The sequence below is a fragment of the Scardinius erythrophthalmus genome, assembly GCF_964197995.2.
Source record: "Scardinius erythrophthalmus genome assembly, chromosome: 20".
NCBI classification, from domain to species: Eukaryota; Metazoa; Chordata; class Actinopteri; order Cypriniformes; family Leuciscidae; genus Scardinius; species Scardinius erythrophthalmus.
The window spans coordinates 28251509-28788397 of NC_138240.1; the positions used below are offsets into that span (position 1 = coordinate 28251509).

At 38.7% G+C, this 536889-nt stretch overlaps 7 protein-coding genes across 11 annotated transcripts in view; 5 read left to right on the forward strand and 2 right to left on the reverse strand.

Annotated features, from left to right (window-relative positions):
* The window catches only part of pabpc1l (poly(A) binding protein, cytoplasmic 1-like), a 70486-nt gene extending 56286 nt beyond the window's left edge, over positions 1–14200 (forward strand). The window contains exons 11-16 of one of the 2 annotated variants that reach the window (XM_081349452.1): positions 6700–6819; positions 7544–7674; positions 12873–12975; positions 13520–13650; positions 13752–13829; positions 13943–14200. In XM_081349452.1, coding sequence (XP_081205578.1) covers positions 6700–6819; positions 7544–7674; positions 12873–12975; positions 13520–13650; positions 13752–13811 — 545 coding nt within the window. In that variant the 3' untranslated portion in view covers positions 13812–13829; positions 13943–14200. The remainder of the gene's footprint in view (positions 1–6699; positions 6820–7543; positions 7675–12872; positions 12976–13519; positions 13651–13751; positions 13830–13942) is intronic. The other variant, XM_081349453.1, reaches the window with a different exon arrangement.
* Positions 14201–29749: 15549 nt separating this feature from the next.
* mtor (mechanistic target of rapamycin kinase) lies at positions 29750–283208 on the reverse strand. Its single transcript, XM_081349573.1, has 58 exons — positions 283109–283208; positions 282208–282362; positions 256156–256264; positions 255735–255967; positions 251034–251234; positions 250798–250932; positions 250031–250306; positions 242995–243103; positions 242598–242781; positions 241746–241874; positions 240143–240387; positions 237400–237615; positions 235188–235393; positions 231451–231573; positions 230724–230807; positions 230223–230315; positions 226554–226688; positions 225782–225911; positions 221198–221448; positions 214635–214721; positions 198907–199074; positions 195545–195657; positions 193540–193702; positions 192605–192697; positions 190833–190979; positions 186599–186741; positions 186088–186250; positions 182418–182563; positions 141216–141291; positions 135739–135878; positions 128995–129095; positions 127785–127900; positions 125575–125652; positions 124474–124581; positions 120087–120212; positions 118928–119059; positions 105805–105920; positions 102313–102430; positions 94260–94457; positions 92201–92301; positions 90576–90672; positions 90045–90143; positions 87356–87478; positions 81835–82017; positions 81027–81161; positions 79595–79769; positions 75690–75825; positions 70074–70221; positions 69406–69528; positions 67769–67851; positions 67593–67665; positions 67433–67507; positions 61494–61629; positions 42741–42806; positions 41037–41117; positions 30612–30692; positions 30345–30450; positions 29750–30166 (listed from the first exon to the last, which is right to left on the reverse strand). The coding sequence occupies exons 2-58, from the start codon at positions 282325–282327 to the stop codon at positions 30151–30153; spliced, it is 7548 nt and encodes a 2515-aa protein (XP_081205699.1). The 5' UTR covers positions 282328–282362; positions 283109–283208; the 3' UTR covers positions 29750–30150.
* angptl7 (angiopoietin-like 7) lies at positions 176314–179423 on the forward strand. The gene is made up of 5 exons (XM_081349574.1): positions 176314–176883; positions 178044–178144; positions 178229–178423; positions 178581–178776; positions 178857–179423. Exons 1-5 carry the CDS (start codon positions 176514–176516, stop codon positions 179024–179026), a joined length of 1032 nt encoding a protein of 343 aa, XP_081205700.1. The 5' UTR covers positions 176314–176513; the 3' UTR covers positions 179027–179423.
* Positions 283209–306028: 22820 nt separating the features above from the next.
* LOC308680964 (uncharacterized protein) lies at positions 306029–314252 on the forward strand. Of its 2 annotated transcripts, XM_081349444.1 has the most exons (9): positions 306029–306231; positions 307179–307391; positions 308105–308223; positions 308430–308699; positions 309247–309290; positions 310088–310159; positions 310267–310329; positions 311162–311200; positions 312763–314250. In XM_081349444.1, exons 1-9 carry the CDS (start codon positions 306163–306165, stop codon positions 313194–313196), a joined length of 1323 nt encoding a protein of 440 aa, XP_081205570.1. In that variant the 5' UTR covers positions 306029–306162; the 3' UTR covers positions 313197–314250. The 2 variants fall into 2 exon arrangements, with proteins under 2 accessions (XP_081205570.1, XP_081205571.1); XM_081349445.1 differs by lacking the exon at positions 311162–311200 and having other exon boundaries at positions 312763–314252.
* On the reverse strand, positions 314141–354871 carry qars1 (glutaminyl-tRNA synthetase 1). Its single transcript, XM_081349443.1, has 23 exons — positions 354539–354871; positions 354223–354373; positions 352851–352960; positions 350985–351060; positions 350842–350906; positions 350702–350755; positions 347463–347514; positions 345809–345880; positions 343858–343943; positions 343644–343730; positions 343463–343562; positions 342937–343015; positions 330127–330366; positions 329960–330052; positions 323884–324021; positions 323717–323804; positions 318692–318838; positions 316113–316214; positions 315919–316011; positions 315532–315659; positions 315349–315415; positions 314775–314900; positions 314141–314688 (listed from the first exon to the last, which is right to left on the reverse strand). Exons 1-23 carry the CDS (start codon positions 354647–354649, stop codon positions 314638–314640), a joined length of 2316 nt encoding a protein of 771 aa, XP_081205569.1. The 5' UTR covers positions 354650–354871; the 3' UTR covers positions 314141–314637.
* LOC308680412 (histone H4 type VIII-like) lies at positions 332634–332976 on the forward strand (the record flags this gene model as incomplete). Its single annotated transcript, XM_081348539.1, has 2 exons — positions 332634–332675; positions 332719–332976. 2 exons carry the CDS (start codon positions 332634–332636, stop codon positions 332974–332976), a joined length of 300 nt encoding a protein of 99 aa, XP_081204665.1.
* A 24406-nt stretch (positions 354872–379277) lies between the features above and the next one.
* ogg1 (8-oxoguanine DNA glycosylase) lies at positions 379278–435771 on the forward strand. 3 transcript variants are annotated; one of them, XM_081349590.1, is made up of 9 exons: positions 379278–379307; positions 382566–382718; positions 383894–384252; positions 388927–389106; positions 392207–392385; positions 392866–393013; positions 393174–393223; positions 393316–393460; positions 434146–435771. In XM_081349590.1, exons 2-9 carry the CDS (start codon positions 382609–382611, stop codon positions 434184–434186), a joined length of 1212 nt encoding a protein of 403 aa, XP_081205716.1. In that variant the 5' UTR covers positions 379278–379307; positions 382566–382608; the 3' UTR covers positions 434187–435771. The 3 variants fall into 3 exon arrangements, with proteins under 3 accessions (XP_081205716.1, XP_081205717.1, XP_081205715.1); XM_081349591.1 differs by having other exon boundaries at positions 379279–379636; positions 382563–382718; positions 393316–393379; XM_081349589.1 differs by having other exon boundaries at positions 379289–379636; positions 382563–382718.
* Positions 435772–536889: the final 101118 nt, after the last annotated feature.

A 536889-nucleotide genomic window follows, 5' to 3' on the forward strand; every position in this document is an offset into this window, starting at 1 on the left:
GGCTCTCCTCGATCCTATCAATGGGTTAAGCTTGTCCTCTTGAGCTTTAGCAGTCATCCTTGCCACCCTTTTGGAGGACCACCTGTTTCCTCTGGATCCATTTGTAGCTCAATGTCAGCACAGTTTATAGATGTAAATTCCCATTTTGCAATATGCCACAGATGAGAAAATTACTCCAGCTTCAGATAAACAGTAATGCTCAAATGATCAATATCCACAAATGGAAGAAATAAGCTGAGAATAATACTACAAATTGACATAAATTGGCTTTTACAATATGGTTAGTCTATATTCTAAATTATAACATTCTAAATTATAAAAATATTCAGGTATTGACTTGATGGGTAGTGTAGAACCAATTGTATGCATTGTTCCTGCCTACTCTTGTAGCCTATACAAAAAAAAAAAAAAAATATATATATATATATATATGAAGAGTTCAGATGCAAAAGCCTCTAAATGCCATCTGAAATTTTCTTCTAGAATGATAATTTTTATCAAGCTTGTGTATTTAAAGGGACAATAAGTAACTTTTTAGGTATTTTATTATCTAAAATCAATATTTTTATTCATAAATATGTCCTCAATGGTGTCCAAATACCTCTGCCAATGATCTGACTTATCCTCGTAAACGAAGAATTTATTATCTTTATATACATGGGACGGGTAGGTCCCATAGACAGTAAAAGAAATGGACACAGCGACCCCATTGGATTCAACGGAGACAAAGTGAAGCCCATTAGAAACTTTTACTTCCTGGGGGTCCAGCGTACTGCGCAGACTCAAACTGAGCTCGACGACGTAGATGTGACGTGAGCAAACCGTCTGTCTTCTAGTGGCTGTGCCAAGATCAATCTGAATCATTCCCTTCCGAAACTCGCAGAGACGGAGAGCGTGAGTAGGAGCTGTCCATGATCTTGGAGCAGGAGAAACTTTTTGTAGGTGTTCTGATTAATTACTTTGTCATTTTGCCTCGACGTCCTCCCGATTGCCCGCGAGCTTCTCCTCCTGTCCATACGGTAATTTCCTACTGTGCGACAGAGAGTCGCGTGGCTGTGACGCAATCGTTAGCCTACTTTTACAAAAACTGCTTCTACAGGGCCATAACGTAAGCTACAAGGTAATGGAGCCTTTTATACATTTTCGTGTTTCTTTAGAAATAAATAATGGACAAATGGAGTCTTTAAACGCCTCAGATGTGAAGTTATTCGCTGTCAAAGTGACGCCAAAATGAATGGGAGTCAATGGGATGCTAACAGCAGGTGGGGTTCCGTTAGCCAATGGCGGCGTCCGGGGGTGCTTCAAAATAATACAAATCGCTGCACCCTTGGTAGGTCCACGGAGGCTTCCATGTAGTTCCGCCATCTTGAAAAACTATAATAGCAGAGAGGGACAAAAAGTACTAGGCCAACGCGTTTCCACAACGCGTTTTCGTTCAGAGCCCGCGTCAAGTGACTGAAACCAGCAGAAACGGAGCAGAGCAGTGAGAGGCGCTTTTGTCACTGCCCCGGCAAGTTTAAAAGGCTGCACTGCACGGTTAAGTCAAAGGATAACGAGTCCTCTTAGTCGAAAAACTCCACAATAAGACCGTAAAAGGAAACGTGATCGGAGATTACAAAAACAAGGGTTTTTAGCTATAATGTCGGGATAGCTAATGCAGGAGAAAGCTTTCAAAAGAGACGCTGAAGTTGCCTGCTTTCTTCTCGACAGGTAAGTCAATGTTAAGGTCTTAATTACAGGCTTTTTATTTTTTTATTAGCCTATATACACCAGCGTTTCCCAGCGGGAAACTGTGTAAAAAAAAACAAATCTTTACCATCAATCTCGGATCGTCGGAAGTCTCTAATAACAACAAATAATGCGCACAAATTTATAATACAAATGCAAATCATAAGTTTTCGGCGTTGAATTGCGGAGGTTGCGCTTGCATGTGATTTTATTCCCGTGCCTCATTCCCAGTGCGTCCACATAAAGCTGCCTATTTTTCATTGATGCGCTTACAGTCAAATACACACGAATTGTCACAACGTCCGTCTTGTCGCGTATTCACATCGGTTGTGCTGCTGTCAACGCAACGCGTGCGATTAATATTTTTCAGTTTAACACGTTAAAAATATTTAACGCAATTAAAGCAGCATTTTTTTTTCTGTCATCCTTTGGCTAGCGTTACATTATATAATCACGTTGTTCTTCATGCAAATGCTTCTAACCATGCAAGCGAGAAAATACAAAAGAGAATGCGCTGTCCTGTGATGCTGACACGACGCGCGCCAGACTCGACTTCTCTCTCGCGCTTTCGCTTTGAGTATCCTCATGAGAGCAGTCTTAAATTAGTTAAATAAAGTCTTAAATGAACGTTAAGAGTTGTGAGAAAATGGGACGCTTGTGGGATCCACATGTGACAGTGCAGCAGTGACATCAGAATCAAATAACACTTCATTCATAAAAAGATGCCATTAAACAATTATTTGAAATATACTGTCTTTATGATGTTTCTACATTAATTTGGAGATTTACTGTGAAATTATTAGGCTACATAAAATATAGTAAAAACAAGCTATCTTGTGCAATTATAACAAAATTATATATTATATAAAATTAAAAATGTTTAATTCATTCATTCATTTGTAACATGCATGAACGAAGAAAAAAAAAGGAACAGGAAGAAGAAAATCTTATGGTAGCCTACCTGTCATTTATTTGTGCACATCAAAAATAATAATAAAAAACAAAACCAGCACATTTCAAAGTATAGTATCAAAGTAGTATCGTGACAACACTAGTGTAGGGTGCCACACATTTTTTTTAAATTTCAAAGGGTGCCTTGACTGAAAAAGGTTGGGAAACACTGATATAGACAGTAGAACATAGTTAAAAGTTAAAGGGATACTTCACCTCTGGGAAGATGAATGTGTATTTAAAATAGGTCATTTAAGTAGAAGAAATGTGGAGAAATTTTTGAATTTGGAGCTTTCTAGACTGAGAAAAGCCAGAAAATGTATTTTTGGCTTATGTGGATAAAAGACAACAACTCCCAGAATGCACTTGCTTCGCTGCCTTAGGAGGCCACGCCTACCGGTTAGAGAGCACAGTTGAAAACAACAAGGCTAGCCTAAGTAAGTGATGAGTTTGCCAGGGATTTAGAGACCAAAAATGTCCGGGATTCGGCTTTTGCGTTCTACAGTCGCCATTCATCATGTTTACTGTGGCGAGCAGGACGAGGCTGACGGCCGCGGGAGAACGGCGCGAGGCCGGTGGCTTCATTACTGAGACGCGCCGGGTCTCGCATCTCTCACGGAGGAGCGGGAATTTTCTTAGCAATGTTAAAACGCACATCAACCTATCCTAACCTTGTTTAGCGTTCATGTAAACACTACAGTCAGATTCACCGATCGGAATTAATTCAGCTAGATTGAAACGAGAGGTGTGCATGTAAACATTGAATGGCGACCGCAGAACGCAAAAGCCGAATCCCGTACATTTTTAACGATCTCGCCCGCCGGACAAGTCCGGGAAAAAGATGGTAACCCCTACTTACTCAGCTTTCTCCTATTATTCAGCTTTCTCCACAGAACAAGAGCATGCTAGCTTAGCTTCCAAAGAAAGACGGCTGATACTGTGTACATTCTGTGAGTGAGATCCCACCCTCTATGGGCGGGTTGTAAACATGCGGAACAACGCCATCTACTGGCTGTAGTCTTTAGCCTCTGGACAGAAAATCCTCCGATGACGCAAAATGACGATTTTTGCGTCATCGGAGGATTTTTTCCAGACAAAAAATACATAAATCTCTCCTCTCAGGGGGATATGAGGGGGGAAAGCATGGTAATTCGAAAATACTACAGGTTTTCTACTAAAACAAAGCTTAATGCTAAATCCTGAAGTAACCCTTTAAACAGGCTCTTTGATGAATAGCAGCTATTGAGTAAAGTAGAGAAGGTCCTATAAACAAGGTTGTAAGTTTTGTTTGTTCAAAACTGTAACATTCGTTTGTTCGTTGTGTCAAGTTGTAGTTTGTTTGAAATAACAAACCAGTTCACCAGAAGGAAAACTCGACGAGGTGCTATTAGAAGACATCCTGTCAAAGCTTTTTGGTACATATCGCTTACCGTAGATGCAACGCGCATTTGAAAACGCGAGGCGCTGGAGAGCAAAATTAGTTTGATTGCAAAATACAAATTCACCACTAGATGGGAGTAATTCTTACTTACTGCCCCTTTAAGTTCAGTAATTTCACTTAAATGACAATTAATAGGTAATCTTCATTGCCATTTAAGTGAAATTATTGAACTTAAATATACGAGCTTGATAAAAATGATCATTCTATAAGAAATTTTCAGATGGCATTTAGAGGCTTTTGCATCTGAACTCTTCATATATTTATTTATTTATTTATTTATTTATTTATTTATTTATTTATTTATTTATTTATTTATTTATTTATTTATTTATTTATTTATTTATTTATTTATTTATTTATTTATTTATTTATCATACCATAACCCTTAGTCTAGATTTAAACTGAAAGAGTGTGTCCTCTTCCTGAACAAAGCTAGGAAGACTATTCCTGAGTTTGGGTGCTAAATAGGAAACGTATTTACTGCCTGCAGTTGATTTTGATATTCTAGGTATTATCAACTGGCCAGAATTTTGAGATCACAATAGACATAAATGCGTTAAGGCAGGGGTGTCCAAACTCAGTCCTGGAGGGCCACTGTCCTGCAGAGTTTAGCTCTAGCCTGCCTCAACACACACCTTCCTGGAAGTTTCTAGAATGCCTAAGACCTTGATTATCTGGTTCAGGTGTGTTTAATTGGGGTTGGAGCTAAACTCTGCAGGACAGTGGCCCTCCAGGAGCAGGATTGGACATCCCTGCGTTAAGAGCTCAATCAAGTACAGAGGAGCTAAACCATTTAGTGCTTTGTAGGTAATTAACAAGATTTTAAAATGCATTGGCTTTCTATTAAACATTACATACAGTATTGACAGAACCGGGCTAGTATGGTCCTACTTCCTGATTCTATTAAGAACTCTAGCTGCTGCATTTTTGACCAGATGAAGTTTATGAAACATGCAGGGCAACCACCCATTAGATATTAAAATAATCTAACCTTGAGGTCATGAACTCATGAACTAACTTTTCTGCATTTGTCATTGAGAGCATATGGTGTAATTTAGATTTTTTAAGATGGAAAAATGCTTTTACAGATGCAAAAAATTTGGCTTTCAAAAATGTGAGATTGGTTCCACCCAGTTTCCTAACTGACGAAGAAGACTTGACAGAGCAGCCATCAAGTGTTAGACAGTATTCTAGATTATTACGAGTGGAGGTTTTTGGTCCAATAATTAGAATTTCAGATTTTAGTGGGAAATTAATAGTCATTAAAAAATTTTGTATCAACTATGCATTTTGTTAATTTTGTGAATTGGTATGTTTCGTCAGGACTTAATATAGAACTTAGTATTATCAGCGAAACATTGAAAACTAACGCCATGCTTCCTAATGAAATCTCCCAAGGATAGCATGTACAGGACAAAAAAGCAACAGTCCAAGTACTTAGTCTTGTGTTATTTCATACTGAACTTGTGATCGATATGACACCTTCACTTACTGCTACAAATTGGTAACGGTCAGATAAGTATGATTTGAACCATGCCAATGCAATTTCACTAATGCCAACGTAATTTGAGTCCATTCAAAAGAATGTTGTGCTTAATAATATCCAATGCAGCACTAAGATCCAGTAACACTAATAGAGAGATATAACCATGATCGGATGATAAGAGCAAATAATGTATAACTCTGAGAGCAGTCTCAGTACTATGATACGGTCTAAATCCTGACGGGAAATCCTCGGCAATACAATTTATTTCTAAATGGGAACACAACGAGGGCTGCGTTTCCCAAAAGCATTGTGAGCTAAGTTGATTGTAGAGACCATTGCCACCAATGGTCTCTACAATCTACTTAGGCATACAATGCTTTTTGAAAATGCATTCATCTGTCGTCTGTTCAACTCCCCACGGCATCAGACTATTTTCCTTCATCTTTAAGCGTAAAGGAGCAACCGTATCTAAAGTGCTGGAAAAGAGTCAATAGTTTCTGTTGCAACATAGTTCTTCTAAGCTATCGCGTATGCAGAAGAGTTGAAACTAATCAGGAAGATTATTTATAAAGCAATCTTAAGTGGTAGGGATTGTTCTATCTTATTTGTAAGAGGAGTTTGTTTTGCAGCCTTGGCTAAAATACCTAAAGTATAATTACAACAATGAGTGGGTCCTGACACGTGTTTTCTAACTCCAGTACAGTTTAGAATGTCTGTAAATGCCAATCCCAATGTGTCTTTTTCATTATCTACATCTATATTAAAATCCCCAACTTTTAAGAATTTGTCTGCAGCCAGTTCTAATTCCGATGCAGAAAATTATCAAATAATTTGCTGGTCTGTATGGTGCCCTGGTGGCCTGTATACAGTAGCCAGTACAAAAGTCAAACAGGATTTATCACTTACACTGGATAATGTTACATAAAGCACCATCACTTCAAAATAATTATAATTGAAACTAGACCTTTGAGTAATACTGAAAATATTTCTATAAATTACAATCATTCAAATACTTTTTTAAACTATTTAGTCTGCTTATATGTTCTGTGTTCTTTTATTTGGATGAGTTAATTTCTATTATTGGCTGCTTTAGCTCCATTTACAGCTCAGTTTGTGAGGCAAGCAGTGCCACGCAGGCCCTGCACTACCATCAGCACAGTCCGCCAGGCCTCCACCCAGGTTCCTCACATTGTTAACAACACCCAGCGAATGGGTAAGGCTGTGTGCGTGTGTGTTTAACCTACATTGTGGTATCCAAATGTCCTCAATAGCTACACAGTGGGGAACAGCCAACGGTCTCCTTGTGTAAAACGGATATGGAATAATGTTTTGTTTTTAAAAAATCATTAGATCAGTGTATATAAACAATAAGTCAATGTAAAATCCCAGCGAAGAATGATAATACTAAAACAAGCATGTGTATGGGTGGGCACGTGTGTTTTTATAAGTTCGGTGACACTTTATTTTGATGATCCCTTTTGAACATGTTGACTAAGTAACTCTGCTACTACATGTCAACTAAATCTCAGAGGATTAGTAGACTGCTTAATATCTGGTAACCCTTTATTTTGATGATCCCCCACAAAGTTACTATGAGTAACTTAGCAACTACATGTCAACTCATTTTAACCCTTCTACTCTACTAACACACTACTGAGAGTTAGTAGACATGTAGGTGCAAAGTTACTTATAGTCAACAGAATGGGTTATCCGTTGGACCATCAAAATAAAGTGAAACCATAAGTTCTAAAAAAAATTGGACTTATGCATTGGGTATGGATGCTTGTGAGCCTTGTATCTCTATCACCTTTGGTACATCTATACATTTAATCTAATGAGCTAGAATTGACGAATGTTAGTGCAATTATGTGTGTCCTTCTGGCAGGAATGTGACGTGTCTTTTCTTGTTGAATGTGCCCGTTTCTCTCTTGGCTTAGCCAATATTGGGACACAGACTGCTGGTGGGAGAACTGGAGCTGTAGTCAGAGGAGCCGGTCAATACAAGTACTCAGCAGGAGTCCGAAATGTGCAGCAGGTCATCAATGCTCCAGCTCCTGTTGTTCACCAGGTAAAATGAAAATGCACACCTGTATTTTGTCATTTCCTATTCGAGCAGAACGCTGTCGTGAAGCAGAGCTTGTGTGGTGCTTGCAAGTATTATTCGAGCCCTGCGCTACCTCTCAATTTGGGGAGAACCTCACAAAATATGACCCTGATGACCTCTCTTAACTCCTATACCGTTTATCGTATATCACTGGAAACCTTGAGTCCAGACAAACAAAATGTATATCTCTGATTTCATTTCCGGTATGCAAATTTTTCCGCCATTTTTAATTTTCCGAAAAATCTACTTTTTCATACTCCTCATAGTCCATTTGTCAAATTTACTTGAAACTTGTCATGCATAATTAAGGGACCCTCATGGCAAAAATGTTGTCAAAAGAATTACAATCAGTGATTCACGCTCGTCATGGGACGCCAAAACGTTCGAAGTAGACGGGTTCACTTTCACTAAAATGGCTATAACTCTTGAAAGCATTGAGATATTTTCACCAAACTTGGCATACTCATGTACGAGCTCATTTTGTGGTCACACAAAAAAACCCGCTGCGGTTCATCACTTGGTGGCACTATAATACGAAAAAGGCATAAAACAACTTATAACTACGCTACCGTTAGTCCGATTGACTTGAAAATGGCCATGCAGTGTCTTTGCCCAGGGTGCCATGCCTTTCTATGAAGACATTGGCGTATCTCGAAAAACATGGCTGCCATTAGCCAGTGAAGTTTGAGCACCTATTAGACAAGGTTAACGAAGGTTGATCGGAACAAAACACGGTGGGCATGTTCAACTCATGGCCCTAGAGGTCTGTAAGAATTTTGAAAGAAATCGGCCACTAGATGGCACTAATGAGTTTTATGTCTCTGTAATCAAGTGGTGTTTCACACATCCACACAATATGCATATCATTTGATAGATCTCCTCATTCTGGACAACTTTGCCTCAAGAACCACTGCTGTCGATCAAATAATTTGTTAAATATTTGTGATTATTTGAAAAGACTACTTTTTCTAACTCCTCATAGGCCGTTTGTCCAATTTGCTCGAAACTTTACATGCATCATCTAGGGACCCTCATGGTAAAAATTTGTCAAAAGAATTGAATGATTAAGCCGTTTAGCCGAAACCGTTTACCAGAAATATATATAAAAAAATTATCTGCTATGGCCCATTGTGAGTAACATGTCTATATATTGTGTGCACAAAGTAGAAACTTCACAAAACTGTGTAGATATGGAGTACAACTGATTTTGAAGAAATTGCCAGGTTTCAAGGATTTCTGATGCTCAGAGGGGTCACAGTACATTCTATCAAACATTTAAACTGAAGATGAAGCCTTTAATACTACTGTTGTCCACAAGAGGGACAATACATCTTTTTAATCTAATCTTTATCATTATCCAGCATTAGCTGATAAACAAATGTTTAAAACCATAATTTTTTTCAAAGAATTAGGTTGCACTGGTACTATAGATTTATATTATTTGCGTATTCTCCATCATGGATATTTTATGGTTTCAGGCCTACATTTCGGTTCGGCCTAGACCCCAACAGCATAGTTGGCATGAAGGTCTTAAATGCTTGAACCCCGTTAATTGCTGCTTGCAGCTATTATTATTATTATTATTATTATTATGCTAAGGAGATTAAACTGATCAGGAAGATTATTTATAAAGCAATATTTAATGGCAGAAGTTATAGTTATTCATTTATTTGTAACAGGGAGTTGGTTTTGCAGCCTTGGCTAAATGCTGCGAATACACAAGACTAGATAATGATCTGAGATGTTGTCGCTCTGCTGCAGAATTTCAATGTGACAATAATATATCTAAAGTATGATGAGACAATGAGTGGGTCCTGACACCTGTTGTCTCCAGTAGAGTTTAGAATGTCTGTAAATGCCAATGAGTCTTTTTCATTATCTATATGGATATTAAATTCACAAATAATTAGGACTTTATCTGCTGCCAGTACTAACTCCGATAGAAAATCAGCAAATTCTTTGATAAAGTCTGTATGGTGGCCTGCATACAGTAGCCAGCACAAATGTCAAACGTGATTTATCACTTGCGCAGTACTGGCTTCTTTAGGTTTAGGTTCATTTAAAAAATTAGGTAGGGCATATTCTGGGTCTTAGCCCTAGTTTATGATATACATTTTTGTAAGCTTTATATTCTGGTGGTGCTCTAATGATGATTGACATACTTAAGTACGCATGACAAACAAACAGAATGTCATCTTAGAATTGCCTTAATGTATTTATTTCATCCAAATGTTGTTTTAGAATGTTGTAAGTTAGGAATTCCAGTGAGGAAAAACAAAGTCATGTCTATTCTCAGAACAGAACTACTGTATATAAAAGCTATTAACATGAGCATGTTCAAACTAAAGGGTGTATACTTTCATTAATTTGATATGCTACTCCACATAGGAAGAACAGACATGCCAACTAGTTACTGACCTGATGCAGACACACAGCTGAAGCGGACTGATAGCTTCTTGTTCTGGAGCGAGGTTTACGTAGCGTCACATGAACATAAAATCTGCCAGAAATCTGCCCCAATGGCTCTCTATGAGAGCGCACTGCAGTTCCATTTTTCACCACAGATTTACATTGGAAAATTGGAAGATTTACACTCATCGATTGGGTGCTGTAGAGCTAGGGAGGGCTCAGAAACTGGCTGCCCCGCTTAGTATTATAAATACATGCCTGCCGAATCCATGTTCTTCATTTTAAAATATCCTGCACACTTTGACATTAAATGGTTTAGAAAGTGCCATCTCGCAGTCACCCAGTTGCCCTGCTGCGCGGGCTCTACAGCCGGAACCAAACAAACAATGTACGAGGTTCGCTAATCTAGTCTCATCCAAAGTATTCTTACAATATCTAAAGCACTTGCATTCTTACTATCCTCGATTAAAGTTTGGATTAGTCTCTAGTTCGGAAATCTTCTGTCAGCCTGTGCCACCCTGCATTTATGACATGTGAAACCCTCATCGCTGACAGAGAATGCTAGACATGTCAATGGCGTTGCACAGTTACAACTACTTTACAGTCTTACATTGTAACAATGTATGTTTGTTATGGAAAGAAGGATGCGGGAACCGGTGAATGCTTAACATACTTTAATTCCAAAATAAACAAACACAAAACGAAAGTACCTTTATCCCTCACAGATGAATGCTACACACACATAAACAAAGCAAGACCGGTACGGTGTGCAGGTGAACCCTCATGATCAATCATGCCACCGGCCTTGTGCTGATCTCTCACAGCTCTCAGACCTGCCCTGCTTGCCAAATATGAGGGTACTCCTGAGACTACTCTCTCCCACACCTACACATGGGGGTAAGGACAGAGGAGGTGAAAGAAAAGGAGATGGAAGCATGAGGAGCAAAAGAGATGAGCTTGAAACTCCTCTGCCTCTTCATTGCCGGCCCGGCAGCAATCTCCCCGTTCCCTCTGTCTGCCTGCTCCTTCCCATCATGGCAGACGGCAGCAGGCCTGGCGCGCAGGTGGCGCTCATCATTAATCACTTGCCTCATGCCGTTCTCTCATAGCTCCCAGCCACACCCTGCTTGCCGCATACGGCACTTGCATACCAGTCTGCCACACTGTAAAAAGTTGAACTATTATTTACTAAATTTGTTTGAATTTTTTGAATAATTTTCTTTTTTTTTTACTTTTAAAGCTGTGAAATCAATGAAATATACTGTATGAATTGAGTAAATGCAAGTAAACTGCATCTGGTACATTAACAAATAAAATTGAGTAGAAATAATTTAACATTTAAAAAAACTATTTATGAGTAATATTAACTGTTTTTATTTTCTCTAAACCTTTGTAAAATAGTATTCCATACAACCACCAGTATACATGACATTGGCCTGTATTGTCGATGAGTACAGCAATACAGCACGTTACACTGTTTTTAACATGAATACAATATTGCCTATATTTAAACTCATTTAACAAACATTTGATAAGAAAAATTAAACATTTAAACATTCAGGTAGCCTAATTCAAGTGTAATCAACCAGTCTGTTATCCAATATCCACCGGATCAGCGCTGGTTCTCGTGCCAGAGACAGACTCGCGCTCTGCGGGTGTACTTTGAACTTCAGACCCGTCCTGCATTCCACTCGTAGCCGAAAGATACTGTGAGCGACTGACTCCATAACCTGCCAATAAACAAACAGTGCACAGTTCTGAGGACATTTTATTATCCAAATTAATTATATTCATTATCATTAGGAATAAAGTCGTATGTTTATGCAAGGCGTTTCAATCACGCAAAAAGACAGGCGCGACTCTCATTTAGGTGTCAAATTACGCCTCTGTATGTTGTTTTGCATTAAATAAAATGATTTAAAGCACCGTAATGATTTTATAGATAAAATAAAACATACACAAACCTGAATTTCACAGAGGAAATGCACCAAATCTGCGATGCTGAGAAGAGAACTGTTGTTCTGGAGACTGGAGAGAGTTCAAACAGCCCGCGATCACTCAGCCATTGAGTTGTCGTCACGTCAGAGGGTGGGGAAGGGGTGCATTGTTTTAATTGAGTAAACTTACTCCATTTCTTAAGAGTGTTAATTCAAATATTATTAATATATTTAAGTAATATTTTTGTTTCTTGAAACAGATCAGTTTAATTCAACATTCTCAAATATTTTGATAGAAATTTCACAAATATATTAAGTGTATTATAAAGAAATAATTGGTTTGTCAAATACTAAATCATTTTATTGAAGAAAAAAAAACTTAAATATATATGTAAATTTTAGATAAAATTATCTGTTGGATTTTTAGTCAATTATTTGTGTATTTTTAACTCAATAAAATCTCTGAATATCGTTTACTTGATTGTTTAAGTTAATAAAGTTAAATATTTCTGTATTTACTAAACTGCAGAATTATTTTTTACAGTGCACTTATGGCTCAAAACATACAAAAAAGATGCAAACAGATGTTTGCTCTTACCTCATCGAATATGTGCAGTTTAAAGGGTAAAACACTGAAAAATTTTAATATCTACAGAAAAGAAACAAAAATAACTTTTTTCATAAAGTAAAAGTTTAGTTTTAGTCCTCAGCAATGTTAGGATTTGACACTTAGAAGCAGTTAAGTGGGGAAATATTTTTGTAAATATTGCAAATATCTAGCAAATAACAAATAACACAGGCTTTCTTTTTCTTTAGGTGGTGCAGAATACAGAGCCGGCAGTTCATGTGAGAGGCCAGGAGCCCCTTACTGCCTCAATGCTGGCAGCTGCACCATTAAAAGAGCAGAAACAACTCCTGGGTATTTAACACACACGGTCAATGAAACATTAGGTTTGAAGATGTGTGCACTTTGAATAATTTTATCTCAACAAAGTGATGGTGACTTGAAATAACAATACTCTTCAGTAGAGAGGGTATTACTAGAAATAGTACAGCAGGGGTGTCCAAGGGCCACTGTCCTGCAGAGTTTGTCTACCAATTAAACACCTGCACCAAAGTAATCTAGTCTTTCAGGATTCAGGATATTTTGTGACAAATTGAAGCTAAACTCTGCAGGGATTTTGCCATCTAGGACCAGGATTGCACACCCGTGTAGTACAGTGAATAAATTGAATAAACTACTTTATTCTGTATTACTGTAATATTTATACATGAAAACAAATACATTCATCCCCTTTAGAACAATAGTCTTTTCTTTACTTTTTCCAGCAGTAGAGTGCCGACACTTTACAGTGTATGACTATTTAGTGGAAAGCGGCAGTTATTGAATGGTTAAGTTCTACGTACTACATCATATTGTAATTAAAATTACTAAATTGTTTGCATTTTGCATTTGTTTGCAGGTGAGCGGCTGTATCCTCTTATCCAGGCTTTGCATCCTGCACTTGCGGGAAAGATCACAGGCATGCTTCTGGAGATTGACAACTCTGAACTACTGCACATGCTTGAGTCTCCAGAGTCCCTGGACTCTAAGGTTCCACCAGTCAAAACTAATACTCAAGGCCAGTAAAGATGCAGTCTCAGAGATCAGTTTTTGTTTGATCATTGTGACTTTTTTTTTTTATTATTCTTTAGGTTGAGGAGGCAGTAGCAGTACTTCAGGCTCATCAAGCCAAGGAACTGTTGACTAAGTGAGGAAGCTCTGTAAGGCAGGTAATCTGTTTAGTTTTCTAGCTTTAATATTTGGCCTTACTCATGTGCAATTCCAATTAGTAGCACATATGACTGTCACACAAATGTTGACCATTTTTATTTAATTTTTGCAGGCATGCAACTGAAGGTCTGTGAATGTTGTTCCAGAGAATGGGGGAAAGGAAAACCGTCGAAAACAGCACTTCAGATTCATGTTATTTAATCCATGGTTTGCACACTGCAAATGTCCTTTTTCTCTCCACAATGTTAAGTTTGTTCTGATTTTGTTTAAAAAAAAAAAGAAGAAAAAAAAGAAAATGACAAGAAAGGCTAAAAAAATATTTTTTGAAATTTCTGTGTGCAATAAAATGGTCCTGGCTTAATAGACATGCAAATGGAGTTCAAAAGTGTCTTATTCTATTCTATTTTATTATTATTATTATTATTATTATTATTATTATTATATTATCTTTTTTTTTTTTTTTTTTTTTTTTTTACAAAAATACAATTAAAGGAAAAAAAGTAAACAAATTACATGCTGCCAAATACTCAATGTACTCTACAGTGTACACATTCAAAAATAAAGAAATTAATATCTAAAATATAAAGTCATGCCTTAAATGAATTCTAGTAGTAGGTATGTGTTATGAATGCTCCGAGACACGAAGATTGATCCAAACGCAGCTTTATTAAATAAGGGTAATCCAAACTCGTAATCCAATAAACAGGCAGTGGTCAAGGCAGGCAGCAATAAACAGAGTCCAATAACAATCCAGATAGGGGCAGGCAGAACAGAGTCAGAAACGTTAAACAGTCCAGGGTCAAAAACATAAAACAAACACGGGAAAATATATCTACTGCAGTTAAAGAATATTATTGTATACAATAATTTATCTAAATAGGGTTTTCACAGATATTAGAATACTCACTCCTATACTCCAAAAAACATATAAAAGGAGACCACACTTCCAAATACTCTAGTGCTCTTTTTATAGTGTGTTTTTGAGGACTAAAATTTCATCTTTTAATATAATTTCATTATTGAATATGTATCTGTATTATTATTCTTTATTAATATTATCAGTTGTATTATCTTATGAAGTTTAAAATGCATGAGTTAGACTATAGATTGCATGGACATGTGTTTAAGGAACATATTTTAGGCACAAGGAGGGTAGCTGGGTGGATTATATATTCTGCTTAAAGGTATGTGTGCAATGCCACGTTCATTGAGCAGAGATGTTCCAATGATGATGATACTTTAAATGTGTACAGTTGGTATGCTCTTTGCAAGGAAAGGATTTTTTCAACTGATGCAAATATACCATTTGTATACCACTAATGTAACACAGAGGGATAGTGGATTGTATCATGTGTAAGCATTAGGTATACATTCCATTTTTAAACATAAGCAACATGTTTTTCTACCTTACAAGGAAGTTGAAAGTCGTTCAGTTGTGTATTTAAGCTCAATCCTTATTGTACTACAGCAGAGTGTTAAAAGCGGTATATAAATGAAGATGACAGAGAAACACGGAAACGCATAGACCTGGCATGAATATAATATCTTCTCAGAGTTTCTCTCCTGATATATAAGAATAAAGATCATTCGTAGGTAAGATTTGTTGATCTTATGCCTTACTGATTCTTGAAGTGGTAATCTACGAATGATGTGTAACACATTTACAAGTGATGAATAGTTTACACTTTAGATTAGGGGATGCAGAAAGTGTTGTAAATGATTTATTCATGCGTTTACACATCTATAACAGGTGTTGAACACTGTAGTACTGCAGTGTAAGTGCTGACTGGTGAGGGTATAGACAGCTGTCTTCTCTGAAACACATGGAGTCTAACCTCTGTGCTCCTGATGTGAGCAAAACATACCAAAAAAGTGCTAACCCTTCCTTTAACAGTCCCCTAATTACTAGGTATTTACCTGGTAAATACAGTGAGGAAAATAAGTATTTGAACACCCTGCTATTTTGCAAGTTCTCCCACTTGGAAATCATGGAGGGGTCTGAAATTGTCATCGTAGGTGCATGTCCACTGTGAGAGACATAATCTAAAAAAAAATCCAGAAATCACAATATATGATTTTTTAACTATTTATTTGTATGATACAGCTGCAAATAAGTATTTGAACACCTGTCTATCAGCTAGAATTCTGACCCTCAAAGACCTGTTAGTCTGCCTTTAAAATGTCCACCTCCACTCCATTTATTATCCTAAATTAGATGCACCTGTTTGAGGTCGTTAGCTGCATAAAGACACCTGTCCACCCCATACAATCAGTAAGAATCCAACTACTGACATGGCCAAGACCAAAGAGCTGTCCAAAGACACTAGAGACAAAATTGTACACCTCCACAAGGCTGGAAAGGGCTACGGGGAAATTGCCAAGCAGCTTGGTGAAAAAAGGTCCACTGTTGGAGCAATCATTAAAAAATGGAAGAAGCTAAACATGACTGTCAATCTCCCTCGGACTGGGGCTCCATGCAAGATCTCACCTCGTGGGGTCTCAATGATCCTAAGAAAGGTGAGAAATCAGCCCAGAACTACACGGGAGGAGCTGGTCAATGACCTGAAAAGAGCTGGGACCACCGTTTCCAAGGTTACTGTTGGTAATACACTAAGACGTCATGGTTTGAAATCATGCATGGCACGGAAGGTTCCCCTGCTTAAACCAGCACATGTCAAGGCCCGTCTTAAGTTTGCCAATGACAATTTGGATGATCCAGAGGAGTCATGGGAGAAATGTGGTCAGATGAGACCAAAATAGAACTTTTTGGTCATAATTCCACTAAATGTGTTTGGAGGAAGAAGAATGATGAGTACCATCCCAAGAACACCATCCCTACTGTGAAGCATGGGGGTGGTAGCATCATGCTTTGGGGGTGTTTTTCTGCACATGGGACAGGGCGACTGCACTGTATTAAGGAGAGGATGACCGGGGCCATGTATAGCGAGATTTTGGGGAACAACCTCCTTCCCTCAGTTAGAGCATTGAAGATGGGTCGAGACTGGGTCTTCCAACATGACAATGACCCGAAGCACACAGCCAGGATAACCGAGGAGTGGCTCTGTAAGAAGCATATCAAGGTTCTGGCGTGGCCTAGCCAGTCTCCAGACCTAAACCCAATAGAGAATCTTTGGAGGGAGCTCAAACTCCGTGTTTCTTAGCGACAGCCCAGAAACTTGACTGATCTAGAGAAGATCTGTGTGGAGGAGTGGGCCAAAATCCCTCCTGCAGTGTGTGCAAACCTGGTGAAAAACTACAGGAAACGTTTGACCTCTGCAATTGCAAACAAAGGCTACTGTACCAAATATTAACATTGATTTTCTCAGGTGTTCAAATACTTATTTGCAGCTGTATCATACAAATAAATAGTTAAAAAATCATACATTGTGATTTCTGGATTTTTTTTTTAGATTATGTCTCTCACAGTGGACATGCACCTACGATGACAATTTCAGACCCCTCCATGATTTCTAAGTGGGAGAACTTGCAAAATAGCAGGGTGTTCAAATACTTATTTTCCTCACTGTATATGGTAAGTTATAGTTGGTTATTGGTAATTACCACAGGTAACAAGTATGTAAATTCAGAGAAACTACAAACTAATTACTAGGTATTTACCTGGTAAATATATGGTAAGTTATAGTTGGTTATTGGTAATTACCACAGGTAACAACTATGTAAATGCAGAGAAACTACAAACTAATTTACTAAGTATTTACCTGGTAAGCATATGGTAAATTATAGTATTTTAGTGTGTAACTAGAAAAAAAAAGTTTGTTGAGACAAACTTTAAGTTGGCTTGAGAAAGCCGGACCAGAGAGTTTGGAGAAGTTTAAAGTTTGATAGATAGATTAGTTAGAAAGAAAGAATACTAAGAAAGAAAGAAGAAAGAAAGATGGATTAGTTAGAAAGAAAAATTAGTTAGAAAGAAAGAAAAGTTAGAAAGAAAGATTAGTTAGACAGATAGATCAGTTAGAAAGAAACATAGATTAGTAAGAAATAAAGAAAGATAGATAAGTTTGTTAGAAAGAAAGATAGATTAGTTAGAAAAAAAGATAGATAAGTTAGTTAGAAAGATAAATAGATTAGTTAGAAAAAAGATAGATAAGTTAGAAAAAAGGTAGATGAGTCAGTTAGAAAAAGATATATAAGTTAGTCAGAAAGAAAGATTAGTTAGAAAGATAGATAAGTTAGAAAGATAGATAGATTAGTAAGAAAGAAAGATAGATAAGTTAGTTAGAAAGATAGATAGATAGATTAGTTAGAAAGAAAGAAAGATAGATAAGTTAGTTAGAAAGATAGACAGATTGGTTAGAAAGAAAGAAAGATAAGTTAGTTAGAAAGATAGATTAGTTAGAAATAAAGAAAGATAGATTAGTTAGTTATAAAGAAAGATAGATAGTTAGAAAGAAAGATAGATAAGTTAGTTAGAAAGAAAGATAGATAAGTTAGTTAGAAAGATAGATAGATTAGTTAAAAAGAAAGATAGATAAGATAGTTAGAAAGATAGATAGATTAGTTAAAAAGAAAGATAGATAGATTAGTTAAAAAGAAAGATAGATAAGATAGTTAGAAAGATAGATAGATAGATTAGTTAAAAAGAAAGAAAGATAGATTAGTTAGTTAGAAAGATAGATTAGTAAGAAAGGAAGATAAGTTAGAAAGATAGATACATTAGTTAGAAAGAAAGAAAGATAGATAGATAAGTTAGAAAGATAGATAGATTAGTAAGAAATAAAGATAGATAAGTTAGATAGATAGATAGATAGATAGATAGATAGATAGATAGATAGATAGATTAGTAAGAAAGATATATAAGTTAGTTAGATAGATAGATAGATAGATAGATAGATAGATAGATAGATAGATAGATAGATAGATAGATAGATAGATTAGTAAGAAAGATATATAAGTTAGTAAGAAAGATAGATAGATTAGTTAAAAAGAAAGAAAGATTAGTTAAAAAGAAAGAAAGATAGATAAGTTAGAAAGATAGATAGATTATTTAAAAAGAAAGAAAGAAAGATAGATAAGTTAGTTAGAAAGATAGATAGATTAGTTAGAAAGAAAAAGAAAGCTAGATAAGGTAGTTAGAAAGATTGATTAGAAAGAAAGATAGATAAGTTTAGCCGGACCAGAGAGTTTGGAGAAGTTTAAAGTTTGATAGATAGATTAGTTAGAAAGAAAGAATACTAAGAAAGAAAGAAGAAAGAAAGATGGATTAGTTAGAAAGAAAAATTAGTTAGAAAGAAAGAAAAGTTAGAAAGAAAGATTAGTTAGACAGATAGATCAGTTAGAAAGAAACATAGATTAGTAAGAAATAAAGAAAGATAGATTAGTTAGAAAAAAAGATAGATAAGTTAGTTAGAAAGATAAATAGATTAGTTAGAAAAAAGATAGATAAGTTAGAAAAAAGGTAGATGAGTCAGTTAGAAAAAGATATATAAGTTAGTTAGAAAGAAAGATTAGTTAGAAAGATAGATAAGTTAGAAAGATAGATAGATTAGTAAGAAAGAAAGATAGATAAGTTAGTTAGAAAGATAGATAGATTAGTTAGAAAGAAAGATAGATAAGTTAGTTAGAAAGATAGACAGATTGGTTAGAAAGAAAGAAAGATAAGTTAGTTAGAAAGATAGATTAGTTAGAAATAAAGAAAGATAGATTAGTTAGTTATAAAGAAAGATAGATTAGTTAGAAAGAAAGATAGATAAGTTAGTTAGAAAGAAAGATAGATAAGTTAGTTAGAAAGATAGATAGATTAGTTAAAAAGAAAGATAGATAAGATAGTTAGAAAGATAGATAGATTAGTTAAAAAGAAAGATAGATAGATTAGTTAAAAAGAAAGATAGATAAGATAGTTAGAAAGATAGATAGATAGATTAGTTAAAAAGAAAGAAAGATAGATTAGTTAGTTAGAAAGATAGATTAGTAAGAAAGGAAGATAAGTTAGAAAGATAGATACATTAGTTAGAAAGAAAGAAAGATAGATAGATAAGTTAGAAAGATAGATAGATTAGTAAGAAATAAAGATAGATAAGTTAGATAGATAGATAGATAGATAGATAGATAGATAGATAGATAGATAGATAGATAGATAGATAGATAGATAGATAGATAAGTAAGAAAGATATATAAGTTAGTTAGATAGATAGATAGATAGATAGATAGATAGATAGATAGATAGATAGATAGATAGATAGATAGATAGATAGATAGATTAGTAAGAAAGATATATAAGTTAGTAAGAAAGATAGATAGATTAGTTAAAAAGAAAGAAAGATTAGTTAAAAAGAAAGAAAGATAGATAAGTTAGAAAGATAGATAGATTATTTAAAAAGAAAGAAAGAAAGATAGATAAGTTAGTTAGAAAGATAGATAGATTAGTTAGAAAGAAAAAGAAAGCTAGATAAGGTAGTTAGAAAGATTGATTAGAAAGAAAGATAGATAAGTTTAGTTAGAAAGATTGATTAGTAAGAAAGAAAGATAGATAAGTTAGTTAGAAAGATAAGTTAGTTAGAAAGATAGATAAGTAAGAAAGAAAGAAAGAAAAGAAAGAAAGATAAGTTAGTTAGAAAGATAGATAAGTTAGTTAGAAAGATAGATTAGTTAGAAAGAAAGAAAGATAGATAAGTTAGTTAGAAAGATAGATAAGTTAGTTAGAAAGATAGATTAGTTAGAAAGAAAGAAAGAAAGATAAGTTAGTTAGAAAGATAGATAGATAAGAAAGAAAGAAAGATTAGTTAGTTAGAAAGAAAGATAGATTAGTTAGTTAGAAAGAAAGATAGATTAGTTAGTTAGAAAGAAAGATAGATTAGTTAGTTAGAAAGAAAGATAGATAAGTTAGCTAGAAAGAAAGATAGATTAGTAAGAAAGATAGATTAGTAAGAAATAAAGAAAGGTAGATAGATAGATAGATAGATATAGTAAGAAAGATTTATAAGTTAGTTAGAAAGATAAGTTAGTTAGAAAGATAGATAGATTAGTTAGAAAGAAAGAAAGAGATAAGTTAGTTTGCAAGTTCTCCCACTTAGAAATCATGGAGGGGTCTGAAATTGTCATCGTAGGTGCATGTCCACTGTGAGAGACATAATAAAAAAAAAATAATAATCCAGAAATCACAATGTATATATTTTTTTTAACTATTTATTTGTATGATATAGCTGCAAATAAGTATTTGAACACCTGAGAAAATCAATGTTAATATTTGGTACAGTAATATTTTTGGCCTTTGTTTGCAATTACAGAGAGGTCAAACGTTTCCTGTAGTTTTTCACCAGGTTTGCACACACTGCAGGAGGGATTTTGGCCCACTCCTCCACACAAATCTTCTCTAGATCAGTCAGGTTTCTGGGCTGTTGCTGAGAAACACGGAGTTTGAGCTCCCTCCAAAGATTCTCTATTGGGTTTAGGTCTGGAGACTGGCTAGGCCACGCCAGAACCTTGATATGCTTCTTACAGAGCCACTCCTTGGTTATCCTGGCTGTGTGCTTCGGGTCATTGTCATGTTGGAAGACCCAGTCTCGACCCATATTCAATGCTCTAACTGAGGGAAGGAGGTTGTTCCCCAAAATTTCACAATACATGGCCCCGGTCATCCTCTCCTTAATACAGTGCAGTCGCCCTGTCCCATGTGCAGAAAAACACCCCCAAAGCATGATGCTACCACCCTCATGCTTCACAGTAGGGATGGTGTTCTTGGGATGGTACTCATCATTCTTCTTCCTCCAAACACGTTTAGTGGAATTATGACCAAAAAGTTCTATTTTGGTCTCATCTGACCACATGACTTTCTCCCATGACTCCTCTGGATCATCCAAATGGTCATTGGCAAACTTAATTAAGACGGGCCTTGACATGTGCTGATTTAAGCAGGGGAACCTTCCGTGCCATGCATGATTTCAAACCATGACGTCTTAGTGTATTACCAACAGTAACCTTGGAAACGGTGGTCCCAGCTCTTTTCAGGTCATTGCCCAGCTCCTCCCATGTAGTTCTGGGCTGATTTCTCACCTTTCTTAGGATCATTGAGACCCCACGAGGTGAGATCTTACATGGAGCCCCAGTCCGAGGGAGATTGACAGTCATGTTTAGCTTCTTCCATTTTCTAATGATTGCTCCAACAGTGGACCTTTTTTCACCAAGCTGCTTGGCAATTTCCCCGTAGCCCTTTCCAGCCTTGTGGAGGTGTACAATTTTGTCTCTAGTGTCTTTGGACAGCTCTTTGGTCTTGGCCATGTTTGTAGTTGGATTCTTACTGATTGTATGGGGTGGACAGGTGTCTTTATGCAGCTAACAACCTCAAACAGGTGCGTCTAATTTAGGATAATAAATGGAGTGGAGGTGGACATTTTAAAGGCAGACTAACAGGTCTTTGAGGGTCAGAATTCTAGCTGATAGACAGGTGTTCAAATACTTATTTGCAGCTGTATCATACAAATAAATAGTTAAAAAATCATATATTGTGATTTCTGGATTTTTTTTTTTTAGATTATGTCTCTCACAGTGGACATGCACCTACGATGACAATTTCAGACCCCTCCATGATTTCCAAGTGGGAGAACTTGCAAAATAGCAGGGTGTTCAAATACTTATTTTCCTCACTGTATCTATGCCTCTACTGAAGAGTAGAGCCTGTGCTCCAGTCCAGGAGAAGATCTAGAAACATTGATGATATGCTGCATGTTGCTTTATTTAACAGGAGGTGACTGTGTAGTTGCTGGTCCAGTGGAAGTCTCTTTATGTACAATAGTTTTTTAAGTGGTCTCAAATGAAATAAGTTCACAGTAATACTTTGCTCACATTATTTATGCATTATAAATGTCTAACAGTGTAGGGTCTTGAAGTTTTATCACATCACATGTAGCCACTTACATGTATGCTTGGCATATGTAACTCTTTAGGTATTTACAACACCACTGGTCACTATATGATAAAAGTGTAAAAATTATTCATAAGAAGTTTATATTAGTTCAAGTTTGCTCGTTGTGAAAATTAATCATAAGTATAAGTTTATATTACCTAAAGTTTGCTCTGTGTGGATGTATTGTTCTGTTCCATTGATGTTCTGTGATACCTTGAAGGGAAAAGATATCACTTATTGGATCAAATCCTGTTCCCCAGTGGTCTCTGCTGAAGCCTTTGCAAGAGGCATATATACCCTTCGGGTCCCAGCAAGTTTTCACCAAGGTGGTAGGACCAAGCGATCTTTTCCGCCACTTTGCATAACCTTGTTTATTCGTGTAGCCTGCCCTCCAGATAATAAATATGCACTTGCTTTGCAATTCATCCATTGGGTTATCATGCAATCAAACTAATCAAGAGTTCTAGACTTTGACGGGTTCTACTTATTTGCTTTCATGTTGCTGTTCTCATGATTGCTGTATGAGATATTTATAGACAACTATGCCTAGGGTCTTAAAGTTCTATCACACTATATGTAGTCACTTACAGTGGGTACGGAAAGTATTCAGACCCCCTTACATTTTTCACTCTTTGTTATATTGCAGCCATTTGCTAAAATCATTTAAGTTCTTTTTTCCCCCTCATTATTGTACACACAGCACCCCATTTTGACAGAAAAACACAGAATTGTTAAAAATTTTGCACATTTATTAAAAAAGAAAAACTGAAATATCACATGGTCCCAGGGCCGGACTGGGACACAATTTCAGGCCGGGAAATCCTATACCCACCCAGGCCATCCTATGCACCCAAATAAAATTTAGAAACACGGACAACCCTATTTTTTCCTAAATTACATTTATTGGTCTAAATCCTTAGGCTGGGGCCGTGTAAAATAATTAAAGGCTTTCTCTTGAACGGTATCCTCACTTCCTTTTTCCTTTTCTTCATTTGCCCTAATATCTCTGTCTCTCCCTTCCACCAGTACCTGAAGAAGAGACAGGTACAAGAATAATACGCACACTTCATATATACATACATACATATACGTATGTATGTATATATAAAGTGTGCGTATTTTTCTAGTACCTGTCTCTTCTTCACCTGTCACTTGTTCTGGCCTCATGTTACAAACAGAACTGTCTCCACCTTGGTGTAAAACAACCACCTTATTGTAATTTGTTTGCCCAGAATCGACATTTATTTTAGTAAAAAATCTAAGTATTATATTTATGACAAAATGTTGTTTTTATCTTAAAATTACTTAAATATCCAACATTTAGCAACACTATACTTCATACAATATGTTAAAAAATAATAATCTTATTTTCCTTCTACATGTCATCTCACTCCCTGGCTGAATGTGTGATCATTGCACCACAGCTAGTGCTAGGTTGACTGTCTCCACCTTCATTTGATTAAAAAAAAAAAAAAAGGAAAGGAAAAAAGTTTTAAACCTCACAAATGGCCTGACATAATTTTCTAAATTGTGTAATAAAATTATATTGCATTATTTTTTGTTAATAAATGTTAATATTTGTCTGCTAAATTACTAATGTAACTTTACACTACTAAATATTAATCTCCTTTAGCATACAGTATTTTGAGTGACGATAGTAATAGGGGCGCTATACCACTTACATTTGCTAGCATTTTTAACGAAGAAAAAAAGTACAGTATTTACAGATGAAACTGAAGCCCTGAACAGGTCATTCATTTTGCAACATTTTGATGCTCTGAGTGCTTTCTTTTTCGTTGTCCTTTCCCTCTCCGCTACACCTTGCCGTTTTCTCTCCATCATCGGGTGCTGCTCGCATTTTCTGTTTAACTGAGGCTTAAAGTCGAATCGTAGCCTTGCCAGTTAAGACTAACAGATTCATGATTTTATTTTATTATAATAATTTTATTGAATGACAAATTCGAAAATGTGTGTATATATATATATATATATATATATATATATATATATATATATATATATATATATATATATATATATATATATATATATATATATATATATAGCTGCGAGCAGCGATTGCGGGCCCAAGCCGGTGGCACCGCCACCCTGGTGCCTTTAGTTACACTAAAGCCACCGGGGTGGCGGTGTCACCGGCTTGGGCCCTCCATCGCTGCTGGCAGCTATATATATATATATATATATATATATATATATATATATAATAAATGTAACAAAAAAAATTTATAAACCACTTAAGAGGAGTGGGTAAAAATACAGAGGCTGATTTTGCAAAGAAATCCACATTCAAACCAAAATATCTGACTTCCTGTTGGTCAGAGCTAATGACTGTAAATGAGAAAGTTGTCCGGCTCGATGAGACCAATATACGTACTGATTTTTGTGACTGTACATAAAATTAACCCCTTCACTTTTGTCAAAAGCATTTAGAAAGTGACACACTTCCTGCTGCCAGTTGGTGGCGCTATAACTTTGACTCACAATAGTTACATACATGTGATCGGCCTCTTACCACGAACACACTGCTGAAGTTTCATCAAGATCAGTTAATGTATGCAGAAGTTATAACACTTCGTTTTTATCTTTTCTCGCCATGAATTAGTTTCCTCGCCACGGCCAAACCGTTCGAAATATCAACAATCCGTCCACAGTTTAGCATCCTCAATGTCTTGACTTCATGCTGACCGAGTTTGGTGGGGATTGGATGAATTCTCTAGGAGGAGTACTTCGCATTCCACAGCAAGCGTTTTCCAAACAACCCATAATAGCCGACTTCCTGTTGGGCTGGCGTAAAACTTGACCGGGGGAAAGTTGTTCAGCCCGATGAGATCTATATGTGTACCGAGTTTCATATTAATTAATGCAAGCGTGTTTGATCTATGGACCAAGTTTTGGGACCCCGTTCAAGGGGGCGCTGTTGAGCCCCCCTGCCACGCCCGGGTACCAGCTTCAGCCTGTCCCTGATGGCAGGGGGTTCTGACTTGTGTGCAAAGTTTCAAGAGTTTTTGAGCACGTTAAGGACCCCAAAAGCCCCTGATACCTTGATTAACAATATAAAAGCAATAGTCAAACCCCCCCCCTCCCCTCACACACACAGAGACACAGAGAGAGGGAGAGAAAATTCTTCAGAAAATCCACATTAAAACCAAAATATCTCTCTTCCTGTTGGTCAAAGATAGTTAGATAATAAGAAAGTTGTCCGTCTTGATGAGAACAATACACATACCAAGTTTTGTTGCTGTTGATAAAACTAACCCCCCCACTTATGACTAAAGGTGGCGCTACTGAGCCCCTCACCACGCCCGTTTCTGAAACTTTGCACGTCTACGGGCTAATAAATGTGATGTGTCTGTCGAGTTTCTTCCAATTTCAAGTATGTTAAGAGTCTCAAAAGCATCAAAAAAGAATATTAAAGTTTGAAGCGTTGCCATGGCAACAGTATTAAAGATAAAAAATCCTTTCACAGGTCTACATCTGCCGTGTGTTTACATTATACACAAAGTTTGAAGCAAATCGGGTAAAAATAAGAGAGTGATTTCAAAGCATTTTGAAAGGGACACACTTCCTGCTGCCAGTTGGTGGCGCTATAACTTTGACTCACAATAGTCACATCCATGTGATCGGCCTCTTACAACGAACACACTGCTGAAGTTTAATCAAGATCAGTTAATGTATGCAGAAGTTATAACACACTTCCTGTTTCCATTATTCGCCATAAATTCGTTTCCTCGTCACGGCCAAACCGTTCGAGATATCAAAAATCTGTTCGCAAGAATTCATCCTCAATGTCTTGACTTCATTCACACCGAGTTTGGTGGCGATCGGATGAATTCCCTAGGAGGAGTATTTCACATTCCATTGTATGCATTTTCCAAACAACGTATAATAACCGACTTCCTGTTGGGCTTTTGTAAAACTTAGAAAGTTGTTCGGCCCGATGAGATCTATACAGTATGTGTACTGAGTTTCATATTACATGCAAGCGTGTTTGATTTATAGACCAAGTTTTCGGACACCATTCCAGGGGGCGCTGTCGAGTCCCCCTGCCACGCCCGGGTACCAGCTTCAGTCCGGCCCTGATGGCTGCGGGTTCTGACGTGTGTGCAAAATTTCAAGAGTTTTTGAGCATGTTAAGGGCCCCAAAAGTGGCAAAAAGGCAAAAAAATAAATAATGAAAAAATAAAAATATATATATATCCTTCCGGAAACAATAGGGCCTTCGCCCTTTCAGGGCTTGGGCCCTAATGAAGAAAAAAAAAAAAAGAAAAAAAAAATCCTTACGAAAACAATAGGGCCTCCGCCCTTTCAGGGCTTGGGCCCTAATAAAAAACGCTGGCTGGCAGCAGGCCAAATTAGTCGCCAGGCCACCGCGAATTCTCCCGGTGCTCCCGATGGCCAGTCCGGGCCTGCATGGTCCTAAGTATTCAGACCCTTTGCTCAGTATTTAGTAGAAGCACCATTTTGATCTAATACAGCCATGAGTCTTTTTGGGAAAGATGCAATAAGTTTTTTACACCTGGATTTGGGTATCCTCTGCAATTCCTCCTTGCAGATCCTCTCCAGTTCTGTCAGGTTGGATGGTAAACGTTGGTGGACAGCCATTTTCAGGTCTCTCCAGAGATGCTCAATTGGGTTTAAGTCAGGGCTCTGGCTGGGCCATTCAAGAACAGTCACGGAGTTGTTGTGAAGCCACTCCTTCGTTATTTTAGCTGTGTGCTTAGGGTCATTGTCTTGTTGGAAGGTGAACCTTCGGCCCAGTCTGAGGTCCAGAGCACTCTGGAGAAGGTTTTCGTCCAGGATATCCCTGTACTTGGCCGCATTCATCTTTCCCTCGATTGCAACCAGTCGTCCTGTCCCTGCAGCTGAAAAACACCCCCACAGCATGATGCTGCCACCACCATGCTTCACTGTTGAGACAGTATTGGACAGGTGATGAGCAGTGCCTGGTTTTCTCCACACATACCGCTTAGAATTGAGGCCAAAAAGTTCTATCTTGGTCTCATCAGACCAGAGAATCTTATTTATCACCATCTTGGAGTCCTTCAGGTGTGCTTTCATGTGTCTTGCACTGAGGAGAGGCTTCCGTCGGGCCACTCTGCCATAAAGCCCCGACTGGTGGATGGCTGCAGTGATGGTTGACTTACTACAACTTTCTCCCATCTCCCGACTGCATCTCTGCAAGCTCTAGGAAGGGTTCTGGTCGTCCCAAACGTCTTCCATTTAAGGATTATGGAGGCCACTGTGCTCTTAGGAACCTTAAGTGCAGCAGAAATTTTTTTGTAACCTTGGCCAGATCTGTGCCTTGCCACAATTCTGTCTCTGAGCTCTTCAGGCAGTTCCTTTGACCTCATGATTCTCATTTGCTCTGACATGCACTGTGAGCTGTAAGGTCTTACTGTATATAGACAGGTGTGTGGCTTTCCTAATCAAGTCCAATCAGTATAATCAAACACAGCTGGACTCAAATGAAGGTGTAGAACCATCTCAAGGATGATCAGAAGAAATGGACAGCACCTGAGTTAAATATATGAGTGTCACAGCAAAGGGTCTGAATACTTAGGACCATGTGATATTTCAGTTTTTTTTTTTTTTAATAAATGTGCAAAAATGTCAACAATTCTGTGTTTTTCTGTCAATAATGGGGTGCTGTGTGTACAGTGAGGAAAAAAAATAACTTTAATTTTAGCAAATGGCTGCAATATAACAAAGTGTGAAAAATTGAAGGGGGTCTGAATACTTTCCGTACCCACTGTACATGTATGCTTACTTGGCCCATGTAACTCTTTAGGTATCTACAACACCACTGGTCACTATATGATAAAAGTGTGAAAAATAATAGTAAAATGAAGTTTATATAAGTTCAAGTTTGCTCTGTGGATGTATTGTTCTGTTCCAATGATGTTCTGTGACTACATCTCGGTAACACTTTATAATAACGTTCAGTTGTAAGTCATTTATAAGTGGTTAGTTAATGATGAACTAATAATTTACAAAACATTCATAAATGATTAGCAAGTGATATACTAACATTTTATGTATGTTTTGTAAATTCCGTTACAAGTCATTTACAAGTGATTAGTAAATGATTAACTAATAATTTATGAAACATGACTATGCATTCAAAAATGATTAATAAGTGATATGATCATTATTTTATGTATGTTTTGTAGATTCAGTTATAAGTAATTTACATTTGATTAGTTAATGATTAACTAATAATTTACAAAACATGACTATGCGTTTCATAAATGTTTAATAAATTGTTTTTTTATTTTTATGTTTTGCTCACATCAGGTGCACAGTGGTTAAAGACAGCTGTCTATACCCTCACCAGTCAGCACTTACACTGCAGTACTACAGTGTTCAACACCTGTTATAGATGTGTAAATGCATGAATAAATCATTTACAACACTTTCTGCATCCCCTAATCTAAAGTGTAAACTATTTATCACTTGTAAATGTGTTACACATCATTCATAGATAACATTCGTTGATCTTATGCCTTATTGGTTCTTGACGCGGTAATCTACAAATGATGTGTAATACATTTACAAGTGATGAATAGTTTACACTTTAGATTAGGGGATGCAGAAAGTGTTGTAAATGATTTATTCATGCGTTTACACATCATTGTGTTGAACACTATTACTTACCTGTTACAAATTATCTGTACGTGTGTACAAGGCATTTACAACACTTTCTGCACCCTCTAATTGCTATATAGGCAAAAAAAAAAAAAATTATTAAACATTTATGAAACGCATATTCATGTTTTGTAAATAATTAGTTAATCATTAACTAATCACTTGTAAATGACTTGTAACGGAATTTACAAAACATAAAATGTTAGTATATCACTTGCTAATCTTTTATGAATGTTTTGAAAATGAATAGTTCATCATTAACTAACCACTTATAAATGACTTACAACTGAACGTTATTATAAAGTGTTACCCATTTGGGTAATATCAAGCGTATCTTAACATGACTATTGCTACTGAAACACTGACATAAACATTGCTAATGGAGGAGACATTGAGTAATATAAGATTATATTGTCATCATTTAATATTCGGGTCATCATTTACACATTTTTATTGTAAAGAACATTTAACTGTCATGAAGATAAAATCGGTTTCATTTTCTATATGAAACAGTTTCTTAATTTTCTTTAATTCTTTATTTTTTGGTGATATTTGTCCCTGTACAAATTGTACAAATCATTTCAAATAAAATAAAACACTGACAATGTGATAGTCATATTACAAAATCTCCACCAAGATTAATTCTTCAGATTTTTCAGGAGTTTGCTTAGAAGAGTGACTGCTTCATTTTTTCCCCAAATCAATGTCAATTATCAAAGTATGTGCTTGCATCACTATCCAAGGTGAATTTAACAGAAAAATAAAGAAAAAGAAAGCAGTAGCAATATGAAGCTCTACCAAAAAGGGCACCTAAAGAGAATAAGAGAGAGAGAGAAAAAAACGACTTTAAGCACTCAACACTACATATATCACAGGATAAAATAACACTTTCTGAAATATGTAAAAAAAAATAAAAAATAAAACATACATTTAAATATCGGTTTTACACTTCGTACAATCTCTTAAGCAAGACAATAAAAACACATACCATCCAATGTAACACTGGCACAGGTTTTCATGCGAAGTAGCTTGTTTGATGAGCAGCTCCACTTGAGTAGGTACGTCCAGGGTCTCATCATGGGAAAAGTCTCGTCCTAGAAGTAAAAAACATTCACATGAATCCATTAATATTTATTTTACTAGCTATTGATGTTTGATAATGTACCGTATGTTAGTGCTAGAATCGTGAAGTCACTTAGAAATGTGTGCTCAGTCTTCTGTGGTCTAAAAGAGAAAAGGCCAGCGTTTTGCTTACCAGTTAGCTTGTCCCGCACCCTGTTGATAATTTGGATGGCTTTCTTGTTCAAGGCTTCAGGTTGCACAAGGCCATCTCCAACTGAAGGAATAAAAAATGAAGCAACAATGTCAATGACAAACACACAGCCTGAAATCTGATTCTTTGTATGAATACAGTAAGCATTTTTATTTTATTTTATGAATTTCTTTGAATGAATACGCCAGAGTAAGCAGATTCTTTCTTTTCTTTTCTTTTCTTTTCTTTTCTTTTCTTTTCTTTTCTTTTCTTTTCTTTAAGACTTTATTATTATATTATATTATTACATTACATTATTATATTATTACATACTGATCTACTATTTCAATTCAAAATTATTATTAGTTGTGCTAGCAGAGCAAGCATATCATATAAGTGTTTCTCGTATTTTAGATAATTACACATGAAACAGGTGTGCATTTCTACTTATTTATACTACGGGGCTGTTCAATGCTTGATTCTGATTGATTGACAAATGTTCCAAGGTGTGCAATTATTTCCAGGGTAACGCACGGCAAAATTAGAAAGCATAAACTCTTTCTCCCGCTCTCTCTCTCTCACTCAAACGCACACACATACAGTACGGACACACAATCGCACAGTAACGTGTTGTAAGTGCTGTTTTGAAGATTTTATCAGTAAAATTGTTTAAAAGCTAGCCTACATGACATTTCTCACAAGCGAGGTAATAACGGCGTTTCTTAGAGCAGATGAACTTACAGTTTCGCTAGCCTATTGGTCACTTTTCGTCAATTATTCCTTACATAATTGAATCCTATTTTCCTTGCCATACAATAAAAATGTAAGGAATTTCTCTGCATGGCAGCATTAAGAGTAGTGGCTTAGTTTTCTAATACATAGATTAGTATATTTTGTCAATATGATGACCATATTATTTAATATTTCTCACAAATACATTTATATAAAATGTTTAAAATTCATATAAAAAATTCAATAAGGCGATGCATTTGAATAGGTCATGCACATACTTTGTTGTTCGTTATCTGTCCTTTTTTACTTTACAGAAAATTGCACAGGACATGCACAAAAAAAGATATTGTGTACATGTATTAAAGGAACACGCCGACCTTTTGGGACTTTAGCTTATTCACCGTATCCCCCAGAGTTAGATAAGTCCATACATACCCTTTTCATCTCTGCGCGTGCCATAACTCTGCCTGACGCACCCACCACTAGCCTAGCTTAGCATAAAGAATGGAGGTAAACGGCTCTAGCTAGCATACTGCTCCCAATAAGTGACAAAATAACGCCAACATTTTCCTATTTACATGTTGCAATTTGTATAGTCACAGCGTGTACAAATAACAAGGTAACATGAGACCGAGCCATCTTCTAAATCCATACTGGGAACTATATTCTCAGAAGGTGAAGCACTGCTACTTCTGCGGAGTGATTTACTCCAACTCTGCTCCTCACCACAGGGCTTCTCAGGTGCTGAGAATATAGTTCCCAGTATGTATACGGTTAGAAGATGACTGTGTCTCATGTAACCTTGTTATTTGTATACGCTGTCACTATACAAATCGCAACATGTAAATAGGAAAATGTAGGCGTTATTTTGTCACTTATTGGGAGAAGTATGCTAGCTAGAGCCGTTTACCTCCAGTCTTTGTGCTAAGCTAGGCTAGCGGTGGGTGCGTCAGGCAGAGTTATGGCACGCGCAGAGATGAAAAGGGTATGTATGGACTTATCTAACTCTGGGGGATACGGTGAATAAGCTAAAGTCCCCAAAAGTCAGCATGTTCCTTTAAGTCAAGCACTTTTTATGAATTCCTTTATTTTAGTTAAATTGTAAGCATGTTGTATTATTAATTCCCTTGATTTAATTAAAGCAAACCAAAGGAAAAAATTAAAACAGGGGATCTAATAAAATACCATAGACCACAGCCTTACCTCCTAAAGAACTAATGAGCAACAACAACATTTTTCAAATAGACTACATACATTTTTTAAAAGTAAATTTATTAGGCCAGAATTTTGATAAGTGAACTTTTGCGCAACGCGCACGATTAAAATTTAAATGGGCTTATATCCATTGTACACCCAAACTGCTGTAAAATAAAACGAATAAATGGGCCTAATAATATAAATAAAATTTATATAAACAAAAATATATAAAAAAATACATAAACGTTTTAAAAGTAGGCTAAATTAACTATTAGGCCAACATTCTTATAACTGAACTTTTAAAAAATTTAAATGGGCTTGTATCAATTGTTTGAATATTAAGCTATATTTAATTTACACTTTGTTACAAGTTACCATATTCAATTTGCTAACCTTTTGCTTTCTTCCCAGCGTGTTCACATAGCACACTGCATGTTTTTGAGAGATGTGTCCTTTTAGATTCCAAAATGAATTTACTGACTGAAACGATGTCTCCACATTCGTTTTCTTCTACCACATTATAGTTAGTTTTATATTATAGTAGGCTAGGCTACACCTGTATGACTTCTTATTTTCCTTTTTGAAGTAGGCTAGCCTACTTTTTTAACTCAATTATTGAGCCGAGTTTTCACTGAAAATAGAATCCATCTTGCAGTCATCAACAGTAGACTGAGTCAGGCTTGACTGAGCATGCTTCAGAATCGTGGTGTGCGCGGAGCGAAATTGGAGCGGGAAACAGGGCGACGCTCCGTCCTTTTAAAAATGCCGCTCTGCGCTCTGTTCAAGATCCGCTCGCTCCCGCTCACATGCTCTAGGCCTACACTTTATTGTCTGAATAACTGGCGCGAAGATGACACACGAGCTCAGTCTGCAGGACAGGTAGAGATGGAGGCGGCAAGAGAAAAGGTGAAGACTGGGGAGTGGAAGCTACTTTTAAAAAATGCGGGTCAGGAAGCGGGTCGGGTACAATATTTTCTTCTTTTTTTTTTTTTGCGGTCCGAGTTGCGGGCGGGTTAGTTGAAAACGTCGGTCGGGTGCGGGTTGTTTATTGACCCGCGCATCACTGGCTGGGCTTCGTGAATTACACAAAAGTATAATAATTACTAAACTATTTTACTAGGGGTTCAAGCGCAATGCGCAGAAATTTCAGCAACTGAAATGGCCGCCACAGCAATTAAAAACGTGAAATCACTCATAACTCCGAGACCATTGGTCGTAGATGGAATTGGAATCCTTGGCTCAAGACAAATAATAAATGTCCGATTTCATTTCTGCCATGGAATTTTTTCAGCCATTTTGGATTTTGACCAAAAGCTACTTTTACGAACTAGTCCTAGGTTTTTAGCCCAATCGGAACCAAACCAGAGCAGAAATATGCTCTTGAGTCTAAAAATCTATAATTATCAATTAACAGTTAAAAATTTCGATTCACGTTTGCAACAGGACACCAAGATGTTTTAAGTGGGCGGGGTTACATTTACTAAAATGGTTATAAAAATGGTACACATATGTAAGAGCTCAATCTGAGGTCACAACAAAAAATATAATGATTGTGGAGTTTAGCCTCTTGGTGGCGCTATAACATAAAAAACAAGAAAATTGCTATAACCATGGGCCTAGACCCCAAAAGCATTGATGTCATAAAGAACTCGTTGCTTGAACCCCGATAATTGCTGCTCGCAGCTATATTTATTTTAATGATAAGACTTTCATTCATATTTGAAAAACATTTGAAGATATTTAATTATATTTCTTATTTTTGATTTATTTAATTTGACCAAGATTTAAACCTGTTCACACTGGTGATTTAACCCACTGCCTTTCAACTATAAATTCACTTTCTCTAATAATAAAATAGACACATCGCAATACAAGTCACAATTAAATACATTGTAATGTTTCAGTGACAATATCATAATTGGACATATATAAACTGCATAGAGAGAAATAGAAACTGGGCCAGAGAGATTCAGCATGTCCGTGCGAGTGAGAGAATCTGCGGATTCTGTATAAATATCTCTTGAGCAGGGGCAGAAAAGTGTATCAGTAGTTTGTGAGACGTTAAATTGAAATGTTATGAAATGTTAAAGGTTTGTTTAACTATACTTATGTACTTAAACCAACAGTAAACATTAGCTATCCTATTATGCCTGTTGTGTTGCTAAATTTCTTAGTTGCTAACTTGCTAATCATTTTACAATTAAGTTCTTATAATTTTGAATTTGTGTTGATGAATTGCATTTCGTGAGGAGTTGGAAGAAATGTTGAAGAAAAATAACACAATTTTGAAGATTAACGTTCATATTGTGATTTTAAGAATGATAAATGCATGTTGATGTCACATAGCAATGTGTAAAATATTTTTTCACAAGTGGTTATAGCTTATTTATCAAATATTGTTAAATGATTTGATTTTGTATACAATTAATTGAAATAATTTTATTACGAGTATAGTAAATTTTATTACTCTATAATATTTTGTATAGTATCAAAATGGCAAAAATGTATATGGTAACTACTGGGATAATTAAAAATATTATCTCATTTATCTTTTTTCCCCTGATATTTTAGATTTTTGCCTATTAACTGACTGCTGCAGTCAACTTTGATACACTTGTGAGATATGTTCAATACCTTATTCAGAAATGAACAGATAATGACTGACACGTTCAAATGAATAATGCAAAAAGTATTCGTTAGATGCAGTCACTTCTTGTGGTTACTAGATAACAGGTGAGCCGGGTGACAGCACAACATTTGAGTGTTTAAAATAAATGAGGGTAACACTTTATAATAACTTTCTTTAATAAATCATTAACAAACATTATATAATGCTTAACAGATCATTAGTTAATATATATTCACATAGCTAGAAATATTAGATAATATGCGTGTTAATGTTTACTAATGAATTTATTCAACATTACATGTTGATTGATTAACAGATCATAATTTAATGTACAGTCAAACTAAAAATGATTCAGACACCTGATATAATTTTTGATATTTGTTTTGGGTGCAGGACACTATAGTTCATTTATGTAAGTGAGGCTAGCAAAATAAAGTAAACTGTGACATATTATACCCACAAATTCTTCATACAGTGGACTACCAGTAAAATTAATACAAATTTAAAACCAAAAATTATTCAGACACTTTGACCTGACCATGTTTTGCTTAAAGGGATACTCCACTTTTTTCGGAAATAAGCTCATTTTACATCTCCCCCAGAGTTAAACAGTTGAGTTTTACCGTTTTAGAATCCATTCAGCCGAACTCCGGGTCTGACGGTACCACTTTTAGCATAGCTTAGCACAGAATGATCATTGATTCTGATGAGTACAGTAGCATTTCTTTCAAAATGACCAAAGAGTTTCAATATTTTTCCTATTTAAAACTTGACTCTTCTGTAGTTAAACCCAGTGGTGGACAGTAACGAAGTAAATGTAATTCGTTACTGTACTTAAAGTCCCCGTGAACCGGAAGTTGCAAACGACTTTTCTCCAGTGTTGTGACGTATTTCCCAGAAGTAGTTTTTTTGCGTATCTGTACTTTACTTAAGTAATTAAATTTTGGAAGACTTTTACTTTAACTCCACTACATTTCTAAGTCAAATATCTTACTTTTTACTCTACTACATTTTCAAAATCAGTCGTTCCTTTTTATTCATGAGTGGATAAAAACTTAACTGGTCAAACGAGCCACCAATCACTAGCCTAACGTGCGTGCTTTGTTTTGAACTTGCCTTGGCACTATCTGCGTGAACCAGAGCCGTTAAATATGAGAGTTGCGACCATAGACAGTAGGCTATAAGGTTGCGACACACTAGGCTTGTTCGACTTGAACCGGAGCTGCACAGACCGATCAGTTTATGACATCGCGAGAGTGATTGAAAAGCATACAGCCGTCTACACTAGAACACTCTAATTGATCTCGCAGTATTTTAATATCATTCACCACCGAATGGTCTGTGCAGTGTGCAGCCGCTGTGATCTCGCCGCCGCGCGGTCACGTGATTCGTGTAGCTCTTAATAGTTCCAAACAAATCGCGTTGCCAATGATTTTAAGCGGGGCAGAGAGCAGCAGCTATTATTGCAGCAATTATCGGTAAATATTGACGCATAATGAACATTGCTTATTACGTTGACACTAAAATTACATGCATATAATAGCATTTTTTTTCTGGGGAGTAGCAGAGTCTTATAGTCATATCATTACGCCTGCGTCATATCATTACGCCTGCTGCACCCATGGTACAGCCGCACAGTTCCTTGATTATTACGCCGGAATGAGAGTATAGTTCCTAGTCATATAGGCTTAGAAAATCGCAACTTTTCATTTTCCGTCGATCTTAGTACACGGTTTAACTACAGAAGAGTCAAGTTTTAAATAGGAAAAATATTGAAACTCTTTGGTCATTTTGAAAGAAATGCTACTGGACTCATCAGAATCAATGATCTGTGCTAAGCTATGCTAAAAGTGGTACCGTCAGACCCGGAGTTCGGCTGAATGGATTCTAAAACGGTAAAACTCAACTGTTTAACTCTGGGGGAGATGTAAAATGAGCATATTTCCGAAAAAAGTCGAGTATCCCTTTAAGTGTTTTTTTCTTTAATTGCTAATGTGACCTTTTTTTACACCACAGACTGAACAAGATTAAGCATTGCTTGGTAATTGTTTGACCTAAATTGGTATTATCTAATTGTGTACTTAAATTAAACAGCTGACAGATATTCAACATAATTCATTTGTGAGACAGTCTAACAGAAGGATGGCCGAAACCACTGAAATATCATCTGATTTGGAGTTCTTGTCATATTTTATTACCATTTTCTAAACTATAGCAAATAAACTGTGATAATGTGATAAATGTTGAAGGTATCTGAATACATTTTGGTTTGACTGTAAATTAAAATGCTTTCAAATGCCATTAAACTTCAGTTCATATTACCAAATGCACTTTTTTTAGATTTACAAAAGTACACATGCAAAAAGGTGCTTGGTAGCTATGAGTGATCCAGATGTTCAACATAAAATTGAACAATATAAGAATGACTGGTCCCACTTTATATTAGGAGTCTTTAACGACCGTGTACTTCGACCTCAAGATAGTAACTCGTGGCCTCAAGATACTAACTCGTGGCCACGAGAAAGTGAGTTTTTTCAAGGCGAACATTTCCATGTTAATGTTTCCATGGCGACGCGTCACGCGATTGACCGCAGCCACAATAATGACTATAGGTGTTTCTCAATGTCAAGGATACTTCCTTGGCAGGACTGGTCCTTCCAAGTCACTTCCTTCAGAGGCTAGGCGAGGCTCCTCTTTAGCATTCGGAGAACACTTAAATGAAACAGGCTAGCAAGTGCACGTCAGTGCTTCATTACGTCAGTGAAAATGAAAAACAGAGCGTTGCTATGGACGCAGTTCTGTTCACTCAGGCAATATAATCGTTTTTAAATCAATGAACTCCTTTTTAATCATATTGATTATTTGACTGTCAAGTGTGTTTAAACAGTGCGGGTCAATTTGACCCATAACATAATGGATGTAATTATTTTTTTAAACAAATGTTTGGTAACGTAAATATATTTACATTTGAAAGCATATTGATCCGTTAACGCTCCGACTCCGTTAACGTCCAACATTTTGAATTTTTTGAACAAGATAGCAAAGCTGCGCGCATAGGATTGTGGGTGATTTGAGAGCGCGAAGGCTACACATATGCATCCTTTCCTGTATATGGGATATTTTTCGAACTAAGGACTCAGTCCTTGGTGGAAATTCCGAGGATCCTCGACATTGGAACGGTCCTTCGACGGATGTCAATGACGTAGCATCCTCGAAATTCTGGCTTCCGAGGATCCTTCCTTGACATTGAGAAACGCCTTATTGTGTCGCTTTTATTTCGCTTTTCCTTTTTTATTCAAAATATTCACAAACTTGCTGACCATGTCATCAACTAGTCTATCTGATAGACTATCTCTATCTGATCTTGATCTATGGGCGCTGCAATGTTGTTCGTCGGATTTACAGCACGTGAATTCATCAGTTTCTCCCGAAATAAATGCAAGAAAGTGGCCGGTGAACTGAGAAGAATAGAGTAAACTTTATAGTTCCTTGTCTTGCACTATGTTTGTATATGAATAACACATGTCGGCAAATTATATTTGAATAGATTGTTATTGCTGCTTCCACAGACATCAGTGTGTTTTACAAACTCCAAATGTATTTTAAATAATTCACCTATTTTAAATAATAAAGGGTTTCTATGGAAGGAAAACGCTTAATGTATAATTAAATGCATTGCGTTCATATTCTTTATCACTGAAGCTTTTTCTTTATTATAAGGGTGTATCATTCCATTAAAAAAGGGACTGTTTATAAGGTGACAATCCGTTATACATCTTAATTAAACAAAATAAGAACACAATGTTGTAAAAAATAAACAACTTATGTTCTGTTAGATGTGTTTTGACTACTTTTTGTTTAATTATATCTCTAGGTAATGGAGATATAGCCTATTAACAAAAATAAATCTTATTAGGCCTGTATAATATATAATATTAAAAAAACGTATAGGCTATATAAAATATAAAAAAGCCTATATAAAATATATTTTCAAAAAGATTAATTCATTGATTAATTTTGCATGATTGGGGGCTGATACTATTTGCTTAAGCTTTTTGAGCGTGTGATAAAGATACACATTCACATTCACGGCGTATTTAGACACATTTAGACGCATTCATAATCATTACTTTTACGAAGTGGACCAGCGGAGCGGAATATTCAGAAATGCGCTCTCCACTCTGATCGGAACTAACCCGAACCTCACTGTCTGCTGAACTTACGCAGAAACATCAAAATATAACCAGCTTTTAAAAATGTTTTTTAAAACTAAGCACTATTTTAGCACAAATTATGAGGTTATTGGCGATTTTTTTTAATAATTATTGATTATTTTTTAATCAAATTATTAATTATCAAATTTTTTTTTTTTTGAAAGTTTTGGGTGGGCCTGTTGAAAAGTGGGGCCGTGTCTGAGCTACAGGACATCGTCTTATAACCTGCGCGAAAGAGAGAAAAAAATGAATGCGTCATTGTACCCAGCACTTCTGAAAATGCACTTCCAAATGCGTCTCTGTCCCCACCACATTTCAAACCAAACTGACGCCCAACATGAGCTGGGCGCTGCAATGTTGTCCTGTCAGTCGGATTTACAGCACGTAAATTCATCAGTTTCTCCCGAAATAAATGCAAGAAAGTGGCCGGTGAACTGAGAAGAATAGAGTAAACTTTATAGTTCCTTGTCTTGCAATGTTTGTCTAATATGAATAACACATGTCGGCAAATTATATTTGAATAGATTGTTATTGCTGCTTCACAGACACCAGTGTGTTTTACAAACTCCAAATGTATTGTTTTACTCGTGCTTATGTGTATTTAAATATCTGAAACCAAAAATAAACATTATGAAGTTGAAAAAACTGCTTAGTTGTGATGACAGCGCTGAACGCGTCCGACTCTGGCTCAGCGCCAGCCAATGCGCGAAAGCACAGTTTGAATCTGGCAGCACTGAACATTCTAAATGTGGCGCCGTACTCTCAGGGGCTAGTTGATGACATGGTAAGCAAGTTTGTGAATATTTTGAATAAAAAAGGAAAAGCGAAATAAAAGCGACACATCTGTCATACAGTATTATTGTGGCTGCGGTGTATCGCGTGACGCGTCGCCATGGAAACATTAAAAGGAACGTTCGCCTTGAAAAAACTTACTTTCTCGTGGCCACGAGTTAGTATCTTGAGGCCACGAGATACTATCTTGAGGCCACGAGTTACTATCTTGAGGCCACGAGATATACTATCTTGAGGCCACGAGTTACTATCTTGAGGCCACGAGTTACTATCTTGAGGCCACGAGTTACTATCTTGAGGCCACGAGTTACTATCTTGAGGCCACAAGATAGTTATAATAATTTTTTTTTGCCAAAGTGGGACTAGGGGGGCTCCGTAGTTAAGCATTATATAATGTTTGTTAATGATTTATTCTTGAAAGTTATTATAAAGTGTTACCCAGATTTGAAATACCTGAACTGTTTGCAAACATTCCTATGTTGCCTATGCTGTTAGAAGTGGTGTTTTATATATGGTTTATTTGTGCTACGCTTACCCAACAAACACAAGAATGAGAAAAGTGCAGTTGAGAAAGCATCTGATCATAAGGATGTAGATATGTTTGCACCGGCTCTGCAATTCGGCACTCAGATCAAGTCAAGTCACGTTTATTTCATTAAAAAAAATAAGTTTTCCGGAAAATAAGTTCTTCAGTTTCCAGAATTAGAAAATAATAAACAGAACAATTCCAGGGTCCTCGCACCATTCAAACCAAAATCACTTTAGATCATAATCATGACTTCTGAGTTTGTAAATTGGAACTAGCAAGGAGGACTAGAAAGCAGCATAACTTTAAGGAGTGAAGTTAAGTCCTCAAGGACTTACTGAAGGAGTGAATTGACTCAGGCACTGTAGTTCCTGGCTTTTTGTGGGTTGTTTCTCCCAGGTCAATACCCTCCATGGCTTCTACAGGAAACATACCAAAAACATACCACAAAATTAAATCTATTATCATGAACATGCATTAGTTTTGATGGAAATTCTGGATGAGTACATTAGATGCCATTTCATAACGTCACTTAAGTCTTTACTGCTTGGGTGTTTTTGTGAATGAAAGCATTGTACTGTATATGAGAAAGCTCTGGCAGTGTGAACAAAATCATGCAATGCCAGAACAGTTGCCGGAACAACTTCTCAGTACATATCCTGTAATTTCTGTGTGAACAAGACTTTAGCTTGAGGTCATCTGTATACTACTCTGCTTCTAAAAGTTAAAAAAACTTTTGCTGGTAGCAAAGTAGCAAATCATGGATCACTGCTGTGATGTAAATGAAAGGCTACTGGCTACCTTTCTAACTTCCAATAGAGCGTCACAGTCCTGCCCACAGCCGGTGCCGGAAGTAAGAATTCAATACAATTTCTCCATTGACAGTTGGGGTATAAGCCATAAAAACGTAACCATACATGGTAGACTTAAAACCAGCTACGGCTGTACTAAGCGATTGTATATGCTCATATAACCGCCAAAAGTTCATGGGGCACTAACCTTGTTTTGAGATAAATGCCTTTTATTCGCGATGTCTTGGAGAAGTACTTCATTACCCACAATCCTGAACAATCCCACAACCCCACAGTGATGCATCTGATTGGTGGAGCTCGTGTAACTGTCTGGTTAAACCCCGCGAAAAGTCCGTGTTGGAAACGACATGTGTTGACGACTGAGCGGTGATTGCAGTCAGGTACAAAACACTGCACCATGTTGCTAACGTTATCGTTAACCGCTTTTCACACACGCACACAATATAAAATACACAATAAAATACACGATGATAAATATAAAATTCAATACACAATACCTATATAAAACACTATTATTTACACGATTACTACTGAAATACTGCTTTAAACTGCACAAGAAAAAGTTCGCGTGGCTGTCGTCAGATTTGAAAGTCGCTCAAAAGGCTCTTTCGCAGTTGTGGCTTCAGTCGACTTCAGTGAGGCGCGTTGGTTTATGGGATGAGTAGTTCCTTCGCTCGGAAATGAAAATATGTACACAGTCTTGTACCTTTGACTTTTTTTGTATTTTCTCGTCGTTTTTTCACTCGAAATGATGTGTTGTATGCCTATGAGTTCAGCCGTAGCGGGTTATTCTCAGACATGCTCTAAAACTCTTTAGATACAGATTTTTCCAAAACGTCAATGGGCGAAATGAATGGGAAATTTACTTCCGGCACCTAAGCTCTCTCGGGCTGTGGGCGGGACTGTGACACTCTATTTCAGAAGGAAATAAAACGCATGAAAAAAAACTGGGTTTCACTTTATTTTGATGGTCCCTTTAACACATTCTAAGTATTTCGACTATAAGTATTGTTGCACCTACATGTCTACTAAATCTCATTAGAGTGACTAGTAGGGTAAGGGTTAGAATAAATTGAAATGTAGTTGCAAAATTATTTATAGTCAACAGAATGTTCAAAGGGGACCATCAAAATAAAGTTTTACCGAAAACTGTGCTTGTCAAGTTATTTCATAGGGGAGTTTAACCTATTATGGTATTGCTAATTAGAAGGGGTTAAAGTCAAGACTCACCAACAGACTGTCCTGCCGTATAGGAGTCAGTTCTGGTCCTGGAGCGCTTGTTTCCTTTAGTGTTTGCTGTAGGAGAGAACAGAAACATCCAGTTACTTAACATTCACAAACCCCTGAGGGGTAACACTTTATAATAACGTTCAGTTGTAAGTCATTTATAAGTGGTTAGGTAATGATGAACTAATCATTTACAAAACATTCATAAATGATTAGCAAGTGATATACTAACATTTTATGTATGTTTTGTAGATTCAGTTATAAGTCATTTACAATTGATTAGTTAATGATTAACTAATCATTTACAAAACATGAATATGCGTTTCATAAATGTTTAATAAATTATGTTTTTTTTTTGTATGTATGTAGCAATTAGAGGAATTGCAGAAAGTGTTGTAAATGCCTTGTATACACGTACAGATAATTTGTAACGGGTAAGTAACAGTGTTCAACACAATGATTTGTAAACGCATGAATAAATCATTTACAACACTTTCTGCATCCCCTAATCTAAAATGTAAACTATTCATCACTTGTAAATGTGTTACACATCATTCGTAGATTACCACTTCAAGAATCAATAAGACATAAGATCAACAAATCTTATCTACGAATGATGTGAAACACATTTACAAGTGATGAATAGTTTACACTCTGAACATGGAGTCTTTAACCACTGTGCACCAGATGTGAGCAAAACAAAACAAAAAAAGTAACAATTTATTAAATATTTATGAAACGCATAGTCATGTTTTGTAAATGATTAGTTAATCATTAACTAATCAAATGTAAATGACTTATAACTGAATTGACAAAACATACATAAAATAATGAACATATCACTTATTAACCCTCTGAGGTCGACAAACGCGCCCACGCGTTTTGCTGGATTTTCTTCACATTGTAGCACTATAAACTTAAATTACTCCGTCATTTATGGTCATACAGAAAAAAGAAATATAAAAAAATAATCTGTGATATTTCTATTTTTGTATGTGTCCACTTACAATCAAATCAAAACATTGTGCTTTTGTAAAATAAAGAAAACAAACAGGGTGTGCTTTCTGCCTCCCCGTCACGGTGAACTTTTTTTTCTTGAGCACGTCTATAAACTGAAACAAAACTCACTTGAAAACTTGTCACACATTTATGAGCCATATACCTTTATAAACATTTAAGTGTGTACTTTTAAATGATCGGATTGAAACTGAAAACAAATATTCTATGTTTAAGTAATTTGTATAAAACCAACAAGATGTCCAGCTTCTCAAACGCTTCCTAATTATTTTTTAATTTGACCACGCCTACGAGCGCAAAAGACATTCACATGCAAATCTCCACATGGAACGCAAACGCGCTCATTACCTCAAAAACAAAGCACCAACAAACTTCACGTCTCTGCTTTTCGTCGAGTTGGAAAGACGTGCCGTGAGCTTACATTGGCTTTACCTCAGAAGAAGAAGAACGCGATTTGAAGACAAGAAAGATGTTAGGTAAGAAATTCTTAAATATTAGTTTGTTATTGTTGCATAAATTTCACATTGCAGTTGAACTGTTGCTAGACATATGGTGAATATTAAAATATTTAGACCCGTGTTTACTGTTACTGTGTTTGTGGATATCTGCTCAAACGTAGATATGTATAATATGGTAACCATAATGTTTCATATTTTGGAGCGAGCTCTGGTTTTGAATGTATCATATTTGGAGCGCGATCGCGTTTGAATGTATCATATTTGGAGCGCGATCGCGTTTGAAACGCACTGTGCATAGCCTACTGCTTACAAGGCACAACAAACCTGGTGTTCATTATATTATATACTGTTGGAAACATTTGTGTGTGTGTGTGTGTGTGTATTCTGTGAATTTTAAAAAGCAATTTTAACCAGAAAAATCTAAAATGTATTCCCAATACATTTTAGAACTATATTCCCTATTTCTCTTGATATCAGTATGTTCTTTTTTTTTTTTTTCAGGGACCAGATGCCACTGACATGAGTCTCTGTACATGAACATGGTAAAGTGAAAATCAAACACCTTGGAAATGAAAGGTATGTACAAGGAATGGCAGATGTTTTTAGGAATGGCAGAAAGGTCTCTGTCTTTGGATCATTGTTTTCAATAAGTGCTTTTTTGTCATTTGTTGTGTATATTTGGATTATGTTGTGTTGTAAATAAATCCAATCAAAAAGCCATTCTTTTTTAAATCTCCTTATTCTTTGTGCAAGGTTGCTCAGAATGGCAGGGCCTGTTAGCTCCTAATAGGGCCATTAGGGAGTGTCTTTGTCTTTCTCAGGTGTGAAAAGCTTGCATATTAATGAGATGATCCGCCCCTTCGCATATTGCTTTTTCACACAAAACACGTCTTAGAATTTTTAAATCAATATATTGTCTTCTCTGAATGAGCAGTCAGGATGATTTTCACATAGTTTTGGAGCAAATATTCTAGGCTACGTGATACAATTTTCAAAAGTCTTGTGAAGAAATAATCAGTATGAGTTTCATGACCTTATTTCAGTGACAATTTTTTTTTGTATTTTCACAAACCACGCATAAATGTCATTATCTCAAAACTACAAACTTTTACATACATGCTGCTGATATATTATTGTAGCAGAGTTTGTGCTGAATACAGTGTAATCAGACTTTCGCCATGAAAATGTCACAAGTAACAGAAATAAGCACAAATGTCAGAGCATGTCAGAACACCTCCAGGGCCCAGAAAACAGCTCAGACCCCAGAGGGTTAATCATTTATGAATGCATAGTCATGTTTCGTAAATGATTAGTTAATCATTTACTAATCACTTGTAAATGACTTGTAACGGAATTTACAAAACATACATAAAGTGTTAGTATATCACTTGCTAATCATTTATGAATGTTTTGTAAATGATTAGTTCATCATTAACTAACCACTTATGACTTACCACATGACTTACAACTGAACGTTATTAGAAAGTGTTGCTGGAAGATGATCCAGTACGTAACACTATTTTACAGTGCTTGTTATTCATGTTACATGTACTTACTATAGTAATAAAAGTAAATTAGGCATAATAAGCAACTAAGTAAAACAAACACTAACCATATAGACATACATATTGTTAATTATTATTATTCAGCACTTCTTTGTGTTGAATTCTAACCCTAACCCTAACTTGAAACAATGACACATTAAAATAGTGTATTTATCCATCCATTCTTCAAACACTTGTTTAATTATTGATAAGCATGGTATCTACTGTGATATAATGAAATAGGTTGTTTGAAAAAAACAAAAAAACAATACAAGCGTATGGGATGCTCAAGGGGTTCAGGATTAATGCAGTCAAGATGGTGGTGTGTGTTTCCGGTAAGAGAAACACGAGAGGGAATCCCAGTTTAACTTATTTATTCAAAGGAGTTTGTATATGTTACTTCACAAATGTCTGGTCTATAATAAACAGAATAGAAACAAAGAAAACAGTTGTAAGTATATCAGTAAATGATACAAACATTCAGTTAAGTAATATGTAAATTAACATACATGGGTTAACTGCGTGCTGATTATATTAATAAAATAATAAAGTAAACAATGACACGCAGATTGCACGATCTGTATGCTCAATATTACAGCAGCAAACATACTATGTCATCAAATTCAACATTTTCAAACGATATTGAACAAAGTGGGTGATCTGTAACTAGGAAGTGAATATAATATCTTATAATATAATTACAATCATTTTCGAGCTCAAAGTCTGATATGAAAATGTTTGGTTTCACTTTGTGACGCAGTTTAAAATGCGTTAATTTTACGAGCAAATCTCGACATTCAGAACAATAAGATCAATAACAAAGACGAAATATATACGAAAACTCACCCGTAATCATTTAAGCACAGAGAAAAACATCATTGAATAACAGACCAGCTGGCCTGATTTGTAACTCAGCTGCCGATTTTGCATGTCCACACCTGACTGAGCGATGTATAATACAAAATGAAAGGAAAGGGCTTTAGACCAGGAAGTCACTGCTGTTCCAAAAACCCATTCAGTACACTTGGATAACACTGGGAAAGCATGCCCTATCGAAGGAAGGAGGGACGCTACGGAACCCACTACCAGCCCAAAGGGGGAAGACACGGGTTCGAATTTTAGGGAGCCGTACCGTGGAAACACACATATGGATCCCCGTAGGGATACAACATATGTACCCAGCCTAGCACAAGTTCCACTAGCTTATAAGTGGTAAGCCTAGCATTGGACGCTCCACCACGTCCAATGTCGAAGGGGTTGAGGAGGAACTCACAGGTTTCTAATAAGAATTCAACTGGAGCAAGAATGGCGCAAGTATTCGGTTCAAGGAGGGGATTGGCGCAGTAAGCCGACATATCGAGCGTGCATACTGTGTTAACTGGCCTCTATGCGAAGAGAGCACACGGTAAGCAATTGGCTCGACACGTGGGCTATAGAATTTAGTGAACGTGTTAAGTGTTGCCCAGCCCACAGCTCTACATACATCTGTCAGCGAGGCACCCTGTGTCAACACCCAGGAAGCAGCTACACTTCTTGTGGAGTGAGCTCGTAGTCCCGGAGGGCAAGGTGCATCTTGGGATTCATACACCAAGATGATGGCATCCACCTACCAGTGGGCCAACCTCTGCTTAGAACAGACGGGACAGAGAAAAGCCAGGGCTGGGTCTGCTTCCTCCAGGGGCAGCGCTTGCAGGTTCACCACCTGGTCCCGAAAAGGAGTGGTAGGAACCTTGGGCACATATCCAGGTCGGGGTCTCAGGATAACGTGAGAGTTAACCGGCCCAAGTTCCAGGCACGATTCGTCGACCGAAAATGCATGCAGGTCCCCTACCCTCGTGATGGAGGCCAATGCAACCAGGAGAACTGTCTTTAACGACAGAGTTTTTAACTCAACTGGCTCAAAGGGAGGTCTCTGAAGTGCGGTCAGCACCAGAGATAAGTCCCAAGAGGGTATGGAGGGGATGCAAGGTGAATTCAATCTCCTCGCTCCCCTAAGGAACCTGACGACCAGATCGTGCTTTCCCACAGATTTCCCATCCACTGCATCGTGATGTGTGGCAATAGAGGTAACATACACTTTGAGGGTTGAGGGAGACAACTTTTGCTCCAACCCCTCTTACAGGAAAGAGAGCACGGTCCTGATCGAACATCTTCGGGGTCTTCTCTGTAAGAAGAACACCAATCAACGAACAGGTTCCACCTCAAATTGTAAGCCTGCCTCATAGAGGGGGCTCTCGCAGAAGTGATGATGTCTATACGACTGATTGTGGTAGATCACCTAGAATCTCCGCGTCCCGTCCAGGGACCAGACATGAAGTTTCCAGAAGTCTGGGTGCGGGTGCCATATGGTGCCCCGTCCCTGAGAGAGAAGGTCCTCCCTCAGAGGAATGGGCCAGGGAGGGGCTGACGAGAGGAGTACAAGTGCCCTTGGTCAGGGAATAAAACAACTGGCAATGGGATGAATCCGGAGAGGCAAACAGATCTATCTGTTCGGCTCTGAAGTGGTCCCAGATCAGCTGAACCACCTGGGGATGAAGTTTCCACTCTCCGGGGGCCACAAGCTCTCGTGAGAGCTCGTCGGCAGCACGATTGAGCAGGCCGGGGATTTGAGTGGCACTAAGCGTCCTCAGATGCTTCTGACTCCATAAAAGGAGGTGGCGGGCGAGTTGTGACATGCAACGGGAGCGTAGACCACCTTGATGGTTTATGTACGCAAAACAGTTGCAGTGTTGTCCGTACGGACCAGTACATGCTTGCCGAACAGCCGCATTTTGAGGCGTCTCAAAGCAAGCTCTACTGCCAACAACTCGAGGCAATTGATATGCCAATGCAGACGGGGGTCTGTCCAGAACTCATTTCCTACTGCATGCCCGTTGTACGTGGCGCCCCAGCCGGTGTTGGAGGCATCTGTGAAGACCACAGCGTGCCTGGACACTTGTTCTAGGGGCACTCCAGCCCGGAGAAATGAAGGGTCTGACCACGGGCTGAAGGGCAGCAGGTTCGAGTGATTGTCATCCGTAACGTGTTGCTCTGCCATGCCCACCTTGGGACTCGGCCATGAAGCCAGTGCTGAAGTGGTCTCATATGAAGTAAGCCGAGCGGCGTTACTGTGGCTGCGATATGCCCCAGGAGCCTCTGAAAGAATTTCAGTGAGACCACCGTCCTGCTCTTGAACGCATTCAGGCAGTTCAGCACCGACTGGACACGTCCTCTTTGACCGGGACAGAGACAGCCCAAAGGGTAGGACCGTGTACTGATATGCTCGACCCTCGAGCGCGAAACGCAGGAATGGCCTGTGTCGCGGCAGGATGGAGACATGAAAGTACGCGTCCTTCAGGTCGATCGCTGCGAACCAATCTCCAGGACGAATGCATTCGAAAATGCATTTCTGCGTTAGCATCTTGAACGAAATCTTATAAAGGGCCCGATTCAAGACACACAGGTCCAAGATTGGTCTTAACCCACCACCTTTCTTGGGTACAATGAAGTAGGGGCTGTAGAAGCCGTACTTCATTTCGGCTAGCGGAACTGGCTCTATTACATCCTTCGCCAGTAGGAGTGCAATTTCCGCACGCATGACAGGGGCTCTTTCGCTCGACACCGAAGTGAAACGAATGCCTCTGAACACGGGTGGACGCCGGCCGAACTGAATCGTGTAGCCGAGTCTGATGGTGTGGAGAATCCAGCTGGACGGATTGGAATGCACTTTCCAGGCTTCCAAAAACCGCTTCAGGGGAACCAGAGGCACTACAGACGTACCCGGGGTGGGGCAGCGAAATGGAGAGCAGGGACCGGGCTTGGAGGGCCCGGGGGCGGTCCAGAGCGGGGTCTGAGTGTGCAATGCAGCACTGACCTGTTTCCACTGATCGGCATTGGGTACGGGAGAAGGCGTACTCGGGTCCTCGGACCGTATCCGTTTGCCGATTGGCGACGAGGCTTCGCACACCATCCAGAAACGAACGGGCGGAATTACATCTTGAAAAAGACGCAAACGCACCCGTGTTGCTCTTTCAGCTCTCACCAGTGCCGGAGCACACAGGGGAATAATCGCAGCAACACTGACAGGGATAGCCTGTACTAGTGATGTATGTCTCGAGACCGGTCTTGGTCTCGAGACCGGTCTCGAGACCACTTTTACGTGGTCTCGGTCTTGTCACGGCCTTGACGGTCTTTGGTCTTGGTCTTGTCTTGGTCTCGGACCTCTCGGTCTTGTCTAGGTCTCGCTGTCTCAGACCGACATAGTGGTCGGGGGATTTAGAAATACAATATTACAATATCCACGACGACACAACGTTCGATAATGCAACATTATTATCCGCAATGGAACGGATTGAAGCGCGAGCCGGATTGATGACAGAGCGGTGTGTGCGCGAGCCACACGAGAAAACACTTTATCCGCGGCCACTGATCGCAGCGGCAACGAGAACTTTGATCACTTGGTTTAAAAAACACATATCAGTGACATGATGGGTTTTATCTTCATTCAGGAGATTTGGGGTAACTGCACAACTGACAGATGACTTTGAGTGCACCGCCAAACGGTGTGTGTGTGTGTGTGTTGTGTGTGTAACCATAGCGACAAAACGACCAACTTTCGGATCCTGCACTTAAGCCTATAATTTCGTTTTTAAAAAATTAATTATGTATTTAAAAGTTGCAGAATGGATTAATTTGGGAGTCTGAGACTCCGAAATCGGCAGAGATAGACAGGCATTTGCTTAGATGAATTTGTGTCTTTGATATCTGTGTGTGTGTGTGTTGTTTGAATACAGTATTGTATTTAAGATGGTGTTAGACTAAATAAATGGTCTTTTAAATATCATCTGCATATCTATGTTGTGTTGACTAAACATTAGGCCTAATCAGGGTGGGAATTATGTAATTTTAAGGGCAAGGCCATTTGGCCTCCACCTTTTCTTTTTTTTTAGGGGCACCAAGGCCATATGACAGGGCACAAAGGCCATCGTTCAATTTGATGGTTTTCCCATTCAGATTGATACCATAACATCCTAATTTGGAATAAGACATGGATTATGACTTTTTTAATGAGAGAGAGAGCACCATTACATCCAGAAGGTATACACCCTCACACAACAATAGAAACAACACAAATGCCAATAAAAGCATTCAGAAACAACACAAATGCCAATAAAAGCATTCAGAAACAACACAAATGCCAATAAATTAATAATTTCCTGCATTGTCGAACGCTCTTCTTCATGTGTTTCAAATATGGACTATAATGTTCAGTAGAGCGCCCTCAGGCTGCTGGTATGAATTGAAAACAGCACATCAGTATACAGCGCTCATAATGATTACATCGACGCATTTGGCTATAAATTCAATAAAATATTATTCCTGTCAATAGAAATCTGATGTAAACTGAGAATATATCAATATTTCTCCAAATCTGCACACTTTTGAGCTAAAAGCCGTGAGGGACGTTGTTTTGTGAATCACTTTCATGACGACAGCACGGGAGTTTTTTATGAATGGGAGCGTCTGACGCTCATAATTCATATTAAAGGTATCGACTCATTTTTGCATTTCATAACTCCTGACACAAATTAAGACATAACTGTCAATATAAATTTCTCAGAATACAATAGTGGTCAAATACTGAAACGGGAGTCTTATATCTTTTTAATGATGAAAGTTATAGTTTGTCAAGGTAATAACATTAAAGGGTTAGTTCACCCAAAAATGAAAATTCTGTCAGTAATTACTCACCCTCATGTTGTTCCAACCATGTAAGTCTTTCGTTCATCTTCGGAACACAAATTAAGATATTTTTGATGAAATCTGACAGAATTTTGACTCCTCCATAGGCTTCCAGTGTGACCGAAACTCACCGGCCCAGAATAGTTATTAAAACATCGTTAAAATAGTCTAAGTAACTACAGTGGCACTACATTAAGTTTATCATGCGACGAGAATACTTTTTGTGCGCAAAAACAAACAAAAATAACGACTTTATTCCACTTTTCATTTCCTTCTCTCTGGGCCTCGTAGTGTTTTTGCGCTGCGCGTCTGTGTTGCACGTCATCACGCAACACACACATGACCGGCGTCGGCCAATAGTGAGCCTACGTGGTGACGTGTAACACAGACGGGCTGCGCAAAAACACTACGCGAACCAACTAGAGGTCCAGAGAGAAGGAAATGAATAGTGGAATAAAGTCGTTATTTTTGTTTGTTTTTGCGCACAAAAAGTATTCTCGTCGCTTGATATACTTAAGATTGAGCCACTGGAGTCACTTGGACTATATTAACGATCTCTTTAATAACTTTTCTGGGCCAGCAAGTTTCGGTCACACTGGAAGCATATGGAGGAGTGAAACATGGCTCAGATTTCATCAAAAATATCTTAATTTGTGTTCCGAAGATGAACGAAGGTCTTACGCGGTTGGAACAACATGAGGGTGAGTAATTACTGACAGAATTTTAATTTTTGGGTGAACTAACCCTTTAAATCTTATAGTAACTGAACTATTAAAAAAAAAAAAAAACGCTTCAGTGCGCCGACGCCGTTACCTCTGGAACCTTGCATAGGGCCCTTTTCTGAAAAGGGCACTTATCTACTAGCAAATAGATTTTGATATTTTTAGGTCAAACCGTTCTTGTCTGTCAGTCATATAATGCAGGTCTATGGTCACGGTCTCAAAGAGCAGCCATCCACAGAGTCCAAATTAAAACAATTCCCCATCGTAAGTACACATTGATGGCCTAAGACACGAAACGAGCGGTTTGTGTGAGAAAACGAACAGTATTTATATCGTTTTTACCTCTTGTAACACAGCGACGTCCAAGTGATCTGAGGGCGCCCGCGCTTCCTGCTGTGTGACGTGTGCGCAGACTGGTGCATAGATAGACATATAGATTTCGCCTTGGCTACGGCAGTTCATGAACGAATGCCGTAGCCAAGGCGAAATCTAGTGTATATATCTATGCCCCAGTTTCGACAACAGAGTGTCGTTCTTCTGTTGGTGCTGACGTTACATGCTTCTTGCACTGCTGTTTTGATGCGTGAGATCATCGATGTGATTATGACACTGCACCTGCGCGAATCCACAAACTAATTGAAGTTCAGAGACTACTTGGGTGGAACTTGGACAGGGCCAGGGCACACAGGCCACTGTGGCCGTACGATGATTTTTTTTTCACGGGGCATGAAGGCCAAAGTGTAGGGCAACAGCGGCCATGGCCGCGTGGCCGCGGTATAATTCCCACCCTGGGCCTAATCCAAGTTTACAATTGTGCATCTTTAATTTGCTGTTTCATCTACACATTAAGTATCATTTCAATTGGTTAAATATTTCTCATTCTTTAGACACTTGTTGGAGGAGCAAGATGGTGTTGGAGGTGTTTGATGTTTTGTCAGATGAACCAGTCATGTCAGTTCTCAACAGTACACAAAAGTTAAGGGAGTCTCAATCCTCTAATAGTGCAGTAACAGCTGTCATGCAATAATTACTCACATAGTTGATCCTTTAGTTGATAGTCTGCAAAAACATTTACAGTGAGCTCACAGTCACACACATGACATGGTCTGTCTCTGTATTGTTCTGCCAACTGCGGCTGAACCCTATGCTGCTTTTCTTGAATTCATACAAGTTATAGCTTAGCTTCAACACTAATCTGTTTTTTTTTTCCTCCGGTCTCGACTTGGTCTCGGCCTTGGTCTCGACTTGGTCTCGGTCTTGACTTATTCTGTCTTGGTCTTGGTCTTGTCTTGGTCTCGATACCCTCTGGTCTTGGTAGTGTCTTGGTCTCGGTTTAGGCGGTCTTGACTACAAGTCTAGCCTGTACCAGTGAAGCACTCAGTCTCTTCGCCCTCAACCGGCCGTCAGACAAACACAAATAAATATTTGTTTTTCTGTTAAAACAGCAGTTGAAAGCTTAGAAAACTCCTGATCACCGCTGTCATGCGCTGTAAATACCAGCACCGGAAAAGACTTCCTGAATAAGAACCGACACACTCACTCGTTGTAATACAACACACTCAGAGACATCGACATGAAGACCGATCGGCTCCGAAGCGAAAGACAACTGGTCCGTGCATCCACTTCCATTATACCTGCGCTGCAGGGCGGGGCGTGTGATGCGATTCACGCACGCCTAATTTTTACAATACCCGAAGATGACAGGCTCCCTAGCGTGATCCCAATCAGTCGACACGTTGACTACGTCAAACGTGCCCAACTGAAAGGGAACTACAGACAATTTAGTCTCCAATTCACCTATGCCACTGTATGTTTTTATATTGTGGGGGAAACTGGAGCACCTGGAGGAAACCCCCACAGACACAAGGAGAAGATGCAAACTCCATGCCTCCTGGCTCAGCTGGGACTCGAACTGGGCACCTTCCTGCTCTGAGGCAAAAGTGCTACCCACTGTCCTACCATAGCCGTGTTTCCACTGCTTGAGTTTATCAGAGTCAGGAGAGGGTCAACACCGCTGCTCATTTCCCATGCTTTCATATCAAGCTAACCTCGACATTTAAAATATTTTTCAGCTCAAAACACCAGCACGTGTGGGAAAAAAAACACTTCTGATTGCGATAAGATGTGGATTCTGATCGCCGTATGAGGCAGAAATATAAATTTATATGTGATAAAAGCTACTTATGCTAACCACTGTCATAACACATACACATGAGATTGTTTGAAGAACTTAGACAAAGCATATAGGGTGAATTCAGGTTGATTGGGATACTTTTTTGCCATTGAGAAGACAGGGAAAAAGTGTCTCAATCAACCTGAATTCACCCCATTATGATAATTGTGTATTTATTTGGTTTCATGTTTTCTGCCTCTTCCCTGTGCCTTTGTTGATTCCAGACTTCTGCATCCGTAAATGTCATATTACGCTCTGGTTAAGTCATATAACTCATAACTCCTGTTTTCTGTCAATGAGCTCCATCTGTTGCTCTGATCCCTCAGATTGCATAATTTCATGAAAAATTAATAGAAATGGTCATTCTCAGAAATCCCATCTCTCCCGGAAGCTCAGTGAGTCTCTTGATAATGGCTCCTTGATGAGCGTGCAGGAGAGGTTTCCACCTGGTTTTAAGATGTGCTGTGTGTGATCCCATCACAAGTGCTCAGCTAAGATGCATTGGCCATTTTTACCTGGTGTCATGTGTTTCAAATGCGTCGCCTGTGACCAACTGCATTCAGATTTTCTATTATTTTGTCACACTACAAGGTAACACTTATAATAAGGATCATTAGTTAACATGAACTAAGAATGAACAATACTTCTACAGGATTTATTAATCTTAGTTAATATGAATTTCAACATTTACTAATACATTATTAAAATCAAAAGTTGTATTTGTTAACATTAGTTAATGCACTGTGAACTAACATGAACAAACAATGAACAGCTGAATTTGTATTAACTAACATTAACAAAGATTCATAAATACTGTAACAAATGTATTGATCATTGTTAGTTAATACATTAACAAATGTTAACTAATGAACCTTATTGTTAAGTATTACCCACTACACTATCATTTTGGCACATGAATACTGTTGAACGAACAAACTTGTGTTAGGCAGCCTATGCGACTTTATAATATAATATAATAATTAACAGTAGATATAATATATAATATAATTAACAGGATAATATATAAACAGGAGTCTTAGGTCTTTGGTCATGTTCATTTTACGATCTAGCTAGTTTTCAGTGAGCTAGCTTCCCCATGCACATCCAGGATGTGAATTTCAAAGGGGGATGTTGCTAAAGTTTAAATTGGTTGAATTATCCATTATATATCTAGATTCAAACATCCACACAATCTTACTCGTAAATGGCAGCAATTTGGCTGTGCCCATTTATCCTTTGACAAGTACGATCACAGCAAACATTCAGATCTATGTTGGCATGCCGCTGAGCCAGAGAGAGCAGTTTTGTCATGAACAGATATGAAACAGCCTCACAAACAGTATTTTTAGTCATTCAGGATCATTTCTTCAGTACTGGGGAAAAAAAAAGTGTAGAATACTGATGTCTAAGGTTGCGATCAAAATAGACTAAATCAACTTTTGAAAGTAACTTGATGCTTCAAATAAAGATTGTATCAAATACATCGTTGCACCAGTAGGTGGTGACAAGTGCCTGTTGAAATGTGCAAAAATGTATTTGTCACTGAATCATTCAAGAGATCACTGATTCAATCCAGTAATGAAACAAGTGACGTCTTTATGAGCGATTCATTGAATCATTAATTCAAATTGATAAAAAATAAATAAAAATTATAATTCATTCATTAAAAAAAAAAAGATAAAAAAACTGCAGCAACTAACATTTGGACAGCATCATAACTTCATGTGATGAAACAGGTTGTGAGGAGGAGGGGGATCAACTCATTTATTGGCTACTCTTTAAATTTAAAAAATAAATAAATAATTCAGTAGTTGAAATTATTTCAAAGAATTATTTTATTACGATAGAACTACATGTTTAGGCACAAAACAATATTTTATGTAGCTTCTGAAGGGCAGAACTACATGAAAATCTAATTTTTGACCGACCATCCTGTTTACTTTTACTCTTTTCTTAGTTAGTTCCTCAATTGTACTAAAGTACTATCACTGTTGGAAACGGTTCAAATATGCAGACGATGCTAGAAGACCAAAGAATGTGCAAGACCTGGATGATTTTTTTCTGAAGAACAGTGGGCAGTTTAACTGCTCAGGACAAATAACAGTAGTTAATGAACAACTACCACAAAACAAAGTAGTAGATCATCCAGATAACAACATAACATTAAGGAGCACAACACAAGCATATGTAAGTTTTTATGAATTTAAATATAACATTTGATTTACCATAATGCTCATCAGAACGTGTAAATCTAATTGAAAGTATGACTCCGTCTAAAGAAATATGAAGTAAATGTGTAAACATATCAATATTTCTCTAGATTTTGGACACTTTTGGACTAAAAGCCCTAATGAACGCTGTTCAGTGAAGCTATGTGAACATAAATAAACCGCAGTGGAAGTGACTGAATATGAATGCGTGCTGTTATTCTATTCAAAATATACAAAATTACCAATTTGATTATTTTGCACTCCTGACATAAATTAAGAAATTAATGTTACTGCAACTAAGTTTTATCATAAACAGCGGGGTCAACTCATGTCAACTCAGGTCAGAGTTTTTTTCTGGTGAAAGAAATACATAAATGAAGAAGGAAGCCAAATATTAAATGTCATGAACATATATTTACTAAGTAATTCACTATTTTGTAGAGGGAGGTCAAAATTACAAATTTCACCTGAGATTTGGACCCAAATTACAGAGGATAAAAATGGCTTTAGAAAGATGGCAGCATCATTATTTTATTTTTAAATGGAGATTGGTAGGTCTAATAATTAAATATTTTTACTTTAGCAATCTTTGCTGCATTATATACCAATGGTGACAGTTAAAAAAATGGGAAAAGAACTTCTTGTGTTTTTTTTGCCTGTAACTCAAGTAGTATTAAATATATCTTAATTTCCTTTTAGATTCTGGTTCTTAAGAAACTTTTCTTTTGGTATCTTAATTTTAAAGTCCCTATATGGTTCAATCCCAGAGATATTGAGATCTTAATGCATTTCCAAGAGTAAATTGTTCAATTGTACACATTTTTAGTGGTCGGAAACCAAATGTGGGTCACTTTGCATACAGTTGAACATTTTTTCTTTTAAAGAGTGAAGACAAAAATTGTAATGTTATTTTTAGTATTCATTTTTATAGTAATTTCATAATGTATTTTGTGAAGTCAGAGTATGTTGTACATGTGCACTGAGCAGAGATGTTCCACTGATGATGATACAGCAAATGTGTACAGTTGGCATATTCTTTACAAGGAAAGGAATGTTTTGACTGATGCAAATGTACCACAAATGTATACACCGAGGGATAGTTTCTTAATATGGAAAGTGGATTGTGCCATGTGTAAGCATGAGGTATATGTTCCATTTTAAACATAAGCAACATGTTTTTGCTACCTTTACAAGGAAGTTGTAAGTCCATCAGTGGCGTATATAAGCTCAATCCTTAAGACTAAAAAAATTACTGTTTAATGGTATTTTTAGGGCCCAAGCCCAAAGGGTGAAGGCCCTATTGTTTCCGGAAGGATTATTTTTAGGGCCCAAGCCACACACACACACACGCGCACACACACACACACACACACACACACACACACACACATTTTATTCCCACCAAACTTTTTCAACATTGAAAATGAAAATACATTAAAGATGCTAAATTGTGAACGGATACTAAATATCTCAAACGGTTTTGCTATGGCGAGGGATTAAAGTAATGTCAAAAAAGGAAACACTAAAAGCCTCATATCTTCTAAAAATGTAATTGTACGCCATTTATTTCTATATAAAATTATACAAATATAACAACTAAACCCTTTTTTAAATAAAAAAATAAGAATTATGTTTAAGTTTAAAATTAGCCAGAATGTTTTTTTAGTCCAAAAAAACAAATGAATCATGTCATTTATAGTGCTATACTGCCCTCTTGTGTTCAAAACCAGGTAGGCCTATAGTATTTATATATAAATATATTAGGGAGGTGACTGTGGGAATATTTTCCCACCGGTTAATCGAGGTGTGACAGCGCTGAGGGCTTTTAAATCGCTAACTTAAAAGCGAAAGTAAAATACGGATGTCCGCACAGACATTGATAATGGAGCAGAGCGAGCGTTTTCAATGAATTCCTATGGAAGTAGGAATGAACTAAAAAACGTTGACTCTGTTCTGCTCGTTCCTCGACGTGGACGCGCACCGTTATAAATCGTGAGCATTTTAGTTTAATTTTAACATGTGAAACACAATGTTGTGTTTTATTGCGACTGTACACAAATATAACTTAACACTTTGCAGTTTGAATGTCGTCCTGTATGAACAAAATGATGGAGTATGTTTTTATGTGTCCACTGTTCAATCGTGCCCACGCCACACACACACACACGCGCACACACACACACACACACACACACACGCGCACACACACACACACGCGCGCACACACACACTCCAGCATTGCAATCTTGACATCGCAGCCTGTTCGTTATAGCCATAATAAAATATAATAATAAAATAGTCAACCTAACATATAAAAATTACACTGCTCTGTTTAAATAGTCAGTAGTACAATTCGTACATCCACAGTAAGCACCGCTCCATTGTGATCTTTCCAAGCACATTTTTGCTCGTGTGAAGAGGATAATTTTTTCTGTCGATATTGGAACACGAGTGAAGTACAAAGCCTATAATAAAGAATAGTTTAGCATCCAAATACATTGCAAATGTTGAAACATTTTGATTCTAATGAGAGGGTTATGTGAGCCCAAGACTGCTTACTTTCGTTTTTATTTTTACATTAAATTTAAAGGATTTGTTGTGGAATATTTTGAGTGTATCATAAAATCAGAATAAGGTAAGTCAAGTAATATTTTCTGTCTTTTATATTTATATATATATATATATATATATATATATATATATATATATATACAGTGAGGAAAATAAGTATTTGAACACCCTGCTATTTTGCAAGTTCTCCCACTTGGAAATCATGGAGGGGTCTGAAATTGTCATCGTAGGTGCATGTCCACTGTGAGAGACATAATCAAAAAAAAAAAAATCCAGAAATCACAATATATGATTTTTTATTTGGATACTATTTATTTGTATGATACAGCTGCAAATAAGTATTTGAACACCTGTCTATCAGCTAGAATTCTGACCCTCAGACCTGTTAGTCTGCCTTTAAAATGTCCACCTCCACTCCATTTAGCTGGGTCTTCCAACATGACAATGACCCGAAGCACACAGCCAGGATAACCAAGGAGTGGCTCTGTAAGAAGCATATCAAGGTTCTGGCGTGGCCTAGCCAGTCTCCAGACCTAAACCCAATAGAAAATCTTTGGAGGGAGCTCAAACTCCGTGTTTCTCAGCGACAGCCCAGAAACCTGACTGATCTGGAGAAGATCTGTGTGGAGGAGTGGGCCAAAATCCCTCCTGCAGTGTGTGCAAACCTGGTGAAAAACTACAGGAAACGTTTGACCTCTGTAATTGCAAACAAAGGCTACTGTACCAAATATTAACATTGATTTTCTCAGGTGGTCAAATACTTATTTGCAGCTGTATCATACAAATAAATAGTTAAAAAATCATACATTGTGATTTCTGGATTTTTTTTTCCGATTATGTCTCTCACAGTGGACATGCACCTACGATGACAATTTCAGACCCCTCCATGATTTCTAAGTGGGAGAACTTGCAAAATAGCAGGGTGTTCAAATACTTATTTTCCTCACTGTATATATTGTGGCATCATGAGAGGACGTGTTCTAGAGGGCAGATATATTGCCCTCAGATGGCTGGAGCAAGATGGACGTCTGTTAAGAACTACAAAACCCAGGCTACCTGAGAGTACAGCTGCAGCTAACGAGACCAGCTAGAGGCTCTAATCTGGGTGTGAGAAACTGTTCAGTGTGTGTGTGGCTGGGAAAAGCACATGCACCTCTGTGAGACAAAAAGGACTAAGTTACTTTTGAGCTGAAGAGATTTAAGTTGTAAACCTTTTGTTTAATTATTAAAGACACCTACATACTGAAGAAACTGTTGAAGTCGTGTTTACTGGGAACTTGCACAAACCAAAGATCCTGAACCTCTCATGCTGTCACAATATATATATATATATATATATAAATATAGCTGCGAGCAGCGATGAAGGGCCCAAGCCGGCGGCACCGCCACCCTGGTGCCGTTAGCTAGCTTGTTGCGGTGCCACCGGCTTGGGCCCGTAATCGCTGCTCGCAGCTATATTTTAGTATTGTTTTTCTTTATTCGTTTCCTTAATAATTTCATAATGTTTTTTTTTGTGAAGTCACTGCTCCATCTCATCTGATTCTTCCCTCAACTACTAAAAACTGCTCAGTCACATTATCCGCCGTCATAGTCTCATCTGTTATGATGATGACCTTTACATTTACACATCTGCTTATTCTACAGGAATGCAGAATTCTACAGTTTTCTACATTCTACAGTAAACAATTGCTCGGGGAGCACCAAAACTGGATGGAATACCCTTCTGCTCTACAGTTCAAAGAACCTAAGACACATTTGGCAGAAGTCGCTATGCTCCCAAATGAGCTGAGAGAGGCATCAGGAGTTTTACGGCTGAAGCCTGAGGATGAAGGCTTTGACCACTTAAGATGACATTGGTCCATTAAGATGATACTGGTTGCCTGACAGTGCACAGATCAGAGAATATCTAGATCCTAAGTCAGAGTGTGAGAATCCTTCTGTGCCTTCGACTCAATATGATGAGGGACCAAACATACACCATGGGGGGCACAACCCAACCTGTTGTAACCACAGCTTTGTAATCGCCTGGACTAAGGCAAAACTCCAATGCTCCAAAGGGGAAATTTCGCAGACCACAAGCAATAATTTTGCTGTTCAAAATGCACAGTTTGACTGTTGTCGTCCGAAACGTAGAACACAGAGGATGAGATAATGTTCAGTTTGGCTCAATTTGAAACCTTGAAAAATGCTGTTTAAAAACATTTTAGATGGAGTATAGCAAGTCACACAGCAGGTCAGCTTCCCTAAAGTATATGAGCAGAGATGTTTACGACTCAACAGTAGGATTGTGTGGCTCTGGTATGTTTAAGTCTTTTGAATAAGGAAAAGTTGTGTTCTTACTATCCATAAGCCTCCAGTTGAGTAATGGGTCATAGACAAAGGCCTCCAGCACAGCCATGACACTGTCCCTGTGTTCACGCAGTACCTCCATCACCGTGTGACATGTAATACGGTAGTTACCATCCAGTCCAGTCACCTAAGAAGAAACATGATCTGTTATTCAGCCAGAGAGATAGGGAATGTCAATCATGCAAAATGGACAATGCAGGGGTTATTTTAAGTGGATATCTGAGGCTTAGCATAGACATCTGTGGATGTTTCTAAGGCCATGGGCCCTATCATACACCTGGTGCAATGCAGCGTCTGGCGCGACGCAAGTGTCTTTTGCTACTTTCAGCCCGACACAGTTATCATTTTCACGTCCTGCGCCACGTTGTTTAAATAGCAAATGTAGGCAACTGATTTTTTTTTTGTTATTTAAAGAGCGCATTAGTAATGTGCACCTATAGGCAGATCCACAACGTGTATACACTCTGCTTATTACACACACAGGGACGTGCAGCAGCACACAAAATAGCTAAATACTAAAAATAACCTTTGATCTTTGAATATTTAGTTCTCAAAGTTTCTGGTACATCTTCAAAATATTTTGTTACACCTACACCTCTTACTCACACTGATTTTGCCCCCCCCCCCACAGCACCGAGACAGCACTTCTTAGGGTTGTCAATTATCTACTTATGGCCACTGACTCCGGCTCCACCAGTATTCTAATTCTTCTAAACATTTCCTCTGCATTCAACACAATCTCTTACAGTATTCTCATCTCACAACTCTCTGCTTTTGGTATTTTCTGCCCTATCCTGGTTCACCTCCTACCTGTCTGGTCGCCAGCATTACATCTCTATCCGCCAGGCTAAGTCCACTACTGCCTCTGTCCCACATGGTGTTCCCCAGGGTTCTGTTCTTGGGCCTTTACTCTTCATCATCTACATGCTCCCATTAGGCAACATCATCCATCATCATGGCTTTAAATTCCATTGCTACGCAGATGACACCCAACTATACATCCGTCCTCAACGCAATGCTCCTTTCCCCACAAATTCTATATCAGCTTGTATTGATGATATAAATGCTTGGATGACCAGTAATTTTCTCAAACTCAACACTGATAAAACAGATCTACTTCTTATTGGTTCAACTCAAATTACATCCCGTTTCTGTGCTGACAATGTTAATATTGCTGGAGTTTTGGTTCAACCTTCCACCACTGTCAAAAACCTTGGTATAATCTTTGATTCCTCTTTCCTTCCTTCCACACTTCTCAGCGCTCACTAAGTGCCTTCTTTCACCTTCGTAATATCACGCACTTATGACCATTTCTGAGTATCAGCGATGCTGAGACCCTAGTTCATGCTTTCATCACTTCACGGCTTGACTACTGCAATTCTGTTTTCTATGGCTTACCCAATTCATCAATAAATAAGATCCAATATATTCAGAACTCCGCAGCTAGGGTCCTCACATACACAAAAAATCTTCCCACAATACTCTGATTTTACACAGACTTTACTGTGTCTATCCATTCACTTTCATATTCAATACAAGATACTCCTTATCACATTCAAAGCACTTCATGTTCTTGCCCCCAACTTTATTTCTGATCTCATCCATACCTATTCCACACTTAGATCTTCCGATACCGGTCTGTTGATGATCCATTGGCACAAAGAAGGGCTTTTTGTACTGCTGCCCCAACTCTTTGGAATTCTATTCCCCAACACATCCCCGACCTTTCATCATTACATGATTTCAAAACCCACCTTAAAACATATCTTTTTGCTACTTGTTTCCCTGACTCTATGATCTGATTTTGATGTATCTGTACCTCTATCTAGGGCTGCACGATATGAGGAAAAGCTGCGATGTGTGATAACATTGTTTAATATTGCGATGACGATATGACTTGCGATAAATATTCAAATGTGAATGTTAGCTATACTGTTCCCATGTCTTAGTGCTTTAATAGGTTCTTTGCATGATAGGTCAAACGTTTACCTGCCTGGTTCAGATTACACGATTTTAGCTCGATTTGGCACGATACGTTTGACGTAGGGTGTTGTGGGGATTCGTAAATGACAACGGGCGTTGGGACGCAAGATTCGATCGCATCATCTCGTATAGTGTGTCATAGTGGGCGACAACCTACGTCGCGTCTGCGATGCTTCACGACATCACGCCAGAAATTTACGGTCCTCCACGACGGGTTCCGTCAAGAGTGAGTGAGTATGTGAGCGAGAGTGTGTGCGCGTGCGAGTGTGTGTGTGTGTGCGAGTGAGTGAGTGAGCGAGGGACTCAGTGTGTGTGTGTGTGTGTGTGTGTGTGTGTGTGTGTGTGCGAGTGCCCTTGTTTATATTACACTGTGGGGACCAAATGTCCCCATAAGAATAGTAAAACCTGAGATCACCTACATTGTGGGGACCAGCCAGCGGTCCCCACTTTTCAAAAGGCTTATAAATCACACAGGATGAGTTGTTTTGAGAAAGTAAAAATGCAGAATGTTTCCTGTGATGGGTAGGTTTAGGGGTAGGGTTAGTGTAAGGGGATAGAATATACAGTTTGTACGGTATAAAAACCATTACGTCTATGGAGAGTCCCCACAAAGATAGTGAACCAGACATGTGTGTGTGTGCGAGTGTGCGCAAGTGAGTGAGTGAGCGAGGGACTCAGTGTGTGTGTGTGTGTGCGCGAGTGAGTGAGCGAGCGAGGGACTCAGTGTGTGTGTGTGTGTGTGTGTGTGTGTGTGCGCACAAGTGAGCGTGTGTGTGTGTGCGTGCGAGTGAATGTGTGCGTGTAACGGCACGCGATGACTGGTCGGAAAGCAATGTGTAGTCTGACATGTTTCTTGTCCACAACAGGACAAGATTTTAGGAGTCAAAATCGTGTAATCTGACACCGTGACTATCGTAACAGACACAAAAATCTTGTAATCTGAACCAGGCATTATTCATTGTGTCGGTTGCGATGTGTTCATCGCGTGAGTTCATATCGCGATGACGATGAAAATTCGATGTATCGTTCAGCCCTACCTCTATCTATTATGTTATTCATCTCAGTTTATTTGTATCGTTTCTATGTCATGTTTATTTGTACTTTATTGTAAAGTGATCTTGAGTTTTCTGAAAGGTGCTATATAAAATAAACGTATTATTATTATAAATAAAAGGATTACAATGTAAAAGATTAATATTGTGTACATAAAGATATGGTGGAATCCGGCTTGTCCCGTAGGTGGTCTGCTTGTGCGCTTTAACCTCGCGCACGAGCTGATCCGTTTCCTCTCTGCAGAAGCGTTTAGTCTTTTCGCTTGCAAATTCCGGCATGTAAAAAGCAAGCCTTTACGTAGCGTAAGCGCAACTGGCTTTTAAAGGGAATGGGAGATGGGACTCTGATTGGTTTATTGCACATTACGTCCAAAACACACCCATTACTCATTAAAAGAATAGGGACAACTCTTTTAGACCAAGCACTGGGCACGCCAACCATTTTTCCCATCGTTAAACTAGAAAAAATGGATTCGGACATGCCCTAAGTGCGCTTATGCCATGCGATTTAGACTATGCGCTTAGATCATTAAAAAAGGGCCCCATCTTTTGATGAAATACTAGAATATGTGTGTTTTATGTAGGGATGGCGAAAACTAAACATTTTCTTGACCGACCACCGAGCCTCATTAGCCGGTTGAAACCGGTTAACCGATTAGTTTAAAATATGCTACGCTATTTGAAATAACAGCCATTTCGAGCCGCGTCTGCAATTTCGCAACTCTGTCGCATCTCTCTGCCGCTCTGCCTCCCGCTCTCACACACAAGCCCCCGCGCCGCCCTTCCACTCACGTCACTTTTTTAAAAAATCCCCAACAGCGCAGAAAAGGACAGCCCCGAAGAGACGCCGCTTTAGTTTGAGGCACTAGCGGCGCCAGGATTTTGATTGTAGGTGGGCCTCCAGAAAACTGAAGGCCAGTTAAAATAAGCCAAAAAAAAAAAACGGTTCCCCTTTATCTCCGTTTCAGCGTATTTTAAAATTATAGGCCTATTATTTTTAGTTTATTAACAGAAACAACAGCTGTAAAGATGAAGTTGACGATCGCCATCTCCGTAGTGAACACGCCTATAGAGAGAAATGCACATCATGGATTAATCAGAGAGTAGCCTATTTATTTTCGTTTTAAATTGTTAAAAAGACAAGCTTTCTTAAGATATATTTCATGTGAGGCATACGCTGAGTTTAGTTAAGTTAGGATGAGATGCGCTCCTGTTCACGAGCAATTCAAGTGACCGCGCGGGCGCCTCCATGATTATATTGATCTATATTGATACTTCTTATTTATTAAATCCAGGCAATTGGTTGATAAAAAAATTATTAAAATTAAGATACAATTTATACAAAACGAAATTCACTTAAAAAAAGGCTTTCTACAAAACAAAACTTAATGAAGTGTTCAAAATCATGTCTGACCCACATCTCTCGATATATTGTGCATCCTATCTTACTTGTGCGGTTCACTTTTCATAATCAACATAGATGAAAAGATAACATAATATTTTAACAAATATGAAACTAAATGAGCTTATTTAATGGCTACAACACATATAGTAGGCCTACAGACTCTCTATTTGTACAAATTGCTGCACATTCATTTTATTCTGAATTTTGAACGCATAAGTTGAAAGGCATTTGTTTGTGCATGCATAGTAAACAATATCTGCAACATTTATCAAGTTCATTGATAATTATGCATGCATTTATTAATTATTATCTTAATGACTAATGTAACAAGGACGAAGCATGTAAACTGCGTTGTTTGTTTAGAATGGAATGGATCGCAAATAGATCCGAATGAAGAAACTTACAAAACCATAGTAGAAAATGGGTGGGCCCGGACCTAAAAACAATGGTAGCGCCGCGGCTGGTTTGAGGTAGTGCTGCCCTGGCTCTAACCTCGAGTGTTTTAGCCTGTAGCCTTTACTTTTTGCAAACCTTGTGAGCGCGCGAACCCAAACGCTGTGACCTCGCGCCAAATGTTTTTATTGGTTTATTAAGTAGGCTACAAAAGGGCGAGTTATGAAAAAATTGAGTGTGAGGGATTTGTTCACTTCACACAAAAAGATATTGGAATGAGATGGCTAACTGTAATAGCATTTAGTCCACTGTCTATAATAGCCTAATTTAGAGTTCACTTTTTTTTCTTTTTTTTTACAGACTACCGACAACTTTGATCGGTTAACGTTGATACGGTCAACCATCGGTCAAACGGTCATCGGTTAACATCCCTAGTTTTATGTACCGCTGTATAATGGCAACTGCTGAATCTCCAACATCACGGTAAATTGAATTGTATTTTGCCTTAGTTGTGAATATGTGTTTGCAGTCTAAATTAAATGTACCACAAAATAATGACAAGAAAACACGTTTTCTATTGGTTGTCCTTGAAGGCTGCAAGGAAAAACAAACAGTGCAACCAGTGTAGTCTTCTCCCCCCTTATTAGAGTCAATGGTTATATTTGATGTGATTGCTGTCGTGGAGAGAAGGAGAATTACTTTAGGGAATTTTAGGTAGAGCTTCAGGTGTGCCCTGCTTATATTTCATGTAAAATAATTATAACGTATCGGCTTCTATGACTCTTATATGATCATAAATTTGTGCCATATGTTTTTTAATACATAGTTTGGTGTGGAGTTTTGGTACCTCAGCTTGTAATTGAGGTGTAAAAGTTTTATGCTCCCTCATTTGCAGCAATAAACACTGACTTTAAATGAGTAACCCTTCTGATTTAAACCCTTCTGATTAAAGAATCGTACAAAATTAGTGCTGAATGAATTTTATAGTGATTTTGATCAAAATTAACAGGCATGAAAAGTAGCTAGTAAAGACAAGGTGAAAAAGCTTTTAGAGCTTTAACACTCCAAATACACTCACATATAAATGACCATCTTACCTCCATGGCATTGGTCAACATCCGGGTTAATCTGAAAGGTATTTTCTCAGGGAATTTTTCTCTGGTCATTGCAACCTTAAGATATAAAACAACATTTCAGTTATGAATGAACAAAACCACTGTATGTTGGTTATTTGTTGTAGCTTCTAAGAAAAACTACCTCAAAACAATCCCCAAAATCGATATGCAGTATCTTTCCACTGAGCCTGTCCAACATTAGATTGGAAGGATGTCTGTGGTTGGAGGGAAAAAAACATTATTCATAATATAATAAAAAATGAATAAACTACTGTGATAAATGCTGATAAAATGCAATAATTTTTGTTCAGTTTGTACCTGTCCCCAAGCCCTAAGATATAACCAACCATGGACATGACAGCTAGTGAACGGGTGTAGTTGGTCCTCCTGTCGAACCAAACCTGTATAAAGAGGAAGCTATGTAAACCCATTTTTCATTTTGTAAATTAAAATAATACAATAATGCATAAATAACTGATAGTATCTTGTAGATACAATGGTATAAATTTCACTACTAGAAGGAGGGAAAAAGTATGCACATCCAAATTATCTCCAAATTATTATCAAAACAAAACATATGAAAATAAACGAGGAAAATCTGCACACAGTTGAACTATTCCCTTTATTTGTAAAAAAAAAAAAAAAAAAAAAAAAAAAAAAACAGCACCATTTCAGATTTCCTTGTTTATTTTCATAATTTTCACCACTCAGTATAATGCTGAATCTTTTGATTAAATGCCTAGGTCAAATTTCACACCAAAATCAAACAAAACTTAACTATATTTTACAAATAGTAAGTAAATCCTAATGTTACATCAAATAAATCTCATTTTCACTATTGTAATACGTTAAATACATTAAAATAATCATAGCTGGACACAGCACATTTTTTCACAATACAAATTTTCTGTATTACATTTAATTGTAAAACAATTAAATGCTTATAACTGGTACTAAAATAGGCTTCATGTTGTTTATGCACAATTTATAGATATTTCCTAATTTCTATTTCATATTTTGGGGGTGTAATATGACCCAGACATGTTTTTGACAGATTTCAGGCAATTTACTTCACTGCATGGTCACTGCATGTATATTCCAGGGCACTTCATCAAGTCATTGCTCTATTCAGTAGTGCAACCCTCTACAGATACATTGGCAAAAGAATGGCCATTGGCTAGTACTTTTTTTTTAACCAATATAATTTTTTCAAAGTATTTTTTAAACTTGCAATGTAAATACATCTAAATGCTGCCTTAGATGCACTGCAGAAGTGGCACAGAAGCAGGAAAAGTGGATTTTGTTCACAATGATTTCATTTGATTGGTAACATCCTATAGTTCCTTATTATTCTAATTGAATTTAATGATTAAATGCAAGAATTTGACATAATAGATGATGCATACATCTAATAAAAAGATTGCCACTATAAAGGTAAAAATCCCCTGGAAATCGGGTTTAGGGTGTACGTAGTGAAAAAGTTCATTTCTTTCACTGCTGTAAACAAACCACCACACAAAATATGCAGAATATGAAAAGCTTTTGGGAGTAAGCTATCCACAATCAGCACAAAAACACACTCAGCAAAATATTGCCTAATTATCGATATTATCATACAAAATCTCAGAAAATATTGAGATAAAGTATTTTTTTTGTCAAAATCTCACACCCCCAATTCCTGCTTTATTTAAATTTAAATGTGCTTATACATTCCTTCCCATCAGACGCTCAGTAATGTTCTAGTGTAGGTGCCCTAAGCAGTCATGGAACAAAACATGCAGTGAAAATATATCTGTACTAAAATCTTGCCACATGTCACAATGTAGAGGGGCTGCAGAAAGAGTTTAGTATGAAGTGACTGGAATGGACTCTGATCACAGCTAATATGACCACATGCCTAATATACAACACAACAGTTTTTTTTATGAGAAGGAGAGAAGATAATGAATGCGAACCTCTGAACTGGGACTCTTAAGCCAGAGCAGTTTGGCCAGGTCGTCTCCTGCTGTATTGTTCACAGCATGCTCAAACACCTCCACCTTCTCCATGAGAGTCAAGTGATCATAGTCAGGGGCCATCTAACATAAATGACACAGTTTTAGTTGTTCAATGAAGTTAAGTAATTTCGGAGATCAGTTTTACTTCAGTTCTTCACTTCTTCCTGCTTTATCCGCATAATGCAGCCCTTTTATTTGGTCCACTTTACAGAGTGGCATAGTGTCTAAAGCTCATGGTTTGTAACCAGAGAGCATGTTGGCTCTAGCCAAGAGTTAGCATTTATGTCCTCATTTAAAGAATGTAACTCCACATTACTTCACAGGGAATTGTCCCTGTAATAATTGCCCCCAGTTTATTTTGGATAAAAGGGTGCACTTCATGACTTGCTTATTTTATTTCATACCTCACTAGCCATGTTTCCATCTAAGGATTATATAAAAAAAAAGGTTTAGCGCTTCAAAATGGTTACCGATGTCGAACATAATATTTTACTATGGCACATACATTTTATATAGGTGCTTCAAATATGGCAACAATTTTTATTTTGTAAAGAAAAGGGGCTTTATCACAAATAAATGTGGTGTCACATCAGGAAGCTGTATTTGCTATGCTTAAGACATGTTACCCTAAGCATAATGCGGTGTTCAATGTTGAGTAGGATCTTCTTCTTCTCTCGGTAGTCTCGAATCAGTGCATGCAGCGTGTCACAGTGAGGAACCCAGCCGATCAGACCAGAGTTGGTGGAAAGTGGGATCACAGCATAGCGCTGAATACTGTTAAAAGACACATTCATTAGAGGAAACATGAGCATTATATCATCATAACCTACCTATAGGGCTGGGTGACATTTTTTAATTAGTTCTGAAAAAACAATGCAAATAGACTACGCTTGACTAGTGAGTTCATACTCTGACTAGTGAGTATGAGCATTGTAGAGTCATCCACATATATAAGCACTCTTGGTAAATAAAGGGCTATGAGTTTGCCCTTTTAGACAAAAAAATCCAAGAACAAATAAATGTGAAATGTTGTTTCCCCTAAAATTGTGCTACAATTATTGGCACCCCTAGAAATTCTTAGGAGTAAAAATCTGAAGTATGTTTTCATTTATAATGTATGTTTTTATGTTCTTGTAAATGATTTCCTGTTTTACTGGGGAATAAATATAAGGCGATAAAAAGGCCAAATTCCTTTAGTCATCACTATGGGAAAGATCTGAGAAGATGATTTATAAGATGAAAGGCTGCACAAATTAGGAAATGGCTATAAAAAAATAAATAAAATAAAAATCACAACATCTATTTAAAAACAGATCCAAAATATAGTTTTTTGGAAATGCTTTGTTGTACACAGAGAGATAGCCATGTAGAAAAGTACCTCAACCCTACAGAGAAGCATGGTGGTGGATCTTTGATTTTGTGGGGCTATTTTTCAATCAAAGGTCCTAGACAACCTGTTAGGGTACATGCTATTATGGATTCAAAATGGTTTGAAAAATTCAATTAAGCTCTTGGGAAGTCGACACTTCATCCCAAAGTATACTTCGGCCATCCGCGTGACACAATTTTCATCATCAGGAGGGTTCGTGGACATCCGCACATCCTGTCCGCGTGCAGCCAAATTTTTGAGACCGCGCAGAATGGTGCACGTACAACAGCGCATGCGCAAGAAACACAGAAGAGACAGAAGAGTAACAACAAAAGTACTGCACATGTGTCGAAGTTGGCCATCCGCGTTCATCCGTGGTTGAGTGTACTTTGAAAGCTGTGCGGACACGACTGCAAGCGAGACGTGTCCAGATGCGGAAATTAAAAGGACACCTGGGCCTTTAATATAACAACTCTTAAAGCTGCATTCCGTAACTTTTTTGGGTTAAAAATTATCCAAAATAAATTGAGCAAGTACATAACCAGCCAGTGTTCAAAACTATCTGCTTGCCTTAGCGCGATTCAAAACGGTAAGCTTGTAATAATGTTTTTAGTTCCAGTGGTACTGGTGGATTTCCGCAGGAAATTCAAGCTATATTGTGTGTGAGGATGTTGGAGGTGGAGATTTATAGCCTTTTCTCACAGCACTTTATATAATTAAACTTGTCAATTTGATGGCGGATCCAGAAAGGTTCAAATGACAATCACCAGTGACAAATGGAGATTCACCCGTTGTAAATTGCAAAAAACTTCGGAATGGCAAAAAAAAAAAAAAAAAAAAGACTGCAACTGGGCCCCTGAGAAAACAAGGAAAAATATCAGATGGGCTTTTGAAAGGTGGCATGAACTCCATTGCAGAGGTTCAAAACGGACGCAGAGACGTTTTTTTTTTCTGCTGGACAGGTAAGACATAAGCGATCGTAAGACATAAGCGATCGTTAGATTTAATCAGTGCAATTTACTGCAATGCTTTTTTTTTCTTAGTTGGTCAGAACAAAAGTGGAAGTTATTTACTTGTTCAGATGACATTTTCCGGTGAAAATTCTTATGTTGGTCATACTTCCAAAAATTTGAATCTGTGATTCCGAATGACAGTATCCACACTGGTGCGGTGACTGACAGCCGCACATTCTCCTCAAAACATTGGATTCATCCGTGCAGTGCTGTGCCAAGGCACAACCCACATAAAGTTGATAATTCTGCGAATAACTGCAATTGCAGATTTCGAACAGAGATGGTGACAAAGAAGAAAAACTATGGACTGCAGCTTTAAGTTGTGACACATGCATACATTTTGTTTAAATTTAGTGCTGAAGTTGAGTAGCAAATATGGCCAAGACAAAAGAGCTCTCACAAAAGCTAAGAAAAAAGTTGTCAAAAAGGCTATGGCTATAAGAACATTCCAAGACATTAAAAGTTCCAAGAGACACAGTTGGCAGCATCATTTTCAGTGCTCTGGCTAACCAGTACGCACTGGTAGGCAGTACCGGCACTTCCATATGTTAAGCTGTGGTGTGCCCTCACATGTTCTTGAGTACTAGAGTGACGAGACCAAACTAAAACTTTGGACCCAAAGATAAAGAAATATGCCTGGTACAAAAAAAGGAATGGCTTATGACGATAAGAAAACCATTCCCAAGGTCAAACACGGAGGTGGGTCAGTCTTGTTATGGGGTGCTTTGCTGCTGCAGTTAGTGAAAATAGTTAACCATGCGACGAGCATCATAAATTCACTAAAGAATCATGACATTATGGCAATTTGTTTAATGTAGAATATGTACAAATTCATAGATGTAGGATGGCTGAGAAGATTATTGGTTCCCCCTGCCCAACCTTAAATTGCTCTATTATATTGCATTATTTTGGTTTCTTATATTATTTTTTTTATTTTTTATTTCTACTGTGTAATTTCCTATGTATGCCTGCACTATCATGTTTGTCTGCACTATGTCTGTACTTTCTTTTGCACTGGAATAGAAGCTCCTGTCACCAAGATAAATTCCTTGTGTGTAAATATACTTGGCAAATAAAGCTCACTCTGATTCTGATGTATGGGAGCCAGACATTTTGAAATGGACATGGGGGGAAGAGACTGGGAGGATGAAAGTGGGTGAGGACAAAGAGGATCCTGATGTGTTGTGTTAAGAAATTTTATGAGATTTGCTTGCCAGAACGGAACATGATAATAAACAGACATGCATAGACAGAATATCATGATGCGAAAACCTGATGAAAGAATTTAATTAAATCATAAATGAAGTGGAAAGTGAGGACCACCAATAGATATGAAAATAGACATGAAAGTTGCCCAAGAGTTGGAAAAGATGGCCAGACTAGGAATTACTTCGGCAGTGGAGGAAGCTACTCCTTGGGTGTCTGCCATGGCAGCTGCAGTCTGGTCCAGTATGGTCCAGTACACATTATATACATTGACCCCATGCATCTTAACAAGGCTCTCTTGAGGCCTCATCACCCATTAAAGACTTTAGAGCAAGTGATTGCTGATTTGCCACAAGCAAAGGTCTTCATTTAGCGTTCTAGATGCAAGATGTGGATTCTGGCAAATCCCACTGGAAGTGGAATCATTGAAACTCATGACAATTATGACCTCGTTCGGAAGATCATTTTTTTTACGAATAAGTTATTCAGAGATGCATGGAACAGCTCTTTTCTGGACAACCACATTAAATAGTCGTAGATGACATCTTGATCTGGGTTTCTTCTGTACATGAACACAACAAACTTCTTAAATGTGTGTCAGAGCCATCAATATGCAGCTGAACCTGACAAGATGAAGCTTCAGGGTCTCGGCCACCTTCTCACAGATAAAGGTGTAAAGCCCGACCCAAACAAAACCAAGGCCATCCACCAGATGCCTGATCCAGAGGGCAAACATGGTTTGCAGAGGTTTCTTGGCATGACCAATTATCTCTCAAAATTCATTCATCGTTAAAGTGAAATAACATCTCTCCTCCGTCAGCCTCTGCGTCAAGATGCGGAATGGTGCGGGACAACAACATTGCTGCTGTGGACAAGCACAAATTACATCTGATAAGCCCACCTGTCCTAACTGGGAGGACGAAAGTGGGTGTTCTTGTATTCTTGGAGGCGACATACACACAAAGTTTATATAACGACTCCTCTATTATTGGGCACATCTAAAGTTTATTTGAGGTTATAAAGAGTAAACAATTCTCTCTAAAAAAAACTTTTTGGGGGGTTGAATATTTTTGATATGTTATGTTTAGAACCAATTAATTTTTTTATTTTTCATTTGAACTAAGTAACTCAAGTTTACATTCTCAGATTCCCTCAAATGTGTATGAATAAACATTCTATGATGGTTTACTGGTGACTTAGTGTTTTCATACAATTTTGTTCACAAAACCAGAATGTCTTGTCAAGGGGTTCAATAATTTTGATTGCAAGCATATAAAAAAAAAAAAAAAAAAAAACATAGTTGAAAAAAAGAAGAAGATTTAGTGAATATTGTAAATAAAAGACCAAACCAACAAATCGAAAGCGAACAAGTTTTGCTCATATTTTCCAAAGGTGATACCAGTTCTGCTCAGTGGGGAGCACTGTTGCCCCACAGAAAGAAGGTCCTCAATTTGAGTACCAGCTGAGCAAGAAGTCTATGTGCAGTTTTGCATGTTCCCTCCGTGTTAGCATGGGTTTCCTCGGGGTGCTCTCGTTTCCCCCACAATACAAGTGGACTGGATATACTAAATTTCCCACAGGAGTGAGTGTGTGTATGTGTGTGTGTGTGTGTGTGTGTGTGTTCGTGTGACTGCATCCTAGTACTGGGGTTGCATGAGTTAGTGCACTGCACACCCAGTGCTGGGTTGTGTCGGGAAGGACATCTGGTGTACAACCTGTTCCAAATAAATATGTGGGTGATCTATGTGGTCACCGTGGTGACCCTTAAAGGGAGCAGCCAAAAGTGAGAGAAAGACTGTAATGCCATATCGGATTAAAAACTTTAAAACATTAACATTAGTAAATTCAGGTCAGGTCATTTGTAGGAATCTTTTAAAACTGGCCACTTCATGGAATCAATGCAAAAGATGTTCACTTAAGTCCTTGCGCGGGATTTTTTATTAAAATATTTTAGTGAAAATATGCAGTTGCTCTCACAAGTTTGAATACTTGTTGCAGAATCTGCAAGCTGTTTTGTCATTTAAAAAAAAAAAATGGGGTCATAACTTTTTATTTTATTTAGTACCACCATAAATAAGCCATTTCATATAACATATGTTTACATATATTCCACAAGACCAAATAATAGCTGAAGTTACACAAACTACCCAGTTCAAAAATGTACATTGCCTTGGTTTCTTTTATTATGGTGTGCAGCTGCCTCGATGATCAATGATTGTGTGCATGAGTAGTAAAGCTGCCCACTATCTGAAGCCTGTATTGGCTATTTGATGATGAGATACAGCTTTTCATTCTTAGGACAATTGAGGGACTTTTACACAACTACTACAAAATGTGAACATTTTGCATTAAATGTGCTAAATGGTGGCCGATATATAATACTGCAAATCGGTCGACTACTAATTTATACTGTATCACACTTCTTGCATCAAACATTCTGAATCTACTTGACAACGTCAATTGGTGATTCCACTAATCAAAAACCAAAATTATCTTTTTAAGCCATTTCAGAGAAAATACATAAAGTGAGATAATCAATTAAGATCAATATCAATATATTATTTGCTTTAGCTATGTCTTATTTGCCTGATGTAATTTGTTTTAAAGAATTACACTGTCTGAGATGTTCTGATGCATGAATGCGAGAGGCTTGCCTTAGATTCTTGCGTAAGGAGGCTGGGTCATTAGCCAGTAGAGTGTTCACTAAGCCAAAAAGCTGCATGACCCTCTCGTCTTGCCGTAGATCTTCATGGCCCTTCAGCAGGAACATGAACTCATGACCGTTGCTACCTGCAGGGTGCAGAGGAGAACAGAGAAAGATTTTGTCTCTCCATATCAAACCCAACTCCAACTTCAAATTTACAACCGCATGTGTATGAAAAAAACAAAACAAACAACCCCTCATACATCATGGCTCATGTATCTTTACTTTGCTTTAATTTTTAGGGCACAGGCCCAAAGGGCGAAGGCCCTATTGTTTCCGGAAGGATTATTATATATATTTTTTTGCCTTTTTGCCACTTTTGGGGCCCTTAACATGCTCAAAAACTCTTGAAATTTTGCACACACGTCAGAACCTGCGGCCGGACTGAAGCTGGCGTGGCAGGGGGGCTCGACAGCGCCCCCCTGGAATGGTGTCCGAAAACTTGGTCCATAAATCAAACAAGCTTGCATGTAATAATATGAAACTCAGTACACATATAGATCCCATTGGGCCGAACAACTTTCGTGCTCTAAGTTTTACACCAGCCCAACAGGAAGTCGGTTATTATACGTTGTTTGGAAAACGCATACAATGGAATGTGAAATACTCCTCCTAGGGAATTCATCCGATCGCCAGCAAACTCGGTGTGAATGAAGTCAAGACATTGAGGATGAATTCTTGCGAACGGATTGTTGATATCTCGAACGGTTTGACTGTGGCGAGGAAACGAATTGATGGCGAATAATGGGACCCAGGAAGTGTGTTATAACTTCTGCATACATTAACTGATCTTGATGAAACTTCAGCAGTGTGTTCGTTGTAAGAGGCCGATCACATGGATGTGACTATTGTGAGTCAAAGTTATAGCGCCACCAACTGGCAGCAGGAAGTGTGTCACTTTCTAAATGCTTTTGACAAAAGTGGGGGGGTTAATTTTATGTACAGTCACAAAAATCAGTACGCATATTGGTCTCATCGAGTCAGACAATTTTCTAATTTACACTCATTAGCTCCGAGCATCAGAAAGTCAGATATTTTGGTTTGAATGTCGATTTCTTTGCAAAATCAGCCTCTGAATTTGTACCCACTTCTCTTAAGTGGTTTATTTTATTCCCACCAAACTTTTTCAACATGATGAAAATACATTAAAGATGGTAAATTGTAAACAGATAATAAATATCTCAGCAGTTTTGCTATGGCGAGGGATTAATGTCAAAAAAGGAAACACTATAAGCCTCATATCTTCTAAAAATTCTATATAAAATTATACAAATATCAGAACTAAACCCATTTTATTCTTTTTTTTTTCAATTTAATTGTTTAAGTTTAAAAACATCCAGAATGTTTTTTTAGTCCAAAAATAAATAAATTATGTCATTCATAGTGCTATACTGCCCTCTTGTGTTCAAAATCAGGTAGGCCTATTGAATCTATATAAAAATATACTAGGTATGTGACGGTGAGAATATTTTAACACCAGTTAATCAACGTGTGACACCGCTAGGGGCTTTTGAATCGCTAACTTAAAAACTAAAGTAAAATATGTTTGTCCGCACTGACATGGATAATGGTGCAGAGCAGAGCGAGTGTTTTCAATGAATTCCTATGGAAGTAGGAATGAACTAAACTTTGCCTCTGTTCTGCTCGTTCATCGCCGTGGACGGCTGGACTGGCGTGAAGTGCAGGCTCGTTCACCGTTATGAATGCCCATGCAGCCGTGAGCATTTAAGTTTAATTTTAAAATTAGCGCCATTTCGGTGTCACATTCACCGTCTGTCTTCGTCCTGTTCACTACAGTTCCCAGAATCCTCCTTGTCTCCACACCTGAACTCACTCCCTCAATTACCCACCTGTTCATCGTTATCATCATCTGCATCACCTGTCTTGTGTTCATCTGTGTGTGTATTTAAGTTCCTGGTCTTCACTCGTCTTTGGTCGGTTATTGTTTGTGCACCAGCACACTGTTTCTTGTTTGTTTTGAGTTACCTCCTGTTAAATAAACCTTTGTTATTTTGGTACTTCGCTTGGCTTGTCTCCTTCCTCACCCGGACCCAGACAGAATAACCGACCCACATCATGAGCTGGGAGCTCACTGGATAGATCGCGGCTTAGGCTCGGGATAGCCGCGATCTGTTGCATCACGCCATTCCAGCCGAGCCTGCACTTCACCCCAGTGCAGCCGTGCCTGCACTTCACTTCACGCCAGTCCAGCCGAGCCTGCACTTCACGCCAGTCCAGCCGAGCCTGCACTTCACGCCAGTCCAGCCGAGCCTGCACTTCACGCCAGTCCAGCCGGGCCTGCACTTCACGCCAGTCCAGCCGAGCCTGCACTTCATGTCAGTCCGGCCGAGCCTGCACTTGTCGCCAGTCCAGCCGAGCCCGCAATTCATGCCAGATCTGCCGAAGCTAAGGCAGTTCGCGTCATGCCCGCCGCGCCTGAGATTGAGAGCGTCATGCCCGCTGAGCCTGAGCCGGTTGTTGGCCCAGAGAGGCCAGATCCGGTTCCGAGTCCGGTTCCGAGTCCAGCCGAGCCCGCACTTCACGCCAGATCTGCCGAAGACAAGGCAGTTCGCGTCATGCCCGCCGAGCCTGAGACAGTTGTTGGCCCGGAGAGGCCGGATCCAGTTCCGAGTCCTGTCCCGAATCCTGTCCCGAGTCCTGTTCCGAGTCCAGTTCTGAGTCCAGTTCCGGGTCTTGTTCCGAGTCGGGTGTCGGCTGCCCGGTCGAGCAAGAGCCAGAGCCAGTCTTCCCAAAGGCGTTTTCACCGCTGGTCCTGTCCAGCTCTGAGCCCTCTTCGCGGCTGGTCCTGTTCAGCCCAGAGCCGGCTTCATCACTGGTCCTGTCCAGCCCAGAGCCGCTTTCGCCCCCTGCCTCTTCCTGTCCAGTGTTAAAACCCGGGACTTTCCCCAAGTATTTTTTTTGGGGGGGGGCCATAGAGCTCCGTCCTGGCCACTCAGAGGGGCCACGGTCACCCGAGGTGCTTCTCCGCCATGGCCACCCGAAGGGGCTTCTCCGCCATGGCCATCCGAAGGGTCCGCACCGCCATGGCCACCTGAAGGGTCCGCACCTGGTCTTTAAGTTCCTGGTCTTCACTCGTCTTTGGTCGGTTATTGTTTGTGCACCAGCACACTGTTTCTTGTTTGTTTTGAGTTACCTCCTGTTAAATAAACCTTTGTTATTTTGGTACTTCGCTTGGCTTGTCTCCTTCCTCACCCAGACCCTGACATTCGGGGGCAGATTGCTTGAATTTATTTTACAAAAGCACAATGTTTTGTTTTATTTCGACTGTACACAAATATGTTAACCCTTTGCAGTTTGAATGATGTTAGGGTTAGGGTTATATACATATATATATATTTTTTTTGTAAGTGACAAGACAGATAATATTACTTATCTGATATATATATATATATATATATATATATATATATATATATATATATATATATATATATATATATATATATATATATATATATATATATATAAATATAGCTGCGAGCAGCGATGGAGGGCCCAAGCCGGTGAAACCGCCACCCCGGTGCCTTTAGTGTAACTAAAGGCACCAGGGTGGCGGTGCCAGCAGCTTGGGCCCGCAATCGCTGCTCGCAGCTATATTTTGTTTTATTTTTGCATTGAAATGTTACAAATTAAATTCACTTATATTAAACAGGCAGTTTGGTGAGATATGCTGTCAGACAAACTGACAGTATAGTTGGCCATTGCTCAGAGCAAGCCATGAGCCTGATCAGGTGTAAAACTGTGCATTTGTCTTTTGTTGATAATTTTCTTTGCCCCTAGTCTTAATCAAATTTACAGCCTATGCAAAACTGCAATTTTTTATTTGTCTCTTACCCATGATGGTGAGTTTGCGTGGCCGCTGTTTGGAGGTGATAACCTGCAGTGAGGGAGCAATGGACTGGATACGTATTATTGGCTGATTGGGGTCATATGTTCCGGGCACAGCCAACTCCAGATCACGACACATAAGCAGTTTAGGTGAGACGTACTGAAGCTCTAGGGAAGTGAGCTGTGGACAAGGCAATATGCAATAATGTTTCACAATTTAACACTTTTATAAACAAACATAATTATATTCTGGCAGAAGTAATAGGTTAATTTAAAAGTACACCTCTTTTATACGATTTCACATCTGACATCTTATCAACACTGTCAGATATACATGATAGAATAAAATAATAAATATATAAAATCTGGTAAAAATATAATATAATATAAAATCTGGTAATATCAAAGCCAGTCTTCATTCTGAAAATCCGCTTTCCATAGTTCACCTGCAACATCACATATGTTTCTAGTGCAGTGGAAAAAAAAATTCTTCTGTACGTATTCTGTAATTGTTTCAGAGCAACCCAAGCTGTTTCTCATCGCGCTGTGTGAAATACAGGCTGAACTGTGGCTCAAAACACCCAACCGCTTCATTAACAAAGAATATGAAAACTATATCTCTCACGGTAAGTGTCCACTGCCGTGGAGCAGAGCGAGCATTTTCAATTTAAGCATGCGTGAGCGTGAAGCTCAACTTCCATAGGAATGAACTGAAAACACTTGCTCTGCTCTGTGACAGTGGACAGCACCGTCAGTTGGGTAAAGATGGATGACAATTGTAATGAAGGTAAAGGCAATTACAGTGACATTTAGGAGTCGTACATTAGACATGCGCCAGTCCGTTATTATTGATGCGCAAACATCATGAGTGTTTTATAATGGATGCTCGCCGAAGAAGTGTGTTTTGGAGAAGTTTGTGAGGATCAGTGGTGTTTATGTACACATGGGCATCAGACGCTCCAAACATAGACACAAACATGTTCTGACAGAGGAACTGTTCACTGATGACATTGTCCCGCCGTCAGATTGCTGAGTTTCCAAACATTCAGAATTTTTTTTTTGTATTTGGTGCGTTTAATAATTCTGAATGTATCCGTATGCAGTCCTTTGACATCTCTTTGTGATCTTGTTTGGTATGACAGACAAGTTGTAAAGAATGTCTGCAGCGACATTTTTCAAATTATGTTGAATTTATTTTGTTTAAAAATAATAACATGGAGTTGAAAAGTAAGTAATAACTAGAATAAAATGTTTTTGTGAATAAAAAAGGTTGGAGGGAGGGGGTTGGCTTTCAGTATTGATTTGGAGAGGAGGGGGGCCTTGGAGTAAAAAAAAAAAATTTTATGATTATGATTTATGGTAAAAGATATGCTGGCAGATGTAGATGATCTAATGATTATTCTGAGCACTACACCATTAGGAAACACTGTTGGCAGACCTGTGGCAGCTGTTTGGAGATCCTGCGGAACACGTGGTAGTACAGGTCCCAGGCCTGCGTCAGGTCCTTCACATTTCCTGATCGCATGTACTTTCTGCACCAGTCCTGCGCCTCCATCAGGTCTCGGCCATAAGCCTGAAACAACAGCCACAGTTATAAAATGAAAAAGTGATGCAGGTCAGCATCTTTATTCTCAGTAAAGGACTTTCTTGTATGGAATGAAACTCATTAACATTTATATATGGAATGAAAGTGGTTAACGCAATCTCCAAAGAATACACAGATATGTAGTTTTGAGAAAGAAAAAGACAAAAAAACAACAACAATTTATTACAATTATGAATTGATGTGTGTTTTTAATTTAATGCACTCTGATTAAATATTTTAGGACAGAGCATAGATTTTTCCATGACAATTTTATTCTTTTCAATAACTTTTCCAGACCAGGAAATCACAATTTTACAATTCCACAATATTGTAGTTATCCAGGTTCTCCATGAACTTGGGAAACAATGGTAATAAATATTTGAAATGAAAGTAGAAGAAAATATTTTGTATCTAGTGGATTTTTTTCAATGATAGGCAAAGAAAGCACACATTTAGTGAAAAATGGAAACATATTACTGAAGATTAATGTATATGCACATAAAGTCATGTGTTACAGTGGTCTTACTACTGCTGTAAACTCAAAACATCCATTAACTGAGGTAGAATAATTTCTTTAGTACTTTAAGCACATAAAGGTCTTATCTTCTCAACTTTCTTACATTTTGAATGATATTTTTTTGTGAAGTATGTGCATTTTTACCTGATTAAAGGACGTTTCTTTCAAAGTTTGTGGCCCTCTCTCCATCATGGCATGAAGGGGCTCCAGGACGGCAAACATTCCCTTGACATTCCTCTCTCCAAAGTACAGACGTGACGCCTCCTCCAGCCCTTCGTGCCACATTTCATGCCACAGAATAGCCACCCTGATCAGCTCCTCACTTACCTGAACATGGACAGAAACAGGGGTCATGTGGTGCTTCTACTTAGACTAATTTCGCTTTTAGCAGATGTTTTGGATCATAATTGACCATTGGTTAAGCTCTGCCTTAAAAGCATTGCTTACCAATGCTTCTCCTGTACCTTAGTGATTGTTGTTATTTACCATGTTATCAGACAATCTGGTAACACTTTATAATAACTGCACGCTATTAATCATTGGTTAAGCACTAGTAAACAGTTAATTCGTCATTTATAAAGCATTAATAAGCAGTTTATAAATACAGCTATACATGCTTTGTTCTTGATTTTAAAGCATCTCTATAATATGTTTATTAATTGTATTTTCATACTTTATTAATGATCAACTTATCATTTCTAAATGAAGTATTGCATTATTTACAAACTGGTTATTTAGGAGTTGTCAGTGGTTCATAAGATCACTTAGAAGGTGTAAGTAAATTATTAATAAACTGTTTAAATACATATTATTATTCAGACATATAGTAATAGTTACTTAGTGTGTTAATAAATGCTTTATTAGAGTGCATTTTTACAGTAATTAATGGTTAATTCAGGTAGTTATAAAGCATTTAGTGGTGGTCAGTTAACTATTTTTGTGAGCTCATCTAAAGTGAGGACTATTTATGCCATGTAAAGCATTTACAAAGGAGATTTAAAGGCTGTTAAATATTTTTATGTTCTGTATCACTGTGTTGTGTTTGTTTCCTTTTTCTGTTCATAAGATAAATGAGCCTTTAAATCTCCTTTATAAATGCTTTACAAGGCATAACTAGTCCTCACTTTAGATGAGCTCACAAAAATAGTTAACTGACCACAACTAAACGCTTTTTAACTCCCTGCATCTACTACATTTACTTACACTTTCTAAGTGATCTTATTAATCAATGACAAGACCTAGTTTGTAAATAATGGTAAATTATGTTACTGGTTTGTAAATAATGCAACACTTAATTTAGAAATGATAAATTGATCATTAATAAAGTATGAAAATACAATTATTAAACACATTATAGATGTGTTTATAAATCAAGAATAAAGCATTTATAGCTGTATTTATAAACTGCTAAATGTCTATTTATGCTTTATAAATGATGAATTAACTGTTCAGTAATGCTTAACTAATGATTAATAGCATGCAGTTATTATAAAGTGTTACCGACAATCTTTTTCTCTTTTCTATTGTAAGTCTCATTCTCTGGAGGATCTGAGAGTTTGAGAAGGGTCTGGCTGATGACTTAAACTTGCACTCTCAGACTTGCGCTTCCTCTGCCAGTGACGTCACTTGTAATCGCAACCTACATTTTCCACTGACTGCAAGACCATCTTATATCAATGCATAGTGGATTATGTCTCATTTAGTTAAAAAAATCATTGCTGTGTGTCTTTTTCCCAAAACATAATTATACGCTGTGTTTAGACTTTTTATTGCTGATATACAATAATTAAAAGTTATACTGATTTATGACTTACAGCTCCTTGTGCTTTAGACATTAGGCTATTTATTACGATTTTGGTATGATGCCACTCCTTTACTATCTTGAATACATAAAATAAACAATTTGACAGAATGGTATTTATTTTTATATTGTCTTAAGGTTATTATATCACTTACACATTAGCACTGTAGGCTATAGTTTACCGTCTGTTTTACTTTACATTCTCACAGTAAAACTGTGGCAGTGGAGGCAATAGTACATGTGTGACTTAACTAAATGAAAAGGAATTACAACTAAATGTAGCGTCTTTAATGGGGAAATCTGTGATTTTGGAAACACAAACACAACATTTAATGTTTAATAAAAACATTTTGTATATAAAGAAAATTGCAATTTGTCTTTAAAATGTAATTTATAAAATTAAGACAGACTAAACGTAATATATATTTGGTTGTATTATTTTTTAGGCAGATGATGGTAATATAGATAAACAACATCCTATATTGGAGAATGCACCCCTTCAATCACCACAAGAAATGGGTGTTGTTAGAAGAGTAGTGCTCACTACTTCTGACTGGTTTTCAAAGTTCCTTAAATGATCACAAAATATTATGAATACTTAGAGTACGACTACTGGGCCATTCGGCTTCTATAAATTCTTGATTGCATTGATGTAGTTTTCAATCTGGTTTCTGACTTATTTCTGCCAGTGGGCTTATACATTCTAATCATTATATGAGTTTTATGATTTATTTATTTATTAATTTATTTTCACTGCAGATATTATTTGTTGTTTTATTATTATTTGTTCTCATTTTTCTTTATGGTATTCTGATTGGTGTTTTTAATGATGTGTTGTAAAGCATGTTGGCCAGCTTCTGCTGTATAAATGGTGTTATATAAATAAACTCTGACTTTAGCAGTAAAAAGAAAGTTCCTTTAATATATACAGTGAGGAAAATAAGTATTTGAACACCCTGCTATTTTGCAAGTTCTCCCACTTAGAAATCATGGAGGGGTCTGAAATTGTCACCGTAGGTGCATGTCCACTGTGAGAGACATAATCCAAAAAAAATATAAAAATCCAGAAATCACAATGTGTGATTTTTTTAACTATTTATTTGTATGATACAGCTGCAAATAAGTATTTGAACACCTGAGAAAATCAATGTTAATATTTGGTACAGTAGCCTTTGTTTGCAATAACAGAGGTCAAACGTTTCCTGTAGTTTTTCACCAGGTTTGCACACACTGCAGGAGGGATTTTGGCCCACTCCTCCACACAAATCTTCTCTAGATCAGTCAGGTTTCTGGGCTGTCGCTGAGAAACACAGAGTTTGAGCTCCCTCCAAAGATTCTCTATTGGGTTTAGGTCTGGAGACTGGCTAGGCCACGCCAGGACCTTGATATGCTTCTTACAGAGCCACTCCTTGGTTATCCTGGCTGTGTGCTTCGGGTCATTGTCATGTTGGAAGACCCAGCCTCGACCCATCTTCAATGCTCTAACTGAGGGAAGGAGGTTGTTCCCCAAAATCTCGCAATACATGGCCCCGGTCATCCTCTCCTTAATACAGTGCAGTCGCCCTGTCCCATGTGCAAAAAACACACCCCCAAAGCATGATGCTACCACCCCCATGCTTCACAGTAGGGATGGTGTTCTTGGGACGGTACTCATCATTCTTCTTCCTCCAAACACGTTTAGTGGAATTATGACCAAAAAGTTCTATTATGACCAAAAAGTTCTATTTTGACCACATGACTTTCTCCCATGACTCCTCTGGATCATCCAAATGGTCATTGGCAAACTTAAGACGGGCCTTCACATGTGCTGGTTTAAGCAGGGGAACCTTCCGTGCCATGCATGATTTCAATTTCAGGAGATTGACAGTCATGTTTAGCTTCTTCCATTTTCTAATGATTGCTCCAACAGTGGACCTTTTTTCACCAAGCTGCTTGGCAATTTCCCCGTAGCCCTTTCCAGCCTTGAGGAGGTGTACAATTTTGTCTCTAGTGTCTTTGGACAGCTCTTTGGTCTTGGCCATGTTAGTAGTTGGATTCTTACTGATTGTATGGGGTGGACAGGTGTCTTTATGCAGCTAACGACCTCAAACAGGTGCATCTAATTTAGGATAATAAATGGAGTGGAGGTGGACATTTTAAAGGCAGACTAACAGGTCTTTGAGGGTCAGAATTCTAGCTGATAGACAGGTGTTCAAATACTTATTTGCAGCTGTATCATACAAATAAATAGTTAAAAAATCATATATTGTGATTTCTGGATTTTTTTTTTTTAGATTATGTCTCTCACAGTGGACATGCACCTACGATGACAATTTCAGACCCCTCCATGATTTCCAAGTGGGAGAACTTGCAAAATAGCAGGGTGTTCAAATACTTATTTTCCTCACTGTATATTTTTGAACATTCATGCAATGTTATCATTATTGTTTTTGGTTTATTGCAATTAAAAAATGCCTTGTCATCATGAGCATTGTGCTATATATTTCACAGAATTCATTCATGGTGGGTTTGAAGACAGACAGCAAGTGGTGTGTGGAACACTCAAATGTTCTAGATTCAGTAAATTGAGTAAATTATTAGGACATTTTAATTCTGGAGTGAACCAATACTTTAACTGCATCCTGCTGACTCTTAAAAAAATTTATTTTCTATGCTTTCACTATTTCTTAAATCCTACTATTATAGACCATGTTTGAAACCTTACATTGTTAGCTGTGGGTTGGTAAATTAATACATTTAAATGAAATGTAAATTCACATATTTCAGCCTTTAGACCAAAAGGCTGACATCATGAGAAACAAATTTAAGTTAGTCCAAACTAATGACTGGCATTGTATGCGAATAAAATACCTTTACAATAACAAAGAGCAAGGAAATAAACTTGTTGGTCTACACAATCTGGAGCTTTGGTTTTGCTTATGTGTTGTAAAGCATGTTGGCCAGCTGCTGCTGTATAAATGGTGTTATATAAATAAACTCTGACTTTAGCAGTAAAGTGAAAGTTCCTTTAATATTTTTTTGAACATTCAAGCAATGTTATTGTTTTGGGTTTATTGCAATTAAAAATGCCTTATCATGAGCATTGTGCTATATGTTTCACAGAATCCATTCATGGTGGGTTTGAAGACAGACAGCAAGTGGTGTGTGGAACACTCAAATGTTCTTGATTCTGTTCAGCTGCCCAAAATACTGTGGGCAGCTAAACAGAATCTTGTTACTGTGTAACAAAACCAAGGCAATGGCCAAGTAACTAAAGGCTGAATGTCCAGAGAACAGGAATAATGCTCTGGAACCCCCTCCAGCTTTGTTTTTACTCATATGCAGGATATGCTTATGTTCTTTGAGCAATTTGTTGATGTAATGAAATTTATTATATACCTACAATAGACACAAGAGACAAGCCACAAGCAGAAACAAAAATCTTTTTTTGAAAAGAATAAATAAAAGATAATAAATTATAGTCTCTCTCATTTTATTAATAAATAACTTTTAATCATTTAACCATTCCAGCTTCTTGGCCCCACTGGCAATCCAAACAAATTGTTGGAAAAATATTTCTGGTTTATTTCTGTCAAGTGTAAGCGACGATGCAGGCAGCAGAGAATGCAGGTGACGACTGCAAGTGACGAAATGAGTGAGAGTAGAAGTCTGAGAGTGAGTTTGAATAGTTTTTAAATCTCAAATTTACATTCACAGAAAAACTCACTATTTATGGAAACTTGTAGCTCATTCTCATAGCACATTCTGTAAAGCTTGTCTGAGTGAGCAAAATCAACCAAGAGGGAGAGGAACATAACCAAAGGCCAATGTGTCCATAATAAAACATTTATTATTCAGACAGTCAAACTGAATGTGCACTCGTACCATAATGGCTTGCTGGACCAGGGTGTTGCAGTGCTCACACATGTTCTTCAGGATCTTGTTGGCTGCATTGTGGCGGGCAGTGGTGGTGGACTTGGAAGCCACAGTGAGTGGATAAATCAAAGCCTTTAAGTGTGCAAACAGAAAGCCTATGAATCAAACTGCTGCTAACAAAGGTCACAGGCCATATGATTCATGCACACTACAAGTAAAAAGTTTGGGCACACCTACCCATTCTTTGTCATGACTATTTATCACATTTTAGAATAATAAGTCATCACAACTATGAAATAACACAAATGGTACTAAAGGTGTAATATTTGTTGGTTCTTTGTCTAGATTCCAAGTCTGCAAACTCATTCTGTCAAATGTCTTGAGTTTTTGTCTCTGAATTTTTCTGAGCTTTTAAAACAGCATTGAATGAATTCCCATGTGTGCTGATACTTTTTTTTTTTTTTTTTTACTTCTGACTAAAATGTCAGTTTTGTAAAGAAATACATACATAGACATAAACATACTGTATGTTTGTCTAATTAAACTAAAACCAGGTCAAGCAATTAGACCAGAACCACTTTAACTTAACCTTCCTTATCTCCATACACACAACATCACTGGGACCTATTATACAGGGACATGGTTTCCCCCACCATTGCTACATGTATGCTGATGACACACAACATACATTTTCATTTACATTTAGTCATTTAGCAGACGCTTTTGTCCAAAGCGACTTACAAATTAGGTTTTATCTAATTCATTTATAAGGAATCATTTAATCTAGACAATCACATGTTTGTGAAGACAGAACTTCTTGTCTTCCCAGCTACTGTGATGGTACAATTAAGTTTCACCATCCAGCTAGGATCATTAATAATAATGCCAACCAGGTCAGCCAGAAATCTTGTAATCTTTGATGACCAACTGACCTTTAAAGACAACAATGCAAAGACAACACAGTCATGCAGCATGTTTGCATTCCACAACATCAGGAAGATCAGGATCTTAATGAGAATGCTGCAAACTTCTACAAATGATCCAAGATGCAGCAGCACTCTTCTCCAATGAGCCCAAGAGAGAGCCCACATCACACCTTTCTTTACCTCTCTGCACTGGCTATCGATTGCTTTATGCGTACAGAAAAGTCATGAGCACCAAAAAATATTACCTCCACTTACCGAATACAGGATTCTGGAGAAGATGTAGACTTGAAGAGCTTACATCCCCTCCAGAATCCTGTAGTCAGTGAGTGAGCGCCGCCTCACAGTACCATCACAGAAAGGCATAAAATCACTTTCCAGACATTTTCATTCAATGTTCCTTGGTGGTGGAATGATCTTCCTGCAAAATCCCTGCGAAAGCTCAGACAATATTCAAGAAACAGCTAAATACTCATCTCTTCTGTGAACACTTAAAAGGATTATTTCACTCCAGAATTAAAATTTTCTGATAATTTACTCACCCCCACGTCATCCAAGATGGTCATGTTTTTCTTTCCTCAGTCGAAAAAGAAATTAAGGTTTTTGAGGAAAACATTCCTCAAGGAATAAGTGTCTTTTCTAGCGAATCAATCTGACATTTGACCGATCGTTTCGCTAGATAAGATCCTTATTCCTCGGCTGGGATCATGTAGCCTTTGAAGCTGCATTGAAACTGTATTTGGACCTTCAAACTGTTGTACCCCATTGAAGTCCACTGTTGTACCCCATTGAAGTCCACTATATGGAGAAAAATCCTGGAATTTTTTTCTCTAAAACCTTAATTTCTTTGCGGCTGAGGAAAGAAAGACATGAACATCTTGGATGACATGGGGGTGAGTAAATTATTAGGAATTTTTAATTCTGGAGTGAACCAATATTTTAACTGCATCCTGCTGACTCTTAAAAATAATTATTTTCTATGCTTTCACTATTTCTTAAATCCTACTATTCTAGACAATGTTTGAAACCTTATATTGTTAGCTGTGGGTAAAAGTGTCTGGTAAATTAATACATTTAAATTAAATGTAAATTCACATATTTAAGCCTTTAGACCAAAAGGCTATCATGAGAAACACAATTAAGTTAGTCCAAACTTATGACTGGCATTGTATGTGAATAAAATACCTTTACAATAACTAAGAGAAAGGAAATAAACTTGTTGGCCTACATAATCTGGAGCTTTGGTTTTGCTTATGTTTTTAAATAACAGAACACTATCAAGTTGTACACCAACTACAGTCAACAACAAAAACTCTTCTTGAATAATGTAAAAATAAATTTTTTTTGCTATATGCAGTAATAAAATACACTTTCCCTTACATCACGTAATGCAACCGAATGCACTAGGTATGACTGTGAATGTGTAATGTTAAGGTGATGAGAGATAATAGTGTGTACTTTCAAATGCAGTCAAGTGTGTCAATAAGTAAAAAATACCTATTGGTATATTTGGTTTTTGATAGTTATGCATTCCACCAGACGAGCATCCAATTTCATGGAGCAGGAAAAAGTCACTTATCAGACCTCTATTCAACAGTATGTAGCTCCCCAACACAGTACTTCTAACAGACCAATTAACAGATTTTCACTAGATTTTTTTTTTTAAATAAGAAGATGTGAGATGATAAAAAAATGTGCCTTTATCATGGAGATGGAGCTTCTATGTGTATTACTCTAACGGATGCATAGTGATCATTACTCATTTTTATATATACCTGGGGGTGGTAGCGGCCAATGTCGGTGAGTAGCTGGTGAATAAGACGTCCCACCAGAGCACGTGGGGTATCAATTCGTGCTATCAGTTGAGGGATGACCTGATTACAAGGAGGAAGATAATACATGTTCTTTTTGCAGCGATTTTAAGCTAAATTCTGCCGTTAAGCAATTTTCTTTAATATCAGCATTTTTGCCTTGTTTTAGAGTAAAAATATGTAAACATCCTTTAACGAACATACATTTGTTTGGGAAGCAAAATTGTGCAAAAATAATAATAAGAAATAATAAGACTTCATAAATTGAGTTTATCTTTCTTACCTCATTAGCAAATTGATCTTAATTATTTTAAGCATAAAACTCAGTACATTTTTCTAGATGTGTGCAGATCTACAAATCTAATCAAATCTAATAAAACCACATTTGAACACAAAGTGCTGCTGCCAATGGTAATAGATTTTAATTCGATTTTAAATAACTTTTTGTTGCAATCAGGACCCTGCTTATATATAGAAAGCTGGAAATGGCCTTACCTGTAACCAGGTGTCTATTTGAATGGTCTTAATACCTTCAACTAGAGCTTCATTCACCTCAGGCCAGTGGCCATAATCAAACCATAAAGTCAGGACTCTAAACGTAAAGGAACAAAGACATGGTCAAACACAGTCTGAAGTTACTCCATGAATTGTATTTGAATTCAATATATTTAAATTGTTTTTTGTTTGGTGCTGTACAGAAGTATCTATTGCTGCATTTCAGAGAAAGCATCTCATATCATCCCACAAGTGCAGCTTCATTCTTTCACTGCTATAGGACAAGAAGAACCAACAAATTTTTTTACAGCATCAAAATGCCCACTAAACTACTAAAAAAACGTGCTTCCTATAGTTTTAGAACTCTTCTCAATTCTCAATACTATGAACTGTATTCTTAGGACATGTTCCGAGAACATTCATGCTGGCAGTCATTTAAATTGGCATGAAAAAGGAAGTTGCGTTTGTCTTTTCTTCCCTATTGTAATGTATATCCAAGTAAAATGGCTTCTGAAATGAGAAAAAATATAAGGTGGAACTTGATTTTGTTCATTGGGAATGGACTGGAACATTGAAATCTTTGTCATCTGCCACTGCTGTGATCTCATGTGAGTGACAGGTTGCTGGAGAGAAGGGGAAGTCATTTTGATTAAAGATTATGAGGGCATAAGAATTGTCCTAGTTGATTTAATGGTTACTTTAACCACTCATCAAGAAAATATAACTTAATCCTTGTTAATTATACACCCATTTTAAATTCCATCCCATTTCTGTATAAAATATTCTAGAAAAAGTTGTGTCTGCTCAATGAGCTCTTTTTGCTGTCAGGATTTAGACTCCATCAGAAGACATTGTGGACAGCTGACACAAAAACATTCACATTATTCATATTCTATGCGGTGGTCAGTTCACAGCAGTGACAGAAATTAACTTTTTTTATTTTTATTAAGCCCCTTATTTTTATTAAGGGGCATTTTTACCTATATAAGGTAATTTCTTTCTAAACTTATTAGATGCATGTGTCACCTTTTATGTCAAATTCTAACATTCAAATTCAATTCAATTAGAATAATAACACAGTACAAGGCTGTGACCAATGAAATGAAATCATTATCAACAAAATCCATCTTTACAGTCCAAAATTTTAATTCAGTATTTAAATATAAAATTATTTCTAATTTTAACTTTTTAATTAAAAGGTACTTTAAATATGTTTTACACATTCCTTTACACATTTTATAAGCTCTTCACAAGTTCTCAGCCGGTCAAAATACCATCATATGCAGGCTATGCACATACAATGAGTGCATTTAGCCCAGCACACATCATTGTTTTGGATGTTCGGTAAGTTTTGTGGCGAAATATATAAATCTGCCCAAACGAACCAAGAGAACTGAACTACAAGTGTGAACACACTCTTAAATAGCTGGTTCAGTTGTGTTTGATCAGTGCTGGAGCTGAACTGTGCAGGAAGGTAGATTTCCAGGAACAAGATTGGGCGCCCCTGGTCTAAGTGAAAATGTAGTGTTTCAGCACAATTTAAAACAATATTGCAGCCTCTAAACAGACTCAGAAATATACATACAGTACTATAGTGTTGCCTAGACTACTAAGTGCTGACTTACCTCAGAGTGTCCTGTAAGTTATTTCCACGTGAGAGTGAGATAGATCTGAAGAATCCTTGCACTGCAGGTACTGTGTACAGAAGGAGAGTCTTGGACAAATCCTGAAACATAAAAATCATAGAATTCAACCATAACTACATGAAAGCCAACATAAATAAAAATAGTTTCATATGTAAATCCATGTAATTTCTTTCGCATACACTTTTAAGTGCATGTGCTAACTTCATGTTTCTGACTTCAAGCTCTTGGGACTGAATGTCAATGCATTTGCTGTTTATTTGAGATGGTCCTCACTGCAGAACACGAGATCCAGGGGGCGAGGTTGGATCCAGATCCAACTCCTCCCACTTTTTATACTTTGCTCTACTAGATTAAGCATATTTGTGAAGTTGCAGCCTGCAATTTTAAGAGTAAGTTGCAACATTTGAGTGTGTTGTGTGCATGATGTAGTGCAGGGCAGTGTGAAAGGATGAATGAGTGATTTATCGTTTCATTCTATGTGTAAGTTCTCATTTTGAATGTCCTGTGGTTTCCCTCTAATGTTGGTGTGTTATTAGTGATTAGTCAGTGTGCTTACAATGTGCTCTCAATGTCGTTTTCCTTATGTTTCGCGTTCAAAGTTTCCCTACTGTATTCAGTGTCTGTTTTACCTTGTGTTAATAAATGTTTATTTTCTATTTCATTGTGCTGGTAATGCATTTTGCATGCATTTACGTAAATGTAAGCACTTATTATGTTATATAAATTAAGTCAAATGCCCTTGTGAAGTCATTTATAAGTATAAAATTGCAGAAGACCTGATAGTGCTGCTATACTTCTTTAGTCACATACAGCTTTATAACAATATGCAATATTACTCTAATAGTGCCTACTTATTAATCTACTTAAGTATTTGAAGTCAGCCAATCAAAGAATACACTTCTTTTTAAGAATTTTTTATTCTTACATGTAACAAGGAACTATTGGCTTTTCAGGGAAGGTGAAAGGTAATTATTTATGTATTTATTTTTGTTATAATGTTTTGGAGTAAAAGCAGACATTTCTCCAAATGAAAATATTCTAATAAAATACTTGGTTATTGTCCACCACTGTACATAATTATAGGTGCACATTCACACAATGTACAAACTAAAGTGTTTGTAACTAACCATTTAAAATGTTATTAAATCAATTTAGTTAAAAATATATTTTTTTTTTTCAAAAGAATAACTTACTTTAGTTTATAACTCAATGTGGAAACGGTAGCGCAACAGCACGAGTAAGTATGACGTGTCTTGTGGCAACACTCCAATCAAAATTCAGTGGGAAGAGATCCAGCTCCTCCCCCTGGATCTTGTGTACTGCAGTAAGGAGCTACTGGTTTATTTGCCAAAATGTCTGACAAACATTATTTTACTTTCCATGCAATTCCGGGTTTTAAACTGTTGATACCTTGTTAATAGCAACAGTCTCTAGATTTGTTCATATGGCATGAAAAACACATAAGAAGATGAAAGATCCCAATCCATTTTATTGTTTAAACTTGTTTATAACCTAGTTCTGGCAACCCTAGATGGCGCAGGCTGATAGGTCTTACTCATTTGGCAGCGATCACGTCATTATCTACATAGCCAAGCTGATTGGTTGTTGCTGCATCAGCGGCCCAACATTCAAACAAATACTGGTAGTGTTGCTGGTAGCAGTACAAGCTTTTCAGCAAGCTTTCCCTCCACCTTCCCAGCTCCACCTGTATAAATCTGCTACGGGGGTTAATTCATGTATGTTGCATGTGCAGCAACATGTCTTATATGCTTACAGCAATGTCTGTGAATGTATCTGCAGCAGCAGCAGCGTAGCAGATCTATTCCACCAAGACCAAAAACATTAACATTGCCATATCCCTTACCATGCCAATCTCTTATTACCATACCAATCTCCCAAGAGTTGTCATGCCAGAACTTGTTTTAGAAAATTGTTTACAAGTTATTTGGAAATACAGTAAAGGTGAATATTGGAGAAGCTTTGCACACAAGCAAATAATACTTCAGTGTTTGATGTCTGGCTTTGGTTTGTTCCTCACCTCATTGACTTTCTTCTGTCCAGGGGAGGGTACAGGACTGTGCTCTGTGCTGTCTGCTTCACTGTCACTGTTACTGGCTTCGCTGTTGGCACTGGCACCACTTGCGTGTCGTAGTTTTTTCTTTTCATCCCGGCCCTGGTTCTGGTGCTTGTAGTGAAGCACGGCTTCAAAGTTCATTACTGCCCAAGCGTGCCAAGCCTGCAGAGGCAATATCTTTTATCTCAGGTTTTGACAAAATTGAAAACAACATCACAGATCCAAATATACATAACTAAACAGAACAGAACATACACACAACTGAACAGTTTAGTTGTTAGCTTGCTATTTTTTCAGTCCATGTTATAGTAAAAAAAAAAAAAAAAAAAGGTCAACTGCAAAAAAGATTACAGGATAAACAACAGCAATCTGTATCCAATAAAAAAAAACCTTGGTAAATGACTTGAAAAGTCATGTACACAGGAGATCCCCCCCGCAATATGATTTGAAGCTCTTTTGCAAGGAGTGGGAAATAAATGAACAAATCAAAGTGGGATGAGTTGATAGACTCTTATTCAAAAAGATTGTCAGCTGTATTAAAAAGTAATTAAATCAAGTATTAGTTGAGGGGGGTGTGCCCTTGTGTAACTAGGTTATTTTAAGTATTTCATATTTTTGATTTTCCTTTTATATTGTTTTGCCTATATTAATTCAAACTCTTTTCAATTAATGTTTTAGAATAGCATACTGTAGTTAACCAAGATCACATGTATAGAATGTTTGGTATCTTTGTGATGCAATTTTAATTTCCTGTATGCTGTATTTTGTGTATCTATTGATATGTTTGTGGGTGTGGGATCTGTGTGTGTGTTGCTTGTTTGTTGCTTAGAAAGCAGCTGATCACTTAATCAGCCCGCAGCTGCAGCTAGTTAATTCTGTTTGTTAGCTGCCTATATCTAGCGGGAGTGATTATTGCATGGTGTCGGTTTGTCATTCCTGTTTGTGCTCTCTTACCCAGTTCCAGTGCCTGGTTTCCTTGCGGAGATAATTCCTAGATCTCGTCTGTGTTCCCAGACTTCTGGAGATCGTTGGAGTCCTCATCTTCCAGTTACCGTTTGACATCCGCTCAAGGACTATTCATATCACTCATCCTCTCCTGTATATCTGCTTCCAGGTCACCCGCCTGCTAATCGTGGTGTTTTTGAGTGTTTCCATCAGTTCAACCCGTTTGTCAATAAACTGCTTGCTTGCAATTGGATCTTCGACTCTCATTGTGACAGAACGAACCAACCCATCATTAGATCCAGCAAGCACGGCGGAATTGCAGAACGAACTGACCAACATGTGGATACCGCGGAGTGAGGTTTTTCCACCTGGAGGAGATTCAGGGTCTCATATTTCCTTGTTTGAGTATTTTGCCATGTGTGCGCGAAGGACCGAGGAGGCTGCAGCGCCGCCTCGCTCTCGTAGACGAAGGAGGAAGCGGGCGTCCACCGTCCCTCAAGACATGGAGGTCGTCACGTCTGCCGATCCAGAGACTGTTCAGGTCACGTCTGCCGATCCAGAGACTGTTCAGGTCACGTCTGCCGATCCCAGAGACTGTTCAGGTCACGTCTGCCGATCCAGAGACTGTTCACGTCACGTCTGCCGATCCAGAGACTGTTCACGTCATGTCTGTTGGTCCAGAGCTGTCCACCATCAGTCCTGCCATGGCCAAGAGGGCTGTCTTCACTTTCTATGCATTGGTTGTTGTGCATGCATGGAGGAAGCATATGAGTTCTGCCGATCCAAAGACTGTTCACGTCACGTCTGCCGAGCCAGTGTCTCCGGACAAGATGGCCACCGCCGAGCCAGTGTCTCCGGACAAGATGGTCGCCGCCGAGTCAGTGTCTCCGAACAAGATGGCCGCAACTGAGCCAGTGTTTCCGGACAAGATGGCCACCGCCGAGCCAGTGTCTCCGAACAAGATGGCCGACGGCGAGCCAGTGTCTCCGAACAAGATGGCTGACGCCGAGCCAGTATCTCCGTACAGGATGGCCGCCGCCGAGCCAGTGTCTACGAACAAGATGGCCGCCGCCGAGCCAGTGTCTCCGGGCAAAATGACCGTCACCGAGCCAGTGTCTCCGGACAAGATGGCCGCCCGCCGAGCCAGTGTCTCTGGACAAGATGGACGTCACCGAGCCAGTGTCTCCGGACAAGATGGCCGTCACTGAGCCAGTGTCTCCGGACAAGATGGCCGCTGCCGAGCCAGTGTCTCCGGACAAGATGGCCACCGCCGAGCCAGTGTCTCCGGACAAGATGGTCGCCGCCGAGTCAGTGTCTCCGAACAAGATGGCCGCAACTGAGCCAGTGTTTCCGGACAAGATGGCCACCGCCGAGCCAGTGTCTCCGAACAAGATGGCCGACGGCGAGCCAGTGTCTCCGAACAAGATGGCTGACGCCGAGCCAGTATCTCCGTACAGGATGGCCGCCACAGAGCCAGTGTCTACGAACAAGATGGCCGCCGCCGAGCCAGTGTCTCCGGGCAAAATGACCGTCACCGAGCCAGTGTCTCCGGACAAGATGGCCGCCCGCCGAGCCAGTGTCTCTGGACAAGATGGACGTCACCGAGCCAGTGTCTCCGGACAAGATGGCCGTCACTGAGCCAGTGTCTCCGGACAAGATGGCCGCTGCCGAGCCAGTGTCTCCGGACAAGATGGACGTCACCGAGCCAGTGTCTCCGGACAAGATGGCCACCACCGAACCAGTGTTTCCGGACAAGATGGCTGCCGTCGAGCCGGTGTTCGAACCTGTTCCTGAGCCGGTGTTTGTTCCTGTTCCTGAGCTGGTGTCTGTTCCTGTTCTTGAGCTGGTGTCTGTTCCTGAGCCGGTGTCTGTGTTTGTTCCTGAACCGGTGTCTGTTCCTGTGCCATGGTCGCCCGAAGGGCCTGCCCCGTCCTGGTCGCCTGCACAGCCTTGCACCGCCCTGGTCGTCTCCACCATGGCCACCTGAAGGATCGTCTAAACCTGGTCATCTCCACCATGGCCACCTGAAGGGTGGTTTCCACTGTGGCCGGCCGAGGGGTCTGCCTGCTCCACCCGGGCCACCTGTTAAGCCATCTATCCCGTTTCCTATTCCTCTCCATGGACCTAGCCCCCCATCCCTCCCCCTGACCTTCCACCGTCCACCTCCCTCCTGGACTCTTGTTTTTTTTTTTTTTTTTTTAGTGTCTGGTAGCCGCTCCTTAGAGGGTCTGTCACAGTGTCTGATTTTGTGTATCTATTGATATGTTTGGGGGTGGGGGATCTGTGTGTGTGTTGCTTGCTTGTTGCTTAGAAACCAGCTGATCATTTAATCAGCCCGCAGCTGCAGCTAGTTAATTCTGTTTGTTAGCTGCCTATATTTAGCGGGAGTGATTATTGCATGGTGTCGGTTCGTCATTCCTGTTTGTGCTCTCTTACCCAGTTCCAGTGCCTGGTTTCCTTGCAGAGATAATTCCTAGATCTCGTCTGTGTTCCCAGACTTCTGGAGATTGTTGGAGTCCTCTTCTTCCAGTTACCGTTTGACATCCGCTCAAGGACTATTCATATCACTCATCCTCTCCTGTATATCTGCTTCCAGGTCGCCCGCCTGCTAATCGTGGTGTTTTTGAGTGTTTCCATCAGTTCAACTCGTTTGTCAATAAACTGCTTGCTGGCAATTGAATATTCGACTCTCATTGTAACAATCAAACTTTGTATGCAACACACCCTGCTAGAATGTGAAGATGAGGATGCTGAGCTAAAAGTCTTCGAATGACACTTAAGTTTGTGCCAGACTCCAGCCTTGATGATCCAAGATCTTCTGTATCAACCAGGTTCTCTCTCACCAATACAACGTCACTAAAGATCCACTGGAGCCCCAACAAATGGCATCAGGATTCTTTTTCAAACAGGCAAGATGTGCAAGTATCAGACTTTTTCTCATGATTTCATATATTAAAGGTGAGGTGTGAAGTTTCTATGACACTAATGGCAGCTAACGGAAGAACAAAAATAAAGCATATTTTGCAAACGCCCCCTTGACCTCCTCCAACTAAAATATCACATATATAGCTCTCATGGCATGTCTGATGGCATGTCTCAATAGGTAAATGTAGCTACTTTCAAGAAAAGTCAAATGAAGCATTCAATGAAGCATCTATTGCAGTGTGTTGCATTGCAATGCCCTATTCGCTTTGATGTGTTCATGAACCAGTTAATCTTTAAAGCAGGGCTCGAACCAGTTCAAGGAAAGAAAAACAAAAACAAAAACAAATAAAATTTTAACAGGAACATAAACAAAAATGAAAACAAAATCAAGTTTAAATGTTCTGAATGGAAACCCTGATTTGAAATTGCCATTAACCAGTTAATAACGTTGTTTTATTGTTCTGCTTAAGATTTTAATTTGTTAGTCAACCAATCATAAATTCAAATAGTAAGACCTATGCAAATGTAACGTTGACACATCCAACGTGAGTGAAATGCCCGTGCTTTGCTGTCAAGTCATCCTATGTTATTTCGAAAGGCAATGTGCTGGCATTAGCAGTTGGATCGCAGGAGTTTATCTGAGTATATGTTAGCATGGCAGGTTATATCCAGCTTGGAAATTGCAGGTTAGTGTTAAACAGAATTATTATTTTTTTTTACGATTAAACACCTTGTTGTCAAAGTTAGTATTGTGGCTTTATGTGTGGTCAGACACGTGTCGTTATATTATCAGCATTTTTCCAAAATCAAGCTCAAATGGGAGTTACAAGGTTTTTCACCAGCGAATGTCAGAGATTTGTGTTTTGTCCATCATTAGACAGCCACATGATCTGAGGCTGTAAATGTTTTTATCAACTTTCAGGTTACAAAGGTTATTGTAGCTATGTGGGCGGTCCGTTTTTACTGTCGTTTAATATATTCGGCAAAAAGCTTGTTATGAAAGATGAAGTTTTACATGTATTGTGTCAGGACCGGCTTTGCCGTGCTGCTGGGCAGCTTGTTGTTTGTCTGTGTTTTATGGTTGCTGTCTGTCTGTCTGTTTTAGTCCTACAGTTGGAGCTGTAGGCTGGCCGTGAAGGTTAATGGATGACCTGTTAAAAGAGGCCTTCCGGGGTCTCATGTTCTCTCTCCTCTTCGGGCCGTCGGTCCGTGCGGCTGGTGGCTGCCTCGCTTGTCGCACTTACCTCCTCTCACCACCCGTTTCATTCTACTGACGAACACTACACTTTTGGTTAATCATTACATTTACTGATACACTTCTATTTGTTGTTAAATAAACACTCTTTGTTAAATGTAGCGATCGGTGTGGTCTCCCCTTTCATGTTGCGATCACTGTATGAGCCAAGTGGTCGTAACAATTGGCTATAACTAGACAGCAAATACCAGACTAAGGCATTGTTCTCCGCTCCTCAAATACATAAAACATTAGTTTTTACACACATCGTGTTTTGAATAAAGAAAACACTGCAAACAAGCAGAAACAGTCTCTAAAATACGTGCAGGACTTAATTCACGATTGGGGCGGATGGAGCTACTGTATGAGGTTTTGCCGACAGTTTGAGGATCCGCTGGAGTTACGAGGTTTAGTCACAAGCTCTTAAGCCCTATTTTCACTGGATTAGTATTATCTGGGGACCTCGTGTGATTTAGAAATTACCCACCCACATCTGAATTTCGTGTGGCGCATTCGCACGGGATAAGCGAAGCCTGTGATTTTACTTGAATTTACTGACTTATCTCCCGGATATGATGTCAATAGGCTATTGCTTGGAAATGTCTTGTCGTTATTATAGGTCTAGCTGTATGATATATCATAAACAGAAGAATGTTCCTTACTGCATGCTGCTATACATGTCATCCATCTCCATCTAATCATTCTTTTTGTTTTTGCTCTTCTGATGGTTTTCAGCTTTCTCTTTCTGCAAATTGTATAGTTGTATCGTATGGTGTATAGCGATATGACCCAGCACCCAAAATACTATCAAAACACTCCAACGCAGCCTCCATTCTTTGCGAAAGATGGATAAAAAAGCGCACAGGAAACAAAAACCTTGAAAAAATTATGTACACCCCCCCGCACAGAGATGCCGATTCGCATGGGACTAATATTATCACAGGACCTCGGTGTTCGGCGAAATATGGTAGGTCATTTGCGGGGGAATTTTTACTCTACAAATTACAGACATGGCCGATTCGTACGGGATTAAGATCACAGACAACCTCCGCAATTATTATAAATGACTAGAGGTCACCAGGTAATACTTATCCCGTGCGAATAGGGCTTTTGTATAAAGATCAATTTAAGCTCTGGTATAAAGTAGAGGCAAAATTCAAAATAAATAAATAACATTATTAACCGTATTTCTTCTAATCAAACAGAAACGTTAAAATACTGATTCTGCTCGGAGTGAACTGATTGAATTCATTCCCATTTTTTATCCCATAATTTTTTCCCAGCTGAATTTTATATTGTTAGAAAAAAAGTTTTTTTTTTTTTTTTTTAAAGGAGAACTCGGCAACTCTAGCGAACTCTAGTCACTTCTTCGCTGATTTTCCCTTTTGTTGTTGCATGTTTTCCCCACGAGCTCCCCCTACAGCTGTGGTGGGGCGTATATTTCACAACACAGTCGTAAAAAACTCACTTGCGGCAGCCTCCTCCCCCTCTCTACCGCTGCTCATGTGCGTTTGTTTTGATCGGAGCAAGCCAACTGTATCGCGTGGAGCTATGTCTACCGAGGTGGGTAATCCGGTAATACATCATACATGCGTGTGTGTTTATGTCGAATTGCCGTAAAGCAATTTGTGTTTCGCGCTCGTTCTCGTTCTCGCTTTCGCTTCTCACGAGACTTCCAATTTCTATCTTGCCGGGACGGTAGTGAACAAGTTGCAAGGTTGGTTTTCCGCCTGGGAACGCTGGGGGGAGCGGGGAAAGTCACCAATATCACCAGAACAGGTTGTTTAACCATCCAAATGATTTCTAGACAGTTTTATTAAGTTAAAAAAGCTACCAAGTTCTCCTTTAAGTCCCTGAAGCCTTTAAAGGTGGGGTATGTGATTCTCTTTTTTGCCCATTTTTTCAAAATCACTTGAAATCCTATTCCTAACCCACTTACAGCCACTGAACGGGCGGGACTCGAAAAACTCCAGCCAATCATTTCCAAGACCACCTAGAATCATTAGACAGTAAGTGCATCAATCAAACGGTCGTACCATACCCCCCTCCCCCATCCATGTCCATGTTCTTCGAATGGGTGGAGTCAAAGGAAAGAAGGTAGGACCATTTGAGTTGTGTATTTTCAAAATCTGCCAGCCGTTTTTGCAAATCACATATCCCACCTTTAATGAAAAAGTTAGCTAAAATAAAAACCATTAAAAACAAACAAACTTGTTACTAAAAAAAAAAAAAAAAAAAAAACATTAACTGAAATAAAAGGCAAGTATCAGTTTTTGATGTGGTCTCGAGGATAGTGAAATTTAAACTAAAATTTTGGTATTGTAAAAACGTAGAAACTACAATAGAAACAAATAGAACTACCGGTACTTATATTGTGATATAATATTTTGGTCAATACCGACCACTCCTACAAAAGAGGAAAAACATACTGTCCTACAGACTGGGGTGTCTAAAATGCATACTTTTTTTTTTTTTATTCCCAAACAGGTGTACTGACCTCTTCGAGTGTGAAAATGTTTTCTCACGTGTCTTCACCCTAATTGCTCAAAAACACTGATTCAATCAGAAGACAAACACACTACTGTGCTGCTCAGGGATGCATTAAGGTAAAATCCTGCTTTGTTTTTTTGTTTGTTGCTATTTTCACTGACCAAGCAAAAACCGACTGACAATGTCCATACAATTACTACTTAATAATTATTTTCATTGTTTTAAATGTTTCCTAAAATTGCTAAGTCCTACATTGTTATTGAATTTGTATTTGTGGTCCCAGACTGTTTTATTTGTCATGATATCATAAACATCTAATGAGGATCAATGAGAATCTGATTTTTGGGTGACAACGTGGACATGTTCTTGAAAGGTTTCATGAGATTTATCCACATACATTTAAAGTTTGTAAGGTTGACGTACCTTGTACCAATTGCGATCATGTTCCGTTGAGTGACTGTAATATTGTAACACTTTAGGGATGGTACTCTCATTGATACCCTGAAGGCTGAGCTGCCACTCCCCCAGCTTCAGAAAACACCTGCACAGAGGAGAAACACATTAGAAAAATGTGGAAAATGTCTTGTGTATTTCCCCCTACCACTACACAAATAATCTCACCTAAATAAACCATGAAAGCAGGGACAGCATCCTACTAAAAGTATAAGGCTTCATTCATACATTAGGTGTTTTTTTCGTGGTAGGGTGTCTGACCTGGCACTGCTTTAACTGGACAGAATTTGATGGCTATGTAGGCAAGGAGCCCAGACTGCCAGGAAACTTCCTCAGAGTTTAAAGCACATCAACTGTTTTTAAGCAATTTATTTGTTCAGCCCTGAATTGACTACTTGCACTGTGCTTTGAGATTTACTTCCGATTTAAAATAAAGTGACTCACTCGTTACCGATGTGGCTCCATAATTTTAATACTTATTTTAAGTGGTGTTTTGGGTGTTTAACTTGGTGACTACAACACATACACATCAGTGTTGTAGTCACCAAGTTAAACACCCAAAACACCACTTAAAATAAGTATTAAAATTATGGAGCTTTTCAAAGACAGAAGTAGTAGTTTTCAGAACATCTTCAGAAATCAATGGAAGAATACATTTTCAAAGTGATAATTCAGCCCAAGCTGATCTGAGAAAGCAATGAATGTCACTGCATTAAAGGAATAGTTCAGCCAAAAATGAAAATTATCCCATAATTTACTCACCCTCAAGTCATTCTAGGTGTATATGACTTTCTTCTTTCAACCGAACACAATTGGAGTTATATTATAATATCCTGGCTCTTCCCAGCTTTGTAAAGGCATTGAATAATGCCCAATGGCCGTACGCACGTTCACGAGAGAGTTACATGGTTTCCGCAAGAGAAGTCTATTCTCACATTGTGAACGTGTACGGCCATTGCCGGAAGCCAGTGATTATAGTTTATAAAGTTTTAAATATGGATTTTTCTTTTGTTGACGTGAACTTTGATAAATTTGCATATAGCAAGGGATTTAAAGGTTGGACTTATAAAAAAATTTTGGATGACTAACTTGTAAGACTAATAAAAATGAAAAACCGCACTCTCAAAGTATACTTTCATAGATTTATTGTTACCATGTCCACACAGAAACGTTTCGGCCTAAGCCGCTTAGGCCGAAACGCGTCTGTGTGGACATGGTAATAATAAATCTATGAAAGTATACTTTGAGAGTGCGGTTTTTCATTTTTATTTTTGATAACTTCTTTATTACTCGCACCCATAAACGATTTGGGAGTTGAGCGCGCTTGTTCTCAATAACTTGTAAGACTAGTCTTGTTTTGCAGAGACCCATTTATGTAGCCAAGTGTGAATGGAACCGTATTAACAAATCAGATAGCTATCCGATCAGTAGAAATGCATGAAGTGAACAGGTGTAAACGGGCCCTTGTTTCTTTGCCAGTGAGCTCTGTGCTCTCACGTTTCACACGTACTTTCCTAGCCTTGAAAAGTCTGACGATCTAGTCTGTCATTCTAGTTTTTGGTTTTGCTCACATTTCACAGAACACACCGGTCTCGGACTGCCAAATATAATGTTCCTGGTTCTGGATCCCCTTCCTAGGCCCTGGGCCAGTTGCATAAACATAGCCATTGTGTTAAGACTGTGTCTTAAGAACTAGTATGATCAACTAGAAGTTAGTTAGGGGTAATCAGTCTTACTGTTCGGTGTCAAATTAGACCAATCTACATTTTTATGTTACTGACTTTAAAAAGTTATTAACAGTCTTAGAGAATAAAAATTGGATGACTAACTTGTAAGAGTAGTCTTAACAGTTTATGCAACTGGCCAACCGGTATTGCTCGCTTCTCTGGACTGTCTAACTTTCTGACTTGCACTCGCCTGTGATTCTATATTGACTGATCTCAGGCTCTGATCTGTTTGCCTGCTTGTTCGAACGGAGATCTGGGTTGACCCTCGCCTGGCTGTTCTCTCTTTTGCCTACACTCCTTGTGTTGGCTTGGAGGCAGGAAGCTTGTGCTGTTTCGATTTTGAACGTTATCGATAAAGTCTAATTAAACATCTGTCAGCTCTTGTGTCCTTCAGTCCAGAAAACCTGACAAACTACAACAAAAACTACTAGCCCAACTAAGTAAACGGTAAGTAATAAACTTACTTACTAAAAAGAACAAAATAACAAATTACAAGCAATAGCACAAATAAATACAGTAGACCAAAGATACAAATTAAAATTCAGCCGCAAGCGGCAATCACCAGGGTCCAATGACCAATGTGGATGATTAGTAATCAAATTGAAATGTATCTGGGAAATATTTACATTTATTTTAGAAAAATGAAAATGTATCTTGAGGTTTTTACAGCAAAGTCGATCCTGAATCTTCATTGAAAGTAAGTGACACAGAACAACACACAGGTGTCAAAAGGGGAAAATGTTTTGCAAACCATTCCCTCAGACTGTTAAGAGAAGAGAAGTTTGAGTAAAAAATAGTGTAAAAAGGTTTGCTGTCGTAAGGCATGCGATCATTATATTTGTTCTGTATGTGTGTGTGTGTGTGTGTATGACTTCAAATTAATGTAAATTTCAAATTAATTTGAAGATATGATCTGCAGCTCAAAACTTTATTTATCTTAAGCATTTATCTTAAGGTCCTTTTCATATTTATTGTCAAATTCTGTAGAGAGCTATCCACCATCCATTTGAAAAATGTGGGCTGAAATCAACTACAAATGTACTTATATTTCACACAGTAGTTAGAAGAATCAATAATTGAATATTATACCCAATTTTTTGTGACATTAGCTTAGCAACCATGCTACTGAATAAGTAGAAATGCCCATGCTACTGAATAAGTAGAAATGCAGACATTAAAAACATACATTTCATTCAATAAAGCAAAAATTGCAAAAATGTATATATATATTTTTTAAAATATTGGGTAGAAAAACCAAAAGAATATGAATCATATTAGTTGGCTTAATACGTTTAAGAAATAGATATTTCCCTCAGTTATTTTCATGCTTAATTATGCCTGTTAATATGTATTGAATGAGTTTCTGTCGTATTTCATCTACAGCTCACATTTAGAGCTGCTCCAGTGCAGAGTGCTGTAATCACATGACATTTTTCTGTAATAATGTAGGGAACCACATGATACTGTATCCCTAATCCATATAACAGTTCATATTTTTAGGCTACATATACAATTTAGTTTTAATCTAATTGATGCGTGTGTGATGAGTGAGCGATCAGCAGGAAGATTATTTTATACAATAATCTCAAAATCAAAATAGTTTAATTAGAATTCAGTTACAAGAATAGACTAATATTAACAAATAATTTAAAAGTTTTGATTAAGTTATATTTGCTATTAAATACGTTTTGAATGTTTAAAAAAGGTTTAAGATATGGGTGTGAGTTGTACTTACCGTGCCATTAGTTTGTGCAGCTCCAGTTTGTGCTGCTGGTCATCGGCTGCGATGGCGTGTTGTGCTTGCTGTTGCATCCCCTGCACAAAGTGCTGCATATGCTGGAATGCATCAATCTGAGAGAGATGCAGACAGAACAAATGCCTGAATATATCATGCAAGTAAATCCCTGGAAAAACAGTGATGGATCATGCTCAAACCATCAACTTGCTAGTTGCCAGCCATGAGCATTAACCACTATGCCTCAACAGCTGATTTTCTAGAGACTTATCCACATACATGCATTGGCTGGCCATTGCATTATGTAGATACAGTATTTTACTTGAGTAATAAACATTCAATATAAAAATTGGTCAGCTCATTCAACAACAAACAACTAGTCAATTGTGTTTTTGCAATTCACAATTCAATATGTTTAAGTAATTTTGTGTATTTGTTTCTCATATCTTTACAGGAATATTTCAATGAGGCTGATGGGCTCCATATGTGTATGCAAAGAATTTTTTAACACATAGCCTGCGCTGCGTGCAGGAACTGGCTCTCTGGTTTGGTCTGGGATTTTTAGTGCCTGGCACTTGCATAGACTCTCACAGACATAACATAAACTGTATTATGGGACACTGAAGTGACGTCATCATACTGTCTTTAAAAGCGAAGATGTTTCCTCTTAAATTTTCACCATTTGGCAGAACAGCCAAAAGCACATTATTTTCCATCAACAAACTTGGCTATTCAAATTGTGTTGAATATTAACAAAATAAACAATGTGGATAAAAATTAAAGTTAAACTAACATTATCTAATTAGATCATTAAATTACAGTCTATTTTTAAAATCTTATCATGGATCTACATGAATCTTTCTACAAAAAAAAACTTTCTAACTGGCCAATCTTTTTTCATCCTTGAAAATCTTGCTAATCAGAACCCTAACAAGAAGCAAGCATTTTCAAGCACAAGTTAAGATGAGGGAGAACTTGCCTTGATCTCCTGCTATTACTTACATTTGTTAATGTGGAGATATTTAAGTTTAGTTACATTTATATAGGAGCCTAACTATCGGACATAGTGTGTCAAAATATTGTAATAGCTTGAAATGTCCTCACAACATTGTCATGTGGTGTGGACTCCCATCTATTGATTCTAAACTGCATTATTTTTAAATTAAAATAAGTTTGTTAGGTCCTATTCTGATTAGCTAAGAGCCTTTTCAAGCCTGCAATATTCTAGTTATAGGTTTTAGGTGAGAATGTAGTTGTTTAGACCACAAATATGCGATTAATACTGTACATAAACATAACGGCTGTTTGAACTAAAGCCCATGTACCTGCCGAGAACAGTATTATCTCGGCCAGTCCTTCGGGAATTTGATATCGTTAGCTCTGCGCTCCTGGGGGCGGTTCAGCGCAAAGAGGAGGCGTGTTCTGGCGCTATTTTGCAGGTTTAGAAAACAATTCTGCCACTGACCAGAAAAAACCTAGTCTAAAGTCAGTGGCGCGTTGCGCATGTTATTCATATGCTATTTTAAGGGCGCATGCTTGGCCATAACCAATGTAGCGTGTGCACAACGCGCATACACTTTGCTTATCTCATATACACACAGACGCAGTTGTTCTCATTTTTAGAAAACCATACATTACAAGGAAAATATTAACACACGAGGGAAATCATTGTTGTGTCCATGAAGATGTGAAAAAATAGGCATAAATCTAGCTTACACATTTACCCAAATTATTATACGCCTGTTTAACCGAAGCTAATTTGGGTGTGTTTCTCCCATCCCCAAACAATGTCACTTCTCTGTGTTTTACGGCCCTGACGAGAACGTCGGTCTCCTCGGCTGTGAACTGCTCCTGGCACGCGTCTGGCAAATCCGCCGTTATAATAGCAACCCGCCATGGAACAAGCGCGCCTGCTCTTAAAGGGAATGTGAGATGTCGCTCTGATTGGTTTATTTCACGTTCAGCCCAAACCACACCTATGAGTAATGAAGCTACTTCAGATCAACCCATTTTAGATTTGCGTCGGGCGCAAGAGTCATTTATACCGGCGGTATAATAGCAACAGCGCCCGAGATCCGCCCACAAAGTTACTTGCGTTTCGCGTTTGATACTTGCGTTTCAGATCGTTAAAATAGGGCCCTATGTGTCTGCGGCGCTCTATTGAAACTGAGAGTGAACACGACAGTTCACGAAAGCTGTCGCATTAACAGGTAGGCTATGCAAGACAGTGGTTGAATCAGCGAAATTATTATTTTATTTTATTTTATTTATGTCGGTAATGTTTTGCTCTTGGTCTTCTACTAGTGCTAACAACTTGTACAACATATCCACGTTCTTAGAATTAGCTGCTTGTCTAATCAAATCTGGCCATTGAAAAAGACATCCCAATCATAAAAGATGAGATTATCAAGATCTTTCAGGACATGGTACCAAATAGAAAGGTTTTGCTGTAAAAGGAAAAGATAAATACCAAAATGCAAAACGGTAAATAGTTTGTTATTATCACCAATGTGTAATTGTGAATCATAAAAAATTTGGTTATCAAGATCTTTCAGGACATGGTACCAAATAAAAAAGTGTTGCTGTAAATGGAACTGGTAAATATAAAAATGTAAAACAGCAAATAGTTTCTGTTATTATCAGCAATGTGTAATTGTGATGTTCTATCAAAACATCAAAAATAAAGTCTAAAATGTATTTGAGCGTGTGTTGTCTTCTCTTTTAATTGTATATTTTGTAATAACTGGATAATTTGTGTTAACAAGCAACCACCCCCTTAGTGCCCCTTTTTTTGGTTTAGGCCACTGCCTCTCAAAATGTCTGTGCACGGCCCTGCGATCAAGAGATGGGTAAGCGATTCTTTGGATGTTTTCATATATAATAGACACCATACCCCTAAGAGAAGAGTCCATATTCAACAGCTCATCAATCCAGCCACCCTCTGGCTTGTTCAAAGAAGGAGAGAAATGTTTTTCGATGAAACTACGTAGATACCTAAAGAAACTGGACTGAGGGATCTCAAAATCTGTTCTTAGTTGCTGGAATGAAATAAACACACCATCTTTAAAAAAGGTCCTAAACACACTTGACTCCATTTCTAGACCAGCGCTGAAATGGCGAATCTATGAGGGATGGAGGAAACATAGGGTTCGACAAGATGTGGGCTGAGGGCAACGCTTGTTTACTGTTGAAGTGAAGTCTGAACTGCGACCATATTCTGAGTGATCCGCAAATAATTGGGTTATTCTTAGAATAGCGTTTGCTCAAGGGTATCGGAGCACAGAGCAGTGAGCATAATGATACTGGGTCACACGCGTGGAAAACAGCTATAAAAGCTGTTCCATAAGTAACCAAACTGGAGCTTCCTCACTCAACATATCAGAGAGCCAAAATGTCAGTTTATGAAGGTTAGCTGCCCAGTAGTAATGCAAGAAATTCGGCACTGCCAATCCACAATCCTCCTCCTTCCTTTCCAGATAGTCTTTTCTTATGCAGGGATTTTTTTTTAATCCTAAATAAACGTAGAAATACAACTACTCAAATCCTTGAAAAATGATTTGGGAATGAAGACTGGCACTGTCTGAAATAAAAATAAAAACCTTGGTGAAATTGTAATTTTAATGGAATTGACCCTCCCAGCCAAAGATAAGGGTAGAGTTGACCAAGTCCCATGTCACGCTTGGCCTTATCAAATGCTGTTTTAAAATTACTGTTGAATAGATCCTTATACCTGCGAGTTACTTTCACACCTAAATAGAGAAATTTGTCAAGGCTTACTGAAAATGGAAAAGATTGGAATGACATTTGATGTGCTCTTTCATTAATGGGGAAAAGAAGACTCTTTGTTAAATTAATTTTATATCCCGAAACACTCCCAAAATTGGAAATAATTGTAAGAGCAATCGGTATAGAGGAATGTGGATTGGACAGAAAGAGGAAGAGATCGTCCGCATAAAGCAGAAGCTTGTGAACGTGTCTCTCTCAGTGAATTCCAGCCAAACCGGCTGTATTCCTTAGCATAATTGCAAGGGGTTCATCAACATCAAAAATAGTCGAGTCCCAAAATAGATAAATAGCCCTGGATAAGATGCAGTAGGCATTTTTGAGGAAAAGTACTTCAAGTGTTGTTTTTATATGATTTTTAGGTGCTGAATCCATTTCTGCCGTATAACAAGTTGTAAACATCACTGTTTTGGCATAAACAATAAAAACAAAATGGCTGCCAAAAAAAAAAAAAAAAAAACGTTTTAATGCATTTATTGCAGTTTAAACATTAAACATTATAACTAAACTATGCATTCTCAGAATATTTAAACATGTAAACAATGAAAAAACAACATTAACATGAAAGGGACAGTTTTTAATGGCTGCTGGAATTATGCCAAGGTACACTGGGAAGCATATATCAGTGGAAATATGCAATTATGCCCAGCCCGAAGGGGGGAACTTGGAATACACATGACCCCAGGGGGCTGCATATTGAGAATCACTGGGGTGTCCAGCCGCAGGTGGAATATTTCAAACCCAGGGGTGGCAAGGTGGCTTGCCGAGGGAAAGACACATGCTCAGAGAGGCTTACAGTGGACTACACACGTGGGGGTCGCCCAGAGGCCGTGTTAGGTGTCGCCCAGCCTGCAGCTCTACAGATGTCTGTTAGCGAGGCGCCATGCGCTAGAGCCCAAGAGGATGCCACACTCCGGGTGGAGTGGGCCGTCACACCAAGGGGGCATGGTCGACCTTGCTGCTGGTAAGCCAAAGCAATGGCGTCCACTATCCAGTGAGACAACCTTTGCTTGGAGAGAGCCTTTCCCTTCAGCTTCCCACCATGACAGACAAAGAGCTGGTCTGAAGTCCTGAAACACTGCGTTCTGTCTACGTAAGCATGGGTCTGCCTCCTCCGAGGGCAGCGCTTGCAGGTTCACCACCTGGTCTCGAAAGGGTGTGGTGGGAACCTTGGGCACATATCCAGGCCGGGGTGTCAGGATCATGTAAGAGTTAGCCGGTCCAAATTCCAGGCACGCTTCGTCAACCGAAAATGCCTGCAGGTCCCCTACCCTCTTGATGGAGGCCAATGCAACCAGGAGCACTGTCTTCATTGACAGGAACTTAAGCTCCACTGATTGCAGAGGCTCAAAGGGAGCACTCTGCAGAGCAGTTAAAACCACTGAGAGGTCCCAAGAGGGAACGAGAGGAGGGCGAGGAGGATTCAGTCTCCTCGCTCCTCTCAGGAAACTGATGATCAGGTCTTGCTTTCCAATGGACTTACCATCAACTGCATCATGATGTGTGGCAATGGCGGCACCATACACTTTCAGGGTGGAGGGAGACAGCCTTCGCTCCAACCCTTCTTGCAGGAAGGAAAGCACGACACTGATCGGGCCTTTCGTGGATTCTTGAAGTTTAGAAGAACACCAGTTGACGAAGAGGTTCCACTTCAACGCATAGGCATGTCTTGTGGACGATGCTCTAGCGGAAGTGATGGTAGCCACCACCGCTGGTGGTGGGGTACTCAAACCTGCCTCGTCCCGTCCAGGAACCACACATGGAGATTTCAAAGATCGGGACGAGGGTGCCATAGGGTGCCCCGCCCCTGAGAAAGCAGGTTCTTTCTCAGAGGAATTGGCCAGGGAGGTGCTGTCGCGAGGAGTACTAGTTCTTGGAACCAGGTGCGGTTGTGCCAATACGGGGCAACCAAAATTACCTGCTCCTCGTCCTCCCTGATCTTGCGCAAAGTCTGCGCAAGAAGGCTCACTGGGGGAAACGCATACTTGCAGAGGCTCCGCGGCCAGCTGTGCGCCAGTGCATCCGTGCCGAGCGTGCCCTCGGTCAGAGAATAAAACAGGTCGCAGTGGGACGAGTCATGGGAGGCAAACAGATCTACCTGTGCGTCCCCGAACTGATCCCAAATCAGCTGAACCGACTGGGGATGGAGTCTCCATTCTCCAGCGAGAGGCCGAAACCGAGACAGATCGGCTGCACGGTTCAGGTCTCCCGGGATATAAATGGCTCGAAGCGACCTCAGATGCTTCTGACTCCATATGAGGAGGTAGCGGGCGAGTTGCGACATACGACGGGAGCGCAGACCACCTTGTCGGTTGATGTACGCTACTGTGGCGGTATTGTCTGATCGGACCCCTGAGCAACGCACAGAAGCGGTGCAGGGAGAGACGTACAGCCTGCAACTCGAGGCAATTGACATGCCAAAGGCACTGGGGTCTTGTCCAGGAGCCCGCGGCAGCATGTCCATTGCACATGGCGCCCCAGCCCATTGTGGAGGCATCTGTTGATATAACAACATGCCAGGAAACTCGTTCTATGGGCACTCCAGCCCATAGAAAACTGAGGTTCGTCCACGGGGTGAAGGTCTGACGGCAGGTCGAAGTCACTGGGACTCGGAGCGTGCCGTGTTGCCATGCCCACCTCGGGACTTGATCGTGAAGCGGTCTCATATGAAGCAAACCGAGCGACGTTACTGCGGCTGCGGATGCCATATGCCCCAGGAGCCTCTGAAATAGTTTTAGTGGAACCGCACTCTTGCCCTCGAACTGACGAAGGCAAGTTAGCAGTGACTGCGCGCGCTCGCTCGTAAGCTGCGCGCACATGGCGACCGAGTCGATTTCCATACCGAGAAAAGAGATCCTCTGCACGGAGCAGAGTTTGCTCTTCTCCCAGTTGACCCGAAGGCCCAGACAAGCTAGGTGCCGGAGCACTAGGTCCCTGTGTTCGCAAATCTTGTCTCGAGAGTGAGCTAGGATCAGCCAGTCATCGAGAGGAACCTTCGTGAAGACGACAACCTTCGCTGCCTCGACAACCTTCGTGAAGACGCGAGGAGACAGGGCTAGCCCGAAAGGGAGAACCGCGTACTGGTATGCCTGCCCCTCGAATTATATATATATATATATATATATATATATATATATATATATATATATATATATATATATATATATATATATATATATATATATATATATATATATATATATATATATATACACTGGTATGCCTCATTTGCATATGTAAACATGACATTTCAGAAAACTTGTAATACAAAAAATGTCTGTCTCTATGTAAGTGATAAACTGGAAAGGTTTTATGGTGATATCTATAACTTAAAAATTCTACCCTATCCACCTGTAGTGTTTCGGCTGTGAATAATGCACCTATTGTTTCAATAACAATTACAAGAAAATGGGACCCTTATTTCAATGTTAATACGGTGGATCCTTATTCAGGACACATTGAACTTTCTAAAAATGTGGTATAACAACTTTTCCTCAAAAATGCCTACAGGGTTACACAATCTTGAAGATTCGGACCTGACTAAAAGCAGAGGAGACAGAGGGCACCCCTGCCTTGTCCCCCTAAAAAGCAGAAAGCATTTGGATATTATACTATTCGTTCGAATAAATGCTTGAGGGCTGGTATATAGAATTTTAATCCATGAACAGAACAGAGGGCCAAAGCACAAACTGATTTTTAATGATGAATATAAGTCTGACCTGAAGAATAAATGCTATATCAGATGCAGGTAATATAACTGCTCTCTCATAATACTCTAATGTACAACAATAATACAATAAGCTTCAACTAAGCAACTCAGCGTTCCTTCATTGCTAGGTCTAAAGTGACGTTTTAGATTGAATAAGTAACAGAGGGTTGGGCTCATCTGTTTAACTGTCAACTTGAGATTTGAATAAGTGTTAGAAGGTCTGGCTCTGCACAAAAGAGGGTTTTTAAAGACACGTGTGGCCAAGTGCGTCAACCTGTTGTATAAAAGCAATAACACATTATCGAAGTCGTGTGATATGGCTTTATATCAGCATAGCTGTGATTGCCTCTGGCACTGGCCTAACCACAGCAGTGGGAGGCGCAGCTGGCACTGCACTGCATGGTTTAATTTGGAGTATGCCGTTTCTCATGCACTGCAGTATACAGTAGCTATACCAGTGCTTAATATGGTGGAATTATTGGCATGCTGAGGTCACTAATTTTTCTGCCTACATACTGCATTCTCTGCACTCTCTTTGTGCAAATATTGAAAAAATTTTTTAAATCAACATCCAAAAACTGTACGTTTTTTATGTATTTACTCAAAGTAAAAGTAATAACTTTAATAGTTACTTGAGTAAGAGTAAAAAAGTATCCAATGAAAAAAGCTAGTCAGTTACTTCGATAACTTCATATATATCATATATATATCATATATAACATATATACTGTATATATATATATACACACATACATATATACACATACACATATATATATATATATATATATATATATGAACACTGCTCAAAAAAATTAAGGGAACACTTAAACAACACAATGTAACTCCAAGTCAATCACACTTCTGTGAAATTAAACTGTCCACTTAGGAAGCAACACTGATTGACAATCAATTTCACATGCTGTTGTGCGAATGGAATAGACGACCGGTGGAAATTATAGGCACTTAGCAAGACACCCCCAATAAAGGAGTGGTTCTGCAGGTGGTGACCACAGACCACTTCTCAGTTCCTATGCTTTCTGGCTGATGTTTTGGTCACTTTTGAATGCTGGCGGTGCTTTCACTCTAGTGGTAGCATGAGACGGAGTCTACAACCCACACAAGTGGCTCAGGTAGTGCAGCTCATCCAGGATGGCACATCAATGCGAGCTGTGGCAAGAAGGTTTTCTGTGTCTGTCAGCATAGTGTCCAGAGCATGGAGGCGCTACCAGGAGACAGGCCAGTACATCAGGAGACGTGGAGGAGGCCGTAGGAGGGCAACAACCCAGCAGCAGGACCGCTACCTCCGCCTTTTTGCAAGGAGGAGCAGGAGGAACACTGCCAGAGCAAAATGATTTGCCAATCTTGGTGTTCTCTGGCAAATGCCAAACGTCCTGCACGGTGTTGGGCTGTAAGCACAACCCCCACCTGTGGACGTCGGGCCCTCATACCACCCTCATGGAGTCTGTTTCTGACCGTTTGAGCAGACACATGCACATTTGTGGCCTACTGGAGGTCATTATGCAGGGCTCTGGCAGTGTTCCTCCTGCTCCTCCTTGCACAAAGGCGGAGGTAGCGGTCCTGCTGCTGGGTTGTTGCCCTCCTACGGCTTCCTCCACGTCTCCTGATGTACTGGCCTGTCTCCTGGTAGCGCCTCCATGCTCTGGACACTATCCTGACACAGCAAACCTTCTTACCACAGCTCGCATTGATGTGCCATTCTGGATGAGCTGCACTACCTGAGCCACTTGTGTGGGTTGTAGACTCCATCTCATGCTACCACTAGAGTGAAAGCACCGCCAGCATTCAAAAGTGACCAAAACATCAGCCAGAAAGCATAGTAACTGAGAAGTAGTCTGTGGTCACCACCTGCAGAACCACTCCTTTATTGGGGGTGTCTTGCTAATTGCCTATAATTTCCACCGGTCGTCTATTCCATTCGCACAACAGCATGTGAAATTGATTGTCAATCAGTGTTGCCTCTTAAGTGGACAGTTTGAGTTACATTGTGTTGTTTAAGTGTTCCCTTAATTTTTTTGAGCAGTGTATATAACAACAACACAATAGCATGTTATTATTTAGATAGATGTTTAATTGAAATTATTATTATTATCATAATTAGATATCTTTGCAACAAACACAGAAGAGACAAGCATTATTATTTCTGCCATCTTTAGCCCAAATATCATTGCATGTCCTTTGCTTTGTATAATAATAATGTTTACTGCTACATTTGGATTATTAGACAACGTTGACATAAAGTGAACCTGCAGAGTTTCACTTTCAAATAAATGTAAAGGGAACAACTGACACAGAGAAGAAAGAATGAAAACTCTTCACATGTGCTAAACATCTGAACACAAACAATGATCAAATGCACATTGACGGACGTTCTTCTGTCTGATCTCCAAAATGTAATTAAATGTATATTTCTGCAGGCGTGTATAAACCGGTAAACTGGCATTCCTTTTCAAGATGAATGATGAAGCCTGCCACTGTGCAATATCCACAAATTAATGCGCGTTGGCGGGTGTTCATTTCATACTCTGTGAACAATGGTACTGTAGCTTATGTAATGTATAAATTAAGGTAAATGTCCAAAAAACTGTTAAATGTCTTACTTTGTAGTAGTAGTAGTATATCGTGTATTAATGTAATATGTTTGGTTGTAAAATGTATTACTTTTATGAAGTAATTTAGAATGTAGCTATACCTTTGATATCATTCACAGATGTTCAACTAATAAAAGATCTAGTTGTCATCGCTGGCAAACAAAAGGATACATTTGCAGATTTGCTTTCAATTGATAGTAGCTCCACGGCCACTTCATCTAATGCTCTAGATGTTCTTAAATGTACTGTTAGAAACCGCTTCAGACGATTCAGTACGTGCAGGAAACTGAACAAATAATTCAAACTGATTTGGGAACAAAATTGGACCCTTTACCAACTTCAAAGTCTTTGAACAGAATCGACGCAAAAGAGCAATTCATTTATGAATGGGGAATCGCTCATGCCCCAGAAAAAAAGAGACATAATAAACTATGCATTTCTTAACATGCACTGCATTAAAATTAAGTAATGAGAGGAACGTCGCCGAGCGCAACGAAGTAAAAGTCCAGTTTTTTCATTAGAAATGTACTCGAGTTAAAGTAAAAGTACCCACATTTAAATCCACTCTTAAAAAAATTATTTTTCAAAAAATAATACTCAAGTAAATGTAACAGAGTAAATGTTACTACCCAACTCTGGAAAAAAGCTACATAATAACAAAGTATTTGTACTTTGTTACTTTACACCACCGAGTTGGCCGGTAATGCATTACAAGAAACTTGAGTTATGTAATCAATTACTTTTTTCAAGTAACCAGTAAAGTAATGCATTACTTCTAAATTTACAACAAAATATATGAGTTACTATTTCAAATAATTAACGCAAGTTATGATGGTCATTGTAGTTCTAGACTAAATGTGAACATGCATTTACTCATCTCACTTGCACAAAACAGATTCATTATTCCTCAAAATAAATAAAGACAGTGAAATGCTTTCATTATTGCAGGTTTACATAAAATTCTATGTTAAATAACACAAGTATACTTCATGTTTTTAGTCTCATTTTATTAACCAATGTCTTTGCTGCAGACCTTTGATGATCCTATAAATCCAATTCAACCATATGAATAAGCAAAAATGATTTTAGATAAACATCACATTTGTGTTTATTTGTATTTTTTTTTATTGCTGAAGTAAGAGTCGAACTTCTCCTGCATCCTATTCTCCTGCAATCCAGAATGTTGCTTTAATCCAGAAAAATGGTTTAAGCTGCGCCCTGTACTGTAAAGATGTGAACCTGCATTTCCTTCTGCCTGAGGTTTATTTATTTTACTTTTGGAATGAAAGGGACTTTACGTTTGCCAAAAATAGAACTTTATTTTATTTTTGTTATAAAAAAACAAACAAGCAAGCCCAGGCCAGAAAGTAACACTAAAGTAACCATGCTTCACTTTCCATAAAACGGATTTTCCCAAATCACAGAAGTGACCTCGACGTCCGGGTAGCCGAACTATCCCTTTAAGCAAAAGGCAACAGTTCTTTACAGTGTAGTAGAGTAAAGAAACAAAAATACTGGGAAGCTGAAAAGATGAATGTAAAGCCATACAATCTTTCCACTCATCTTGTTACATTCATCACAGCCAGTAGATTTGTTTTCTGTTAAAAAACAAGGATGTTTTTAAGAAACAAGTGTACTTTTGTGAAGTTTTTGTGAGTCAGTCTTCCTCTCCTGATGGAATGCTTCCATTGATCTTATTTAAAATGCTATGTTAGGCACATGGAATGTTGTTGGCAAGGCAGGAATTTCCCAAAACTCACTACAGTCCTGTTCAATTAAGCAGTTTTCTTTTGACAAACTAAATGGAATTCATAAATTTCACATGATTTTGTCTTAACGTCTAACACATATCGCCTAACGTAATAGAAAATATCTATTTGACATATTTTATAATAAAAAATCCCTGTATTCCACAAACTGCTAAATTGATCTACTTCATCTTATTTTATGAACATTGCATTAGTGTGTTGTTATGACATCCCAGTCTTTACAATGAATACAGGGCTCGAATTTTTACTTTTTACTTGGTAGCACCTCAACAGCGCAACCTTGTTACCATCAGTATATTATAGTACGTACATTATATATTATTATACTACGGGCTGTTGAATGCTTGTTTCTGATCAGTTGACGGACGTTCTAAGGTGTGCAATTATTTTCAGGGAAAAGCACGGTTAAAGTAGTTTCAGGCAAGTCTTGACCGCATTAAAGTTCCATATCACTTCGTCAAATGATTTCAGTTCTTTCAAACGTCTTTACAGCCTACAACAAAATAATCAAAACCCACAATGACACTGACCAAGCAAATAAACATAGTAAAAAATAGGATAAAAATGACAAATTATTTCCACGTCTTTTACCACAAAATTCCGTGTTACTATGTATTATGCATTTATTAGTTATTACGGAAAAGCACATAATCTCTTTCTTGACCTCTCTCTGCCACTCAAACGCACACACACACATACAGTATGGACAATGTCAACGCTGCTCTGACGATTTTATCAGTAAAATAGTTTAGCAACTTAAAAGCCATGACGTTTCTCACTAGGGAGGTGCAGATTTAAGTAGTTTTGCTATTAGCTATTAGTTTTTCATTTTGATGATTCCCTAATTATTTTGATATATTGATGGTTCTTGACAGTATGATGTTCGGGGCAGTATGAGCTCAAATTCTAATTAAATTGTTTGCAAAAAATGTAAATATGTTATATAGATTTTTCACCAGTGAAAACACCAATTAGCATTGTCATGACATACTTTTCCTGTGACACCAGAATCGGATTAGTGAATAGCATTTATGTCTCCTATGAGTAGTCTGTAGTCCCCATGAGCTAAGGTTGCAGCACGCAAGTCATGTATTTCCAGGACTGAATTTGCTAGATAAGCAACTGCTTTTAAGATGAATGGCTTCCTCCAGATATTGCACATTTATTATTGGAGATTTTTGCACATTCAAGCAGTACTTGACTGTACATGACTGGAAATACTGCCCAGAGGGATTGATTCAAGTGTTTACCTTGCGAGTGCTCTTCCACATGTACTTCATATAAGCGTAGGTGACATGAGGGTGGGCGGTGGGCAGGGGATGGTCAAGCTGTTTGGAGGGATCCACACCGAGTAGGAGAACAAGCGTCTTATGGGCTAGTGCCTGAGGAACACAAGATTTGAAATTAAATCTCAGAAACTAACAGTTTATCAGTATTTTAAAAATGTGTTATTGCCATTTGCCAAACTATGTTAGTTAATCAGGCTTAGTCTTAATATTGATCTTTTATTTATGATGTTTCTAAAACAGGTTTGTGTGGGAACTGCAGGGGTTTTTGCGAGTTGATGAAAAGCAAGTAGTTAATTAAATCCTGATTTTTTTTTAAATCAAATAAATATATAGGGCTGCCAAATTATGAATAAATAATTTAAAATAAAAACAATTAAAATAAATATTTACTAAAAAAATATTTATTTGTTTTTTATTTTATTGTTTATTTATTTATTTGTTTACCTGCATGTCATGTGACCATTAACTGACATCACAGAACAGTGAACGGGCAAATGCTAAATTCTTGCTAAATTAACTTAAAATATTATGGGGGGTACTTCATGACAAAGGGGGTTCAGATGACGAAAAAAATAAAAAAAATAAATGAAAAAGCAAAGTGTATGCTTATGTCTCTAAACTGGTGTAATGTTAAAAATAAGATGGCAAACATCTGCAAACTAAGTGAAGTGGAAGTTCAAGCCCCCTTGTAATTTTTGTTGCTGTGTGTTTACCTTATAAAACCTTGCAAGGTCTATGTAGCAACCAACTGATTCACGTTGTGCCTAACAAAGCCCCTTAGCTATTCTAAAATAACTGTAAACCATGGTTTATAGGGGCATATTACTGTAAATGTATATTATTTCCTTGTTGGCAAAGCTCAGGATAGTCAGTATTTATTTAAACATGAGACATGACAAACGTAGGCATACATATAGGTACAATACAAACATCAGTTTTGTGTACAGGTTTCATTTTATCTCTAGGTTCTAAACAATGTGCCACATTTTAAAAGACATTTAAAACTTCCAACACTGAGTTTTTTCTTTTGTGAATTTGAGCTTTGAGCAATGATGCTTTATGTGTTACATAATGAGTTCAGTTCTAAGCTTGTGATTGGATGTGACACTGTTGTTCTTACTAGTCTTCCACTTTTTCCACAGAGGCTAGCATACTTCAACCACGTCCTCATGTCCTCATGTGGACTAATGACCAGGGAGCGCACCATCAAGATCCTCTGCCAGTCCTCCACAATACGCTGGCAACCCTGAAAAAAACAAACAAACACATTTTTAGCACTTACATTTATAAACTACGCTGAAACTTGAATTGGTTAGTTTAGACTTTTGATTAAATGATGAGAAATTGGTAAAGAGCAGCTGACAGCTCTAAAAATGGTGTGTTTGCCTTTAAATTTAAAGGGGTCATATAATGGTACATGCACTTTTCAAGTTGATTGCACTGAAATGTCTGTTGGCAGTGCCTGTACACAACCATCCTATCATGATTAAAATCCATCCAGTGGTTTTGTTTTAATCTCCTTATATGTTTGACCATCTATGAAATCAAGCCGTTCGATATTGTGACGTCATAAGATCGTACGCCCCTCCCGCGATTGTGATTGACAGCCGTGCTTCAACACAAGACCCGCCCTGAGCAAGCTGTGACAGCCGTCGTCATAGTAGTCCGCCATTGTTGATATGCTGGAGTAGAATGGCGTCTACGCGATTGTGGTGTTCTGTTCTTAGATGTAATAAGGAACACAGCAGTCATTTGGATGTTCCTAAATCTGAGCCGTTATAGATGCAGTGGCTGAGTTTTGTTTTTGAAGCGATATGCCCAAAGGATTGACGCGGGGATTCCCTCACGAGGATTCCCCACGATCGTCCATGCTTTCATGTTTACGCGAATCATTTCACACCAGACAGCTTTACAAACGAGAAAAAACGGATCGGTACCAACGTGTTACTGCTGAACCTCCAGAAGATGTGAGTGTAATGTTTTATTAACCTTTATATTAGTATTTATATTAATCTTTGCGAAATTTGCAAACCTTGCTGCAGGCTTCACGATGAATGCATCTAAGGTTTACACTCAGGGTACATTACAGCATGTTTTCTATGTACGACGTTCTCAATATAATTCATAATCCCACGTTTATAATGAACAACGCGTGGTTATTGTGTTACAAACGGTGTACGCACAGAACAGAGGGGCGGGGTGAGCAAAGCTCATTATCATTTAAAGACACATGCACTGAAACGGCGTGCTGAAAACAGAGCTGTTTTTGACCAGGTAAAATTAGTGTTTTCTTACAATACTAATGAGAATTTTTAATTAAAGTATATTACAAACTTTTAATTTAGACCCTAAAGAATCATATTAGCTTGTACAAAAATGGCATTATATGACCCCTTTAAGACAATTCGTTGACAGGGAGATGAAGCGTTTTTGTATGGGTTAGTGTTGAGGTTATAAAGTGGGCAGTCTTTGGCCAGAATAAGCTGCTTCTACAAATGACATTTAGGGTTTGGTAAAGCTGAAAGCTGAGATTAGAGCTGCACGATTCTGATAGAGATTGCGATTCTCCCACGACAGACAACTAAACAAAATAAATACATGTAATTTACTAGAGGTTCTGACAAAATGTTAATTGGTGCAGTCTATTTAAAAGTGTTTAAATGATTTGAATGAATTATTTATAAAAAAAAAAGCTTGAATGATTCTCAGTGACTCACTCTTACTTCACTTGTTTTATTACTGGACGAATCAGCGATTTTGAATAAATCTCTTGAAAAAAAGATTAAATTACAAATAACAATTTTTAACACTTGTCACCACCAAGTGGTGTAACGATGCAATTGATGCAATCAATGTAATCGTTATTTAAAGCATCAAGTTTCTTTCAAAAGGTGATTTGCTCTATTTTGATCGCTACCGTTGACATCAGTGTTTTTTTATCCGAACTATCACCTTTTATCCCAGCACTTCTGAGATTTGTAACACAGAAATAACTGTTTACTGTAGGTGAAAAGACTGTTTTTGAAGCTGTACTATACATGACAACTGCTTTCTATGGGTCAGTGGCAATGCCAACGCAGATCTGAATGATCCACTGTGATGTTGTTAAAGTTTTAATAAGGTTAATAAGTTGTCATTTAGGAATAAGATTGTGTGGGTGTTTGAATCAAGATTGGGATTCTTTAATGATTAATCGTGCAGCTCTAGCTGATATTGATGAAAAGCTGACTATACATTAAACCCTACTAATACAACTGATCACAGTGTTCTGTGCCTGTAATTCTCCTAGACAGGAGCTGAGCAATTTACCGTTGACTAACATTTGTTTGTCAATGATACATCAGTTCTGCACTCTTACGCCTCTGTTTATGAATGGAAAAGTCTGCAGGTTTGCACCATTAGTTCACAATGGTTTGTTTTCCTCCAGTGGCACTAGCTGAGCATATAAAAGAAATGCATGCTGACACACTACATCAGAGCACTCTGCTGAGCTGATGTCAAGCCAACCACAAAATGTTTTCTTATTAGCCTCAGCCAGGTCAGGATAGGATTATTGATGCAGGAACACAACCACAACAACAACAACAGATGGAAGTTATTGGTGTGAATCAGTTTGATGAGCCCTTGATTATGTAACTTTTATCTTAATTTTTTTATTTTAGAACCCCAAATACCTCTTTACCTTGCTAATAGCAGACACTGATACTATTGGATGAGAACTGAATTGAGCTGGACTATGACATCACTATTTTCTGCAGAACTGCTTTATAGAAGAAATAAACTAATTGAACAATTGATGATCTTTACAACGGAACTGAATCAACACTGAACTGACTTCAGCTGAACAATGACAGTGTTTTCTTTTAGAGCTGCTATACAGCCGAAAGTCAGCCAAAGTATAGCCAGTATTGGTATCAGGCCCGATACTGCGCTCATGTACTCGTACTCATTAAAATGCTCTGATACCAACAACCACATAGCGTGTACAGTGCAGTGCTTGTGACAAAGAAACACAGACAACAGAGCAAACAGAGAGCAGAATGGATATATCAGAGAAAGATGTCTATGAAGTTAATGTATCAAATTAATAGAATGTTAAACAAATTGAATATTTATGCCCATTAGCTGCTGTGCACAAGCTGACAAGCAATACACACGGAGTGGACTGTTCACGTAGCGGTACAGAAGCGCGAGCTTGTCGATCGCTGCACTTCCCTTTTTTCACAGACATCGCTGGAAAGTTTGTAGTTCGGTCGGATATGGCCAGGGGGATAACCGAAGGCCTTCTGAGGGTAATCCGTGCGGTTTTGTCGTAAAAATATACATATTTAAAACTTTATAAATGAAAATAACTGGCTTCCGGTAGCGGTCGATGCGCACTTCCCTTTTTTCACAGACATCGCTGGAAAGTTTGTAGTTCGGTCGGATATGGCAATAACAGAAAGTAAAATGAGGAGCACATTACTAACGTTAACTGACAGTAGAGAGAGAGTGCACTTCTATTGCATGCTCGTGTTTGCTGATCGTTCACTTAGCACACATGCGTCATTTGAATTAAAGTAAAAACATGAATTGTTACATGATTTAAGTATAACGAGTGGTAGGGTTGGGTATCGTTCTTATTTTAACCGGTACCTGAAATTCGGTGCCGGTACCAAACGGTACCTTTTTCGGTACTTTAGGCATGTTTACCTCAATAAGTGTAAAGGCACTAAGTAATTTGTAGAAGTGTTATTGACATTATGCCAGAGCTGCCTTAGTCGCTGTCTTCCATTGTCTGTGATGCTTGAATATTAATAAAAACAAACCATTGTAGTAATTGTTTTTTTTATTTCTATGAAATGTCTTGTTTTTGTCACAAATTGTGTTGTGAACTTTCTAGTACTTAAACATAAAACATACATTTAATTGATATTTTATATGAAATTAAACTTTTTTGTCAAAAAACATGAGCTTTATACTGTTAAAATTACAACACAAAAGAAAAAGTGTGATTATTCCTTAAAAAAAATTGTGTGTGAATTTATCCATTCGAATAGCCTATTAAATTTAGTTATTTTTCATGTCTTGCAGGTGAACGGACAAATTCACACAAAATTATGTCAATGTGCCTGTATAGGCAAGTATTCTTGTGAAACATAGTCGGTTATGTCTTAACTAAGTGAAAACGTGTGTGTAACAGCATGTTGAATATGTGTATATGTGTATGGATATGTGTAACAGTATGGATATTCTTTTGGTTTCTCTGTCCAATATTTGTAAAAATTTAAAATGCAATGAAAATACAGGTATCGGTACTCTGTATCGGCAAGCACTAAAAATAAAAGAATCAATATCGGACTCGTTCTGGAAAAAGTGGTCTCGGTGCATCCCTAGTTTGCATCATTGAATCATTTTCCTGTTATCACTGTAAAGCTGCATTGTTTGAAACAATCTGTATTGTGTAAAGCGCTATAAATAAAGGTGACTTGACTTGACAAGGATGGAGGGAATAACACTGCTGTTACCTGCAGCCTCTCCCACCACGTTTCCCTGATGATGTCCCTCCTTTCAGGAACCAGTTTATACTGGATCACCTCCTCTAACTCAGACAGCATCTGACATGACACCATGGCCTATGGGGGGGAGAGAGAGAGAGAGAGAGAGAGAGAGAGAGAGAGAGAGAGAGAGAGAGAGAGAGAGAGAGAGAGAGAGAGAGAGAGAGAGAGAGAGAGAGAGAGAAGGAAAAAAAAGAAAATCATAGATTAGAAATTAAGTTCCATTATCTCACCTAATGTGAGTTGGTGTGTGTGTGTGTGTGTGTTCATTAAAGGGATAGTTCGGCCAAAAATGATATTTAACCCATGATTTACTCACCCTCAAGCCGTTCGAGATGCATATGTCAATCTTTTTTCAGACGAACACATTTTCAGCTATGGGGTCCACCTCCTCCAAGTCCCAAAATGTGCATGTATCCTTCACAAAAGTAATCCATCCGGCTCCAGGGGGATAACCGAAGGCCTTCTGAGGGTAATCCGTGCGGTTTTGTCGTAAAAATATACATATTTAAAACTTTATAAATGAAAATAACTGGCTTCCGGTAGCGGTCGATGCGCGTTCACGGAGATGGATGCTGGCGTATGACGTAGCATAGGAAGCGTCGTGACGTAGAACGAATGTGATAGCGCAGCCAGAGAGCAGAGCAAAACAAAACTCTACGTTCGTTCTACGCACGTAGAATTACCGCACGAATTACCCTCAGAAGGCCTTCGGTTATCCCCCTGGAGCCGGATGGATTACTTTTGTGAAGGATGCATGCACATTTTGGGACTTGGAGGAGGTGGACCCCATAGCTGAAAATGTGTTCGTCTGAAAAAAGATTGACATATGCATCTCGAACGGCTTGAGGGTGAGTAAATCATGGGTTAAATATCATTTTTGGCCGAACTATCCCTTTAAGCTAAAATAATGTAATAGTCTTACTATGTAATAGTCTTTCCTGAAATGGTCTTGACTTTACCTCACATCCTGAACAACATTCTTATCAAAGCAGTTTATGTGTGATTAAAAAGAAGATTTTTTTTTAGTTGAATGATCATTTGAATTAAGACTGAGGTATTTGTTCTTACCCCATATGCTCTACTGTAACTCTCTCCAGCCATGGCAGTGAGCTCAGCATCCAGTAGATCTCTGGCCTTGTCGATGCACTGAAACCGATCACATGAACACACAATATTATACCATTACTGAATGTTTTATTCTAGTTGTGTCACAGGCGTTTTTTCAGTAAACGTACATCTATGAAGTAGGTCTGTTGCTGCATTGCATTTATTTCAGTCAGTTGACTTCAGTACAGTCACTTCGACTGATTTTAAAGGGCCTATAACAGCAAAAGAACCAAAACTCACAAAGACACTGACAAAGCAAACAAGTATGACATACAATAAGAAAACTTGCCTGACACTTTTGTGATAATCAGCACAAGCTGCTTCACCCATTTTAATTTGACACAAACACAACATGACATGTGAACATTAGACGAACCTAGATGAAACCAGACAGAATAGTTCTGACCACACGAACTGAAGGGTTGAAGTGTAAAACTCTACATAATGGTAATTACAAGCTTTTCAGTCCACACAACATCAGAATATACCATGCAGTACTTAACACTGTATAAATATGACATTATGGCATTTATTATCAATGATCCTATTATTAGCTTTATATTAAATATTGGGCAATTTTTGGGCCACTTTTATAGAGGTTGTTTTTATAGCTTAATGTGTTTAAGATGTTTTTCATTATACCATAGTTTATTATTAATTTTATTATAGTTGTTGTTATAAAACTATGTTTTTTTTGTTGTTGTTTTTTCGTGTCATGATCTTACAGTTAAACTGCTATGCAAGAGCTATGTTAACTTTTCATTAGGGCAACTAAAGGAGAATTTATGAGCTTGGATCCAATGAATTAAGGATGAAGCTATGACGTTTTCTTCTGTGTAGATATGGGCAGTTCTAATAAACAGTATATTCAAAAAAAGCTTTGCACTTTCCAGATGTTGAAAGTCGCCAACTTATTTTAGGAGATGAGTTTAATTGTATACTCCACCCAGTACTGGACCGATCCAAAGCCACCAGGGCACTTAGTAAATCAGGTTGATGTGTCAATGAGTTTCTGCAAACTTGTGGTATGTTTGACGCATGGAAATATAAAAAGCCAGCTCCGCCGCAATATTCTTTTTTTTTTTTTCATTAGTTCATCAGATCTATTCCAGGATTGACTTCATCTTTATAGACAAGAAAATGTTACCATTACTTAGATAAAGCTTTACGCAGCCATTGAACAACTGAATCAACACTGAACTGACTTCAGACTACTGAACAATGACACTACTGTCTTATTTTTTTTAGAGCTGCTTTACAGCATAAATAAATTCAGTTTGCATCATTGATCATTACTTTCTGTGTTTATTAATGAAAATCTGCTTTGAAACAATCTGTACAGTATAAAGCGCTATATAAATAAAGGTGACTTGACTAGAAACAATGTGTTAGAATTTTTAAGACGATGCTGCCGCAGGTACACAAACATTACATATTTGCCACACAGTGTGTGCAGGCTTTGATCTTTTGTGCATGCTCACACGTTTTTTTCTGCTATCTATCACCATATACAACTTTTTGAAGTATTACAATTATTGTGTCATCGAAAAAGACCTTGTGATATGCCTATTGAGATATGCACATTGGTGATATTTCGATCATTTCAATATCATGCAGCTCTACTAACCAAAATGACCTGCTCTGACCAGAAGCACAGTCTGGATCTCATCCTGTGAATGGCTACTTTCCTTTCCAGCATTAAACTTGACTCATGCTGGAACTGTGTTTCATTAAAATAACCTTTGTCACAATGTCCTCATGAGTAATAGAGCAGGTGGGATGACAGGATAATATTGATGAACACAAGGAGTACATGAGTGTGTCTGTGATGTTCTCCATGTGTATGATCTCATCTCTCTCTCCCACACACACACACACACATTCATTTTGGAAAAAGGAACATCAAATCACCACAGGGTCCAAACATTAGCCAAGTAATTGTATGTGCAGACTGATGGTAGCCTTTGACCAATATTACATAACAGAAACAATGCACCACGCCAACTTTTGTGCTCCTCGTTTTGACTGAACAACTTTTCCCCTCATCTCCGTCCTGGTTGTTTCTTCTATGTACAGTGAGTTGGACATTTTTAGATGATGACAAATTAGGTTAGAGGTAGTTTAAATCCAGCTCATTTAATAACTCTCATTAGTTGTTCATTATGGAGTACCTGTTGAGCCAATGAGAAGAGATCCTGATGTAGAGCAAGCACTGCCCTGTAAAAGGCTCCATCATGGGTGTCTCGTGGGATCATACAGGTATACTCCTCCATACTGTCCCAGTGGCCTGACAAACACACAAAGAAGCGAATTATATTATATATAACTATTGATGATTGACTAATGATGAAACCACAGTAAATTCTAATTTATATTTATTCTAAACTGATACTGATTGACTGATGAATAATGACAGCATTTGAACTCTGAGTTATGTGTTCTCAGGTCAAAAGTCACAACAGAATCTTGTTCCTTCATTAAAACATATCTTCTTACAAAGTACATGAAAATGAAAATCCACTTTTTTGTGGCTGTTGTTAATTTTAAGTATTTCATATGAACTCACCTCCTTATGGAAATATGAGTTGTGAAATGTAGCTTTTTTATTATTACAGGTAAGCAGAGACAAAGACACCTACATTAGGTCTTGAAATTTAAATAAATATTTAGTGAATTACAATTTTAAAACTTATTTACAATTTTCTTTTGGGGATTTTAAAATACAATGTTAATATTAAATGGAGTATAAAACATGAACATTACATGATAGTATGATATTTCTGTATTAACAAATATTCTAATTTGAATGGCCTTCAAAGCACTTACATTAGGAAATTGCCTTATTGCTTCATGTAACCAACTGTAGTTAACATCTAGCTTAATGTTGCTATGTATATATAGTATTGTCAGACTTGCAATTGGCTGCTGTTGCCGTCTGACATCAAGAATGTGTTGTACGTTCATGCACTAACTCCTTATCGCACCCCAAACAAACACTCTAAACTACAAAAACTATGAAACTGCACGAATTATGTAAATAACCAATTTTGCTCAAAATGTATAACAGTAAACTTCACCCTAAAGGTGAGCAGTTTGAATCTCTATCCTATAGAAGTGTAATTTTAATTATGCATCATTGTGTTAATGTGATTATAGTGCTGCCTTTTGAGAAATAAGTGGAAATTAAACAGGGGCTTGCTAGCAGTGTTTTATCAAAACAATAATTGGATAAAACTGCCAGTTGAAGTTGAAGCCGCCAGATAAACTTGTATCACACACACAAATTCACAAATTCCTGAACTTCAACCTAATTTTAGTACAATGCGAAACAATGATGTTTTTTAATTAGAATTAGGTGAAATGTCTCATTCCCCCCCTCACCCAGTCCCCATGCTGCAGCTGCTGCCATGCGGGCCATCTTAGCTTGAGTCTCTTCACTGACCAGAGTCCACTCCTCACAGCACTGCTGATGCAGCTGACCCCTGACAAAGAAACAAGAGAAAGAGAATGAGAATGTTCTGTGAAAATCAAGGTAAAAACAAGCATAAGCCCTTCCACCATGATGTTTGACAACATTGTCAAACTCAATCAACTCCCCATTGCTATCTGTGTGAGTATGAGTAAGAAGGTTTCATGGACATAGCTTTGTTCAGAAAAAATAAATAAAATAAAGATGCATCAGAGTCGGTGAAACTCAATTCAAAGATTAATTTGAATCATCACTCAAAAATGTCCCTTACAATACTTTAGCAAAACCTATTAGTAAATAATTCTGTTTATTAGTTGGTGCATTCATATACAGTGCCATGCGAGAGTATACAGACCCCTTTATTTTTTTCACATTTTGTTGTTGCAGCCTTATATGCTACACCGCTTTACTTTTGTTATTCCCCATAAAAGAAAAAAAGAAAAAGAAAAACACACAAAAAAACAAACAGATTTGTGATAAATGTACATTTATAAAAATAAAAAATAAACAATTACATAGCATAAGTATTCAGACCCTCAAGACTCTGTACTTATGTTGGCACCTTTGGTGATGATTACAGACTTAAATATTTTGGGGTATGATGGAACATATTTGCACATCTGTTACAACAAAGTTGTCCCTAAGTCACTTTGCATTGTCTTGGCTGTGTGCTTAGGGTCATTGTCCTGTTGGAAGGTGAGCTTTTGACCCAGTCTAAGGTCCTGGGCACTTTGAACCAGATTTTCATTAAAGAAATCTGTATTTTGCTTTGTTAATTTGCTCATATTCATTCTTGCCTGACTAGTCCCCAAGTCCCTGCCCCTGAAAAACACAACCACACCATGATGCTACCACCACCTTGCTTCACAATACAGATGGTATTGTGCAGGTGCTGAGTGGTCTTAGGTATCCTCCAGACATGCTGCTTGGAATTTAGGTTAATCAGACCGACCAACTATGTCTTTTAAATGCTTGTTTCAAGTGTGGGTCTCTGCAGATCAGAGTAATGAGCTTGTCGAAAGGTAGTGGGTGTGCTGAAAGGCCTTTACAGTTGGTTGTAAAAGCTGCCTGTTAGGGTGTGGCGTAGGGTTAGGGGTTAGTTACTCTTCTAGCACTGTGTACCTTTCAGCATGCCCATTACGACCTGCAACTATCCCTGTCTCGTTTTTTTGAAACCTCCAACAAGTTCCTCATGTCTACACTGAGGTGAGGCTTCCATCTGAACAATCTGCTATAAAGTCCAGATCGGTGAAGTGCTGCAGTGATCTGATCCTTGTCCTTCCGTAAGTTTTTCTCATCTCCAAATATGATATCTGAGATCAGGTTCTTGGTCACCTTCTCTTTATAAGGCCCTTCTCCCTTGCTCAGTTTGGCTGGGCGGCCAGTTCTAGGAAGAGTCCTGGTTGTTCTAAAACCTCTTTCAATAAAGAATTATGGAGACCACTGTGCTCCTATAAACATTTAATGCAGAAGTTTTTTTTTTTTTTTTTTTTACAAAATCCTACCTCTGTCAGTTCCTGCTGTCCGTTCCTTTGACCTCACGGCTTGGATTTTGCTCTGATATGTTCAGCTGCATAGACCTGTGTGTGTCTTTCCAAATCATGTCCAATTAATTGAATTTGAATTTAAATCCATTTGAAGTGTAGAAACATCTCAAAGATGTTCCAGAGGAATGGGAATGCTCTTGAGCAGATTTTAAGTTTCAGAGAAATGGGTCTGAAATCTTATTCAAAGTATTTTTTTCTTTTTAATTTGCAAAGATATTACAAATCAGTTTTTTTTTTCATTATGGGATGTGGATTGTAAACTGATGTGAAAAAGTAATTTAAAGCAGTTTAACAATGCTCCAAGCATGCAATATAACAAAATGTGAAAAAAGAGGTCTGAATTTCTTCTCACTGCCTTGTATATTAAACATTCTGTATACAATATGAAAATGATTAAATACAAATAAACAAGAATCATTATTGTGTTTATTAAATAAAAAGGGTGTTGAAAAAAGAGCAGGATTTAACACTCCCATTTTTTTTAATGATTGTTCCCGGCAAAGCATAAGCAAGCACAGATGTGAAAGGTCAGTTACTCATCAGTGAGAGCTTCTGTTTGTGTCCAAGCTGGGAACTTTTCACCAAAAAAATCCCTTGCCACAGCTCGGGTTGTGATAAACTGCAAAAAGCAATGACATCATACCACATTTAGGAATGGTGCACCTTTAAAACAAATGGGCCCTTTGAGGCTAACAGTGCTGACACAGGCACAAGCAAACCATGTGTGTCGTTGCTGGGGGTTGTGAAGAAAGGGTCCCCACGATTAGCCCTGCGAGACACTGCTAATATGGGTTTCATGAGATGTGGTGGGGGATCTGAAACAAATGTGTTTTCCCTGCCACCTGGAAAAAACATTACTTATGGGGCCTTGCAAAATACAAGGTTCCAGGCTGCAGACATGTCTAAAACACAAAGACACACATTAACAGCGAGACAGGAAAAAGGGCTCCAGTACCTTTACACGGGAACAGTCTATTACTCACTGGAATGGAATGTCACATGGAAATTTGACCAAAAAAAAACAAAAAAAAAACAGCAGAAGTTGGATGGGTGTCACGTGAATTACACGTTTAGAGGAGAGTTGGATACTTATAGAGGTGTGCAATGTTGATACTTATGGGTAATTATGCTAGAGTAATGCATGCAGACACTTTAAACCTACATGCAAGTGCTTCATTTAAAGTATGGATCGTCCTATTAGCTAAAACAAAAAAAAAACGAATGTTGTGAATGCTTAGGATGTTTAAAAAAAATAAGTCGGTGGGGTCTACTATTGGTTTGGATGTCTGATACAACACATTCATTTTTATTTTTGGTCATCTGATTCTATTTCAGTTTTCTTAATGATGTAGAACCTTTCACAATGACCAAAATGCATGGAAAAACCTTGTATATTGATTTGAAGGCTTTACCATGCAATACATAGCTTATCTACAAAAATATTGTAGAGTCCAGTGTATTTTAAGAAGCACTGGAAGGAATTCTTGATAACAGAATCAGGTGTGAAATAACTAAACGTACTACTGAGCAACAAACCATACATCTCAGGATGATAAACCACTGAGGTCATGAGACTAACAATCATTAATCAGCTCATTGAAGCTTACTGAATATATAAGAATTAGAGTTAATACTGCAAGTGTCTTTATATTCACACATCAGAAAGCTGTTTATAGTACGACGTAAAACGACATTCATGTTCGCATTACATGCATTATGTTAGCGGTGTACTAATAAATCACTGTATGCATGCAATGTCATTTAAAAAAATTAATTTTCAATGCAATGCGAGCAGATCTAAATGTAATGCTGCAATCAAGACTGCTTTATTCATTTTAGCATTTAACTTTAATCATGACAGTCATAATGTTTTTAGTTTAATTGTGTGGGGCATTTTCTTTGCCCCCATATCTTGAATTTAGGGCCATTTATGTTCGTTTTGTTTGACACTTTTGCCCCAAGCCCCCATTCATTTCTGACTCTGTTTCGGACTGATACAGTACCAGTCAAAAGTTTGGAAACACTACTATTTTTACTGCTTTTGCAAGAAGTCTCTTATGCTCATCAAGCCTGCAGTTAAAAAACAAAAAAAAAAACAGTAATATTATGAAATATTATTACAATTTAAAATAATGGTTCTCTTTTTTAATATATTTTAAAATGTAATTTATTTTTGTGATGCAAAGCTGAATTTTCATCAGCAAGTACTCCAGTCTTTGGTGTCTTATGATCCTTCAGAAATCATTCTAATATGATGATTTGATACTCAGTTATTATCAATGATGGAAACAGTTGTGCTGTTTAATATATTTTTTTGGAATACTTTTTTCATGATTCATTGATGAGTAAAACGTTAACAGCATTTATTCATAAAAACAGCATTTATTCAAAATAAAAACATTTCTAACAATATAAATCGTTACCATCACCTTTTATCAATTTAACGCATCCTTGTTGAATTAAAGTACTAATTTCTTAAAAAAAAAAATTGTTATTGTTCCCAAACTTTTGAACGGTAGTGTATATTGTTACAAAAGATTTCTATTCTAAATAAATACAGTTCTTTTTAACTTTTTATTCATCAAATAATCCTGAAAAAAGTAAAAAAGTATCTCAGGTTATAAAAAAATATTAAGCAGCACAACTGTTTCCAACATTGATCATAAATCAGCATATTAGAATGATTTCTGAAGGATCATAAGACACCAAAGACTGGAGTACTTGCTGATGAAAATTCAGCTTTGCATCACAAAAATAAATTACATTTTAAAGTATATTAAAAAAGAGAACCATTATTTTAAATTGTAATAATATTTCATAATATTACGTTTTTTTTTTTTTTTTTTTTTTAACTGCAGGTTTGATGAGCATAAGAGACTTCTTTCAAAAGCATTAAAATAGTAGTGTTTCCAAACTTTTGACTGGTACTGTATATGTGTAAAATCACCTATCAGAATGTAAAGTTAAAGGCTCACTAAAGAGACTTGAAACACACAGCATTATTCAATATGTTGATGTAATTTCAGGAAGACAGGTCGGGTCATATCCAACTCTTCTTTAAAAAAAAAAAGGCAATAGCGTTTTGTTCAAATCACAGCTCGGCCAGAGCCGTTGACTCCTAATCCTCCTAATCTCTAACCGTTTCTCCTAATCTCCTCCATATCACTATCAAATATAGCATTCTATGTAGAATTCAAATGTGTCCGATACGTTTTGTGGTCTGCGCCGACTCGCACATACGATCCACTGTCATCTTTACTTACTTAAAAAGTCTGTCATCATTTACTTACCCAAATGTCATTTCAAACCTATTATTCAAACCAAACCAATTTCTAAACCTAACTTCAAAACACAAATAAAGATTATTTTAATATGACCTGAGATATTGTTGTCCTCCCACTGGTCCTCGCACATCAATAAAGCATGTTTGATCCCCCATATTTGATGTACTCTATTTATGTGCCTTGATGAATGTTTGTATGTGAATAAAAGCATAAATTCAATCTGTTTTTATGATATTTTTGAACGTCAAAGTTGTGGTCAAATTAAATCTCTCAGGTTTCAATAAAAATATCTTCATTTATCAGATGAACGAAAGTGTTATGAGTTTGGAATGACTTCCAAATGACAGAATTTTAATTTTGGTTGAAACACACCTTTATAAAACAAAAAGCTAACTTCTAACACAGTGTCTACACAGGACGTATAATCAGTGATGCTGTTTACACTGGATGCAGTGGTGCGGTGGGCAAGGCAACGTGACAAATCCCCGACAGTAAACTAATGCTCTGTTCTATTTCTGGCATACTCCAAGCACCTGCACTACACTTCTGACACAAAGGACAAATTAATTTGCAACAGCCACTTTGTTGCATCCAGCATCAGCTGTTGCGATGCAGTTTAAGACAGCATCCATAACTGAAATGGCAATTTATAAGAGAGTATTTTGGAATGTTCTACATAGGCAGAAGGTTTCTCATGTGAAATGCAAAAGAGATTTGGCTCACCAATATTTTCAACAGAACTTGCTGTTAGTATGTTGCCAAGCCAAAAGAATGATTATTTTAAAGGCATACAAATACAGCACAAACAAGTATGGGACAAAATAATCATTTTTAATTATAGCTAACAATTGCTATTGATTTCCTATTATTCCCTGTTTCCACTATTGCCATATATTCCTGTCCTATTACCGGATTCACTGACTGCAACAAATCCAGGAAGTCAGCCCTCATATGCCAGGCACTCTCCCACACAAACTGTTCCCAGTAAATGACTGTCAGTAAGATTCTTTTCTTTCAAAAGTCGAGAAAAATAATCAAATGTTTCCATGAGTGCATAATCACTGTGTTTCCATGAGGGCAAAAAGAGAAAATATATTTCACATTGGAAATTACTTTCCATAGTGTAATTTTGAATATATCAAGAACTAGAGTTAATACTGTAAGTGCTTTTATATGCACACATCAGAAAGCAAAGAAAGCTGTTCATAGTAAGACGTAAAATGTTTACAGTACATGCACTATGTTAGCGGTGTACTATTAAATCGCTGTATACATGCAATGCATTCAGTAACCAGCATTGTCCTCATCTTTCTGTTCTTTTATCCAATAATTTCCAATGCACTCTTGACAAACATGTAAGAACGCCACTTATGCATTTACATGGCTTCATATGTCAGAATTGAAACAGAACAGAATTTTCCTTTGAACATTTCACAGCTTGTGGTTATCATGTTTTTTTTTTCTCCCATCAATATAATAGGTTTCTTGATGTTATAAAATTATGTTTGGCACAAATGTAAAAATCTGTTCACAAATGAATCAGTAACTAATAACATCTGGGTAACATTTGACAGCACTACAAACTGCCTGCTTAAAAAACACTGACCTGTCCATCCTATCTAGACATTTACCTTCAAAAAGAATATGACTACATATAACTATCTGAAAAAAGGGGGGTATTCAATACATTTATCCTGCAACAAAACGTACAAATGACATGCATGAACTGACAAATGAAAATTCCAAAAAAGAACCAAAGTTGTAAAAAAGCAAGAATGAGCCTGCTCACTTCCAGAAATTGACAAGTTATGTAATGTGTGCATACCATTCGCCTAGCGCTTCCAGACATCTCATGCGACCCAGAATGAGCTCCGGATCATCTTTGTTCATGTCAATTTTTTTATCGTAGGCGACCAGAGCATCTTCCCACTCATGAAGTTTCTCGTACCAGGTGGCCTGAATCTCCTGTAATGGATGACAAAACATAACAGGATGAATGATGAAAATAATTTAAATGAACCAAAATCTCACAGCACACATCATATAATTCCTAAAGGGAGCAGTCAGAAAAATCAGGGACTAAAATTTCTTTTAGATGGGAGGGGGATGAAAATTACAGTTTTTCACAACTGCTAAGACACTAAACCCAAGTTCAGGAAGTTAGACACCATTTGCAAATTTCATGCACTCTTTCTGCAAAACACATTCTCACTCACTAAAACACATTTTGTACTGTGATGCACTTGTTACAAAACGGTAAACACAAGTGGCAAAAGTTACACAACTACAACACAGTTGTCATCGTTTGCACACAACGGCTCAAAATTGTTCACACTTGCTTCTAATGATGTGATCAAACCAACTGTACAAAATATAAGCCAGCTCAGAGTGTACAGGTGGCACGGGTGCACTTAATATTGATACGGACAATGGATGGAAACAATCTGAGAAGGAGAGCAGAAGAATATGTGCAAGGTAAGATAAGGATGAGAAAGAGCAAGGTGTGGAGAATGTTGTCAAGGCTGGATCTGGCAAGAAAATTGTCTGTGATGTTAACAAAGTCCTCAGGCTGGACCCAACATGAAGACGTGATGCTGATGCAGAATGAATCCAGGGTTGCCAACTCTCACGCATCTCGCGTGACAGTCACGCATTCAGCCTCAATCTCACGCTCTCACGCTCAACAAAGAAATCTCACGCAAAAATAGACATTCTTCTGTGCTGTATTTTTTTTTTCACTCATGTGCACTAAATTTCAGAATTACTATAAACAATTCAGGCTCTTAACTACTGGATGGACCACTAGTTATGGCGCAAATTAGTTAAAAATCCCCCAGAACCTAGAGCGAGCACGCATGCGAGACAGAGACTGTCGTCCAACCGATAGCGCGCGCACGCACGGCAGAGAGGGAAAGTCATTACAACTGCGCATTTTATCAGTTGCGGCGCCTTCATCTATAGGCTACACTGCAGCACGACGTATATTCACATCAAATGTTAACGCAGAGGAACGGGACACTGCAGTTCACAAAAGTTCATTATTTGCATGTGCTTTAAAGCCTTGCCGGTTAAACATGTCATTCGCTGCTGATGCGCTGTTCAAATATGCGCTTTACTGAGCGCGTACACTCGACGCGCATATGCACTAAAAGCCTGTTACTGGACTAAAAGTTATCTTTTGAGTCTTATATTGCGCTAATACTGTCAAATATGTTCAATAACCAACTTGTTCAATGTTTACATAAACAAGTTGGTTATGTCTAAAGTGAAAGCAAACAGAGAAAATTAATTAAAATCTGCTTGTCATATATGCGTGTATATTAGACGCGTCGCGTGCAGTTCTTAAAGAGACAGTAGCCCTAATAATAAACATGCTGCCGCTTGTTCTTAAAGAGATAGTTCACCCAAAACCAAACAGTTGCTGGTCCCCATTGACATACATAGTAGGAAAAAAATATACTATGGAAGTCACAGGGGTACATCAACTGTTTGGTTACTGACATTCTTTCAAATAACGTTTATTTTCAACAGAAGAAAGAAACTTATTCAGGTTTAAAACAACTTAAGAGAGTAAATTATGACTTTTTGGGGGGAGAACTATGCCGTTAATGTTAATAAAACAACAAAACACACAGAGGAAATCATTCACTGCTCTTGACTGAGAACTTTAAGTCTGTTGTGTTTTATTTTCATATTTGTCCATTTAATTACTTTCTTCAATTCTACTGTTAAATACACCTATAGCTGAAAAAATAAAGCACTGTTTATTTCATTTGTATATTAAGTTGTGTATGTGTAATATGTATCTCTGTTCTTAATTTTTAATAACAAAGAAAATAGTGACAAAGATTTCATCTTCGCCACTTTGACCTAAATGTCAGCCATTCTTTTTTATTTTATATTTTGTTACCTATATTTTGCTATAAGGCTTTGTTTTTAAAATAGGGACATTAGTTTGGCTGTAATGCTCAGTCACATGCAAAATAGTAAAACCAACATGAAAAAGAATCATGATAAAATCGTGATTTTTTCTGAAAAAACAAACAAAAATTGTGATATTATTGCCATATCGCCCACCCCAGGTGTAAAAAAGTGCCTAGATGTGCTTAGATGCTAAAAATGTGTTATCATTGATCATTATATCACACTACAATTAAACATAATGAAACATTCATTTGAATTGAAATTGTTTTATTAGCTTAGCTAATATTATTTATTAGCTTTTTCTAGAGATTGCAGTCATGCATGACATGGTGAAAAATGACTTGAAATAATACTGAAAATAGGTTAAGATGAATGTTAAAGGTGTGCCCTCTAAAAGCACAAGTGGCCCCTGCCTGCCCCCCCCCCAGTTAGCCCCCCCCCCAGTTACCCCCCCCCCCCCCGGTCGGAGAAGTCTCACTCCGAGCTAAACTGAAAAGTTGGCAACCCTGTGAATCTCTCATTGACTTTAATTTAGCAGCTATACAACTTTATTGAGTCTACTGTAACATGCTTTTCATTAGAGTTTTCTTTGACCTTTTGGGCTTGACATTTGGCCCACTGTATTTTTACAGTATGCAAGTACTGAATATACAAACATTCATTACTATACAATATTTAAAGGAGTCATAATGTAGAAATTTCACTTTTCCACGAGAATCAATGTATGTTATGATTGCATAATGATTGTACACTGGCCGGGAAGCCGATATTTAAAAGTGAAGCGTTTGTTTACCTCAGGGTTTGTAAAATAGGCCACGTGCACGCGCACGAAAAAACGAGATTTTGATTTCTTCCCCCTCTTGACGTCAAGACGGGGGAGGATATACCAAATATGGACACCGCAAACCTATGCCGCGGGAAGCCCGCCCCTCTCCCCCTCAGATTCAGTTTAGTCGACTCGCGAAAGATGGAGAAACCGAGTGCACACCTGAGATGCTCTGTGGTTGACTGCCACAAACAACATGCAAATGTGTTTTATCTACCAAAAACGGACGAAACTATCAGGGAACAGTGGAGGAAATTCATTTTTAATGACGCTGTCCCAACAACTCTTTCAAGTGGCGTATCGTTAGGTGTGTGCGCTAAACATTTTACACCGGAATCATTTACAAATTTGGGGCAATATCAGGCGAACTTGGCCTCGAAGCTCCGTTTGGGAAAAGGTGCCATCCCAACCATCAGGGACTTGCCAGAAATTGAAAAGGTAAAACTGTGTTTTTATTGCTCTACTGTGGTTAACAAATAGCAGCTAACTGCTAATGCGGCTATTGTATGTAACGTTACCTTCGAGGTAAACACGGGGAATGGACTCTACGAATGCTAGCCACATCTTTCCACTTTGTTTTACACTAGCAGCTACAGTAGTGACGGTACAGGAGTCCATGCTCAGAGGCTAAAACTGTTTAAATGCAAGTATGAAAACAATATACCACTAAACATTATTAGCCAAACTCATGCAAAACATGCAGTTTGAAAATAGCTTTCAGTTAGTGGGGCTTCTGTAAGAATGTATCTGGAAATGGTGTATTTTTTCTACGACCAATCAACGCGCCCCTCATTTGCATTATTATAATGACCGTCCACGACAGCCAAAACATCGCATCAGATCTCTCGAGACAATAATGCCTTTAGAAATAAGGGTCTGAGGAGCTCTGTGTTTATTTTTTTTTCCACTTTTCTTTTTTAGAAGTGCCTGAAAGACTATAATAGAGCATTGGGTATCCAAGGTAACACAACATTATGACTCCTTTAATACAATATTATACTTGCAGTACATACAGTATACAATATATTTACCTTACTAAGCTGCGATAATTATACTTTTTTTTACGTAATTACAAAATTTGTTAACTGTGTACAACTGGGTCATGGTGCAAAGGGCCCTAGGTTGATTTTACTCTGAACCATCCCTTTAATGGAAGGGCAAAGCAACTGTTTATTTTAAAATTGGCAGCAAGTCCACTGTGAGCATCTGCCACAGTAATGGATGGCTTAGCAATGTTAGAAATAACACTTCACCAGGGCATATTTTATCAAATGAAGGAAATTGAGTTTTTTAAAGCAGGCTTTTGATGAATGAAAGTGTAAAATTCTAAATTTTCATATAGCTTAAGACACTTAAAGTATCTGTATGTCATTTGGGGCTAATAAGATTTGAAAGCCTACAACAGAAAAAATATATATACAAAGCAAATCTACACCGATGAGCCTGAATTCTTCTACAAGCAGTATCGCGGGAAATAGGGGTGCTGAGGGTGTTGTTTTAGTTAAATTTGTTTTGAAATGCTTACATTTATATCTTGACAAATATACAAACCTGAAAAAAAAATAAAAATCAAAGAGGTCTCAAACTACATGTTGGAGCAATTAGGAATCACAGTCAAGTGTTAACAAAGAAAGTCTGTGGCGTTACACAATAGATGTGTAAACGTAGCAACATATCTTCCAAGACATGTCCTGTGTTTCTGGACAGCAGGAGACACTTTGAAGACAGGAGTACTCAGATTCTAGTCAGAATATGAGTCAAATACTGCTTCATTGGGCTGTGATTATGGAGCGTGTTTCAACCGAACCAGGAAAGAAAATCCCTCTGCACTCAATTGGATAGACCTACAACCAATCAAAGCAATGGAGTAATTGACGTATGTTCTTCATTCATCTTTCCGATCGACAAATGCCTTGATCGCGGTTCTCTGTTCCTCTTTTAAAATTAATGCGCTATCGACATTTTCTATTACAGACGCGATGGCAGAATCTACACATCTCAATTCTCCAGCGGCAGTCGTCTTTGTTGTAAACGAATTCAACCCAAGTGCTCTTTGGTGACGTGGATGATTACGTTACTGTTGATCATCTGTCCATCATCGTATAAAGCCCGCCCTGACAATTTGATTGGTCCGAACAGCTCTGGTTCGAGCATAGTTGCTCCACAACGGATTGAGTCCAGACCGAACTTCCCGACCTCAAATGTTGTGGGCGGGGCTAAGATCAGCTGGCATCCAGGCTAGTGCATCATATGATGTCTCAAAACTTCTCAAGATTAAAAAAACAAATATTACTTAAAAAAAATAAAGGTTACATAAATGTGAACAAAAGGCTTAGCTATTAAAAAATGACTTTCAGATGAAGAGAGACAAATAGCTACTATTTTCCTTTAATTCTCATGAAAATAATGAGGGAAAAAGTCAAAAATATTTTTTTGAGGTGAAAACTTACCAAAACCTTTCTTGACAGGCTTTGTGAAATTCACCCAAGTGCTCATCTTATGTAATCAATGCATAAATAATAAACAGATGAATAAGGTTTTAAAGCTCTTACCAGTTCTCCAAAGTGTTTCATGGCATACTCCAGCACTCCTGATGCGGCCTCTGGCTGCTGGAGCTTATTATTGATGCTATAAAAAAAAAAAAAAAAAAAAGCAATGTTTTAGTCCAGAAACACTCTAAATCTACTCTAATACTACACATATGATAATGGATAAAAGTTTTAGGTTGGCTGTAAACAACACAGTCTCTATATTTCCTTCTCAGCTGAGTTCCAGACAATACTTTTTTTGGAATAGTTATAATTTCCATCTGGGCAACAGTAGTGCTTTGTAAAATTAAAATAAAATCCAAACAGTCAAAATAGTTATCAATATGAGCTCAGTGAGTACAGCTCCGTTGTTTTGATGTGCTGCTCACTTTCAACTGTATAAACAGTAAAATAGTGCTACAGTTGTCAGTATGTATCACAGTCCAGTTGGAACACAGCAAGGGGCCACTATTTGAATATGCCTGGAATAGACCCATTCAGAGACCTTCTGGCATTAGCATAGTCTCAAATTTACAAGGAGGAGAGGTCATTCTACGAACGCAGAGCAAAATCTGCTGACACGAATCAATAAAACTGCAATATAATTTATAACTGTAAAAAATGGTAATATCTCCAAGCAGATGAGCAATTAGCCAGTAAATTTGCACAATAAATGTTCTGTGAAGTATTTCATTTTTATGTTTATGATGCTTCTGATGACCAATTCATAAACTTCCCATCTGGAAGTACTCTTATGTAACGCCACTCTGAAGTTTTCCATGACTGCCAAACTTGCTAATACATCTTGTTTTACAAGGGTAAGGGAATCCCAGTGAAAACAAATGATGCCATAAATCCAAACCAAAAAACGCATACATAACTACTTAGTAAAAAAAAAAAAAAAAGTATATATAATATATATATTTGCAACTCATACCAAAAACATTGATGTTACAACACGCCATTATGATATTAATGATCAACAGATCAACAATAATAATAATAATAAAAAAAAAAAAGCAGAAATACAAAAAACACATCCTGAATATCCACCTTTTACACATTTTACATTATGGGAGGCATTTCTGGTTTGAGGAATTTCCACTCAAAAAGACAAACAATTATTTTCAAATAATAAGGTTGCACTACAAATAATCCTTATCTGTCATTTTGACTGAAAGAGCGGTAAAATTTCTTCATGTTCTATTTTCAGACATCAGGAGAATAAAGTAATGCTTGGTATTTTAATGTGACATGGTATAACGAATATCTATGGCAAAGGCTCTTTTCAGGTGCTGCATAAATTTTTTCTTCTTTTTTTTTTCCTTTGTATTCCGCTGTAACAGTATATATAAAAAAAATATATATAACATATATATATATATATATATATATATATATATATATATATATATATACACAGTGCAATGCATAAGTGAATACACCCATGCTAAAGTTGACTAAAAAGAGGAATAAAAAATCATATTTTGGAAATTGAACTTAATGCCTTAATTTAATAAAATAGGAAAAATCCAACCTTTAAGGACACCAATTTTCTTTGTGAATGAATAATGTATCGTAAATAAATAAATGTTCTTCCTTAAAATACATGGTGCATAAGTGAGTACACCCCTATGTTAAATTCCCATAGAGGCAGGCAGATTTTTATTTTTAAGTATTAAAAAAAAAAAAAAATGTAGGATACTATGCATCCTGATAAAGTTCCCTTGGCCTTTGGAATTAAAATAGCCCCACATCATCACATAGCCTTCACCATACCTAGAGATTGGCATGGGGTACTTTCCATAAGATCATCTCTCAATGCAAATCAAACTAGCTTTTAGGCTAACTGAAATAAAACCATGCCAATCTCTAGGTATGGTGAAGGCTATGTGATGATGTGGGGCTATTTTAATTCCAGAGGCCAAGGGAACTTTATCAGGATGCATAGTATCCTAATTTAAAAAAAAAAAAAAAACTTAAAAATAAAAATCTGCCTGCCTCTATGGGAATTTAACATAGGGGTGTACTCACTTATGCACCATGTATTTTAAGGAAGAACATTTATTTATTTACGATACATTATTCATTCACAAAAAAAAATGGTGTCCTTAAAGGTTGGATTTTTCCAAATTTTTTAAATTAAGGCATTAAGTTCAATTTCCAAAATATGATTTTTTATTCCTCTTTTTAGTCAACTTTAGCATGGGTGTATTCACTTATGCATTGCACTGTATATATATATATATATATATATATATATATATATATATATATTAGGGCCCAAGCCCTGAAGGGGCGAAGGCCCTATTGTTTTCGGTAGGATTATTAGGGCCCGAGCACCGATGGTGTGAGGACCCTCTTGGAATTGCTCTGTTTATTAGGGCCCAAGCCCTGAAAGGGCGAAGGCCCTATTGTTTTCGTTAGGATTATTAGGGCCCGAGCACCGATGGTGTGAGGACCCTCTTGGAATTGCTCTGTTTATTAGGGCCCGAGCACCGATGGTGTGAGGACCCTCTTGGAATTGCTCTGTTTATTATTATTAGGGCCCGAGCACCGATGGTGTGAGGACCCTCTTGGAATTGCTCTGTTTATTATTATTATTATTATTAGGGCCCGAGCACCGATGGTGAGAGGACCCTATTGTTTTTGCTCCGTTTATTATTATTCTTCTTCTCCAAAGTGAATCGCTTTTTAGAGGGCCTAAACATGCTCGAAAACTCATGAAACTTTGCACACGCTTCAGAAGTGGTGAAAATTTACGTGTGATATGGTTTTCAGAATTGGGGGGGGCAAATTCGGTAAATTATTGCCCCCACATTTTGCCCCGGCTCCTGGTTTCACGTACAGGTATGAAATTTGGTACATACATGTAATGACCCAATACCTACAGAAAAGTCTCTTGGAGCATAGCCCTAAACACAACAGGAAGTGAGCTATTTTGAACTTCCTCCTGGATTTTGGGCATTTTTCGTAATTTCCTGATGTTGTACTTTAACGAACTCCTCCTACAGATTTGATCCGATACTCTTCAAATTTGGTGAGTGTAATCTTAAGGCCTTTGTGACGTTAAATTGCGAAGATCTAGAGTTTTCGTCGAAGGGTGTGCCCTCGGCGGCCTGACAAACATCTATCTATAAATTACAGGAACGTCTGTCTGTCTGTCTGTCTGTGTGTGTGTGTGTCTGTTCCTCGCATATCTCTCGAACCGTTAGTCCGATTGATTTCAAACTCGACAGGTGTCTCGCCACGGGCACGAGTAAGTGCAGTGCCAAGTTTGACATTGTTTGGATGAGAAATGCAAAAGATATCGTTAAATATATCATTTTTAGAAGGTTGTGGTTTAAAAATAAACATTCTGACATTAGAGAGTTGTATCGGTCAAAGAAGCCCCAAGAAGGCTGTGGTTTAAAAATAAACATTCTGACATAAACACTCAGTCAGCTACACTGTTTACTTCTGAATATTATAGTTTGGTTCCCGAACGTGATAAATCCATCTATCTATAAATTACAGAAACGTCCGTCTGTCTGTCTGTGTGTTATTCGCATATCTCTCGAATATGAGATAACCACTAAATGTGTGAAAACCACTATTTTCTGTTTCAAACTTTCACATAGAATCTTTAGGTTATAACAACATTGAAAATCAAAATCTGGATTTGAATTTTTTAAGATTTATTATAAAAACTGATTATTTTTTCCCAAAAATGCAATAAATTCATGACTTTTTTTTTTCAAAATGCTATTAATCCATTGAATCAATATAAAGTTATTTTTGATCATATTGCCATCGCAAGAAATATCTCCTGAACTTTTTTGACGGCGATCAGCTCACAAAAACTGATTTTGCACGGGCACTTTGCACTGCTCCCTGAATCGAGGTGCTTATTCATTTGTGGATGTAAACTGAATCTGTATGTCAGCTATGCTGTTAGTGTTTACTTCTGAATATTATATTTCATTCTGGTGCGCTTAACGTTGTCGCTACTGTGTAATAATAGCCTATGCTATTCACCAACTAAACATATCCTATTCAATGCGTTCACAGTCTCTTTCACGGGCATCATTTGTAGTTGCCTATTCACAAACTGTTTGCTCAAGCATAGCGTTTTCTCGGAGTTCACTGTGTGCTTTTTACCATGCACAAATAAAAATGTCACTGAACTTTTGCTGTGTAATTGTAACAATGAGCACACACCAAACCAACAATTACTAAAAACACACACAAAAACTGATTTTGCACGGGCATTTTTTGCACTAGTTCACCCAATTTCGGCCTTTTGGTGATATATGCATGATCAGATAAGTTCAATATTAATGTTGCTTGCAGTTCTGATGTTGCTAGGCAACCACAGACAGCCTGCAGTAACTCAGGCATACAATTTTCAATCTGCCACAAACTTCACATGTTTGATAAGACTCCTGTCCTGAACACATGCCAATGCTCATTATGATTATAGCAATAGCACCACCTGCTGGTAGCAGGAAGTGTGGCAAATACAAAACGTGCTCGAAAAATCATGAAACTTTGCACACGCTTCAGAAGTGGTGACAATTTACGTGTGATGTGGTTTTAAAAATTGGGTGGGGCAAAATGGCTTACTTATTGCCCCTACATTTTGCCCCGGCTCGACGTTTCACGTACAGGTATGAAATTTGGTACACACATGTAAAGACCCAATACCTACAAAAAAGTCTCTTGGAGCATAGCCCTAAACACAACAGGAAGTCAGTTATTTTGAACTTCCTGTCAGATTTTGGGCAGTTTTTGCCATTTCCTGATGTTGTACTTTAACAAACTCCTCCTACAGTTTTGATCTGATCCTCTTCAAATTTGGTGAGTGTAATCTTAAGGCCTTTCCTAAAGGTGCCGGGTGGCGGTGGCAGGGGTGCGAGGGCCCTTTTCATCGCTGCTTGCAGCTTTAATTAGGGCCCGAGCACCGATGGTGAGAGGACCCTATTGTTTTTGCTCCGTTTATTATTATTCTTCTTCTCCAAAGTGAATCGCTTTTTAGAGGGCCTAAACATGCTCGAAAACTCATGAAACTTTGCACACGCTTCAGAAGTGGTGAAAATTTACGTGTGATATGGTTTTCAGAATTGGGGGGGGCAAATTCGGTAAATTATTGCCCCCACATTTTGCCCCGGCTCCTGGTTTCACGTACAGGTATGAAATTTGGTACATACATGTAATGACCCAATACCTACAGAAAAGTCTCTTGGAGCATAGCCCTAAACACAACAGGAAGTGAGCTATTTTGAACTTCCTCCTGGATTTTGGGCATTTTTCGTAATTTCCTGATGTTGTACTTTAACGAACTCCTCCTACAGATTTGATCCGATACTCTTCAAATTTGGTGAGTGTAATCTTAAGGCCTTTGTGACGTTAAATTGCGAAGATCTAGAGTTTTCGTCGAAGGGTGTGCCCTCGGCGGCCTGACAAACATCTATCTATAAATTACAGGAACGTCTGTCTGTCTGTCTGTCTGTGTGTGTGTGTGTCTGTTCCTCGCATATCTCTCGAACCGTTAGTCCGATTGATTTCAAACTCGACAGGTGTCTCGCCACGGGCACGAGTAAGTGCAGTGCCAAGTTTGACATTGTTTGGATGAGAAATGCAAAAGATATCGTTAAATATATCATTTTTAGAAGGTTGTGGTTTAAAAATAAACATTCTGACATTAGAGAGTTGTATCGGTCAAAGAAGCCCCAAGAAGGCTGTGGTTTAAAAATAAACATTCTGACATAAACACTCAGTCAGCTACACTGTTTACTTCTGAATATTATAGTTTGGTTCCCGAACGTGATAAATCCATCTATCTATAAATTACAGAAACGTCCGTCTGTCTGTCTGTGTGTTATTCGCATATCTCTCGAATGTGAGATAACCACTAAATGTGTGAAAACCACTATTTTCTGTTTCAAACTTTCACATAGAATCTTTAGGTTATAACAACATTGAAAATCAAAATCTGGATTTGAATTTTTTAAGATTTATTATAAAAACGGATTATTTTTTCCCAAAAATGCAATAAATTCATGACTTTTTTTTTTTTTCAAAATGCTATTAATCCATTGAATCAATATAAAGTTATTTTTGATCATATTGCCATCGCAAGAAATATCTCCTGAACTTTTTTGACGGCGATCAGCTCACAAAAACTGATTTTGCACGGGCACTTTGCACTGCTCCCTGAATCGAGGTGCTTATTCATTTGTGGATGTAAACTGAATCTGTATGTCAGCTATGCTGTTAGTGTTTACTTCTGAATATTATATTTCATTCTGGTGCGCTTAACGTTGTCGCTACTGTGTAATAATAGCCTATGCTATTCACCAACTAAACATATCCTATTCAATGCGTTCACAGTCTCTTTCACGGGCATCATTTGTAGTTGCCTATTCACAAACTGTTTGCTCAAGCATAGCGTTTTCTCGGAGTTCACTGTGTGCTTTTTACCATGCACAAATAAAAATGTCACTGAACTTTTGCTGTGTAATTGTAACAATGAGCACACACCAAACCAACAATTACTAAAAACACACACAAAAACTGATTTTGCACGGGCATTTTTTGCACTAGTTCACCCAATTTCGGCCTTTTGGTGATATATGCATGATCAGATAAGTTCAATATTAATGTTGCTTGCAGTTCTGATGTTGCTAGGCAACCACAGACAGCCTGCAGTAACTCAGGCATACAATTTTCAATCTGCCACAAACTTCACATGTTTGATAAGACTCCTGTCCTGAACACATGCCAATGCTCATTATGATTATAGCAATAGCACCACCTGCTGGTAGCAGGAAGTGTGGCAAATACAAAACGTGCTCGAAAAATCATGAAACTTTGCACACGCTTCAGAAGTGGTGACAATTTACGTGTGATGTGGTTTTAAAAATTGGGTGGGGCAAAATGGCTTACTTATTGCCCCTACATTTTGCCCCGGCTCGACGTTTCACGTACAGGTATGAAATTTGGTACACACATGTAAAGACCCAATACCTACAAAAAAGTCTCTTGGAGCATAGCCCTAAACACAACAGGAAGTCAGTTATTTTGAACTTCCTGTCAGATTTTGGGCAGTTTTTGCCATTTCCTGATGTTGTACTTTAACAAACTCCTCCTACAGTTTTGATCTGATCCTCTTCAAATTTGGTGAGTGTAATCTTAAGGCCTTTCCTAAAGGTGCCGGGTGGCGGTGGCAGGGGTGCGAGGGCCCTTTTCATCGCTGCTTGCAGCTTTAATTAGGGCCCGAGCACCGATGGTGTGAGGACCCTCTTGGAATTGCTCTGTTTATTATTATTATTATTATTATTATTATTCTTCTTCTCCGCATTGAATTGCATTTTTGAGGGCCTAAACATGCTCGAAAACTCACGAAACTTTGCACACGCGTCAGAACTGGCGAAAATTTACATCTGATATAGGTTTCAGAATTGGACGGGGCAAAATGGCTCGATAGCGCCACCTATAAAAGTTCAACGGAGTGCGCCTCCCGCATCGTTCCACGTACGTGCACGAAATTCGGTACATACATGTAATTACCTAATACCTACAAAAAAGTCTCTTGGAGCGTAGCCCTAAACACAACAGGAAGTCAGCCATTTTGAACTTCCTCTCAGATTTTTGTGCAGTTTTTGCCATTTTCAGGCCTCGTACTTTAACGAACTCCTCCTACAGTTTTAATCTGATCATCTTCAAATTTGGTGAGTGTAATCTTCAGGCCTTTGCGACGTTAAATTGCGAAGATCTTGAGTTTTCGTCGAAGTGCGGGTCCTCGGCGGCCTGACAAATTTCGATGTTTCGCCATGAAACAGGAAGTTGCTGTAACTCAGGCATGGAATGTCCAATCTGCCCCAAACTTCACACTTTTGATAAGAGTTCTGTCCTGAACACATGACCATGCTCATATTCAGTTATAGTCATAGCGCCACCTGCTGGCAACAGGAAGTGACATGTTTAACACTGTTATGGACTCCTAATAACATATAAAAAAGTGCCAGCAAGTGCTAAACATGCTAACAACATACTAGAAGCATGCTAAAACATGCTAGCAAACTCTTAGCTAAGTGCTAAAGCATGCTATTATTGCAATTAAATAGGAATTTGCTGTAACTCAGGCATGGAATGTCCAATCTGCCCCAAACTTCACACTTTTGATAAGCGTTCTGTCCTGAACACATCTACATGAGAATATTCAGTTATAGTAATAGCGCCACCTACTGGTAACAGGAAGTGTCATGTTTAACACGTTGATGCCATTCTAGCAACATGTTAAAAATGCCATTGACTTCTAAACATGCTAGAAACATGTTAAAACATGCTAGCAATACTTAGCTAAGTGCTAAAGCATGCTAATTCAATGAAACAGGATGTTGTTGTTACTCAAGAAGGCAATGTCCAATCTGCACCAAACTTCACACTTTTGATAAGCGTTCTGTCCTGAACACATGACCATGCTTATATTCAGTTACAGTCATAGCGCCACCTGCTGGCAACAGGAAGTGACATGTTTAACACTGTTATGGACTCCTGATAACATATAAAAAAGTGCCAGCAAGTGCTAAACATGCTAACAACATGCTAGAAACATATTAGCAAACACTTAGCTAAGTGCTAAAGCATGCTATTGCTGCAATTAAATATGAATTTGCTGTAACACAGGCATGGAATGTCCAATCTGCCCCAAACTTAATATGTAACATGCAAGAAACATGCTAGCAACACATAGCTAAGTTCTAAAGCATGCTAGAAATGCTAAAGGAAGTTGTTGTAACTTAGGCATACAATGTCCAATCTACCCCAAACTTCACACGTTTGATAATAGTTATCTCCTGAACACAAGTCCATGCTCATATTCAGATATAGTCATATCGCCGCCTGCTGGCAACAGGAAGTGACGTTTAACACTATTCTGGACTCCTAATAACATATAAAAAAATGCCAGTAGGTGCTAAACATCCTACCAACATACTAGAGACATGCTGAAACATACTAGCAAACACTTAGCTAAGTGCTAAAGAATGATATTACTGCAATTAAATATGAATTTGCTGTAACTCAGGCATGGAATGTCCAATCTGCCCCAAACTTCACACTTTTGATAAGCGTTCTGTCCTGAACACATGACCATGCTTATATTCAGTTACAGTCATAGCGCCACCTGCTGGCAACAGGAAGTGACATGTTTAACACTGTTATGGACTCCTAATAACATATAAAAAAGTGCCAGCAAGTGTTAAACATGCTAACAACATACTAGAAACATGCTAAAACATGCTAGCAAACTCTTAGCTAAGTGCTAACGCATGCTATTATTGCAATTAAATAGGAATTTGCTGTAACTCAGGCATGGAATGTCCAATCTGCCCCAAACTTCACACTTTTGATAAGAGTCATGGCCTGAACACATCTACATGAGAATGTTCAGTTATAGTAATAGCGCCACCTACTGGCAACAGGAAGTGACATGTTTAACACGTTGATGCCGTTCTAGCAACATGTTAAAAATGCCATTGAGTTCTAAACATGCTAGAAACATGTTAAAACATGCTAACAATGCTTAGGTACGTGCTAAAGAATGCTAATTCAATGAAACATGACTTTGTTGTTACTCAAGAAGGCAATGTCCAATTTGCACCAAACTTCACACGTTTGATAAGAGTTCTGTCCTGAACACACATCCATGCTCATATTCAGTTATAGTCATAACGCAACCTACTGGCAACAGAAACTGACATGGTTAACACAGTAATGCAGTACTAACCACATAATAATTGTGTACTAAGCATGCTAGAAACAGACTAAACATGCTAGCAACACTTAGCTGAGTCATGAAGCATGCTATTATCACCATTATACAAAACATTTTGTAACTGACTTTGACATACTCTTACTATATATACCTCCTTAAATGTACATTTCCCAACCATGCTCTGTCTTCCTAAAGCCACCGAGTGTTGATGGCATGGGTGCGAGGGCCCTTTCATCGCTGCTTGCAGCTTTAATTATTATTATTATTATTCTTCTCCGCATTGAATTGCATTTTTGAGGGCCTAAACATGCTCGAAAACTCACGAAACTTTGCACACGCGTCAGAACTGGCGAAAATTTACATCTGATATAGGTTTCAGAATTGGACGGGGCAAAACGGCTCGATAGCGCCACCTATAAAAGTTCAACGGAGTGCGCCTCCCGCAACGTTCCACGTACGTGCACGAAATTCGGTACATACATGTAATGAACTAATACCTACAAAAAAGTCTCTTGGAGCATAGCCCTAAACACAACAGGAAGTCAGCCATTTTGAACTTCCTCTCAGATTTTTGTGCAGTTTTTGACATTTTCAGGCCTCATACTTTAACGAACTCCTCCTACAGTTTTAATCTGATCATCTTCAAATTTGGTGAGTGTAATCTTAAGGCCTTTGCGACGTTAAATTGCGAAGATCTTGAGTTTTCGTCAAAGGGCGGGTCCTCGGCGGCCTGACAAATTTCGATGTTTCGCCATGAAACAGGAAGTTGCTGTAACTCAGGCATGGAATGTCCAATCTGCCCCAAACTTCACACTTTTGATAAGCGTTCTGTCCTGAACACATGACCATGCTCATATTCAGTTACAGTCATAGCGCCACCTGCTGGCAACAGGAAGTGACATGTTTAACACTGTTATGGACTCCTAATAACATATAAAAAAGTGCCAGCAAGTGCTAAACATGCTAACAACATACTAGAAGCATGCTAAAACATGCTAGCAAACTCTTAGCTAAGTGCTAAAGCATGCTATTATTGCAATTAAATAGGAATTTGCTGTAACTCAGGCATGGAATGTCCAATCTGCCCCAAACTTCACACTTTTGATAAGCGTTCTGTCCTGAACACATCTACATGAGAACATTCAGTTATAGTAATAGCGCCACCTACTGGTAACAGGAAGTGTCATGTTTAACACGTTGATGCCATTCTAGCAACATGTTAAAAATGCCATTGACTTCTAAACATGCTAGAAACATTTTAAAACATGCTAGCAATACTTAGCTAAGTGCTAAAGCATGCTAATTCAATGAAACAGGATGTTGTTGTTACTCAAGAAGGCAATGTCCAATCTGCGCCAAACTTCACACTTTTAATAAACGTTCTGTCCTGAACACATGACCATGCTCATATTCAGTTACAGTCATAGTGCCACCTGCTGGCAACAGGAAGTGACATGTTAAACACTGTTGTGGACATAAAAACATAAAAAAAGTGCCAGCAAGTGCTAAACATGCTAACAACATACTAGAAAAATGCTAAAACATGCTAGCAAACACTTAGCTAAGTGCTAAAGCATGCTATTGCTGCAATTAAATAGGAATTTGCTGTAACACAGGCAAGGAATGTCCAATCTGCCTCAAACTTCACACGTTTGATAAGAGTCATGGCCTGAACACATCTACATGTGAATATTCAGTTATAGTAATAGCGCCACCTGCTGTCAACAGGAAGTGACATGTTTAACACTGTTGTGGTCTCCTAATAACATATAAAAAAGAGCCAGCAAGTGCTAAACAGGTTAGTAACATACTAGAAACATGCTAGCAAACACTTAGCTAAGTGCTAAAGCATGCTATCACTGCAATTAAATAGGAATTTGCTGTAACCCAGGCATGGAATGTCCAATCTGCCCCAAACATCACACGTTTGATAAGAATCATGGCCTGAACACATGTCTATGCTCAAATTCAGTTATAGTAATAGCGCCACCTACTGGCAACAGGAAGTGACATGTTTAACACGTTGATGCCGTTCTAGCAACATGTTAAAAATGCCATTGAGTTCTAAACATGCTAGAAACATATTAAAACATGCTAGCAATACTTAGCTAAGTGCTAAAGTATGATAATTCAATGAAACAGGACTTTGTTGTTACTCAAGAAGGCAATGTACAATCTACCCCAAACTTCACACGTTTGATAAGAGTTATCTCTTGAACACATGTCCATGCTCATATTTAGTTATAGTCATAGCGCCACCTGCTGGCAACAGGAAGTGACGTTTAACACTGTTCTTGACTCCTAATAACATATAAAAAAAATGCCAGTAGGTGCTAAACATCCTACCAACATACTAGAGACATGCTAAAACATACTAGCAAAGACTTAGCTAAGTGCTAAAGAATGATATTACTGCAATTAAATATGAATTTGCTGTAACTCAGGCATGGAATGTCCAATCTGCCCCAAACTTCACACTTTTGATAAGCGTTCTGTCTTGAACACATGACCATGCTTATATTCAGTTACAGTCATAGCGCCACCTGCTGGCAACAGGAAGTGACATGTTTAACACTGTTATGGACTCCTAATAACATATAAAAAAGTGCCAGCAAGTGTTAAACATGCTAACAACATACTAGAAACATGCTAAAACATGCTAGCAAACTCTTAGCTAAGTGCTAAAGCATGCTATTATTGCAATTAAATAGGAATTTGCTGTAACTCAGGCATGGAATGTCCAATCTGCCCCAAACTTCACACTTTTGATAAGAGTCATGGCCTGAATACATCTACATGAGAATGTTCATTTTTAGTAATAGCGCCACCTACTGGCAACAGGAAGTGACATGTTTAACACGTTGATGCCGTTCTAGCAACATGTTAAAAATGCCATTGAGTTCTAAACATGCTAGAAACATGTTAAAACATGCTAACAATGCTTAGCTAAGTGCTAAAGAATGCTAATTCAATGAAACATGACTTTTTTGTTACTCAAGAAGGCAATTTCCAATTTGCACCAAACTTCACATGTTTGATAAGAGTTCTGTCCTGAACACACATCCATGCTCATATTCAGCTATAGTCATAACGCCACCTACTGGCAACAGAAACTGACATGGTTAACACAGTAATGCAGTACTAACCACATAATTATTGTGTACTAAGCATGCTAGAAACAGACTAAACATGCTAGCAACACTTAGCTGAGTCATGAAGCATGCTATTATCACCATTATACAAAACATTTTGTTACTAACTTTGACATACTCTTACTATATATACCTCCTTAAATGTACATTTCCCAACCATGCTCTGTCTTCCTAAAGCCACCGAGTGTTGATGGCACGGGTGCGAGGGCCCTTTCATCGCTGCTTGCAGCTTTAATTATTATTATTATTATTCTTCTCCGCATTGAATTGCATTTTTGAGGGCCTAAACATGCGCGAAAACTCACGAAACTTTGCACACGCGTCAGAACTGGCGAAAATTTACATCTGATATAGGTTTCAGAATTGGACGGGGCAAAATGGCTCGATAGCGCCACCTATAAAAGTTCAACAGAGTGCGCCTCCCGCATCGTTCCACGTACGTGCACGAAATTCGGTACATACGTGTAATGACCTAATACCTACAAAAAAGTCTCTTGGAGCATAGCCCTAAACACAACAGGAAGTCAGCCATTTTGAACTTCCTCTCAGATTTTTGTGCAGTTTTTGCCATTTTCAGGCCTCGTACTTTAACGAACTCCTCCTACAGTTTTAATCTGATCATCTTCAAATTTGGTGAGTGTAATCTTAAGGCCTTTGCGACGTTAAATTGCGAAGATCTTGAGTTTTCGTCGAAGGGCGGGTCCTCGGCGGCCTTACAAATTTCGATGTTTCGCCATGAAACAGGAAGTTGCTGTAACTCAGGCATGGAATGTCCAATCTGCCCCAAACTTCACACGTTTGATAAGAGTTCTGTCCTGAACACATGGCCATGCTCATATTCAGTTACAGTCATAGCGCCACCTGCTGGCAACAGGAAGTGACATGTTTAACACTGTTATGGACTCCTAATAACATATAAAAAAGTGCCAGCAAGTGCTAAACATGCTAACAACATACTAGAAGCATGCTAAAACATGCTAGCAAACTCTTAGCTAAGTGCTAAAGCATGCTATTATTGCAATTAAATAGGAATTTGCTGTAACTCAGGCATGGAATGTCCAATCTGCCCCAAACTTCACACTTTTGATAAGCGTTCTGTCCTGAACACATCTACATGAGAATATTCAGTTATAGTAATAGCGCCACCTACTGGCAACAGGAAGTGACATGTTTAACACGTTGATGCCGTTATAGCAACATGTTAAAAATGCCATTGAGTTCTAAACATGCTAGAAACATGTTAAAACATGCTAGCAATACTTAGCTAAGTGCTAAAGCATGCTAATTCAATGAAACAGGACTTTGTTGTTACTCAAGAAGGCAATGTACAATCTACCCCAAACTTCACACGTTTGATAAAAGTTATCTCTTGAACACATGTCCATGCTCATATTTAGTTATAGTCATAGCGCCACCTGCTGGCAACAGGAAGTGATGTTTAACACTGTTCTTGACTCCTAATAACATATAAAAAAATGCCAGTAGGTGCTAAACATCCTACCAACATACTAGAGACATGCTAAAACTAGGGCTGTAGTCAAGACCACCTTTGTCGAGTCCAAGACAAGTCCAAGACCAGGACTAGTCGAGTCCAAGTCAAGACCGAGTCCAAAGAGGTTCGAGTCCGAGTCAAGACCGAGTCCATAAAGGTTCGAGTCCGAGTCAAGACCGAGTCCAGGATAGGAAAAAAAAAAAGTCTGCTAAAAAAATATAGGCTAGCCTATAAATTAAATCATTAAGTAATAATGAAATAATGAATCATTTTAATTTTATTTAAAATAATTGACTAATTAAAAAAAAAATAAAATAAAAATATCTAGCCTAGGCCTAAAGGAGCACACACATTCGTTTCAACTGTCTGATCAGCCTTACATTCTATTCCTGTCAATCATACACGCGTTGTCAACCAATTAAACTGCATGAGGGAAGGCCGAGCCAACTCACAGACACACACACACACACACACAAGAGATGCGGTTAAACCGCGGATCGGGTGGATGAAGTGACGAAAAATAATATTTTAGCCTATCACTCGTGGAAATGGCAAAGGAAGAAAGGTAAGAAAAAAGTCGGAAAACTTTGCCCATTAATTAGATGTGCAAGGCAAGCAGGCTAGTTCTCGGGGTGTTATGGACAATTAAAAATGTGAATATTCACGTTGCACTAGCGGTGGACTTTCAGCGAGTTTATTTAAAAAATTATTTTTTATAGAGCCGTTTGTGAGTCAAAAGAGCCGGCTCTTTTCAGTGAGCTGAGTGAAACGAGCCGGCTCGTATAAAAGAGCCGAAATGCCCATAGTTATTAGGTGGCCATGTTTCACTTTCCCTCCAATAATATTTTGTTTTAATATCGCGGCGACGTATTTGTGAATACTGGGAACATAATAAAGACACCTGGACTCGGTCGAGACCAAAAGCCATATTTGGCAAGACCAGTGGCCGAGACCGAGACAAGTCCGAGTCCGAATACCAGCGAGTCCGAGACAAGTCCGAGACCATAGAAAAGCGGTCTCGAGTCCGGACTCGAGTCCAAGACCGGACTCGAGTACTACAGCCCTGGCTAAAACATACTAGCAAACACTTAGCTAAGTGCTAAAGAATGATATTACTGCAATTAAATATGAATTTGCTGTAACTCAGGCATGGAATGTCCAATCTGCCCCAAACTTCACACTTTTGATAAGCGTTCTGTCCTGAACACATGACCATGCTTATATTCAGTTACAGTCATAGCGCCACCTGCTGGCAACAGGAAGTGACATGTTTAACACTGTTATGGACTCCTAATAACATATAAAAAAATGCCAGTAGGTGCTAAACATCCTACCAACATACTAGAGACACGCTAAAACATACTAGCAAACACTTAGCTAAGTGCTAAAGAATGATATTACTGCAATTAAATATGAATTTGCTGTAACTCAGGCATGGAATGTCCAATCTGCCCCAAACTTCACACTTTTGATAAGCGTTCTGTCCTGAACACATGACCATGCTTATATTCAGTTACAGTCATAGCACCACCTGCTGGCAACAGGAAGTGACATGTTTAACACTGTTATGGACTCCTAATAACATATAAAAAAGTGCCAGCAAGTGTTAAACATGCTAACAACATACTAGAAACATGCTAAAACATGCTAGCGAACTCTTAGCTAAGTGCTAAAGCATGCTATTATTGCAACTAAATAGGAATTTGCTGTAACTCAGGCATGGAATGTCCAATCTGCCCCAAACTTCACACGTTTGATAAGAGTCATGGCCTGAACACATCTACATGAAAATGTTCAGTTATAGTAATAGCGCCACCTACTGGCAACAGGAAGTGACATGTTTAACACGTTGATGCCGTTCTAGCAACATGTTAAAAATGCCATTGAGTTCTAAACATGCTAGAAACATGTTAAAACATGCTAGCAATGCTTAGCTAAGTGCTAAAGAATGCTAATTCAATGAAACATGACTTTGTAGTTACTCAAGAAGGCAATGTCCAATTTGCACCAAACTTCACACGTTTGATAAGAGTTCTGTCCTGAACACACATCCATGCTCATATTCAGTTATAGTCATAACGCCACCTACTGGCAACAGAAACTGACATGGTTGACACAGTAATGCAGTACTAACCACATAATTATTGTGTACTAAGCATGCTAGAAACAGACTAAACATGCTAGCAACACTTAGCTGAGTCATGAAGCATGCTATTATCATCATTATACAAAACATTTTGTAACTGACTTTGACATACTCTTTAAATGTACATTTCCCAACCATGCTCTGTCTTCCTAAAGCCACCGAGTGTTGATGGCACGGGTGCGAGGGCCCTTTCATCGCTGCTTGCAGCTTTAATTATTATTATTATTATTATTATTATTATTATTATTATTATTTTGTCAACCTTTCGGCCACTTTTGGGGCCCTTAACATGCTCGAAAACTCTTGAAATTTTGCACACAGGTCAGAACCCGCGGCCATCAGGGCCGGACTGAAGCTGGTACCCGGGCGTGGCAGGGGGGCTCGACAGCGCCCCCTGGAACGGGATCCGAACACTTGTCCATAAATCTGACACGCTTGCATGTAATAATATGAAACTCAATACACATATAGATCTCATCGGGCCGAACAACTTTCGTGCTCTAAGTTTTACGCCAGCCCAACAGGAAGTCGGCTATTTAGGATTGTTTGGAAACGCATGCTGTGGAATTTAATGTACTCCTCCTAGGGAATTCATCGATTCGCCTCCAAACTCGGAGTGCATGAAGTCAAGACATTTAGGATGCTAAATTGCGGACGGATTTTTGATATCTCGAACGGTTTGGCCGTGGCGAGGAAACGAATTTATGGCGAAAAAATGAAACAGGAAGTGTGTTATAACTTCTGCATACATTAAAGGCCGTGTTGCAGGTTTTTTTTTCATCGAATTTGTGCTATTTACTTGTTGGTAATAAACATTTAAACTGTTATCCATTGCATTTTATGTCGTTGGGTATCACAAAGCGGAATATAATACGAAAAAGTAGAGCGGTTTGCAACGACTCTCCTTTCCCCCACAATGTCATTACGTCACGTTGGGGAGAGAATTTACCAAAGCCCGCGGCCCGCATTGAGAGTGACTAGAGAGACGAGTAGCAGACGAGAGTATTCAGATAACGTTAGCGCAGATTATAGATAAATAAATAGATAGATAGACAGACAGATAAATAGATAGATAGGCTAGTATAGAGAGATAGGCAGACAGCCAGATAGCATAACGTTAGCAATAGCATAGATAGCTAGCAGCTAGATAGATAAATATATAGAAATATATAACGTTAGGTAGATTGACAATGGTGAACTACTGTTTGTGCTGGGTGTAAAAACTCTTGATGCTGAGTGAGGCATGTCACATCTGGTGTGGGGTGAGCTCCTCGACCAGCGACCAAAACACACTCACTTCCCTACAGCACAAGCTTTCCAACGCAGTTTCCATGGGACGGCACCACGCACACAAGCACCTGCTAAACACAGCGACAGACACGCGGCGGCTACGTTTGCAACAACATTTTCACCGGAGGAAGAGATAAAAGCTTAGAAACACCCATATAGCTAGCATGATGCCTATTTGATTCTATTTGTAGATGAAAAGAAAAAAAAAGTGTCGTTATTGTGCACTGCTGCTCGTAGACTATACCTCCAGTGCTCATTGCTGCGTTGTTAAATGATAGCAACTCACCAGAACACTTCACCAACTCTCCACTCATTCTCCTCGGACCATGCATTTAATTATTAAGTATTTACGACATTGTGGTGGCGTTTAATTGCGTTCAACTCGTAAATACGATCTATACGAGATGACTTTGAACGCACCATAATACTCGGCTGAGGCTAGCTTTCCTCCACTTCTCCCCAACGTGACGTCATCACCGAGTTGCGTAAAAAAACCGTTAATACCAAAAACGTAAAAAACTGGTCTTTAAGGCCATTTTTGGGACATTTTAAAAATGATATACATATCTTGAGTGATTTATGTACCCATTAATCGACAGTGGTTGTTAACCTGCAACATGGCCTTTAACTGATCTTGATGAAACTTCAGCAGTGTGTTCGTTGTAAGAGGCCGATCGCACAGATGTGACTATTGTGAGTCAAAGTTATAGCGCCACCAACAGGCAGCAGGAAGTACATCACTATTAAAATGCTTTGAAATCACGGTCTTATTTTTACCAGATTTGCTTCAAACTTTATATGTACAATGTAGACACACGGCAGATGTAAACCTGTGAAAGGATTATTGATATCTTAGATACTGTTGCCGTGGCAACGCATCAAACTTTAATATTCTTTTTTTATGCTTTTGAGACTCTTAACATACTTGAAATTGCATGAAACTCGACAGACACATCACATTTATTATCCAGTAGACATGTGCAAAGTTTCAGAAACGGGCGTGGTGAGGGGCTCAGTAGCGCCACCTTTAGTCATAAGTGGGGGGGTTAGTTTTATCAACAGCAACAAAACTTGGTATGTGTATTGTTCTCATCAAGACGGACAACTTTCTAATTTACATGAACCATCTCCGACCAACAGGAAGAGAGATATTTTGGTTTGAATGTGGATTTTCTGAAGAATTTTCTCTCCCTCTCTCTGTGTCTGTGTGTGTGTGAGGGGAGGGGGGGGGGGGTTTGACTATTGCTTTTATATTGTTAATCAAGGTTTCAGGGGCTTTTGGGGTCCTTAACGTGCTCAAAAACTCTTGAAACTTTGCACACAGGTCAGAACCCACGGCCATCAGGGCCGGGCTGAAGCTGGTACCCGGGCGTGGCAGGGGGGCTCAACAGCGCCCCCTTGAACGGGGTTCTAAAACTTGATCCATATATCAAACACGCTCGCATGAATTAATATGAAACTCGGTACACATATAGATCTCATCGGGCCGAACAACTTTACCCCGGTCAAGTTTTACGCCAGCCCATCAGGAAGTCGGCTATTATGGGTTGTTTGGAAAACACTTGCTGTGGAATGTGAAATACTCCTCCTAGAAAATTCACTGTGTCCCCTTCAAACTCGGTGTGCATGTAGTCAAGACTTTGAGGATGCTAAATTGCGGACGGATTTTTGATATCTCGAACGGTTTGGCTGTGGCGAGGAATCGAATTTATGGCGAGAAAAGAGAAACACGGAAGTGGAATAACTTCTGCATACATTAACTGATCTTGATGAAACTTCAGCAGTGTGTTCGTGGTAAGAGGCCGATCCGATGGATGTAGCTATTGTGAGTCAAAGTTATAGCGCCACCAACTGGCAGCAGGAAGTGTGTCACTTTCAACATGCTTTTGACAAAAGTGGGGGGGGTTAGTTTTAACTACAGTAAAGAAAAAATAGTTTGTATATTGTTCTCATCAAGCCGGACAACTTTCTAATTTACATTCAATAGCTCTGGCCATCAGGAAGTCAGATATTTTGGTCTGAATGTGAATTTTTTTGCAAAATCAGCCTCTGAATTTTTAGCCACTCCTCTTAAACTATTTATTTTATTCGTACCAAACTTTTTCAACATGATGAAACTACATTAAATATGCTAAATTGTGAATGGATAATAAATATCTCAAACGGTTTTGCTATGGCGAGGGATTAAATGTATGTATGTATATATATATATATTTATATATAAATATAGCTGCGAGCAGCGATGGAGGGCCAAAGCCGGCGGTACCGCCACCCCGGTGCCTTTAGGTAACTAAAGGCACCGGGGTTGCGGTGCCACCGGCTTGGGCCCGTAATCGCTGCTCGCAGCTATATTTATATATAAATATATATATATATACATACATACATACACACACACACACATATATATGTGTGTGTGTATATATATATATATATTATATTTACACACACACACACACACACACACACACACACACACACACACACACGTAATAATGTGTCATTATTTATTTAACAGAAATAAAGCCAAGATGGAAAATCCATGGGTGACAAACTAAGTACACCTTATGATTCAATTGCTTGTAGAGACACTTTTAGCAGCAATACGTTTAAAGAATCTTTTTCTGTATGGCAGTATCAGTCTCGTGCATCGTTCTGGAGGAATTGTGGCCTGCTCTTCTTTACAACGTTGCTTCAGTTCATTAGGGGCTTTCGCACCAGGTAGTTCTAGGAACTAGTCACCAGGGTGGTTTCCCCAAAAACAAAATGTTCCCTAAGGCCATTTTCCTGGTTGCATTCGCACCGCCAGTAGGAACTCAGAAGTGACGTAAGCGGTGCTTAATGTTGTGACCTTTATTTTGACGGCGCTGAGAACGCCAGAGCCTGAGCAGACAGTGCTTGCATTCTCCGTGTTCATTAGTTTATGATCTGTTTAACAGTCCTGTCTAATACATTATTAGATAGAGCTGCAATACAAAGAAAGTAGACAGTATATGAAAAAGTAAAAGTATTACGGCTGTTTCACATCGCATGCTTGAGCTTCACATCAGCGTAACTACATCTTCACTGCAGCTGCAGACGCGCGAGAGTATTCACACTGGATGCGTTTGTACAGCGTCACAGCAGCGGCTCCAGCAAGCATTTCTTTACAAAGACAACAATAAAATTGTTTTTAGAAGTTGGTCATTTATAAACTTGATGGTCTTGAAAGTTTGTTCGGATGGGGAGGTGTACAACATTCACATGTAAATGGTAAACAACAAACACAACCAAGAAAACAGCTCCGATCTTGTCATTTCAGTCATACTTCGATGTTTACAAGACACCAAACTCAATAACGCACACTTGGGTTTGATTTGAGTAGTGCTAGCCTATATACCTGTCTGTGACAGGTATATAGGCTAAAAGAAAGTTTATATATAAAATTTTCTAGCTAGTTTACTTTAGTGTTTTTTTTTTAAATAATACACCATACTTTCACCCAAACTGAATAACTAAAAACAAGTTTAAATGGGTAAATCTTCCATAAATATTTTTGAGTCTTCATTGTCTTTTCTTATTCATTGACATGCTTATTCTGTGCATTTTGGGCACTTTTTGTGTGAAATCATATTTATTTTGTCCATCAAAAGTGTGCTTTCACTTTAATTGAGCGTGAGCAGTGCAGCAAAAATAGACTCGGCGCCAAAACCCCCACTTCACTGCTGCTTACGCGCTGCTCCTGCTCCCAGTGTGAATGCAATCATTGGTTAACATATATGGCGAAAAAAATACATGCTGCTCCCGCTTGGGGTGTAAAATGGCCGTTAGCGTTTACCGTGTGGTTGATGCTCAATGTCGCTAGAAATACATAATCATGTTCCGCTTGGTCCCCTCAAAGATTATTTTGCGTTGGATTTTTTCCTTAGAGTAAAGCATAAGAGGCCCATCTTTTACCATTTTCCATGTTCATAGAGTTAGATTGTGGAGTAAATATATTGGCTACAATCTGTGTGTTTAATTTTTTTTTTTAAATGGCGGGTGCTGGACAATCCGCATATGCTAACGTCACTGGTAGTTCCTATTGTGCTGGGTTAGACCCTACTCTGATGTAGGAGCTAATTTAGTTCCCCCAAAAGGAGTTCCTAAAACTAAAATCGTTCCCAGTTCCTGCGGTGCGAACACGCCAAAAGGCGGGTACTTCCGCCATTAGTTCTAGGAACTATGAAAATGTTCCTCCGGTGCAAAAGCCCCTATTGATGTGAGTAGGTTTTTGTTAATGCACAGCTGTCTTAAGGTCCTGCCGCAACATTTCAGTCGAGTTGAGGTCTGGACTTTGACTGGGCCAGCACAACACCTTGATTCTTTTCTTGATTCCCAATTTCGACCAAGCTTTAGCTGTCGGACTGATGACCGCACATTTGTCTCTAGAATAATTTGGTATACAGAGTAGTTCATGGTTGATTCAATGACTGAAAGGTGCCAAGGTGCTGTGGCTGCAAAACAAGCCAAAATTCATCAACCCTCAAAACCTGCCAGTTTATACAATTAGAAAGTAAGATCCAATTATTACAAAAACAAACTTTTTCAGATCAACAAGCTACACGATTGTCCTCCTTAAAAGAAGAATATGATTTACTTTCACAATCAAAGGCAGAGTTTATTTTACATAGAACTAGGCATTTGAACGATGCAATTTATAAAATAAAATAAATGTTTTTGTAGACTTTTCCAGTCTTGAGTGGATCAGTGTGCGGTTAGCCACCCTTTTTGTTCATTCTTCAACATAGAACTAGGCAAAAATATTATTTTGAATCAGAGAGACCAAGCCAATTATTGGCCCTCAGGTTGAGAGAATGCGAGTCTACGGCATTTATCAGTACAATAAAATCTTCAGATGATCAGGTCACCACGAATCCTGTGATAATTAATGATATATTTCAAGATTTTTACACAAATTCATACAAAGCCGAAACCGATTTTGATGAGTCAATCTGCAAAGAGTATCTAGGTAAATTAGTACTGCCTCGGATCCCACAGATGGATAAAGACTCTTTGGAGGCCCCGTTAAATTTGGAGGAGCTCCATGAATCACTAAAAAGTCTTCAAAAGGGTCATCAGGCCTTGATGGTCTACCTCCTGAATTGTATTTAGAAATATGGGATTTGGTAGGGAATATGATATACTCTCATGTTCTCATCACTTGATTCGTTTAATTTTGCAATTGAGCACGGGGCATTTCATAGAGATAAAAAAACATCTTTCAAATCATTGCTTCTTAAAAAGGGGAAAGATCCGCTAGATTGCTCCAACTACAGACCAGTATCACTCATCCCATGCGATTTAAAAGTTTATACTAAAGTTCATGCCTCTCCCATGGAGAAAGTAATTCATAGCTTAATTAAGGAGGACCAAACCGGTTTTATTAAGGGGTGTCACGCATCCGATAATATGCGTAAACTTTTTCATGTTCTTGATTTTGCAGACGCTCATCCGAGCCCTTGTGCAGTTTTATCACTTGACACAAAAGCCTTTGACAGGCTAGAGTGGAACTATATGTGGGCAGTTCTGCAATGTTTTGGTTTTGGTGAACATGACATTTCTATGATTAAGACAATTTACCACTCACCTGAGGCATCAGTCTTAACTGGTAATATTATCTCAAATTTTAATAACATTTTAGGCAAGATAAAGAGTGATACTCAAAGATGGAATAATCTTAAAGTCTCTCTTCAAGGCCAAGCTTTCTTTGCTTTTAAAGAAATCGCTTTTTAAGGACAACAATAAACGGCTGGTAGGGACTACACAACATTCCTCCAGGTTAGTGACATCACCAACCCTAAAATTTACATAAACCCCAACCCCTGAACACGATTTATAGATTATCAAGACAGAATATGCTAATCAATAACTAAAAGATAACTACACATAAGCTAAATAAATTCATCAACTAACCATTCAGAAACGTTCTGTTGCATTCTTCATGTTGTCACTTCTTCCTGAGTCTCTTCATCATTGTCTGAATCCAGTTTGAACATAAAAGGCTAAAAGTTTTAGAAATTTTCAGTGCATGTCTGTGTGAGTGCAAGCTGTTGAAGCTCTGCCCTCTGTGCCGGGAGCAGCAGCTCATTTGCATTTAAAAGAACAGACACAAAAAGTGCATTTTTGCTCACCCTCAAAAATGTACAATTTTAACATGCTAAAATGTTGTACTAATTAATTTAAAATTAAAATATTATTAAAGATGGATGGATGGATTTGTTGCCCATATTGCCATTTGTTGTATGATCTGAAATAATTTGGCTATTGTAATGCCTATTGTAAAGTGTGATATGAAAACTGTAGTGCAGCTTTAGCTTTAGTTAAGTACAATGAGCATTTTTTTGTAGGGTGTGGAGTGAAATTGGCAGCACAACCAGTTCTCTCTGAGAAACGTCTGGACATTAAAACAGAACATTCAAACCATTGCATGCTCTATTAGTTAGAGACAGAACACAATTATCTGCTCAGGGCAGTTTGCAGTAAAAAAAAGAAAGAAAGAACTGCTTAAAATGAGAAAGAGGTTAGTCTAGAGCAGTGCTTAATTTGTAAATAAATAATTGCCGGATAAAAAAAACAGCAATTAAAAAGTTATATTCTCTCACGGACAACGTTGTTGCCTTTTCCATTATCGATTTCTGATTCTGACTGATCTAACTCCAGTTGCTTGTGTCTCTGGCTATCCTGATTATTATTAGCAGTTCTATCTTCGGGATCTCTTTTGATCAGAAACACTACCAGCTTTACTCGTGGAAAATGAAAATGAAAATATGCTTGACTGTCTTTTTAACATTTTGTCGATATGAATTTATTTATATTAGAATAATTAATCAGGTGCACTCTCTCTAAACTTGATGCTACTCTACAAACGTTACGCTTGTAGATAAGAATAAGCAGCAAGCATCAACCAATGATAGTGATTTTGAACTTAACCCTTTGATGCGCACACTATGGATACCCCTTCTAATGCACAACATGGGTCTAAAAAGACCCGTATTCATTTCCTATGTTATTTCATGCATGGCTTGGCTTTTTTTTTTTTTTTCACCTTTTGAAATCACTTTATTTGAGCATTTACTATTTCATGATCTATTAATTTCATGATTTATGAATATAATTTTTTTTTTTATGATCACAAATTCATATTTTAATATTTTTTTATAAGTTTTGTGTTAAAACATCAAGTTTACACACATGGGTCTAAAATGACTCATCTATGCAAGCGTGATAAAACAAAAGAATAAAGAAAACTTTTTGTCAAAATAACCAATGTCACAGTTGTTTAGATCCACACATTTACTGTAACACTTGAAATATGTTTATTGGCCACTTTGTCACACATAACACGCATATGCCTAACCGATAACACTGAAATTGAACTGTAGTGTAGTGCAACTGTAGGAGGATCTCCTCAACCACCACCAATGTGCAGTATCCACCTGGATGATGCGACAGCAGCCATAGTGCACCAGAACGCCACCACACACCGGCTTATGTGACCGATAGCATTGATTTATGACCACAAATAAAAATGAATAACGGTACAAGGTTTCTGCCCAACAGCGACAATATATACACTTGTATATATAACTTTCTATTGCAAATTTAATTTTATTGACCTAGCTAACATTAGATAAAATAGAATGTCGACGCAAGCTAGCTAATGGTATTGGACATGTTTCTCTTTCACACTAGTTATGGTTTTCAAGGTCAAGGTAACCTTAGCCTACGAGGCTATATCTATATTTTTCTGTAACAAAAAAAATGTTTTAAATAAAACTTACATGCATGAAAAATACAAAAGCAGCCGTGTTGAATTGTGAAATGTGTGGCAGGTGAATAGTTTTCTGCAGTAAATATATTTATACATATCAAAGGTTCCTATACGGGTCATTTTTGACCCATGTGTGTAAAATGGATGTAGAAATACAAAAAACGTGTTTGTTTATAAAGTAAGAAAGGAAAAATAAACATAATGATTTTTGAAAATCAAAAACAAGATATTCAATGAATACCTGGATTAATAAATGATAAAATAAATTTATTTCAAATATTCAGCAAAGAAACATGAATACGGGTCTTTTTAGACCCATGTTGCGCATTAGAGGGGTAGTGACACAAAAACAATTTTTTTTCGAAAAGTAAGAAAGGAAAAATTTAAATATTGATTTGTAATGATCTAAAACAAGTTAATTGAGGAATACCTGGAATACTGAATGATTAAATAAATTTCTTGCAAAGATATAGAAAATGAAAACTCAGTCGGGTCTTTTTAGACCCATGTTGTGCATCAAAGGGTTAAGAAAGCTGATCAAAAATATATTTGCTGAGGGCCAATAGCAAAACATAACCTCCAAATACATTTGCAATTTTGCATTAACCCGCACTCGCTCTGTCTCTCACGATGCGTGCACCTTGGCGCGAAGTGAGCGTTTTCAATTAATGCAATGCCGGAACGCAAAAATCCAAAATCTGACATTTTCCGGAGCAGGATCCGGCTCAAATTAAGCACTGGTCTAGAAAAAACAGTAATGTCACACTTGCACAAAAATATTCTTGTGCAAGAAGTAGAAGTAGAAAGCAGGAAGGTGTCTAGTTAAAGCTCCATTCAGGTCAAATGCCCACAATGGTGATAGTTTCACAAATCAAACATTGCAGAATTTAAACCTAGATTATTTTGTGGCATTGTGTCCAAATTCTGGACTCGAATTTGTGTTGACTGCTAGAGCACTGCTTAATGTATCGGACCTTTAACCACAAGGTTATACCACTGCCGTAATAAATACAAAGAGCCAACATTTCAGTGATGTTTCTGACAAAACCTTGAAACCCTGAAAACAATTATTGTGTTTAACAGCAGAATTTGTGGTGAAAAAACCATGATGCTGTACAGAAAATTCCACCAGAGAGTCGATACAAGCAAAAAGTGCCAAAAGATCTCGTTAGCTCCCATGAAGTAAGCAAATGACGTAATCGACTTGGTCTTCCTACGCGCTCAAAATACTTTAATGTTTGAATATATATGCATATTTTGCACTAAACCTAAAATATTTAGTTTTTTATATATACAGTATAATCAACATTTTTTAAATCAGTAGAGTATTATATTTCATACTTTATATAATTTGATTATGTTGTTCGCTATGCATAATGGGATTGAAGTTATTTCTATCACTTTTTGTCAGACCTCTTTTGAACTAAGATATGTCTTCCATTTTGTTGTGTGGATTGCAATATTTTATGGACAGCTGTGCTAATTGGTCTGTTAATTCAACCTTCACACTCTGCTTTTACTGATGGAATCTGTAATCAGTGAAGATTGGTGGTACGGTGCAAAAGCAGCTAAATGCCTACATAGAATATTTGTTCTCACAATCTGACAGTCTTTTAGGGGGTCATCGGGTTTATGCTCACCTCTCTAAAACCCTTTTCCCCCGATTGCTCAGTCTGGCCAGGAGTCCAGGTCAAGGAAGATTCCTGGTTGTTCCAAACTTCTTTCATGTAAGAGTTATGGAGGCCACTGTGCTCTTCAGAACCTTAGATGCAACAGATTTTTTGAAGCCTTCCCCAGATCCCACAATTCTGTCTCTGAACTTTGCAAGCAGTTCTTTTGACCTTATGGCTTGGTTTTTGCTCTGATATGCATTTTCAGCTGTTAAACCTTAAAGACAGATGTGTGTCTCTCTAATCAATTTACCACAGGTAAAAAAAAATATGATGGATTAAAAAAATGTACTTGCTTGAACAACAAAATCACAAAAACAACAAAACAGCACTTTTTAGCTTGGAGGTAAGGTTAATGAACAGAAAAAAGCTATTCTATAGCTTCATATGGACCCCCTTTAGGATACTTTTATTGTACTGTTGTGTCTCACCTGAGAGAAAGTAAATAGTGTTTTTAAACCAGTTAAAGACTATGGGCTCTATCATACACCTGGCGCAATGCAGCGTTATTTGCTAGTTTCAGCCTGACACAGTTATCATTTTCACATCCTGCACCACGTTGCTTAAATAGCAAATGCATTTGCGCCTGGACGAGGTGTGTTCAGGCGCATTGTTGGACCATTGCTATTTTAATGCAACTGAAATAGACTGCACCATTGACCAACTGAAACCTGGTCTAAATTCAAGACGCAATTTTTTTTTGGTTATTTAAAGGCGCGTTAGTAATGTGAGCCTATAGGCGGGTCCACAACACGTGTACACTCTGCTTATTACACACACAGGGACACACAGCAGCACACAAACTAGCCAAATATTTAAAATAAAAGGATTACAATGTAAAAGATTAATATTGTGTACATAAAGATATGGTGGAATCTGGCTTGTCCCGTCGATGGTCTGCTTGCACACTTTAACCTCACGCACGAGCAGATCTGTTTCCTCTCTGGAGAAGCATTAAGTCTTTCCGCTTGCAAATTCTGCCATGTAAATAGCAAACCGCCATGGCGCAAGCGTAACTGGCTTTCAAAGGGAATGGGAGATGAGACTCTGATTGGTTTACTGCATGTTACGCCCAAAACACACCCATTACTCATTAAGAGAATAGGGACAACCGTTTTAGACCGTGCGCCGGACGCGCCGACCATTTTTAAACTAGCAAAAATGGATTCAGACACGCTCTAAGTGCACTTGCGCCGTGTGCTTAAGATTAGATTAGATTAGATTCAACTTTATTGTCATTACACAAGTACAGGTACAAGGCAACGAAATGCAGTTTAGGTCTAACCAGAAGTGCAATAGCAGCAAGTGCAGGATATACAGTGGTTCCATAAGTGCAGAACATGGATATGTACTGAATAAATATAGAGTTGAATACTATTATAAACAAAAATTTACAGATAGATTGTCCTATGAATATAATATACAGATAACTATTACTGTGAACAGAATTTACAGCTAGATATGTACTGAATATAATATACAGTACGCTTAGATCAGGGGTGCCCAACCCTGCTCCTGCCGATCGACTGTCTTGCACAGTTTATCTCCAACCCTAATCAAACACACCTGAAGCACCCAATTAACATCTTCAGGATCGCTTGAAAATTAAAGGCAGGTGCGTTTGATTAGGGTTGGAGATGAACTGTGCAGGACAGTCGATCGGCAGGAGCAGGGTTGGGCACCCCTGGCTTAGATCATTAAAATAGGGCCCTATGTAGTCAAATTTCATGTCCATGTCTGCACCAGAACAGAACATGTCTGCTGCTACAGCCGCATGAAAGCACTTAAGTTTACAGTATATGTTCATCAGTAGCAGTGGCTGCCCATCATTTAGACTATATTATGGGTAGGACTACCAGCATTAGTGGTCACAATATGTCAAAACTGCACTGTACTAGAGGACAGATGTGTTCACCTTTGGCTTTAGTGCGATGAAATAGTCTGGTTATGATGTCTTTCTCTGAGAATGTAAGCTTTCAGAGGCAGAATAAAATATGAGCTAACCTACAGTGCAATGAATAAAAACAATCCAGGTGCTTAATGTCCAGATGTTTTAATGTTTTTTCCTCACCTCATGGAACGTGATAAAAGACTAAGCCATTCATTCCCAATTCAGCTCTGACAACACTACAAGGTCAGTTAAGATTATATAATTGAAGTAGGGTGGACCCAAAACTTCTGGCCAATCCCTTTTCATTCCTCTAGTAATATTCATGAAAGGTTTGACATGCAGCTTAGACAATAGTTTCCATTTGATTCCATTTGATCCAATGGCATTTTTCTGACGTGCTATTTCTGACACAAGGTTGTACATGTGGATCTACTTGTGGTCTGACCACAAACACCACTGGAAGAAGTGATATTGTGTTATATAATATTATGTAAGCTGTATTATTGTCAGGGTCATGTTCAGTTTCTTAGTTTTCATTGTGTTCAGTCTATGTTAGCATGTTTTTCTTTTCTCCAGTGTTAACTATTGTTTAATCTCAGTTAAAACAATGAATAGCACGTCATTACCATGGTAAGAATTAACTATATGGTTTCTGTGGTAGAAGTTAACCATCCAACTGGTCGTTACCGCAAAATAAACCCCAACAGGGTGATCAGGACTTGTATCTCCCTGAAGGCAAGAGATGTGGTGTGATACGAGAAACATAAAAAACGCACAGCCTTCAGATACCCGGATGGGCAGTATGTTCTTCAGTGTTGCTATTGACGACGGTTGTTATCTGGGAATTACACACCTCGGAATGTCGTGACTGACAAATCAGAATCAAGTATTCCAGAGAGCCATGTAATAAGTAAGGTACGCGAAGCGGAGGGGTCTTGAACAGCCTGAAGGGCTGCGGCTGTAAGGTACGCGGTTGTACATTATCCCGCTTATTACAACGGCTACTTGCTACATAAGTAAATAGACACGAAATATTGATCTGAGTTGAAATATTTTATTAGCTCTTTAAACGTGTTCTGTTTTAAATTGTGTTCTAAATAGCAGAACTCATGTTCTGAGAAAATATTATGATTTTATATTATGAAATATAATGAAAAACACCACTGTATTTGAACAATAGAATTTGAAGGAAATAACTTTCTCTGAAAAGTATTTTATACTAATTTGATTTAATTACTATAAAAGGAATACTGGACAAGGATACTGAATGATTTTAGCAATGTAATATGATGGCAAAAATGGCATTTTTAGTCAGTATCTTATATTTTCCAAATATCTTGTATCGTTAAACATGGTATTACGTGGATGGGAATATTTATATGGAAATGATATGCAAATGATGTTATGCATGGTAAAACTAGGCATTGTAAGCTCCATATATGGTTATTTTGCGGAAGAGATGGGGTGGAGATGCATGTATGCACAATCTTCCGCTGACTGGGTTTTATAAAGGGAATTTTGTGCAGGTTCTGGCGTAATCTAGCGTGCACTTTTAGGATGAAATCTACGGAAAGTTTTATACATGAGGCCCCAGGTGTAAAGAGTGATGTGTCTCAGCTGACCACTTGTGACAGGATCACCCACAACGCATTTCATTACTAGACGTAAACAGAATCTAAAAGTTTATTGTGGTCCGATTGAAGAAAAAAGAAAAAAAAGAAAAAAAGAAAAAAAAGAGGCGACCAAGAAATTATACAGAAAAAAAAAAAGTTGCACCAACCTCCAAGTGGTTTCGACAGAAAAATTTGACATTGGCACAAGCCTTGCCCATAGGGGCAGTATACAAACATACATGACAGTGAAATGCTGAGGGTCAGCCCTGCACATGTCTGGCTGAGGATGTGAAGATAGTAATCTTGATTCCTTTCATGGTAAAATACTCACAGATGTGCAGACTCTGAAAATCGTTGCATGATGTTTGGAAATAAGCAAGACACAGCGACAGGCGATATGACGTCAACAACTCCAGACTGTTTATGTCATTCATTTGGTAATAAATGCGGGGTGTCAAGAGAATCTCTAGGGCCATCTGTTCCACTGTTAATGGTGATGTGAAAAGATACATTGTGAACAGCTACAGAATTTTTTTTTTTAAGGGGAACTATTATGCAAAATTCAAGTGTTGTGTTTTAGGATGTACCAATACACATAAGAGTCTCCATAGACTTCCGCCATCTGAGTCACTGAGGACATCGTGGTTAAATTTAATTTTCAAAGGAAATGTCACAATGAAAAATCGCAATAGTCTTATTCATTTGCGCCAATCATTTTGTGCTGGACTGCTTCACAAACAAGGGTCATTTCAAAGCTGGATTTTCAAAACTTCAGATCCAGACTAAGTAAGTATCACACGCCATATGTTGTGAGTCCTTCCAAATTGCCCTTTGAAAGAGCTTGTTGGCACTCTGTACAGCTAAAGTTGCTTAAACTAGTTAAAAATTGTACATGAACGCCCTTTGAAGTCGCCCACTTAAATGTGACGAGCTCGTAATCACGACTTCGGAAGTAGGAATTATGAAATTTCTGATAGCACGTGAAGGCACCAGGAAAGCATAGCTATGTCGTAATTTTTATCACGCCATATCTGTGTAATTCATAAACACGCATTATATGTTTGAACATATAAGGCTGAACACAGCTACTGACCGTTTCTGACATTTTCAGTGCGTAAGATTGTACTGCTTTGTTGTTGCGGGCCGGGAGCACCAGCTCATTTGCATTTAAAGGGACACACACACAAATGCGTTTTTGTACACCCCCAAAAAGTGGCCATTTTAACATGCTATAAAAAAATTCTGTGGGGTATTTTGAGCTAAAACTTCACTTAACTTCACATTGGGGACATTAGAGACTTATTTTACATCTTGTATAATAGGTCCCCTTTAAGTTTAGTTTTGATGAGTTAAGTTAAGGATAAGTTTTGTTAGTTTGAAGAACACATTTTGAGCCAAACAATTAAGGTTTTGTCAAAATGAAAGTTCTTTTCAGCTTCAGAGGCAGATAGCTGGATAGCTTTGTGACTTGAAAGATAAAAATGCAGCTCTTCAACCTGAGTACATTTCAGCATTTCAGGGGTACTGAAGAAAGCTAATTAGCAGACACTTGGGGTCTCACAAAAGTCAGAAGCTCACCAAAACTCCTGGGGAAAACATCTGGATGCCTGGCTGTGGCTTATGGCAATCAGACAACATCCTCATTGACTTCAGCTGTGCTAATAGTACCTTTGAGTTGTGGAGCACATTCCTGAATATTTTCTGCAATAAAATATATTAAAAAACAAATCTGCTTTACTCTTTTAAAAAACTTACACTAGTGTACAAATTTTAATGAAATTGATAATCCTGTTATGTACACACAGTGTGTAGATGTGTACATATAGCTCATTATGAGACAGGTGAAAAAGGGTAAAGAAAGACACACAATAATAAAATAAAAAAAGCTTGCATGCAAAGACCCTGTCTAAGATGTTTTGCCATTTGCCTCTTGTGCATACTTTCACCAGACTTTTGCAGACTCACACAGCAGTATGACATCGTAAACAGCTTCCTAACACTCTCTCAAGAGTATCATTACTGCTACAAGAGCATGTCTTGTCTATAAGTGTTTTTTTTTTTGTTTTTTTTTGGAGTCAGCTCCCTGACATCTGTTTTCTTTTGTTGTCTGAACCAGAGGGAACATCAACCTGTGATCAGTGTTGTCACGATACCAAAATTTCAGTAGTCGGTACCAATATCAGTCAAATTTCATGGTTCTCTGTAATGCGATCATAGCATATTTTTTAACGGTTTAAAAAATGTATTAAATTAAATGTAAATTATTAACGTTAATAATAATTTAAAGTAAATAATACATTAATTTGGAATACAGCCTTTTTATACATATTTATAAGCAAACACTGCTTCATAAAGGTTAAGTGAAAAGTCAGTAATAAAATAAACAGAGCTTTTATTCACATATAATTGATCAGCAAACATAAACAGAAGATCAACCGGTCTTGCTTGACACATGAGAACAAACCTCATTGGTTCTTGCACGTCAAAAGCAAGCATGCTTGGGCTTTCGTTTACCACAACTAATTTAGCACGCTAAATATCTCACGGGACAACTCAGGATTCTCTCCAAAGCCCTGTCATCAAAATCATTTGTTTGCTCCATCATTTAAGAATACAATATTTGATTATTGGTTTGAAAAATGAATTCATAGCTTTACAGACATATTTATTGATAAAGTATTTCCATCATTTGAGCAGGTACAAAATAAATACATACCTCTGTGACATAAAAAAAAAAAAAAAAAACTTGCCGGTGTAAAACTTCCATTCTATCTTAACTCTCCAAACTAAGACATTATGGAAATTATACTTATGCGTAATCCCCACAATAAAGGAGGTATATCATATATGAGAAGCTATTTCAGTTGACAAGTACATCAACTTTAGAACACTTAAAATCTGCCTGGAAGGATGATTTAGGATTTGAGATTGCAAAGGGAAAATAGCAGGTAGTCATTAAACAGATACTGTATAGCTCATCAGTGTGTGCAAGACATGGCCTCATACAATTGATAGTAATACATTGGTTACATAAGTCTAAACAAAAACTCAAGGATATTTCCAGATGCAGCCCTTTGTGTAATGTGGCTTGCACCAGCATCATTAGCTCATACAATATGTTTTCAATAACCCAGAACAGTGTTTTTGTCAAGAATACTGCATAGGCTTCTTGATTTAGATCCCTTGATGGTGGCTCTAGGAATTGTTGAGTCAAATATAGTTAAAAACAGTGCAGAACATAGTATGGTTTCATTCGTCAATCTACTCTGGGGTTTAATATTATTTAATTGAAAAGCTACATTAACACATATGAAAAAGAAAGAATGGTGAAAGTTAAATTGGTCACATTAGTACAAGTAATAAGCAAACTAAGAAAAGGAATAAATTAACAAATAGAATGTTGAGGTATCCATTAACTCATTTTATGAAAAGAGGTTTCCGGGGTCTTGCCTTAATTTAACTGAAAGTTACGCGTCTGTAACTTTTTTAATCAGTGAATAGTTAGATAATTTAGTCTGAAGTATAGTACATTACATTGAAATATCTACATGGCATAAAGATATTAAGATATTATAAACATTAACATCATGATTGTCTGTAAAGCTCTTTTGAAATTATAAGTTATAAGCATAAGAAGTTGTTATATTTATAATTAATTATAAGAAGTTATAAGCCCTATACAAATAAAATCAACTTGGCTTTACAATAACAAAACAGCAGTTTCAGCAAAAGTATGGATCGTGGCTCAAGACAGGATTGATGACAAGGATGTCAATTGGAAAATAAAGCGGTCAGATTTATTGTGGTATATCACCTGAAAAAAAATTAAAGAACCACTCTTTTAAATCTAATTTTTTAAATATAATAGCATCTCAAATAGTTATCTAGCACTTACTCCAATTATTACAAGTTTTAAGTACAAAATTAAAAATTAAAAGAATGGAAGCACATCTTCCTCTCACAAGTCTTCCTCTTTGATAAGAGGATGTCACACAGAAAACTACTTTTCTTTAAAAGAAAAGGTCAGAATATAAGATAGTGTATGACTTTACAGAACAAAGAGTCTTCATGCAATCTTCAGTTTACAAACAAACTCTGCTTGTGCAGAATGGAAGCATTGTGAGGTGCATTGCACACGTGTTGACGGGTGGGACCAGACAAAAAGCGGAGGAAATTTTTTTGCAAGGGGGAGAGGTTGGGGAGGGCCGAGTGGTGGTAGGTGGTGGGGGGGTCAATGACTGTGGGCCTGAGCAAAAGGGGAGGGCACAGCACACGTGAAAAAAATATTTAAGCTGCATCCGCTGCAGGCCCTCGGTGTGAGCAGACATTTGATTCTGAACTGAAGAGACTTGCCTGGAAAATATTCTACAGTTCTACACTTCATTCTAAAGAGTTCTTCTTACATTTTTCTTGTGTCACTGTAATCTGACAAACATTCAAAAGAGCAACACAGCCAGGATCGATCAACATCTTCCTCAAAGCAAGAGCACTCAAACTTTCTCCACACATAAGAATAATGAAAAGCATGAAGATGACGGCTACAGCATTGGCTCTTTTACTTCTAGTCCTGGGTCACGCGATGGCTCAGGGTGACTTCAAGAAGAACTTGGCAACAACCAAACAGGCAAAACCAGCACAATGCTGCGATGAGGTGCGCTCCCTGAAGGTCCAGGTGGCCAATCTGAGCAGCATGTTGGAAGAAATGAACAAGAAACAGGAGTCTGATCTTATGAAGGTTGTGCGGCAGATGATGGACATGGAAAAGCTCAACCAGCACCAAGAGGCCCGTGTCACAGAGGCCGAGAGCAAATATTCAGAAATCTACAATCGGATTGAAATCATGCAAATGCAGGCAGCCCAGTCTGCCCCACAGCAGAGCACTTCAGGTGAGTCTTGACACAGACAACTCAACATTTGCTTAGAAGACTTTTTTCAAGCACACACCATGTGTTATTCTACTCTCTGCAGGGTCACAGGTCACATATGCTGGTTGTTGACATACCTCAGAGTGTCAGTGATTGTCCTCTAAAGTCACAGGATAATGTAGCCCACCTACTTAGAATTTGAGATTTGCTATGTTAAAGAAAGATTGAAAGATTGTAAATATGGGCAATCATTCTATGTATAAGTTCATTCCCTGTATGTTCATTAACCAGGCATTATTCATTATAAAAATAAGCCAAAATCAAGCAAGAAATAGCAAAAGACTGTTGTTGTACTATTCTCTTCATTTAGACCATTTAATTGCATTTAAATTACATTGGCAGCCATTCACAACTCTCCAACTCTCTCCACACTGGTGGGTAATAGAGGGCTATTTCTGAATTCCCTGCAAAACTACATTTCCAAATTCTACTTTGGAAGCAGACCTCTACTTTGGAATGAAGAATAACAGCTCTATTATCATGGTACACAATCCAGTAAGCATCAAGATTACAGAAAAGTGTAGTATACTGTAAAGACAAGAAACTCAGAGAGGAAAATAAAAACAAAGGTTTGTGTAGATTTATCCGGACAGAATGCTTTAATGTATTTAAATGGAATTCTTCAGACACACGTTTGGAGAAACTTTAACATAGTTGTACCCAAGCTGTGAAATGTCTGGGCAGCAGTTGGAGGTAATTAGTAGGTAATAATACAGGTTACCTTGTGCAGGAATGTCTGGCTTTCCAACAGTAGCCAAGTCACAGCAGGTAATGTGGGCTTCTTACTCTGTACCCACAAGAACAAAGGAGCATTTTTCCTTCAAAACTATTAGACTAATAATCTTTCAAACCAGAAAAACCTGTAGTTTTATACCCAATTAATTATTTGTCACGCTGTTTCCTTTTTACTAGCAGCAACCGCACACACAGTGAAGCTTTGTTAGGAATGTGCTAGTTTCACAGAGACACATAGCCTAAAGTCAGAAGGAGTGCACACTAAATTAAGATTCTTCAGTTGGTTTGAAGGTGGATCCTGATGGATCCCATTAGGTTTAAATCCTTTGTTTTTCAAAATCACCTGGTCTATGAGACCCTAAACTAAGGAATTCTCCCTCCCTTAGATGCAATCTATGATTGCGCATCCCTACACAGCAGAAACTACAAAATTTCTGGAGAGTATAAACTACCAAAAGATGACTTCCTTGGAACACCTGAACTAAATGTAAGTCTGAATCATAGTCTTCATACAAGAAGCGACTTCAATTTAAAAGAAGATTTGTCATTGATCCCCAGATTGTTTCTTCAGGTATATTGTGACATGGAAAACAATGGTGGTGGCTGGACTGTCATTCAGAGGCGCAAGATTGGTCTGACAAGCTTCTACCGTGACTGGAAGCAGTACAAGAATGGTTTTGGTACAATCCGTGGTGACTTCTGGCTCGGCAACGAACACATCTTCCGTCTGACCAGACAACCCACAGTGCTGAGAATAGAGATGGAGGCAAGTATGCACCAAGCACAACATTAGAATTAAAGTGGAATCACACAAAGTAACACTTCATCCTCATTAAAGGTGATCCTCATTAAGGAATATTAATCCATGAATAATGCTTAAAGCACGACACATTAAATGACACATTCTTTTTATATTCTGCTAGAACTGGGAGGGTAAGACACGCTACGCTGAATACGGCTTCTTCACAGTGAGCAATGAGATGAACAGCTACAAGCTTTTCATTGCCAACTACAGCGGGAACGCCGGTGATTCTCTGCGTTACCACAATAATACCAACTTCAGCACTAAGAACAAAGACAATGACAAGTGTGTGGACAACTGCGCACAACTGCGCAAAGGTAAAAAGAAACACCCACCAGACATGTTTCTGCTGTGCTAATGACCTTCATGTTTTAACCTTAACAGCTTTATTTCACAGGTGGATACTGGTACAACTGCTGCACTGACTCCAATCTGAATGGTGTGTTTCACCGCTATGGGTCACATTCAAATAATCCAGATGGCATCTCTTGGTATGGATGGCATGGACCAAACTACTCACTGAAACGAGTGGAGATGAAGATCCGGCCCCAGAGCTTTGTACCGTAAAGACTTTCCAAAACCAAACTTATGTTCCTCCTCACCACTAAACCTTGGGTCAACATAATCTACAGCTTAAACTAGGCAAACATTTCAGGGGAAATGCATTTGTAAAACAGAGTTTTGAGTATGTGAAAAAAGATGTTTGATTGTAAATTGCATTTTATACAAGGTATTTATCTCTTAAATATTTTTATTTTCTTTAGCCTTTTCTAGAGGATTTTATGCACATGATCATTAGGTACAGCAAGACTTAGCAACAAGCTGATGTAAGTCATTCAGAAAATATGTTAGATTTTTGTAAAATTATAAACAATTTGACAGTTCAGAAACATTACGGTAAATTCACTGGTAGAGTAAATGAACTGTAAAAAGAAAAATACTGAATGATTAATAAATTGTATTTAAAAAAAATAAATAATTTTTGTTATGTCTATTGTGTCTGCATTAGTGCAAAATGAACTAACACAGTCAAAATTAGTAGTGACATGAAACATGGAAAAAAACTACACAAATTAATACACAAAACTTTACAAAACAACAGTGACATTGTCCCTAATTAGGTGTACTAAAAGTACTTGTCTGGACCTTCAAGAATGGCCACCCTATCCATTTGACTTTGTCAAGATCAGTTCACACTACTATAACAGGCTAAATAAAATGGAGCAAGCACTTTGGTTATGCAGATAGCATGGCCATAAACCTTCAAAGGGCAAACACAAAAATAAATAAAGATTACATGGAAAAAGCTAATAATGAGCAACCAGCAAAGGTAAAGGGTGAAAACTCATCAAGAAACCACCACAGCTATCAAACTAAGAACATAAATCCATCCATTCCTTGCACAGATACCCAAAACCTGAGTCAACATAAGCACATTCCACATGATCATTTTAACTGATGCAGAATCTCTGGGCATTTTGTGAGGTCCAGATGAGGTTACACTTCCAGGAACTGTATGGAAAAATACTGATCAAAACTCTGCATATAATCTAGTTTCTTAAAAAATATATTTCGTTAAAGTTTTTCAGTTAAGGGGTTTGCCACAGAAGCAGCCAAGCAGAAACTATGTGCTTGTAAATGTAAAAATTTTGTTCAACAGAGAGGCACCGTTTAACACTTAAATGCAAAGCAAATTTGATCATCATCAAGTGCAGAAAAAAAAATAAAAAATTACCAGAGCAATATGCAAATGAGCACTGCCACTTAAAGAATATAAAAATTATTTAAAGGCACAAAAGTTGAAAAGGAACCATTAACCATTTGATTACCCTCAAGTCATTGCAGACCCTTATGAGGTGTTTATTAATCTTGCAGATATTTTTCTTACAAAATAAAATAAAACAATAAAACCCAGAAGTAAATTTCAAAAGACAACATTGCATCTTATTTTACTATAATCACATCGTTATCATTTTACAAGCAAAAAAAAAAAAAAAAAAAAAAGCACAATCACAAGTCACAGAAAACAAATGAGACTTTTTCTCTAATGTTCTCAGCATTGCTCAGCATCTTTATTCTGCCACACAAAATAATATTATACTGACAAAACAAACAAAACCAAACAACACCAAGGACCCAAGAAACAGACCTCAATCAGTAGCAGGACTGGCTCAGTCTTCAAAGTGTATTTGAAATTTCATGAGAATACGCCTTACCACCAATTCAGAGACGCATTATTTTGACAAAGGTGGACCAAATTAAATAAAAAACAGCAACAAAGCACCTTTAATTTTATATCAAGCACAACAAAGACAATAAAGGTGGTTTTGTTACTGCCAATCTGGACAGTATCAAATGTCTATATGTCTATATATGTCTATGTGGTGTTTTTATTATGCTTTAAGACAAACCATGTACAAATGCATGTCAACACCATTGCTGAGTATTTTCTCCTTAAAACTGCAGTCTCAAAAATGCGGTTTGAAGTTTGAAATTGCTGGCGTTTCTGACGTCACAAACTACCTTGTAACAAATCACGTCAACGTGTGATCATCAACAAGTGAATCTCTGAGCTGGTGTGAGTGGAGACGGGGCTAATTTGTATATTCATAGAACCGCTTATACTAAATGAGGCAAAGGTGAAGAGATACATTCAAGCTATTTTAAGGCATAAATAATTTTTCCAAGGAAAAAATATTTAAATATATCATTTTGATTATCGAAGATGATTTTTTTTTTAAGTGATAAATTATTGACTACTATTGACTTTAAGGCATCAACGAGGAGAGAGTACAGTGTACAAGAGAGAGCGAGTTTGAACGAGATTGTTGAAAAATATTCTAAATCTAAAAAATTATTTGTTAATGACCTGTACAGGGTATCTACAGGGTTTAAAAATAGATTTTTAGGCTTTTAAGACCTTTTTCAAGATCTGCACAAATAAAATTAATACCGCATTGGGGGGAGAAGAGTGTTTATGGCAACATCCTAAACCATAAAATCAATTTTAAGGGGCATATGACCTTTTTAAAAACTCAATGAGGAGAGAGTACAGTGTACAAGAGAGAGCGAGTTTGCACAAGAGATGCAGTTCACAGCTTTCTTATTCTTGCTTTTAACATTTATTTCACACTGGTCTTTTTTATGAATCATTACATGATTAAAACATTAAAATATAGAGAGAATATTATATACATGAATTTGGCAATTAAATGAAATTGTTAAACAAATGTTAAAAGTTAATTGTTAAAAAATATTCTAAATTATTTGTTAATGACCAGTACAGGGTATCTACAGGTTTTAAAATTTGATTTTTAGGCTTTTAAGACGTTTTTCAATATCTGCACAAATAAAATTAATTAATTAGGGGGGAGAACAGTGTTTATGGTAACATCCTAAACCATAAAATGACTGTAAAAATATATATAAAAATACTTTATAATAAATGTAAAGTATAAATACTTTATAAAAAATTAAATAGCTCAAACGTTGATCATGCAGGGCTGCATGTGTGTGATCATGATACATCCGCTCGAGCAGTAGAGGCAGCAGAGGTGTTTTGTTCTGGCTTTGCAGCTCATAAAGGCCAATTTTTGTAATAGCACCAATGCAACTCTAACAAATTTAGTTCAATTTTAATTTAAGCACTTTCAAGGACCTACGTTGGTTTTCACATTCTTTCCAGTCCTTGAATCCATGTATCAGAAATGAAAGTACTTTTAAATACTTTCAAGAAGCGCGTGAACCCTGAACTGAAAAAACACTGAAATAACAGAGCAATTGTATGAGCTTTCAGGTGCTGTCTGACACAGTCATTGTTCAAACATGCAGAGGACATAAAGAGAATGTTTGCCAGTTTGGGAAATGTCATATATAATCTAAAATGTTTAGATTATACATGTGGCAGAGAAGCTTACTTCCTTGGAGGACAAATTGGGATATACTTTAGGTTTCCTACCTGATCAGAGATTCTAAAATTAGCGGTGAAGGGCCCTTTTGAAACTCAAGTTCCTTGTAGTGCAGGGCCTTTGCGTAGGCCCGACATTTAGCAGCTCTCTCCCCCAGCAGAACAATCCCATTGTCATCTCTCAAAGGAAGTGGGCCCTGACAAAATACAGAAAAGAAAGATTTTAGATATAGAAGAGATGAACTGAATGGAATAGCGTATTAAACAGGCCAAGACAGAGCATCTAGCCCTGAAAATGCTGGAATAAAACTGAACAAATGTACCATTCATTCAGACTTCAACACAATGAGATCATTCTAAACATGGAAAAGAAATGTAATCGTCCAAATGCGCAGGAGAATAACAAACTGTAGTGCTACTTTCAGGCTTAATCGTACTGTAAAAAAGAAATTATATATATTTTTTAACATGAATGACCTCTCTGGATAGGATACATAAATCAGGGTTCGTAAACATTTCTACCAATAAACTTTTGAGGCAAATATTCATGACCTAACATTCCATGAAATGTAAGTATACATGCAAAATAAGATTAAAAAATACATGTTCAAATTTCAAATCACAGCATATCTTAACTTATTAATAACAAGCTATGTAGTTTAATACAAAATAAACGCTGACACACAAGTAAGACAGTTAGATAAAATACTGTGTCTGACCCTCAGAACTCCACTATGTAGCAAATAATTAACATACATCAATGGAATAACAGTCAAGATTATATTTTCATTTCTGCAATTTACACCCAAGTACACTCCATGCCAGGGTCAGAAATGAACTTTTCCATTAAGGGGGCCCTTGCAATTGATTTCCAGGTTCCAGGCAATTTTTATGATTACCTGCGTTGTCTTATGTCAAATGCTTAAATTTAGGCAAGGCAAGGCAAGTTTATTTATATAGCACATTTCATACACAATGGTAATTCAAAGTGCTTTACATACTATTAAAAATAAACAGAAGAAATAAGAATATACAAAACAGTTTAGAATAAAGAAACAAGAAAGAACTAAAAATAATTAAAACAGTTTAGAATAAAGAACAGTTTAAAATAAAGAAACGAGAAAGAACTAAAAATAATTAAAACAGTTTAAAATAAAGACTAAAATAAGACACAGTATAAACAGTCGGACAAACAGTGACACAGTGCTCATTCATTAAATGCAAAGTTAAACAGATGTGTTTTGAGTCTGGATTTGAATGTGACTAATGTAGGAGCACATCTGATCTCCTCTGGAAGCTGGTTCCAGCTGCGGCTGGCATAATAGCTAAAAGCAGACTCTCCTTGCTTAGAGTGAACTCTTGGAACTTCTAGCTGATATGATCCTAATGATCTGAGTAATCTGTTGGGTTTGTATTCCGTGAGCATATCTGCAATGTATTGAGGTCCTAGGCCATTAAATGATTTATATACTAGTAATAATACTTTAAAATCAATCCTATAAGTAACTGGCAGCCAGTGTAATGACCTGAGTACTGGTGTGATATGTTCATATTTTCTGGTTCTGCTAAGAATCCTGGCGGCAGCGTTCTGTATGAGCTGCAAATGTTTTATGGTCTTTTTGGGAAGGCCAGTGAGGAGTCCATTACAATAATCCACCCTGCTGGTGATGAAAGCATGCACAAGTTTCTCTAAGTCTTGACTGGAAACAAAGCATCTAATTCTTGCAATATTTTTCAGATGATAGTATGCTGATTTAGTTATTGCTTTGACATGACTATTGAAACTAAGGTCTGACTCTAAAGACACACCAAGATTCCTGACTTGATTTTTAGTTGTTTGACCTTTAGAGTGAAGGTATGCGTTCACCTTGAGAACTTCATCTTTGTTTCCAAACACAATGATTTCAGTTTTGTCTTTGTTTAACTGTAGAAAGTTTTGGCACATCCAGCTGTTGACTTCGTCAATGCATTGAAGCAGAGAGTCAATGGGGCTGTAATCGTTAGGCGATAGGGCTAAGTAGATCTGTGTGTCATCTGCATAGCTGTGGTAAGAGATTTGGTTCTTTCTCATTATTTGGCTCATTGGGAGCATGTACAGGTTGAACAGGAGTGGCGCAAGAATTGAGCCTTGAGGGACTCCGCATGTCATGGGCGTCCACTCAGACTTATGATCTCCTATGCTCACATAATAACCTCTCCCATCTAAGTATGACCTGAACCATTTTAGGACTATCCCAGAAATCCCCACCCAGTTTTCCAGCCTGTCCAGAAGTATTTTGTGATCGACAGTGTCAAATGCAGCACTGAGGTCGAGTAGTACCAGCACTGATAATTTGCCTGAATCAGTATTTAAGCGAATATCGTTTATTATCTTTATGAGCGCTGTCTCTGTGCTGTGGTGCGGTCGGAAACAAGTTTAACCAACTTGGTCGGTAAATTTAACCAACTACTTAAATCAATCAGAATACTATAGACTCCTACCAATACATTTTTTATCATTAACAAAAGCCATCTTTACACTGCAAAAGTGGAACATAAGCTGCATCTGAAATAGCATAAATGTTTATTTACACAGATTGTTTAATGTTACTCATAAATTATACAATTAACAGGAACTCATTACAGGGTCATTATTGTCAATTAATGCTCTTGATATTGTAATAATGATTATTAATGTCGATTAATAGAGTACATAAAAATATTTTTGTGTTTGGGGAAACTGCACATCATATTCTGGCTACAGAGATAAAACAATCTATTTTAATGTGTTTTACGCATTAGAAAACAAAGACTTCACATAATCTTGTCAGCATGATGAATACCTATATTAACTAGAATAAACTGTATACAGAAAGGGAGCAGAGAATGTGACCAAACATGAGGCTGTCCATAACTTTGGTATAGCGCGAGTTTAAGCACTCTCACAAACACTCCTGTTAATATCACAGAAGCTAGCTGACTACAGCACGACATGAATCTCTTACATCGAATCTGCACTTTGTTGTTTATGATGGGAGGATTCACGATTTCTTTCACTCAGAATTCAGTCAGAGGGCACGTGCACTGAACAAAACTCTTCGTTTCAGCGATGACTAATCTGAATGCCTCTGATTGGCCCTTACATTCATAAGCTCAACCACATGAGTGATTGGTTATAATGCTCAACCCTGCAAAACGAAATCTGATGGAACGCAGTTAGATGGATTGAATGAACGTTATTGTATTTTGTTTAACCAACATTCTCATTTATAACATATATTCTATTCTATAAACATTTTGAAACAAATTTCTGAGACTTTTCCAAAACTTTCTGGCTTTATTTATTTTGCCAAAACTTTTCCAGGCCTGAAAATTGCTATTTTGAAATTCCATGACTTTTCCAGGTTTTTCATAATTGTACGAACCCTGAGAAACATCTTGCATTTAGTTTCAAATTTCGTTTTTTGAATTATTATTATTTAGTTTTTTTTTTTTTTTTTTTTTTTACCATAAAGAAAAATCTTCAAGCAGTAGCCTTCATTTGCAAATGATATTGAATGCATGTTCTTTTCAGGACAGAAGTGTCCTAACTTAAATGCTGTATTTATGCCTTGTTTTCAGATGTTTTAAAAAGCCTTTACTCTCTTGGCTTGTAGGGTTAGTTATTTGACCAAACGTACAATGTGGATCAGACGTTATGCCTGATGTCAAATGTCTAGAGACAATAGACTTCATTACTGACCTTATCGCTGTGCTCCATGAATTCTGCAAGATTGAGCAGCGTCTGTGTGACCTCAGCAATATCCTGAGAAGTCAGAGCAAGCTCAATACTGCGTATCAGTTCATCCTGCTGGTCTTCACTCAGCTCTGACCAGCAGGATAAGAATGCAGCATTAAAAAGATCCCTACAGAAAATAGAAAATGCACACACAGGCTTTGATAATTGTGCAGGGTTATGTCCATACAATAGTCTACGTAGGTTTTTTCTGTGGTATTGTCCAAACAACATATAGCAAAGATGGTTGTGCTGCTATTTGAATGAGATGGCACTCTGCTGTCACACTGTCAACCTATCACTGCAGGTATGATTACAGATTTAACTGTGCCAAACAGCCCATTCCTGTCCAAGTTAACGGTTCTTGCCGAAAGAGACCGTACTCCCAGAATTAAGGCACAGAAAAATGCGACAAAAATAATGGGTTTCTGAAATGTTACTTTAATAGAAGAACAGAGACAGAGGAGGGAAGGTTTACCTGGCGAGTGGTATATATGTCTGCGCCAGAGACCAGCAGGAGCGCAGGGCAGGTGAGGATGATTCTTTTAGCAAGACCACACTGAGACGTCTCAACCACTCCAGCCAGTCATCTTTGGACACCTTTCTGGCTGCACCCCAAGCCTGCACATAGCAGAAACAGGACTAATAAACAGATAAAAGAACCACAAGAGCTCTGTTCTAGCTATCTGCCTCAAAGCCTACGACACAGAGAGCTGCCTTCTGGAACTGCATATGTGACTGATTTGAAATGCTCTATATAGACTCCAACTTCAACACAAAATGGGTCTGTTCACATAAAGTGCAGGGGAGATTTGACTCACAATTGATTACAATAGTTTGATGTTAGCATGTCTTAAAGGTAATTGTACATAATTAAGATTTAAAATACACAGAACTCACTCACTCACACACACACACATATACTAATATACACACTAATATATATACAGTGGTGGTCAAAATCGATGGCACCCCTGATAAATATGATAAAAGATAAAAAAATAAATCTGCATTGTTTATCCTTTTGATCTTTCCTTCAAAAAATTCGCAAAAATCTTTGAACCTTTCATTGAAGTAAAAGAATTGAAATTGGGGGGTAAATCACATTATGAAATAAATGCTTTTCTCCAAAACACGCTGGCCATAATTGTTGGCACCCCTAGAATTTTTTATGAGAAAAATATCTCTGAAGTATATTCCCATTAATATTTACATTTTTAAGCACACCAGGGGGACTAGGAACATGAAATTGTCCAGCTATGACTTCTTGTTTCACATGAGTTTAAATATGAGGAAACACAAAGGCTAAATTCCCTTGCTCATCCATCACAGTGAGTAAAACCAAAGAATATAGTTCTGATGTGCAGCAAAAGATTGTTGAGCTTCACAAAATAGAAACTGGCTGTAAGAAAATATCTAAAGAATTGAAAATCCCCATTTTGACCATCAGGGCAATAATTAAGAAGTTATAATCAACTAAAGATGTTACGAATCTGCCAGGAAGAGGACGTGTGTCTATATTGTCTTAATGGATGGTGAGGAGGAAAGTTTGAGTGGCCAAAGACTCTTCAAGGATCACAGATGGAGAATTGCAGAGATTAGTTGAGTCTTGGGGGTCAGAAAGCCTAAAAAAATGTTATCAAACAACCCCTACATCACCACATGTTGTTTGGGAGGGTTTCAAGAAAAATCCTCCTCGATCCTCCAAAAATAAACTCCAGCATATTCAGTTGTCAGACACGACTGGAACTTCAAAAGGGACCAGATTCTATGGTCAGATAAAACAGCAGATGTGTTTGGTGCAAACAGGGATGAAGAGTCCCCCATGCCTACGGTTAAATATACTGCTGGATCTTATATGTTGTGGGCCTATTTATTTGCTGGAGGTCCTGGACATCTTGTTCAGATACATGGTATTATGGATTCTAGCAAATACAAACAGATAAAAAATCAAAACCTGACAGCCTCTGCTAGAAATCTTATAATGGGCCGTGGTTGGATCTTCCATCAGGACGACGGTCCAAAACAAACATCAAAATCAACACAAAAATGGGTAACTGAGCACAAAATGAAGCTTCTGCCATGACCGTCCCAGTCCCCTAAACTGAACCATATAGAAAATGATTGGGGTGAACTGAAGAGAAGAAGCACCAACATGAACTTGTGAATCTGAAGGATCTGGAGAGATTCTGTATGGAGGAATGGTCTCTGATCTCTTGTCAGTTATTCTCCAAACTCATCAGGCATTATAGGAGAAGACTCAGATCTGTTATCTTGGCAAAAGGAGGTTGCAGAAAGTATTTAATAACAGGGTGCCAACAATTATGGCCAGCGTGTTTTGGAGAAAAACATTTATTTTATAATGTGATTTACCCCCCACTTTCAGTTCTTTTACTTCAATGAAAGGTTAGATTTTTGTGAATTTTTTGAACGAAAGATCAAAAGGATAAACAATGCAGATTTATTTTTTACAGCCATTTTCTATCATATTTACCAGGGGTGCCATCAATTTTGACCATGACTGTACTAATATACACACTAATATATATATACATATATACATATATATATATATATATATATATATATATATATATATATATATATTATATATACACATATATACATCCGTCCTCCCTGCCAATCCGTCTCTACAGCACGACTACACCATCCAGCTAGAGTCATCATCAATCACCCCATCAAGGTCGGTCAGAAACCTTGGAGTAACGTTTGATGACCAGCTGACCTTCACAGATCACATTTCAAAGACAGCTCGATCATGCAGGTTTGCACTGCACAACATCAGGAAGATCAGGCCTTTCCTAACTGAGCATGCAACACAACTTCTCGTCCAGGCCCTGGTCATTTCTAGGCCTGACTACTGACTACTGCTCTTCTGGCAGGACTTCCAGCATGTGCAACAAAACCCCTACAGTTGATCCAGAATGCTGCAGCTCGCCTTGTCTTCAACGAGCCCAAGAGGGCACACGTCACTCCACTGTTCATCTCTCTGCACTGGCTACTTCTCGCTGCTCGCATCAAGTTCAAGGCATTGACGCTTGCTTACAGATCTGTCACAGGCTCAGCTCCCTCCTACTTTCACTCACTCCTACAAGCCTACATCCCTACCAGACGCCTACGATCGGAAAACGAGCGACGCCTCGTGGTTCCATCACAGAGAGCCACAAAATCACTCTCCAGAACATTCTCATTCACAGTTCCATGCTGGTGGAACGCACTCCCCTCCCTCATCCGGAAAGCAGAATCCCTGACAACATTCAAAAGACAGCTGAAAACCCATCTCTTCCGTGAGCACTTAACCTCATAAAAATAAAAAAATTCCATTCCCTTTGAAACATCACTTATCAGGCTTATGCTACTCTGAATAATGTCTGAACTTCGTATTTTGAGCACTCCTTGCGTTGTTGTTGTTTTTGCCTCTTTTAGATGACTCGCTTATTTAGTCCTAATTTGTAAGTCGCTTTGGATAAAAGCGTCTGCTAAATGACTAAATGTATATACATATATATACATATATATATATATATATATATATATATATATATATACACACATACACACACACACACACAGTATAGTATCTTCTCCTCACAAAGGCTGCATTTCTTTGGTCCAAAATACAGCTAAAGCAGTAATATTGTGAAATACTTTTACAATTTAAAATAACTTTTCTATTTGAATATATTTTACAATGCAATTTATTCCTGTGATGGCAAGGCTGAAATTTCAGCATCATTACTCAGTCTTCAGTGTCACATGATCCTTCAGTAATCATTCTAAAATGATGATTTGCTGCTCAAGAAACATTAATTATTATTATCATTGTAGAAAACAGCTGTGCACATTTTTTTCAGGATTCTTTGATTAATATAAAATTCAAAAGAACAGCATTTATCTGAAATAGAAACCTTTTGTAACTTTATACACTACCATTCAAAGGCGGTCAGTTATAATCTTTTTCTTTATTTTTTGGAAATAAATTAAAGAAATACGTACTTTTATTCAGTAAGGATGCATTAAGATTAAAAGCCAGGATACTCAAGCCCATCCATGGGAGAATGTTCAATATTTAGGCAACAGAAAACTGAGTAATGAAGGTAATGGTGGAGAGAATAGTGGAAAGACAACTCAGGCAACACATGTAAATGATTATGATGAGTTCATGAATCAGAGAGAACAGACAATCCCTTCAACAGTGTACCCCGAAAGACAAATCACAAATCTCTGATCAAGAAAAAAATATCAAGTGTGGTGTTGAAGACAGATGTAGCTATGTTTCAAACCATACAAAATACAAAAAAAGGATTTCAATGAATATGCTGGGCATGCCTTTAAGGGGACTCATTTCCTCCTAGTGCAAACAGTTCCCCATTCTTTACAAACTTAGGAACAAGTCAAATTTATTTTATGAAAGACAATATTATTCAATTTCATCAATTTAATATGTGATAAATGAGCACTCAATCAACCAATACACCACAAACAATACCATTTTGTTTAATTTTTTTTTTTTTTTTTGTGAATTAGGACATTATAAACTAGATAATATATTCAGATTTCCAACAGTAGAGTCGAAGTTGATTTTACTGAGATCAGAATGTCTGATATTAATAGACTGGTCTGCTTCAATATCTACATTAATACCAATCTATTAATGGCACATGCAAATGTTAACACATCATTCTACAAACCTTCTGCAGAGCAGTTGTGCTGACGTGCAGTTTCTTCATGGGTCCTGATTCGACCGGGTTACTAACCAGAGTGTCGCTTTGATTACCACGTAATTGTCTATGCTGAAATATTAAAGGGTCCTCTTCCTCTTCCGCCAAAGTATAGCCCTGAGAAAGAGACACACAGGTCAGTAAAGACAAATCAAACACACACACACACACACACACACACACACACACACACAAATCTATATTTGTGTCAGCTTGAAAAAACCTAAATGCCCAAAACTTTCCACAAATAAGGGACATGTAGGTCTTGAAACTCTAAATATAGTCAAATGTTCATTTTTTAACAAAAGGTCTACTGAGCACTGATTTGTGTGATAATTAACTAGCAACATGCATTAAAAAAAAATAATTAAAAAGAATAAAACTCTTTCATTCAATTTCCCTCATTCAAAAAGAAGTAAAAAAAATAAATAAAAATAATAATAATAATAATAATAATAATAATAATAATAATAATAATAGTAATAATAATTCGACAGCAAACAAACAGTTTCATGTTATACTGATTTTACACATCAAGCATTTCAAACATATGAATAGTCATCTATAATCAAATCTGTGCCTTCATCCTTTAAAAAAATAATGGGACACCAACTATTTAGGTTTTGTTGGCAAAAGGAGGCAGAAATATATTTGTAATTATACTGCGGGGCTGTTGAATACTTGACTCTGATTGGTGGACGAACATTCTAAGGTGTGCAATTATTTTCCTGGAAACACACGGCTAAAGTAGTTCCAGGAAGGGCTTGACCGCATTACAGTTCCATTTCACTTCGCCAAATTATTTCAGTTATTTCAAAAGTCTTTACAGCCTACAACAGCAAAAAGAACCAAAACCCAATAAAAGCAAATAAATATAACAAATAGGACAATAATGACAAAAACAAACACATATACTTTGTGTCAGCTCTGCCCCGGGACTTTATAAAAAAATTATAATTCTCAACTGAAAAGCTACATGAGGACTTACAGCTTTGCTATTAGTAGAGACGCTGCTGCCGAACACTGTTAAGTGCTGCACAGACTGAGGTAATTCACACACACTTATTAGAGATCTCTCTCTCTCTAATAACTGCATTATTCTGCATATTAATGGATTAAGTCTCCATTACTAGCTCTAAAATGATGTTTTGGAATTAGCAATGGAGGCTTGAAATGAGATGCATAAGTAATTAGACTAACACACAAAAGCGTTTTAAGGACAAAAACCTAACAAATTTCTCGAAATAAAACATCTGAACAATGTGTCGTAGGCATAGTATAAGCTGAATAATTGACCTTATTTACATCTCGGGTGCGTATAATTTTCTAATAATTTAACGGCCTTTCTTCAATTGTTCCTTACATAAAACACTTCTTGAAAGAGGGGCAAGAACCTTTCTTTTACACCAGCATTACATGTTGGTAATTCTATGCCAGTAGGAAAAACCATACATCTCAAAGCCAAAGACAAGATTGGATATGGATGCCAAGAGGCCACGTGCTGGAACAGGAAGTCTGGGTTCACTAGCAAAGAATGAGTGGTGGTTCACACTGGGGGCCAAATACAGGAAACGGAGGCAGGCTTCTCCATCAGAACACAAGAGCTGGTTTGTTTCAGACAAGTTCTTCTAACAAGAACGTGACTGAATAGTCATCAGGGACCTAGTTTATGTCGAATTTTTTTTAATGTTTTTTGCAAAGAAATATTATATCCACAGACGTGGAGAGGGTAGGATGCTGACCTTGACAATTCGACAGATGAGCACATCGTAGCGCTGGTGATTGATGCGATGTTTCAACATCACTTTATTAACCATAGGAATGAAGATCTGGTACTGTGAAAGAAATATACAGAAAAAATATTTTTAATACTAATATTCATGTCAACACAGCACAACTATTATGCTATGAAACATACTAATTTATTTAAAAAGTTCAATATTAATATAAATATTAACAAATGAAATTAAAACAATAACAAAGCCTTCAAGTATCAATGAAGTAAATACTGCTTCATGTTTTTAAGTAATTATTCAAGACAAGTTAACAGCCAGTAAAAAAAAAAAAAACTAAAAACAAAGAAAAAAAGAAAAAAAGAAGTACCACATGTGTACTGATTTAAGTCATTATACTCAGTACTAGCATTGTAGAAATATTTGTATTGTTACTTCTTTTCATTTTAGCATCAACTTGGTGGCAGCACTTCTCACATGAAGAGGAAGAAAAGCATACTGGATTTATTTAGACTAAAAAGCTTTTGAGTATTGGGAGTGAATGAGTGCACATGTGTATACATGTGACTAAACCCCATCAACTAGGAAGTACACAAATAAAGTGGTGTTCCTCTAACACAGGAAACTGAGGATTGTGGCCAGCAGTGATCAAAGGAATCAGAACTTGTGCCTGGTGCTCATGGTGGCCACATGTTGACTGGTAATTTTAAGAGGGTTTTAAGAGGAATGGTTAAAGCAATGACCTCATCCCTCTCTCTGATTGGAAACGTCTTTGTGCATTAGCGAGACACTAGGGAATACTTAGAAGGCTACTTCAGAACATCAGTTAATGACATACAACTATGAGAATTATGGCAAAAAAAAGTTTAATACTTTATTTCCAAACGATGAGGACAGCATTACAGATCCACTCCCCAGACTTGAACTAGGCTTTAAGATTGTACCTTTTTGCCAAGCTGAAAGACTAGTGAGGACAGCGTGTCCATGGAGGTGCTCCGCAGCTCTGGAGTAACGTCGAGTGCACGCACAATGGGGTGAATAATTCTGGAAGCATAATCCGTGAAGTCTAAAGACTCAGTCAGGCGATCTAAAGTCTCCAAGGCAACCCTAAACACCAAAAATAAAACAACCAAATGTTCTTTAAAACATTTATTGGCATTTTGTTAATTAATTGTAAAATAACAAGTAATAGACTGATATATCGGCCAATATTTAGACATTTTAAAAATACTGGCAGTAGAAAACCATGTTGTCTTGGCTGATTTACAAAAGTGAACATTCCACCAAATGTTTTTTTTTTTTATAAAATCAAAACAAAAAACAAATTAAGTCAAATGACAAAAATAAGTGTTTATCCCTCTTTGCGTGTTGTAAAATATATATATTTTTAATTTCAATGAAATTAATGTTCTATATTTTAGTCCGATAATGTTTTTTATTTATTATTTTTATGGTACTAAATTATATTTATATATTTATAATCCGTTTATTCACTTTTTGAGCATAGACCTGAAAATTTTATTTCCAACTTAACTGTCGAAACAAGAGGATAGAAAGGAGTAGTGCCAAACATTAGTTCCAAACTGATGAGTGATATCTTCTTGTGGTGCGTAGATCCAAAAAGAAATCAAAAATAAGAAAAAAGACATAAAAACTTTACTGTCCAGAGGCCACAAAGTGCAAAAGTACAAATAAAGTGCCGTAAATCTTGAATGCTTTAGAGTAAAGACTTAAGTTTGATCTCTTTTCAAAGACGACACTTGGCAGATTATTGCTCAAGTGAAAAAGTTTTTAAAAGTGAACTTTTTTGAATTTTACATTTATTGTTATGAAAAATGTGCACAAATACTATTTAAAATTTTTAAATGAAATATATTTACATTTTCAAAAACATGTTTTACTCTAAAACTGTGAAAAAATCAAAGCCATAAATCGAAACAAGTTGTGTTAAAAAATTTGAGCCTGATTTTTTTTCAGGACCATGCTCTCTATATTGCCATTGGCAGCCGAATAGCTTTAAAAATATATATTTGTATCAGTAAAGGAGACACGATCTAGTTAATTGTTTGAGGTTTTAAAACCGAGTTTCCAAACCAACACACCCGCACTGTGGTGCAGCCAACCAAATCAAGCACATTAATAAAATACAATCCGTCTACCTTTCTCTTCAAAATTCTTTCTTAAACTCAGCCCAGTACTTATTCAGTAAAACAATACAGATTCTTGTCTGTAAAAAACGTTTTACTGAGAGTATTAGCAGAGTAAAAGCTGGCCAAAGCCACTTTGTTAATGTGATCCTGTATTCATAGACTCTGGGGTTACCTTATTCACATTCGTTCTTACCACTGCTGCGAAAACACTCTCACTACCTCAAATGACCTATGCCCACATTAAGTCAACATGAAATCAAAATTAAAGACATTTACTTCAATATTATGTTCTTGATCTCATTGTTTATCAGTGAACATTATTCAAAAAAACTAAAACAAAAAAATCCCTGAAACAAATTTACTTCTTTTTTTTTCACAAACAGCAAAATAACTATTATTAAGGCCTTTCTTAATTATTCTTTAATTAACTATTTAACTATTCAGGTGTGGCTCCAATCTGGACCATGCTCTCACCAATTCCCTAATAATTAAAATCAAGCCTACATTCTTGGAATCAATATATTCTGTTTAACTTGCAAACATTTCCTATCACAGTAATAACATGGGTTGCAAATGGCGGTTCATGTTGACCTGAAGTTGAGACTTGTTGATACTTTTATAGATAGTATAGCAAATTAAGTAAAAAAACAAAACCAAAACAAAAAACACTGTTTTCCACATTTCATACCAACTACTGTAGCAACATATACAGTAGTGTATGTTTACTTTCACTACTCACTGGTTTGAATAACACTTGTTTAAAAAGAGCTTGAACAGAGCAGAAGATTTTCACACTGACTTGCGGGCCTGCAGGGGGACATCGGGGGCATCGAACAGTTTAACTACGGGAGGCAGCAGTAGGTGGAGGTAGTCATCCAGGTTAGCTCCAAACAGCTGGATGGCCATGAGCAGCTAGGACACAGAAGGAAGAAAACTGCCTGAAAACTGTGAAACTGGTGCATCAAGACAAACAGTAAATCTCTGTAAAAAATGGTTAAATACATCAGAGTATTGTGCATTATATATTGTGCTATATACATAGCACTTGGCACACAGTAAACCATGATATATAAATCCATTATAGAAATTTGTAAAAAAAAAAATTCAGAGTCATCTACATCACAATGAACACATTAAAGCATTTGTTTGAATCCTATAGCAAACCACTAATCACAAATTTCTTTATCTTTTATCCACAAATGAGGAACACAAGATTTCCTTATATGCAATTATATTTATATGCAAACAAGTGCTAATAGGAAAGCTTAACAGCATTAGAAACAGTACCTACAGTGAGTAAGGTTTAGTGGAAGGTCAGTTCTACGTCACGGATGTCACACAACTTCTAACAAGCTTACCTCATTTTGTGAATGGACGCTACAAACCAGTACTAAAAAACGTAATTTACTTAAAACTTAATTTACAACAAATTTCCATATTGATATGAAATGTGACTTGAAGATAATTTTCCATCAGCAGTCACTAAAACAAAACAGCAAACAGGTTTATACATTTTCTTTTTTTTTTAAAAGATTCAAAAAGAGAAATGGCTATAAGGAGGCCGTCTTTAGAATAAACCCTTTTTTCCCTTTTTTTAAAATCAAAATTTTGCCCTTCACACGGTCAAAATATTGCCAGCGCAGCTCACATGACTGACTGAGCTTTTGTTTTCTTATTCGGCCCATAACAACTGGTAGGCAGTTTAAGAGCTCCTTTAGGGTGACCTCACTGCTCCCAGTGATGCAGACGGTAGTTATGGGCTCTACAGGCGTGCAGAGAGAAGACTCATGTGGATGTAGGAATTACTGAATTACTTGAGTGGGATTTGTGGGTTTGGCCTGGAGCTACACACATCTGTCAGGAGCTGAAGACTGGCAGAGAAGATGTCTAATGATGAAGGAGCTCAGGAAAGCTCTGATATTCATTGACTTTTTTTAAATGTGAAGGGGGATTGTATGTATGAATGTATGTATGCATGTATCTATTTATTTATATTACATGTCTGGAATACATGAAGCATTGTCTGCATAATAATTTTAGTATAAAACGATTTTCTAGTACTGTACATCTGCTAGTTACATTACACTTCATCTATAATCAAATTCATCAGTGATAGTGGTCAATCAATATACAGTTTCTGGTGGAGATACTGATATCTTGATATTCCAATCTCTTAGAGTGGAAGAAGGCCGATATAAATATACTATTTCATTATAGAGAGTAAATAACACATGCTGCAATGATATTTGTATTTATTTTAAATAACATGTTTGTCCAAAATTGTATGGGGTTAGAATTGTTGCATTATTCCAAATAAATAGATTGAGATTCACAAACAGATGTAAAGAGATTCACAAAAATGTATAAAACTCAAAATAAATAAAATGAGATTTGCAAAAATATATATATATATTTACAAATGTGTTTTATGTCACAAACACAACTCTGGTATTTATTTGTGAACCGTTTTCTGTGCATTTGTAAATCGCTGCACGCATTTGTGAATTGCTTCTTGTGCATTTGTAAATCCCCTCACGCATCTGTGGATTTTGAAACACTTCTTGCGTCGACGTGCAGACAAATCCACAAATAAGTGGACTCCACCCACCGTTTTCTCAAACCCGTCAGATAACGGCCACATTGAGCTGACCAATCGTAGCACATTCTCGCTACAACCAATCACGTTAGACTTTACACTCCAGGCGGTAATTGAATCTGATTCATTTTCAAGATATTTGCACCCTTGAAATGGGTGCACAGAAAAGCAGTTCACAAATAAATGCCAGGCAGAGTTGTGTTTGTGACATAAAATACATTTGTAAATATATTTATTTATTTGCAAATCTCATTTTATTTATTATTGTGAGTTTTATAATTTTTTGTGAAACTCTTTACATTTATTTGTTGATCTTAATCTATTTATTTGTGAATTTGATCATTTTTTGTGAATCTCAATCTATTTATTAGGAATAATGCAACAATTATAACCCCATAGAATTGTTGACAGAACTCTCCTGACCCCACTGAATTCACACAGATGGACTGTCACGCACAGATTACACATACTTTTGTACAATATGCACACTTCAGAGAATCTAACAACTGGATTAGCAGAAGTTTGCAATGTTCATTGAGTAAAAATATTTATTAGATATTCCAAGACTTCTTTACATGAAATAAACACTAATGTACAGAATGACGATGGTATATGAGAAAGATACTATAAATAACAGAAAGACAAACTTATTTTTTTTAATATACCGTTTAGTCTGTGGATATTCAATAGTCTGTGAATACAAAAAGGATGCCTCCTAAACTGTTCTGAAATACAGGTTATCAGATTACCTAAATACAGACAGAGGGGAAGGTTTGTTGGTCGCCAGAGGAGCGCAAGGTTTAGATCACAAGGTTTAGATGAGATCATCTGACACCCGAAGGTGAACTCAGCACATATTGAAATAATGTGAAACAGGTGGCACAGACAGCAGACACAGAGTGCTTACACACATTAAATTACCGTAAAGTACCATAAAATATCCATATTGACTTTTTAGGTAAATCCATAATGTGTTTAGACAAGCAGCAGCATTCCGTCTTTTTACTGTTAAAATACCATTTCACACATCAGAACTAAAATACCAGTAAACTCTGTTATATCAATCAACAGAAATGATCTTTAAATGCTGCACTGTTTTCTTCATCTGCCTGGGTGAGGAGAAGTGCTTAAATCTCTGTCTAATCTGGCAACACTGTTTGACTTCTTATTGACAGGCGTAAGGGGCTCACAGAACAATCTTTTTCTTTTAAAAATGAGACACTATATATATATATATATATATCATTTGGTTTTTTTATGGGGGGGGGGTAGTAAATGTAACTTTGCTTTTCTTTTATTACATAAAGCTCACTTGAATACTTTGATACCACAGCAAAAACTACTAGCCTAATTGATAAAGTTCAAACATTTTTAAAGACAAGTCAGTAATAAAATAAGAACAAATACACATATTAAAAGCAGAGATGAATACTAAATAACAAATAACAATACCATGTGTATCAATCTAGAACATTTTTGATGCATTGGTGAATCAATTATTCCCCAAACCTATTAAGAAGCATTGCTACTTTAACACTCATCTGAATATCAGTGTATGCGTTTACCTTAATGGTGACGCTACGTCCGGGGCTGTTGTCGTGCATGAAGACTCGCAGCATATGTGGGATGAGTTGTGGCAGGTAGAGTTTGAATTCTCCACCTAGAGCCACCACTATCTGCTCAATCAGCAAAATAATGGTGTTCTGCATGGGATTATTTGGAGTCCAGTATTCCTGTAGAAGAGAAAACACCATATATATATATATATAAATAAATAAATAAATAAATGTAACTATATATATATATATATATAAATAAATGTAACTATATATATATATATATATATATATATATATATATATATATATATATATATATACATATATATCAGATAAGTAATATTCTGTCTTGTCACTTAAAAAAAAAAAATATATATATATATATATATATATATATATATATATATATATATATATATATATATATATATATATATAACCCTAACCCTAACATCATTCAAACTGCAAAGTGTTAACTTATATTTGTGTACAGTAGAAATAAAACAACATTGTGCTTTTGTAAAATAAATTCAAGCAATCTGCCCCCGAAATGGCGCTAATTTTAAAATTAAAGTAAAATGCTCACGGCTGCACGGGCATTCATAACGGTGCCATGGCGAGGAACGAGCAGAACAGAGTCAACGTTTTTTAGTTCATTCCTACTTCCATAGGAATTCATTGAAAACGTTCGCTCTGCTCCGCACCATTATCCATGTCAGTGCGGACGAACATATTTTACTTTCGTTTTTAAGTTAGCGATTCAAAAGCCCCCAGCGGTGTCACACGTTGATTAACCGGTGTTAAAATATTCTCACCGTCACATGCCTAGTATATTTTTATATAGATACAATAGGCCTACCTGATTTTGAACACAAGAGGGCAGTATAGCACTATCAGGGTGTCTACAGATATAAACAAGTTAAATTTAAGACTTTTTAAGACCTTTTTAATGCCACTTTGAATGAAATTTAAGACCAAACCTGTGATGGCCAAATTTTATTTGATTACACACATTATATTGATTACACACATTATATTACATGTGTATATGTAATATTTAACTTAAGTAATTGAAATAATGTAATATTTGCTACTTGTTTATTGAACTAAAATCAATGTAACATTTGCAATCGTGAGTATAATATTCAGCAAAATAGCTCCTGTAATGTTATGTTACTCAGGGGTCTTTCCAGGCTCAAAATGAGGCGGAGGTGGTAAAATCCTAATAATGTATTTTAATAATAAGATAATTAAATTTGTATTTTTTTGTAGAACACCATATAGCCTAATGTGTTTCCCACATTATTTTTGTGGGTGGAGCTTGGTACCTCTAGGGGGGTCCGGGGGCATGCCCTCTTGTAAGAAAATTTTGTACATTTTAAAGATAAATTCATTAATCTGGTGCACTTTGAGTCACCCGAATCCACTGTTAAAAATTAATAATCCACCTGCAAACCACCCATATTCTTTGATTTAGATATCTGCATCTGATCATCACATTAAAATTATTCAAATTCTTAGTGTTAAGCATGATAACATGGTAATATCACACTGAAGTAGGCTGATTTAAAATGAACATTTATTTATAATAAAATATTTAAAAAATGTATTTAAAATATTTATTTTCTTTTGGCAAAATTGCATTTCCTTAATAGCCTAAACAGAGGCTTTACTCCCTTCAAACTTAAATTGTCAATGTTTCATTACACCACTGTTTGAAAACACTCATTTTTTGTACGTTTTATTAAAGGGCATTTTTCCCCTAATTTTATTAAATGTTTGCTCCATCTTTCATTTCAAATTCTTAAATTTGATCAATATATTCAATTAAAATAATAAGACACTAGGCTGTTACCAATTAAATTAAATAATTTACATTGAAAAATTATAACTATTAAATGAGATTATTTTAAATATTTTTTAATATACAAATAAAGGAATGTTGAAAAGAATGATACTTTATGAAACTAAACCGCCAGTAGGAGGCGGCAGGCGACCGTCTTAATGAGCGAGTCATTGAGTCATTCATTCAAACGATTCGTTCAAACGGCTGATTTATTCAGAATGAGGCAGTTTATGAATGGGTAATTGAATTAGTCAGGGGGCCAATTCTGAAAAGGGCTTCCGTTAAGACTTTTGCGGACATGTTTTGGTACAAGCTGTCACCCTATTTTTTTAGTTAGAAGACACCCATAGGTAAGATATTAGGGTGGTTGTCAAGCTGAATTTTTTTTTGTGTGACTTGTACAAGCAATTTCAGGCCAATTTTTTGGTTTCCTGCTCAACACGACATGCCAACAGTAAATGTTGAATATCTCCACAACCACAAGGACCATATTCATAAAAATGGTATCAAATGAAAGCCAACACTTATGGGATGTCTGCTGAAGTGTCAGAATGAACATTTATTGTACAGTGTAAGAGACAACAGAACTAGAACATGAAAAAAACTATCTCCGCCTAAAGAGAACCAGTTTTCAAAGTGAATATCAGCTTGGAAACATAACCTAGTATCCCAAAACCTCTATCAATCAGTACCCATCTCTACGGGAATGAGTCAAGCCAAGTTTAAAGCTTGTAGGGAGAGACAGTGCAATGCTGCACAAGTTATAATACTTTAATGTCAAGGCGGAAATTTAGAACTGTAGATGATGGTCTGTGGTGCTATTTGACTTAATTAGTGTACCAGGTTGTAACACAAATTATATTACATTCACATATCACTATAGTTATTAATTCCATCCTAACAACACTGCTCTCTCACTTCTTTAGGGTTAGGGGTTAGTAACTAGTTAGTAGTCATAACTATGTAATAGTCGTATGGCAAAGGTATGTTTTTCCCATCAAAGCAGTGGCTCTCAGGTTGGCAGAGGTTGGCTCTCAGGTTGTCAGTCTCATCCCTTTGAGACTGCATGGATTGAATAAGCAAGGTCAAGCTAAGCGCAATGCAAATAATGGTGTGTGTCTATTATATTGCAAAAATATTGCACAATATTATACTACAATAATCTCCAGAAAGAGCACAAAGACAACACTTCCTGAAAAATCACTTCAATCAAAGGGCTTTATCTTGGCTGTATTTTCCATATTTGTCTTGACAAATGAAACATTGTTCCCAATCAATATCTCTTCCTATTTGTTTTTCTTTGGACGCTAGGCTTACAGCTTCCTCTGGATCCATGTTATCTCATCTGAAGGCAAATACATTTTTCACTACACTAGTCTGATTGGTTTCTGAGTGGATCACTACAATGTCCTCTGAAATAAGCTGAGGGCTTTGCTATCTAACAAACTTATTAACGCTTTTAGCTATAGCAGACTGTAAAATAGGCTGCTGTGCAGCAAATAAATTAAAAACAATATTTCCATTACACATCTGCACAAAACTTAATTTACCTATTAGTAAGTAAGCTAGTAATTATGAAAGTAAATTAGCCTAGCTATACACTCACCTAAAGGATTATTAGGAACACCTGTTCAATTTCTTATTAATGCAATTATCTAATCAAGCAATCACATGGCAGTTGCTTCAATGCATTTAGGGGTGTGGTCCTGGTCAAGACAATCTCCTGAACTCCAAACTGAATGTCAGAATGGGAAAGAAAGGTGATTTAAGCAATTTTGAGCGTGGCATGGTTGTTGGTGCCAGACGTGCCGGTCTGAGTATTTCACAATCTGCTCAGTTACTGGGATTTTCACGCACAACCATTTCTAGGGTTTACAAAGAATGGTGTGAAAAGGGAAAAACATCCAGTATGCGGCAGTCCTGTGGGCGAAAATGCCTTGTTGATGCTAGAGGTCAGAGGAGAATGGGCCGACTGATTCAAGCTGATAGAAGAGCAACTTTGACTGAAATAACCACTCGTTACAACCGAGGTATGCAGCAAAGCATTTGTGAAGCCACAACACGCACAACCTTGAGGCGGATGGGCTACAACAGCAGAAGACCCCACCGGGTACCACTCATCTCCACTACAAATAGGAAAAAGAGGCTACAATTTGCACGAGCTCACCAAAATTGGACAGTTGAAGACTGGAAAAATGTTGCCTGGTCTGATGAGTCTCGATTTCTGTTGAGACATTCAGATGGTAGAGTCAGAATTTGGCGTAAACAGAATGAGAACATGGATCCATCATGCCTTGTTACCACTGTGCAGGGTGGTGGTGGTGGTGTAATGGTGTGGGGGATGTTTTCTTGGCACACTTTAGGCCCCTTAGTGCCAATTGGGCATCGTTTAAATGCCACGGCCTACCTGAGCATTGTTTCTGACCATGTCCATCCCTTTATGACCACCATGTACCCATCCTCTGATGGCTACTTCCAGCAGGATAATGCACCATGTCACAAAGCTCGAATCATTTCAAATTGGTTTCTTGAACATGACAATGAGTTCACTGTACTAAAATGGCCCCCACAGTCACCAGATCTCAACCCAATAGAGCATCTTTGGGATGTGGTGGAACGGGAGCTTCGTGCCCTGGATGTGCATCCCACAAATCTCCATCAACTGCAAGATGCTATCCTATCAATATGGGCCAACATTTCTAAAAAATAAGGGTGTCCCAATTTCGATTTTAAATCGAAATCGATCGAAATTAATGCTCAATCTCGATTATCGAATCAAAAAATGGAATCGTCGATGCTGCCACGCCCCCATGTCACGGCAGCTCGGCTTGCCTGTAAAAGGTAAAACTCCTTTTCTCGAGAATATTGAAGCCTTTATTTTAAAACACATTGCAGCTGCACAGCGAGAGCATCATATCTCGTCTGAGCGAGCTGATTGTCTGTGCTGCGGTAACTGCAAGAACCTATGGCGAGTTAGCAGTGGCGTACGGTCCAATGGGAGCGCATGGCGCCCTGCCAACCTCGAGCGCGCCAATTTGGACGTGGCTGGAGAGTATAATTCACAAAAAACTCGCCAAAGGATTTTAGGTTTAAATCGACTGAAGCGAAGTACCTGATATGAGCGAAATAGCACGGCAAGGCAAAGCAGTACTCGTTCCCTTATCTCTAAGGGAACCGAGGTTACGCAAGTAACCAAGTAGCCTACGTTCCCTTACGAGAACGTTCTCTCGTACTGCGTTGCAAACGCTGTGGGAACCCAATATAAAACGCCGTGCTATTCGCCTGTGACTGCTCTGAGGAGTCCAGGGAGCCCCGGGACTATAATAGCCAGGTAATAGGTTATATTGTTTAAGTTTCCAATTGACTGAAGATATAAGTTATTGTTACATTATGTTGTTAATAAACGTTTTAAATTTGACAATGTAGTGTGTGGTATTGCGAACAAAGGTCAGATATTATTATATTGCATAAAAGTCTTAAAATGGCATAGCTTGTGCTTTCAATTTATTTTTTTTAAATCAAGAATCGAATCGAACCGTGACTTTAGAATCGAAAATGTAATCGAATCGAGGATTTGGAGAATCGTGACACCCTTACTAAAGAATGCTTTCAGCACCTTGTTGAATCAATGCCACGTAGAATTAAGGCAGTTCTGAAGGCGAAAGGGGGTCAAACACAGTATTAGTATGGTGTTCCTAATAATCCTTTAGGTGAGTGTATGTCTGGTAAGTATATAGCTAGTTGGAAAACAGTTTAGCTTACCTGTTTCTGGCAACATTTGATGGTAGAATGGTAGAATCTTGAGATAAATGTTTGTGTTGACAAATAGATCAAGTTAATCTGTTGTGTGATTGTGTGATTCACTCCTTTATAAAGTTTTGTTCAGACTGTACTGTTGACACCTGCTGTGATCATCTTCTCTGGATCTGCTGCCTCAATCTGCTGCCAAATCACAGCTGCGCTGACACAACAGTGCCCCTTGTGGTGTGATACTCTTGTGGTATTTATTGATTATTATTTTTTAATGATCATGCTTGCACATAAGTTGGATTATATTACACATTTGCCCAAAATTACAATAGGTAACATGGAAGAAAATGGAAGCACTTTGGGGAAAAAAATCCGCTTTTACCACTTTTAAGAATATAGTGTTAAAATGGACAAAAAAACATTTTCTAAGCTGACAACCTGGCTAGAACACATGTTAAGGGGATAAATATTAATACTGGATAGGTTGTATGCTTGTACCAAAAAGTGTCCGACAAAGTTTTAATATCAGTTTTGGCCCCCTGACTAAATCTTTGACTCAACCGGTTCGTTCAAAACGCTGAATCATTCATTAATGAAACATGGCTGAGTGTTGCTGTGAGATGCGCTATGGTTCTGCTGTGATCTTTGTTTGGAACTATTTTCGCTGCTGAAAAAAGTCATTGCGTGTAAAATGTAAGTGACTTAATTTTAACTATTTGTTTATTGAACTGTTATGAAATCAGTCTCGGTTTCAATCTTGATGTCATTCAGGCTAACAGCTCTCTCGTGTAGCCTAGGCTATATATTGTTTCTTAACTATAAAATGTTATAAATAACTGCACGAGCCTCAACAGCGCAACACTGTTACCGTCAGTACATTAGGGAGGCCTATATTATTATCAACTATAGGCTATCGCAAAGGTCATATTTCATTATCAATAGCTGTTTATGTAATAAAATCTGAATCATTCTGGCGATTCGATGCTTCACTTGACGGACATTAGGTCCGTCAGACTGGAGAAATTTTTGCGGTTACGTGACCAGAAATATTTAAGACCTATCGAATCTGAATTTAAGACATTTTTATACTTTTTAAGGCCTTTTATTAGGAAAACTTTATTTAAGACATTTTAAGACTTTTTAAGGACCCGCGGCCACCCTGACTATAAATGACATTATTTATTTTTGGACTAAAAAAACATGTTTTTAAACTTAAACAATTATTAAATTGAAAAAAAAAAAGAATAAAATGGGTTTAGTTCTGATATTTGTATAATTTTATATAGAATTTTTCCTTTTTTGACATTAATAATTTCGCCATAGCAAAACTGTTTGAGATATTTATTATCCGTTTACAATTTAGCATCTTTAATGTATTTTCATCATGTTGAAAAAGTTTGGTGGGAATAAAATAAACCACTTAAGAGGAGTGGGTAAAAATTCAGAGGCTGATTTTGCAAAGAAATCCACATTCAAACCAAAATATTTGACTTCCTGATGCTCTGAGCTAATGACTATAAATTAGAAAATTGTCCGACTCGATGAGACCAATATGCGTACTGATTTTTGTGACTGTACATAAAATTAACCCCCCCACTTTTGTCAAAAGCATTTAGAAAGTGACACACTTCCTGCTGCCAGTTGGTGGCGCTATAACTTTGACTCACAATAGTTACATACAAGTGATCAGCCTCTTACCACGAACACACTGCTAAAGTTTCATCAAGATCAGTTATAACACTTCGTTTTTATTTTTTCTCGCCATAAATTAGTTTCCTCGCCACGGCCAAACCGTTCGAGATATCAAAAACCCGTCCGCAATTTAGCATCCTCAATGTCTTGAATTCATGCTGACCGAGTTTGGTGGCAATTGAAAGAATTGCCTAGGAGGAGGACATCAAATTCCAGAGCAAGCGTTCTCCAAACAACCCATAATAGACGACTTCCTGTTGGGCTGGCGTAAAACTTGACCGAGGGAAAGTTGTTCAGCCCGATGAGATCTATACGTGTACTGAGTTTCATATTAATTCATGCATGCGTGTTTGATCTATGGACCAAGGTTTCAGACCCCGTTCAAGGGTGAAAAATCCCCCCACCCCTTACACATATGGCGCTTTTCCACTGCATGGTACGGTACGGCTCGGTTCGGTACGGCACGCTTTGGCGCTTTTCCACTGCATGGTACGGTACGGCTCGGTTCGGTACGGCACGCTTATGGCGCATTTCCACTGCATGGTACGGTACGGTACGGCTCGCTTCGGCTCGCTTTAAATGGTACCACCTCTGTTGAGGTTCCAAGCGTACCGTACCGGTACAAAAATGTGACGTGAAAACACTGAAGATCACTGATTGGTCAGACAGAATCGTCACTACCAGTGTCATTGTATTTGCGACACGAGACCATGCACGAGACAAACCCGCTAGATTTAAATAGCCAGTAGACAACAGCCAACGCTGTAGTGTCTTGCACTTAAAAAGTTTCTTCTAAACTGTTTCTTGCAGTCAGGGGCGGCGCCGGATAATTTTTAACGCATGTGCTGAGGGCACACACACACATATGTGTGTGTATATAGCCTATATATAATATAGCCTATATATATATATATATATATATATAAATATAGCCTATATATATATATATATATATATATATATATATATATATATATATATATATATATATATATATATATATATATATATATATATATACATATATATATATATAATTAATAAATGAGAAAAACTTGGCCACAAAATATTTAATATTCAATTATTTTAATGATCACAATTAAAGTTTTAATTTTATTAAATTGAACAAGCGCAAAATTCAGCATTCAATCAAATATTCAAAAAGACTTAATAATAATGTTATTTCTCTCTATAGGCGCGTTTACTACGAATATGGCGATCGTCAACTTCATCTTTGCCAGACACTGACAGAAAACACTATTTTATAAATAAAAATCAGTGCACGCGTCCCCGGATTTACAAACGCACATCTTGCTTGTTGCACGCACATTATGTCGAAATAACGAGATATTATGTTGAAATAACATTATTATTATTAAGTCTTTTTGAATATTTGATTGAATGCTGAATTTTGCGCTTGTTCAATTTAATAAAATTAGGCCTATATATAGCCTATATATATACTATTAATAAATGAGCAAAAATTGGCCACAAATTATTTAATATTCAATTATTTTAATGATCACAATTAAAGTTTTAATTTTATTTAAACGCGTGCACTGATTTTTATTTATAAAATAGTGTTTTCTGTCAGTGTCTGTGCATGGCAAAGATGAAGTTGACGATCGCCATATTCGTAGTAAACGCGCCTATAGAGAGAAATGCACATAATGGATTACATAAGAGAGTAGCCTATTTCTTTTTGTTTTGAATTATTTCGTTTAAAGACATTTCAAGCTTTGTGTATTTGAGGATGAGATGCGCTCCAGTTAACGTACAATGCAAGTGACCGCTCGGGCGCCTCGATGGTTAAATTGTCTATTTTGCATCTTATTCAATCCAGGCAATTGTTTGATGAAAAAATTATTAAAATTAAGATACAATTTATACAAAACGAAATTCACTTTAAAGAAAACAAAGTGAACAAAACTTAATGAAGTGGTCAAAATTATGTCTGACTCGCTCCATGTCTCTCTACTCGTCTCGTGCTGTTCACTTTTCATAATCAACATAGGCAGATGGAAAAAAATAACATAACATTAACATTAAATGCGCTTTTTTAATGGCAGTAGTTTAAAACAGTAGGCTACATTAGGCCTAGACTCTCTATTTGTAAAGATTGCTGCACATTCATTTAATTCTGAATTTTGGACACACAAGTTGAAAGGCATTTGTTCAAATCAAGTTCACGGATAATTGTGCGTGCATTTATTAATCATTATGATACTAAAATCATAAAGTAGGCTATGCTATGTACAAAAAATCAGATGAGCCCAGAATATGAACGCAACGTTTAATTACACGTTAAGAATTTTCCTTACATATAGTAAACCATTATAAGACCGTTTAATTTAATTTAAAAACATCCACATGCCGAGAATCAAGAGCACCATCCACTGTGTTGTGCGTTTGAAATGTGGCGCGTTTACGATGATGTCATGGCAGTAGAGGCGGCAACTATAACGATCAGTCCCACCCATTTTGAAGCGGTACTAACTGCAATGGAAAAGCAACCGAGCTAAAGCGAACCGAACCGTGCCGTACCGAGTCGAGTCGTACCACGCAGTGGAAAAGCGAAGCGAGCCGAACCGTTCCGCGCCGAGTCGAACCGTACCGAGCCGAACCGTGCCGTACCATGCAGTGGAAAAGCGCCAATACAGAGACAGAGAGAGAGAGAGAGAGAAAATTCTCCAGAAAAATCCACATTCAAACCAAAATATCTGACTTCCTGTTGGTCAGAGCTAATGACTGTAAATTAGAAAGTTGTCCGGCTTGATGAGAACAATATACATACCAAGTTTTGTTGCTGTAGATGAATCTAACCCCCCACTTTGGTCAAAAGGTGGAGCTACTGAGCCATTCCACCACACCCATTTCTGAAACTTTGCACGTCTACTGGCTAATAAATGTGATGTGTCTGTCGAGTTTCATCCAATTTCAAGCATGCTAAGAGTCTCAAAAGCATCAAAAAAGAATATTAAAGTTTGATGCGTTGCCATGGCAACAGTATCTAAGATATCAATAATCCTTTCACAGGTCTACATCTGCCGTGTGTTTACATTATACACAAAGTTTGAAGCAAATCGGGTAAAAATAAGAGGGTGATTTCAAAGTATTTTGAAAGTGGCAAACTTCCTGCTGCCAGTTGGTGGCGCTATAACTTTGACTCACAATAGTCACATCCATGTGATCGGCCTCTTACAACGAACACACTGCGGAAGTTTCATCAAGATCAGTTAATGTATGCAGAAGTTAAAACACACTTCCTGTGTCCCATTTTTCGCCATAAATTCGTTTCCTCGTCACGGCCAAACCGTTCGAGATATCAAAAATCTGTTCACAAGAATTCATCCTCAATGTCTTGACTTCATTCACACCGAGTTTGGTGGCGATCGGATGAATTCCCTAGGAGGAGTATTTCACATTCCATTGTATGCGTTTTCCAAACAACGTATAATAACCGACTTCCTTTTGGGCTTTTGTAAAACTTAGAGCACCGAAAGTTGTTCGGCCCGATGAGATCTATATGTGTACTGAGTTTCATATTATTACATGCAAGCGTGTTTGATTTACGGACCAAGTTTTTGGACACCATTCCGGGGGTGCTGTCGAGCCCCCCTGCCACGCCTGGGTACCAGCTTCAGTCCGGCCCTGATGGCCGTGGGTTCTGACGTGTGTGCAAAATTTCAAGAGTTTTTGAGCATGTTAACCCTCTGGGGACCAAAAACGCACCCGCGCGTTTTGCTCGTTTTTTTTTTTTAGCAATGAAAAATAAACACTTAAAGGAGACATATCATGCTTTTAAATTGTTCCTTTTTACATATAAATCATACATTTGTAGTCTATATAAAGCGGAACTGCAATGCTTGGGTCTGAATTCTTCATTATTATAGCTCCACAGGCCCCTTTTCTACCCCTTTTCTGATGTGCGTCTGAGAGCAACTCGTTTTGGTGCGGTCTCTTTAAATACAATTGAGACACTTCATACCCCGCCCCCTCTCCAGGTTGCAGAGGTTCAACTCCACCCCGTTCGGCCATTTTTGTAGTTTGATAGCAGAGATACGATTATCTAGCGGCACAGAAACTTTTTATTCACACGTTATTAACAAAATGTCAACAACGGAAGACTTGTCCAGCCAGCCTTACATGTTCGAGCCAGAGTCGGAGCCGGAGCGAGATGAAAATGAAGACGACGAACCTGTAGAACAACGTCTTCATATGGATGTATCGCACTGGTGTGTACTGTATTTACACATGAAACTTTGGTCTTCCGTCCTTTTACCACCCTGTCGATTTATTTCGATTAATATGTGCGAGGGAGAGAGAGCAAGACAGCGTCTAGTTTGGAGACAGTGATGTCTTGTTTACACTTTCGCCTGGCTCTGAAGAGAGAGAGAGAGAGAGCGCGCGCGCGCGCGGGTCTCTCTCTCTGCTCGTTCTTTCAGTTAAACATGCGCCCTTGTCACAAGCGCGGCAGTTTATCTACATTAGACGGGGTAGTGAAGCGTGTGGGTTACTACATCCAACAACCGAACATTTTAACTTACCCTCTCGTAACTTCTGCATCCTTTAGCTTGGACTACAAAATTGCAGCGAGAAATAAAAATGGCGGATTGCTCGAAGTGTTGGGCCGGAAGTCAATGTCCTTATTTGGTAGTTCCGCTGCAAATACTGTGACGTAATAGTTCAAAAAACGTCATAGATAACAGAAAAATCGGAACAGGTTGAAAAATATGACCAAAACAGAATATAAAGATATCAACGAAGCACCTGAAGAGAATAATTTCATATTTTCTGTACTGCTAAACACTCCAAATATACAACAAAATGCATTTAAGGGCTAAAAAAGTGCATTTGGCATGATATGTCCCCTTTAATGCTCTGTTAATTTTGATCTTTCATTTTCGTGTAATACATCAATCGATCCTGTTCAGTTTCTATTTTTTTTCTGTATACTCACAATAAAAATAAAGTGCTTTGCTTTTTGACAAATAAAGAAAAATGAACATGATGCGATTTCTGCCTTCTCTCTGTCAGTAAACTCCCATTTGAAACGCGTTCAAAAATGATCTATAACTCCGCGAAAATTCAGTCAAACAGGCAAACAGACCCACGGGCATAAAGCTTGAGATCGCATCTTTTAAATGAAGTAATTTATATAAAAAACAAATATTCTCAGCTTCTGTAATCTGTATAAAAAGAGAGCGACTCCAGTCGAGCTCATTACGAGCCATTCAAAAGTAATTTGACCACTCCCCGGAGAGCGCGTGCTATTCAAATGCAAATTCTGAGAACCATTTCAGTCTGTGAAATGCCCCCACATCAGCTGTAAACAAAGCGCCGCGAGTGAGGCATAATATAGCCTACCTTATGGAGAAAAGTTTCCTCAGAACAGTGCTGATATGAGGAGCAATATCTCCTGATATGAGGAGCAGATCCCGCTGAGGAGTGAGGTAGGCTGTTTTCTTTTCTCAAGTGTTGATGTGGAATAACGTTATGGAATAACGTTAGTGTAGGCCTATGTAAACCGCAAAAAGATGAATCGCATTTCTATAATATGACTCGCCTTTCTGTGAGATGAATGAAGGGTACATATTTGTAAAGACTGTTTAGCCTAAATATGAATCGCGCGTCTGTGTGTGAAAGAATAAACTGCTTTGCTATAGCCTACTGAGATGAGTAAAAATCGACTGAAATATGTTGAAATAAAATATATTTGTATAAGCAACGTATTAAACAGTTTTTAGGCTACTGTAGAATATACCGCCACATCAAATAAGCTTTTGTTTAGCAATTTCTGCTCATATCTAACGTATATATATAAAATAGCCTACTATTTTTGTCAAAAATAAAGTCATAGACTAAGATGTTAGATGTTCCAATGTTGGCTATATTCAAACTAATGAATGCATATGATAAAATGTAGGCCTACAATCTTCTTTTTTTTTTTTTTTTTACAAAGAAAGAGTACACTTGAAATATTGTTGAAATTGTAATTATTGTTGTAATTGTAACATTTTTAATAAAATAGAAAAACATATTTACAAGAGAGATGTAAGCAAAATCTTAAATGGTCAATGTAAGTCTAAATACATCTTTTGTCCTTGCATTGTGGCTCAGTCAGTGTCACACCTGGCTCATTAGGCAGAGTCATTATGCAGAGTGGGTGGGACATTGTAATCTAAGGTGTAAACTACTCCTCCTCCTCCTCGCATATTGGCTTTCCAAGCAAAACCTGTTTTACACCATTTAAATCAATGTATTTTTTTTTTGTGAACGATAAAGCAAGACTATTTTCACATCATTTTGAAGCTAGAACTCAAAGGGACAACATCCATTAGTCAAAAGTCTTGTGGACACATATTTAATATGTGTTTTGTGGTCTTAATTCAGCAACTTTCATTTTTATTTTTTCCAATAACCACGCATAAACATTATTCTCTTAAAAATACAAACATCTACATACACGTTGCTCGCATATTATGGTAGCACTGTTTGTGCTATATAGAGTGAATTTACACCTTAGCCATTAACATGTTTATAAATAACTGAAAAAAGCACAAATGTCAAGGCATGTCAGAACATCTCAAGGACCCCAAAAACAGCTTGGTCCCCAGAGGGTTAAGGGCCCCAAAAGTGGCAAAAAGGCAAAAAAAAAAAAAAAAATGAAATTTTTTTTTTTTTTTTTTAAATCCTTCCGGAAACAATAGGGAGGCCCTAATAAAAAAAACAATAGGCCCTTTCAGGGCTTGGGCCCTAATAAAAAAAATATATATATCCTTCCACTTGTGATTATGCGAGTGGAAAGAGTGAATCGAGTACTTCATAAAGCTCCCAATATTCCTACTTGTTGTTAAAATAATAATAATATATTATATTATTATTATAATAATAATAATAATAATAATATTTAATTAATACTCTACTAAGACAGCCGCAAAAGGACAAGGTGTCAAAGACTCTAGTGGCCTATTGACACTTGTCACTTAATGTATTTTTACTAATCAGATAAATCAGATATCTGTTAAAACAGATAAAACAGTTTAATTTACACTTTTCCACATAAATGTGTCTCCACAAAAAGAACACAAATCAGATCTTCAATTCACACGATATATGCAAATTCAAGAGTTCACATTACTGAACGCAACAGTCTGGTGACATCAGCACTGGTGAGAGAATATAGTGGTCACCATTTTTAAAGGGGTCATGAATTGAGAAATCAACATTTTCTCTGATCTTTTGACATTTAAGAGGTCATTGTTCTATAAAAATATTCTGTGTCTTGTTAGTCCAGCTTTTAATGAAACCTAGCTCAGAAAACGACTTGCTTCTGATTTTGTCACATTATTACATCATAGTGTAACGAAAGACTGCCTCTGCAGAAGAGGATCAATGCCTCCTCCTACATCATTTCCTCTTTAGCCCCGCCCACCGATTTGCGCATGTCATGTTCAATTTATTGGCAAATTTTTCAACTATGTTACAAGATATTTTTCAAATTCAGAAGTTTTCAAAACAATTCCACCTGCAATGGCAGGGACGTTGAAAATCACAGCAGTAGGCATTGCGCACGCCAATCAAAACGTGTTACAAAGTGGCTCAAAAACAGGATAGAAAATAGCTTGTTTCTTCTAATTTAGGATGTTTTTTGATGTCAAAATCTTGATAACATTATAAGTGGCATTCAGGGAAGGTTATTAAAAAAAAATACATTATAAGTGGCATTCAGGGAACATTATAAAAAAAAAAAATGTTTCTGTGATGGGCTTTCAGGATGTGACACCGAACGTTGAATTTCGGCAGTTTGCGACAGTTTGCGCGTCTGCTTGCTGGAGAAAGATGCTTAACTGTTCATCGCTGGCGGGCCATATCTGTGGTGTTGCGTGTTGCAGTTGCTCTGTCATTTCTGGCTACCGGGAGACTGTATAATATGCTCTAAAATGTGTTTCTGTTAAACTGTTCTGTTCACTGTTCATTCTATGAACTTCATAGAATTGAAATGAAATGTAGATGAAATGAAATGAAATGTAGATAGAAATATGATTTTCATACAGCACATATTTTCCTGTAATAACATTATACAAAAATCACATAACAGTTTTTACTTTACATGTCCAATTTAGTTTTAATCCAACTGACACGTGTGCTGAGTGAGCAATCAGCAATCAAGTGTATGCAACAGAAGTTCTCTCTCTCTATCTCCCTCTATCTCTCTCTCGCTCTCTCTCGCTCTCTCTCTTTGTCTGGACATAACATTGTACTCTGCACATACGGTGTGGTATCGGTTTTTGGTATTGGAGCATTTTAGTCAAGTACGAGTACGAGTACAAGTACATGAGTGCAGTATGAGATTCCGGTACCGGTACCGATACTGAACAGTGCATCCTAATATTGAGGCCTAATATTTTGTTTCAGTGGGAAAATGTGTGAATGAATCTCTCACCCGGATTAGTGTGAAGATATCATCCATGTACGGCCGGATGTGGATCTTGACAAAGCACACAACCATCCCCATCTGCTGAAAAAGGAACTGGAAAAAAAGAAATTTGATTAAAATTAGAGAAAGAGACACTGAGAAATAAACAACAGAATATGTACAACCAAAACTTGATTACTAAAGAAATTCCAAAATCAGAAGTAGGCTACTCTACATGAGGTTGATTTGATGTCAGGTTCAAGTTAAAGAAATATTTTAGGTAAGGATATTTTTCCTAACAAAATTAAATAATAAATCAAATAATAAACTCTTAAAATTCTCAAAGTCTTAAATTCCCAAAATGGCAGCTCAAATTATGAATAAAATGTTAAATGCATTTTAATTTCCTCACATTGAAGCATCAACTACAGACCCTTTCCAAAAAATTTGAATATCATGGAAAAGTTTATTTATTTCCATAATTCCATTCAAAACGTTAAACTTCCATAGATTATAGATTCAGGGCCCACAACTTAAACGATTTCAAGTATTTAGTTGTTTATTTGTACATAATTTGGGCTTCCAGCTCATAAAACCCACGAAAACAGGATTTCAAAAAATTAGAATGTTACATGAAATCACACAGTAATTACACAGTGATACCATGGTCATTGAACCAGGTTTTGGTTATTTTGGCAGTGTGGGCAGGTGCAAATCCTGCTGGAAAATGAAGTCAGCATCTCCATAAAGCTTGTCTGCTGAAGGAAGCATGAAGTGCTTTGAAAATGTCCTGGTAGACGGCTGCGTTGAGTGGACAGCACAGTGGACCAACACCAGCCGATGACATGGCTCCCCAAACCAACACAGACTGTGGAAACTTCACACTGGACTTCAAGCATCTTGGATTGTGTGCCTCTCCATTCTTCCTCTCTGGGACCTTGGTTTCCAAATGAGATGCAAAATTTGCTCTCATCAGAAAAGAGGACTTTGGTCCACTGTGCTTTATTAAATCCAGAGTCAACGCAGCCGTCTAGCAGGACATTTTCAGAGCACTTCATGCTTCCTTCATTTTCCAGCAGGATTTGCACCTGCCCACACTGCCAAAAGAACCAAAACCTGGTTCAATGACCATGGTATCACTGTGTAATTACTGTGTGATTTCATGTAATATTCTAATTTTTTGAAATCCTGTTTTCGTGGGTTTTATGAGCTGGAAGCCCAAATTATGTACAAATAAACAACTAAATACTTGAAATCGTTTAAGTTGTGGGCCCTGAATCAATAATCTATGGAAGTTTAACGTTTTGAATGGAATTATGGAAATAAATAAACTTTTCCATGATATTCAAATTTTTTGGAAAGGGTCTGTATATATTTTATAAAATAAAATGAAATACATTGTGTATATTTCATTATCAATCCAGTATAATACTGTCATAATTAATGTCTGGTAACAATTTACAATGAGGTCTCATATGTTAAGAAAGCTGTTTATGTTAATGTTAAGCATCATTAATTAATGTATTAACTAAGATTAACTAAAAATGAGCAATACATTTGTTGCAATATATATATATATATATATATATATATATATATATATATATATATATATATATATATATATATATATATATATATATATATATACAGTACCAGTCAAAAGTTTGGAAACACTACTATTTTTAATGCTTTTGCAAGAAGTCTCTTATGCTCATCAAGCCTGCAGTTTAAAAAAAAAAAAAAAAAAAAAAACAGTAATATTATGAAATATTATTACAATTTAAAATAATGGTTCTCTTTTTTTAATATACTTTAAAATGTAATTTATTTTTGTGATGCAAAGCTGAATTTTCATCAGCAAGTACTCCAGTCTTTGGTGTCTTATGATCCTTCAGAAATCATTCTAATATGATAATTTGATACTCAGTTATTATCAATGATGGAAACAGTTGTGCTGTTTAATATATTTTTTTGGAATACTTTTTTCAGGATTCATTGATGAGTAAAACGTTAACAGCATTTATTCATAAAAACAGCATTTATTCAAAATAAAAAAATTTCTAACAATATAAATCGTTACCATCACCTTTTATCAATTTAACGCATTCTTGTTGAATTAAAGTACTAATTTCTTTAAAAAAAAAATAGTTATTGTTCCCAAACTTTTGAACGGTAGTGTATATTGTTACAAAAGATTTCTATTCTAAATAAATACAGTTCTTTTTAACTTTTTATTCATCAAATAATCCTGAAAAAAGTATCTCAGGTTATAAAAAAATATTAAGCAGCACAACTGTTTCCAACATTGATCATAAATCAGCATATTAGAATGATTTCTGAAGGATCATAAAACACCAAAGACTGGAGTACTTGCTGATGAAAATTCAGCTTTGCATCACAAAAATAAATTACATTTTAAAGTATATTAATAAAAGAGAACCATTATTTTAAATTGTAATAATATTTCATAATATTACTGTTTTTTTTTTTTTTTTAACTGCAGGCTTGATGAGCATAAGAGACTTCTTTCAAAAGCATTAAAAATAGTAGTGTTTCCAAACTTTTGACTGGTACTGTATATATATATATATATATATATATATATATATATATATATATATATATATATATATATATATATATATATATATATATATAAATCTTTGTTAGTTAATAAAACTACAGCTCTTCATCGTTTGTTCATGTTAGTTCACAGTGCATTAACAGATACAACTTTTGATTTTAATAAAGTATTAGTAAATGTTGAAATTAACACGAACTAAGATTAATAAATGCTGTAGAAGTGTTGTTAATTCTTAATTCAGGTAAACTAAAGTAGTAAACTAATGTTAACGAATGAAACCTTATTTTAAAGTGTTACCCAATGTCCAAATGATAAATCAATTATTTAAACCATCTCAAACAATAATATCAAATGCTCAAACCGACATTTCAAATCGCAAATCGTTAGCCTCATAGCATAATTGCCTATGTTTTTTCAATCCAAAAACATTGAAATATGACTTAGGCAACTATGCTATGAGGCTAACGAAATCAAATGCTCAAAATGACAACGCAAATGATAAATCAAATTAAAATGAGATATTCCCCTGAGACGTCAATCAAGGGCTATGGGGGGAGCTCGGCAACATAACTGGCCAGTGCAATGGATTTTTACGGTTATTTATTTGCCCTGTCCCAATTTGGGAAGACCAACTCACAATATTCCCGCACAGACCATCGAGGCATACTTAATGAATCCTGTCAATGCTGCAGAAAACGCAAAGTTGTTCTCTATGAAGATCGAGTTGCTGGCTACTTAATCTAGTTACTTATTCCATTTAGCCTATGCTCCTATATGTCACACGACACTAACTGTACGGACCTTATAACAAGTCCATTGGGGCTAGACACAAAGCTAATCTAATGGTTAAACAAAATCCACAGTGAATTTTTTCAGTACCAATTTTTTTAAGACTTTAGATCATGTATTGCATGAAACTAACAATTCAGGGACAGCCTAAGCTCATGAATCACAATGATTCATTAAATGGGAAAAGTGGCAGAAGCGGGTCAAAACAGAGCTGCTCGTTTGAATCGCGAGCCACATGGAACATTTATCAGCTCAGCTTAAAACACACGGCAGCGTGAGCTTTGAGTCGGTCAGCGACCACTAAACAGAGCTGTGAGAAGTGCTCGAGTTCGGTACAGAGTTCTCCCACACAAACCACAAATCAAATGCCAGATGAAACAGCGCTGACATTCTCAACAACACTGATGTGGAAAACAGAATATGATACAGTTAGAATGCTTTTCAATCCACAAGTCGCCAACATTTACAATGATTCACTGCAGTAACACTAACTGAAACCATGGGATTGTGGCAGAAATGTGGGATATTCATAATTAATTTTATTCTATTATTAATGTACACGTTAAATTTATTAAAGGTAAAGGAGTAAGGGAATAAGTAAAAGTAAGGGAATATAATTGCAGTATTTTTTGGTTACTAAGCTATAGCTTTTGTGCAATTGTATTCATAACAAAATACCAAAGCAACAAAAAGTTACTATTTTACCATGGTTGTGAGGTGCAATGCATGGTTTTAACTGTGGTTAACATGATCCGAATACTATGGAAGACCAAATGCACCGCTATAAAAATTAGTAAAAAACAGATGCTACTGTTTTCGGTAATCCGTTAATACATTTTAATTTGCATCTCAACTCTACGCTACTGCTACTGCCACTCCACTCAAACTACTGTCAGAGACAAAACATGTAATATTAATTTGTGAAACGTTCACTCTTTGGCAAGTGTTTGTCATGTTCTGATAATAAAACCACAGTTAACAATCTGGTTTCTACAACTTTCACTCAGGAGCAAAAATCTGCCTATAAACTTGAAAGAAATAAAGATTTAACATTTATCATGATAATTATCGATATCGACAGATATGATTTTTTTTATTTATTTGGCCATAAGCTCCATCCATAGCCCCTGACTGACACTCCTTAAGGTGCATCTCATTTGAATTTGATTCGTCTTTGTGATGTGGGAATGCTACAGAAGTTGCGATAGTCTTTTCTTCCCTATTGTGATGTATATTCGAGTATAATGCCTTCTCAAACTATAAAAATAGGTAGGAGTGGATTTTGTCCATCGGGAATTTATTGGATCATTGGATCATTGTTGTTTGCTATTGCTACATTCTCATCTGAGTGGCAGGTTTTCCCACCCTCATGTTGGTAAACACGAGAAGAGAAAGGATGTCTTTGCAAGAGGGAAGGGAAGTTATTTTGATTAAAGATTACAGGGACATGAATTTTAAACAAATACTGATGTGCACGGATAAATCATTTATAATAAATACTGCACTATTCTATAAAAAAAAAAAAAGAATTGTCCAATTTAAGAAGCTGGATTTTGAAAGTAAAAGTCAATAGTGAAAGTCTCAAATTTGTCTTTCAAATTTCTTTATTGAAGTGTGAAGTGTCCTCTTTATGTTGTGATTTTGAGCTGGGTCATAACACCATAATAAATAAATTCAAATGCTTTATATTGGAAATAAGACCAAAATATTGCAACCTGCACCTGCCCCCTTTATTAACTCTATAAACTGGATTACTTTTTGAGCCAAGCAAAAACATCAAGCCAAAAGACGCTTATTATAATAAGTGGACATAGTATTAGTTCAAGAGAGTGCTCTGTGAAGCAGTCTTCCAAGCATAAACAAAACACAGTGCATCTTTCAAAGGTGGTTTGGTTAAATGTGCCAGACATAACGAGTCTTTAGTGCCTATAATATGACTTTTGTCAAAAATAGTGGTTAATAGGGGGATTTTTTTTAATTGTTCTTTACACACACAAAAACTGCAAATTAGGTGATTCAATCCAGTATTTAAATGTAACTGTTGTTCCTGAAACTTTACAGTCTGTGCTTGGCCTGTGTGTGTGTGTGTGTGTGTGTGTGTGTGTGTGTGTGTGTGTGTGTGTGTGTGTGTGTGTGTGTGTGTGTGTGTGTGTGTGTGTGTGTGTGTGTGTGTGTGTGTGTGTGTGTGTGTGTGTGTGTGTGTGTGTGTTTGTTTATATTACATTGTGGGAACCAAATGTCCCCACAAGGATAGTAAAACCTGAGATCACCTCCATTGTGGGGACCAGCCAGCGGTCCCCACGAGGGAAATGGGTTAATAAACATACTAAATGATATTTTTTTGAAAATGTAAAAATGCAGAAAGTTCTCTGTGATGGGTAGGTTTATGGGTAGGGTTAGTGTAAGGGGACAGAATATACAGTTTGTACAGTATAAAAACCATTACGTCTATTGAGAGTCCCCACAAAGATATGTGCGCCTGTTTGTGTGTGTGTGTGTGTGTGTGTGTGTAAAGCCATATTTAACTGTTTTTTATGTCACAGTTTATATTTCCCTAAATGAGGAAATGAAATTGCATGTGCATTTATTATTTGACCATTAAAGAATTTGATTTATCATTTGAGAAGAGGTTTTTAAAATGTATCATTTTAAAACTTCCATATCTACATTCAGCACAAATTCAGCTCAGTCGATTTTAATTCAAACTGCTTTACAGATCAAATAATAGACAAGTTTTAACAGAAGAATGAATTTAAATGCTTTTATAAAATAATTATCTTCACATTTTTGCTTTTAAATCCTTCAAAATTTAGCCTTAATTCACTGAAAATGCCTCACTTTAACCTTAATTCTTTTTTTATAGAGGGTCAAACTTATTTTTTCTGGTAGCTAATATTGTCATAAAAGATGCTGATTTAGCTTAACTTGTACTGAACCCAGAATATTCCTTTAAAAAAAAAAACAAGCCTCATTGACCGATTGTCACAGATGATACACCACAGTAATAGAAGAACACGTTGTGTGTTGCAATGCCTTGGCGAAGCATCAACATGTTTTTGCACTTCTGTTTTACATTTCTGATTTCATTTGATTTATGCTATAACGTTCAATTTTAAATATTTTTTGTACAAAGCATTACTTCATAAACAAAAGAGTGTCCAGAAAGATCAACAGAAACTCATTGCACTGAAAAAGTACATTTACAGAACTGTACCTCTCTGATGCTGGCATCACACACTCTGATGACGTTGAGAAAGGTGGGCATAACCTGAGGCAGGAACTGCACACATTTCAGGCCAAGCGATTTGAAAATGAAGGTGACGGCCTGCACCACCATGGTGTGGTGATTGGACAGCGACGGGTCACGCAGGATACGCATCAGTGTCACTATGGCAACTGCTGGGTAAAACTCATCTAGTGGCAGGTTGCCCATGTTGACCAGCATCTCACTGGTACTGTAGTCAGCTGTTGAGAATAATAACATTCAAAATGTTAGATGGTAAAGAATATTTTGTATTCCCAAATCATTTCTAATGAATATTCTCATATTTTTTTAAAAGATTGTTCTAAAAACAAAACTCAAAAAGAATTTAAATTCCTGAAAAGGATTTTTTTTTTTATTTTTTTTTTATCAGCATAAACATAACCTCAAAAATTAGTATAACCTCCAACTTGTCTTAAGATGTTTATCATTTTATTGGGCCGTTAATATTAAGCATTACATAATATATGATATTAAGCATTACAACATAACACTAACTACATAATATATATTATCATTACTAGGGATGAGAACAAGTACTCCAAAGTGACAAACATGATCGATAATGTAAACAATGATCAGTCATGATTATACCTGAAATTATTTTTTCTTTCTGAATTAGAAAGTCAGCAACAACTCTAAAAAAAACTCTGAAATAATGAGTCAAAAAGGGACGCTGTTTTTGATTTAATAATTACGACATCTTTTTTGGCAGCATTCATCACATATGAGAGCACCCATACACAAAATGTGTTTACTCTGGCAGCACACACAATTTTTTTCCCTTAACAGTTTTCAAATATGTTTATGAAATATTCTTCCCCAATCTTGACAGAACATTATACTACAACTGCAATATATAGAATACTTTAATTCATGAATATATACGGTACAGTGCAAAAGTCTTCTGTGCTTTTGATTTTGCAACAAAAATGTTTAAAGAATTGTAAGATATAAATTTGCAATTCTTAAAATTATATATCGCAATATCGTTTTTTTCTCAAAATTAAAAGATATAAATTTGCAATAAAAATAAAAAATAAAAAATTCAGAATTGTGAGATAAAAAGTCCCAATTATCTTTTTTTTATTCTGTGACGGAAACAAGCTAGGAAGGTGTCACTAGGAAATATTAGTTTACATTTCCAAACATTCATTTTGCTATTAATTGTACAAGATTTTTGTTAACATCAGTCAGACAACAGACAGAATGGTCCACAAAAAGCTAAAGATTTAGTCGGTTTGGGATTACATAAAGAGACTGAATTCATAAGATAATGATAATTCTTTTCATAATTGTCAACATCGCCAAGTCAATTTTCAGAAGTTTACCTGCAAAGATGCCTTAAAAAGCTGTGTGCAGGTGTACCTTGGACAAAAGCAGTCTAAAAGCCAGAATGTGGTTATACCAAATATCGATTTGATGGCATTGTAATTTGATCTCACGCAGTAGTGGCGCCAAAACTATGGGATAGCCCAGGGTTTCTCAAACTCGATCACTGTCCTGCACAGTTTAGCTCCAACCCTGATCAAACACACCTAGCTGTGAGTTTCTAGTGATCCTGAAGACATTGATTAGCTTGCTCAGGTGTGTTTGATCAGGGTTGGAGCTAAACTGTGCAGGACAGTGGCCCTCCAGGACCGAGTTTGAGAAACCCTGGGATAGCCTGTCAGTTAGTATTAGAAATGTCACAACAGTAGACCATTTTAAATCAAACCTTAAGTCTTATCTATTTGCCATTCTTTTAATCAATGATGCAGTGTCACATTATTTCGTTTATTGGTTGTTCTTCAAGCGAAATTGAAGAATGACCTGATGTGACGTAATTTCAAACAAAATCAGGCTGAAACGAAGTTCGTTTGGAGTTCATTTTTGGAGTTCGAAACAGCTTGCCAAAGCGAACTTTCCGGAAAAATTAACTTCGCCATAAGTATATCGGGGCCTTTATTGTGTTTTATGCTATATTATGTAAAGTACATTGGTCAGTAGTTGTTGTTTTAATTGGTGCTTTATAAATAAAATGACATTGACTTAGTTAATAGAAGCTAATTGATAAACAAAATCTACTAAGAACATTATTTTTGAAAACATCCTCACATTATACATTTTTTCACAAGTGGCTAAAATGTTACACAGTACCATAGCTTTGCAGGTAGATTTCTCCAATTGTCTTAGATATGCTGCCAACGTTCTTATGGATTTAGTCTGTTTCAGTTTTCTTCTGTCTCTTAATGAGAGAGTTATTTTATATGTTAGAATTGGAGAAATAAAATATTAGTAATGAAAGTCTTCTAAATAGGCTACTGACCAAAATTATTATAAACTTTCTTCCTGCCCACCATTCAGTGAGCTCACCTTCAGCATTAAACTTCCCTTTGCTCTGTTATCACAATAAGAGGGTCAGCAGGCAGTTCTCAGCCTATGAGAAGATATTTTTCTTAAAGTGGGACAGGAGAAAAAGTACAGACCCAGACAGAGCTGTCCCAGACGGTGACCTTTACTTTAACCTAATGCATCACTGGAGAGATATCTATACTTCCTGCTGCATGCTTCTTTATGAGGCCCTGCTGTTAAAACTATTTATTCTCCCTGCACAACAGGAGATGAAGGTTTGAGCTGTTGGACACTGATACTCTGAAGAATGACTAATGAGGCCAGACACTTGCCATGAGGAGCTGTAATACATGACCCAGACCCACTCAATCTTCAACCTTCGCTCATGGACCCACAGAACATTTTTAAGCTAATATTGTCAAGTGTCATGTGACTAGTACAGCTAAATGTTTGTGACTCTAGAGCCTAAATAAAATGGCATCAGAACGATGGTGATCTGGTGGCACCTTGGCAGCCAGATAGTGTAGTTACAGTATCTACCAGCTGGCAGGTGTCAATGGAGCAGTGATAATCAAGAAAGCCTTCAAGGGTAACTCTCGCCAAATTGCAACCTAGGGTCTTTTTGTTAATCTACCTGAGGCAAACTTTCATTTAAAAGCATAATTATAATGGAAACGCCACCTTTAAGTTTGACCGTATTTTTGTTTTCGGTCAAATTGCCTTTTGAATGAGAGTGCTAGGTGCACGACTATGATAGCATCAAAATCGCTATTTTTAAAACACTAAGAAGGCTCGACACAACATGAAACTTTGCTCAAAGTATCCCCAGGGGCTCTACACATGAACTCGAGCATTGAGAACATTGTTTGTGTACACAGAGTTTACTAAAAATAAAGGTTTTGAACAACTGTTGTTGTTTTCAGCCGCCAGCATTTTGACAGTCGAAAATAGTCGATCTCCAAATGCGAATGAACTGACTCTTAATTTTAGTATTGTTTCTTATATGAGGATCCTTTTTCAAATACAAGGTCAATATTGATTTTCACTAATGACAAAACAACAAATTATCCGTGAATTTATATGGAACTAAGCTTTAGGAGCTTTCCATCTTTACTCTCCTCCCTGTTACGTTGCATTCGGAGATCGACTATTTTTGACTGACAAAATGCCGGCGGACGGAAACACTAACTGATAGAGTGAGTCGTACAAAACCTTTCTTTTTAGTAAACTTTGTGTACACAAACAATGTTGTCAATGCTCGAGTTCATGTGTAGAGCCCCTGGTGATACTTCAAGCACAGTTTCATGTTTTGTCGAGCCTCCTTAGTGTTTTAAAAATAGCGATTTTGATGCTATCATAGTAGTGCCCCTAGTACTCCCATTCAAAAGGCATTTTGACCGAAAACGAAAATACAGTCAATCTTGAAAGTTGCGTCTCCATTCTAATTATGCTTTTACACGAATGTTTGACTCGGGTAGATTAACAAAAATAGCCTAGGTTGCAATTTGGTGAGAGTTACCCTTTAACCCCTTGGTTTTAAAAGTTCTACAAATTCATACAACTGCAACAGTAGTTTGTTTTCTCTCACAATCTGAAGGGAAAGACCTAAATAATTTTTTTGGTATATTATGCCACAAATGCTGCTATAACTTGTATTCACATTCCATCTAAATTCTGGATTAAGAAATAGTGGACATGTTGTACTTGGGCACTGTGTTCACAACAGTGGGAGAAGAAATGTATTCATCTGATAACTGTTTGTTTAGATTTTTGGGCACATGCATATGAAATTAGGAAAAAAATTATATGGGTGGAAAACGAGTGATAATGATATGGGTGTAAAACGACTTATAAAAACAGCATTGTAATTTGATCTACTTTTATTATACCTTTAAAAGACTTTATTGTACTCAGGCAAAAAAAAAAAAAGAAGAAAATAAAAGGATGAAGTGTTTGTACAAATCTTTGTGAAAGGCCAAACAATCTGTGAGCACGCTACCCAGGAGTATTGGCTGTCTTTCTGGAAAGAAAAGGATAAAATGAAGATGTGCTCTGTTTGCTCTGGAGAACGCGTGTGTTGGATGACCGGCCTCTTCTATGCATCTGTGATTAATTATGTTGATGTGAACTCACATTAGTGTGCTGAGAACCCTCTGTTTTTAGATGTGCATGCTCAAACAAGCTATGGGTGCATCTGATCACCTGAATCCTGGCTGGACTTGGACTCTGAGAGGCTGACGGCCGAAGCATCACGAGACTGGTCAATCATACCGATGTTCACCTTGTGTTTGTAGGGATCCAGAGCTCCAAGCAAACCTAACACACGTATAGCCTAACAAAAGTGACAGAAGCACAACTTCAACTTAAAAATGGAAATGGTTTTGTATTCTAGGGTATAAGTGCAATACATTTTTTAAAGCAAATTCCATCTTCTATAGAGAGTAATTGTATTAAACAATTATCAATTATCACACAACAGTATCATAATTTAAGATCTGTTCTACTGATAACCAAATTATAGTAACATTTTAATGATTTACCAAAAGTAATTTGTAAGAAAATTGAATGAGATATATTTTGCATACATCCCTTGTAAAGCATACAATCCCCCATTAAAAAAAAGTATAGTCACATTCAATTTTCTTAATTTTTATACAAATTGTATTGACAACATTCATCAAGCTAAAAAACAAACAAACAAACAAACACTATTAAAAACATAATTTTATCAAAACCAACAAACCAACATTTGGTCCCAAACTATCTAGCCCCTAATAAGTAATCGCTGAATTTATGCTAAATGTGTAACCCCATTATCCATTCTTATTTTTGTTTTATTTATTGCACATGTTTTTAAGGTTAATCAATGATCATTGCTGAAATAATACAAATAAAATAAATAAAACAACTAAACTTTGACCTGAGGTGGAATTTATGGAATGTGGCATTCAATGACAAGAATAGAAATCAATACCTCTCTCCTAATCCCCTGGTTCTGTTCTGTCTTCAGGAAGTTGAGTAGCACCTCCAGTAGAGATGGGTACTTCCTGTATGGCTCCACCACATACCCAGTACTGGCTACTTGTTGACCCAAAGTCCAAAGTGCCACCTGGTGGGACAGAAGACAATAGGGTGTTATTGTGTATTTTATTTATGATTACCAAATATTCATTATAGGTGTTTGGCTATCATGATGATTTTAATCATTTTGTGTTTGGTCTTTAACATTTCTAAATGCTGCATCATTACATTACTTCACTATCTTTTTCCAGTATTTCCTGACAGTGTATGAGAAATATATATTGTTGGATATAAATGACAGTGAAAAAACGTCACATTATTTTTTATTCGATTTTACTGTTTTATTTACATTAAATCGATTTTACTCAATACATTAAACATCGAAGCTATTCTGCAACAATTAATTTATTGAAATGATGGTTTCTCTGAGAGAAAGAAAAAAGTAAAGCATTTTTAAACAATTTTAGAACAAATGCATAAATATCAAGATAATAAATATCATCAAAATAATTAAAGATATCCAAATATTTTTTAGCAACATTGGTCAGCTTTGTGTGTCGAAATATGTAGGTGAAAATCTTTTTTTCCCTACATAAATCACTTGCATCTCAGAGTGTGCAAACTAAACGCAATAAACGCTGTTATTTTATCTTGCGTTTACATGCCTGGTGTTTGGGAATGCAATCATGTGAGACACTTCTGGGAGGGAATTACCCCAAATAATTTTGATGACAGACTTTGGTTCAGGCATTTCAGAATGATCAAATCAACATTTAAGATGCTGCGCAATGAAATTAGTCCGTTGGTTTAGTTATCCAATCACATCCACTGTTGAGGCAAAGTCACTTGAGTGACTTTTAAGCTGTTTTATTGAGAAAATGACTTTTAAAGATTGATCTAAAAAGACAAATAAAGCCCCAGACACAGTCCAAAGAAGGTAAAGTATTTAGTTACATGAGCTTCTGTGAACCTCAGGCAACCTAAAACATCCAAACTCTACAACACTCCTGATTGCTAAAGCAGAATCTCACAACGTCACACCAAGAATGAAAGCCTTGTGTAACGTTTTGTAAATGTTGAAGACATCTGACCGCACCTCATAACGGGTCTATAAAACCTTTCAGACTTAAAGTGTGCACTCTAGACTGCCTCCAAATATTATTGAAGAATGCAAGTATGTCAGAATGTTTCCATTGTTATGGAGAAGGGAAAGTAAAGTGCCTTTAATAACCCATAATGCTTTGTATAGGACAAAAACCAAACTGCTTCAGAGGCAAGAAAATATATGTGCAAAAAATTATGTTTTTTTGTTTTGTTTGTTTTTACAGAAAATACTTTTTTCTGTTAAGAACAGCATAAGCTTACCCCCAAATTGAGACAAAAAGAAAATGATTAAAGCTACACTGTGTTTCAAAAAAACAAAAAAAAAACATCTTATAAGTAAAAAAAACCTCTTCCATTCAAACCGTGTCTTTCCTTTACCCAAATACACTTTGATCAACCTATAATAACGTTTTACATTTTAGAGCTGTTAGGACAGATTTTGCTGGAAATTGCATACATTTGTTTTTCATTACAATTGGCTGCCCTCCAAGCACCAAGGAATTATAAGTAGCACTGTTGCTCTTCTGTATGGACCAGGTTTTTAAGAATACTGAGCAGGTGTTGATATATAAATGTCGAGAACATATATTAATGAGCTAAAGGTTGTGACATCTAAAATATGACTTTTGAATCATTTTTGCAGTTTAGCTTTAATAAATGGTCAATAATTTGATAAAGAGCAATCCTTCACATATAAAATTGAAAGCATACAAAATCTATTTTCTGAAACAGTATTGAGAGAGTTTGGTCCAATCTCACTAGCCGTGTTTTCACTGTCTGGCCAAAAGTGAGCGTGCTAGTGCTTGCCAGGGCTAGTCACGTTTCCACTGTCACTTCCGGGGCTTGATCGGGCCACGTCGGAGCTTCATCGTGGCTAGGGTATTTTGGCACCAACACCGCTGCACATTTCCCATGTTATCATACCAGGCTACCCGCTAACTTCAACATTTAAAAAAAAATTCAGCTCAAAACTCACTTTCAGACACCAGCGAGTGGTTGAAATAAGATGGCGATTCTGATCACCGTATGAGGCAGAAATATATTTATTTGGGATGCTAAAGGCTACTTATGCGTAACCATAATAAATACATGTTTATGAAAAATACCAGAGACTCCTTGAAGAATGTAGACAAATCATATATGATTATAATCGTGTATTTATTACCCTGTGCCTATATTGATACCGAACTAATGCATCTGCATATTTCATAAAAAACATGCACTCCTGTTAACTCGATAACATATAACAGTATAGTGAGGTGGGAGAGATCGTTCAAACCTCCTCAGATTGCATCATTTCGTGGAAAATTAATAAATGCTCACGCTTTCTAAAGAAGTGAACCGGGAACACTTCCCATAAATCCTGATGTACTCGTTATATCATAAGAAGAATGGCGTCTACGCTAATATTAGTCTCTCTGTTTATCCCAAGGTTTACCGCAGTCCGCCGGATCCAGGCTGTATCCAGATCTGATGAAGGACCTGCACCTGGACACGACGACAACACAGTCCTGAAGTGTCAACTAACTCTCCCCTGTCTCCCCTGTACAGTCTCTTCCCCTGTGAAGACCTCCTTCCCATCCCTTTACCCCTGTACAGATAAAACATTGTCGGGATAATTCCGGTTCAAACTCAGACAAGTAGTTTGTTGAGGGTTGGTTTGTAAAGAAGGACTACACACCTGCGCACATATATTCAAACACGCATACCTATAGACTGAACTCGTAATACGCATGTGCACGCCATCAGTGTTTTCACAGGTTCGCGTTTTTAAAGTTTGCACAGAGAGAACTTAAGGGTTTTCTGTTAGAACGGTGTCGTGTTAGTGGCCCCTAAGTTAATAACTAATGATCGTTGTGACGGAAGTGAATAAATCAAAACTAACTTTAGCTGGACAATAACTTTATTCTAGAGCTGCTATAAAGCCAAAACAATCTCTGTTTCCGATTATCACTGTAAAGCTGCTTTGAAACCATCTATATTGTTAAAAGCGCTATATAAATGAAGGTGACTTGACTTGACTTCTTTTATGTGAAATGGTAAATACCAGTTTGATTCAGCATGATTGATGTTCACTCCTGATACAAATGAATAAATTACTGTCACTGTAAAATATTTTTTTGTAAAACATATGTCAAATATCAATGCTGGAATTTTAAATCTTTAAGTAAAGACCAAACGTTTGCTTCTGTCATGCTCATTTTGCAATCTAGATCGTTTTCAGTCAGCTGGTAAAATGGTGATGTCGTTCTATGGAGGCGTGTTAAAGGCGGGCTTTAGGATAGCGCTGCGGGGCTACTGGCCCGACAGTGGATACCGGACTTGATTTTGAGCTCGGTGCTTGAGGTCCGAGGCTATTGGCCTTGCCTTTAGCCCTGGCTTGCACTGGCCCGACAGTGGAAAAGCGGCTACTGAGGTTAATGAAACTGCCAAATCTTAGATCACACTACCAAACGAAAAAATATAAAAACACAAGCAATAACGATGGGCCTAAAGTTTAAAATGAGAATGAGCAAACCTGTCGCTTGGCTAATGAAGATGAGTCCTGCAGCATGTCCATAATGATGGGGAAGAGCTCATCCATCCATTTCCTCATCTCCAGTCCACTCACCTGGAACATATTAAAGAAAGGGACACGGTTCACAGCATTTCAACTGAGCAAAATCAATGAGCTTTCAGGGTTGACTTTTTGAGTGTATATTTTGAATGTGAATCATCCAGGTTGCTCTAGTCCATTGTTTAATACCAACCGTAGTAGTCATATCTAACGTCACCATTTATACCATTTATCTGCGGAAAAAACAATTCGCTCTTACACTTAATCCCTTTTCTCCAACCTCCTCCTTACCCATTGTCCATAAACATTCTGTCTCTATGTTTGTCTTCTCAACAGAGCTACCCTGACCATTCTCCTGAAAGTTTCCTAAATATTGTGCAGCACTGAGTAGGAAGTAGACATGGTTATTTTAAAGGTACTGTAGATGATGTCTAAAGTTCAGGCTAGAAAATGATCCATTACCTGGGCAAGTTCTCCAATGGTAGCTAAAACGCTGATAACGACTGCAGGGTTGGGATCGGGATCTTTCAGCTTTAAGATGAGGGCCTGTGTGAAGAACAAAAATGGAAAAATACATCCCAAACATTTAGTCACACTTCAAGACCATCACAATATCTACATCCAGAAAAGTGACTGGCAAGTAATTAGATATGGGAATCATAATGAATTTAAAATTTACCTCAATAATTATGCTTAGTATAAAGTACTATTAATAGGAACTAAACTATTGATAAAGCAAAAAAAAACAGAAAAAAAATTCTTAACACATTGTCACACAACAGTAATCAATCCGTTGCTAAGCCCCACTTTGCAAAAAATTACTGACCAATCCAACATTATATACTGACCATATTAAACAAGTTTTTCTCTTTTCTAATGAAAGTCTGTGTTTATCTAGTTTTACAAATGTTTTAAAAAATAAATAAGTTAAAACATTGTTTACAGGGCACTTTAAGAAAATAAATATTGATTCTTGAAAATTCATGCTGTGGATTAAACTGTGAAAGTCCTCATTCTGAAATTAACATATACTATTAGTAGGAACACTAAAAAATTTTGAATGTCAACTGCAGAAATTATCTTGCCTATTTTCCAAGTACAAACAAATAAACTTCCTGTTACAAAATTTCACAACACATTTGACAACATCCCTAAAACACATGCAGAGGTATTAAGGATGTGACTGTACCTTGAGAATGGGCTCCATGTATGGGCGGATGAGTCTGGGGGCATTAGACACCAAGTGACCCAACATGCGGGCACTTTGCTCTTTGTTTCGGCCCACACCGCTATGTTCCAGCTCAGTCAGGATCTGGACAACGTTTTATTGCATTGGACAGTACCAAGTTTGGCATTATTCAATTGTATAACTACAGACACATTCATAACAGATGTGTAACAAAACAATTAATATTTGACAGAGACTATCATATTATTGTTTTATAAAAACAAATAAAACAACAACTCTTCTAATGAGAAGACCGTAATGGCAGCACACTTAATATTAAAGGTTTCCAAGCAATATGAAAGTTGCTAGCCAACAGTTAAGTGAATTTGTTGAGGTGCCAGGGAAAACAGAGTCAGACAAGGCTGACTAGAGCTATGGTGAAACAAAACAGCTGCTATTTCAGTGGAAAAACATTTACTCATTTACTCCATCTGTTGGTAACTGAGATGAAGTAAAGTCATAGAAAAGAATGGCTACAATTCCTCGTAACAATTCTGCAGTGTTTAATATGAGTATGAGTTTATTATAACCTACTACATTTGGCAAAATGTGCAGTATAAAAAGTATTCCACTGTATGGAATAGTGTATCCCACAATCTTTAACATCTCTATTTTAACTCATTTTATTGGTCTGCCAAGGCTGAAGACATTTTTACACTAAATTTAGATAACAGTAACTGTACTGCAGAAGTTATCTGTACTGAAGTACCTTTGAACCTAAGGCTTCCCCTACTAGATGATAACTCTGTGTTTAAGAAACAAAATTATATTAATTTTAGATTTTAGAAATTACAATGTCTGTGCTGCCTTCAAAAATCAGTCAGATGAAGGTATGTCAGTAGACAAGATGTGACAATCTTTGGATTCAGACATGGCTTGTTGCCTTCCTACCTGCAGAATTTTTCAGCTTTGGGACACAGCCAAATGCAGTTAAGTATGATCAGGGTTGGAGCTAAACTCTGCAGGAAAGTGGACCTCTGGGCCAGAGTTGAGAACACCTACTGTAGCTCAACACACAGTAGCTAGGCCAGATCAGACACCTCTTGGCCACTCCAAGTCTTGAATCAATCTTTAAATGTCACTTGGTTTATATTATACATTACATGTGATGTATAATATATAAAAATTGACAGAATTAACATAGTTTTTCTGAATGTATTAACTGTATGTTTAATGTCATTATTTCGAGAAACTCACAATATAATGTCAATAAAAAAGAATAACTGACAAATATTTAGTAAAAGGATTTGAAAAATCTATTAACTCCAATGTCACGTGGTTTATGCAGGTATTCACAAGATAATCTACATAAATATTTCTCAATTGAGCGAGTTGATTTAATACAGTGCCCTCCACAATTATTGAACCCCCTGGTAAATATTATCAAAATTGGCTGTAAAAAATAAATCTGCATCGATTATCCTTGTGATCTTTCATTCAAAAAATGTGAAAAATTCTAACCTTTCATTGAAGTAAAAGAATTGAAAGTGGGGGGAAATCACATTATGAAATAAATGTTTTTCTCCAAAACACGTTGGCCACAATTATTGAAACCCTTTTATTAAATACTTTTTGCAATCTCCTTTTGCCAAGATAACAGCTCTGAGTCTTCTTCTATAATGCCTGATGAGTTTGGAGAACACCTGACAAGAGATCAGAGACCATTCCTCCATACAGAATCTCTCCAGATCCTTCAGATTCCCAGATCCATGTTGGTGCTTCTCCTCTTCAGTTCAGCCCACTCATCAGGTCAGGGGACTGAGACGGTCATGGCAGAAGCTTCATTTTGTGCTCCACAACAAATTTTTGTTTTGATTTTGATGTTTGTTTTGGATCGTTGTCCTGATGGAAGATCCAACCACGGCATATTATAAGATTTCTAGCAGAAGGCGTCAGGTTTTGATTTTTTATCTGTTGATATTTGATAGAATCCACAATGCCATGTATCTGAACAAGAAGTCCAGGACCTCCAGCAGAAAAATATGCCCACAACATTAAAGATCCAATGGTATATTAAATTGTACACATGGGGTACTTTTTATCCTTGTGTTCACCAAACCCATCTAGTGTGTTTGCTGCCAAAAAGCTCTGTTTTAGTCTCATCTGACCACAGAACCCTGTGTTGTTTGAAGATCCAGTCGTGTCTGACAATTACATTTGCTGGAATTTGTTTTTGGATGAGCGAGGAGGTTTTTTTTTAAACCCTCCCAAACAACATGTGGGGATGTAGGGGTTGTTTGATAATTTTTTTTTTTAGGCTTTCTGACCCTAAGACTCAACTAATCTCTGCAATTCTCCATCTGTGATCCTTGAAGAGTCTTTGGCCACTCAAACTTTCATCCTCACCGTCCATTAAGACAATATAGACACACGTCCTCTTCCAGGAGGATTCGTAACATCTTTAGTTGATTATAACTTCTTAATTATTGCCCTGATGGTCAAAATGGGGATTTTCAATTCTTTAGCTATTGTCTTACAGCCACTTTCTAGTTTGTGATGCTCAACAATCTTTTACTGCACATCAGAACTATATTCTGTGGTTTTACTCATTGTGATGGATGATTAAGGGGATTTGGCCTTTGTGTTTCCTCATATTTAAACTTCTGTGAAACACGAAGTCATAGCTGGACAGTTTCATGTTCCTAGTCACCCTGGTGTACTAAAAAAGGTAAATATTAATGGGAATATACTTCAGAGATATTTTACTCGTAAAAAATTCTAGGGGTGCCAATAATTGTGGCCAACATGTTTTGGAGAAAAACATTTATTTCATAATGTGATTTCCCCCCACTTTCAATTCTTTTACTTCAATGAAAGGTTAGAATTTTGCACATTTTTTTAATGAAAGATCACAAGGATAATCGATGCAGATTTATTTTTTACAGCCAATTTTGATCATATTTACCAGGGGGTTCAATAATTGTGGAGGGCACTGTATTTAATATTTAACAACTTGACAACTTAATTGTCTTATTTCATGAATATTTTTGTCCAGTCTACAATCACAGTTATGCAAAAGTACACATTTGTCCTAAAATTTTTACTTTCTTTCAAGTGTTTTTACAGACACATTGAGAAATGCGAGATAAAATAAGTATATAATAAAAGACACAGTTGTGAGATATACAGTGTCAAGTGGCAATTTCAGTCTCAAGCCATATATCAGGATATCACTAGGGCTTGTGTTGTTTAATACATATAAGAGATGCTTTTCTCCAGCACACAATTTACATTTTACCTTTATATACTCTATAAATGTTATGAATTGAAATTCATGCGTATATTTCCATTTTGCAAAACAATTTGTCATAACAGCAACAGAGTCATTGTTCAACTTTAAAGATGGAGAAAAATAAGCGCAATAAGTTAATCTAAAATATGAACTTTAAACAAATATTTGTTGTTGGATATCAAATTTACACAAGGATTAGCATTATATATTTTTTTTTTATAAAAACCATTTGGTTGTATTTTTGAATTATCGCTAGTATTATTATTAGTTCTGACTTAATTTTTTTAATGCTGGTGCTAACACATCAGCTGTTGGTGATACCATATGTACAACTTGGTGGCACCAGCACCAACACTCTCATATGTTAGTCAGGAGAACTGAATATTGAAAATATATAAGAGTAGTATGAGTAGTATGGTAGGATGCCATTTCAAATATAGCCATGTGCTGTGAAAAATGTAAATACCTGAATAAGCATCTTGCGCAGGAAGGGCATGACAAAGGCAGGGTTCATACTGCTAAGACGGCCGATAGTGCAGATGGCCAGTTCACGAATCTCAAACACTTCATCATTAAGTGCCACAAACAGAGCCTGGAGGTTCTCTGCTTGTGCCAGGTGGGCATCAAAGCGTTCGTCCAGGGAGGCCAGCACACAGTATCGAATATCAGGGTCTGAGAGGAAGCCACATGTACAGTGCACAGCATAAATGAGTACACCCACTCTGAACTTACAATTTAGCAATTTCTCTTCACATAGAAGATTTCACAGTAAAAATCTGGTAGACCAATTACCAAAAAAGCATGTCAATATTAAAGAGGAAAATAAGATTTTTTTTTTATCAAAGTGATCAAACTTGGAAAAATGAGTACACCCTCCAGAAGTTGGAAAAATGAGTAAACCCTCCAGAAGTTGGAAAAATGAGTACACCCTCCAGAAGTTACCAAATTAAAACTTAATAAAACATGCAAGTTAATGGAATTTTTTTGATAAACGTGAGTATGTTGAAGTAAAAATTAAAGTAGGAGTCCTTTCTTTGTTACATATCTGTTACTGTATCATTCTTTGATTCATGCTGACAACAAAGAAACCACATTGAAGAGAATGGTCAGGAGATTTATTTCTTTATACAAAATAGGAGAACGGTCAAATAGTATTAAAAAAATCATTGTTGCACAATGATGAGCATACTATAAAAAAAAGGGAAGGTACTTGAAATAAGGTCCCTGAAATAATAAGACCTTCACTTTAAGCTTCTTGTGATTTTTAGCTAAGACAAGAGCAGAAAAATGCCAAGCAAGTGTCTAAGAGCTGGCGAAAGCTACGAGAAGAGTATCGACTATTTCATCTCACACAGTAAGACGCAACAGCAGTGAAATACATGGTTGTTGTCAAAAAAAAAGAAGAAAGTACCTTAAGTAGTACTCTCTCCAAGTCAAGCATTTTGGATCTAACAGCATCCAAAATGTATGTCGTTGTAAGGGGGAGGAGTACAGTGAGAAGTAGCTGGTCCTCACAGTGAACATGGCAGTTTAAATGGAAGTTTGTAGTTTAAATAAACCATACAAATGATATATTTCAACAGGACTTGCTTTATTAATATTTATTGTGAATTTCTTAACCAAATTTTAACAACATAAGGGCATATCCCTTGAGCACAGCTGATGACGCTTTGAAATGATGCTTAAGTGATCAAGAACATTCCAATGTACAAAAAATCTTTCTTTTGATTCCTACATCTTCATTTTCTTTCTTTGTATCCTTCCCTCACATCCTAAGGTGGTAGAGTTAGGAAGCGAGGAAAAAAAGCAAGGATGCACAAATAAGAAATGAGAAGCACCCATTAACTCTATTCTCCCAAAGAATTTTACCTGACCTTTAGACTACTGAGCGCCATTTTGTAGAGACAAGTTGAGCAACACTTCCCATTAAACAAGGAAGTCATCCTTGAACAGTTAAATAGGATAGATGTGACGATTTTTTGGCCTTCCAAAAACGAATGACACTAGGAATCATTGGTTAGGTTTTATTTTTAACGCTGTTCCTGAGCAGTACAACCCAAAAGTTAGTTTGTGTACAGCGCATTTTATGGAGTACAGCTTCCTGAACCTGGGAGAGTACAACGCCGGCACTACACAAGTCTTGCTTGCAAGGTTGCTTCCGATCAATCTGCTTGATCATTCACATTTTCAGAATCTGACTCGGGCTTGAACTGATATGGTAAAACCGACGACAATAACTGTTAACCGTTTACAACTGCTTAAGAAGCCATGGAAGCTGAAGCTCGTGTTATGGAAAAAGGGGCTTTGTAGAAACTGGAACTCAATCAAAGTGTTTCAGACAGACTGGGAATAGAGGTACTGCAACAATGTACAATATGTGAAAAACAATGTGTTTTTTGAATATTAAAGCATGTTAACCTATTCTAATACACCGAATAATCATAATGATGAACTTTTAAACTATTAACAGAACCCCAGATTCTATGCATTAAACTTTACTGGCTAAAACTCAACTTATGTATTTCTATTTATTAAGAATCTCCACTATGCAACACGCTTTCATTCAATTTATGGACGTATACATTTACATTTGTATGAGTATAAACGTACTTGCACACAGAAATGTGTATATACATAATCTATAAGCTAACATGCATTTAAACAGCTGTGTCTCTCACCTGGGTCAGTGATGCCAACCACCAGTAACTTGCTGAGAACATCAGCCACCACCTGCACAGCGGTTTGACTGACCACATGTCCGTGGCCGCTGATCAGGTGAATGGATGGGGTGAGCAGACGTGAGCAGGTACGTGCTGCCTCCATGCGGATCTCCTTGTGCTCGCTGTTCAGGAAGTGGTCAGCACAGTGGCGCACAAACTGGGTCAAGGAGTGACCTAAAAATGAACCAAACAGGAAAGAAAAAAACATTGTGATCAGTTGAGCCCAATTTGATATGAATATTAAAAGGTTAGATCAGATGTTTTATCAAGCAATTATTATTTACATTTAGATACATTGTAAGGCAGAATGCCATGGGACAGAAAAGATACTGTATAGGGTTCAGAGTTGTTCCTCTTGAACTCTGGATATTTTGCTTAAAATAAGTATCTACTAAAAACAAACAAACATTGTACATAATCAAAATGCCCTCATCATGAGCAGAAAAAAGTTTTTGTTGTCTTTCCCTGCCATCTACAAATAATTTTCCCAATTATAGCAATCATGTGTGTGTGTGTGTGTTTGTTTTTAAGGCTCTTACATGCTGATTAATAATGCTAAATCTAGATGAAAAAAAACGTCTTGTCACAAACCTGGTCATATATGCCAGATAAAATAACTATATTTGCAGCATTGTTGTTTTCTGCAGTGTTTTAGCAAAAGTATCCATCTATTTTACTGATCACTGTGTTTCTAATACTGTTGTTAAAATAACCACGTCATCTGCAGCTCTTCGTGGTGCTTTAGTGTCTTTAGCAAGGAAAACCAACATGCATGGAACAGAAAGAGCTTGAATGAAGCGATTTTACCTCTGGGTAAAAGTATTAGAGCATATAGCGCCGGAAGTTAATTACCATAAAGGACCCTGAGCACTTGTGGTTTGAACCACTCCTTTGTTTTGACGTGCTGCTCACTTTAACTGGAAACGGTAAAATGGTACAACAGTTGTCATTAAGTCTCGCGGGCCGGTTGGAACCAAGCCAGGGTCCGGACCAGGATCGCAGTCTGCCATTTGAATATTCCTTATTTAGGGAATATTAGTGTCTATGTCTAGATTTTTTTTTTTTTTAAACCATTGATTTTGCAGTAAACAATTTGTATATACTTTATAGCAATAACTGTTCTATCCAGACCATCAAATCATCATTGGATGATAATTTTTTCAGGTTGCTCCTTTGCACTTAATAATTGTATATTGTTCTGAAGAATTGAATACAGTATTGTATACTGTTTTAGGCATGCCTTATGATAGAATAATAGTTATTGTAACCTCATCTATATCTTGCTGCCTATCAAAATAATCTTAGTTTAACATTGGTGTATATCTCCTCCTTGTAGCATGCATTGTACGCTTGTTATATTAATCAGACTATAAAGGGACACAAAACTGCCAGCCCATGCTGATCACGCAAATGAGTCAACTTCCAAACAAAGGAACTTTTCCCGGTTGAAAATTACACCTTTCTCGGTCAAGCCAAATTCGAAAGGTGTGACCGCCACAGAAGTTAAAGGGCACTGTTTTAGCGCTCTCCCTCTTCCGTCTTCTTCTGGTTGCTGTTCGTGTGAAAAGAGTGGTGACATCCGGTCTGAATAAATTAGGTCAACCCAACCGGAACCGGGAACACTTCCCATAACACCCGATGTACTTGTTACATAAGAAGAATGGCATCTATGCTAATATTAGTCTCTCTATTTATCCCGAGGTTACTGTAGTCAGCCGTATCTGCTCTGTACCCAGATCAGATGGTGGACCTGCACCTAGACACGACCACAACGCAGCCCTGAACATCAGATGAGATCCTGTCAACTAAACAATCCCCTGTGAAGGCCTCGTCGACACGACAGCCATTGGCACAGATCCTTAGCAAAGACCACAATACAAGAGGCAGACAAGCCCTCTGCACAGACCTATGACCAGTTTCGTCTCAATACTGGCGTGATGAATCCGATCTTCAAGAAAAAGGAACTGGATGAAATATTTGAATGCTACGATCCACAATCTGATTTCTGACGTGTGATGCAGCCTGAATCATAATCACACCGTGTTTGTTCTTTGGCCAGATGACAACTGGCCCCCAGACTGAGTCTGGTTCTCTCAAGGTTTTTTTCCCCATTCTGTCACCTTATGGAATTTGGGTTCCTTGCCACTGTCCCCTCTGGCCTGCATAGTTGGGGTCACTTAATATTCAACAATATTATTGATTTGACTGAACCGACACTATTGGAAGAGAACTGAACTGAGCTGGATGATGACATCACTATTTTCTGCAGAACTACTTAATAATGAACTAATTTAATAATTAATGATCTTTACACTGGAACTGAATCAACACTGAATAGACTTCAGCTGAACAATGACACTATTTTCTCTTAGAGCTGCTGTTATCACTGTAAAGCTGCTTTGCAACAATCTGTATTGTATAAAGCGCTAAATAAAAAGGTGACTTGACTACAATAGGTGATAGTCCAGGTTACTAGAAACTTCCAGGCTGGTGTGGCAGGTTGTAGTAAAACTTTGCAGGACATTGGCCAGCAGAAAGAGGATTGGACATCTCTACCCTTGTCCAATAGGTGCCTTTTAAGACACTATTCATGAAAGAACATAATTAAAAGTAGATCTTTGCAAAAAAAAATCATAATTTATTAATAAACTGAAAATAAAATGGCATTTTAACCTAAAGTGTCATCTAAAGTATCCTGTACCTTCAAATTCAAAGCTGCCGAGAGTACGCAGTGCCAGGGTGATGCTGCCCACATCGCTAGCCTCAGGGATGTTGGTCAGGCTGGGTGATGCCAACTGGTATGCCAGGCCCTTGGGCATACCTGGATGACGCAGAGGCTTATGCATGAGCACAAGTGAAAGCATCTTTAGCAGACCGTCCTGAATGTCCTTCTTCAGCTGTGGGATCTGCCTGCTCAGGTCGTAAAGCACTGCGGTGAGAGCAGGACTAAAGAGAAGAGAGGGAGAGAATCAGACAGATGACACAGGAAATGATGTCTGAATCTTCTGGCATGTAGAATAGAGAGGTCTGCACAGGCTTTAAACTGAAGCCCGAACCCGTGTGACCGACCCAAACCTGAACAGTAGTGTTAAAGTTTAAGACCGAACCCGAAATCTCGCTGTAGAGATGTAAGCCAAGACAGCTTTGTAAGACCTAGACTACATGTAACCGCTGAGCTTTTATTGGTTGAAACGACAAGATCATATCGTACAAGGTTTAAAACATAATAGACACATCAAGTGGTAGAAAATGTGAATGATTCAGAGAGACGCACAGAGACGGCAACACGGCTATTTTACTACCTATCGCGTTTTCTTTCATGCATATAGTTTGCACTCATTTATCATATCATACAATGTTTTAAACATTTAAATACACATATCAAATAGTAGAAAATGTGTATGATGTAGTTTAAGTTGATAGCAGCCTTTTGACAAAGCCGATTTCTGAGAGACGCGAGAGAAACAAAGCTATTTGATTTACAAAAGCGCATGCTCATTTCATTCATAGAGTTTTCACTCATTTGTGTATCATAATATAATCTATCATATCGTCTCTCAAGGTTTAAAACATTTAAATATACATATCAAATAGTAGAAAATGTTTATAATGCAGTATTTTATTAATAGTAGGCCTACTCTTGACAAAGCTCTGATTTCTGAGAGACACAAGAGACTGTAACGCAGCTTTTTTGATTTGCACTGTGCTTAGTTTACACTCATTCACTTCACACACACATTATTGCATAGTAATTCTGGAGATTTATGTATAATTTTGTGCTATCCCCTGGCTCACCTGTTATCCAAATATTTTTCCATTTAGGCCTATTCAGTAGTATTCGTTGCAGTGCAGCTTTCCCTGCATCATTTGGCACTGTAATACGTTTTCCCTCAGTAATTGTTTGCCTTATCGCACTCATAGTTAAGGTTTGAGTGCCGTCTGCTGTGTTGTGACTGAAAGAGCACGCGAGAGCACACGCGAAAAACAGTTCTGTTAATATATAAATAATATATATATATATACTCAAGCCTTAACTACATATAGTTTTTCTTAGTTAAAAACCCGAACCAGACCCGAAGCCGAAGATATTCATGATACATTAACCCAAACCCGGCCTGAAAGCCATGAATTTTTCGGGACACGTCGGGCTCAGGTCAGGTAGCAGACTTCTGATGTAGAATCCAAGCAAAAAGCTTTTGCACAATCAACTGCATTTATGTTTAGTAGTTTTATTATTAGTTAATAATAACTAAGAAAAAATTAGATTTAAACACTAACTCAAAGTAGTTTGACTGGTACAGTACCTGAGACCAACAGCTAACATAGGCTCCAGAAGTTCTTTGACATCCTGTTGGATGCTAGGCCCCATGGCTCTGGACAGCATACTTATACAAGTAAACACAGTAGCATCCACCTGCATAGTCTTCTGCCTCCTAAAAGATTACAACACAGGACAGAGGGAGAAAAAGAAAAGAAAAGAACATTTACAATGTATATAATTGTAATGTAATATAATTCCTAACTTTAAATGTTTAGTGAAACAGTAACAACACTAGTACATTTGGAAAGAATCAAAATGTGATTGTGTTTGTAGGTTCAAAGTCATGATTTAACATATATGAGCTAAATTTTATATTGAACTCTGATCATGTTGCCCGGCACTAATAAAACATTGGCCAGCAAACTTACTAACTTAATATTACTAAAAGTTGTACTCCTAGAAGTTGACGAAACGAAATGTTATCAGATTTTGTACTTGTTAAAATGTACAGTCTTTTGCTTCCAGGGAAATACAAAATGCTCTCTAGAATGAGAATGTTCTACAGTTTAAACATTATGATAGTGGTTTCATTACTTTTGTCTATGGTACAAGCTGTCAAGTGAAAATGCTGTACATGAACAAAAGAAAGATACTGATCAACAGCCAATTGCATGGGATTAACTGAAAAAATAAATAATAATAATTTATTTAGCATGGATCATAACGTTGTCATAGTCTTTAAACAAACAATAAATCATTTGAAGCTGAATGGTTCATCTGCTTAATAATCACTGTATGCCCTCTTATTGCTTTCATTTTTTAGCCCTCTAGATAGTGCTTGGATCTGAGCTGTGCACTGAAGAAAGTTTGGATTTGGATGGTTTCAGATTCTTACTTGTGTGCAAAGTCTTTAGGTGGCAGTGCAGCTTTAATAATCTCCAGGATCTTGGTGAGGAAGGGCTGAATTTCGGCCCTCACAGCCACCACCAGCAGACCCAATGCTTGAAACGCTGCCGTCCGTTCCTTTTCTTTTTTCAGGCAGCCCAGCAGGTGCCCCATAGTGTCCTGCAAATACTGATCTGAGGGTAGAAGAAAAAGAATAGAATAAAAAAATACATATAGTCATAAAGTGACTAAATACATAAAGTAAAACCAAACAAAACAAAAGTATTATTGTAATATGCACAGTAGCACCACAATAAATGAAAAAAATTAAGCTTTGTTAAAAATAAAGTGTCACTGAATTAGAGAGACATTTAATTATTGATATCAAAAATCAGTTGGTGGTTTACCAGTAAAAATGTGAGGCTGGAAGGCAGCGAGTCGAGGCAGAAGGTTTAGGATAGTCATCTGGATTAGTGGATTCTTACTGGTCCTGTATTTCAGCACCCAACGGCACACCTGATACAACAGCAGAGCCATAATGTCATAACATTTGTGCAGTTTGTTCCATTCATAACACTATTCAGAAACATAATTGCAACATAAAATTCTATTATAAATGCGAAAAGTTCAGAAACTGAAACACCGATGTTATGGGCCATTTAGACAATATAAATAATTTCTGAATCATATATTAGCACAAATTTGATAAATCAAACATTTTTGAAAACCTTTTAATCTTTAAATACATTCCTATTTCCAAGTGAGTTAGACAATCACCCTTTTTTGAAAAAGTATGTTTTTCAGAAAATTCAGGAATTCTATATGACCATTTAATTTGAGGGTATTGATTCTAGCCCATATATTTCTCCAATCATTGCCACACATGTAAATGTGCTTATTATAGCGCCAGCTACACTCAGTGGGAAGAAAAACGTCATATGATAATGGCTGCATGGTTTTGTTGCAAAGGGTTAGTAAAATGGTTGGTAACCAAATGGTTAGTAACAGTTTACAGAACTTTTCTGGCCATAAGAAAAATTTAATATTTTCTTAAATTTAAAGTAAATCAAATATAAAAAAAAAACAAAACGTATTTTTCTTTAATTTTTCTTTCAATTTAAGGAACATCAAAGAAATTTCAAACAAACTGAAATGGTCTTTGCGCGCTTTCGAGGCTATATATTATATGTTATATATATATATATATATATATATATATATATATATATATATATATACACAGTGAGGAAAATAAGTATTTGAACACCCTGCTATTTTGCAAGTTCTCCCACTTGGAAATCATGGAGGGGGTCTGAAATTGTCATCGTAGGTGCATGTCCACTGTGAGAGACATAATCTAAAAAAAAAAAATCCAGAAATCACAATATATGATTTTTTAACTATTTATTTGTATGATACAGCTGCAAATAAGTATTTGAACACCTGTCTATCAGCTAGAATTCTGACCCTCAAAGACCTGTTAGTCTGCCTTTAAAATGTCCACCTCCACTCCATTTATTATCCTAAATTAGATGCACCTCTTTGAGGTCGTTAGCTGCATAAAGACACCTGTCCACCCCATACAATCAGTAAGAATCCAACTACTAACATGGCCAAGACCAAAGAGCTGTCCAAAGACACTAGAGACAAAATTGTACACCTCCACAAGGCTGGAAAGGGCTACAGGGAAATTGCCAAGCAGCTTGGTGAAAAAAGGTCCACTGTTGGAGCAATCATTAGAAAATGGAAGAAGCTAAACATGACTGTCAATCTCCCTCGGACTGGGGCTCCATGCAAGATCTCACCTCGTGGGGTCTCAATGATCCTAAGAAAGGTGAGAAATCAGCCCAGAACTACACAGGAGGAGCTGGTCAATGACCTGAAAAGAGCTGGGACCACCGTTTCCAAGGTTACTGTTGGTAATACACTAAGACGTCATGGTTTGAAATCATGCATGGCACGGAAGGTTCCCCTGCTTAAACCAGCACATGTCAAGGCCCGTCTTAAGTTTGCCAATGACCATTTGGATGATCCAGAGGAGTCATGGGAGAAAGTCATGTGGTCAGATGAGACCAAAATAGAACTTTTTGGTCATAATTCCACTAAACGTGTTTGGAGGAAGAAGAATGATGAGTATGGTAAGAACACCATCCCTACTGTGAAGCATGGAGGTGGTAGCATCATGCTTTGGGGGGGGGGGGTTTCTGCACATGGGACAGGGCGACTGCACTGTATTAAGGAGAGGATGACTGGGGCCATGTATTGCGAGATTTTGGGGAACAACCTCCTTTCCTCAGTTAGAGCATTGAATATGGGTCGAGGCTGGGTCTTCCAACATGACAATGACCCGAAGCACACAGCCAGGATATCCAAGGAGTGGCTCTGTAAGAAGCATATCAAGGTTCTGGCGTGGCCTAGCCAGTCTCCAGACCTAAACCCAATAGAGAATCTTTGGAGGGAGCTCAAACTCCGTGTTTCTCAGCGACAGCCCAGAAACCTGACTGATCTAGAGAAGATCTGTGTGGAGGAGTGGGCCAAAATCCCTCCTGCAGTGTGTGCAAACCTGGTGAAAAACTACAGGAAACGTTTGACCTCTGTAATTGCAAACAAAGGCTACTGTACCAAATATTAACATTGATTTTCTCAGGTGTTCAAATACTTATTTGCAGTTGTATCATACAAATAAATAGTTTTAAAAAATCATACATTGTGATTTCTGGATTTTTTTTTTTTAGATTATGTCTCTCATAGTGGACATGCACCTACGATGACAATTTCAGACCCCTCCATGATTTCTAAGTGGGAGAACTAGCAAAATAGCAGGGTGTTCAAATACTTATTTTCCTCACTGTGTATGTGTGTGTGTATATATATATATATATATATATATATATATATATATATATATATATATATATATATATATATATATATATATATATGTGTGTATGTATATATATATATATATATATACACACACACACACACACACACTACCGTTCAAAAGTTTGGGGTCAGTAAGATTTTTTTAATGTTTTTAAAAGAAGTATCTTCTGCTCACCAAGGCTGCATTTATTTGATAAAAAAACAACAACAAAAACAACAGTAATATTGTGAAATATGACAATTTAAAATGACTGTTTTCTATTTTAATATATTTTAAACTGTAATTTATTTCTGTGATCAAAGCTGAATTTTCAGCATCATTACTCCAGTCTTCAGTGTCACATGATCCTAGAGAAATCATTCTAATATGATGATTAGATGCTCAAGAAACATTCATTATTATTATCAATTTTGAAAATAGTTGTGTACAATTTTTTTTCAAAATTCTTTGATGAATAGAAAGTTCAAAAGAACTGCATTTATTTAAAATAGAATATTTTCTAACATTATAAAATGTCTTTACTGTAACTTTTGATCAGTTTAACTCATCCTTGATGAATAAAAGTATTGATTTATTTTATTTCTTTCCCCCCAAAATAAAAATCTTACTGACCCCAAACTTTTGAACGGTAGTGTTTAATGTTACAAAAGCTTTAGATTTCAGATAAATGCTGTTCTTTTGAACTTTCATAGCATCATAGCAATCATCATAGCATCATGAAATAAAAATGTAAATAACTGTTTTCAACATTGATAATAATCATAAATGTTTCTTGAGCATTAATCATCATATTAGAATGATTTCTGAAGGATCATGTGACACTGAAGACTGGAGTAATGATGCTGAAAATTCAGCTTTGATCACAGGAATAAATTACAGTTTAAAATATATTAAAATAGAAAACAGTCATTTTAAATAGTCATAATATTTCACAATATTACTGTTTTTTTTTATTGTTTTTTATCAAATAAATGCAGCCTTGGTGAGCAGAAGATACTTCTTTTAAAAACATAAAAAAAATCTTACGACCCCAAACTTTTGAACGGTAGTTATATATTAGGGCTGGGGGAATTAACACGCAGCTTTCATGAGCGGGTCTTTTCCGCTCCTTGTGTGTGTGTGTGTCGGCGCGCTCCTGCGCTCTCTGCTCAATGTTCCGCTCCGTGTTTGCGCTGCGTGTTCTGCTCTGTCGTTAAAGGGATAGTTCACCCAAAAATGAAATTTCTGTCATCATTTATTCACCCTCAAGTTGTTTCAAACCTATAAGATGAATTTTTTTCTGCTGAACACAAAAGAAGATATTTTGAAAAATGTCTGTAACCAAACAGTTGATGGACCCCATTGACTTCCATAGTAGGAAAAAAAATACTTTGGAAGTCAATGGGGTCCATCAACTGTTTGGCTACAGACAATTTTCAAAATATCTTATTTTGTGTTCAGCAGAAAAAAGAAATTCTTACAGGTTTGAAACAACTTGAGGGTGAGTAAATGATGACAGAATTTTCATTTTTGGGTGAACTATCCCTTTAACGGTCCAAACGCTCCAATCATGTACCGATCACGCACTGGAAAAGCAAAGTCCGCTCAAATAACAGTAGACTTCTGTTTGCAATAGCCCTACTGAGCTGGTATAGTCATGCTGGGCAACAATGGTAAAATTACCTGCTCTGATCACATGCTCTGATAATAATAGCTTTGTAGGACTATATTTTATTTTGATAATTAGTATAAAAAAAATTACAAATAAAATAAAAATCAGTTAAATTGATTATGTTGATTGATTATTGAAAAAGAAATATTATTCTTTATCTATAAAGAATATATATATATATATATATATATATATATATATATATATATATATATATATATATTTATATTTATTTATATTTATATATTTATATATATTGATATATTGATATATTGATATATTGATATATTGATGTTTAATATTATTTTAATATAGGGCTATTTTCTGTTCCTTTTTTTCCCTGTGTTGTTTAATTTAATTAGGTGATTCTAAGTTTAAATATTGATGATTACAAGCTTGGGGGAAATGCAATTAATTGCAATTAATTACAGCAAATTGTGCAATTCATTTTTATTTTTTATCGATTCCCAGCCCTAGTATATATATATATATATATAAAATCCATTGAATACAAATTTTGTTTTTCATGCTGCTAAGAGGACCACTGGCCAAATTACACGCTGCAAAATTTCGGAAGTGACATCTACATATAAATGCATGATTCACTCTTGAAATTGTAATTGACAGTGATAACTGTCACGGGACAAAAATATGGCATGTCAAAATAGATACGAGGAATGTAATTGCAGACAAACAGATAAATAGAAAAATATTTTTGATATTCCATTACAGTTAAAAAAGTAATGTCAAAGTAATGACTAATCTTAAATAATCTTAGATGTCTCTGTACATTGCTATTCTTGTTATGGTGGAGCCATTGCTTACGCATTACATCTGCACTTTACTAGAGAACCATATGGAAGAAAGATTATGTTAAATTGCACTAACTTAAAAAACAATCGCTTGCATTAACCGCTTGAATTTTAATGCATTGTATTTTCAAGGCTTGGATTTTTAGGGTCTGAAATTCAACATAGTTGTACAGTTAAGCTGTGAATATTTCAATTCAAAACGTTTCACACATTTTCATGATTAAAAATTCAATAATCCATATTCGCCTTCCAGATTTCACTTCTAAAATATTCAGTTTGTATAAAAATACAAGCCTTAAGGGGTCCTTGCCCTGAAAAACGTTGAAGACCCCTGCCTTAAATGATAAATCTGTCAGGACTTGTCCTTGACCATGATCCTGACTGTATTATCATCTCCGGATATGATCTGTTTGCCTTTTTGACCTCCTCTCTCTCACTGACAACTTGGACTTGGTCACTGTTTTGACAGGTTAACTGGTTTGACCCTCACCTGACTGACTACTCTTCTGACTTCTCTACTTGAATTGGCCCAGAACCAGGAGGCTCACGCCATTTAAATTTTGAACGTTACTTATTAAATAAAGTCTAATTAAACATCTGTCTGCTCTTAAGTGCTTCCTTCTAGTAAACCTGACAAAAATGTGATATATTTTTTTTTTTCAGTTAGAAAAAAATGTGTGCTGTCAATCGATTAAAAAATGTAACTCGATTAATAAAAAACAAATTCTGTGATTAATCATGATTAATCTCAATTAAAAACACTTAAGTTTTTAAAGGTTTATATTAGTTCATATATTTTATAATGTAATAATTTCACAGTTAATCTCCAAAATAATGTAGAGACAACATAAAGACAGTATATTTTAAATACTTGTTTAATGGCATTTTTTTATGAATCAAAAACAGTATCACTGATACTAATACAGCTATTGATGTCTGGATAATAAAAAAAAATGTCCTCCAATTTTAAACATTAATTATTGCCATCCAACATTACAGTATAATTGAAAGCTATATTTTTTTTACATTTATTAGGCTTAAAAAAATATAAGAACTTTTAATTTAAGTGAACTTCAAACAATCCTCACATAAACCCATAATAAATGTCATATTTACCCGTGCCCTTCGTGTCTAACAGGTATGAAATATACAGAAGTTGAATAAAGTTCAAACAGTCTGCACTGCATAAATTATAAATTAAATATTGACTAATCCTTATTAAAGCCAGAGGTGTAAAGTCCAGGTTCAGAAAGTAAAAGTCCTCCTCAGTATTTTGTTCCAATCACCTGGATTTGCTAATTAGCACAGTTTTTAGGAGATCAGCTGAGTTCATGGGTGGAATAAACATATGGCAGGACTTTTACTTTCTGACCCCTGGACTTTACACCTCTGATTAAAGCTACAAAAGTTCTTTAGTCAAGAGCAGTGAGTAAGTTTCTCTGTTCCTGTTGTTCTTTGATTAACTTTACTGACAGAAAGCTTTATTGGCTGCTGTCCCTTTAAAACCAGCCACTGCTGCACACCACGCGGATCTCACACACGTCTCATTCTCTCACAACTCTTTACGTTCATTTAAGACTTTATTTAACTAATTTAAGACTGCTCTTATGTTACAAAACTGATATTTGGGCATAATTGTGTGTGTTATTGTTCGTTCAAGCACGAAAAAGAACTATTCTGGCGTGCTGTCTGTGCGCACGATACTGGCGCGTGTCTTTCTGTACGTCTTGTGTGTGTCACAAACAGGACATTCACAGGCAGCGTGTTCTCTTTTGTCTTGTCGCGCTTGAATGGTTTAAAAGCATTTATGAATAAGAATAAGAGCGGGATCATATCATTTAAAGCTACCCAAAGGATGACAAAAATTTACGGATGCTGCGTTAATTGCGTAAAATATTTTAACGCGTTAAATTGGAAAAAATAATCACATGTGTTAACGCGTTAACGACAGCCCTAAAAAAAAATATTTTCTTCAATGCACATATAACGTACCCTAAATGGTAGACTGACTCAAAAAGAAAGAAAACAGATAAAAATGCTAGTCTTTTCCAAAACATAAATTTCCTCTTCACTACAGTAATAAATACAATCACCTGGTCAAAACGCTCCTCCATCAGTTCTCTGCAGTACCGGCTCTCCACCAGCGTGCTTTTAGAGGGAACAGGTGCAGCTCCAAAACTTAGAAAGCCTTGTGGTGTGCTATATCCCAGCAGCCCCAGCAGAGCATTGGACTGCTGTGGCTGCACTGACTGAAAGCTGGTGAAGGGTGTGATGTGCCGAGGCTTAGTGCTGAAACCCATCAACTCCTTACAGTACTTATCATGAACCATCTGCTGCTGCGTGATCTCCTCCATCTCTTCTCTCATACGCTTCAGGAATAAAAGAACCAAAATCATTAATCAAATAAGTAAAAACACTGAAGCAATGAATTATGCCAAATGAGTGAAAGATCAAACAAAATTTAAAATACAAAGAAACAAACAAAAATAAACAAAGCAAGCAAAAATTGTGAAACAAAAGTTACAGAAACGAACATGCAAAAGGAAAACAAGACCAAGCAAATGAACGACTGAAAATGGCAAAAGACAACAAAGATAACAAAAGAGCACGAAAGAAAGAACAAAGAAAAAGTAAAAGACAAAACAAGAGAAAGAACAAATGAAAGAACCAAATAGAACAAAGAAAAAATAAGAAATTAACAAATGTACAATAAAAATAAGCAAAACAATAAGAAAAAGAACCAATAAAATAGAACAAAGAAAATAAAAAGAAACAGTAAATAAGCTTTAGTAAGGCAGAGTAACGTGAGGTAATCATGTAATCATGTGTCATGCTGCCCGTAGCATGTTCAGTGTCATACCTCTCCCTCCATACTGCTTATTCGCACTAGTTCATTGAGAATGAGTAGAGCTCCATGCACACGGTCATCCTTATTCATGCCTTTCTCTTTAGCCAGAGTTTCATCAAAACCCTTCTCGGCTTCCTCAAATGTTTGCTGTTAATGACAACAAAATACATAGAATGTGTGAGTGCCCATATACCCATAGCATTCATGCAAACATATCTGAAAACAGTTAAAGCTGTGTTGATTCTGACCTTGTACCACTGTGGTTTCTGCATCTCTTTGGTCTCTCTCTGTGTGGTGAGGATCAGACAGGCTCTGAGTGCAGATACTGCACCCTCACGAATGGCCTGTTTCGAGTCCCACACAGCATAGAAAATGTTATCAAAGAACGGTTGCACCTGCTGGAAGAAGAATGTAGGTGCGCTAACGGCGAGCTCTCGCAAAACCAGCACCTGAAACAAAAACACAGTGCCAAGTGGGGTCAGTGGAGTCACACAGTGGTCACTGAGGAGAGCAATGAGATCACATAGACTAAGACTAGTACTATTCAAGAAGCTAAAATAACCAACAAAGTTGAAGAGATTCTGATATAAAGTTTGTATCGCAACATATCCGTGGCATTAATTTAAAATAATCCTAGGAAAAATGCTACTTTTAGTCTGCTGTATCATATTTGATCCGGAAATTTCTATGGCCTATAAATTATCAACATGATCAAAGCTGCTGAAAAAGTGTTGACCACAATTATCTACTATATGCCTTCTGTTGTCTGATGTGGTAGTTTATCATTTTTAGCAAGTTAAAAGTAAACTTTTAGTATAATTTTAAAATGACCCACTTCAGGTTGTGGTACAGACGTCTTTTTGCTGTGAAATCTTTACTGATATTTATAAAGTTTACGTAAGAATAACTTTTTATTGTTACATTTTAAGATGCACACAATAATCTGATCCAACTTAAGTTTACTTGACTATCTATAAAATACTTTTTTTTTAAATCATGTAAAATGTGAGTATCAATTATGAAAGATCAAGCTTTTGAGTAACATTTGTTTGTGCATCTCTAAATCATTGTTGTATTGCATTGCATTATATGTTTGCCCCCTCACAATAAAAACTACATAGCTTTAATCATAAAACTAAGCATTTAAATATCATCTTATTAAGACAAATTATTACAAGAAATAAGAGTGACAACTGATATGTCTGCATTTTATGTTGTCTGCTATACTATTATAAAGATCTCATTGTTTTACATTACAAGCGATCAGAATTTAATCTTATTTTTGGCAATATAAATATCGGTAACATCACCAAATCTCCTATTTTTTTTTCAGTTTTGCTCAGTTTGGACCTCGGGTTGTTTTGTTTTTTGTTTTTTTCCATCAGGGCTTGACATTAACACCAGCCAACCCGCTAAATGCAGGTGGATTTGAGCAGTGGGATGTAACATAGTCACTCGTATTAGCCATGGTAGAATATCGTATTGGCTGGTAGAATATATATATAATATATACATTTCTCAATTATAGTCTTTTAAAAAGGCATCTGAAATATAAAACTAAGTGCAATGTAGTGTTGTAAAAAAAAAAAAAAAAAATCAATACTGAAATATCTGAAACGATTCCAATACTTATTTTCCGCAGAATAGATACCAGCTGCGCTTTCTCTCTCTCTCATCTATCTGACAGCGAGTTACACACAAACCTGCTTCCCCTCACTCACTCTTTTCATTTGCTCCAGATTAATATTGTTGGTGTTACAGGGCTTGAATTTTGGTGAGGGATTGCGCGTATTGTATATAATTTTGCTCAATTTAGCATATTTTGGGCTCACACATAAAGCCGTCTCTCAGTACTAAATTGAGTATTATTTCGCTGCTTATTGTGCTTAGTCAAATATACACAAAATAATGTAAAAAAATGCTGGTCTTGGTAAGTATTCACTTAAACACAGTCACTTCTGTTTTGAATGAACGTAAACAGTTGAGAAATAAAATGCATATGTAACAGTCTAATACATCAGTGTGTCAGGTCTTAAAGTGACAGCAGCCTAATATATCTGCTGCTAAATTATAATTTGGATAATCTAAAAAATATCTATAGGTTTTTTCCTGCATAGAGAATTACAAGGCGGCCGCTTCCGTCAAATTTTGTGCCGCCTCCGTCGAATTTTGTGCCGCCTCAAGTCACATGCTCAGATACACCTTTTCCACCGTGAGCGTTCTGTTGCGGGTTCCCGGCCTGTGTCCATTCTCAAACCGGTTTGCCGATAGTGCTGCGCGGATCATAATTCACCGGTCGGCCGGGCCAAGTAATAAAAACATAACATTCCAATTAACCGAGGGTGGATGACAGATAAATCATTATAATGTGTTGAGTTTAATAAAGACACGGAACTCTCATCACGGTAAAACGCCATGAACGTGCGTCACTCTTTTACTTTTGTTTTCAACAACGTAATTCTCAGGGAAAACCAATCAAGGAAATCACCGAAAAACACGAGGATGATTCTGATTTAATTGAATTTAATGTAAGTGGCGACTGATAGCCTACAGTTGATAATAATATAAATGTCTTACCGTGTTTCCCAACGTTTTAATTGTTAACAGCCTGTAATGTCTTATTATTCTAATTGAATGTATTGATCAAATTGAAGAATTTGAAATGAAAGATGGAGCATACATTTAATAAAATTAGGGAAGGCCCTTTATAAAGGTAAAAAAAATTATTCTCATAAGAGTGTTTTCCAACAGTGATGTAATGAAACACTGACAATTTAAGTTTTAAGGGAGTAAAGCCTCTGTTTAGGTTATTAAGGAAATGTAATTTTGTCAAAAGAAGAACTTTTATTTAAAATAATTGTTAATTTTAAAGCAGCCTGACAGTGTGATATGTTACCATGTCATCATGCTTAACACTGAAAATTTGAATAATTGTAATGTGATGATCAGATGCAGATATGTAAATCAAAGAATATCATATTTTGAGCGGTTTGATTATTTATTTGTAACAGCGGATTCTGGTAACTCAGTGCACCAGATTAATGAATTTATCTTTAAAACGTACTAAATTTTCTTACGGGGGGGGGGGGCCATGCCCCCAGACCCCCCTAGAGGTACCAAACTCCACCCACAAAAATACTGTGGGAAACACAGTAGGCTATATGATGGTCTACGAAAAATACACATTTAATTATCTTACTATTAAAAAACATGATCACGATTTTACCACCTCCGCCTCATTTTGAGCCAGGAAATACCCTGTATATGGCCCCATGGTTTTTCCCTATGGTATGGATGCCAAAATTGTGGCCAGTGAAAATGCTGAGTGGCTAGTAACTTCAGAAAAGATCTGCAAACAATATATAAATTATGAAACTCAACAAAAATCACTTATTTTTATATATATTTTATCTTAAGGTTCAATAAAGGTTCCATTTTTTTTTTTTCATATGTCAGGGTCTACAATGTTAAGAGCTTCAAACAGACTGCAATTCACTGGTGTTGTCAAAGACCCGGTACTTCGGTACATTTTTTTTTTTTAAACGTCACGGTACCAGGTTTTCTCAAACCCGGTACTTGATGCGCGTGCATGCCCGAAGCGTGTGCAGTAAGTTGCGTCCTCTTCATAAAAGCGCTGAGACCGGCGACCGGCGGTGCTGCTGATGTGATGGCTGTAAATCCACTTGTTAAGGAGGAAAGAGACACATATGGAAATATTTTGGATTAGGCTAATATCACGTTGCATCTTGATGTCATTTGATAAACTTGTAGCAAAATTTCACATACCCCAGAAACATTTTTTTAAATATTTGCAACTTAGAAGTTTTATTTTCTCCTATTCAAAGAATTTGGGTAAAATACCCCCAATGTCAACATTAGAACAGCTGACATTACAAAACTGCAACAATAAAGGATGGATTACTCAGTTATATGAAATATTAAGAGAAAATAATAAAGAAAGCTGTGAAAATATCACGTTGCCATAAGGGGCCGTTCACATAGCGCGTTTTTTGCGCGTGCAGATTCGTTATTTAAAATGTCGTTATTTAAAAAAACTCGTTTTTCCAGGCGCGCCTATGTTCATGGTTGCATAGCAACGACAGACGTCACGGGAGAGCAAGCACTTGTGGAAAGGAGAAAGCGGTGCGAATTGCGCTCTCCATGATGACGAGGAAGTATCAGCAAATAATACATTTATTTCTAGCCCTTGCATTAGCTTTACTATTAGATATATTTATGGAGATGAGAAATAAAAAGCCGTCATTAATATCAGTCCGTCAGAAAAGCAGTTCTAGGCTTATTCTTGGCTGGATAACTCTTAGCAGGTTTAAAAAGCCCTTTTAAAATGAAATATGAATGCAGTTTTGGATTAAATAAAAGTACAATCAAGTCAAATAAAACACGCTTTATCTCCTGTATAGTTTGGTAACACTACAATAAGATACCATTCATTAACATTACTTAATGCGTTATCTAGCATCAACACATTGAGTGAACAATATATTTTTACAACATTAATTAATGTTTGTGAATGTTATTTAATACAAACACTTGATTGGTCATGTTTGTTCACTTCATTCATTGTGCATTAAATAATGTTAACAGAAATAATGTTAACTTTTGATTTTAAAAATTTATTTTTAAATTAACCCCAAGGAGAATAATTGCGACAGTATATAACTATTGTTTATTGTTAGGTCATTTTATCTAATGTTATCTAACAAATGGAATCTTATTGTAAAGTGTTTTTAATACTACAGTTTCCATCTTTGTAACCGTGATATACACTTTAATATATGTAAATTTAATGTAAATTAAGCTTTGGCACCGAAATTGGTACCGAGAACCGTGGATTTTCACTGGTATTGGTACCGAATACTGAAATTTTGGTACCGTGACAACACTAACTGTGACTATATAATATGATGCAGTTAAGTGTCTCTACGCACCGCTGCATGCCGTCTTCCTTCATTCCTGTCAGCTCCCAGCCATTCGAGAGCTCTCTTCACCTCAAACTCCACATACTCTGCAGTGAAGGTGTCTCCCGCCATGGACAGGTGACCCATGGCCTTAGAGGCCATCTCCATGACCACTGAGTCACTGGAGGGAAGCAGATTCCGTAGGTAGTTCGCAAATCGGCTGATACGGGTGGCATTTCCCCCCTCCACACCAATCAAACTCACTGTAGAGAAAGCCATTACACAATAACATCACTTCAAACCAAGCAATGCAATGGTGAGTCACTTTCAAAGCAAAATTAGTTTGATCTGGCAAAATGGAAACATAAGGTAACATGAATTTACATGTTCCATTATTTTATTAAAAATAAAAAATATGAAGTAGAGTGATTTTCATTTGATTCATACTCACCTATGGCAAGGATACCGCCTTTTTTCTCATTCACATCTGAGCTGGAAACCAACTCGAATATGTGGTGGTTCAGCTCATCATAGAAAGTAGTGGCTTCGTCTTGGCTCAGCTTGAGTCAGAAGCAAAAACAGAACACAAAACATGACTTTTCCCAATATTTGTATGCTTTAAAGCGGCGGTCCCCAACCTTTTTTGCGCCACGGACCGGTTTAATATCAGACAATATTTTCACGGACCGGCCTTTAAGGTGTGGCGGATAAATACAACAAAATAAAATGATATGACCGGCATAAAAACTGGGGTATTTTTTAAATATAATAATAAACGTGAATCCAATGTGTAGGCCTCCTCGCAACTTTAATAGCAGTGTCCTCATAACATCGCGCCTAAAGACAACTGAGAAAGCCTGAACACAAACAAAATGCCCCCCAAAAGAAAAAAAATCTCCATGTTTTTGGTGCTGATGCGTTCATGTAACATGTAAGGGTGGCGCTGCCAATAAAGCACCTAAAAGCTGTCACAACGAACCGGCCAAATTAATGATTATGAATATGTAAAATATAGCAGGAGACATTTTAATTGTTTACTAATAAACCAGTTTTTTTTATGTCAATGTCGGCTGGAAAGATGAAGTTGACGATGCTGACTCGCGATCTTCGCAGTAGTGAACACGCCAGAGAGAAATGCACATTTCATACGGATTACATTAAGCAGAGAACAGTCTGTTTTCTTTCGTTTTGAATTGTTCTGTTTAAAAGTAGACATTTCAAGCTTTCTATATATGTCTCAGGTCTGTGAGGCAAGTAGGCTACCTTATACGCTGAGTTTCAGTTAATTTATGAGACCAGCTCCAGTTCACGCGCCAGCGCCTCCGTGTCGTGATTATCTATTAAAATTAAGATACAATTAATACAAAACGAAATTAAATTTAAAGACAGGCTTTGTGCTTTCTGTTTGAGGTCTCTGTGAAAGTTTTAAAGCAGTCTTTTAGTGCCGCTTTCAGAGCGCTCACGTCCGTAACGGAGAACTGTCCCGTCTGTAACATTTTTTTTTTTTTTGTGAAATAAATTTTGAAATAAATGCGACTTATAGTCCAGTGCGACTTAGGCTATTCACCTTATTCCGCCCCGCCCACTTTTACTTCTGTCCAGTACTTCCGTTGTAAACCAACTTCCGGTTTAGCGGACCCTCATTCAATTTCGAGGAGAACTGCAGAGAAGTCTCACTGATAAAATGTCACATAAGATAAGCTAATTTGTGCCAAATGTGCTATGTACGTGTGTACCAACAGCACAGCACAGCAATGCACTGTTTCTCGGGGTAATTTTTAAACGACTTTTAGGTGTTTATATGACCCGTCTGCCTGTCTAATCGCAGCCCGGCCGATGTGTAGTGTTTAGCCTACATTAGCCACAAACATCTAATGTTGTAATGGTCTCACTACAGGACACATACACATGCTATACCTTGTTTGAAAGCTATGGTCCTCTAGAATTCAGTCGCTGGATTTATTTTACAGACATTACTTGTGTTAGAGATCAAAGCATAAGAAATTGCAGCTAGCAGTTAGCTAAGCTAACGTTACCCTCTTGTTCATCTAGTTGAGGCTCTACTTTCTTTCTACACCAGTTCGTGGCTATTTTTTCTCATCTATTGGCAATACACTGCAAATGTATCTGGTGATTAAGCAAACAAACTGTGGTGTAATAATGTTTCAAACTTTACATGTAGTAGTGTTTGTGCACATCTTCATAACTAAGTAATAGCTATTAGAAAGACACAGCTATTAAATAATTTGATTGTGGCATTGTTTCAAAAGCTTCAAGTGAAATGTACTTTAGTACGTTGCAGCAGTTGTTAATAACCATAGGCCAACGCATTTGGCTATAATATTATAGTCTATCTACTTATATCAAGACAGATAACAGATTGGACCAGGGCAAACAAAGCGCTAAGTAGCTAAACCAGGAAGTGAGATTACGCGGATGGCGCCACCCAGTGCTACTTCCGGAATAAAGTGAATATATGTTTTTTATTCTTCATGGTGCATTTTTTGACTGATGCGACTTATACTCCGGAGCTACTTATAGTGCGGAAAATACGGTAAGTTATTTATTCTTTCTGTGTGGCCCGGTACCAAATGTCCCACGGACCGGTGGTTGGGGACCCCCTGCTTTAAAGAAACGACGTACTCACATTTGGCAGAGTTACGTTGTACCGTACTCAAGCACGATTGTACCCCCTTCCCCACAGGCCTGCACTCACATTGCACTTAACATTCCGGCCCTGAGCATGCATACGTCATTAAGTTGAAACTTCATGTTTTGAAGAAAGGATCTCTTGTCCAAGTAGTAATAGAAGATGTTTGTTGTAATGATTACAGTAGAGCACACAAAAGTAGTAGCTGTTCAATGCTCTGGCACAGTTAGCGATCACAATTTATGCATACCTCAACCCACCTCTTCAAGCAGGCCAGGGCACGTTTTTTTTATTGTACCCATGACCAGTATGGAGTGATTACACTAGTCAAACGAACTGGACCTTGGGTGTCAAATTGGGTGCTCGGGCACGGTTCAGATCACCAAGTGTGAGTACACCCTTAACACACCTCAAAAATGCTCTACTAATATACTGTACATGATGTGCTCAATTAATCAATGGCCAAATAACTGTATGTTAATATTTACTAAGAAAATCCACAAAATTAAGAAAATTCTTAAAACATTACATTAGTCACAGAAAAAGCACTGAACAGACATTACAAACATTGGCTTTAGAGGTCACTATATTTAGGGCCCAAGCCCTGAAAGGGCCACTGGGCCGAACAACTTTCGTGCTCTAAGTTTTACACCAGCCCAACAGGAAGTCGGTTATTATACGTTGTTTGGAAAACGCATACAATGGAATGTGAAATACTCCTCCTAGGGAATTCATCCGATCGCCACCAAACTCGGTGTGAATGAAGTCAAGACATTGAGGATGAATTCTTGCGAACGGATTTTTGATATCTCGAACGGTTTGGCTGTGACGAGGAAACGAATTTATAGCGAATAATGGGACACAGGAAGTGTGTTATAACTTCTGCATACATTAACTGATCTTGATGAAACTTCAGCAGTGTGTTCGTTGTAAGAGGCCGATCACATGGATGTGACTATTGTGAGTCAAAGTTATAGCGCCACCAACTGGCAGCAGGAAGTGTGTCACTTTCTAAATGCTTTTGACAAAAGTGGGGGGGTTAATTTTATGTACAGTCACAAAAATCTGTATGTCTATTGGTCTCATCGAGCCGGACAACTTTCTAATTTACATTCAATAGCTCCGACCAACAGGAAGTCAGATATTTTGGTTTGAATGTGGATTTTCTCCCTCTCTCTCTCTGTCTTTTGAGTTTAATTCTTGTTTTTCAAGGTTTCAGGGGCTTTTGGGGCCCTTACGTGCTCGAAAACTCTTGAAACTTAGCACATAGGTCAGAACCCACGGCTATGAGGGCCGGGCTGAAGCTGGTACCCAGGCGTGGCAGGGGGGCTCAACAGCGCCCCCTTGAACGGGGTCTGACAACTTGGTCCATAGATCAAACATGCTTGCATGAATTAATATGAAACTCAGTACACATATAGATCTCAAGTTTTACGCCAGCCCAACAGGAAGTCGGCTATTATGGGTTGTTTGGAAAACGCTTGCTGTGGAATGTGAAATACTCCTCCTAGAAAATTAATCCGATCCCTACCAATCTCGGTGTGCATGAAGTCAAGACATTGAGGATGCTAAATTGCGGACGGATTTTTGATATCTCGAACGGTTTGGCCGTGGCGAGGAAACTAATTTATGGCGAGAAAAGAGAAACACGAAGTGATATAACTTCTGCATACGTTAACTGATCTTGATGAAACTTCAGCAGTGTGTTCGTGGTAAGAGGCCGATCAGATGGATGTAACTATTGTGAGTCAAAGTTATAGCGCCACCAACTGGCAGCAGGAAGTGTGTCACTTTCAAAATGCTTTTGTCAAAAGTGGTCTAACTATTGTTAGTTTTACCAACAGTTACAAATATCAGTACATATATTGGTCTCATCGAGCCGGACAACTTTCTAATTTACAGTCATTAGCTCCGACCAACAGGAAGTCAGATATTTTGGTTTGAATGTGGATTTATTTGCAAAATCAGCCTTTGCATTTTTACCCACTCCTCTTAAATGGTTTATTTTATTCCCACCAAACTTTTTCAACATGATGAAATACATTAAAGATGCTAAATTGTGAACGGATACTAAATATCTCAAACGGTTTTGCTATGGCGAGGGATTAAAGTAATGTCAAAAAAGGAAACAGTAAAAGCCTCATATCTTCCCCTTTATTCCGGAAGTAGCACTGGGTGGCGCCATCCGCCTAATCTCACTTCCTGGTTTAGCTACTTAGCGCTTTGTTTGCCCTGGTCCAATCTGTTATCTGTCTTGATATAAGTAGATAGACTATAATATTATAGCCAAATGCGTTGGCCTATGGTTATCCCCTTACATTGAATTGGCTCTATCACTCTCTCTCCTCTCTCCACCTATATCCGGTGTGTGGTGAGCGCACTGGCGCCGTTGTACTGTGGCTGCCGTCGCATCATCCAAGTGGATGCTGCACACTGGTGGTGGTTGAGGAGAGATCCCCTGACATGATTGTAAAGTGCTTTGGGTGTACAGTAGTACATATGAAAGCGCTATATAAATGCCCGATTCTATTCTATTCTATTCTATTCTAAAAATGAAATTATAGATCATTTATTTCTATATAAAATTATACAAATATCAGAACTAAACCCAGTTTTGGGTTTATTCAGTTTTTTCAATTCAAGAATTAATGTATAAGTTTAAAAACAGCCAGAATGTGTTTAGTAAAAAAAAAAAAAAAATCATACATAGGGCTATACTGCCCTCTTGTGTTCAAAATCAGGTAGGCCTATTACAAAATGACGGAGTAGCAACTTACAGCTATGTTTTTATGTTTCCACTATTCGATCATGCCCGCGCCTCACACATACACACACACACACACACACACACTGTGCATTCCAGCATTGCAATCTTGACATCGCAGCCGGTTCATTATAGGCGTAATAAAATATAATAATAAAATAGTCAACCTATTTGCAGCAAATGATAGTAGATTTCAGATCAATATATTTGTTTTTTTTACAATTTTAATTAACACTAACTTTATTCTCATCTGAATTATAAATAATTTATTTCTGTATAAAATAATACTACCGATTGAATATATAGTATTTCCAAAAGAGGGCAGTATTGGATTATTTTTAAACAGGGTTGGATGAATCCTTGAGAACAGTGTATTACTGTAAAGAAAAGCAGAGCCAAGTGAAGCAGAGCGAGCGTTTTCAATTAATTCCTATGGAAGTAGGAATGAACTAAAGAACAAAAAAAAAAAAATCACTGTTCTGCTCGCTCCTCGCCGTTGCACGCTCCTCGCCGTGGAAATTGTTATGAATGCCCGTGGGCAGCAATATACCCTTGTTGCTTCATTATTAACACTCCCTGTGATATATCATCCCCGCGTCAGTTTTGGCACTCTGCCAGCTAGATACATGAGTGTTTCAACCAGGTCCTGTACCCGGACTGTGGGGGCTTTAGCTCTTTGTTGTGTTAATCTGCTACGGCGTGTGTAACATTTTTCTGTCAACTCTGCAGATATCGATATTAAATTAAAATAAATGCCTTAAGCCTTGTGTTTTTTAAATAAGTTTGACTGTTTAAAAAAATATATATATTATTTTATGCCTAAACATACCCAGTCACAAAAAAATATTAAAGCTAGTAAAAAATCAGACAAGTAATATTGTGAAATATGTTCCCCTATGATATCTTCATGTCCTATGTATGTCTTTTGGAATCTCACAATTCAATTAAAATCGATTCTTGGGGACCCGGTTCGATTAAAAAATGATCCTCAATTTTTGTATCGAATTGCGATTCAATATATGCATAGATTTGATTCCAAACTTGATTTAGAATTTTATTTTATTGTCCTTGAAGCCTTCTCTGTAGCCCCCAATTGACTGATATTAAATACAAATCATAGGTGTAATTAAACTTTAATTAAAATTTTGTTGAATTCTTATCTCATCTCATGCTATTGTTTTACTTCAGTCAATTTATAATATCTTAATATTTTATTTTTAACTATTTTATTCATAATAAATGATAATTCCTGCCTTTTCATTTTGTTAGATATTGGTAATACTAGTTATATTGTTTATATTTGTTCCCCTGGTATTTGCCATGTCTGTTTATTATATTGCGGTTTTTAAGGGGCTTGTTTTGCTTTTTTGTGATATCTGGCCACCCTTCACCTGGAGCTTTAATGAAGAGTAGAACGAGTTCAAAAGTGAGTAGAAGGAGAGCAGCAGTATGCAAACTGAACAGCAGGTACTGTTAGTGGAGTTACTTACTAAAGTAGTTTAGGTTATACTAGGGCTGGGCGATATGGAGCAAAAAATATATCTCGATATATTTTGCTATATCTCGATATACGATATATATCTCGATATCTTTACAGGAAAAATAACCCCCCAAAAACTACTGCAAAAACAAATATGCCAAATACCACAAAGTCTTTTTTTTATTGACGTGCAAATAGGTAGGCTGTTCATGTAGGAACAAAGTGCTTCTGCGACATTTAAAAAAAAAAATCCCTGTATACAAAAATAATAATTTAACTGTAAAATAAAGGAAGAATTAATACATATTGCACTATTTTTAATAAACCTGTATAGAAATATCATTACTAATTTTGGCAAAAAAAAAAAAAAGCCATAAATCCCCCAAAAACTGCACAACTGTAGAGTAAAACATTAATTAAAAAAAAGTGATAAAAATGCATCTAAAAATTGACATGATTGTCACAAAATCACACTGTCTGGGGCCTCTGGGGAACTCAGAACAACTGCTAGCATAAAGTTTAAGGTAAAAATAACTGCCATTAAATTACAGTATCTTACTACTATACAATTAGATAAACTGTTCATTCATTACATCACTTTACCTCTGTCTTTATCCACCTTTATCCTCTTCTCTTCTTTTTGGCACTGTATAGCACAATAGGTAACTTAGGCTAATGCTAATTTATAATGTGTCATGTAAATTCAGCCATCCGTCACAATCAGGAAACTTTCACCGCGTCTAGACCTTGCACGAGCTGCCAGGCCCGTTTCTACAGGGGAGCATGTTAAGTGTGAGTGCGCCCTCAAACAAAAGCAATGCGGCGAGAGGCGACGCTACACAAAAAATTACCAACAACAACTGATCGCGCGCGCGCTGTTTCTGACGCACTTCAAGCACTCGCTGGGCGGGGAAAAATGTATGTGCCTGACCGGACTCGGGGCACTTGGTTGAATGAGACAACACGCGAGGGGAGGGGGAACAAAAGCAAGGAGGCGGAGGAGGGCGGGGGCGAGCGCGAGCACAGCACAGAGAAGGCAAACAAGCAAATTGCCGAAATCAGAATTAAATATAAACAATATATCGAAATATACGATATGTCAAAATCCATATCGAGTTTAAAAAATATCTCGATATATCGTAAATATCGAGATATCGCCCACCCCTAGGTTATACAAACCTTGTAACTGAATTACTATTTTACTTTAGCCCGGTGGAGACTGAGACACTGTATTAGAAGACAGGGTACAACGGGGCTAAAGGCAAACCCTAAGAAAAATTAGCTTTTCACTACTCCCATGATTGCAGAAAAAAATAATAATAATTCAACTTTGCGTTGCTTTTCACGTGCATCATCAAAAGAAGGTTTTAAAGGGGACATATAATGCCATTTTTGTACAAGTTAATATGATTCTTTAGGGTCTAAATGAAAAGTTTGTAATATACTTTAATTAAATATTCTCATTAGTATTGTAAGAAAACACTAATTTTACCTGGTCAAAAACAGCTCTGTTTTCAGCATGCCATTTAAGTGCATGTGTCTTTAAATGATAATGAGCTTTGCTCACCCCGCCCCTCTGTTCTGTGGGGCGTTTTGACACAACACACGTGGAGTGTTGCCTTGACAACAGTTGAGGGTATATTTTGGAGAAAGAATGGCAGCGGGAGTCTCTGAGGAAACATCTGTGCAACCATATCAATTTGAACCGGAGTCAGACCCAGAACAAGATGACGGCCCCGAAAAAGTTTGAAAATTAAGGCTCGGACAGGACATTTCTGAATGGTTGGTTAACGTAATGTCACTTTGATCTATCTTTGTATGTACTGGCAGGGTAGAGTAGTGAGGTACGAACGCTATGTGTTTACTGATGTATACGTTAGTTCATTGACAGATTGATGTTACAGCTAATGGTCATGAAAAACGTATTTTCGGTAAATGTAGGCTTGTCAGTGATGCGTAACGTTATCTATGCAGTGTTAGGTACAACTGTCAGGGCTGAAGCACTGACATGAGGTCACGGCAGGAATGCTTCTTAGCAAAACCAGCTTTATACACAAATCCGGCGAAACACGGAAGTAAAGCAGCGCCGCCATTACTGCGTGCCTTGCTGCTAAGGAAGTAGCGGAAGTAGCGTGTTGGTCCCGGAGGCGAACTTTTTTTCCCCAGGATGGTAGGGGAAGACTCATTAATATTCATTAGGGAAGTCATCCCTGATTGGTCATAACCCCAGTGACGGGTAGGTTAAGGGGAGGGGTTAGGGTAGGTCATCAGACCCCCAGTGGCGGGTAGGTTTAGGGGCGGGGTTAGGGGTAGGTCATCAGACCAATCAGGGATGACTTCCCTAATGAATATTAATGAGTCTTCCCCTACCATCCTGGGAAAAAAAAGTTCGCGTCCCGGAGGCGGCTGTAGCAGATGTTAGCTGTACGAATTATTATTTTTTTTTTTCGTATGCTGTCCAGTGATGCCGGGAAGAGCGTGTTGTGTGGTTGGCTGTTTTAACAACAGCACAAAACTACAGGCCTGGAATAAAACCGTTTGTGAAATTCACAAACCTTTGTTGTACATTGACTGCCCATGTTTACGGCCATACGGATTACACAGAGTTCCTGGTCGAGCAGAGGACCAAGATGTGCGTCAAAAGTGGATGAAACACATAAACCGAGATGGCTTCAAGCCAAACAAGAATACTGTGGTAAGTTTGGATCTGACTGTTAAATCTGTTAATGCCACAGATTGCATGCAGTGGGTGTAACATACAGTGAAACAGCGCTAGCTAAGTTTGCTAGCAATATCTTGTTGCTGTGTAACTGGAACTTTCTCAAGCTCTTACGTTACTGCTTGGTAAACTGAAGTTCCTCTCTTTGCATCAGCTTAAATGTTAGTCCTCGTTGCTTGCTTTGGATAAAAAGATAATTAAACTACTATGTCAACTATAAATAGATAGATGTTTGTCCTTGCAGAAACCTAATATGTGTCATATAGTACATCTGATACAACAGGAGACTTGTCACAAAAGACTAGACAAAACAAATAAGATGGACAGGACAGGATAAACAACAGTTTTGGCCCTCACCCCACAAAAAGTAGGACATCATAAATAGGATGGTAAAGTGCAATTGTGCATGTTTGACGTTAACTAAGAGAAAGTGCAGAGTGCTATTTAAAGTGCTGTCTTGTTCACACTTATTTGAGAAGTACTTTTACCACCAATGCATCGCTCATTATGTATTCATCTTCATTACCACTCTAAAGCGGGCCGCACACCGGACGCGCAGCTCAGCGCCGCGCCGCGCCACGTCTAGGACAACTGTCACCTGAAAATCCGTTAGCATCAGCAATTTTCTGATTTCTGTAAATAAATATAAAACTAAATGTATATTGCAGCACGGGGTTAAGTCCGTATATACATTAACTACGATTTGAGACACATAAATGTAAATTTAATATAAAACTATGTAAATGGCGCTGTGTGGCGCGGCAGGGTTTTGAACACGGTCCTGAGCCGTTGCTGGGCGCCGCGGACAGACGCCGCCGGTGTGTGTACTCTCATAGAGAATAATGTGTTCGAATTTAAAAGACGTGGCGCTGCGCTGCGCGGCGCTGAGCTGCGCGTCCGGTGTGCGACCGGCTTAAGGTGTGTGGAATACATTTTCCTGATGGACAACCTACAAGAGAAAACCCCATCCTGTGTTGTTCATGGGTTATGAATGTCATGTAAGTAGGTCTTTTGGATAGCCATATTATTGCATCACATTTCGTTCATTTAAATATGCATGATTGTCTTGTTTAACTAATGAACCTCTCTTCTTTTTTTCCCTTTAGGTAACACCAGCTAGACCTCCCCCCAAAAGAAGATGTCTTCAGCCATTACACCAGAACTCAACTACTGAACCTGAAGCTATGGAAACAGATGTGGATGTCGGGAATTTGGAATATGCAAGATACGAGAATATGCCTCTGCAGACGTGTGATGTCGGAACCCAGTGGCCAGATCACATAGAGCACAACTACAGTTTCAACTGCGGTAACAAGCCGATGAAGGACTGTGGGACTCAAACAGATCCAACACCATCAGTATCAGCACATAATTTAAATAACAAAGACTTTATATTTTATACAGGTTTATGTGCTGACAGTTTCTGGCAACTTTTGCAAGTCTTGTCGACTTTTTTCTCACAACCACTTAATACCAAATTGGCCCTCCATGAACAATTTTTGCTTGTTTTAATGAGACTTCGTTTGGGGCTATTGTTTACTGACTTGGGTAAACGATTTGGGGTGAGTAGAAGCACGGCATTTGAAATATTTACATTTTGGAGACCAATCCTTGCAAGATTCATGAGGGAAAAGGTGATTGCTTGGTTGCCCAGGGATACACTGAACAGAATCAGGCCCAAGACATTTCACAAAAACTATCCTTAAAGCCACATGCATCATTGACTGTACAGAGGTCTTTGTACAAAGGCTAAAGAACTTAAGAAAAAGATCACAAACTTACAGCAATTACAAACATCATAACACCCCCAATGGCTATGTCATGTTTGTATCAAAGCTTTTTGGTGGAAGGGCCAGTGATAATTTCATCACAAAGAACAGTGGTTTTGTTCATCACCTGATGATGAGATTTTAGCAGATCGCAGATTCACTATCATGGATATATTGCCTCCAGGAGTGAGTCTAGCTCTTCCTGCATTCACACGTGGACGTAAGGAGCTGTCTGAACATGAGGTGACATCCACACGTCGCCTAGCTAATGTCAGAATTCACATTGAGCAAGCAATTCGAAGGCTGAAGGGTTTTAAAATTTTGTGTAATGTTATGTCTGGTAGGTGTTGATGAGATTGTAAGTATTTGTGCAGGGTTATGTAATTTGCAACCTCAGTTAATCCGTAACAGTACTGAATGAATAAGAAACACCTGAAATGTGTGTGTGTGTGTGTGTGTGTGTGTGTGTGTGTGTGTGTGTGTGTGTGTGTGTGTGTGTGTGTGTGTGTCTGTGAGTGTGTCATGAGCTAAGTTGTCATGGGAAAGTGTGAGTGTGATATGGTTAATATTGTATAGATTATGTCCTTAGGCTAAAGAAGGTCACAGTATACCAAATATTAATTTGTATTTCAACAGAAAATCTAACAAAGCAACCAACAGTTTCAGACAGCAATTGCAAATAGTTAAAATGTACAGTTTTAAACTGTAGCCCTGCTGTATGGCTACAACACTTCCCTCGGCCGGCCATGCAGTCACACACTACTTCGAGAACTTTGCAGTTTTCTCTCTGTATTGTTACTGACACATTATGGTACGAGTTCACTGCCTGTGAAAACCTCACGACACCTTTTAATGTGATGAGCTCATCTGTGATGGTATGCAGTATCTGGCCAATCCATCCGGAGCTCATGTAATTCTGACCTTCAATCAATGCCCTGTAGTTTAGGTTCTGAAGCTCATCGCATGCCAGATGATTAATAAAATAATCTTGAATACCTGTAAGAACATGTATTTTATTGCTACAACTGGTCGTGGCTAATAGTTATTTGCAACTTGTGAAGCTTGTGAACATATCAGCAACACAGCTAGTAATGACAGCGTTCGGTTTTATTGTTGTCATCAATTAATACACGTCTTAATTACATTACATTACATTACATTTGGCTGACACATTTTTCCATTAATACATTATGTTGTCAATAAATTACCTTTATCGGTAAGTTTTGGCCACTGCCTGACATCATCTACCCAATGTTCCCTTTCACAAGACATTTTCTTTCATGAGCAGGATCCGCTTTCATTGAAATGTCATTAGAGGGCACCGGCAAGTGTCACACCCACCGTCACACTTTGCAGGCATGCAGGCACGCAGTAATGGCGGCAGGCAAAGATGGCGGCGGCCATAGAGTTTTTTAGAATTTGTGTATACTGACCCTCGTTTATAAAGAAGTCTGGTGAGAAATGATTCGCGCAAACATGAAAGCATTGACGTTGATCGTGGGGAATATTCCCTTCAAAAACAAAACTCAGCCACTGCGTCTTCAGCGGTTCAGATTTAGGAACATCAAAATGACTGCTGTGTTCGTTATTACACCCAAGAACAGAACACCAGAATCACTTAGACGCCATTCTGCTCCAGCGTATCAACAATGTGGACTATGATGACAGCTCGCTAAGGGCAGGTCTGTGTTGAAACGCTGCTGTCAATTAACAATCGTGGGAGGGGCGTCCGACCGTGTGACATCACACGGTCAGACGGCTCGATTTGAGACAGGGGAAAATATATAAGGAGATTTAAAAAAAAACACTGGATGGATTTTTATCATTATATGATGGTTGTGTACAGGCACTGCCAACACACACTTCAGTACAATCAACTTGTAAAAGTTCTTGTACCATTATATGACCCCTTTAAGAAAAGTGCTGATATGAATTTTTTGTGCCATCTAGTGTTTTCTAAAGAGAATAAAGTCAAATGCGCCTTTTGCCCTGGTGCGCCCCGTTGTACTCTACGTGCCATTGTATTCCCAATCTTTTGTGATTTAACCTCAGATAAAGTGTGGTATTTTCAGGAGTTAATTAGCAATGAAGCACACGAGACAGGAGTACTGAACTTCATCCATCTTGTTTACTCTTTTACTTCCGTTTTCACACACGTGATCACATTATTATACAAACTTTTTCAAAATAGTAATTTACTTATGAACACAAAATGTTCCCCATTTTTAAAGAACAGCATAGAACATCAGAGTTGCATCAGCAATGTAAACACATCTACACATCAGATCCAGAAGAGCAACAAAGATCTAAGTAACAGTCCTTCAACCAACTAGGCTTCCGAACATCATGTTTAGGTCAAGTGGTATGAGTGTAGTTGCATTGCTCTCAGCCGGAGTTGTTATAGTGCATGGAAATGCAGTGAGATGGGAAGCATACCATTGGCCTGTTGCACAAAGCTGGTTTCAGTTGCTACCCAGGTAAGTTTGTAGACTCTCTCACGAGAAGTAAAGCAAACTGACGCTCCATGTTCTGTGTGATTGGCTGTTTGCCACACGTGTCACACTTTCAGGTGACACGCTTCAGAGTTAATCGCAAACTCTGGATCAAACCTGAGTTGACCGAGAATGTTTATACCGAGCTTTGTGAGACCGTTTGAGCACACGTTTGAACCTCTCTACAGAACCATTAACTGCCGGGTAGTAGAGAGAGAAATTATGGTGGCGAATATTCTTTCCTTCCTTCCAGAAAATTAGAGAAAGCAGCAGATGTAAACTGAACACCGTTATCAACAGCTATAGTCAATGTATTGCCATGGTGGCTGAAGACTAAAGATAGAAACGAAACCACATAATCCCTAGTGAAAGTGTACGTAAAGGAGACCTCAGGCCATTTACTGTAATAGTCAGTATGTTATAGCAAACCTACAATCAGATGCAGCAGTGTCAAATGGCCCAACTATATCCACAGCCATTTTCTGCCATGTTCCATCTGGTAGCAGCACCAGCTGGAGAGGAGAAGGATGTGACTGTAGCTTGACAGTTTTGTCATTGAGCTGACACACGTGGCAAGAACTGACAGCATCAAGAGTACCTCTCCCTGATGTCCTTTGTGTGTTAGGGATACCAGCACAGATCAGAGAGCAGCCTTGAATCACCTATATCGAGAATTGAATCGAGCATTGATCAGCGGTTTACAGAAGCAGCAATGGCATCGAGCGATTTTTGCAGGTTGTGCAAAAAAAAACATGAAAGTGAGTGGTATTTACACCCACTCGAGCGATTTGTTTGCTAAACTAAAGAAGCCATTGAGCATCGTCGAGAGGTTAAAGGAATTGGATTGGATTAATATAGCGTGCCAGGTGGATTAGCCAGTTTGTGATTGGTCCCCGCAAATTTGTAACAGAAGCAGGATAGAAGAATGTACAGGTTTCCAGCCTGAATCAGGTTTCCAGTCCAAAATCAAATCGCCGGCAGATCGGGCTGGGTTTACCCAGTCTAGCAGTACTTAGTAGTAAGCATTATTTAGGTTGATGGTAGAGAAAACGGTACAACCTTTTAGAGCAGAGAGTAGTTCATACATGTGTGGCAATGAAAAAAAAGTCCACGATAACTGCTTTATTTGGCTCTCTAAAGTCAAGGCACCTTTTTTTTTTTTTTTTTTCCTGACCTTTTCTCTGCGTAACAACAATTGCTGACACCCATGCAGAGACGTTGATGCTTTCTATCACCCCAGCTGCTTGCAAGCGATTTAATTACTTTGACACAGCACTATGAACAGAGTGGCAGACAGCAAAGTTTCTGGTGCACAGGTGTAACGGTTTCATCCAGCTTTACCTGGTGTATAAAGTTTTTTAGCACATCCAAACTTAGTTGACTCAGCAACAGTGTACTGAAAGACTGGCACAGAAGCAGGCACAGGAAGGGCATTAGGAGGAAGGACATGATTGTTTTCAATCCTCACATGCAGTGCAGACATTAGATCCCTCCCCATGAGTGGTGTCCCTTTGTCCTTCTGAGCCAAGGCAGTGAAGCAGTACAGCTATCCGTCTTTCGTCCGGACAGGCATCCCCGGTAGCATCAATAACCCATAGATCATTTTCAAAAATCCGCAGCCATGTGCTGAACAGCATAGCAGGCTTACCGGGGCAATGCAGGAAAAAACTCGGGCAAGGCAGGTTAGTAACAACCATCTTCGTGACAGACGATAGTGAAAATATTTTTAATCGTCGTCGCCGCCAATTTATGGCATCTGTCAGGAGTTAGTAAGCAATGAAGCACACGAGACAGGAGTAGCAGCTTCATCCATCTTGTTTACTCTTTAATTTTACTTTTTTGCACATTCTGCTTGTAAAACTATAACAAACGACAATAAGCACATCACTTTATCCAAAATTAGCGCCAGAGTAAGTACGTTACAATGTGTCAACATTTTTATATTCAGAAACAAACTATTTGCGGAATCAGATACTACTAACAGTTACGGGTATATTCTGTATCATGCTGCTATTAAAAATGGTACGATACAACATTTTATTAGTACCGGTACTTTAAGAACGATAGCATTCTGAGCCGTATTCCTTCATTTCCATCGATGTATGACAGCAGGAGTCAGGATGTACGTGCAGAGCTCTGCTTCCACTCCCTGGAACAGGGAGTAAAATATATCTGCGCAGCACATCAAGGATTGTGTGAATTGAAACGTGAACTGAATTGGTCCTCTCCATTTAACCCCTCCAAGTCAGAGCAGTGCACAAACATTAGGAGTAGTGAACACACAACGTGGACACACACACCTGGAGCAGTGTGCAGCCATTTTGCTGTGGCGCCCGGGGAGCAATTGGGAGTTAAGTGCCTTGCTCAAGGGCACCTCAGTCATTTCCTGCCTGAATTGAGAATCGAACCCGCAACCTTTAGGTTACCAGTCTGACTCTCTAACCATTAGGCCACTACTGCCCCCATCTTAGAGCAACAAAGAAACATGCAAGTGTAGGATGTGTCTGATGTTAAAAAGAGTTATTAAGCGCAAATTCAGTACTCATTCGCAGATCATTGAATGGTCAAAAATGTCAAAATGCACATCATGGCGAATAATCACGTAAACACAATAGGATGTGTCTTTTAGGGATGTAATGGTTTTCTGTAAAAATAATCTAACCGTACCATTCTCCACCCAAGGTCAGCACGCACTTGCACCGCGGTTCATCTTAAATCTGACGTCGCACCTATAATATGCTTTGTTGAATATAACGTGTAAAACAGACAGACAGAGTTCCGCTAATGTATGTTGCAGTCGATGGATACGCATTCTGGCTTCCCAATACTATTTACAACTAGGGTTGGGCATTGTTTGAATTTTAACGATTCCGATTCCGATTTCAATTCTGCTTATCGATTACGAATCTTACCGATTCATAATTTAGATTCCAATAAGGTAAAAAAATAAAAAATAAAAAAGCTTACATATTGTCGTGGAAATTTTAAACTGTATATTAAACTAACCATGTTCCTAACATCTAACATTTGAAAAGGATGTACTGTACGAAATCAATGGAAAACTTGTGACTTTGACTGTGTGCGTATGCATGTAAAAATAACATAGCCTAGTTTGGGAAATGAAACTAGACAGTCTGTTAGAATCTTGTGATTAGCAAATTAAGTCATCATTAAAACAAAGTTTGCTTTACCTAGTAACAGAGGGGTTTGCATATGAAGAACCAATCAAATAGTGAGGAAATTATGTAATGCAGCCTGACATTTATGCCATACCTCGATTCTATAAAAACTGTTGTATCTGTGTTTTACGGTGGGATTTCTCTCCCGGCCGTTATTAAAGCATTTAGAGGACATTTGCTGATGTCTGTCTGTTAATTTCTGCTGCGCAGCAGGTAAGTTTAGGGAAGCAAGTAAGTTAGGGTAAGAGACTCGGCCAGTTGTCGACTGAAGACGCAAAGAGCTGGAGTATAAAGGTTATTAAGTGTCGATTTGTAGACGCTCTGTGTCGATGACTAGACGCAACAGATTTATTTATTAAGTGTCGATTTGTAGACGCTAGATAGTCGGGTTTTAGGGAAAAAATCCACTACAATATCATTCACATTTAGTCTTATTGCAAACCATTTAATTGTAGCTGAATACCATGAACAAAAATAAACAGACTAAAGAACACTTACGCAAGGAACGTTATCAAAGACAAGTAAACACAGTAATTAAAAAATAACAAAAATATAGCAATTTCAACACATAGATACAACTGAATAAAGATTATAAGATTTTCAGGTATTCAGGTACAGAAACTGTAATCAAATGAAAAAAACCCAGCACTTTATAAATAAAATATACATTACAAATATAGTTACAAAAGTTATTCAGTCAAGAACAAGTGAATTTTCTCTTTGTCTTTTGTTGTTTGATTAGTGTTATTATAAAGACAGCTGCTGTCACTTTAAGAGTTGCACAGATCCAATATAGTTTCACATGCCTGCAGCACTGAAAACATTGTGTGTCGTCTCGCGCTTGAATGGTTTAAAATCACATTAAAATCACTGTTTCTGTACGCACGTTTTGGATGTGTGTACAGCACATAAAACAGCGCATGAGTCTTCGATTTTCGATTCCCAACCCTAGTTACAACAGATATGTTACTCTCTGTAAACTTTGTTCAATGCGAGTGCCGTATGCTCTAATTACATGACCAGTTGTTTAAGACGTCATCACCCGGTGTTGATAGCACGAGAGCAGGTGAGACCTGAACGGTAGGGATGCACCAATATGAACATTTTGGCTGATACCGATAACCGATAATTCTTTATATTTGAAAGCCGATCACCAAAATATTGGCCGATAAATCTAAATCCAAACTTTTATATAAATTATCAAAAGGCATGTCCCAAGCACACAATTATAAAGTTCTCATTATAATTGTATGTAGCCTAAATGACAGACAAGCGCTGGACATGCTGCAATTAACTGTATTTTCCTTTTTTGAAGTGATTTCAATCATATTTCAAGCAATTTGAAGTGTCTCAACTGAAGGAAATAATCCATTATTTATCCGCTTTAATATATCGGCCAAATTTTCTTATCAGGCCGATAACGATAACATAAAAAAATTATCATATATCAAACAATATGGTGGCTGATATTTTGTGCATCCCTACAGATCAGCCCGTTGCTATCAGTGTTTAAACTAAACTCATTTGCGTGTGTTTTAAAACCTTACCAATTTAAACATTCAAGCGCAAGAAAGCGCAAAAGAGAATGCGCATGCACGCGCTCTGATAAGATTTGCACGCGCACAAATCCGAAGAGCGCACAGGGAAATTCGCATTTCATACAACGCTCAAATACATAAAAATAAAAAACATTTAAAAAGTGTTCTTTTTCAAGTCTTATTGCGCTTTAACAGACAAATTCACATAAAATTTGTCAACATGCCCGTCTTGGCGAGTATGTCTTAAGTGAACAGTTGAGAAAGACAACGCATGTGTTCAATATCAGTATGGATCCGTGCATTATGTTTTAAAGGTCCTGTTCTTCGTGATCCCATTTTTCAAACTTTGGTTAGTGTGTAATGTTGCTGTTAGAGCATAAATAATACCTGTAAAATTATAAAGCTCAAAGTTCAATGCCAAGCGAGATATTTTATTTAACAGAAGTCCCCTTTCAAAGCATACAGCGAACGGCCAGTTTGGACTACATCCCTCTACTTCCTGCTTTAATGATGTCACTAGAACAGTTTTTTGACTAACCTCCGCCCACAGGAATTCACAAAAAAAGGGGGCGTGGTCTTGTTGCGCTCCCACGGAGAAGAGGAAGAGTTGCGTTTGTAGAGTGTGTTTGTCGCCATGTCGTCGAGACGCTGTTATTTTCATATAATAACACTGAGCGCATGCATTTCCACGTTATGGTAAGAGGCGTGACCTTTCCGGGCAACGTGCGCTAAGCTGCTGTCGAATCACAACACAGGAACCGCTGGCACAATCAGAACTCGTTACGTATTTCATAGAACAAGGAAGTTATCAGCCCGTTTTTAGGACAGTGAAAACAGCGGTATACAGATAAGTAAATTGTGTGAAAAATACTGTTTTCTAACACGCGAAACATGAACACATGTTATATTGCACACTGTAAACACAATCAAAGCTTCAAAAACACAGGAAAAACGGGACCTTTAAAGTGACAGCAGCCTAATATTCCTGCTGTGCGTTTTGAATGTTAATTAAACAACAAAAGACAAGGAAATCACTCACTGCTCTTGACTGAATAGCTTTTGTAAGGATTTAATAAGGATTAATCTTTATTTAATTTATACAGTGCAGTGTTATTTTACATTTGGTTACTTTATTCAATTTCTGTACCTGAAAACTGTTAGATACCTGAAAAACTCAGTTTATTTTATTTGTATCTTTGCTCTATTGTATTTATTACTTGTACTTATACTTGTAGTTTGGTTATTTGTTCTTATTTTTATTTGATAGTTCTCCTTTTTTCCCCCTGAACATAGGACATAGCACATCCCAAACCGTACACAAACCGCGACTCTAAAACTGTGATACAAACCGAACCATGAGAAATTTGAACCGTTACACTTGTAATATCTTGTGAACGTAAACAGTTGAGAACGAAATCGTGTGTGTGTATCATATTATTGGATCCGTGCAGGTCTGAATCAAGTGACAGCAGCCTAACAAACCTGCTGCTATCTGTGTCATTAATGTTAATCAAACAACAAAAGAAAATAGAAAATCACCCACTGCTTGACTGAATAACTGTAACATCTTTATCAAGAATCAGTGTATAGTTAATTTAGAGTGAAGACTATGCAAGTGTTTTTTTTTTGTTTTTTTTTTACATTTGATTATTTAATTTCTCAAGTGAATGTTACTGTTAAATAGCCCGTCCCGGGCATGACGTTAAACTGCGCCTAACGTGTTGGGAAGGTTACGGGTCCGACCAAGCGTGCAAGTGCAAACACCTTATTCCACCGTCACTGGTCGTTATTATACTGGGGACGGAAGACCGGGACGCAACGCACCTCTGCACGACAGTTGTCGGAGCCAAGAAATTTTACCAACACAAACCCGTGAAGTGCCAATGGTCTATGGATTGAGCAAATGAGCGCACGGGCAGACTGCATGAGAGTCCTGCACGAGTATAAATATTCGGCAAAGGCGGATGAACCTTACAAGGGCAACGGCACCATGCAATGCATGAGAGATCTGGGGAGTCGCATGCAAATTTAACCCCAAGAAACCAATAATGAATCTAGTTCTAAACAAACAAGTGATGCGCACGCCCGCGTTGGGACCACTAGGGTGTGAGCGGAGACGCCAAATGGTTACTAGGGGCGACGTGCAAAATGTCTCGAATTTTCTGGGAGACACATGTGATAAGGCTACTGGAAAAATTAAATGGCTTTTAACTGCCAAACACAAAGTGACAATCGGTACATGGAACGTCCGAACACTCTGGAAGGATGGAAGCTTGGAACTGCTCATAAAGGAACTTGAGCGTTTTAAGTGGGAAGTTATCGGTTTGTCTGAAGTACGAAAGGAAAGGTCACGGGATAGTGGAGCATGAGGGTTGTAAGCTCCTGTTCTCTGGTAACAACGACAAACGGCAAGGAGGAGTCGCCATTTTGCTATAAAAAAATGCTTGATTGAATTTCATCCAATCTCAGAAAGAGTAATTGTGGCGCGTTTCCACGCTCAAGGCCACGATACTACCATCGTCCAAGCATATACTCCGACGAGTATGAGCACTGATGACGAACTGGAAAAATGTTATGCTGCACTCCAGACCGGATTCAATAAAGCAGGAAAAAACGATATACGCATCGTGATGGGAGACTTCAATGCTAAAGTCGGGACAGACTTTGAAACGTGGAAGGGAGTTATAGGCCATCATGGATACGGTGAAGAAAATGAAAGAGGTGAACGACTCTTGCAATTCTGTCAGCTGAACAAACTGTGTATTATGAACACATGGTTTGAACACAAAGATACACAGAAGTGGACGTGGGCAGCACCCGAGAAAACATCGCCCGTAGCACCTGGTTGTAAAAACAGAAAAGTTATCAGTGCAAGAAACATGATCGATTTTGTAATGGTAGATCAAAGAAGGAGAAGTTTGTTCACAGACACTCGCAGCTTTCCTAGTGCAGCGATCGGATCAACAGATCACAACTTAGTTTTAAGTAACATCAAGGTACGGTTTCAAGTCCAGCGGGCTATTGGAACAAGAGCTAGAATCGACATAGAAAAGCTGATCCAGCAGCCTACTGTGAGGCTTGAATATCAGATAGCCTTAGCAAATCGATTCGCCATGCTTGAGAACCTACCAGAAGATGTGGACAAAGCACTAGATGTAATAAACTCTAACATCCAAGAAGCAGCGAAAGAAACAATTGGGTTCATAAGGAAGAAGAAAAAACCATGGATTAGTGAAGAGGTGCTGTTGCTCACTGACCAAAGAAGAGAGGTGAAGGCACAGCTGAATGCCAATCCAAGTCTAAAACCCAAGTACAAACAATTATCTAAAGACATTAAAATGGGCCTAGGTAGATGTTGTCAAGAATGGACACAGCGGCAATGCACAGAACTCGAATCAGCCAGTAGAAAAATTGACTTGCGAAAGCTATTCAGCAAGGTAAAAGAGTTTCGGGCGGACTGGCACTCAAAGTCCGGAGCGCAAATGTCAAAGATGAGACAGGCAAGCTGCTTTCGAGTGAAAATGAAATCAAGTCTAGGTGGCATAGGTATTGTAAGGACCTTTACAACCAGAATGTGTCAGTGGATAAAAGTGTGCTCGATGAATAGTCGGAGGTGAGAGCGGCAATCGACAATCTTAAACAACGCAAAGCACCCGTAGTCGATCGCATAGAAGGGGACCTAATTCGGCTAGGAGGCCAGACACTAGTTAAGGTAATGCACAACATCTGCAATAAAATATGGAAAACCGGGCAATTCCCTAAACTGTGGACACAGTCCTTGATAGTAGTCATCCCTAAAAAAGGCGACACAACAAAATGTGAGAATAATAGAACTATCAGCCTCATTTGTCACGCTAGTAAGATTATACTGGAAATCATACGTAGCAGGATGAAACCACGTATTGAAGGGCTGATGTCAGAGGAACAAGCCGGCTTTAGGCCTAGTCGGGGTACAATCGAGCAAATATTCTCACTAAGGTTATTGGCAGAAAAATATACCAAATTGCAAAATGGCGAGCTGTACATGATCTTCATTGACTTCAAGAAAGCATTCGATAGAGTGTGGCATGAAGCGCTTTGGGCGATCTTGCATCACTACCAGGGTGGGAATTATACCGCGGCCACGCGGCCATGGCCGCCGTTGCCCTACACTTTGGCCTTCATGCCCCGTGAAAAAAAAATCATCGTACGGCCACAGTGGCCTGTGTGCCCTGGCCCTGTCCAAGTTCCACCCAAGTAGTCTCTGAACTTCAATTAGTTTGTGGAATCGCGCAGGTGCAGTGTCATAATCACATCGATGATCTCACGCATCAAAACAGCAGTGCAAGAAGCATGTAACGTCAGCACCAACAGAAGAACGACACTCTGTTGTCGAAACTGGTGCATAGATATATACACTAGATTTCGCCTTGGCTACGGCATTCGTTCATGAACTGCCGTAGCCAAGGCGAAATCTATATGTCTATCTATGCACCAGTCTGCGCACACGTCACACAGCAGGAAGCGCGGGCGCCCTCAGATCACTTGGACGTCGCTGTGTTACAACAAGAGGTAAAAACGATATAAATACTGTTCGTTTTCTCACACAAACCGCTCGTTTCGTGTCTTAGGCCATCAATGTGTACTTACGATGGGGAATTGTTTTAATTTGGACTCTGTGGATGGATGCTCTTTGAGACCGTGACCATAGACCTGCATTATATGACTGACAGACAAGTACGGTTTGACCTAAAAATATCAAAATCTATTTGCTAGTAGATAAGTGCCCTTTTCAGAAAAGGGCCCTATGCAAGGTTCCAGAGGTAACGGCGTCGGCGCACTGAAGCGTTTTTTTTTTTTTAATAGTTCAAAGTTACTATAAGATTTAATGTTATTACCTTGACAAACTATAACTTACATCATTAAAAAGATATTAAGACTCACGTTTCAGTATTTGAACACTATTCTGAGAAATTTATATTGACAGTTATGTCTTAATTTGTGTCAGGAGTTATGAAATGCAAAAATGAGTCGATACCTTTAATATGAATTATGAGCGTCAGACGCTCCCATTCATAAAAAACTACTGTGCTGTCGTCATGAAAGCGATTCACAAAACAACGTCCCTCACGGCTTTTAGCTCAAAAGTGTGCAGATTTGGAGAAATATTGATATATTCTCAGTTTACATCAGATTTCTATTGACAGGAATAATATTTTATTGAATTTATAGCCAAATGCGTCGATGTAATATTATGAGCGCTGATAACTGATGTGCTGTGTTTTCAATTCATACCAGCAGCCTGAGGGCGCTCTACTGAACATTATAGTCCATATTTGAAACACATGAAGAAGAGCGTTCGACAAAGCAGGAAATTATTAATTTATTGGCATTTGTGTTGTTTCTGAATGCTTTTATTGGCATTTGTGTTGTTTCTATTGTTGTGTGAGGGTGTATACCTTCTGGATGTAATGGCGCTCTCTCTCTCTCTCTCTCTCTCTCATTAAAAATTATTTTTTTTTTTATTAAAAAAGTCATAATCCATGTCTTATTCCAAATTAGGATGTTATGGTATCAATCTGAATGGGAAAACCATCGAATTGTACGATGGCCTTTGTGCCCTGTCATATGGCCTTGGTGCCCCTAAAAAAAAAAAAAAAGGTGGAGGCCAAATGGCCTGGCCCCTAAAATTACATAATTCCCACCCTGATCACTACGGTTTGCAACCAAAGCTGATCGGTTTGTTGGAAGACCTATATAAACGAGCCGAGAGCGCAGTAATCGTGGGCATTGATACAACAGATTGGTTTAAACAAACAGTCGGGGTTAGACAGGGTTACATAATGTCACCAGATCTATTCAACCTGTATTTGGAACACATCATGAGACTTGCCCTAGACAGACAAAACATGGAAAATGTCGGAGCAAGTGTCGGCGGAAGACAGCTCCGCAACTTAAGATTTGCCGACGACATTGGTCTTATAGCTGAAACTCTGCAAAATAGTCAAGTATTAATCGACCGCGTAAATGAGGAGAGCACCAGGTTCGGACAAGAGATCCACAATACAAAGACTGAATGGATGCGGGTAAGATCAACACCTAAAGAAGGCGAGGTAATTGAACAACAACACGTCTAGTGGTTATAGTGTTTGTCCACCTTTGGAGAATTCGCTAAAGGTGAGCAGTAGTTTGCAACCCTGGATATTTTCAATCGTTTAACATTAGGGAGGCCATATCTATAAGACCAAAAAGGAGAACCTTTTGCAGAAAACAGTGATGCCAGGATAAAAACTGAAAAATAACCCCAAACCTATACTATGACAGAAACTTTTCCAGAACAAGAGGTGATATTTAAATCGATTTACAGGGTCATTTTTACTTTTATAAAGGCAGCTTTTCTAACCTTTTTAAATGCATGTCCCCATTTATTTAAATGTTTTAATTTAATAAATAAATGCAATTAGAATAATAAGACATCATAGGGCTATCAGACAAATTCCATCTTTGCATTGCAGAGGTGGCACGGAAGCTGCATCTGAAGTGGCATTAAGATGTATCAACACAGACTGTCTACAAATGCATAAATAATGTAATAAGATGAATGTTTTAAATAAAAAATATATTGAATATAGAAATATAAAATTGAGATTTTGAAACTAAATATGAAACTAAAATCGCCAATAGGTATGAAACAAGTCACTGTCTTAATGAAAGAGTCTTTCATTCATTCAACCAATTTGTTCAAATGGATTCGACTTCTGTGAACAGTAAACCCGCCTTCTTTGGTTTGATTTGATTGGCCATCTCAAACATTTTGACATTGGCGAGCGCTGTTAGACCGCTGCACTAAGCCAGAGCATGCCAAATCAGTTAATCATTTTGAGTCATGTGGGGCACAAGGGGATTCACCTGGGCTTACAGAATTATACATAAATGTACTATTATTCCATCTTTATACATTTATATAGCAACAGGCCAGCCCACATTGTCCAGTGGGTCACTGGGAAAACTCCTGGTGCTCCAGATGGCCAGTGCGCCCTTGCTCTTCACTAAATAACTATTATAGCTTTAATAAGAATTAATTTAATTTATGCAGTGAATAATATGCAAGACTATCCTTTTATTTTACATTTGATTACTTTATTTAATTCCTGCAGTATTTCTTTCCGGAATACTACTCTTGGACCTACCTAAAAAACACTGTTTATTTTATTTGTGTCTGTGTTCTATTGTATTTATTTGTGCTATTGCTTGTGATTTGTTTATTTACTACTGATTGTTTGTCTTTAAACATGTTTGAACTTTATATTAGTTAGGTTGCTGTTAGTTATTATTGTTAGTTATATTATATTATATAGTTATTGAAATTAGAATTGTGAAATTTCACCGGTATGTAAAATGTTGGTATCATAACAACATTATTTATTTATTTATTTATTATTTATTTATAAGTCACATGTGTCAAAAACAATGAAAACAACAACTTTTTTGCAGTGGGGGTGGGGCCAGTGAAAATTTAGGCAGGGTGAGTAAAAAATCTGAACCACTAGTGAGACCAGGCCACTAGAAAATTAAGAAAATCCTTTAGCGTTGAGCCCTGTAAGCTTTAAATTCTAAATCATCCTATTAAAGTAGTACTATTTGTTACTGGCAGTATTCCTGTTAGCGGATCTTGCAGAACATCTACAAAGGCCTGTGGTCATGCACATGCAGTTATGCTTCCATAAGTGTATTTACTGTAAATATGTTTCCTTTCTTGTTTGTTTAAACACACTGAAGGACGAGTCTCTGTTTTCTGACAGTCGCAGATGTGGTACCTAGACATTACATTTAGTAAAAACATATAGACTATTCCTTTGACTGTGGTCAAATCTAGGGTTCTGACTCTCACTCTGCTGATGAAGTTTAACTATGTAAATAGATCAAAGTTTACCTCTCTTAGTTCTGTAGTGACATAATGCTGGAGGTCTTTGGCAGCTTTGGCACGCGTGTCTTCATTGCGACTCTTGAGACCACTCACAAACTGCTGCAGAAGTGTGGCAGTGCCAGACATGCTGGCGGCTGGGATGCAGCTATCAGTAGATCTACCTGTAATTCAAACAACATGTCATATCAGAAACAACTGTGTTATTCTGACTGTAGAAACTAAAGTGAAGAAACATTTTGATGTCCAGGATAAGCAGTGCTGTCTGAGACTGTATTTCGGAAAAAAAAAAAAACTTTTACAACTTCCAGAAAATAAAAAGCCTTCCATTGAAAATATATTTGACATTCAGTGTCCCTTTATGAAAAATATATTTGCCATAATTTTATAAAAAATGTGAATGTCAATTCAATTAGTTAAAGTATATAAATGTACAGTATGCTAATGTCTACAGTAAAAGTAATTCATCCCTTGTAGGGTTTGAACAAAGTCTTTCGGTTAACAGCTCAGATTTTCACCACTACAAAGCCCATCCCCATTTCAATAAAACATAAACACATACAGGAGCTAACAATTTTAAGTGATTCAATCCCCCAAATTAGGTGTCCTGATCAAGGATTTAACCTACAATTTCACAGCTCCTAGCCCAAATCTTTAACCACAAAGGATACACAATCTCGACTGTATAACACGTCATATTATTATTATTAAAGCATGCTCAGATGAAAATAATAGACGCGCATGTAGAATAATATAGAATAATGGAAGAACACAATAACAGGACGCATAGTGGTTAGCCAAAGGTGCTAACCTACAATCATCATTAGCACCAGTGACTGTTAACCGTTTACGTAATATCAAACAGAACATTAAAAAGGATTCATGTATTTTAAAATGCAATATTTCTTACTTGTGTAAAAGGTTTTGCACTAACGTTAGATGTGTTGCACTCGTGAAACTGCAAATACAGAAGGCGGGCACAAAAACGGAGTGACGTCGCTTCCGTCTATGACTGTCCAGTTTTGGTTTAACCAGAGCCCGTCTACGGAGAGCCTTGGCACTCCCTATTCAGCCCCATTGTATTGATTTTGGTTGCAGTTCCATTAGAATTCCACTGGGGGTGATCGCGAGCGAGTGCAGACTGAATGGGAGTCAATGGGGCTAAACGGCTAAATGTGTCTCTTTCACCCAAATGCCGTTGAGAAATCTCAGATTTTATTGTAGGTTTTGCAAGTTCAACATGGGTTATAGGTCGAAAGTTGAATGAACGAGTACTTATTTCTTTTCTATTTCTTACAGGTTGAGTTGTTGTTGCCCAGAACACGCTAGCATTCTGCTAATGACGTCAGCATTCTGACGTCATTGACATTTTAAAAGACTTTTTAAACCAAATAAGTGACTCTAAAAAATCTAACACCCAGCAATGTGTAATTTCTTTGCATCTCCTTTCGAATACAACATTCAAATTACTAGACAAAAAATTATATCCTGAGAAAAGTGGGTTTTGAGGGTTTTTCGCCATAGACCTCCATTCATTCTGCACTCGCTCGCGAGCGCCCCCGCATGGACAGAGACGTGTTACTGCAACCAATCCAGAACCCGGAAGTAAGCAGAGAGTGCCAATTCTCTTCCTATTAGACATTCTCTGGTTTAACCAACCATTCGCTCGGACGGAAACAGGAGGAAAGCTGGTAAGTCCCGCCCCTTCCGCTAACCCCACTGGACCTCTAGGTTGAAAAATCGTCAATGCAAGTGAATGTGAGAAAATAATAATTTTCTGGTCCCGTTTGAATTTTGCCATGAATGTGAACATATGTTGTCTGTGAATTTTTAATATAATTTTTCGTGTGAAGAATGCTACAATTTAGCGGGTAGTAGAAGTTTGATACGGTTAGACTTTGTGTGAGAGCACTTTGTGGACTACAACTCTTCGCTGCTTTCGATTACATCAGAAGGGAATCTGAAGAAATAACAGCAGCCCATTTTGTTTGAATGGTGACATCTGGGTACAAAACACACAGGCATCTCGATCTGTCTCCATAGATTATCGCAGCATTAGCACCGTGATTTGACAAGTGGAGGGAAAATGTGTTATTCTGGTGACGTCACATAGGCGACATGTAGTCTTTCTCGTTATGTCTTTTCCACAACTGCTAGCCAAAGAATCATACAATATACTGTCAAACTCGTAACATGAAAAATTATATAAAAAATCACAGACAACATATGTTCACATTCATGGCACAATTCAAACGGGACCAGAAAATAATTATTTTCTCACATTCACTTGCATTGACGATTTTTCAACCTAGAGGTCCACTTGGGGTTTTACCCTTCTTATACTCTGTCTATGGGTTTTACGGATGGGCGGGACTTACCAAGCACTACGTACTAAAAATGAATAAAATATTGTTAATGGCATAAAAAAGCGACAAGGTAGTAAGACAGAAAGCCAGTGTTTTTAATAATAAAATGTTCAGTTAAAAACTGCGAGACCAGCCTCTACTTTGAAAAACGGTCAACCACCGTTGTTGTTTTTTTTTGGTACGTGCAGATAGACATTACGATAGCATGTAAAAACTAATTTAAAAAATGAAAGCGATCTTCCTCTGAACATGATTTCGCATAGGCCTAACGTTACATTTATTCAGTCAGTCTGTCTGTCAAAGATTGAATTAATTATTAAATAACGTCATAAAGTAAATAAATATAAAATAATACAAATACTAAATACAACGCATGATAATGTTCAAATAAATTAAAATGTTAAATAATATTAAATGTTGAATTTCAAAATTACTGTCTGATGTTGAATTACAAAATAAAAGCCCATCCAAAAACTCATATAACCTGTTTTGTCTAAAAAGAAAACTTATAAAGTCAATGTAGAATTCTTGTTGACACTTTTTATACCAATTAGAATTTATAGGGGAAAAAACACCTTATGAGTTTTTAGAGGGCTTTTCTTTTGGAATTACATCAGACTACACAGGCTAAACAGCTCCTGTGTGAGTGACACTCTGGGTTGGTATTATCAGGCATATTTTATTTATTTATTTATTGACTGACAAACTGACTGAATAAATATATTTTATTACGTAGCTCCGCCCCTTTTCAGGGCCACGCTCATTGTGTTCTGTCTTCCGATTTGTATTTCCACAGCATGAGAGTAAGATCTTACAGATTTATGAATTAACCACTACAAAGGTGACTGTTAAGTCTACAATAAGTAAATCCACTTCATCAATTAATTAGCCTACTTTTCGACAATGATGCCACAGCTTGTTTCTCTGGCGAATAAGGTCTATAATGAAAAGTCTCGGGTCACTTAACGTAACCATGGTTCCCTAGCTAATGTTTTGGGGAATCTCTTTTACCGAAAATACTGAAGTCTGATTGAATTGTGCCATTGCAACTGCAATATCCAATGGCACTCACACGATCGAGCGAGGGGTGAGGCCAACCGCTATATATCTCAGTCAGCGCTTTTGCCTCAGAAGGAAAGATTTCATCTCCTTGCACCGCTCAGGAACCTGACGATCAAGTCGTACTTCCTATATCTCGACTGCATCCTGATTTGCGTTAATATAAGGGCAACATCATTTTGAGGGTGGAGCGGAACAGCCACGATCTGACCCATCTTCTGCAGGAAGGAAGCACAGAAGTGATCGAAGAAGAAGATATAGTATCTATGTTCTTTTAGAGGTGAACCTGGATTTCTCCGGTTCAGTGCGGGTGCCAACGGTGCCCCATCCCTGAAAAGTCTCAGAGGAATGAGTCAGGAAGGCTATCTGGGGAATGAGGTCCTAGTTGGGCCATTACGGGGCAACTAAAAAAACCTGCTCCTTCTTACCTGACCTAACACAGTGATGTGCAAGAGGGCTCACTGGGTAATTAACGCATTCTGTGAAGGCGACGGCGTCAGCTGTAAGCCGGTGTCTCCGTGTTTAAGGGAGTAAACAACTGGCAAGGGGACAAGATCAGAGCGGCAACAGCTGGACCGCCTGAGGATGGAGTCTCCACTCTCTTCGGCAACAGGCTGTCGTGAGGCCACATGGGCAGCACGATTGAGCAGGCCGGAATTTAAAGTGGAAGAAGCAACCTCAGAAACTTCTGACTCCATAGGAGGAGGTGGCAGGCGAGTTGTGACATGCGAGGGAAGCGCAACGGTCGCTGTACTGGGCAGTGCATCTTGCTGAGCAGCAGCATCAAGCAAGGAAACTGCTATTTTCAACTCGAGGCAATTGAATGCCAATGCAGTGTGAGGTATGCCCAAGCCCTCCTTACTGCATGCCCATTATACGTGGCTCCTGAGCTAGTGTTTAGTAGACACTTATTCTAGGAGCGATTAGCCCAGAGAAACAAAAGGTCTGAACACTGCTGAGAGTTTGGCAGCATACCAGGTGTTGTTAACACACTCAACCACGTGTGTTGCTCTACCACGGCTACCTAGGGACTTGGTCATGAAGTCAGTGCTGAAGCGGAAATCATATGGAGGAAACCGGTTATATGCGGCTGCATCTACCACATGCCCCAGGAGCCTCTGAAGGTTATTCAGTGGGACCCTTTCTTACTTTTAAGCACTGACCTGACACGTTCCAGTTGAGAAACGTGTAAACCAAGTCCACCTCCGAACTGGAAAAAAGCTCCTCAGTCCGTGTACGAGTTACTCTTCTCCAGTTGACCTGAAGACCCAACTGACTATGTAGCACTCGAAGGGAAGGACTTGTACTGAGACTTCGACCCCTCAACGCAAGACACAGATTGGCCCGTGTTTGCGGAGGAGTGGATATCTGAAGTACGCGTCCTTTAGGTCCCACGCTAAAGACCATTCACGGGGATGAGCATTAGTAATGCGTACTGTGTTGTAACTTGAACGGAGGCTTGAAAAAGGGCCCGAATCAAGCACACAGATGCCTGATGGTCTAACTCACTATAGTTTGAGTACAATGAAGAACAGGCCTCACTTCATATCGGCTAGAGGAACGGCTCGATCGCAACCTTCGCCAGTAGGAAGTGACGACCGCAGACACAATTCGAAACACAGATGTGTAACAAATAGTGCTGCACATGGGCGGGTGCCAGACGAACTGAATCGTCTTTAGCCGAGTCTGATTATACAAGAACCGGCTGAGTTGGTCAGGAGCACCTTTCAGTGCTACAACGGACCAACACAGGGGGCCCAAGGTATCAGAGACGTACTCAGAGTGAGGCAGCGGGCTAGAGAACAGGAACACAGCTCGGAAGGCCCGAAGGCGGCCCGAAGCAGGGTCTGAATGATTAACACCTGTCTCTAGTTTTTGTAGCGGCAGAGAGTGCGTGAGAAGGCGTGACCGGGTCCTCGAACGCACACAATGCCAGCTAATAAAGCCGAGTCTGTTGGTACAGAGGAACCGCTGGATCAGCCAGGAGCACCGTGTAGTGCTACAACTGAGCGATGCAGGGGAACCACGGATACCACAGACTTCTAGGCAAAAAACAGGGACCCAGCTCGGAAGTGTGTAGTGTGACTCTTACCTGTCTGTTCATGGCGGTAGAGAGTGCATGAGAAAGCGTGACCGGGTCCTCGAACCGCACCCAACTGAAGGCTGGCAATACAAGAGGTAGCTGAGGGGTGCAAGGCTTTACAGGGTCGCACACCACCAGTCTTGGCCCTCTTTGAACCAAGGAACAGAGGAAACTACTTTTTCTTTGAAGTGTGGGTACCGTCGGCTCCGCTGTTTTTGGGCACCAGCGGCGGAACAGTCACACACACACAACAAAGCTTCCACCCGACCCTCCACCGGGGGGAGGGAGTGGATCGGACCAACTCCAAGAGCATCCTCCTCCATCCATGAGTGGTCCGCTCAGGGAATGCTTTCGCTGTCGCTTGCCACCTGGCTTGGCAGTGCCTAGAACGGGCTGGGCGCCCCTACAGTGGCCGGCTCCACGCTGAGGTCTGACTGAAGGCTGCTGCGGATGCCCAGCGGTATTGGCGGCAGGGGGACGCCCTCGGCGACGAGCAGGTGGAGGAACTGCCACCGGCGGGGTGGAGGCAGCAGCGAATCGCCGGGGCAGGATGTGCCGAAAGTCCTCTGTCTGCGCTTGGGCAGCAGAGAACTGTTGGGCACAGCTCTCCACCGCGTCGCCGATCAGCCCAACCTGGGAAATTGGGGAGACCAGGAACCGAACCGTGTCCACATCCCGCCATATCACCCAGGCTGAGCCAACGATGGTGCTCCTGGACCCTAAGGTGGACATCGCCAGACAGATCGCGCATGCCACGACACTCCTGCCCCGGAGGGCGAGGTCGGATGCGGTGTGGAGCTCACCTATGAGCGCACGGTCTGGGCTGCCCTCGTGCATGTCCATGAGTGCCCTGGCCTGATAAACCTGTAGCAGCGCCATGGCACGCAAGAGGAGGCGGTTTGCCCACAGACTTTGTAAGTTCTGCCCGTCAGAACGAATGAGAACTCACAGGCTATAAGGGGGAAACGAGGGGCCCCCGTCCAAAAGGCAGCGGCCTCCGGACACAGGTGCACCTGTGTCGAGACAGACTGCTCCATTGGAGGGATAGCCTCGCAATCCTTCACCACTCTTCCGTCAAGGGTAGTGAGTGGGGAAAAGCTATTCAGGCAGTTTCTGGCAGAGAAAGGTGCCGTCCACAACCTGGTAAGCTCTCCATGCACTTCGGGAAAGAAAGGCACTGGGGCGGCGAGCTGAGAACCAGCGCGGTCCGTCCCGAGACACCAATCAACCAACCGAGACTGTTCGGGACAGCGCTGCGGGGCGGATCGTGTGATGCGATTCACGCACGCCAATGTCCATTGGCTTGTTTTTACAATACTCGAAGATGACAGGCTCCCTAACGTGATCCCAATCAGTCGACACGTCGACTACGTCGAACTGATAGGGAACCATGGTTACATTTAGTAATCCGAGACGTCACTTTTCGAGGTAGGTATCTTAATATTGCGACACTAGCTGACGCTTCGGGGAATGTATAAAATCCCTGCCTTGAGAGCGGTCTGGAAAGTTTGTAAGACACACCAGGTCTAAAAAGTCGTTGGTGTGGTCCTCAAGGCTTCGTTGCCCTGCTCTATAAAGATCAGGTGGACAGCTGGTAAGTCCATTATTTGATTTTCGGTTCAGTCTTCTGTCACAGCTGGTCTGGTAAGCAACACGCACAAACAGGAAAATACTAGAATAATTATTTTGGAGATACAAACTCAGGAACACACAATCAAGTCAATACACAAATCAGTACAAACAAGGGAAATCAAGAACAGGTGTGGTACTAATTCGAAACCATAGAAACTAATGACCAGGAACACCGGCAAATGGGAACAGGGAAAACAAAAACAAAACACAATGAAACTAAAATGAAACAAGGCTGTATTTTATGTATGGAAGTTTAAATAAGTTTCATTAGAAATGTGTTTAATAGTAGATATTTTAGGTAAATGTGACTATGCAGGGTCCAAAGAAGAGACAGCAAGTTTTAAAGTTGAGACACACTCACACACACACATCTAGTTTACTATCTTTGTGGGGACTCTCCATAAACGTAATGGTTTTTATACTGTACAGACTGCATAATCTATCCCCTTACACTAACCCTACCCTGAAACCTGCCCATCGCATAAAGTTTTCTGCATTTTTTCATTTTCAAAAAAACTCACTCTGAATGATTTATAAGCTTGTTTCTGCATAGGGACCTCAATTTAGGTCCTCACCGTGACACAAGTCCCCATAAGTTGTTGTGCATTCAGTTTGAAGTCTCCACCGGGATAGAAAAACATGTACACACACATTCTTATACATCTATCTTTGTGAGGACATTTATTGACTCAGTGCAATCTCTAGCTCCTCACCCTAACCTTACCCATCACAACTAACTGCCTAACCCGAACCCTTACCCTTAACCTAATTATAACCTTATCCCTAAAACCAAGTCTTGAACCTCAAACAGGCCTTTAAAGTCGTCTCAGAAAGCGAGAACCGGCCAAAATGTCCTCACTTTACTCTCTTTGTCCTCACTCCGATGGTCTAAAATTCAACCCGCTAATGAGGTGGTGGACACCACACTGCGTTCCAGGTGAAGATAATGAGGAAATTACATTGTTTTTCATCCCTTAAAGTTAAAACTTTTAGGAAAAAAGTCTTATTATTAACTTGCTTTCTATTCCTTTAATACAGTGGATGACAAATGTCTGTGGGGTCCCATAGACACTGCAGTGGCTTACATTATTGGCAGTTTAGTGTTAAGTGATTAATTTACATCAAAACAAAAGATAACATGTATGCCTTCATCTCTGAAAACATTATTTTTTCTTACATTTAATAAATAATAATAAATAATACATCATAATAAACTCAGTTCCGACTCGCTTTCCATCAATTCCTTTTCATGTGTTGTGACTGGACCGATCAAACACACCATTGTTACACTTAATCTTCACAAGTCCTCACCCAGGCAGACTCCGTGATATCTGGTTGCCCCATTGTGAATTATCACTCTTTTGCTCCACTCATACACTTCAAAAGACACTTAGGACATTGATTGTTCTCAATGAGAGACCAGTACTGGCTACAACAAACAGACATGCAGTCCCATATAAATGGAATTTTCTCCACTAATTCATTGACAGTCTGTCTAATAAATGAACATGCATTTCCCCAGTACATTTTGTGTATTATTACTGTTTGTATATTGTCTTTTTATATTGTATAGTTGCAGAGCTGTTTCCTGTCTGCCTGAGTGAATTGCGTTGTAGCTCTGTATAGCTTTGCTTTAAACTATTTTCTATCTTTCCTGTCATTTATATTGCTTCATATAATTTAATCATCACAGTTGATGAATGATGGACACATAACCCAGTTTTGAATGACGTTAATTCTTTTCTAGAGAACTGGCAGTTTCAGACAAACTACCGTACACCTTCGAGGCAAACACTGACGTCATAACTATAGATACCTACAATTGTGATTCAGTTATAACTAAGAACATTTAATCAATGTTCTACATCCTCTTTCTTTAGTAATCTTTCATCAGTTTATAACAACAAATATCCACATCAACTCAAAATCAAAGCATGTATAACTAAATATGCTATTGGCACTTAGTGTCACATTTTATGAACAAATGAAACTCTAAACATTTTACTCCAAATTATTTACCAGTCTCTCGCAAATGTTTAACCATCTCTAAGGAGGTCACTGAATATACTTTGGGTTTGGTCTTGAGATTCTGCCTGATCGAGTCACATAAAGCTTTTTTTCAGATTCTTTGGCAGGTAAAGTGGCCTCCGATGTTAATTTGGAGTCAGTGGATGTCACTTGTGCATTCGTGTGATTTGCAAGGAAACTTTGATCTTTTCCTGGTGTACAAACTTTCAGTTGATCCGCAAGGTTGTGTATTCATCATTTTATGATGGCAAGGTTTCAGGGACAGGCAAGATGTGTCTACAATTCCTTCTATAATCCCTCCCCTCTGATTCCACCACATACGATCTTGGTTCCTTGCAGATGTCTTTGATGATTCCCACTTTATTGTACCCTTGAGGTGTTTGTAACCTGACTACTTCACATTTGAAAAGAGGATGGAGAGGCTTGCTGCTTTTGTCATAATACAGCTTCTGCTGATGAAAGCCATTTTCTGCAAGTCGTTTTCTGACCGAGACATGGCTGCTGGGATTTTGCGTGCAGGTTTTACAACTGGGTGCACTGCTGGGTTCAGTTTCATTGAATATGTTACTGGAAGCTTACCAATCTCATCCTTGAAAAGGTCTGAATATTCAGAATGAATTTGGCTTACAAAGCTTGAGACTTCATCTGCTGTCACATGATGAATTTCTTTGTTGAGCGAGACCAATTTCTTTTGTAAGCAGTCTGGCAGTCCTATCAATGGTTGCACATTTCTCTTAATGTAGAACGAGAGGTCATATGCCCTTTCTGATGAGTGGCAGGTGAAAGTAGCAAAGCCTGCTGTGGGTATCTCCTCACCTCCATAGGCTATAAACTTGGTGTTTTTCAATGAGCTAGAATCCTCTCCATTTTCGTGAACAAAGCCTCAGAAATTACATTACATTTGGCCCCTGTGTCTACTTTAAGATCAACTGAATGTCCATTGATGTGCACAGTGTAAATTAGCTCAGTCTTTTGGGGAGTTTTCTTTTAAACTGTTTGTACAGCAGCCTTTTCCAGTGACACTCCATCCACACTGTAGGATTCATCTGCAGCATCTGTGGAAGTTTATTTTGGTTTGAGCTGATCTACTGCTTTTCTCCATCTATTTGGCATGTGCTATGGTGTAGATTTACAGCACTTTTTGAAATGATTCTGTTTTTTACATTTCAGGCACTGCTAAGCATTTTTCCTTTTTTGCTTCATACTTGCCTCTACAACTATTACAATTCGCTATGATCTGACAGCCTGTGCGATCAGAGTTGGATCTTTGTTTAAATCCTTGTGTCATTTTAGTCTTTATCTTGTGGTACATGCTGACCACGTTAGTGTTGCTTTTAAGCTCTGCAAGAGTCCTTGCGTGCAGATCAGTCTGCTCGTGGATTTGACACAGTTCTATTGCTTTGGCTAGTGTTAACTCACTGTCTCTTAGTAGAATTTTTTTTCATGCCATCATTGGCCAAACCACACAAAAGTCTGTCTCTTATGAGTTCATCTGTTAGATCAGTGGTTCCCAACCTTTTTTTGTCTGAGACCCCATTGTAGCAAATTAGCTCTAAAGAAATATTAATAATCAATCATAACTTGTTATAATTGATTATGAATATTTGGATCAGCAAATAGAATTAACTTAATGTAGTAAAATTAATATTACAATCAACCCACCTGTTTGTCCCATGAACACTCAGCATTAATTGTTTATTAATTCTAAGAAATATTCATTTCCGGGGGAGGGAAATGTCTTTCTTACTGTACAGTACTACTAAGAGCCTGTAGTCAAAATCTAAATCGTAAAGTAAACTTTGTTGCAAGCAGAGAATCAGAACCAAATACGTATTGTGCACAAGTTTTATTAACTAAATCACACACATAACTAATCTAAACACACATACATACATGCATAGGTAAAATGGTGAGTGACAGAATGAAACCGAAAGCAGGAAATGTAACTATGGAAAAGATTAATTAAACCTGAAAAGGACCATCAGCTTATCATTTTCAGAGACCCTCATTAAATGTATACTTGCATGGCCTTTGCAGTGAAACATATCGTAAAGTTCCTGAAGAAGGATTTTTGATGGTCCCATGAGTCTCAATCGATTTCTTCGGCGTTGACTGAAGAAAAATTGGTGAACTTGAGTGGTTTGTTTGACTCTGTTCTGGTTGAAGGTTTTCTCTCTCTCCATGAGCACATGGCTGAGCACATGCAGATTGTGGCCTGCCGGCCCTGGGCCGGAGAGGCCACGCAGGCAACCAAGGAATGAGGAAGTCGGAAGAGTTAATGGTTGCCCATTCAGTGATGGTAAAGTTGCAGATTTCTTCAGAGTTGGATTGAAGAAAATACAGTCTGACTCTGTTGGGAGAGTGAAGGCATAGCAGGCTGTGGTCACGGCCTCGCCACAGACATCAACCCGAAGAAGCAGCAGTGAAGGCCAGAAGAAGAGAGCCTGGGTCACTGTGAATTTGTCTCTAATAAAGCCTGAGAAAAGCCCCACCTCTCCGGGTTTGCTTGACCAATGAGAAGGGTAGAATTTCCAAGGGGGAAAATTCCTCTGTTGTTGATTTATGAATCTTTGTTTTAAGCGTGCTCATTTGCATGTGCAGCTGGATTGGTTTCTGATGAAGAAACTAAGAAAGATTCTTGTAATACTAATATGTTGCGCAGCTATCGACATATCACGTACACAATTATTTCGATCTTCAAAGTACCAATTTATAGAGACCAAACATGGTATAGGTGAGGTTACATTGACCGTTGGTTCTATCATAAAACACACAGTATAAAAAAAAAAGAATTAAAAGACACTACACAAGACAGTAAATCATTTACACTTTTTTCTGAGATGCATGTTCATTTATAGATCGGTTTGTCTATAAATGAATGCAGCAAAGTCTGTTTTAAGGTCTGTTTCTGACTTCCCTATGGTCTCTGTCTTGACCACATGACCACATTTTTAACAGCAATAAAACATCTTATCCGATGGTAGTCATGGTTCTTGCCCTAGTTGGGGGGAAGGGACCATAGATCCCAGAGTGGGTTTTAAAGATTATTTGATAAGTATAACAAATAATTGTATCTGATTTTTTCATTTCTATCTGTCGCTACACCATTTTTCCCAAGAAAATACTTTAGGGCCCCCCTTCACATTCAATGATATTATCGCTCTTGTACGCTTGCAGCAAGGATGACAAAAAATTTGTTTTCAAACAAACGGTATGTTTATTATTATAACCAGATATGTTTATGCACAAATAATAGCATATGAAATAGCCTAATAAACTCATTTTTGAATGATGTTAATTCTTTACTAGAGAACTGGATATTAATCACATCTTCGGGGCAAACACTGATTGTTTGAAGGCACAGTTGTGATTCAGTTATAACTAAGAACATATAATCAATGTTCTACAACAGTCTATCTGATATTATCTCATTTTGTCTGTCATATTGATCTGACATCGCTAGCTTTAATCTACAATCGCTATCGCTAGTGCATTTCACTTGCGTCAACCTGCCATCTGTGCTTACCGTGCTTTTCTCTCTCACGCTCACGCCTTTTACGAGTCCATCAAACAACTGTGGTGAGTTGGATCAGTCACTAGCACTGCCTGCCACATGTATAGTATAGCCTTCTCTGTCAGCGGTGAGGGCTTCACATGTGATAAATGCAGGGAGAAAGTCAGGCTGATGGAGAAAAGTTCAGAACTAGGGACACGCATCCAAACTTTAATCGAGGTTAATTGTAAGAGTGCAAGGGCTTTAGATACTACTGTTACGTGCTAGCCCTTTTATTTTAAGTCTAGGGGGCCTAGGCATAGCAGTAACAAAGTTTTGGAGAGAGAGAGCACAGGTACTTCTTGTCTCTAGTCCCAGTAACACACATCCAAAACTAGTGAGCTTAGAAAAAGTATTTATTGAATCAAAAGAATAAAGATAAAAGGAAACAAAACTTCAGGAGGGGGCAAAGGCCAACAAAACAAACAAAAAGGTTTCTAACTCAGTTTTAACCATAACTTACCTAAACATTAAAACAAAAAGTAAATAAATAACAAATAAAGTTCCCTTTCTCCCTAACTACCCATAACCAGGAGAAAAGCAGATTCAAACAAAAATGGCACCCACCTCCTTACAAGTTTCCTTAAAAGAAAATCTTAAATTCTAAACAAAACCATAAGTCTTCAACTATATCTACAATTACACAAATAGTTAACAGATCTCAACAACATAACAGGATGAAGCTATCTGGAACAAGGGATAAGAAGTCCAAGTGGCAAGTTAGCATCTGCAACCCTCTCTCTCTCCCTGTTGTGGGATGGTGCTGGCTTTATATGCTGACATTCTCCCGGCTGCAGCCAATCAGTGGAGCTGAGGTTAATGGGCAGCAAATCAGCAACAAGTGATCCCAATCACCAACATGAACATGGTGGCAGTAGACATGGAAGAAACAAAAGAAAACACCACAAAGCACATAATGATTACAAATAAATAAAAAACAAACAAAGTCTTAGGACGCAACACCCCCAACATTAAGTTTTCACAACCCACAGATTGTAAAAATAAACTACTCAGAACTCCAATAGTAGTGTAATTCAGACCTGACTTGGTTAACCAACCCACTTAAGTCTCCACATCTGCAGTTCTAGAGAGTGCATCCGCCACCACATTGTCTTTTCCACGGATGTGTTGGAGGTTAAGGTTATACTCCTGGACAATTAAGGCCCAGCGCATCAAACGCTGATTGGAGTTGGACATGCGGGAGAGAAAAATCAGTGGGTTATGGTCAGTATACACGTCGATAGGTATGGCACTACTTCCCAAATAAACCTCGAAATGCTGAAGAGCTAGAAGCAAAGCAAGGGCCTCCTTTTCAATTGTGCTATAGCGTTGCTGGCACTTCGAGAACTTTTTGGAGAAGTAGCAGATAGGATGGTCAATTCCATGGGAGTCCTCCTGCAACAGAACTCCTCCAGCACCAGTACCACTGGCATCTACTTGGAGTTTGAAAGGCAAATCAAAGTTAGGGGCAGACAACACTGGGGCATAGCAAAGAAGATCTTTTGCGGCCTTAAAAGCATAATCACACTCAGTGTTCCACTTAAAACTCTTTGTAGTACTGAGAAGGTCTGTGAGAGGTGACACAACAGTGGAGAAATTACAACAAAAACCCCTATAGTACCTACTCATACCCAAGAATCGGCGTAACTCACGCTTGTTGCGGGGTGTAGGAAACTCAAGTATGGCAGCAACCTTGGCCTCAACTGGCTTGACACAACCCTGGCCAACTTGTTTCCCCAGATAGGTTACCACAGCTTTTCCTATCTCACATTTTGCAAGATTCAAGGTTAAGGAGGCAGCCGTAAGGCGATTGAATACTAACTCCAAAGTTTTGACGTGATCTTCCCAAGTTTTTGAATAGATGACTAAGTCATCTAAGTACGCATCACAATTTGGCACTCCTGTCAAAACCACCTGCATAAGGCGCTGGAAGGTGGCAGGAGCATTTCTCATGCCGAAAGCTAAAACCTCATATTGCAGGAAGTATTCGGGGGTGACAAATGCAGAGATCTCAGATGCCCTTGAAGTTAGGGGGACTTGCCAATAACCCTTTAACAGGTCTAATTTTGTGACATACCTAGCAGAGCCTACCCTGTCAACACAGTCTTCCAGTCTAGGCAGAGGGAAAGAGTCAGGTTTCGTTAAGGAGTTAACCTTACGATAGTCGGTACAGAAACGATAAGAGCCGTCGGATTTGGGCACTAACAAACAAGGCGAACTCCATGGACTTTGACTATGCACTGCTATTCTATGCTGCAGCATGTACTCCACCTCAGATCTCATTATGTCACGCTTTTTAGGGTTTACTCTATAAAGGATGTTGCTTAACTGGAAGAGATTCACTCACATCAATGTCATGTTTTAACATGGTTGTTCTACCAGGCACGTCAGAAAAGATTGAAGGATAGTCCTGAACCATTCGAATAATCTGCTCGCTCTATTCTTTTGTCAGGTGTACCAGAAAGCTCTGCAGGTCACTCAATATGGCAGAGTTTTGAAGCCGTTTAGCTACAACTTGCACATCCTTTCCAACAGGCTCATCCTCTGGAATCACACCAGCAGTAGCAACAGCAACAGATGGAACAAGGGAAGAAACACCTTTCTCACCACGCACAATAAACTGCTTCAACATATTAATATGGCATATACGGGTCTTTCGCCTGCGATCAGGAGTGTGAATGGCATAATTGGTGTCACTGAGCTTTTCTTTGACTTCATAAGGACCCGAGAATTTAGCTTGGAACACAGAACCCGGATCAGGCAAGAGAACAAGAACACTATCACCCGGTTGAAAGCTACGACTCATGCTTCTCTTATCGTAGCGGGTCTTCATTTTTGACTGGGCTGTAACCAAGTGTTCTCTAGCAAGTTCGCAGGCCTTATGCAATCGCTCACGAACAGTGCTGACATAGTCAAGTACAGTCACAGGAGAGGAGGCTTTAGCTAATAATTGCTCACTTAGCAACTTCAAAGGACCACGTACAGTGTGCCCAAAAACAAGGTCAGCGGGGCTAAACCCAATACTCTCTTGCTCTGCTTCACGGATAGCAAACAGAAGGTATGGAAGACCCTCAGCCCAATCCTTCCCACTGGCTAAGCAATAAGAGCGCAACATTGATTTAAGGGTTTGATGAAATCTTTCAAGTGCGCCCTGCGACTCAGGATGGTACGCACTTGAGAGCTGATGTTTAACACCTAATTCAGCAAGGGTCTGAGTGAATGCCTTTGATGTAAAGTTAGACCCTTGATCAGTTTGCACAACACGAGGCAGTCCAAAGGTGGTGCAGAACTTCACCAACTCTTTAATTACCACTTGGGCTCTAATTGAACGTAAAGGTATCGCTTCTGGGAAACGTGTTGCGGTACACAGGATTGTCAAAATGTATTCGTGTCCTGACTTGGATTTTGGTACAGGACCCACACAGTCGACAAGGAGTCGCTCAAAAGGTTCTCTCATAACCGGTATCGGCTGCAAAGGGGCAACTGGTATATTTGTATTGGGCTTCCCAGCCAATTGGCATACAGGACACGATCTACAAAAGTTAGACACATCTGATTTTAATCCAGGCCAATAAAAGTACCGGGAAACTCGACGAAAGGTTTTTGTGACACCCAAATGCCCTGATAGCACATGTTCATGACCCAGTTTTAACACCTGCTCTCGGTAATCAGCTGGCAATACAATTTGAATCGATTCTTGTGAATCCTCGTGAGCTTCATGCCTCCACTTACGCATGAGCACTGTATCTTCAAAGAAATAAGCTACCTTAGCATTAGACACTTGGCTCAGGGGGACAGCAGCTTCAATGCATTTCACCAATGAAGGGTCTAATTTCTGTGCAACAGCCAATTGTTCCCTACCAACTTTTAAAGGAACTATAACTGCGTTCTCGGTATTAGGGCACACTTCTGGCTCTACTGCCTTCTTATCTTCCACAAATTCATCATGCGCCACCAAAAACGATTCAGAGAGATCCACCATGTCTCTGAATTTAGCCGACTGGGCACGCGTCACAACGCACGCAGGGAAAGCTGCAGGAAATTGACGGGCAAGGTCAGGTTGCTCACATAATTTAGGGGTATGGACCACAATTGGACGGGGAAAAACTTCACCCCCAGCGAGGTCATTTCCAAGAATAACGCCCACACCCTCGACAGGTAACTGAGAACGTACACCAAGTCTTACAGTACCCGATACAAGGTCTGATTTCAGATAGACATTGTGAAGAGGAACATCTATACACTGCATTCCAATTCCACGTATAAGCACGTCTGCACCAGAATAAGTCTCTGTAGAGCGGGGCAATAATTCTTCTAAGATAAATGACTGAACTGACCCAGTGTCTCGTAAAATGGTGACAGGTTTACACTCAGAATCAACTGAGACAGACACTGAACCAGTCAGTAGGAAAGGCTGATAGGACAGAGCGGTCGTGTGGCTTTCCTCGCATACGGGGTGTACGAGTGCAACACTTTTAGATTTGGAAGCGGAGTTCTTTTGCTTCCACGCTTTACAGTCAGAAATTAAATGACTGCTATCGAGACAATAAAAACAAACTCGTTTATCATTTGGAGCATTCTTACGGCGCGCACCTGACTGAGTCTCACCTTTGCCAATGCGTGAGAAAACACGTGTCGCTTCCCTATCAGATACTTCACAAGTAGAAGGGGACACATTAACACGACGTGCGGGGGGGAAACACAGTCCGATGGGTCAACACAAACTCATCGGCTAAAACCGCGGCATCGGAAAGGTTTGCAACTTTCTGCTCATTTAAATGGACAACAACATTCTCTGGAATAGAACTTTTGAAGTCCTCCAGCAAGAGCAGCTCTTGAAGCTGATCAAGAGTCATGATCCCACTGGAAAGACACCATTTCTCGAAAAGGGTTTTCTTCTCCCTTGCGAACTCAACATACGTCTGTTTGGCTGTTTTCAAATGTGACCTAAATTTTTGACGGTATGCCTCAGGCACTAACTCGAACGCTCGTAGAACGGCAGACTTCACTATATCATAATCAAGGGACTGATCTATTGGTAAGGCAGAGCAAACCTCTTGCGCTTTACCAGAAAGACTGCACTGCAATAGCAGAGCCCACACATCTTTCGGCCACCGCAATTTCGTAGCGATCCGTTCAAAAGCAACGAAATACGAATCCACTTCCGCTTCTCTAAACGGTGGTACAAGTTTAAGATACTTGCCAACATCAAAATCTGCCTCAGGAGTCACATTATCCATTACTTGAGGTACAAAAGCAGCAGGTGAAGCGACGAGCGATACAGCAGAGGGGAGTCTAGAGCGGGGCATAGGAACCGGTTTTCGATTCAACTCCTGAGCACGCAAATCTAACTGACGCATCTTAATGTCCCTCTCTGCTTGTGCCTCTATAGTACGAAGCCTGATCTTTTGCTCTTCACAGTCCTGCTTTTTTATCTCCAGATCTAACTCCTTCAATTTTACAGCTAACATCGCTTCACTCAGAGACTCAGCTGCCAGCCCAGGAAAAACCTCACCTGACACAGCCTCTGCTGTGTTCCCAGGTTGTTCCTCAGCACTGACAGCAGAGTAATCTGGTAAAACTCCATCATCAACCAGCTTTCCCCGCAAGTGATCTTTTATTACTTGTTTAGTAGCCTGCCTTGAAACCTCAACATTAAAGAAATCTGCAATCAACAGCAAATCTGCCCTTCTGCAGCTTTCAAAAACCTCTATGTTAGGAGAAATAGTAAATGACATCAAATCAAATTCCATAATTCTAACTACCACAGGAGCCTTTCCTCCTCACCAAAAAGAAAACAGCCAAACAGAAGAGAAAAAATTAGCAGATACTTACAATTACAACGCGGTACACTTTCACAAGAAAGGACGAGCCCCCACTTGTTACGTGCTAGCCCTTTTATTTTAAGTCTAGGGGGCCTAGGCATAGCAGTAACAAAGTTTTGGAGAGAGAGAGCACAGGTACTTCTTGTCTCTAGTCCCAGTAACACACATCCAAAACTAGTGTGTTAAGAGCTTAGAAAAAGTATTTATTGAATCAAAAGAATAAAGATAAAAGGAAACAAAACTTCAGGAGGGGGCAAAGGCCAACAAAACAAACAAAAAGGTTTCTAACTCAGTTTTAACCATAACTTACCTAAACATTAAAACAAAAAGTAAATAAATAACAAATAAAGTTCCCTTTCTCCCTAACTACCCATAACCAGGAGAAAAGCAGATTCAAACAAAAATGGCACCCACCTCCCTACAAGTTTCCTTAAAAGAAAATCTTAAATTCTAAACAAAACCATAAGTCTTCAACTATATCTACAATTACACCAATAGTTAACAGATCTCAACAACATAACAGGATGAAGCTATCTGGAACAAGGGATAAGAAGTCCAAGTGGCAAGTTAGCATCTGCAACCCTCTCTCTCTCCCTGTTGTGGGATGGTGCTGGCTTTATATGCTGACATTCTCCCGGCTGCAGCCAATCAGTGGAGCTGAGGTTAATGGGCAGCAAATGAGCAACAAGTGATCCCAATCACCAACATGAACATGGTGGCAGTAGACATGGAAGAAACAAAAGAAAACACCACAAAGCACATAATGATTACAAATAAATAAAAAACAAACAAAGTCTTAGGACGCAACACTACTTTGGATGCAACTAGCTGAATGAACTCTGTACATTGTTCGGTTCCGGCTGTAGTAGAGCCCGTGCAGCAGGGCAATTGGGTGATGGTGAGATGCTGTAGTCGCGGGACAAAACACCACTCTTCCGTTCCGACTACCATAACAAATAGATTCTCCCCACTCATTGAAACACCCACTGTGAATCCTGTTAAATGTGCCCTAGTTATTGGCGATTCTATTACACGGAACGTGAAAATAGAGACACCAGCCAACATAGTCACATGTTTGCCGGAAGCCAGAGCGTCTGACATCAAAGCAAATTTAAAAGTGCTGGCTAATGCTAATCGTAAATTTTCTAATTGCCAATTGATGTTCAACAAAAAAAAACAGGGCTGGGTTTCCCAAAACCTCCTTAACGCTACGTCGTTCTTAAGTTACACCTTAAGCTGTACCTTATCGTTTATACGTGTTTCCCGAAACGTTCTTAGTTAAGTATACCTTCTGTAAGTCATACGTTCGGAAGGTTGGTATGGACCACTCTTAGCTTTACCTTATCACTGTTGCAAGTCTATACGAATATAATTCTGAAGTTTTAATACACCCAGACAGTGTTCAATTAGGCTAATTCAAGTGTTTTCATGCAAAGAATAAAATTGTCATTACACTGATTGTTCTTAGATTTGTAATTGTATTATTATACAATATTATTAATTTAATTAAAGAGCGCTTTTAAAGGCCAGTGAAAGCATAGGCTACTGACAGTTATGATTTAGCATTTCAAAGATTGGCATTTAAAGACATTCTTAACTCTATTGGAGTTAGACAACACGTGTCAGGACCTACTCATTGTTGTAATCATACTCTAGATCTAATATTATCACACGGAATAAATGTTGATGGCGTTGAAATTCTGCAGCAGAGCGATGACATCTCAGATCATTATCTAGTCTCGTGTAAACTTCATTTAGCCAAGGCTGCAAAGCCGACTCCGTGTTACAAATATGTTAGACCTATCACTTTTGCCACTAAAGATTGCTTTATTAATAATCGTCCTGATCAGTGTCATCATCTCAGCATCCCAGGTAGCTTAGAAGAACTCGATATTGCGACAGAAACTTTTAACTCTCTCTTTTCCAGCACTTTAGACACAGTTGCTCCCGTTGCGCTTAAAGAAGATTAAAGAAAATAGTCCAACGCCGTGGTACAACGAGCTTACTCAGGCCCTTAAGAGAGCAGCCATAAAAATGGAGTGCGACTGGAAGAAAACGAAACTAGAGGTATTTCGCATTTCATGGAAAGAGAGCTCGATTGAATACAGAGAGGCCTTAAAAGCTGCTAGATCTGCTTATTTTTCAAGACTATTAGAAGAAAATAAACAAAACCCTATATTTATTTGAAACAGTGGCTAAACTAACGAAAAATAAAGCTTCAAGCCCAGAAGTTTCCAAACAACACAGCAGTAATGACTTTATGAACTTCTTCATTTATAAGATTGATAATATCAGGGAGAAAATTATAACTATGCAACCATCTACTACAGTATCGCATCAGGGCATGCATTGTAGTCTCCCTAAGGAAAAATTCGATTAATTCATTCCTATAGGAGAGGAAGAATTTTCTAAACTCGTTAAACTCTCTATTAGTGTTACTCGATCTTAGTGCTGCATTTGATGACTAGCAATTTCCTACTACTTAATTCTGAAAAAACAGAGATTCTAATTATTGGAGAAAAAACTTCCTCACGTAATAACCTGTCTAACACTTGATGGCTGCTCTGTCAAGTCTTCGTCATCGGTTAGGAACCTGGGTGTGCTCTTTGATACCAATCTTTCATTTGAAAGTCACGTGTCTAGTATCTGTAAAACCACGTTTTTTCATCTTAAAAATATATCTAAATTACATCATATGCTCTCAATGAAAAATGCAGAACAATTAGTTCATGCGTTCATGATATTAAGGCTAGATTATTGTAATGCTATTATGGGTGGTTGCACTGCATGCTTAATAAACAAACTACAGCTGGTCCAAAATGCAGCAGCTAGAGTTCTTACCAGAACCGGGAATATGACCATATTAGCCCAGTTCTGTCAACACTGCACTGGCTCCCTATTAAAGATTGTATAAATTTTAAAATATTGCTGATCACTTACAAAGCACTAAATGGTTTAGCTCCCCAGTACTTTAGCGAGCTCTTAACGCATTATAGTCCTTCACGTCTATTGCAATCTCAAAATTCCGGCCAGTTGATAATAGAATAAGAATATCAAAATCGACTGCTGGTGGTAGATCCTTTTCCTTTTTAGCAACAAAACTTTGGAACAATCTTCCTAACATTGTCCAGGAAGCATGACACACTCTGTCAGTTCAAATCTAGACTAAAAACACATCTCTTTGGCCTAGCATACACATAACACATTTATAGACTTCTATAATTCAATGTTAGGCTGCATAGATTAGGTCAGCTGGAACCGGGAACACTTCCCATAAATCCAGATGTGCTTGTTACATCATAAGAAGGATGGCATCTACGCTAATATTAGTCTCTCTGTTTATCCGAGGTTTACCGCAGTTACCGCAATTCCCATTTGCATGGCTACGCAGACGTGACAAAAAATGTCTGTATTATACATTTTTTAGGCCAGACAAGTAGTTTACTGAGGGTTGATTTGTAAAGAAGGACTACACATCTGCGGACATATATATTCAAACGCGCATCCTGAACACGTAATGCGCATGTGTGCGCCATCTGCGCATTTGAGGTTTGCGCAGAGATAACAGATAATCGTTTGCACCTTCGAACCTATTTCAGGGAGTGTGTTTTCGAGACACCAGGCACTGTTTTGTCTGGATGGGCGGCCGGAGCGCTTTAAGGATTTTCCTGTTAGAACGGTGTTGTGTTAGCGGTCCCTAAGTTAATAACTAGAGCTTTAAGCCCTAAGATTAAATCTAGAGCATACAGGGAATGGTACTGAATACCATTCAGACATTCTGTTTAATTCCAAATATTCCTCTGATATTTGGAGACCTTGTTGATCAAACACTGGCATTTACTTCTTTTGTTGCAGATCACTAACATAGTGTTTTCTCCTGTAATAACAGAAAGTATGACCTACTATCTGAAACACCTTATTGTAGAGCATCATAGTCTCTTTAAAGAGTTATATTCACATAAGAATTTGATTCCAAAGCACCATTACATGTTACATTGTCCACGTTGCATATTCGCAAGATTGGTCAATTTGTACATGTATGGTCAATGCGTTTCAAAAGCTAAAGACAAGTTTTTTTTTTAAAACAGTATAAAAAAACATCACAAAGTCTCTTGCATTAAAACACCAGTATGCAACTGCCTATCATTGGTAAAGTTCGCATGTTAGAAATGATGAATATGGGCCCTTAAAAACTCTGTATGTTGAGGATTCGCAATATCATGACACTATTCTTGAAAGGTATCCACATTTTTTGTATAATTAGATCACAGTAGCTTCATGGTTAAGGGATTCTGGAACTGAGTATCATCATGACCTACTGGTTTGCACTAAAATGGAAAAGTGCAAAAGTTATTTTCAGTAAAATAGCTGAAATTGTTCTTATAGATGACCAAAACGTTTTGGTGACTAAACACTTCGAAACTGTTGGTTTTGTCAAATATCTTCATGCTTACTGTACAAGAGAACAGAATATTTCTGGTTTGTCAAGAGTAGAGGAGCTTCCTTTTTTCAGACCATTTGATTTACAAGCATCATATGTTTTTTTTTTTTTCTGAAAAGATTCCCTGTCAAAAAGCACATTTCATTAATAAAAAATCCAACAGAAAGTGTGACATCTGCTGGATTTATGAATAAACTCGTCTCTTACAGTGTTAAAATGTACTCTGTGAGTAATGTACATAATTCACACTATCACACAGAACTATTGAAACCACAAAAACACACTTAAAACGGCCTAAAAAATAACTTCAACAGGAAACATTACTTTGGTTGTGATTGAACTCAAATAGAAAACTCAAAGAGATCAATTAAAACTGACAACCAAATCTGGCCCCAACTTTTCAAATCAATAATTGAACCAATTGTTTTATATGGCAGTGAAGTGTGGGGTCCTCCTATAAAATTTGATTTCTTAAATTGAGAAAAACATCTGATTGAAACTCTACATTTGGAATTCGGTAAAAGAATTATTAAAGTCCGAAAAACTAAAGTTCAGTAGTTGTTTCATGACTCCTGTATTATAATCTGTTTTATTTATTATTATTTATTTTATTAGTATTTGTTATTATTACTTGCTATATCTAGCCATGTGTTTATATAATATTGTCTATTTTTATTTAGTTTTATTATTATTATTATTTTCTCTACATAGGCTTTACGAAATGTTCACATGTACTAAATCATTTTCTATGTTGTTTTAATGATTTGGCAATACAAAATGTCATGCCAGTAAAAAAAATGTAATTGAGAGAGAGAGAGAGAGAGAGAGAGAGAGAGAGAGAGAGAGAGAGAGAGAGAGAGAGAGAGAGAGAGAGAACGCGAGAGATAAGCCCATTTCTCGCGAGAGTTTTCCGGAAAACGGTTACCTATAAACCCGATCACGAAGTTTAGCTCTTTGGCTGTGCTCAACTGCTCAAAATGACACTGTTTAAGTGTCAGCATTGTATTGGAGAAGATAAAGCAGCAGAGGACACAGATCACGTGGAGGTTTGGTGTTATTCATGTTATACAGCAGCTGTTTTACCATTAAAGAGAAAAGCCTGAGGTTATGTGAGCTAGCTGGCTAACGTTAGCACAGCTGACTCGATTTATATATATTTACCTTTATCGTTAACACTACGTTAACATTATATAGCTCTTTAGCCTATTAAAGTAGTGTTTTAATGAAAGAAAGTTTTGCTTACTATTATGAATCGTTATCATAGTTATAGAACAGTTATACCATTGTATAATAACCGTAGTTATTACCTTTTGGTAAAACCATGTGGCTCTTCAGTGCAATTGTTTTTTTTTTGTTTTTTTTACAAACCGAAATATATGTGTCTAAAAACACACGAAGAACCAATCACCACTGCTGCCATAGTCAAAATGTGACGCATTTGATAATGCTATAAATCTTGCTGCCAAAACACAATAGTTAATAAAGCTAAAGTTATTAAACCAAATACTTTTTAAAATGTAAATAATATTATTTGGCATTGATTTCAAGTGATTGTAAGAGCATTTTCCATCAAACTGTCATTAATGTGAAAAAAAAACAACAACAAAAAACCCCATAAAACATACACATAATAAATTGTAAAGTATATGTGATGGAAGTATTTGCTGTACTGCATATAAGTTATGCTGATTCAAACACAAATTCGTTGTACTGCAATATTTCTTCAAAAACATGTTATTATAGTAATGATAATCCAATTGGAATCTTCATTAAGAACAATAAAAATGACACACACACACACACACACACACACAAAAAAACCTTCACAAGTAAATTACAGTTATTAAATCTTAGGCAATAAATGTGTTTAATTGGCATGAATATTTCACAATGCAATTAAAATTGAAGGTGACAGAGCAATAGAATCTTGACCTGGAGATGTTATTGTGAAATTAATTCAGTGTGTTTTATTACCTGACACATTGTATTGCAGAAAATTTTGCCACCAGGGTACAGTCATCTGCTGTGTCGTCATGAACTGCTGGAAATGTCAGGGGATGTTGAAAACTTTCGAGCGTGTCTTAAATTGCAGCTGACTACAAAGGAGGAGGTCCAAAAGTGGCTGGAGGACTTTCAAAAGACCTCAGCTTTAACATGGAGGAAATCCAGGACATACCCTGATTCTGGACGCTACAACAAATACAGAGTAGGAACAACCTGTTATGTATGTGACAGAGCTTAAAAGGAGCCGTATGTAAGATTGTGGCCAAAACTGGTACTGCAATCACTTTCAAATTACTGTGTAGAGCGGTGTATCCCCTCCCCCTCCCCCCTGACTGGAGGTTGCCAGATAGGCTGCAGGATCCAGCAGGAACGTAGGCTGCTACGTAGCTGTGGTAACTAGAGCAGAGCTGGCAACCCCGATGCCGAAAACACTACTGACTTTGTGATTGGTAGATAGGTGGAGGGTGGCGCTTCAGGCCAAAACACAAGATGACAACATCAACATCAGTTGAGGGCTGCAACTTCACTTTTTAAATGACAATATCCTGGCCGGACTACTGTTGTCAGTGATATAAGTATTTGAAATGAACATGATTTCTTAATGTCTAGTGACATATCAGGGCCATTTTATGATTAATTGAAATACATTTCTTACATACAGCTCCTTTAAAGGCAACCTGATATCAAATTGAGTATCAAACTTTCTTAAGATGTTCCTGTTCTTATTATCTTATAATGCAATTCATTAGAGTAATAACATTCTCTAAAATGATTAACGATGATGTAATAATGGTTACAGGATTAAAAGCAAAGAAGATAAAAAAAAAAACCCACCTGATTCCATATTCAGTTTAAACATTAAACGTAAGGCCATTCTCTCAAAACTGCTTAAGTACTGTATTTTGTATGTACCAGGTGGATCTGAGATGCCAACACAAAACATACAGTTCATCATCCAAGACATCCAAAAATACCAACTGCCCTGCTACCATGTTTCTAATTCTCAAGAGACATATGCATGAAAGAAAGTCCAGGTGAGATAAAAATAAGACTAAGCACAAAATAGTGCACAATAGTGCTAATAGTGCTTAAGCACTAAGCACAAGCACTACAAAACCACCAAATTTTTAACACCCAAACATTTGGTCATTAGAAATTGAATTTTCAATAGGTCATACAATCTATTTTGAAACTCTGTGTTAAAACAAATCTAATAACAATCTAATCTATCCTTCAACAGATCAGGAGACCCGCACATAGAAGAGGGCTATTTCCTTCATGTGAACTTGAGGAACGAACATAATCATAGACTGAACACTGCTGAGGTCATGAGGTGGAGAGATGTGTCTAATGACACCATTGAAAAGCTACATCAGCTCTACAGAACTGGTCACTCTCCTTCATCTGCACTCAAAAGCATTAAATACAACCTGCAGGAAGAGGAAGGTGATAACTACATTTACGCTATTGCAGATCGATCCATTTGCCCGGACCTTCAGTTCTGCTACAGGTCTGTCATTCAAGGGTGTTTGATAAACTATAGTAAAATCTATATTTAAAATGTGTTATGTAATGATAATGTAGTGAAGCTGTTTATGAGTCAGTAACAACAAAGAATTTTCATTATAAAAATATATCTAGTTCAAAACAATATTTGCATTCATGTTTATGTTTTTTTTTTTTATCCTAAATAATTTTTCTATAAGATTTTAAAATTTGACAAACTTAACTAACTTACTTAACTAACAAACTTATTGACCTTGACACAGTCATGACAGCCTACAGGTATCCTCCCTGTGATACCATTTTCTCTTTAATGGCTTTGTACATGTTGGTCACACCACACTGACCTTAATTTGGTGGACTTAAGTTTTCAATATATTACTTTTTCTTTGAAAAATATTTTTATAAAACTTTTTTTCAACACCACTTTGACATTTATGCCCCACAAATTGAAAACACGTTAATTGCAGAAGTGCATAAATTCTGTTTTATGTTAATATACATGTTGTTACTACTGAATACTGAGCACTACTTTTTATTATATTTCACTACAGATTATACTACAAGCTTTATCAAAAGTCATATGCTGAACCTGCAGGTAAGATGATTCTGGCAAACCTGCAGTGTCTAGAAAACAGTTTAGAGCAGTGCAGCGGAGATAGTCAGTTTATTGTGGCCATGTTAATGAAGTGGGTCACACAGGTGTAAGATGTTAGAGTGGACAGAAGAGTTTTGTAGATTAATCTGGCAGTTTTGATATGTGTTTGTGTGCGTAATATATATACAGTAGTCAACATTTGAAGTGAATCAAAACCTTTCATCAAAGTTATACATGAATTTTGATCAATACCTGTTCTTGTCTTAGGACAACTTTGAGGAACTTTTTTGATCCACTTCAAATGTTGACTACTGTATTTTATTAATATTCAAAATTATAAAACAAATAGTTGCAGTCCCAGATGCAAATCCATCTGTGCTAAAATACACCATATAGAAACAGCTGTTACAAGGGTGCATGCTGGGACTGATGTTGAACTCAGTTGCGGGGTTTTATTTAAAAGTGATAAATAGGAAATAAACAAAGACAGTACTGGATACAAGGAGGTAACGTTACAATCAAGCAACAAGGTATAAGGATATATTGTGAATATACTTTTGTGTTTGGTAACAACAGCCTTTAATAGTGACTACATTCACAATATAGCATGGCAATTTATTACAATATGTGTATAAATAGGATGGATACTTTAATTTGAAAAGTGCTACAAATATATTCAACATTTAAGTCCTTTTAATCAAATCAAATGATATTAAATTACATGCAAATGCAGAAGATTTGTTATTAGCGTTGTTTAATCCCAGCATTTTTCTTGTGAAATATGGGTGTCTATTCAGAGAAGGACATTTCAGAAGAGCTTTTTAAACCATTAGAATCGGAACAGTCATGGGAGACGACAACAGTGACAGGTGAGTATGTCCCGGTTGAAATGAAACAAGACTATATCATTAATAGTTGTCTACAAAGAGATATTATAGAAATGATTTACCAACATTTTGCCCTTTCTCTAAAACAGATGGACACACTACGTGCATTGAAGATGGGGTGTCTGTTACTACTCTACCAGTCATCACCACAGGTGAAACAACTCATCTTTTGTCACTTTGTTTGACTCAGTTCACATGTGTAGATATGAAACAGGTCAGCAGTGCAAAAATTAATGTCTATCTATCCATCATGTAATGCTAAATAACTCCATTGCAATAGCAAGAAATTTCATGTTTATGATCAGTACATTTTCTCACCCGCCAATGGCAAGTGTAGCAAAAAGTTCCAAGGACCCAAGAGCAGACAGATGTATAGTCAACTTTACTGAGAAAGTTCAAACTAAAAAAAACAGTGAGCCTCCTTACTCCAGGCCAATTCAAAATAGCCAGACAAAGACTGGTCAGCCAAGCGAGAGTCCAACCAGGAGTCCATCCAATCAGTTATCAAATCCAAATTGTAAGACAGGTGAGCAGGTCAGAAATGAGATTAAACGGGAATAACCGGACAAACCTAAAACAGAGTCAAGAGCAAGCACAGGTCAGACACAGGCCAGAAGGGTGAGCTGAACCAATCTAATCTCCAGAGCCAGGGATGTAATGGTCAGCATCAGGATGGGCAGTCCGAGAGCGCTGTGCTCTGGAGACAGGCAACCACAGATCTAACTGAGCAGAGGACAATTTCGTGAGCAAGACAGGAAAATGGACTAATAGACTAGATCGACTGACAAGACTAACAGGCAAGTTTGATATACTGGCAAAGAAACATGAAATTATGAATTAGAAATGTGGATGTGAATGAGATTGTGGAGGTCAAAAGTTGCTTATTTGTTTTGACTCTTTATGTGAGCTGTGTCTCGATGTTTTCTGAGATTAAGATTTAATATGGAAGCAGACGTTTTGTTTATTTGTATGTCTTCTATTTAGAAGGAGAAGATTTTACAGAAGACAATGAGCCAGGCCCAAGTACGTATTTTTTTTCTTAAAGGTCCCGTTCTACGTGATCCCATGTTTCAAACTTTAGTTAGTGTGTAATGTTGTTGTTAGAGTATAAATAATATCTGTAAAATTATAAAGCGCAAAGTTCAATGCCAAGCGAGATATTTTATTTAACAGAAGTTGACTACAAAAAACGGTTCGATTGGACTACACCCCTCTACTTCCGTCATTAGTGACATCACCAGAACCGTGTTTAGACTAACCACAGGAACACAGGCGTATTGATGGCGAAATGTCAACAGATGGTTGATGTTTATCTATAATCGGATACCGCAAAAGTTTAATTCGAAGTTAGTTTGCTCTGTCCATTTCACCACGGACTGTTTTTCTAACCTGGGATAATATCAAGCAGGCTTCTCTCAGCGTTTCATACTGACGAAGGGGACAATTTCAACTATATTCCAGCAAGCGGTAAGTACAAGTAGTGATTTAATATGGAAGTAGCGATCAACTTCACATCGTTTCTCTTAGTAGGATGAAAATAATCTAACTTAAACTGTGATTAATATACAGAAAGCGATCAAAGAACAATCCCTTTCCAATCGTCCAAGCTGTCAATCACACAGCGCGAGTTTATGGACACTTGCCAACACTCGTTATGAAATCAATGACGCTGTTACACTGCACAACGAAGCTCTTACTGTATTTATATGCCTCATGTTTGCATTGGTGAAATCATTAGTGAGTGCAGAAACTGCGTTGCAATGATAAGATCTTTTTTCACGCGATCAACAGGCTGTCATCTGCTCAATGCTCGTCACTGCAATTTTTTATGTGATTGAAAGAGATCGAAATACTTAAAAAACTTCTCAAGATTCGTTAATCCCGATAGCTGTAATAGTAAAAACGTATAATAGCTGTAATAGTAAAAGTTTTCCAGATAGTTCCACATGTAATGCCAGATATTTCATATGCAAGCATTTCAGCCAATCACAGCAGAGGGCGTTTACACTGAAGTCTCTCAGCAGACACGCCCCTTCAAACAGAGTGTTCAAACCAGGGAATGAAATCAGGCTAGGAAATATGCCTTTTATTTCTAAATTATAACAATTTTTGATCTAAAAAACATACTAACATTATAAGGGCACCCCTGGAAACATGATATACAATAATAAAAATAATCAATGGAATGGGACCTTTAAAGCATTTTACATTAAAGGGAAGAAGTCTGTCATCATTTACTCACCCTCAGATTGTTCCAAGCCAGTATGAGGTTTTTTTTTTTCTGTTGAACACAAAAGACAATATTTTGAACTTGAAGAATGTTAGTAACCAGACAGTTGGCGGTTACGGCAGCCATTAACTTCCATAGTAGGAAAAAAATACTATGGAAGTCAATGGTTACTGTCAACTGTCTGGTTACTAACATTCTTCAAAATATTTTCTTTTCTGTTCAACAGAAGAATGAAACTCATACAGGTTTGGGACGACATGAGATAAAAAAAATTTGGGGTGGTGAACTATCTCTTTAATAAGACTAATCCAGTTAACAGACAACACAGTCATTATCATTGTATCTATCTGTTAAGGCGGAGCTGAAGAGGTCGTTGGGTCTTTGGATGGACAGCTCGAGGAGATTTTTGGAATGCTAAAAAAGAAGCTAAATGAGGATGCAAGTTTTACACCACCTATAAGAGCGTTTGTGTCCAATTTCTTTCAAATAAAGACTGACAGTGCCCTGCAGTCATCACTTTTTTGTTTTGGTAAGGCCACTCAGACAATCAATCAGATCAGTGTACAACCAGCTGCAGGTCCACGGAGGAAAGGGGCTCTGGCTGGACGTAGAGCTGTTGGCAGACCCCGAAAGAGCTCAAGAAGAGAGCACCCATACTGCAACAGCAAATCCAACAACACTCCCCAAACTCTCACATTCTGTTTGCAGGAAAATAACACCCTTGAGAAGACAGTCCTCAACACACCACCACCAGCTTTTGGTGTGTGTGTAGATCCAACTACTGTCTAGAGTATATTACATTAATAAGCCTTAAGAAGCTGGGCTTTACAGTGAACATCATGAAATCATCTACTTTATATTCCTGGTCTTCTTGTGCACAATTCAACAGTGCATGTTGTTCTAGAAGAGGAAATGTTTGTTTTTGTATATTTAATTACAATGTAACGACATACTGATTTTGTTCTGATGTGTGGGTATGAAACACTTTTCACCAAGCAGGTAAATCACTGGATAAAATCAAGTTCCACCCTACTTTTTTTTTTTCTCATTGTACTCTGCAGTGTCACATTATGGAAGTAAATTGGGCTGTTAAAGCTGTTTCATGTTCACTTATTATAATGACTGCCATATTTTTAAAGGTGTCCAGACACCTAATGTTACAATTACCTTTTAGGTTAACAACCTTATATGAAGAGAAAATTTGTTCCTGATACCTTCATTTTCCAGACCAATGCAACTTTTTTTTTTTTTGCAATGATCTTTACTGTTGTGTATACACCACCTAAGTTTTATTCAGATCCAGTACCGCAACAAGCTGTCTGTGGTGGCCAGCTTAATGTGGTTTCATTATTTACATTTATTATGACAAATGGTCAAATCTTACTCTTTATGCACATGGACAAAAAAAATATTATGCATCGTTTTGCCATTTCTAAATGATTTTTTTTTTTTTGGACAAAATATACCTTGTCAATTATTTGTAAATTCATGGGTTTTCAGTCCCATGAATGGTATGGTATATTAGCATAGTTGTGCTTTATAGACAATGTTATTTTCCCTGGAAGGCACTACAAATACTTGCCTTTGTAAAGTACTCAATAATAAACCTGTAAGATCACGATTAATACCAATATATCTGTGATTAAAGTATTTTATATTGCATTGCTGCCATAAATGTCATCACAACAAAGGATTATGAAAATTCACTCAAGGTAGGACACCATCTTGGGAACCTTTAACATTTTATGAATTAGAAATGCACCAACCCTAATCTGTTATTCTGTCTAAGGATATTGTTACAATTCACCCATTCAAAATTAAATGGATTTGTTGGTTGTCCACTGGAAAGCTTGATTTTCCAAGAAAGATTATTTCAAATGGAAATGCATTTACTGTTAGAAACCATCCCAAAAAGTCATTTTTCTATTAATTGACAACTACGGGTTTTATGGGATTTGTGCGATTAATTCCATTTTCATCAAACACATTTACATGTACTCAAGAGTCAAAATCTTTCATGAAATTGTTTAATTCATAGATGACAAACCACAGCAGAATGAATTGGTTGTACAAAATATCTTGGCACCGGAGAGTAAAAAACCCTTTTCATAGTATGGATAGAATATTAGGATATACTTAATTCCCCAGATTATTTGAATTGGTTTTATATTGAAAACTGCTTTGTGATGCATGGTTGATGTCAAAGAACAACTTCTTTCTTGTAGCCCAATTATATCTTCCCTGGGTCCTCCTTGAGTGTAACGGTTCTGTTGAACACCAGCTGGGGAGGAAGAGGTGACAGATGAGACAAGTGTTTTCCTCTACTGTATGTTAATCTTTTTGACAATTTAATGTTTCTGGAAATACCTTTTCAGATGTGCTATCAGGGTCCACAGAAAAATAACCCACTCTTTCAAACTGAAATTTATCAAACACTTTGGCCTTGCCCACGGAACGATCCACTAAGGCACTTTCAATCACTGTTAAGGAATTCTAGGAATAAAAAAAAAAAAAAAAAGTATTTTAAAAATGAGAAATGTCAGTAACACTTTACTTCATGTAACATGAAGTTAGATGGTTACATGTAACCAAAATGTCTATATTATTGCATTTATTTTCTGCAGTTGCATATTGCACAAAATCATTAGTGGTGGTTAGGTAATCATTTAAGGGGCGGTTTCCCGGACAGAGATTAAGCCTAGTCCTGGACTAAAGTAACCTTTTAAACCAAATCAACAGAAACCTACTTTCTCTGTCATTGTTTTAAATATTCCTAGACTTGGTCTAGTCTGCAGTTTAATATGCTGATTTCTCTTAATTTAAACTCTGTCCGGGAATCCGCCCCTTAGAGTTTGCACTTTGGTGCATAGCTCATTTTAGTTTGTTGTAAACAAACTTCATTTAAAAATTCTAGTTTATCTTATATAATGTATTGCCTTACAGGGTTAATGTCACTCAGGAATCCAGCAGGAACTTCAGCTGGGTCCTCTGGGTGTTTATGGAGAAAACTACAGACAAAAACATGAGAGTGAGGGTAAAACATACACTTGTCAAAAAGACGCGAGACATAAAATATTAAAATGAAATAAAAACCTCTGGTTTGACAGCACACAAGGAAACTTACAGGCTTTCATACAGGCGCACTTCACACCGCAGTGGCTCGCTCACCCAATGAATGAATGCTTTGGGTTTCTCCACAGAGTCTGAGGTGACACACATCACCTCTAGCTCGCACACTTTACCACAGTTATCCTGACAAGAGAAAAGACATTTAACTCTACAAAGCCTACTGTATTATATTTGATATGCAAATTTCTAAGGCCTCTAAATTATCAACATGATCAAAACTTTGCTGAGAAGCCTGTTGTACACAAACTTCTACATGCCTTTTGATCAATCAGCTTATTTTTTTAGCAACTAAAAGATTCTCAACAAAAACATATGCAAACTTAAAAAAAAAAAAATTATGCAAACTAAGTAGATCATGTGAGCTAAGTGAGTGGTGTTTCACCTTGATGACGCGCTGTACAGAGATGACGTATCCTGCATGTCTCAAGCCTACTGGCTGATCTGGAGTCAGACGCTTATAGCCCTTCTCCATTACCTACAGCAAACACACAAAACAGCAAAAATTGTCACCTCTGCTTATATGGGATGCTGGTCCAATTCAAAACAGATCCTCATATGAAATAATCTTAAAAACACCTCTCTAAAGTCACTCTGCTCAATAAAGATGGTCTTTGAGAAGGAAACCAGGTGGCTGCCCTTGGCTTCATTGGCTGGGAAGTCTGGGACTCGAAGCTCCTTCTGAATAGGGGAAAAAACAGAGGAGTGATCCACTGCTGTTATGAGAGTACGCTTGCTACACTGCATCTACGTATATCATTAAACTCCATTAACACATGGCTGTCTGAAATACTTGATTTTGATTGGCATTGAGCAGTAAATATATTTTTTGGTTAACCTAAACTATGTTTGACTGTTGTCCATCCATAGCACAACGTGTGTGTGTGTGTGTGTGTGTGTGTGTGTGTGTGTGTGTATGTATATATATATATATATATATATATATATGTATGCATGTATGTATGTATGTATGTATGTATGTATGTATGTATGTATGTATGTATGTATGTATGTATGTATATATATATATATATATATATATATATATATATATATATATATATATATATATAGGTATAACCTTTATGTTTCTCATATCATTGTAAAGTCTTTGCATCTGAAGACAACTAGCAACTATAGTAAAAATGACCTTAGAGGACTTCAGTAGTATTTGTTAGTAGAGAGCATAAAACTGTAAGAGAGACAGAGCTGGATGACAGAAAAAAGGACACATTGATGCTAAATATGTGAGCTAATTAGTTCATAACTTGATAAGTAATTTGGATTTAGATTTTTTTTTTTACATAAATGAATACTGTAACATTGCAGTGTTTTTGTTTTGTTTTTTTGCAAGAGATATTGTTTTGTTTTTTTGCAAGAGATATTTTCTATTTTGTAATGGACTGTTTTGTTATGCAAGCTTTTAGCTAAACTAGAGAGTTCAACAAATTATTTCATTTCCATCTGTTATTTATTATTTGGTTTATTTGGCAAGTAGCCACATAATAATCATGATAATGTACCATCTGATGTACCATCTGTGACGGAGACTCAGATGAACTCGGGTTGAGATCCATGTTCAGTTTATTATATAACTGGAGTGTCAACAAACAAACAGGCTTGGGTCGAAGCACCAGGATTAACGGCAACGTAGATAAAGCAGCAAACGTCATAACAGGCAGGTAGTCAGGGCTGGCAGCGAACAATCACAGAGTAATCCAAAACAAGGCAGAGTCAAAAGGCAGGCAGCAAGGGTCGTAACAAGTCCAAAAACAGCAAGGGTCAAAACCAGACAAGATAAAGTACAAGGGAAAAACGCTCAGAAATGTCAACCGTGGCAAAACAAGACTTCGCACTGAGCTTGGCGTGCTCAGGGCTTCAATAGTCTGCAAAATGGAGTTCAGGTACGTGTTTAATCAGTCCAGGTATGTGGGTTGCTTGGAAATGTTAAAAAAAGTCATTTCACTCGGTGGCCATCTTTGAAACGCCTCTCGGCCGTGCAAGTACAGCTCCTATCTCTTTGAAAGGGTAAACATCAAATTCTCCAAACTTGAAATCACCAATAAAATCTGACAACAACTGTCTCAAATTTTGTTTCTAAACACCCAAATCATGACAGAAAATTATCATTTTCAGGCTGGATCAAGCTAATGCGCATGCGCAGTGGAAGCGTGCGTCTGACTGTTTCTATAGGAACCGGAGCTTCTAGCAGCAGCTGCAGTGACTTTACCCAGGGCTGGACTGAGAGAAAAAATAATAATCAAATAATCAGCCCTGGCATTTTGGCTTAGACTGGCCCACTATGATCATAAACTTTGCACGCCCTTGAATATGTATACCAACTCCTATTCCTTAAAACCACTAATGCCATGTAAAGAGTGAGTAGGAATGAGTGAGAGTTAACAGATGAAATAACTCCAAAATTAAATTTATTAATACAATTGAACTATACCTCCACAGTGATGAATCCTAAATCGAGCTATAAGTTGCATTGGCATAGCAATACCAGTATTTCCCACAGGATATTTGGTAAAACTGTGGTGGGTGAACTTCCGGCCTTCTGGGGGGGTTCATTTTTATTGTGCGATAATGACCATCTGGCTGTAATTAGCGAGAAAAGCTTGTGTCAGCTTGTCATTATTACAAAATTATTACTTAACCAGAGGTGGATTAGTACCCCCAGGGGCCCCTGGGCACTGAAGCTCATGGACCCCCTCCCCTACCTGACAACCACACCCTCCAAAGGAACACACGCATGCACGCACAATACTAAGGCCCACCAAGTGTGGAATTTGACATGCCAATCACTATTGGTCAAAAGCTGAATGATCAGTTCACAAGACAATGATACAATTTTTTTTTTGAAAAGTAGGGCTGCACGATTTGGGGAAAATGTCATATTGCGATTATTGAGGTCAATATTGCGATTGCGATATAGTAAACTAATGGTTTCATGAGTCCAACTTGCTTGGTTCTCAAGTAATATTTTACGTAGCGCACAAAAAAATATGTATGGTATGGTATGGTAGATACCATATCTAGATACCTGTATGGTAGATCCGGCCCTGCGCTTAACTGATTTTCTTTCTTTTTTTTATAATGACTGGCTAGCTGTATATTATGCCTTATGTAACAAACATTCATGCACTTTTTTGTACCTGTGCATTGGTTGGTAGGTTAGTTATGGTGACTTTCAGGGGCTCGAGTATGGCCATGGCACGAGGGGCGATGTCATTAAGGATCTCCCTTACACACGACTCCAACAGGTGTGGCTCCATGGTGGTCTGGGCAACAGTCACACCCACCTAAAAACAAACAAAAACAAACAAAAAAAACATGTCAACAGCAGGGTACAGTTTCTAATGGTGGTTAACCAATATATCAGCAATGGATAAAAGGGCAAACATCTGGATTTCTTTTTTTAACGATCAGAATCGGCCAATTAATTTTTCTGTTTGACAGTTTGGTGTTAGATGCAAGACTTATTTGGAATTCCACAATGAAACACACAACATCTATAACATTCTATAACAACGATATTTGTATTTCTCCAAAACGTAGCAGCTAGAGTTCTTTCTATGCATTTAATGTTTTGTATTGATTATCTTTGAACTGATTATGCAATTGGCATTGATACATTTACCTGACATAATAAAAAAAAAAAAATTTCAAACATTTGATTTTATTCTAATAGACTCTGACATTATTTTCAGTAAAGAGTTAAAAAGAATAGTCAAACATTCGCTCACATTTAATGATGCACAGATATCATTAAAAGCTTTTCATTTATGGAGTCAGATGAAATAATGAGAAAACACATATGAATCAAATTCCTTTGCCACGAGGAAGGACACTAATGCGCAAAGACCTTCACCCGCCGATCGAATGCCTCCTTTGGGCCGATTGAGCGGGGGTTTATTACTGTGAAGCTGCTTTGATACAATCTGTATTGTAAAAAGCGCTATATAAATAAAGGTGACTTGACTTGACTATAACAACTGTCATATTCCATCAATATTTGGCAAACAAGCAAAATTTGAACACCCAATAAAGATTTAATTCCACGGACCTTGTAAACTTTGGTAAATTCAGCTATTAGATCAGTGGTTCTCAACCTTTTTAACTCTAAGGTTCCCCACGGTCCAAGACAATATTCAAAGGGCTTCCATATTTCTGGTATTTATGCTGTAATGATTAAAGTAAAAAAAAAAAAAAAAAAGAAGCTTTTTTAAAGCAAAAAAAAAAAAAAAAGCTTTTTTAAAGCGAAAAAAAAAAAAGCTTTTTTTCCAGATTTTTTTTATTTACAGAAACTAGGAGTGGCAATACACTTATCAGCTACACCATTACATTTTTTACATTGATTATATCATTACAATGGCACCAAGGGGTGGAATATATATTAGGCAGCAAGTGAACAGTCTGTTCTTATATTTCATGTGTTAGATGCAAAAATATGCAAGCGAAAATATCTGAATTAGGGCTGCACGATAAATCACAATTTACATGAAATCGCACTTAAAACGATTTGGCTTATCGCGATTATGAAATCGCAAAGGCTGCGATTATTATTTATCGCAAGCACAGCTTGTCATTGATGTACAGCTCTGTAAACGCTACTCCATCTGAGAGCCCTGTGAGTTTGAGTCACTTATAATGTGCATTTGAAAAAGCAACACGCGTCAAACATTTCCAAAACATGAGAAGCATTTATGAACCTATTGTCCAACAAAAGACAACATTTAATAACATGCTTTTACTCCAAACTCACTTTATAACGACAGTTGAGCATCCTTCTATGAGATGATGTGGCTTCTTACATAGAATAAGGTAGTCATGTACATAGTCATGTTTAATCAAAGCGTTTCAATCTTCTGTTTATTCAGCTACAGTAATAGTATGATGCCTGATAGGGATTTCCTGAAATGATGTGTGTTATCTACTTCTGCGGCGGGGCATATTTGGCGTCTGCGTGAGATGCCCTCCGGCGTTCAGATGGAGCAGCATTTACTTCCGATCAGCCGTGTTGCACTGACAAGCTGCGCATAAAATAATCAGTCTTTGCCAAATCGCGCGCGGTTTCATTGCAATTAATTGTGCAGGCCTAATCTGAATCACTTTGACAATGACCAAATAGTGGTGGCTAGATGACTGGATCAGAGCATCTCCAAAACAGTATGTCTTGTGGAGTGTTGTTTTATTTACCATGTGAATGTGTTGTCTTCTATCATTAAATTTTGTGATGTGATACAGTATATCAGCAATACTCTAAGATATCAAGTTTCTAACAAACCTATCCTTATCTTAAAGCTCAATTAAACCGTTATTTGAAAATAACTTAAATTTCAATCTGTTCCTCAAACAAAGCTATGTGACTTCAGAATGTAATGGAAAATAAGTCAACTACCTTTATAATACTTTTAAGGTGCTTTTGTATCCAGACACAAAACTTAAAAATCCATTTATTTTAATTGCATTGTAAAGATAATTGAAAATAGTATTCTAATTTTCTCTTTTTGTGCATTATGGAAAAAATTTAAAGTAATTTAAATGTATGAGAAAATGACAATTTACTCCTAAAAATGACCATTTAAAGTTTTTGATGAACTATTCCTGTAAATGTCTTGCAAATAGCATTAAATGTTGTGTTTTGAATTTGTGGTGATTGATGTTGACAGACGCACATAATTTGCAGAGTGATCGGCACTGATAGTTGCTTTGTGATATTATCCGTTATCGGTAAAAATCAATGTCGATATTTTACAGACGTTTTTAATTAATCTGTGATCCTCTGTGGGAAACAGTGTGAGATCTCTTTCGCACTTTTAATAACTTCAATATTAAGCACGTCCCACAGTAGACTGCATTTTACGAAAGTCATGTTACATGATTTTACTGATTTTCACATTAAGTTTGGGCTTTTAAGGAGGAGCAAAAGTGCACCACTTTCATGAAAAGAAACAGAATGAAACAATCTACACAAACACATGACACATGCATAGGTAGGGATGGTTATTGTTAAGGTTTTAATGAGCTCTTACCAATACTGCTTATTGATCCGGTACTTTAACTGTTCTTATCGGTTCTTTTTTTTTTTTTTTTTTTTTTTATTAAAAAACAAAAATGAAGAATTAACAGTGCTTTATATTCTGAAATGTAAAATAAATATCTATGCCAAAATAAAAAGCAATGTTTGAGCAAAAATATTATATAAAACATCGATTTTTAGTGTTTTATATGCATAAGATAACATACAATAGAATAAAGAACAAAGAAACAAGTAAATTTTTTTCCAGGAAGGTCTATTAACATTACTGTTCCGGTAAGTAGATATAGCCTACAAAAGGAATCTAAGAAATCCACTTAAGACATAAACAACCGTTTAAGTGAATACTCCCCAAGCTGGCCATTTTGACATATTTTTGTGTGTATCTGATCGAAGCCCAAAGTATAATTTGCTTGTCAAAGTTGCGGTTGGGAAAGAGTCTCTTGCACGGATTATTGTGCTTTTAATAACTTTTTATTATCAAACACATCCCGCAATTTGGCAACATTAGACTGCATTTTACATATATCCTAGGGATGAGACGATTACCAGTTTCACTATAAACCACGATAAAATGTACTGACGGTTAGTATTATCGTTTAAACTTTAATTATCATTAAAACCGAGTTTGATTATCGCGATTTTAATAACTCACTGTAAATCCTGTCCAGCCAGCAACAGTCTGTCGCAGGCGCAGCGCGCAATGTTGGGTTTTTTTATTCAAGAAGGAATGGCGGAAGGCAGTGACCATACTCGGGAGATTTTTCAGCCTTTTAAGAGAACCAAATCTGAGGTGTGGTCATATTTTGGCTTTTACAAAAGTCCTGAGTGAAACTTAATCGAGGATGGTCACTGCAATAGGGGGAAACTTCAGATCTGCAGAGTCATCTTGTGTGACCATCACCCACTGCAAGGCAAGTTAACTTTGACCTCAATACCAAAACTACGTCTGGGAAATAATTGGGCACAAAATGTTGTTTTGAGTTGAAATATTTTATCTCACTCACTTGAAATAAACGTGAAGCTTCTGCGAAGAAAAGTTCGCAACAAGTGGCTTTGAGCCAAAGACGAACGAACAAGTTCAAACAAGACTATTAAGAGTGACATTTAAGAGATAATAATGTCATTATACACTTATTACACCGATTTTTTTTTTACCACATAATTACGGGGACATTGAATTGAGATTAATGTTTTAAATCTTTGCTGTTTATAAATCCATTTTGTACAGCGTACAAAACAATCGTCCAGACAAGATGATCACAACAATATTATCAAACTCTGTAAACAATAAATCAACTCTGATTTCATTTTCAATACAATCAAAAACAGAGACGCAAGACGGCAAGTTGTATTTGAATGAAACGAGTGAGCGCGTCCGTTGTGATACATGGATGTGCGCTGTGTTATAATGCGTTGCTATTGACGACGGTCATTATAAGGAAGGAAATGCCACAGAATAGAATCTTGCTTAAAAAAGTGCATAGAGCTGCTTGTTTTATGTGTTATTTGTTGATTTTCAAATATAAAACTGTTTTCAGTGTGAGCATCAGTTCTTTTTGAACACTTTCATCTCGTTTTAACAAAACCGTGATAATATTGATAATCACGATAATTTTGGTCACTATAATCGTGAGATGAAATTTTTATACCGTCCCATCCCCAATTTTGCTGATTCTGACATAAAGTTTGGGCTTTTAGGGAGGAACGAATGCACACCACTGTGAAGGAAATGAAAGGAAGGTGCGTTACATGGAATGCGGCTAGTTTTAAATAGTTTTACTTCAACTATCTTCCCTTCACAATCTTTGGAAGCCAAAATCGAAATAAAATTACATTAAAGTGCCTCTATTTTGCTTTTTCAAATATTACCTTTCATGCAGTGTGTAGTATTGCTGCCTGTGAACGTAAACACACTGCAAAGTTGTAAAGTTGAAAGTGCATGATAAATAAAGTTATTGTCTCCCAATAGAAAGAATCGACTCTACGAGTCGTCAGGAATTCCAGTCTCACTTCCGTGGCCTGAATACATATAACGTCTCTAGTAGTGATCATTAGCTCCTGCTACCATTCAATCTTTCAAGTATCTTGCTTTGAACTACTTATATCATCATACAATGTTGCTCCATTTTTCTCTCACCCGGGCACAGAAATTGTTGATAGCTAGTGGAGGGAACCCACGTCTCCTGAGAGCTGTGAGGGTGAAGAGTCGTGGATCATCCCAATCTCTGAAACATACAACACAGGACACAAACATAATCCAAAAATTCACAAGTAAATGACAAAAAAAAAATTGTGCGTTGTTACCTAACAACTCCTGTTTCCACCAGTTTGATGATCTTTCTCTTGGAAACAACAGTATAAGTAAGGTTGAGTCGGCCATATTCCCACTGCACCGGGCAGTACACATCCAGAGCATTACACAACCAGTAATATGATGATCGTCTGAAAGAGACAAAAACCATCATGTAATACATACATACTTGTATCCTAAGATCTATGCACACAAAGAAAGAACTGTGTTATTATTCTGAGCTTGATTTCAACTTCTTAAAAAAAAAGTTTCTAAGGATAGTTGGAGCCATGAATGCGGATTGGTTAATACAGTATTCCAGTTGTACTAAACTACACAATATGGTAACAGTCGTAATGTGAAAGCTATTAAATAGCTACTCTGTTCAGTGGAGAAAATAATTATTTGATCCCCTGATGATTTTGTAAGTTTGCTCACAAAGAAATGAAGGGTCTATAATTTTGATGGTAGGTTTATTTTAACAGATAGAGACAGAATATCAACCAAAAATCTAGAAAAAACACATATATAAAAGGTTATAAATTGATTATCATTTGATCGAGTGAAATACGTATTTGATCCCCTACCAACCAGCAGGAATTCTGCCTCCCACAGATTGGTTATGTGCCCATGTGAAACACAGATTAGTCCAGTCACTTTAAGAAAGTACTCGTAATGTCAGCTCATTATGTGTATAAGGGACACCTGTCCACAGAATCTGTATCTTCCATTCCATCGTCTACACCACCATGGGCAAGACCAAAGAGGTGTCAAAGGACATCAAGGACAAGATTGGAGACCTGCACAAGGCTGGAATTGGCTACAAGACCATCAGCAAGAAGCTTGGTGAGGAGGAGACTTTCGTTGGTGTGATCAATTTCCCTCAGTCTGGAGATCCATGCAAGATCTCGCCTCATGGGGTAAAGATGATCATGAGAAAGGTGAGGGATCAGCCCAGATCTACACGGGAGGAGCTTGTCAATGATCTCAAGGCAGTTGGGACCATAGTCACCAAGCATACCATTGGTAACACACTACGCCGCAATGGATTGAAATCCTGCAGCACCCGTGAGGTCCCCCTGCTCAAGAAGGCACATGTAGAAGCCCGTCTGAGGTTTGCCAATGAACATCTAATGATTCAGAGAAGACCTGGGAGAAAGTGCTGTGGTCAGGTGAGACCAAAATTTAGCTCTTTAGCATCAACTCAACTCCCCGTGTTTGGAGAATAGAAATGCTGACTATAGCCCTATTCGCACGGGATTAGTATTACCCCTGGACCTCTGTAATTAAGAAATTACCCCCTGACGTCTGTGTTTTTGGTGGCTCATTCACACGGGCAAATAAATGTTCGTAATTCCCTCGAGTTTACGGACTTTACAGTGCGCGCCCACCCATTCACACTTCACTAGCTGAACGTGCTGAAACGAAGATCGCGCTGCAGTATTGCAATTCAAAAAAAGAACTTATTTAAAACCAATTTATTAGAGAAATATATTATATATATTATAGAATATCATATTATTGTATAAATATATAATATATCTTCTTTTTCTTTTATTCTTTCTCCATATTTACAACAAGCCTGCCTGAAGAAGGTATTATAAATACCGAAACGTCGCGAAACGTTGTTTTTCTATTCCTTTTATTTGGTTTATTTCATTTTATATCATTTTTACTCTTTCACACTTTGATTTCTTGAGATACTTACAGGATGGACGTCTTTAGAGGCCGTGTGAGACAAAGAAAAATGCTCCACGATACAGATTACTAAATCACCACAAAAAGCGTCCAAACTTTCCAAAAGAGCTTCCAAGTTGCGCAAAAATGCTTAATTTGACTTTTCCATGACAACGGTCCGAGTTGAGCTTCCGGATCACGTCTTTACTGTAGTTTGTTTTCTCTTTTGCAGCACTTCATAGTTTTTATTGGAGAGCATATCGAGAGATTTTATTGTTAATATAGTTTTAATACAGACGTAAAATGGACTGTTAAACGGCCCATAATGGTTATTACGTTCTTTAGGAAACGATAGGCTCACAGAAAAACAGCCCAAATCACAGACCTGGGGATTCGCACGGGACTGGTATTATCAGAGGACCCCTGTGTTGGCCGAAATACGGTAGGTAATTTTCGGGGGAGTTTTTACAGACATGGCAGATTCGCACGGGATAAAAATCACAGACGACCTCTGCGATTATTACAAATTACCGGAGGTCCCTAGGTAATACTAATCCCGTGCGAATAGGGCTTTAGACACCAAGAATACCATCCCTACAGTCATGCACGGAGGTGAAAACATTATGCTCTGGGGCTATAGATGCGTTCAACTTGTGCACACAATCTAGTGGACTCTGTTTTCAAGCACTCAAGTCACATGATGACGAAAATTATGTTACGTAAACCGTGATTGAACCGTTGCGGAACACGGACGGCCGAAGTATACTTCAACCGCTAGAGCAGGGTTGACCAATCCTGCTCCTGGAGGACCACTTTCCAGCAGTGTTTAGCTCCAGGCCTAATTGAACACACCTGAATGTAGAGAAATAGCCTATTTTGTTTGATAGTTTTCCAGTCCATGTCACCAACCAATCTATGTCCTCAGGAAAACTAGGAACTTCCAGGCAGGTGTGTTGGATAAAGCATAAGTATTAAAGTGTAAGTTCACCCCAAAATTAAAAAATTCAGTAAGATGGCAGCATGGTCCAGGCATGAACCAGGCATGAACCAGGCATGAACCAATCTCATCTTTTTACTACAAGTTACAGCACAAAATAAACATGAATAAACTTCAGAAGGCATGTTGAAAGAAACAGTACAACTTACTGAAATGAACCAGGTCTCATGTAATTGCTCAACAAGTGTTTCAACTGTGAAAAGACTTCAGTAAAACACATATACATATATATACATATACAGTGCTATGCATAAGTTTAGACACCCATGCTAAAGTTGACTAAAAAGAGGAATAAAAAATCATCTTTTGGAAATTGAACTTAATGCCTAAATTTAAAAAAATTAGGAAAAATCCAACCTTTAAGGACACCAATTTTCTTTGTGAATGAATAATGTATCGTAAATAAATAAATTTTCTTCCTTAAAATACAGGGTGCATAAGTTTGGACACCCCTATGTTAAATTCCCATAGAGGCCGGCAGATTTTTATTTTTAAGTATTTTTTTTTATTTTTTGTTTAGGATACTATGCATCCTGATAAAGTTCCCTTGGCCTTTGGAATTAAAATAGCCCCACATCATCACATAGCATTCACCATACCTAGAGATTGGCATGGGGTACTTTCCATAAGATCATCTCTCAATGCAAATCAAACTAGCTTTTAGGCTAACTGAAATAAAACCATGCCAATCTCTAGGTATGGTGAAAGCTATGTGATGATGTGGGGCTATTTTAATTCCAATGGCCAAGGGAACTTTATCAGGATGCATAGTATCCTAAACATTTTTTTTTTTAAATACTTAAAAATAAAAATCTGCCTGCCTCTATGGGAATTTAACATAGGGGTGTCCAAACTTATGCACCCTGTATTTTAAGGAAGAACATTTATTTATTTACGATACATTATTCATTCACAAAGAAAATTGGTGTCCTTAAAGGTTGGATTTTTCCTAATTTTTTAAATTAAGGCATTAAGTTCAGTTTCCAAAAGATGATTTTTTATTCCTCTTTTTAGTCAAATTTAGTATGGGTGTCTAAACTTATGCATAGCACTGTACATATACATACATATACATATACATACATATACATATATATATATATATAGTCATGGCCTAGTGGTTAGGGAGTTGGACTGGTAACCCAAGGTTGCTGGTTCGATTCCAGAACCGGTGGGAAATGACTGAGGTGCCCTTGAGCAAGGCACCTAACCCCTAATCGCTCCCCGGGCGCCACACAAAGGCTGCCCGCTGCTCTGGGTGTGTATCCACGTTTGCAGTGTTGTGTGTTAACTACTCACTACTCTGCTCCTAATGTGTGTGCATTAACTTGGATGGGTTAAATGCAGAGATCAAATTCCAAGTATGGGTTACCATACTTGGCCGTCACGTGTCACTTTCACTTTCACTTTCACTAGGATAGCATCTTGCAGTTGATGGAGATTTGTGGGATGCACATCCAGGGCACGAAGCTCCCGTTCCACCACATCCCAAAGATGCTCTATTGGGTTGAGATCTGGTGACTGTGGGGGCCATTTTAGTACAGTGAACTCATTGTCATGTTCAAGAAACCAATTTGAAATGATTCGAGCTTTGTTACATGGTGCATTATCCTGCTGGAAGTAGCCATCAGAAACATCATGGTCAGAAACAATGCTCAGGTAGGCCGTGGCATTTAAACGATGCCCAATTGGCACTAAGGGGCCTAAAGTGTGCCAAGAAAACATCCCCCACACCATTACACCACCACCACCAGCCTGCACAGTGGTAACAAGGCATGATGGATCCATGTTCTCATTCTGTTTACGCCAAATTCTGACTCTACCATCTGAATGTCTCAACAGAAATCAAGACTTATCAGACCAGGCAACATTTTTCCAGTCTTCAACTGTCCAATTTTGGTGAGCTCGTGCAAATTGTAGCCTCTTTTTCCTATTTGTAGTGGAGATGAGTGGTACCCGGTGGGGTCTTCTGCTGTTGTAGCCCATCCGCCTCAAGGTTGTGCGTGTTGTGGCTTCACAAATGCTTTGCTGCATACCTCGGTTGTAACGGGTGGTTATTTCAGTCAAAGTTGCTCTTCTATCAGCTTGAATCAGTCGGCCCATTCTCCTCTGACCTCTAGCATCAACAAGGCATTTTCGCCCACAGGACTGCCGCATACTGGATGTTTTTCCCTTTTCACACCATTCTTTGTAAACCCTAGAAATGGTTGTGCGTGAAAATCCCAGTAACTGAGCAGATTGTGAAATACTCAGACCGGCCCGTCTGGCACCAACAACCATGCCACGCTCAAAATTGCTTAAATCACCTTTCTTTCCCATTCTGACATTCAGTTTGGAGTTCAGGAGATTGTCTTGACCAGGACCACACCCCTAAATGAATTGAAGCAACTGCCATGTGATTGGTTGATTAGATAATTGCATTAATGAGAAATTGAACAGGTGTTCCTAATAATCCTTTAGGTGAGTGTATATATATATAAAAAAAAAAATATATATATATATATATATATATATATATATAAATAAATAAATAAATAATGTCACGCAATGCTACATTTACCTCAGGAGAGCTATTTAAATGTCCATAAATCTGTTAGTCAAATAGAAAAAAACAACTGTTGAGAAAATGATTTTTGTAAATATATATATTTTTTATAAATATATGCACTATTATTATTATATTTTAATTTAATCTGTTAGTGATGTCTTAATGAATGTTTGAATAAAACAGAAGTTATCTGTCATGACAGCGACTGTTTAAATGTTTATATTTCAACAATGAATTGGAGTAGAAACAAGTCTATCAATAAATATAAAAATGGTCTTATGTGCAATTTAAATATTTGTATGTGTGATGAAGCAGGGCGGGGTTGAGAGCTGTGGGAGCGGAGCGAGGCCGGTGAAGAGAATGTTATTGAATGATTGACAGGGCGGGACGGGCACGTGATCGGCTCAGAATGCATTTTCAAATTGCACATTGAATTTTGCTACATTCATTGTGGGACACTTAATGGAAATGCAATCGCAAGTGTCTTAACTGTGAGTGTAAATGCAATTTAAAAAAAAAACATTTAAATTATCATTTTGCTACAGTTTTTGCTTGAACATGTTAAACATATCTAATCATTTCTGTAATACATTTTAATTTTGCAAGTTATAAAGTTATAAAATATGGATTCAATTTGCATATTAAAACTAGTGTATGAAATGGCAAATGTAAATTATATAATTGAATTTTCATTTTGCACCAAACCTTGCACAAATGTAATGAAAATTTTAAATTTAAATACAGAAATGCATTGCCATTTTACATATTGCATTGTCATTTTGCAAATTACATTTCAAATTGAATATTGCTACCCATATGTTTCTATCCAGCCCTACCTGATACTCTGATAAAATGCTGAATGACATACCTGGCCTGAAACTCTTTGGTGCACAGTGAGTGTGTGATATGTTCAACGGAGTCACACAGACAGTGTGTGTAATCATACGTGGGGTATATGCACCTGTACACAAGAACAGAACGGAATAAAAAAAAAGAAACAAAACCACACCATGTGAGCGTAACAAAGTATCTTACCATGTGTCTCCTGTCCTGTGATGTGGCGTGTACTTGATCCGGTACGCCACAGGGTCCATTTTCCCATCTTCCATGACCATCTTCATTCTGAGAGTGGCTTCCCCTTCTGCAAACATGCCCTTCCTCATCCTGTCAAACAAAACCAAAGACTCGCCCACAGGTCGCTCTCTCCATGGGGAGGGAGGGACGTTGTGACCTTTGAGCTCCTCTCCATGCTGGTGGCACACATACGCATGACCCCTTACACACAAACAAACAAAAATGATTTAGTAGTCAATAATATAGACCACATTCAGAACACACACACACATACAGTGAGGAAAATAAGTATTTGAACACCCTGCTATTTTGCAAGTTCTCCCACTTAGAAATCATGGAGGGGTCTGAAATTGTCATCGTAGGTGCATGTCCACTGTGAGAGACAATCTAAAAAAAAAAAAATCCAGAAATCACAATGTATGATTTTTTAACTATTTATTTGTATGATACAGCTGCAAATAAGTATTTGAACACCTGAGAAAATCAATGTTAATATTTGGTACAGTAGCTTTTGTTTGCAATTACAGAGGTCAAACGTTTCCTGTAGTTTTTCACCAGGTTTGCACACACTGCAGGAGGGATTTTGGCCCACTCCTCCACACAGATCTTCTCTAGATCAGTCAGGTTTCTGGGCTGTCGCTGAGAAACACAGAGTTTGAGCTCCCTCCAAAGATTCTCTATTGGGTTTAGGTCTGGAGACTGGCTAGGCCACGCCAGAACCTTGATATGCTTCTTACAGAGCCACTCCTTGGTTATCCTGGCTGTGTGCTTCGGGTCATTAGCCGCTTTCCGACCGGAGGAACCTTTTCACAGTTCCTAGAACTATTGGCTAAAGTACCCGGATGTCGGCGTGTTCGCACCGCAGGAACTAGGAACGATTTTAGTTCTAGGAACTCCATTTGGAGGAACTAATTTAGGTCCTACTTCAGAGTAGGGTCTAAACCAGCACTGTAGGAACTACCCGTGACTTTAGTGTACGCTGATTTGCCGAACGCACGCGGAGCACCAGCACCCGCCATTTTTAAAACAGCTAGAATGTAAACACACAGATTATAGCCTATATATTTACTCCATAAACTAACTATACAAACATGGAAAACAGTGAAAGATGGGTCTCTAAACCTTTATGCTGAAGAGAAAATCCAACGCAACTTTTTTTGAGGGGACCAAGTCAAACATGATTATGTTTATCTGCCCAGCTAGCAACACTGGACATCAACCACACGGCATAGGCTAATAACCTTTTTTTCATATACTGTCTACTTTCTATAACAGTTGTATCTAATAACATATTAAACAGTACTGTTAGACAGATCGCTAACTAATAAACACAGAGAATGCGAGCATTGTTTGCTCTGGCATTCTCAGCGCCGCCAAAATAAAGGTCCGTCGCGCCGTCAAAATAAAAGTCACCGTGCTTGCGTCACTCCCTTACCCCTCCTACCAGTTCCTATGGCCACTTGGCCAGTGCGAATGCAAACAGCAAAACTGTGTTTGGGGGAGAGTAGTTCTTAGAACTGTTTAGAAGTGGACAGTTCCTAGAACTAAGTTCCTGTAACTACTTGGTCGGAAAGCGGCTATAGTCATGTTGGAAGACCCAGCCTCGACCCATCTTCAATGCTCTAACTGAGGGAAGGAGGTTGTTCCCCAAAATCTCGCAATACATGGCCCCGGTCATCCTCTCCTTAATACAGTGCAGTCGCCCTGTCCCATGTGCAGAAAAACACCCCCAAAGCATGATGCTACCACCCCCATGCTTCACAGTAGGGATGGTGTTCTTGGGATGGTACTCATCATTCTTCTTCCTCCAAACACGTTTAGTGGAATTATGACCAAAAAGTTCTATTTTGGTCTCATCTGACCACATGACTTTCTCCCATGACTCCTCTGGATCATCCAAATGGTCATTGGCAAACTTAAGACGGGCCTTGACATGTGCTGGTTTAAGCAGGGGAACCTTCCGTGCCATGCATGATTTCAAACCATGACGTCTTAAGCCCTATTCGCACGGGATTAGTATTACCTAGGGACCTCCGGTAATTTGTAATAATCGCGGAGGTCGCCTGTGATTTTTATCCCGTGCGAATCTGCCATGTCTGTAAAAATGTCTGTAAAAATTCCCCCGAAAATGACCTACCGTATTTCGGCCAACACAGGGGTCCTCTGATAATACCAGTCCCGTGCGAATCCCCATGTCTGTGATTTGGGTTGTTTTTCTGTGAGCCTATCGTTTCCTAAAGAACGTAATAACCATTATGGGCCGTTTAACAGTCCATTTTACGTCTGTATTAAAACTATATTAACAATAAAATCTCTCGATATGCCCTACTCCAATCCGATTATAGTTTTTCTCCAATAAAAACTATGAAGTGCTGCAAAAGAGAAAACAAACTAAAGTAAAGACGTGATCCGGAAGCTCAACTCGGACCGTTGTCATGGAAACGTCAAATTAAGCATTTTGGCGCAACATGGAAGCTCTTTTGGAAAGTTTGGACGCTTTTTGTGGAAGTGTAACTTAGTAGTCTGTATCGTGGAGCAATTCTTTGCGCTAAGCGTCACCGTAAAGTTTTGCGCGATAACATCCAAGGAATCACCAAACCCACTATTCGTCGTCTGGCGCGCCGTGGCGGCGTCAAGCGCATCTCCGGTCTGATCTACGAGGAGACTCGCGGAGTGTTGAAGGTGTTCCTGGAGAACGTGATCCGCGATGCCGTCACCTACACCGAGCACGCCAAGAGAAAGACCGTCACCGCCATGGATGTTGTGTACGCGCTGAAGAGACAGGACGTTTTAAATAAGTTCTTTTTTTGAATTGCAATACTGCAGCGCGATCTTCGTTTCAGCACGTTCAGTGAAGTGTGAATGGGTGGGCGCGCGCTGTAAAGTCCGTAAACTCGAGGGAATTACGAACATTTATTTGCCCGTGTGAACGAGCCACCAAAAACACAGACGTCAGGGGGTAATTTCTTAATTACAGAGGTCCAGGGGTAATACTAATCCCGTGCGAATAGGGCTTTAGTGTATTACCAACAGTAACCTTGGAAATGGTGGTCCCAGCTCTTTTCAGGTCATTGACCAGCTCCTCCCGTGTAGTTCTGGGCTGATTTCTCACCTTTCTTAGGATCATTGAGACCCCACGAGGTGAGATCTTGCATGGAGCCCCAGTCCGAGGGAGATTGACAGTCATGTTTAGCTTCTTCCATTTTCTAATGATTGCTCCAAAAGTGGACCTTTTTTTCACCAAGCTGCTTGGCAATTTCCCCGTAGCCCTTTCCAGCCTTGTGGAGGTGTACAATTTTGTCTCTAGTGTCTTTGGACAGCTCTTTGGTCTTGGCCATGTTAGTAGTTGGATTCTTACTGATTGTATGGGGTGGACAGGTGTCTTTATGCAGCTAACGACCTCAAACAGGTGCATCTAATTTAGGATAATAAATGGAGTGGAGGTGGACATTTTAAAGGCAGACTAACAGGTCTTTGAGGGTCAGAATTCTAGCTGATAGACAGGTGTTCAAATACTTATTTGCAGCTGTATCATACAAATAAATAGTTAAAAAAATCATACATTGTGATTTCTGGATTTTTTTTTAGATTATGTCTCTCACAGTGGACATGCACCTACGATGACAATTTCAGACCCCTCCATGATTTCCAAGTGGGAGAACTTGCAAAATAGCAGGGTGTTCAAATACTTATTTTCCTCACTGTATATACACTCCTCTCCAAAAGTATTGGAACAGTGAGGGCAATTCCTTTATTTTTTTTCTGTAGAATGAAAACATTTGGGTTTGACATAAAAAAATGAATGAGACAAGAGATCAATATTTCAGCTTTTTTTCCAGGTATTTACATATGGATCTAATACACAACTTAGAAGATGTAGCGCAGTTTCGTTTAAAGTGGAACGAAACTCCGCTACTCATTATTTTGTGCTTCACGGACCGTTTATCAGTTTGGACCAATGCAGCAGATCTTGATCAAGCGACACTGTTACTACACAGCGCTAAGAGATCCAGTAAAGAAAGCATTTGAATTCGCCACTGAAGTAATAACATCGCTGTGAGATCTAGTGAAAGCATTCACATTTCTCTGTTATTAAGGGATTAAATATCGCTGACGTGGAAACCATGTGCCATGAATGAACTATCCAGTGTCCACAGATCAACAACATTCACCGTGGATTTACTGTAGTAACACTAACTGTAACTGTAAGGCGGGTGCCAAAAAGTCTGGGCTACCCCTCGAGAGTACAGAAGGCTCTCCTGAGAATTAACATTTGAACTCTCTCCTACATATGTACAGCAACACCCGAGACTCGGCACACAATGCAGCTCACACCTCACTTGGACAATCTCCCCCTTCACCCACCTTCTCCTCCTCACCTAACTCACTGAAAACCTATGCAATGTTAAGTATATACAAAAAGTAAATATGCATGTTTGGTAGGGCTGGGCGATATATCGCATGACATTGTTATGCGCATCTCGTCAGTAAAGCCGGTTCCTTGATTAGTAGTAAATCGCCATCACCTGCTTTCAGATGGAGTGGCATTTACTACACAGAGCCGTAGTTCACTGACAAGCTGAGCCATATTTCATTAATTATCGCAGGCGATATGTCCGTGATAATTAATGCGCCCTAATGTTTGGTATCATTTAAAGTGTCTCAGTGCACCTGGTAAAATGGTCTTATTCTCCCAACTATAATGAAAATCTAAAAGAAGTTATAAAATATGACAAAAGTGATGTGATGTGTTCAAACGACCTCCTATATGGAAGCAAAATAATGGCAAATGTTTTTGAAACAAAAAGCCTGTTGAATTGCACTACTTGAAAAAAATAGGCATTGCATTAACCATGCTTGCATTTTAATGCATCGTATTTTTAGGGCTTGCATTTTTATGGGCTGAAATTCAACATGGTTGAATATTTAAGATGTGAATATTTCAATTAAAAACATTTCAAACACGTTTTCATTATAAAAAAATTCAATAATCCATATTCACCTTTAATATTTCACTTCCAGAATATTCAAACTGTTTAAAAATACAACCTATAATATTCAACAGGCATTTTTCGGTCCATTTTATTTCGCTTTGCAAATTCGCTTCCACAAATTCAGTGGTTCAAATTCGACAGTAAATTCAACATTGACATCCAGGAACTGCAGGAAAAGCAGTAGATTGCTGAGCATACTCTCCATCTGCTGTTAGTCGACCTCACCAGCAGGTGGTGCAAAAGCGCGTGTTGTTGACGAAGACCAGCAACAGTTAGAGCAAGCCATTCATTCATAAAATGAAAATGATTATATGTGTCAGTATGCGGAAAAGATGATAAAGACACAAAAGCTGTGTTTATGTTTCATTCAATAACTTCATTGTTACTTTCCCTGTGTAGCCTACATGTCATCAGCTTTCTCTACCATGAACAGGATTATAATCGGTTTCCCTCAATACCTCATACTCAAGGATTACCCTTCCGTCGGGACAAAACGCTTAATGGACTAATACCGTGATATAAAAGACCAATGCTATATAGGCTACAGGCAAGCAGATGGACTCAGAATATGAACTTAACGCGCAAAGTTTCATGATATACTGGCACAAAATCAACACTTTCTTTTCTCTTCTCTTCTCTTCTCTCTATCTCTCTCTCTCTTTCTATATATGTGTGTGTGTGTGTGCATATTGTTGCCCTCCTATTGTTAGTTTAACTGTAAATCGCTTTGGATAAAAGCGTCTGCTAAATGACTAAATGTAGCCTAATAAATGTAAATTGGCTTGACATTGGACATTCGCACATTTAGGGACCGTCTCCAAAGTTGCATACAACATTGGCATACACGTTTCTAACTTCAATAGCAAACTTTAATTTATTTGAATTGAAATGCTATTGAAGTTAGAAACGTGTATACCAATGTCGTATGTAACTTTAGAGACGGTCCCTAAATGTGCGAATGTCCAACGTCAAGCCAACTTTATGCCAGTCTATCACTGGGAAACGCTCAGTATTAAGCTTTGCGCGTTATTCTGAGTCCATCTGCTTGCCTGCGAGTTTGGTCTTTTATATCACTGTATTAGTACATTACGTTAAGCTTTTATATGTCCAGCAGGGGAATCCTGAGGGAAACCCTAATAGCCTGCATGCAGCACATCGCCACAATATAAAGTTAAGGCAACTAAACCAAACCGTGGCACGTCGGCACTAATAATGTTCGACTTCGCCAGCCGGAGATCACCAAAATTAACATTAAAGAGGTGTGTGAACTCGCAAGTACGATGCCAGGCACAGCAATTTGCTCTGGTCCCCTTCCTGTTCGCAGGAGTGATGAGATACTTAGTAGATTGTCCTCACTCAGTGGCTGGCTGTCTAATTGGTGTCCGCAAAATAATATAGGTTTCATAGACAATTGGAAAAGTTTTTGGGGCAGACCAGGGGCCTCATTTATAAAGCTTGCGTACGCACAAAACGGGGCTGAAAACATGCGTACGCCAGTTCCTGCGCAAAAGGTGGGATTTATAAAGAAAAACTTGACGGGAAAATTTGCGCACCTGCACGCAAACTCTGACCCATGCGTACGAACGTTTTGGAGATGGAGCACTTTGGCGACACCGATGGTGAGCTGGAGTTAAATGTATTTTTGGTCACTTTTATACAGAAAATCGAAAGAAAATTAAACATATACAGAAAGATTATACAAATACAATTTCAATCACCAAGCCTGTCACTTGAAGCAAATATCCATTCCTTCTTAAATGTCCGCGGCAGCGAGCGTGTTGAGCCGTTTAGTGAAACTGACGCAAATAACAGTTTAAATAAATAAAATACTTCTGATATAAACATATATATATATTAAATATGCCATTCAAATTAATGGAGTTAAACACTTAAACATGAAATCATTACTGAAGTTACAAAAAAAAATTAAATTCAATCATTAGAAATATTTGTCGTGGATGCGATTGTTTTTGAACACTTTTCCTGTGGCGTGCTTTAATGTTTTAACCACAGAGATAATTGCTTATCATGATAATACCAGATTGTCTGAGAAAATAGTTTTGTGCAAATAATGCCCAAGGCCTATCTGTTTCCATTAAAAATATAAATCAATTAAAAATACAATTCGGGAAGTGGAAAAGATTGAAAAACTTTCTCTGAAATGTATTTTACACTATTTGATTTATGTAGGCTATTCAAAAACAAGGCAAGGATAGACAACTACTTGATTTGTATTAATGTAATGTTTCTTGTACCGTTTATATCATTTGCATATGATTATTCATCCACGTGATAACGTTTAAGTTATCACGTGGATGAATAATCATATGCAAATGATATGTAGATGAGGATCTGCATAGTAAAACTAGGCGTTGTAAGCTCCATATATAGTTATTTCGGGTGGAGACGCATGTACGCACAATCTTCCGCTGACTGGGATTTATAAAGTGAATTCTGCGCAGGTTCTGGCCATTTTTGGCTTTCGGGCGCACGTACACTTTTAGTAAGGTGCCTACGCAGAGTTTTATAAATGAGGCCCCTGACCTGTTGAAAAGAGATGGTATTCATCTCTCCTGGGATGGTGCCACTCTTCTCTCTAGTAATATGGCACATAGTCTTAGAGCTCAAACATGAATTGGGGCTCAGGTCAGGAAGCAGACAGACTGGTTAAACCGACCGTCTGCTAGCTGTCTCACGTCACTGAGGTCAGATAAATCCCATCACATCGAGACTATTTTACCTAGATATCATCATAAAGAGACTGTGTCTGTTCCCAGAATTAGGAAATACAAAAAACTCCCAAAACCCATTAAAGGGTAATAATTTAATTGATGTTCAACAAACAAAAAACAGATATAATACAGATGAACAAATGATAAAGCTGGGGTTGCTGAATATTGGTTCCCTTACTTCAAAAGCACTTATTTTTAATGATATCATTACAGATTATAACCTAAACGTGTTGTCTTTGACAGAAACCTGGCTAAAACCAAACGGTTACATTACTTTAAATTTCCACCCCCCAAGATTACTGTTATAAACATGAACCTCGTCTGAAAGGCGTATACTATATTTTATAGTAATATCTTCAGAATTACTAAGAAGTCTAGTTTCAAATATAATTCTTTTGAAGTGTTGGTGCTTAATTTAACACTATCTAGTGTAAATGATAAATCACGTTTGAGATTTGTGCTAGCTACTGTATACAGGCCACCATACAGACTTTATCAAAGAATTTGCTAACTTTCTATCAGAGTTAGTACTGGCTGCAGATAAAGTCCTAATTGTTGGTGATTTTAATATACATGTAGATAAGGAAAAAGATGCATTGGGATAGGCATTTAAAGACATTCTGAACTCTATTGGAGTTAGACAACACGTGTCAGGACCCACTCATTGTCGTAATCATACTCTAGATCTAATATTATGACATGGAATCAATGTTGATGCCGTTGAAATTCTGCAGCAGAGCGATGACATCTCAGATCACTATCTAGTCTCGTGTATACTTCATTTAGCCAAGGCTGCAAAGCCGACTCCGTGTCACAAATATGCTAGACCTATCACTTCTGCCACTAAAGATTGCTTTATTAATAATCTTCCTGATCAGTTTCATCATCTCAGCATCCCAGATAGCTTAGAAGAACTCGATATTGCGACAGAAACTTTTAACTTTCTCTTTCCCAGAACTTTAGACACAGTTGCTCCGTTGCGCTTAAAGTAGATTAAAGGAAATAGTCCAACGCTGTGGTACAACGAACACACTCAGGCCCTTAAGAAAGCAGCCAGAAAAATGGAGCGCAACTGGAAGAAAACAAAACTAGAGGTATTTCGCATTTCATGGAAAGAGAGCACGATTGCATACAGAGAGGCCTAAAAAACTGCTAGATCTGCTTATTTTTCAACCCTATTAGAAGAAAATAAACAAAAAATAAAGCTTTAAGCCCAGACATTTCCAAGCAGCACAGCAATGACTTTATGAACTTCTTTACTTACAAGATTGATAATATTAGGGAGAAAATTATAACTATGCAACAGTCTACTACAGTATTGCATCAGGCAGTGCATTGTCTCCTTGAGGAAAAATTCAATTCATTCACTGCTATAGGAGAGGAAGAATTTGCTAAATTCGTCAAATCATCTAAATCGACAACATGTATGTTAGACCCTGTACCGACTAAGCTATTGAAAGAGATGCTTCCAGAGATCATAGGTCCTCTTCTTATCATCATTAATTCATCTTTATCATTAGGATACGTACCAAAAACTTTTAAGCTGGCTATGACTAAACCGCTTGTTAAAAAAACCGCAACTAGATCCTACAGAATTAGTCAATTACAGGCCGATCTCGAATCTACCTTTTCTGTCTAAGATACTAGAAAAGGCACTATCCTCACAACTGTTCCTTTTTAGAAAGAAATGATATCTGTGAGGATTTCCAGTCAGGATTTAGACCATATCATGAGACAGCTCTCATTAGAGTCACAAATGATTTGCTCATCCGATCCTGGTTGTATCTCTCTATTAGTGTTACTCGATCTTAGTGCTGCATTTGATACTAACGACCATAACATTCTTTTAAATAGACTCGAAAATTAGGTTGGCATTAGTGGAATTGCATTAGCGGAATTGCATTAGCGTGGTTTAAATCATACTTATCTGACCGTTATCAGTTTGTAGCAGTAAATGAAGAGATGTCTTATCAAAAGTTCAGTATGGAGTACCATAAGGCTCAGTACTAGGACCGTTGTTGTTCACTCTGTACATGCTACCCTTAGGAGATATCATTAGGAAGCATGGCATTAGTTTTCACTGTTATGCTGATGACACTCAGCTCTATATTTCTTCACGCCCTGACGAAACTTACCAATTCACAAAATTAACAAAATGCATAGCTGAAATAAAAAAACTGGATGACTAGTAATTTCCTACTACTTAATTCTGAAAAAAACAGAGATTCTAAATTATTCGACAAAAAACGTCCTCACGTAATAACCTAGAATACTGTCTAAAACTTGATGGCTGCTCTGTCAAGTCTTCATCGTCGGTTAGGAACCGGTGTGCTCTTTTATACCAATCTTTCATTTGAAAGTCACGTATCTAGTATCTGTAAAACCGCATTTTTTCATTTTGTCATATGCTCTCACTGACAAATGCGGAACAATTAGTTCATGCATTCATGACATCAAGGCTAGATTATTGTAATGCTATTATGGGTGGTTGCCCTGCACGCTTAATAAACAAACTACAGCTGGTACAAAATGCAGCAGCTAGAGTTCTTACCAGAACCAGGAAGTATGACCATATTAGCCCGGTTCTGACAACACTGCATTGGCTCCCTATTTAACATCGTATACATTAAAATATTGCTGATTACTTACAAAGCACTAAATGGTTTAGCTCCCCAGTACTTGAGCAAGCTCTTAACGCATTATAGTCCTTCACGTCTATTGCGATCTCATAATTACGGCCAGTTGATCATACCTAGAATATCAAAATCGACTGCTGGCGGTAGATCCTTCTCCTATTTAGCACCAAAACTTTGGAACAGTCTTCCTAACATTGTCCGGGAAGCAGACACACTCTGTCAGTTCAAAGCTAGACTAAAAACACATCTCTTTGACCTAGCATACACAACACATTATAGACTTCTATAATTCAAAGTTAAGCTGCATAGATTAGGTCAGCCGTAACCGGGAACACTTCCCATAAATCCTGATGTACTCGTTACATCATAAGAAGAATGGCGCCTATGCTAATATTAGTCTCTAATGTTTATCCCGAGGTTTACCGCAGTCCGTCGGACCCAGGCTGTATCCAGATCTGATGAAGGACCTGCGCCTGGACGCGACAACAACACAGTCCTAAAGTGTCAACTAGTCTCTCCAGGGGATCCCATCCCTTTACCTCCCTACAGATAAAGCGTTGTCAGGATAATTCCGGTACGCGGGGCTACGCGGAAGCGATAAAAATTCTGCATTATAAATTAAGGCCAGACAAATAGTTTGTTGAGGGTTGGTTTGTAGGGAAGGACTACACGCCTGTGCACTACACACCTGCGCACATATATTCAAATGCGCATACCTATAGACTGAACTCGTAATACGCATGTGAACGCCATCCGTGTTCTCACAGGTTTGCGTTTTTAAAGTTTGCCCAGAGGATTTTCTGTTAGAACGGTGTCGTGTTAGCGGCCCCTAAGTTAATAACTAATAATCGTTGCGACGGAAGTGAATCAATCAAAACTAACTTTAGCTGGACAATAACTTTATTCTAGAGCTGCTATAAAGCCAAAACAATCTCTGTTACTTTAATTTCCTATTATCACTGTAAAGCCGCTTTGGAACAATCTACATTGTTAAAAGGGCTATATAAATGAAGATGACTTGACTTGGCATAGTTTAGGTCAGCCGGAACCGGGAACACTTCCCATAAATCCTGATGTACTTGTTACATCATAAGAAGGATGGTGTCTATGTTAATATTAGTCTCTCTGTTTATCCCGAGGTTTACCGCAGTCTGCCGGATCCAGGCTGTATCCAGATCTGATGAAGGACCTGCGCCTGGACACGACGACAACACAGTCCTGAAGTGTCAACTAGGCTCTCCCTTGTGAAGGCCTCCTTCCTTCCCTTTACCTATGTACAGATTAAACGTTGTCGTTTTATCTGTACAGAGTCACCACGTGGCTATGCGGACGCGATAAATAATTCTGTATTATAAATTAAGGCCAGACAAGTAGTTTGTTGAGGGTTGATTTGTAAAAAAAAAAGTAATCAACGCTTCCAAAACATGTTGTTTTTTTTTGCAAGTTATGTTTTTGGTCTTTTTGTGCCTTTTTATGTGATAGGACAGTAGAGATTTTTTGACAGGAAAGCGTGGGGTGGAGAGAGAGGGGAAGGGGATCGGCAAAGGACCTCGAGCTGGGAATCGAACTCGGGTCGCCGGAGGCGCAGTTGCGCTATATGTCGGCGCGTTAACCATGGGGCTATTGGCGCCGACCCAAAACATGTTGTAAATAGACATTTTTGACACTCTTCACTGAGCGCTTACACAGATACACACGGTAGCGTTTGAAAGCAGGTGCCTATCAGCGGATCGCTAATATATCCGCTGATAGACATATTCGACGATAGATGCCTGCTTTCAAACGCTCCCGTGTGTGTCTGTGCAAGTGCTCGGTGAAGAGCATCAAAGATGTTTATTTACAACGTTTGTCCCATAAATGGTATAAAAGGCGAAGTGTGTCCAGACTTTGAACTTAAAATGTCGTATAGGCATCTATTATTTTACTCACACTGCCGTCCGCCATCCCATTAAAAACCTCTTTTCTTAGGCTAGTTAACTTATGTCCACGTTTCCCTCACTCATGTGTTGAGAACTACCTTGAGGAGCCATGAAGTAGAAAAATACAGTTGTATTTCCACTATATATCCTGCGGTTAAAGAGCATTTATAATCTGACCCACTGAACGTTTCAGAGTAAGGCGTATGTTCGTTTACACACAAGAAGGCCATGATCTGTTGTTTTCATTGTCTCAGAGTAATAACAAATTTGGTTTATCAGAAAGTAATCTCCTAATCTCACACTTGTTCCTGAATTTTGTTGTTATTTCTTAACTTTGCTTTCTTATGTCTGCTTGTGCATGTTATAATGTGCATGGCACATTAACATACTGGACTTCAATTGTGCTCGTAAATTATTATTATTTTTTTTTTTATTAGGTGCACAAGTTCTAGAAGCATAGAGCCCTGAGACATCAGGTTTGTAATCTCACCTGCGAATGAGATCAACAGCAAGATCGTAGAGAAGCTGGAAGTGATCAGAGGCGTGCGTGACACAGTATGGTCTGTACCCTGAGTGATGGTGAAGAACAAACAAACAAATATACATACATGCGTGAAAAATGTTCATAAATAGAAAAGGTCACATTTGAAACATTTGTGTAATGTCACTTAACACAAAGCCCTTTCTTTAACTTTTTTCTTTGAAATTTTGCTCTAAAATGCATTTAAATGCAATTCATAATGCATTGCATTGCACTGCACACACTGCAGCAAAGTCTGTTATAGCAAGTGTCAACTTTCTCTTTTGAAGTAACAATGAGTGACAATGAGCAACCGTTTGAAAAGAACAGACCACAAGTGAGATAAGGTGCTCAACTTTCAACAAAAAAATAACAGACAAGTTTTTAGAACCACAAGACGGTGAGTAAGTGATGACAATTTTCATGTTTGAGTGAACTGCTCAGTCTCAGCAGACAGCTTGTGACTGGATCAGCCAAGTCAGATCTTAATACTCACCAAGCCACTCCACCATGTCTTTGATGGCAGTGAAGTACTTCTCCTCCTCTTTCTCTGGGTTTGTGTCGTCATACCGCAGGAAACAGATGCCATTATTGGCCTTCACACAAAACACAAGTCAGAAAGGATTTTTTTTGTAATGCAAAGTTGTTAATGTGAGAGTGTGTGTGCATGTATGTACCTTGGCAAAACCAAAATTGAAGTTAATTGCTTTGGCATGACCAATATGCAGAATACCATTAGGCTCAGGGGGGAAACGGGTGCGGACCTACAAAGAGAGAATTTGATTTAAACAGAAAATACTGAACTCAGTTTAGTTCCTTAATGTTCCTGGTCTTATTGTGCACACTTCAGTGCCACTAATTCAAAAGACAAAAAGTGCATTCAGGTCATACCTGTCCTCTAGTGACTTCCAGGTGCTTCTTCAGCAAATTCACGGTGTTGGGTGTTACAACATAACCCTCCGTCTTGTAATTCTCCCCTAGAGAAAGAACAATAAATCTCGATTCACTTTGAGCCATTAAAAAAAAAAAAAAGAAGAATCCCCTGATGGCACATCGGGTTAAGCTTTGCATATTGAACTTTGTACAAAGTCTGTGGGTGCTTCTCAATACTCAAATGGATGCTTCCTCGTTCTGTAAGACTGAAAATATTGGTTGCGGCCTGGTCTAATGAGACAAAGGGGCCTTGCTGGCTAATTAGCATTCGACCTCCCCCATACAGCCTGACTTCCTCTCAGAAACAACAAAGGACACACTCAAGAACATGGTTTGATGGTTTGATGCGAATGTTGATCAATAACTTATGTTTTTAGTGTCATTTGAAAGGTCTCAAAGTGAGTGGTACAGATATCTCATATCCAGATAGATAAAATAAAACCTGGGCAAACAGTATAAAGGAAGGTGTGCTTGCTCTATCGGGTCTCTTCTTTGCTGGTCACGAAATGGAATAGGTGGTCTCTCTCTCTCTCTCTCTCTCTCTCTCTCTCTCTCTCTCTCTCTCTCTCTCTCTCTCTCTCTCTCTCTCTCTCTCTCTCTCTCTCTCTCTCTCTCTCTCTCTCTCTCTCTCTCTCTCTCTCTCTCTCTCTCTCTCTCTCTCTCTCTCTCTCTCTCTCTCTCTCTCTCTCTCTCTCTCTCTCTCTCTCTCTCTCTCTCTCTCTCTCTCTCTCTCTCTCTCTCTCTCTCTCTCTCTCTCTCTCTCTCTCTCTCTCTCTCTCTCTCGTACAAGCTGGGTAAGATTCTTTGGTGTAACCAATGTATAACCATGTTCTAGATATTTTAATTGATTGTGGAATTAATTTCTGATATCTGAAACATTAAAATGTTACATTCGATTATTCTAACTGATCTTGACATTGTTCATTTAATGGCTAAAAGGAATAATCAAATAATTCACTCACCTTTAGTGAAGCACAGATATTATTAAAACCTTTCATTTATGGAGTCAGATGAATTAACGAGAGAATACATAACTAAATGTATTGTAAATTTAACCAACCAATACTTCGCATGAGTGAGGACAGAGCACGTGATAACCTTCCCTGTGTTATTGGAAAACCTCCATTGGACCAACTTCACGGGCCTTACAGTTCCTCCAAATTCATAATAAATATTAATGAATCAAGAATCCCTTTTGAAATATTTGAGATGTCACAGCCTGTGACATCTCAAATATTTCAAAAGGGATTCTTGATTCATTCATATTTATTATGAATTTCTTAAATAACAAAACTTCAACAACTTAAGGGTAGATCCTTTGTACACAGCTGATGACGCTTTAAAGTGACACTCGAGTGATCAAGAATATACGAATAAGCTTTCCTTCGATTTAGGGCTGCAACAAATCATTATTATGGTAATCGATTAATCTGTAGATTATTTTTCAGATTAATCGGATGAAGAAAAAAATATATATATATTATACATTGACATTTTTATTCATTATTTTAAACAATATTATTGTTCATCCTACTCAATGCTGTTCTCCAAACAATGTGTACTATAAAGCCTATAAAAAAAATATATATAGTGAATGTATCTCTACAGGCTATGCTAAAATACATTCTAAACATAAAATCAACCAATTGCTTACCATTTTAAAGCAGAAATTAAAATGACTAAATTAAAACTGACAATAAACAAAAACAAAATCTTAACTTGTACGAGATATGAAGAACACACATTATTATTTAGTTGTTGCAGCCCTACTTCGATTCCTCCGTCCTCATTTTCTTTCCTTGTTAGAAAGAAAGAAAAAAAAAGTGTGGAAAGAAAGAGGGGATGCACAAATAAGGAATGAGTAGCACCCGATGTAGCTAACTGGACACCGATATGTCAACACTCCCACCTGGCTTATGGAATTTCAGCGCCTCTCCTCTCAGCTGCTCCATCAATGATTTCCCCTCTGTTTTTCCTTCACCTAGAAAGAAAGATGGAAATATAAAATAGACTTTTACATTTTAAGAGGAAAATATGTAAGGGTGCTAGGTGGTTTTACACCCTCCTTTAAAGGGATAGTTCATCCAAATATTTAAACAAAGAACAACAACAACAAAAAATGTTTGAAAAAAAAGGAGAAATCCTTTTGTTGTCCATAAAATAGCAGTCTATGTTCACCAAACCTTTGGTTACAGAAGAAAAGGTCATGCAGGTTTGGAATGACAAGGGTGAATAAATGATGACGATTTTTATTTTTGAGTGAATTATCCCTTTAACGCAAGTCCATGTGATTATTTTTTTATTGTCCACCAGGCAAATAAGAAAACAACACATCAACAAGCCACATGATTGAAGCTATACATTTTGTACATAGTACAAATGGCATGGGAAAATGAAATGCCAATGTTTAAAAGTTAGGGGGTTTATTCAAATCAGTATAATTTGAATAAACCATACTACATGAAAAAGAGTGAGCATACTTTGACAAAAGTTCAAGATCAGTTAATTTTTTTCACCAGATTTCTTCAGTACATTAAGTTTTTAGGTCTATTTAACACTAAAACAATGCAGTCTTCACTGTATGAATTAAATATACACTGATTCTTATCAAAGCTACTAAAGTTATTTAGTCAAGAGCAGTGAGTGATTTTCTCTTTGTCTTTTGATGTTTGAGTAACATTATCAGCATAGACAGAAGAGTTATATTAGACAATGACATTGCTGTCACTGTGACCTAACACACGGATCTAATATCCACCTTAAATTAAGTAAGCCATTTCCTGTGACTGTGTAAAACTTACGATTCATTAGCTAAAGGTAAATAAATAGAACAGTGAAAAAATGAGAATACTATTTGCAGTACAACACAGTGTGTACAATTACGATAATAAATTAGAATATGATTAAAAAATATTTTTTTACTAATAGGAGTTTGCAGTATCAAGCAGCATTCCAGACTGTTTTTGTACAGCTAAAATAACTGGAAGCGACTGATACTGGAAGCACATTGAAGCAGTGCAAAAATCTCAAAGATTGCAGCAATTAGAAAACAACAATGATCCAATCAATTTCCTTTGGAAGTCTCAGCCTAAATTCTCTAATTTAGCTGCTTCACTTAGATATGCAGTACTCTCCAAAAGTCTTAGTATTTTCAGCAAAAAAAATAAAAAAAATAATGGTAGCTTTTGCTGCAGTGTCACATTTATTTTGCCATTAATTGAAAATAATCCAGTGAGATTTTTGTATGCACAAGGAGTCTGACAACAGCCAGTATGCTCCATACGGAGATTTGATCTCATCTCACCATCAGAGTCCATCTGGGATTACATGAAGAAACAGAAAAAACTGCGACAGACTAAATCCAAAAGAACTGTGGCAACGTCTCCAAGACAATTGAAGAAATCTATATCAATAGAAACTTCATATTATCGCCACTATATTGTCATACTGCCTAACCCTAGCCGCTAGTATTTCTGAAGCAGCATTTCACTAACACAAAACTAAAGATGCATAAATCACATTAAAGTGCAGTAAAAAATGTCTCATAGCTTTCTGTATCTTACCAGAAACCTGCTCAATCTTCACATCCTTCTCTGCAGCTTTGGTTTTGGCCGCCTGTGATAAAAGAAAAAAAGATGGCAGCACATTTTACAGCTGCATAGTTGACATAACTACATAATTATCTGTAATAGATAGATTGTTTTATTTAATGCCATGTCAGTATCTAAGGCTATTTTCATGGCAAAAATTAAATTACAAAAATATAAATATCATATAAATACAATAAAACCAAGCAAACAAACAACAAGTCATATTATATATATATTTTTTTTTAATTAACATATGATAAAAAATCTAAAACGTTTTCAGGCATAATCTTACTAAATAAGACCTTAAGTGAAATAACTTCATAAAAGATCATTCTACTTGTATTATACCCAGGAGAGTCCAATAAAATATGTTTAACAGAGAGGGGAATCTTATGAACATGCATAAAGTTGGGTCTTCACCTTTAAGCAAAAAAGCATGAGTCAAACTTGTATGACCTATACGACATCTGGTGAATACCACTTGATCAGATATAGTTTTAAGAGTGATTAAAAGTCTGTTTGAAATTTCCGGATGAATTTCACATAGCTTATTTTTCTTGCACGTATTCCACTCCTCTTATCTAATATATACCGATTAATAATAGGTCTGATATCTGAGGAAGGAATTTGACATTCGTTAACTTCCTGATTAAGAGCTTCCTTAGCAGCTGCATCAGCTCGCTCATTTCCTGAAAGTTCAACATGGCCTGGAACTGATTCTGTATATAATCCACTTTAGTTAAGATGCAGTCCACTAAAGGATGAACAATTTTTTGACTGGTACAATATAACCTGCACACATACATAGTTACATCATTGTGGAAAACGAGTAGGGAGGTTAACGATTAATCGACGATTGATTAATTGTCGATAATACATTTAATCGATAAAACTTATCTATCATCGATTAAGCAGGTTCATGCGCGTGCTGCTCAACCGCGAAACATCTAAAGCGAATGCGCCAGAGTTATGTTTGGAACCATTTCAGAGCCAGGTCATCAGCAAAATCGAGATCTTCCAGTTGCTCAAAAGGGTTCCACTGTAGTCCTGTCCTTTGACCATCCACTGGCATTTTAATTGTCCAGTCGATGGCGATGAGGAAGAGGAGGGGAGACAGTAGGCAGGCTTGACGTACTTCTGTTTTTATAAGGAGGGTGTCCGAGAGTTTACCATTTGAGGTGACTTGACCTGTGAATCCATCATAAATGCATTTAATGATGTTGACCAGTTTTATGGGTATTCCATAATGTCGGCACAGAATGTTTCTGTCTAGGCTGTCAAAGGCCTTTTCAAAGTCGACAAAGTTTACGAATGATGATGACTGCCATTCAATGCGTTGTTCGACAATTATTCTGAGTGTTGCAATGTGATCTGTACAGGAGTTGTTTTTCCGGAAACATGCTTGTTCTATTCTGAAAATCTTGTCTAGTGGTTCTTGTATTCTATCTAGGATTATTCGGCAGAGGATTTTGTTGGGGACTGAGACGAGCATAATGCCTCTACAGTTTTTACATTCGCTGAGGTTTCCTTTCTTGGGCACTGTGACAATTAACCCCTCCTTCCAATCTTTGGGAATCTCCTCTTTTTCACAGATGTCATTTAGGAGCCCATGGAGGATATCAGTGGAGGTTGATATCTGCTTTCAGTATATCAGGTGGGATGTTATCCTTCCCCGGTGCCCTGCCTAGCTTCAGTTTTTTTGCAGGCTCTCCTTATTTCCTCCTTTGATATCCTACCACCGTTGAAGTTTAGGTCTTTTCCCGCTTCCTCTATGACTGGGGGGGTGTCTCATTGGGTTTAATTGCCGTTTTCAGCGTGTTTTTCCAGGAAGAGTGCGTCCACAACAGTCACACATTCTGACAAGCACGCATCTGAGGCGGTGTTGGTGACACGTTCTATTAGTCTTGAGAAAAAGTCTTGAGAAAAGTGTTTAATTGGCTAAACAAATCATGTTTAACACTTAATCTGAGGAAAACTAAATCTATGTGTTTTTCTATAACAAGAACGTGGATAATAAATGACCTTAATATTAAAATGAATGGTGAACTCACCGATCAGGTAGAACAAGAAAAATATTTAGGAGTGATTTTAGATTCTCAGCTAAATTTTAAAAGTCATATTAAAAACATCTCAAGAAAAATGAAGCCCAGTATGAACTGTTTCAGAATGATCAGGAGCGGTCTAACATTTGAATGTGCTCATGTCTTTCTGAACACTATAATCCTGTCCCACCTGTCGTTCTGCACCATTGTTTGGTCCCAGACTAGCCAAACTACCCTAAAGCCTATTGAGAGGCTTTATAACCATGCCCTAAAAATTTTAGATAAAAGCCCATTCGATTCCATCACTGTTACATTTTAAGTAAACATAAAATCTTAAACTTTGTTAATTTTGTTAATCTTAGACACATAAAGTTGTTTTTTAAATGTTTAACTGGACTTGCACCTGAGCCACTTTGTGCATTTGTGAACAGGCTGGAACCCTCCAGATCAACAAGAGCTGCTACATGTGGAGAATGTAAAGTTCCATTTTGTAAAACATCTTTTGCCCAAAATGTTTTTTCTGTGAAAGGAGCCAAACTGTGGAACTGGCTTCCTACAAATATAAAGACTTTAACTAAACTGCCCACCTTTAAAAAACTAACAAAAGCCTGGTTCATACAGCAGCAGCAGTGTGATCATGCCATATGAGATGTATAGCTGTGTGTATGTGAGGTGTGCATCTGTGTGAGTTCAAGTGAATGTGTTTATTTACTACACTTATTTGTATTGGTGCTAACTGGTTTCTGGACATTTTATTGTATTCACTGTAATATTTTTTACTTCTTTATTATCTTAACTGTTAAAAGCCATTCTAGGGACAGGTGTTGCAAATTAGCCATGGCTATAAACACTGTGATACAGGCATCGGATTGTTCTTTATGTAATAATCTATGTTTTTTTTGTATGTGTCCCTATTCAAATAAAGAACAAATAAAATAAAATAAACATGTAGTTTTGAGCAGCATTTGCAGACCCTATCATGCTGTTGGCCATATGCCACCGCAGCAGACGCAAATTGCACCATTAAGGCTATCGATTAATTGATCGTTAATTTAAACCACGATCGATTATGAAAATTGGCATCCCTAGTAATGAGACATGTTCACAGAACCCTCTGATGTGCTCACCAGCAATAAAACAACAAAATAGTGACCGTGAAAAAATATATACCTTGGGCTTTTTCTCCAGATCTACCTCAGTTTTTGGACCCAGAAGGTGCAATACCTAAAAGCCAACAGAAATATTCAGTGCACGTACATTAACAATGATTTAGACTGATTAGAGTAAGGTAGTAAAACTGTCACACAAACCTGCATATCCACTTCATTCTTGATAATCTTTCCATCAGCCCATTTGAGAGCGGCTCTGGCCTCACCTGAAGAGCATAAATAGACACTATTCCTCACAAGCACAACCCAACTGTACTCATATGACATATGACATGTTGCCTCACCCATGAGTATTCCCATGTTGAAGCGGTATCTCTCTGCCAAAAGCTGATCTTTGTGTTTCTTGATAATTAGTTCCACCTGTGAAATAGTTATTAGGTCAATGGCGGATAAGGATTCTTATGAAACTATGAAAATCTAGCATATTTTTAACATTTTTGAAAAGTGTTGTACTCAACTTTAATAAAAGTACTATAAAATTTGCTTAAATATAGAGAGGAAACAATTTCAATACTTGGCCACTAAATAAATAAATATAAATAAATAAATATAACAATAGAGAACAGTTATAAAGTAACTACTTGATATTTCAGCACTTTAATTGGGAAATACTTCCTATAGTCAGGGCCTAAAATTTACACTTGCCAAGAGCCAGATGAGACTTAAAAAGCAGCGTTGGTGAGTATATGAAATGGTGTACCGGCCACAGTTGGCCGGTAACATTTTTATGAATTCTAACAATGCATGAATGTGAACAAACACGAACGACGCTCGGGACAGTTGACGGGTCAGCGCTGCATCATCACGAAAGTTTAAGCTTTGACAATTTAAATATTCATGCGCAAAAGGGAGATCAACCCATTATTTGCGTGCTTTGTGTGACTAATTCACACAAAATGATGTCAAAAACAAAAATAACGATACACTAGAACTAGTGGGAACATAACATAAACATAGAATTTTGAAAATATTCCAAGTTGGAAACTTAACAGGAATTTATGGGAATTAATTGAAAATTTGGGGAAGGTGAATTTTTTTTTGGTCATATTCAAACATAAATAAAAACTTTTTTTTGTGGTCAGGAGCTGACGAGAGGGTGTCTGAATCTGAAGACTGGAGTAATGCTTCCATTCGAAGCGAAAATTATTCAGTGTCACATGATCCTTCAGAAATCATTCTAATAAGCTGATTTGTTGATCAATGTTGGAAACAGTTGTGCTGCTTAATAATTTATGGAACCTGTGATCCTTTTTTCAGGATTCATTGATGAATAAACTTAAAAAAAGAACATCAATTATTAAAAATATAAATCTTTTCTAACAATATAAGTCTTTACTTTCTTTTCTTTACTTTTTATCTATTTAACACATTGTTGCTGAATAAAAGTATTAATTTCTTTAAAAAAAAAATGTTTTACTGCCCTCAAACTTGTTTTAACTTTTAATTCATCAAAGAATCATGAAAAAAGTACAGGTTATAAAAAAATTAAGCAGCACAACTGTTTCCAACATTGATAACGGAATATCAAATCAGCATATTAGAATGATTTCTGTTAGGATCATGTGACACTGAAACTGGAGTAATGTCCTTTTACCTCTTTTAGCCTTTTATGTTCAAACCGGAGTCAGACAATGATGAAGAGACTCAAGAAGAAGTGACAACATGTAGAATGCAACAGGACATTTTTGAAATGTTAGTTGATGAATTTATGCAGCTGATGTGGAGTTAACTATCTTCTAGTCATTAATTAGCATATTCAGTCATGATAATCTATAAATCGCATTCAGGGGGCGGGGTTTATGTAAATTTTAGGGTTGGTGAGGTCACTAACCCGAGAGGAATGTCGTGTAGTCCCTACCAGCCGTTTGTCGTAGTCCTTAAAAAACGATTTATTTAAAAGCAAATATCTTCCTTTAGTTTGAACTTTGAGCGTTGGAACTTTGCAGATGTTGTTTATGCTCAAACAGCAACATTACACACTCTAACTGAAGTTAGAAAAGTGAAATCATAATCAACCACCCCTTTAATAATAAATGAGTAGGTGTGTCCAAACATTTGATTGCTATATTTGTTCTCCTCCTATAATATCTAGTCTATACTCACACCATAGAAAAACTTTTTGTGAACATTTGTGAATGAAGCGTCCTTACTGCATCCTCTATCTGCTCAGGTGTGACCACCACTCCCACCCCACAGGCAGTCTCAAACTCACACCGATCCATATGTTCCTGAGGGTGACTTTTCACAAAGTCCAATGCCGCTGAGAAAAAATAACAATAAAAATGTCAACAAGTGGTGAACAGCAAATTAGTGAACTATGAGAAAGGGCCTTGCTCATGAGAACTAATCATGCAGGGGAGAGACAGCATTAACATTAAGTGACATGGCATTTGGTGCACAGAAGCCAATGGCACATGTAGCTATGCTTAGTGACACATCCGGTGGCATATCCGGTCTTCATTGGCATGTGATAGTGGATAGTGGCATGTGCCACTGACATTGTCGCCAAACACTGACACGACACCTGACAGACACCTGACAGTCGCGGAACATGTCGCAATATGTTGTGACACCTCCAGTTGTGACTGACAAGTTGTGACTGGCACATGTATTTGAGAGGCATGTGCCACTGAATGTTTTGAAATACCAGTGCTACTGTATGTTGTTTATCACACAAAGTCACAAACTGCCCATTCTAGGAAAGACAAATTAAATCCATCATGGGTCACTACGAATAACGCATTAACAGTCGCATTCGTTACTGTAAACCTTTATTTTTTGCATGATGCTGCACGGACTCATGCCAGTAGGTGTCAGTATAAGTAAGTGTAACACTGGCCAGCGCAAGATTCTCATCAATCTCACAAGATTCTGTGGCTTTAATATTTCAAAAGATATTTTATGGAATTATGTATAATAAATAAAATCCATTTTTGTTGGCACATTAACTCAGCGATGAAATAAATAATTAGTTTGACAGCATAAAGCATATTGTTCCGCAAGTTGCACATTACGCAATCCATTGGCACATCACAAGTTTTAGTGACACATGCCACTATCCATCGGCACATGCCAATTGGACATGCCGGTGTAACATGCCGGTGTCAGTCAGGTGTCGTGTCAGTCAGTGTCAGTGTTTGGCGGCAATGTCAGTGGCACATGCCACTATCCACCATCACACGCCAGTGAAGGACCGGATGTGCCACCGGATGCGTCACTAAGCATATCGACGTGCCATTGGATTCTGTGTGCCAAGTCTAGCGTTCTCTGCTATAGTTTTCTCTTTAAATTGCCTTTTTGTACTCCACAAAACATTGGTGCTCATATCAGCATCAGTCCTATTATATTTTAAATAATTTCTCATTTATTTAAAAAAAAAAAAAGTTTAAAATGACAAATGTACAAATTCTTGATTCCTAAACAATTATATTGATATACATCAATTACTTTCAGAAAACAAAACATTATAAACATTTAGAAACAAAAAAGAACAGTGTGACAATAATAAAGACAATCAGATACCTGACAACTGCAGTTCCGTGGTTATTTTTCTTGTAATGATGTATTCTGTGAGGAAAGAAAGTCGATGCGTGTCTTTAAGTCGTGTCACCATACTGTACAGGAGAGTGCCTGTAGTCTTATCAATGCCAGCGGACCCAAGCAGCCCTTGAGCCTGAGAAACAAAAACACAACAGTAACATCAGCAATATTACAAAACTTTTTCAAACACCCCTCGTAATGTAAGGTAAGGAAATTGCCATGTAAGTTCTTAAGAGGCTAATAACTTTTACAGCGCACAACTGCAATTATTCATTATGCGTATTAATTCATTATGTACCACTTCGATGGCCTTCTTGAGTGTTGATGAGAGCAATTCATTTTTCAGGGTTTCCTTAGCTTTCTGCTCACTAAGGCCAATTGACATGAAAATAGACACAGCGTCCGCCATTTCCCTTCCTGCACACACGCCGGTTTACACTTCCTCCAGTCCTGCAGAAGGCGTGGATTCAGATTTGTACGACCATGATTTCTCCAATCAGATTTGCTTTCACGCATCCTTCCACCAATCGTCGGTGCGCCTCTAGTCTGTTGATACTTAGTTGCATCAGTCGAGCCAAAAGCCACTGGAAGGCAAACCTTTAAGTCATGAAATGTTTGGGATTGTGATGCTAACTTCCGGGTTGGCGTCATCACTGCAGACGGGCTTTGGCAGTACTCTTTTTTTTTTTTTCATATACTTGTTGAACATTAAAAGAAAGGCAGTCATAACTGAAAGATTTACAAACAAAGACTGAGATTACAGATTACATTACAATTTTCACATCACATACTTTGCTTTGGGACTTGTCATCAATGTCTCCAGATATATTAGAAAAAACTCTTAAAAAAACAATAATCTTGGAGGAATTTTGAAAAATGTACATTTGTGTATGTAAATTTCAGCAAAAGCAACAAATTATTTATCATTACAAAAGACACATTTTTATTCTTAATTAACAAACCAAACATAAAAATTTCCCATGTAGGCTATCAGTATCAGTCCTGCAGGTATTCTTTGTTGCATTAAACTGAACGAATCATTCCAGAATGCGTACACCAAATTACACTGAAAAAAGTTTGTTTCTCTAACTTATTTCACTCTAAGTTTATAACTTACTATAACTTATTCTAATCATATTTGACATAAATTTGAATCACCAACATTAAATCTTATTCTTAAAAATTCTTTTGCAGGGTATATATGATTCATAATTTTAAAGTGCCCCCTCCTTACATTTAGGGTTAACAGGAAATGAGAGGAAACTGGTCCTAATTTTACACACTTCTTTCATTCTTTATTTTATAATGATGGAATATATAAGTTCCATTTACAGGTCCTGGGAACATTGTTGTAATAAACAATTCCTTAAAAATTTGTTAGAGCATTTTCTATCACCAAAGCTTACTTTTTCTATCTAATCATGCATTTTAGGTATTATCATTGAATATTTCAAATGTTCCTTTACTAATTTAATCACCGGCATTGGAATACTCTTGATAATTTTATCATATATTTTAGAGGAGCAACTTAGATTGTATTTACCACAAAAAGCATCATGGCTCAAAATAAAAGGTGCCTGGAGGAACCTTTTGGGGTTCTTCACTTTGCCACAACGGCGGAACCGTCTGTAGATTCTATAGGCACCCTTTTAAAAAGGGGTGGTTCTCTGAAGAACCACACACGTTTCATGAGGAACTCTTATATTAGGCACTGCGTGGAACCACTTTGGGTGCCTCCAAGAACCAAATTTTTTTTTTTTTAAATATTTTATTTCATATTGTTACTATGGTTACCTTTGACTTCTATTATAATAAACAAATTGAACCAAATACAAAATAAGATTAGTTTATTACATATTTTATATTCATTTTTATACATACACTTGCATGCACATGGAAAAAAAATCTAACTATAGATTAATATCAATGAATACACAAAAAAATAGAATAATACATAAGCAACATGAATAATCAACCATGTATATACAATAGGCTATATGCAAGAAAAGACATTTCAACAAAATGCATGGAAACACATATGTTCCACGAAATAAATCAATGTAAAAAATTAAATTTTGACTAATTAAAAATGTCCATCTTCACTTAGTTTCAGTCCGATGGTAAGTCTGACATCACTGTTTGTTTCCAAGTCCAAAAGTTCTATCAGATGCCAAAAACAAACAAACAGTGTTAAAGGAGACATATCATGCTTTTAAATCGTTCCTTTTAACATATAAATCATACATTTGTAGTCTATATAAAGCAGAACTGCAATGCTTGGGTCTGAATTCCTCATTATTATAGCTCCACAGGCCCCCTTTTTTGGTGTGCGTCTGACATCAACTCGTTTTGGTGCGGTCTCTTTAAATACAATTGAGACACTTCATACCCCGCCCCCTCTCCAGTTTGTAGAGGTTCAACTCCACCCCGTTCGGCCATTTTTGTAGTTTAATAGCACAGAAACTTTTTATTCACACGTTATTAACAAAATGTCAACAACGGAAGACTTGTCCAGCCAGCCTTACATGTTCGAGCCAGAGTCCGGAGCCGGAGCGAGATGAAAATGAAGACGACGAACCTGCAGAAGAACGTCTTCATATGGATGTATCGCAATGGTGTGTTACTTACTGTATTTACACATGAAACTTTGGTCTTCCGACCTTTTACCACCGTGTCGATTTATTTTGATTAATATGTGCGAGGGAGAGAGAGCAAGACAGCGTCTAGTATGGAGAAGGTTTACACTTTCGCCAGGGTCTGAAGAGAGAGAGTGAACGCGCGCGCGACCGGGTCTCTCTCTCTCTCTGCTCGTTCTTTCAGTTAAACATGCGCACTGTCATAAGCGCGGCAGTTCATCTACATTAGACGGTGTAATGAAGCGTATGGGTTACTACATCCAACAACCGAACATTTTAACTTACCCTCTCGTAACTTCTGCATCTTTTAGCTTGGACTACAAAATTGCAGCGAGAAATAATAATGGCGGATCGCTCGAAGTGTTGGGCTGGAAGTCAATGTCCTTATTTGGCAGTTCCGCTGCAAATACTGTGACGTGATTGTTCACAAAACGTCATAGATAACAGAAAAATCTGAACAGGTTGAAAAATATGACCAAAACAGAATATAAAGATATCAACGAAGCACCTGAAGAGAATAATTTCAACTTTTCTGTACTTCTAAACACTCCAAATATACAACAAAATGCATTTAAGGGCTAAAAAAGTGGATTTAGCATGATATGTCCCCTCTAATATACACTCATTGTGCTGTAATATTCCTGAAAATTATTATCCTAACCTTTATCTCTATACCGAAATCTCTGATGGTTAGTAATTAAGTCTGGGATGCCGTTAGACTGGAGACTGTAATGTACACTATGGCTTTTGAAAAGCTTAAATGTGTGACTTGAATCAACAGTGTTCATAAATGGTTGTTGAGTATTCTCATGAAACAAGATAGAGGAAGTAGAAGTAGAGGATTCGACCCGGAAACAGTATTAAGGTGCAGTAAAATGATCTGTTGTTCTGTGACTGTTCACTGGTGAATTCCAGTCATTTCAATAAGAATCCACACGATCAGCAATTTCGTTTGTGGTCAAAAATCTCACTATGGGAGCAAAGTGGTCACTGGAATTCGCTGGATTTGACCAACAGAAAGCTGCTTGAAAGTGACTCCTGTGTGAGCTGTGCTTCATACATTACGTCGCTACACTGCTGACAATGGTCAATGGACTTTTTTGCCTGTGTAATTTCACGAAATTCAAAAATGTGACCACACCTTTACTCGCTGCAACATAAAATGCAATCAATAATAAAATCTTCACAAGGGACATGTGAGGTACTTAAAGAGTTAGAAAAGTGAAAAGGTACAGCAGATTCGTTTTCCGTTTGTTTTTCCTCTTTTCTGGTAGATGGTCCAGGCACTTCAGTGATTTTCAGGTCTACAGGAGGATTTTTATTCTTGTTCAAACTTGTATTTCAGCTTACTGAGATCCCTGCAAAGTACAAAATGTACTGTTATTAAAGTGATAGTTGTGAAATTTAAATAATTTCCTCAGCCTTGTGACATTCCAAACCTGTTTGACTTTCTGTCTGTGGAACCCAAAAGCAGATCTCAGGCATAATGCAACCCTTGTCACCATTCAATTTCACTGCATGAAACACAAGGAGAAAAAAATTGTGTAAATCATTCATGAAACCATTCTTATGTACACTTGTCTAGTTCAATTTATGTAAAAATGGTTAAGCTCCAAAAATGTCCCAGAAAAGATCCTAAAAATAATCAATGAGTTCACAACTCAACTCAAGTCTTCTGAAGCCATATAATAGCTTTTTCCAATTTTTTGTCGAAAAAGACTAAACTTGAAGTTATAATTCAGAGTTAAAATGTCTTATATTCAAATGCAAATGATAAAGATATAAGAAAAAATGCATAGCATTATTGGCGCCAAACCTGTGATATTATTTTTCTGAGTAACATGAATGAGATTTGAGAGCATGAGGGCAGATTATTATTATTTTTTTTTTATATATTTATTTAATATGGAGATAGCAATAACATTGGACGAACCAGGTGCATTGTTTAAAGTGTTATAGCACATGTGCTAATTTTCAACACCTGTCCATAGGGGGCTTTTACAACAGATAAAAACACATTGTTAAACAAGACAAGGCACATTTTACACATGGGAACAACTTTGGCCCGATTTAAGCCACTGTTTGAGCTCTCTGATAAAGATGTTAATATTGTTCTGCAGTTTGAATCCAGTGGGGAGAGAGTTCCACAGTGTAGCCCCTCTGAAGGAGAAGCTAGACTGTCCAAAAGATTTTCTAAACTTTGGGAGCACACAATCCCCACTAACTGAGGCTCTGGTGGAAGGTCTAAGAGAGCCCTGACGCCTCTCCATGAGGCCAGAGAACAGTGGTGACACACAGTTATTCAAACATTTAAAAGTCAATTTCAAAATACTAAAATTTACAAAATTTTCAACAGTAAAAAACTTGTGCTTTTGTATGATATCACAATGATGCCATCTCATAGGTTTCTTGTCAAATATCTTAATTGCCTGTTTATATAGAGAAGTGACTGGTTTCAGAGTGGACACTGATGTTTGTGACCATGCTGTAATACAGTATGACAAATGTGAAAAAAACATTGCATGCATAAACAATAAAGCCGTGTGATGTGACAACTCTCCTCTAATAAAACGAAAACAGTTCAGATTTGATTTGACTTTCCTGCAAACATGGTTCACTTGACTTTGAAACTTCAGGTGTTTATCCGAGATTATGCCCAAGTATTTCGTTTCATGAACCTCCTGAATGGGTTCATGGTATAATTGAACCTCAAAGATGCTGTCAGGGGACCTCCGGTTGATAGAAAAACACATTGAGAAGGTTTTCTGTACGTTTAGAGTTAAGTGGGACAGCTGAAGCCATCTTGAGATGTTATGTAAAGCCTTACTGCTGCCCAGGGATAACTGTGTCGTCAGCATAAAGCTGGCAGTTTACACCCTGACAGTTATTTTCAGAGAATAACTGATTAAAAAACACAAGTACACAGTCAAACAATACAATTTCACACAGAGAAAGTTCATAGTAATAAAGTACTTGCATGTGGTGCAGGTAACTTACTGTAATTCAGTGTTGCCACTGAAATATTCAGATTATGTTAGAAATGTACTGGTTGTTCTGGGGAAACAAAAGAACAAAGCTGATTATTCATAACATAATATTTATTGACCAGTAAATGGCTTTAAAATGGTATTTGAGAGAATGAGGGCACCTGTAGTAAGTAAAGTTAGGCTAAACAAAAACAGACCAAACTATATTAACCTGCTTTTGTTATTCATAAACGCCAATGACAACAGCAGGAATCTGCTAAATAAGCAATTTGAAGACACAGTTGTACAGAATATGTTGAATTGAATGACTAAATCAATCTAAGACAATAAGTCAATAATTAAAATGTGTTCATTAGATCAACGTAGTTAGCATCGCGGCTAAAACCTTCTTACCAGATACTGTGCAATAAACGAGTGGTAAACACTGTAAAAACTTAGTAATGTATAATATATTTAGTTTATATATACATGTGTGTTTGAATATATAGTGAGTAGACTATGTATTTATATTTATTTGGCGAGTTTACAAACCTTGTAATGGAGAGCCGAACAAACAGCAGTAGCTTTGATGAGAGAGGAGCCGTTACTTTCAAACCCGATGACGATCAGCTGAGCTTCGTTGCGCGCGAGCGTCACTGAAGCGACGACAGCAGAGGAATAGCAGCAGTTTCGTGACAGAATAAAACTTTTCTCCTCCTGGTTCTTCTTCTTCATATTATTAATATTATTATTATTTAGTGTTGTTGTTTAAGGTTTAAATTAATCAATAAAATAGGCCTATACTAAATAAATGTAAGCTACCCAGGTGAAAAAGACGTAGGCTACTGTTAAATGTATTAAAAATGCATTAAAGTATTTTTGTATTATTTGTAGGCCTACTAAAAACACACTCAAGTACATTTTTTAATACATTTAATAGTACGTCTTTTTCACCTGGGTATGTATACTGAATTAAACTTAAGTAGCCTATAATAATAATAATAGGATAATAATAATCTTATTCTGACCTCACTGAACCATTGGGATCCTCCAGATGCTGGCTTTAACATAAGAGATCTTCCAGGAACCACTTAAATGTTAAAAGATCTTCCAATAACCCTTTTATCGCATTCAGGTTCCTCTATTTTCCCCCAAAGCATTTTGAGGTCTCATGGTAATGAAAAGGTGACTCCAGAACCTCAGAACTAAATACAAATTGCTTAAAGGATCCCATAAGTTCCAAATGTAAATTCTGAACCAATGTTTTCCACTTCTGATGTCATTTTTAGTGAGAAATTACTGCTAGTAATTAAATATTTGTTTAGCTATCACCAAAGCTCGCTCTATTTTGCTGTAGATAATTAAACTGTTACGCTACCTCAGAAGTCAGTTTTGTGAGGTACCTTCGTGCGCAAATTGCATTTAAAGGGACACACAAAAATTGCGCGTTTTTGCTCACACCCAAAAAGGGGCAAATTTGACAAGCTATAATAAATTATCTGGGGGGTATTTTGAGCTGAAATTTCACAGACACATTCTGGGGACACCATAGATTTATATTACATCTTGTGAAAAGGGGCATAATATGTCACCTTTAAGCAAACTTGCAGTAATTAAATGTTAAATAACACAAATGCACTTTTACGAGTTTGTTTGCCCATAAAATCTTATGATATTAGATTAAAATTATTTGGCTTGCTGTCCACTAATGAAGGGCTCGATGAAGCAGCTTCAACTCGAGCTCTGATATACCCAAAAAGTGAAGAATAAATTTGGGACAGCAAGTTGGATTTAGCATGATCGAAATACTTAAGGATTAAAGTGTACAGGATACCTAAAAGCTTAAAGCATGATACCCCCCAAAAAAGAGTCGAATTTGTTTTTTTTAAGCGGTATATGAAGCGTTAATGAACACTGCTGCGGCAGTGATATTTAACGGGGCTCCTGCAGAAGCTGGGCTGGGATGCAACTCCCTACTATATCCACCATGTGGAGCTATGAACGGTGTTTGAAAGAGTGTGCAACATGAGGTTTGTGCAAGTTTGCCCAAGGGACATACGAATCCGTGGTACCTCCAGTCTGCTTGTTAGGATAGGAGGGCCCTCCTATGGAGGCTCGTTATGGAAAACATGAAGGATCACACATCGATTTAGAAAAAGGGAGAGCCCCCACGGCGCCTGAACGGAAAGCTCACAATGCAATTCGACCAGGAGAGCTCCCATTGCGTTTCGAAGGAGAGAGCCCCCTGATATGTATAAATTGGAAGGTCACTCTGCAATCAAAACAAGAGAGCCCACACTGCAAGTCGAACGGGAGAGCCTGCACTGTGTCTGGATGGTGAAGCCCACACAGCGATTCGAATGGAGAGCCCACTCCAGGAGTGGTAGCTCACACACATCTGAAAAGGGAGAGCTCTCACTGCATCCAGATGAATACAAGCCCTGTGGGGCTAGGTAAGTGGAACGTTGCAAAATAGTAGGGAGATGCTAGTGTTTGGTGTGCTTGTCTGATGTGATGTGATGTCTGATATGTTTCGAAGACATGGGATGACCATCGACCTAGCATTTTAATTTGGTGTTCGGATAGGCCCCTCTGCGCTGATGTGGTGGCTGCCCCTATGCGGCAGGAATGGGAAAAGAAATGTTTGGTTGGGATGCCGGAACTGTTGAGGATGGATTTTAGGTTCTTTTGAAACAAATGTCTGGAGGCAGGGATGTTTTTTGTCATAGATAAAAAGAGGGTTGCGAGGAGAGGTTGGAAATTGAATGACCGTGTTTGAATTGATCGGTTTTGCTTTGTTTGACTTTGAAACACATGGTGTCATGGTTTATTATGTAGCAAATTTAGCTGTATGAAATATTAATAATCAATAATAATTGGTTATAATTGATTATGAATATTTGGATCAGTTAATATAATTAACTTAATGTCGTAAATTAATGTTACAATCAATTAACCTGTTTGTCCCGTGAACACTCAGGATTAATTGTTTATTAACATTTATTATTAACAATTGTTTATGTACATTTCCGGGGCATGGGAAATGTCTTTCTTAATTTACAGTACTACTAAGAGCAGTAGTCAAGATCTGTATGATTAGTGACTCCAGTTATGAGCTTGAGACACGGACAACTTTACGTGTGACATGAACAAGATTTTATTAACTAGTAACTTAAACTACTCTAACATACACACACATACATGCATACAGTTTACCAAGGGAAAGAGAGCTGAAGCAGAATACAGGAAAAGAAAGAAGTTATAGCATTGTTTGACATTCAGCAGATCAACAGCCTTGAGCAAACCATCAGTTTAGTTCTAACACGCCCTTCTTTAAAGGGGTAAAGATACTTAATGTATAAAATAATGAGACTAAGTTTGATACTTGCATGTCTCGCCCATTTAAATTAGACTGTCCTGATGCAATTTGTTGAGGCTCCAGTTGATCTTTGCTGATGGCACAAGCTTGATGGTCCTTAGAAACTTAGTTCAGCATCATCTTCACGTCAGCATCTCAGAAAGGGACTAAGAGAGTTGATCTTGTGATCAGTGACTTTTAAAGCGTGAAGATGTCACACCCTCTGGAGGTGTGTGAGCCAATCAGACGTGTTTTCCTTTGGAGGGAAATTCTTTTACGACCCATTGTTCAAGCAGGCCTTTGAACATGTAATTTGATTGGATGTTTAACACAAGAATCTTTAAGATGCTTATAATACTAATGCGTCACAAAGTTAGCAAAATGTAATGTAAATTAACAAGTGGGAAACGAAGATTGGAGTTTATAGAGACCAAACATGCCACACATATGATTTTAGTTGACCATAGTATGCAAAGTCTGAAACATTAACCCAATAGAGTCTACAAGAATACAAAAGCCAAACCACATAAAAGGAAAATCATGAGGTGGGAAAATTAGATACATGTTTACACATTTCTCAAGTGGTTATATAAAGAATATATAGGATTAACAGGGTTTATTTCTCCTTCTCAGTGAGAATTAAGTAAGAGTCACTCTGGAATTTTGGGGTCGTAAAACTCTGTGTGTCCTGTAACAAGACTGCCAGTCCTGCTCTGCCAGTGTGTTAGCTTCATTTGGGATGTTAGTTTTTGGGGGAAGTTTGGGAGAAGTAAAAGGCCTTTGTTGGGAGAGTGAGTTTGCTGGATTATTCATTTAAAAAATGAATAATTTGTGTGTGTCTGATTGGTCCAGACGCTACAATTACTTGGAGGTCAGAGAATGGATAGTTGGGTTGAAGTTTGAGTTGGTGGTGAATTCTGAGACTCTGAGGAAGCCAAAGAAAGCCAAATTGAACATGGCATCTAGGGTTCTTGTTTTGTTCGGGGAAAATAAACCTGAGCGGAGAGTGGTAAGGCAGATGCTAAGAATGTCGATGGTTAAAGGTTGTCTGGAGTCTGGACGAGGGGGATTGTTTTTTTGTAAACCTTTGATGAGGAGGAATATCTGAGGATTTTAAATGTTGGGGCACTGTTGGCCGTGGATGAACTTTAAAAAAAATCAATGCTGCTGAGGTAGACTTTGATTGTTCCTGGCTGAATTGAATTGATATGATGGAGGTATGTGATGAAGGAGGATATTGGGAGGAGGGAAAACTCTGGTAAAACCATGTTGTCAGCTTTGAAGTTTTTGAAGGAACTCCAAGCTATCCAGTAGGTTTGGAGTGTTCTGGGAGAAACGGCTTGTAATATGGTATTTGTGGATAGGGTATGGAGATGTCTGAGGGGGTGGTCTAGAAGAATATGAGTTCTGAATAAGGAGGAACTGGAGTTGGGTTGGAGTCTGCTTCCGGAGCCAGTGTTCTGAATTTCTGAAAAAGAAAATGTGATAAAGCATCAGCTATTTGATTTTGATGACCTGGGATATGTTCAGCTTTGATGACGAATTGATGACAGGCAAAAATTCAAATGAGACGCCTTAGAAAGGGCATGATTTTTGGAGCATTAGAACGGCTTTTGTTGATACTGTGGATGGTGGCAGAATTGTCACAGTGAAACAGGATGTTTTTTGTTGACCATTCGGAACCCCATAGATAGGCTGCTGCTACTATGGAATACAGCTCGAACAGGGCGGTTGATTAATTGTGGTGTATTAGTGAGCTCAGGTGGCCAGGTTGAGGCGAACCAATGTCTTCTGTAGAAACCTCCAAAACCTGTGGGGTAGCGTAAGTGAACAAGGTGAAATATGTATAATAATAGGCTATAATCTGTGTGTTTACAAAGCTTTTTTTTTAAAGGGGTGGTTCACTGCCTTTTTTCTTTGCTTGATTGTGTTTATGGGCTGCAATATAACATGTCTTCGTGTTTCGTTTGTTAAAAAACGCCTTATTTTTCATAAATTTCACCTTTATTGTAAGCCGCTTCCTCCTCTGTCATTTGAACGACCGGCTGACTTCCTGATTCTATGAAACCACTCCCTCAGAAAGAGGCAATGAGCTCAGATTGGTTAGTTCGGCCGGTGTGTTGTAATTGGCTAAACTGCGTCCGGAATCTTCACGCCCATTACCTTTACGGGCGACAGTTGCATGTGCTCCGATCCCGGTCAAATGTAATGGTGTCAATATTGCCTCATCAGTTTGAGCCAGAATCAGACCCAGAGAGCGGTGATGAAGAGAGTCAAGCAGAACCTCCGCAAACACGGCTCTTACTAAACGTTTCTGAATGGTAATTTATTTTATTTTATTATTATTCTCTCAAAGAATTTCCATACGCTGTTACTTGAAAATGCTACTGCTGTTTGTTAGCTTTTGAGATACGCTTTCCCCCTGATTAAACATTTAATATAACTGAATACATGACTGAGTAATACCGTTTTTTAAAGATATTGTTTTATTGATAGAATGAACAACCGTTTAACTATTCACAAAGCTTAGTTTACTCAGTTTGTCGTTTTCTTTAGGTGTACATGTGATAACAGCAGTGTTGCGATAATTTTTTGAAGTTTGTACACGTTTGTCTTATACACACAAAATAGCATCGAACTAACTAGCTACTATAAACAAACAGCTTTGGCATTGGTTTGCGTTCTTGATCAAATCAAAAAATTACGTCATAAAGTATACATGGAAAATACGTTTACAAAATTTGTACATATTACAAATTCGGGTCCAAAATGTTTGTACGCGTTTGTCATATACTAAAGCCAGCGCTGGCATTTTTTTACATCCTTGATAAAACTAAAACATTACGTCTTAAATTATACAGGCAAATACATTTAAAATGATTAAATCTTACTTGCAGGTTGTGGCCTCTGGTTTTAAAGCTGTAACTGCTTCATGTTGGAGTAATAGTTTCTTGTTGAATCCGACATTGAACTCGTGTAGATTCTGGAAGCTGTCTTCCGTAAAATGCGCAGCACAGAGAGCTAAACTACGATTGTAATTGTCAGGAACATAATCAAACTTAAATTTGAACCATTGTTGACGAACTACAGCGTCTGTAGGAAGCCTGAACACAGAAGACCTGACAGCTACAGCTCTCCACTATAACTCCTCCTCTTCGACAGCAGAACATGTTCCGGAGGGAGGGTTGATGTAAATGTATGGGTTAGTTACGTATAAAACCCGGGAAGTATCTCGTTGTAGTCCCATTCGAGACGTTTTTGTAGGCATTAAACTTCCTGATTTTTAAAAGACAATATCTCCGCTTACGTTGAACTTTAAGCGCAGCAACTTTGCAGATACTGTTCATGCACCAACAGCAACATTACACAGTATTTAAAATGAAAAAAGTGAAATAGCAATCAACCACCCCTTTAAATGGCGGGTGCTGGTGTTTCGCGTTTGTTCGGTCAATCAGCATACACTAACATCAGGGATAGTTCCTATAGTGCTGGTTTAGACCCTACTCTGAAGTAGGAGCTAAATTAGTTCCTCCAAAAGGAGTTCCTAGAACTAAAATCGTTCCTAGTTCCTGCGGTGCGAACACGTCAAAATTTGGGTACTTCCACCAGTAGTTCTAGGAACTATGAAAAAGTATTTTATGGGTTAGTGAAAGTATGGGTTGGAAAGAGAGAGTTGGTGATTGTTAATTTATATAATCCTTGTAAAAGGCTAGAGAAAACTAAGCTAGATGAGATTTTATTAATATTATGGTGTTGGGATTTTAATGACCATAACACATTGTGGGGGAGTGATAAAATTTACTACAATCTTCAAATAATGGAATAAATGCTAGATGAGAAGAATTTAGTGTGCTTAAATAATGGTGTATGTACAAGAATTGATGTTAACACTGGAAAATAATTAGTATTAGATCTTACATTGGTGTCAAATAATATTGCAGCAAGATGTGATTGGACAGTGCATAAAGATGGCAATAGGCAGTGATCATTATCCAGTGTGGTGCAAAATAAAAATAGAGGTAGTATGGAGTATTGAGGAAGCAAGTGGAAAATTAATTTTTGAGAAATCTGATTGGGGAAAATTCCGGGAGGAAATTAATAGATTGTTTAATCAAATTAAGGATAAATTGAGTGTTGAAACAATAGACAACCAAATAAAGCAAGGCATAATATCATCAGCAGCAGAATCCATTTCCAAGAGTGAAGGAAGATGTAAAAAGAAAGCAGTACTGTGGTGGAATGATAAATGTAAAAAGGCAGTGGAAAATAGAAATAAAGCATTAGGTTAGTTAAAAGAACACATAATTATCAGCATTTTATTCAGTATAAGCAGAAAATCAGACAGACAAAAAATTGATGGAAATCTTATTGTGACACAATAGGGAATACAACTCAAATATATGAATATGGGGAATGATGGGGGTGGGGGATAAAAAGATGATGGAATTACCCAGTTATGACTTAAGGAAATGTGATTGCGACAACAAATGGGAAAAGGTAGAGATTGATGACAAAAGCTTTTGTTAATATAAACAGTTCTAATAATTTATCAGAGGAAGGAAGAATAGGAATAGAAAGAACAAAAGCACAGTATAAGGATGTGATATGCAGGAAAGATAATGGGGATGAGGAGCAATATGCTCCTTTTAACATGGGAGAGTTACAGAGAGCATGTCACGGTTCATGAATTCACTGTTTTCTTCGTGTCTCGTGTATTTGTTGTTCTGTGTGTGTGGGTGTGTGTGAGTGGGCGTGACTGCTCGTTTCAGCTGATCAGCACGCCAGCTGATCTCGTTCCCCGCACCAGCTGCTGCCAATTCACTCTCCTATAAAGACTCATCGCACTCTCATCTCTTTGTCAGATCGTTGTTTGGTGTCCTCAGTGTGTGTTCATCGTGTGCCGTCTACAGTCCTGTTCCTGGTTCGAGTTTCCTGTTCGGTGTCTTCATGGGTTCGTCTCGTCTCGTCTGGATGTTCACCTACACTGGATTCACCGTCACCACTCTTCACCAGCACGCTGACCATCTTGTCCCTGCGCCACCAGCCCACCCGAGTTCCTGAACTGTTTTGTGTCTTTTGACCCCACAAATAAAGAGTTACTTGCATCTTTGCTTCCGCTTTGTATATTATGACAGAGCATTGAATAGGACAGGGAAAACAGTTCCAGGAAAAGATGAAGTGTGTTAAGTTTGGAAGGTCTAGCGGAATTATTGAAGTTATATAGCAAGGTTTGGGAGGAGGGAAGGCAACCACAAAGCTGGAAAGAGGCAGTAATTATTCTGAAAAGGAAGCCTGGAAAAGATGCAAGTAATCCTGGTTATTACAGACCAATTGCACTAACATCGCATATTTGTAAAATAATGGAACGCCTGATAAATGAAAGACTGATTCTTTGATGTGGAGAAAGAAAGCATATGACGTGCTGTGAAAGGAGGGACTCCATTCAACTACACATAATGGGAGTTGGAGGGAAAATGTTTAATTGGATTATGGATTTCTTAAATAGAAGGAATATACAGGTGAAAATTGAGTTAGATATATCAAAGCAATATGCTGTAGAAAATGGGACACTTTGGGGAGTGTGATTAGTCCAACTTTATTCTCCATCATGATTAATGGCCTATTTATATCTTCCAGGGGATATGTGGAGGTCTTTATTTGCAGATGATGGTGCTATATGGAAGAAATGTAGAAATGTTGAGTATACATTAAAGAAGCTGCAAGAAGAATTGATAGAGTTGAAAATTGGGGAATAAAATGGGGATTTAAGTTCTCAGTGGAAAAATCAAAAGTAATGTTTTTTACAAATAAAAAGAAGGGCAAGGAAATTAAGTTGAAAATGTCAAGTTAAGTCACCTTTATTTATATAGCGCTTTTTACAATACAGATTGTATCAAAGCAGCTTCACAGTGATAACATGAAAATAATACAACAAAGTTTGTTTCTAGAAGAAAATTGCGTCATCGTCCACCTTAAGTAAGGCAGATCAATAATATTGTAATTTTAAATGTCCACAACTAAGCAAGCCAAAAGCCAAGGCAACAGTGGCAAGGAACCAAAACTCCATCAGCTAACAGAATGGAGAAAAAAACCTTGGGAGAACCCAGGCTCAGTCGGGGGCCAGTTCTCCTCTGGCCAACGAGCGAACAGTGTATGATTATGATCCAGGCAGCATTACAGGTCAGAAGTTAGATTGGTCGTGTCGATGAGGCCTTCACAGGGCTGATGAGGCTGGCAGGGATGCGTCATGTATGGGTCCAGGTGCAGGTCCACCATCTGATCTGGATCCAGCTGACTTCAGTATACAGGGAGGGACTGGTTGACACTTCAGGACTGCGTTGTCATCATGTCCAGGCGCAGGTCCTTCATTGGATCTGGATATGACCTGGATCCATACAGAATTAAGTTGTAGGAAGTTGCTAGTCATCCAGTTTTTTATATCAGCTATGCATTCTGTTAATTTTGTGAATTGGTAAGTTTCGTCAGGGTGTGAAGAAATATAGAGCTGTGTATCATCAGCATAACAGTGAAAACTAGCATGTACAGAGTGAACAGCAACGGTCCTAGTACTGAGCCTTGTGGTACACCATACTGAACTTGTGATCGATAAGACATCTCTTTATTTACTGCTACAAACTGATAACGGTCAGATAAGTATGATTTAAACCATGCTAATGCAATTCCACTAATGGCAACATAATTTTCGAGTCTATTTAAAAGAATGTTGCAGTCAATAGTGTCAAATGCAGCACTAAGATCGAGTAACACTAATAGAGAGATACAACCACGATTGGATGATAAGAGCAAATTATTTGTAACTCTAATGAGAGCAGTCTCAGTACTATGGTACGGTCTAAATCCTGATTGAAAATCCTCACAGATATAATTTCTTTCTAAAAAGGAACACAGTTGTGAAGATACTGCCTTTTCTAGTATCTTTGACAGAAAAGGTAGATCGGCCTGTAATTGACTAATTCTGTAGGATCAAGTTGTGTTTTTTTTAACAAGCGGTTTAGTCATAGCCAGCTTAAAAGTTTTTGATACGTATCCTAATGACAAAGATGAATTAATGATATTAAGAAGAGGATCTATGACCTCTGGGAGCATCTCTTTCAGTAGCTTAGTCGGTATTCGGTCTAACATACATGTTGTTGATTTAGATGATTTAACGAGTTTAGCAAATTCTTCCTCTCCTATAGCAATGAATGAATCGGATTTTTCCTTAGGGAGACTACAATGCACTCCCTGATGCGATACTGTTGTAGACGGTTACATAGTTATAATTTTCTCCCTAATATTAGCAATCTTATAAGTGAAGAAGTTCATAAAGTCATTACTGCTGTGCTGCTTGGAAACTTCTGGGATTGAAGCTTTATTTTTCGTTAGTTTAGCCACTGTTTCAAATAAATACCTAGGGGTTTGTTTATTTTCTTCTAATAGGGTTGAAAAATAAGCAGATCTAGCAGCTTTTAAGGCCTCTCTGTATGCAATCGAGCTCTCTTTCCATGAAATGCGAAATACCTCTAGTTTTGTTTTCTTCCAGTTGTGCTCCATTTTTCTGGCTGCTCTCTTAAGGGCCTGAGTAAGCTCGTTGTACCATGGCATTGGACTATTTTCTTTAATCTTCTTTAAGCGCAACGGGAGCAACTGTGTCTAAAGTACTGGAAAAGAGAGAGTTAAAAGTTTCTGTCGCAATATCGAGTTCTTCTTAGCTATCTGGGATGCTGAGAAGATGAAACTGATCAGGAATATTATTAATAAAGCAATCTTTAGTGGCAGAAGTGATAGGTCTAACATATTTGTAACACGGAGTCGGCTTTGCAGCTAAATGAAGTATACACGAGACTAGATAATGATCTGAGATGTCATCGCTCTGCTGCAGAATTTCAATGGCATCAACATTTATTCCGTGTGATAATATTAGATCTAGACTAGAGTATGATTACAACAATGAGTAGGTCCTGACACGTGTTGTCTAACTCCAATAGAGTTAAGAATGTCTTTAAATGCCAATCCCAATGCATCTTTTTCGTATATTAAAATCACCAACAATTAGGACTTTATCTGCAGACAGCACTAACTCTGATAGATAATCAGCAAATTCTTTGATAAAGTCTGTATGGTGCCCTGGTGGCCTGTATACAGTAGCCAGTACAAATCTCAAACGTGATTTATCATTTACACTATATATTGTTACATTAAGCACCAACACTTCAAAAGAATTATATTTGAAGACTTCTTAGTAATTCTGAAAATATTACTATAAATTACAGCAAATGTCGAAATGTGAAAATGGCGCCGAAGAAGTTAAGTGATGTGGCTGAGGAAACCGATGACATTAAAGTCACGTTGGACTTCCTCAAAACACAGCTCACGGAGGTAAAGGAGCAACAGATCCGTATTTTGGATTTGGTGAAGGAGGTCCAGTCTCTTCGCATCCAGAACGCGGAGAAGGACACGAAAATAGTGCAGCTGGAGAACCGGGTTGCAGACCTCGAACAATATTCGAGGATGAATGACATCATAATAACCGGGTTAACGGTGAAACCCCGATCGTATGCTTGCGGTAGACGCAAACATCAGGGATCCAGCAGCTGAGATTGACACCAGCTCGACAGAGCAACAAGTGGCAAGCTTTCTACAATCAAAAGGAATTGATCTGGATTGTAATAATGTTGAGGCTTGCCATATGTTGCCGCCCATACACAAAAGAATTGTATTTGAAATATATTTTCTGGATATGTTTTGGAATATATGCAAATATTTGAAATTGGCCCAATAAATATATTTCATACTTATATTTCATATATTTTTGTTATATTTCAGAATATATTTCAATGTATTTGGAATATATGCCACATATATTTTTAACACTTTTGGGGACCCGTACAGAAAAAAATACATTGAAATATATTCTGAAATATAACAAAAATATATGAAATATAAGTATGAAATTTATTTATTGGGCCAATTTCAAATATGTGCATATATTCCAAAACATATCCAGAAAATATATTTCTTTTGTGTATGGGCGAGGAGGAAAGCCGGCGATAATTCTACTGTCATCATGAGATTTGCAAACAGAAAACACAAGATTGCGATTTTGAAGGAAGGAAAAAAGCTCAAAGGAACAAACGTTTATATCAATGAGCACCTCACAAAGCACAATGCAGACATCGCAAAGAAAGCCAGGTACCTGAGAAAAATGAAGAAAATACAACATACATGGACTGCCAACTGTAAAGTGTTTATAAAACTATATGTTATTTGTGGACACTAACTTGAGATTTAGTGTTGTGGAGGATATGAGTCTCATTGTTGAAAATATATTTGAATGTTATCAATTGAGTTACACAGAGAACATAGGAAGAATGTGATTCTAAGTTGTATTTATAGAAAACCAGGCTCATGTGTTGAAAAATGTAGTGAATATATGGAGGAAATGTATACCAAAAAAGCAAGTAAAACAATCATTGTTTGTGGAGACTTCAACATAGATATGCTCAATCCAAATACCGGTAAGCATAAATTGAAAATTTCATCAGTACAATCTACAGTTTGAATTTGTACCCTAAAATCACTAGACCTACGAGGATAACGACCCATAGCGCCACACTAATTGACAATATTCTTACAAATGAAATCTTTAACGATGCAATAAGTGGAATATTAATAAGTGACATCAGTGATCATTTGCCCGTATTTACAGTGTTTGAAAGTGATTGTAAGCCTCATCAGGAACCATTAAACAAATTCAAAAGATTAAGATCAGAAGAATCCTTGAATGTTTTTAAGAATTGGGACGGTGTATATGATAAGAGCAATGTACATGATGCCTGTGATGAGTTTATGAGATTATTTAAAAAACTAAATGACAAAAATTGCCCATTGAAGAAAATATGTACAATTTCAAAGAAAAAAAGGACATCCCTGGATTACAAAGGGATTGAAAAATGCAATCAAAAAGAAGAATTTGCTTTATAAGGAGTTTTTTAAACAAAGAACTAAAGAGGCGGAAAATAAGTATAAGAAATATAAAAATAAATGGACTAATATCTTGAAGAAAGATTATTACATTAAATTAATAGAAAATAAGAAATCTGATGTGAGGGAAATGTGGAAAATATTGAATAAAGTAATGAAAAAATCTTTTGGCCAGTTAAGTTATCCTAAATATTTTAATATGGGAGACAAAGACAATTATAATATGACAGAGGTGGCAAATACTTTCAATGCATTTTTTGTTAACATTGGGAAAGATCTGGCAGAGAATATTCCTGACCCCAGAAATTATCAATATGGTTATTGCTTTATTGAAAGAAATGTAAATTCAATGTTCCTTTCTCCGGTGGAGGAAAGTGAGATAATTCAAATTGAAACAATGTTGATATGACAGTGGTGAGAAATGTTATTGATGCCATTTTAAAACCTCTTACCTATATTTACAACTCATCATTTCAGTCTGGCACATTTCCTCATCAAATGAAAATAGCAAAGGTCATTCCACTCTATAAATCTGGAGACAAACATCAATTTACAAACTATAGACCGGTTTCTCTGCTTCCACAATTCTCAAGAATTCTAGAAAAACTTTTTATCACTCGTCTTGACAACTTTTTGAAAAAAAAAAAAATATATATATTTAATGAATGCCAGTATGGATTTAGAGCAAAAAGGGCAACATCACTTGCATTGTTAGACTTTATAGAAGAAATATCAAGTTCAGTAGATAACAAAATGCATACTATTGGAATATTTATTGATCTACAGAAGGCGTTTGATACCATCAATCATGAAATGTTGCTAGGAAAATTAGAGCGAAATGGGATCCGAGGAAAGGTATTAGACTGGATAAAAAGTTATTTGACACAGCAAAAGCAGTTTGTGAAACTGGGAGATTATTTTTCTGAATGCCTGGAAATTTCTTGTTGAGTCCCACAGGGGGCAGTGTTGGGCCCAAAGCCAAAAGAAAATTGTTTCTTATTTACATTAATGATTTATGCCAAGTGTCAGAAGTATTGAAATTAGTGTTGTTTGCTGATGACACTAATATTTTTTGTTCAGGCAGTGATCTTAAATTGCTAGTGCAGGAGACAAATAAGGAATTAGAGAAGATTAAATTATGGTTTGATACAAACAAATTCTCACTAAATTTAAAGAAAACTAAATTAATGATGTTTGGTAATGGTCAAAATAATCTGCAAATTGAAATTAAGCTGGATGGAGTGAACATTGAAAATGTTAATGAAATAACATTTATAGGAGTCATAATTGACAATAAAGTGAACTGGAAACCTCACATTAGTCATGTTGGTGTTATGTCCGCTCAGGACGAATTAATCTGTGTTCGTTTGGTAATGCCTCGCTGCATGTTGAGGTTGCAGCTGTTTTGGTCTGAAATGTTTAGTTCTGTTTTCTCAGTGAAGTAAAGAGAGTTGCATTCATAAATCTCTCGTCCAGTGTCTTGTTTTATACACAACAATTGGCGACGAGGATGGCTGAATTTTCTCTTCCTCCTCCACCTCCTTTCCTCGCACTTCCCGGTGAGCCTACAATACCGTAGAATCGCTGGCATAAGTCTTTTGAAACATACCTACAAGCTACGGGACTAGCCGACGTGAGTGCAGTTCGGAAAACAGCATTGCTGAGGCACTGTTTAGGAGTCGAGGGACAACGGGTACTGGAGACGTTAACTGGCAACGGGACAAATACAGACTATGCAGGGACAGTGAAACTTTTAAAAGACCAGTTTGCTGCCCCACAGAGTGCTTTATTGAGTCGGTTTATGTTTAGACAACGACACCAACTACCAGGGGAGTCCGTCCATCAGTACGTCTCCAACCTAAAAGGTTTAGCCAGCCATTGTAAATTCGGCACATTGACAGACGAGATGATACGCGATCAGCTGATTGAGCACACTACACAGGCTAAAATCAGGGAGACGCTGCTACTCGAATAAGACGACTTGACGCTAGCTAAGGCTGTTCACATCTAGCTCTGGTTTGGATGTACCAGACACATCCCCAGACCCAGTCATGCATCTCACAAGACAGCAAGGGCCGCGTCAGCATCAAAGGCAGTTTTCCTGCGGTAACTGTGGATCAAACACACATGCCACCAGAGCCCGGCACTGTCCAGCTAATGACCAAACATGCTGTAACTGTGGCAGGAAAAATCAAAATGTGCCGCTCGGCCCCCTCCAGATCGGATGGACACACTCCCCGTGGTTCACCCACCATAATTCGCCATGTAACATCGGGGCCCATGCAATTCAAGTCATGTACAGTGAATATAAACACAGTGTGTATTCCCCTGCTGCTAGACACAGGTGCAAGTGTCTCCCTCCTGAATGCCAGTACATACCATAAGTTCTTTCATTCCTGTCCACTGTCCACGCCCACTGCTGTCCTACATGGGAATGGTAACTCAAAAATTGACCTGTTGGGGTCCATCACAGTGACTGTTAGCTATGGAACTAGGGTCTTGCCCTCCTTTGTCTTTAATGTGGCCCGACGAGGGGTGAATTTAATGGGGCTGGATCTGTTCATGGCATTGGGATTTTCACTCATTGACACAGGGGGGCTGCCATCATGACTGTCGCTGCCGGACCGCATCAGAAGTGGTCATCACTGTTTGAAGGGCTGGGCTGTCTGTCTGCTTTTGCCCATCAACCCCTCATTGACTCCTCGGTGACGCCAGTCGTCCAGCCACTGCGCCGTATTCCACTGGCCCTGAGGGATGGAGTGTCTGTTGAGCTACAGCGGCTGCTGGATGCCGGTATCATTGAGCCAGTTGATGCTTCACCATGGATTTCGAATTTGGTTGTGGTAAGAAAGAAAACAGGGGCTCTGCGAGTCTGTGTGGACCTCTGTGCAGTAAACAAAGCAGTCATCCCAGACAGATACCCATTGCCCACGTCGGAGGAGCTCACGGCACAATTTCACGGCTCCACTGTCTTTTCGAAACTGGATCTCAGAGAGGGCTATCTCCAGGTGCCCCTCCACCCTGAAAGCAGAAACCTGACGGCCTTCGTTACACACCTCGGTGTTTTCCGCTACACGAGGATGCCGTTTGGCCTCAGCTCCGCCCCCTCCTGCTTTCAAAAGGTCATGACCTCAGTACTGGCAGGTATACCAGGTGTTGTTATTTACCTTGATGATGTGGTGGTACATGGTGCTACTACGGCTATCCATGACAGTCGCCTGCAGAGTGTGTTCGAAGCCCTCGCCAAGCACAGTCTAACCCTCAATGGCAGCAAATGTGTTTTTGCTGTGCCGGCCATTGAATATGTAGGCTTCCAACTTTCCACTGAGGGCATCTCTCCCCTTCAATCTAATGTGGAGGCCATCCTCTCCGTTCCCGAACCGACCTCGTCTGCCCAGCTCGCTTCATTTCTGGGCATGACGGGCTACTACATGAAGTTCATGCCTCAGTATTCAGCCATAACAGCCCCACTGCGCCAGCTGCTTCGGAGAGATGAGCCGTGGGTCTGGTCGTTAGAATGCACCAAGGCAGTGCAAACTCTTAAAGCTCAACTTACCTCACCTCCAGTGTTGGCACATTTTGACATATCCAGTCACACCCTGGTCACCTGTGACGCCTCGGCCATGGCGATAGGGGCTGTACTGTCACAAGTACAGAATGGCGTGGAGAGGCCTGTTGCATTCGCCTCCCGAGCTCTGAACCAAACCGAACAAAGATACTCAGTTGGGGAGCGGGAGGCACTCGCTTGTATGTGGGCTTGCGAGAGATGGCACCTCTACCTTTATGGCCGCCAGTTTACGCTGAGAACAGACCACCAGGCCTTGACAGCTCTGCTCTCCTCTACTGGCACCGGTCACAAGCCGCTGAGAATGCATCATTGGTGTGACCGCCTCCGCCAATACAACTATACTTTACAGTTTACCCCGGGCCGGGATAATGTCGTTGCAGACCTTCTCTCTCGGTCAGTTCCTGCCTAGGCCCCGCCCACCAGCGTCAACCACATAGAAAGTGAGATTATTCTCACGCTACACACTCCGCTCGAGTCCACAGTCACTCTACAGGAACTGAAGGCAGCTTTAGAACAGGATCCAGTCATCTCCCAGCTCTGCACCTACATTCGTCAGGGATGGCCAAGGGAATTACCAGAGGAGCTGTTAGCCTTTTCTCGGGTCAAGCAGGAGCTCTCTTGTTGGAATGACACATGTGTGGCGCGTGGGTTTTGCACTGTGATTCCAGGGGCCCTTCGCGCCCGTGTGCTGGCCATGGCACATGAGGGCCACTTGGGCATAGTGAAACTTAAACAGAGATGCCGCGACCTGGTGTGGTGGCCAGGCATAGACAAAGACATTGAGGCCCTTGTTAAAGAATGCCCAGCATGTCTTGTAAGTGGAAAGACTGGTCGTCGACCCCCGCCACCCCTGCAACCTTTGGCCTGGCCCTCAAAGCCATGGGAGCATCTGCAATTAGACATTGTGGCGAGATCCACGGTGCCCCCCACTATCAGCGGTTCTTGGTCGTAGTGTATGATCTACACTCCAAATGGCCTGAGCTGACCACTACCGGCTCCGTCACCTCCCAGGTCATTGTGGACTTTCTGGAGTCCCTCTTCTCCCGCTGGGGCTTTCCACAGACCATTACCACCGACAATGGTCCACAGTTTATATCTGTGGAGTTTACTTCATACCTGGAGAACACATTTTTATGTCATGCAGGAAATTTCCACAAGAAAGACAAGAGTTGAAATATAATTTACAAGAAATTGGTGTAGGGCAGTATAATGTAAAAAGTAGCCTATATTAGAATGCGGGAATAGTGATAAAGGGAGGAAATATATATATATATATATATATATATATATATATATATATATATATATATATATATATATATATATATATATATATATATATATATATATATATATTTTTTTTTTTTTTATAAGGAGGACTGGACTGGAAAGATGAATATAATTTAATAGACTACAGGAAATTGTCTGTATATTCTACAGAGTTAATTGCCATAATAGAAGGGCTATATATATATATATATTTTATAAGGAGGACTGGACTGGAAAGATGAATATAATTTAATAGACTACAGGAAATTGTCTGTATATTCTACAGAGTTAATTGCCATAATAGAAGGGCTACAATGGATTGCACAGACTAAGCCAATTAGGACTGTGATCTGTTCAGATTCATCGTCAGCTCTTAAAATGATAATGTCTACAGATAAGATTTAATGATGGAAATATATACATTATTGTACAGATTGAAAACTGAGGGTATAATAGTGTACTTCTGTTGGATGCCGCTACACATTGGGATAGTAGGAAATGAAACTGCTGATAAATAAGCAAAAAAAAGGCATTAAAGAAAAATTAGTGTATATAAAAGTACCACTGGGGAGAAGTGAGGAAAAATCAGTGATTAAAAATAAACTAGTAAATAAATGGCAACAAAGGTGCGAAAATAGTAGCACAGGGAGATGATATTATAATATTGAAAAATTTGTAGGAAAAGAACAGTGTTATGGAAGGTACAGAAAGGAAGAAGTAATGATCTCAAGATTAAGATTAGGACACCCAGGATTAAATTCAACACTTGCAATAATGGGGAAGCATGAAAATGGTATGATGAATGTGATATTTTAGAAACAGTAGAGCATGTATTTTTTAAATGTAATAAATATGACGATCAACGAAGTAGTTTATTTAATACTATAAAGGATAGACCAATAAATGTCACGGACCTCTTGGGAAAGGGACTGAGAGATTCTCAGAGATATGGGGCTGTTTGGCAAAACCTTTTTAAAGAATACAGGATTAGAGCATATGATATAATGTATGGGGATTGTGTATAATGATATAATGTATGGGGAACCTTAAAGGTTGAGGAGCCCAGGGCAGAAGTTGGAGGAGCTGAACACGCAGCACCAGCAGAGGTGGGTGAGGCATTACATCCACAAATAAAAGGAGAGAAGAGGGAAGGATGAATGTATATAAAAGGAATATACAGATGCATCACCCATGTAGGCTGTACAGTAGGTGGCGGTAATACTCTTAAGGAGTGAGCGGCCAGAAACAAGAAGAAGAAGAAGAAGAAGAAGAAGAAGAAGAAGAAGGTAATGCGCCGAATGGTGTTCAATCTGTCATAAAATTCAATCAGAAAAAGAAGATAAATACAATGTTGAAGATTAGCCGATGGGCTGTCAGTTCATTAAGTGAAAATATGTTTATAAAAACACATCTGAAAAACGCTCTCTTGCCTCCTTCGCAAAGCAGCGTTAAGTTTTGTTGTTGTTGTTAACATTGGAGGCTCGACTTTAAATCTGGGGCCCGTTCTTCGTACGTCGCTAACTCACTTAGCTGGATTTGATTGTTGGGGATTTGGCATGATCTTGGATTGTTTGGTTCTTCGACGCTCATCCTGGACTTGCTGTCATAGCAACAGGTGCGCAATCTTAAACCTGCTCGGGAGCAGGCTTATTTCATGTTATCAGGATTAGACTGCGGCTTCATAAGCGGAGCTGATACGGGAAGTCCAGCGCAGCGCGATAGTGCACTCTCTGAGATATATATTTTTTCTCGTGACTCGTGAGATTGTCGTTTACATTATTAATTTGTTGGAAACGCACATTTATTTTCGACTTGTCGGAGTCGGGCTTTAACTACAGCACAAACTGTTTGCATTGCCCTAAGATTATTTGCGAGTGGCTCTTTCCTTTACACTATTGGAGATGCGGAGAACTTGATGGAAAGTGCTGTCTGTCGTGTCATTCGGAGTTTACCTGGCGCTTTTAGGTTTAAGAAACAGTTTTAGTTTTTTTTTTGTGTGGAATTTCCAAGCCACTTAAGACCCAATGTTGTAAAGCATTTTTTTTAAAGGATTTTTTTTTTTTTTTTTTTTTTTAGGCTGTCATAATTTTTTATGAAGATCATGCAATCATGACCATGGTCCATGCCGATTACAGTATATGTCACTCAGGCTTCACTAACGTGATTGGTAGACTATAGGCTATAGACTGCCATCAAGGCCTCAATAAGGGGATTATGTGAACCGAAAGGGGGTTCACAATGTAAATGTGCCGCCCAGTTACTATTGTGATTCTTAATATTCCAGATTAGTAATATTATATAAAAAAAAAAGAAGGCAATTGACTAAAATCTTCCATATCACAAATGTGAAAGCAAAATGGCCAGGATCTGTGCATGACTTAAGCATTTTCAGAGATTCACATTTATGCACATTATTTGAAAGTGGTAAGGAAAGTTCCACAATTAAATATCAAGCTCACTGTATTACATTCACTTATGCTGATCCTAACAGAACTGCATTTTTTCATAGGTGATTATGACATGTTCCTGCCTGCAGACAGGTGTTTTATGACCCCATTGACCCAAACCAGTTACAATGCAGCTCTTGCCAGGACAAAGGCACACAATGAAATGAACTTTGGCTAACTAAAGGGAAGATTTCAGTGTCTGAAAACTCTTGAGGGTTGCACACCTGACAGGGCCTGTGACATTGTTGCATGTGCCATATTACACAACATTGCCAAAAAAACACACTTTTCATTAAATGTTTAATAAAATACAAATATGCTTAGTTCCTTGAGTTTTATTTCAGTTGTTCTTTGTAAAGAAAAGCCAGTGGTCAAGTGCCTGCAACAAGAGATATTAGACACATGCCTCATGCAACAAATAAAAAGGAAAAGTTGGCTCTACACTGCCCACCTGTAGGCCTATGTCTCCTCTGTCTGTGCAGACTCTTCTGTAGGCCTTTCAGATGTGGAATCCTGCAACTTATATTGCAGCCATAAAGCATACAAGTATAAATTAAGTAAAGTTATTTATGCACTTGCAGTAGTTCCTCCATATGACAGTTATCTGAGAGGGTTTATTCACTGTCCAGTGCAATGGAAACAAATGGACATTATAAAGTCTTATACTTTATTTATTTTGGAAAGTTAGAAAATGTCCACTTACTGCACATATTTCAGCCACCACTTTCTTGGGAACAGATACAAGTGTTAATATTTTTACATTAACATAAGTTTATCAGTTTTCACTTTCACAAGTCAAAGCAATTCATCATTACTCAAGATTTAACAGTTGAAATGACTATATGGCCTTCATTTAATGCAGCTAAAATTATTTTACAGTGTAGGCTACTAAGATCTTTTCTTTTCTCAGCCTTTTTCTTGGTTGCTTTTATAATCAGACAACCATTTATTTAACAGTGCCTTTTATAAAAGAGACTATAACAAAAAATACCATTATGTAGAATATTTTTGTACTTCACTTTTATTTGTTCCCATGTTCTAGTGTGGTGACTCTGACATTACAATGAACAAAGTAATTATGCAATTATTAAAATACAAAAATATAGGCTAATAAGTGATAAAAACATCTAACATGGCCACTTCTTACGGATTTAAATTGTCTGCTACTTTTTGCCAGCCCTCTCTCCTGGCTTTTGCAGACTTTGAGGTGTTCCCTGGCGTTTTAATTAAACATTAAAATTCCGAATAAACTTTGACTATTTGTTCTTGCTCTGCTAAGGAGAAAAACTGAGCGCGCTCTTTGGCCACGCCCACGCCCACGCTGAGCAGCCAATAGCAGCGTTGCTGATCAATGTTTCTACTATCGATACATATCCCCTTTTAACCAGCGCATGAACGCGCAATTATCTCAGATGACTCAAACCAGCTATACTAATCATATCCGGCAAGTGTGTTCGAAGAACCGAGTTAGCCAGATCATGATTAGCACGATGATGTCATCTTGGATGTCTCATTTGATCTCGGATGTTTTAAGCAACGTACGAAGAACGGGCCCCTGCTCTGCTGATGCTGAAACATCAAGACGGCGTTGCGAGTCTATCTTTTCAGGGCTGATCAGGATAAACCAATCACCTCGTTTACTAGAGCTTAGTAGGACGGGTTTCGATTTGTATCTCAGATACCAGTCCTTGGAATTCATGTATTTAAGCAATTTATTGTATACATTCCAATAGGTAACAATACGAATTGAGGGAAAAACAAACAAAGTGCGCCCCTTGTCCATAGAACACAGTGATTAGCTGGCAACATTTTCTGCCCAATAGACTGCAAAAAATGTTGTACTGAAGTATACTTATTTATTTCTGTGAAAAATAGTTGTTCCTGTTACTTCTGTCGTATAGAATATAGGCTATACAGCGTGCACAAGATGTATTAAGTACAGGGTGTCTCTTTGTGCGCTACAGACCTCATTTATTTAAACTTTTCTTCTGTGCAAACCAAATGTGTATTTTCATAGCATGTTTTAATTTGTTTCAGTCTATTTTATTCTTTCCTTGAATTGTTGTTATAATTATTTCTATTTTGTTATCACAGTAGCTGACTTGATATGTCCTGATGGTGTAAGGATCAAAGCTACATAATGTCCCAGCATGCTCTGCTCTCTGTGGGTTGTAAGGCGTGGCGGTCACTCACATGTCCACAGTCAGAGCTTCGGCTGGATTTCACTCTGGGATGTGGTCAGACCTTCAGGTAAACTATATTCTACTGTTTCATTGCTCTCTTCAAAAGAAACATTTCTTTTAAAAGGGTCACATTCTATGCTTTTGTAGCATTTTATTTACTCCCTGCAGTCCATTTATAATGTTAGTCATTGTTTCTCATACCCAAGCCAATCTTATTTTCTTTTATTTCACACCGTCTCTCACCCTAAGCATGCTGTTTTTATACTGTACCTTTAAGATGTCTGTGTAAATTGTGTTTTGACTGGCCTACCAAGACACATATAATTAACAACATTTCCACCAAGCTGCTAAATACTGAGTAGGTACTGATATGTAAATATGGGCTGTACAGTAAGCAGCATACCATATACAGTACAGGCCAAACGTTTGGAAACATTACTATTTTTAATGTTTTTGAAAGAAGTTTCTTCTGCTCATCAAGCCTGCATTTATTTAAAAAAAAAAAAAGCAGAAAAAAATGTAATATCGTGATATATTATTGCAATTTAAAATAATTTGTTTTCAATTTATTATACTTTAAATTATAATTTATTTCTGTGATGCAAAGCTGAATTTTCAGGATCATTACTCCAGTCTATCACATGATCCTTTAGAAATCATTCTAATATGATGATTCATTATCAAAGTTGGAAACAGTTCTGCTGCTTAATATTTTTTTCATAACCTCTGATACTTTTTTAGAATACTTTGATGAATAAAAAGGAAAAAAAAAGAATTTTTACTTTTATTCGTCAAATATATTAGGCAGCAGAACTGTTTCCAACACTCATAATAAATCAGAATATTAGAATGATTTCTAAAGGATCATGTGATAGACTGGATGTCACATGTGACACTGAAGATTGGAGTAATGATCCTGAAAATTCAGCTTTGCATCACAGAAATAAATGATAATTTAAAGTATAATAAATTGAAAACCAATTATTTTAAATTGTAGTAATATATCACAATATTATTATTTTTTTCTGTATTTTTGATCAAATAAATGCAGGCTTGATGAGCAGAAGAAACTTCTTTCAAAAACATAAAAAATAGTAATGTTTCCAAACTTTTGGCCTGTACTGTATAGCACCCTGTAAGTAAAGTAATATTTAATTCTGTACAATGCCTTAAAATTAAAAAAAGTTTCTTTAAGCGTATGAATATCTGTGTTCAATTGTTCATGATTGTCTATCTTTTTAGATGGCGTGAGACTGCAGATGGTCACTGGACGGGAGTAATGCGGGGAAAAGTGTGGACGCTTACTCAAACAGAGGATACATTATGGTACTATGTTTACAATCATCAAAAAAATCCAGGAACAGAAAACAGACAGAAACAAAAAGTGGAAGAGGAGGAGCAGTTATTGGGGAAGAGGTCAAAAAGAATGATTGACATGAAGCAGGAAGAGGTGGGAATATGCACAGTTATGTCAGAACCTGACATCAAAGAGGAGGAACTTCTGAGGGACTATTTCCAGTTAGGTGTAAAATTAGTGGATCTCTACAGGAACTGGAGCACCGCAGATCCACACTTTAAGCATACAGCTAACATCTTTACAGGTACATATCTAACTAACGGAATAGTTCACCCAAAAATGAAAATTCTGTTATAATTTTCTCATGTCATGTGATTTCCTCTTCAACACAAATGCAGTTATGCTGAATTTTCGTGATGCTCTTTTCCATATACTGAAAGAATCAGTGGCGTAGTGCAAATCTGCGAGGTCCCCCTGCAAACACATGTCCGACCCCAACCCCCCCCATATGAACTGCACTTATACCGTCAGCATGTGAGTTCTATGTAGTCCTGTGAGCAGAGCAGGGAGTGGATCAGTGAACGGCTATACCGCCTTTACCACAAACAAGTCCAGAGAAATTTCATTTCGGTACATTATTTGAGTGGCCTTTGCTTTTACGGTAATCGTGAGTGCATGAGTGGAGCGTTTGGGCCGTGAGCAACAGAAGAGAGCGCAGCGCACACATGGAACGAAATACCGAGCAGTTGCTTCAAAGCTGTGCATCTTTGGAAGCGGAGCTGCTTGCAAAGTTATAAAACATGCTGTACACTGAGAGGAGGGGCGGTGTGCCATATTTTCGGCCTTTTTTCTCTTTTGGCCAAAAACGCCATTTTTGGCCGATAATTTTCAGTGGCTTATATTTCGTTGAATCCCTAGTATTTACCTTTTATGGACATTTTTACCTTTTTTAAATCCATTTTTTAAACCTAATTATATGCATGTATCATCTTTTGTGTCAATTTCATAAATTTAATCAAATTTAATTATAATTATAAGACACAATAGGGCTGTTACCAATCAAATTAAATAAGTATCAACAAAATCCATCTTGGGCAATGGAGAGGAGAAACAGAACTGGCATTTAGATGCATTTACACCGACTGTTCATTGCAGCTCAGAGGTGACAAATTAATAACCTGCTACATGTAATAATGCTACATGTAATAAGCTACAAATGCATAAATAATGTTTTGATGTTTTAAACATAATTTATATTTGAAATTATTTAAAACATGAAAAGATACTTTAAATGTGAAATTAAAACTGCCAGTACTTGTCACATGCCTGTCCTGTCTTGTGCTGCACATGGGTGTTTTGTTATTTTGGGCCATGTGCTCGTGTCTATTGTCTAGCCCCTCCCATCTTGTTATCTGATTATTGGTTTATTTGTCCCACCTGTCTGTCTCGTTACCCTCCTTTGTTTGTTCCCCTATTTAGCCTCCTTTGGCGCTTTTCCACTGCATGGTACGGTACGGCACGCTTTGGCGCTTTTCCACTGCATGGTATGGTACGGCTCGGTTCGGTACGGCTCACTTATGGCGCATTTCCACTGCATGGTACGGTACGGTACGGCTCGCTTCGGCTCGCTTTAAATGGTACCACCTCTGTTGAGGTTCCAAGCGTACCGTACCGATACTAAAATGTGACGTGAAAACACTGCAGATTACTGATTGGTCAGACAGAAACATCACTACCAGCGTCATTGTATTTACGACACGAGACACTAAACCCGCTAGATTTAAATAGCCAGTAGACAACAGCCAACGCTGTAGCACTTGTTTTAAAAGTACTTGTTTTACTTGTTTTAAAAGAGTATAAACTTCAAAAAAAGAAATGGCTGAATCGTGGTCAGTGGACGAGGTGCGTACTTTCCTCTCATTGGTTGCCGAGGAGCGGATGGGGTAACACGGAATGAAAAATTCGCATTTAATATGATGATGTCTTTGCAGTAAAGACGGCAACTATAACGATCAGTCCCACCCACTTTGAAGCGGTACTAACTGCAGTGGAAAAGCAACCGAGCTAAAGCGAACCGAACCGTGCCGTACCGAGTCGAGTCGTACCAGTGGAAAAGCGAAGCGAGCCGAACTGTTCCGCGCCGAGTCGAACCGTACCGAGCCGAACCGAGCCGTACCATGCAGTGGAAAAGCGCCACTTGTGTTTGTAGTCTTGGGCTGGTTCGTTGTCCAAGTTACCTGTTCCTGGTGTTTCCTTCCTGCTTGCTACCGGAGTTTTTGTATCTTGTCTGCCAGTGTCTAATAAATTTCCTCTGCATTTGAATCCTCGTCTCATATTCAACTATTCCGTGACAGAACGAACCAATCAGATAACAAGATGGGAGGGGCTAGACAATAGACACGAGCACATGGCCCAAAATAACAAAACACCCATGTGCAGCACAAGACAGGACAGGCATGTGACAGTACTAGCCAATGTGGCAGCAAGTCACCGTTAATGAGTGAGTCATTGAGATTCAACCGATTCATTCAAACGGCTGATAATTCAGGAAGCATTTGACATCCATCTTAGTAATTGATTCAACGGTAAAGCTTTACAATAAGGTTCATTAGTTAACATTAGTTAACTACTTTAGTTAACATGAACTAATAATGAACAATACTTCTACAGCATTTATTTATCTTTGTTAATGTTAATTTCTACATTAACTAATACATTCTTAAAATCAAAAGTTGTATTAGTTAATGCACTGTGAACTAACATGAACAAACAATGAACAGCTGAATTTTTTGTTAACAGATTAATAAATACAGTAACAAATGTATTACTCATGGTTAGTTCATGTTAATTAATTAACTAATGTTAACTAATAAACCTTATTGTAAAGTGTTACCTATTCAACTGATTAATTAAAAAGCTGATTCATTCAGTAAGGAAACACAGGCGTGTGTTGCTCAGAGACGCGATTACAGTGCTGTGGCTTTGTTTTGAGCTATTTTGGTTGGCGAAATAGAGCAAAAACAGGCAATATGGTGTCTAAAATGTAAGTCACTTAATATTAACTTCTTGTTTATTAAACAAAAGTTTATTCAATATCACATTTGTTATCATGCTGATATCTGGAGAAAAACTGCACTCTTCGTGTGATATTTATTAACTATATTCAATTATATAAATTAGACTAAATCACGCAGTGAAAGCGTGCACTCAAAACGCACACTAGTCTAATCTACTAACTAGACTACATCACGTAGATTGTGTGCACTCTCTCTGTGTGTGAGTGTGTGTGTGTGTGTGAGGGATATAGTCGATAATGTCAGATTGCACATTGTTAAAACAACAATTACGATATTATCGCAGATGATATATATCGCATACCCCTAATAAAGAGTGATACGAACAGTAACAATGGTGTCAGTTTTACCTTATCAAATCGACCCTGAGTCCTCATCCTTTGGAGTGTGTGCAAAGTAAATTAGCTTTTTCCCCCAAAAAAAGTTAATAAAGAGATTGTAAAACTAATCCATATGAATTGAGTAGTTTAGTCCAATTTTTCTGAAGAGACCCTCTTTATATAATGAACAGATAATTTAGACTTTTATTCACATTTAAACTTTGATCAGCGTACATAAACAAAAGCTCAACCGAACCTGCTTGACGCGTGAGAACAAAGTAATCTCATTGGTTCTTGCAGAAGCTCAAACGTTATGCGTAACACATGAGAATAAACCTCATTGGTTCTTGCACGTGAAGCAAATATGCTTGAGCTTCCGTTTACCACAACTGATGTGTGAGTTGATGAATGTTTATATGTGAATAAAAGCCTAAATTCAATCTGTTCATCGTATAAAGCAATCGAGTCTCTTCAGAAAATTTGGACTAAACCACTTGATTAATATGGATTAGTTTTACGATCTCTTTTTAAAACTTTTTGAAGCATCAAAGTGGAAGTTGCTAGCTCTCCGAAGATGAATGAAAGTCTTACGGGTTTGGAACGACATAAGGGTGAGTAATTAATGACAGAATTTTCATGTTGGGTGAACTATCCCTTTAAGGCAAGTTTTAAGGCAATGATTTATGAGCAGTAAGATAACTAAATTCATCTCCACACAGTCACGCAGAGCCGAAGCACAAACAAAATGCATGCAGTTTTGTTTTTAACCGTTAGAAGGGAAAAAAGTTACATAGTGTACCTTTTAAGATGTAAAAATAATTCATGGACTAGTTTTATACTTTTATGGTGCATTGCCAGACACTTTGAAACCAGTTGGTTATTGTATGTTTTCAAACAACTTGAGGGTAACAATCACAGTATTTTCTTCTCATTTCAAGGTGTACACGTAATTTTTCAGTTTAAAGATAATTTACACATATCATATTTGTATCGATTAACATATCTCTATCTATTCTAACAACTATTTTTAACATTGATAATATTAAGAAATGTTTCTTGAGCACTAAATATAAGTATATTAGAATGATTTCTGAAGGATCATGTGACACTGAAACCGGGAGTAATGGTTGCTGAAAATTCAGCACAGGAAAAACAATCTCATTTTACAATATATTCAAATTAAAAATAGTTATCTTAAATTGTAATATTTCACAATATTACTGTTTTTACTGTATTTTTGATCAAATAAACTGAGCCTTTGTCAGCATAAGAGATTTATTTCAGAAAAAAAAAATTCTAAAACTTTTGACTGATAGTTTAAGTAGCCTAATAAAAGCTGATTTATTTTACAGGAAGCAGGTTGCTTCATAGGCCAGACATGTTGAAATCACATGACCAGCCTAATACTAGTCACTTTTTTGACGAAACAAACTTTGTGTCTATAGATCCACGACGACTGACATATTAGCAAGTGCAACATAAACTAAAATCTACTGAGTGCTGTCTTTTGAACAGTGGTTCTTAATTTAAAAAAAATCCTTTTTAATGTGTGTGTGGATGTGTCTCTCTTTTTGAATATCTCAGGAGTGCGTTTGTTACGTCAAGATCCCGTGGAGTGTCTTTTCTCATTCATCTGTAGCTCTAATAATCACATTTCACGGATTCAGGGCATGGTTGACAGACTGTGTCAGACACTCGGGACTCTCCTCTGCAAGATTGATGATGTGGCCTATCATGATTTCCCCCCTCTGCAAGATCTTACAGGTAGAATTAAAAAAAAAAAATTTTTATAATATGACTTAATATGAACTATGTTTTATTGTATTTATATGATATTTGTATTTTTGTAATTTAATTTTTGCCATGAAAATAGCCTTAGATGCTGACATGGCATTAAATAAAACCAACTCTTACAAGTCAAATCAATTCAAGTCACCTTCATTTATATAGCGCTTTTAACAATATGGATTGTTAAGCAGCTTTACAGAGATAATAGGAAATTACCTTAAGGCTTTACCAAAGCTCTAGGATAAAGTTATTGTCCAGTTAAAGTTAGTTTTGATTGATTGATTCACTTCCGTTGCGAAGATCATTAGTTATTAATGTAGGGACCTCTAACACAACACCGTTCTAACAGGAAAATCCTTAACGTGCTCCGGCCGCCCATCCACACAAAACCTGGTGCCAGGTGTTTCAAGAACGCACTCCCTGAAAAAGGTTAGAAGGTGCAAACGATTATCCGTTATCTCTGCGCAAAACTCAAAAACGCAAACCTGCGAAAACGCAGACATCGCGCACATGCACATTACGTGTTCAGTCCAAAGGTATGCGCGTTTGAATATATATGTGCGCAGGCGTGTAGTCCTTCTTTACAAATCATCCCTCAATAAACTACTTGTCTGACCTTAAAAATGTATAATACAGAATTTTTTTGTCGCGTCTGCGTAGCCACACGACCGGAATTATCCCGACAACGTTTTATCTGTACTGAAGTAAAGGGAAGGGAAGCAGGCGCAGGTCCTTCATCAGATCTGGATACGGCCTGGATACGGCGGACTGCGGTAAACCTCGGATAAACAGAGAGACTAATATTAGCGTAGACACCATCCTTCTTATGATGTAACAAGTACATCAGGATTTATGGGAAGTGTTCCCGGTTCCGGCTGACCTAATCTATGCAGCCTAACATTGAATTATAAAAGTCTATAATGTGTTATGTGTATGCTAGTTCAAAGAGATGTGTTTTTTGTCTAGATTTGAACTGACAGAGTGTGTCTGCTTCCCGGACAATGTTAGGAAGATTGTTCCAAAGTTTTGGTGCTAAATAGGAAAAGGATCTACCGCCAGCAGTCGATTTTGATATTCTAGGTATGATCAACTGGCCGGAATTTTGAGATCGCAATAGACGTGAAGGACTATAATGCGTTAAGATCTCGCTCAAGTACTGCGGAGCTAAACCATTTAGTGCTTTGTAAGTGATCAGCAATATTTAAAAATGTATACGATGTTTAATAGGGAGCCAATGCAGTGTTGACAGAACCGGGCTAATATGGTCATACTCCCTGGTTCTGGTAAGAACTCTAACTGCTGCATTTATATGCTTACAGGTAGCTATACTAGCACTCTACTGTCATGCAATGTTTTGTTTTTTTCACACAATCATTTTGTCAGTGATCAAAACAATTATGGCTGTTACTAATAAACTCAAATCAATATGAAATGCAAAAGTAGCTTTAAATAATGTACAATATAAACACTCAAGAATGTTTCACTGGTCTCTAAGTTAGTTTTCTGTTTTAAGTAGTTTTTTATAATCACTGTTTTAAGTTGTTGGGGTGCTTTCTTCATGTTTGTATTTATTTCATATTATCTACATAACACCACTCGCCTCTTAGACATCAAATACAGATATTTGCAGTGAAACTTCACAATGGTGTCTGCAGAGGAGCTAATGGACTCCTATTTCATACCTTTTGAGCTACCACCAAATTCTACCATACAACAATTGAAGTGTCTTATATAGATTCAATTTATAAATAAATTATACTTAGCCGTTTACTCTTACTAAATTGCACAGAACAGAATGAAGCAGCCGACAAAATGGAATTAAGTCCTTAATTGAGCTAATTTAACCCATTAAACATATTTAATTAATTTCAACCAAACTCATCATCCATGACGACTCTGGTACTTTTACATATAGCTATACAGTAAAATATGCATTTGCATGTTAACATTTAGTGACACTTTTCAGTTAAACAAATTATATTTCAAATATCAATATAATAAAAACTTGAAGGATAGATGTTTGTCAGGTCTCTCACATATGAAGTATTGCAGTGTTTAAAGCATGTATTTGTTTCATTTAAAGAGCGCTGGTACAACACCCATTCAAGCTGATCTGTGATTTAGTTCAGACATTCGTCTGAGGAGAAATGGCGAAATGGGGTTACAGAATTTACCAGCCATTGCTTTCTCAAAAAAAGGGCATATTTTAAATATCTGCAGTAATTTTAGTTAGTGACATTTTTGCCACAATATCTTGTTAATTTCTGACCCTGGTACATACCAAATAATTAAAAGAATAGACATGAAATGTTGATTTGAGTTTAATGGTTAGTTCACATACAAATTCACCCTAGGCTTTTGTTAAGGAAAATTATGTCCCTTCATTAAAAGTACATTCACCCAAAACTTCAAAAAGTTAATAAAATGCAAGAAAACGTAATCCATATGAATTGGGAAAGTTTGATCACTTTATATGATTTAGGCTTTTGTTCACAATATAAAACATTGATCAACGCTCATACTGTAGATAGCACATCAAATATGATAAATAGAAACTCAAATGTGCTTGCTTGATGCACAAGGTTTATTCTCATGTGTAATGCAAGCACATTTGAGCTTCCACAAGAACCAATGAGGTTTGTTCTCGCACATCGAGCATGTACCGTTGAGTATCCTTTTACCATATTTGATGTGCTCTGTGTATCTATGTTGATTTAATGTTTATATATGAATAAAAAGCTCAATTAAATCTGTTCAAGAAATTGGGTGAAATAATTCAAATAATTCAATTTTTTGAGAAGAAAGATCATAGACTTATATGAGATGTGAAAATAGCACATATGTAAGAAATGGGTTGCCTGTGACAACAGTTATTTATATAGTTTAGCATTCTTATGCAAAACTATTTGGCTGCTGAATGCCAATATTGACCATCACAATCATATATTCCAGACAGACTAATAAGAGTAAATGTGTTTAAAAACCAAAATCATTGACACAACACAATGCAAAATTAAACAAGCTCTGAAAAGGATAATGCTTAATATTTGAATGTTTGTTTGTATATCTGTGACAGACCCTAGTGTGGAGATGCGTTTGCGAGACTTGGGTTTTGGCTACCGTGCTCGTTTCCTGCAGCAGAGCTCACAAATCATTGTGAACTCTCATGGCCCTGACTGGCTCCAGTCGCTCCGCAGAGCCCCCTACCTGCAGGCCAGAGATGCACTGAGAACTCTTCCTGGAGTTGGTCTCAAAGTAATTATTTGTTAAAAATACTCTTTGCATAGCAGTACATGAATGCATACACTTTTACCCTCGCAATTGCAACGCAACTACCGTGATACCATGAAGTTCCATCTTCTATGGAGGATTTTCTCTTCCAGGTCAATTACTATTATGGCAGTCTAAAGCTGAAGTTAAAGTTAGGTAAATTGTCAGTGCTTAAAGCTACTTGATTAATATTAATATATTCAAACTTTTGATTAACTCCATTGTTATCAAGTACAGTACATGTACAATGGGACACATGCTTGCAATACAATGCAACACATTTGCATAGGGTATGCTTCTACCATATGCTCCTTTATTACCTCTACTGGCATAGTTCCCTTTACATGAGGGCTTTTATTTTATTTCAGCCGAACTGTCCTGATCGTTCTAGCTGTTAAACGCATAGATTTATCATATCTGTAAACATCTGTGTTACATCTGAAATATATGTTTGCTTGGGATCAGGTGGCTGACTGTGTATGTCTGATGTCACTGGACAAGTTTGAGGCTCTTCCTGTGGACACACATGTGTGGCAGATCGCCAAACGTGACTACAACTTTGCTGCCGGTAACAGCCAGAGGACCTTGACTGATAGAGTCTACAAAGAGATTGGTTAGTACCTATAATATACTCTGCCTGGCAACCACACAACAGTCAAGTTGTGCCTGTGAGTTTTAAACTGACAAACTCGCGTTGTCTCAAAAAAAGTAGTAGTAAAAATCTACTTTAAAAGTAAAGTAAATGAGGTATATTTTTTATTCTCTTTTTCTAGGTGACTTTTTTAGAAAAAACTGGGGTCCCTATGCTGGCTGGGCACAGTCTGTGAGTAATACTGTACAACTTTCATTGGATCATAATATTTATATATTTTTTTCACATTGATGACCTCTTTATTGTTTCTTTTTGTGTCTCAGGTACTTTTTTGTGCTGATCTAAAGAAGTTTCAGAAGCTGAGAGAAGAGGTTCCTGTAATGAAAGGTGAGAAAACTGAGCTAAAGAACAAGATGAAAAAGAGAAGATATGACGGATATAAAGAAGAACAGAAAAGAGAAAAAGGCAGTAAGCATCAGAGGTCATAAAATCAAATGAAAACATTTATCATCAACTCAGACGTGTGTATGTTTTTTTTTTTTTTTTAAGTGGGGATAGGATGCATCTTTTGAAAATCTACTATACATATACATAAACATATACATATACATATACACATACAATGAATTAATTATCAGCATTACAACCCACTCAGTTTGATTGGTAATTTCAAGGAAGGAACAATATTTTCCACTGTGTATAATACATGTGCAGTTCAACACTGAAGGTTTTGTTGTTGTTTGTTGTAAAACTGCATTTGAGAAACATAAATTCAAAATCAATCTTTTTTTAATTTTTTTTTAAGAAACAGATAAAATATAAATTTTGATAAATATAGTTTGATAAGTATAGTTTTTAAAAATAATAAAATTCTGAATTTGCCTGAATTTTTCTATTTTGTTGAAGCCATAGCATCATAGCCTTACAGGTGACCCAAGTTCAATTACCGGCTTGGTCCTTTCTTGATCATGTGCCCAAGTCTTCTCCTTTGTTGTTTCCTGTCTCTCCTTCACTCTTATCCCATAAAGCAGGGGTGGGCAAGTAACTTTGGCCGCGGGCCAATATTTTTTTTAGCCAGTAGATGTGGGGCCAGCTACACGGGAGCAGGCCTATGGACAGTGGCAACTTTGTTTTAAAAAGTGGGTGGGGTGGGGGTTGTTACAATGCTAAATCAGATATATGTACAATAACATCACGATGTCCAGCAATCGATTTAAATAGTAGGCTACATTTGTTGTTTAATAAGATGTAGCTTAATAAAGGCTGTGTTGTCAGAATTTTCGTGTGAATAAATATATAGATCCGGCTGTTTGTCCAACAGGTATTTTAATGGATCAGTGGTAGAATTTTCGCCCAGCGTGTCAGAGGTTCTGAATTCGAATCCGCACTCGTATAGTTTTTTTTTTTTCTCGTATAGGTTTTTTTTTCCTCATCAAAACCGATTACGTTTTATTCGTCCAATAATTACCCCTCTTTTGAATTAGCCTAGTATAGGCTATCCAATCTTTTGTCAAGCAACTTTGTGTTTATTTCCGATTTAAAAGACGAAAGACGACATTAAAATTTGCTACAAAAATGGTTGTTCTGGTGTTTCTTTGTCTGTTTTGCGCCCGCAGTAGGTATATAATCGTGGAATATGATGGGTCTGTGTAGCATTCGTTCAATCGTTTTTTCAACGACTTGTTTTTCCATTATTTATTTCCTGACCTAAAATGAAAAAACAAATAACGACGGGTTTTCTGATTGTGTGCTCAGAACAAAAATAGAAAAAATGAATTACTGGATTAGACAATTTTTTATTTAGATTTTTAATTTAACATCTTAGGCATATATCAATGAAATCATTTTAAACAGATCAAGTACTATTGTGGTAACAGATTACAGCCATTTTAATTAAGGTGTGAATAGCAATCATGCCTCATTCGCTTACAGTCCGACAATAAACTTGACTGACTAATATACTGTTATACTCTCTGAATATGTAATCCATATTAAATGTGCATTTCTCTCTGGCGTTCATGAGTCCGCTTCGTCAACTTCATCTTTGCAGCGACACATAAAACACCAATTTATTAATAAATAATTAATTGTCTCCTTGCTATTTTAGACACATTAATCATTACTTTTACCGGTTCTTTGTGGCAAGCTTTATGCATGCGGTCGTGAGCTTGAGTGCGGCTATATTAAACGCTCATTATCATATAGCCTAAGTAATTAAATTAATATAAAGGGGCGATTTGTCCACGAATGGCTTAAATGAACAACTACTAGTCGACTAGAAAAAAAAATTGTATTATTCCACATATTTTGGTACCAGCAGATCATTCGAGCGACCCTGCGGAATGAGCGAGCGGAGCGGAATATTCACATGCTCTGATTGGAACAAACCCGAACCTCAATGTCTGCTGAACTTGCGTAGAAACATCAAAATTAATTTGAAAAAACGATTGAATGAATGATACACGGGGCCCTATTTGTAAACCGTTATTGTAAAATAAAAATAGGCTGATTAAAAAAAAAAAAAAAAAAAAAAAAAAAAACGGACTTCCAAAATAATCCGGCGGGCCAGAAAATATTGCTGGCGGGCCGTCTGTTGCCGACCCTTGCCATAAAGGCTTTCAGGACATCAAATTCAAATATGCAAATTCACTCTTTGCCAGAAGGTATAGCGGTTACATAAAGCAGAGCTGCACTTATAAACTCTACATTATTAAAGGCATTATACAGAGGCAATAATAAAAAAATGGCATCAAAACTTTACTGGCTGAAATGCACATTTACAGGTATGACCTAGACACCATAAATTAAAACAATAGCTTGGCATAAATGTGGCCAATTTGGTGGTTGCAAACTGCTCTAAAAGCGCGAGCAAATTTGAGACGCAGATTATATCCACATGCAAGTTACTGAATCCGCATTCAACGCGGAGCGGCTCTCAGTGGCACTGTATGACGTTACAAAAAAGGAGTTGTCTAATCCTGTTCCGTTTACACAGCAAGGATATGACGAAAATACAGTTGCGAGTCCTGAAAAAACACAGGTGGTGTGTGTTCGTTTATAGAATGCGATTGTCACTGCTATAAACTCCCATATATAAAAATAATTATTTGAAAAATATAATTTTCGTGCAGCCTGTAGGCCTCTAGGCTTCAGCCCATGGAAGCCCATGCGTTAATGTGCCCCTGGGCCTGAATGCATATGTGACGCTTCACGTTTTCTGGTCCAGGAAAAGAAGGCGTTCGGGTCAAAGAGCTGCTGTGCAACACTTTAAAGTTTTTATTTAACAAAAGCTTCTCTGAAAAAAAATATTTTCTTGCAATCTTGCTCTCTTTCTGCAACAAAACCATGCCCCCTTGCCACATACTCCCACTGCCTTACTCAGGCCAGACATTCTTCCACCACCTGGGACAACTCAGGTCCCAAATCCCAGTCTGAGGTCCCAGTCGCACCTGCCCATGATCCGTGTGTAAACCCAGATTCTGTACTTCCTCTAATCCAATTGGGCAGTTTCTTAAGTTTGCTGTGAGTCCCTCCATGGGCAGCGACCTCAGAACTGCCCTCGTGTGTCACATATGCCACGTCCTATCATTAATGTAAATTATGTCATCCAGGTTGGCTGTGGTTTATGCCTGGTGGGAATGGAAGACACTGTCCATGAGACGCTGGAACGTACGTGGGGCCCTGAACAAACTAAGGAAGCGCAGCAAACTGGTGTGATCCAAACGGCCATTTTCTCTTGAGACATTGAGATTCCCCTTTTCAAATCTAGTGTCGGAACAAAATTGAGCTTTACCCAACCCATCAAGCAACTCGTCAACCCTGGGCATTAGATAAGCATACATTTTTGACACTGCTTTCGATTTTCGATTACCTTTCGATAATCAACACCTAACCTTAAACCCGCTAATTAAACACAAACATTATTGGCCTGGCACAGTCACTGAGTGGCTTCTATCATGCCCATTTTAAGTATAGCCTCTAATTCCACACACACCACTTTTTTCTAGTGTTCAGGCAGCCTGTAGGGTTGGCAATGTATTACCCCTGGATACAGCTCAATATGGTGGTCCAGGATGTTCATATGGCCGGGAAAGGGAAGAATACATGAGCAAATTCATGTTGTAACTTGATTACCTCCGTGAGTTGGAACAATGAGAGGCGGTCTCTGTAAGTGACAGGAAAATAAGCATTAGACTTAGAATTTATTTCCGGCTTGAGCTCCGTCTTCTCTTTTACTGTCACTGCCAACTGCACAGAGCCCTCGTCCAGTGGAACAACTCAGGTCCAGTTCATACTGAATTAAATTTTTCATATTAGTAGATCCCTGCACCTAAGCCTCCTCCAAATTCATAAAGTTTGCGGAGTGTTCTTGACATAAATGTTGTGCTTTGGTCGGTGAGGATCTTTTTCGAGATCCCCACCTGCAAGCAAGAGGGTTTTTTTTTGTCCTTGCAGAGATATCAGAGAGCCACCACTTCCTTGTCTCGCGTTGCATACAATGACTAGCCCAAAGCGGTGCCCATGTACTGACCGTTCTAATTTTGGAATGACAGGCGGATTAACCAGATTACATTTACGGCATGTCACACATGTCAGGCCAAAGCCTGATATGTATTCCCCTTTACACTTACTGGCAAGTGATACTCAACCCAGGCTTCCCATCCACACTGGTGGCAGCGGGTACATCCTCTCGCAGATGAGTCAAGAAAGAGAGGGAAAGGAAGAATACTGGGGCCGGAGTGGTGGTCCTCCGACACTTGGAGACGACTGTGTACGGGACAGCGCTGCCAAAGGGCTTGATCTCCTCGGAGTTTGGCTATGGGGGCCGCTCCTGCCATGCTCTCATTTTCTGAAGCGGGATGTGTGGGGTAGCTTCAGCAGCCTCCCAGCCAAGCACACTCTGGAAAAGCTGACAATCCTCCTTCTGCACATCCAGAAGAGCCAAGAACGTCCTGCTCCTCTAGGAGCTAAAGGAGGGCTTGATGTTGCTCATGGTGGGGGTTGGTGTGGGATTTTACCAGCTTTTTCAATGACACAGACTCCATGGCGACGTAAACCTTCTTTTCCCGGTTTTCATCACCTCTGTGACATGCTTCACATTTTCTGGTCAAGGAAAAGGAGTTGTCGGGATCAGAGAGCTGTTGTGCAACATTAAAAAATAAAAAATAAAGTTAAATACAGTTAAAAAATAAAAACAGGTGTGCAGTAATCAGTCCAGGTATGTAGAAATGTAGTCCAAACTAACGGTAAACTGTAAAGGTGAGTGAGACCTCTGGTGGCCAATTGAGGAATCTTCACCAGCGTTCATGACAACGTTATCTAGAAAGATAAATTGTTGTTTCTCTGAAATTAATAAGGTGAAGACCCTTATTATACATCAAACAAATTAATGAAAGATGTATTTGTTATTAACTAGCATCAGTTATATTACCTCTAATGTCAATTAGAGGATCATATACTGATAATATACAGCAATGCCATGGTCTCTGGAAAGAGGTTTGGTTAAGTGATATTTGTGAGCAGTCCGATGGTGGTGACGTCTTCCACTGGTTGTGCTGTGTAACAATGCAGTGGGAAAAGGAGCCAGAATATGTTTCAACCGTCTTGAACACGAAGCTCTCCTGAAGCAAAAAGGGTCCTAAAATCTGGAACATGCAGATGAAGTGCTGAAATATGTGCAGAAGGTCCTTAACAATCTGGAAAACTGATACAAAGGTACCCTGAAGTGAAGGCTTGCTCAACTGAGCTTAACCTAGCAAATGCAAATGTTGCAAATTTTGCAGTATGTTTTCTGCCTCTGGGCCAGAAAAATGTAGAACTTGGTCAATCTGCTTTTGTCTCTCTGGACGAAGATTCGTAGTGAACTTCACGAGTTCCAGTGGTGGAAAGAGTACTAAAAAACTGTACTTAAGTAAAAGTATTGCTACTTAAGTAATAATTTACTTGAGTACAAGTAGAAGTACTGAAAAATAATATGACTCTAGTAAGAGTAAATAAGTAGTTTGCTTAAAAACTACTCAATTAAATACGTTACAAAGTACTTTAGTATTATTTTTCTATTTTTACCCAAAATGGGGAGATGATAGCGATATGGAGCGCTAAACACTCTCATGTCAATTCTGTTTCATTCATACTGGAAGCCCAGTACACACTGATTCATACCTCGCGCAGAAAGTCCACAAGTGAGATTCATAGAAGAGATTCACTTATGACGTTTCAGGAAATGCCAATATGGATATAATAACATGCAAATAGAGATGAAACTGAAGACAAACACATGATAGCGATAATATATCTGTGTTCATCAAGCTATCTCAGGTATTTTCATAAGAATGATGTATGTCTTTAAAGGGATAGTTCACCCAAAAAGGAAAATTAGCCCCAGATTTATTCACCCTCAAGTCATCCTAGGTGTATATGACATTCTTCTTTCAGACGAATACAATCAGAGTTATATTAAAAAATGTCCTGGCTCTTCCAAGCTTTATGGCAGTGAATGGCTGGAGAAAATTTGAAGCCCAAAAAAGTGCATCCATCCATGATAAAAGTGCTCCACTTTTACTCCAGGGGGTTAATAAAGGCCTTCTGAAGTGAAGCCATGTGTTTGTGTAAGGAAAATACCCATATTTAAAACTTCATAAACTATAATCACTAGCTTCCGCCAGACGACCGACCATACGCATCGATTTACGGTGGAAGACTAACCCCTGACCCGATACACAATGTATTATTATAGAAGAGCAGCTTCAGTTTGTTGCACAGCCCTATTTGTTTGAGCCGTGAGAGGCGTCTAAGCTCACGATACTCCTACAGTACATCCTACGTCATACATGTGTCACAGGTTACTCTTGTGGCGCAAGTCAGTTTGCGTAGGATGCCTCTGGCGGAAGCTAGTTATTTTAGATTATAAAGTTATAAATATAGGTATTTTTCAAAAACCCATGGCTTCGCTTCCGAAGGCCTTTATTAACCCACGGGAGCCGTGTGGAGTGTTTTTTTTTATCATGAATGGATGCACTTTTTGGGGTTTTAAATTTTTTTCCAGCCATTCACTCCCATTATAAAGCTTAGAGGAGCCAGGACATTTATATTAATTAATATAACTATTAGTCTGAAAGAAGAATGTCATATACACCGTGACTTGAGAGTAAATCATGGGCTAATTTTCATTTTTTGGGTGAACTAACCCATTAATGCAATGCTAATCAACATAGCCTGTATTATAGAATTTAATAAAATAATATATTCTCCTACATGAAACCACAGAAGTGATTTCAAGTCATTTTGATTTCGAAGCAAAACATGATATTAAACTCATAAATTGTAGTTTTTGATGGTATGTTAAGCAAACATACTAGCTTTCCCTGTTGTCAAGAGCAAATGTTTTATTACTAATCTTTAATTGTCCAAGATGGCGGCGCGAGTACATCGCGAGGCTCGCGGTCTCTCCAGATTCTGTAATTTAGCAGTATTTTTCTTGCTCATTTCGGGTCTGTTCGTCCAGAACAGTTGTGCCTTAACATCGTACACCCAAGGTGAGCTTTTGGATATTGGTTTGCGAATTTCCGACAGTTTTATGGACAACCTTCGACTCCTTCCTGAGATCGCCAGATCACCCGAGGCTATGCACTCTGCCCGGCCGGGCGGAAGTGCTCGCAGGCGCCGGCGAGATCGTAAACAAAGGCGGGGGAAGCGCGGAGGACTAAGAGCTAAGCTAAAGCTAACACCACACCGGCTCTCTTTACCCAGCATTTTCCTTGCCAATGTACGGTCGCTGTTGAACAAAATGGAGGAGATTCGACTCAACATCACATACAGCAAGAGACTTTTGAACTGTAATGTTCTAATTTTCACGGAAACATGGTTAAACAGCGGAATACCGGACAACGCTATTGAGCTAGCGGGACGCCATACATTCCGGGCGGATAGAACATTAGATGGCTCCGGTAAGACCAGAGGTGGTGGATTGTGCATTTACATTAACAAAGCTTGGTGCACAAACTCTGCTATTGTTGGGAGACATTGTTCAGCTAACCTTGAGTTTCTCATGGTTAAATGTAGACCGTTTTATCTACCGCGGGAGTTCACTTCCACTATTATAACTGCAGCCTATATTCCCCCGGATGCTGATGCCAAGTTTGCTATGAAAGAACTTCACGCAGCCATCAGTAAACAACAGACCGTTCACCCGGAAGCTGCGTTTATTGTTGTGGGTGATTTTAATCATTCAAACTTAAAGTCAGTGCTACCGAAATTTCACCAGCATGTTTCCTGTCACACCAGAGGAAAAAAAACCTTAGACCATGTTTACACAAACATGGCTGAAGCTTACGTCGCGACACCCCTCCCCCACTTGGGACAGTCAGATCACCTTTCTTTGTTCCTCACCCCCAAATATGCACCTCTGATCAATCGCGTGAAGCCATCAGTGAAGACCATCAAGGTGTGGCCTGCGGGGGCAGATTTCTCACTCCAGGAAAGGTTTCTACACACAGACTGGAGTATGTTTGCTTCTCAAGCCACCAGTGGCTCTCACACGGACATTGACTGCTACACCTCCTCTGTACTGGATTATATTAATACCACCATTGACAGTGTTACAACCCAGAAGCAGATCACCACATACCCAAATCAGAAGCCATGGATGAACAGGGAAGTGCGACTCCTATTGAAGACACGCAATACTGCCTTCAGATCAGGAGATGCACAAGCCTATAGCACATCCAGAGCAAATCTGAAAAGGGGCATCAAAGAGGCCAAGCACTGCTACAAGCTTAAGATAGAGGGACACTTTTCCAACGCTGACCCTCGGCGCATATGGGAGGGCATTCAGGCCATCAGTGACTACAAACCCTCTCACTCCACCCCCGCAGCCACTGATGTCAACTTCCTGAACGAGCTAAATGACTTTTATGCTCGCTTTGAAAGAGACAACAGAGAAACTTCCACCAAGCTCAAATCCTCAGCTGACCACCCACCGATCACACTCTCCTCCACAGATGTCTGCAATGCACTGAGCAGGATCAGCGCGCACAAGGCTGCTGGACCAGACAACATCCCTGGACGCGTACTCAGGGCATGTGCGGAGCAGCTCGCTGGGGTTTTTACAGACATATTCAACCTGTCTCTTGCCCAAGCAGCTGTACCAACATGCTTTAAATGCACTTCCATTGTGCCAGTGCCAAAACACTCCAGCCCGAAGTGCCTTAATGACTACCGCCCTGTAGCACTCACACCCATCGTAATGAAGTGCTTTGAGCGGCTGGTCCTGGCACACCTAAAAGACTCTCTACCATCCACATTGGACTCACACCAGTTTGCCTACCGTAGCAATAGGAGCACAGAGGATGCAGTCTCCATGGCACTGCACTCTGTGCTCACACATCTGGACAATAAGAACACTTATGCACGCATGCTGTTTGTTGACTTTAGCTCAGCATTCAACACTGTCATCCCAACTAAGTTAATAGCCAAACTTGGAGACCTGGGCTTCAACACCTCCATGTGCAACTGGATTTTGGACTTCTTGACCAACAGACCCCAGAATGTTCGATCAGGCTCCAACTGCTCCACATCCATCACACTCAACACTGGTGTACCACAGGGCTGTGTGCTAAGCCCGTTCCTCTACTCCCTCTTCACCTCCGACTGCAAGCCTGTGTACGGATCTAATTCCATCGTCAAGTTTGTGGACGACACTACGGTGATTGGTCTCATCAGCAACAACGATGAGACTGCCTATAGGGAGGAGATCAAGCACCTGGCCACATGGTGCACCGAAAATAACCAGCTCCTCAACACCACCAAAACGAAGGAGCTCATCGTGGACTTCAGGAAAGTGTCAAGAGGCACACACGACACCATCCACATCAATGGAATGGCTGTTGAGCGTGTCTCCAGTTTCAAGTTCCTGGGGATCCACATCTCGGCGGACATGACCTGGACAACCAACACCTCCAGCCTGGTCAAGAAGGCTCACCAGCGCCTTTTCTTCCTGAGGACACTGAGGAAGAATCAGCTTTCCTCCACTATCCTGGTGAACTTCTATCGCTGTGCAATAGAAAGCATCCTGACCAACTGTGCTACAGTGTGGTATGGGAGCTGTTCTGTTGCAGAGCGCAAGGCACTGCAGCGGGTGGTGAAAACCGCCCAGCGCATCACTGGGACTCCACTACCTGCCATCGAGCACATCCAGAGGAAACGCTGTCTGCATCGAGCTCGCAGCATCCTTAAGGACTCCTCTCACCCAGCCCACAGACTGTTTTCTCTCCTGCCCTCCGGCAGGCGTTTCAGGTGCCTCCGGACCAGGACCAGCAGACTAAAGAACAGTTTTTTCCCCAGAGCTGTCTCTTTATTAAACTCTAACCCTCATTGATCCCACTCCCCTCATATACTGATTGACTCTCCTCTCCCTCCTCACACCTGCCTCCATTTTGTTATTTGCAATACTATAATGTTCATTTGCACTGCTGACTGTTATTACAGTAACAACTGTTTACATATGCATCTTGCACTACTACCTTGACTGGAATATGCTCAATTTGCACTGCCGACTGTTTATTTACAGTACCGACTGTTTATATATACATTGCAATATCGTACCTTAACTGTAATATGCAATTACTTTCCACTGCACTTTCACTCGGATAGCTTCTGTCCAAACTTTATTTGCACTACTTTAAATCCATTGTTATACTGCTCATTAGCCTAACTTATACATATATCTATTTGTTAAATTCTGTTTATAGTAATAGCCATCTGTATGTTATGCTCACATTCTGTTTATAGTAACAGCCATCTGTATATATATTCATAGTACATATCTATCTGTAAAATTCTGTTTATAGTAACAGCCATCTGTATATTATATTCAGTACATATCTATCTGTAAACATTCTGTTTATAGTAATAGCCATCTGTATATTATTATATTCAGTACATATCTAGCTGTAAACTCTGTTCACAGTAATAGTTATCTGTATATTATATTCATAGGACAATCTATCTGTAAATTTTTGTTTATAATAGTATTCAACTCTATATTTATTCAGTACATATCCATGTTCTGCACTTATGGAACCACTGTATATCCTGCACTTGCTGCTATTGCACTTCTGGTTAGACCTAAACTGCATTTCGTTGCCTTGTACCTGTACTTGTGTAATGACAATAAAGTTGAATCTAATCTAATCTAATCTAATCTTTAAAAGTAAGTACAGGTAAGATCATTTGAATAATTTCATAATCGAAAGCAAAGAAGGTTAAGTGAAAGGTCTGATAAAAAGGAGAGAGATGTAGTAGGCTATGAATAAAAAAGTGGCAGTAAAAAATAAAATTAAAAATAAGTGGGGTATGGTTAACATGTAAAATTAAATGCTCTTTTTTTTCCCGTTCTACCGAAAATGTGCTGGGAGCCGACTATTGCTATAGTAACGAACTACACTTTTACATGCATCTGATTGACAGATAAATCATGCAATCTCATTTCACTGTTGTTGAGGGTTTTTCAGCTTTTTACAAAGTTTGCTTCGTACATTTAGTTTAATTGTATTGTTAAAGAGGGCGAGCTTTACCTTTCAATTCGCTCCGTGCACAAAATGGCGACCGTTGACGTTTCGAACTTGAGTGTGTGGGCCAGTACTTCCGGTGAAAACTTCCGGTGATCTGACAGCGAGAGCGAGAGACAAAAGCGACCGAGTTCCATTACCACAGCGATATTTTTCACAATGAGTGTTTTTAGGATTCAAGAGAGGTGACTTGCCTTTCAGAGGGTGACAGCCTCTGTTCACGAACAGAAGATTGTATTTGACTCATGCTGCATACGCAATAACAATTATGCCTACTGTAAATGGGTCAATGACGTGACGGGTCATTTTTTTTGTCCAAAGGCCTTAATAATATATAAAAAAAACAAATATATAACATCCAAAGTATGTAAGGTAGTACAACTTGATCTCTTTTACTGAATCCAAAAGGTTTTAATTATATTAAACTACATATAAAGACATTTTAAAGATTTTGAAGTGTCAAAAAGTCATTCGGTAAAACCGATATAGTAAATATTTAAATGGAATAATATTGCTTTTAATAACTAAAGGAACTACAATAATACAAATATTAAGCAGATAAGGCTCTTTTTTTTACATTTCCCCCTTTCTCCTTCCCCTCTCCTATATGTTGGAGTGTTTAGAGTAGTCCAATAAATGATTACATTTATGAGATCAGTGATATTTTGTTTTAATATTTCTTCTGTGGTACACACTATATACTATCTCAACATCAATGTCAAATCAGTTTTTAACTTTCAAATCAGTGGTTAAACCGAACGACTTTTTTGGTGAAATTTTTTCCATCTTGTAAAAAATGACAAAAAACTTTGTTAATTGATTGTACAAACCACAAAATCTTAAACTAAAAAAAACTAAGTAAACTAAAAAATGGTTTCAAATATAGTTATATCTCCATTATATTTTTTTACTTTTAAAAACCTTATTCGTCAATGACCCAAATATAGAGTTATAACTACGATTAGAGTTGTTTGCATAAAATGCACCGTGAACATTCACATGTTTGCCCTGTGATAGGCTGCCTACAATTTATCTCCATAAATACTATTTTCTCAATTCTGCGCATATATTTTTACTTACTTACATCAATTGCTCGATCAATATTATCACATATTTTACATTTTTAACTGTAGGTACCACAAACAATTTAATATGGGTAAGTTTGTGTATATTTTACACGTAGTACAATACTGTATGTGCTGCATATAAACACCAGACAGATAATTATTTATTAAACAGATGGTCTTAACTCATCTCACTTGCACAAAATAAATGCAGTAATAGAAAGCATAGAAACGCACAGGTGAAATACACTGAAAATGATATGCATTTAAAAATTTGGTCAGGTTGAAGTCCTCCCTCCGGATCTTCTGTATCCACTCAGCCCGTACCGCAGCGTCAACGGGGAATGCATGAAAGCTGACTTCTCTGTTATAACGTGACGAAACTGTACATAACGGCACACAACAATGAAGTGCTGAGGCTGTCACCCTCTGAAAGGCAAGTCACCTCTCTTGAATCCTAAAAGCACTCAATGTAAAAAATATCGCTGTGGTAATGGAACTCGGTCGCTGTTGTCTCCCGCTCTCGCTGTCAGATCACCGGAAGTTGTCACCGGAAGTACTGGCCCACACACTCAAGTTCGAAACGTCAACGGTCGCCATTTTGTGCACGGAGCGAATTGAACTGTGTTAATGTTTTCAAGACACTTACATTGTTCTTGCTCCGTCCATGCAATAACGGTGTCCATGTTATGAGCCGAGTTTTTTATTTACTTCAAATGTTCAGTGCTCTGGTAATATCAATGGGATGACCCATTTCAGGATTTGCCATAATTACATTTTAAAATCAGAATATGAGCATAGCTCACACTTACATTCACTAAAATATGGAAACGTTAGCGATACAGATTCTAAACACGAGCGCCAGTGATTGAATATCAAAGCGCGGTTTGAATGCCCCGCCCCCGAGCTGAACTGGAAGTTTTGATTGGTTTTGCACCCGAGTCAGACCTGTCTGTTATTGGCTGAAGCACTTTCAGAACTGTCTGTTATTGGCTGAAGCGCAGGGCTGAGGGCTCAGCCTCCACCGCACGCAGTAGTTTGAAAAGTGTTTGTGAAATGTTAGCTCGCCCTGTAGCTCCGTTGGCGTCAAAGTACCAGGCGCGGATTTATGGGTGGGCCTGGGTGGGCACGATTGACCGGTGGCCCACCCAATCAGATAAATAAAAACAATTTAAATTTTTTATTTTAATAATAATAATAATAATAATAATAATGAATTAATAAATAATTTCATTTTAATAGTTTCCTGACGACATTTATGTACAATAGCTACGAAAAATAGCTACAAAAGAAAAATATTATGTCGGCATATCACGTGTCAGTCCAGTGATGCTATCATGCAACACGCTCTCTGTGCGCGCACTGACTTAACGTTGTGATAGTCTACATGCGACTCGCGTGACAGACAGATTAACTTCAGGTTTAAAGCAGCCGGGAGGGCTGACTGACATGAGTACAAGGTAGTTAAATTCACTACCTAAGTACCGATCTGCTATAGTTGACATATTTATCAGGCGTGTTACATAGGCGTAATTTGCGGGTGGGACATGTCCCCACCACTTTTTAAAACATCTCGCGGCACGAATGTACCAATTCGACAAAACATTAAACAACCAGCAGAGCATTCATTTCGTTCGTTTGTTAAATAAGAGACGATCTAGCGCTGAAATGTGTTTTTTAAATCAAGGGATGAAAGTGCTCGTTGCCGCTGCGATCAGTGGCGCTGATACAGTGTTTTCTCGTGTGGCTCGCGCACACCGCACTGTCTTCACTCGGACGCGCGCTTCAATCCGTTGCGGATACTCTCTATTCGTTCTGGTGAAATCACACATCATAATGCATACATGTGATGTCCCTCCTTGATATACAACCACTGATGAACATAATCAGTTTTGATGAGAAAAAAAAACTGTACTGATGCGGATTAGATCCCTCAACCTCTGACACTGTTGGCGAAAGTTCTACCACTGGACCATTTAGGCACGTTGTTCGAATAGGCGAATCTATGTATTCTAGCACTGACAACATATATTAGGCTACATCTCATTAAACGACAAATTAAACACCATGTAGCCTACTATTTAAATCGATTGCTGGACATTGTAATTTTGTTGTACAATGTACATATATCTAATTTAGCAAAAGTTATGCCACTGGGCGTGTATATAAGCTTAAAAAACCGAGGCCCCCCGTATATTCACCAGGCCCACCTATTAATGACATTCTGTATCTGCCACTGCAAAGTACTCTGTACTTTTGGTGAAAAATAAATGTAGCGAAGTTTATTTTTATTCTACTCTACTAGTAAAAGTACCACAATTTAATTATACTCAAGAAAGTAGAAAAAATTGAAAAATCTACTCAAGTACTGTAACGAAAGTATTTGTAATTAGTTACTTTCCACCACTGACGAGTTCACACTTACATATAATTTTGAGAGAGTAAGATTTAATGCGTATTTGGTGTGCTGTCCGGAGGGAGGGCTCCGAGCTAGGAATTCAGCCCGAACCCAGAGTACTCCCCCCGCATGTAAGTGTTTAGAACTAGAAGTGTGGAGAAGGGGTGGTGTGGGTATGCTGCAAACTGTCAAATGGATCGAGGTAAGACTGCTGAGTCTTTATATACCCTCTTATCATTGATTGCTGAGTGCTATCCACTCATGTTAATTATCTGAACGTGCTCCTCCCGAACTTAGTTAATAAAACTTCATGTAGTGTTTGTTAATGTCTTTTTCCTCACAGACTGGAGGCTCAGAACGTGGTCGTATCTGTAGACTCAGAGCATGGAATCTGTTTCTGTCTCACCTTTGCAGGCTAGAGACTCAGGACGGCGTTAGTCTCTCTACATGGGAGATTCAGAACCTTGCATGTATCTGTTGCTGCCTTCCCCGTTACGTTCCTGGCTCAGAACGATGTATCTGTTAGTGCCTCACTAGACGGGAGACTCAGAACATTGGTGTATCTGTTAATGTCTCACTGGATGATCTGGAGACTCAGAACAAGGAGTGTCTGTTGAAAGGGTACCTTTATCCCTTTCTGATGAGGAGGAGATTGTAATTTGGCACTTCTCTATTCCAGCGCTGCGATTGGCTGCTGGCATCAGAGGTGACACACACAGGGTGGCCCACCCTTCTTTCCCCAATGGAACTCATTTGCATAATCGAAAACACACATTTAGGCTATGTCTACATTAATCTGGATACATTTGAAAACAGTATTTTCGTTTATAAACGTTCTCCGTTCACAGTAGCGTTTTCCACACTACAAAACCTTTCTCTACTGTTGCAGTAAGAGAGGGGCCCTGCCATAAAACTGGGCTCTGGAATGTGATGTTCCCTACACAGTTTTCATAATGTAGAGAGTGAGTTTAATTTATATGTTTAATAGCCTATAATAAATCAGGAAACTAAATGAGGTAAAATAAACCTTACATATGATTTCACATTCTCTTGATTTCTGCTTATAGGTTAAAATTCAATAATTGTGATGAAATGTAAAACTATATTTCTTAAATGACAACAATCATTGCGATTATAATTTTGGGCAAAATAATTGTGATTATCAATTTAATCATTATGCAGCACAATGAAAATAAGACTACATTTTCATTGACTAAAACTAGACTAAACAAAATCAGAAAAAGGTTAACTAAATATGATAAAACCTAAAAAGTACATCTGACACAGGACTAAAACTAAATGAATAAAATAGCTGACGAAATTAACACTAGCGCTTAGCTTCACAATGAAGCGTTTTGACGTGTGAAGTTCTAAATCCGTAGCGAATCGTGACTTTCGAACCTTAGCCCTCTCACCCCCTCCCCTTGTCGGGAATAAGTAAACTCAAACTTGTGTCCTCTTCTATATTACCAATGTTACCTTTGACAAGAAATGCCAGACAAGTAATTTGTTGAGGTCAGTTTGTAAAGAAGGACTACACGCCTGCGCACATATACAGTATATTCAAATGTGCATACCTAGGGACTAAACATGTAATACGCATGTGCACGCTATCAGCATTTTCACAGGTTTGCGTTTCTGAAGTTTGCGCAGAGATAACTTTTTTTTTTCCCAACATTTTTCAAGGCCTGCACCTTGGAACCTATTTCAAGGTTTGCGTTCTCGAGCCACCGGGCACTGTTGTTGTGCGACTGAGCGGGCCGGAGCCCGGGTTTTCAGTTTGAACGGTGTCGTGTTAGCAGCCCCTAAGTTAATAACTAATGATCTTTGCAACGGAAGTGAGTCAATCAAAACTAACTTTAGCTGGACAATAACTTTATTCTAGAGCTGCTGTAAAGCCAAAACAGTCTCTGTTACTAATTTCCTATCATCACTGTAAAGCTGCTTTGAAACAATCTATATTGTTAAAAGCACTCTATAAATGAAGGTGACTTGACTTGACAAGCAAACATCAGAGTGAGTGTGAGTTATCACCCAAATTAAACAAAAAGTAGTAAAATGCAAATCATCATTACAAATAATTGCATCATCACACAATCAGTGTGTCATTTCAGTGGGAATATAGTGACAACTGGCCACAAAACCAACAAAATGTTTTCTAAGATGACGCATCATGACAGCGCTCAGACCAAAGCACATTAGCGACAGACACTGCCACATCATAGACAGTGATCAGCGATCATGGAATCCATCACCACAGACAAGCAATGTTGATAATAAATCATATCATTAGTTTGTGGTCTGCCTTAGCAGTTTCACGGGCACCAGAATTTAGTGGGTCTCAAAGGTGGCACCAATTTAATATTGTGAGTTTTGGTCACACCATTTAAGGTTAGTGTAAATGTGTTAGATGACTCTTGGTCTGTGGGGCACCAGCTAAGGATTTTTGTATCTCGACAATAAAGTACAATCAATAATGATTTTTGAATAAATAAGAATTTTATAAATTGTTTATAAGAGAGTTTGCCACCTGAATTTTTTTTTAGATATTAACTTTTAGAGACTCTTACTGCATTATAAACACAAGAAAAACAGGTGTAATAAAATGAATGAGTAACTAACAACTACTAAATGAATAGATGATTGGATAAGGAAGTAAAGTGCATAAGACTGATAAATGCAAGTGATTGAGTTGAATGTTACAATGGCAGTTACACATTATCTTATGGAAAGATAAGCTGTTGTTTCTCTGCACTATAAGATGAAGACCTTATTCTGAATGAAACAAATAAATGTAATGATTATTTGTAATTAACTGACATCAGTGTGGGATAATTATGTAGTGAAACTACACTGCAAATATTGTCACGGATCTATGAAGGAGGACTCAAGTGCAGAACGACTGTTAACAGGTTTGACAAGACAGTTGACAGATGACAAGATGTGGTCTATTCGTTCTGTCAGAACGAGAGTCGCAGATCCAAACACAAGCAAGCAGTTTATTGCAGACAAACAGAAACAAGGGTTATACTCAAAACACCACGTATAGCAGGCGGGCAACCAGGATAAACAATCTCAGGAGAGGAAGAGTGACATGGATAAACCCAGCGTGGATGCCAACTGGAACTGGATGATGAAATTCCAAACGACCTCCAAAAATCTGGATAAACAGACGAGATTGAGGAAATAACTCCACAGGGAAACTCAGGTACAGGAACTGGGTGAGAGAGCACAGACAAGAGTGACGAATCGATACCAAACAATGTAGCACAACATCTAACAAACTGGCAACACATATAAAGGAAGCTAAGAACAACGGGAACAGGTGAGCACACTCAGACAAGGAACAGGTGAACACACTCATGTAAACGAGGAACAGGTGAACACACTCATGTAAACGAGGACTCAAGGAGAGGAGAACATGAAGAACCGGTGACAACACTCAGACAAATGAGGACTCAACTAGACAAGGGGGCGTGGTACTGGGAAACAAGGAGGCAGGAACAGAGGAGCACATGGCCAACACAAACAAAGACAAAGCCATGTGTTTAAGCACAACACAAACATAGAGACATGAAACAAAGACAACACAGACAAAGCTGACAGGGCAGAACCCTGACAAATATAGACTAGCTCTGAAAATATGGGCCATTGCACGATGAACTAATCAGAGACAGGTTAGTCGTTGGTTTAAATTATACGACTGTTGGAGCGAATGTAGTTAGATAAAGATCTAACGTTGGAAAAAGCCATTGATATGGCAAGACAGACTGAAGCAGTGAAGCAGCAGCAGAGTAACCTGCGTAGTGAATGTGTTAATGCTAAACAATCTGATTTAAAATTTAAAAAACAATTTAAAAATATGGCCGCCATTTTGAATCTTTCGAAAAAGCTACTTTTTCGAACTCGTCCTAGACGGTTTGTCCGATTTGCACGAAAATTGAACCAGATCATCTTCAGGCAGTGCTGACCAAAAGTTATGGAATTCAAATTGATTCGTCAAACCGTTTTCGATAAACGCTCGAACAAATTTTACGTAGCGCTTGCAAAAACAGTCGTAGGGCTGTATCTCCGCAACGCTTTATTTGATTCAGACCAAACTTGGTACATGTCATTAAAAGCATGACCTGAGGCAACATGCTGCGTTTCCGCGCAGCGCCACCTACTGGTCCGGAGATATGAAAAATGGCTATTTTTGCTTATAACTTCTGAACAGTTTGTCCAAAAATCATAAATTTGGTCTTGTTAGGTTCAGGGCAACATGCCGATTCGACTGATATCCAATTTTACCAAATCGGCCATTTTGAATTTTGTGCTAAAATGCTGTATTTTAAGAATGCATGAACGAATTGTTACGAAACTTGGTATGGGTCATCAGCACGATGTCCTGAAGGAGCATGAGAAGTTTCGAAACAGCGCCACCTAGTGGTGATTTTTTTTTCCAAATGCTTATAACTTTGGGTGTGATCGACTTATTTTCACGAAACTCATCTCATTAGACTCCTGAATCGTTGCCGAGTCCCACGATACCAAACATGCTAGGTTTCACCTTACGGTTTGTGTAGCATTGTGATTTAGCGCTTAAAAAACATTAGGCGATATCTTTGAAACCGTTTGTCCGATCGAGACGAAACCACCGTCAGAAGTTTGGAATCATAGCTTGTAAACTCATTTAAAAAGCCCAAATGCGAAAATATTGATAGTAAGGGGTAGTAAAATCCAATCAAAGTCATGTGTCAGTCATTTTTTACGTGTTTTTTCATATAAATGTCTATAACTCCGAAGCGAATTGAGATATTTTCACCAAAATCGACACACATATGTATGGGCTCACTCTGAGGACACATAAAAAAAATGGTGGGACTGAGCCTCTTGGTGTTGCTATAACAGAACAAAACATGAAATTCCCATTGACTTCAATACAGTTTTGTGAAATAAAATGCTATACTAAACAAATGCATTGGTTTAATATTACGAAACTCAGAATGTGCCATGAGCACCATCCCCTGAAGGTACTCAAAATATTTCGAGACAGTGCCACCTAGTGGTCAAAAGTTATTTTTTTTTCCAAAAAGGCTAATAACTTGAATAAATCTAGCTATTGAAATGACACTGGTCTTAATAGATTCCCTGGGTCAAGCCGAGAACATAGATACCAAGTTTTCCTTATTTGGCTGAACTTCCATCTTGGTTTTCAGTCAAAACCTACTTTTTCGAACTCCTCCTAGACCGTTTGTCCGATTTTCACCAAAATCGAATCGTATCATCTCCAGACTGTGCCGACTAAAAGATATGGAATTCGTGTCGATTGACGAAACCGTTTTCGTATAGCGCAGCAGGAAAGTTGAGGCATGATGCTAAAAGCACTATTCAGGCTTTATCTCTGCAATGCCATGACATATTGAGACCAAACTTTGTATGTGTCATTGTCTCCTCACTCTGACCACATCACATCAGTTTTGTAACTGCGCCACCTATTTGTCGAAAGTGATAATCAGTTAAATCATATTTTTAATTACTGTTTCTATGATTTTTCAGCCATTTCGTCTAAAATCCTCTTTAAATGTCTTTAATTGCTCATTGTTGCAGTTGATCTGACACTTTCAGCAATGTCTTGTCGTCTTATTCTGCTTGGCCCCGGTAATTGCTGCTTGCAGCTATATTTCACCCTATTGTCGTTAATGGCTCGACCCAGTAGCCCCAAGACGCACCTTTTGTCTTTAATGGCTCTTTGAGTCCCAGTATCACTCAGACTGATGGGATTAGCACACAAATGATTTGTCTATGCAATTTGCAATGCAATAGACTGTTATGCTGACTGAATTAGGATTGGCCAGACATTCAGTCTAGGGTGTTTTACCTAAACCTGTGTACTTCATTTGCATGCTTTGTTCAACCTCAATGTAAGTCCCTCCCTCTTGGAAGGTATATAACCTACAATGTATAATGTTTGAGTTAGACTTGGAAGAACACTACAGATGACACACAGCGAAGATCCAAATAAATCACTTCTGCTTATCCCAACGTCTCCTGGTCCTGCTTTGAAGAAAGAAAAACTTTACAACAGATGGTGCCCTGTGACCCGGATGGAGAAACTGAAACTCAACAAAAAATGAAATTTTCCAGACGGAATCTTGAAACTTCAAGCTCAAAGATCTGACAAAGATTGCCAGACTGAATCTTTCCAGCTTCCTCCAGATTGAAAACTTCAAGCTCCAAAAAGATCTCAAAGCCTGACTGAGTTCCAGACTGAATCTTGAAACTTCAAGCTCAAAGATCTCAACAAAGCTGACTGAGTTCCAGACGAATGTTTTCTGTACAACCAATGATTCGGTGAGTTTTCACTCCATTCAAAGAACCATTGCAGACCAGTACAAAATTTGTTTTTCCTCTGCGCGGTTCAGAGAAGTAGTTAACAAACATCTGTAGAGTTTGGTTAACTAAGTTACCCTCTAAAAGTTGGCTTTTAGAGATGAAAGATATCCTCTGCCAGTCAGGGAAGATTAATATTCCTGTCAGAAAACAATCTAATCCCAGCCATGTTGGAGCCATGACGGTAATTTAGATTGTCGAGTCTTGATTTACATATCTGAGTTTCAGAGTGTAAAAGCAAGAAGGAATGTGCATTGTGTGCAGGGAGAGACAGAATCATGATTCTAGCCCATTCGTTACACTTATCTATAAGGACTCACTTCACATTATTAACAGACCATCGTCCACTTACTACCATACTCCATCCTAACAAAGCAACTCCATCCATGGCTGCTGCAAGACTTCAGAGGTGGGCTCTTCTGCTAGCTGCACATAACTACACAATTCAATATAGAAGTACTACTGACCATGGGAATGCCGATGCATTATCGCAATTGCCACTGCCTGTACAACACAGAGACAGGAAAGATGCAGTGGACGCTTACCTCATAAAAAAAATGGATGCACTTCCAGTGTGTAGCAGCGACATCAGTAAAGGAACCAGAGCAGATCTGATCCTCTGTCGTGTGAAGGAGATGGTATCCACTGGATCATTTACATCTTCCAAAGACTCCAAAGAGGAGGAACTCTCACTGATGCAGGACTGTCTGATGTGGGGACAGCAAGTTATCGTTCCATCGAATCTGAGACAATGAGTTTTGGAGGATTTACACACAGGACACCTAGGTGTAGTAAAAATTAAGGCTTTAGCCCGTAGCTACATCTGGTGGCCAAATGTTGACTCACAAATTGAAGAAAAATCAGACACTTGCATATCCTGTCAACAAAAATCTCCATGTCTCTCACCTCTACATCCCTGGGCATGGCCAGAAGCTCCTTGGCAGCGAATTCACATCGATTTCGCTGGTCCATTTGAAGGACGAATGTTTCTGGTAGTTGTTGACGCACACTCAAAATGGCCAGAGGTTCATGTGATGGATTCGACAACCTCCTCCAAGACAATTCAAGTTCTGTGCGGTCTATTCAGTTGTTATGGTATACCTTACACCTTAGTTACAATGGCCCACAATTTACTTCAGAGGAGTTTGGATGTTTTCTGAAAATAAATGGTGTTAAACTTGTGCGTTCTGCACCATTCCACCCAGCCACCAACTGAGCGATTCGTTCAGACTTTTAAACATTCACTGAAAGCATCCAAAGAACCAGTACCATTACAGCAGAGATTAGACTCTTTCTTGTTACAGTACAGGAATACACCACATAGCACAACAAAAGAAACACCTGCTATGTTATTCTTGCATCGCAGATTGAGGACACGACTGGATCTACTGAAACCAAGTGTGAAACTGACTGTGGAGCAGGCACAAAAAGTTCAATGTTCTTACCGTGCCCTCCATGCAAAACACAGAGACTTCAATGTGGGCTATTCGGTGCTGGTCAGAAATTATCGACGGGGAGAGGAGAAGTGGAAAACCGGTACTTTTTCTTCTCAGTCGGGACCAGTGTCATACACGGTTCAGGTGGACAGTTCACAAAGCTGGAAAAGACATGTAGATCAAATGTTAGACTGTCATCCAGAAATTACAAAAAACACAGAACCACTGCCAGCAGAGAACAGTACATCACAAACACTGGATGATAAGGGACAAGAACTGCCTTTAACATCTAGGGCCCTATTTTAACGATCTGAAACGCAAGTATCAAGCGCGAAACTCAAGTAACTTTGTGGGCGGGTCTTGGGCGCTGTTGCTATTATACCGGCGGGATAAATGACTCGGGTTGGTGGGTTGGTCTGAAGTAGCTTCATTATTCATAGGTGTGGTTTGGGCGTAATGTGAAATAAACCAATCAGAGCGACATCTCACATTCCCTTTAAGAGCAGGCACGCTTGTCCCATGGCGGATTGCTATTATAACAGCGGATTTGCCAGGCAGGCGCATGCCAGGAGCGGTTCACATCCGAGGAGACCGACGTTCTCGTCAGGGCCGTAAAAGACAGAGAAGTGACATTGTATGGGGATGGGAGAAACCCACCCAAATTAGCTTCGGTTAAACAGGCGTATAAAAATGTGGGTAAATGTGTAAGCTAGCTTTATGCCTATTTTTTCACATCTTCATGGACACAACAATGATTTCCCTCGTGTGTTTATATTTTTCCTTGTAATAATGTATGGTTTTCTAAAAATGAGAACTGCTGCGTCTGTGTGTAGATGAGAGAAGCAAAGTGCATGCGCGTTGTGCACACGCTACATTGATTATGGCCAAGCATGCACCCTTAAAATAGCATATGAATAACATGCGCAACGCGCCACTGACTTTAGACTAGGTTTTTCCTGGTCAGTGGCGGAATTGTTTTCTAAACCTGCAAAATAGCACCAGGGAACGTTTGCGCCGGAACACACCTCCTCTTTGCGCTGAACCACTCCCGGGAGCGCAAATGCATTTCCTAGTTTACCGACGTGCGTCTGTGGAGGGAAAAGTCCGCTGTGCGCGGGTGCAAAATAGAAATGATACATGCGTCGGTGTACAAAGTCAATTGCGCTGGGTGCAAGATAGGGCCCCTAATGACACCGAACCAAATGCTCTAGACCAGCATGTAACCAAGCTTGTTGAGCCAGCTACTGCTTCTTTCCCAAATGCGAGAAGATTTCCTGTTAGAACCCGTAAACCACCTAACAGACTTGATCTGTAAAATGTTTAACTGTTATATACACAGTTGAATGTGTTAAAAGTGTTACATACTTTTGGAGTGAGTAGTTAAGTTGACACGTCAGTTAGTATTGCTTGAGGGTGGGCTACTAATTTATGGCTCCTAACTGTTATTTCCTAAGATGAATGGATGTTATTATGTTAAAAAGCAAAAATACGGGGTAGACTGAATTAAGGAGGGAGAAGATGTAATGTATTTGAGTGATGTTCCAATACCTGATGGCCACTAGAGGGCACTCCTGTGCTGTTGGTTGTTGTTGTTGCGGTGTGCCGAACAAACCAGTCTAAAACAGTGCAGTCATGTCTCCGGTTCCCCTCGTGTATATTCTGAAACACTACAGAATAATATATGTTATTATAGCATATTGATGCAGACATAACAGGTCACGCACATTCTAATATCAGTTTATGGTCAAGCAATATTGTTATGTTTAAAGACATTATGAAATTAAGATAATTTCTGTCTGTACTATGTTATGATTGTACTGTACAATTATACAATTGTTGATAATTCTGCAGTCTAAACATTTGACCTCAGGGTGTACGTTAACTGAATTAATTTAGAATCTCACATGAAAATCTGATAACATTTGCAATCTTCATCCACGCAGCTGATTTCTGTATTTTGTCTTTAAAGAATCAATGGTTTGTGGCATATAATTCAGGGTATTTCCCAGCTTCATTGAGTTTTTCTTTGTGTGTTGTGACCTGGTACCTCCAGTAAGTGGAGGTCACGACAAGCAAAAGTTTTTAATGATTTAATGAATGGAAAAATTGGCCAACAGGGCAAAATGAAAGATTAGAAAGGGTAACGTTTAGGCCTATTATATATATTTTCCTATATGTTTAGACTTTATTCAAGCAGTTAAACTATGAATGCAAAACTAAATGTAGCTTTCAGCACAGGGAGAAGTCACTATGTACATTAACGATGATTTGAAACAACTATAATGTACATTCAATATAAAACTATGTAAATGGCGCTCTGTGGCGTGGCAGGATTTTGAACAGCATCCTGAAATTTTGAAATGGCTCTGCTGGTGTGTGTACACTCATAGAAAATAATGTGTTCGATTTTTAAAGACGCATTGCGCTTCTCGTCCGGTGTGCGACCCCCTTTAAACACAAAGACTGAAGTACGTTGATTAGATCTGTATAATCTCGAACACAGGAGGATCCATAAAAAGAAGATTCTGAAGTTGGTGCAGAAGGTCTTGAAAATGGGGGGCACACGCTTGGTCATTGTTACTTTTGTTGTTTTAGAACTCCCCAAAATACCCTTTTTGAAGAACTTCCTTTGGATCTCTCTTTTTAGAGCTTCAGAGTTAGACTTACAACAATGTTGCAACAACTAATTGTTACGAACTTTGTCTCAAAGAGAACCTTTTATCCTACATGTGCAGAAGGGATTTGCAAATTGGAGCTATTCTGATCTAGTGTTGTCAGAGGTGGCCAAAGTATGGCGTCAAAATTTGTATCTGCCCTCGTCTGTTTGCACGTATAGCATGACAAATAATTAACTGCACTTGAAGCTTTTGTAAAATTACAAATGAAACACCATAATGAAGACGAACTGTATGTTGATGTGGAGGGAACGGCGTGGCATGGTAACGTAATGACGTGTGCCATTAATTGATCAGAACATGTTCTTTAACATGTAAAACGGTAAAAAGAGAGGAATATTCTAAAATACCCCTTTTCCACCAACAAGAACCGGGTGCTGGTTCAGAGCCAGAGCCAGAGCTGGTTCAGAGTTGGTTCGACTGACGAGCTTACTAAGAACCGGTTTGCCTTTCCACCGGCTAGAGAGCCACAACAGAGCCAGATCTTACGTCACTGTATACGTCTCATGTTGCCCAGCAACCGCTAGTGCGGTAGCGCCAAACACAAACACGGCAGGCTTGTTCGAGATGCATCGGCTTCTCGCAGATCGATCGCCGCATGACATCAAAGCACTGCGATAGCGATCTAAAAGCACAAGGAGTCGTATGCTCTCCAAACACTCCCGCAGCTCCGATCGGTCCTTGCCGCTCCGATGCATCTCGAACAAGCCATCAACAATAACGGACGTTGCAATACTATGGATGCTCATGGGTTTGCAAAAATACATCGGAATCCAACGCGTTCGTGCAGCTCGCCGTAACTTACATAGACGAATATTATAATCGTGCTGCTATTAGCTCGACTAGCTGCTATTTAAAAATGGCGGTCACAAGTTTCTATTCGTCTTGTTGGTCACGGTAACCCCGCCCCCAGCCCCTGACGCAAGCGGTTCTTTCTTGGCTCCGTTCTAGACCCTGCAATGATTTGGTGCTACTTAAGAACCAGTTTTACTGGTTCGGAGCTGGTGCTTTGGCGGTGGAAAAACAAAGAACCGATTTGAAACTAGGCTCTGGCTCCGAACCAGCACCAGCTCTGCCTTGGTGGAAAAGGGGTAAAAGAAACTCATTTAAAAACCTTAATCAGAATATTGTCTTTTTTAGAATAAGGTCAATAATTAGATTACTGCTGTCCATGTAAACATAGTCTATATCTGAGGCCTTCAGAACATCACCAAATGAAAGCATATATGTTGAGGCAAATGAAGCCTCCTTGGAATATTGACATCTTCAAATTGCCCTGAAATACACAACAAAGTTATCAACCAACAAAAATAATCCAGTTTTTCATGCAGTTTTTTTTCTCTCCTCTCTTCTCACTGTGGTATGAGAAAAGGCCAAGGAATATTAGTCTCTTCCGACAAAGGATTAAACCCTACTTAAAAGTTGTATTAAACTGAATCATGGATCTAACAAGAAACAAAAAATCATCCAAATCCAAACTCATCCAAATGATTACCAACAACATCTTTAAACATCTAAGAATGTTTTCCATTTTACAACCCAATATATATATAGATGTATTGAAATCTGGGCCCAGTTGTTTAAAAAGTTTAATCCGGATCAGAATTATCTAGATTTGGAAATCCCATGTTTTGCTATCCAGGATCAGGTAATCCTTTTTTTTTTTTGTGACAGTCAAAATTGGATTAGATCACCCTGACCCAGATAGACACTTTTTTAGATGACCAAATCTGGATTACAAATGTGCCAAATGGGGTTACATTTTACAATGTAGGCTGCCAGCCATGTAATTTTTGAAGAGAGAAAAACCTACAGGTTACTGCTCTACAGGTTTATGGAAGTTCAAATCCAATTACTATCTATCTATCTATCTATCTATCTATCTATCTATCTATCTATCTATCTATCTATCTATCTATCTATCTATCTATCTATCTATCTATCTATCTATCTATCTATCTATCTATCTATCTATCTATCTATACCATATTTTCTGCATATAGGCAGTATAAAAACCATAAAATAATTAGACCACCATTTACTTTATTTCTATTATTGTTGCATTGAATTTATTACAACACTTTAATTTGTGAATTTTATAATAAAAAAACTGAACATGTAACATTGTCAGGCTTTTATTTGTGCCTAATGGATAAATCAATGGAGCTGCACTCTCAGATTCATGGCTGCTGTACATTTGACCTGCCACAAGGCACTGTTTTCGACACTCCTGATGCTTCGAATCTGTTCCCGAAACAATCAGAGAAAAGCTTCATAGCGTAGAGGCTTTATTTGTCAATCCCTATACAGGGACATGGTGATGAAAAAAGGGAGAAAAATTATTTTGCATTCACTGTCAAAAGTCGTGTGTTCTCCCAAGGAGCTTGCATTCATTCTGTCATGGCTATCTGTGAGAGGACCCAGATGCAGAATGAGCGGGGGTGATATTTATTGCCAATACACAGCACAAGGGTGAGGTATGAACATGGTCCAAACAGTAGGGCAGGGCAGACGACAGGAGAACAGGCAAGTTTACTGCTGAGACCATCCCCGGGTGACGATAGAAAGAGGAAGGACCAGATGGGATGACAATGATGATCAGGCAGCACCTCAAGGAACCAAAAGCTTGACACTAGGAGATGTAACTGAAGTCTAGCTGCCAGGCAGAGAGTGTCTAGCTGCCAGACAGAGAGTATCCGCAGCCAGGGAGGATACAGAAACCGTGCGGGAACCAAAACATGACAAGACTTGACAAGACAACAAGAGATAGCAAAGATAAAAAGACTAAAATAAAGGCTGATAAAGTTACTATGACTACAGAAACCAAAACAAGTGAGAAGAGGAAACTAGAAAAATAACTGTAGCTTACAAACAAGTTATGAATGCAACAAAATCAAAATAGAAAACAAAACAAAAACAACTTTGATGACCCAGAGAAAAAGTAAAGACTAAAACAGCAACAAAGAAATACTAGACCTATCAAATACACTTGAACAGACAGGGAGTAACTGCACATATCTTTGTCAAACAAAACACACAAGTTCAGGCAAGCAAACACACATTGCAACATACCAACCCAGATATAAGGGAAAGAAGCACAATAAATAGGGAGCAGAGCATATGAGTATCATGTGAACACAATCAGGCAAACAAGGACTAAACAAGGGGGTGTGGTAACGGGAAAAAAGGAGGTGAGGCGACGAGAGAAGCACATTGACACAAATGAAGGCTATGTTCAAACTTTTTATATTTATAAAGGTATAATACCCAACATACACAAGGCAGGGTTCTTATATAATGACGGACTAAAAATATTATTGACAAATTGTACAATTTTTTCCCACATTTCCTCCACCATGTCACATTCATATAACATATGAACCATAGTACCATAGTTCCTATATCTTTGTTACACCGCCAGCATAATGCAGTATCTTAGTTTAATTCTAGCCAATCTGCTTGGAGTCCAGTAGCATCTGTTACATTTTTTATAATTTATCAACTGGGATTGAATTTCATGAACATTAGTATGCCATTTTGCTTCCACGTTTCTTGATCACCCCCCCTCAAATCTCTTTCCCATGCCACTTTAAGACCAATTAAATTAGGTGCATTAGCACCTCTAATATAGGCGTAGAAAGCTGAGCCCATCCCCTTTTTTGTGACCGTTAGCAGCAGACAGAAGCTGTACATCCGTTGGTGGGTCAGGACCATTTTTAAGGGTTGCATGGAGACTATGTCTTATTTGGAGGTATTTCCAAAAGTCAGTGTTCGATAGTTTGTAAGTTTGTTTTAAGTGATTAAATGAGACCACATGTCACCCTCATACCTAAATACCATATTCCCTTATTAGCCTACTGTATCCAGCAGAAAGCCCTCCTATCTATTCGTAATTTGGTGTTGTGCCACACGAGGCTCTAGTTGTTAGCCAAGGGTTTGTTTTGAATGTTGGTGACACAATTTCCAGCTTTCCCTAGTAAATTTAAGAACTGGATTTTGGTCTGGTATTGATCGGGCAAGCTGTGTCAAGAAGGCCTCTGCTGGAAAGGGGGCAATTAGTTATTTTTCAATATGCACCCAAGCAGGAGCTTCATTGAGTGTCATATTGTTTTTAGCCAGCTGTGAGAGCGAGAAGGACCAATGATACCAGTCAATTCTGGGAAGAGAGAGCCCGCCTAAACCTTTAGCAGAATACAATTTAGTACGATTAAAAAGGGGTCTCTTCCTCTGCCAGATGAAGAATTCTACATATTTATTGTATTCCTTCAGAAGGGATGATGTTAGTACAAGGGGAAGCATGTATGATAAATAACATTTTAGGTACAATTATCATTTTAGCTAAATTAATTCGACCCAAAATGGACATTGTAAGTTTACTCCAGTTCTGTAACAAATTTTGGATATCCTGAATAATTGGTTGAAAGTTAATCTGCATTATTCTCTCCAATATTGGTACAAGTTTAATTCCCAAATAAACCATGCCTGATGAGACCCATCTAAATGGCCACTGGTCCCCTGTTATCCTATGACAATTCTTAGACAAGGGCATTACTTCTGTCATTTATGGATTACTGGAGACAAGTAAGATGTAATCAGCATATAGAAGTACCTTATGCTCCTGCTGGCCCGCTATGATACCTTTAATATCTGGATTATTATATATTGCAATAGCTAATGGCTCTAAGACCAGTGCAAAAATAAGAGGGGAAAGGGGACACCCTTGTTTTGTGCCCCTATGTAGCTCAAACCGCAATGACACTATACCGTTACATAGTAACGATGCCACTGGTTCAGTGTACAGTAAGTTTACCCATTTAGTAAATAATGGTCCGAAACCAAATCTTTTAAGTTTTTGAAATAAGAAGCCCCATTCAACTCTGTCAAAGGCCTTCTCCGTGTCTAGGGAGAAGGCCATGACAGGGTCAATGTTATTTCTAGAGCTCCACATAAGGTGTAATAATCGTCTCATATTGTCTGCTGAAGACCAAGCCCTGATGAAACCAACCTGGTCAGGATGTATAATAGTAGGTAGTAGTTTATCTTTTCTTTTTGCAAGTATTTTGGCTAATATCTTCCCATCAACATTACCAAGTGAAAGGGGTCTGTAGCTTGCACACTGATGTAGAGGTCTGTAGCTTGCACACTTTCCCTTTTTTTATGAATGAGAGTGGTTATGTTGGTTCTCATACTCTCTGGAAGCTTACCCTTTACCAGAGCATTTTGAAAGACATAATGCAATTTAGGAGCTAACACCTCTGAAAACCTTTTATAGAAACCAGAGGGAAAGCCATCCTCCCCGGGGGCACGACCTGGTTTGAGGTCCTGTATGGCACCCTTAAGCTCTTCTAATGTGATGTCATTTTCTAACGAGTCACTATCTTGTGTGGATACCCTTACGAAAAAAAAAGTATACTTCAAGTTCATTTTATGAAGTATACTTGAGTAATGTTCAAGTATATTTTTAAGTATACTTTATGTAGTAAGTATACTAATGTCAATATGTACTAGTAGTAAACTTGTAAGTGTACTATTTTAATACCGCTTGGGACTAAATTGCCCCACTTGAAGTATATAAAAGTATATGTTTAAGTGTACTATAAGTGTAACAGTAGTCAACTTTAAGTGCACAACTAGTTCATAATTATGTTTCTCATTTGTACTGCAAGTGAACTTATGGGTATACTAGTAGTTTACTATTTTAATACTTGTAGCAACTTTGAAGTATACTCTCAGTAAACTACTAGTTTAGTAGTTTTATACTACAAGTTTTCTTTAAGTGAACTTAACATCATACTTATAGTTTACCATTTATATTATTTTTGCTCTTTTAGTGTACTCTCAGTAAACTACTAGTTTAGTAGTTTTATACCGCAAGTATATTAGAAAGTTTTCTTTTAGTGTACTCTCAGTAAACTAATAGTTTAGTAGTTTTATACTACAAGTTTTCTTTAAGTGAACTTAACATTATACTTATAGTTTACTATTTATATACAATTTTTGCACTTGCAGTAGGCCTATACTAATATGTTCAAATGTTATTTTTTATACTTGAAATATACCTTTAACTGTACTTTAATTTTAAAAATCTTTTATTAGCGTCATGCATCCTTTTTTTATCAACACTTGAATGTCTGTAAGTTTCATAAAGAAAGGCAACATTTTAAACAAAATCACATTTTTGTCAAAGACTATGTGTTGATCAGATTCAGAACGATGATCAAACACCGATGGAGTAAATCGAGTCCGACACCCCCACAGCTTCAGTCGTTTTCTCTTAATGGGTTACGCTTCATTTGGAAACATTAAGCAGTTTTGATTTACAAGCTGTTTAATGTTTGATGATCACATTATTTTACATTTGAGTGAGCAATCTTCTATCACTTGTTTCAGCTTCTTCTCCTGTGTTTTGATCCGGAGATTCTGTACTAGAAGATGTGTCATAGCGCCCCCTACCGTATACCAGTGAAAACATGGATAGCTGGAAAATTCAGTCAATGGTGGGGAAAAGTTTAATTAAAGTAAATTCCTATGTAGACCAGTGGACTAGCCTACACAAAAATTCAGATACACAGAATTAGAAACATATCTGTTTTATATCGATATATACCGATGTAAAAAAAGTATATTTAATAGGATACTCGATCAAAAGAGTTAACACAACTACAAGCCAAGTATACTTTGAGTAATTTAACTTTTAAGTATATCTCGATCAAAAGATTGGGTAACACTTTATATTACGACCCGTAAACAACTGCGTAAGTAAACCGAAATTACGGTGTACGTTTCTGTAATTATAGTGTACTTCCGTGTAGGTATAAGGGAACAATATGTTAAGTTTTGGGTAATAAAGGGGTAACAAGCAGATATACAACCTGCAAAGAATTTCGTAAGTAAACCGAAATTACGGTGTACGTTTCTGTAATTATAGTGTACCTCCGTGTAGGTATAAGGGAACAATATGTTAAGTTTTGGGTAATAAAGGGGTACAACCAGATATACAAGCAAATTATTTATAATGTAATAATTTTAAAACTAACAGGTACCTATTCTGTTAATATATTCCAGGCAAAAATTTTACGTCTGTTGTATATAAAAGTTTTCTACTGTTCCTATAGTGCCACAGCCCTCAGGAGTCCCCAGTGGAAGTTAATAAAAAGAAGAGCAAGACAAGAAAGAAGAAGAAAAGCAAGAGAAGCAAATAAAGGAGGGGGGGGGGGGATATAATGTGTTACTTTGTTGTTTGAGTATACTGTAGAAAAGACAATGTTTTATTAAGATGAAAAAGTGTTTTGACATTTTTTTGTAAAATAAAAGTCAGAAATTAAATGGGATCCTTTATTGTATATTTACTGCACTTACCCTGTAACTACACAGAACAAGGGGGTAACAAGCGCCACTTTAATTTACAGCCCGCAGGAGTTACACTTACCCTGTAACTACACAGAACAAGGGGGTAACAAGCGCCACTTTAATTTACAGCCCGCAGGAGTTACACTTACCCTGTAAATACACAGTTGAAACGGGTAACAAACACTACTATGTAACAATACGAAACAACACTATTTGCACAGTAATTAAAGAGAAAGGTACTCTTATTCAAAAAACAAAACAAAAAAACTTTTAATTACACAGTATATTTGCCCTGACATTTAAGTGTCATTGCAATACAATGTGAAGTTTAATTTATAACCCACAGATGTCAAAATTACCCTGTAACTACATTGCACAAGAACATATTTTGCCAGAAATGTGATAACAACTTTTATATACAACAGATGTACAATTTTTGCCTGGAATATATTAACAGAATAGGTACCTGTTAGTTTTAAAATAATTACATTATAAATAATTTGCTTGTATATCTGGTTGTACCCCTTTATTACCCAAAACTTATATTGTTCCCTTATACCTAAACGGAGGTACACTATAATTACAGAAACGTACACCGTAATTTCGGTTTACTTACGAAGTTCTTTGCAGGTGGTATATCTGCTTGTTACCCCTTTATTACCCAAAACTTAATTATTGTTTCCTTATACCTACACGGAAGTACACTATAATTACAGAAACGTACACCGTAATTTCGGTTTACTTACGCAGTTGTTTGCGGGTCGTAATATAAAGTGTTACCAAAGATTGAGTACAAGTATAGGCCAAATATACTTGGACTTTTCTCTCAGTATAAGTCAAGTACACTTAAGTGTAATTAAGTATATTTTTGAGAAGTATATAAAATGTAGACTGAAAGTATGCTTTCTTCTTTTTAGTTGAAAAGAAGTATACTAATAGAACACTTGAATAAACTTATTTTCCATGCTTATTTTATTTACTCTATAAGCTATTCCACCCGAAAGTTTGTTACTATATAAAGCTGAACATGTTAGTTTATACGACAGTGTGTAATATTATGTTTTTAAAAAAGTGTTTAATAAGCTACTCAATCAAAATAGTAAACACAAGTACAAGCCAAGAATACTTAGAATACTTAATTATACTTTTAAGTATATCTCGATCAACAAGTAGAGGCCAAATATACTTTGACTTTTCTGTCAGTATAAGTCAAGTATACTTAAGTGGAATTTGAAGTATATTTCTGAGAAGTACATAGAGTATATTTCTGAGAAGTATATAAAAAGTAGACTGAAAGTATACTTTCTTATTTTTAGTTTAAAAGAAGTATACTAATAGCACACTTGAATAAACTTCTTTTTCATAAGGGTAGACATGGAATCAGTAGGGAAGAGAAGAATCGGTCGTACTGTTCTACAGTTACTTCCCCTTGCGATGTATATAAATCTTGGAAAAAAATTATTTAAAAGTCTTATTAATTTCCCCGGCCTCTGTAGTCAGTTTATTTTTGTCATCAAAAATAGAAGGAATTAAGTTTTGAGTATTAAGCTGTTTTACTCTATGGGCTAATTATTTACCTACTCTCTCACCTTTTTCATAATAATTTTGTTTTGTGCAAAATGGAGCAAATTCAGTTTTTTTCTGTATTATGTAATTTAGTTCCAATTTCAAACTGTTTAAATTATTAAGGGTTACTGGGTCTGGATGATGAATATGTTGTTTTTTCAGGGTCCTAATCTTTTCTTCTAATTTAACTAGTTTTTCACGTTCCAGGGGTCTCATTTATAAAACTGTGCGTAGGAACCTTACTAAAAGTGTACGTGCGCCCGAAAGCCAAAAATGGCGTACGCAAAAAAATATTCAGACTAATAAAACCTTTCGTACGCCAGAACCTGCGCAGAATTCACTTTATAAATCCCAGTCAGCGGAAAATTGTGCACATATGCGTCTCCACCCCGAAATAACCATATATGGAGCTTACAACGCCTAGTTTTACTATGCAGATCCTCATCTGCATATCATTTGCATATGATTATTCATCCACGTGATAACGTTTAACGGTACAAGACACATTACATTAATAAAAATCATGTAGTTGCCTATCCTTGCCTTGTTTTTGAATACATAAATCAAATAGTGTAAAATACATTTCAGAGAAAGTTTTTCTCAATCTTTTCCACTGGCTGAATTGTATTTTTAATTGATTTATATTTTAATGGAAACAGATAGGCCTTGGCCATTATTTGCATGAAACTATTTTCTCAGACAATCTGGTATTATCATGATAAGCAATTATCTCTGTGGTTAAAACATTAAAACACAGCACGCCACAGGAAAAGTGTTCAAAAACATTGCATCCACAACAAATATTTCTATTGATTGAATTTGAATATAAAAAATATTGTAACTTCTCAGTAATGATTTCATGTTTAAGTGTTTAACTCCATTAATTTGAATGGCATATTTAATCTAAATGTTTATATCAGAAGTAAAACATAGTTTAAATCATTATTTTATTTATTTAAACTGTTATTTGCGTCAGTTTCACTAAACAGCCCAACGCGTTCGCTGGCGCGGTCATTTAAGAAGGGATGGATATTTGCTTCAAGTGATAGGCTTGGTGAGTGAAATTATATTTGTATTATCTTTCTGTATATGTTTAATTTTCTTTAGATTTTCTGTCTAAAAGTGACCAAAAAGACACTTAACTCCAGCTCACCATCGGTGTCGCCAAACTGCAAAAAATCACAACTTATGCGTTGGAAGTGGCGTACGCACAAAACGGGGCTGAAAATGTGCGTACGCCACTTCCGACGCATAAGTTGTGATTTATAAAAACAAACTTGATGGGAAAATTTGCGCACCTGCACGAAAAACTCTGACCCACGCGTACGAACATTTTGGAGATGGAGCAGTTTGGCGACACCGATGGTGAGCTGGAGTTAAGTGTCTTTTTGGTCACTTTTAGACAGAAAATCGAAAGAAAATTTATATCTAAAATCTATAGCCACGTTTATAAATGAGACCCCAGGCATTTACTTAGCGAGCAGTGTTGGATAAGCCGAAGCCTTAAAAGCATCCCATGTTATACCAGGATCAGGGACAGAGCCGTCATTGAAAAGTCAGTATTCATCTATTGCCGCTTGTATAAAGGAACATGAGGTCTCACTTTGCAATAGTGAATTGTTAAAGCGCCATCTTGTGTTTTTTTTTAATAGTTCGATGTGGTAAAGACCACATATACTGGGGCATGATCTGAGAGAACAATATTCCCAATTGAAGCAGATTGAACCTGACTCACCAACTGTTTTGAGATTAGAATATAATCAATCCTTGAGTATGACCCATGAGGATTGTAAAAGAATGTAAAATCTTTCTCTTGAGGATGAAGTGTACGTCATATATCTATTAAGCCACACATTGACTCTGGGGCAGTCTGTTCTGTGGTCAGGACACTTAGGCAAGCATAAGACGTTAGCAAGGATTGCAAGTCGGTTCAGTTGGCCCAAGATACAGCGGGGGAAATAAGTATTGAACACGTCATCATTTTTCTCAGTAAATATATTTCCAAAGGTGCTATAGACATGAAATTTTCACCAGATGTTGGTAACAACCCAGGTAAGCCATACATACAAAGAAACAAACAAAAATAAGTTCAGAAATTAAGTTATGTGTAATAATGTGAAATGACACAGGGAAAAAGTATTGAACACATGAAGAAAGGGAGGCGCAAAAAAGCATGGAAAGCCAAGACAACTGCTGAAACCTTACAGTAATTAAAAAGCAATCCAGCCCCCTGTCAGTGGAAATTAATAACAGCTGGTTCAGTCCCAAATGATGGCCTACAAAAAGGTCTCATTGCCAAGGTGTCACACAAGACACATCTCATGATGGGTAAAAGCAAAGAGCTGTCTCAAGACCTTCGCAACCTAATTGTTGCAAAACATAATGATGGCATTGGTTATAGGCGCCATTCTAAGCTTCTGAATGGTCCAATGAGCACTTTTGGGGCCATAATACGGAAGTGGAAAGACAATAATTTCACCATAAATTTGCCTTGACCAGTGCTCCTCGCAAGATTTCTGATAGAGGAGTGAAAAGAATAATACATTTAACATTCAGTAAATGCACAGCTAAACAGATGTGTTTTGAGTCTGGATTTGAATGTGACTACTGTAGGAGCACATCTGATCTCTTCTGGAAGGTGGTTCCAGCTGTGGCTGGCATAGTAGCTAAAAGCGGACTCCCCTTGTTTAGAGTGAACCCTTGGTATTTCTAGCTGATGTGATCCTAATGATCTGAGTGATCTGTTAGGTTTATATTTAGTGAGCATATCTGCAATGTATTTAGGTCCTAGGCCATTGAGTGATTTATATAACAGTAAGAATACTTTAAAATCAATCCTAAATGTAACTGGGAGCCAATGTAAAGACCTGAGGATTGGTGTGATCTGTTCATATTTTCTGGTTCTGCTCAGAATCCTGGCAGCAGCGTTCTGTATGAGCTGCAACTATCTTATGGTCTTTTTGGGAAGGCCAGTGAGGAGTCCATTACAGTAACCCACCCTGCTGGTAATGAAAGCATGAACAAGTTTTTCTAAGTCTTGTCTGGAAACGAAGCATCTAATTCTTGTAATATTTTTGAGATGATAGGATGCTGATTTAGTTACTACTGAAACTAATGCCTGAATCCAGAATCACACAGAGATTCCTAACTTGATTTTTAGTTGTTTGAGCCCTAGCATCAAGGTATTCGTTCACCTTGAGAACTTCATTTTTGTTTCCAAACGTAATGACTTCAGTTTTGTCTTTGTTTAACTGAAGAAAGTTTTGCCACATCCAGCTGTTGACTTCATCATTGCATTGGCACAGGGAGTCAATGGGGCTGTAATCGTTTTATATATATATATATATATATATATATATATATATATATATATATATATATATATATATATAATTAATTTTAATGGTTTATAATTAATTATAATTATTTTAATTATTTTTAGAATTGACTGTAGCAGAATCAATAGTACAATTATTTAATCAATGAACAGAAAGCAGAATCAATTATTAATTCTAGGAAATATATTATCTTCCTGGCCAAAAAAGAATAACCTTTTCCAACTAAAGTAAAGGAAGTTCTAGCAGGGTAATAGCATAGGTATCGCTAGATCAAGATATTTAAGTGACTTCGATATGTGGCAAACACAGAGACAATAAAGCGTCGATATAATGGTTTAATAAATGAAACAAGGGTAGGCTACACACACAACTAAACTAAGCAAAGATTGTATACAGAATCAAGAAAGTAAAGAAAAGTGAAGAAAGAGAGAGAGAAGAAAAGAGAATGGCAATATTACAATCAGTTAACCACAACCTACGAGAAACATCAGAGAATCAGGGTCAACTTAAAGGGGCACAATAACTTAGAAACGTATCTAAAGGCTGCGAACAGGTACTTGCATTGACTTCGGTTGCTGAACAAGTCCAGATGCAGGAGATTCTTGAGATTCTTGATGATTTCGCCTGGAGTGTGCTGAAGTGTTCGTTTGGGTTCTTGGGGTGGTCCACGTTGAATCCAAAGAAAATAACTTGGTCCCAAGTTGAATCCAAAGAAGTTAACTTGAAGATGAAGTTGCCGGAAGAAGACAGGAGAATGTTGTCTCAAAGAGATTGAGCCAAGATCTGAACTAATCAGATACTCTTAAAGGTCCTATCAGTTCACACCCATTTGTTGAGGTGACCAATCAAAGATGACCGGACATGCATAAAACACAGGAGAAATACTATAAACATTTGGGAAAGTTTGTGGGTAAGAATGGAGTAAATGTCCTTTGGAGTTTATCTCTATAGTCTTTAACCAAATGGCTAGTGCAGTCTGGACTCTTGTGCTGTCTTTGAGGGTGGAAGACACAGTCTCTTGCTCAGATCGTTCAGGAGAGCAGAGGTGATAAAGGCCTTTGAAGAGAACTGGTTTGAGGGCCGATGACAACAGGGGAGAGGGGGGAGGTTTTATGAGGCCTAGAGCATTTTGGATTAAGTCCATTTGTTACAGGGCTAAGTAGATATGTGTGTCATCTGCATAGCTGTGGTAAGCAATTTGGTTCTTTTTCATTATTTGGCTCAGTGGGAGCATGTACAGGTTGAACAGGAGTGGCGCAAGAATTGAGCCTTGAGGGACTCCGCATGTCATGGATGTCCATTCAGACTTATGGTCACCTATACTCACACAATAACCTCTCCCTCCTAAGTATGACCTGAACCATTTTAGGACTATCCCAGAAAGCCCGACCCAGTTTTCCAGCCTGTCAAGAAATATGTTATGATCGACAGTGTCAAATGCAGCACTGAGGTCGGGTAGTACCAGAATTGATGTTTTGCCTGTATCACTATTTAACTGAATATCGTTTATTATCTTTATGAGCCCTGTGCTGTGATGTGATCGGAAACCATACTGAAAATTGTCAAAGTATCCATTTGAGATTAAGAAGTTGTTCAGCTGATTAAAGACAACTTTTCCAATGATTAAAGACAACATTTTCAATGATCTTACCTATGAAAGGAAGATTTGAGATTGGTCTGTAATTGCTCAATATGTTGCTATCCAGAATGTTATTTTTCAGGGGCCTGTTTCAGAAAGGAGGTTAAAGGGATACTTCAGGATTTAGCATTGAGCTTTGTATTAGTAGAAAACCTGTAGTATTTTCGAATTACCGTGCTTTCTACCCTCATATCCCCCTGAGACGAGAGATTTATGTATTTTTTTGTCTGGAAAAAATCCTCAGATGATGCAAAAATCGTCATTTTGCGTCATCTGAGGATTTTTTGGCCAGAGGCTAAAGACTACAGCCAGTAGAAGGAGCTCATTCCGCATGTTTTCAACCCGCCCATAGAGGGTGGGATCTCACTCACAGAATGTACACAGTGTCAGTCGTCTTTCTTTGGAAGTTAAGCTAGCAGGCTCTTGTTCTGTGGAGAAAGCTGAGTAGTAGGAGAAAACTGAGTAGTAGGGGTTACCATCCTCTTTTCCCCGGACATGTCCGGCCGTCGAGATCGTCCAAAATGTCCGGGATTTGGCTTTTGCTTTCTGCAGTCGCCATTCATTGTTTACATGCACACCTTTGTTTCAATCTAACTGAATTCATTCCGATTGGTGAATCTGAATGTAGTGTTTACATGAACGCTAAACAAGTGATCGGTTGATGTGCGTTTTAACATTGCTAAGAAAATTCCCGCTCCTCCGTGAGAGATACGAGACCGGTGCGTCTTTGAGAACAGGGCGACCTGCTCATCGGTAATCACGCCACCGGCCTCTCATCGTTCTCCCGCGCCCCTCAGTCTCATCCTGCTCGCCACAGTAAACATAATGAATGGCGACTGTAGAACGCAAAAGCCGAATCCCGGACATTTTGGGCGATCTCGAAATCCCGGGGAGACTCACTAGTAGCTAAGCCTTGTTGTTCAACTCATAGACATAATATATACATAGACGCCCTATTGGCCGCTGGAGCGTACGTCAACGGCGCCGCCATTTTGCGGGGGGCAACATTCCTATTTCTCTCATAACGGGAGTTGAGAAAAATGCCTGCTTCATGTGCTGCTTGGGGCTGTACAAATCGCCGCACTATCGAAACCAGGTCTCGGGGGATTACTTTTCACAAGTAAGACTGAACATTTGTTTCTGGCTGTATTTGGTCGTTATATAATTAGTAATAGTAACGTAGTTGGCCACCGGAGTTAACGTTACTGCGATGCCGCTAGTTACCTTTGCTGTGAAAGTTGAGACATGAGTTGACATGATTTATAGTATAGTTTTAGCTTATATTATGTTTTATATTATAAAGTAAATTTCCTGAAAATTTAAAAAATCATCTATATTTTCTTAAAAAACGACTTTTATGACATGTACTCGTTTCGGGTAGGCGACTGACATATTGTGAATCTTACTGTAACGTTAGTTAGTTAGTTAGTTAGCTAGATAGTTGGCTAGCTCACTTTTCTCACACACTGAAGGTTTCCCAAAGACAAAGAGTTGAGGAGAGAGTGGGAAGTAGCTACACGAAGGCAAGGTTTTTCCGCAAGCGATTTCTCTGTGTTATGCAGTGAGCACTTCAAGTCGGATCACTTTGACAAAACAGGTCAGACTGTCAGGATTAGGGATGGAGCTAAACCATCAGTCTTCAGTTTCCCGACTCATCTACAAAGAGTAGGTTTTTCATCACTAGATTATAAGGATTTAATAGCTTGCCATTAAATGGTTATTTGTTTATATTTGTATTTCCTTTTTAGCCCGTTGCAACCAGGACTACACAAGCCTCAATAAAAGCTGAGGAAAGCCTGTTAGTGGACTGTTCTCAGCATTTACAAGAGACTGATCCTCCTCTGCCTAATGCTGTGAGTATTTGTTCTAGTTAAACCCAGAAGAGCTGTGAGCATTATGGCCCTGTTTATATTCAAACCTCTCTGTCTCCCACCAAAAATGACATTTTGATGAAAACGAATAACAATTTTGTCACAATTTACTTCCATCACATCAATTAAAGAGGAAAGCACTCACATTTTCAATCAGACAGTCACATCAGGTATATAACAAAAGAACAAATTTGGGTGAATTATAAAACAATACATACATATAACAGTACACTTTGTATGCCTGTTGCATATGTATGTGTATGTATGTCTGTGTATGTATGTCTGTGTTTGTGTGTGTCAGTCAGGTAAGCATATTCAACACAGCATGTTTAAGAATGCAAGCCAGCAAGTATAACATTGTACTAGCTATTCGGGCTGGGGATGTGTGTCAGGTGTGAAGGGTTGGGGTCAGAATCCCTTGTCTCTTCAGTTAAAACTATATCCTTTTTAATGATTACTTTATTCTTATTAAAAATCTCAATAATCAAGTATATCCATGTATTCATGTAGTCTCTGTGAGTGTTTAACCAGTCTCTTGCAGGTGCATTCCAAAGTGTGTCCTTGGATTATGTTCACAGCCAGGGGCCTTTTGAGGATAACTCTCTTGGGATTTAGAGAGTGATTTAAAGGACTCTGCACCCAGGTGTTGCTTATCCAACTTTCTTACTCTTAGGCCCGGTTTCACAGACAGGGCTTAGACTAAGCCAGGATTAGACCATAGATCAATTAGTACATTTAAGTAATTTTTATAAACATGCTTAGAAAAAAACATTACCGATGTGCATCTTAAAACTAAAAAGGCACTGATATATTTTTAAGATCAGTCAGTGCAAGTTTATTTCAGTGGAAACAGCTCAGACTTACATTTTAGTCTAGGACTAGTCTTAAGCCCTGTCTGTGAAACCAGGGGTTAGTTTCTTAGGCCTGCATAAGTTAAAGGTCAATGTATACATAGTATAACCTGATGTTTGTTAAGTGCATTTCCTCATGTGCTTTTCTCTAGGGAGTAAAAAGGATGACTGTCGTTCCTGTTTCCCTAAGGAGTGAAATGTGTTATCAGTCTGTTATGGTGTGCTGCTTTTTAGATAATGAACATTGGCATTCTTTATCCTTGAAGAGGACTGTTGTTCGTTAGTGTTGTGTGTGCGTTTGACATTCTGTGCAGGTTCTGAACTCTGTGATGTACGATTTATGGATATGAAGACAACGCTCCCAGACCCGGAGATGTAACTGCGAACGTACATCTCGGAGTTGGGCGACAACGGTCCTGATTAACGACGATATGCCCACTTATCTATCTGTTGCAGATTATTGTTTAGACAATGTTCTCTTAGCCAATCAGAAGTGAATGTTTATGGAATGCATGCCCTTGGAAAGGGTATAATTGGTGTATGATTTTTGTGTAAGGTAGTTAGCTTGCGACCTCCTCGTGAGACTTTGACGCTGGCTCTACCAATTTAACTGCAAAATATTCTTCAGTAAATTTTTACTCATTTGATTGAACTTAACGACTCCTGGTCTTCTTTCATCATATCTGGTCCTGGGTCTAGAAACTGTACCCCCCTTGCAGTTGATATAAACATTACTCAAAACATTTTCATCCTTCATTCTACTAGGACCACACATATGCATTGCCTGCATCTCCCACTGATTTAAAGGCCGACTCTGTGAAGCCTTGGCTAGAGTGGAGAGTCTGGAACGAGAGAAGAGGAATGTGAAGGACCGAGAACGGAGGGCAAAGAGCACTGTGCATGATCTTCTGGAGGATCTGAAGGGGAAGAACCTCATAAATGAAGACTTGACAGAGAGGCTCAATTTCTACTCTGGTATAAAAAATAAATAAAAAATTATGCAAATCTTATGTGTACACTTTCCCATTGTTATTATTATTTCCATTATTATTTCAAGAACACTTATTAGTTAGTCTGTTATAACTGAATTTCAGATCTTCCGATAGACCTCTTGTCAAAACGGTACCACGAGTACACAAAGGAGCAGAGGGAGTTTGCCCTCACTCTTCACTTACATGGCCCAAAAGCCTATAACTATTTGAGAAAGTCTCTCCATCTCCAGCTCCCACATCCACATACATTACAGAGGTATTCTTATTTGATTGCACAAAATGGTTTAATACATTAATTAAAGAGCAAGTTTGGTATTTTACACTTAAAGGGATAGTTCACCCAAAAATTAAAATTCTGTCATCATAGACTCACCCTCAAGTTGTTTCAAACCTGTATGAATTTCTTTTTTCTGCTGAACACAAAAGAAGATATTTTGAAAAATGTCTGTAACCAAACAGTTGATGTGTCCCATTTACTTCCATAGTAGAAAAAAAATTACTATGGAAGTAAATGGACACATCAACTGTTTGGTTACAGACATTTTTCAAAATATCTTCTTTTGTGTTCAGCAGAAAAAAGAAATTCATACAGGTTTGAAACAACTTGAGTGTGAGTCTATGATGACAGAATTATCATTTTTGGGTGAACTATTCCTTTAAAGCCCTGTTTACAGATCGTTTCTGATGAAATAGAACGGTTAAGATTAAAATTTGGACACATGCTGCTGGCCCGAGAATTTTAGGCTTCTTTTAGGCGATTTTTTGTGTGAGCATATCAGTGAACACTATTTCATCAGAAACGATCTGTAAACAGGGCTCTAAGTGTAAAATACCGACTTGTCCTTTAACTACTTTTCATTTTACAAAGGTGGATGAGTTCTGTAGATTCCAAACCTGGCCTCAACATGATGATGTTGGACATGTTGAAAAGACGACAAGAGGAAGACCCAGCTAAATATGGATGTGTGACTCTCATGTTAGATGCCATGGCTATCAAAAAACATGTTCAGTACAATCCTCATACACAGAAAATGTCTGGATTTGTGGATATGGGGGATGGTATGAATGAAACTGATGTTGCCACCGAAGCTCTTGTTTTTATGGTGGTTGGCCTTCAAGGCCATTGGAAGGCTCCAATTTCCTACTACCTGACCAACTCTCTGTCACCAAATACACAGAAGGTCTTAATTGTGCATGCCTTGGAGGAACTGCATGAGCGTGGAATAAGAGTGGTGTGTGTCACAATGGATGGACATGCCTCAAATATTAGCATGTGCACCCAACTTGGGTGCCAGTTAAAGGCAAACTCTCTTGTGCCCTTAAAAACCTTTTTCGCACATCCAGTGACTGGTGAGAAGGTGTTTGTTATGATGGATGCTTGCCACATGTTGAAGCTGGCTCGAAATATGTTGCAGGCTTACAGTCCAATAACCAGCAGCACTGGTCAGATCAACTGGACATTCATTGTTCAACTAAATGAAGTTCAAGTCAAAGACGGACTGCATGCAGCCAACAAGGTAACGGGCAAGCACGTGCATTTTGATTCCCAGAAGATGAAGGTGTCTTTGGCTGCACAGACACTAAGTCGCTCAGTCACTGTAGCTCTGCGCACATTGAGAGACCTTGGCTATTCACAGTTTAAACACTGTGAAGCAACGGCTGAATTCATTGAGGTAATACTATGCAAAAATGGTGATGAATCAAATGCTCAAATCAATCAAATTCTCTTAATGCAAACATTTGCTTTTAGATTATTGACAGGCTATTTGACATAATGAACAGCCGCAATCCACGTGCCAAAGGGTTCAAAAGTCCCCTGGGTTCATGGAATTGGAGTGATAGAGTAGAGTTCTTGTTGAGAGCCAGGGAATATTTGATCAGTTTGGTGATGAGAGATGGCACAACCCTTCATCAATCAAAGAGGTTATTTAAAATTGTCAAGCTTCTGTTCATGTGAAGAGTTCACAAGTTAATGACATCATAAGTTCATATGATGCTCTTGTTCCCTTGTTCTGATCTTTTCACTGTCTCTTTTTGTTTCTGTTAGAATTCTTCTACAGGTGAAACTCGAATAATTAGAATATTGTGCAAATATTGTGCAAAATTTATAATGTTGATTATTATGGCTTACATCATATGAAAACCCCAAATTCAAAATCTCAGAAAATTTGAATATTACATGAAATCAATAAAAAAAAAGGATTTAAAATACAGAAAAGTCAGCCCTCTGACAAGTATAATTATGCATATCTACTCAGTACTTGATTTGGGTCCCTTTTGCATGAATTACTGTCTCAATGCGGCGAAATAAATGAACTTTTGCACGACATTCAAATTTTTCGAGTTTCACCTGTATTTTCAGTATTTTTTCAGTTCTTTCAGGTGTCAAATTGGTATGTACAGGTGCAGGTCATAAAATTAGAATATCATCAAAAAGCTGATTTATTTCAAGAATTCAACTTTTCAGGTGGAAATAATATATTATATAGACTCATTACATGCAAAGTGAGATATTTCAAGTCTTTATTTGTTATAATTTTGATGATTATGGCTTAAGCTAGCTTACCAGCACCTGTATGTATTTTTAAGCCTTTCCAGTTCTGTTTCCAGTTCTGTTCTGAAATTGTTCCTAGTTGGCTTAATGCCTTAGAGGTAAATCATTTACTTAAAGGTTCCTAACCCTGACACTAATTTATACTCTTAAGGAGCATGCAGTAATTTTGCGATACGCACTGTCTTTTATGTACTAGGAAAATATAATTACCAACTAGAGACATTGCAATGGTGTGGCTTTTTGGGAATCATCCCTGAATGTTTTCTTAAAAGCCCCAAAGTTTTTGGATTTTACAAATAACTTTGTATCATTTGCCCTCAATCTCTCTAACTAATCTGCTCAAGTCAAAGGAGCGAATTTTCTATTATTAGAGCTATCTATTGGTCACCGCAATGGCATGTCACCGTGTTGTTGTGCCTTATCAATACCATTTACAACTTTCAGTGAACATAATTACATTGTGCTCTCTTAAGAGTATTTTGATTTTGCCATGGTCATACTGACAAAACATTTTATTTTTAAGGTACCTGTCTGTCATGGGGTTCATCATCAATATTGACACCCTAATGTTGATGATTCCTGAACAGTTACGATTTCAGCGGTACATCTGCACTTACCGATTTAGCCAGGATCACCTGGAGCTCCTCTTCAATTCAATTCGGGCATCAGGTAGGGATTTCTGAAATTTAGAAATTGTAAAAAATATATAATCTGAAAAGAGGCAATATATACGTATTATTTTTCATATACATCATGGCATTACATTATCAGTGAATTTTCATGTTTGTGCTTTAGGGGGGTGGAATAACAATCCTACTGCAGGCCAGTTCCAGGGCATTTTCCGGCGTCTCATGGTCCGGTGCGGTGTCTCTCCAAGCACATCAGGGAATGTGGCACCACAGGATGAGACCGTGTCACTATCAGCTGTCGAAATGTCATCTCTAACAGTAAATGAATCTGAGGAGCTTCCATCCCCTTTTGTAAACGTTTCTGCACTTGTGTGTGACCACAGCTACCTGCCAACCCGCTTTGGTAGCCTTGTGGACAATGCCCTTGTGTACATTTCAGGTTTTGTGGTGCGTCAGATTTTGAGAAAGCTTCCCTGTGATGTGTGCCGTGCTAGCTTGGTGGCAGATGCTGTACCTGCGTCTTTTGATCAGAACTACCACTTGCTTTCACTGAAAAACAATGGGGGGCTGATGATTCCTTCTGAAGGTACTGTGAAGGTGGTCAGATCAGCAGAGCGGTTTATTCGCCAGTCATCCTGTGGGAAACCAGGAAGAGTTTCTTTGATCAATCAGTTTGTCAGAGCTGAGATTGGTTCTGAAGATGTGTTTTTTCTCAAGGAGCACATACAGGAAACACAGTTTGGAATTGACAACCATCATTTTTCTCTCTTGTCATTAGTTGTGTCTGTCTTTCACAAACTGAGGATGCACCACATTGCCAAACTTAACACTCTGACACTACAGAGTGGCAACTCCAGAAAAAAGCTCTGCAAAACAGTTCTTTTCAAAGGGTTTTAGCTCTAATCCCCTGTGACCCTACAAAGGATGAGTGATTATAGATGATTGATGGATAGCAGTGAAATGAATCATTTATTATTTTTATTATTGTCTATTACTACTATTTTATTTCCTGTATACTGTTTGTTTGTTTATTTTATTGACTATACACTAAACTATTTACTATTACTCCTCGCTTTATCTTTTATTTACTATTTGCATTGCACTGTAGTTGTACTGTCCATATCATATGTATAAAGGATCCATCAGTTATCTTTGTTATTGTATATTTGGAGTATATATCTGTAAATAAAAAAAAAAACAAAAAAAAAAACTTGTGCTATAAAAATACAGAAAGCACCTGCATGTGTGATTTGCTTAGTTGTTTTATTTTCTCAATGGCTCAATTCTAAGCACAAAAGAGGCTAAAATCGGATTAAAGACAGAAAATGCTTTTTCCACAATAAGAAAACTTTATTTAATGTAATGTGAAATTTTAATTATATCTCAGTATGGGGGTCTTCACAATTCTTATCCAATAATAAAAAGCCAAATACATGACAAGCCTGAGCTTTGGCCATTCCTTATTAAAAAATATATATTTTATAAGTCTTAACTATCGAGATTTTAAATAACTAGAGATGGAACTTTTAGTACACCACATACAAACCACTGAAATCAGTTGCTAAATGTAATTTTTTATTTATTTTATCCAGAAAAACCACAGCTCACCTGTTTACTTGCATTTGATTACAGCGCAGTCTTGCCCTCCGCAAAATGGCGGACACGTTGACGTATCGCAGCAACGTTCCAAAGCGGCCAATAGGGCGTCTATGTATATTATGTCTATGGTTCAACTGCTGTGCTCTCTTACCGGTAGGCGTGGCTTGGGAGTGGCCCAGCGAAGCAAGTGCATTCTGGGAGTTTTTGTCTTTCATCCACATAAGCCAAAAAAAAAATGTCTGCCTTTTCTCAGTCTAGAAAGCCCCAAAAATAATTTCACATTTCTCCTACATAAATGACCCATTTTAAATACACATTCATCTTTCCAGGGGTGAAATATCCTTTTAAGTGAAAACTCTGAGTATGTTAACCCTGAAATGAGAGAAACTCTGGGTTCCCTTTCGTAGTCACTCCGAGTTACGTCGGATGACGACGAATGGGGTTTCGCTTAGAAAGCCTATCATCTTCGAGTATATAAAACGAGCCAATGGCAATGAAATGCCATGGGTCTGCGGAATTTGCATAGTGTAACTCCGCCCTACCCTGGGGGTATATAAGGAAGTGCGCTAGCAACATGCAGATATGTTTTCGCTTCGGAGCCAAGAGTTTTCTTCACTCCTACAAGCCATTCTGTATCATCTTCACTCTACGAGATGAGCGGCTCTTCAGTGTGTTGGTGTGACGGCGTGTTCCAGCGAGATCGCATTGCCTGCTGCTGATCTGTACAGTGATCTGCCGACAGTGTGTGTGTTTCTCCCTGGGCGCTTCAGCACTCTGCTGAGCTTTTCCTCTCTAAAAGAGCTGCACGCGGCACGTCTTTTTCAAGACGGCTCGCCCGTGTATTACTGGATGTGGGCGCGTGATTCATCTGCCTAACGGTCACGAGCGCTGTTTCGCGTGTTGGGCTTATTCACGCTCGGCAGCGCTCGCGGATGAGTCATGTTTTATTTGCGTGAACTTTCCCCACAAGCATTGAGGTGGTTCTACAAGGCTTTGAGGGGAGAGATGTTTATAGATCGAGACTCAATGATCTCCGTGTGGGTAGAGTCCCCTCTGCCACACCCCAATCTATCTTTTCCTCGAGAGGGGATACTTTGGCTGGTGGCCAGGGTGATCTGAGGGTTACAGTGTGGCATAATACCGACGAGCATTCCTCGGGCCACGCCCCCCTCCACATCGCAAACCGTGGGGCTTCCGTGTGTGCCTGGTTCCTCTCGGGGACCCAGTGTTTTCATTCGGGGCTCCAGCAGGTGGTGTCATGTCACTCACAGCATCACAAGGCGGGCTTGATTCCTCTGGAAATGAGGATTCGACTGCGTTGCCTCCCTCTGGAGTGTCAGCGTTAGTCGGGTCAGATCCAGAGCTGATGGCCATGCTTTCCCGGGCAGCTGAAAGCATCGGTTGGAGTGGCGTCGCCCTCCCCCCGAGCGCTGTAGGCTTACGATTGGTTCCTGGGCGCGTGTTGCTCTCAGCACTCGCTCCCAGTGCCTTTCTCCCGGACGTGCATCAGGACGCCTCCGGCTCGCGAGAGTCCCATGACTTGTCGCGCCCCGCAGGCGTCCTCCGCCTTCGCTGCACTCGATCGCGTGGCGATCTTGGGCTGTATGTTCTCTGTCACTATCGTGGCACAGGCATGCAGAGCTGTGTGTCGCCTTCGCCTTCGAGGCAGTGCTGACTCGGGAGTTCTGTCAGACCAGGCCGCCATGGAACGCTGGTCCTTCCCTGGCCAACACTGACAGAACGCGGAAACTCGACCACGACCCCACGCAGGGACGCTATGCCTCCCGTGTCTGGGCTGGTCGATCCGCCACGCACACTACTGACCTTGCTCTACGGGCGACATCGGTACCTGTGTGAGCCAGGTGATGTCCACAGCTGTGGTCCAGGAATGGGCTCAGCCAGGTTGATGTGAGGGGGTCTGGGAATTCATTTTCTCAGCTCCCCCATGTCCCAGGCTGGGCTCCTCGGTGGTGTGTGGTTGAGGACTGTACCCTACAGTCTTTGACCCCCCAGAAGCAGACTGAGGCCTTCTGCACCGACGGTCATCCGTCCGTGCGGTCTCCTTAGTCTGCTTCCCGCCGAGGCCGGCTCCCTGCGGCCCCTCCCCTCGAGCCTTCACTGGCCCCGGGCAGGAGAGGGTTGCAGGAGGGCGGCACCGCCGTCTCCGCCTCTTAGCCGGCCAAACACCAGGCTAAGCAGCATTCTTGAGACGAGTGGTTTGCTCGGCGGTGTGGTTGAGGACTGCGCCCAACAGTCTTCGACCCTCCCCTGAAGTGGACTGAGGCCTTCTGCATCAATGGTCATCCTCCCGTGCGGTCTCCTTAGTCTACTCCCTGCCGAGGCCGCCTCCCTGCGGCTCCTCCCCTCGAGCCTTCACCGGCCCCGGGCTGGAGGGGGATGCAGGAGGGCGGCACGGCCCGTCTCCGCCCCTTAGCTGGCCAAACACCAGGCTAAGCAGCACTTTCGAGACGGGCAGCTTGGAGTTAGGGCTCAGCTCTTCTCAGGAGTTGGTAGCAGGGCCACTCCGTCCCCCGGTGGAGGGCCGGGGGAGAATCTCTTGTTTCAAGAACTGATGCCCCTTCCTCCGAGCCCCAAGAGGCTGTGGATGACAGTGTGCGCCGCTCACGAGCCTCGCCACTCTCGTCCCCCTCTGTCGCCAGACCCCTGCCAGAGCACGGCCCCGTGGGACGCTGGTCCTCCCCTGGCCTCCTCTGGCAGGGCGCAGCTAATGACCGTACCCCCACACCGGGCCGCTATGCCACCCACGTCCGGGCCGGTCATTCCGCTTCGCTGCTCCACCAGTGTACGTCTGGTCCGCTTGACCCCGCTGGTACAGCTTTTGGGAGCTTTCCCAGACTGTCCAGTTGGGTCGCGAGAACCATCAGGCTCGGCTATGCGATTCAGTTCGCGCGGTCTCCTCCCCGCTAGGGGAGTCCGCTTCACTATGGTCAGTGGCAATGCCCCTCGACGGGAACACGGGGTTCGCATCCTGAACTATATCGACGACTGGCTGATCCTAGCTCACTCTCGAGACCAGGTTTGCGAAAACAGGGACCTAGTGCTCCGGCACCTAGCTCGTCTGGGCCTTCGGGTCAACTGGGAGAAGAGCAAACTCTGCCCCGTGCAGTGGATCTCTTTTCTCGGTATGGTAATCAACTTGGTCGCCATGTGCGCGCAGCTTACGAGCAGGCGCGTGCAGTCACTGCTGACTTGCCTTCGCCAATTCGAGGGCAAGAGTGCGGTTCCACTGAAACTATTTCAGAGGCTCCTGGGGCATATGGCATCCGCAGCCACAGTAATGCCGCTCGGATTGCTTCATATGAGACCGCTTCAGCTTTGGCTTTGCGATCGAGTCCCGAGGTGGGCATGGCAACACGGAACGCTCCGAGTCCCAGTGACTCCGACCTGCCGTCAGACCTTCACCCCGTGGTCGAACCTCAGTTTTCTTCGGGCTGGTGTGCCCTTAGAACGTGCTTCCAGGCATGTTGTTGTATCAACAGATGCCTCCACCACGGGCTGGGACGCCATGTGCAATGGACATGCTGCGGCGGGCTCCTGGACAGGACCCCAGCGCCTTTTGCATGTCAATTGCCTCGAGTTGCTGGCTGTACGTCTCGCCCTGCACCGCTTCCGTGCGTTGCTCAGGGGCCAACACGTACTAGTCCGATCAGACAATACCGCGACAGTAGTGTACATCAACCGACAAGGTGGTCTACGCTCCCGCCGTATGTCGCAACTCGCCCGCCACCTCCTCATATGGAGTCAGAAGTATCTGAGGTCGCTTCGAGCCATTTACATTCCGGGAGACCTGAACCGTGTGGCCGACGAGCTGTCTCGGCTTCGGCCTCTCCCTGGAGAATAGAGACTCCATCCCCAGTCGGTTCAGCTGATTTGGGATCAGTTCGGGGACGCTCAGATAGATCTGTTTGCCTCTCTCGACTCGTCCCACTGCGACCTGTTTCATTCCCTGACCGAGGGCACGCTCGGCACGGATGCACTGGCGCACAGCTGGCCGCGGGGCCGCAAGTATGTGTTCCCCCAGTGAGCCTTCTTGCGCAGACCTTGCGCAAGATCAGGGAGGACGAGGAGCAGGTCATATTGGTTGCCCCCTATTGGCACAACCGCACCTGGTTCCCAGAACTAGTTCTCCTCGTGACAGCACCTCCCTGGCCAATTCCTCTGAGGAAGGACCTGCTTTCTCAGGGACGGGGCACCCTATGGCATCCTCGTCCAGATCTTTGGAACCTCCACGTGTGGTTCCTGGACGGGACGAGGTAGGTTTGAGTACCCTACCACCAGCGGTGGTGGCTACCTTCACTTCCGCTAGAGCATTGTCCAAGAGACATGCCTATGCGTTGAAGTGGAACCTCTTCGTCAACTGGTGTTCTTCTAAACAACAAGAACCCACGAAATGCCCGATCAGTGTTGTGCTTTCCTTCCTGCAAGAAGGGTTGGAGCGAAGGCTGTCTCCCTCCACCCTGAAAGTGTACGTTGCCACTATTGCCGCACATCACGACGCAGTCGAAGGTAAGTCCATTGGAAAGCTGACTTGGTCATCAGGTTCCTGAGAGGAGCGAGGAGACTAAATCCTCCTCGCCCTCCTCTCGTTCCCTCTTGGGACCTCTCAGTGGTTCTAACTGCCCTGCAGAGTGCTCCCTTCGAGCCTCTGCAAACAGTGGAGCTTAAGTTCCTGTCTATGAAGACAGCGCTCCTGGTTGCATTGGCCTCCATCAAGAGGGTAGGGGACCTGCAGGCATTCTCGGTTGACGAAGCGTGCCTGGAATTCGGGCCGGCTAACTCTCACGTGATCCTGAGACCCCGGCTTGGATATGTGCCCAAGGTTCCCACCACACCCTTTCGAGACCAGGTGGTGAACCTGCAAGCGCTGCCTTTGGAGGAGGCAGACCCAGCCTTGGCACTGCTCTGTCTAGTTTGCGCACTCCGTGCTTACGTTGACAGAACGCAGTGTTTCAGGACCTCAGACCAGCTCTTGTCTGTCATGGTGGGAAGCTGAAGGGAAAGGCTCTCTCGAAGCAAAGGTTGTCTCACTGGATAGTGGACGCCATTGCTTTGGCTTACCAGCAGCAAGGTCGACCGTGCCCCCTTGGTGTGACGGCCCACTCCACCCGGAGTGTGGCATCCTCTTGGGCTCTAGCGCATGGCGCCTCGCTAACAGACATCTGCAGAGCTGCAGGCTGGGTGACACCTAATACATTCGCGAGATTCTACAGTCTCCGAGTTGAGCCAGTTTCTTCTCATGTACTCGCTTCAACTAGCCGGTGCTAGATTCTGCTCAGGTGTCTTCGCTTGCTCGCCATTCCTCTCCACGGACGGGATACGTGCAATATTTCCTCAGGTGAGCCTCATAAGCCCTGAGTCTCCTCCAGCACTGTTGACGTCAACGCCAGAGTTATGCCACCGGCAGCTTTCGCGCTTGGCTAGGTGCCTCCATGTGCATGGTTCCCCCTCCGGGCGACCCCCACATGTGTATTTCCACCGTAAGCCTCTTTGAGCATGTGTCTTTCCCTTGGCAAGCCACCTTGCCACCCCTGGGGTTGAAATATTCCCCAGTGATTCTCCATATGCAGCCCCGCGGGGTCATATGTGTATTCCAAGTCCCCCCCTTCGGGTTGGGCATAATTGCATATTTCCACTGAGATATGCTTCCCAGTGTACCTTGGTATTCCTGTGTTAAGTAGGAGTCCTTCGTCCGTTCCAATCTCCCGACAGGGAGCTCAGACTTACGCAGGGCACTGGAAGACAGTCGAGAGGTGGCGTGATTACACTGGGAACCCCATTCGTCGTCATCCGACGGAACTCGGAGTGACTACGAAAGGGAACGTCTCGGTTACGTATGTAACCCTCGTTCCCTGAGTAGGGAACGGAGACGTTACGTCTCCCTGCCACTTCAGCTGTACCGCTGGAACGCCTGAGTTCAGTCTCGGCTCCTCAGCGAAGACATATCTGCATGTTGCTAGCGCACTTCCTTATATACCCCCAGGGTAGGGCGGAGTTACGCTATGCAAATTCCGCAGACCCATGGCATTTCATTGCCATTGGCTCGTTTTATATACTCGAAGATGATAGGCTTTCTAAGCGAAACCCCATTCGTCGTCATCCGACGTAACGTCTCCGTTCCCTACTCAGGGAACGAGGGTTACATACGTAACCGAGACGTTTTCTGTTTCAGAATGGGAGGTATGTCAAACCTGAGAAAGCAGAGTAAGTCAAGCCTGTTTCTGAAAGAGAGGTAACTTATACTCAGAGTCAGTTACCATGGTAACTTACTCTGTGAACCTAACCTGGTCGGGAGCAGGTTTTCTTCGGTAAACCCAGAGTTTCTTTCGATCTCCTCCCCTTTTTTTAAAGAGGAAGCGGTGTTTAAACACCTCATTCATTCTTTCAGTACATTTTTATTAATAAAATGTATCTTTTATTAATAAATAAAATATTGCTATTTTTACTGCTGTTTTTTTCTATTATTTTTTTTTAATAAGATGAAGTCTATATAACTCCTTAACTGGCAACTGAAAATACAGTAGTAGATTAGAGTTACATAATGTAGTTTTAAACAAATTCTACAGAATTAAACTGTGGCATTTACTGAAAATCACTGAACTGTGTTCATCTGTGCAGCAGAAGTTGATGGACCGTCCTCCTGCTGTTCTTCCACACTCTGGGGGCAGCGGGAGAGATAAGAATACCCGTTTATACTTAGATTTAAACTTAGATTCTATAGGCGACTCCACATAAAAATGTGAAAAAATCTGAATGTGTAAATTGTTTGATGTGTAGACACATAAAATTAACATTACCTCTGTAGGCCTCTCTGTGGCAGCAGAAACTCTTTATCCCCATCATCCTGTGAAGATGAGCATTTGGTCGAGTACACTTTATAACACTATTTGTCATAATTTCTTGTGTATTGAGTAGGCTACTTACAACTGCCTGCAGGTTCTGTTGGGACAGGAGGCTCCAAAAGACAGATATTACCATCAGAATCTGTTGGGACCAACAAAAAACCTAACCCAAAGTAAAATAAATGGAAACATCAAAAATAGCCTATATAAAAAATAACACATATGTAAACCTCTTACATTTTTTGAAGGCCCTTGGATCTTCGGGAGTGACTGGCTCTGAAGTCCCTCCAGGAATTCCCTCAGCCAAAAATGCTGCTGCACTGCTAGACACTGGATGCTATTTAGTTATTTAATATGTCAAATGTAAAGTCACCTGACTTTCGCCTACCCATGATATGCTCAAGCCTTACCTGATTGAATTATGTTTTTATATTTAATTTTCAGCTGCTGCCATGTTCTTTTAATACGTGCAGGATTGCACCTACATGGAAATTAAAATTAGGTTGAATAACATACTGTTCTTCCAGTTTCACCTCTGATATTATAACAGTTGGGTAAGTTACTTGTATTACTAACTACAAATTACATCTTCAACAGTGTAATTAGATTAATGTAATAATGACTATCTTTAGAAAGTATTGGTCTACTTATTATTAAATCCCATATCAACCTCAACCACTTGAACAATACAAGGAGGGACAAGAATCTGCACTTTTAATGCTTTCAAATAAACAATATACAATTGCATGAATTATTCTTGAATTGACCAAAGTGTTTAGAGGGAGAAGGTTACTTAAAAAATATACCTTTTAAAAAAATGTATGTTAAATATACAGAATTGTTCTATAGTCTAATGCAATTACATCAGATTTTACTTTAAATTACAGAAGAATTAAGAGTAATCCCTTTAATTAAATTACAGTAATTAGATTACTTGATAATTAATTACACCCATCACTGTATAATAGTAATTAAAATGTAAACGTACGCATTGACTCAAGCAACTATTTTCTCCCTAGCTAACTCTCTGTCCTTCGCTGCTGCAGCCCGATATTTAAATAATAATAATATGTGTTCGTACTCTCCATATGCTTGCAGAAGCTCATCCAGTTCTGCTGGTGAGAAATATGCAGACCTCTTTTTGTCTGGCGCTGTTGTCATGGCGACTCATAATATCTGTGCTCCATTGATAATGGCTTTTTATAGTTGTGGTGCACTCACTTAACTCAGAGTCAGTCAACTCAGAGTTGATTGAACTAACTCATTTCAGGTGTTCTGTAACTGAAAATCTGTTTCATTGTTGCTGCAACCAAAAACCTAACAAGGGGCTTGACAACTGCAGTTTTAAGGGACTTTGGAAAAGTCCCAGAGAGAAGTGAAGAGTTTACCACTTTTAAGAGATCTGCTTCTAAGCAGTTTAACACACTTTTGAAAAAGGTGTGTCAAGGGTGCAGGTTGATGTTTTAAGGTGCTGTACTGTGTCTTCCAAAATTTTACTTCGAAATCAAACATAGTAATTTTCTGAGGATGTTGTATGATCTGTCTTACCTCAGTGCCACACAAGGATATGCTGATCGCCTTTCTGATATTATTGATTTTCTCAGAGAAAGAAACAAACTCACTGCATTTGCTGTCTGAGAGCATTTCACTGGGAATCCGGCTTGGGTTTGTTAGACTCTCTACAGTAGCAAAAAGAGTGCGTGTTATTTGTTTCTGTTTATAATATTTGAGAAGAAAGTCTGTCTAGCTTTGGCTAGTTCCACATTGAAAGCATGAAGGCTGTCTTTATAGATGTTATAATGGACAACAAGTTTTGTCTTCCGCCACATGCTTTTTGGCATTGTCTTTTCATATTTTACACTGCTGTTGATTTTCTCCAAGGTGCTTTTTGTCTGCCACTCTTCTTCCTGACTTTCACAGGAGCAATATCCTCAATTACACTCTGTAATTTTGAGTTAAAGGACTCAAGGAGAGAATCAACAGAGTCCGCAGATTTGTTTGGTGTTTAAGATATGGCCTTCATAAATAGCACACTAGTGTTCTCATTTAAGCATCTCTTTTTGACAGACACAGATCTAGCTTCAATAGTAGGAGAGATCAATATATCAAAGAAAATACAGAAATGATCAGACAGTGCTACGTCCTTAATAACAATCGATGAAATGTTTAGACCCTTACTGATAAGTAAATCTAGAGTGTGTCCACGATTGTGTGTGGGTCCGTGTACATGTTGAGTCAGATCAAAAGTATTTAAAACTGTTATGATTTTTTTTGCCATATTGGTTTCTGCATTATCTAAGTTAAAAATCCCCAGCAAAAGCAAAACAGTCAAACTCTGAGGAAATTGTTGATAACAGTTCTGTAAAGTCCTCAGCAAAGTCTGGAGAGTATTTTGGAGGCCTGCAAATAATAAGTAAAATGCATAGAGCACCTTTTAAAGCTCCAGTATGTAACTTTGGTATTTGACCACAAGAGGGCGCAGTTTCAACAATAACAAAGGCGAAGCTTGATGACGCTATGAAGGAGGTGACGATGGGAGATGTCGTTTTTAATGCGTTTTCACCATCTAGCGATGTATCTAAAATGGAATTAATGAATCATGATCACGGATGAGGTCATTTATTCGTTTTTGTATTACCTGTATGTCTGATCGTATTATTTTATGTCATCATAATTAATTAACTGCAAGGAACGTGAAATGTTATGCTATATTATCCCGTTACAACTTACAGCTATTTGTCAAATAATTTTTTGGGGTAACGTTAATGTTGTGCAGTTTTACGTGTTTATGGTTAATGCCGTGTTGTTTAACGTGTTCAAACCAATCGTTCTGAAAGTAAATTTGAACGAACATTTGCAAGTAATGACTAAATATATTTTTTTAACAACACATATCCGATTGTATTGTACTGCCATAATCTCGGTCACCAAACGTGATAAAAAGCCTTGCCGAAGTACAAAGAGCAATATAGAGCATATTTTTTATTTTATTTATTTTTCTTCTTTGTCAGACGTCGTTATTGTTTATTGTGATAAGAAAAAAACTCAATAAAGTTGTTGTAAAAAAAAAAAAAAAAAAAATCAGGTGTGGTGGAATATCTGATCACATGGTCCACACCGGAAAACAAAGATAGAGCGGACATTTCGTCACTGAGAGGCGACATTTCTTTTCCGGGACGGCCAGTTATTAAAAATCGGAATTTCTCTGAAATAAAAAATCTTTGGAGACTTTTGAAATATTGTAAGTACACAACTGGAGGAAATATATCACACTGTGCAAGTTATTTGCGGAAATGTTATTACAAAATTCCTACATATTGGAGCTTTAACACAATGCCCAGATATTCGAAAGACGGGTAATTCCCAAATGTCTGGGATTTTTGTCTGGGGTACGCTGGCGCGGTTGGCTGCCACTCCTCTCACCATCTTGTTTATTTTAGTTATGTTGCTCTCAATGCTGATTTGATTGCAATGTGGTGGTGCGATTTTATTTGTTTTGGACTTTTGTTTTTATTCTTGTGCTCCACCCGGAATAATCTGCAACAAGCAATGAGGGATAAACGCGTTGGTCTGGCTGTGTTTGTGGATTCTACGACATTAAGTTCACGGTGTGCTATGGGGATTCAACGCCTAGGACCGGTGTAGCAGTCGATTCTGTTCCCTATCGGAATTCCTGTTCCCTTTACGCAAATCATACTACAAATCATGCGTAGTTGTCGAGTTACCATGCGTACCATCAGAACTGAATACGAGCAAGAAGCACAACTCTGGATGTACGGGAAGCCAAAAGGTTAAAAAAGGATTGTATTTTTTCCCGAAATTTAAGCGTTTTTTATTGTTTTTATTTTTATTAGAAGCGAATTTTCCCCCATCTGTCAATTCAATCCAGATTATTTCTTTTCAAATTTAAAACATTATTACAGATTTCAATGTAATGTTTATTAAGGCTTTGATTTATTAAGGTTTATTAAGGCTTTGACGCATGCGCTGTCAGCAGACACAGGGGGAACAGGAATTCCGATAGGGAACAGAATCGACTGCTACACCGGCTGTGGATGCGGATTTAATGACTATGGCCCTAAGGTACACTGTACGCCAACTTTTGAATTTAAAACAGAACCCTTATTGTTTAGCTACCCAGCAAACACATTTACGTTGTGGCAACGTCTGTGGCACGTTGCATTTCTGCTATGGCAACGTCACTGTCTACGTGCTCGCAACATTGTAACAATGTAGAATTGTAAGACGCGACAGGGCTGTAGCAACGTTGTTGCGCAACATTCAGCAACTGAGAGATGACGTTCTGGCCATTTTTTGTTTTTATGCTAGATAGGCCTATCAGTGATGCGCGGGTTGGTCCGAAATGAGCGGGTGCCTGCGGTCACCCGCGGTTACCCGCGGTTACGAGTCATCCAAAAATATTTTTAATGATATTCGGGTCGCGGTCGGTCGGGTCGTTTGAAATAAAGATGCCAATTAAACCTTTGTAATTGATATAGTTCTAGACACAATTTTCTATGAATACGTTTTAAATTTAATTTACACTTTATTGGCTGAATAACTGGCGCGAAGATGACGCACGAGCTCAGTCTGCAGGCAGAGATGGAGGCGGCAAGAGAAAAGGTGAAGACTGGGGAGTGGAAGCTCCGCAAAATTATACACAAATAGAAAGAGCAAAGTGTGGGAGACATTTGCCGAAAAAATGAAAGATGATGACCAAAGTGCTGGCTTTGTCATGTGTAGGCTACTTCTTGCGATGCTATTTGCACATTTGATAACCACAAAACTGGCACGACCAACCAGGCACGGCGCCAGGATTCCAGTTTTGGATAAGCCAGACCAATTGTGGGTGGGCCTTAAATTAAAAACGTTAAATAAAAATAAAATAAAAAAACGTTATCCAATCACTGCTTAACCTAATAAAAAAATATTGACTAATATAGCCTACTGTTATATTATCTGTGCGTATACATAATATAGATTTTAATAGCTTGATGCTCTTTAAATATTGTGTTGCATTGTAAAAGTAAATCCGCGATCGCTCTCCATGGTTCTGACCAAAGAAGAGAGCTTTGGAATCTCCATTATGAATATACCTGGGCTGCATTTTCCGATAACATTGTCTCTTAGCGCGCTGCGATAACTTAACTAAAGGTATACTACCACTAAAGGTATATCATTGCTAGGCGTCTTCAGGGCTATCATCCACTCGTGAGGCAGAGGCGCTGAGAGGCAGAGGCGCTGGCGCCCTCCTAGCAACGGCGCTGTTTTTGGTAAAACATGATTTTGACGACTTCATTAAGTTTTGTTTTATAGAAAACTCTTTTTAAAAGATTTTCGTTTTGTATAAATTGTATCTTAATTTTGATCAATGTTTTATCAATCAATTGCCCGTATTTATTAAATAAGAAGCAAATATATAGCAGACAAAATAAGGCGCCGGTACGCGATCACTGCATGTGAACTGGAGGGCGCCGAAACTCAACTTGTGCCTCACAGATAAATATATTTGATAAATATAGGCTATATATTACAGAAAGCTTGAAATGTCTACTTTTAAACGAAAATATTCAAACCAAAATAAATAGGCTATACTCTCTGATTATGTAGGCTAATCCATATGAAATGTATACATTTCTCTCTGGCGTTCATGGCGAGTCCGCAATCTCCGCATTGTCAACTTCATATTTGCAGCGACACAGAAAACACCAGTTTATTACTAAACAATTAAATGTCTCCTTGCTAATTTAGACACATTCATAATCATTACTTCAACCGGTTCTTTGTGGCAAGCTTTAAGCGTGCGGTCATTACGCTTATTCCTGTAGGCTAGCCTTTAAGTAATTAATTTAATATAAAGGGGCGATTTGTCCACGAATGGCTTAAATGAACAACTAGTCGACAAGAAAAAAAAAATAGTCGGAGGCAGCCCTTATTCCACATATTTTCGAAACAGCAGGCCATCTGGGTTGGGCGAGCGACCATGAGCGGAGCGGAATATTCAGAAATGCGCTCTTCGCTCACGAGCTCTGATCGGAACAAACCCGAACCTCACTGTCTGCTGAACTTGCGCAGAAACATCAAAATAGATATAGCCAGCTTTTTAAAATTGTTTTTAAAACTAAATATTTAGACTATTTTAGTACAAATTATGAGCTTATATTGACGATTTTTTATAATTCTTGATAAAATTAGAATATTAAGTTATATTAAGAGCTACGATGAGCATTATAGCTATACTTTTAAAAAAAATGCGGGTCAGGAAGCGGGTCGGGTACAATATTTTCTTTTTCGTTTTTTGCGGTCCGAGTTGCGGGCGGGTTAGTTGAAAACGTCGGTCGGGTGCGGTTTGTTTATACATTGACCCGCGCATCACTGAGGCCTATAGATATCCCCCATTTAGCATTTTATGTTTTGAGGTTAATTTTTAATTAGTCAGATGTTAGATAATTATATAGTTTTTTTAAATATTGTTTATTCTTATTCTTATTTAATGGGGCTATCAGTAAATTAGCCTAATTATAATCAACACCTGCAAGTGTACACTTTGAAGAGTAAAAATGACAGAAGGTTACGTTAATTCAACTTTATTAAAACTAACTGCATATGGTAATCAAATTGCACTTCCAAAAGTCATACATTTGTGACAAAAGAAAAAAACTAAATAAATTAATATACAAATTTATTTTAAGTATAATAAATAAAACATAAAAAGCAAAGATCAGAACATTTACTGAACAAATCCGGTTCTGTACATGGCAGACAGTAGTCGAAAGCTGGACGATAAAGTTCGGTAGACGGAATCAGTCCAGGAAACATCCACAAATCCAGAGGAGCAAAGAAACGAATGAGACTAAATAGCAGACAAATGAAATGAAAAACTAAACAGTGCAAGCGAGGCTACATTAGTCACATTAGAAAATGAAGTTGTAGGTTGTGTTTGAATAATTACGTATCTTATTTAGCTGAGGTAAATAAAACGCAATACTCACGTATCCTTGCTCGATGAAGAACGAGACAACACAATGAGCGGAGCCCAACGGGCGGTTGAGATTTAAAAGTCTGATTTTCGCGCTTCAGGGCAGTGACGAGTACATATGTTGTCCAGTGGTTGTCAAGACACCGTTGGCACAACCTTAAGCAATGGCCCTGAACGGTGGTTTACAGTTTTTTACGATTGTTTACACACTAAAATAAAAATTTCCACACAATTTGCAAAATTCTACTCCAATGAGCAAAATACCTCCACAGATTTGCACAACATTACACACAATGTCTGCTTCACCCTTTTTGCAAAACATTACACACAGTGATTTGTAAAACTCTACACACATTTTCACACCTTAGACACAGATAAGGATTGTGAGGTCACTTCCTTGTCATTACAAAGCCCCAGATTGTCAATGACCACACTAATGAATGAATTGGATAATCACATCCACCAGGTGTGGAAGCACACATGTGCTAATTTGAAAACGCAGCACTCAGGTGTGCTATAAAAGGCAGCAGGTGAGTTCACCTGTCTTCAACAAAGATGGAAGGAGCTAGAAGAAGAAGAAGAAGAGTGAGAATGAGAGGGGGAGCTCAAAGAGGAGATGAAGGAGGTAGAGGAAGAGAAGAAGGAGGTAGAGGAGGAGGCCCAGGTAGAGGAAGAGGAGAAGAAGGAGATAGAGGAAGAGGCCTAGGTAGAGGAAGAGGAGAAGGAGGTAACATCACCCTTTGCGCTGCTATTACACAAAATGGGGTCCTCCACCACCATGCAAACCTGGGACCCTATAATGCAAATCTAATACTTGCATTTCTTGACAGATTGCACGAGATTGTCACAGCATTAAACCAAGTGGACCAGATGCGGTACATTGTCGTTTGGGACAATGTCTCATTCCATCGGGCTGCTCTGGTCCAGAATTGGTTCCATGAGCACCCTGAATTTGAAGTCTTATACCTTCCCCCATACTCCCCCTTCCTGAATCCAATAGAAGAGTTTTTTTCAGCATGGGGGTGGAAGGTATATGACCTGCGGCCCTATGACCGTTTGCCCCTCATTCAGGCCATGGAGCAGGCCTGTGATCATATCGAAGCAGCTTCTGTGCAGGGGTGGATTCGTCATACAAGGCGATTCTTCCAACGGTGCCTTGCCAATGAAGACATAGCCTGTGATGTGTATGAAATCTTATGGCCTTATCCAGCCAGACGGAGAGATGATGAATAGTTACAGTATTCTTGTTGCTTTTACAGTAGTTTTTCTTCAGAGTCAAAGTGTATGTACTTCATGCAGTAATTTTTATTTGTCTACAGATTTTATTTGTTTCATTGATTTCATTGTTGGTTGATTACTGTAACTGATTATGGTAAGAAATACTGTGAGTATTGAAATAAATACTTGAAATATTCAGTCTACAGCATCATTGTTGTGCAGTGCTTGTCACTATTTTTTTTTTTTCATCTAAATTATCCCTTACGATGTCTGGCCAAAAATCTAGCACATGCTATTTCCTAAAATTTGTTTTTTTTTACAAATGTGTTTTTTATTTATCACAGCAGTGTGGAACTGGCTGCAATAGTGTCATATCATTGAGGACTGTGTTGGTTAAATGAAAACTAATAGCATTTTCACAAATATGTGTATATGTTTTGACTGAAGTGTGTCATTTTGCAAACAATCTAGGAATTATGCAAAATTGAGTGTGGTGTTTGGATAATTAGGGCCCGAGCACCGATGGTGTGAGGACCCTCTTGGAATTGCTCTGTTTATTATTATTATTATTAGGGCCCGAGCACCGATGGTGAGAGGACCCTATTGTTTTTGCTCCGTTTATTATTATTCTTCTTCTCCAAAGTGAATCGCTTTTTAGAGGGCCTAAACATGCTCGAAAACTCATGAAACTTTGCACACGCTTCAGAAGTGGTGAAAATTTACGTGTGATATGGTTTTCAAAATTGGGGGGGGGCAAATTCGGTAAATTATTGCCCCCACATTTTGCCCCGGCTCTACGTTTCACGCACAGGTATGAACTTTGGTACATACATGTAATGACCCAATACCTACAAAAAAGTCTCTTGGAGCATAGCCCTAAACACAACAGGAAGTGAGCTATTTTGAACTTCCTCCTAGATTTTGGGCATTTTTCATAATTTCCTGATGTTGTACTTTAACGAACTCCTCCTACAGATTTGATCTGATCCTCTTCAAATTTGGTGAGTGTAATCTGAAGGCCTTTGCGACGTTAAATTGCGAAGATCTTGAGTTTTCGTTGAAGGGTGTGCCCTCGGCGGCCTGACAAACATCTATCTATAAATTACAGGAACGTCTGTCTGTCTGTCTGTCTGTCTGTCTGTCTGTGTGTGTGTGTGTGTGTGTGTGTCTGTTCCTCGCATATCTCTCGAACCGTTAGTCCAATTGATTTCAAACTCGACAGGTGTCTTGCCACGGGCACGAGTAAGTGCAGTGCCAAGTTTGACATTGTTTGGATGAGAAATGCAAAAGATATCGTTAAATATATCATTTTTAGAAGGTTGTGGTTTAAAAATAAACATTCTGACATAAACACTCAGTCAGCTACACTGTTTACTTCTGAATATTATAGTTTGGTTCCCGAACGTGATAAATCCATCTATCTATAAATTACAGAAACGTCCGTCTGTCTGTCTGTGTGTTATTCGCATATCTCTCGAATGTGAGATAACCACTAAATGTGTGAAAACCACTATTTTCTGTTTCAAACTTTCACATAGCATCTTTAGGTTATAACAACATTGAAAATCAAAATCTGGATTTGAATTTTTTAAGATTTATTATAAAAACGGATTATTTTTTCCCAAAAATGCAATAAATTCATGACTTTTTTTTTTTCCAAAATGCTATTAATCCATTGAATAAATATAAAGTTATTTTTGATCATATTGCCATCGCAAGAAATATCTCCTGAACTTTTTTGACAGCAAGGCTCACAAAAACTGATTTTGCACGGGCACTTTGCACTGCTCCCTGAATCGAGGTGCTTATTTATTTGTGGATGTAAACTGAATCTGTAAGTCAGCTATGCTGTTAGTGTTTACTTCTGAATATTATATTTCATTCTGGTGCGCTTAACGTTGTCGCTACTGTGTAATAGTAGCCTATGCTATTCACCAACTAAACATATCCTATTCAATGCGTTCACAGTCTCTTTCACGGGCATCATTTGTAGTTGCCTATTCACAAACTGTTTGCTCAAGCATAGCGTTTTCTCGGAGTTCACTGTGTGCTTTTTACCATGCACAAATAAAAATGTCACTGAACTTTTGCTGTGTAATTGTAACAATGAGCACACACCAAACCAACAATTACTAAAAACACACACAAAAACTGATTTTGCACGGGCATTTTTTGCACTAGTTCACCCAATTTCGGCCTTTTGGTGATATATGCATGATCAGATAAGTTCAATATTAATGTTGCTTGCAGTTCTGATGTTGCTAGGCAACCATAAAAAATACAATTTTCAATCTGCCCCAAACTTCACATGTTTGATAAGAGTCCTGTCCTGAACACATGCCAATGCTCATTATGATTATAGCAATAGCGCCACCTGCTGGTAGCAGGAAGTGTGGCAAATACAAAACGTGCTCGAAAAATCATGAAACTTTGCACACGCTTCAGAAGTGGTGACAATTTACGTGTGATGTGGTTTTAAAAATTGGGTGGGGCAAAATGGCTTACTTATTGCCCCTACATTTTGCCCCGGCTCGACGTTTCACGTACAGGTATGAAATTTGGTACACACATGTAAAGACCCAATACCTACAAAAAAGTCTCTTGGAGCATAGCCCTAAACACAACAGGAAGTCAGTTATTTTGAACTTCCTGTCAGATTTTGGGCAGTTTTTGCCATTTCCTGATGTTGTACTTTAACAAACTCCTCCTACAGTTTTGATCTGATCCTCTTCAAATTTGGTGAGTGTAATCTTAAGGCCTTTCCTAAAGGTGCCGGGTGGCGGTGGCAGGGGTGCGAGGGCCCTTTTCATCGCTGCTTGCAGCTTTAATTATTATTAGGGCCCGAGCACCGATGGTGAGAGGACCCTATTGTTTTTGCTCCGTTTATTAGGGCCCAAGCCCTGAAAGGGCGAAGGCCCTATTGTTTTCGGTAGGATTATTAGGGCCCAAGCCCTGAAAGGGCGAAGGCCCTATTGTTTCCGGTAGGATTATTTATTATTATTATTATTATTATTATTATTATTTTGTCAACCTTTCGGGCACTTTTGGGGCTCTTAACATGCTCGAAAACTCTTGAAATTTTGCACACACGTCAGAACCCGCGGCCATCAGGGCCGGACTGAAGCTGGTACCCGGGCGTGGCAGGGGAGCTCGACAGCGCCCCCTGGAACGGGATCCGAACACGTGTCCATAAATCAAACACGCTTGCATGTAATAATATGAAACTCGGTACACATATAGATCTCATCCGGCCGAACAACTTTCGTGCTCTAAGTTTTACGCCAGCCAAATAGGAAGTTGGCTATTTAGCGTTGTTTGGAAACGCATGCTGTGGAATTTAATGTACTCCTCCTAGGGAATTCATCGATTCGCCTCCAAACTCGGTGTGCATGAAGTCAAGACATTGAGGATGCTAAATTGCGGACAGATTTTTGATATCTCGAACGGTTTGGCCGTGGCGAGGAAACAAATTTATGGCGAAAAAATGAAACAGGAAGTGTGTTATAACTTCTGCATACATTAACTGATCTTGATGAAACTTCAGCAGTGTGTTCGTGGTAAGAGGCCGATCACATGGATGTGACTATTGTGAGTCAAAGTTATAGCGCCACCAACTGGCAGCAGGAATATGTCACTTTCAAAATGCTTTGAAATCAGTGTCTTATTTTTACCCGATTTGCTTCAAACTTTATGTGTACAATGTAGACACACGGCAGATGTAAACCTGTGAAAGGATTATTGATATCTTAGATACTGTTGCCGTAGCAACGCATCAAACTTTAATATTCTTTTTTGATGCTTTTGAGACTCTTAACATACTTGAAATTGCATGAAACTCAACAGACACATCACATTTATTAGCCAGTAGACATGTGCAAAGTTTCAGAAACGGGCGTGGTGGAATGGCTCAGTAGCGCCACCTTTAGTCAAAAATGGGGGCTTAGTTTTTCCTAGAATCACAAAACTTGGTATGTGTATTGTTCTCATCAAGACGGACAACTTTCTAATTTACATGAACCATCTCCGCCCAACAGGAAGAGAGATATTTTGGTTTGAATGTGGATTTTCTGAAGAATTTTCTCTCCCTCTCTCTGTGTCTGTGTGTGTGTGAGGGGAGGGGGGGATTTGACTATTGCTTTTATATTGTTAATCAAGGTTTCAGGGGCTTTTAGGGTCCTTAACGTGCTTCAAAACTCTTGAAACTTTGCACACAGGTCAGAACCCACGGCCATCAGGGCCGGGCTGAAGCTGGTACCCGGGCGTGGCTGGGGGGCTCAACAGCGCCCCCTTGAACGGGGTTCTAAAACTTGATCCATATATCAAACACGCTCGCATGAATTAATATGAAACTCGGTACACATATAGATCTCATCGGGCCGAACAACTTTACCCCGGTCAAGTTTTACGCCAGCCCAACAGGAAGTCGGCTATTATGTGTTGTTTGGAAAACGCTTGCTGTGGAATGTGAAATACTCCTCCTAGAAAATTCACCGTGTCCCCTTCAAACTCGGTGTGCATGTAGTCAAGACTTTGAGGATGCTAAATTGCGGACGGATTTTTGATATCTCGAACGGTTTGGCTGTGGCGAGGAATCGAATTTATGGCGAGAAAAGAGAAACACGGAAGTGGAATAACTTCTGCATACATTAACTGATCTTGATGAAACTTCAGCAGTGTGTTCGTGGTAAGAGGCCGATCAGATGGATGTAGCTATTGTGAGTCAAAGTTATAGCGCCACCAACTGGCATTAGGAAGTGTGTCACTTTCAACATGCTTTTGACAAAAGTGGGGGGTTACTTTTAACTACAGTAAAGAAAAAATAGTTTGTATATTGTTCTCATCAAGCCGGACAACTTTCTAATTTACATTCAATAGCTCTGGCCATCAGGAAGTCAGATATTTTGGTCTGAATGTGAATTTTTTGCAAAATCAGCCTCTGAATTTTTAGCCACTCCTCTTAAACTATTTATTTTATTCGTACCAAACTTTTTCAACATGATGAAACTACATTAAATATGCTAAATTGTGAATGGATAATAAATATCTCAAACGGTTTTGCTATGGCGAGGGATTAAAGTAAAAATCTTCTAAAAATGTAATTATATACCATTTATTTCTATATAAAAGTATACAAATATCACAACTAAACCCATTTTATTCTGTTTTTGCAATTCAAGAAGAATGAAAAAGTTAAAAACAGGCTATTTAGTGCTATTTGGTTCAACAAAAAAGCAAACATAGGGCTATACTGCCCTCTTGTGTCCAAAAGGACATCAAAATAGTATATAAAACTTTTTACCAGGTAGGCCAATATTGTATTTAAATATACATTTATTAGGTATGTGTCTGAGGATATTTTCCCACCGGTTAATCGACGTGTGACACGAGTGGGTGCTTTTAAATCGCTAATATAATAGTGAAAGAAAAATAATGATAATGTTGCACACACAAATCACACACATGTGGGAAAGAATGATGCTTTTAAACAACACTAAACCGCCATTAGGTGTCGCCAGGCATCCATCTTAATAAGCGAGTCATTGATTCATTCGTTCAAACGATTCGTTCGAATGAGTCGATCATGATTAAGACAGATGTTTATGGATTGATCATTCAATCTTTGAGTCAACCGATTCGTTAAAAATGCTGAATCGTTCAGTTATGAGAAAACACGTGATGCGTGATGGTTCTGCCGTGATCTTTGTTTAACTATTTTCGCTGCTGAAACAGAACAAAAACAGTCAACATTGCATCTAAAATGTAAGTGACTTAATTGTAACTGTTTATTAACCTGTTGTATGAAATCTAGGGGTGGGAGAAAAAATTGATTCTTAGATGCATCGCGATGCGGACGTGGACGATTCTGAATCGATTCACAAATGTCAAAAAATCGATTCTCTAAAAAAATATTTTTCTAATAACGTAATATTGACGGAAGGCAAAAGGCGGAACTCTAAGCGGACGTGCGTGCAGTCTGTGGCGCGCACATAACAGAGAAGTTTCTTCGCTCACCAAGGCTGCATTTATTTGATTAAAAATACAAACAAAAACAGTAATATTGTAAAATAGTATTCCAATTTAAAACAGCTGCTTTCTATTTTAATATATTTTAAACTGTTATTTATTCCTGTGATCAAAGCTGAGTTTTCAGCATCATTACTCCAGTCGTCACTGTCACATGATCCTTCAGAAATTATTCTAATATGATGATTGATACTCAAGAAACATTCATTATTATTTTAAATGTCGAAAACAGTTGTGTACAGTCTTTGATGAATAGAAAGTTCAAAAGAACAGCATTTATCTGAAATCTAAAGCTTTTGTAACGTTAAACACTACCGCTCAAAAGTTTGTGGTTAGTAATAATTAAAATTTTATTTTTGGGGGAAAGAAATAAAATAAATCAGTACTTTTATTTATGAAGGATGAGTTAAACTGATCAACAGTTACAGTAAAGACATTTATAATGTTAAAAATATATATATTTGAAATATATGCTGTTCTTTTGAACTTTACATTCATCAAAGCATTTTGAAAAAAAAAAAATCTGTACACAACTGTTTTCAACATTGAAAATAATAATGAATATTTATTGAGCATCAATCATCATATTAGTATGATTTCTGAAGGATCATGTGACACTGAAGACTGGAGTAATGATGCTGAAAACTCAACTTTGATCACAGAAATGAATTACTATGTAAAATATTTTAAAATTGAAAACAGCTGTTTTAAATTGGAATAATATTTCACAATATTACTGTTTTTGTTTGTATTTTTAATCAATAAATGCAGCCTTGGTGAGCAGAAGAGACTTCTCCTAAAAACATTAAAAATCTTACTGACCCCAAACTTTTGAACAATAATATATATATATATATATATACATATATATGTATGTGTGTGTATGTATGTATGTATATATATACACTCACCTAAAGGATTATTAGGAACACCTATTCAATTTCTCATTAATGCAATTATCTAATCAACCAATCACATGGCAGTTGTTTCAATGCATTTAGGGGTGTGGTCCTGGTCAAGACAATCTCCTGAACTCCAAACTGAATGTCAGAATGGGAAAGAAAGGTGATTTAAGCAATTTTGAGCGTGGCATGGTTGTTGGTGCCAGATGGGCCGGTCTGAGTATTTCACAATCTGCTCAGTTACTGGGATTTTCACGCACAACCATTTCTAGGGTTTACAAAGAATGGTGTGAAAAGGGAAAAACATCCAGTATGCGGCAGTCCTGTGGGCGAAAATGCCTTGTTGACGCTAGAGGTCAGAGGAGAATGGGCCGACTGATTCAAGCTGATAGAAGAGCAACTTTGACTGAAATAACCACTCGTTACAACCGAGGTATGCAGCAAAGCATTTGTGAAGCCACAACACACACAACCTTGAGGCGGATGGGCTACAACAGCAGAAGACCCCACCGGGTACCACTCATCTCCACTACAAATAGGAAAAAGAGGCTACAATTTGCACGAGCTCACCAAAATTGGACAGTTGAAGACTGGAAAAATGTTGCCTGGTCTGATGAGTCTCGATTTCTGTTGAGACATTCAGATGGTAGAGTCAGAATTTGGCGTAAACAGAATGAGAACATGGATCCATCATGCCTTGTTACCACTGTGCAGGCTGGTGGTGGTGGTGTAATGGTGTGGGAGATGTTTTCTTGGCACACTTTAGGCCCCTTAGTGCCAATTGGGCATTGTTTAAATGCCACGGCCTACCTGAGCATTGTTTCTGACCATGTCCATCCCTTTATGACCACCATGTACCCATCCTCTGATGGCTACTTCCAGCAGGATAATGCACCATGTCACAAAGCTCAAATCATTTCAAATTGGTTTCTTGAACATGACAATGAGTTCACTGTACTAAAATGGCCCCCACAGTCACCAGATCTCAACCCAATAGAGCATCTTTGGGATGAGGTGGAACGGGAGCTTCGTGCCCTGGATGTGCATCCCACAAATCTCCATCAACTGCAAGATGCTATCCTATCAATATGGGCCAACATTTCTAAAGAATGCTTTCAGCACCTTGTTGAATCAATGCCACGTAGAATTAAGGCAGTTCTGAAGGCAAAAGGGGGTCAAACACAGTATTAGTATGGTGTTCCTAATAATCCTTTAGGTGAGTGTATATATATATATATATATATATATATATATATATATATATATATATAATATAGCTGCGAGCAGCGATGGAGGGCCAAAGCCGGCGGTACCGCCACCCCGGTGCCTTTAGGTAACTAAAGGCACCGGGGTTGCGGTGCCACCGGCTTGGGCCCGTAATCGCTGCTCGCAGCTATATTTTATTATTATTATTATTATTCTTATTTTTCTGTCAACCTTTCGGGCACTTATGAGACCCTTAACGTGCTCGAAAACTCTTGAAACTTTGCACACGGGTCAGAACCCGTGGCCATCAGGGCTGGGCTGAAGCTGGTACCCGGGCGTGGCCGGGTGGCTCGACAGCGCCCCCTTGAACGGGGTCCGAAAACTTGGTCCATAAATCAGACACGCTTGCATGTAATAATATGAAACTCGGTACACATATAGATCTCATCGGGCCGAACAACTTTCGTACTTTTACTTTTTACGCCAGCCCAACAGGAAGTCGGCTATTATGGGTTGTTTTGAAACGCATGCTGTGGAATTTAATGTACTCCTCCTAGAGAATTCATCCAATCGCCTCCAAACTCGGTCAGCATGAAGTCAAGACATTGAGGATGCTAAATTGCGGACGGATTTTTGATATCTTGAACGGTTTGGCCGTGGCGAGGAAACGAATTTATGGCGAAAAAATGAAACAGGAAGTGTGTTATAACTTCTGCATACATTAACTGATCTTGATGAAACTTCAGCAGTGTGTTCGTTGTAAGAGGCCGATCGCACAGATGTGACTATTGTGAGTCAAAGTTATAGCGCCACCAACAGGCAGCAGGAAGTACATCACTATTAAAATGCTTTGAAATCAGTGTCTTATTTTTACCCGATTTGCTTCAAACTTTATGTGTACAATGTAGACACACGGCAGATGTAAACCTGTGAAAGGATTATTGATATCTTAGATACTGTTGCCGTGGCAACGCATCAAACTTTAATATTATTTTTTGATGCTTTTGAGACTCTTAACATACTTGAAATTGCATGAAACTCAACAGACACATCACATTTATTAGCCCGTAGACATGTGCAAAGTTTCAGAAACGGGCGTGGTGGAATGGCTCAGTAGCGCCACCTTTAGTCAAAAATGGGGGCTTAGTTTTTCCTAGAATCACAAAACTTGGTATGTGTATTGTTCTCATCAAGACGGACAACTTTCTAATTTACATGAACCATCTCCGACCAACAGGAAGAGAGATATTTTGGTTTGAATGTGGATTTTCTGAAGAATTTTCTCTCCCTCTCTCTGTGTCTGTGTGTGTGTGAGGGGAGGGGGGGATTGGACTATTGCTTTTATATTGTTAATCAAGGTTTCAGGGGCTTTTGGGGTCCTTAACGTGCTCAAAAACTCTTGAAACTTTGCACACAGGTCAGAACCCACGGCCATCAGGGCCGGGCTGAAGCTGGGACCCGGGCGTGGCTGGGGGGCTCAACAGCGCCCCCTTGAACGGGGTTCTAAAACTTGATCCATATATCAAACACGCTCGCATGAATTAATATGAAACTCGGTACACATATAGATCTCATCGGGCCGAACAACTTTACCCCGGTCAAGTTTTACGCCAGCCCAACAGGAAGTCGGCTATTATGGGTTGTTTGGAAAACGCTTGCTGTGGAATGTGAAATACTCCTCCTAGAAAATTCACCGTGTCCCCTTCAAACTCGGTGTGCATGTAGTCAAGACTTTGAGGATGCTAAATTGCGGACGGATTTTTGATATCTCGAACGGTTTGGCTGTGGCGAGGAATCGAATTTATGGCGAGAAAAGAGAAACACGGAAGTGGAATAACTTCTGCATACATTAACTGATCTTGATGAAACTTCAGCAGTGTGTTCGTGGTAAGAGGCCGATCAGATGGATGTAGCTATTGTGAGTCAAAGTTATAGCGCCACCAACTGGCAGCAGGAAGTGTGTCACTTTCAACATGCTTTTGACAAAAGTGGGGGGGTTAGTTTTAACTACAGTAAAGAAAAAACAGTTTGTATATTGTTCTCATCAAGCCGGACAACTTTCTAATTTACATTCAATAGCTCTGGCCATCAGGAAGTCAGATATTTTGGTCTGAATGTGAATTTTTTTGCAAAATCAGCCTCTGAATTTTTAGCCACTCCTCTTAAACTATTTATTTTATTCGTACCAAACTTTTTCAACATGATGAAACTACATTAAATATGCTAAATTGTGAATGGATAATAAATATCTCAAACGGTTTTGCTATGGCGAGGGATTAAAGTAATGTCCAAAAAGGAAACACTAAAAATCTTCTAAAAATGTAATTATATACCATTTATTTCTATATAAAAGAATACAAATATCACAACTAAACCCATTTTATTCTGTTTTTGCAATTCAAGAAGAATGAAAAAGTTAAAACAGGCTATTTAGTGCTATTTGGTTCAACAAAAAAGCAAACATAGGGCTATACTGCCCTCTTGTGTCCAAAAGGACATCAAAATAGTATATAAAACTTTTTACCAGGTAGGCCAATATTGTATTTAAATGTACATTTATTAGGTATGTGTCTGAGGATATTTTCCCACCGGTTAATCGACGTGTGACACGAGTGGGTGCTTTTAAATCGCTAATATAATAGTGAAAGAAAAATAATGATAATGTTGCACACACAAATCACACACATGTGGGAAAGAATAAACAACACTAAACCGCCATTAGGTGTCGCCAGGCATCCATCTTAATAAGCGAGTCATTGATTCATTCGTTCAAACGATTCGTTCGAATGAGTCGATCATGATTAAGACAGATGTTTATGGATTGATCATTCAATCTTTGAGTCAACCGATTCGTTAAAAATGCTGAATCGTTCAGTTATGAGAAAACACGTGATGCGTGATGGTTCTGCCGTGATCTTTGTTTAACTATTTTCGCTGCTGAAACAGAACAAAAACAGTCAACATTGCATCTAAAATGTAAGTGACTTAATTGTAACTGTTTATTAACCTGCTGTATGAAATCTAGGGGTGGGAGAAAAAAATTATTCTTAGATGCATCGCGATGCGGACGTGGACGATTCTGAATCGATTCACAAATGTCAAAAAATCGATTCTCTAAAAAAAATTTTTCTAATAACGTAATATTGACGGAAGGCAAAAGGCGGAACTCTAAGCGGACGTGCGTGCAGTCTGTGGCGCGCACATAACAGAGAAGTTTCTTCTGCTCACCAAGGCTGCATTTATTTGATTAAAAATACAAACAAAAACAGTAATATTGTAAAATATTATTCCAATTTAAAACAGCTGCTTTCTATTTTAATATATTTTAAACTGTTATTTATTCCTGTGATCAAAGCTGAGTTTTCAGCATCATTACTCCAGTCGTCACTGTCACATGATCCTTCAGAAATTATTCTAATATGATGATTGATACTCAAGAAACATTCATTATTATTTTAAATGTCGAAAACAGTTGTGTACAGTCTTTGATGAATAGTTCAAAAGAACAGCATTTATCTGAAATCTAAAGCTTTTGTAACATTAAACACTACCGCTCAAAAGTTTTGGGTTAGTAATAATTAAAATTTTATTTTTTGGGGAAATAAATAAAATAAATCAGTACTTTTATTTATGAAGGATGAGTTAAACTGATCAACAGTTACAGTAAAGACATTTATAATGTTAAAAATATATATATTTGAAATATATGCTGTTCTTTTGAACTTTACATTCATCAAAGCATTTTGAAAAAAAAAATCTGTACACAACTGTTTTCAACATTGAAAATAATAATGAATATTTATTGAGCATCAATCATCATATTAGTATGATTTCTGAAGGATCATGTGACACTGAAGACGGGAGTAATGATGCTGAAAACTCAACTTTGATCACAGAAATGAATTACTATGTAAAATATTTAAAAATTGAAAACAGCTGTTTTAAATTGGAATAATATTTCACAATATTACTGTTTTTGTTTGTATTTTTAATCAATAAATGCAGCCTTGGTGAGCAGAAGAGACTTCTCCTAAAAACATAAAAAATCTTACTGACCCCAAACTTTTGAACAATAATATATATATATATATATATATATATATATATATATATATATATATATATATATATATATATATATATATATATATATATATATATACATACATATATATGTATGTGTGTGTATGTATGTATGTATATATATATATATATATAAATATAGCTGCGAGCAGCGATGGAGGGCCAAAGCCGGCGGTACCGCCACCCCGGTGCCTTTAGGTAACTAAAGGCACTGGGGTTGCGGTGCCACCGGCTTGGGCCCGTAATCGCTGCTCGCAGCTATATTTATTATTCTTCTTCTCCAAAGTGAATCGCTTTTTAGAGGGCCTAAACACGCTCGAAAACTCATGAAACTTTGCACACGCTTCAGAAGTGGTGAAAATTTACGTGTGATATGGTTTTCAGAATTGGGGGGGGCAAATTCGGTAAATTATTGCCCCCACATTTTGCCCCGGCTCCTGGTTTCACGTACAGGTATGAAATTTGGTACATACATGTAATGACCCAATACCTACAGAAAAGTCTCTTGGAGCATAGCCCTAAACACAACAGGAAGTGAGCTATTTTGAACTTCCTCCTGGATTTTGGGCATTTTTCGTAATTTCCTGATGTTGTACTTTAACGAACTCCTCCTACAGATTTGATCTGATCCTCTTCAAATTTGGTGAGTGTAATCTTAAGGCCTTTGTGACGTTAAATTGCGAAGATCTAGAGTTTTCGTCGAAGGGTGTGCCCTCGGCGGCCTGACAAACATCTATCTATAAATTACAGGAACGTCTGTCTGTCTGTCTGTCTGTGTGTGTGTGTGTGTCTGTTCCTCGCATATCTCTCGAACCGTTAGTCCGATTAATTTCAAACTCGACAGGTGTCTTGCCACGGGCACGAGTAAGTGCAGTGCCAAGTTTGACATTGTTTGGATGAGAAATGCAAAAGATATCGTTAAATATATCATTTTTAGAAGGTTGTGGTTTAAAAATAAACATTCTGACATTATAGAGTTGTATCGGTCAAAGAAGCCCCAAGAAGGTTGTGGTTTAAAAATAAACATTCTGACATAAACACTCAGTCAGCTACACTGTTTACTTCTGAATATTATAGTTTGGTTCCCGAACGTGATAAATCCATCTATCTATAAATTACAGAAACGTCCGTCTGTCTGTCTGTGTGTTATTCGCATATCTCTCAAATGTGAGATAACCACTAAATGTGTGAAAACCACTATTTTCTGTTTCAAACTTTCACATAGCATCTTTAGGTTATAACAACATTGAAAATCAAAATCTGGATTTGAATTTTTTTAAGATTTATTATAAAAACGGATTATTTTTTCCCAAAAATGCAATAAATTCATGACTTTTTTTTTTCAAAATGCTATTAATCCATTGAATCAATATAAAGTTATTTTTGATCATATTGCCATCGCAAGAAATATCTCCTGAACTTTTTTGACGGCGATCAGCTCACAAAAACTGATTTTGCACGGGCACTTTGCACTGCTCCCTGAATCGAGGTGCTTATTCATTTGTGGATGTAAACTGAATCTGTAAGTCAGCTATGCTGTTAGTGTTTACTTCTGAATATTATATTTCATTCTGGTGCGCTTAACGTTGTCGCTACTGTGTAATAGTAGCCTATGCTATTCACCAACTAAACATATCCTATTCAATGCGTTCACAGTCTCTTTCACGGGCATCATTTGTAGTTGCCTATTCACAAACTGTTTGCTCAAGCATAGCGTTTTCTCGGAGTTCACTGTGTGCTTTTTACCATGCACAAATAAAAATATCACTGAACTTTTGCTGTGTAATTGTAACAATGAGCACACACCAAACCAACAATTACTAAAAACACACACAAAAACTGATTTTGCACGGGCATTTTTTGCACTAGTTCACCCAATTTCGGCCTTTTGGTGATATATGCATGATCAGATAAGTTCAATATTAATGTTGCTTGCAGTTCTGATGTTGCTAGGCAACCACAGACAGCCTGCAGTAACTCAGGCATACAATTTTCAATCTGCCCCAAACTTCACATGTTTGATAAGAGTCCTGTCCTGAACACATGCCAATGCTCATTATGATTATAGCAATAGCGCCACCTGCTGGTAGCAGGAAGTGTGGCAAATACAAAACGTGCTCGAAAAATCATGAAACTTTGCACACGCTTCAGAAGTGGTGACAATTTACGTGTGATGTGGTTTTAAAAATTGGATGGGGCAAAATGGCTTACTTATTGCCCCTACATTTTACCCCGGCTCGACGTTTCACGTACAGGTATGAAATTTGGTACACACATGTAAGGACCCAATACCTACAAAAAAGTCTCTTGGAGCATAGCCCTAAACACAACAGGAAGTCAGTTATTTTGAACTTCCTGTCAGATTTTGGGCAGTTTTTGCCATTTCCTGATGTTGTACTTTAACAAACTCCTCCTACAGTTTTGATCTGATCCTCTTCAAATTTGGTGAGTGTAATCTTAAGGCCTTTCCTAAAGGTGCCGGGTGGCGGTGGCAGGGGTGCGAGGGCCCTTTTCATCGCTGCTTGCAGCTTTAATTATTATTATTATTCTTCTCCGCATTGAATTGCATTTTTGAGGGCCTAAACATGCGCGAAAACTCACGAAACTTTGCACACGCGTCAGAACTGGCGAAAATTTACATCTGATATAGGTTTCAGAATTGGACGGGGCAAAACGGCTCGATAGCGCCACCTATAAAAGTTCAACGGAGTGCGCCTCCCGCAACGTTCCACGTACGTGCACGAAATTCGGTACATACATGTAATGACCTAATACCTACAAAAAAGTCTCTTGGAGCATAGCCCTAAACACAACAGGAAGTCAGCCATTTTCAACTTCCTCTCAGATTTTTGTGCAGTTTTTGCCATTTTCAGGCCTCGTACTTTAACGAACTCCTCCTACAGTTTTAATCTGATCATCTTCAAATTTGGTGAGTGTAATCTTAAGGCCTTTGCGACGTTAAATTGCGAAGATCTTGAGTTTTCGTCGAAGGGCGGGTCCTCGGCGGCCTGACAAATTTCGATGTTTCGCCATGAAACAGGAAGTTGCTGTAACTCAGGCATGGAATGTCCAATCTGCCCCAAACTTCACACGTTTGATAAGAGTTCTGTCCTGAACACATGACCATGCTCATATTCAGTTATAGTCATAGCGCCACCTGCTGGCAACAGGAAGCGACATGTTTAACACTGTTATGGACTCCTAATAACATATAAAAAAGTGCCAGCAAGTGCTAAACATGCTAACAACATACTAGAAGCATGCTAAAACATGCTAGCAAACTCTTAGCTAAGTGCTAAAGCATGCTATTATTGCAATTAAATAGGAATTTGCTGTAACTCAGGCATGGAATGTCCAATCTGCCCCAAACTTCACACTTTTGATAAGCGTTCTGTCCTGAACATATCTACATGAGAATATTCAGTTATAGTAATAGCGCCACCTACTGGTAACAGGAAGTGTCATGTTTAACACGTTGATGCCATTCTAGCAACATGTTAAAAATGCCATTGACTTCTAAACATGCTAGAAACATGTTAAAACATACTAGCAATACTTAGCTAAGTGCTAAAGCATGCTAATTCAATGAAACAGGATGTTGTTGTTACTCAAGAAGGCAATGTCCAATCTGCGCCAAACTTCACACTTTTAATAAACGTTCTGTCCTGAACACATGACCATGCTCATATTCAGTTATAGTCATAGCGCCACCTGCTGGCAACAGGAAGTGACATGTTTAACACTGTTATGGACTCCTAATAACATATAAAAAAGTGCCAGCAAGTGCTAAACATGCTAACAACATACTAGAAGCATGCTAAAACATGCTAGCAAACTCTTAGCTAAGTGCTAAAGCATGCTATTATTGCAATTAAATAGGAATTTGCTGTAACTCAGGCATGGAATGTCCAATCTGCCCCAAACTTCACACTTTTGATAAGCGTTCTGTCCTGAACATATCTACATGAGAATATTCAGTTATAGTAATAGCGCCACCTACTGGTAACAGGAAGTGTCATGTTTAACACGTTGATGCCATTCTAGCAACATGTTAAAAATGCCATTGACTTCTAAACATGCTAGAAACATGTTAAAACATACTAGCAATACTTAGCTAAGTGCTAAAGCATGCTAATTCAATGAAACAGGATGTTGTTGTTACTCAAGAAGGCAATGTCCAATCTGCGCCAAACTTCACACTTTTAATAAACGTTCTGTCCTGAACACATGACCATGCTCATATTCAGTTATAGTCATAGCGCCACCTGCTGGCAACAGGAAGTGACATGTTTAACACTGTTATGGACTCCTAATAACATATAAAAAAGTGCCAGCAAGTGCTAAACATGCTAACAACATACTAGAAGCATGCTAAAACATACTAGCAAACACTTAGCTAAGTGCTAAAGAATGATATTACTGCAATTAAATATGAATTTGCTGTAACTCAGGCATGGAATGTCCAATCTGCCCCAAACTTCACACTTTTGATAAGCGTTCTGTCCTGAACACATGACCATGCTTATATTCAGTTACAGTCATAGCGCCACCTGCTGGCAACAGGAAGTGACATGTTTAACACTGTTATGGACTCCTAATAACATATAAAAAAGTGCCAGCAAGTGTTAAACATGCTAACAACATACTAGAAACATGCTAAAACATGCTAGCAAACTCTTAGCCAAGTGCTAAAGCATGCTATTATTGCAATTAAATAGGAATTTGCTGTAACTCAGGCATGGAATGTCCAATCTGCCCCAAACTTCACACTTTTGATAAGAGTCATGGCCTGAACACATCTACATGAGAATGTTCAATTATAGTAATAGCGCCACCAACTGGCAACAGGAAGTGACATGTTTAACACGTTGATGCCGTTCTAGCAACATGTTAAAAATGCCATTGAGTTCTAAACATGCTAGAAACATGTTAAAACATGCTAACAATGCTTAGCTAAGTGCTAAAGCATGCTAATTCAATGAAACATGACTTTGTTGTTACTCAAGAAGGCAATGTCCAATTTGCACCAAACTTCACACGTTTGATAAGAGTTCTGTCCTGAACACACATCCAAGCTCATATTCAGTTATAGTCATAACGCCACCTACTGGCAACAGAAACTGACATGGTTAACACAGTAATGCAGTACTAACCACATAATTATTGTGTACTAAGCATGCTAGAAACACACTAAACATGCTAGCAACACTTAGCTGAGTCATGAAGCATGCTATTATCACCATTATACAAAACATTTTGTAACTGACTTTGACATACTCTTACTATATATACCTCCTTAAATGTACATTTCCCAACCATGCTCTGTCTTCCTAAAGCCACCGAGTGTTGATGGCACGGGTGCGAGGGCCCTTTCATCGCTGCTTGCAGCTTTAATTGTGATTATATTTTGAAAAAAAGAACCTGGTTTTCAAAATTGCGTGTAAACAATTGAAAAAAAACCTGTAATGTCAACATTGTGACAACGCTGTAACAACCTTCACCACACAACGTAGTTATAGCAACCTTTTGGCCATGTTGATAAAACGTTGTTAGAAGGTTGGGTACGTTGTGCCAACGTTCTGTGTTTGCTGGGTAAAGACTCTTACAAACTCTGTCGTGACGCTGGCTTGCTACGTCTTATACGATATATTCACCGGGGTTCGAGGCGAAGCTTTACAGTTACATCTTCTCCCAGCATTTTTTCTACATGCCGACGTAAGACTAACAATCTGTCTTACACTGGTGTTGATCAACGTAATTTAATACTGGTTCCCTGTGTGGAGATTAAATCATTGTTGTCTCCACCACAGAGCTTGGCTTATGCTGCAATATTTAATGCCTGTTCTGTGAATAACAAGGCCCGGTTTTGTCGGATTTCATTCTGGACAAGAAGTTGGACTTACTGTTCTTAACTGAAACCTGGCATAGAGAAAATGATGGACTTCTGTTTAACCAGATCACTCCAGCTGGTTTTGGAATTTTAGATCTCCCAAGGTTATCTGGCAGAGGATGAGGCATTATAGTGGTTTACAATCTGCAATTCAAGATAAGCCCTGTGTCTGTTTCCCAGTTCTCGTCATTTGAATGCCTGGTTTTCTACCATCTACCATCATTGCTACAGTTTATAGACCACCTAAGATTAAGTCACGTGCAGATTTTACATCAGAATTAGCTGATTTTCTGTCAATGTTGAGCTTGAAGTACCACAGAATTCTTATTGTGGGGGACTTTAACATACATGTGGACCGAAGTGACTCTGTGACGGCTAAGGAATTTGTATCGCTCCTTGACTGTCTTAACTTCTCACAGTTGGTAACTGGCCCAACTCATAACAAAGGCCATACTCTGGATCTTGTGATAACAAATGGTTTATTTGTATCACAGTTATCATCTGTTGATATTGGACTGTCGGATCATTCAGCTGTTTTCTTTAATCTGGAGCTGCATCATTCAAGTGTGCCTACCAACCAAACTGTAACATTCCGGAAGTGGAAGTCTATCGATCAAACAGTTTTTTCCAATTCTGTTGTATCCACTTTAAGTGACCTGCATTGGAGGAGAAAGTTTCACAGTTAAACAATGCTCTTGTTTGCCAATCTTGACTCTTTTGCTCCTCTAAGGTCATGTAAGGTTACTTCAGCCCGCACTTCTCCTTGGTATAATGACAATCTGCGCACTAGGAAGGCTGCATGTCGCACAAATGGCGTCTTACTGGCTTGAATGGTCATTATTTAGCTTGGAAGGATCTCTGGGTGACTACAGAGCATTAATTGAGACTGAAAGATCTTCTTATTTCTCTCAGACTATTGAAAACAATCAAGGAAATCCCAGACATTTGTTTCAAACTATAAATAGACTGCTTAAAGTTGATGCTGCCACCACCTGCCTGTTTCTCAACAGCTATGTGATTCTTTTCTCCATTTCTTTAACTCTAAAATTGATAGTGTTCACAAACAAATTTCTGTTGCATCTGCTCCCACCATCCCACTTCTCTGTTCATCTGGGTTTACTGGTATTTCTCTCACTAATTTCCTGCACCTTGATTCTGAGGCTCTCAAAAGGGAAGTATCAAGCATGAAATCTACCACTTGCTTGCTTGATCCTATTCCCACAAGCTTATTTAAATCTTGCTTCGATGTTATGAGCGCTACTGTCCTTAGTGCAATCTAGTTACCAAAAAAAGAAAATATTGCCCTGGAAGATTTTAAGAATTTTCGACCTATCTCTAATCTTCCGTTTATGGCAAAAATACTTGAGCGTGTTATTGCCTCTCATTTGTTTAACCATCTTGCAATTAATAACCTTTTTGAACCCCTTCAGTCAGGTTTTCGTAAATTCCACAGTACTGAAATGGCTTTGGTCAAAGTTACCAATGATTTGTTGATGGCTGCTGACTCCGGTGCAATGTCCATTCTCATCCTTCTTGATTTAAGAGCAACTTTTGATACTGTTGATCATAGTCTATTACTCACCCACCTTGAACAAGATTTTGGTGTGTCGGGGACAGCTCTGAAGTTGTTTAAATCCTATTTCACTGACCGTTCTCAGTTCGTTTCCATGGGCGGATTCAGGTCTGAGATTAGCTCTGTTCTCACTGGTGTTCCCCAGGGCTCTGTCTTGGGCCCTCTGCTCTTTATCTTATTTATCTGTCACCACTTGGTCATTTGTTGAGATCGCTTGGCCTCCATTATCACTTTTATGCTGATGATACGCAGATTTATATACATACAAAATCTGGTGAATACCTTGATGTTGCTTTTCTCTCCGGCTGTGTTTCTGAGATAAAGGAATGGATAAGTAATAATTTCTTGTGTCTGAAAGGTGGTGAAAATGTTATGCTTGTTGGTTCCAGTCATCAAATATCCAAAGCTGGTTCTTTATCTTTGACTATTGATGGCTCGGTCGTGGCGACTCAAGCTAAAGTGAGGAATCTTGAAGTTATTTTTGATAAATTTTTTTTCACTTCAGAAACATAGCAAGATTCCATCCTATGCTAAATTTCTCAGTAGCTGAAAAGCTGATGAATTCCTTTGTCGTCTCTAGGATAGATTACTGTAACGCCCTTTTAGCTGGAGTCTCTAAATCCACGCTCAACAAACTGCAGTATGTATAGAACTCGGCCGCCAGGATATTGACTGGGTCCAGGGCATGCAATCATATTACTCCAGTTTTGGAGTCCTTACACTGGCTCCCAGTCAGATTCCGAGTTAATTTTAAAATTATGATGCTGACATATAAAGCATTGCATGGCTTAGGTCCTTATTATTTATCTGAATTGTTAATTTCCTATACCCCAAATCGAAGACTGCGATCTTCACAATCCAACTTGTTGGTTGTTCCTCATACACCCTTACGATCTATGGGTGACAGGGCTTTTTCTTCATATGCTCCTGTCCTTTGGAATTCTCTGCCTCTTGATCTTAGGGAAGCTCAGAACTATGATATTAAGGTAGACTTAAGACATATTTTTTTTAAATTAGCATTTGATTATTGATGTTACTTTTATTATTTGAGCTTTGCATTGTTTATTCTGTGTACAGTGCTTTGAGAAGTTGCTTTTAAAGGCACTTTATAAAATAGTTTATTATTATTATTATTATTAAATGATACTTGCTTACATTGATAGACATCTTTAAATAGAGCAGCTACACCCCCACCTCTCTTACCCGCTCTGCAGACACTCATAAAAGTTAGGAGGGGCTGTTTCATTGAGGACTGTTGCACTGCAGCTGTCTTCTAGCCAAGTTTCATTTAGAAGCATAAAATCTAGGTTGTTTGTGGTTATTAAGTCATTTACTAGAAGTGATTTATTTTTAAGTGATCGGATGGTTAAAAGAGCTAACTTGACAGTATTAATTTTTTCCCCCACAGCAATCTTAGTTTGACATGTAACAGGCAGAAGATTAGATAGGTTTGCCGTACGGCTTGAGAAGACCTTAGACTTTCTATCATGTAAGATAACAGAAATAGAGAAAGATACAGGAACACTGGCTTCCCGCTTGTTCTGTAAACATTTGAGAAAGTTACTGTTATCATAGCAGGGACACGACACATATCACTGAGAGCTGGTATCAGTTGTTTTTGGTTCACCTAGAGCAGATGGAGGAGGGTGTGGGCCCTGGTGTTGTGGCAGAGGCTGAAGAGCTCTCACAGGAGGAGGGGGAGGGCGAGCTGGGCCTGCAGGCTTTGGTGGTCGTGCCTTTTTGGTTGATATCTGGGGGCTTGCAGCAAAAGAGTGGGATAGTTTAGTTCCAGCATACACCAGTTCCTCCAATTTCTCGGAGAAGCTCAGAAGCGGGAAAGCTGGAGAGAGTGTGGCCACTAGAGCCACAGTTCCCAACAAGGTGATCTGGACGGAGCAAGGTGAGCGAGCTTTCCAGGACTTACGGGAGGCAGTTTGTGGAGACTCTGTTCTGCTTAGCCCAGATTTCCAGAAACCATTCATCCTGCAGACGGATGCCTCTGGAGTTGGACTGGGGGCGGTGTTACTACAGGAAGTGGATGGAGATCGCAGACCAGTGACATTCTTGAGTCGGAAACTGTTCCCTCGAGAAACACGTTATTCGACAGTGGAGAAGTAGTGCTTGGCCATTAAATGGGCCACGGATTCACTGCAATACTACCTTCTGGGGAGACCCTTTGTGTTAGAAACCGACCATCGAGCTCTGCAATGGTTGGAACGCATGAAAGACTCCAATGCCCGGATTACGAGATGATCTCTTTCTCTCCAGCCCTACCAGTTCACTGTGAAATACTGCCCGGGAGCCAGGAACAAGGTGGCTGACTTTTTGTCCCGTATCCCAGAGGAGGTAAATACTAAAATGGGCTTTTCGACCCTGGTTCTTAGAGGGGTGGATATCTGACACTCGGGACGACAGTGGTCGTCTGCAGAAAGGGGGATAAGTGTTACAGAGCTGCCCTCTGTTCCCTGTGTTCCCCTTGTTAGCCCTTTCTAGAAACACATGAACACATACTTGGGTTTTCAAAAGACTCTTTATTTTCCTTGATGTACAAGCGAAGGGAGCAATGGATTACACACACCGGAATGGACTTTTATCATGCTTTTTATATCTGTGCTGTGTTGCAGCATGGGGGTGGGAGATACCAAGTATGGTGGGTAAGGGGTGGAACTGTTTATGATGAGGTTATTGCTTTTTACTTTCTTTAATTAGGGCCCAAGCCCTGAAAGGGCGAAGGCCCTATTGTTTTCGTTAGGATTTTTATTTTTATTTATTTATTTTTTTTTCGACTTCTCGGGCACTTTTGGGGCCCTTAACGTGCTCGAAAACTCTTGAAACTTTGCACACAGGTCAGAACCCGCGGCCATCAGGGCTGGGCTGAAGCTGGTACCCGGGCGTGGCAGGGGGGCTCGACAGCGCCTCCTGGAACGGGATCCGAACACTTGTCCATAAATCAAACACACTTGCATGTAATAATATGAAACTCGGTACACATATAGATCTCATCGGGCCGAACAACTTTCATGCTCTAAGTTGTATGCCAGCCCAACAGGAAGTCGGCTATTATGGGTTGTTTGGAAACGCATGCTGTGGAATTTGATGTACTCCTCCTAGAGAATTCATCCAATCTCCTCCAAACTCGGTCAGCATGAAGTCAAGACATTGAGGATGCTAAATTGCGGACGGATTTTTGATATCTCGAATGGTTTGGCCATGGCGAGGAAATTAATTTATGGCGAATAATTGTTACGTCAGAAACGAGGATACAATATGCAAGTGCAAAAAACTCTTTATTGATAGGCAAATAATGATGATGATGATGATGATGATGAAATCCGGGTGATGCAGGCTGTGGCGCAGGGACTTTGATGGTCAGACACGGAGAGATGGATGAAGTGCAGTGCGCTCTGATGAGTGAAGACGTGATCCAGACATGAAACGTAATCCAACAAGACGTGAAACAGGAACACAGGAACTCCAGACGGGACACGAGGCACAGGAACAGGATCAGACAACACAGAGACTTCATGCAACGATCTGACAAGGAGATGAGAAAGCGGTGAGCATATATAGGAGATGAGATGAGTGGCAGCTGGTGATGATGAGTGATTGCAGCTGGCTACTGATCAACAGTAACGATCCGGACACACCCACTCACACACTCACACACATGTAAACAACAAGGCACGAGACTAGAGAGAGACATTGGATCTATGAACCGTGACAGTACCCCTCCCCCTAGGAACGCCTCCTGGCGTTCCCAGGTCCCCTTACCTGTCGATTGTAATCATCGATAAGGGAGTGATCCAGAATGTCTCTAGCAGGTACCCAACTTCTCTCCTCTGGACCGTAACCTTCCCAGTCCACCAAGTACTGGAATCCGCGTCCCCTCCGCCTTGAGTCCAGCACACGATTGACCGAATAAGTGGGTTCCCCATCTACGAGTCGCGGCGGGGGAGGAACCGGGATTGGCGGATTAATACGAGAATGAAATACGGGTTTAATTTTGGATACATGAAAGACGGGGTGAATCCTCCTGTACGCTGGAGGTAGGTTGAGGCGGACTGCCACCGGACTAATGATCTTGGTGACAGTAAACGGGCCAATGAATTTGGGAGCAAGTTTATTAGACACGGAACGCAGAGGAATGTTCTTGGTAGAAAGCCACACTTTTTGACCAGCGACGTATACGGGAGGCCTAGACCGGTGGCGATCGGCTTTGGCCTTGGTGCGCAACCCCACCTGGAGTAGAGTCTCACGGGCTCTAGTCCACGTGCGGTGACACCTCTGGACGAAGGCGTGAGCGGAGGGGACCGCGACTTCGGATTCCAGACTAGGAAAAATTGGTGGCTGGTACCCTACACTACACTCAAACGGAGATAGGCCCGTAGATGACACTGGCAACGTGTTGTGGGCGTACTCCACCATAGAAAGTTGTTGACTCCACGAGGAAGGATTCTTGGAGACTAAACATCGTAACGTTCTTTCCAAATCCTGGTTGGCTCTCTCAGTTTGGCCATTGCTCTGGGGGTGGAACCCTGAGGACAAACTGACAGTCGCCCCCAGAAGCTTACAAAATTCTCGCCAAAATTTGGACACAAACTGGGGTCCCCTGTCAGAAACCACGTCTATCGGGAGGCCATGTAACCGAAAGACGTGGTCAACGACAATCACCGCTGTCTCCTTGGCTGAGGGTAATTTGGGCAAGGGAATGAAATGGGCCGCCTTCGAGAACCGGTCCACCACGGTCAAAACTACCGTGTGACCCTGAGAGGGTGGGAGGGCGGTAACAAAATCTAGAGCGATATGGGACCAGGGTCTCGAAGGAACCGGCAGCGGTTGGAGTAACCCATCTGGGGGTCGATTGGAAGTCTTACCAGTGGCACAAACTGAGCAAGCCAAAACAAAATTGTGAATGTCACGAGCCATGAGAGGCCACCAGAATCGTTGCTTGACTAAAAATCTAGTGCGACTGACTCCTGGATGACAAGCCACATTGGAAGAATGCCCCCACTGAATGACGCTGGACCTCAGACCCTCAGGCACAAATAAACGATTCGGTGGGCAACCGACCGGGGGCGTTACCCCTTCTAAGGCCTTCTTGACCTTCGATTCGACCTCCCATACGAGTGTGGAGATGAATAGAGTCTCCGGTAAAATGCACTCGGGAGTAGACGGGCGTTCGGAACGATCAAAAATGCGCGATAAAGAATCGGGTTTGATGTTTTTAGAACCCGGGCGGTACGAGAGAGTAAAATCAAAACGACCGAAAAAAAGTGCCCACCGAGCCTGCCTGGAGTTCAATCTTTTAGCAGTCCGAATGTATTCTAAGTTCTTGTGATCAGTCCAAACGATAAAAGGTACCCCCGACCCTTCTAACCAGTGCCGCCACTCTTCCAATGCTAACTTGACTGCCAACAACTCTCTGTTCCCAATGTCATAATTGCGTTCGGCAGGAGATAGACGATGAGACAAAAACGCGCAAGGATGCATCTTGTCGTCTGAAAGAGAGCGCTGGGATAACACTGCTCCTACCCCCACCTCTGACGCATCGACCTCCACCACGAACTGACGTGATGGATCAGGGGTTGTCAGAATAGGGGCTGAAACGAAGCAACCCTTCAGTTTGGCAAACGCAGCCTCGGCTGCGTCTGACCACCTGAACGTCGTTCTGGGGGAGGTCAAGGTGGTCAGAGGTGCGGCTAGTTGGCTGAAGTTGCGAATAAAACGCCGGTAGAAATTGGCGAACCCCAGAAATCTCAGTAGGGCCTTACGAGACTCTGGACTTGGCCACTCTACCACAGCCTTGATCTTCTCAGGATCCATGCGCATTCCCTCAACCGACACGATGTACCCTAGGAATGGAACAGACTGTGCATGAAAATCGCATTTCTCCGCCTTGACAAAAAGCCCATTCTCTAGCAACCTCTGAAGCACTCGTCGGACGTGCTGCACGTGTTCCTGGAGAGAAGAAGAAAAAATCAGTATGTCGTCCAGGTAGACATAAATGAACTGATCTATCATATCTCGCAGCACGTCATTGACGAGTGCCTGGAAGACCGCTGGACTGTTGGAAAGCCCGAAAGGCATAACCAAGTATTCAAAGTGTCCCCTGGGGGTGTTAAACGCGGTCTTCCACTCATCCCCCTCCCTGATGCGGACCAAATGATAAGCATTACGTAAATCCAATTTTGTGAAGATGGACGCTCCCTGCAACCTCTCGAAGGCTGAAGACATCAACGGCAAAGGATAAGTATTCTTTACCGTGATGTTGTTCAACCCCCGGTAGTCAATACAAGGTCGCAGAGACCCGTCCTTCTTCCCCACAAAAAAGAACCCCGCCCCCGCTGGAGAAGAGGAAGGGCGGATGAACCCCGTTGCTAGAGAATCAGAAATATATTTCTCCATAGCCTCCCTCTCTGGTGTCGAGAGTGAATATAACTTGCCCTTGGGCGGAGCTGTACCTGGTAATAAGTCTATGGCACAGTCATAGGGACGATGCGGAGGGAGAGAAGCAGCCCGAGACTTACTGAACACCTCCTTCAGGTCCAGGTACTCCGCGGGCACGTTAGACAGATCCACTGCCTCCTCCTGCAACACAGGGACAGAAACAGACGGACAGGCAGACACTAGACAAGACTTATGACACTGATCACTCCACGAAGACACAGACTTGAGCTGCCAGTCCACTTTAGGGTTGTGACGGGTGAGCCAAGGGTGACCAAGGACAATGGGTGCAAGGGGAGTGTCCAGGATGTAGAAAGAGATGATCTCGGTGTGGTTGCCTGATGTGATGAGGGTGATGTCTTCTGTGGCAAAAGTGATGGTGGGAAGTTCTTGTCCATTAAGTGCGTGTACAGCAATCTTATGTGTGAGGGGTTTGAGGGAAATCTTGAATTGACGTGCGAATGAGTGATCCATGAAATTACCCTCTGCCCCGGAATCCAAGAGTGCTTGACAGTCGTGAGTGAGTGTTGACCATCTCAGTCTTACCGGAAGGAGGGTAGATGTTGATGAGGTCTTCTCGGCGGAGATCCCACCCGATAGTAGCCTCATACTTACTATCGGGCTTGGCCCTTTTACCGGACAGTTGTAAGCATAGTGTCCGGTTCCTCCACAGTATAGGCAAAGGCCCTGGGACCTCCGCCTTTCCCTCTCCTCCCGGGAAAGCCGAGCTCGACCCACCTGCATGGGCTCGTGATCGTCGACGGGGCTGACCGCGTCCCCGCCTCCAAATCGTGGACCCTCGGCACCTGCCAGAGGGCGTCTACTCGTGGCGTGACCTCCAACTCGGGATAGTCGAGCGTCAACTCTGAGGGCTAAAGCGATGAGTTCATTAAGAGATTGAGGCAGGTCCAAAGCGTAGATCTCTCTCTGGACGCGGTCAGCCAGCCCATGCAGGAACATGTCCCACTGCGCCTCCTCGTTCCATTTGCTCTCCGCTGCCAGGGTCCGGAAATCGATCGAAAAGTCTGACACTGATCTCTCTCCTTGACGTAAATCAGCCAGCATTCTTGCAGCTTCTCTTCCACCGGCCGCCCGGTCGAAAACTCTTTTCATCTCAGCGGAGAGCTCCTGGAACGAGGCGCAGCACGGATCTTCATTCTCCCACACCGCCGTTCCCCATAAGGCCGCTTTCCCAGTCAGGAGGATGAGTACAAAGGCGACCTTGGATCGCTCGGTCTGGAAAGTCTTGGGTTGGAGAGAAAAAAGCATTGAACACCGGGTTAGAAAAGCTCTGCAAAATTTTGGATCACCTGAATAGGGCTCTGGGGCTGGTAGGCGTGGCTCCGACTGGGATGGGCTGTCCGATGGTGTGGGAGGAACGGCCGGTGTGGGCGGCGCAGTGGGAACTCGTAGCTGTTGGATCTGCCGGGTGAGCTCGGACACCTGCGCCACTAACACCTGAACAGCGCGACCAGTATCGTTTAAATTCTGCTCTTGCATGTCCAAACGAGCCATATTGTTACTCAAACAGTCCTCCATGGTCGGCGCTGATGTACTTGCTGTATCCATTCTTGGTCAGATCGTTCTGTTACGTCAGAAACGAGGATACAATATGCAAGTGCAAAAAACTCTTTATTGATAGGCAAATAATGATGATGATGATGATGATGATGAAATCCGGGTGATGCAGGCTGTGGCGCAGGGACTTTGATGGTCAGACACGGAGAGATGGATGAAGTGCAGTGCGCTCTGATGAGTGAAGACGTGATCCAGACATGAAACGTAATCCAACAAGACGTGAAACAGGAACACAGGAACTCCAGACGGGACACGAGGCACAGGAACAGGATCAGACAACACAGAGACTTCATGCAACGATCTGACAAGGAGATGAGAAAGCGGTGAGCATATATAGGAGATGAGATGAGTGGCAGCTGGTGATGATGAGTGATTGCAGCTGGCTACTGATCAACAGTAACGATCCGGACACACCCACTCACACACTCACACACATGTAAACAACAAGGCACGAGACTAGAGAGAGACATTGGATCTATGAACCGTGACAATAATGGAAACAGGAAGTGTGTTATAACTTCTGCGTACATTAACTGATCTTGATGAAACTTCAGCAGTGTGTTCGTTGTAAGAGGCCGATCACATGGATGTGACTATTGTGAGTCAAAGTTATAGCGCCACCAACTGGCAGCAGGAAGTGTGTCACTTTCAAAATGCTTTGAAATCACTCTCTTATTTTTACCCGATTTGCTTCAAACTTTATGTGTATAATGTAGACACACGGCAGATGTAGACCTGTGAAAGGATTATTGATATCTTAGATACTGTTGCCGTGGCAATGCATCAAACTTCAATATTCTTTTCGGATGCTTTTGAGACTCTTCACATGCTTGAAAATGCATGAAACTCGACAGACACATCACATTTATTATCCAGTAGACATGTGCAAAGTTTCAGAAATGGGCGTGGTGAGGGGCTCAGTAGCGCCACCTTTAGTCAAAAATGGGGGCTTAGTTTTTCCTAGAATCACAAAAATCGGTATGTATATTGTTCTCATCGAGCCGGACAACTTTCTAATTTACAGTTATTAGCTCCGACCAACAGGAAGTCAGATATTTTGGTTTGAATGTGATTTTTTTGGAGAATTCTCTCTCTCTCTCTCTCTGTATCTGTGTTTCTGTGTGTGTGTGTGGGGTGTGGGGGATTTGTCTGTTAGGAGAAATTTGCTTTTATAATTGTTTTCAAGGTTTCAGGGGCTTTTGGGGCCCTTAACGTGCTCGAAAACTCTTGAAACTTTGCACACAGGTCAGAACCTGTGGCCACCAGGGCCGGGCTGAAGCTGGTACCCGGGCGTGGCAGGTGGGCTCAACAGCGCCCCCTTGAATGGGGTCCGAAGACTTGGTCCATAGATCAAACTAGCTTGCATGAATTAATATGAAACTCGGTACACATATAGATCTCATCGGGCTGAACAACGTTCGTGCTCTAAGTTTTACGCCAGCCCAACAGGAAGTCGGCTATTATGGGTTGTTTGGAGAAAATACATTAAAGATGCTAAATTGTGAATGGATATTGAATATCTCAAACAGTTTTGATATGGCGAGGGATTAAAATAATGTCAAAAAAGGAATCAGAAAACATCTCATATCTTCTAAAAATTTAATTATACACCATTTGTTTTTATATAAAATTATACAAATATCAGAACTAAACCGAAACAGAACTAGGTTTGGGTTTATTCAGTTTTTTCAATTCAAGAATTATGTACAAGTTTAAAATCAGCCAGAATGCGCTATTTAGTAAAAAAAAAAAGTCATACATAGGGCTATAATGCCCTCTTGTGTTCAAAATCAGGTAGGCCCATTGTATATTGTTTTTATATATAAATATATTAGCGATGTGACTGAGAATTTTTTCCCACTGGTTAATCGATGTGTGACACCGCGGCGGGGGCTTTTAAATCGCTAACTTAAAGGGATACTCCACTTTAAATTGAAAATTCTGTCATCATATACTCACCCACATGTTGTTTCAATCCTTTATTAATTTCTTTCTTCTGCTGAACAGAAAGGAAGATATTTAGAAGAATGTCAGTAACCAGACAGTTTCTGGTCTCATTGACTTCCATAGTATACATTTTTTCCTACTATGGAAGTCAATGGGATCAGAAACTGTCTGGTTACTGACATTCTTCTAAATATATTCCTTTCTGTTCAGCAGAAGAAAGAAATTCATAAAGGATTAAAACAACATGAGGGTGAGTATATGATGACAGAATTTTCATTTTAAAGTGGAGTATCCCTTTAAAAGCGAAAGTGAAATACGGACGTCCAGTAGGAATGAACTAAAAAACATTCACTCTGTTCTGCTCCTTCCTCGCTGTAGACGCTTTATTGCCCGTGCAGCCGTGAGCATTTTAGTTTCATTTAAATAATAGCGCCATTTCGGGGGTGGGATTGCTTGAATGTTTTTTTACAAAAGCACAATGTTGTGTTTTATTGCGAGTGTACATAAATATAAGTAAACACATTGCAGTTTAAATGATGTCCTGTATGAACAAAACGACGGAGTAGCCTATGTTTTTATGTTTCCACTGTTCGATCGCGCCCACGCCTCACACACACACACTGTGCATTCCAGCATTGCAATCTTGACATCGCAGCGGTTCATTACAGCCGTAATAAAATATTATAATAAATATAAATAGTCAACCTATTTGCAGCAAATGATAGTAGATTTTAGATCAATATATTTGTTTTCCTTACAATTTTAATTAACACTAACTTTATTCTCATCTGAATTATAAATAATTTATTTCTGTATAAAATAATACTACCATTAAAAAATACATTTGATTGTCTTTTTTTATCAATGGAGAATGTGTGACTTAAACAGTGAAATAAACAGATTAGTGCTCGGTTTGAGGACAAGAAATGAAAACCAATGCAATATGATGAATGTCCAAAAGATGGCACCGACAGACTGTTTTTAAATGGGGTTGGATAAATTTTTTTTTTTTTTTTAAACTGTGTGTGTGTGTGTGTGTGAGAGAGATAGAGAGAGAGAGAGAGAGCGAGAGAGAGAGAGATTTTGGTTGGGTGGCAGTTGTAGGTTACAGTTTGACAAGAGTTTATAGTTTGACAAAGCACAATGTTGTTTTATTGCGAGTGTACACAAATATAAGGAAACACTTTGCAGTTTGAATGATATCCTGTATGAACAAAATGACAGAGTATGTTTTTATGTCTCCATTGTTCGACTGAGCCACACACACACACACACACACACACACACACACACACACACATGCACACACACACACACACACACACACACACACACACACACACACACACACACAACAACAACAACAACAACATATTGTGCATTCCAGCATTGCAATCTTGACATCGCAGCCTGTTCATTATAGCCTTAATAAAATATAATCATAAAATAGTCAACCTAACATATAAAAATGACACTTGCAATTTTTTTTTTAAGTGACAAGACAGAGAATATTACTTGTCCGATGTATGTATATGTATATATATAATTATAGCTGCGAGCAGCGATTACGGGCCCAAGCCGGTGGCACCACCATCCTGGTCCCTTTAGTTACACTAAAGGGACCAGGATGGTGGTGCCACCGGCTTGGGCCCGTAATCGCTGCTCGCAGCTATATTTATTGTTGAAATGACGTTTGTGCTGTGCTATTTAAATTTGTGTGTTGCAGGAAATGGGGTTCCTTGATCTTTAATACATTTTCATGATCTTTAATACTTTTCCATGCTATTATTGCTGAGAAATGGTCGTACCCATGTGTATAAATTCTCACACAAGGAAGTGGTCAGTTAGTTTATGACTGGTGTCAGTGAGTGCAGTATCTGCTGAGTACTCTGATTGAGTTGTTATTAGAGGTCTGCATTCCCGCGGCTGTCCCGCGGGATCCGCGGGACCCGACCAGATATTTTGCGCCGCGGGATTAAATTTCCGACTAAAAAACGGTAGCGGTCGGTAACTCTGGTGTAATTTGAACGGGAGCGGTCGGTCATTCAATATCACGTTCCCGACGCCGACGTTCTTTCAGAACAGCATATCTTCGCTTTACCTAATCTTAATCTTATCGACCAACAGGGTCTGCCATGTAGGCTAATCAGGACCGTTATGCACGCGCTGCACGCACGGACCAGTAACGGTTCTTTCTGTCATGCATTGATTGTATTTGCCTAACAGCAAAATGTTACGAATTTTGATAATACGAATAAAAATAATAGCCTACACTTCTTCTTTTTTTTCGCTGCGATATTTTTTCCCCTACTACTGTCTGCAGCAAAATGTTAAATTTTGTATATTGACAAGGCGAATAAAATAATAAATGTAAAATGTAGGCTACATGTGAAATTCTGGGAGATCTATATTAAAGCGGGATGGTCGGGTCGGGAAGAAAATTATTCTAAGCAGACAGCGGGTGAACAAATAGTGTATCGGAACGGGTGGGTGCGGGATATAACCCCAGCGGGAGCGGGCGGGAGCGGGACCTAAAAAACAGTCCCGCGCAGACCTCTAGTTGTTATACCTGATCCAAGGTTATTGTTTTTTTTCCCTTTTTTCCCTTTTTCATGTTTTTGCACTTGTGAGCACCTTGCACTTTACTGACTTGGGAGAAACTAAAATAAACATAAAACTGGTATTTAACCATGTGTTGTTTGAAGAACTCTAGTCTCCATAGTTGATCCATGACAACTAAAAACGTACAACTTTTTGTGTGTTTTGGTCCTTCGTTTACATGACAATCGCGTTTTGGGTGTCTGAAAATGCAAACTTTTGAAAACGGGTTTCAAACTGCAAGTTTTGGAAAACGGTCTCCATGTAAACAACAAAAACGCGAATCTCTGAAGACGATGACGTCATGCACATGTGTATTACGTGCTCCATCTATAGTGTTTCATCACCATCTAACGGCCTGGCAGCAGAATATAAAGTATTTTATTCATTTTCACGAATTTGTGTGAATGGGAATCGGTTTGACAATGGTGTCATCTGTACATGGAAAACTCAAAGGAAAAACTCAATTTTAAGCATGTCCTTGTCGTGTAAACATACCCATAGTTATACCATCACTATTGGTTATTTTACCATGGTTGGAGCACTATATTGACCAACTTCCAGATACCAAACTCTCAATTTTATTAGTTTGATTGAGAAATTTGGAAGCAAGCAGTATACTTGATTTAGTGGTCTCTAAGCATTTGTCTTTTTTACAACACCAAATATTAATAATTCACACTGGAAAATGTTTATTTCTGGCACTTATGTAAAGCTACTGAGCATGAATATTCATACTTGATTATGTTGTTTGTAAATACTAGTGTGTACAGTATGTGTGTTTGGGCAGTGTTTGTGAAATTCACTCATCTTTAGCTTTGTTTGTTCTGAGGTGGTTAGTTCTGACTCTATATGATAAACAAAGAGAAACTGCACAGAAGTTACACTGAAGACTTTCAACATTTCCATTAAATGAAGTTTTATGTAACAAAGTTCGGGAGGAGCACGTTCAGGTAATCAACCAATCAACTCAAGAGGAAGCCAGTATTCACTAGTTCACACTTACAAATAAGTCAGATAGAAATAGATGCGTATTTGGCGTGCTGTCCGAGGAGAGGGCTCCGGGCTCGGTATTCGGCCCGAACCCAGAGTACTCCCCCCGTATTCCTGGCTGTAAAAGATTGAGCCAAGAGTGAGGAGTCGGGGTGGTGGAGGGATGCTGGAAAACTGTCACGGAATATTAGGTGAGTTGACAGAGTGGATATATATATACTTCTTGTCATGCTGATTAGGGTAGACATAATTGTTTGATGACGAGTAGATTGGATTGATTATTTGAATGTGCTCCTCCCGAACTTTGTTTATAAAACATCATTTCACTAGTTCACACTTACAAATAAGTCAGATAGAAATAGATGCGTATTTGGCGTGCTGTCCGAGGAGAGGGCTCCGGGCTCGGTATTCGGCCCGAACCCAGAGTACTCCCCCCAAAAGCTGCAAATAAAAGCCGGACAGCCGCCATGATGTTAGTGACCCCCCAAACTTGCAGAGTGCAAAGCTAGCATGGCGTCGGATGGGTGTGCCTCTAAGGTGGTAGGCTGGGGATGGTCATATGTGATGTACTTCTGCGGAAGTGGAGTAGAGTAATGGAGCTCCTGCGGGAGCGGAGTAGATAACGCTGCTGCGGCAGTGGAGCAAATTTAGATGAAGTAATGGAGCTCCTGCGGGAGCGGAGTAGATGACACTGCTGCGGCAGTGGAGCAAATTTAGATGAAGTAATGGAGCTCCTGCGGGAGCGGAGTAGATGACACTGCTGCGGCAGTGGAGCTAGTTTAGATGGAGTAATGGAGCTCCTGCGGGAGCGGAGTAGATGACACTGCTGCGGCAGTGGAGCAAGTTTAGATGGAGTAATGGAGCTCCTGCGGGAGCGGAGTAGATGACACTGCTGCGGCAGTGGAGCAAGTTTAGATGAAGTAATGGAGCTCCTGCGGGAGCGGAGTAGATGACACTGCTGCGGCAGTGGAGCTAGTTTAGATGGAGTAATGGAGCTCCTGCGGGAGCGGAGTAGATGACACTGCTGCGGCAGTGGAGCATGTTTAGATGGAGTAATGGAGCTCCTGCGGGAGCGGAGTAGATGACACTGCTGCGGCAGTGGAGCAAGTTTAGATGGAGTAATGGAGCTCCTGCGGGAGCGGAGTAGATGACACTGCTGCGGCAGTGGAGCTAGTTTAGATGGAGTAATGGAGCTCCTGCGGGAGCGGAGTAGATGACACTGCTGCGGCAGTGGAGCAAGTTTAGATGAAGTAATGGAGCTCCTGCGGGAGCGGAGTAGATGACACTGCTGCGGCAGTGGAGCAAGTTTAGATGGAGTAATGGAGCTCCTGCGGGAGCGGAGTAGATGACACTGCTGCGGCAGTGGAGCAAGTTTAGATGGAGTAATGGAGCTCCTGCGGGAGCGGAGTAGATGACACTGCTGCGGCAGTGGAGCAAGTTTAGATGGAGTAATGGAGCTCCTGCGGGAGCGGAGTAGATGACACTGCTGCGGCAGTGGAGCAAGTTTAGATGGAGTAATGGAGCTCCTGCGGGAGCGGAGTAGATGACACTGCTGCGGCAGTGGAGCAAGTTTAGATGGAGTAATGGAGCTCCTGCGGGAGCGGAGTAGATGACACTGCTGCGGCAGTGGAGCTAGTTTAGATGGAGTAATGGAGCTCCTGCGGGAGCGGAGTAGATGACACTGCTGCGGCAGTGGAGCAAGTTTAGATGGAGTAATGGAGCTCCTGCGGGAGCGGAGTAGATGACACTGCTGCGGCAGTGGAGCAATTTTAGATGGAGTAATGGAGCTCCTGCGGGAGCGGAGTAAAAGACACTGCTGCAGAAGTGGAATAAGTTTGGACGGAGTGACGGAACTTCTGCGGGAGTGGAGTAGATCTGCTGAGGTAGACTTGATTAGCTTGTTTTTTAACTAACTAGAGCCAGTTGGGTGGAAAAAATGGGCTCCCAATGGAGGAAGATGATGCTGCTGTGGTGTTGGGAATGACTTGCTTCAACGTGAATGAGGAGTTGTAAAAGAATTTAGCTGATGAGGGTTCGTTGGGCTTCTTTGATATGGAAGCGGTTTGAGCGGATGTAACTTTTGAAGGCTTCCGATGACCAACGGCCAAGTGATTGGATCTGCTGCTGAGAGAGGCCTTTTTGAGCAGCTGTTGTTGCTGCGCCTATGCGAAAAGAATGGCTGGAAAAGTGGTCTGCTGGGATGCCTGAAAGGAGCAAAACAGATTTAAGGTGTTTTTGGAACCAGAAACGTGTAACAGGGCGGTTGGAGTCGTCTGCGAAAAGTGGGTCAGAAGGGGATTTAGACTGTGAATTCCTGAAAAGCAAGTAGGCTGAGAGAGTTTGGTATGGTTGGATTGGTGATGAGAGATTGAAAATATATATGAAATGGCCTTTCCTGGTTTGATCTGTCTTACTTTGCTTAATGAAGTAGGAGATGGTTTCGTTGTCTAGCACTGATAGATCTGTTGTTGTGGGGTGGATTTTTGGGTTGAAGCTGGAAGTTATGGTGAGTTCTGAGCATCTTAGAAAGCCAAAAAAAGCCAAAATGAACATTGCGTCCAGTGTGCGGGCTGTGTTGGTGGAATGGTAACCTCTGCGGAGGGTGGAGATGCATTTAGTGAGTATGTCTAACGTTATAGGTTTCCTGGCATCTGGGCGGGTGGGTTGGGTTTTTTGAATACCTTTGATGAGCATTGATGTCTGAGAATTTGCTATCTCTGTGGAGGGTGAACCAAAAAGGAGTTTGTGGAAGAATTGGATTCCGCTTAGATAACCCTTGATGGAGCCGGCTTTGAGGTTCTTGATGCTGTTGAGATAGGTTATGAATGAAGTGATGGTGAGCAGAGAAAAATTTGGAAAAGGCAGCTTGTATATGAAGTGAAAAGACTGAAAACACTTCCATGCAGTTAAGTAGGAGTGGAGGGTGCTGGTTGAAACGGCTTGAAGAATGGAGTTAAGAGAGGCATCGAGAAGTGGTTTCAATGGGTGGTTTATGGGAATATCAGCTCTGAATAGTGAGGTACTGGGGTTGGAAAAGGGTCCGCATCTGGTGCCAGCAGCCTGAATTTCTGGAAAGCAAAACGAGAGAGAGAGTCAGCTATTTGATTTCTGGAACCTGGAACATGTTTGGCAGTTAAAATGAATTGATCGCAAGCTGCGATCCAAATGAGGCGTCTTAGGAGAGGCATTAGTGCGGGGGAATTTGAGCGGCCTTTATTGATGCAATGCACAGTTGCTTCGTTGTCGCAGTGCACCATTATGCTGTTAGTTGACCATTCTTTTCCCCACAGGAAAGCTGCTACCACTAGAGGATACAACTCGAACAGCGCTGAGGATGTTAGTGACTGCGGTGAGTCTAACAGCTGGGTGGGCCATGTAGATGCGAACCAACGGCCTTGGTAATACCCTCCGAAACCAATGGAGGGAGCTGCGTCAGTAAACAATTGGATATCCTCAGGGAGAGAAATCAGATCATTATAGAAAAAAGACAGGCCGTTCCATTGTTTAAGGAAAGTTATCCATAAACTGAGCTCGTTGCAACATGAAGTAGTTAGGGAGATTTGGTCCTCTAACGCGTGCACTGATGATGCGAGGAAGAGGAGATGTGAGATGAAAGGGCGGCCTTGCGGGATGATGCGCATCGCAAAGTTTAGGTGGCCGAGTAGAGAAAGTAGCTCTCGTTTGGAACAATGTGGATTTTCTAGGAGGGCGGATGTGACCAGAATAATCCTGTCGATTTTCTCCTTAGGTAGTGAGGCCTGGAAGTTATCTGAGTCCAAATTAATGCCCAAAAATTCGATGGATGTCGCTGGACCTAGAGTTTTATCTTGGGCGATTGGAATCCCGAGCTCAGCGAAGACTTTTTGGACTGTGAGAAGATGCGTGGCTGGGACAAGGTCAGGCGGTGAGATGATTAGGAAATCATCTAATAGGTGAATTAAGTAGGGTATTGAGTAGTTATTGGAAAGAATCCAACAAATTGCTTCTGATAGCATGTCAAAAATCTTGGGGCTGCTTTTGCATCCAAAAGTTAAACGGACAGCGAAGTAAAATTTTCCTTGCCAGCGTACGCCGAACAAATGCCATGAATCTGGGTGAATGGGCATCACTTTAAAAGCAGATGTGATGTCGACTTTAGCAAGCCAAGCGCCGTAACCTGCGTCTTTAATCAAGGATATGGCTTGATCGATGGTGTGGTAATTAAGAGAAAATTGTTCCAGCGAAATAAGGCTGTTTATGCTTGGAAACGGGGAATTGTGTGGGGCTGAGAGATCGATTATTAAGCGTTTTTTGCCTGAAAATTTCCTGGTCGCCACCCCGATGGGGCTGATGCGGAAACACTCGAAAGGAGGATTGTTGAAAGGACCAATCATAAAGCCTGATTCGATTTCTTTTTTAATCAGGATGTCGACTGCGTCGGGTTCAGCGAGCGCGGACTGGAGATTATCGCATATGATACTTTGAGTGGGGAGGCTTTCAACGCCAGGTTTGAAACCGTGCTCGAGACCCGACAGTAAATAGTTGGTAAAATCAGTGTTGGGGTGGTGGGACAATTCAGAAGACAGACGAGAAATATTCACAGGAGTCGACAAGTAATTTTTTGAATCTTTATTTACGGACCTTTTAACAGGGCATATAGTGCGGGCATGAGCGCCGCCACAATAGCTGCAAACATGCAAATAACGGCAGCGTTGACGAATGCAACGTCCTGAGTTGAAGTTATTGCAAACTTGACTGTTGGATGAGAAATTTCTTCTTTTGGAATCGGAGTCGTTGAAATTGATGTTTGCTGGCCGTGGGACGTAACTGGTTGATTTTTCAGCTGGTGATGGATCTGGGCGGGGAGGAGGGTTAATCAAGGGACAAGCTGTGGTGGAGTGAGAAACGGATCTGCAAACCGCGCAGGATATGTTACGGCAACCTAGGAACACTCTATTGTGTAGCTCTGTGTCTAGAGCGCCCCAGTAAGGGCACTGGTTCCACTGGGCTACTCGGACGGCGCACTTTGCAGAGAACAATTTATGGTAAGTGTAAAACTGGGTTCCTCCGTATGAAAGCGCGAGTTCCGCGATTATCGCGAGATAATCATTTAACTCTCTTCTCCTGTGGGGTAGTGCGGCACAAATTATTTCGCTATAACGGCTGAAAGCAATAGCAAATTCAGAGAACGAAAGAATGCGGGATGAATTATTAACTGGGTTTTTGAGGGTTACTTCAAAATCGCCGCAGTCGATTTGACGGTTTGACACGGGGGGAGGAAGTAAAGAGAGAGGGGAAGATAAATCAATGTCCGCACCTGTGAGGATCTGAGCTCTGATGTTACTGGCAACAGGGGGCGGTTCCATAGCTGTAGCGTTCGGCGGGATGGGCATCGGCGTTGCGGAAAACAAAGTGAAAGGAGAATGATTTTGAGAAAAAGTGTTAGGAGGAAAAAACCCCGGGGCCGGGGCCGTTTGTGGAGGCAACCTCACACTTGGGTCGACCCCTGGAGCTTGTGGAGGAACAGAAAAAGTGGGAAAGGAAGGGAGCTGGGGAGGTAGAAATGGTGTCTGGGCCTGCGACTCTAGCTGAGGCAGCCTCGCGCTAGGGTCTGGAGGTGGGGCTGCAGGCCACGGACAGGGGAACGGGTTGGAAAAAGAGACAGGAAAATTATATGGTAGCTGAGCCTGCGCCATTGGTGGAAGCATACTCACGCTGCCGCCTGTCTCGTTTAGAAATGGCGTTGAGACGGGGGGCGCGGTGCTGGAGAAAGCTGCGGTCTGTAGCTCGGCGGAGCGGAGAGGAGACTGGGGCCTAGCAGCGGCGGCTGAATCTGGGGCGTGGCTCAGGCTAGCAGAAGGCCTGCTGAGGCCTGATGCTCGCGGAAAACTAGGCCCTGCGCGAGAGGGAGTAGGAGTTTTCTGGGAACGTGCCTTTTTTCCGGATTTTGCAGATAGAGTGGATTTTGGAGACGGGAAAGCAGACTGGAGTGAAACATACAGGTTGTATAATTGTGCTTTATTCATTCTCCTGGAAAAATGAACATCAGCGCTGATTAGCGCTTGTCTCAATCCCAATACTGTCCATTTTTCTATTGCCGGAATGGTCGGTTGTGCTGAAGTGTAGGATGAAGCTGGAGAAGGTGGTGGCAATCTTGATGGTGGAGGTGAGGGCAAGCCACGGCGCCTCGGGGTACGGGAAGCAGCTCGGCTAGGCCGGCGGCCTCGCGGTGTGGCTGGAGGTTCAGCTGCGGTGTCCTGTTGAGCCTGGGAGCTCGTTGCAGTGCTGGGAAACTGCGATGGATCCTGGGCAGCGAGAGCATCGTCATCAGACGGGAAGAGTTCGACTTCGATCTCTGACATTACGACAAATGGGCGGGACCAAATGCTGGAAAACTGTCACGGAATATTAGGTGAGTTGACAGAGTGGATATATATATACTTCTTGTCATGCTGATTAGGGTAGACATAATTGTTTGATGACGAGTAGATTGGATTGATTATTTGAATGTGCTCCTCCCGAACTTTGTTTATAAAACATCATTAAATAAAGCTTTTCCTCACCTTCTGTCTCACAACAAGTTTCTCAGCATCCCTCCACCACCCCATCACCTCACACTCGGCTGGGTCTACCCCAGTATAGGGGGAGTACTCTGGGTTTGGGCAAAATTCAGAGCTCGGAGCCCTCCCCTGGACAGCAAGCCAAATACGCATAATACTATTAGATTTCATGTACGTGTGAACTCAGGAGACATGTAGTGTCTTATGTAAGTGTGACCCTTGCCATGCTTCAGTGTTCCTTCTCTGAGGGGCTTACAGCATGTCAAAGTAACTTTCATCACAATAGAAATGTTTTACCAAAGGACCAATTTATAAACGTGCATGCGCCACTTCCCTCGCAAAGGTTGTGATCTGTTAAAAACAAACTTGAATGTGCGCACCTGTAAGTAAACTCTGAGCTAAGCGTATACGCTCATTTTTGGAGACAAAGCAGTTTGGCGACACCGATGGTGAGCTGAGGGACTGACGGCAAATGAAGGAAAACCACTTGTGCACTCCAGAATCTGCGCAAAATTCCCTTCATAAAACCCAGTCAGCTGATTTCATGATTTCATGTAATTTAAGTGTTTAACTAAATGTGTATATCAAATGTAAAACATAGTTTAAATCATTATTTTATTTATTTAAACTGTTATTGTGAACATGCACTGTATTTATGATTAGGACTCATAATGAGGATTTCAAATTTGAATTCAAGTTTTCCTTCATCTGCCGTCAGTCTCTCAGCTCACCATCGGTGTCGCCAAACTGCTTTGTCTCCAAAATGTGTACGCATGGCTTAGAGTTTATTTACAGGTGCACACATTCTCCCGTCAAGTTTGTTTTTAATAGATCACAAGCTTTGCGCGGGAAGAAATGTGCCACATTTATAAATGAGACCCCAGATATTAGACAAAGTTATTTACGGACTGATGTGGCAAGACTGTTTGTCTACCACACTCAAACATTGTATGTCTATATATGTCTATGTAATTCAGTGTCAGCCCAGATCATGGGTCTTATTCAAAGTCAAATTCTCACTGAATAGAAGTCAAGGACATACAGAAAAAGACACTTAACTTGAACCCTTAAGACAGAAGTAAAATGTATGTCTTTGCAGTATATAACAATTCAAGCACAAACACTTTAAGCAACATTTCACAAAAATGTCTGCTACTGTTCAAAAAGACAAAGATATTTTGACACTTGTATTGGTATTGGTATTTGCCAAATGGATAAGTGGAACATGTCCATAGTTAAAATGATACTAAACCTATGCAACAATAAGCGAAACTGGAACATGAATTTACATTGGTTTAAAATAAATAAAAAAAAGTAAGGAATTTGCTTCCACAATTCTAAACACCACTGCATGCTACTGTACACAGAAAATATAATACAATGGCTTTTTAAGAAAAACATCTGGGCTGTAAGCCAACAGCAGGTTGTGCCCTTGATATGAAAGATAAATTGTTTTATCTGATAGAAGCTGGCTTCCAGGAAATCAACAGTGATTTGATCTCCAAATGAAATTAAATGAACTGAACTGTTTTTCTTCATGGCTTTATTTGAATATAGATTTAACCTGCACAGCATATATGACAAGTTAAGCAATAAATAGTTTAATATGATATAATGTAATATATAATTGACATAATAAACAACCTTGAAGCTCCTTCCACCGGGCAATTAAATAATTGCTCTAGACATGGGTTTTCAAACCGTTGCTAACGTCTCCCTAGAGGCTTCAGGAATAGTTTGAGAAAGCAATCTCTTCTGTCTTGCCTTATGCCATCAGACAGAACGGCTGTCTATTCCTCACGTGTTTGACTGCATGATTCACCCCATGGCTGCCCAGTGAGCAGTAATGACATCACACTACACACCAGCATTGCCAGATAATGCATTCATTTTTTGTACTATGCTATTGCACTCTGTTCATGCCTTGCGTGGTCTTGATGTTAATGCCAGCACTTGAGCTTGCATGACCATAACCTGATTCAGCATAATTTGAGTACCAAAGATAATTTGAGTACCAAAGAACATTTTGAAAAAAATGAACTTTTTATTAATTAACATTCTCAATTACACAAAATTTTATTAGTGTGCTAGAAATGCATGTTAAATATTTGTTGATTTTACATCATGATGCTACTTTGTTTGACATATTTAAAAATATTAAAGCTATATGTTTATGTCCATGTTTAAATGAATTCTGAAGTTTAAATGCTATCTCTAACATTTAGAATATAGTACATTTACAGTAACTAAAAGTCAATGCAGAGGGTCCTACTGGTTGCATGACAGTGAATGTTTTGAAAATGGAGGAAACAGTATTATGTAATTTGTGTGAGTGCCAAAAGAGAAGGTCACATCAGCGTATGACAAGTAGGTATTTACAGCCTCGCATGAGAAACAATTTTTGAGAAACAAAAACAACAAACGATTTAGGCCACCAAAAGTATGTGTGTATGGCACAAAGCCAGATACAGTTGCATAATCACCAGAAACCACACATATACACATGCCAAAGGTGCCATCTGATGTGGACAGCTATGTTCATTAATGCCACCTCAGTGGAGTACACTTGGGAGTAATGTAGCTAACAATAAATACATACATACAATGCAGAGTTAAGTATTATAGTTCAGAATGAGAAATACAAAAGCATATATATATAGGAAGAAACTTAAAGCTGCAGTCCGTAGCTTTTTTGGGTAAAAAATTATCCAAAATACATTTTTGAGCAAGTACATAACCAGCCAGTGTACAAAACTATCTGCTTGCCTTAGCTCGATTCAAAATGGTAAGCTTGTAATAATGTTTTTAATTCCAGTGGTACTGGTGGATTTCCGCGGGAAATTCGAGCATGTCTTTGTGTCATTACGTCACATCTGTACACATAAAGAAGGTGTCTCGGCTAGTAGCCTATATTATGTGTGAGGATGTTGGAGGTGGAGATTTATAGCCTTTTCTCGCAGCACTTGATATAATTAAACTTATCAATTTGATGGCGGATCCAGAAATGTTCAAACGACACCAGTGACAACAGGAGATTCACCCGTTGTAAAACGCGAAAGACTTCGGACTTCGGAGAAAAAAAGAGACTGCAACCGGCCCATGCGAAAACAAGGATAAATATTGGAAGGGCATTAAATGTAGTCACTCAGGGCTGATTTTGTTAACATTAACAATTTGAGAACAAAGTATAATTTGCACGGTTTGACGTGATGATAAGCAATGGTTAGATTTAATCAGCGTGATTTACTGCAATGCTTTTTTCCCCTTAGTTGGTCAGAACAAAAGTGGATGTTTCTTACTTGTTCAGACGACATTTTCCGGTGAAAATTCTTATGTTGGTCATACTTCCAAAAAGTAGAATCTGTGATTGCAAATGACAGTATCCACACCACCAGCACGGTGATTGACAGCCGCACATTGTATGTTTCTTGTGAGGTCTTGTCCTTCCATTGCTGTTGCACTGTAAAAAAGAAAAGAAAAGAAATCCTACTTTTATTTAGTCAGAGACTCTTTTAAAGGTTGATTGAACTAATGTAGAAAAAGCTGAGATTAAAGTAAATTGAGTAACGTAAACATAAGCCATTTAGTAGGAGTGTGACCGAGTGAAATAGGATGGTGTACGGGGTGGGGCGTGTATTTAGTGTGCTCTATAAATAGCGCAAAGGTTAGTAGACTAGCGTAACTTCCTGACGTTTTCTTTTCCGTCTCCTTCCGGTGTTGTGACCCCGAAGCGCCATAGCGAGGTGTGAGTTTGGGATTTTTTCTTGTAATGTATAGAGATGTGTAGTTTATTTATTTATTTTGTTGAATTCTGTGTTGCACGCAGGGAGGAAATCCTTGAGATACGAGTGTGAGCGCGTGGGTGATTAACGTGCCTAGTGTCGCGTGATGAATGCCGTGTGTAGCCTATAGCAACGAGCTGTATCACCCAGTCTATTCCACTCTTTATTATTCACTATTACACATTATTTGGTTATCTAACAATCATGTAGTTTAATTTGGTTTGTATTTCACATTTGAATATGGTTTATTTATTTATGTTTTGTTTTTATTTGGCGGATCTTTCTTTGTGGAGTTCTATGTGGACCTCTGACGTCTAGGCCCTGCTGTTTTGCTTATGATTTATTTCTGTTATACAAATCTTAAGTTTATGGTTATACTGATTTTTCTGTTTTGAATTGATTTCTTTATGATGTTTGTAATTGATTTTACTATTTGAGTTTGGTTTAGACCAACCGCTAAGGTTTATATGGTGAAAGGAGGTTTAATCCATATCCCCTGTGTTTTAGGAGCCAGCCTGTGTGAGAGTACTATCCTCTGGGGTCGTCTGGGCCTTTCCTCTCTTCACTGCATGTGGCTTGAGATTTCCTGCACTGCATGGGTATTGATTTGGGCGTGTAGAGTGGTTTGTATTATTCACTACACCTTGCTTTAGAAGTGGTTGGTTAATGATCTTGAGAACCGTGCACGTGTGGTGTGTGCTCTTAGGGCTGCGGGTCCGTGGCCCAGTGTCTCATCCTCTTTCTCACACAGGCTTGGTCACTCCTGTTTTTAAGACTGGTGGGTTGTGATTTTAACAAATGACCTAATGTCTATATTTATTAAATTGTGATCCCTCTTTTATATTATTCAGCATTAAAGTTGACTGTTGATTCAGAGTTTCATGACTTCTGTGTAATAAAAGATTTGAGCTTGAAAGTCACGTCTTCGTTCTTCCATTCAGTACTGTCTATTCGAACTTGTGTTGCTGTTAAGTTATTTCCGTGGGTATTCAACCCCGGTGGCGTAGTCAGGATCAAGTGTGACCTCACGCCATGGTTACAGGAGCAATGCATACATTTAAATAATGAGAACTTATAATGTCAAGTTTGGGGATGAAGGTAGAACTGACAGGCCTGAGCATGCTCAGTTTGATCACTGATTCTCAGTTCTGCAAAACCATTTGAGGCAAAACAATTCCACCTTTCTTACAACTGCTGTTATGTTATTACAGAGAGTCTTGATTGCAGGATTGATTGCAGGATTATTTAACATGTAATGTATTTTTGAAATGTAAATATTCTAATACTGCATTTACCTGTGAAGTGGGCAGTTTGACTTTGCTTTAATGCAGCTAAAAAGGCTAAGCACATTGAACTTCATATTGTTGCATCTATTACAGAGCATTGAGAAGCTGTCACAATGAGAGTCGAAGATCCAATTGCAAGCAAGCAGTTTATTGACAAACGGGTTGAACTGATGGAAACACTCAAAAACACCACGATTAGCAGGCGGGCGACCTGGAAGCAGATATACAGGAAAGGATGAGTGATATGAATAGTCCTTGAGCGGATGTCAAACGGTAACTGGAAGAAGAGGACTCCAACGATCTCCATAAGTCTGGGAACACAGACGAGATCAAGGAATTATCTCCGCAAGGAAACCAGGCACTGGAACTGGGTAAGAGAGCACAAACAGGAATGACGAACCGACACCAGGCAGTGGTTACTCCTGCTAGATATAGGCAGCTAACAACAGAGTAAACTAGCTGCAGCTGCGGCTGATTAAATGATCAGCTAGTTACTAAGCAACAAACAAGCACTAAACATTCAGACCCCACACCCATAACAACCAACAGATATACAAAATGAACACCCGGATCGATGAACCGTGACAGAAGCACTGTGGCTGGAGGGAATATCCATAATCCCTTGCACTTAAATAATTACATTTTGTGAAAACATGGGTAGAATGATAGGATAAAACATCCATTAAATGTGTTAAAAAAAACAAACAAAAAAAAACGCTGGAGTTTGTTCAGGTGTGTGAGACGGCATCAGCCGGCGTGTGAGCTGACATTCCTGTTCGTAGGAGTGATGAAATAGTTAGTAGATTGTGTTCACTCAATGGCTGGTTGTTGAGGTGGTGTCCGCAAAATTATATAGAATTCATAGACAATTGGAAAAGTTTTTGGGGCAGACCTGACCTGTTGAAAAGAGATGGTATTCATCCCTCCTGGGATGGTGCTGCTCTTCTCTCTAGTAATTTGGCTCATAGTCTTAGAGATAAAAAATGAGCACCAGGTCTGGAAGCTGACAGACTGGCTTAACCGACTGTCTGCTAGCGGCCTCGCATCACCAAGGTCAGATAAATCCCATCACATAGAGCCTCTTTCACCTAGATATCATCATATAGAGACTGTGTCTGTTCCCCGAATTTGGAAATCCAAAAAACGTCCAAACCCATCTAAGGTTAAAAATTTAATTGATGTTCAACAAATAAAAAACAGATATAATACAGATGAGCAAATGCTAAAGCTTGGGTTGCTGAATATTCGATCGCTTACTCCAAAAGCACTCATTGTTAATGATATGATTTCAGATAATAACCTAGATGTGCTGTGTTTGACAGAAACCTGGCTAAAACCAAACGATTACATTACTTTAAATGAGTCCACCCCACAAAATTACTGTTATAAACATGAACCTCGTCTGAAACGCAAAGGGGGAGGTGTTGCTGTAATTTATAGTAATATTTTCAAAACCACTAAGAAATCAAGTTTTAAATATATTTCTTTTGAAGTGTTGGTGCTTAATGTAAAAATATATAGTGCAAACGATAAATCACGTTTGAGATTTGTGCTGGCTACTGTATACAGGGCACCATAAAGATTTTATCAAAGAATTTGCGGACTTTCTATCAGAATTAATATTGACTGCAGATAAAGTACTAATTGTTGGTGATTTTAATATACACATAGATAATGAAAAAGATGCATTGGGATTGGCATTTAAAGACATTGTAAACTCAATTGGAGTTAGACAACACGTGTCAGGACCTACTCATTCTCGTAATCATACTCTAGATCTAATATTATCACATGGAATAGATGTTGATGCCGCTGAAATTCTGCAGCAGAGCGATGACATTTCAGATCATTATCTAGTCTCATGTAAAATTACATTTAGCCAAGGCTGCAAAGTCGACTCCGTGTTATAAATATGTTAGACCTATCACTTCTGCCACTAAAGATTGCTTTATCAATAATCTTCCTAATCAGTTTCATCATCTCAGCATGCCAGATAGCTTAGAAGAACTTGATATTGCAACAGAAACTTTTAACTCTCTCTTTTCCAGCACTTTAGACACAGTTGCTCCGTTGCGCTTAAAGAAGATTAAAGAAAATAGTCCAACGCCGTGGTACAATGAGCACACTCAGGCCCTTAAGAGAGCAACCAGAAAAATGGAGCGCAACTGGAAGAAAACAAAATTAGAGGTATTTCAGATTTCATGGAAGGAGAGCTCAATTACTTACAGAGAGGCTTTAAAAGCTGCTAGATCTGCTTATTGTTCAACCCTATTAGAAGAAAATAAACATAATCCTATAGGTATTTATTTGAAACAGTGGCTAAACTAACTAAAAAGAAAGCTTCAAGCCCAGAAGTTTCCAAGCAACACAGCAGTAATGACTTTATGAACTTCTTCACTTATAAGAGACAAAATTATAACTATGCAACCGTCTACTACAGTATCGCATCAGGCAGTGCATTTTAGTCTCCCTGAGGAAAAATTTGATTCATTTATTGCTATAGGAGAGGAAGAATTTTGAAAACTCGTTAATTCATCTAAATTGACAACATGTATGTTAGACCCTATACAGACTAAGCTACTGAAAGAGATGCTCCCACTGGTCATAGATCCTCTTCTTACTATCATTAATTCGTCTTTGTCTCTAGGATACGTACCAAAAACCTTTAAGCTGGCTATGATTAAACCGCTTGTTAAAAAAACGCAACTTGATCCTACAGAATTAGTCAATTACAGGCTGATCTTGAATCTGCCCTTTCTGTCAAAGATATTAGAAAAAACAGTATCCTCACAACTGTGTTCCTTTCTTGAAAGAAATGATATCTGCGAGGATTTTCAGTCCGGATTTAGACCATACCATAGTATAGAGACAGCTCTCGTTAGAGTCACAAATGATTTGCTCTTATCAGCCAATCGTGGTTGTATCTCTCTATTAGTGTTACTTGATCTTAGTGCTGCATTTTACACCATTGACCACAACATTCTTTTAAATAGACTCGAACATTATGTTGTAATTAGTGGAATTGCATTAGCATGGTTTAAATCATACTTATCTGACCGTTATCAGTTTGTAGCAGTAAATGAAGAGATGTCTTATCGATCACAAGTTCAGTATGGTGTATCACAAGGCTCAGTACTAGGACCGTTGCTGTTCACTCTGTACATGCTACCCTTAGGAGATATCATTAGGAAACATGGAATTAGCTTCCACTGTTATGCTGACGATACTCAGCTGTATATTTCTTCAAAACCTAATGAAACTTACCAATTCACAAAATTAACGGAATGCATAGCTGATATAAAACATTGGATGACTAGTAATTTCCTACTTCTAAATTCTGAAAAAACAGAGATTCTAATTATTGGACAAAAAACTTACTACTCACGTAATAACCTAGAATACTGTCTAACACTTGATGGCTGCTCTGTCAAGTCTTCGTCGTCGGTTAGGAACCTGGGTGTGCTCTTTTGGCGCTTTTCCACTGCATGGTACGGTACGGCTCGGTTCGGTACGGCATGCTTTGGCGCTTTTCCACTGCATGGTACAGTACGGCTCGGCTCGGTTCGGTACGGCTCACTTATGGCGCATTTCCACTGCATGGTACGGTACGGCATGGCTCGCTTCTGCTCGCTTTAAATGGTACCACCTCTGTTGAAGTTCCAAGCGTACCGTACCGATACTAAAATGTGACGTGAAAACACTGCAGATTACTGATTGGTCAGACAGAAACATCACTACCAGCGTCATTGTATTTACGACACGAGACACTAAACCCGCTAGATTTAAATAGCCAGTAGACAACAGCCAACGCTGTAGCACTTGTTTTAAAAGTACTTGTTTTACTTGTTTTAAAAGAGTATAAACTTAAAAAAAAGAAATGGCTGAATCGGGGTCAGTGGACGAGGTGCGTACTTTCCTCTCGTTGGTTGCCGAGGAGTGGATGGGGTAACACGGAATGAAAAATTCGCATTTAATATGATGATGTCTTTGCAGTAAAGACGGCAACTATAACGATCAGTCCCACCCACTTTGAAGCGGTACTAACTGCAGTGGAAAAGCAACCGAGCTAAAGCGAACCGAACCGTGCCGTACCGAGTCGAGTCGTACCACGCAGTGGAAAAGCGAAGCGAGCCGAACCGTTCCGCGCCGAGTCGAACCGTACCGAGCCGAACCGAGCCGTACCATGCAGTGGAAAAGCGCCATTTGATACCAATTTTTCATTAGAAAGTCACGTGTCTAGTATCTGTAAAACCGCATTTTTCCATCTTAAAAATATATCTAAATTACGCCATATGCTCTCATTGACAAATGCGGAACAATTAGTTCATGCGTTTATGACATCAAGGCTAGATTATTGTAATGCTCTACTGGGTGGTTGCCCTGCACGCTTAATAAACAAACTACAGCTAGTTCAAAACGCAGCAGCTCGAGTTCTTACCAGAACCAGGAAGTATGACCATATTAGCCTGGTTCTGTCAACACTGCACTGGCTCCCTATTAAACATTGCATAAATTTTTAAATATTGCTGATTACTTACAAAGCACTAAATGGTTTAGCTCCGCAGTACTTGAGCGAGCGCTTAACGCATTATAGTCCTTCACGTTTATTGCGATCTCAAAATTCCGGCCAGTTGATAATACCTAGAATATCAAAATCGACCGCTGGCGGTAGATCCTTTTCCTATTTAGCACCAAAACGTCTTCCTACCATTGTCTGGGAAGCAGACACACTCTGTCAGTTCAAAGCTAGATTCACGAGTTCACACTTACATATAATTTGAATGGGTAAGTTTAATGCGTATATGGCGTGCTGTCCGGAGGGAGGGCTCCGAGCTCGGAGTTCAGCCCGAACCCAGAGTACTCCCCCCATATGTAAGTGTTTAGTACTAGAAGTGTGGAGAAGGGGTGGTGGAGGGATGCTGCAAAAACTGTCAATGGAATGAGGTGAGACTGCTGAGTATTTATACCTCTCACCATTGATTGCTGAGTGCTTTCCACTTGTGTTAATTATCTGAACGTGCTCCTCCCGAACCTTGTTAATAAAACATCATTTCACGAGTTCACACTTACATATAATTTGAATGGGTAAGTTTAATGCGTATATGGCGTGCTGTCCGAAAGGGAGGGCTCCGAGCTCGGAGTTCAGCCCAAACCCAGAGTACTCCCCCCAAAGCTAAAGCAGAGGACAGCCGCCGGACTAAAGATCCCCCAAATGAGTGCCGAGTTGGCGGGCTGGTATCTCAAGAAGGCCTGGATGCTTGACCGGGAAGGCCCGTAATGGTGGCTCCCTGCCCGGCTGACGTCCCCTGTTGGTCTGTAAACGGGAGCGGTTGTAGTTTACAGAAACAGGAAGGTGGGTGCTTGCCTCTGAGATTTCCTCGCACTGCGTTGCTGGAAGAAAAGAGAAAACATTAGTACTCTACTGGGGAAGTTCTCACTCCGTCCACTGTGAGACCAATGCTCGCTGGACGGAAAGGAAACAGGAAAGTGAGTGCTTGCCTGGGAGATTTTCTCACATTGCATCATTGGATGAAAAGAGAAAACGTAAGTGCTCCGCTGGGAAAGTTCTCACTCCGTCCACTGTGAGACCAATGCTCGCTGGACGGAAAGGAAACAGGAAAGTGAGTGCTTGCCCAGGAGATTTTCTCACACTGCATCATTGGATGAAAGAGAAAACGTAAGTGCTCCACTGGGAAAGTTCTCACTCCGTCCGCTGTGAGACCAGTGCTCGCTGGACGGAAAGGAAACAGGAAAATGAGTGCTTGCCCAGGAGATTTCCTCACACTGCATCATTGGATGAAAAGAGAACACGTAAGTGCTCCACTGGGAAAGTTCTCACTCCGTCCGCTGTGAGACCAATGCTCGCTGGACGGAAAGGAAACAGGAAAATGAGTGCTTGCCCAGGAGATTCTCATACTGCATCATTGGATGAAAGAGAAAACGTAAGTGCTCCACTGGGAAAGTTCTCACTCCGTCCATTGTGAGACCAATGCTCGCTGGACGGAAAGGAAACAGGAAAGTGAGTGCTTGCCCAGGAGATTTTCTCACACTGCATCATTGGATGAAAGAGAAAACACAAGTGCTCCATTGGGAAAGTTCTTACTCCGTCCGCTGTGAGACCAATGCTCGCTGGACGGAAAGGAAACAGGAAGGTGAGTGCTTGCCCAGGAGTTTCTCATACTGCATCGCTGGATGAAAGAGAAAATGTAAGTGCTCCACTGGGAAAGTTCTCACTCCGTCCGCTGTGAGACCAATGCTCGCTGGACGGGAAGGAAACAGGAAAGTGAGTGCTTGCCCGGGAGATTTTCTCACACTGCATCGCTGGATGAAAGAGAAAATGTAAGTGCTCCACTGGGAAAGTTCTCACTCCGTCCGCTGTGAGACCAAAGCTCGCTGGACGGAAAGAGGAGACAGGAAAGAGGGGATAGAGTTTTTTTTTTTTTTTTTAGATAAGGCAATTCTAGATAAGCCAGAATTGACTGGTATGGTTGGATTTGCGAAGCGAGGTTAAAAATGTAGATGAAATGACCTTTTTTGGTTTGGTCAGTTTTACTTTGTTTAATCAAGTATTATAGGAGACATCACTGCTGTGGCAGTGGAGAAGATTAGCCAGAGTAAAAGAGCTCCAGTGGGAGCATAGGAGACATCACTGCTGGCAGTGGAGAAGATTAGCCAGAGTAAAAGAGCTCCAGTGGGAGCATAGGAGACATCACTGCTGTGACAGTGGAGACATTAGCCAGAGTAAAAGAGCTCCAGTGGGAGCATAGGAGACATCACTGCTGTGACAGTGGAGACATTAGCCAGAGTAAAAGAGCTCCAGTGGGAGCATAGGAGACATCACTGCTGCGGCAGTGGAGAAGTTTAACCAGAGAAACAGAGCTCTAGTGAGAGCGGAGGAGACATTACTGTTGCAATATTAGAGAAAATTTTACCAGAGAAATTGAGCTCCTCCAGGACCAGAGGAGACATCACTGCTGCAGCAGTGGATAAACTTACCTGGAGAAACTGAGCTCCCACAAAGGGAGGAGGAGAGTGGGGCTTAGCGGACCGACGCTCGTCTTCTTGTGCTTTAGATCAAAGACGCGAGAAAAAGGAGGCGAGATGAAATCCTTGCGGGATTATGCACATTGAAGTGACCGAGCAAAGATAACAGTTTGCGTTTAGAACAATTTTGATTATCTGAAGTTTATTTAGTTAAGTACAAAAGAGACGGTTTATGGTAAAAGACGAAGCTTGCATAAATGTAGGCATCTTGTATTTATTTAACTGTGTTTCAATTAAGGATTACTAATCTCTTGGCATGAAACACATTGCTTTTATAGCCTACCTTTTTTTTTTTTTTTTTTTTTTTACGAGATTTGCAGATAGATTGCAGGACAGTGTTAACGATAGGTTCTTAATGAATCTGTGATCAATCTGCACGTAACGTGCGACCTACTGTATGACAGTAAATCATTTGTACAGAAACAATTTAAAACGTGCATTCCCCCGATCAAATTTGTATACAGATGGCTTGACTGGCTCGTGACTCAAACAACTGAAGCAATGTCAAGCTCAACCAAGACAGACACGAGAAGGGCCGAGCTGAGCACTCACTGAGTTGACCCGGCAAACGTTGAGTATGGACTGGCCGGAACTCAATCTGCGTCTCGGCGCGGCGCGGCTTACTTTAGGGCCAGCTGTGGCGGCCTGGCGAAGGAGGAAGACCCTTCCCTCGCGTGAAGAGGGCGGCATTGCCTTACTAACCATTTCTCTAATGGCGGGAATTGTTGTATGGACCGGTGTAGAGAAATACGCGGAAGGAGATCGCGGATGTTTCGCCCGCGGTTATGATCCCGTTTTGTTAAGCCTGACGCCTGCGATGTTGGTCAGAGGATTGCGGCAGAGGTTCTTCAAAGACGAGAGATTATTCATCGGACGGGAAATGCTCGATTCGGACCTGTTAGGACGATACTGTCTGGCTACATGCTGCAAAAACTGTCAATGGAATGAGGTGAGACTGCTGAGTATTTATACCTCTCACCATTGATTGCTGAGTGCTTTCCACTTGTGTTAATTATCTGAACGTGCTCCTCCCGAACCTTGTTAATAAAACATCATTTAAAGACACATCTCTTTGACATAGAATTCACATAATACATTATAGACTTCTATAATTCAATGTTAAGGCCTATTTATACTTCTGCGTCGAACTGCCGCCGTAGCTGTAGGCTGTGTGTAGCGCGCGTACCCTACGGCGTAACCTGACGTGCACCTCTCCAAAAATGTAACAACGCGTCAATTCTACGCGGACGCCAGCGCTGTGATTGGTCTGCCAGAACCCCTCCCTCGGGGTTTCACATGCTCCCTAGGTGCGCGTCAACGCGGACAACAACACAGAAGTATAAATTAAAACCAACACGTTGCCTACGGCGTATAGGCTCCGGCGTAGGTCCGACGCAGAAGTATAATGAGGCCTTTAGGCTGCATAGATTAGGTCAGCCAGAACCGGGAACCTGCGCACATATATTCAAACGCACATAACTACAGAACCAATTCTTAATGCGCATGTGAACGCCATCAGCGTTTATCACAAGTTCGCGTTTAAAGTCTGTGTAGAGAGAATGGTGTCGTCTTAGCGGCCCCTAATTTAATAACAAATGATCGCTGCGACGGAAGCGAATCAATCAAAACTAACTTTAGCTGGAAAATAACTTTATTAAAGAACCGCTATAAAGCCAAAACAATCTCTGTTACCTTCAATTATACGCTTATCTCTGTAAAGCTGCTTTGAAACAACCTACATTGTTAAAAGCGCTATATAAATGAAGATGACTTGACTTGACTTGACTTGACTTGACTTGACTTGACTTGACTTGACTTGACTTGACTTGACTCAGCATCTGTCCTCGAGGGCATATTGGTGGAGTTAATCGGCATGGATTGGATCCCCGCCCACACTCCCGTAGCTGAGGTACATAAACAAAGCTCAACAGAATTAATATTGGATGAGCTGGATGAGGACATATTTGCTGGTCCAAAGTCTCCGCTGGTCCCATCCAAGTCATCTTTGTCTGGTTAAGCCCAGTTCCAAGTTGTCTCAGTCGTCGCTGGTTAAGCCCAGTTCCACGTTGTCTTAGTTTTCACTGGCTCAGCCAAGCACCAAGACATCTTTGACATCCAGCTCCAAGTCTCCTTAATCGTGAATGGTCCCCTCATTTTTTTGTTCTGTTTAATTTGTTTATTTTCTTGTAAATTTCTCGGTATGCTATATTATTAACAAATATTGGATTCTATTTTTTTGGAAAACTTGTTTTCTTTCAATTAGTACAGGTTTTGTGTTTCTTTTCGGATCTGATTGATCGTAGGACTTTTTGAGAGAAAAACACATTATTTGTGGATATTTGCTTGCAAACATAAATGCCTCGGACCTGTGCATGCGTGGACACGTGCACACACACACATGCTCACACACACACACACACACACACACACACACACACACACACACACACACACACACACACACAACATGCATGCACACACAAAACACACATTCATATACGCAAACTAATTTGAGTATTACACGCTTTCTTTTTCACAGAGATGAACTTTATCCTACCCTGAACTGCATGCATCCAATATTATGGATGGATATTGGAAGGACTTTCTATACACATGATTTTATACTGTACAAACTGTATATTCTATCCCCTAACCCTAAACCTACCCATCACAGAAAACTTTCTGCATTTTTATATTTTCATAAAACATAATTTAGTCTGATTTATAAGCTGGACCAAAACATTTCCCCACACGGATTTCAGATATTGCCATCTTTGTGGGGACATTTTGTCCTCATAACGTAGGGTTTACCTGGATCACACACACACACACACACACACACACACACACACACACACACACACATTGGGTTTACATGTTGTATGAGGACTTTCCATAGACATAATGATTTTTATACAGTATAGTATGTCCTCTAACTCAACCCCTAAACACAACCCTCACAGAAAACGTTATGTACTTTTACATTTTCATAAAAAATTTCATAAGAATTCATTTAGAATGATTTATAAGCTGTTTTACTCAGGGTGAACAAAAAAATGTCCCCACAAGATTAAAACATTTCTGGTATTACTATCTTTGTGGGGACATTTTGCCCCCATAATGTTGGGAATACCTGAACCACAAACACACACACACTCATACACTTAAATTGTCTTTGCCCCTGCTACAAAAAAAGTATTTCTTTCAAATTAAGAATATAAATGCTGCATAGCACATTTTCATGTTGTGGCAGCACAATGGCCAAGAAACTGTCTGTGCATGAGGTTCTTGATCAAAGATCTTGAGAGAAGAAGAGAATACAGGATGATCTTGCAGTGACGGTGCATTAGAACTTATGTCTTTAAACCTGCTGTCCTGAAAAGTTTAGTTCCAACCCTAATCAAACACACCTGAACCAATCAATCAAGCTCTTCAGGATCACTTGAAAACACACAGGCAGGTGTGCTGAAACAGATTGGAAATAAACTTTGCAAGCCAGTGGTCCAAAGAAGCAGGGTTAAAGACCTCTGCATTCGAAGATGTATCACAAGGTCAATGGTCTAAAACTCAGCTCCTGGAGGTCCATGGCCCTGCAGAGTTAAGCTCCAACCTTAAACACACTTGATTCAGCGAATTAAGCTCTTTAGGATTACTAGAAACGTCCAGGCAGGTGAGTTGGAGTTGGTTGGAGCTAAAATCTGCAGGACAGTGGCCCTCCAAGAGCTGAGTTCACGGAGCATATGCTACAGACCTTGAAGCAACAGACGAGGAACAATCTTCTGATAATGGGCCTAGCTGAGGTTGCTGTTACATTCTGGTCAAAGGATGAAAATTTGTTCTGGTCTTCATCCCAACCTAATAGGCAAGGCAAGGTTGCCTGCAGAACATGTCATCAAGATGACCCCATGGCTCTATTTCTGACAGAACCCATAGAATATGATTAGCACCAGAAGATTGTTCCTCATCATTTGTTGCAAGGTCTTTAATCAAGAACCTCATGCTCAGACAGTTTATTGGTCATTGTTCAGCCACAAAATGAACAATAAGAAATGTGCTATGCAGCATTTATTTACCATTACTGTGCTATTACTAAAACTTTCTCGGCTTCTTTGTGAAACATGAAAATCCCAAAACACATTATCATAATATTTTGTCTGGAAGATGTGATAAAATAAAGAACATTAAATAAATACTTTTTTGTCGCGGGTCACTGTGGACCAAAGACAGTTCAAGTGTGTGTGTGCACGTGTTTTGTAATATGGGATGAATGGATATTGGATGCAGTTCAGAATAGGATAAAGTTTATCTCTGTGAAAAAGAACGTATGTAATACTCAAAATAGGTTTGTGTGCATGAATGTGTTTTGTGTGTGGACCAATGTGTGTGTGTGCACGAGTGTGGTAATGTTGGATGGATGAATGTGTCGTGTTTTCTCTTTAAGAAAAACATCTGTGAGTCCCACATGTGCATGAACTTGAAGTTTATTCACTTCATCTGCACATCACAATGACACATCCCCTCTCCCTAGGCGTGTCTTTCCCTCAACCTTATCAATCATTACTCAATCTGCCACATACTACCATATTATTGCACATACCTTCCTTTTTCAAAAAGAAAACAGGATTTATATAGTTAAAATTGTACCTGCATATGACTGTCAAAAACAATACAGATTATCTTATTTTAAGAACACATCAATGTTTAGTCTGTTAGGTTTAATCCCGACTCTCCCTGACCAGATTCTCTGTAGGCCTATTTCAAGCTGTGTAAATACTATTTCAGGCTGTGCAAATACAAGAGAATGTGGAGTAGATACAGTGGGTGGATCTTGAACAGTATCAGGTGTAGGCTACTACAGTTTTAACCTCCTGTTAATTACTGTTAACCTCCAGAAATGGGAAAGGTATCAAATGACATCTGTTCACAGAATACTCTTATACAACAATCCAAGGGGCTCTAACATCTGTAAACCAGACTTCACATCCAGGCTGTAGATTGGTAAATTTTCTGACTCTATGACACATGTCATACTTCTGAGTGTTCACACTTTTCCTCATTTGAATGAAAAACATCATTAGGAAGGGAAGGTTTGAGTAACTGAGGAAGAATTGGCACATTAGTCCTCAGTTGCCTCCCCATGAGAAGTTGGCCCCAGACTATATCCATTTTGCAATGGAGTAGATCTGTATGCCAGTATTTAGATGCTTTTGAACAGATGCCTTTATTCAAGAGATTTGTAATAGTTTGAATGGCATGTTCTGCCAATCTCCAGTCACTTGCTTGAAATCGTATAATGACACAAAATTTCACAAAAAGTCCTGAGATACAAATTTGGTCCATAATCTGTGATCAGCGTCTTCGGGGATGCCATGCCTCGCAAAGATTGATATGATATGTTTAATTACATCTTATGACACCAAGTCATAAGAGACAGGTGAGCCATCAGGGTAACACAGAAAATAATGCAATAAACATTAAACTAAATAACATACAATGTAACACAAAACATTTAGGCCCTACTTACTGATAACAAAAAAGAAACAAAACATATAAAAGAAAATAACAAACATTGGTTTCAGTGCACCAACCTATTGTTGGCTAATTTTCCAGGGCTTTAATTGAAACATTGTACTTGCGTATGTCATACAGTTCCAGTATATATGACATGCTACTGTATGGAAATGAAAATCCAAGATGCACTCATATTTTCTTCAGAAAATGTAAAATCCCTGTAAAATTAGAAAATGCCTGATCTCAGAAGTATTCTTAGATATTTAGCCTATAGCCTATGTGCACATACATTTTTGTTTGTTTGGATATTTTAGATAGATATAGGTAGAGGTAGGTTCCTCAAGAAGAAAAATATCAGAGAGAGAGAGAGAGAGAGAGAGAGAGAGAGAGAGAGAGAGAGAGAGAGAGAGGAACGAACGAACGAACATAGGGGCTGTATTTTGTGCCGCAATGTCTCTCCACGGGCAGAATCGCAGAAGGAAATACAAATGAAAAATGAATGAACACGACGCCAACTACAACAAACGACAAACTCACACGTAAGAAGGTTTAATTTATTCCTCTCTGAAACACATTGTTAAATATTAATGAAAACGCGCACCCGCGCGTGTGTGTATGTAATAAGACGGCTCATGAATATGACAGCTACCTGCGCAGGGAAACTCTTCCTACTTGACGTCTCGCACTAAGCGTTTATGTTCAGATGAAAATGGATTATTGGAGATATACGTTACTGTTAATTTTCGTGTCGTTGCGTTACGGATATCGTTGCGCTCGAGGACGTATCTACACAGGCCTACAGAAAAGAAAGAAATCGACTGTCGCATGTTTAGTAGCACAACCCTGGACAGCACATTGTTTATCTATGCTAAAGGCTCATACTCCATACTTAAGATGCCCATCGAATGATAAAAAATAAAATAAAAAAGCATTCCCACAAAAACACACAAAATTGCTACCCGTGTATACAAATAATGTTTTGTTAGATAACCTAATATGTGCTTTTTACTTTTAAAAGTCCAAGTAATAGGTTTAAATTAAGGTAAGGAAAGTAATTTTAACTGTAGGCTATAGTTTTAATATCATGTTTCTGGAGGTTAGCTAATGAAGTGTTTTGCACAAAAAAAAAAAAAAAAAAAAAAAAAAAAAAGATGGGGAAAAAAGGATTAGGCTATTTTCTATTTTCATTTTCACTCTGTCAAAAACACTCCCTCACAGCATGTGTGATGAGTGTTGATTGTCAAGATGGCCAGCAGTGTAATAGAGCTGTATGTTTGAGATCCTGAGATAGAAGAAAATGAACCAACATTTTCTGTTCAAGCGTGGTAATTGTGGGCACTTGCTAAAATCTATTTTTATATAAAACTATTGTTGAGAATAATTAAGAAAAGAGCCTGTTCTGAAATGACACGAACAAATGAAAAAAATCTTGTTCAATTGATCAGGCATATTTTAAATAAATTTCAGCCAGGCATTTCTAATAGTTTGACCTTTTGGAAGTGAAAGAGTATGCAGTTTTTGGAGGTGCAATTTGTCTACTTCAAGGGACAGAACAACGTCAGACAGGCTATATGGGCGGGATTCGTTTTACATGGAGAGGTGGGGTAAAGTAATTATTACCATAGCTTCTCAGAATGTGCCATCTCAGTAATCATTACGGACAATGTCAGTAAAGATTATGGCGATTTTTACCTTTTGTAACCTAAAAATGACAAATTATGTATGACTAGACCAGCTAAATATGTACTTAAATATTTCGTCATTTCCTGTTTAAAAGTATTTTTCCACAGTTTTTCAATTATGGAGGCGTTTGAAGAAGCATTCAGTTGTGTTCTATGTGGTGGGACAAGTCTGTGGCAAACCACAGTGTTTTCCACATACCATTCAGAAGGTTGAAAGCACTTGTTAGAGGCACAAAACTTCTTTTAGATTTAGGTAAATGCCATTTATCAACAGAATTCAATCAAAATTTAATTAATAATCCTGTCCGAACAGGTTTTTACTCGATATCTTAGACTCACACAGCACAATTGATATTGAAACTAACCAGACAAAGGTTGTCTGAACCTTTGAGCAACTTTATACTCACATGGTGTAATTTCATCACACTGTGAAACCTTGTTTGGCTTCACAGTGGTAAACCAAGCTTTTTTAACCACAAGGTAATTGACTTGTCTTTGTTACTTTATTGAATTTTTTTTATTTTACTGCTTTGTCAAAACACTAAAACTTCAATTCTGTCTGCCACAGCTGCAGCAGAGTATACAGTATTATGGTGCGTTCAAGTCATCTCATATAGATCGTATTTACGAGTTGAACGCACATGAACGCCACCCCAATGTGTAAATACCAGTGGGGAGCTCGGGATTTTCTCTAAGCCCCGATCTTTACGAGTTGGGGGCGTGTCACTGAGAAACATGGCAGAATACCACAATACTTAAAGGTATTTAGCAGTGATATTGTCTGGCTTTTCTATTTACAGCGCAGTAAGCTAATTGCCTGCACAGAATATGATGGCATTATAATATAACAATGCAACATGCAACAATAAAGTTGGCAGTGGCTTCATAAATTAATTAAAAACATAAAACAAAAACAAAATACACCTGATGCACATTTCTTTGTTCTTCATTTTCTAGAACAAGAGTTTAAGAACCTTACTGTATTATTGTGTAATTAATTAAGAGAAAGTACTCCGCCATCTTACTCAGAGGAAAGTGACTTGAACGCACCAGCCGTCGTAAACATGACTTCCCACCCAGTAAAGACGAACTTCCCAGGAGGACTTGAACGAACCATTACCTACTGCAAAAAGTGACTTTACACAGTCTGACAATAGAGATAAAAGCATCATTAACCCATTGACATTTTCCATTCATACAGCCTTTGAATGACCTCATGGCTATTGAACTGGATAGAGCAGAAGCTGATTGAAAATTGGAAATCAAAACTGAAATCTCTAGGATACAGTAACATTTCTTTTTATGGAAAGCCTCATTTTGACCTGTTCAAATGTTTTTGTTTTCATGAAGAAAATAGAATGAATTTGACCAGATGTTTGACCAGAGAAGATATTAGAATGAGAGACAGTGGAGGATCCACAGACACTTTATTAGTAAGTGTCATATGAGCCTACTGTATAAACATTTTTTTACACATTTTTATGGGTATTTCATATCGCTCAGCCCTATGATTAGAAAAAAAGAAACACCATAAAAAGTATGTCATCAGTCAGGCGTGGAAATTGTGTGCATGCACTTATATGTGCAGTTTCATTTAATCTGTGTTGCACAAAGTATCTTATGGCTGGTCAGGAATTAATGAGACATTCCTTGGGTGTTGAATCGTTTATGTAAACGGCTGCTGTATACCCTTATGTCAAAACAATCAAATACAAATAATCCATGTGTCTCTAAGCTGTTGTGATTGCTGATACCTGGCTTGTTCTGACCTTAGTCACACACACACACACACACACACACACACACACACACACGCACGCACACGCACACGCACGCACGCACGCACGCACGCACACACACACACACACACACACACACACACACACACACACGCACGCACACACGCACACACACACACACACACACACACACACACACACACACACACACACACAGTTAAACGGTTAAAGCTAAACAGGCTCTGATCTCACTGCCTACAAATGGGCCTCTGTTTGGGCCTGGAAACATTCACGGAAATGTACGGAAATATCTGACTGTGTGGACGTGCATGAAAGGAAAAGAGGGAGACTAGCTGCAGTAACAGGCTCTCTTTCAACTGAAAACTTTCTTGATACAACCAAGCGGAATGTAACTTCTTTTTTTAGTTTTACTTTATTTTACTCTTTTTTTAATGTACTTGAAAGTCTTTGTATTACTCTTACAAGTTTTTTAGCTGTTAAAACATTCATAATTAGTTAAAGAACACGACAATTATATTTTTTCTCTGTGCAGATATTTTAATGCAATTCTTACAGACAATGGGCTTCATTCATGAAAAACAGGCAAAACAATTTTTTGTGTAAATCATTCGTAAAGCTGTTCTGACAATTTTTTTTTCTAAATGTTAGTTGGTATGAAAGAAATTTACACCTGCTCCCTACCATTTGTAAATGCGTAAAACATTTGAAAGTTCTTTATTACCAGAATAAAGTCGTAATATTTTGAGAATAAAGTCAAAATTACGAGAATACAGTCTTCCGTAGAAGTTTTTTTATGTGTGTGTGTTTAACGAAATACATTCCTCTGAGTACACAATTTCGTGATGTAATGCCGCTTTGAATGTCGGTAGGGCTGTCGCGGTGAAGGAATTTCCTTTGCAGTAATTTTGAGTGGCTCAAAAGTGCGATAATGCGGTATTATCCCCATTTATTTATTTGGATTTATTTATATTTATTTGTTGCTATATAAATAAGTGTTACGATGTGCTCAGCATGCACAAAAACAAGGACATTTTCAGTAACCGAAACTAAACAGCGTCTCTGCGCATTGAAAGGCTGTCACTCAGCACGCAGTTATTTTTATGGCAACGGTTATACGGTTTTACGGTTATTTTTATGGTCTTTGAGTGAGTCATTAAACCGTTCATTCAACGAACACTTTCAAAAATGCTGATTCATTAAAAGATAGATAGATGTAATGAAACAAGGTGTTAATTATTTGTAACTTTGAGCTCCACTTTTCAAGGCTCAGCTGACCAGCAATGCGTTGCATGGGTAACGCTGAAGTTGATGCTTCACTTAATGGAGACCAATGGCATTGATTCAATGCGTGACTTGCTCATTTATTTTTCCCGTGGCTTCCTCGCGCTGTGGAATGCTGACCAGCGCTGTCGCCATTTATGGTAAATACCCTTAAACTTTAAAAGGGTGATACGACAAATATTTCGCTTTCCTTGGACACAGCAACTTTTTCACAAATATATATGACTTGACCTCAAAGACAGACGCATGTAATCGCACGCGCTCAGTCGATCTCTCTCATTCACTGTCTGTTTAGGCTTAAGTGCAAATCCATGAAGCCTCTCTACAAATCACCATGATAAACAGTCTTGTTATCATTATTAACTTATTTAACATTCACTACACATGCACGAAGTTCAAAACTAGAAAACACGTGAATATCGCGGTTGCTGCTTGCATTCCTCTGCGGTTGGCCTGTAAGTAGCCCTAAGAAAGGGCTACTGTAGCAGTACTACTGTAGCGGTACTACAATATTGCGGTTATCGCGATGGCCCTAACTGTCGGGTATAAGTCTGCTGCCAAACTCATGGCCTTGCTGGCTCTGCAAAAGTGTGCATAAATGGCGCATATCGACAACCTACGGTCTTGTGGACTTAACAGATAAGCATTTTGTGGCCATTATAAGTCCACAAGACTACAGTGCACATGAAGTGTGCCATTTGGGCCAGTGCTTAAATGAATAGTTCACCCAAAAATTTTAAATTTGTCATTACTTACCCTCAAGTTGTTCCAAATTTGTATGAGTTTCTTTCTTCTGTTGAACACAAAATAAGATATATTAAAGAATGTTGGTAACCAGACAGTTGATGGCACCCATTGACTTCCATAGTAGGAAAAAAAAAAATACTATGGAAGTGAATGTTTTGTTTTTTTAAATGGATAGGATGACAGAAAGGCTTTGTGGAGTGTCCATTGTGGAATTTTTTGGATGGCTCAGCAGCGTGGTGGCTTAGTGGGTGGCACTATGTCTTAATGGGTAGCACTGTCGCCTCACAGCAAGAAGATCCCCGGCTAAGCCAAGAGTCTTTTCTGTTTGGAGTTTGCATGTTCTCCCCGTGTCAGCTTGGGTGTCCTCCAGGTTGTCTGGTTTCCCCCACACAGTCCAAAGACAGATTGGACATGCCAAATTGGCTGTAGGAGTGTATGTGAGTGTGCATCTGGTGTAAAACCTGTGCCAAATCCAATGTGTGTGTGCGGATAATTCCGATGAATTGGACCCAGTTAATGAGCGGTACTAACGCTTGGAAACTATGTAAGCAGTGTTTCAACTGTTGGGCCAAAAGCAAGCATGCTAGTGTGTCCCAGGGCCAGTCGTGTTTCCACTGTCACTTCCGGGGCTTGATCGGGCCTCGTCGGGGCTTCCTCTGTGCCAATGGCCAGGGTTTTTTGGCCCGCCGAATACCTTGGTCCAAAGCGGGCCAACTGGGGCTTGAGGACTGGCCATGAACAAAGGCGGAGTTTACCTGAGTCAGGAGATGGTCAACACTGCTGCTCATTCAGCTAGTTTTCAGTCAGCTGGTGAAATGGTGGGGTTGTGTGAAGTCAATCTATAGAGGCGTGTAAAGGATGGGCTTTAGGGTAGTGCTGTGGGGCTACTGGCCCAACAGTGGAAACACAACTTAATTTTGGCCTCTGTGCTTGCGGTCCAAGGCTATTGGCCCCTCCCGGCACGTTGTTAGCCCTGGCTCGGACTGACCCGACAGTGGAAAAGCAGCTTTGTATATCTGGTGGTGTTTCTGGATGTGCCTATGTCCCCAGATGGACTTTTCGGGTCAACGATGGCAGTTATGCAGTCCCGCTGTGTCAAGGAAAAAGGAGGATGAAGCTTTTAATTGCCCCACAAGCAGGCACAGGTGTCAGCCGCTTCCCTGCATTTTACTTCAGCTGATCAGGGGTTTTACAGTAGGTGACCTTAAAGAACATGCCGTCCAGCAGAGCATCTACCTTATGTTATAGGGCCACAGGTAGCTTGGGCTGGGGGCCACCTCACCATCACCGCTCCCCAGTACCGCAGAGACTTAAGCGGGTCCCCTAAGAAGAAGAAGCAGGGGTAGTGCCAATCTCATGATTTTCTGAGAGGAGTGAAGCCAGTGATATTTCATCCGTTCTGCGAAGGACAACCCTCTAGTTGCCCAGAGTGTGTTTTCAAAGCCCAAAGTATACCAACTCACACTTGCACAAGCACACACAGAATGTACACAGATAATTAATAAAGGCTGTGAGCCCTGTCCCAACATCTCCCCTTTCATTATCATGAATGTTGGTCAAAATAAAGGCATAGAAATGAGAAAACGGCTTCATCCTCAAATTCAAAGTGGTCAGTGCCTCATTTACAGGCAAATTCCAGCCCTGAGTGCCCACAGCAGGGTGCTTAGGGAGCTTGAGTCAACCAAGTGTTGGAAACATTGTCACTGTTTCTGCTGGAGTGGCACACTCATGAAACCTACCCCTGGATGCTGAGTACAGTCAAAAATGGTTACAGAATACAGTTTGTGAGCCATTGGTCTATATTTTGTGATGTGTTACAGTCAAGAGTGTTAGGGGATTCAGCCCAGATTCTCAGAGACAAGATCACCTAGCGTTAATAAAGAGGGCAGGTGTTAAGATATCAGCAGTTGCTACTGTTAATTTGGAGGGGCGATTGGTCTACAAAGATAGACAGGAAAGACGTGTATTTTCATGTGTCAGACTCCTGCACAGGAGTTAAGTAAAGCTGAAAAAGTTCACAAAAGAGGCTGAGGTGGCAATAGCTCTGCTGAGGGAAAGGGGAGTGAGAACTGTTATAAAGATGATTTTCTTATCTGGGCAAAAATGTGACATCAAGTGTGGGAGCATACAGCAATGTTCGTGCCTTGACTCTAGTGTTCATATTAAATTACCAAAAATGTATTCTCATTCAGACAATAATCTGGGGCTTGCACTTAATTTAGTCTTTTTCAAGGCCACTTTTTGGTGGGCAGGGTGAGGGCATTCCAAGAATGCTTGCAGTTTTCGCCAGTGCTTATGTCTGCTCAGGTTGATGGCATCAAAGATTGCAGTAATTTCATTGGGGTGTCTGTATATTAGGAGTGTGCAAAGATGGGTACACTCTTTGCACCTAGACCTGACATGGGTTGCCCAGAGGAACAAGTTTGTTCCAATTTCTCATGCTTGCCTCAACGTGCTGGGGGCCATACTGGAGGGACGTGTAGTATGAGGCAGGTGGTCGACCCTCCAGAGGCAGCAGCCTATATATTTCCTAGAATTTTGTTTAGCTCTGAAACAGTTTCTTCTGTCATTTTGGAAACAGCAGGTTCTATTGAGAACAGATAATACCACAGTGGATTCTTATATAAACCTGCAGGGAGAACTGTAATCTCTGCACCCCCATCAGCTAGCCTACACAATTCTAATGTGAGCAGACACTCAACCGGCTTACTGAGGCCAATGCATGTTCCAAGGCATCCAAATGTGGGGGCTGATCGAGGGCTGTTTGGGTGAAGGAATTTCCCTTACGGTAATTTTGAGTGGCTCAATAGCGCAATATGCGGTATTATCGCCATTTATTTATTTATATTAATTTGTTGCTATATAAATAAGTGTTCCGATGTGGTCAGCATGCACAAAAACAAGGACATATTCAGTAACCAATGTAACCGAAACTAAACAGCAATGAAACAGGAAATGAAGTAAACAGAAGAGAATGTCAAAATAAGGATCCACATAACAGAGCATAAACCTGAAAATAAGCTTGTTAGGCTATTTTTATATGTATAACAGTTAGTTCCGATCCTCGAATCTGACTGGATAAGAGGCTTTCTGCTGATATTTCACCAGTAATGCGTCGCATGGGTAACACTGAAGCTAATGCTTCACTTAATTGAGACCAATAGCATTGATCAATGCATTGACCAGTGTAACAACATTAGCTCAAAGGGGAAATATTAATAATAATCCATAATTAGGGCCCAAGCCCTGAAAGGGCGAAGGCCCTATTGTTTCCGTAAGGATTATTATTAGGGCCCAAGCCCTGAAAGGGCGAAGGCCCTATTGTTTTCGTAAGGAATTTTTTTTTTTTTTGCCTTTTTGCCACTTTTGGGGCCCTTAACATGCTCAAAAACTCTTGAAATTTTGCACACATGTCAGAACCTGCGGCCATCAGGGCCGGGCTGAAGCTGGTACCCGGGCGTGGCAGGGGGGCTCGACAGCGCCCCCTGGAATGGGGTTTGAAAACTTGGTCCATAAATCAAACACGCTTGCATGTAATAATATGAAACTCAGTACACATATAGATCTCATCGGGCCAAACAACTTTCGTGCTCTAAGTTTTACAAAAGCCCAACAGGAAGTTGGTTATTATACGTTGTTTGGAAAACGCATACAATGGAATGTGAAATACTCCTCCTAGGGAATTTATCCGATCACCACCAAACTTGGTGTGAATGAAGTCAAGACATTGAGGATGAATTCTTGCGAACAGATATTTGATATCTCGAACGGTTTGGCCGTGGCGAGGAAATGAATTAATGGCGAATAATGGGACACAGGAAGTGTGTTATAACTTCGGCATACATTATCTGATCTTGATGAAACTTCAGCAGTGTGTTCGTTGTAAGAGGCCGATCACATGGATGTGACTATTGTGGGTCAAAGTTATAGCGCCACCAACTGGCTGCAGGAAGTTTGTCAATTTCAAAATGCTTTGAAATCACTCTCTTATTTTTACCTGATTTGCTTCAAACTTTATGTGTATAATGTAGACCCACAGCAGATGTAGGCTTGTGAAAGGATTATTGATATCTTAGATACTGTTGTTATGGCAACGCATCGAACTTTGATATTATTTTTTGATGATTTTGAGACTCTTATCATGCTTGAAATTGCATGAAACTCGAAAGACACATCCCATTTATTAGCCAGTAGAAATGTGCAAAGTTTCAGAAACGGGCGTGGTGGAATGGCTCAGTAGCGCCACCTTTAGTCAAAAATGGGGGCTTAGTTTTTCCTAGAATCACAAAACTTGGTACGTATATTGTTCTCATCAAGCCGGACAACTTTCTAATTTATAGTCATTATCTCCAACCAACAGGAAGTCAGATATTTTGGTTTGAATGAGGATTTTCTGGAGAATTTTCTCTCTCTCTCTGTGTGTCTGTATGGGTGGGGGAGGGGGGATTTGTCTATTCCATTTAATCTTTGTTTTTCAAGTTTAAGTGGCTTTTGGGGCCCTTGACATGCTCAAAAACTCTTGAAACTTTGCACAAAGGTCAGAACCCGCAGCCATCAGGGCCGGGCTGAAACTGGTCCCCGGGCGTGGCAGGGGGGCTCAACAGCACCCCCTTGAACACGGTCTGAAAACTTGGTCCATATATCAAACACGCTTGCATGAATTAATATGAAACTCGGTACACATATAGATCTCATCAGGCCGAACAACTTCCGCACTCTAAGTTATTAGCTCCGCCCAACAGGAAGTCGGCTATTATGGGTTGTTTGAAAAATGCATGCTGTGGAATTTGATGTACTTCTCCTAGAGAATTCATCCACTCGCCTCCAAATTTGGTCAGCATGAAGTCAAGACATTGAGGATGCTAAACTGCGGACGGATTGTTGATATCTCGAACAGTTTGGCCGTGGCGAGGAAACGAATTTATGGCGAGAAAAGATAAAAACGAAGTGTTATAACTTCTGCATACATTAACTGATCTTGATGAAACTTCAGCAGTGTGTTCGTGGTAAGAGGCCGATCACATGTATGTAACTATTGTGAGTCAAAGTTATAGCGCCACCAACTGGCAGCAGGAAGTGTGTCACTTTCTAAATGCTTTTGACAAAAGTGAAGGGGTTAATTTTATGTACAGTCACAAAAATCAGTACGTATATTGGTCTCATCGAGCCGTACAACTTTCTCATTTACAGTCATAAGCTCTGACCAACAGGAAGTCAGATATTTTGGTTTGAATGTGGATTTCTTTGCAAAATCAGCCTCTGTATTTTTACCCACTCCTCTTAAGTGGTTTATATATATTTTTTGTTACATTTATTATATATTTATTATATATATATATATACATATACATTTATTATATATATATATATATATATATATATATATATATATATATATATATATATATATATATATATATATATTATATATTATATATATATATATATATATATATATATATATATTTCTCGCCATAAATTCGTTTCCTCGCCACGGCCAAACTGTTCACCGGCTAGCTGCGAGCAGCGATGGAGGGCCCAAGCCGGTGACACCGCCACCCCGGTGGCTTTAGGGTAACTAAAGGCACCAGGGTGGCGGTGCCACCGGCTTGGGCCCGCAATCGCTGCTCGCAGCTATATTTACCAATTATGATTAATGATTAATATTTGGATCAGTTAATTAGATTAACTTTGAGGTAAGCCAAATTAATATTACAATCAATTAATCAGTTCCAACGAACTCTTCGATTATTCATTTATTCTAAGAAAAGCGTATCTTTCAGGGTCACTGAAAGATAATTATTCCTTATCATGTACAGCAATTAGAGCATGTAACTGGATCAAGATCGTAAAAGGGACTTTGTATGCAAACAGAGGATCAGAAATCAAATTCATAATTGTGCACAAGTTTTATTAACTAAATCACAAACATAACTAACACAAAACAAACATACATACATTCATACATACATACATACATACATTCATACATACATACATACATGCAGGTAAAGGGGTGAGTGATGTGGAACCGGAAGCAGGTAATAGAACTATGGAGCAAGATCTATTTCAGTATGAAAAGAACCATCAGCTAATCATTTTCAGAGCACCTCATTAAATTGATTTACTTGCATGGTCAGTTGCAATCGTGGACAATTCTTGAAGTGGTTGAAAAATGAGTCCGTTGGGGGGTCCGGGAAGGTCAAAAGTCATGGTGCAAGTTGCAATCGTTTCTTCTCCGTTGGATGAAGAAGATAGGATGAACTTGTATTGTCGCTGTTCTCATGGCTGGAGTGCAGATTGTGGCCTACACGCTCTGGGCCGGCAGGACACAAAGAGCACATGGTGAGAGTTGCGAGGGACTTTGTCCGTGTTGAATGACGTCACTGAACTCCTGAAGTTGTTCTTGATGCTGGAGTGAGCACATGTCCTGGATGCTTCGAAGCCTCCTGCCCTGGGCCTGTTGAGGCCATGCTGGAACACACGGCATCCTTAAGGCAAGAGTTGTCCGTTTCCTTCTTGGTTGGATTTAAGAAAGGCAGTCTGACTCGGCCTGCAGAGGCCTGCAGGGCCCAGTGGGGGGGAAAGGGGGGTAGAATACATATGATTAATAGGGTTTATCTCTCCTTCTCAGCGAGAATTAAGTGAGAGTCCCGTTTTGGTTGTATAATCCAATATATATCAAAGTATACATAATGGTACACAAGCCAGTAAATCATTCACACAGATTCTGGGATGCATGTTCATTTATAGATCCATTTGTCTACGATTAAATGAACGCAGGAGAGTTTGTTCTGATATCTGTGGCAGAGTTAGTTACTTGTTAGCATTCCTAAGAGTCATAAAAAACATCCTATCTGATCGCGGCCACGGCAACCACCCCCCCCCCAGGCGGGGCGAAAGGGGCCTGGTTGCCGTGGCCGCGATCAGATAGGATGTTTTTTATGACTCTTAGGAATGCTAACAAGTAACTAACTCTGCCACAGATATCAGAACAAACTCTCCTGCGTTCATTTAATCGTAGACAAGCGGATCTATAAATGAACATCGTAATCGCACACGCTCTGTCGATCTCTCTCATTTACTGTCTGTTTAGGCTTAAGTGCAAATCCACGAAGCCTCTGTACAAATCACCATAATAAACACAGCCTTGTTATCATTATTAACTTATTTAACATTCAATACACATGCACAAAATTCAAAACAAGAAGGGTATAGCCTTATGAAAAAAGAAAACACGCGAATAACGCGGTCGCTGCGGTTACTTGCATTCCTCTGCGGTTGGTTTGTCATAAAGATGATTTTCTTATCTGGGCAAAGATGCGACATCAAGCGTGGGAGCACACAGCAATGTTCGTGCCCGTGTGCAGACTCTAATGTTCAAATTAAATTATCAAAAGTGTATTCTCATTCAGACAATAATCTGGGGCTTGCACTGAATTTAGTCTTTTTCATGGCCACTTTTTGTGTATGAGCTTCCAGTCCGCAGAGACACAGGCGGGGTAGCCTGATAATACTTCTGGACCTAGCAATCTGGAATTTGTGGATCTTTCTCTTGAGAGGGTCAATTTACTAGAACTAACTCTTCCACGGAATGTCACTGACCATCTTCAGAGTAATCCTGCTACAATACATGTTTACAAGATCAAGTGGAATATGTTTGTTTCGTGGTGAGAGCAGCACAGAATAGTGGCAGCTAAGTGTCCCATAGTGACATTTCTAAAGGAACTGCTAGAGCAGTGCAACTATTTTTTTAACCTTAAAGGTATATATATCAGTAATATCTGCCTGTCACTCTGGGTTTGATGAGGTGTTTCCACGTGCACATTTTCTGATGTGCCATTTTTTTAAAAGGGGTCTGCTGTTTCTGTCCGACCTCTAGGACTATCCTCCCATCATAGTACTTAGTCACTGTCTTGGACAGATTATGCGAATCACTGTTCAATTCATTGCTGTAAGTAAATTTGAGAATCTTATTGTACAATGCAACTCTCTTGCTCACACTAGCTTTCAGCCAAGTGCATAGCAGAACTTGAGCCACCTATCTTACACCAAGTTCATTGTGGATGGCTCAGGCATCACTCTGCGACTAGTGCATCTTTTTTTGTCCCCAGCACCTACTCATCTTTACCCTTTTGGCTCTCTGCTTTTTATCTCCCACCAATATTCAAGATTTAGTGTGCTTGAATCTTGTCACTGGAATGTTAGGCTGATGGTTTCTAACTGTGTTAGCAGTTATTTGTTTGTTTTGCCAGAAAAGGGGTGGATAATGTTTAAGCAGAGATTGTCACACTGGAGCCAAGCCATTGTTGTGGGCACTGCTTAATTGGACTTCCTCACAATTTTTTGTAAATTACCACCGATGCAATATCACCACACCTCAGATTGCTCATATGGTTCTATGAAGGGGCTGTGTTATCAGAATCAGTCGTGTAGGAATATTCCAGGGTTGTGGGGGCCTTCTTCCATAGAGAGGTCTGTGTCGAAAGACTTGACTAAAAGAGAATGTCCGGTTACCTTGTGTGATCACAGTTCTCTGAGGGGAAAGGAGTGAGACACAGACCAGGGGGCCCCCACAATTCGGCTCGGCATTCAGAGCATATAATTCTAAGTATGGATAATTATTAGTAAGTTGGGGGCATGACCCTAGACATGGATTTTTCACTGAAATCTCACCATTGTTTCAACATTAATTGCGGGTGTAAAAGCGACAATGGACCAACATCTCTTTGTAACGTTAATTCAAGGGTTCATTAAGGTTGTGAGGCCCGTGACACACCAAGCCGACAGTCGAGCATTGGCCAATTTAAAGCTGTTGTTGAACGTTTGTTGGCCTAGAAGAAAAACCAAAGAGACATTGTCATTATGTGTCTAAAGTTAAGTTTATCTACCTACCTGTTTACTGCAGCATACAATAAAGCTCCATAATTTGGGTTCATAAAACTACTAAGTTTATTGTAGTTATATCCACTACTATTACAACTATTCACACAAATGGAATGCTCTTGAAGATTTCTGTACTTTTAGGAGCATGTATCAGAATGAGTTGCTGTATGTAATGATAGTAGAGCTGTGTGTGATTGATGCTACTTAACTTTAATTTATGCTAAATGTTTAAATATAATTCAGGTTATCCTTGTTCATTTATATCAGGGGTGGGGAACATTGATCCTGGATGGTTATTGTCCTGCAGAGTTTAGCTCCAACCCTGAAAAAAAACACTCACCTGCCTGTAACTTTAGCAATCCTGAAGACCTTGATTAGCTTCAGGTGTGTTTAATTAGGGTTGGAGCTAAACTCTGCAGGACAATGGCCCTCCAGGATCAACGTTCCCCACCCCTGATTTATATAATGTTAGCACTAATTTTCACCAGTCCTATATCCATGCTTTTTAGTGAGGCGCATATGAACTGTAAAAAAGTGTTTATTACTTACTGTGTTTACCTTATGGTTACAAATGTAGTATGTACATTATAGCCAATAAGGTTATATCTCAATTTGTTGAATGCCCTTCCTCTGACTCTGGAGATGGCCAATCATAGTTTTGAATTTTAGGATATCACCTAGGGTGGCCAGTGGCCTATGGTTCAGGCCAATGTGAAAAACCCAACATACGCTTACAAGTACACTACTACAGTAATATTTACCTGTCTGGCCTTCTGTGCACACAACCTTTCTAGTCCTGTGATGCAAGAGCACTGCACTACATCTACTTCACCTGAGGGTTGTTCCATAAAAGATGCTAAGAAATGCAGGGATTAAACTCCAAAACCCGACTTGAATAAACCTAACAAATAAGTTGGGGCTAAAGCGGTTTCATAAAAGGTAATTCAAGTTCACGCAATCCCACTAATTTGATCCAGGTTTATCTAGTCTAGATAACTGCGTGTGCACGCGTTTCTTAAGCAGCCCTAGAGGTCGATCATAGATCAAATCGATCCACCATCAAACAGCATATATTTTGTGCTGTTTTATGCGTTTTGAGACATGGTGTTTGCAAAACTTACATTTCACAGGAATATTCTCCATCTTCACAGAAGATTTTCTCCATAAATCTTAGAAAGTCGTGCAAATATTTCCATTTTGCTGCTAAACTTCACATTGAACGAGCGCTGCTGCGTGCACCAGAAATATCTTCTAATTATAATAATTTATCTTTAGGATAAGTTGCAGTGAACTTATAGCTCATTACACTCATATATTTTATACTTATTTTTATACTAGAAAAAAAAAAGAAACCAAATATAATAAAGATACAAAATCTAGTTTTGGGTTTAGGACTGTTTGAATTTAAAGACATAATACAGTACATAATATATATATATATATATATATATATACAGGGTGGGCCATTTATATGGATACACCGTAATAACATGGGAATGGTTGGTGATATTAAAGTCCTGTTTGTGGCACATTAGTAAATGTGAGGGGGCAAACTCCTCAAGATGGGTGGTGACCATGGTGGCCATTTAGAAGTCGGCCATCTTGGATACAACTTTTGTTTTTTCAATAGGAAGAGGGTCATGTGACACATCAAACTTATTGGTAATGTCACAAGAAAAACAATGGTGTGCTTGGTTTCAACGTAACTTTATTTGTTCATGAGTTATTTACAAGTTTCTGACCACTTATAAAATGTGTTCAATGTGCTGCCCATTGTGTTGGATTGTCAATGCAACCCTGTTCTCCCACTCTTCACACATTGATAGCAACACCGCAGGAGAAATGCCAGCACAGGCATCCAGTATCCGTAGTTTCAGGTGCTGCACATCTCGTATCTTCACACCATAGACAATTGCCTTCAGATGACCCCAAAGATAAAAGTCTAAGGGGGTCAGATCGGGAGACCTTGGGGGCCATTCAACTGGCCCACGACGACCAATCCACTTTCTACAGTACATTACTGGCAGCATGGTTGCCAGCAAGTTACTGTATTTCGATTTCCAGTAACTATACTGTAATTCACTTTACAGTACACAAGATACTGTAAACTACCAAATAGTACTTTACTGTATTTTTACTGTATTTCGTCATTTGTTCTGCTTTTGCTGTAATTAATTATACGGTATTGTACTGTAATATCTATATTGATACGTTACTGCTAAATATTATTATAATTTTCAAAATAATTACAAATAATGATAATATTATATCATAATAATATAATATGTAGTTATTAGGAAAATATAGGCTATAGTAGGAAAAAATACTATGGAAGTCAATGGCTACTGTCAACTGTCTAGTTACTGACATTCTTTAAAATATCTTCTTTTGTGTTCAGCAGAATAAAAAAACTAATACAGATTTAGAACAACATGAGGATGAGTAAGTGATGACAAATATAATTTTTGGGTGTACTATACCTATAGAGCAGTGGTTCTCAAACCTGTCCTGGCGTACCCCCAACACTGCACATTTTCTTTGTCGCCCTAATCAAACACACCTGATTCAACTCATCAGCTCATTATAACATGGGTGAATGAGCTGATGAGTTGAATCAGGTGTGTTTTATTAGGGAGACAAAGAAAACGTGCAGTGTTGGGGGTACGCCAGGACAGGTTTGAGAACCACTGCTATAGAGGGATAGTTCACCCAAAAATTTAAATTAGCCCATGATTTACCAGCCCATTCTCATCCTTGGGCGTCATATACTGACGCTTTTGACATTTCGTCTACATCCAAAGCACATGGCACCCTTTAGCGTCAATATGAGACGCAGATAGATATGGGCCAGAAGGCGCCTCCTAGCGGTCTAACCCTAACCCTACCCCAGACCTAAACCTATACCGAACAAAGCTATCTGCGTCTCATATTGACGCTAAAGGGTGCCATGTGCGTTGGATGTACAAAATGTCAAAAGTTTCAGTATATGACGCCCAAGGATAAGAATGCGTTGGATTTACTCACCCTCAAGCCATCCTAAGTGTATATGACATTCTTCTTTCAGACGAATACAATCGGAGTTATATAAAAAAATGTCCTGGCTTCCAAGCTTTATAATGGCAGTGAATGGTTGTTTCTGTTTTGAAAGTCCATAAAAGTGCATCCATCCATGATAAAAGTGCTCCATGCGGCTCTGGGGGGTAAATAAAGGCCCTCTGAAGCGAAGCATGCGTTTGTGTAAGAAAAATATTCATATTCAAGTTACGCTTTAGATTTAAGTCAAATCCGTATGTACGTTTGGCCAGAAGCTAGTCATTTTACTTTATAAAGTTTTAAATACGGATCTCCATCTTATTCATCACCTCACATAAAGTCAACATCTGAGATATTTCCATCAGCTATATGTTCAAGCACTTCAAGAACTATATATTCTGCATATGAAAAAGTTTCAAAAATGTATCGGTACTGTGATATAGATTTTTTATATAAGATATTTCAATCAGCATTACTGGACTTCAGTTACTGGAATGTGATTTCAGTAACAGGCTTTTGAACCCACTGTCCATTCTAATGGACAGACACATTTGAAAAAAAATCCTGATTTAAAACTTGCAATTCTACAATCGATTTTTAACTTTAATTAATAAGTTCAATCTTTCTATTTTACATACAAACTATGAAATACTGGCAAAACATATCAAAAAATGTAAATAAAACCATAGAAAATGTTGCTTGCTTCTGTGTTTGGAGTGAAGTGCTGCCATGCTTCTCTTTTAAATAATTACTATAGGAATACATATTAGCCTACATTAACAAAAATTGTATATAACCCTCCCTCCCTTTTAATTATAGTTATTTGTTATTTTATTTATTTCATATTCAATATTTCATATTTAAATAATATTAGGAATTATGTGTCATTAAGAGTTTGATATAAATATGTGAATGTTTACTTTTTATTCATATTTATTTATATATATTTTTAGTCTTTTTTCCCTTTTTTCATATGTAAAAATAGCTAACTATGTACTTTTTGGTTATTGTTCTAATTATGTGTTTTTTAGGCTATGTGTTGGTGGGTATTATTACAAAAGAAAAAAAAGTAGAAGGAAAAGTAAGGAATATTTACTGGGGGAAAATATTATGTCTTTAAATGACCTGTCCATTTGTATAATTGTGTTAAATGTGTTTGAATTGAAAGACATAATAAAGTACATACAATATATATATATATGCTAAAATATTTGTAATTTGGACATTAGATGTGCCAATTTATTTAGAATTTTAAACCTACAAGTGTATTTTTATGATAGCAATAGTTGTAAAGGGACTATTGTAATGGGGTAATCAATCAATCAATCAATCAATCAATCAATCAATCAATCAATCAATCAATCAATCAATCAATCAATCAATCAATCAACATTTATTTATACAGCCCTTTACAACACTCAAGGTGAACCAAAGTGCTTTCCAGGAAAGAAAGAAATTAAAATAAAAAAAAAATAAAAAATATATAATGACAACAATATAATGCAAAATATAATAAAATATATATACAAAATATATAATGCCACAAAACAAAGTATAAAAACAAAATGTATGCCACAAAGAAAACACAAAATGCCACAACGACTGCTATGAATTAAAAGCCAGTCTAAATAAATAAGTCTTAAGCTTAGCCTTAAAGAGGCCCAAGTCAGTGATTGTACGTATATCAGCAGGTAGCTTGTTCCAGAGGCTTGGCCCAGCTACAGAAAAAGCCTGGTCACCCCAGAGTCTGTACCTTGCCCTTGGGACTTCCAGCAAAAATTGATTTGTTGATCTAAGAGCCCTGTTTGATTAACGCAAAGTTAACATCTCAGTTATGTACGGTGGTGCGAGACCATTGAGGCCAAAATCTTAAAATCAACTCTAAAAGAAACTGGAAGCCAGTGGTGCGAAGAAAGAATTGGAGTTATATGCTCACGTTTGCGTGTGTTAGTTAGAAGACGGGCTGCTGCGTTCTGCACCAGCTGAAGGCGCCTGAGTGATGACTGTGAGACTCCAACATAAAGCGCATTGCAATAATCTAGTCTTGAACTAATAAAAGCTTGAATAGCTTTCTCAAGGTCCGAACGATTTAAAAATGTTTGACCTTGGCCAATAGACGTAGCTTTAACCACACTGTCAATTTGTTTATCAAATTTCAGGCTACTATCAAAAGTCACACCAAGATTTCTGATAGTCGGTCTAAGCTTCGAAATTAGCGTATTAGGGTCAGAGGTTGCATATTCCAAATAAAATATATTCAGTCTTATTTTCATTCAAATTAAGGAAAATTTTCTCTAACCATAATTTAATGTCATCAATGCAATCAATTAGTGACCCAAATGCATCAGTGTTTGTTGGACTCATAGGCAAATAAATTAGCAAATCATCAGCATAGCAGTGATAAGCTATGTTATGCCTGGCTATGATGGACCCAAGAGGCAGCATATAGAGAGAAAATAAAACCGGTCCGAGAATAGAGCCTTGTGGCACCCCGCAGGAGAGAGAAGTAGTAGAGGAGGACGAGTTCCCAATCACTACAGAAAATATTCTGTTGGTCAAATATGATGAGAACCACTGAAATGCAGTACCCTTAATGCCAACATAGTGATTAAGGCGAGACAGAAGGATTGCATGGTCCACTGTATCAAAGGCCGCCGTGAGATCAAGGAGCACTAAAATAACAGGGCTCTTGACATCAACAAACCGAGCAATATCGTTGTGCACCTTTAACAGTGCAGACTCAGTATTATGTCGCGATCTAAATCCTGATTGAAATTTCTCAAACAGAGAGTTATTTTCTAAAAAATAATGTAATTGTATAAAAGCAACTTTTTCTAACACTTTTGAGAGAAAAGGCAGGTGAGAAACTGGTCTGAAATTAGGCATCCAGATTTGTTTTTTTTAAGAAAAGGCCTACCCACAGCATGTTTGAACACAGCAGGGACAGATCCTGAGCTAAGACATTTATTAATAAAAACCAACAGGAAAGGCCCAACTGTGGTAAAAACCTCTTTTAACAATTTAGTTGGAACAAAGTCCAGGGGGCAATTTGTAATTTTCATTTGTTGCACTACTATAGTAAGACTGGTTCAAACTGTTCAAACACAGCAGAATGTGTTGCAGCGACAACTGAATCAGTTACAGAACTATTAGTTGTGAGTTGTCTGACAGACTCCACTTTATTAATAAAAAAGTGAAGAAAATTCTCACAAGTGGAGACTGAGGCATCTGTCAGAGAACAAGTATGTGGGTTTACGACAGAATTAATTGTATTAAACATCACCCTTGGACAATGCCCCCTATTAGTGATAATAATAGACAAATTGACAAATATTTAGATTTTGCCTCCTTTACAGCCCTTTGATAATCAGAAAGACAGCCCCTTAATATTTCCAAAGACACATGTAATTTGTCCTTCTTCCATCTCCGCTCTGCCTGTCTACAGCACTGCCTAAGGGTGTGGGTGGCATCATTTATCCAGGGATCTGCTCTTAACTTAGGAGATCTGTGTTTGTAAGGAGCAATAACATCTAGAATTTCAGAACAGGTGGAATTAAAAGATGAAAGCAGGCCATCAGGGCATGTAGAAGAGACAGATTCGCTAAGGGCATAAAGTTCAGAGTCCATAAAAGCAGCAGAAAATTCTTCAGCTGTTGAGGAAGTGAGACTACGACGATAACATGGCGATGCAATAGACCTGCTGGCTACTGAAGACGGGACTGGAAATTTAACAATAATGGGGAAATGATCTGAGATAGCTGTCTCAGATATTTCAGTAAGGGAGATAGAGAGCCCATGAGAAATAATAAGGTCCAAAGTGTGTCCGATAAGATGTGTGGGTCGATCCACCAATTGATGTAAATGGAAAGTTGACAAAAGTCGTTTAAAATCAGTGACCAACTGATCAGACGGACAACAAACATGAATATTAAAATCACCACAAATAAAAAGTTGGTCATACTTAGGGACAACATCAGCTAAAAACAGAATGTAGGTAAATCAAATGTAGGCTCCTGGCATACTGTAGTTCAATTACTAAGCTTAGAGTCATCTTACTAGTTAAAATGTATTGCTGTGCTTTTGTAATTATTTATTTTTAATTTTGTGATTTAAAAATGGTAATTTTCAATTTAATGTTCTTCTGATAACCATAAAATGTACTACAGCTGCCAAACAAAACCAGAGAGAAATGTATTCATAAATCTTTAAAACAATCTAATTAAATCTTGGGCACAAAACATTTAGTAAGAAAAGAAAACCTGTAGGATATATATATTGTGTGTATATATATATATATATATATATATATATATATATATATATATATATACAGTATATATATATATATATATATATATATATATATAAATGTATTTGTGGCACACTATAAATTGGTATACTTAAAGTCTATTAAATTGGAACAACTAATTTTGTACCGCCACGTCATCCAAGATGTTAATGTCTGTCTTTCTTCAGTCGAAAATAAATTAAGGTTTTTAAGAAAAACATAAGTCCATATAGTGGACTTCAATGGGGTACAACAGTTTAAAGGTCCAAATTGCAGTTTCAATACAGCTTCAAAGTGCTCTATATGATCCAAGCTGAGGAATAAGGCTCTTATCTAGCAAAACGATCTGTCATTTTCTAAAAGGAAATACACATTTATATACTTTTTAACCACAAATGCTTGTCTTGCACAAGCTCTGCCATGCGCCACGCATTAACAAAAACGTGTTAACAAAAACGTGAATCTCTAAAGATAATGTCGTCTTGCACATGCGTATTACGTGTTCAATGTATGGTGTTTCATCACCATCTAACGGCCTGGCAGCAGAATACAGCGTTTTTTGTCATATTCACAAATCCGTGAGAATGGGGATCGGTTTGACAATGGTGTCTGTCACATTGTCAGTCTGTTTTGATTTCTGTCTTTGTCTGTGTTCTGTCAATTAGTTCAGCAGGCTGTTCCATAAAACAAGATTAGAATACAAGCCAGGCTTATTTTGGTTTGTCAGACTTATTGTCAGTTGATTCTGTTTCATAAGCAAACTTAAAATAGTTCAAACTCAGTTACTCTGGCAACTTATGCTGAGAAACTAACCTGGTCCAGGGCAGGCTAAGCCTCAGTTGTTACACACATCGTCTAACGCTGACCGTCAGGAACACAATGATATTACCACTGACACTCTCTCATACCATTATTGGACTTTATTAACCACTGTTAGTCCAAAAATAAATGCACAGTATACAGAAAATCAACTTATAACACTACAATAATAAATGAGACAATATAGACCTACAAACGTGTTAAATTATATTGTATATGAAATGTTTATGTTAACGTTTTTTATATACTGTATATATATAAAAACATTTTTTTTTACATAAACAATTGATAGTATACAATTTCACACGTGACACGTTTGTAGGTCTTGTATCATTTATCGTTGTAGCCTATATATATATATATATATATATATATATATATATATTTATACTTAAGTACATATGAATAAATTGTATTTAAGTATAAAAATTTTTTTACTTGGGTAGCATATGATAATATGCAATTAAAATAGCCTAGTTGATGCATATAGGGATGCTGTATACTGAATTGAGGCTGCAACAACTACCTGATAAAATGAAAAGCAACAGCAAAAGATGTATCCATCATGTTTTCTTTGAGCATTCATTAAAAAGCTGAGGTGCAAAATATGTCTATACATTTTTCTCATTCAATAGGCATTTATCTCTCAAATGCTCTATCAGTCGCCAATGAGAATGGCTTGTTTTCAACACTGTTTGTGAGTTTAATATTAATGTATTTGTTTCTCTCTGCAGGAGAAGAAATGAGAAGAAACAGTGAGCATATTTCACACCCATAGGCAGTTTCGCTGTAGGGCAGATTGTCAATATGGTGCCTCCACTCCAACTCTTTCTTTTACTGCCTCTAATTCATCCAATCATAAGTCATGTCCATGAAAACTCTCTTTCTCCTCTGACCACTCATTCAAATCATAGCCTGTTTTCCTATTGTTCAAAAAAACAGACTTATGTACTTGTCAAAAAAACTGATCATCAACTGACTGCCAATGCTGCATTAGAAGTTGTCAGACCATTTCTTCGTGGCTTCTATGGGAAAAGTTTCAT

What these genes read in the sequence shown, in the direction of transcription:
- LOC308680964 (XM_081349444.1), top strand. Translation starts at nt 306,163, where the DNA reads ATGACACTGTTTAAGTGTCAGCATTGTATTGGAGAAGATAAAGCAGCA. An exon ending in GACGCTACAACAAATACAGA is followed by an intron (nt 307,392 to 308,104) that starts GTAGGAACAACC and finishes TGTATGTACCAG; the next exon opens with GTGGATCTGAGATGCCAACA. An exon ending in GTCATATGCTGAACCTGCAG is followed by an intron (nt 309,291 to 310,087) that starts GTAAGATGATTC and finishes GTGTCTATTCAG; the next exon opens with AGAAGGACATTTCAGAAGAG.
- angptl7 (XM_081349574.1), top strand. Translation starts at nt 176,514, where the DNA reads ATGAAAAGCATGAAGATGACGGCTACAGCATTGGCTCTTTTACTTCTA. An exon ending in CCCACAGCAGAGCACTTCAG is followed by an intron (nt 176,884 to 178,043) that starts GTGAGTCTTGAC and finishes TCCCTCCCTTAG; the next exon opens with ATGCAATCTATGATTGCGCA. An exon ending in TGCTGAGAATAGAGATGGAG is followed by an intron (nt 178,424 to 178,580) that starts GCAAGTATGCAC and finishes ATATTCTGCTAG; the next exon opens with AACTGGGAGGGTAAGACACG.
- ogg1 (XM_081349590.1), top strand. Translation starts at nt 382,609, where the DNA reads ATGTCCCAGCATGCTCTGCTCTCTGTGGGTTGTAAGGCGTGGCGGTCA. An exon ending in TACAGCTAACATCTTTACAG is followed by an intron (nt 384,253 to 388,926) that starts GTACATATCTAA and finishes TGAATATCTCAG; the next exon opens with GAGTGCGTTTGTTACGTCAA. An exon ending in TAGAGTCTACAAAGAGATTG is followed by an intron (nt 393,014 to 393,173) that starts GTTAGTACCTAT and finishes CTCTTTTTCTAG; the next exon opens with GTGACTTTTTTAGAAAAAAC.
- mtor (XM_081349573.1), bottom strand. Translation starts at nt 282,327, where the DNA reads ATGTCTGGCACTGCCACACTTCTGCAGCAGTTTGTGAGTGGTCTCAAG. An exon ending in AACACCGCATTATGCTTAGG is followed by an intron (nt 69,529 to 70,073) that starts GTAACATGTCTT and finishes CATTTATGTTAG; the next exon opens with ATGGCCCCTGACTATGATCA. An exon ending in ATCTTAGGGCTTGGGGACAG is followed by an intron (nt 67,666 to 67,768) that starts GTACAAACTGAA and finishes CTCCAACCACAG; the next exon opens with ACATCCTTCCAATCTAATGT.
- qars1 (XM_081349443.1), bottom strand. Translation starts at nt 354,649, where the DNA reads ATGGCGGACGCTGTGTCTATTTTCATGTCAATTGGCCTTAGTGAGCAG. An exon ending in ATCTGGAGAAAAAGCCCAAG is followed by an intron (nt 347,515 to 350,701) that starts GTATATATTTTT and finishes CTTTTATCACAG; the next exon opens with GCGGCCAAAACCAAAGCTGC. An exon ending in TCAATTTTGGTTTTGCCAAG is followed by an intron (nt 343,563 to 343,643) that starts GTACATACATGC and finishes TTTTGTGTGAAG; the next exon opens with GCCAATAATGGCATCTGTTT.